This window comes from Tamandua tetradactyla, chromosome 16 (assembly GCF_023851605.1).
Source record: "Tamandua tetradactyla isolate mTamTet1 chromosome 16, mTamTet1.pri, whole genome shotgun sequence".
NCBI lineage: Eukaryota > Metazoa > Chordata > Mammalia > Pilosa > Myrmecophagidae > Tamandua > Tamandua tetradactyla.
In genome coordinates, this window is record NC_135342.1 from 17,855,606 (window position 1) to 18,375,788 (window position 520,183).

General features: G+C 48.7%; 22 protein-coding genes, 1 long non-coding RNA gene, 1 other non-coding gene and 4 pseudogenes across 41 annotated transcripts; 7 read left to right on the forward strand and 21 right to left on the reverse strand.

Annotated features, from left to right (window-relative positions):
• Positions 1 to 4,768: 4,768 nt before the first annotated feature.
• LOC143658995 (very-long-chain 3-oxoacyl-CoA reductase-B-like) lies at positions 4,769 to 35,368 on the forward strand. The gene is made up of 11 exons (XM_077131468.1): positions 4,769 to 5,027; positions 5,375 to 5,421; positions 7,101 to 7,176; positions 7,457 to 7,567; positions 7,686 to 7,756; positions 32,412 to 32,456; positions 32,649 to 32,683; positions 32,876 to 32,957; positions 33,090 to 33,155; positions 33,521 to 33,667; positions 33,832 to 35,368. The coding sequence occupies exons 1-11, from the start codon at positions 4,868 to 4,870 to the stop codon at positions 33,943 to 33,945; spliced, it is 954 nt and encodes a 317-aa protein (XP_076987583.1). The 5' UTR covers positions 4,769 to 4,867; the 3' UTR covers positions 33,946 to 35,368.
• Positions 35,369 to 60,644: 25,276 nt separating this feature from the next.
• BLOC1S3 (biogenesis of lysosomal organelles complex 1 subunit 3) lies at positions 60,645 to 67,725 on the reverse strand. 2 transcript variants are annotated; one of them, XM_077131478.1, is made up of 2 exons: positions 67,226 to 67,725; positions 60,645 to 66,923 (listed from the first exon to the last, which is right to left on the reverse strand). In XM_077131478.1, exon 2 carries the CDS (start codon positions 66,912 to 66,914, stop codon positions 66,336 to 66,338), a length of 579 nt encoding a protein of 192 aa, XP_076987593.1. In that variant the 5' UTR covers positions 66,915 to 66,923; positions 67,226 to 67,725; the 3' UTR covers positions 60,645 to 66,335. The 2 variants fall into 2 exon arrangements, with proteins under 2 accessions (XP_076987593.1, XP_076987594.1); XM_077131479.1 differs by having other exon boundaries at positions 60,646 to 66,923; positions 67,371 to 67,707.
• On the forward strand, positions 67,510 to 79,243 carry TRAPPC6A (trafficking protein particle complex subunit 6A). 3 transcript variants are annotated; one of them, XM_077131475.1, is made up of 7 exons: positions 67,510 to 68,018; positions 76,264 to 76,331; positions 76,449 to 76,566; positions 77,074 to 77,157; positions 77,345 to 77,438; positions 78,022 to 78,059; positions 79,135 to 79,228. In XM_077131475.1, exons 1-7 carry the CDS (start codon positions 67,845 to 67,847, stop codon positions 79,138 to 79,140), a joined length of 582 nt encoding a protein of 193 aa, XP_076987590.1. In that variant the 5' UTR covers positions 67,510 to 67,844; the 3' UTR covers positions 79,141 to 79,228. The 3 variants fall into 3 exon arrangements, with proteins under 3 accessions (XP_076987590.1, XP_076987592.1, XP_076987591.1); XM_077131477.1 differs by lacking the exon at positions 78,022 to 78,059 and having other exon boundaries at positions 67,511 to 68,018; positions 77,345 to 77,452; positions 79,135 to 79,243; XM_077131476.1 differs by lacking the exons at positions 78,022 to 78,059; positions 79,135 to 79,228 and adding an exon at positions 78,060 to 78,399 and having other exon boundaries at positions 67,515 to 68,018.
• Positions 79,244 to 79,793: 550 nt separating this feature from the next.
• On the forward strand, positions 79,794 to 90,282 carry NKPD1 (NTPase KAP family P-loop domain containing 1). Its single transcript, XM_077131483.1, has 5 exons — positions 79,794 to 79,918; positions 81,524 to 81,657; positions 82,433 to 82,879; positions 84,986 to 85,117; positions 86,367 to 90,282. Exons 1-5 carry the CDS (start codon positions 79,872 to 79,874, stop codon positions 88,154 to 88,156), a joined length of 2,550 nt encoding a protein of 849 aa, XP_076987598.1. The 5' UTR covers positions 79,794 to 79,871; the 3' UTR covers positions 88,157 to 90,282.
• PPP1R37 (protein phosphatase 1 regulatory subunit 37) lies at positions 87,651 to 170,803 on the reverse strand. The gene is made up of 13 exons (XM_077131469.1): positions 170,146 to 170,803; positions 99,852 to 99,949; positions 98,377 to 98,422; positions 98,081 to 98,181; positions 97,139 to 97,258; positions 96,735 to 96,885; positions 96,421 to 96,576; positions 95,424 to 95,536; positions 94,672 to 94,813; positions 94,418 to 94,584; positions 93,529 to 94,273; positions 93,070 to 93,160; positions 87,651 to 92,990 (listed from the first exon to the last, which is right to left on the reverse strand). The coding sequence occupies exons 1-12, from the start codon at positions 170,357 to 170,359 to the stop codon at positions 93,078 to 93,080; spliced, it is 2,136 nt and encodes a 711-aa protein (XP_076987584.1). The 5' UTR covers positions 170,360 to 170,803; the 3' UTR covers positions 87,651 to 92,990; positions 93,070 to 93,077.
• On the reverse strand, positions 99,956 to 122,274 carry LOC143659001 (developmental pluripotency-associated protein 4 pseudogene; annotated as a pseudogene).
• On the forward strand, positions 101,922 to 102,780 carry LOC143659002 (tropomyosin alpha-3 chain pseudogene; annotated as a pseudogene).
• Positions 170,804 to 171,712: 909 nt separating the features above from the next.
• On the reverse strand, positions 171,713 to 184,135 carry GEMIN7 (gem nuclear organelle associated protein 7). Of its 3 annotated transcripts, none has more exons than XM_077131482.1 (3): positions 183,612 to 184,135; positions 177,872 to 177,929; positions 171,713 to 173,036 (listed from the first exon to the last, which is right to left on the reverse strand). In XM_077131482.1, exon 3 carries the CDS (start codon positions 173,026 to 173,028, stop codon positions 172,633 to 172,635), a length of 396 nt encoding a protein of 131 aa, XP_076987597.1. In that variant the 5' UTR covers positions 173,029 to 173,036; positions 177,872 to 177,929; positions 183,612 to 184,135; the 3' UTR covers positions 171,713 to 172,632. The 3 variants fall into 3 exon arrangements, with proteins under 3 accessions (XP_076987597.1, XP_076987595.1, XP_076987596.1); XM_077131480.1 differs by lacking the exon at positions 183,612 to 184,135 and adding an exon at positions 180,600 to 180,711; XM_077131481.1 differs by lacking the exon at positions 183,612 to 184,135 and adding an exon at positions 179,901 to 180,569.
• ZNF296 (zinc finger protein 296) lies at positions 183,010 to 186,735 on the forward strand. The gene is made up of 3 exons (XM_077131474.1): positions 183,010 to 183,362; positions 183,572 to 183,721; positions 185,660 to 186,735. The coding sequence occupies exons 1-3, from the start codon at positions 183,062 to 183,064 to the stop codon at positions 186,631 to 186,633; spliced, it is 1,425 nt and encodes a 474-aa protein (XP_076987589.1). The 5' UTR covers positions 183,010 to 183,061; the 3' UTR covers positions 186,634 to 186,735.
• Positions 186,736 to 187,005: 270 nt separating this feature from the next.
• On the reverse strand, positions 187,006 to 237,418 carry CLASRP (CLK4 associating serine/arginine rich protein). 3 transcript variants are annotated; one of them, XM_077131470.1, is made up of 21 exons: positions 237,330 to 237,418; positions 236,156 to 236,283; positions 202,580 to 202,677; positions 201,916 to 202,017; positions 201,562 to 201,641; positions 199,402 to 199,486; positions 198,118 to 198,266; positions 197,149 to 197,245; positions 195,997 to 196,075; positions 195,823 to 195,896; positions 194,818 to 194,859; positions 193,220 to 193,435; positions 192,823 to 193,104; positions 190,974 to 191,231; positions 190,677 to 190,716; positions 190,271 to 190,331; positions 189,937 to 189,995; positions 189,811 to 189,857; positions 188,090 to 188,172; positions 187,676 to 187,700; positions 187,006 to 187,434 (listed from the first exon to the last, which is right to left on the reverse strand). In XM_077131470.1, exons 2-21 carry the CDS (start codon positions 236,252 to 236,254, stop codon positions 187,392 to 187,394), a joined length of 2,019 nt encoding a protein of 672 aa, XP_076987585.1. In that variant the 5' UTR covers positions 236,255 to 236,283; positions 237,330 to 237,418; the 3' UTR covers positions 187,006 to 187,391. The 3 variants fall into 3 exon arrangements, 1 of the variants encoding a protein (XP_076987585.1); XR_013163402.1 differs by lacking the exons at positions 187,006 to 187,434; positions 187,676 to 187,700 and having other exon boundaries at positions 188,107 to 188,172; positions 190,673 to 190,716; XR_013163403.1 differs by lacking the exons at positions 187,006 to 187,434; positions 187,676 to 187,700; positions 188,090 to 188,172; positions 189,811 to 189,857; positions 190,677 to 190,716.
• TRNAG-ACC (transfer RNA glycine (anticodon ACC)) lies at positions 209,664 to 209,734 on the forward strand. Its single transcript has one exon. It is a non-coding gene; the product is annotated as a tRNA-Gly (tRNA).
• Positions 237,419 to 237,560: 142 nt separating the features above from the next.
• On the reverse strand, positions 237,561 to 269,135 carry RELB (RELB proto-oncogene, NF-kB subunit). Of its 3 annotated transcripts, XM_077131472.1 has the most exons (12): positions 269,066 to 269,135; positions 268,240 to 268,287; positions 264,998 to 265,006; positions 263,223 to 263,554; positions 252,207 to 252,364; positions 249,672 to 249,763; positions 249,387 to 249,518; positions 247,417 to 247,521; positions 242,033 to 242,248; positions 241,162 to 241,230; positions 240,953 to 241,030; positions 237,561 to 238,353 (listed from the first exon to the last, which is right to left on the reverse strand). In XM_077131472.1, the coding sequence occupies exons 1-12, from the start codon at positions 269,118 to 269,120 to the stop codon at positions 237,968 to 237,970; spliced, it is 1,680 nt and encodes a 559-aa protein (XP_076987587.1). In that variant the 5' UTR covers positions 269,121 to 269,135; the 3' UTR covers positions 237,561 to 237,967. The 3 variants fall into 3 exon arrangements, with proteins under 3 accessions (XP_076987587.1, XP_076987588.1, XP_076987586.1); XM_077131473.1 differs by lacking the exon at positions 264,998 to 265,006; XM_077131471.1 differs by lacking the exons at positions 268,240 to 268,287; positions 269,066 to 269,135 and having other exon boundaries at positions 263,223 to 268,109.
• Positions 269,136 to 273,727: 4,592 nt separating this feature from the next.
• On the reverse strand, positions 273,728 to 305,090 carry CLPTM1 (CLPTM1 regulator of GABA type A receptor forward trafficking). The gene is made up of 14 exons (XM_077131484.1): positions 304,986 to 305,090; positions 299,218 to 299,330; positions 292,905 to 293,028; positions 291,259 to 291,417; positions 288,421 to 288,538; positions 280,661 to 280,746; positions 279,733 to 279,853; positions 278,835 to 279,079; positions 278,075 to 278,168; positions 275,926 to 276,116; positions 275,581 to 275,676; positions 275,172 to 275,307; positions 274,349 to 274,516; positions 273,728 to 274,137 (listed from the first exon to the last, which is right to left on the reverse strand). Exons 1-14 carry the CDS (start codon positions 305,055 to 305,057, stop codon positions 273,854 to 273,856), a joined length of 2,007 nt encoding a protein of 668 aa, XP_076987599.1. The 5' UTR covers positions 305,058 to 305,090; the 3' UTR covers positions 273,728 to 273,853.
• A 3,888-nt stretch (positions 305,091 to 308,978) lies between these two features.
• Positions 308,979 to 310,708, reverse strand: APOC2 (apolipoprotein C2). Of its 2 annotated transcripts, none has more exons than XM_077131486.1 (4): positions 310,612 to 310,708; positions 309,810 to 309,885; positions 309,488 to 309,638; positions 308,979 to 309,369 (listed from the first exon to the last, which is right to left on the reverse strand). In XM_077131486.1, the coding sequence occupies exons 2-4, from the start codon at positions 309,862 to 309,864 to the stop codon at positions 309,279 to 309,281; spliced, it is 297 nt and encodes a 98-aa protein (XP_076987601.1). In that variant the 5' UTR covers positions 309,865 to 309,885; positions 310,612 to 310,708; the 3' UTR covers positions 308,979 to 309,278. The 2 variants fall into 2 exon arrangements, with proteins under 2 accessions (XP_076987601.1, XP_076987600.1); XM_077131485.1 differs by having other exon boundaries at positions 310,541 to 310,690.
• A 513-nt stretch (positions 310,709 to 311,221) lies between these two features.
• On the reverse strand, positions 311,222 to 312,987 carry APOC4 (apolipoprotein C4). The gene is made up of 3 exons (XM_077131487.1): positions 312,856 to 312,987; positions 311,686 to 311,824; positions 311,222 to 311,454 (listed from the first exon to the last, which is right to left on the reverse strand). The coding sequence occupies exons 1-3, from the start codon at positions 312,914 to 312,916 to the stop codon at positions 311,289 to 311,291; spliced, it is 366 nt and encodes a 121-aa protein (XP_076987602.1). The 5' UTR covers positions 312,917 to 312,987; the 3' UTR covers positions 311,222 to 311,288.
• An 8,585-nt stretch (positions 312,988 to 321,572) lies between these two features.
• Positions 321,573 to 324,695, reverse strand: APOC1 (apolipoprotein C1). Of its 2 annotated transcripts, none has more exons than XM_077133605.1 (4): positions 324,622 to 324,695; positions 323,616 to 323,693; positions 322,998 to 323,145; positions 321,573 to 321,776 (listed from the first exon to the last, which is right to left on the reverse strand). In XM_077133605.1, the coding sequence occupies exons 2-4, from the start codon at positions 323,671 to 323,673 to the stop codon at positions 321,716 to 321,718; spliced, it is 267 nt and encodes an 88-aa protein (XP_076989720.1). In that variant the 5' UTR covers positions 323,674 to 323,693; positions 324,622 to 324,695; the 3' UTR covers positions 321,573 to 321,715. The 2 variants fall into 2 exon arrangements, with proteins under 2 accessions (XP_076989720.1, XP_076989719.1); XM_077133604.1 differs by lacking the exon at positions 324,622 to 324,695 and adding an exon at positions 323,813 to 323,869.
• A 1,945-nt stretch (positions 324,696 to 326,640) lies between these two features.
• On the reverse strand, positions 326,641 to 329,479 carry APOE (apolipoprotein E). Of its 3 annotated transcripts, XM_077131489.1 has the most exons (5): positions 329,364 to 329,479; positions 328,541 to 328,602; positions 327,886 to 328,057; positions 327,020 to 327,572; positions 326,641 to 326,986 (listed from the first exon to the last, which is right to left on the reverse strand). In XM_077131489.1, the coding sequence occupies exons 1-5, from the start codon at positions 329,426 to 329,428 to the stop codon at positions 326,777 to 326,779; spliced, it is 1,062 nt and encodes a 353-aa protein (XP_076987604.1). In that variant the 5' UTR covers positions 329,429 to 329,479; the 3' UTR covers positions 326,641 to 326,776. The 3 variants fall into 3 exon arrangements, with proteins under 3 accessions (XP_076987604.1, XP_076987603.1, XP_076987605.1); XM_077131488.1 differs by having other exon boundaries at positions 326,641 to 327,572; XM_077131490.1 differs by having other exon boundaries at positions 326,641 to 327,572; positions 329,352 to 329,422.
• A 1,660-nt stretch (positions 329,480 to 331,139) lies between these two features.
• On the reverse strand, positions 331,140 to 341,819 carry TOMM40 (translocase of outer mitochondrial membrane 40). Its single transcript, XM_077131491.1, has 10 exons — positions 341,748 to 341,819; positions 341,378 to 341,657; positions 340,596 to 340,663; positions 340,051 to 340,143; positions 339,147 to 339,248; positions 338,961 to 339,066; positions 333,166 to 333,288; positions 332,952 to 333,028; positions 332,724 to 332,826; positions 331,140 to 331,754 (listed from the first exon to the last, which is right to left on the reverse strand). The coding sequence occupies exons 2-10, from the start codon at positions 341,649 to 341,651 to the stop codon at positions 331,615 to 331,617; spliced, it is 1,086 nt and encodes a 361-aa protein (XP_076987606.1). The 5' UTR covers positions 341,652 to 341,657; positions 341,748 to 341,819; the 3' UTR covers positions 331,140 to 331,614.
• A 1,496-nt stretch (positions 341,820 to 343,315) lies between these two features.
• Positions 343,316 to 368,481, reverse strand: NECTIN2 (nectin cell adhesion molecule 2). Of its 3 annotated transcripts, XM_077131492.1 has the most exons (9): positions 367,863 to 368,468; positions 358,429 to 358,824; positions 354,684 to 354,983; positions 353,290 to 353,407; positions 352,948 to 353,096; positions 347,164 to 347,317; positions 345,268 to 345,331; positions 345,040 to 345,126; positions 343,316 to 344,388 (listed from the first exon to the last, which is right to left on the reverse strand). In XM_077131492.1, exons 1-9 carry the CDS (start codon positions 367,954 to 367,956, stop codon positions 344,116 to 344,118), a joined length of 1,635 nt encoding a protein of 544 aa, XP_076987607.1. In that variant the 5' UTR covers positions 367,957 to 368,468; the 3' UTR covers positions 343,316 to 344,115. The 3 variants fall into 3 exon arrangements, with proteins under 3 accessions (XP_076987607.1, XP_076987608.1, XP_076987609.1); XM_077131493.1 differs by lacking the exons at positions 343,316 to 344,388; positions 345,040 to 345,126; positions 345,268 to 345,331; positions 347,164 to 347,317 and adding an exon at positions 351,388 to 352,330 and having other exon boundaries at positions 367,863 to 368,481; XM_077131494.1 differs by lacking the exons at positions 343,316 to 344,388; positions 345,040 to 345,126; positions 345,268 to 345,331; positions 347,164 to 347,317 and adding an exon at positions 352,213 to 352,699 and having other exon boundaries at positions 367,863 to 368,479.
• Positions 368,482 to 370,565: 2,084 nt separating this feature from the next.
• On the forward strand, positions 370,566 to 388,397 carry LOC143659016 (uncharacterized). The gene is made up of 3 exons (XR_013163405.1): positions 370,566 to 370,952; positions 387,763 to 387,869; positions 388,078 to 388,397. It is a non-coding gene; the product is annotated as an uncharacterized LOC143659016 (long non-coding RNA).
• BCAM (basal cell adhesion molecule (Lutheran blood group)) lies at positions 373,442 to 383,773 on the reverse strand. The gene is made up of 15 exons (XM_077131495.1): positions 383,658 to 383,773; positions 381,988 to 382,109; positions 380,042 to 380,270; positions 379,879 to 379,949; positions 379,540 to 379,636; positions 379,261 to 379,443; positions 378,720 to 378,856; positions 378,201 to 378,357; positions 375,746 to 375,861; positions 375,505 to 375,646; positions 375,197 to 375,333; positions 374,926 to 375,070; positions 374,683 to 374,827; positions 373,951 to 374,068; positions 373,442 to 373,867 (listed from the first exon to the last, which is right to left on the reverse strand). Exons 1-15 carry the CDS (start codon positions 383,740 to 383,742, stop codon positions 373,862 to 373,864), a joined length of 1,890 nt encoding a protein of 629 aa, XP_076987610.1. The 5' UTR covers positions 383,743 to 383,773; the 3' UTR covers positions 373,442 to 373,861.
• A 2,135-nt stretch (positions 388,398 to 390,532) lies between the features above and the next one.
• CBLC (Cbl proto-oncogene C) lies at positions 390,533 to 402,844 on the reverse strand. Its single transcript, XM_077130464.1, is given in 10 exon segments — positions 390,533 to 392,636; positions 394,268 to 394,430; positions 394,958 to 395,026; positions 395,029 to 395,109; positions 395,799 to 395,886; positions 397,722 to 397,859; positions 399,171 to 399,292; positions 399,475 to 399,631; positions 399,823 to 399,969; positions 402,489 to 402,844. Coding segments are annotated over 9 exon segments (1,290 nt in total). The 3' UTR covers positions 390,533 to 392,636; positions 394,268 to 394,298.
• An 11,533-nt stretch (positions 402,845 to 414,377) lies between these two features.
• On the reverse strand, positions 414,378 to 423,777 carry BCL3 (BCL3 transcription coactivator). Of its 2 annotated transcripts, XM_077131496.1 has the most exons (9): positions 423,418 to 423,777; positions 421,763 to 421,916; positions 417,307 to 417,415; positions 416,750 to 416,954; positions 416,565 to 416,653; positions 416,311 to 416,388; positions 415,687 to 415,854; positions 415,179 to 415,296; positions 414,378 to 415,015 (listed from the first exon to the last, which is right to left on the reverse strand). In XM_077131496.1, exons 1-9 carry the CDS (start codon positions 423,671 to 423,673, stop codon positions 414,828 to 414,830), a joined length of 1,365 nt encoding a protein of 454 aa, XP_076987611.1. In that variant the 5' UTR covers positions 423,674 to 423,777; the 3' UTR covers positions 414,378 to 414,827. The 2 variants fall into 2 exon arrangements, with proteins under 2 accessions (XP_076987611.1, XP_076987612.1); XM_077131497.1 differs by lacking the exons at positions 421,763 to 421,916; positions 423,418 to 423,777 and adding an exon at positions 417,700 to 420,574 and having other exon boundaries at positions 416,565 to 416,954.
• A 7,929-nt stretch (positions 423,778 to 431,706) lies between these two features.
• LOC143658322 (disabled homolog 2 pseudogene) lies at positions 431,707 to 432,719 on the reverse strand (annotated as a pseudogene).
• A 100-nt stretch (positions 432,720 to 432,819) lies between these two features.
• LOC143658323 (disabled homolog 2 pseudogene) lies at positions 432,820 to 434,180 on the reverse strand (annotated as a pseudogene).
• Positions 434,181 to 458,777: 24,597 nt separating this feature from the next.
• Positions 458,778 to 466,518, reverse strand: CEACAM16 (CEA cell adhesion molecule 16, tectorial membrane component). Its single transcript, XM_077133606.1, has 6 exons — positions 466,482 to 466,518; positions 464,848 to 465,192; positions 464,244 to 464,519; positions 463,170 to 463,448; positions 460,780 to 461,106; positions 458,778 to 458,842 (listed from the first exon to the last, which is right to left on the reverse strand). Exons 1-6 carry the CDS (start codon positions 466,516 to 466,518, stop codon positions 458,778 to 458,780), a joined length of 1,329 nt encoding a protein of 442 aa, XP_076989721.1.
• Positions 466,519 to 478,199: 11,681 nt separating this feature from the next.
• CEACAM19 (CEA cell adhesion molecule 19) lies at positions 478,200 to 494,884 on the reverse strand. The gene is made up of 11 exons (XM_077130465.1): positions 494,754 to 494,884; positions 494,467 to 494,580; positions 493,619 to 493,646; positions 493,184 to 493,247; positions 492,273 to 492,641; positions 486,541 to 486,699; positions 481,076 to 481,157; positions 480,131 to 480,187; positions 479,616 to 479,710; positions 478,975 to 479,028; positions 478,200 to 478,252 (listed from the first exon to the last, which is right to left on the reverse strand). The coding sequence occupies exons 1-11, from the start codon at positions 494,882 to 494,884 to the stop codon at positions 478,200 to 478,202; spliced, it is 1,206 nt and encodes a 401-aa protein (XP_076986580.1).
• A 4,774-nt stretch (positions 494,885 to 499,658) lies between these two features.
• On the reverse strand, positions 499,659 to 510,146 carry LOC143659018 (poliovirus receptor homolog). 2 transcript variants are annotated; one of them, XM_077131498.1, is made up of 7 exons: positions 509,612 to 510,146; positions 507,763 to 508,059; positions 505,420 to 505,537; positions 504,442 to 504,590; positions 502,568 to 502,675; positions 500,939 to 500,970; positions 499,659 to 500,312 (listed from the first exon to the last, which is right to left on the reverse strand). In XM_077131498.1, the coding sequence occupies exons 1-7, from the start codon at positions 509,871 to 509,873 to the stop codon at positions 500,262 to 500,264; spliced, it is 1,017 nt and encodes a 338-aa protein (XP_076987613.1). In that variant the 5' UTR covers positions 509,874 to 510,146; the 3' UTR covers positions 499,659 to 500,261. The 2 variants fall into 2 exon arrangements, with proteins under 2 accessions (XP_076987613.1, XP_076987614.1); XM_077131499.1 differs by having other exon boundaries at positions 499,659 to 500,516; positions 509,612 to 510,145.
• Positions 510,147 to 520,183: the final 10,037 nt, after the last annotated feature.

Genomic DNA, 520,183 nt, shown 5'->3' on the forward strand with positions numbered 1-520,183 from the left:
ACAACATAAGTACATGGAACCTTGAGTAGGACATGAGATTTTGTTGGTTTGTCCAGAGTGATGCCCTGATGAATCCCAGAATGATTCGATCAGTGAGCAGAATAGTATTTGCAAAGTCCTCTTTGGGGAATGGTGAGAATGGGGGAAAATTCAACCTCCCCAAGTTGAAAACCTGATATTCTCACATGCAGTGTGGACAACCAAAGCTATAGGCTGAGCCCCCAGTCTTGGGGTTTGCTCATATGAAACTTAACCCCGCAAAGGATAGGTCAAGCCTACTTAAAATTAGGCCTAAGAGTCACCCCCAAGTGAGCCTCTTTTGTTGCTCAGATGTGGCCTCTCTCTCCAGCCAATACAACAACAAACTCACCACCCTCCCCCTGTCTACATGGGACATGACTCCCAAGAGTGTGGACCTTCCTGGCAAAGTGGGACAGAAATCCTAGAATGAGCTGAGACTCAGCATCAAGGGATTGAGAAAACCTTCTGGACCAAAAGGGGGAAGAGTGAAAGGAGACAAAGTGTCAATGGCTGCGAGATTCCAAACAGAGTGGAGAGGCTATCCTGGAGGTTATTCTTATGCAATAAGTAGATATCACCTTGTTATTCAAGATGTAATGGAGAGGCTGGAGGGAACTGCCTGAAAATGTAGAGCTGTGTTCCAGTAGCCATGTTTCTCGAGGATGGTTGAATAATGATACAGCTGTCACAATGTGACTGTGTGATTGTGAAAACCTTGTCTCTGATGCTCCTTTTATCTATGTTATCAAGAGACGAGTAGAACGTATGGAATAAAAATAAATAAGAGGGGGAACAAACGTTACAACAAATTTAGTTTGAAATGCTAGTGATCAATGAAAGGGAGGGGTAAGGGGTATGGTATGTATAATTTTTTTTCTGTTTTCATTTTATTTCTTTTTCTGAATTGATGCAAGTGTTCTAAGAAATGATCATGATGATGAATATGCAACTATGTGATGATATTGTGAATTACAGATTATATATGTAGAATGGAATGATTGTATATTAAGAATGTTTGTGTTTCTTTGTTGTCATATTTTTTAATTTAAAATTAATTTAAAAAAATTTTAATTAAAAAAAAAGATGACTCTGCCAGCAGCTACTTGTGCTTTCTTTCAATTCACTACCAGACCAGAGTGACCATTCTTTAAGCTGGAACCTGACAGTTAGCCACAATGTTCTTACAATCACAAGGTAAAGGCTACATTCTTATACAATCATTATCAGAGATCAAGGCAGTTGGGCCAGAGTTCAGCAACCTTAGGGCATTTGTCTTTGGTCATTTTACAATATGTAAGAAAAGAACAAAAGCTGTTGTGTAATTGATACTGCGGTAGTTTGGAGATATTATGTACCCCAGCGTTCTAGTTTGTTAGCTGCCAGAATGCAATATACCAGAAACAAAATGGCTTTTAAAGAGAGAAATTTAATAAGTTGCTAGTTTACAGTTCTAAGGCCAAGAAAATGTCCCAATTAAAACAAGTCTATAGAAATGTCCAATCTAAGCCATCCATGGAAAAATACCTTGGTTCAAGAAGGCCAATGAAGTTCAGGGTTTCTCTCTCACGTGGAAGGGCACATGGCGAACAATGTGTCATCTGCTAGCTTCTCTTGGCTTCTGATTTCATGAAGCTCCCCAGGAGGCATTTTCCTTCTTCATCTCCAAAGGTCGCTGGCTCGTGGTCTCTGCTTCATGGTGCTGCAGCATTCTCTGTGCTCTCCGAATCTCCTATTCTCCAAAATGTTTCCTCTTTTACAGGACTCCAGTGAACCAGTCAAGACCCACCCAAATGGGTGGAGACACATCTCCCCTAAATCCAGCTTAACAACCAGTCTTGATTGGGAGACATCTCCAGGGAGATGATCTAATTACAGATTCAAACATACACTATTGAATAGGGATTATTCTGCCGTTTTACGAATGGGATTTTGGTAAAACATGGCTTTTCTAGATTTTTTTTTTAACATGGGCAGGCACCGGGATCGAACCCGGGTCTCCAGCATGGCAGGCGAGAACTCTGCCTGCTGAGCCACTGTGGCCCGCCCCAAACATGGCTTTTCTAGGGTCCATACATCCTTTCAAACCAGCATACCCAGAAAATGCCATGTTCTTTTAATCCATTCTTGTGGGTGCAGACCTTTTGCAGCTGGGATGTTTGATTAGGTTGTTTCAATTGAGATGTGACTGACACAATTCAAGGTGGGTCTTAATCCTTTATTGGAGCCCTTTATGAGAGGAAGAAAGGCAGAAACACTGAGAGCTTAGAGAGAAATGCCCTGGACATGCTAAGAGAGAACCGAAAGCCACTGAAGTTGAAAACAACAGAACCTGGAGCAAAGGAGCAGCAGATGCCAGCCACATGCCTTCCCATCTGACGGAGGAACCCCGGAGGCCAGCAGCCTTTCCTCAATTTGATACCTCAAGTTGAACACTTTCATGGCCTTAGAATTGTAAATCTAATAAACTAAGAAATCCCCCTTATAGAAGCCGCCCCATTCTGGTGTATTGCATTCAAGCAACCTTAGAAAACTGAAACAGATACAAAACAAAATCCATGACCCCAGGGTTCCAAACGGAGGAAGAGTTTAATAATACGCATGAAGCAAGAGATCAGATGACCGATTGGCAAAAAAAACAGTCTCCTTGAGTCTAAGGAGTTCAGGGCTTTTGTGGATTCAGTCAAGGGGTGGGGATGAAGTTGTTACCACTGCAGTAGTTTCTGTAAGCAGGGCTGAGACTAGGCTATAACAATCGTAATAGTGAGTTTACACAAGGTTGAGACTGACAGAGTTTCAATAATTGCAGGTAGTAGCTTCTGCTTTTTCTACAACATAGGAAAAATTCTCCCTCTTCTGTGATAGTAGCCCCTGAATAAAGTCATTTTTGCCTGTTTTACATTGTCTGGTGCAATTTTTCCTTGGACAGTAACATAAACCAGGTGCGTGTGTGGGTCTCTGGATGCAACTCCACCCCACTATCCAACCACCTTTTTCTCCTCTCTCCTGAGTCACAGGTATCCCCACCCACCTTGAGCTGCTAGCCACACCTGTACCGCCAGGGTAATCCGTGCCCCAAATATTCCAGGCTTGGGAAATGGTGCAGGCCTGGTAAAACTAAGGTGGCATTGCTATCAACACTTGGCAAAAACCACAAACACAGAGAAAGCTTTCTTCAGAATGGCATATGCTGCCAAGATCTTCCAGACATTCAAAGTCTGGCCAACAAGCCAGCTTCCCCAAGGCTGTCTACCCAATTCCCACAATTGGGTCAAAACTCTGCAATAAATTCATTATACTGTTAAGCATAATAAAATGACTACCTGAGTACAGTGTTGCCAGGAGGGACCCCTTTCTGAGAATCAATTATCCAGAAGCCAAAAACAGTGGACTTACTGGGGCTTTCTGAGAAAAGGGAACACACCCTGTGGGGTTGTAGATAAGCAACATCTGGTGATAAACCACTTTTGGTCCCATGGAGAGAGCTTACCTGAATGGACAAGCATAAATCCTAACCAGTATGCACCTGCTCCCCACATTGTAAAAGGCACCCCCTATGTGAAATGGACACTCAGTCAATCAGAACATTTGCTCGCTGACCTCTGCCTCTACCCTAAATATGCTCCTCCTTTCCACTCCCTGGGTGGGGCTCTTTTCTACTGTCTGAATGGGAGAGATGCTGCCTGATTGAGGAATCACTCAGTAAAGCTGCAACATCCTAACTGCATGGAAAGTTGTTCTTTTAGCAATACTCATATATCTATATGTAATGTGTATATTATAGATACAATTATATATGTCTGTGTATACGTCAATGTGTGTGGGGGGGCTTCTCTGATTGGACAGAGGCTGATACCCACATACATATAACATTTTGATAAAAAGATAAAAAAATACACAAAGCACAAATTTGTCAGAAATGAGGAGAGAAATAGATGATAATCACAGGGAAAACTTTAATACATTTATCTCAATACCTGGTGGAACAAGTAGATGAAATACCAATAAAGATAGAAGGACCATGTTTCCTTCCATTTCACCTCAGCAGAAAAACTGTGGGGTCAAGGCCACGCCCTGATCCACAGACTGACGGTTCATGTACCAATAACAGCACAATCCCGGGGCCGCTGTGCTGACCACCGTCCCGCGGAGCGAGTGACCGCAGCTGAACCTGGGCGCGGAGGGGGCCGTGGGCTCTCTCAGGACTGGGAAGGGACTCCTGGCCCAGGCCTCGCCTTTTCCCAGGTCCTGACTCACTCGAGCCTTGGAATGTGAGCAAGAAAAAAGCCGAGGCGCTCCTGGGCACAGAGCCAAAGGCTGCCCCAGGGATGCTTTCCGCCCGCACTTGATGAACCCAGGTTTGGGGGCGTCAGAAGAAAACAGAGCCTCTGCAAGGAAGAAGGCTGGGTCCCTAAAGCGCTGAGTGAAGCAGGGTCTCGGGCTCTCTCTGGCTGCAGATTGGAATTCACGCGAATGAACCCAAAGCGTTTGTGGCAGAGAGCCCTGAGGTCGGGGTTCCCGGCCGCTCGCGTGGGGACACATCGCCCTCCCTCAGGGCAGATTCAAACCCGGGCCCCGACCAACAGATGCCTGAGTTCAGTGACCCAAACCAAGGGCACCTGCGAGTGCCTTTGCCCAGCCCTGGGGAGCGCGCGGAGGTGAACCTCGCCGGGCTCATCCAGGTGGGCGGGGCTGGCGGGTTATAATAAGGCGGGGCGCCTGGGGGCGGGGCCTCAGCTCCACCCGCGGTTCTCACCCGGCTCAGAGCTGCGGGCCCGCAAGGGGAGCAAATACAGGCTCCCGAGGCGCCTCCAGGTCTGGGCGCTGGGTGCGGCTGGCTCCGGCTGCGATGGAATCCGGGTGGTTCACGCTGATCGCGCTCGGGGCCGTCACCGCCGCGTGGCTGCTGCTGTGGGGGCTCTGGGGGCTGGGCCGCGCCGTCTATGTCTTCCTGCTGCCCCAGGTGCGCCGGGGCGCCCCGTGGCTCCGGTCGCAAGGAGCCTGGGCAGGTGAGGGGGCCGCGCAAGAGTGGGTCGGGGGACCCCAGGAAGCAAGAAGGTGAAGGACGGGGCGACAGGGGCAGGACCGAAGGAGCCGGGAAGTCCCTGAGGGGGCACAGGAGAGTGGGTGTCAGAGGCGCGAGTGGATGAGGCGTGAAGATAATGGGGAAGGGGGGGTCCCGGTGAGCCCATCCCAGAGAGGGTGAGAGAAAGGCCGGGGGGAGGGGGGATGGAGGTTGGCGGGGGAAGGATCTGGAACCGGCTGAGGGTGCGCGGGGCCAAGTCCTCCCCAGGCTGGAGGGGCCTCGGTGTGAGACGCTGCCCCCACTCCCTGCGCCTCTTTTTCTCCTCTCCAGTGGTGACAGGAGCCACTTCCGGCATCGGCAGGGGTTACGCGCAGGAGGTGAGCAGGGCCTTGGAGCCAAGACGGTGGGGAGAGTGGGGTGTAGGGCAGGTGCTTCTCAGATCTTCTCATCTGTCAGTCACCCCTACTGAAATGAGAATTGTGCCATCTGCCTGGTGCCTTCCTCCAGGAAGCCTTCCCTCTGTTGCCCTGTCCCCCGGGTCAGGTTTTACATAGCTCCTCTCCAGACCCGCTCCTTCCTCCACCGTAGTTTCGATTCATTCATTCAAATGGTATTTCCTGACCACCTTGCTATGTGTCAGGCACATATTCAGGCACTGGGGATGCAGAAGTGAACAAAACAGATTTTTAAAAAATTAAAGGGCCAGGGCGATGCAATGGTGACTTTCAATTCCGGGTGCCTACCCATGCAAAAAAAAAAAAAAAAAAAAAGTTAAAAGGCGGTGCCCGGAGGGAGCTTATGTTCTGGCTGGGAGACACGTGTAAGCAGGAAGCATAAATAAAATACCGTGTGGGTCAAATGGCATTGGTGAGCAAGTGTGAAAATGCCATTCCAGCAGCTAACATTCTGGATTGTCACTGTCACACCCACTGGAGTATGAGTGCCAGGAGGGTGGGGCTGTGGCAGTGCCAGGCAGGCACAGATGCTGGGAAACTGTTTACTGAAAGAAGGAATGCCCTGGGAGTGCACAGACTACACACACACAGCATCAGCCTCTCAGATGCATGGAGCCATTGAGAAGTTTGGCCTCAACCTCCCTCCAAAGCCCATAGACACTAGGTCCCACAGAACAAGTCACCCTCGGACTTGCGGGTTGGAGAGAGCAGACATGCACCTGTCCTAATGCTGATCATTCCCCAGTTAATGTCATCCCTTCTGCAAATATTTGCTTCCTGCTCTGTGTCAATGGAAGAACATTTGAGGCAGAAGAGGGGGCATGTGCAAAGACCCAAAGGTAGAGGAATCCAAGGAGTGTTTGTAGGGGCTCAATAAACTGCTGTGCCTTGAATAACTTAGAGGGGCGTTGAAGGAGACCCAGGGAGGGGTCCAGCCACGCAGGGCCTAGTGGGCTGAGGTGTGGAGTATAGCTTTGTCCCAAGGGCCCTGGGGAACCAAGGCAGGTGAGAGGCAGGGGCAGGTGTGGGCTTTGGAAAGACGCTTCTGGCTGCTGAGTGGAGAACAGACGGATGGGGCAAGACTGTGACTGGGGTGTAGGCAGGAAGCCGGAGTAGAGACCTGGGAGGGAAGGGGCTGGAGTGGATATGTCACGGTCACCATCTGTCCCCAGAATCATCCAGCAAAGAGGAAGAGGTGCTCAGCAAACACATTTTGAATGAATGTCTGAATGAAGGAATGAGTAATTGAACAAATGGGTCCTTACATCACAGAATAAAAGCTGAAGGCTTTTCTGAGGCATCCGTGGACTGTGCTCAGGCCTGGGGTATCCCTCCAAGCTCAGAGACATCCCGCATTTCACCAGTGCCCTTGACCTCCATGCTGCCCCCTGAGGAGCCAGCAGGGCCTTTGCACTGGCCCTTCCTTCTACCTGGCATTCTTTTGCTCCAGAACATGTGCTCCACCAGGGCAGGTTCTGTGTCCTCTTTTGTTCACTTCCACATCCATGGCACTGTGCAGCACACAGTCGGCGTGTGGTAAATATCTGGGTAAATATCTGTTGAATGAGTGAACCCATGAATGCGTGAATGAATCCCTGTAGCTCGCCCGGAGAGGTCTCAACATCGTCCTCATCAGTCGAAACCTCAGCAAGCTGGAGCAAGAAGCAAAAGAGATAGGTGAGTCCAGGGCACAGCAGTGGGGGCAGGAGCTGGGGCTGCACAGGGTGGGGACAGAGGCTGGGGCTGGGACAGGGGAGGCAGCATGAGTTAGGGCTGGTCTCTAGTCAAGGGCAGTGGCTGGGGCTAGGGTTGGTCTGAGGGCCAGGGGGATGGGGGTGGCCACAGGGGCTGGACTGGGGTTTGGCCAGGGCTGGAAAGGGACCAGGGCAGAGGCTGCAGCAGGGGTGGGCTGGCCTCTAGTGAGAGCCCGGCCCCTCACCCCCACCCTTCCACCCAGAGCGGCTTCATGGAAGGACCACACGAGTCATCCAGGCCGACTTCACGGGGGGCTTGGAGATCTACGAGGCTATCGAGGCAGGCCTGAGAGACCTGGAGGTTGGAGTCCTGGGTAAGCTCAATGGCCCCCACTCACCGTGCCCCAAGCCCCCTTGGTTGCCCTCCCTCTGTCCCTCCCAGGGTCCCTGGAACTGCTGGACTGACAAGACCATCCATCCCCTCTCGCTCAGTGAACAACGTGGGCATGCAGTGCCATAACAAAATGCTGGCGAAACTGCTGGACGTCGAAAACGTTGCCAAGGTGAGTTGGGGGGCCCAGGTAGGAGCCAGCTCAGTGCTGCAACCCCAGACCCTACTGTGCTCTGTGAGATCCAGCATAGCACTCTGCCTTTGAATGAAGTACTCCTCCACTTTCTGCTGGGAAATTAGTTTGTTTGTTTGTTTTACTTGTTTTTTACTGTTAAATAACATATATTCAAAAACACAATAAATTTCAAAGTACATTTGAACAAGTAGTTATAGAAAAGATTTCAAAGTTTGGAATGGGTTACAGTTCCATAGTTTTGTTTTGCTTTGTTTTGTTTTTGGCTTTTAAAAAGGGGAATTTAATGAGTTGCTAGTTTATAGTTCTAAGGCTGAGAAAATGTCCCAATTACAACAAGTCTATAGAAATGTCCAATCAAAGGCATCCAGGGAAAGATACCCCTTGGTTCAAGAAGGCTGATGAAGTTCAGGGTTCCTCTCTTTAGTGGAAGGGCACATGGTGAATACAGTCAGAGTTTCTCTCTCATCTGGAAAGGCACATGTCAAAGATGGCATCATCTGCTAGATTCTTCTCCCCTGGTTTATGGTTTCATGAAGCTCCCCAGCAGGCGTTTTCCTTCTTTATCTCCAAAGGCTGCTAGCTTGTGGACTCTCTGCTTTGTGATGCTGCTGCATTCTCTGCTCTCTCTGAATCTCTTTTTCTCCAAAATGTTTCCTGTTTTATAGGACTCCAATAAACCAAACAAGACCCACCCATATGGGTGGAGACATGTTGTCATCTAATCCATCTTTTATTTTTAATTTATTTATTAATTAAAAAAATTTTAACAAATGTAATAAAACATTAACATAAATAATCAGTAATTCACAATATCATCACTTAGTTGCATAGTCATCATTTCTTAGAACATTTGCATCCATTCAGAAAAAAGAAATAAAAAGACAATAGAAAAAGAAATAAAATGAAAACAGGGAAAAAAAAAAAGAATATACCTACCATACCCCTTACCGCTCGCTTTCACTGATCACTAGGATTTCAAACTAAGTTTATTTTAACATTTGTTCCCCCTATTATTTATTTTTATTCCATAAGTTCTACTCATTTGTTGACAAGGTAGATAAAAGGAGCATCAGACACAAGGTTTTCACAATCACATAGTCACATTGTGAAAGCTATATCATTATTCAATCATCATCAAGAAACATGGCTACTGGAACACAGCTCTACATTTTCAGGCAGTTCCCTCCAGCCTCTCCATTACATCTTGAATAACAAGATGATATCTACTTAATGAATAAGAATAACCTCCAGGACAACCTCTCGACTCTGTTTGGAAACTCTCAGCCATTAACACTTTATTTTTTCTCATTTCCCTCTTCCCCCTTTTGGTCAAGAAGGTTTTCCCAATCCCTTGATGCTGAGATTCAGCTCACTCTAGGGTTTTTCTCAATCCCTTGATGCTGAGTCTCATCTCATTCTAGGATTTCTGTCCCACATTGCCAGGAAGGTGGGAGTCATGTCCCTGGGAGTCATGTCCCACGTAGACAGGGGGAAGGTGATGAGATTGCTTATTGTGTTGGCTGGAGAGAGAGGCCACATCTGAGCAACAAAAGAGGCTCACTTGGGGGTGATTCTTAGGCCTAAATTTTAAGTAGACTTGACCTATCCTTTGTGGGGTTAAGTTTCATATGAGCAAACCCCAAGACTGGGGGCTCAGCCTATAGCTTTGGTTGTTCACACTGCTTGTGAGAATATCAAGAATTCAACTTGGGGAAGCTGAATTTCTCCCCGTTCTCACCATTCCCCAAAGGGGACTTTGCAAATGCTTTTCCACTCACTGATCAAATCACTCTGGGATTCATCAGAGATCACTCTGGACAAACCAACAAAATCTCATGTCCTACCTGAGATTCCAAGTACTTATGGTGTTCAATCAAACTGTCTACATAAGTTATATTAGGAAATGCACTAGTCAAAATACAAAGGTTGTACCAAATAAACATTGTTTGCTTTAGTCTCACACATAAGGTGACATTTTAAAATATTAATTACCATCTATTTTCAGTACCCTGCAATAATGACATTCCTTTGTTCTTCCTCATGCAAAAACGTTTTTAAAATTTGTACATTTAGTCACTACTATTATACACTCTAGGCATTCCCAGATTATACCATCTCAATCTTCAACATCTATCTTTCTTTCTGATTTCACTTATGTACCCCAGCCCTCCGCCCTCTATCATTCTCACATGCAGCTTCATTCAGTGTTTTAACATAATTGTATTACAGTTAGGTAGTATTGTGCTGTCCATTTCTGAGTTTTTTATTTCAGTCCTGTTGCACAGTCTGTATCCCTTCAGCTCCAATTACCCAATATCTTACCCTATTTCTATCTCCTGATGGTCTCTGTTACCAACGAAATATTCCAAGTTCATTCACTAATGTCCGTTCATATCAGTGAGACCATACAGTATTTGTCCTTTTGTTTTTGGCTAGTCTCACTCAGCATAATGTTCTCAAGGTCCATCCATGTTGTTACATACTTCATAAGTTTATTCTGTCTTAAAGTTGCATAATATTCCATCATATGTACATACCACAGTTTGTTTAGCCACTCATCTGTTGATGGACATTTTGGCTGTTTCCATCTCTTTGCGATTGTAAATAATGCTGCTATAAACATTGGTGTGCAAATGTCCGTTTGTGTCTTTGCCCTTATGTCCTTTGAGTAGATACCTAGCAATGGTATTGCTGGGTCATATGGCAATTCTATAGTCAGCTTTTTGAGAAACTGCCAAACTGCCTTCCATAGCAGTTGCACCATTTGACATTCCCACCAACAATGAATATGTGTGCCTCTTTCTCCAAATCCTCTCCAGCACTTGTCATTTTCTGTTTCGTTGATAATGGCCATTCTGGTGGGTGTGAGATGATATCTCATTGTGGTTTTGATTTGCATTTCTCTAATGGCCAGGGAAGTTGAGCATCTCTTCATGTGCCTTTTTGGCCATTTGTATTTCCTCTTCTGAGAAGTGTCTGTTCAAGTCTTTTGCCCATTTTGTAATTGGGTTGGCTATCTTTTTGTTGTTGAGTTGAACAATCTCTTTATAAATTCTGGATACTAGATCTTTACCTGATATGTCATTTCCAAAAACTGTCTCCCATTGTGTAGGCTGTCTTTTTACTTTCTTGATGAAGTTCTTTGATGCACAAAAGTGTTTAATTTTGAGGCGTTCCCATTTACTTATTTCTTTCTTCAGTGTTCTAGTTTTGGGTTAAGGTCTATAAAGCTGCCTCCAATGATAAGGTTTATAAGATATTTCCCTACATTTTCCTCTAACTGTTTTATGGTCTTAGACCTAATGTTTAGATCTTTGATCCATTTTGAGTTAACTTTTGTATAGGGTGTGAGCTATGGGTCCTCTTTCATTTTTTTGCATATGGATATCCAGGTCTCTAGGCACCATTTATTGAAGAGACTGTTCTGTCCCAGGTGAGTTGGCTTGACTGCCTTATCAAAGATCAAATGTCCATAGATGAGAGGGTCTATATCTGAGCACTCTATCCGATTCCATTGGTCGATATATCTATCTTTATGCCAATACCATGCTGTTTTGACCACTGTAGCTTCATAATATGCCTTAAAGACAGGCAGTGTGAGACCTCCAGCTTTGTTTTTCTCCCTCAGGATACTTTTAGCAATTCAGGGCAACCTACCCTTCCAAATAGATTTGCTTATTGGTTTTTCTATCTCTGAAAAGTAAGTTGTTGGGATTTTGATTGGTATTGCATTGAATCTGTAAATCAATTTAGGTAGAATTGACATCTTAACTATATTTAGTCTTCCCATCCATGAACACGGTATGCCCTCCCATTTGTTTAGGTCTTCTGTGATTTCTTTTAACAATTTTTTGTAGTTTTCTTTGTACAGGTCTTTTGTCTCTTTAGTTAAATTTATTCCTAAATATTTTATTCTTTTGGTTGCAATTGTAAATGGAATTTGTTTCTTGATTTCCCCCTCAGATTGTTCATTACTAGTGTATAGAAACACTACAAATTTTTGAGTGTTGATGTTGTAACTTGCCACTTTGCTTTACTCATATATTAGCTGTAGTAATTTTGCTGTGGATTTTTCAGGGTTTTTGACATATAGTATCATATCATCTGCAAACAGTGAGAGTTTTACTTCTTCCTTTCCAATTTTGATGCCTTATATTTCTTTTTCTTGTCTAATCGCTCTCGCTAGATCTTCTAATACAATGTTGAATAATAGTGGTGATAGTGGACATCCTTGTCTTGTTCCTGATCTTAGGGAGAAAGTTTTCAGTTCTTTCCCATTGAGGATGATATTAGCTGTGGGTTTTTCATATATTCCTGACCCGACCCACGGGACAGACGAACCTGGACCTGAGGGAGGGAGTGAGAATGGGAGGACAAGAGACACAGAGAATGGAGACAAGACAGGATTCTGATCAAGTCTCGTTTATTGAGGGCGAATTCAGGGTATTTATGCAGCAAGAAAGGGGAGGTGACTTGTATCGGGTGCTAACAGAGGTTGGGCATTACCCTGCAGTTAAGCAACCAATCAGCAGAGACTAAGTTAGGAAAGGCAGAATAGCCAAGGCTGGTCAGCTGATTTTGGGGAAGGGCAGAGCAGAAGTGAGGAAATAGAAACTTAACTTGAGATAGAAACTTAAGATGGCATCAGACTACAAGATGGCCAGCACACTGCCGGTGCCATAAGCAGTTTCCCACAGGTCCCCCTTTTTTATTATTTTTTAAAAAGGTGGAGACTGCGACAACAGCCTATTCCAAGGGGACTGTGCCTGTCTTAGGTCGGGACACCACAAAGTAGGAAACCTGAAACCTTACCCGTCATGGAGGCCTAGGGCAGCATAGGGCCAGGCCTCTGGCTTAGGTGGTAGATTGCACAGACTAAGGTGTCCAGTTGCCCGTCATTGGCTACCCAGTCCAGCACTCTGGAATGTGCAGATGGAGTGTCTTTTATAGGTATTCATCAAGATCACCATCGTAATCTGCTGTGTCCAGTCTGTGATAATGGACCTGGAGGGGCTGCATTTTTATGGCTTCAGTTTGTTGTATTAAGAAGGCCATCAATTTATTGAAGAGGATAGGTCCTAGCGAAATTAGTATTAGTAAGCCAAGCAAGGGTCCTAGAAGTGGGAGAAAATAAGGCAATAGTCCATTAAACCCGCTCCACAGAGGGCTCTCAGCCAATTCTTTTCTTCTTTTCATCAGATTTTCTTGCAGCTTCTTAATTTTATCTCTGATGATGCCTGACTTATGGGCGTAGAAGCAGCAGCATTCCCGTAAAGCCAAGCATATTCCTCCATGCTCTGCGGTTAATAAATCTAATCCTCTCCGATTTTGTAGGACTACCTCGGCAAGGGAGTCTAATTGGTCTTGAATATCCTGAATACTGCCTGATAAAGTTTGCACATCCTCAATTAATTGTTTGGATAATTTAGTATATTGCGTGATAGAAATCCCTAAACCAGCAGATCCAGCAGTTAAAGCTCCAGTAATGCCTACTGTAGCCAGGAAGGGAAGCATCTGCATGGCCCTTTTATGGCGGCCAGCAATAAAGTCGAGTCTAGGGATAGGTACTGGCTCCTCCCCTCTGATGACATCAATGTTAGGAAGGAGTTTACCTAAGACACACAATCCAGTCCAGTTTTGTGGGAGTGTAGTATAAGCAAGGCTACCGCCGCATATGAATACAGTGCCGTTAGTGGGACAGAGGGGATCAGAGATATTGATTGTCTCCTGACAACCGATAGAGAGCACGCCGAGATCTACCTTATTACTATTATTAGAGGACAGCGAGGAGAAACAAAGAGTGCTGTTCTCGAACTTAGGTAGTACTCAAAAAGGTATGGAGATACTGCAAGGGTCAGAATTAAGGTTAGTGCGGTTCCTGTAAGTATTATTGCGTGGTGGCAAGGCAAGGGGCAGGGGGCCTCCCATCCGTAGGCAAAGCCAGCAATCAGAAGCCAAATCTGGCTTGGAGCTATTAAGTAACTTCCAAGTAGCAGTTAAAATATCAAAAGTTTGAGGGTCTAGATTTATGTCTTGGGTTTTTATTTTAGCTAACGGGTGATAATGGAGCTGAGGATACAAGTGATCAATCATTATTTGTAATTTCTTCTTGACTACGAACTCTCTGGCCTGATCTTGTGGACCTCCCCCATCTGACATGTGTATTGGAGGTGTAGGTGACCAGCACACCTGTTTCCCTATTCTGGTGTCGCTGCCGCCGCAGTTACTTAGTTGGAGCTTAGAGTTGCCTAAGCCTTCAGGCAGCTTAAAGGTTAAATCCATGCAAGCCAATTTAGGAAAATAGTAAGTTTTGTTATTGCTTTTGTCTATGCACTGCGAATATGCCGTATAGCATCGAGCATTAATAGAGGGAAATATTGTGGTACAATTACACTTTGGTAATACCCCATTAACGGGGAATTCTAGGTCAGGAGACTTCAAACAAACCCATCTTTGATAATTCCCTGCCTCAGAGGCGTGACTAATTAATAGGTAGGCTACCTTCTTACCACAATTCCGCTGCAACTGTACGTTCCCGTCAAGGGTGTGGCTTCAACTTCCTCGTAGCAGTTGCAAGCGCCGGAATGGATTTTGTTTACCAGCTTTCTGATAGCCTGTGGGTCATCCCAGCCACCATAAGAGCCTTTCAGTAGTAAACCCAAGATGATAAGTATGCAGGGTATTATTCCTGATGGAGCCATCTTTGATTACAGTGCTATTGGCCCGCTCTTAGAAAGGGAGACAAGCTAACATAGCAAAGCACCCTACTGCGCATAAATATGCTGCAGCGATCAAAATTCTTTCTAATGGATTCCAATCCTTAGGGGCAACTGTCGCTAGTCCGACTGCAAGCAGCAGGGCTAGGAAACCAATTGGCAGTAAGAGCCAGCAATTCATGTGACACCAGTGGGTTAAGTTCTTAGACTTCAGCCGTGTGTAGGCTAGCCGTCCCCAGGTGGGCTATAGCAGGGCTTACCGGTTTGTTAGTGGCTTCAGATGTGCTGGAAGAGAAAGGAAAAATAATAGCTTCTCTCAGGGCGATTTCTTGGCCCTGGACAGATTATTATTGTCTATTTGTTTTACCAATCGCTCTGGCAACCATCTGGCTGAATCTAATTCCTTGGAATATATGCAGACCGATCCTCTGCCCCATATTAGAGCAGGATCTGGTCCATGCCACGTATTATCTAATGGATCTTTCCAGAGGATCATGGCAAACTGTGTTTTTGATGCTGTGTGCCAGAATCGTTCTGCAGCAGAACGTCCATCCTGATCCAAAGTTAAAAATTTTTTAAATTAAGAGAATGTGATATTAGGTTTCTGGGTGATCTTTTAGTGGGGTACCACTCCCCCTTTTTTTATTTTTTTAATGGTGTTTTTTAAGGATAAACTTGCTTGTTCTGTTATTCCCTGTCCTTGTGGGTTATATGTATGCCTGTGGTGTGTTTGATTTGTAGTTGTTGGCAAAATTGTTTAAACACTTGACCTGTGTATCCGGGACCATTATCAGTTTTTATATGCTGGGGGGTCCCTAGTGCAGCCATGGCTGCTAACATGTGTGTAATAATTTGTTTCCCTGCTTCGCCGGTTTGAGGCATAGCAAATATCAATCCACTAAAGGTGTCTATGCTGATATGCACATATTTGAGATTGCCAAATTCTGGGATATGCATTACATCCATTTGCCATAATGCATTGGGTACTAAACCTCGGGGGTTAACCCCTAAATGTGGTGTAGGTAGATGTGTGACGCAGCCTGGGCACTGTTTAGTTATTTGGCAAGCTTGCTCTTTGGTGATATGAAACATTAGTCTTAAGGTGCGAGCATTGAGATGATGCAGTTTATGAGCCTCCATAGCCTTTGTGACTAAGTCAGGTAGTTGGTTACTGAGGACAATGTTTGCACAGCATGCAATATGTGTGGCTTGGTCAGCTAGTTGGTTTCCTAAGGACAGTGGCCCAGGGAGATTAGTATGAGCTCTAAGGTGGCCAACAAAGAATTGTTGGGTTCTATTTTGAATGAGGGATTGTAGTTCAATAAACAGACAAGCTGCTTGAGAGGCATTTTTAATTTGAGCTGCAGTTTCCAATAGTGGTACAGATTGAGCAATATAGGCACTATCTGTATAAAGATTGAAGGATCTGTTTGGATATGCTGAAAACATTGCTATGACTGCTTGTAGTTTTGTTATTTGGGCAGAATTGCAGTGCATTTGGAATTGAATAATTTCATTACTGATAACATAAGCAGCGATCCCTGATGAGAATCTATCAGTAAATATTAAGAGGGCATCCTTAATTGGTTGTAAGGAAGTTTTAAGGGGGAATACAAAGTCATGAGTGCTAATGAAATGCAAAAGTTTATTGTTAGGGTAATGATTGTTTATTTGGCCAGAGTAAGAAGCGCAGGCGATAGGCTAACAGTCTGTAGTTTGAAAAAATTAATTAACCTGCGCTATAGTGTATAGTTGAATAATTGTGTCTGGATCTTTACTAAAATATTTGATACTTTGTTCTTGACCTAAGAGAATGATATCGGCAACCGCCTGGTAGTAGGGGTAAATAGTTTTTGCGGGAGAAGCGTGTAGATGAACCCACATAATAGGTGCCTTTTGCCAGACACAGCCGTAGGTGTGAAAGCTGTTCGACAAATTATAAGAGCTAATGGTTGAGTGTAATCTATGAAAGTAACAAATTGTGATTGTATAGCTTGTTCTACTTTGTTAATTGCTTCACATCCCTCGGGGGTGATGGTTCTGGGGGAATTGGGGTCAGAAGTTCCCTGAAGGAGGTCAAATAATGGCTTGAGATCCCCAGTAGTTAACTTTAGGTAAGGCCGGAGCCAGTTAATATTTCCTAAAAGTTTTTGGAAGTCATTTAAAGTTGATAATTTGTCCAATCTTAATTCCATTTTTTGGTTAGTGATTTTATTCCCATTTAAGTGGAACCCTAGATATGTGTATGGGTCTTGTAACTGAACCTTTTCAGGGGCTATTTGAAGTCCATGAAATGCTAAAGCCTTAGTTAGATCATGATAACATTTTAAAACGTCCTGACCGTCTTTTCCTGCTATTATTATCCATATAATGAATAATGTAAAGAGCTTCCCATCTTTTTCTAGTACCTGAGATAGCTAAACTTACAAATTTCTGGCACAAGGTAGGACTATTTGCCATACCTTGGGGCAGAACTTTCCATTGGTATCTTTTCATGGGTTCTTTGAAATTGGTGGATAGTACACTGAATGCAAAGCGCTTTTCATCTTCTGGGTGCAAAGGAATGGTAAAGAAACAGTCTTTAAGATCTATAATGATTTTATAGTGATTGAGGGGAATGGCTATAGGAGACGGCAATCCTGGCTGTAAAGCTCCCATGAGTACCATAGTTTTGTTTACCACCCTTAAGTCCTGCAATAACCTCCATTTTTTAGATTTTTTTTAATCACAAAGATAGGTGTGTTCCAGGGTGAGCTACTTTTAGTGATATGACCTGCACTAACTTGTTCCTGTACTAACTGTTGTGCAGCCTGAAGTTTTTCAGTAGACAAGGGCCATTGATTTATCCATACTGGCTTATTTGAGAGCCATGTGATTTTTTCTACATGGGGTACAGGAGAATTAACGACCCTTAGGATAAATTTTCCGTCCCTTCTTGTTAAGTTGTCCTTTGATTTCTAAAGGTTGTACAATGCCTGATTCATTCTTTCCTAGCCCTTTTCTGGGTCAGAACCCTTGAGAAAGCATTTGAGCAGTGACTGTGTCACTGGGGCTGAACATAAGGAGTCCTAATTGGGACAGTAGGTCTCTACCCCAGAGATTAATGGGGAGTCCTTGGATGACATATGGCTGTATGGTTCCTTGATTTCCTTCCTTGTCTTTCCAGATTAATACTTTTGCATTTTTTTTCAGGATTTTGACTTTGACCTATTCTTTTCCCAGAAATGGGGGGGTGTTTTTAGAGGGCTGAGGTACTTTTCCAGCCAGGAATCCAGATCCAGGCCAGCTCAGTTATAGCTTGTGTGCCTCTCCAGCCTGGGAGGGCTTTGCTTGCAAAGTCCAGTTTAGCTAGGCCCCCAATTTCCAAGACCATGGGAGGCACTTCCATGATATTTCTATAGGAAAAAGTTAGTTGCTCAGGACCCTGCCCTGGGCAAAGGAAAACCACATGAACACTTAGACCTTTTCCAGCATAGGTCTTAGGCCTGAGCTGGAGCTAACTGGAGGGTAGAGAGGCAGTGCCACGTTCCAGCCGGAATTCTAGACTCCGAGACTCTGATTGCACAGCAGACAGAGCTCAGGATGTTAATTGCTTTTTGCTTAATAAATCAGAATGATCTTGTAAAATATTAAATAAGTTTTACAACATATAATTAGGAATTTTTTAAAGTGACAAGTAGCAAAATTGAAAGCAGAGTGTTAATAGTGATATGCATTCATAGTAAATGATCAGACTTTGCAAAATGAATCCACCGGACTGATTGAAAAGGAATGCAAGGATGAGGATTCTTTATAATTGGTAGTGTGTTTTTGCTAATTTTAAATTGATTGCATGCAATGTGTATGATATATATATATATATATTTTTGTTATACTAGTGGTCAAATTCCAATTTGCTTACATGACCGGGCCCAGTTTGGTCCTCTGGGAACTGGCTAGGGACCAAGAGGAGCTTTCTGGGACTTAGATATCTTTATGAAAGCACATCTCTGTCTGGGAGGATAGCCAGTCCTCCCAGCTAGAGTCCACATTTTAATTGTTTCTTTTCAAGGCTACTTGAAAACATTAAAACATTAATGTTGCATGTAATGGCAACATTAGGTGAATAGAACAGATTCCACAAGTATAATAATAGAAAACTTTACAGCCTTTATGCTGAAACAATAACATTTTTGCGTGACATGTTTAAAAAGTTTCTTAAGTAGAGCATCAGAAGCCTCCATATCCGTGGAGTGTAACAATTCCTTAAGTAAATATAAATATTCCCGTTCTATTGATGGTGAGTTGCCCATTATAAAAAACATAAATCTGAAAGCCCTCCCAAATTCCAGGAGGCGTGTACCCTTTCAGTTTTTCAGTAAAGGAATATTCCTATGCTGTGACATAAAACGTAAATCCGAAAGTCCCTCTCAAATTCCGGAGGCACCAAGTCCCTCGCCTATTCTAGGAGGTGCCTTACCTCTTGTGGGAACCAGGGACAAACCTCTTTTAAGAATTCAAAAAATTTTAACAAATCTTTAACTTTAACCTTTACTCCCCGTGTCTTTAAAGCATCTGTTAAACCTTCTACAAAAGTTTCATGCTGACTAATTTCTTGTCCCATAAGCGCTGATCACTTACCGAGGCACTAACTGTAGGGCAGGTTCCCCCACAGTGTCCTCATTTACCGAGGCACTGACTGTATAGGGCAGGTTCCCCTGCAATGTCCTCATTTACCGAGGCACTGACTGTAGGGCAGGTTCCCCCACAGTGTCCTCAATTACCAAGGATCCTGACTGCAGGGCAGATTCCCCCACAGTGTCCTCTGTGCTGCTCCTTTGAGCCTCTTTTTCACCCGGCCGGGGTTTCTCAGTCAGCGTTCTTCACTGGACCCCTTGTACTCAGGTCCCTGTTCAGGCGCCACTTGACCCGACCCGCGGGACAGACGAACCTGGACCTGAGGGAGGGATTGAGAATGAGGGGACAAGAGACACAGAGAATGGAGACAAGACAGGATTCTGATAAAGTCTCATTTATTGAGGGCGAATCCAGGGTATTTATGCAGCAAGAAAGGGGAGGTGACTTGTATTGGGTGCTAACAGAGGTTGGGCATTACCCTGCAGTTAAGCAACCAATCAGCAGAGACTAAGTTAGGAAAGGCAGAATAGCCAAGGCTGGTCAGTTGTATTTTCATTTTCATTTGCCTCGAGATATTTACTGATTTCTCTTCTAATTTCTTCCTTGACCCACTGGTTGTTTAAGAGTATGTTGTTGACTTCCGAATATTTGGGAATTTTCTGGCACTCTGCCTATTATTGATTTCCAACTTCATTCCTTTATGATCTGAGATAGTGTTTTGTATGATTTCAATCTTTTTAAATTTATTGAGACTTGCTCTGTGACCCAGCATATGGTCTATCCTTGAGAATGATCCATGAGCACTTGAGAAAAAGGTGTATCCTGCTGTTGCGGGGTGTAATGTCCTATTAATGTCTGTTAAGTCTAGCTCATTTATTGTATTATTCAAACTCTCTGTTTCTTTATTGATCCTCTGTCTAGATATTCTGTCCATTGATGAGAGTGGGGAATTGAAGTCTCCAACTATTATAGTAGATGTGTCTATTTCCCTTTTCAGTGTTTGCAGTGTCTGCCTCATGTATTTTGGGGCATTCTGGTTCGGTGCATAAATATTTATAATTGTTATGTCTTCATGTTGAATTGTTCCTTTTATTAGTACATGGTATTCTTCTTTGTCTCTTTTAACTGTTTTACATTTGAAGTCTAGTTTGTTGGATATTAGTATAGCTACTCCTGCTCTTTTCTGGTTGTTATTTGCATGAAATATCTTTTCCCAACATTTCACTTTCAACCTATGTTTATCTTTGGGTCTAAGATGTGTTTCCTGTAGACAGCATATAGAAGGATCCTGTTTTTTAATCCATTCTGCCAGCCTATGTCTTTTGACTGGGGAGTTCAATCCATTAACATTTAGTGTTACTACTGTATGGGTAGTACTTTCTTCTACCATTTTGCCTTTTGGATTTTATATGTCATATCTAACTTTCCTTCTTTCTACACTCTTCTCCACACCTCTTTCTTTTGTGTTTTCATGTCTGTCTCTAGTGTTCCCTTTAGTATTTCTTGCAGAGCTGGTCTCTTGGTCACAAATTCTCTCAGTGAATTTTTGTCTGAAAATGTTTTAATTTCTCCCTCATTTTTGAAGGACAATTTTGCTAGGTATAGAATTCTTGGTTGGCAGTTTTTCTCTTTAAGTAATTTAAATATATCATCCCACTGTCTTCTCGCCTCCATGGTTTCTGCTGAGAAATCTATGCATAGTCTTATTGGATTTCCCTTGTATTGTGATGGATTCCTTTTCTCTTGCTGCTTTCAAGATCCTCTCTTTCTCTTTGACCTCTGACATTCTGATTAGTAACTGTCTTCAAGTACATCTATTTGGATCTATTCTCTTTGGGGTATGCTGTACTTCTTGGATCTATAATTTGAAGTCTGTCATAAGAGTTGGGAAATTTTCAGTGATGATATCTTCCATTCGTTTTTCTCCTCCTTTTCCCTTCTCTTCTCCTTCTGGGACCCCCACAACATGAATATTTGTGCGCTTTATATTATCATTCAATTCCCTGAGTCCCTGCTCATATTTTTCCATTTTTTCCCTGTAATTTCTGTTTCTTGTTGGATTTCAGATATTCCGTCCTCCAGTTGACTAATCCTATCCTCTGCCTCTCGAAATCTACCATTGTAGGTTTCCATTGTCTTTTTCATTTCTTCTACTGTGCCTTTCATTCCCATAAGTTCTGTGATTTATTTTTTCAGACTTTCCATTTCTTCTTTTTGTTCATTCCTTGCCTTCTTCATCCCCCTCAATTTATTGATTTGGTTTTTGATCAGGTTTTTCATGGCTGTTCGTATATTCTGAATTAATTGTTTCAGCTCCTGTATCTCATTTGAATTTTTGGTTTGTTCCTTTGACTGGGCCATATCTTCAATTTTCCTGGTGTGATCTGTTGTTTTTTGCTGATATCTAGACATTTAATTACCTTAATTAGTTTATTCTGGAGATTGCTTTCACTTCTCTTACCTAGGGTTTTTTTGCTGGATAAATTTGTTGTCTATCTGTTCTTGGACATTCAGCTCAGCTTTTTCTGGACCTCTAGCTTAAGTTTTTTTTAACAGAGGATAATTTTTCAGTTCTTGTTTTCTTGTTTCTTGCCCTGCTTGTATGGTGCCTTTTTCCCCCCACCCTTGGTAGGGTCTACATAGGTATTATAGACCCCAGCCTGGTTTTCCCAGACTAAACTGGCCTCCTATCAGGGGTAAGGAAGGAGTCACCTACATCAGTTTTCCCTGAGGGTGAGACCCAACAGGTTAAAAGACTTTCCTGTGAAGTCTCTGGGCTCTGTTTTTGTTATCCTGCCCAGTATGTGGAGCTTGTCTGTCTGTGGGTCCCACCAGCATAGGATGATGTGGCACCTTTAACTTTGGAAGACTCTGCTGGGGATGTGGTGAAGACAGGGGAGAGGTTGTAGGCTGACTTTAATGGCTTCAAATTACCAAGCCCTGGGGTCTGAATTCCTTGAGGGAGGGATTCCAGCTGAGTTGGGCTTCACCCCTCCCCTGGGGAAGGCACAGGCTGGAGACAAGCCCTGCAAGGAGTTTGTTTCTATCTATGCCTGGGGCAGTTGCAGTCTGAGAAGTCCTGCCACTTAATCCAGAGGCAGTCAAGCCTTTGTAGAAACACAGCCACAAAAACCTCTGTTTCTTTTCTTTTTCAGTTAGCCCAATGAATGGCCTCTGCTTTGACCAGGTTCACCTGAGCTGGGGGCCTATTTTTAGTAGTCAGAATTTGTTAATTAGTGCCACAATTGGCATTTGGTTGGGCTCAGCCCCTGCTGCTGTTAAAGTCTCTTTCCTCTCCCCACTGGGAGGCACCCTGTGGGGGAGGGGCACCGGCCATGGTGGCTTGGGGTACTCACGGTTCTGGGGAGGCTCACAGCAAGTTCAGCTGGTCCAGACTGGGGTACACTGTGTGTCCAGTCACTGACGTGGCTCCAGGAGCTGTTCTGTACTGTTTCTGGTTATTTAGCAGTTGTTCTGGAGGACAAACTAAAATGCACACATTGCTAAGCCACCATCTTGGCTGCACCTCCAGTTCCACAGTTTTAATATTTTTCTTTTAGCTGCTCCAGCACATGGGTGACTGAAGGGAAATACCAATATAGTGATTCAGCAGTCATACTCGTTTGGTAAATCCCAGCTTCTCTGTTATAACTTTTCCTTCTCCTTGGATCCTTCTCCCAGTCTTTAGGGATATTTAGGTTATGTACATTCTAGTGTTTTTTCATATCAAAAAGTTGTGCCAACAATAGGGAAATGGAATTGGTTGGTATTCTTGGTGATATTGGCTCCTCTGGGTTTCAGGCTTATCTGGCTAGGAACAATCAGAAGGTTTTAGGTATCTGTAAAGTAAATTTAGGGCATGCAACTGTTGTAGATCTCAGGTAGAGCCCTGGGTGTTCCTTAGGGTTAACAGGAATGATGCTGTTTGAGGTTTGCAAACTATGTAATCAGCAATATCTAGCTGAACCTTGCATAAATAGTAGCCTCCAGAATAACTTCTCGATTCTTGTCTGAACTCTCTTAGCCACTGATACCTTATTTTGCCACATTTCTTTTCCCTTTTGGTCAGGAAGGCATTGTGGGTTCCACAGTGCCAGGGTCGGGATCATCCCTGGGAGTCACGTCCCACAGCTCCAGGGAAACTCACAGCCCTGATGTCATGTGGGACATTGTTTTAAAAGCTGCAAGTCTTTGCTGCCCTCCAGGTAAATGAGGTGCCTTCAGTGGGGCTCTCACTCTTCTGCAGTGCCCAACCCGTATACTGTCCAGGCTGGGCCTGGTTCTGCCCTTTGTATTCCCTGCTGCTCACTCTAAGGAGTTACCACCTGGGAAAACCAGGGCCTGCCTTCCCAGGTTGTGGATTTACAAATTTCGATTTGGGACTCTCTTGAACCCACAGCTTCTCTTAATCACCTCCATACACATGCTCACATTTCTGATGGGATATGGACACTCATACTTCAGTTTCAGCTGCCAGTATCTTTCATTAAATTCAATGTTATTTCCTTTAGTTTTCATTTTTTATCCATTAGATTTACTGAGTTAGCTAATTCCGCAGGGCTTTTTAAAGAAAATGATATGTGCCAATCCCATTTTCCATTCCCTTGAGCATATCCTCGAATGTCAGCACTACTGACAATTGGACTGGATAACTCCTTGTGGGGGGCTGTCCTGTGCATTGCAGGATGGTGGGCAGCGCCCCTGCCCTCTGCCCACTCGATGCCAACAGCACCCCCCTCTACAGTTGTGACAACCACAAATGTCTCCAGACATTGACAACTGTCCCCTGGGGGCCAAAGTCATCCCTGTTTGAGAACCACTGCCCTAGAAGCTACCACTATCAACTTTTAAACAAATATAACCTCACGCCTTTAAATAATATGTTTCTATGGTACATCTTGAGTTTTTACAGTTTTAGCCATTGTCTAGTGACTATTTCTCCTTCACATACACCTCTGCTGCCACCGCAACCCACACCCTCCAGGCTCACATACCCCAGCATATTTCATAGATTGAGCTACAATATCACATTACTGGGAATATGAAAACACTGGCTCTGTTGGTTCTGATTGCTCTAGAGCTTTTTCCAAAATAGTTCCCTCTTAAAGGGCTCCAGTAAGCAAATCCACCTTGAGTGGGTGGAGACACATCTCCACGGAAACCATCTAATCCAAGGTTACCTCCCACAATTGGGTGGGTCACATCTCCACAGAGACTATAAAAAACATCCCATCTAGCAACTGAACAAGGATTAAAGGACATGGCTTTTCTGGGGGTACACAATAGCTTCAAACCAGGACACCCCTCTATTATTAACTCCTTGTGACAATGTCATGTATCTGCTATAGTTCATGAAAGAACTTTTTTATGTTTGTACAGTTAATCATGGACATTGTCCATCACAAGATTCAATATTAAACATTCCCATGTTTTAACTTCCAACTTTCCTTCTGGGACATACATGACTCTAAAACTTCCCTGTCCACCACACACACACCAGCATTGTTAATTATTCTCACAATAACTTCTTCCAAACATTTAAGTTCACCCTAGTTAAGCATTCTATACATATTAAGAAACTGCTCCCCATTCTTTGGCCTCATTCTATATCCTGGTAACCTATATTCTGTATTTTATGTGTATGAATTTACATATTATAATTAGTTCATTTCCGTGAGATCATACAATATTTGTCCTTTTATGCCTGACATTTCACTTAACGTAATATCCTCAAGGTTCATCCATGTTGTCATGTGCTTCAAGGATTTCATTCCTTCTTACTGCTGAATAATATTCCATCATATGTATATGCCACATTTTGTTTATCCGTTCATCTGTTGATGGATACTTGGATTCTTTCTGTCTTAAGGAAATTGCAATAGTTTCTGTTTGTCATATTTGCATGGAATGTTTACAGATACTGCAGAAAAATCCAGAAGGAGAAGTTTATGAACAGGTGAAAATGTCCCTTCTTTCTCCAATCATGCTCCCCAAAAGTGACCCCCAATTTAAAATGGGTCAGTGTTATTTCTCTAAATAAACATATATTTATATATATATGGAAGGGCATAAATGCATTTATTTAATCAGATGGCAGCGCACTGTTCCGCAGTTAGCATCTTTCAAGTAGCAATATAAATTGGGGATCATTCCCTGCAGATAAAAACAGCTGATTCCTTCTTTTTACTTGTTGCACTGCAACCCACATACCTGCCACACTGCATTCAACCACCCCCTACTAGTGCAGTCAGGTGCTGCCAATCACTTGTGACTACAACTAGGTGTCACAATGAACACCTTTAGATGTATTCATTTTCCACATGCGTGCATATTGCAGAGGCATGCCTAGAAGTGGGGTTTCTGGGTGAAAGTGTCTGTGCATTTTAAATTCTAGTATTGGTGCTATTTCTTAAATAGTACTGGAACCAAAAGTCAAATGACCCAATTTAAAAATGGGCAAAGGATCCAAACTGACATTTTTCTGTAGAAGGTAAATAAGCACATGGCCAATAAGCAAATGAAAAGATGTTCAACATCATCAGTCACTGGGGGAATGCAAATCAAACCACTTCACACCCACTATTGGGTTACTATATATGAAAAAAAAAGCAAATACATGTTGGTAAGGATAGGGAGAAACAGTGAATCACTGCTGGGATGTAAAATTGTGCAGCCGCTGTAGAAAACTTTGGGGCTTCCTCAGAAATTAACATATCATCCTGCAAGTCTCCTCCTAGGTATGCAAAGCAGGGGCTCAAACAGGTACTTGTACACCCATGCTCAGTCAGCAGCATTCCCAATAGGAGGAGAACACCCAAATGTCCAATCAACAGATGAATTAACAAACGAAATGTGCTCTACCCATACCGTGGAATATTATTCAGCCATAAAAAGGAAGTTCTGAGACATGCCATAATGTGAATGAATCCTGAATTGATATGCTGAGGGAAATAAGCCAGATTCAAAAAGATAAAATTGTATGATTTCCCTATATGTGAAATACTTGACACAAGCAAATTCATAGAGACAGAAAGTTGGCTAGAGGTTACCAGGAGCTGCAGAGAAGAGAGAATGGGGAGTTAAAAGTTTAATCGATACAGACTTCCGGAGAAGATGGCGGCTTAGTAAGACGCGCGGATCTTAGTTCCTCCTCCAGTACAGCTACTAGGGGAGTAGAAATGATACAGAACAGCTCCCGGAGCCACGACAGAGATCAAAAAGACAGCGTACCCCATCCTGGAATGGCTGACTGGCTGAGAGAACCCGCTCCGGTGAGATCGCCGAGGGGCACGGGCTTCCCCGGGCGGGGCGGCAAGTGGCCGGAGTCCCTCCCTTCATCCTTCCCGGGCCAGCTGGCAGAATTGGGCAGGCGGTCACCTCAAGCCACGGCGGCTGGCGCCCCCGCCACACTCAGTCCCCCGGACCAACTGAGAGAATTGGATCGGAAATCCCCAGGCCGCGGAGAACGGTGACCGGGGGGTTCCCATACAAACACGTGACTCCCTGGTCCGGCTGTGAATGGTGCACTCTCCCAGGCTGCGGCGGCCGGCGACCCTCCCCGCGTTCGGACCCCCGGGCCGGCTGGCACTCTTCCAAGCCGCTTCGGCTGGCGAACGTCCCCCACGGCGAGAGTTTTCCAAAGTTAAAGGACCCACAGCACCTTTTACGGGTGGGACCTGCAGACAAACGTGTGCCACAAGCGCCACCTACTGGGCAGGATAAGAAAAACAGAACCCAGAGATTTCACAGAAAAATCTTTCAACCTGTTGGGTCCAACACCCAGGGAAATCTGACTAAATGCCCAGATGCCAGCAGAAGATAACAGATCACGCTCAGAAAATTGAAAATATGGCCCAGTCAAAGGAACAAACCAATAGTTCAAATGAGATACAGGAGCTGAGACAACTAATGCTGAATATATGAACAGAAATGGAAAACCTCTTCAAAAATGAAATTGATAAATTGAGGGAGGACATGAAGAAGACATGGGCTGAACAAAAAGAAGAAATAGAAAAATTGAAAAAACAAATCACAGAACTTATGGAAGTGAAGGATAAAGTAGAAAAGATGGAAAAAACAATGGATACCTACAATGATAGATTTAAAGAGACAGAAGATAGAATTAGTGATTTGGAGGATGGAACATCTGAATTCCAAAAAGAAACAGAAACTATAGGGAAAAGAATGGAAAAATTTGAACAGGGTATCAGGGAACTCAAGGACAATATGAACCGCACAAATATATGTGTTGTGGGTGTCCCAGAAGGAGAAGAGAAGGGAAAATGAGGAGAAAAACTAATGGAAGAAATTATCACTGAAAATTTCCCAAACTCTTCTGACAGACCTAAAATTACAAATCCAAGAAGTGCAGCGCACCCCAAAGAGATTAGACCCAAATAGGCATTCTTCAAGACACTTACTAGTTAGAATGTCAGAGGTCAAAGAGAAAGAGAGGATCTTGAAAGCAGCAAGAGAAAAACAATCCATCACATACAAGGGAAACCAAATAAGACTATGTGTAGATTTCTCAGCAGAAACCATGGAAGCTAGAAGACAGTGGGATGATATATTTAAATTACTAAAAGAGAAAAACTGCCAACCAAGACTCTTATATCCAGCAAAATTGTCCTTCAAAAATGAGGGCGAAATTAAAACATTTTCAGACAAAAAGTCACTGAGAGAATTTGTGTCCAAGAGACCAGCTCTGCAAGAAATACTAAAGGGAGCACTAGAGTCAGATACGAAAAGACAGAAGAGAGAGGTATGGAGAAGAGTGTAGAAAGAAGGAAAATCAGATATGATATATATAATACAAAAGGCAAAATGGTAGAGGAAAATATTATCCAAACAGTAATAACACTAAATGTTAATGGACTGAATTCTCCAATCAAAAGACATAGACTGGCAGAATGGATTAAAAAACAGGATCCTTCTATATGCTGTCTACAGGAAACACATCTTAGACCCAAAGATAAACATAGGTTGAAAGTGAAAGGTTGGGAAAAGATATTTCATGCAAATAACAACCAGAAAAGAGCAGGAGTGGCTATACTAATATCCAACAAATTAGACTTCAAATGTAAAACAGTTAAAAGAGACAAAGAAGGACACTATATACTAATAAAAGGAACAATTAAACAAGAAGACATAACAATCATAAATATTTGCGCACCGAACCAGAATGCCCCAAAATACGTGAGGAATACACTGCAAACACTGAAAAGGGAAATAGACACATATACCATAATAGTTGGAGACTTCAATTCACCACTCTCATCAATGGACAGAACATCTAGACAGAGGATCAATAAAGAAATAGAGAATCTGAATATTACTATAAATGAGCTAGACTTAACAGACATTTATAGGACCTTACATCCCACAACAGCAGGATACACCTTTTTCTCAAGTGCTCATGGATCATTCTCAAAGATAGACCATATGCTGGGTCACAAAGCATGTCTTAACAAATTTAAAAAGATTGAAATCATACACAAGAATTTCTCGGATCATAAAGGAATGAAGTTGGAAATCAATAATAGGCGGAGTGCCAGAAAATTCACAAATACGTGGAGCCTCAACAACACACTCTTAAACACCGAGTGGGTCAAAGAAGAAATTGCAAGAGAAATTAGTAAATACCTCAAGGTGAATGAAAATGAAAACACAACATATCAAAACTTATGGGACGCAGCAAAGGCAGTGCTAAGAGGGAAATTTATTGCCCTAAATGCCTATATCAGAAAAGAAGAAAAGGCAAAAATGCAGGAATTAACTGTCCACTCAGAAGAACGGGAGAAAGAACAGCAAACTAATCCGAAAGCAAGCAAAAGGAAAGAAATAACAAAGAATAGAGCAGAAATAAATGAAATTGAAAACATGAAAACAATAGAGAAAATCAATAAGGCCAGAAATTGGTTCTATGAGAAAATCAATAAGATTGATGGGCCCTTAGCAAGATTAACAAAAAGAAGAAGAGAGTGGATGCAAATAAATAAGATCAGAAATGGAAGAGGAGACATAACTACTGATCTCACAGAAATAAAGGAGGTAATAACTGGATACTATGAACAACTTTACGCTAATAAATACAACAATTTAGATGAAATGGACGGGTTCCTGGAAAGACATGAACAACCAACTTTGACTCAAGAAGACATAGATGACCTCAACAAACCAATCACAAGTAAAGAAATTGAATTAGTCATTCAAAAGCTTCCTAAAAAGAAAAGTCCAGGACCAGATGGCTTCACATGTGAATTCTATCAAACATTCCAGAAAGAATTAGTACCAACTCTCCTCAAACTCTTCAAAAAAATCGAAGTGGAGGGAAAACTACCTAATTCATTCTATGAAGCCAACATCACCCTCATACCAAAACCAGGCAAAGATATTACAAAAAAAGAAAACTACAGACCAATCTGTCTAATGAATATAGATGCAAAAATCCTCAACAAAACTTTAGCAAATCGTATCCAACAACACATTAAAAGAATTATACATCATGACCAAGTAGGATTCATACCAGGTATGCAAGGATGGTTCAACATAAGAAAATCAAGTAATGTAATACACCATATCAACAAATCAAAGCAGAAAAATCACATGGTCATCTCAATTGATGCAGAGAAGGCATTTGACAAGATTCAACATCCTTTCCTGTTGAAAACACTTCAAAAGATAGGAATACAAGGGAACTTCCTTAAAATGATAGAGGGAATATATGAAAAACCCACAGCTAATATCATCCTCAATGGGGAAAAATTGAAAACTTTCCCCCTAAGATCAGGAACAAGACAAGGATGTCCACTATCACCACTATTATTCAACATTGTGTTGGAGGTTCTAGCCAGAGCAATTAGACAAGAAAAAGAAATACAAGGCATCAAAATTGGAAAGGAAGAAGTAAAACTATCACTGTTTGCAGACGATATGATACTATACATCAAAAACCCGGAAAAATCCACAACAAAACTGCTAGAGCTAATAAATGAGTACAGCAAAGTAGCAGGTTACAAGATCAACATTCAAAAATCTGTAGCATTTCTATACACTAGTAATGAACAAGCTGAGGGGGAAATCAAGAAACGAATCCCATTTACAATTGCAACTAAAAGAATAAAATACCTAGGAATAAATTTAACTAAAGAGACAAAAAACCTATATAAAGAAAACTACAAAAAACTGTTAAAAGAAATCACAGAAGACCTAAATAGATGGAAGGGCATACCGTGTTCATGGATTGGAAGACTAAATATAGTTAAGATGTCAATCCTACCTAAATTGATTTACAGATTCAATGCAATACCAATCAAAATACCAAAAACTTATTTTTCAGAAATAGAAAAACCAATAAGCAAATTTATCTGGAAGGGCAGTGTGCCCCGAATTGCTAAAAACATCTTAAGGAAAAAAAACGAAACTGGAGGTCTCGCGCTGCCTGACTTTAAGGCATATTATGAAGCCACAGTGGTCAAAACAGCATGGTATTGGCATAAAGATAGATATATCGACCAATGGAATCGGATAGAGTGCTCAGATATAGACCCTCTCATCTATGGACATTTGATCTTTGATAAGGCAGTCAAGCCAACTCACCTGGGACAGAACAGTCTCTTCAATAAATGGTGCCTAGAGAACTGGATATCTATATGCAAAAGAATGAAAGAAGACCCATATCTCACACCCTATACAAAAGTTAACTCAAAATGGATCAAAGATCTAAACATTAGGTCTAAGACCATAAAACAGTTAGAGGAAAATGTTGGGAGATATCTTATGAATCTTACAATTGGAGGCGGTTTTATGGACCTTAAACCTAAAGCAAGAGCACTGAAGAAGGAAATAAATAAATGGGAGCTCCTCAAAATTAAACACTTTTGTGCATCAAAGAACTTCATCAAGAAAGTAGAAAGACAGCCTACACAATGGGAGACAATATTTGGAAATGACATATCAGATAAAGGTCTAGTATCCAGAATTTATAGAGACTGTTCAACTCAACAACAAAAAGACAGCCAACCAATTACAAAATGGGAAAAAGACTTGAACAGACACCTCTCAGAAGAGGAAATACAAATGGCCAAAAGGCACATGAAGAAATGCTCAATGTCCCTGGCCATTAGAGAAATGCAAATCAAAACCACAATGAGATATCATCTCACACCCACCAGAATGGCCATTATCAACAAAACAGAAAATGACAAGTGCTGGAGAGGATGCAGAGAAAGAGGCACACTTATCCACTGTTGGTGGAAATGTCAAATGGTGCAACCACTGTGGAAGGCAGTTTGGCGGTTCCTCAAAAAGCTGAATATAGAATTGCCATACGACCCAGCAATACCATTGCTGTGTATCTACTCAAAGGACTTAAGGGCAAAGACACAAACGGACATTTGCACACCAATGTTTATAGCAGCGTTATTTACAATTGCAAAGAGATGGAAACAGCCAAAATGTCCATCAACAGACGAGTGGCTAAACAAACTGTGGTATATACATACAATGGAATATTATGCAGCTTTAAGACAGAATAAACTTATGAAGCATGTAATAACATGGATGGACCTAGAGAACATTATGCTGAGTGAGTCTAGCCAAAAACTAAAGGACAAATACTGTATGGTCCCACTGATGTGAACCGACATTCGAGAATAAACTTGGAATATGTCATTGGTAACAGAGACTAGCAGGGGTTAGAAACAGGGTAAGATAATGGGTAATTGGAGCTGAAGGGATACAGACTGTGCAACAGGACTAGATACAAAAACTCAAAAATGGACAGCACAATAATACCTAATTGTAAAGTAATTATGTTAAAACACTGAATGAAGCTGCATCTGAGCTACAGGTTTTTGTTTTTTGTTTGTTTGTTTTGTTTTTGTTTTTGTCTGTCTGGTTGTTTGTTTATCCTTTTTTTTTACTATTATTACTTTTATTTTTTTCTCTATATTAACATTCTATATCTTTTTCTGTTGTGTTGCTAGTTCTTCTAAACCGATGCAAATGTACTAAGAAATGATGATCATGCATCTGTGTGATGATGTTAAGAATTACTGATTGCATATGTAGAATGGTATGATTTCTAAATGTTGGGTTTCTTTTTTTCCATTAATTAAAAAAAAAAAGTTTAATGGATACAGAGTTTCTGTTGGGGGTGATGAAAATGTTCCTTCAAAAATTACCGAAATGGCCATTTTATGTCTGACCATAACAAAAAGGAATCTAGGCAATAAAAGAGGGTGGGAGTTGTGGCAGGAAGGGGAAGGCGGGATGACGGGCTGCTTTTCCCTCCCCAGGGCCTTTCGGATATTGTGAACTGCAATGTGCTGTCGGTGGTCCAGGTGAGGCCGGGCTTGGGGGGCTGAGCCTGGGGACTGCGGAGCTCCAAGCACTCGGGTGGTCTCGACCCCACCCCCAGCCTCCGTACCGGTCCAGGCACGGAGGGGGATCCTGGGATATGCCCTGAGGGAAAGCCGGAGGTGGGGGTCTCTGGGAGCAGGTAAGAGCATCCTGCTCACTATGCTTCTCTCCAGATGACCCGAATCATCCTGCCCCAGATGGTCACCAGGTGAACACAGCCTCCCTCTCCCCTGGGCTGGGCCCTCCACCCACCCTCCCACCCCGGTCCACCTCCAGGCCTTTCCATTCCCCAGCTGCTCCACCCACGTTTCCAGCTCTTTCCTGTCCCCTCTGAGCATCTCAGATCTGGTGGGGGCGTCACCAGGACCCTCTCCTCCCACCCACGCGCTTCCTCCTGCAGGGGCAGAGGCGTCATCATCAACATCTCCTCTGAGGCTGAAAACGGCCCCACACCCTTCCTAGCCGCCTACGGAGCCACCAAGGTACCCACCCAGACCCCAAAGACCCAAGGCCCCGGGCTGGAGGGGACGCTAGGGAGGGGGCGGTGGGGCGGGTGCCAGACACTGCTCAGAGAGGGTTCTCAGTCCGGGACTCTCCCTCTCCTTCCTCCACAGGCCTTTGTGCGAAGCTTCTCAGGGGCGGTGGGAGCCGAATACCTCTCTCAGGGGGTCACTGTGCAGGTGCTGACAGGGGTGGGGGCAGGACCCTAAGGGAGCTGGGGGGGAGTCCAAAGGGGGTGGCTATAATGAGGAGTAGGGAGCTTAGAGACAGTGGAGGCTCCTGGGAGCAGGGTAGGAGAGGGGCACGGAAAGCGCTGATGGGGCGGGGTCCCAGGGAGGACAGGGACTCTGAGGGTTTCAGCTGCGCAGTGCTGGGGAGATCCAGGTCTCCTTGGGGGTAGGGTCTTGGCGGGGGCGGGCGCTAGGAGACCTGGCTGGAAAGGCCCCAAACCCAAGGAAAGCACAAGTGGCGCTGAGCAGGGGTGTTCGGAGGCCTGGGGGCACGGTAGGGAGAAGTTCTTTCCTTTTACCCCCTTCCCCATCAGACGGTGAGCCCCCTGTTGGTCTCCACAAACATGACCCACATGAGCCCCGGTCTGCTGGTGCTGGGTGCCGAAGACTTTGCTCGGCAGGCCTTGGACACCCTGGGCCTCTCCTCCCACACCTCCGGGTGCCTCAGCCACACTGTGCAGGTGCCCAGGGGGCAGCCTGGGGAGGAGGGCTGGGTGGGCTTCCCAGGTGCAGAGGGGTAGAGATGCCTGGAGGAGGGGAGGCCTCTACCCAGCGCTGGGGTGGGGGGGTGGGGGAGGGGGAGGCCAAGGACAGCGTCCTCATTCTTGGTGTTGCTTCTTTCCAGAGTTTCCTGCTGCGTGTGTCTTTGTTCAATCGTTTTTCCCAAAGTCAGCTGGCATTCAGGTTGGCATCGCTGATTTTGGGGTTCACTCAGGCAGAAGCAAAAAAGAGGGCATGAGGAGGGTGTGGCAGGTGGGGCCACTTGTCCTTCCCCTCCTCTCCTGTCCATCCCGGGACTGGGACAGCTGACAACCACATCCTGGACGTCGGAATAGACGGACGGACAGACCAATGGCCCCTGAACACCTGGACATTGAGTGACAAGGATGATACCTCAAACCTCAGGCAGAAAGATGGGGGGTTTGATATGTGGCTCTGAGACAACTCTATAGCCATTTGGGGAAAAGCAAACATTTAAAAATATATAAAATTGTGGCAGTGATGATTGCAGGAGTTTATGAATATGGAAAAAACCACTAATCATACACTTCAAACAGGCGAATTTTACATTATGCCAGCCATATATCAATCAAGGTAATTTTTATAATAGAGACACCCCCCCATTAAAAAATACATACAGTTATTTCCAGTTGTTACAGAAGGGGGAGTAGTAACCTACTATGTTCAGAATATATCATGAGGTTGAACTTAAAATGCTGGAAATGCATATCGGGTGAGAGTGGCTCATCAGTGTGAATACAAGGAATAGTGTTGTCTTGTTGGTGGTTTTGGTTGAAACAGGTTGTTTAGAGTCATGTATGTCAGCAATTAACACTACAAATTTAAATAAGCTCTTGCATGAACTGGTACAAATGTGTGACCCTCGCACAAAGAGTTAATAATAGAGTGGTATGTCCGGGGAAAATACCTATTACAAGCTATGGACTATAGATAACAGTAATACTTTAAATTTATTCATCAACAGTAACTGGTGGACCACACCAATACTAGGGTCAGTAATGGGGAAGATAAGGAATATGGGGTGTTTGGGTTTTTTATTTTTTGTGTCTATCTGATAATTTTCTTTTTGGAGTAATGAAAATGGCCTAAAAGTGACTCTGATGGGGATGATTACACAACTAAGTGGTGATGATACTGTGAGGTGATTGTATAACTTGGATGGAATATATGATATAAATGAATATATCAATAAAATCTGAAAAAAATTGTATCCAGTCCTCACATCATGCACCAACATAAACTTCAAATGAATCAGAAATGTCCATGTAAATAGACAACAAAAGGACTGGAAATATTCATAGATGAATTTCTTACAATCTTGAAAGTGAAAGAGTCTATGATTTAAAAATAAAAGCAACAGCAAAAAGAACCATTACCAAATCCTGCCCTCTAGTTAAAACTATGCAGCCTGCATTGGTTAGGGATGTGGACTGGTGTCTGCAGCTTACTCTGACATGCAGTGGAAAGTAAGAGGAACTAATGGATGGAGACAGGAATGGAGGCCGGGAAAAGAAATGTGAGAAAATATGTTAATGGTAGAAACTACGTGGTGAGTACACGAGAATTCACTGTACAATTCTCTCACCTTTTCTGAATGTTTGAAATTTTTCATGATAAAATATTGGGGGGAAAATCCATGAGCCATAAAATAAGTTTGTGAATAAAACTACTTAAGCACATTTAGAAATTGCTTAACAAAAGACGATGCCAGGGGACTTCTGGGAAGATGGCCAAATAGAATAGCTCGAGAATAGCCCTGCTCTACAGAAAAGTTAGAGAAAGGACAGGAGGGCGACTGAGGCGGAAATTTGGAAGTGCGGCTGAGCTGGGAGAGCCTTCTGCACCACATAGGGCAGCCCTAGTTGCAGAGGCTGAGGAACTAAGGCAGAAAGCTGGAGCCTGGTGCAGAGTCGCAGACCCCTTGGGAGTGCATGGACAGGAGCCAGGGACTAGGAAATTAGCCAGGCCACGTTCTTTGGGCGTGCTACCCTCACCAGCACAGCCTATGACCTGCAACTCACCCCATACCCCATGCACCCGAACCCTATCACCCACTCCCATTCCCCATGTTCCCAGTGCCTCCACCCCACCAGCCCCCAGTGCGCATACCTGCCCCACACTGTCACTCCAAGTGCAGCCCAAACCACCTCTCCTGCACTCCTCCCAAGCACTACCTCCCCCTCACTATTCCCTGCAGGCTGTTGCCAGTGCATAAAGGCTGTGGGCACTAACCTCCATACCCAGGCTACCCGTGCCCCCGCCCATAGTGTCAGACAGCCTCACCCTGCTCCCTGAGCTCTGAGCATCAGTTTACAGCTCTCCTAGACCCACACATGCACACAGGCCCCCAATCAAGTCATTCAGCTCTGGGAACCTCAGTTTACAGCCGTCCTAGAATCACGTATGCACACAGCCCCCCTCAGCCACACTTCACAGCTCTGAGAAAGTGCTGACCTGTGCAGCCAGGTCACATCTGCCCCCAATCCATGAAGGCATAATGCTGACCTGCTGCCACAGCTCTATACATGCGCACAAAGGGGATGCTGCCTTAGACCAGCGCACACCAGGGTTACACCCCACAAACCAGTGCACCCACACAGCTATATTCTCCCTGGCTGCTGCATGCCCATGATTAAAAGCATCAGTATAACATCCCCAACCTGTGCCTCTACCTGCCCTGAAACAAATCACTGCACTGAGTGCACCACCCCGTACCCCACTCCCTGCTATACAATCATCCCACAAACACAAGCCTTAACTACTGAAAGAAATCAACTCCCAAAGTAAAACAAGCAAAATATTGACATGCCACAAAGACAGCAGAAGATCACTAAGCATATCACAATGCAGAAAGATATAGCCCTGCCTAATGACTAAATTAAAACACCAGAGGAGACACAGACATTGGAAAACTAATTCAAGATGTTCATACAACTCTACTTAATAAAATAAGTGGGATAGCAAATGACATAAAAGAGATCAAGAAGACAGTAGAAGAGCATAAAGAGGAATTTGAAAGAATAAATAGAAAAATAGCAGATATGACAGAGATTAAAGACTGTTGACCAAATAAAAAACATACTAGAGGCACAAAACACCAGATTTAAAGAAACAGAAGAAAGAACAAGTGATGTAGAGGAGAGGATAACTGACTTCGAAGACGCAAAATGGCAAATGGCAAAAAAAGATGGAAAAAACTGAATTGGATCTCAAGGATGTGATAGACAAAACAAAGCACACAAATAGAAGAATCATTGGTGTCCCCAAAGGAAAAGAGAGGAGTAAAGTGCTAGGAATAGTAGCTGAGGATATAATGGGAGAAAACTTCCCAACCCTCATAAAGGACATAGATATACAAGTCAGAAAAGCCCAATGAACTCCAAACAGAATAAATCCAAATAGGCCTTCCCCAAGACACATGCCAATCAACCTGTCAAATGTTGAAGAGAAGCAGAAAATCCTGAAAGTTGCAAGAGAAAAACAATCTACTACATACAAGGGAAATGAAATAAGACTGAGTTCAGACTATTCAACTAGCACCCTGGAGGCAAGAGGGCAGTGGTATGATATATTCAAGATCCTGAAAGAGAAAGACTTCCAGCCAAGAATTCTGTAGCCAGCCAAATTGTCTCTCAAAACTTAGGGAAAGATTAAAGTTTTCACAGACAAAAAAAGTCCTGAAAGAATTTGTCAACGAGAGACTAGCCCTACAAGAAATACTAAAAGGAGTTCTGCCAGCTGAAAAAAAAAGACAAGAGAGGGAGGTCTGGAGGAGGGCACAGAATTGAAGAATACCACTAAAGGTAATTTAAAGAATACAGAGAGAAAGACAGAAAAGAATATATAGATCTGACAAATAAGATTAAAAAGATAAGATGGTGGATTCAAGAAATGCCTTAATGCCTTTTCAGTAATAACTCGGAATATTAATGGACTAAATTTACCAATATAAGATACAGATTGGAAGAATGGGTTAAGAAACATAATCCAGCTATATACTGCTTCCAAGAGACTCATCTTAGACACAAGGATACAAATAGATTGAAAGTGAAAGGATGGACAAAGATTTTCCATGCAAGTTGTTACCAAAAGAAAGCAGAAGGAGCTATACTAGTATCAGACAAAATAGACTTTAAATATAGAGACATCACATGAGACAAAGACACTATATACTAATTAAAGGGTCAATTCACCAAGAAAATATAACAATCATAAATGTTTATTTATAACAATCATAAATGTTTATTTATGCTCCCAATCAAGGAGCTCCAAAGTACATGAGACAGACATTGGCAAAACTGAAGGGAGCGATAGATGTTTCAACAATAATGATAGGAAATTTCAATACACCACTCTCCTCTATAGTTAGAATAACCAGACAGAGGATCAACAAGGAAATAGAGAAGTTAAATCACTTGATAAATGAATTAGACCTAACAGACATACATAGGTCATTGCACCCTAAAACACAAGGATATACATTCTTTTCTAGTGCTCCTGGAACATTCTCCAGGAGAGATCGTATGCTGGAGCACAAAACAGGTCTTAATAAATTTAAAAACACTGAAATTATTCAAAGCACTTTCTATAATCACAGTGAGATGAAGCTGGATCTCAATAACCACTTAAGAATGAGAACATTCACAAATATATGGAGATTAAATAACACACTCTTAAACAACCAGTGGGTCAAAGAAGAAATTGATAGAGAAATCAATAGCTATCTGGAGATGAATGAAAATAAGAATACAACTTATCAGAACTTATGGGATGTGGCAAAGGCTGTCCTGAGAGGGAAATTTATTGCCCTAAATGCCTATATTAAAAAACAAGAAAGAACAAATATTGAGGACTTAACAGCACACCTGGAGGAAGTTGAGAAAGAACAGCAAACTAACCCCAAAGCAAATAGAAGAAGAAAAATAATAAACATTAAAGCAGAGATAAATGAATGGGAGAACAATAGAAAGACTCAATAAAACCAAAAGTTGGTTCTTTGGGAAAATCAATAAAATTGATGGACCACTAGAAGACTGACAAAGAAAAAGAGAGAGAATGCAAATAAACAAAATCAGAAATAAGAAGGCGTGTGTTACCACTGACCCTGAAGAAATAAAAGAACTCATAAGAGGATACTATGAAGAACTATATACCAACAAACTAGAAAACTTAGATGAAAATGACAAATTTCTGGAGACACACAAACAAGCTACACTGACTCAAGAAGAAATAGAACATCTCAACAAACCAATCACAAGTAAAGAGATTCAATCAGTCATCAAAAATCTTCCTACAAAGAAAAGCCAGGTCCAGATGGCTTCACAAGGGAATTTTATCAAACATTCCAGAAAGAACTAACACCAATCCTGCTCAAATTTTTCCCAAAAAAACTTAGGAAAAAGGAACTCTACCTAACTCATTTTATGAAGCTAATATCATTTTAATACCAAAACTGGGTGACGATGTTATAAGAAAAGAAAACTACAGGCCAATCTCCCTAATGAACATAGATGCAAAAATTCTCAATAAAATATTAGCAAATTGAATTCAACAACACATTAAAAGAATTATAAACCATGACCAAGTGGGGCTTATACCAGGAATGCAAGGATGATTCAACACAAGAAAATCGATTAATGTAATTACAGTAATACAGCACATTAACAAATCGAAAAGGAAAAATCACATGATCATCTCGACTGATGCTGGAAAAGCATCAGCAAAATTCCGCATCCTTTTCTGATAAAAAAAAACTCCAAGAGATAGGAATCAATGGTAACTACCTCAATATGATAAAGGGAATATATGAAAAACTGATAGCCAGCATCAAACTCAAGGGAGAGAGACTGTACGTTTTCCCCCTAAGATCAGGAGCAAGAAAATGATGCCTACTGTCACCACTATTATTCAGCATTGTGCTAGAAGTTCTACCTAGAGCAATCAGGTAGGACAAAGGAATAAAAGGCATCCAAATTGGAAAGGAAGAAGTAAACAAACTCTCATTATGTGCAAATGATATCATACTGTACTTGGAAGATCTTGAGAAATCTACAGCAAAGTTACTTGAGCTAACAAATTCAGCAAGGTTGACAGAATATAAAATTAATGTGCAAAAATCAGTAACATTTCCATACACAAACAATAACCTAGCTGAAGAGTCAGTTAAGGGAAAAATTCCATTCAAAATAGCAACTAAAAGAATCAACTACTTAGGCATGAACTTAAGTAGGGATGTAAAGGATTTGTACACATAAAATTATATAACATTCATAAACGAAATCAAAGGAGATCTAAATAGGTGGAAAAAATTCTCAACTCATGGATAGGAAAAGGCTAAATATAGCTAAGATGTCAATTCTCACCAAATTGATCTACAGATTCAACACAGTACCGATCAAAATTCCAACAACCTACTCTGAAGATTTGGAAAAGCTAATTACCAAATTCATCTGGAAGGGAAAGAGACCATGAATAGCTAAAAGCATCCTAAAAAACAAGAATGAAGTGGGAGGATTAACACTCCCTGACTTTAAAACCTATTATAAAGCCACAGTGGTCACATGGTACTGGCACAAAGATGCAAGCATTGACCAATGGAACTGAGTCAAGAGTGCAGAAATAGACCAGCAAATCTATGGTCAACTGACTTTTGACAAATCTTCTGAACTGGGATGAAATAGTCTTTTCAATAATTGGGCATGGAAGAACTGGATATCAATAGCCAGAAGAATGAAAGAGGGCCTCTATCTTATACTCTACACAAAAATTAATTCAAACTGGACCAAACACCTAAACATAAGAACTAGCACCATAAAGCTTCTAGAAGAAAATTTAGGGAAACATCTTCAAGACCTAGTAAAAGGAGGTCACTTCCTAAACTTTACACCCAAACCACAAGGAACAAAAAATATATATATAAATGGGGAACTCCTCAAAATCAAATGCTTCTGTTATCAAAAAGGTGAAGAGAAAGCTAATTCAATGGGAGAAAATATTTGGAAGTCACATATCTGACAAAGGTTGGATTGCCTATATATACAAAGAAATCATACAACTCAACAACAAAAGAACAAACAATGCAATTATAAAATGGGCTAAAGATATGAATAGGCATTTTTCTGAAGAGCAAATACAGATAGCTCAAAAACACATGAAGAGAATGCTCAATTTCATTGGCTATAAGGGAATTGCAGATCAAGACCACAATGAGATACCACTTAACGCCTATAAGAATGGTTGCTATTAAACAAATAGGAAACTATAAATGTTAGAGAGGATGTGGAGAAACTGGGACACTTATACACTGCTGGTGGGAATGTATAATGGTGCAGCCACTATGGAAGACTGTTTGGCGGTTCCTTAGGAAACTAAATATTGAGCTGCCCTATGACCCAGCCATAGCACTACTTGGTATATACCCAGAAGAGCTGAAAGCAACGACACAAACAGACATTTGCATACCAATGTTCATAGCAGCATTATTCACAATCACCAAAAGATGGAAATGAAAGATGCCCATCAACAGATGAATGGATCAACAAAATGTGGTATATACATATGATGGAAAATTATGCAGTAGTAAGACAAAATGATGTCCTGAAGCACATGACAAGATGGGTGAGCCTTGAGGTCATAATGCTGAATGAAATTAACCAGACACAAATGGATAGATACTTTATGATTCCACTTTTATGACCAGCATAAGATATAATCAGAGGCTTATAATACAGAATATAAGGGATTTAGAAATACATAGAAGCTAGAGATGGGTGAACCATTAGCTAATGAAGCTGAATTCCAATGTAAGGGAACAGATAGGAGTGAAGGTGGATCTCTAGTAAGTCTATAAGTAATATTACCATATTGAAGACAAACAAGATTGAAAGGGGTTGTATAGACCTATGTGTCCCACTGATTAATACTAGAAATATGAATTAGTTCTCACAAGAGTTACTTCAAAGATATGATTCTTGAACAGTGTTTAAGTCCTGGGTACAGGGGGAAAACTGCTGTATTAGTTAGGGTTCTCTAGAGAAACAGAATCAACAGGGAACACTCACAAATATAAAATTTATAAAAGTGTCTCACATGACTGCGGGAACACAGAGTCCAAAATCCGCAGGGCAGGCTGTGAAGCCGACGATTCCAATGGAGGGTCTGGATGAACTCCACAGGCGAGGCTCACCACCCAAAGCAGGAAGAGGGTCTGTCTCTTCTGAATCCTCCTTAAAAGGCTTCCAGTGATTAGACTGAGCATCACTCATTGCAGAAGACATGCCCCCTAGGCTGATTACAAATGGAATCAGCTGTGGATGCAGCTGACATGCTCATGATCTAATTCTATGAAATGTCCTCATTGCAACAGACAGGCCAGCACTTGCCCAACCAGACAAACAGGTACCACCACTTGGCAAAGTTGACACATGAACCTGACCATGACAATTGTTATTGCATGCTATGAGCTATGTTCAAAAGGAAACCATCAGCACTACCACAGCAGCAGCAGAGATAAATAATGGGGGGAGGGACAAAAGTTAAGAGGAGGTTTAAATTTCCTATTTGCGAGTGTGTGTTTATTGGTTTGCTTTCTCTTGAGAACAATGAAATTATCTAAAATTGAGAATGTTGATGGACTGTGGACTTTGGGCCTTCTACATGATGCCCGATGAATGCAGGTGGCTGAAGGATACACTGACAGAGAAGTAGATTGGTGAATGATGGTGTATACTTATGAATGAAGGTTGTACTGGTACAAAAAAGAACAAAATCGTGAGGCATGCAACGATATGAATGAACATGTGGGACATTTGGTGAGACAAAATAAGCTGGAAACAAAAGAGCAAAAATAGTATGGTGACCTTTAGAAAATGCTTCTAAGAAAATAGGGCCTATGGTGGACGGGACCCCTGCCAAGGATCCTCGAAGGTCATCCTCCAAAACAGCAGGGATTTAGACTTTCTATTTCTAAAACAAGGAGAATTATCCATGGCTCTGAGGGAAGCCTGCTGCTTCTATGCCAACCACTCAGGGATAGTTAAACATAGTCTATCCCTAGTCCTAGCAGGTTACAAGAACGGGAGGAAAGCAAAAAAACTGAAGGGGACTTCCTGGAAGATGGCGGCTTAGTAAGACGCGCGGATCTTAGTTTCGTCTCCAGGACACCTACTAGGGGAGTAGAAACGATACAGAAAGCGCCCAAAGCCACAACAGAGATAAAAAAAGACAGCGTACCCCATCCTGGAACGGCTGGCTGGCTGAGAGAAGCAGCTCGGGTGAGATCGCCGAGGCGCGCGGGCCTTACCGGGCGGGGCGGGAAGCGGCCGGAGTTACTCCCTTCCCCCTTCCCGGGCCGGCTGGGAGAATTGGAGAGGCGGTCCCCTGAAACCAAGGCGACTGCCGCCCACACCACGCGCAGCCCCCGGACCAACTGAGAGAATTGGATCGGAAATCCCCAGCCCGCGGAGAACGGTGACGGGTGGGGGAGGCCCCTTCCAAACCCGTGACTCCCGGGGAACGTGCACTCTCTCGGGCGGGCCGCTGCCGCTGGCGCCCTCCCGCCACGCTTGTTGCCCAGGGCCGACTAGGAAATTCGGACGGGCTCTTTCCCTGGCTGCGGCGACCAGCAACCCTCCCTGCGTTTGGACGGAGGGCCGGCTCAAGCCGCTTCGGCTAGCGAACCCCCAGGACGGCGAGAGTTTTCCAAAGTTTAAGGTCCCACAGCACCTTTTACTGGTGGGACCCGCAGACAAACGTGTGCCACGAGCGCCACCTACTGGGCAGGATAAGAAAAACAGAACCCAGAGATTTCACAGAAAAATATTACAACCTTGCTGGGTCCAACACCAAGAGAAATCTGAATAAATGCCCAGACGCCAGCAGCAGAAGATAACTGTTCACGCTCAAAAGATTGAGAATATGGCTCAGTCAAAGGAACAAACCAATAGCTCAAATGAGACACAAGAGCTGAGACAACTAATGCTGAATATACGAACAGAAATGGAAAACCTCTTCAAAAATGAAATCGATAAATTGAGGGAGGACATGAAGAGGACATGGGCTGAACATAAAGAAGAAATAGAAAAACTGAAAAAACAAATCGCAGAACTTATGGAAGTGAAGGATAAAGTAGCAAACATAGAAAAAATAATGGATAGCTACAATGATAGATTTAAAGAGACAGAAGATAGAATTAGTGATTTGGAGGATGGAACATCTGAATTCCAAAAAGAAACAGAAACTATAGGGAAAAGAATGGAAAAATTTGAACAGGGTATCAGGGAACTCAAGGACAATATGAACCGCACAAATATACGTGTTGTGGGTGTCCCAGAAGGAGAAGAGAAGGGAAAAGGAGGAGAAAAACTAATGGAAGAAATTATCACTGAAAATTTCCCAACTCTTATGAAAGACCTAAAATTACAGATCCAAGAAGTGCAGCGCACCCCAAAGAGATTAGACCCAAATAGGCGTTCTCCAAGACACTTACTAGTTAGAATGTCAGAGGTCAAAGAGAAAGAGAAGATCTTGAAAGCAGCAAGAGAAAAACAATCCATTACATACAAGGGAAACCCAATAAGACTTTGTGTAGATTTCTCAGCAGAAACCATGGAAGCTAGAAGACAGTGGGATGATATATTTAAAATACTAAAAGAGAAAAACTGCCAACCAAGACTCCTATATCCAGCAAAATTATCCTTCAAAAATGAGGGAGAAATTAAAACATTCTCAGATAAAAAGTCACTGAAAGAATTTGTGACCAAGAGACCAGCTCAGCAAGAAATACTAAAGGGAGCACTAGAGTCAGATACAAAAAGACAGAAGAGAGAGATATGGAAAAGAGTGTAGAAAGAAGGAAAATCAGATATGATATATATAATACAAAAGGCAAAATGTTAGAGGAAAATATTATCCAAACAGTAATAACACTAAATGTCAATGGACTGAATTCCCCAATCAAAAGACATAGACTGGCAGAATGGATTAAAAAACAGGATCCTTCTATATGCTGTCTACAGGAAACACATCTTAGACCCAAAGATAAACATAGGTTGAAAGTGAAAGGTTGGGAAAAGATATTTCATGCAAATAACAACCAGAAAAGAGCAGGAGTGGCTATACTAATATCCAACAAATTAGACTTCAAATGTAAAACAGTTAAAAGAGACAAAGAAGGACACTATATACTAATAAAAGGAACAATTAAACAAGAAGATATAACAATCATAAATATTTACGCACCGAATCAGAATGCCCCAAAATACGTGAGGAATATACTGCAAACACTGAAAAGGGAAATAGACTCATATACCATAATAGTTGGAGACTTCAACTCACCACTCTCATCAAGGGACAGAACATCTAGACAGAGGATCAACAAAGAAATAGAGAATCTGAATATTACTATAAATGAACTAGACTTAATAGACATTTATAGGACATTACATCCCACAACAGCAGGATACACCTTTTTCTCAAGTGCTCATGGATCATTCTCAAAGATAGACCATATGCTGGGTCACAAAGCAAGTCTTAACAAATTTAAAAAGATTGAAATCTTACACAACACTTTCTCGGACCATAAAGGAATGATGTTGGAAATCAATAATAGGCAGAGTGCCAGAAAATTCACAAATACGTGGAGGCTCAACAACACACTCCTAAACAACGACTGGGTCAAAGAAGAAATTGCAAGAGAAATTAGCAAATACCTCGAGGCGAATGAAAATGAAAACACAACATATCAAAACTTATGGGACGCAGCAAAGGCAGTGCTAAGAGGGAAATTTATTGCTCTAAATGCCTATATCAGAAAAGAAGAAAAGGCAAAAATTCAGGAATTAACTATCCATTTGGAAGAACTGGAGAAAGAACAGCAAGCTAACCCCAAAGCAAGCAAAAGGAAAGAAATAACAAAGATTAGAGCACAAATAAATGAAATTGAAAACATGAAAACAATAGAGAAAATCAATAAGGCCAGAAGTTGGTTCTATGAGAAAATCAATAAGATTGATGGGCCCTTAGCAAGATTGAAAAAAAGAAGAAGAGAGAGGATGCAAATAAATAAGATCAGAAATGGAAGAGGAGACATAACTACTGACCTCACAGAAATAAAGGAGGTTATAACAGGATACTATGAACAACTTTACGCTAATAAATACAACAATTTAGAGGAAATGGACGGGTTCCTGGAAAGACATGAACAACCAACTTTGACTCAAGAAGACATAGATGACCTCAACAAACCAATCACAAGTAAAGAAATTGAATTAGTCATTCAAAAGCTTCCTAAAAAGAAAAGTCCAGGACCAGATGGCTTCACATGTGAATTCTACCAAACGTTCCAGAAAGAATTAGTACCAATTCTCTTCAAACTCTTCAAAAAAATCGAAGTGGAGGGAAAACTACCTAATTCATTCTATGAAGCCAACATCACCCTCATACCAAAACCAGGCAAAGATATTACAAAAAAAGAAAACTACAGACCAATCTCTCTAATGAATACAGATGCAAAAATCCTCAATAAAATTCTAGCAAATCGTATCCAACAACACATTAAAAGAATTATACATCATGACCAAGTAGGATTCATCCCAGGTATGCAAGGATGGTTCAACATAAGAAAATCAATTAATGTAATACACCATATCAACAAATCAAAGCAGAAAAATCACATGATCATCTCAATTGATGCAGAGAAGGCATTCGACAAGATTCAACATCCTTTCCTGTTGAAAACACTTCAAAAGATAGGAATACAAGGGAACTTCCTTAAAATGATAGAGGGAATATATGAAAAACCCACAGCTAATATCATCCTCAATGGGGAAAAATTGAAAACTTTCCCCCTAAGATCAGGAACAAGACAAGGATGTCCACTATCACCACTATTATTCAACATTGTGTTGGAGGTTCTAGCCAGAGCAATTAGACAAGAAAAAGAAATACAAGGCATCAAAATTGGAAAGGAAGAAGTAAAACTATCACTGTTTGCAGACGATATGATACTATACGTCGAAAACCCGGAAAAATCCACAACAAAACTACTAGAGCTAATAAATGAGTACAGCAAAGTAGCAGGTTACAAGATCAACATTCAAAAATCTGTAGCATTTCTATACACTAGTAAGGAACAAGCTGAGGGGGAAATCAAGAAACGAATCCCATTTACAATTGCAACTAAAAGAATAAAATACCTAGGAATAAATTTAACTAAAGAGACAAAAAACCTATATAAAGAAAACTACAAAAAACTGCTAAAAGAAATCACAGAAGACCTAAATAGATGGAAGGGCATACCGTGTTCATGGATTGGAAGACTAAATATAGTTAAGATGTCAATCCTACCTAAACTGATTTACAGATTCAATGCAATACCAATCAAAATCCCAACAACTTATTTTTCAGAAATAGAAAAACCAATAAGCAAATTTATCTGGAAGGGCAGGGTGCCCCGAATTGCTAAAAACATCTTGAGGAAAAAAAACGAAGCTGGAGGTCTCGCGCTGCCTGACTTTAAGGCATATTATGAAGCCACAGTGGTCAAAACAGCATGGTATTGGCATAAAGATAGATATATCGACCAATGGAATCGAATAGAGTGCTCAGATATAGACCCTCTCATCTATGGACATTTGATCTTTGATAAGGCAGTCAAGCCAACTCACCTGGGACAGAGCAGTCTCTTCAATAAATGGTGCCTAGAGAACTGGATATCCATATGCAAAAGAATGAAAGAAGACCCATCTCTCACACCCTATACAAAAGTTAACTCAAAATGGATCAAAGATCTAAACATTAGGTCTAAGACCATAAAACAGTTAGAGGAAAATGTAGGGAGATATCTTATGGATCTTACAATTGGAGGCGGTTTTATGGACCTTAAACCTAAAGCAAGAGCACTGAAGAAGGAAATAAATAAATGGGAACTCCTCAAAATTAAACACTTTTGTGCATCAAAGAACTTCATCAAGAAAGTAGAAAGACAGCCTTCACAATGGGAGACAATATTTGGAAATGATATATCAGATAAAGGTCTAGTATCCAGAATTTATAAAGAGATTGTTCATCTCAACAACAAAAAGACAGCCAACCCAATTACAAAATGGGAAAAAGACTTGAACAGACACCTCTCAGAAGAGGAAATACGGATGGCCAAGAGGCACATGAAGAGATGCTCAATGTCCCTGGCCATTAGAGAAATGCAAATCAAAACTACAATGAGATATCATCTCACACCCACCAGAATGGCCATTATCAACAAAACAGAAAATGACAAGTGCTGGAGAGGATGCGGAGAAAGAGGCACACTTATCCACTGTTGGTGGGAATGTCAAAGGGTGCAACCACTGTGGAAGGCAGTTTGGCGGTTCCTCAAAAAGCTGAATATAGAATTGCCATACGACCCAGCAATACCATTGCTAGGTATCTACTCAAAGGACTTAAGGGCAAAGACACAAACGGACATTTGCACACCAATGTTTATAGCAGCGTTATTTACAATTGCAAAGAGATGGAAACAGCCAAAATCTCCATCAACAGAAGAGTGGCTAAACAAACTGTGGTATATACATACGATGGAATATTATGCAGCTTTAAGACAAGATAAACTTATGAACCATGTAATAACATGGATGGACCTAGAGAATATTATGCTGAGTGAATCCAGCCAAAAACTAAAGGACAAATACTGTATGGTCCCACTGATGTGAACGGACATTCGAGAATAAACTTGAAATATGTCATTGGTAACAGAGTTCAGCAGGAGTTAGAAACAGGGTAAGACAATGGGTAATTGAAGCTGAAGGGATACAGACTGTGCAACAGGACTAGATACAAAAACTCAAAAATGGACAGCACAATAATACCTAATTGTAAAGTAATCATGTTAAAACACTGAATGAAGCTGCATCTGAGCTATAGGTTTTTGTTTTGTTTTGTGTTGTTTTGTTTTGATTTTACTATTATTACTTTTATTTTTTTCTCTATATTAACATTCTATATCTTTTTCGGTGATGTTGCTAGTTCTTCTAAACCAATGCAAATGTACTAAGAAATGATGATCATGCAGCTATGTGATGATGTTAAGAATTAATGATTGCATGTGTAGAATGGTATGATCTCTAAATATTGGGTTAATTTCTTTTTTTCCGTTAATTAAAAAAAAAAAAAGAGAAGGGATAATTGGAGATGAAGGGATACAGACTGTACAACGGGACTGGATATAAAAACTCAGAAATGGACAGCACAATACTACCCAATTGTAATGCAATTATGTTAAAACACTGAATGAAGCTGCATGTGAGGTATAGGTTTTTTGTTTTTGTTTTTTTTGTTTTTTTTTCTTTCTATTATTGTTTTAATTCTTATTCTGTTGTCTTTTTATTTCTTTTTCTAAATCGATGCAAATGTACTAAGAAATGATGAATATGCAACTATGTGATGTTATTAAGAATTACTGATTGTACATGTAGATTGGAATGATTTCTAATTGTTTTGTTAATTCTTTTTTTAATTAATAAAAAAAAAATAAAAAATAAATAAAAAAACTGAAACCAACTGGTATGAAAACTTATCTTCCTGGTTCCCATGGCTGACCACACTCTTGTCTGCCATAGCAGGGCCCCTAATTCTCATATTATCAGGCTTACTATTTGGACCCTGTTGTAGGAGCCAAGGTTTAGTTAAAACAAGACCTGCAGAATTTGTTGGGAGCAGCTGGCCTCACGGTGGAAGCAGGAAACTGTGGAGATTGTTATTTGCTTTAATTAGAACAGTCTGGGAGGAAGAGACTGCTTGTTTACCCCAAATGGTTGCGTTAGGTATGGAGAAAGAGAAACACTCTGTTTCCTCAGGAAATGCATGCATGCCTTTTGTTACCCTGCAGTATATAAGCAGGATCTGGTTCAGAATAAAGTTGTCTGTTGTTTGTTATGACTGATCTTCAGACCCCCTGATCCCGTCTGTCTCTTTCTTTCTTTCTCGTCATTCCTTAATATCCTTCAAGCTCCATTTCATAGGAAGCAACACCCTGTATAATCAACTGTCTAACCTTATACGTGCAAAAAAAAATACAAACTGTTAAATTATTAGTCCTTCGAACCCAGTATCAACAGATTTATAATCAAAATAAAGAAACAATGATTTGATTCTCTCATTAAACCAGTGGGGAATGTGGAGGGCCAGGAGCAATAAATCAGGCCCGAGCAGGGAAACTCCCCAAGAGTTAAACAATAACCAATGTTAGGAAACTGAGGGAACGGAAGTATTCTGGCAACAGCTAACGGCATTTTTCTGCTTCTATGATTAAGCTTGCTTGCTAGCAACTGCAAACTAGGATGTGGTTTTAGCCTTTATAAGCTCACCGTGAAAACCTCTGGCTGCTGCTCTCTGACTCTTCCTTCTTGGAGGTTTCTGAGGCAGTCACTGGCTGGCTAATAAAGACTCCAAATTGGCTTGCAAAAAAAAAAGAAAACAGGGACTAGATTGTAAGCTTTGAGAACAGACCCATTAAGTTCGGAGTAGTGATTATTATTTCTGGATTTTCAGATGCTGTTTTATATATATATAACCTGACATTTAGAGATAAGAACAAAGCTGAACAGGTTGGGGTTAAAGTAATTCAGAACATAGGGGTAAGGAAGACAGTGTCTATATTTTAGAACAACATATACTCTTTGAGACGAATGGAAGAAAGGTTTATTTGGTCTGGAACTGAAATTTTCTCTAGTGCATAATCTAATTCAACCTATCTGTATAGCTCATTTGAACAACTGAAACACAGGGGGCAAAGAATAAGAAAGAGGTCCTTTAATCCTGCATAGATTATTGTAATGCCTGGATATACCCTAGAGTATATTAAGCAGATAATCAAAAAGTATTGGCAAAGTCCCCTGAGGGGTATAAGAAAGAATATGGAACTATTAAACCATACCATCAGGGAATCCCCTAATACTGTGTCAAACTTTAGGGATACCAAAATCAATAGGCCATGCCCTCGATCATGAGGCTTACTCTTGTGAAGCTTATGTAGGTAGTGGAAAAGCTTAGCCTACCTATAGGCATGCCTAAGAGTTACTTCTGGGGGACCTCTTTTTTTTGCTCAGATGTGGCCTCACCCTCTCTTAAGCTCAACTCTGCAAGTGAAATCATCGCCTCCCCCTGACATGGCACCTGATATCCAGGGGTGAAAGTCTCCCTATTGACATGCGAGATGACTCCCAGGGATGAATGCAGACCTGGCACCGTGGGATCAACAATTCCATCCTGACCAAAAAGGGGAAAAGAAGTGTAACTAACCAAGTATTAGTGGCAGAGAGAGTTCAAATAGAGTAGAGAGGCTACTCTGGAGGTTGCTCTTATGCAAGCTTCAGTTAGGGCTACCTATCATTACCTGCCAAACCCCAACCAGGACCATTCCAGCCAATCCTAAAGAACACATATGGCAATATATAAGATTCCATGCACTAGAGTAACTTACTAGAAACCTAAGACGTCCAGATGGGTCCCTGGTCCATATAAGTCCTGAAACCTAGCCCAGCCTCTCTAGAACATCAGATAGTTCCATTTCCCTACCCCATATTAATGACAGACCCTTCCAATATGAAAAATTTAGAATAACCATAGCCCAAACATCCCTAGAGAGAGGAATGGAAAGATCAAAAGTGATTGTGGAGTTATACAGAGAAGACAGGATTTAACAATATGAATGCTGAATCATTAAACTGATATCTCTTTTAGTCCCCAGTATTTTAGAGCAGCTAGAAGTAGAAACCTAAAACTATGGAATTGTAACCCATGTCAAACTCTGAAATATGTTCTACAAATAATTGTGGAGCTGTATTTGAAATTTATTGCTTTTTCATATATGTTATTTTTCACCAAAAAAAAAAAAAAGGAAAAGTTGATTGTGATGATAAAAAATATTTAAGCCCTATAGCCTCCTATATTCTGGAGCAACTAGAAGGAAAAATATGAAAGGATCATATGGTAGCCCATGACAAACTCTGGGATCTGTCCTGTAACTACTTGTTGAAGAGTGCTTTGAAAACTATTGCTTTTTTATTTCTTTGCTTTGTATATATGTTATACTATACAGTAAAAAAAAAAAAAGTTAAAAATGAAAAAAAAGATACCATAAGCCAAATAAAAATGTGACCATTTAAGAGAAAATATTTATAGCTTCCATGACATGAAAAATCTTCATCTCCTTAACATATAAAGGCCTTTTAGAAATCATGAAAGAAAAGACCAACACCGAATGTTTTTAAATGTGTAAAAGACATAAACAGATGATTCACAGAGTTATACAATCCTTCGGTGTATGAAAAAGATATTCAACTTCATTCATAATAAGAGCAATGCAAATTGAAACCACTCTGAAGTAGCATTGCTAACATGTCATATTGGTTACAAGACCAGTACCCGTGGTTCACTGTGCGTTCACATTTGCTTTGTTTTTCCCTCCCTCCCTCCCTCTCCATCCCCCTCTCCCTCTCCTTTTCTGTCCCTCTCTCCCCCTCTGTGTTTGTACTGGTGATGAATGGACCGTTTGAAAATAAGTTGAAGATATCATGATCCTTTACCCCTAAATACTTTATCAAATAGTTTCTAAGAACAAGTATGTTCTCCTACATAACAATGTAATAATCAAATTCAGAAAATGTCACTGACATACTATTTTTAATACACAGTCCATATTCAAAATTTTCTAATTGTCCCAGTAATATCTTTTGAAGCAATGTTTTCCCCCCATCTAGGACCCAATCCAGGAACATATATTGCATTTAGTTATCGTGTTTCTTGAGTCTTCTTTAATAGGCTTCAGCTCCTCACCTTTTTTTTGTGTTTGTGTGCTCTGTGACATTTTCAAAGTAGCGGCCCCAGGAATTTAGGGACTAGAGGATTTATTACAGGCATAAGACCTTACACAAGTGCAGACAATGCTGTAGAAACAAATACCAGATAGGGCAGTTGGGTGCTCGGAGAAAAATCCCTAGCCAGCCATCGCAAAGCACTGATGCAGGTGAACAAGTCAGAGCTTTCAGGAAAATCTGGGTTCCAGGCAAATCCAGCTGCCAGTGTGGGATCACAGAGGACAGCTAGTGAGGAAGTCAATGGAAGGCTGCTGCCTCTGCCTGTGGTGGTGGATCAGGGGTTGGTCAGCAGGGCACAAAGTTGACAAGAGATGAACAGGGAGTGAGAGGGAAACAAGGCCGGTCATCCTGCATCTCTCTCATACTGCAGGGAAATGTAGGGCAAGCTGGGACCCACTGGCACATCTGCACCTGTCTCACCACATATAAACAGGACAGTCATCTGAGAACGATGCTCATGCATCACCTCCACTTTCCAAGCTTAATGCACTTTTCTCTTTTGGCCTACTCTAACCAGAGCCATAGAGGGAAAGGGTTCTAAGAAACGTGGCTCAGGCTTCACCCAGTTGTCACAGTAAAAAACCATCACAGTGGTGGAAGAGGGCCCTCATTTTTATTCCCTAGAAGAGCTTCTGTGAGACTGGAATTCCTTCCTTAGGTGTTTGGAAAATTTCACCAGGAAGCCATCTAGGCTTGGATTTGGGGGGAAAGTTTTTAAATTTTGGGTGAAGCTTTTTTGCTAGATACAGGATTATTCATATTTTCTACTCCTTCTTGGGTCAGTTATGATAAATTGTATCTTTCAAAAATGTGTCCCTTTCATCTACATGTTCAAGTGTATCAATGTGAAATTGCTCACATCTTCTTTTTAAAAAACTTTTATTAAAAAAAATTTATTGTGAAATAAAACATATATGCAAAAAAGCAATACATTTCAAGTAGTTTTAGAACAGACTTCAGAGCTTGGTATGGGTTACAGTTCCACAATTATAGATTTTTTCTTCTAGCTGCTCTAAGACACTGGAGAGTAAAAGAAACATCAATATAATGACTCAGCACTCATACTCATTTGTTAAATCCCATCTTCTCCCTTATAACTTCTCCTCCCCCCACCCCAATCTTTAGGGATATTTGGACTATGCCCACTCTAATTTTTTCATGTTGGAAAGGGGTGGCAATAATAAGGCTAGGGGGCTGGAACTAGGTGATGTTCTGGAGAGGCTGGCTCCCCTGAGTTTCGGGACTTATCTCGCCTAGGAACCAACTGGAGATTGTAAGTTTCTGGAAAGTAATCTTGGTGAGTGAAACTTTTGTAGAGTCTCAGATAGTGTCCTAGGTAGGTGTTCTTTAGGGCTAAAAGGAATGGCTTTGAAGGGAAGATGGGAAACCTCAGGAGTGTATGAGACCAAGAGGTGGGGACTAGGAAGTAAGCCAAGCCACATTCCTTGAATGCGCTACCCTCACCGGTCCAGCCCTGTGACTGAGGAGGTCTGGAGGAGGCCTGGAGGAGGTCTGTGCCCTCCTCCAGACCTCCCTCCCCCCCCTCTTTTTTTTTTGAACTAGCAGAACTCCCTTTAGTATTTCTTGTAGGGCCAGTCTCTTGTTGACAAATTTTTTCAAGATGTTTGTCTGTGAAAATTTTGTTGTCCCCCTCAGTTGTGTGTGTGTGTTTTAACATGGGCAAGCACCGGGAATCGAACCCAGGTCTCCAGCATGGCAAGCAAGAATTCTGCCACTGAGCCACCATCGCACTACCCTCCTCCTCAGTTTTGAAGGACAATTTGGCTGGGTACACATTCTTGGCTGGGTCTTTCTCTTTCAGAATCTTAAATACACCATATCACTGCCTTCTCAACTTCATAGTGTCTGCTGAGTAGTTCGAACTCAAGTCTTATGTGATTTCCCTTGTACATAATAGATTGTTCTTCTCTTGCCACTTTCAGGATTTTCTGCTTCTTTTCAATACTTGACAGACTGATTAGCATGTGTCTTGGGGAAGTCTCATTTGGACTTATTCTATTTGGAGTTCACTGGGCTTCTCTGATTTTCATGTTTATGTCCTTTATAAAGGTTGGGAAGTTTTCCCCCATTATATCCTCAATTAATCTTCCTAACCCTTTGGTCTTCTCTTCTCCTTCAGGGACACCAATGATTCTTGTATTTGTGCACTTCGTTTTGTCCATAATTTCCCTGAGATCCAATTCAAATTTTTCTATCTTTTTTATCATTTTCTGTTTTGAGTGTTCAAAATCAGTTGTCCTGTCCTATAGTTCTTACTCTTTCTTCTCCCTCTTTAAATCTGTTTGTTGTGTGCCTCTAGTATGTTTTTTATTTGGCCTACAGCATCCTTAATCTCCGTGATATCTGCTATTTTTCTGTTTATTCTTTTGAATTCCTCTTTATGTTCACCTAGTGTCTTCTTGATCTCCTTTATGTCATTAGCCATCCCATTTATTTTATTTAGTAGAGTTATGTGGGCATCTTTGATTAGTTGTTCCCAAATCTGTGTCTCCTCTGGTGTTTTCATTTGGTTGTTAGGCTGGGTTACATCTGTCTGCATCATGATATGCTTAGTGATCTGCTATCTTCATGGCATGTAAATTTCTTGGTTTACTCTGGAAGTTTATTTCCTCCAGTAGTCTAAAGCTTAGTATTTGCGGGATGGATGTGGAGCAGGGTGCGGGGGGCGGGGTGGGGCACAACAGTGGTGATGCATTGCAGAGCAGGTATATGTGCAGGTTGGGGATGTTTTGTTGGTGCTTGTGGGCATGGGTGCCCAGCAGCAGGGAGGATGTTGCTGTGTGAATGCAGAGGGACAGGGCCCTGGTGTGCACTGATCTAGGGCACAGGGCCCCCTCTGTCATATGTACAGAGCTCAGGGCAGCCAGTGTTGCACCTGCGTGAACTGGGGGCAGATGCGGCCCAGCTGCGCAGGTCAGCATTTGCCCAGAGCTAGGGAATACGACGGCGGGGGGGGGGGGGGGGGGGGCGTGCACACGCACAGATCTGGGAAGGCCATAAATTGATGTACACATGTGCAGAGCTCAGGGGGGTGAGCAGGGTCAGGTTGCAAGACTGTATGGGCTGGAAGTGGGTATAGCCTCTGTTTGAAAGTAAATGCCTGCAGCCTTTATGTGCTGTTGATCACCTGCAGGAGCCAGGGACTTGGCGGTAGGGCTCAGGAGGGGTGGGGCGAGACTGCACTTTGCAGGAGAGGTGGGTTGGGCTGTGGCAGGTGGGTGCGCGCTTTGGGTGGGGGTGTGGGGTGGGTATGCACACAAGGGTTTGGCAGGGCAGGGGCACTTGGGGCTCTGGGAGGGAGATCGGGTAATGGGATTCAGGTACATGGGGTGTGGGTTAGTCACAGGTCACGAGGCTGTTCTGATGAGGGTAGCGTGTTCAAGGAACATGGCTTGGCCTACTTCTGGTCCCATCTCCCTGTCTGTGCACTCCTGAGGGCGCCAGGCTTTCACGTTAGGCTATTTGCACCAGCCGGAGTCTCTGGTTCTCTGCTTCTCAGTTCCTCAGCTTTGGCAACCAGGGCTGCCCTATGTGGTAGAAGAGACCCTCCCTGGTCACCTATACCCTGGAATTGCTGTCTCAGTCACCCTCCTGTCCTTCTCTAGCTGTTCCTTGGAACAGAGGTGAGCTCGATCTACCCTGTTCCACCATCTTCCAGAGTTCCAATAGCCTCTTTTTTAGAACAGTTCAGCCCAATGCGTGAGTAAGGGGTTGCCCCAAAATCACCAACCAGAGTGTTGCCTGCCTGGAGAGAAACCTGGGAGTGGAGGGGTGGGGGGTGCCGGAATGGAAATTATAAGGAAAAGAAGGGATTGCTGCAACCATGTGGCCATTGCTATGGGCAGTTAGGTACGCTACTGAAGCCCAGTTAAAAGCAGAAGCTGAAGTAGGATTAGAAGAGGCTTTAGCGCTAGTAAAGGATATTAGGTTAGCATGTGTCATGGTCAGGTTCATGTGTCAAGTTGGCCAAGTGGTGGCACATGTTTGTCTGGTTGGGCAAGTGCTGACCTGTCTGTTGCAATGAGGACACTTCACAGAATTAAATCATGATCATGTCAACTGCATCCATAGCTGATTCCATTTGTAATCAGCCAAAGGGGAGTGTCTTCTACAATGAGTGATGGTTAATCTAATCACAGGAAGCCTTTTAAGGAGGATTCAGAGGAGACAGGTTCCATTCCTGATTCAGCTGGCGAGCCTCTCCTGTGGAGTTCATCCAGACCCTCCATCGGAGTCGTCGGCTTCACAGCCTACCCTGTGGATTTTGGACTCTTATGTTCCTGTGGTCATGTGAGACACTTTTATAAATTTTATATTTGCAAGCGTTCCCTGTTGATTCTGTCTCTCTAGAGAATCCTAACTGATACAGCTTGTTCCAGCACTGCTGATGTATGTGCAGAGACAGTACAAACCAAAGAAGGACAATCAAAAAGAATGGCATGTAAAGTTGAGAAGGATGCTGCAGAGGCAGGTCCCAGGAAGGCTGGAATCTGAAGGTGTGGGGCCCCTGGGAGAGTGGAGAAGAGGAAACTGAAATTGAAAATGAATCTAAACAAGCAAAGCCATTAAAAATACAAAAATGAAAGCAACCAGTTACCCCGAGGAGCCTCGGGAGGAGATCCCTGCTCAGAAGCAGACAGTAATGAGGAATCTACCTGCAGAATAGAATTCACAGGCAAGTTTAAACAAAAGGGCTGAGAGAGCACTTGGTTACTAAGATTATAGGATGTAGGGAGAGATGATATTATGCTTTCCAGAGTGGAAATGGCAAAAGCAGCTAGCATAACAACACACCCTCCCTTTATTAGTGTGTTTACCAGGCATGTCAAAGACCAAACAGCATTCAAAATTTAGTAGTGTGGTGCCCTTTAGCTGCAAAATTGGCTAAATTTGTCTAATGAGGGGGAATACCATCCACAATAGGCAGGTGACCATCAATAGAAGAATTACAGAATATAGTCAGAGAATTGGGGATGAAGCATGCAGCATATGCTGAACTGTTCTGTGGACCTGATGATGAGCTGTTCATGGCCAGTATGAAGGATAAAACCCTCCGAACCGCGCCTCCAGCCTGGTATGGGACATTCATAGCTCTTCTCAACCTCCTAGTTGGCCAAGCTATTCACCATGTCGGCACAGGCTATAGCAGATTTGGGTAAGAAGGAAAGAATACAATCGAAAGGGGTAAGGAAAGTAACCAGAGACCTTACAAGGGAAGGGGCGGAGGAGGCCTGCACATGTGACTGGTAAACAATTATGGGCTCATTTCGTTGATGCAGGCACCCCAATAGAAAAAAACAGATAAACATCTTAATGCTCCATTAGTAAGTCTCTTGAAAAAGTTGCCTAAGAAAAGGGTCTAGAGCTCTGCCACCTGTTTATCACTCCCACAGCACCCCCCAAGGAAAATAAGTCTGGTATAAGGGGTTGGAGATGCCTACCCCTGAAGATTAGAGGTAGGGCCACAGTCACCTGCAAATACAGATGACAGCAGGTGACTGGGGGCCTCACGTGGAGCTAGTCATCCACTGGTCTCCAACAAACCATTTGTACTTTGTAGACCTTACTGATACTGGAGCAGAGTGCACACATTTGTAAGATTCCCCAGCAATTTAATGGGCCTCTAAAAGTGATAGATGGTGTGCTGGTTTGAAGCTATTATGTACCTCAGAAAAGCCATGTCCTTTAATCCTTATTCAATATTGCTGGGTGGGAGCTTTTTGATTATCCATGGAGATGTGACCCACCCAATTGTGGGTGATAACTTTTGATTAGATGGTTTCCATGGAGATTCAAAGTGGGGTTGCTTACTGGGGCCCTTTAAGAAAGTTAAAGTTTCTTTAAGAGGGAACAATTTTGGAAAAAGCTTTAGAGTCAGGAGAGCCACCAGAACCAACAGAACAGCCAGACCCCTGGGAAAGCCGCTGAAGATTCCTGGAGAGAAGCTAGCAGATGTCACCATGTGCCTTTCCAGCTGAGAAACTGTGAACATCATCGGCCTTCTTAAACCAACGTTATCTTTCGCTGGATGCCTTAACGTGGACATTTTCATAGTCTTACCGTAATTTGGGCATTTTCACAGCCTTAGAACTGTAAATTTACAACTTAATAAATCCCTCCTGAAATGAAGCATAATAAAGTATCAGTGGCAGAGAGAGTTCAGAGTAAAGAGGCTACTCTGGCGGTTGCTCTTATGCAAGCTTCAGTTAGACGTTGGTCTCTATCATAACCTGCCAAACCCCAACCAGGACCATTCCAGCCAATCCTAAAGAACACCTATGGCAATATATAAGACTCCACAAGAGTTCCATGCATTATGTTAACTTTCCAGAAACCTACAACCTCCAGAGGAATCTCTGGGACCAGGTAAGTCCTAAAACCTAAAGGACCCAGCCTCTCCAGATATCAGCTAATTTCATCTCCCCACTGCATACTAGTGACAAATCCTTCTAACATGAAAAATTAGAATGGCCATAGCCCAAACACCCTTAAAAAGAAGGATAGACAGAAAGACAGATGTTAAAGATCGAGATGGTATAATCTAGGAATGCCTAGAGTATATAATAATAGTGAAATGTACAATGTACAAATTTTAAAAATGTTTTTGCATGAGGAAGAACAAAGGAATGTCATTATTGCAGGGTGCTGAAAATAGATGGTAATTAATATTTTTAAATGTCACCTTATGTGTGAGACTAAAGCAAAAAATGTTTGTTACAAAATTTATATTTTGACTAGAGCATTTCCTAATATAACTTATGTAGATAGTTTGATTGAACATCATAAGTACTTGGAATCTCAGGTAGGACATGAGATTTTGTTGGTTTGTCCAGAGTGATGCCCCGATGAATCCCAGAGTGATCTGATCAGTGAGTGGAAAAGTATTTGCAAGCCCCCTTCTGGGAATGGTGAGAACAGGGAGAAGTTCAACTTCCCCAAGTTGAATTCTTGATATTCTCACAAGCAGTATGGACAACCAAAGCTATAGGCTGAGCCCCCAGTCTTGGGGTTTGTTCATATGAAATTTAACCCCACAAAGGATATGTCAAGTCTACTTAAAATTTAGGCCTAAGAGTCACCCCCAAGAGAGTCTCTTTTGTTGCTCAGATGTGGCCTCTCTCTCCAGCCAACACAACGAGCAGTCTCACCACCCTCCCCCTCTCTGCGTGGAACATGACTCCCAGGGGTGTGGACCTTCCTGGCAACGTGGGATAGCGATCCTGGAATGAGCTGAGACTCAGCATCAAGGGACTGAGAAAAACCCTAGAATGAGCTGAGAATTAACATCAAGGGATTGAGAGAACCTTCTCGACCAAAGGGAGAAGAGTGAAACGAGACTAAGTGTCAATGGCTGAGAGATTCCAGAGTCGAGAGGTTATCCTGGAGGTTATTCTTACGCATTAAGTAGATATCACCTTGTTGTTCAAGATGTAGTGGAGAGGCTGAAAGGAACTGCCTGAAAATGTAGAGCTGTGTTCCAGTAGCCATGTTTCTTGATGATGATTGAACAATGATACAGCTCTCACAGTGAGACTCTGTGAATGTGAAAACCTTGTGTCTGATGCTCCTTTTATCTTCTATATCAACAGAAGAGTAGAACACATGGAATAAAAACAAATAATAGGGGAACAAATGTTTAAAAATTTAGTTTGAAATGCTAGTGGTAAATGAAAGCAAGGGATAAGGGGTATGGTATGTATAATCTTTTATTCTCTGTTATCGTTTTATTTCTTTTTCTGTTGTCTTTTTATTTTTTTCTAAATCGATGCAAATATTCCAATGATAATATGAAACTGTGATGATATTAAGAATTACTGATTGTATACACAGAATGGAACGACATCTTAATGTTTTGTTTGTTGTTAATTTTTTTTAATTAATAAAAAAAAGGCATAGAAAGATCAAAGGTGATGGTAGAGATAAAAAGAGAAGGTAGGATTTAACAAATCAATATGATGGCTGAATCATTAAATTATCTCTTTTAGTCTCCAGTATCTTAGAGCAGCTGGAAGTAAAAATCTAAAATTATGAAACTGTAACCCATGTCAAACTCTGAAGTATGTTCTACAACTAATTTTAGTGCTGTGCTTTGAAATTTATTGCTTTTTTGTATATATGTTATTTTTTTCACAAAAATAAAAAAAAAAGTCAATCGTGGCAATAAAAAAATTTTTATTCTTTCTAGCCTTCTATATTCTGGAGCAGCTAGAAGGAAAATGCTGAGAGGATCGTATGGTCACCCATGACTAACTCTGGGTTCTGTCCTATAACTATTTGTTGAAGAGTACTTTGAAAACTATTGCTTTTTTATTTCTTTGCTTTGTATATATGTTATACTATACAAAAAATTGTTTAAAAAATAAAAATAAATAAATCCCCTTCACTTAAAAGCCATTCTGTTTCTGGTGTATCACATTCCAAAAGCTTTCACACTCAAATAGATGAGATGAGGAAAGGATTTATGAGCAGTGCAGGCTAACCTAACATTGAAAATCAGGCACCTCATCCACACCCTGCAAAGTATATTGTATGTATTTCCCCACTTATGAATATATATATATTAGGGGTGGGTATGTTACAAGATCTTACCACCACTGCCTATGAGTCTTGCCTTCGCATTTAAAATCAATTATTCAGGGCACAGCTTGTTGGTCCCCAGTGCACCTGCCTCCATCCAGGAGGATCGCCTTTACCCTTCCCTAACACCTGTCACCAGCCAGGATGTTTGATACTTCTGTATCTTTTTGTTCTCCTACTCGTTTTTCCTAACTTCTGGTAGAGTTTCTTAAATTGATCTTCCAGCTCATAAACACAGTCTTTTGTTGACTCCATCCTGCTGAATGCTCCATACCTTCCATTGCATCCCTTTTTACACACTCAATATCTCCACTTGGTTCATTGTTATGTCTACCTATTAGCGTCATCTTATTGAGAGCCTCCCTTATGTTTATGAGGATATGTTTAACGCTCATTGAAATTTTTGTAGTTATTTGATTCTATCTATTCTTCTTGCTGCAGCATAGTTTATTTGGTTTATTGTCATTATTTTATAACAGTGGTGTTCATTTTTCAGATACCTGTGTCTTTTCTTTGTGGTGGTTTTGAATCATGGCTGCAATGTCTGGGATACTGCTCCCATCGATGGTTAGAACTGATGCCCCCTCTCCTTGAATCTGGGTGGACTTGGGATTGCTTTATCTAATACAGTGTGGAGAAAGTAACAGTGCATCACTGCTGAGATTAAAACATAAAATTCCATGCATCTTCCATCTTGTCCGCTGGAACACTCACTCTTGAAGCCCTGAGATACCAGATAAGAAGTCCCACTTCCTTGAGACCACAATTCTGGAGAGGCTGTGTGCAGACTGCCTGGTTGACAGTCCCAGGTGAGCCCAGCTTTCCAGCTGTCACTGCCAGATGTGTGGGAGAAGCCTCCTAGGCTATCAGCACAGCCCATCTGGCAGTTGATTACCACCCAGTGATTTCCATCAATGCCAAGGAAAAGGAGAATCTCTAGCCAAGCCCTGCCTGGATTCCTGACCCATAAAATCATGAGCTATTTGGCTCCATTTAGGGAATAATTATGAAACAAAATAATTATGAAAAGAACATATTAGTAGTAGCCAGGGATTAGAGATGCAGGGGAGTGGGTATCTTGATTGTGGTGGTGGTTAGATAAGGCTTACATGTGTGAAAACCACATGGACACACACATGGAATGAGCACAAAAACTGGTGAAATCCGAATAGACTGTATCAATAGCACTGATGTCAGTTTCTCGATTTTGATACTGTACTGTGGTTGTCTGGGGTGTTGATATGGGGAAGGAGTGACAGGGCTTCCCTACACATTTCTTTGCAACTTCATGTGAATCTATAGTTACTTCAAAGTAAGTTTTTAAAATGATGGACTATAATAAAACAGTGGCTGTTTGAAGCCACTCAGTTTTGCAGCAACAGAAACACGCTACATCCTACAGCACATGTTCCCTTGGAGTATCAAACACCCTAGCTGGTGAGAGGTGTTAGGAAAGGGGCTGAAACCCAAGCCTGGCTAATGTCTGTCAATTGAAGTCAACTGAAGGAGTGATGGAGGGAAGGAAGTCCCCTGTGTGCCCCCACAAGCTGCCACTCTCCCAGGAAATTCCACTAAGGACTCCCCCTAAGTTCTTTAAAAGGAGCAGCATGGAGACCATCCTTTCTCCCTAGGGGGAGAGAAGGGGAGGGGTAGGAAACGCTCAGGAAGCAGGGACAGCTGGTTGACCTGCACCTACTTTCATTAGCTCCTCACTGGACAGACAGACCCAGGTGTATCCCTGATGAGTTTCTCCCATCCGCAGGGATTGTAGGGGAGGTCTGATATTTGTGGTAGTTTCAAAAGATGTCCACAGATTCTAACATCCTACTCTCAAGAATCTCTATGACTTTCTCCTTGATTCTTAGCTGGACTTACTGACCTGCTAAGAACCAAGAGAATGCAGGAGAAATCATGCTGCATGACTTTCAAATCTAGGCTGTTAAAGGCCATGCTTCTGACTTATCTGACAAACCCTCATGTTTGCAGTCATTATCAGAAGTCTGATTCCCTTAAGGCACTATACTAGAAGGAAGCTGAGCTATGCGGGGACACATGGAGGCATTCCAGCCCTGCCACTAGAGTGAAGCCATCAGTGACTTCCAGTTCAACATTCTCTAGGTGAATACCTCTGAGTGACATTAGTCATTACCACAAAGAACAAAAGACACCTCTGTGGGCATAATCAAATGCTTGTCAACTTAAGCTACTAAATTTTGGGTTCTTTGCCACAAACCAACAGAATCAAACCATCGCTCTGCATCCCTGGGGATTTCTCAGCAGTTTCTATTAGTCTGCAGATCCAGGCTTTCTTCTTTCTTTCATTCTTTCACCAAAGTTAAATTTGGGGAAGAGCCAGCAACCAGAGTTATTTCACCATCTTGTCCCCTTTCGTACTTAGCAGTTTTAGATTTCAAGCTCAAGTTCAATTGATCTTAACCTGTGGTCACTCTGCAGGCACTTCCTGGACCACTCTAGAAGGGTAAAATGAAACCAATGAGGCCTGAATGATGGCCTGTGGTTATGGATTCTCTAGGTAAAGTTTTCCTAGAAAAAACTTCCAGAGCCCAATCCGAGCTGGACAAGATTCCCAGGTGTGCCCTTAGGCAAATGGGTTTTTTTCTACCACAGACTTTCACTGACGTTGTAGTTTGTTAAGGCACCAATTTTTATATGGAGGCTTCTACTTCTCCCTAAACAGTCTGTCCCATCGGCTGGCAGGTGTTAAAACCTAATGCCCTCCCTCACTTCCTGATTTTGAATACTATGGTATGAGTATGTCACATGGTACTTTGTGACCATGAAGGGAAACATGGCTGATACAGGAAGAATAACTCAGTAGCTGGGTCTACGCTTAATCTGCCCAACCTTGTTACATCATGCCAAGTGAGCCTATGACCTTAAGCAAGCTATTTCAGCTTCCTCATGCGTGAAATGAAGAATAGTTACGTCATAGGAATCCATAAGGATAGGCTATAAGTCATAAACATTCTTTAATGTTTATGACTTTGTAAAATAAATTTGTAAGGTATGTCAATAAATTAATAGGTTTATAAATCACAAATTACAGATTATTTGTAAAGCCTTAGAACTAAGTCTGGCATATATGCCTGTCAATATTGGTGCTAAATGGAGATAATAATCCATATTGGTTAAGATAAAAAAAAAAAAAGTACGCCCTGGATATCTGGTATTGTCAAATACTGTCAGAGCAACTGTGGTTTGAAGCTACCTCCATGATTTGGGACCAGGGCTTTTCTCATGCTTTCTCTTGAGCTCAACCGTACTTTTTTTCTTTTTGCATGGGCAGGCACCAGGAATCGAACCCAGGTCTCCGGCGGCAGGCGAGAATTCTGCCTTCTGAGCCACCACGGCCCACCCTCAACCGTACATTTAAAAGGATGTTTTGTCTTTCTGGGTATTTTTCAGAGGCCACCACATGGCTAACGCACCACTCTCAGAGCCACCTCTTGCTTACTGACAGTTTAGTAAAGATCAAGAAATCTTTTCATGGCTTAAGAGCCCAGGGTTGGCTATACACACAGCCATTCCATGCCACAACTGCTCCCCACTCCTGGTAGACAGTAGAAGTCGTAACTTCTTGTTATTTAACTAGGTTGTGCTTCCTTCCGACTCGGCCTTTGCACATGCTGTTCCCCATGCCTGGAACGCTCATCCATACCACTATTTCACTTATTTAACACCTTCAGGGCTCTACTCAAGCTGACTTACCACTTCCTCAGGGAAGCTGCCTGACCACCCAGACGTTAGAAACGTCCCTGTGGCACCCTCATGAAGTCTTCATAATAATCACAGTGCCAAAGAGATTCTATCTAAACTATAAATCATAATTCTTCGATCTACCTATTTGCAGGAGACTATTTTATGTGTATATGTGTGTGTGTCCCCCTCCCCCCATCCTAGACGCTAAGCTCTGGGAGGGTGGAGACTGGCAGTTGGATCCCAGCATCCAGCACAGAACAGGTGCCCAATACACATGTGCTAAACTCATGGCTATACAGCCAGAGCAAAACAGTAGGGGCCCTGGTTTCCTAGCTATTTAGTGTCTTGCCTTCAATAGGCTAGGTACAGAGGATCCCTCACTTGGGACCCCAATTTCCCAAGAAATCCCCTACCAACCCGCGCCCCACTTCGGTGGAGAAGACCAGGGGGACTGACCACATCTGTAAATCTTCTGAGTTTTAATGTCTCTGCCAGGCAGCACTCTTTCCCATTTTTCCAGTGTAGGGACTCAGATGTCAGCTTCAAAAGAATATAAAGCTGGGGAGAAGGAATGTGAACATAGCTAAGGGGCTGGAGCTAGGATCAGGTGAGGGAGGAGATTCGCAGGAGCAGAAAAAAAGATGCTAATCCCAGCCCCTGAACTCCATGTCCTTTTAACATCCCGGGGCCTCCACAGCCTATGCCATGAATGTGGGCTTTACCTGCAAAATGATGTGAGGTTGTGCAGAAAGCATCAAGGCCCACATAACCTAGGTGGAATAAGGAGGATGGGCAAAGTCAAAACAAGATCAGGCTGAGGCGGTTGAGCTATGTAAAACGAGGATAAGCCAGGAGGAGCCACGGCTAGAACGAGAAGGGGGGCGGGGGGCAGGGAGGCAAGCCTTGAGGGCAAAAGATCCAGCCTTGGAGATAAAAACCTGAAGAAAAGCTAGGAACCCAGGTGCAGCCCAGGGAGTGAAGAAAATGCCAGCATGCCAGGGTATCCCCAACCAGATCCTGGAGGTTCCAGTGGGAAGAAGCCAGACTCGCCCCTGGGAGCAGAAACCAAAACTGAGGAAGGCAGGAGGGCAAGGTGGGACACGGAGAGTCCTGGAGTGCAAACAGATTAAGGACCTACTAGAAACCAGGGGCCCCCAGAGACAAGCTCCAAACCAGGGAGAGGGGCCAGACCCAGAATGCAGGGCCCGGCTACACAGCAAGGAGTGAACCCATAACCTAGGCATAGAACACTACCCAAGGGTCAGGGCTAGTCCAGAGGATGACAGCAAGACTGGGGATGGGCGGGTAGTGCGCTACCCGGAGGACAACACCAGGTCCGGGAGGCAGCAGTGACTATCCCTGTGGGGCACAGTCCAGTGGGCGAGAAGTGTCAGGGCTATGCCCGCGGCCCCGGGTCCTACTCGGGCTCGGTTCCCGGCACGCCGCGGATGTCGGGCAGCAGGCAGCAGCCAGCCACGATGTCGAGGCGCTCCGCTAGCGCACAGAGGTCGCCCCGCGCCAGGCGCACGCTATGGGCAGCAGCCAGTCCCGCCGCCTGTGCGGCCGCCAGCCGAGCAGTTAGGGCGGCCACGTCCCGGCCCGCGCGGCGATATACGCCGCTCACGGCGGCCGCCACGTCGTGGTCCAGCCGCGCCTGACTCTCGGCCAGCCGGAGCTGCAGCAGCGAGCGCGCCGGCGTGGGCGCCGGGGTCTCCTCCGCGCCCCAGGCTTCGCCCGCCGGCTCCCGCTGCACCACGAGTGGCGGCAGGCTCCCCAGCGTGGCCGTCGGCTCCGGCTCCGGCTCCGAGTCGGTCTCCGCGGCCTCCCCAACCACCCGCAGTCCCATGGGGCGGCCGCGCGTCGGGTCCGAAGGGCCCAGGTACAGCTCCTCCTCCGACGAGGACGCCGAGAGTTCCGAGTCCGTCTCGGCCGCCTCCCCCGGCACCACCGTCTCCGGTCTCCGCGGCGCCCTCCGCCGACGGCCCTGGGATGTCATGGCGCGGAGCTAGGAGACAGGAGGAGCGGAGGTACACCATGAGAGGCGAGCGCCCCACGGTGGCTAAAAGGCGAAATTTCTGGATTCCCCGTCCTTCCAATGTCTCTCGGTCATTTGGGGCCAGCTACTTCCCCTGTCGGGACCTCAGTTTCCCCTTCGATAAACGGGGCTCATCATGCCTGCCGGTGATGATGGGGGCCCTCAGCCTCTTCAGTGCATTGATGAGGAAACCGAGGCCCAGCTTCATCAAGAGCTGCCCAACCTGAACTCTCTCTGAATTTGCCTCCCCGCAGAGGCCACACGCGCCACACCTGCAAGCCCGTCTCTCAGCCGGAAGCAGCCGGGGTCCTGAAATGCTCAAGAACCCCCGCCAGGGTCTCACCCGAAGAGTGACAATACGGCTGGACTCTGAGGAGGGTGCACCAAGGGGGGCGGCGCTATCGCCGAAGACCGTACCGAGTCACGGGAGCTCCGAGACGGTGGGTATCCGCTACCTAGCCCAAGCGCAGCGTCTTCAAGGCGGATATTGGCGGTCAAGTCACGTGAGTCTCGCGGCTGCCTACCAAGTAGCAAACCTTGGCGCGGGCTTTGCGGGCGTATGCGTAGAAGAGTCACGTGAACAGAGGTACGGCCAATAGGGGAGCGGTTGGACAGGCGCTTCCGGGTTGTGGCTGCAAAGGAGCACTTTTGCAGGGGAACGCGGAGTTCAAAGAAACGAATTATGTCAAGCGTAGCCAGCGACTCGACCAATGAGAATGCTAGAGGACCCAGAAACCGGAGAAGGACGGAGAGTAAGGGCGGAAGAGGTTGTCCCGTGCAGTAGCGAGTGGCCAATGAAAGGAGGAGTAGGCCCTCCCAACTCTACTTCCAGACTCGCGAACGCATCTTATGAGCGCGGGGCCTGGAAAGCGTGGCTAGTTTAAGAGACCAATGGAAGCGGGAGTAGGCGGGCACGCACCGAGATGCCGGAGGCGGGGCCTGCCCAGTCAGGCCAATCAGAACAGGAAACTCTCGGCTGTCATGGCGGACGCGGTCTTGTTCGAGTTTCTACACATGGAAATGGTAGCGGAGCTGTGGGCGCGCGGCCCCGACCCCGGTCCCGGGGTGAGCGCCGGGCCCTAAGGGAATAGGCGTGGACCGCGGCGGGGAGGCCGAATCGAGGCCCTAGGGAGCGCGGAGGTCGCGTCTGCAGGCGGAGTTTGAGCTCCTGCCCCGCCCCTGCCTTCCTGGGCGACTTCGCGTGGTTTAGTCCTGGGTGAAGTGGGGGTCACGACTGCGCCGGCCCCGCGAGTTACTGTTAGAATTGAACGAGATAATTCAGGTTAAAACACGTGTCCTGAGGCTTGGCACAGAGTAAGCGATTCGTAATTACGATGTTTATTATTGTTGGAAGCATTCTGCCTGGGTTGACTTCCGCCCCCGCCATTCACTCAATGAAATAGCTCCGTTTCCTCCTTTGTAAAATGGACGTAACAATAGTTAAGTCTCGGAGTGGGACGTTTAGTCACTCAGCAAACGTTTATCGATGGCCTACTGTATTCCGGGCATTGTTCTAAGACACACAGTAAATAGAAATATAATAGTTATTATAATTAGTGAGAACTTCTGTTAAAAAAAAACTTCTGTAGCGTCAGGGAAAGCCTTTCTAAGGAGGTGAAGGGGGGAAGGAAGCCCGGTGGATAACGGGAAGGAGCATTCCAGAAGTGGGGAAAAACAGTTGTAAAAGCCCTGAAGTAGGTATGCGCTTGACTTTTTGAATTTAGACCATATGACGATTAAATAAGGGAAAACTTTAAAGCATTCAGTGCAGTGCCCGAAACATATTGAGTCTTTTAAAGTTGGGAACTGTTTTATAAAATCTGATACCAAGGAAAAAGCGGGGGTGGGAGATCACAGAGAGTAGGTACTTAATAAATGGGGGTGGGAGGGGTGTGGTTACTGTGATGATCATCATTGTCTAGTTGTAAGACAGTTTCATTGGCTTAGGCTTGCTTTCCAGATTGGGAGCATTAGTAAGGGTGTTGCATGTTAATTTCCCTGAACTTGGGTTTCTTCTGAGTTCGTTCATTCACTCAACAAACTTTTACTAAAATCTGCAAGGTGCCAGGTCCAGCTGTAAGCTCTGGGGAGGCCTCGGTGAACCATACAAGAATCCTTGTCCTCCTGGAACTTATATTCTGGTGGGGGAGACAGATAAATAAGTGAGTAAAGTATGTGACATCATGTAAATGCTGTGAGAAAGATAAAGCATGGGAGAGGGAGTGTGCATTGTCATGTGTATATAGGCAGGGTACTGCAGGTCTCAGCACCCCATCTATCGTGGCTTTCAAACTGGAAATCCAGGAGTCTTCTGACATCTGTTTCCTCTCTCTACCTCCAGATCGAGCCTCATCTCTGGGCGGTACCCATTCTCCTGTCTAAACATGTTTCCTGGTCTGTTCTCTCCTCTGCCCTTGTAGTAGTTTCATTTTCTCATCTTGGTTATTGCGCTCATCACATCTTCACTGAATTAACTCCTAGTATGCCTTCAGATCTTGGCTCAGTTGCTCCTTCCTGAGCCCCCAGTTGAGTTTGGGTCCCCTTTTTATTTTCATAGCCACCCCACACCCCCCACCCTTCATTCTCTCCTTATTCTCTTTGGTAGGCCTCATCACACTCAGAATTACGTATATATCTATCAGAATTATGTATCTGTATTATCTTTTTTAAATTTATTTATTAATTAAAAAAATTAAGAACAAACAAAAACATTAACATATAATTCCATTCTACATATATATTCAGTAATTCTCAATATCATCACATAGTTGCATATTCATCATTTCTTAGAACATTTGCATCAATTCAGAAAAAGAAATAAAAAGACAACAGAAAAATAAAATAGTAATAGAAAAAAAAAGATTATACATACCATACCCCTTACCCCTCGCTTTCATTTATCACTAGCATTTCAAACTAAATTTATTTTAACATTTGTTCCCCCTATTACTTATTTTTATTCCATATGTTCTCCTCGTCTGTTGACATGGTAGATAAAAGGAGCATCAGACACAAGGTTTTCACAATCACACAGTCACATTGTGAAAGCTATATCATTATTCAATTATCATCAAGAAACATGGCTACTGGAACACAGCTCTACATTTTCAGGCAGTTCCCTCCAGCCTCTCCATTACATCTTGAATAACAAGGTGATATCTACTTAATGCGTAAGAGTTACCTCCAGGATAACCTCTCGACTCTGTTTGGAATCTCTCAGCCATTGACACTTGGTCTCATTTCACTCTTCTCCGTTTTGGTTGAGGAGGTTTTCTCAATCCCTTGATGCTGAGTTTCAGCTCATTCTAGGGTTTTTCTCAATGCCTTGATGCTGAGTCTCAGCTCATTCTGGAATTTCTGTCCCACGTTGCCAGGAAGGTCCACACCCCTGGGAGTCATGTCCCACATAGACAGGGGGAGGGTGTTGAGTTTGCTTGTTGTGTTGCCTGGAGAGAGACCACATCTGAGCAACAAAAGAGGTTCTCTTGGGGGTGACTCTTAGGCCTAAATTTTAAGTAGACTTGACCTATCCTTTGTGGGATTAAGGTTCATATGAACAAACCCTAAGACTGGGGGCTCAGCCTATAGCTTTGGTTGTCCACACTGCTTGTGAAAATGTATTATCTTTTGATTCCTGTCAGGCTCCCTGCCTGACTGAGCTGGTGGGGGCTGGAACCAGGTATTTGTTGACCCCACTGTATATCCTAGTACACAGTAGGTCACCAGACATGATTAGTGAAAAAGATGAGTGCAGTACAGGTGGGAGGAGTGAGGCTGGAGTGCATTTATAATTATAACCACTAATAGCACCTGGCCCCATGGAGGTGCCAGACTCCTGCTTTCATTTGATTGCCCCAACTGCTCAAACAGGCTGCATCCCCATTTTATAGATGAAGAAACAAAGGCATTGATGGATAGGGCTCCTTGCTCACCTGTGGTAGTGTCAGCTATTTAAGTAGGTCTCCCACGTGGCTCCAAGGCCAGTGCTATAAACTTGCTTGCATTTCCCAGTGTGTTTTGCCTGGCACTCTTCAGAAGGCTTTGAAGGGGTTTCTGTGGTCAAGGGAGTGTGGGAAACACTGGGTTACACAGGGTTGCTCACCGTAGAGCTGTTCAGAACACACCTTGAACAGCCAGTCTTTCTTGGCTACTACTAGAATTCTGATTCCCAGGTCCCACACTAGAGATTCCAAGGAAACTAGAAAGGGATGTGGTCTGGGCCTTGGGCAGCCAAGGAAGAGAACTGTGGCTGTCTTCCCACCCTCCTTTGTCCTGGGGAACCCCTTTATGCAGGTGGCATGTCAAGTGGCGTGTGGTAGGAAGCTGCTCTGTTGTCTCCTAGGTCCATCTCTCTCTCTTCCGGCTCCTCTTCCTCTCTCTGTTCCTTCTTTCCAATCGAACAAGTTTCTCTCTGCACCAAATACCGGTCTCCTGTTTCTTGGATTTTTATTCCATATTCTGGAATAGAACTTTACCTGACTTAGTCCTTTGAGGTGCTGATGCTGTTGTCTCCGTTTTACAAAAGAAGAGCTGAGGCTCAAGAGAGGAAGAGCCTTTCCTGACACTGCAAAGCGAGGATGGAAGTCTAAGCCAGGACTCAGCCCCCAGGCTCTGTCTACAACATCATGGCTTTCCCTCTACCAGCTCTCGAGGACAGGGAGGGCGGCTCATTCCTTGTCTCCACAGCACAGGCTCTGGGGAGCCACAGCCAGTGTTTATAGCTTTTGTGCTTTCCATGCCCTCCCTGCTAGGGTAGTATCCGTGGTTGAGAGTCCTGGTAAGCTGCCGGGCCTCTAGCTGGAAGGTTGCATTGTTGAATGGACTGCCAGCCAGAAGGGTCAAAGCAGGAAGGACCCTCAGCGGAAGCTTTGACGATAAAGGGAGGCTTCACACAGAGGAGCGAGTTCCTCTGAGCGCGTGCAGTGAGCTCACACCCTTTCCTGTGAGCCTGGAGAAGGGGAGGGGGCCGAGAACAGTCCTGATCTTCACCCCCCGCCCTGGGTTCTTTAGGTGCCCAGGGGTGGACAAAGCGGCCATGAGATACAGTCCTTGCCCTCATTCCTGGCAGGGGGACAGTGGGTGCAGAGCTCTGGAGGGGGTGCAGTGCCTCTGAGGCAGGGGAGCTGTGGTGAATGGTTCCTCCAGAGGCCAGATCACAGGCTGAGGAACCGGGGCTCTAGCCGGAGGTGGTGGGAGCCATGGAAGGGTTTACCAGAAGGATGTGGAGCCAGGTGGAGTTTTTAGGAAGAATGAGACTGGATTAGTGATGGGGCTGGGAAGCATCCATAGAGTTAGGGAGTAGGAGATGGCATTGGCAAGGATTCTTTCGGACTCCCCTGGGTGGAGGGCTGAGGGAGGGCAGTCCAGGGCAACAGGGTGGGAGTTGGACTAGTCCTGTTCTCTGTCCTTCTGTTCACAGATGCTCTGAGTTTCCTGGTGCCACTCACCTTAGGGAAACTGAGTCTCGTTGATTTTCTTAAGGGGAGAACCCAAGCTGTACCCTCTCTGGGTCCCGGCAGAGAGGTTTTGTACATGGGGGTCGAACAGAGTGACCCTCTGCTGAGGAGAGAGACACTCCTCCCAGTCCAAAGCGAAGGGGAGAAGCTGAGCACCCTCCCCTTCTCCCGTAGCCCAGAATGTTCTTTTTCTTATGTGTCAGGGTGGGTTTGGTTGGCTTGCTTTTCATCCACCCTGCTTGGAACTCTGGGGACCTCTGCAGTCTGAACCCTGGACTCTTCCTGCAGCCTGGGACGTTTTCCCCTGATTATTTCTTCCCCTGCATTATTCCCCGTGTGTCCTTTGGTACCTGGATGACTGTTAGACCGTCCTGGTCTCTTCCATGTACCTCATAACTCTTTTCTCATTTTTTTCTATCTTGTGTTTTTTCTCGACAATCTAGAAACCTTATGTGGTTTATAGATTTGCATATTATTTTGGCTCCATTATTTAAAACATGCTCTGGCCCACCATCTTTTTCATTTCCGAAAGATTTCCCTTGTCTCAGAGCATCCCTTCCTCCTAGTGATACTGCTTTGTGGGTGTCATTGGCACAGACACTGATCAAACTTCCCTGGGCCACCCCCCACCCACCTGCCACTCCCGCATCATCTCCTTCCCTCCAGGTCTGTTGTTTAGTTAACTCTGCAGAGGCAGGCGCAGGAGCTCCAGCTTTGCACTGACTCTGGGCTTGGCTCTGGATGATTTGTGTGAACGGAGGGTCCCGTCTCCCACTGGAACAGTAAACCCCTCATCTCTGAAAAGCTTTTGCAAGGACTGGGCCCCGGGGGTCCACCACAAAGCCCCAGGAGGTGGGTTGGGCTGGGGCAGGCCAGGCTTCTCCTCCCTTCTCCCCTGGGACCTTCTGTGCTCCTTTCCTCCCTCCTCCCAGTCCTTCCCCCTTTAGTCACTCATCGCAGTGCTCCACCCCAGCCATCAGGGCCAGGGCCAGCAGGCTCTAGCAGTACCTTCAGTAATGGGTTCCACTGTTGCTGTGCGCTGGGTCCTTATAAAGGACTGCAGGCAGATTTGGTCCTTGCACACCCCTGTGGGGTAGAGGTGCTACCTTCAGCCCCATGAGCACATGAGGAAACTGAAGCATGGGGCTGTTAGGTAAGGTGCTGAAAGCCATGCATGTAGCAAGTGCTGCGGGGGAGGATTCAAACCCAGGCAGCCTGAGGTTTGCTGAAGGAAAACCTGAGTTTTCTGGAACTCTTCTGGACTCCCCTCCCTCCACACTCCCTGGTCTGGCTGACGAGCCCAGCTGACCCTGGAGCCCTGTCCAGCCTGGCCGTCCTCCCTGCCTTCAGCAGGCCCAGCTCCTTCTCTCCTCTCCAAGCCTGGAGTAGCTTCCCATCCCGCTCCCTCCGCCTCTTCCTTCAGATTCAGCACACATATCACTTCCTCGAGGAGCACCCACCCTGTAGAACACATCCCAGGGAGCGCTTCCACAGCACAGCATTCCCCCTTCCAGAAGGCCTGGGGAGCACTCCCACAGCATGGCATTTCTCCCTCTTAGCAGTCAGTAGAACTGTCATTAGATCATTAATTACACTGTTTCTTCTTGCCTCCTCCCCGCTAGAATTTCAGCTCCATCAGGGCAGGAACTGTGTTGTCCCCTGCCATATCCTGAGTTTAGAACGCGGCCTGGCAGGGTAGCAGACCGTCAGCATTTGGGAATTGAGCAAGGATATTGGCTGCACTTGCCCACTGGCTGAGAGGCAGCTCAGCTTCCCCATGATCTGGCCTCTGTTCCCTCACCTCCCCTGCCCACCTCTTACCGCTGCCCCCAGCCCGGCATGGCCTAAGCTGCCTGCTCCAGCTGGCCGGCTGCCTCCCCGCCGCTGCCCACCCCCTCCACCTCCTGGGTCCGTCCTGGAGGAGGTGACTTGGCCCTGCACCGTGCTCCCAGGTGCTCCTCGCATATCTCTCTCCCAGCCCTCCCTCATTTGTCCCTGTCACCTGGGCACTGCTGCCCCTGAGGGACACTGAGAACCACTTATAGAATGAACAAGTGAGTCCTGGGTTCTGCCTGTCACACCAGGAAGCTCGTGTGTGACATAATTCCTGGGTATAATTCCAGGTGCTGGAATACATCAGCTCCCAGACAGCCAGAGTCCCTCCATTTATAGGGGTTTCATTCCAGGTATATTAATTTCTGCCCCCATCAGCTGGGAGGTTGTCACCCCTTTGATAGATGCAGAGACTTGGAGAGGCCATGAGTATTGATGATGTTGACGTTCACTGAGCCCCACCTGAGCTCTCTGCTTACATTCACCAACTCCTGTAATCCTCATAAGGACCCTAAGGAGTGGCTACCATCAGCGCTATTTTCCTTATAACAGATTGGGAAACTGAGGCACCAGGGAGTGAGGCTGCTACCCTGGATCCCACAACTAGTCAGTGGCAGGGGTGAGTCTGGACCAAGGTGGGCTAGCATGAAACCCCCACACTTAGCCCCCATGCGGCACCACTATGATGGGCACACACGAGGGGGACTGCCTCCTCCCCGAGTCATCCCGCCATGCTCCTCCACATGCCCCTACCTCTTCTCTCCCTGCTCCCCACTTCCTGTGTGGCCGGCTGGGTCTGAGGGGCCCAGAGGGCCCAGGACTGGTACCACCAGAGAGCACTGTGTGGTCCTGCAGGAAGTGTCATTGTCACCAGGCTCAGTTCCCACAGGGGCCCTGAGTGGTAGGGGGCAGGGAGGGCCACCGGGGTCCTTGCTTTGAATTGTGGGTGGCCTCTGCTTAGGCCTTCTTGTCCCGAGAGCTGCCCCCCAGGTGGGCCTTGGCCCATGGCAGCAGTGGGCACTGTCTTATCCACCCATGGGCCACCTGCAGTACCACAGTGTAGAGGAAACCATTTGGGTTTGGGAGCCAGACCTGCCCAGGTTTGAAAGATAGCCTGTCCTAAATGTTCCTGAGGCAGGTTTTAACCCTTCAGAGCCCCAGTTTCCAGGTGAAAGACAACCTATCTTCTGGGACTGTTAAAATTAAACAAGAGGGTTTGTATAGATCACATGGTATATGATCAAATTTCAGCTCTGGACTTTGTTCAGTATCCATTTATTACGTGCATTGTGCCGCGCCTCGTGCCGCCTATTGTGGGCTGCCTCGGTCCCTTCCCTTAGTGACCACGGAGCTGGGCAGAGAGAACAGTGAGTGGAAAGTGAGACCCCCACTGGCACCGTGCAGGCTGCTCTGTGGACCGCACGCCTGTAGGGGGCGGGGGCCTGAAGTCACTCCGTGTGGAAGGTGGTGACCGTGGGGCCCGAGGGCCCCTGAGCGTATGCTTCAGGGGAGTGAGCCTCCTCCCTCTTCCCCACTTCAGGTCTGCTGGGTGTGCTGAAAAGTGGCTCCTACTTTTCACCCTGGCATCTCTGAGGTTCCCAGTCTGGACTGCCCGCCCTCGGTGCTCTCCATCTCACCAGAATAAAGGAAATATGTAAAAGTCTTTCCTCCAGCCACTCAGCTCCCATGTGTTTGAGCCCACACAGGGGCGCCCCTCCCAGAGTTCCTGGCTGACATTTTAACATGCACCGTGCTGACTGTGGTCCCCTTACCGGGGTGCATTGTGGGACTCTCCCCACACCCATCTGCTTGCTAGATGAGCCCTGGGGCGAGTTACTTTCAGTCTCTGGGGCCATCACCTCTCACCCAGGGCAGCCCCTTCCTCTCCTAGGCTTCCTCGCCCTCGAATTGGCAGAGACAGGGAAGGTGGTCTTAGAGCCCCCTTGCAGCTGCTATGTTGGGATGCCCAGCTGAAAGTGGGGCAAGGGCCCCCTCCCTGAGACTCCTCTCTGGCCTTCTAGGGACAGAAGACAAGCCTGTCCGTCCTGGAGAGCGTGGGCTTCCGCGTGGGCCAGGCCCTGGGTGAGAGGTGAGCGCTGGCCCCTCCCGACTCCCCCACATACCAGGGTCCCTTCCTGGCTGTGCACCTGACCAGCGGCCGCCGCTTGTTCAGACTGGCCCAGTATCTGCCCCTACCCCCCACCAGGCTGCCCCGGGAGACCCTGGCCTTCAGGGAGGAGCTGGATGCCCTCAAGTTCCTGTGCAAGGACCTATGGGTGGCTTTGTTCCAGAAGCAGATCGATGGCCTCCGCACAAACCACCAGGTGTGTGCCCGGGCTGGCCACAGCCCCAGCCCTGCTGGTAGGAAGGCAGAAGCTGGAACTGGGAAGAGCGAGCAGGGAGGGGAAAGCCGGGCAGGAGGGTGGCAGCAGGCCCACCCCGACCTGGGAGGTGGGGCACTGGGGCACCTAGGGCCTCGCAGCAATTTCCAGGATTCCCAGGAGTCCCCAGGGGATCCCCAGCAGTGACACAAAGCCTCTCTCCTCTGGCCACCGGCCACCTCCCGTGCTCCCCATTAAAGGTCCACATGGTGCCCCACCCTGACAGCCACTTCCTAAGCCCAGTTTCCCACCACACTCCTGGAAGGCAGGGACTGTTTCCTGTTGGGGACCGCAGGCAGCCAGAGGGGGCCAGACCAGCACACCCCTGCTGGTCCCACAGCCCATCAAGCAGCACCCAGGCCCTGCTAGACCTCAGCCCAAGGGGGCAGCTCTGTGCAACCCAGCTCCCCCCTCCCCCCAAGTGCCCACTGGCCTCCTCTCTGCCCCCAGGGGACCTACGTCCTGCAGGACAACAGCTTCCCCCTCCTCACCCGGATGGCCTCAGGCCTGCAGTACCTGGAGGAGGCTCCCAAGGTATGGGGGTGCTTGCCCATCTTTACCTACCCCCACCCAGGCAGGCCTTTCCCCAAGCCGAGGGGGGCCCAAGGCCTGGGCCCTGAAGAAGGGATTTCTTCCCCCACTGCCATCCACTGTGAAGCCTTGAACCTGATGTGGCCACGTCCTGAGCACCTTCCCACGTGGCCTTGTGTCCCTCCCCCAGTTCCTGGCCTTCACCTGTGGTCTTCTGCGTGGTGCGCTCATCACCTTGGGTCTCAAGAGCTTGGTCACTGCTTCCGTGGCAGCCCTGCCCACCTGTGAGTCACGGCAGGTATGGGGAGGGGGTGGAGCTCGGCCCCCTTTCACAGGTGGGGGATCTGAGACCGAGACTGCTGAGCCCGGGGCCCCATCACACCCCCAGCCTGATTCCCAGTGATGCACCCAGCAGAGGGGAGCCGGCAGTGAGGGGTGGGTCTCAGGGCACCAGGGGAATTGCAGCCTGTCTGATGGGGTGTCCTCCTGTCACCCGCGGGCCCCACTGGACTTGCTGTCTGTCCAGATGAGCAGCTGAAGTCCTGTTCCGACCTGGAGGCAGCTAAGCTCCCTCCCCAGGGTTTTTCTCCTCTCTCTGGGGGCACCCAGGGCTCTGCTGGGCAGGGCCTGAGTGACATACTTCTGAGTGGCCTCGGAAGCCCATGCCGGGCCCCTCCCCAGTGGCCTACATGCATGGCCTTCATGCCCCTCCTCACCTACTCAGCCTGGGATGTGGGCCAGGAAGGCGGGGAGCATCACCCCCTTTGGCTTGTGAGGAAACTGAGGCCCAGCCCAGGGCCAGTCAGCAACAATACAGGGCTGGGATGGTCGTCTGAGTTGGTTGGTGATTCCCACCTCTCCCACCAGGTCCCAGGCTCAGGCTAACACCAGCCTTTCTCTTCCAGGTAAGTTCCAGGTAGTGATCCAGAAATCCTGAGGAGCCCCAGGCCACCCCAGTGGGGTGACACAGCTGCCCTGCCCCCTGCCTTCACCCACCCCAGGTGGGCCTGGGTGGCTGGTGGACCAGACCTCTGCTGTTGGGTTGGTCCCATGGCTGTGCTGGGGATCCCCCCCAGGCTTGGATGACAAACAAAGTGGGTGTCCATTTGCTGAGGGCACTGCACATGCTCAGGGAGCTGGTGTCTGTGGGGTACCATGGGAAGCAAGGGTCTCCTGGGTGGAGGGGCCCTTGGGATCAGTCCCTCTACCATGTGCAGAGACTCAATAAAGGTGTGTGGGAGCAGACAGGGAGCTGGAAGTTCTGGGGTCATGGGGGCATATGTGAAGGACTGTCCTGTGGGAGGGGGAGGGGAGCGCCCTCTGTGCCGTCCCCCCTTCTGCCACTCCCTCCCCCCACTCCTGGGCCCGAGCCCTGAGCCTGCCACCTCCCCCCACCCCGGACACCTGGCAGGGCGGCCCTGGCACTGGCAGCATCGCCAGCATCTCTGCCCTGACAAGTCTGGGGCTGTCCTCTGCCCAGCAAGGTGCACTAACAGAGCTTCTCCTTGGGGACCTAGGCTGGGTGGGGGAGGGGGCTGCACAGGCTGAGTACAGGGTGGCCAGACATCCCCATCCCTTCCTCGTACGTGCAGACACACCTGAAGCACCTAGAAAACAGAATGAGACTCAGCTGCCCCCCACTCCCCACTACCTGTACATGCACAGCATAGGGGGGTGTCCCACCAGGGTCTGTGTTCCTGCAAGCTGAGGCTGGAGGTGTGACCCAAATGAGACAGAGAAGCATTCCCTTGCTTCAGATGCTACACACACACACACACACACACACCCCGCGGCCTGAGCTCCCCCCATCTACCCCACTCAGCCCTCAGACCTCCACTCTTGGTCTTCCTGCCGGTGCCCCTCCACCCTCTGGCCCACTCCCCAAACTCCTGGTCTACCTACCCCAGCAGCATCCCCCTCTCGGCACTGTGCCAATGCTCCTGAGGTGGTTAATCATCCCTCACCCCCGCCCTCCTGCAGCTCTAAACAGGAGGGAAGGAGACATCCTCATTCTTCCTCTTGGGTCCCTCTGGAGCCTAGCACTGCGAGCATGGAGCCTGACACTCGGGAACGCCAGGCAGATGCTTCCTCAGTGAGTCGCAGTTACTCAGCTAAATTGTCCACGGGGCACGGGCGGGGGGGGGGGTGGGGGAGTGACCGGCCCTGCCCTTGAGACATGTGGCCCAGTAATGAAGGCGGTCCCCAGGCTTGCCTCAAGCTCAGACCCACTGCACCTGCCAACTCGGAAGACAGCGGCCAAGCTTTCCCAGGAGAAGGGGCTAAAGGATCGTGTGTATGTGGGGGGGGGGTGGGGGGGTGGGAGCATCCCAGGTGGGTGCTCTAACTACAAGGGCAGGCTTTGTTTACCCAGCACTACAGGAGGGGGTGCCCACAGGGCCAGGTGGGCTCTGAAAGGGAAGGAGGGTGCTGCTTTCTGTCTGTCCTGACCCTCCCCATCAGACCACTGCTTCACCCCAGCAGCCCTAGGGAAGCAGGACCAGGGAGCAGACGGGCCTCCACAGCATCTACAGCACCCCCACTGAGCCCTCACCTCACGGAGACTGTCTGCAAGGGGACATCTCCCAGGTGCCACCCCAGTAAGCAGGTGGCAGACCAGCAGAGAGCCTGGGGCGCAAGCTGCTGCCCGCTTCCATCGGGGTCCTGGGGCTTCACGTGGAAACTCCATCATTCCCCGCCTCAATCTCGGCATCTACCAAATGGGCATCACGCCAGCCCACTGTGGTGCGGAGGACAGGGGTGCCTGGTAAGCCTTCGGACTTGTGCAGCTCTTAGAGCACAACCTGCTAGGTGGGGCGGCCAGGGTCAGGCAACTGTTAGCTGCCCTCATTGCTCTGCCAAGTGCCAGGCTCAGTGCCCAGCGGACTCCTCAGCCCGGCTCCCTGCCAGCCATGAGAAGGGGGCGCCCACGCTGGCCCACCCAGCAATGAGGAAACTGGCTCAGAGAGGTGAAGTCACTCACCCCACGTCACACGGCTGGGCCGTGGCAGAACTGGCATCTGAAGTGGGATTGGATCTTCCTTGGCCCGGCGCTTCCTCCCCACCCCAGCTTCCTTCTCTCCTACAGCAGGCCCTGGTGCCACCCATTGGGCCCCTGGCAGGCGGAGGAGGAGCCCCCTCCAGATCCTGGCTTGGGGCCTCGCCTGTCCTTTCAGTGAGAGGGGCCTGCTCCCATCCGTTCTCCAGGGTTCCAGTGCCCGCCCCCACCCCCACTGGGTCCCAGAGCGCACCTGGAAGGGGAGCAAGCGCACCTGGCCGGGCAGGCTGTGGGGAAGGGGCGGGGCTGGGCGCGCCAACCGGTCAGGCGGCTCAGCTCCGGGGACTCACAGCTGGGCCTGTGCTGACAGCGGTGGGGCTGGCGGGGAGCTGGGGCCGCGGGGCCACGAGGCCGCCGTCAGGTACAGGGGACCCTGGGCCGGGGCGGGGTGGGGGGCAGTGGAAAAGGGCCACACACCTGGCCCCAGACCCTCACCAGGTCCCAATTCTCACTGCCCTGATTTCCTCCCCCCACCCTAACCCCGGACCTGCCTGCCTCTGCCCACCCAACAGCATCTTTCCCTCAGTCCTGCTTTCTGTCTTCCCAGCACACCCTGTCTCATCCAAAGCTTGCTGAGCCTCTCCACCAAACTGGACCACCCTGAATCCATTTGCACACACACACCAACCCTGGCTTCCCCTCTGAATCCATTTGCGCGCACGCACACACACACACACACACACACCAACCCTGGCTTCCCCTCTGAATCCATTTGCGCGCGCGCGTGCGCGCGCACACACACACACACACACACACACACACACACACCAACCCTGGCCTTCCCCTCCAAACCTCATTCATTCCCCCAAAAGGACCCATCTCTGAAATTTCAGTCACCAGAAGTGGTTGGGCTGGTCCCAGTTCTCACCAGACTGGTTCACATCCTTTTGAGCTGCACCAGCCACGCCCCCACAACCCTCTGTCCCCCATAGAACCTCCACCCAAGGCCTCAGTTTCCCCCAAATTGCCCTTGGCGTCTGCACCAGCCCTCACGTTCCCAGCCTAAATCTGCTCTGGAAACTCCCAGGGGCTCCCAAACACCCGTCACCCAACGTATGGAAGTCCCACTTCCTCTAAATTAGCCCCTGACTACCTGCAGCCATTCCCCATCCTCCCTCATCTGGCCATCCCTGCCCCCTCCTGGCCTCCCACCTTTACTCCAAAGAGCAGGAGTAAAGAACCTCATACAGTGTTCCAGGAATCGAGCCTCCGCTGGGGCCCCTTACCTGCCAAGGCCACACGGAGCTGCCGGGGGGGCGGGGCAGGGACCCGGAGCACTGGGCACCCTGAACTCCTTCTCTGCCTCCCACCCAGGAGCTGCCCTCCTGTGCCCAGCTGCCCAGCTGCCATGCACAAGCACTACAGCGTCCACTTCATGAAGGGCACCCTGCCCCCTGGGATCTCCAGTGAGCGCTACTTCTTGGATTCGGAGTTGGGGCACCAAAAAGGTAAGGGGTCACTTGTTGAATGGGGAGGGGGCTTGTGGCAGGGAGAGAGGCCTGTGAGGGGGGCCTGTCTGGCTGGCCCCTTCCCCCCATGCAACAGAATACCCCTCCCCATCCCTAGGCCTGTGGGGACACCCCCCAACCTGGCAGGATCAGTAGGGCGGGAGAAGGGTATGAGTGAGGGGAGAGCCTCAGCTTCTGGTGGTGATGGCAGGGGCTCCTACTTAAGGTGGGGGCTAATTACCTCCCACTAGGGCTGATTCACCTCCTGGTGCCTGCATCTCCCAAGCCAGCACCCAATCTGCAGACCTGGCCAGAGCCAGGCTGCAAAGCCCATCTCCCCTCTTTTCCCAGTACCTGCCTTGTCCCCTCCCTCTCCATGGCTCCCTCCCACCAGTCTGCACCCGATCATCCAGGCCAGCTTCCAATGGATTCCTTTCAGTCCCACTCCCATTGGAGGATTCCACACACAGTGACCTGGGAATTTGGGGTAGCAGGGGCTGAAGGGGGACTGGCCTTTGACTTCTCTCCAGCCCCTTGCCTGTGAAGTCCAGACCCCTACACCTCTCCTCTCTTCTCCCACCCCACCCCACCCCCAAAGGAGAGCACAGACCCTGTCCCCTCCTCTACCCACATTCCCTCCTCATTTTCCATCTGCGTCTGGAGTGTCAAAGAATACTCCAGCCCCAGACTCCCTGGAGACTGGGCCAAATTCAAGCCAGAGCCCCAAAGGGGTCAGGGACTCAGGCCCAGCCTCCACCCACTTCCTTCCTTCCAGGATGCTGTCAACAGTGGTGCCATGACCCAGCGGCCCCTCGCGCCCACAGGCCCTGTCAGCTGCCCCCCCAGCCACACTGGCAGCTGGCCTCCACCAGCCCCCGGGGGGGCAGCAGTGGCAGCCGGTGCCAGGGACCCCAGCCCCACATCTTGCAGCAGCCGCCACCGCAGCCCCAGCCCCTCATCCTGCAGCAGCTACCGCCGCAGCCCCAGCCTTCACCTCCCAGGCCTCTGCGGCAGCGGCACTGCATTCACGGGGCCCAGAAGGGGCCACCTGCCGCCTCTACTGCCCCCATAGGACTGGCCAGCGCCCCCCAGCTGCCCCCCACACCCACCGCAGCCAGTAGCAACCCAGCCCTGTCTTCTGCAGTCAGCACCCAACTGGAGCCCAGTGATACCCGGCCCCTGCCCCCCGCAGCCTGTGGCCTCTTCACCTCATACAGCTCCGGTGCTGACCCAGACCCTTGTGGAGGCTCTGCCTGGCTCCTGCCACCTTGCTTCCTACCTGGGCCGCCTGTTCCCTGGCTGACGCCTCGGGCCTGTCCTCTGACCCCGCAACTGGTCCCTGTCTGGGAGGGGCTGTCATCCCTGACCTGGCTCCCGGGCCTCAGGCCCTCTGTCCTAGCCAACCATTCAGGCCTCTGCTTCCCTCCTCGGGGTCCAGGGCTTGCAGGTGCTGGCCCCTGCTCTGCTGCCAGCCCAGGTCGGTGGCCGCCTGCCTCTGCCGACTCCCCTGCTCTGCTCTCTGCCTTCATAGCCCTTCTTCCCATGGCCCAGCAGGCCACGGAGGACATGGGGCAGGGGTGATGGACATCGGCATGGAAGCAGGTTAGGGGTGAAGCAGCAGCAAGAGGTAGGGAGTGGACGGGGGACCAAAGAGAGCAAGCGGCAGAGGGTGGGATTCGCTCACTTCATTCATTCATTTCACAACTACAATATTGAACACCCGCAGTATTCCAGGAGCGGGTGCAGGAAACAAATAAGGCAAGCTAAAAAAAAAATGTGTCACCTGAGTGATGGCTGCATTGAGGGAGATAAAGCAGCGAAAGAAGCTAGGGAGGCCCTGGGTTTGCAGGTTCAGTCAGGGCATCAGGCAAGGCCTCTTGAAGGCGACAATGGAGCTGCAATACCTTTGCAACTCTCTGGAGTAAGTGCTCTGGGCGGCGGGCTTTGCAAACACAGATGCCAAGGTGGAGCTGGTGTGGCATGGCCTGTTAGAGAGACAGCAAGGAGGCCCGTGCAGCAGAGTGGACAGAAGGACAGGGCAGGGGGTGAAGCCAGAAAGGGCACAAGGCAGCAGGGGCATCCAGGCCCTGGGGCCATGGTGAGAATCCCAGCTTTAACCCTGAGAGAGACGGGGGCCACAGGAGGCTTTGGAGCTGAGGAGGGGGCTGAGCTGACTCAGGAGCTCACAGGACATGGGTAGAAGCAGGTCATCCAGGAGGAGGCGACCACAGGAGTCCAGGCAAGAGGGGACGGTGGTGGGGGCAGAGGTGGAGAGACATGACCAGTTTCCGTTTTGAAAGGCGAGTGACACGATAACTGAGCAGAGACCCGGGGTCTGCCAAGCCCCTGCTGGGCTGCACATTTCACAACTGGGGAAAGAGAGGCTCAGCAGGGCGAGGCCATCAGCAATCGGGCAGAGCCAAGATTGGACCCATCCCAACCTGCACCCTAGCCAACTGTGTCCCTGTCATCTTCTGGCTGTGTCATCCGGCCTGGATCCTCCAGTCCTGCAGATTTCTATGAGAGTGGGTGGGTTAATCCCCACCGGAGGTGGGAGGCTGGCCCCACACCACCTCTGGTGAACCCTTAACTTCTTGGGCACCCCAGCCAAGTCCAAGAAATAGCACTTGGTGGGGACCCAGGAGGGCAGGGCGCCCTTGGCAAAGCGGACACCGTGGTTTTCTGCATAAAGCCAGGGTACAAACCCTAATCTTCACCCTGAACGGCCCCTCAAGGGCATGGTGCTCACTAGCCAGACACTTTGGCATCCACACCCCCTGGTGTCCCAACCCTATGGGGTGGGAGAGCCAGGACTTGGACCCAGGACAGACCAGGTGCTCTGGGCAGGAATATGATTTCTGGGGATGGGATGGTGGCGAGGGAGTGAGGACAAGGTAAGGAGTGGCGGCTGTGCAGGGCTGGGGTGCCGGTGGAGTGCAGTCTCCAGGAGAACAGGGCAGGAGCTGCCCATGGGAAATTGTTGAGGGTGGAAAGTGGAGACAACATCCCAGGGCCTTTGAGAACCAAGAAAGGCCCATAGGATCTCCCTAGGAGGCTCCTGAGCCCAGGCTGGAGGAGTCCAGCCTCCTACCTCTGACTGGGTCCAGGGTCAGCGCCTTCCATGGGGCAAATGAGGCAGATCTGGCCCCTACTGCTGGTCCCCCATGGGAAGGTTCGGTCTGAGTCACCCAAGAAGTCAGAGAGGGGTGCTGGTTCAGGGAGAGCTGATGGGGAGCGCTGTGCAGGGCAGATGGGAGGAAGGTGGTGCCAGGCCAGCTCTCCTGACCCCGCCTCCCCTCCTCCCACCCTGCTCACCACTGGCCTCTAGACATCCTGACAGAGGATGACATCTACTGCAGCTGCCTGGCCAAGACCCTGTGCCACGTGCCCGTCCCGGTGACCGTGGGTTTCTATGCCCCCTTTGGCTGCCGCCTGCACATGATGCTGGACAAGATCACTGGTGAGGATGGAGGGGGTGGAGCCTCAGGTCTCTGCCCAGCTCCCTGCTTCCCCAAGATCCATATGTGCCTGAGGCTCAACTGTCCTAGCTGGCCTCCTAACTCGGCATTTAGGCAGGCCCCTCCCCACACCCACGGCTTCTCTTCCCTGGGCCCTGCTCCAGCCTTCTCTCAACCCTGCCAGTCCACACCAAGGAATCTCTCCAAAATACAGATGTGATTCTGTCCCTCCCCTGCTCAGAGCCTTCCATGGCTCCCCAGTGCCTGAGGTGAAAGCCTAGATTCTTCCCTATGGTTGCAGACTTCTCCGAAGCCCTCTATGATCCCCAGACCCATCCATTCCTGTTTCCTCAGCCTGAACCAGGGCCTGGAACTCACAAGAGCCCTGACATTATATATACTAATTGAAGAAATTAGTTGCAGTGTGGCCAGGTTCTGCGGCAGCTTTTACTTGGTTCAACCCCTGCCTGAGCTCAGAGCCCAGTCTGCAACATGGCAGAGGGGCTGGGGGTGACTTGTCCATATGCACAGCCCTGGTGCAGGCCCAGTGGCCTTTAATTCATTTGCATGCTTACAATTTGCTGAGCACACTCTGCCCTGGGGGTCTCAACAGAGAAATGGACCAAGATTAGGAGATGAGGTAAAGAGAGATGTCATAGAACTCCTGCGAGGTATTGGGCGACTGAGACGCACTCCCATTCATTCATTCACTGACCTGGGAGTGGGCAACACCTGTCCCCAGCACCTGTCATGCTCAGGTGGCGTAGCAGTGACTGAGACCACAAGGGCCCTGCTTTCTCAGAGAAAACTGTCCTCAAGACAGTGACAACCCAGCCTGCAGTCAGGGAGGGCTTCCTGGAGGAGGGCACAGTTGATCCTTGTAGGAAGAGCAGTAAACCAGGAAAAGCAGCCGGGGGCTTCTCTGCTGCCCAGACTTTCTCTTCCTGTGCATCTTCATTCATTCTTTCTGTCCTTGGACCCTCAGCATCCCTCACCCTGTCCCCTCTCCTTTCGGGGCTCTACTTCTGCCCATCACTAGCCCAAGCCGGGCTCCAGGCCTCCCCAGGCCCCACCTTCAGTTCCCCCTGCTCCCCTACCCCCCTCCCCGCTCCCCTTCTCCCCAGGCTCGCCCAGCACCCATCCCCGCACCCCAACCTCGGCTCCTCCCCTCTCAGCGCCCACCCCCCACCCCCACACACACAGTCTCCTCATGCCGTGCCGCCAGCCCCCAACCCCTCGCCCTTCTCGCAGCATTGATGCAACAGGAGGCGGCGCAGCGCGAGGCCGAGGAGCTACTGCGCGTGCGCTGGCGGCCGCGGCAAGTGCGCGGCTGGGGCTACCCGCAGCTGCTGTGGTACTTAGTGTTCCTTCAGCCCGTCATCACCGAGGTGCACCTGCGGCGCAAGAACGTGCAATTCCTCTTCATCCGCTTCAGCGCCTGGCAGTACGCGGGCACCGACAAGCTGTGGGCCGGCCTGGTGACCACCCTGTGCGAAGGCATCCGCCACCACTACGGCGCGCTGCCCTTCAGCGTATACTCAGTGCTGGGCAATAAGCCGGCCACATCGCCCAGCTTCTGCCAGCGAGAGTGGCACTGCCGGCGCCGCGTGTGTCTGGGGCTGCTGGCGCTGCTGGCGGCGCTCGGCATCGGCGTGGGCCTGCTCTACCTGTCCCTGAGCGGCCGGGCGCCGGGCCACGGCGCTGCGAGCGGCAACCTGCTCAGGGCTTTCGGCGGCGCGGCCACCACGCTGTCGGGCTCGGGGCTGATCATGGCCGTGTACTCGGTGGGCAAGCACCTGTTCGTGAGCCAGCGCAAGAAAATCGAGCGGCTGGTGTCGCGGGAGAAGTTCGGCAGCCAGCTGGGCTTCATGTGCGAGGTGAAGAAGGAGGTGGAGCTGCTCACCGACTTCCTGTGCTTCCTGGAGATCTACCAGCGGCGCCGGCTGCGCATTGTGCTCGAGCTCACCGGGCTGGACACGTGCTACCCGGAGCGCGTGGTGGGCGTGCTCAACGCCATCAACACGCTGCTGTCCGACAGCCACGCGCCCTTCATCTTCATCCTAGTCGTGGACCCCAGTATCCTGGCCGCCTGCCTAGAGAGTGCCAGCTCCATGAAGGGCACGGCCGACAACGGCTACCACTTCCTCAACCGCATCGTCACACTGCCCTTCTCTGTGCCGGTCATGGGCCGCCGCACCAAACTGCAGTTCCTGCAGGATGCGGTGCAGAGTCGCGACGACTTGCTTTACCGCGAGATAACCCGCAAGCTGCGGCCGCAGGGCGGCGGGGTCCCAGGCGGCGAGGGCGCGCAGCTGCTGGGCGTGGAGACGCAAGCTGGAGCCCAGCACGCGCAGGGCCGCATCGACGCCGAGGCCGCGCGCCGCATCAAGGAGGCACTCCTGTGTCTGCACGACGAGAGCGACTGCCTCTACGAGTATGTGCCCGACAACGTGGTGGCTATGCGGCGCATCGTTAACACCGTGCCCATCACCGTGCGCCTGCTGCAGCAGCAGCAGGGCGATTTCAGCGGCCCCACGCCGCGTCAGGCCGTAGCTTGGGTCGTGCTCGCCAACCAGTGGCCCTGTCGCCTCAGCTGGGTGTTGCAGTGCCTGGAGGACAGGCAGCAGACTGGGGGCGGGCCAGAGGGCCGTGCCCTCCTCTGGGACGTGTTCCGTGACAACAGCCGGGAGCTGCACACCATGACCAAGGAGTTGCAGAACGTACTAGACCTGGACGGCGACCCTGAGCTTTTCGAGCGCTTCCTGGGGACTGACTTCCCCTTCACGGCAGCCGAGGCACAGAGCCTGCTGCGCTGCACGGTCAACTTGGACCACTCCATCCGCCGCCGCATGGGGCTCATCCGTGCGGTCAGCGCACTCAAGCCACCAAGCCCTCCCAAGTCCCCTGCCCATGGTGCCCCCAGTGAAGCCAAGCCGGCCTCAGGGCACGCTGCCCTAGCAGCACCTGCCCCTGGGCCTGCTGGTGAAGCCCCCCATCCTCGGGGCTGGGCACCTGGGGGCAAGCCAAGACCCGTGGCCTGAGAGCCCTTCACTCCAGAGAATGAAACCAGTGGCAACAGGAGGCAACAGCTGTTCCAAGTGCCCAAAAGGTGTAGGGGCCCCAAGACCGAGTTGTCCAGGGTATGGACTGAGGCCAGTGGTGGCCACATTCCCTGGGTGAACCAGTGAGCCAATCAGAACCTTTGGCCACGGCCTCCATGAGTGGGGCCATGTGTGGGTCAGTGCCAAGTTATGAAAGCATGTACAGGAACAGGGAGGAACTAAGGGTTCAAGTGCAATAAATGAAGGTGCAGAAAGCCCGATTGGTCTTTCCACCGTGTTCTTCCTGGCTCAGTGAGATAGGGGGCTAGGCTGCCCTGCCAACTGTGTCATCCCCACGAACAGCACCTTGGAATGGCTGGCATGGCTGGTATTCCTGGCTGTCAGAGGGGCTGTGGGAGCAGTGGGCGAGGCTGCAGAAACAGGCAGAAGAGACAAGGGTGGATGTGCCAGGCTGACTCAGGCAAGGGAGAGCACCCAGGCCTCAGGGAAGCCCAGGTCTTTGTCCCCACACCCTAGCCTGGCCCTCTACAGGCAGGGCTGTAGCTGGCATTTCCAGGGGCGTTGTCCTCAGTGACCTCAGCAGGCTGCCCCATTTCCAGATTGTTCCACCTGCAGCATAATGGATTAATTAGCCCTCATTGGCACCTCACCCAGCTGGGATGGGTAGCACTGCTTCCCCCTAGAGAAGTAACTGTCATTCCAGGGCTACCTAAGGGTTTGTCACTGACATCAAAGCCCCTGTCCTTTCCCCAATCAGCCCCTTGCTGGGGGTATTGGGAGCAGAGTAGTTGAGAAGCAGAGATGAGGCACCTGAGGGACAGAGTTGGAGTTGGAGGCAGACAAGAGGCTTATCCCGGGGCTAGGCTGGACTCTGCCAGGGTGGCTTACACACATTCATAACAGCTGGATGGAGAACTAGCCTGTAGGCAGCTCCAGGGGGCAGCTGGAGTCTTTCTTAGTTAAATAGCCACAGCTTCAGGTCTGGCCCTGCCTGGGGTTGGGGGGCAACTCTGAACACACCGTGGTACGGCAAGGATATGACTTCAGAGCCAAGATGGAGGGGACAGTCCCTGGAGAACCGAGAGAGCTGTGCTCCAGGCCCTGAACGGGAACCCACTCTAAGCTCCCAGACTGGACACACCATCCAACCCCAGCTGTCGTGGCCACAGTGATCGGTTCAGGGTGGGTCAGCAGGAGCCAGCCCTATGATTCTCACTGAAGCTGTCCAAACGAAGGTGCTGTTTCTGGTCCCAGCCTGGCTAAGATGAGGGCATACACCTGAACCTGCCGAGAGCTCTTACCAGCAAGACGGCAGAACCTGCCTCAGAAGGAAGCCACCACAGAGGATCTGAGCCAAGAGAGAGAGCTGAGTTGCCCAGGATGCTGGGAAACTAGTGTCTGCTGTGTGTGACAGGGGCCAATGTATCTCCTTTCCCTTCTGCCTCCCTTAAGCCGATTGTTTCTTACCCCACCCCACCCCCAACCCAGGCTGAAAATAAGTTGATACCAACAGTGGGATGCAGGACTGAGGCTGCCCCAGGCCTATATGAAGCTATACTCCTGGGGAGGTGGCACAGAGCCCCAGTCATACTGGCGGCTGATGAAGCTAGAGTTTGGAGGGACTTTGTGCAAAAACCCAAACCGAACCAGGACATGAGTGGCTTAGTATAGCTGAGTGGCTCCCTGCCCCGCCTCAGGATTCACTCTTCTTGACCACATGAAGCTCTCGCCAGGGACACACACCTGGGTGAGGCTGGGGGACTAGGCCTCAGCAACTGAAGGGAATGGCCCTGTGCATATCAGTCACTCTGTGCCCAACAGGGTCAGGAGCAGAATTTTCTTCTCAATCCTGCTCCCCCATCTGCCCTCTGGAAGTGTGCTACCCTGAGGCCTTAGGGGAGATGGCAGAGCCATAGGAGGGAAGTGGCCTGGGCCCATGAATCACCCTCTGGAGGACAGCTGCCTGTCACCTCTGAACACCACAAACGTGAAAATAAACTTCTGGGCTAAGAAGTGAGGTTTTTAAGGTTTGGTTCAGCTTCAAGGCACATCATAAAATGACTCCCTATGCTCTCACAAAGGCTACCAAAAAAAAAAAACAAGAAGCTTGGGGCAATGCTTGGGTGGCTTAAGGCAGAGAGAAGAAAATACAAACTGGGCCAAGGGTATCCTCTCTGCCTCCAGCCTGCAATCCAGAACACCAAGCTAACTGCAATACAAGCAGAGGTGGGGAGGCTGGGGACAGGACTGGAGCCTGTGGGAATTCTGCATACCTCACCCAGCACCATGCAAGGCAGATGAGCTGAGCACCCTCCTCACATCTTCATTTACCCAGCTTGGAGGTGGGGGCCAAGGGCAAGGGCATGTATAAGACCCCCCCAACACTTGGGTTTAGATTTATGGGCAATGGCTAAAATCGACCAAAGGCGTGCTGAGACCTGCAGGGTGCAGTTCTGACAGACCCTAACCTTGCAGAGGATGGGTTTCCCAGTACCTTGAAGCAAACCTTATGCTCTGCCTCAGCAAGAAGAGGGCTGCTACTTTAAGGCAGCCTGGAGGAGCCCAAACGTGGTCATGGTGGACACTGGCCCAAAGCATTCTCCCAGAGCTTCCAACCAGGGACAACAGGCTGGTGGGTCCTGCAAACCTTGGGGCAGGCCATGAGCTGCACTGATCGCAGTTTTCCTGCCTGGTTCCCTGATCCCTTATCCAAACAGGGGTCTTCGCTGTGGTGGTCCTAGGGAGAAGTTAGGACAATTGTAGTAGCAGGTAACAAAAGGGTGAGCAGTGGCCTACATAGGAAAGGTTAGCAATCCCAGATGCCAGGAGGGGGCAGAGAACCAGAGCTCTGAGCTGTTGGCTCCACTTCTCCTTAGGCAGCCTCTCATCTTGTTAAGGGTGAAAGCCTTTCCCAGAGGAAAAGGGAGCAGGACGCCGAGGGAATGTGAGTGTCCTGAGGCTGGGTGCTGTTCCCTCCGAAAAAGGGTGGGTGTGAACTAAACTGTACATGAGGTGGCTGAGATATGTATAGAAATCAAGAAGAGTATCGAAGCAGCAAGGACAACAAAATCGATAGGCCAAACCCTCAGTCTTCGGGTTTGTTCATATGAAACTTATCCCCGCAAAGGATAGCTAAGCCTACTTAAAATTAGGCCTAAGAGTCACTCCTAGAAAACCTCTTTTGTTGCTCAGATGTGGCTATCTCTCTCTCTCTCTCTCTCAGCCAACACAGCAAGCAAACTCACTGCCCTCCCCTCTCTACATGGGACATGATTCCCAGGGGTGTAAACCTCCCTGGTAACGTGGGACGGAAATCCTAGAATGAGCTGGGACTCAGCATCAAAGGACTGAGAAAACCTTCTCAGCCAAAAGGGGGAAGAGAGAAATGAGACAAAATAAAATGTCAGTGGCTGAGAGATTTCAAATAGAGTCGAGAGGTTATCCTGGAGGTTATTCTTACACATTATATAGATAACCCTTTTCAGTTTAAGGTGTATTAGAGAGGCTAAAGGGAAGTGCCTGAAACCATAGAGCTGTTCCAGTAGCCATGTTTCTTTAAGATGACTGAACAATGATAAAGCTTTCGCAAAGTGACTGTGTGATTGTGAAAACCTTGTTCTGATACTCCTTTCATCTGCAGAATGGACAGATGAGTAAAAAATATGGGTTACAAATAAATAAATAATAGGGAGAACAAATGTTAAAATAAATTGAGAAGAGGGTAATGGGTATGGTATATAGGAATTTTTTCTTTTTTTATTTCTTTTTCTGGAGTGATGTAAATTTTCTGAGAAATTATCATGGTGATGAATATACAACTATGTGATGATACTGTGAGCCACTGGTTGCACATCAAGTATGGAATGTTCATACACTAAGAATGTTTGTGTTACATGTTGGTTTTATTAATAAAAATTAAAAAAAAAAAGTGCGTATGTATGCAAACGCCACACGTTGAGCCACCCAGAGTGGAATGCAATAGGTTGCTGTGGCTCTTGCCTGTCCAGTCTCCTGGTTTCCTTTGGCAACTCACTGGCATGGGGTCACCCAGGGTCAGAACACAGCAAGCTACAGGCCAACAGTGAACCCAGCTCTGGTTTATTAGAAAAGGTGTGAACAGCGTTGCACCAACAGGAGTCCCTCCCCGCCCTCTGCACCCCACTTCATCCCACACCCACTCTGCTTCCCCCCTCATTGTAGTGCCTCTCAGGGGCACAGCCTTAAGTGTCCTGGACAGCAGTGTCCCCAGAACCTTAGCTGCTACCCGCCCCCAGCTCCCTGATAGATTTATTGCACTTAAGAAAAAGAAAGCTCTGCTCCTCTGCTCCCATCTCCCCCTCCCACCCCTGCCCAGCCCTCACCCTGTCTGGGGTTCTTCTGCTCTACCCATTTCCACCACCGCCATCACTCCTGCCCCTCCCAAGCCATGCCTGCCTGGTCCCATGCTGGGGCCACCAGTGGGATTATCCTACTACCACCAAGAACTCATGCCCTAAACAAGGCAGGCCTGGCGGGAAGAACTGGAGCCTGATCTCAAGGCCTAATGCCCTTGTTGTCCTGGCCTCTCCCTCCTCCTCTTGTCCACCCCCCGCCCCCCAGCCCAGAGTCTTCGAGTGCTGGACGTGTAAATCGAGGTGCTTAAGTTGGGGGAGGGCCACTCCCTCTCCTTGTGGCTCCTGCACCCCTGGTAGTGCTGCTATGGGGGGAGAGGGCCCTGAAATGGCCTCCCCACCCCGGGTATCCAGGGCCTTGGGTGAGCAGGTTTACATGGCTCTGGCCTCAGCTCATCGAAGACTGACTGGAAAAAAAAAAACTTGGAAAGAAGAGTTGGGGAAGGGAATGTCAGAGTAGGTGTACTCCCAACCCTCTCTCCCCCACTTCCCCTAACTCACCTAAAGTGTCACAGTGTCTCCTGCCCAGATTCCTGACTGGCTTCCAGGAGCAGCTCCTCAAGCTCCTTCTCGTTCTTGGAGCAGTTCAGTTCTGGGGGGGGGGGGGGGTAGAAAGGGCAGCAGTTCCAGTCAGGTGGGGAAAGATGGGGTGGGTAGATGCCAACCCCTTCCCTGCCAGTCCCACCCAGGACAGATCCCAGCCAAACAGACTCCAGTCAAGGTCCCTACATACCCCATAGCCAGGGATTATTCCCAGGGACCATGGGAGGCAGGGTAGGGACCAAAGATTGATTTTCACTTGCTCACTTGCACCCTAGTCCCTTCAAGGGCCATTTTTTCAGAAAGAGAAATGAGGCCCACCAGAGGGCAGGCACTTCTCTGGGATGAGCCCAGAACCCAGGCAATCCCCTCTGTCAGCTCGGGACCCCCTCCTCACCCTGCCCCAGAAGCTCCTCTCACCGTGTTCCAGGCCGCAGCCGCCCCCCTTGGCCTCGGGCCCTGGGGGCAGCTCTGGGGGCAGTGCGAGGGCAAACTCAGGCTTTAGGCCGTTGGGCAGCAGTGGCCCTGACTGAGGCGACTCCGGCTGTGGCTGAGGTTCAGATGACCCTGGGTCCTGGGTGCCGATGACCTCAGATGGTGGCAGGGCACGTGAGGGTGACAGGGAGGGTGAGGCAGGCGGGGAGGGTGGGGCAGGAGGGGAGGGCGGGACAGGGGGCCCTGCCCTCTCAGGTGGACTTTCCACCCGGGTCACCACAAATACCTTGTGGCCCCGGCCTGGGCTAGACACAGAAATGCGCTGCTCAGTTGGGGAGGAGGGGCTGCCTGGGGGGGTCCTGTCCCCAGTGCTGAGGGAGTCCGTGGGGGTCACCAAGGTGGAGCAAGGGGCTGAGGGACTCTGGCTGCTATCTGCCGTGTCCCTCTCCCCTTCCTCTTCCTCCTCATCCTCCCCCTCCGAGTCTGAGTCTGAGTCCGAGTCCGACTCTGGGCCGGGCCTCGGGGCCCCATTCTCCTGTGCCTCAGTGGCAGGCTCATCCCCAGGCTCCTCATCGGGTTGGGGCTCAGTGACGGTGATCTCAGGCATGGAGGCTGACAGCTGCAACTGCTGTTCTTTCTCCTCCTGTTCCCGGGCCAGCACGAAGTTGCGCTTGCAGCCATTCTGGATCTCAGCGAGTAGCGCCTTCTGAGTCTCAATGAAGCTTTTCACCTATGGACATGAGCGGCCTGGCTCAGGACCTCCACTGGAGCCACTGGACTGGGGCTGTGTCTCCTGCCCGAAGCAGGTTCTGGGGTAGCTCAGCCCTCCCCTGCCACGGCCCTCATCAAGGCAGCAGGGAGGAGCCCTGCTTACCGCCTCCTTCTTGGGTTCCCGGTCAAGGTCCAGGCGCAGCAGCGAGTGGTTCACCTTGAGGGCCAAGGACAGCGCCATGAGCCCGCCCGTCTTGATCTCATTCTCCCGGAGGTCCAGTCTCAGGAGGCGGGGGCTCTCGGCGATGAACTCTGCCACTGCCACCGCGCCTGGGAGGGGGACCGCAGGGGCTGGCCATGGGCCCCATGCCCACTGGCCACCCGAGCCCACTTCCTCTGCCCCACCCACGTCCTCACCCTCACACGTGAGCTTGGTGGAGGCCAGGCCGAGACGCAGCACACTGCGATTGCCAATGAGCCCGTTCTTAAGGTTCCGCACGCCCTCGTTCCCAATGGAGTTGTGGCCCAGGTTCAGCGTCTCCAGGCTCTGGGTGTGTGGCTGGAGAGGGTGTGTTGGGAGAGTGAGGCGGAAGAACCCATGGCAGGGGAAGGCCCAGAACAAGTTGGGAAAGTGGCTAGAAAAGGAGCCAAGCACTAAGTGCACTTCTCCTTGGCAGCTGTGTCTCAGGCTCGACTAGTTCCTGCCCCTCCACAGATCTAGAAAGGTCTGGTCCTTTAGGCACTTAAAAGCTTCCTAGAAAGTGCCAAGTCCCCTGTCCCCTCTTCACAGCTTTAGTCTGGGTTCTATTTCTTGAGGCTCTGGGAGAGCAGAGCCTTCACACACGTGGTCCTTCACCTGGAGGGGCTCCACGAGGACTCACCCTGGGAGTCTCTGTACCCTGCTGGCTTGCTTTAAACATCACGAAATGAAAGGACTGTAAACTTACAGAAAGCTCCAGAAATAATTTAATTAATATTAAAATAGTTAATATTTCAACATCTCTACCTAGTTGAAAGCACTGTTATAGAGAATGAGTTGGATGCAAAAAGACAAATGAAGAATGCAGTTTTCCTCAGGAAAACTAGGCTAAATGAAAGACAAGAGAGGTCTGTCATCATTGAGAGGCATGCATGGCCCAGGAGCCTCCCCCATCCCAGCCACCACTCACCAGCGTCATGCCCAGGAAGGCCATGCCTGTGTGTGTGAGCTGGTTGTTCCAGAGCACCAGGGTCACCAGCCCCTTCCTCTGCTCCTTGAGGCCCTCACAGATGTAAGCCAGACCTGGGGAAGACCCGTGGTCAGGTCCCAACTGGGGCTGGTGCTCCTCCAGGGGATACTGGCCTGGGAACCAGGACCATCCCAAGGTGGGGCTATGCAGTCCCTGCTCACCCCCTAGCCCAGACCTCAGCCCTCTATGCCAAGGCTGGGATGCCCCTCCCCCAGACACCTAGCTGATGGCTCCCCTACATGCCTCAGGTCTTAGCACAGACATGGCCCTCTCCCAAGCCCTTCCCAAAGGGCCAGCTTGGCCCACCCCAGGCAGCATCACAGCTTTATTTCCCTCCATGGCACACATCACCAACCAAGAGACTTGACATTTTTTCAGTTTCTCGTGTCTTTGTCTCCCTCCCAGAGCATAAGCACATGGAAGGCAAGGATGTCAGCCTCCCTTGGGCTGTGAGCTAGAGCTGGGCCTGGTTTGATAAATGTCTACTGCTTCATGAGTGAACATATGTGGTGGTTGGGGAAGGCACTGGCCTTTGTCTACTATGTCTCCTCTAATCCTGCCTTGACACTAAGGCCAGAGTACTTCTCTCACATCCAGATGTCCTACCACTATAGGCCCCTCCCTCCCCACCATAAAGAGCCTCTTGCCAGTTCTTTATCCCAATAATGCTGTTTCCTGCAGCCCACTCCCTGCAGATTGTAATTACTTTATTTGCTCAATACTTCACCATACCTCCCAGTTTCAGTTGAGCTGTGTCCTTCTCTAAGAAGTCTTCCCTAACACCATGCTGGGTTGTCATATACTATGGGGACAGATCTGTCTCCCCCAGTGAATGGTAAGCCTCACAGGAACAGGCTCCCTAGCACCACTCAGCATAGGGCTGGGAACAGAGTGGGTGCTGGGTGACAGGTGAGGCTGGACAGGACCTTGCAGATACCTGAGTCCAGCACGTGGTTATTCCGGAGGTCCAGGATCTGCAGGGAGCAGTTGAACTTAAGCAGATTGCCCAGCTGGGCCGAGTCCTGCAGGCCATTAAGCTTGTTGTCGGCCAGGTACAGCTCCCGCAGATTCATATTCATCTTCAGGGCCGTGGCTGGGGGGTTGAGAAGGATACCAGTGATGGGCCAGGCACCCCTGGGTGGACTCTGCCCCAGGGACCCAGCTGGCAGCCCTCAACCTACCAACAGGCTGCACCGCAGTGGCTCAGCCGTTCCCAAGGGGTCCTGGGGTGGTGGTAGGGACCAGGCTTACCAAGCAGCATGAGAGGCCGCCCAGCCAGGCTGGCATTCTCCAGGTGCAACACAGTCAGGCTGCTGCGGATGCGCAGGGCACGGGCCACAAATGGCGCTGAGTGGTCCAGCAGGGGTGTGTTGCGGGCATCCAGGTACTGCAGGCAGCTTGTCTGAGGTAAGTGTGGGGAAAAGCTGAGTCAAACCTGGTCCCAGCCCCATCTGCCCTGACAGACCTGCTGCCAGCATAGCCACAGCTGTCATCTGGTGTTACGGCTGCAAAACTGTGGTTAATAAGGAAAGGCCCTGGATGGGGGACTGGAAAGTGAAGGAGGTAGGGCTGGTGGGCGTCCCAGGTGATGTGGCAGATGCATCCCAGTATAGCACCAGCCTTCGGTCTGGAAGCTAAGGGCAGGGGCCACCCACCTTGCGCATCATGTGGGCGGCAGCCTGCCAGCCGCGGGTGCCGATGTGCTTGTTGAAGGAGATGTTGAGGTGGGTGGCTGACTCATAGTACTCGATCATGTCAAAGAGGGCAGAGGCACCCTGTGGGGGAGAGAGTGGGGAGATCACCCTCAGGCCGAAACTGTTTAGGGGGAGGAACAGAGGCCCTGACACAAGGTCCTACAGACAGACGAGGGGGTTCTAGTTAGGGAGAGGGCATCATGGGAGAGAAGGCCAAGGCCAAGCAGGGTGTCCAGGAGGTAGAGGCAAGCAACTGCACGATGGACATGTCTTGATAATACCCCTGGCTCCTGAATCCAGTTGCATCTGTAGAAAGGTGCAGCCTGGGCTATGGGTTCTGAGAATCAACCCTTGCCTTTTCAGCGTTTTTCAAGTCAATTTGTTTTGCGTCACCCACCACTCATAGCAGTCTTGACCAAAGTGCTATGTGACCAATACAGGCTGTTGGCATCCCTCTATCTCCCCTGAAGTCTGCAGAATCTCAACCCCTGAGCCAATTTCTCTCGAACCTCAAGTCAAAGGCCCTGACTTCCTAGTGGCTTTCACACTGAAGAGGTGAGGACATCTGGGCTTAAGCAGGCAGGCTCTTCCCAGTGTTTCCCAAACTCAACCGGCACGTGCCAGTCCCCCTCCAGGCTGGGGACCCATAAAGGCCCTCAGACCCAGTTCTGCCTGCCACTCCCCTGCTTACAGAGGCCACTTATAGGCCCGGCCTCTGGGTCCAACCCTCCCCGTCCACTCTAATCACACTGACCTTCTGTGTTAATGTCTGTCCTTTCAACTATGCCCTTTCAGAAGCCCTGCCCTTGCCTGCCACTCAGCCTTAGTCCAAGGGGAAGTCCTTCCCCCTGCCATGTCCTCTTCCCACCCTGGAAATGCAGGATGTGGGTGAAGGCTGCTCACATCTTCATCCAGGTTTGTCTGCTCCAAGTCCACGACCTTGAACTGCAGCCTCTTAAAGATCTCTTCCAGAGCCTCACACGTCTTGTAATCCAGCTTCTCGCCTGGGACGAGACAGAACAGGAAGGTCCCTAGGCTCTTGTGCCCACCCCAGCAAAGAAAGACCCACTGCTCTCTCAGGTCCAGCACCTGACCCTGCCAAGCTCAGCTCTACCTGACACCTGCTCACACTGCCCTTGAGCCCCAAATACAGGGAGGCTCCCAGCCCCACTACTCAGCCACCTAGTCCAAACGCACACCTTTCAGGTCCAGACAGTCGATGCGGTGCCCGAGGTCTGTGAACTCCTGAAAGAAGAGTGGCAATGGTTAAGCAGGAAGGCACCTGCAGGGTCAGGCTGGGGCAGGGAAAGATTGCAACCCTGCTCTCGGAGATCACCGAAGCGAGGCAGCCCTATAGGGTGGCATGAGGTTGGGAGGCACTGAAAAAAGGCCCAGGGGGAGTTCCCAAGCTGGAGCCCCACATGCAGGACCCCAGAGTTGGTGCAGGACAGGGAAAGGCATGGCAGCCATACCAGCCAAGCCTCTTTCCGATGCTATGCTGCCACTATTCCCTGCGCCCCACGACTCCTCCTTCCACACCTGCATGGAATGCAGGGTCCTCTGGGCAGAGGGCACAGCAAGAGCCAAGGCTGGAGAAGCTGTAGGGCCAAGTCATGAGGCCACATGGTGAAGGTAGGACACCAGGCACAGGCTTGGCATACAGCAAGAGCTCAGCAGATGGAGTGAGGGTGCCTGTGGATGCTTTCCTATACCCTCCTGGCTCTGAGCCTCCTCTTCCTCACAAACTGCCAGACTTTCTTCTCTGGGCTTCACATATATCAATCCATGGGTGCTGAACTGAACCCCTCTTATAAAGGAGGTGATGAAGGCTCAGGCCTTGCCTGAGGCCCCTGGCAATCAAGGAACAAGCTTATCCTGACCCTGGCCACCAGGTTCCTGGCCTACACACCTGGTTGCCACGTTGAGTGGCCTTCCCCCCTCAGAACTGGAAACATCCTGATCCCCACAGAATCCCTAACCCATGTGTGCAGAGATGGGCGAGCATGACTACTCACAGGGGCACTGAAGGGGAAAGAATAACCCATCCCGAGGGTAAGGAACTAAGGCCATGTTTTACCTAATGTGGCCATTTAGGTGGGGAGAATGGAAAGGCACCCATGAGACACAGGGCATGCTGCAGGTGGAGTAAGACCCATTTTTTTGTGGAACAGAAAACCACTCTGGCATCTATGTACTTCTGACTACTAGCCTGCCAGCTCATAAATACATACCCTTGGCTAAAACAAAACCTCAAATGCTTAACAACGGGTACTTCTGGGAGGGGAACTTCAGCAAAAAGTAAGAAGCAAATCTTGCTTTCTATGTCCGTTCTATTTTAATTCTTTAAAAATCAGAGACTATATACTTTGCAATAAAACACATTAAAAAAAAATCAGACACTATCTTGCTTTTGCAATTAAGAATTCTAAGAATTAATATTGCATACATGGCTTTCCTCCTAGGGAGTAGAATTTCTTTTGGCAGTAATAGATTGTTTAATTTCTTTTTTTAAATAAAATTCTGTACTGATGATTTGTACAGCTGAAAAAGGGATACTCAATAAAGTCCACATGCCCCTCGTCTAGAGGCCACGCGGGGGAGTAGGGGGGTGGAAGGGGTGAGGAACTTCATCCCAGGGACCCTTCTGCTGCAACTTTGTGTGCTCTGTCCATACCTGGAGCTGCCTGAGGAGCTTAGGAATCTGCCTGCAGTTCAGCTTCTGGCAGGCTTGCTTGTAGGCACCGATGACCTCGTCCACAGTCACATCCCGGGCTGCAGGCAAAGCGAACCCAGGCCTGTGACTCTCCACAGCCCAGGACCCTCCCAGACCTCCACTCACACCCACTTTCCCCTCAGCCCTCCACATCACCATGCCCTCTTCAACAACAGACCAACTGAACTCTGTCCCTGGTTAGTGCTGCCCTGGGGAGTGTTTCCCCAGGCATCCCCAGAGCAAGTCAGCCCCTACCCCCACCCCTCTAGCACCATACCCTCATGACTCCCTGAGCACCTTCACACAGGTACTACACTACTACACAACTAATATCACCCAATTTTTACTCACTACCTGTTTCCCCCACTGGACTGGGAGACCGAAGGCAGAGCTGGGACTGACTTGGTCACTGCTCTGTCCCCAGTTCAGAGCAGGTACATATATATGTAACTGTTTTGGATCAAAGTATGAATCTTCTCTTCAAGCCTATGAGGAAACAGCTCAGAGAGACGAAGTGCCTTGCCCCAGGTCCATCATTCAGACCCCATCCCCTCAACAGTTCAACATTCCCTGATGCTCTTGGGGCTGGATCTGGACTGGGACCACAGGAGCAGTCAGAGAAGAGAGGCTGAGGTGCTGGGGAGCCAGGCGGTGATTCACTAAACAAATGAAGGGATACAATCAAACCTAACAGCTGCATAGCCCAAGGCGGGCCAGGCTTCACTGCTGTCCTTGGGAAGCCCACAGCCTGGTGATGGCTTATGTACTCATACAATCACCATGCAGAGGGAAGGCTGGGCTTCTTGACTCTGTAGACATATTTATTCTGGACACTTCATATATGTGGAATTATGTAAAATGCTGCCTTCTTCATTGCATAATGTTTCTGAATTTGGTTTTTTAAATACTGCTGATTAGTAATGGTATGAAAAACCTCTTTTGTTTACCCATTCACCAGATGATACACATTTATACAGTCAGTTTTGGGCTATCAGAACTTGGATTTTAACAAATCAGGGCAATCGGGAGAGCGGGAAGGACTATGAGCAGGGGAGGGACAGGAGCTGATGTGGTGTTAGGAAGATTTTCTTGGGGCCATCATGGGGATCAGGAGGTGGTGGGGGCGTGGAGGGAATCTGGTGCAGATGCAGGAGCCTCAGCCAGGAGGCTGAGGCCAAGAGGACGGTTTCAACAGCCCTTCTTACCTATTCCACCCTGCTGCCATCCTGCCCCTGTCCTTGCTGCTTGTGGGCCAGCAGGAGCTTCTGCACCATCTGAGAACTGATATGTTACTTCAAGCCAGGTGCCCTCCACCCCTGACCTCACTCAACCTTCCAATGCTCCAGTGATACTACCCTGTTTTCTGAGGAAGGAAACTGAGGTCCAGAGAAAAAAGCCACCTCCTGGGGTCATGCAGCTGATCAGTTACAAAACACTCTCTCCACTGCAGGGCTGGCTGGGGGCTGCCAGGTGCCACTGGAAGAAAGGAGTTTCCAGCCCTCACCCTCCTTAAGATCAATTAGTCTGCCCCTCAATTTCCCTGTGGGCAGAGGGGCTTGGAAGGAGAGTCAGGTGACCAGCAGCCATCCTAGGTGTCTGCAGGGCCTTGTGCGTACCACCAGAGGGAATTCTTTGACTAAGGCCCATGTGTCTGGGGGCCCCCAAGCTGGTCTGGCCTCTGTGCATCCACGGAGGACTGGAGCAGCAGCATGAAGGAGTCCAGTAAAGCCCATGAACTTGAGTGGAGAAAAACTGCCCCTTTATTTTCACTAACTGAAGTGAAGCTAAGCATTTTCTTATTAACATAGGCACGGAAAGGAAAAAAGAAAATAAAGAACCTTTGACTTTGTCACCAATAGAACTGACAGATGTTTTGCTATCACAAAGCAGTTACTGCAGATTTTCGAATGCTCACCATTACCTTGAAAGCAGCAATCATTAGACCTGCCACTATATCTTGTCCTTTTTTATATATCAATAAGGAAGAGCAAAAATACTAACTATAACTTAAAAAGAGAGGGAGGAGCGGAGGAGGCAGGAAGCCAAGAGTGAGCAGTAGTTGGGTGGGCACCATGGCCGGGATCACCACCATCGAGGCGGTGAAGCGCAAGATCCAGGTTCTACAGCAGCAGGCCGATGATGCTGAGGAGAGAGCCGAGCGCCTCCAGGGGGAAGTGGAGGGAGAAAGGCAGGCCCGGGAACAGGCTGAGGCTGAAGTGGCCTTCTTGAACCGACGGATCCAGCTGGTTGAAGAGGAGCTGGACCGTGCTCAGGAGCGCCTGGCCACTGCCCTGCAAAAGCTGGAGGAAGCAGAGAAAGCTGCTGATGAGAGCGAGAGAGGTATGAAGGTTATTGAAAACTGGGCTTTAAAAGATGAAGAAAAGATGGAACTCCAGGAAATCCAACTCAAAGAAGCTAAGCACATCACAGAGGAGGCAGATCGGAAGTATGAGGAGGTGGCTCGTAAGTTGGTGATTATTGAAGGGGATTTGGAGCGCACTGAGGAAGGAGCTGAGCTGGCAGAGTCCCGTTGCCGAGAGATGGATGAGCAGATCAGACTGATGGACCAGAACCTGAAGTGTCTGAGTGCTGCTGAAGAAAAGTACTCTCAAAAAGAAGACAAATATGAAGAAGAGATAAAGATTCTTACTGATTAACTCAAGGAGGCAGAGACCCATGCTGAGTTTGCTGAGAGATCGGTAGCCAAGCTGGAAAAGACAATTGATGATTTGGAAGATAAACTGAAATGCACCAAAGAGGAGCACCTCTGTACACAAAGAATGCTGGACCAGACTCTGCTTGACCTGAATGAGATGTAGAGCACCCCAGTACCACCCTGCCGCTGCTCCTCCCTTTGACCCCGACTCCGCCTGAGGACAGCCTGCCCGAAGCTGACCTTTAAACTGCGGGCTGATCTTTAACTGGAAGGCTGCTTTCTCCTCTCGCCGTACACCCCCATGCCCATCCACCCACCTACCCCTGGCCCCGTGTCTTTTTCACCAAACTGTCTCTGCCTCTCCCAGAGATTGCAGCTGGGCTAGGGGCTAAGCACCTTTGGGAACAACATTTAAGGGAATGTGAGCACAATGCAAGTGTCTTTAAAAGCATGTTGTGATGTATACATATTGTAATTACCCCCCTTTTTGTTGTAGCAACCATTTGTAAGACATTCCAAATAATTCCATAGCTCTGAAGTAGTAATCTAATCCCTTTCTCATTTTTGGAAGGTAACTTTTCAGCATCATACACATTGCTCTCTCCAAAGAAGAGGGAAAGAGGTATGGGCCTGCCTCACTGAGAACTAAACATAGCCCAGGGAAAGACTCATTGAGGGAAACCTCATTACTCTATATAAAGCACCAGCCAAACCAGAAAGGTGATTCTAGGAGTTAGCCTGAAAAAAAAAAGTACTGTTGAGGTTTTTAGCTTTAAGGTATCTTAGGGCAAATTTATTATTTTTATTTTTATTTTTATTTTTCTTATCAGAAGTGACCAAATTATTATGGTAAGACCTCAGAGACCAAATCTTTGTCTGGTCCTTTCTCTACCCCCTTCCCAACTGCTACAGTATGAATCATGTGCCCCTTATGTTGGGGTGACCAGTGATGTACTCTCCTGCCTCCTTTTTTATAAAGGAAAGTAAAGAAAATTATGTTTTTGCCATTGATTTAGCCATATGAAACATCTCATCACCCTTTTCTGGGTCCGAAACTGCTGTGTCTCGAAGTGCCATCTCATGCTTTGTATCAGCCAGCGCTGGAGAAATCTTGAATAGCTTATATACAAAACTCTTTACAATTTTTATATTATTTTGAAACTTTGCTTCTTTAGAGTTGGGGAGCACTGACCACTCCATCTCTACAGTCTGGGCTGGCAATATGCTGATCTTTTACAATTCTTTTCCCCACCCAATTCCCCTTTTTGGTGAGGTTTCTGTGAGGTCTGCTAGGTGTGCATCCTGCAGCTTATTGGCTTAAAATGTACCCTCCTTTGGTGTGGTCTCTTTTGGGGGCAGATTGGGAGAAAGAGAAACCAATAATGCAACTGTTTTGATACTGAAAATTGACAAAATTTCTTTTTGAAATAAAGAACCAGTCCCTCTAAAAAAAAAAAAAAAAAGAGAGAGAGAGGGAGTCCACAGGCTTTAGTGGGTAGCCAAAGAACAAGAGCCCTGCTCTGGACACTCACTTCAACAAAGGACCAATAGGCCTGGTCCAAACTGACCTGGTCACAATGAATGAGAATGGAGGGACATGGCACATGTAGGCCACTTGTATTGTCACTAGAGGGTCTCAGTGTGCTGGACAGTCTACAAGGGAGAGAGACTCAATCAACTACTCAAACCACCATGGGTCTGCTGATGTTTAATGTCCCCTCCTCTGGGAAGCACTCTCTGATCACCTAGGTCAGGGCAGGTGACTCTAGCTCCTGGGGTTCCCCAGGTTCCCCTCATTTCACTCTGGGTTGCACTGTCTGGGGACCAGTCTGGCTTCATAACTGGACTGTAAGCCCGGGAACGCAGACTCAGGGTTGTCTTGGTCACTGCTGTGTCCTTAAAACCAGCCAAAATAGGATGAGATACAAGCAAGTAACAAGACCTATTTGTTGCATGACTGGATGGACTTGGAAGGAGCCTTATCTTACAATCACATGGATCCAGGACTGAAGACAGAGCTGCAGAAGTCTGCTCTGGAGACATAAGCATGTCTGAGGCTTGCAAAGATGAGAAGGGGGTAGTCAGGTAGGAAGTGAGAAGCGAAGGGAACTGCTACAGGGCAGAGAGATGAGAAGGGACCTTGGAAAATCTGTGGGGGGTGTTCACAGGTGGGAACTGGAAAGGGCAGTGATGTGGAAGAGAAGGCTATGGGGGAAGCAGGCCTTAGGGAGAACCGCTCTGGGCCCAGACACCCAAAACTTGGGGTGCATCTTGGGACCTCACTCCCCACTTGGACAGATCAGATTTGCTCCATTTTAGGAGGAAGTTGAGGTTCGAGGGCACTCTGATCATAAGTGACTGAGAGTGGTAGAACTGGGGAGTATTGGGGCAGAACTGGTTCCCTGAGGGCAGAGTTGGTACCCTTATCCACTGTGAGCTCTGCTTTTTAGGCCCACAGGGTCAGGTTCTCTAGGAGGGCAATGGAAAGTCAAGGAGCTTCGTGGCCCCAGTAGGGACTAGAAGGCAGAGAAAGGAACTAGGGATTAGTGCCCTGTCCCCTGGTCCCATCCTCCCTACCAGAGAGCACTCAAAGGCAGGAGGGCCATGAGGCAGTCCTGGGACTCCTTGGGCCTCACTGTCAGGCCCTGACCAAAGCAAGTCCTTGCACTTCTGGAAGATGGGTGCTGTCACCACCTCCCTGGGCTAGGGGATAGAGAACTGGCATTTGGAAGGGAAGGAGGGGTTCAGACGTTCTCTCCAGAAGGAAGTATCACACCCGGTACCACACCTTCCCCAGCAATGGGAGTGGTCAGGGAGTCGCATTTTTGACTAACACTGGACCTTCCATATCAGCAAGAAGCTTGGGGTGTGCTTAATGCCACCCTGGCCTCTGCACATGACTGCAGGGCCTTCTCGAGCCCTGGGAAGCCCCACCCACAATGCCCAGGGTCAGAGTCTCTGCTCTTTGAACTTATTTCAAAAGACTGGTATTTAATTATGGAAACAAATCCCATCTGAGGCACGAGATGCTTCTTCAGGCAGCCTTAACTTCTTGAGGGTCATAACCCTATGGCGAACCTGAGAACACTGAAGTCCTGACCCTGGGGACCCTGGTGATTTGCCATCTTAGCCCTAAGTGATTACAGGGGAGTTCCCAGGGTCAGAGGTTCCTCAGAGGCTGCAGATGGAGCACCAGGTGGCCCAGCAGGCGGAGGAGGAGCCCTCCTAGGGCAAGGCCCACCTCAGGAGCTGGTGGGCTGGAGGCACTAGAGCTGGAGACCCTAGAGCTGGAGACACCCACCCATCCCTAGCCTAAGCTCGGCTCTCCCTTTCACTGGGCCTTCATTTCCTCATCTGCAAAACGGAAACTATCATGATCCCTGCAGTTCAAAGTGGTCAACACCTGTGGGCACGAGTGTGGCAGTTCAGAGAGGGCAGAATCAAAGAGCTGAAAACCATTTAGCAATTCCGAGATTTAGCAAATTCACTTTTTCTAACAAAATTCCAACGTTTGGTGCTGTGGGGAGAATGGGAAGGAACCGGTTTACAAACCGGACCCAATTATGGTCCAAGTTTATCTGAAAAACAAGATCCGCAAGAACTGCCATGGAATTTTGAAACAAGAAATGATGGGGGGTTGGGGGGAGGCAATCTTGTTTTATCAGATACTAAAGAGCTATAAGAAAGAAAACAGGGTGGTGACAGAACAGGACCAGAAAGCCTGATTTGTGTCCAAAAGCAGAGACAAATTTATATGAACCTCATATAATTTAAAATTCAAGTTAAGTAGATAGATTATCTCAATAAAGAAAGAAAAGATTATTCAGTAAGTTGCTATTTGGGGCATCTAGAGCTAATTTGGGGGAGGACTAAAGTTAGATTCCTTTCTCACAACACATTTTAAAATATCTTTCAGTAGATTAAATAGTTAAATTAACAGAGAAAGAAAGATTGGAGTAGAAGAAAACCCTGTTGACTACCTGTATGACCCCGAGGTGAAAAAAGATTGTCTGAGTACGGGAGCCACCAAAGACAGAAATCACAAAAGGAAAAAAACAACTGACTTGACCCCATGAAAGCTTAAAATTCTGTACAGATCTTTAAAAATTAAAAGGGAAGTGCAATATTGGGCAACTATTAGAAACATAGTAAGAACGCGAATCTGCCATGCCAGGCTGAGCACTGAGCAAGACCCCCATCGCCAGGTGACCACGGTAGCTGCAGAGCAGACCCCACATCCTAGTCAGGGCTCCGCAGTACTAGGCAGTTTTCTCAACTTGGCAGCTTCAGTCTCCTCAAGTCAAAATGGGGAAACAGGGTGAGGGAAAGAACTTTAATCACTCATGTGAGAAAGCCAAGTCCAGGGCTTGGCCTGGTGACATTTAAGACAGCCCCCCTCATCGCCATGGTCATGGACGATTCTGGCTGCAGGCTAGGATGTGGCGTGGAGGGTGGGTGTCCCCTTGGTCCCCAGACCCAATGACAGTGAACCTTTGTTCCTGGAAGCCTTCTAACCTGGAACCTCCACAGCACCCATGGTTTGTCAGTGGACCACAACAAGCCAGGCCTAGGCCATTTTCAGGGTTTGAACCAGGCACAGATTCACACAAGGTCACGGCAGGAACCTGGAGAGTTCACATCTGCTCTGACCCCCTCCCCATTTATAAATGGGGAAATTGAGACCAGGGGTTTAGGTGGGCTAGATTACTCAGAGAAAGGAGAGGGCTCAGAGGTACCCTGGAGTGACCTGGTGACCACCCCCACCCCCCACCGCCCCGGAAATAAGAATGACAGCTGCATCTTATCAATGTCTTCAGAGACCAAGACACACCTTGTTGGGGAGGGCAGGGCAGCTCTGAAGAAAGACAATAAAAGAACAAAAGCAGAGCTCAAAGGGCAGTCCAGTGCTCAACAGCACAGTCCAAGGCCTGACATGTGCAGGAGAGAGTGTCAGGTGGCCTGCGAATGATCTTATTTTAATCATTATGTATTTATTTATTAAGACAACAGAACTAGCATATCAAACCCATGATTTTGCAAATATTATCGCTTAGGAATAAGACTAAATGTATTCAAACAAAAAATGAACCAATTAAGAAAGAATGGCCAGGAATCATTCTGGCCAGCAGTACAGGTGATTCAGAGAAGTCTTCTATAGATTTCCAGTGCTTCTCTGTACCAGGCACTGTCTGACTCTATATGTATTGATGCAATAAATTCCTGGGACACTTTCATGAGGTACTATTAACATGTCCACATCAGAGGAGAGGAAACTGAGGTGCAGGGCAGAGGCTTGCTGGCTTGCCAAAGCCATGTGCTTTGTGTCAGAGGAGCAGGGAGCTGGCCCAGGTGGACTGGCTCAGGCTGTGCCCCATCATGTATGTTTGTTATTGATGTTACAACAAAATGACCAAGGAATGAACACTGTGAAGGTCTAACATCTGGGGACTGTAGGACACGTGAGGCCCCCACCACAAAGCCCTCCGGTGTTAGATAACCCCACGCCAGCTTCCAGTCTTACCCTGGCTTTCACCACAGCTAACTGTGGCCTGCACAGGGAGCCCTGATTAGATTATCTCCACTTTATCTCCACAGAGATGTGACACACCCAACTGTGGGTATTAGCCTTTGATTAGAGGGAGATGTGACTCCACCCATTCTGGGTGGGTCTTGATTGGTTTACTGCAATCCTTTAAAAAAGGAAACATTTCGGAGAAAGCCACAAGAGAGTCACAAGAACCACGAGAGCCCACACAGACAGGGACCTTTGGAGATGAAGAAGGAATACACCCCTAAGGGAGTTTCATGAAACAGGAAGCCTGGAGAGAAAGCTAGTAGACATTGCCATGAGCCTTTTCAGTTGAGAGAGAAATCTCAAACATCATCAGCCTTCTTGAACCAAGATATCTTTCTTTCCCTGGATGCCTTAGATTGGACGTTTCGATAGCCTTGCCTTAATTTGGACATTTTCAGCCTTAGAACTGTAAACTAGCAACTTTAAGAAATTCCTGTTTTTTTTTTTTTTTTGAAGATACAAGTGGACCCATAATGATTTATTCATACTTTGAGACTTTACACATATACGCACATATTTTCTTTTTATATCACATCAACATTTGTGGAATACTCCTTATATGCCAGGTAATACTGATAACATTTAAAAAACATATGATGTGCCATACATGGTACTATTTGACATCAATTATTTATCCTCACAAAACCCCTCAAAAGTGGGTATTGAAATTAGGTATTGGGTATTGACATCTCAAGAACTGAGATGTCATTCAGTTGTGTTTTCTTTTCTCCATGGGCAGGTACGAGGAATTGAACCCAGGTCTCTGGCATGGCAGGTGAGAATTCTGCCACTAAACCACTGTTCACACCACCCTCAGTTGTATTTTTATTCATTTAATCCTCACATCAGTCTTGGATACTACGTGCGTCTTTTACAAATAGGGAAATTCAGAAGCAGAAAAGTTTAGTAAATTGTACTTCCTGATGGCCTAGTTAGGTGGTGGTACTAAGATTCAGGTCATATCAGCCCCCTTTATCTTCCTTGTTGAGCTGCTGGATTTCTTTTTCCTGATGGCTAGAGAGCAATCTGTGAGGATTCACTGCTGTGACTGTGAAAACATCCTGCCCTCAACAAACGTTTCTCTCTACCTTTAACACTTATTGAGGCTTCTTGCCTAAACAGTCTATAAAATGATGGCTACAAACTTTCCAACCGTACCACTTCTTCCACCATATTAATTTTTATGCCTTCATTGGCATAAAGTAAAAAGAAACCTCTCCTACTCATAATAATAAAATATGGGAAACTGCCATATAAAAATCATAGGACATTCCTGAACGATGCACCCATGCCCACCCCCCAAAATCAAAGGACAAATGAAAAGTATCATTATCTTTTCCAAAATTCACAATAATGTAGTGAATAATAAATGTAGTTAGTACATAAAAAACTAAAAATGAATCATAAACAAAACAAAATCATGCTTTTTGCCTTAATGTGCCTTTGAGTTAAGAACATTAGTGTGTTTGCATGCAATGACTACGGCTCACTAAATTCAATGGGTAATGAAGTATTTTATATATGTATTTCTAATTCAATATATAAAGATTGGGGAAGGACACTGTCTTGATCACAGAGCCAAAACACAGTCTTAAGAATAACTTTTTGAAAAATGCCATTTTGTAAAATAGTCAGGTTTTTTGGGGGGTGGGGGGGTCAATAACAGCTCTCCCATCAGCTTAAAATATTCAATTTGAAGCTACTGAACTTACAGTTACAAAACAGCCGTTTCCAAAGCAGTCTTATAAGGCAGGAAGTGCAATACAGGAGGAAAATTCTTTTTACACCACATCAACATCTGCAGGGTCCTTACTATGTGCCACAGTGCATACCTGAAGAGCATTTACACACTTAAAAGAGCTGTTTAGTCAGTTCTACTTCAGGAGGAAGATCTGGGAGTATAGACAGCTTTTTAACTTTGTCATCTTATTAAACTGGAATGAATAGTAACTTGCAACATTTTTTTCTTCTTCTTTTCTCCATTTTTAAACATTAAGAGTCTCCAATATCCCAACCCATGAAGAATCAGGCACTGTTGGGGTCTGAAGGAGTAAAACCTGAGACACACTAGTTTGTGTGTCCTGTAAGCAGGGAACATGGAGAGCTCAGTGAGGTCCAGGGCTTGTGGTCAGTGGCACCCTAAGTCGATTGTGGCCCTTTTCCACTATGAATTGCAATCACGGAAGTACCATTTTCTTGGTATTGCAATCTCACTGGAGGCTTTTCATTAAGACTTTGTTCCTTTGAACACATCTGGGGCATAACATATTGTCTTCAGGTGTGGAGGTGGAAAATTGCAGGCAGGTAACAGGAAGAGTGCACTCACTCTCCCTTGTTTTTCAGGGACCCAAGCTTGTCCAGCATGAAATTGCAAGTGAACCCAACCCTCTGTGTTTGCAGGGAGACTTCTTCCATGTACCACACACCACCTGACACCATAGGCCTCCTGGGGCGATTCCATGGCTTCCATCCTCCCAGCCCTGGCTGCAATTCTCGTCCAGGAGGCCAAGACAGCCTCCTGGGCTGAAGTTGTCACCACAACTGTGTTCACTCCCTCAAGAAGACCAGATTTCTCCTGGGCAGATACTCCCTCCTGGGGTGGAGGAGCCATTTCCGAAGGATCAGTGCCCTCAGAAGACATGTTATTTTTCTCCGATTGTTCCAGAGGCATTTCCCCCGGTGATTTTCTTTGAGACTGTGTCAGGATCTTGGCCTCCTTCGCTGTGACAGGAATATCCTTTTGATTTGGGTAAGCATATTCACAGATTCGCCTATATGCTTCTAATTTCTGTCCTTTGGTGCTTAGCTTTAACTGCTGGCACCAAGCCCGCAGGATGTCTCGGTGAAGCAGGTTGACAGGTGGCAATTTAGATGGTAATGGAGGAATTGCTATCTTTTTCCGAGGTTTTGGGCCGTTGTTGCATGGTGCATTCTCTTGTGAACAGGAAGCTTTGTCATCTTTCTTGGATTTTTTTCGTTTGGTGCCCTTAGCTGAGGTTTTTGGTAAACCTGATGTGCTTGGTTCGCTGGAAGGCCGCTGTTCTTCTTTTGTTTCTACTGACACAGGTTCAAATTTGAGAGTCACGCATTTTCCCGACTTCTCTGTAGAGTTCCACTCCTTGCCTTTTGTATTCTCCATAATGAAAAGAAGTTGAGGTTGATCGGGAGAAAATTCTACCGAAATTTCTGTTTTTAAAAGCCATTCCATTTCTGGTATATCACCTTCCAAGAGATAGCAAACTAGAACAGTATCCAACAACTGGCACATTGCCTTTAGCTCTGACCTGTGTGGCAATAGCTCAGTCTTTCAGGGTGGGTGAGAACACAGGTGGAGAAGGTTAACTGGCAGACAGAGCAGCAGAAGACACCTTACAGGAAGGGGACTGGGGTTAAAGTAACATCTAAAGGGCAGTTAACTGGATCACTGGGTATTAACCACGTCTGAGGTGCTGTGCTGGGCATTTTATACCCATTACCTCATTACATCTATTCAACTTGGACTCAGTGATATGCAAGGAACATGTGGCAGCTCTGACTGCAGAGCTGGCTCTGACCTATCCAACATGTCATGTCACAGTCCAGATTACAACCCCACATGTAAGGAAAAGGGGATGTGAAGCTTACGATCACATTGTGGGGAGGCAGGCGATTTTTGTCAGTCATGATTTCCAAGCAGTGGCTGATGTCTCTTAAAGGGACAGGCTCCCACCATCCTTGGTGGGCAGGGTCGGGGAGGAAAGCGGGTAATAACTGCACGACCTCAATTTCCCAGGTAGAGCCAAATTGTCATGTCGGGACTATACAACTTTTAAGTGCCCTGCTGGATGAAATGCTGATCCATACAGCTAGGCAAGGAAGCTGAATGGAATGCCTGACAAAGCAGCCCCTCACTGCAGGTCAAAAAGGAAGAGGTGGCTTCTAGCATCCATGCAGGGATGCCTCTCAATGGACACTAGGGAAAGGGCTGGGGTAGTGCCATGTGAGGAAATGGGGCAATAGGGACAACAGCAAGTGCACAGGCTCTGAGGGAAGAGGAGGGAGCCCGGGCTGGTATTCAAGGGCCAGGTTCTGAACAGTGGGGTTGATGTGGTTCTGGGGTAGCTCCAGTGGCCTGGGTGCGAATGCCACCTGTTTCAGCACTGTACGGCCCTGGGCAGGGCCAGGCTCTCACATGAGCCATCTCAAGATCCCTACCTGAGACCTGGGGGTTCTTGCAAAGTGGTAAAGAATGTGAACTGTGGAGCCAAACTGCCTGGAATCAAATGCTGGTTCCCAACTCAAACCCTGTAACTTTGAGCCAAGGGATTTACCCTCGTGTCTCAGTTGTCTTGTCTGTAAAACATGGGTAAGGGTAACCGACCATAGGGTTACTGTGGTGAATTAGTATGAGTACATTCCTGAGTTACTGCAAAATGCATGGTAAGCACTCACCAAACATTAGTAATACCATCTCCCCAAAAGGAGGGCAGAGCCCAGGCTGCTCTCATTGTCCTGCTGTGTTCTAGAACAATGCCCAGTGTTTCACTGGCACACAAAAGCATGCAGAGAAAGCAAATGCTTAGTGATGCAGGGCAGAGTCAGCATGCAGTAAGCATGAGACGCACACGTGTGAATATGAGTGTACATGTAGAGCAAGTGTGTATTTGTAGGTTAAGGGTCAGATATGTTTGCCCAACTTCCATGTCCAACGATGAGAAAGTCTGACTTAAACAGGGGCTGGAGGGTGCATGGGTGGTTCAGTGGTAGAGTGCTTGCCTTTCATGAAGGAGACCTGAGTTCGATTCCCGGACCATGCACCTAAAAACAAACAAAAAATAGAAAAGAAAAAAGAAAAACAGGGGCTGAAATTCAAGCAGTTGCTAGAGCAGAGGGTGACAGTGTTTGTGAGAAGAAGTGTGTGCAGGTATTCACAAGTGAGCAGGTGCTGGGTGAGGGGTTTGCAGAATTAATGGCTTAGGATGAGCAGAGCTGTACTCCAATCTCTATCCTGCTGAGGCTGTGACAAATGATCCCCACCACCTCTCTCCATCTCAGAAAGGGAGATCTGCAAGGTCTCAGGGGATAAAGGTTGCAAGGGCACCAGTGAAGTAAGCTGTCACGATGGCACAGTGCTAGACCTGAATCTGTGGAAACAGATGGAGAAAAAGGTGAGGTGGAGGATGGTGATGGGAGCGGTGTCCACACTGAGGACTCACTATGTGAGGCAGATGCTAAGCCCTTTCTGTGCATGGTTTTGTTTAACCATTTCAGTGACCTTATGAAATTGGCATTAATTTTATGTCTTGATTTTATAAGGGGAAATGAAATTCAGAGAGGACAACTCATCTCTCCAAGTAACAGAGCCAAAAAATAACAGAACCAGAACACACACCTAGGTTTGTCTTCCTTTGAAACCCGAGCACAGCTTAATTCTCATGTTTCCCTGACTGGCCTGAAGCATAAGGGACCAGGGGTAGAGGCAGACAGCAGAGCCCCTAGGAGGAGGCATGGGCTATGGAGCAGCTGGTAGATAGGGCCTCACAGCTGGGAGAGGGCTGAACAGTGTAGTCATCTTCTCAGTCCACAGAGCAGGCCTCCCCATCCTGCCTGCTGTTGCCCTCACAGAGGACCAAAGAGAAACCCGATACCAGGCATCAGGTGACAAAAAGAGAGCCTGGCCTCATCTGCCTCTACTGGCAAATGGGTGCACTGGCACCCACGAGATGAAACGACAGGTGGGGCACCAGGGGGTGGCAATGACTCACACCACCCCTACCAGCCTTGGGGCTGATGGGGGAGTCATCCAAGTAGGAATCGAAGAAACAGAAAGCAGCAGTGTGCAGGGGACCCGGCAGATGGGATGGGCTCTCAGAAGCAGCCAAGGCTGCTTCGTGGATGGGGGCAAGGGGGAGCCCAGGCAAACCCAGAGGTAAGAATGTTTAAACCTGTTACCTAATAGCCACGCTGACCTCAGGCCTCAGTCCCACCATGGAAGATGGGGAGGCCAATGCTTCTTGCCTCTGAGGGCCCAGTTCAGAGAGAGCTAGCCTGGGTCAGGAGGTCCCAGCTGGGGTGCAGGGAGCTGGCTTCTAAGAAGACTCCAGGGGATTCTGCTGATGTCCAAGCTCAGTACAACCACACTTTGAAGTATGGGTGTGATTTTTGTTTCAGAACAAGTAGGAAGGGAGCCAGAGGTTTACTGAAAAAGGGAGGATCCACCAAGCCAGCTAGTTCTGTGCCCTTGCTCAAAAACATGTGGGGACCCCCTGCAAGAACCATATCCCGCCCTGGGCATGGAGCCTGGCAGGATAATGGTAGACAGCCCCGGCCCTGGAGGTCTAAGTGCCTAGTAGGAGATACAGATGACACAAGTAGAACAGCGGGTAGCAGCCCCCAGGGAGAGGAGAGTGTGGGAGGACAGACTCTGCCGCTGGGAGAGGTCTTGCTCTCTACAGGAGATGGAGTAGTGACAGGAGACTTGTATTCTGTAGTAAAAGAGATCACCTGGATATTGGGGGAGGGGGGGGGGTGGGCAGCACAGAGCTAAACAGAAAAGGAACAGAACTGGAGTGTGAGGGCCAAGCCTGGTTCCTCCTTGCTCTCTGAGGGGAGTCCAGCATGCTGCCTAACATGGAAGCAATCTAGATGGCCACACCAGAGGTTATGAGTGAAGTGCTCCCTGTACACATTCTTCTATCTTGGACGGTGATAACCTGACCCTTGTTTTGGGCAGATACAGGCAGCATGGGGAAGGATGGGTGAGGCTGGCAGCGGGAGGCAAGATTAGCAGATTCTGAGCTCAGCCCAGGCTATAGGAACAGCAGATTCAACCACAACCAGGGGCACACACTTCCCCCTGCCTGGCATCCTGTTTACTAAGGCCTGAGTGGGCAGGACCCTGCTGAAGCCCCCAACCACCCCAACAAACATCATTAGTCTCCTCTGAGATGGAAGGAGTAGAGACTTAAAAATGCAAGTTTGACTTGACTTTAAACACACAAGGGCAGTTTCAGAGTCACATGAGGGTTGCAACATTTTCTTAAAGGGCCACAGAGTATACATTTTAGGCTTTGCAGGAGGGAATGTCTCTGTCTCAAGTATTCAGCTCTGCCACTGGAGCACCAAAGCAGCCACAGACAGCATATAAACAAATGTGTATGGACGTGTTCAAATAAAACTTTAAGAAAACAGGTGACCAGTCAAGGCTGTAGTTTGCAGTGTGGCCTGCCATTCACCATTTTTGGAAGAACTTACAAGAAACTACGCAGCTGATTTTAGGAAGCTCAGCTGGGAGACAGGAAAAAGATACTTACTTTTCTCTACAGAGAAAAAGTTTATAAAACTTTTAAAATCTTTTGAATACCAAGATACATGCAGGTATTATCTACAAAAAAAATTCTTACATTAAATTAAAAAAAAAACAACCAACCAATATTCAAGCCCTCTCTGATCCCTTAAGTCTGCCTGACTTTCAAGCCCATGCTCCTGTTAACTGTCCTAACTCAGAGGCTTGGATTCCAGACGACTCAGGCAGGTAAAATCAATAGGACTTGGCACCCAATGAGGACTGGGCGGGTCAGGGGAGAAAGGTGATCGGGTGTCCAAGAATCTGGTTTCAATCTGGAGAGACAGTGTGGCCTCTGACTGAGAAAACAACAGTACAAATGAATGCGGACAGATCCTGTGGCAAATCATATAGAGACGGAATTTCTCACAAAGACAATATGTGCAAGTGTTATTTATGTAATTTTTTAAAAGAAAGCAAACAGGCATTATAGTATTTTCTAGAATCGTCAAGCATGGAGAAGAAAAGCAAGGGTGTGGTTAAGCCACAAGAAGCCAGGTCTGTGCTCTTGTTCACAACAATCTTCACCTCCAAGCCCCATTCCCTCACAAGTTGGCAGCCTGGGTTCTAACCTGCCTCTGCTACTTCCCAGCCACGAAGCTTGATTGCCCACATGAGGCCCTACAAGTTGATCCGTGTAGCGCAATGAGGGCTGGGCCCAGCACAAAGGAGACCCCAAAAACTGTCTGCCTTTTACATGCTCAAGCCACGCAACCCCATGCTCACCCCTCACCCCTCTTAAAGATGAGGACAATGAGGAGAGGGCAGGGAAGCAACCGACCAAGAAGGTTAGGCGAGTGAGTAACTGGGGCACAAAGGTGCTTGGCACTTTCCTGGGGGATGCCTGGTGCTTCTGCTGGTCCTGCTGGATGCAGAGAATAAGGCAGCCCATCCCAAACTCAGATGGTGGAAGCAGCTCCCATGACTCACAGAAGGCTGGGCAGAGGGTTGTGAGAGGCCTCCCCTGTGCCTGCCCTGAAGAAAGCCTGGCCTCAGCCTCCATTACCAAACGGCTAGCACTGAATTGCTTACTTCTCCTGACCCCACTCTCGGAGTCCCATGGCTAGACCAGCTCTGGCCATTCCCTGCCCTCACAGAGTCATCCCAGGACCCTGGGCAAGACGGTCTGCATTAATGCCAACTGTCCTCACTCCTTGCCCCAACTGTCCTCTCCCAGAGGACACACTCTGCCCTCATCCCCCAGCAGAGTGACTAGGTCAGGACAGGAAAATGACTCTTACAGAGCCAGACAGCAGTGCCAGGGCCTATGCTGGAGCTGCCAGGAAGAGGAGCTTTTCCTTCAGGTGGCTAAGGTGCTCAGAGCTGCTGGTGGCCATCCTGCTCTCCTCCAGGAGGAGAGTGCCTCCTGAAAATGAAGCCAACTCGGAGGAAAGGTGAGCCTAAAGGTAAGGAGAGACAGAGTCCTAATGACATTGTTCGGGACCCTGGATCTGGCCAGACCTGAAGCCAAAGTATTCAGGACTTCTCAGTTCCACAAGCCAACAAATTCCCCATTTTGCTTAAGCTTCTGCAACTTGAAACCCAAGAGGATTCCAACTTAGCTACTATCTTGTTTATCACTCAGTAAACCTTTCCCAAGGTCTACTGCATGCCAAGCACTGCACTGGTACTGTGGAAACGCCCTCCAGGGGCTCTTGGCTTGAGGGAGGTGGGAGAAATGCAGATGATGCAGTGGACAACCTAGGAGGGAGCTATTACTTCTCCTGGGTGGAGCTCAGACAAGGCAGTTGGATGGAAGCCAGGTCTCAGGACCTTTGTAAACCTGGTCAAGGAGCCTGGTCTTCCCCTACCTCCGGTGTCATCAGTCACAAATAATCTTGCCTTCTGCCCCTGTGCTCTTCCCTTTTCTAGAACTGTCTAGTGCTTCATCACACCTCTTGCTGTCCCTCCCTTCTTATGGATCACACTCATATTTATTCCTTTTCTTTCAAGTCCCAGTTCAGATGTCCCCTCCTCCCCGTCCCCCCATGCTGGGTCAGCCACCTTCTGAGTTCCCTCTGACACCTGGTCTCCCTCATCCCAGGCCTTACCAACCTCGGCTGTGACTCTCTGGAGACAGGTCTGCCTCTTCCATGGGACTGAGAGCTGTGGGAGGAAGTGTGGGTGGTCATCACCCACGCTGTGTCCCCCTCAACACCACCTGGCCTGGGGCACAGAGAAGGCACCAATATGGGGATGAGGGGTACACAGACCATGTACTCCTACCAGGCTGCCATGCCAGGCCTTGAAGGCAGAACACAGTTCTATCAGAAGAGTTTTGACCAGGAAGGGAGGGCACTATATTAGTTTGTTAAGCTGCCAGAATGCAATATACCAGAAATGGAATGGCTTTTATAAAGGAAATTTATTACATCACAAGTTCATAGTTCTAAGGTCAGAAAACTGGCCAAACTAAGGCAGCCAGGAAAAGATATCTTGACTCAAGAAAGGCCACATGCTGTCAATGGCTGAGAGATTCCAAACAGAGTCGAGAATTATCCTGGAGGTTATTCTTACGCATTAAGTAGATATCACCTTGTTAACCAAGACATAATGGAGAGGCTGGAGGGAACTGCCTGAAAATGCAGAGCTGTGTTCCAGTAGTCATGTTTCTTGAAGATGATTGTATAATGATATAGCTTTCACAATGTGACTGTGCAATTGTGAAAACCTTGTGTCTGATGCTCCTTTTATCTATCTTATCAACACACAAGCATCTCCAAATATCCATATCTCTATCAGCTCTGAAGCAACTGTTCTCTAAGCGTTCACATTGGAAATTTCTCCAAAATGCTTCCCCTTTTAAAGGATTCTGGTAAACTAATCAATACTCAGAATGAATAGCGGAGTCACATCTCTAGCTAATCTAAAGGCCACACCCACAAGTGGGTGTGTCATATCTCCATGGAACACAAGCCATCAAAGTTTTCCACCCTAAACAATACGTTTGGCCCCACAAGATGGATCAGGATTAAAATATGGCTTTTCTGGGAGTACATAGTATTTTAAAATCAGCACAGACACCATATGCTCCAAGCTTTAGAAAGAGGGCAGAGGTGGCTTGGCTCAGAGTCCCCTTAACAAGGAAGCTGGAAGAGATGCCAAGGCCTAGAACCAGTGAGTTAACTATATATACTCAGCGAAATAGCACCAAAATTCAAAATGTTCTCTGTCCAGAATGGTTCAAGCTCCTCTTTACTTAACCCTACTCTGTACCAGGTACTCTGCAAAATACATTACTGCATCACATTTAATCAACATCATGGTCCTGCAGCATAAAGATTACTAACCCACCTCCCACCCTCTAAAGGGGGTACAGTCTCAGCGATGCCACTGGGCTTCCCAAGCTCATGCAGTGGAACGGGGCTTAGGGCTGCTCCCACCACGCTGGTGCCCTAGACATAGCAGGGCCAGAGGACTGCAGCTTTAGCAAGGAAAGGTTGGTTTTAGAGGTCCAGAAGTACAGCCTTCACAAATATCAAGATAAGGAGGGAAGCGACCTAAGGAATTTGGGGTGGGGGGGAAGGCGGGGGCGGAGCAGTTTTAGGATCTGGAGGCCCCAGCCCTGCTCCTTGACCTCTGGGGACCTTCCTATATACCAGAGGCTCATGTCCAGCAGGGGGTGCTCCCAACCCTGGGAAATCCCACCAAGCAGCAAGGGACCCCTCATGTGTGGTCAGGGGGCCAACCCGGAAACATGCCAAAGAGCAAGACAAGGCCACAGCAGAGGGTAGGAAGAGAAATGTAGTCATGGAGGTGGGTAGGGCCAGGCAGGCCTGTACCTGCAGGGAGAAGGGGCATCTGGAGAAGTCTCAGAGAAGGCCTTGGGGATTAGACAGCAGAGGAGGGAACGCCTGCCAGGTAAGGGCCTTCTAAGCAGAAGATAGGAGTGAGAAAGTGTTCAGGGCACCTAAGTAATAAGCCCCATGTAGCAGGCAGGACTGGGGTGTATGTGGAGGACAGAGCTCAGAGAGGAGGCCATAGGAAGGCAGGGCCCGGGCTACAGAGGGCCTTGGTCACCAAGCAAGGAAGGGGGTTTCATCCCAGAAATGCAGGAGGCAAAGCTGGTCAGATGATTAGATGAGCATTTCAGAAAGAACCCCTTGGCTACAGTATGGGGAAACCCAGGGGTGGGAAGTCTTTGCTCAGGGCCTAGGTTCAGGGGGCTGCTGAAAGGGTCAAGGTCCCCACCCATCCTTGTCAGTGGTAGACCTACCTGGACACAGTGCCTCAGGGCTTTGTACCTGAGCATTCTTTGACCATATATCCCTTTCCTGGCTCCCTCTGTCCCTCCTGCAGATCTCTGTTCCACTGTTGCCTCTTCAGAAGCTTCCCAATCTCCCTATAGAATCAGCACCTCTTGTTTGTCTATCCTATACTCTGCTTGGTTTTCTCTTTGGCACTTCTTACAACCTAACATGAAGTTTATCATCTATTTGTGTATTTACACTGAAGGGAGGGATTTTACCACTTTTGTTCACTGAAGTAGTCCCAGAAGGACATATGCTGGGCACAAAGTAAGTGTTCAATAAATGTTTGTTGACAGAATGAATGAAAACCAAGGTGGGGCTGGGAGGATGGTCTTTGGAGCCAGAAGGACAGGGTCTTCATCCCTAGCTACACCCAATGCCGGCCAAATGGACTACAGGAAGGCACTTCCTTAGCCTTGGTGTCCTGTTTGGCACAGTAGGATCCCTGGGTGCCTATTTCCCTGGCAGTGAGGCTGAGCACACGACAAGTCATGCACAGGGTGCTCAGTACAGCAAGGTCCCTCTATGGAGCTTCATCAGAAATGGGTTCCTTCCTGCACTCCTGAATTAGGACACAAACCCCTGAACGGCCTGGGCTGTTTCACAGGTCAGAGGACAGGAGAGGGACAGAGTAATGCAAAGCTTCCTCAACCTGAAACAGGGAGGAAAGAGAAGAGCCCCTACAAAGCTCTCTGTGGGAGCCACATGAGTCCGAAGGCCCCAACACCTCAGGAGGCTCGACGCTCTGCAGTTTCTGTCCTTATAGACCCAGCAGTATCACGCCACCTGCATATGGATCCTTTTCATTCTCACCTCCCACACTGACCCATGCAGTCTCAGGCCCAGTATCTGAGTCCAAAGGGCCCTCAAAAACTCAGCAGATAAATTGCAAAGGTACAAAATTATATATGTTCTGACAACTTAACAACAAAAAGACAAACATACCAATTAAAAAGTGAGCCTAGCGTGGGCCACGGTGGCTCAGCAGGCAGGAATGCTTGCCTGCAATGCCAGAGGACCCAGGTTCGATTCCTGGTGTCTGCCCATGTAAAAAAATAAATAAATAAATAAATAAATAAAGTGAGCCTAGAATTCAGGAAGATATTTTTCCAAAGAAGAAACTGAAATGGCCAATAAATATATGAAAAGGTGCTCAAAATCATTAGCCATTAAAGAAATGCAAATTAAAACTGCAATGAGGCCCCACCCCATCAAGATGGTAGGGTGAGACACTCAGGGCTCTGTCTCCCCACAGATGCTTTGAATAACCAGAAACAGCCTTCTAAAACCTCCAGAAACCAGTTAGTGGATTGCAGTAACAGGAGTACCAAATCAGGAAAAAGCCACTTAAAAGTGGTAGGATCTTCCAGGGATGAGTCTGGCCCTAGCATTGTGGGATCAACAATGCCATCCTGACCAAAATGGGGAAAAGAAGTGCAGCAAATAAGGTATCAGTGGCTCAGGGAGTTCAAACAGAGTCGAGAAGCTACTCTGGAGGTCACTCTTATGCAAGCTTCAGTTAGACATTGCTACCTACCATAATTTGCCAAACCCCAACCAAAACCATTCCTGCCAACCCTAAGGAACACCTAGGGCATTATATGAGATTCTACAAAGGTTCCACACAGTTTCCAGAAACCTACAACTTTCAGATGGGTCCCTAGACCAGATTAATTCAAAGAGGCCAGCCTCTTCACAACATCAACTAGTTCTATCCCCCATCCCATATTATATGAAAAAGTTAGAGTGAACATAGCCCAAATACTCCTAAAGAGTGGGAGAAAGATCAAAGATGATGGTGGATTTATTCAGAGAAGGTAGTGGTTTAACAAAGGTAGGGTTTAACAAATGAGTATGGCTGCTGAATCATTACATTGATTGTGCTGGTTAAAAAGGATTATGTACCATAGAAAAGCCATGTTTTAATTCTGATGCATTTTATGGCAGCAGCTGTTTCTTCCTGTTCAGTACTATAAATTGGAAACTTGATCAAAGTATCTCCACGGAGATGTGACTCCACCCATTCCAGGTGGGGCTTGATCAGTTTACCGAAATCCTTTAAAAAGAGGAACCATTTCAGAAAAAGCAGCAGAGCCAGGAGGCTGAGAGCCCAGGCAGCCAGATACATTTGGAAACTAAGAAGGAAAACGCCCCTGGGGGAGCTTCATCAAACAAAAGCTAGAGAGAAAGCTAAGAGATGGCGCCAAGCTCACCACATGCTTTTCCAATTGAGAGAGAAACCCTGAACATCATCAGCCTTTCTCGAGTGAAGGTAACCTTTTTGATGCTTTAATTTGGACATTTTTATAGACATGCTTTAACTGGGACATTTTCATGGCCAACTGTAAATTAAAACTTAATAAATTCCCCTTTTTAAAAGCCATTCTGTTTCTGGTATACTCCATTTTGGCAGCTAGCAAACTAGAACACTGATATTTCTTTTAGTTTCCAGTATCTTAGAGCAGCTAGAAGTAAAAACCTAAAACTGTGCAACTGTAACCCATACCAAACTCTGAAATCTTTTGTATAACTAATTGTTGCAATGTGCTTTGAAATTTATTGCTTTTTTGCATATGTGTTATTTTTCGCAAAAAAAGTTAACTGGGATGATATATATATATATATATATATATATATATATATATATTCCTCTTAGCCTCCAGTGTTCTGGAGTAGATAGAAGGAAAAGTCGATGATGGAGTGGTAGCCCATGACAAACTCTGAGATCTATTCTGTAACAACTTGTTGAAGAGTGCTTTGACAATTACTGCTTTTTTCTTTCTTTGCTTTTATATATGTTATGTTAAAAAAAAAAAAAAGTGGTAGGATCAGGTGGTCCTGATGCTTCTACCCCTACCCAAACCCCACCCTCTGACTGGGCTCACCAGTCCAAGCACGCTCCCAGGGCAGAAGGACCAAAGTAACCCCTGTGTACACACTGGGAACATGGATGTGTGACCCAATTGTCTGGTGGTGGCCTGAGGGACTCATTGTCCCAGAACTTGCACTGAGGGTAGAAGGGAGTTCACAGAGCCTCCTAAAGAACACTGCAGGAGAGCAGTCAAGCCGTGTTGCCTGGGGTGAGTGATTGCTGGTGGTAGGACATGCAGTGCAGAGTCCAGGAGCATGAGGTCACTGTTTCCTAGGGAAAACAGGACATCTGCGTCTGTGTAAGGAGGTAAATTTCTAGGACCACATGCCTATGCCCAAGACAAGACATATGTGTAAAAAGGATCAGGAAGGCCCCTACACTATGGTCTGAGGCTATTCTCCACACTCACTGTATGGATGAGCCCTCCCACAGGTCAGTCTACAAAGACCAAGAAAGAACTTTTTCTTCTTTTTTTTTTTTGTTAGCTCTTGGAATGAAGGAAAATTCTGTCATAACACTAGCTAGAAACAAGATTAAGGAACAGCCATCTCAGAGTCTAAATTCCTGCAATAACAAACTAAGATATCAAAATGTCCAGGTTTCAACAAAAGATAGTAAAATATATGAGGAAACAGAAAGTAATGGCCCAGGCAAAGAAGATTAAAGCATTAGAAATCACCAATAAGGAGGGCCAGACTTGGGACCAGATAAAGACTTTTAAAACATGGTCCTAAATATGTTCCAAGAATTAAAGAAAAACATGGACAAAAAAATAAAGGAAATCAGGAAAATGACAGATAAAACACAAAGAGTATATGAATAGAGAGAAAGAAACTGTGGAAAGGAACCACACAGAACTGCAGACCACAGTGATAGAAATGAAAAATTCCCTAAAGCGGTTAAATAGCAGACTGGAAAAAGCAGAAGAATCAGTGAACTTGAAGATAAGACAACTGAAATCATCAAGGCTGAGGAGCAGAAAGATGAAAGAATGAAGAAAAGCAAACAGAGCTTGAGGAACCTGTGAGACACTGCCAAGCATACCAATATACACACTGTGGGAGTCCAAGAAAGAGAGAAAGGGGAAGAAAGAATATAAAAAAGAAATAATAGCTGAAAACTTCTCAAACTGAATGAAAGATATGAATATACACATCCAACAAGTACAACAATGAACAGGATAAACCCAAATGAACTCACGCTGTGCCACCTTATATCAAACTGTTGAATGCCAAAGATAAACAGAGAACTGTGAAAGCCTCAAGACAGAAGCCAATCATCATGTACAAGGCAGTCGCAATAAGATTGTATCAATTTCTCAAAGGAAACCTAGAGGCAAGAAGGCAGTAAGAAGACATATTTAAAGTGCAGAGAGCAAAAAAAATTGCGAACCAACAATTTTGAGTCCACCAAAACTGTTTTTCAAAATAAGGGAAGGATTAAGATATTCCCAAATAAACAAAACCTTAGAGACGCTGTCACCTATAGACCAGCCCTACCAGAAATGTTAAAGGGAGTTCTGCAGATTGAAAGGAAAGGACACGAGACAACTGACTGAAGCAAGATGAAGAAACAAAGATTTCCAATAAAGATAATAATATGGGTAAATACAAATACCAGTACTATACAATTTTTTATTTCTGACAGGATCTAAAAGGCAAATGCAAAAAATGTAAGATAAATCAGTGGTTTTAGAACTATAATATATAAATATGTAATTTGTGACAAGAACTACCTAAAGGTGGGGAGACAGAGGGTATAGGAACATAGTTCATGTATGCTATTGAAGTTGTTAAGTTGGTATCTAAGCAAATGAGATTGTTTAGATTTAGGATGTTAAATTTGAGCCTTATGGTAACTACAAAGAAAATGTCAGAACATGTAAACTCTTAGAAAACAGAAGGTAGAGTACAGGTTATCAGCGGTAGGGGCAGGGGAAATGAGGAGTTGATGCAAAATGAGTGTAAGTTTTACATTTGTGATGAAGTGAAAGTTCTGGTGGTGGTGAAGGTACTGCCACATTGTGAATATGATTAATTCCACTGAATGGTAAGCTTGGGAAGGGTGGGGTGGGGAACGATTTATGTTGCATATATTTCCACAATTTAAAAAGAAAGGAGAGAAACTAGAGAGAATGACAACTAAATACAATACATGATTCCTGAAGGGAATTAAGAATGGAGGAGAAAAGGTTCAAAAGGACATGTTCAACATTATGATGAATATACAGCTATGTGATGAAAAAATAAAAAAGAACATTCATATTGTATGTTGACTGGTTTTATGAATAAAAATTTTACAAAAAGGACATGATCAGGACCATAAGAAAAAATTGGAATACAGACTGCAAGCCGGACATCAACGTTAAATTTACTGAACTTAGTAACTGTATGTAAGATGATTACATACGTGAATATCCTTGTTTGTAGGACACGTACATGGGAGTATTATGTGTTCAAAGAGTATGATGTGTGCAACCTGACTGAAATGTTTAGGAAAAAAAACAGATAGATAGATATATAGAATGGCTAAGTGCTCTTTGTCTGCTTGAGTCTACATGAGCCAGCACAGGGCTGTGGGCATGCACGGAAACAGGAGATGTTTCAACTTTCACCTGCAGATAATGAAAAATATGGTAAGAGTCCACAATATCTTCATAAACATCATACTGTTACCAGAATAAAAAGTAAAAAAAAAAAGACATCCACATTGAGAAAAAGATATAATAAAATATGCTTGGATTAGAAAAAGGCACATATTTGTAAGAGATAGGATTAACATAAGACCTGCGGAACTACTTGGGAGTAGATGGCATTAGGGTGGTGGCAGCAGTAAACTGTGGAGATTGTTATGTAGAGCAGTCTGGGAGGAAGAGAATGTTTACCCCAAATGGTTATGTTAAGTATGAAGGAAGAGAGCACTGAAAAATAAGCTCTCTCTTCTTCCAAGAAATGCATGCATGCCTTTTGTCACCCTGCAGTGTTTAAGCAGGATCTGGATAAGAATAAAGTTGTCTGATGTCTGATGTTAAGTTAAGCTTCAGACCCCCTGAGCCCGGCTGTGTCTTTCTTTCTTTCTTTCCTTCTTTCTTCCTTTCTTTCTTTCTCATCATTCCTTAATATCCTTCCAGCTCCGTTTCAATAGGAAGCAACACATATTCTTCAAGTTCACAAGAATATTCCTTCAGTGATATGCAAAACTGAAGGTGGTTAAACAATGATAAGAATTCAGCCACTGAAACTGCCACAAGGACTTCTAGCTGAGGACAACATGTCTGACACGTGCTTCAACAGCACTGGGAGCTCTACATGGGACATGACTCCCATGGGTGTGGACCTTCCTGGCAACGTGGGACAGAAATCCTAGAATGAGCTGGGACTCAGTATCAAGGATTGAGAAAACTTCAACCAAAAGGGGGAAGAACAAAATAAGACAAAATAAAGTGTCAATGGCTGCGAGATTCCAAACAGAGTGGAGAGGTTATCCTGGATAGATATCATCTTGTTATTCAAGATGTAATGGAGAGGCTGGAGGGAAGTGACTGAAAATGTAGAGCTGTGTTCCAGTAGCCATGTTTCTTGAAGATATGTTGTATAATGATAAAGCTTTCACAATGTGACTGTGTGATTGTGACAACCTTGTGTCTGATGTTCCTTTTATTTACCATATCAATAGATGAGGAAAACATACAGAATAAAAATAAATAGGGGGAACAAATGTTAAAATAAATTTAGTAGATTGAAATATTAGTGATCAATGAAAGGAAGGGGTAAGGGGTATGGTATGTATGAATTTTTTTCTGTTGTCCTTTTATTTATTTTTCTGAATTGATGCAAATGTTCTAAGAAATGATCATGATGATGAATATGCAACTATGTGATGATATTGTGAATTACTGACTATATACGTAGAACAGAATGATCATATGTTAACAATGTTTGTGTTTGTTGTTATATTTCTTAAAAATTTAAAAATTAGGGGAGAGGACCAAGATGATAGCTTAGCAATGTGCGCATTTTAGTTCATCCTCCAGAACAACTACTAAATAACCAGAAACAGGACAGAACAGCTCCTGGAGCCAGGTCAGTGAACGGACACACAGCGTACCCCAGTCTGGACCAGCTGGACTGGCTACTAACCTCCCCAGAACTGTGAGTTCCCCAAGCCGCAGTGGCCAGAGCCTCTCCCGCACAGGCTGCTTGCCAGAGGGGAAAGGAAAGGAAATTTACCAGCAGCAGGGACTGAGCACAATTAAATGCCAATTGTGGAATTAATTAACAAATTCTGACTACTAAAAATAGGCCCCAAGGTCAGGTGAACCTGGTCAAGGCGGAGGTCGGTCATTGGGCTAACGGAAAAAGAGGAAAGGGGAGGAAACAGGTTTTTGTGGTTGTATTTCTACAGACGCTTGGCTACCTCTGGATTCAGCGGTGGAACTTCTCGGCTGCAACTGCCCCAGGCATAGGCAGAAACAGACTGCTTTCAGGGCTTGATCCGCCTGTGCCTCCCCCAGGGGAGGGGTGAAACCCAACTCACGGGGAATCCCTCCCTCAAGAAATTCAGACACCAGGGTTTGGCAATTTGAAGCCATTAAAACCAGCCTGCAACCTCTCCTCTGTCTCCACCACGCCCCCAGCAGGGAGAGTCTGCCAAAGTTAAAGGTGCCACAGCATCTTTTGCTGGCGGGACCTGCAGGCAAACAAGCACCACATACTGGGCAGGATAAGAAAAACAGCCCAGAGACTTCACAGGCAAGTCTTTTAACCTGCTGGGTCTCACCGTCAGGGAAAACTGACGCAGATGACTCCTTCCCCCTGATAGGAGGACAGTTTGGTCTGGGAAAACCCAGCTGGAGTCTATAATACCTACGTAGATCCTCCTAAGGGTGGGGAGGGAAAAGGCACCATACAAGCAGGGCAAGAAACAAGAAAACAATAACTGAAAAATTATCCTCTGTTAAAACCTAAGCTAGAGGTCCAGAAAAAGCTGAACTGAAGGTCAAAGAACAGACAGACAACAAATTCATCTGGCAAGAAAACCTTAGGTAAGAGAACTGAAAGCAATCTCCAGAATAAACTAATTAAGGCAATTAAATGCCTACACGCCAGCGAAAAATAACAAATCACACCAAGAAAACTGAAGATATGGCCCAGTGAAAGGAAGAAACCAATAGTTCAAATGAGATACAGGAGCTGAAACAATTAATTCAGAATATACGAACAGACATGGAAAACCTCATCAAAAACCAAATCAGTGAACTGAGGGAGGATATGAAGAAGACAAGGAATGAATGAAAAGAAGAAACAGAAAGTCTGAAAAAACAAATCACAGAACTTATGGGAATGAAAGGTACAGCAGAAGAGATGAAGAAAAAAAAAAAAGGAAACCTACAATGATAGATTTCAAGAGACCAAGGTTAGGATTAGAGAACTGGAAGATGGAACATATGAACTCTGACTAGGAACAGAAACTACAGGGAAAAAAAATGGAAAAATATGAGCAGGAACTCAGGGAACTGAATGATAATATGAAGTGCACAAATACACGTGTTGTAGGAAGGAGAAGAGAAGGGAAAAGGAGGAGAAAAACTAATGGAGGAAATTATCACTGAAAATTTCCCAACTCTCCTTATAAAAGACTTAAAATTACAGATCCAAGAAGTTCATTGTACCAAAGAGAATAAATCCAAACAGACGTACTCCAAAACACTTACTAATCACAATGTCAGAGGTCAAAGAGAAAGAGAGAATCTTGAAAGCAGCAAGAGAAAAGCAATCCATCACATACGAGGGAAGCCCAGTAAGACTATACGTATTTCTCAGCAGAAACCTTGGAGGCGAGAAGATAGTGGGATGATATATTTAAATTACTAAATGAGAAAAATTGCCAACCAAGAATTCTATACCCAGCAAAATTGTCCTTCAAAAATGAGGGGGAAATCAAAACATTTTCAGACAAAAAAATCACTGAGAGAATTTGTGACCAAGAGACCAGCTCTGCAAGAACTACTAAAGGGAGCACTAGAAACAGATACGAAAACACAAAAGAAAGAGGTGTGGAGAAGATTGTAGAAAGAAGGAAAATTAAATATGACATATAAAATTCAAAAGGCAAATAGTAGAAGAAAGTACTACCCGTACAGTAATAACACTGAATGTTAATGGATTGAACTCCCCAAACAAAAGATACAGACTGGCAGAATGGATTAAAAAACAGGATCCTTCTATATGCTGTCTACAGGAAACACATCTTAGACCCAAAGATAAACATAGGTTGAAAGTGAAAGGTTGGGAAAAGATATTTCATGCAAATAACAACCAGAAAAGAGCAGGAGTAGCTATATACTAATATCCAACAAATTAGACATCAAATGTAAAACAATTAAAAGAGACAAAGAAGGATACTATGTACTAATAAAAGAAACAATTCAACATGAAGATATAACAATCATAAATATTGATGCACCGAACCAGAATGCCTCAAAATACATGAGGCAAACACTGCAAACACTGAAAAGGGAAACAGACACATCTACGATAATAGTTGGAGACTTCAATTCCCCACTTTCATCAATGGACAGAACATCTAGACAGAGGATCAATAAAGAAACAGAGAATTTGGATATTACAATAAATGAGCTAGACTTAACAGACATTTATAGGACATTACACCCCACAACAGCAGGATACACCTTTTTCTCAAGTGCTCGTGGATCATTCTCAAAGACAGACCATATGCTGGGTCACAAAACAAGTCTCAACAAGTTTAAAAAGATTTAAATCATACAAAACACTTTCTCAGATCATAAAGGAATGAAGTTGGAAATCAATAATAGGCAGAGCGCCAGAAAATTCACAAATATGTGGAGGCTCAACAACACACTCTTAAACAACCAGTGGGTCAAGGAAGAAATTACAAGAGAAATCAGTAAATATCTCGAGGCAAATGAAAATGAAAACACAACATACCAAGACTTATGGGATGCAGCAAAGGCAGTGCTAAGAGGGAAATTTATTGCCATAAATGCCTATATCAAAACAGAAGAAAGGGCAAAAATACAGGAATTAACTGTCCACTTGGAAGGACTGGAGAAAGAACAGCAAACTAACCCCAAAGCAAGCAAAAGGAAAGAAATAACAAAGATTAGAGCAGAAATAAATGAAATTGAGAACATGAAAACAACTGACAAAATCAATAAAACCAAAAATTGGTTCTATGAGAAAAATCAATAAGATTGATGGGCCCTTAGCAAGATTGACAAAAAGAAGAGGAAAGAGGATACAAATAAATAAGATCAGAAATGGAAAAGGAGACATAACCACTGACCCCACAGAAATAAAGGAGGTAATAACAGGATACTATGAACAACTTTATGCTAATAAATACAACAATGTACATGAAATGGACAACTTCCTAGAAAGGCATGAACAACCAACTTTGACTCAAGAATAGATGACCGCAACAAACCAATCACAAGTAAAGAAATTGAATCAGTCATTAAAAAAGCTTCCCAAAAAGAAAAGTCCAGGACCAGATGGCTTCTCATGTGAATTCTACCAAACATTCCAGAAAGAGTTAGTACCAATCCTGCTCAAACTCTTCAAAAAAATTGAAGTGGAGGGAAAGCTACCTAATTCACTCTATGAAGCCAACATCACCCTCATACCCAAACCGGACAAAGATACTACAAAAAAAGAAAACTACAGACCAATCTCTCTAATGAATACAGATGCAAAAATCCTCAACACAATTCTAGCAAATCGAATCCAGCAACACATTAAAAGAATTATACATCATGACCAAGTAGGATTCATCCCAGGTATGGAAGGATGGTTCAACATAAGAAAATCAATTAATGCAATACACCATATCAACAAATCAAAGCAGAAAAATCACATGATCATCTCAATTGATGCAGAGCAGGCATTTGTCAAAATTCAGCATCTTTTCCTGTTGAAAACACTTCAAAGGATAGGAATACAAGGGAACTTCCTTAAAATGATAAAGGGAATATATGAAAAACCCACAGCTAATATCATCCTCAATGGGGAAAAAGTGAAAACTTTCCCCCTAAGATCAGGAACAAGACAAGGATGTCCACTATCACAACTGTTATTCAACATTGTGTTGGAAGTTCTAACAAGAGCAATTAGACAAGAAAAAGAAATACAAGGCATCAAAACTGGAAAGGAAGAAGTAAAACTCCCACTGTTTGCAGATGATATGATACTATATGTCAAAACCCCCGAAAAATCCACAGGAAAACTACTAGAGCTAATAAACAAGTACAGCAAAGTGGCAGATTACAAGATCAACACTCAAAAATCTGTAGTGTTTCTATACACTAGTAATGAACAATCTGAGGGGGAAATCAAGAAATGAATTCCATTTACAATTGCAACCAAAAGAATAAAATATTTAATAATAAATTTAACTAAAGAGACAAAAGACCTATACAAAGAAAACTACAATAAACTTGAAAGAAATCACAGAAGACCTAAATAGATGAAGGGCATACCGTGTTCACAGATTGGAAGACTAAATATAGGTAAGATGTCAATTCTACCTAAATTGATTTACAGATTCAACACAATACCAATCAAAATCCCAACAACTTACTTTTCAGAAACAGAAAAAACAATAAGCAAATTTATCTGGAAGGGCAGGGTACCCTGAATTGCTAAAAGCTGCTTGAGGAAAAAAAACGAAGCTGGAGGTCTCACGCTGCCTGACTTTAAGGCATATTATGAAGCCACAGTGGTCAAAACAGCACGGTACTGGCATCAAGATAGATAAATTGACCAATGGAATCGAATAGAGTGTTCAGATATAGACCCTCTCATCTATGGACATTTGATTTTTGATAAGGCAGTCAAGCCAACTCACCTGGAACAGAATAGTCTCTTCAATAAATGTGCTAGAGAACTGGATATCCAGATGCAAAAGAATGAAAGAGGACCCATATCTCACATCCTATACAAAAGTTACCTCAAAATGGATCAAAGATCTAAACATCAGGTCAAAGACCATAAAACAGAGGAAAATGTAGGGAAATATCTTATAAATCTTATTATTGGAGGGGGTTTTATAAACCTTGCACCCAAAGCAAGAGCACTGAAGAAGGAAAGAAAGAAATGGGAACTCCTCAAAATTAAACACTTTTGTGCATCAAAGAACTTCATCAAGAAAGTAAAAAGACAGCCTACACCATGGGAGACAATATTTGAAAATGACGTATCAGCTAAAGGTCTAGTATCCAGAATTTATAAAGAGATTGTTCAACTCAACAACAAAAAGACAGACAACCCAATTACAAAATGGGAAAAAGACTTGAACAGACACTTCTCGGAAGAGGAAATACAAATGGCCAAAAGGCACATGAAGAGATGCTCAACGTCCCTGGTCATTAGAGAAATGCAAATCAAAACCACAATGAGATATCATCTCACACCCACCAGAATGGCCATTATCAACAAAACAGAAAATGACAAGTGCTGGAGAGGATGTGGAGAAATAGGCACACTTATTCACTGTTGGTGGGAATGTCAAATGGTGCAACCACTGTGGAAGGCAGTTTGGTGGTTCCTCAAAAAGCTGAATATAGAATTGCCATATGACCCAGCAATACCACTGCTATATATCTACTCAGAGGACGTAAGGGCAAAGACACAAACGGACATTTGCACACCAATGTTTATAGTAGCATTATTTACAATTGCCAAGAGATGGAAACAGCCAAAATGTCCATCAACAGACGAGTGGCTAAACAAGCTGTGGTATATACATACGATGGAATATTATGCTGCTTTAAGACAGAATAAACTTTTGAAGTATGTAACAACATGGATGGACCTTAAGAACTTTATGTTGAGTGAGACTAGCTAAAAACGAAAGGAGAAATACTGTATGGTCTCACTGATATGAACTGACATGAGTGAAAAAACTTGGAATATTTCGTTGGTAACAGAGACCATCAGGAGACAGAAATAGGGTAAGATATTAGGTAACTGGAGCTGAAGGGATACAGACTGTGCAACAGGACTGGATACAAAAACTCAGAAATGGACAGCACAATACTACCTAACTGTAATACAATTATGTTAAAACACTGAATGAAGCTGCATGTGAGAATGATAGAGGGAGGAGGGCAGGGGACATAAATGAAATCAGAAAGAAAGACAGATGTTAAAGATTGAGATGGTATAATCTAGGAATGCCTAGAGTGTATAATAATAGTGAAATGTACAATGTACAAATTTTAAAAATGTTTTTGCATGAGGAAGAACAAAGGAATGTCATTATTGCAGGGTGCTGAAAATAGATGGTAATCAATATTTTAAAATGTTACCTTATGTGTGAGACTAAAGCAAAAAATGTTTATTTGTTACAAAATTCATCTTTTGACTAGTGCATTTCCTAATATAACTTATGTAGATAGTTTGATTGAACACCATAAGTACTTGGAATCTCAGGTAGGACATGAGATTTTGTTGGTTTGTCCAGAGTGATGCCCCAATGAATCCCAGAGTGATTCGATCAGTGAGTGGAAAAGTATTTGCAAGCCCCCTTCTGGGAATGGTGAGAACAGGGAGAAGTTCAACTTCCCCAAGTTGAATTCTTGATATTCTCACAAGCAGTATGGACAACCAAAGCTATAGGCTGAGCCCCCGGTCTTGGGGTTTGTTCATATGAAACTTAACCCCACTAAGGATTGGTCAAGTCTACTTAAAATTTAGGCCTAAGGGTCACCCCCAAGAGAGTCTCTTTTGTTGCTCAGATGTGGCCTCTCTCTCCAGCCAACACAACAAGCAGTCTCACCACCCTCCCCCTCTGTGTGGTACATGATTCCCAGGGGTGTGAACCTTCCTGGCAATGTGAGACAGAGATCCTGGAATGAGCTGAGACTCAGCATCAAGGGATTGAGAAAAACCCTAGAATGAACTGAGAATTAACATCAAGGGATTGAGAGAACCTTCTCAACCAAAAGGGGGAAGAGTGAAATGAGACTAAGTATCAATGGCTAAAAGATTCCAAAGAGAGTGGAGAGGTTATCCTGGAGGTTATTCTTATGCATAAAGTAGATATCACCCTGTTGTTCAAGACGTAGTGGAGAGGCTGGAGGGAACTGCCTGAAAATGTAGAGCTGTGTTCCAGTAGCCATGTTTCTCGAGGATGATTGAACAATGATACAGCTTTCACAATGAGACTTTGTGAATGTGAAAAGCTTGTGTCTGATGCTCCTTTTATCTACCACATCAACAGAAGAGTAGAACATATGGAATAAAAATAAATAATAGGGGGAACAAATGTTAAAATAAATTTAGTTTGAAATGCTAGTGGTAAATGAAAGCGAGGGGTAAGGGGTATGGTATGTATAATCTTTTTTTCTCTGTTATCGTTTTATTTCTTTTTCTATTGTCTTTTTATTTCTTTTTCTAAATCGATGCAAATGTTCTAAGAAATGATGAATATGCAACTATGTGATGATATTAAGAATTACTGATTATATATGTAGAATGGAATAATAAAAAAAATTTTTTTAATTAAGAAAAAGAAAAGAGCACCAGGGATTAGTCATGCAGCAGGCACCTAAAACCTATGGAGCAGAAGCAATGAAGTCTTGATGCCAGAGCACTTGCAGAAAAAAAAAATCATTTTTGTTAAAAGAGAAACTATAATAAGATACTAACTTTACACCCAATAGGAGATGGATATTTAACAAAAAAAGTTTCAGCAACGATGTGTAGAAATAGCAGCTCTCATATGTTGATGGTAGGAATGTAAAATGTTGCAGATGCTGTGGAATCAATTTGGTGGTTTCTCAGAAAGTGAAGCATAAAACTACCAAATGATCAAGGAATTCTACTCCTAGGAATGTAACACAAAATAATACAAAGAACGGTCTCAGACAGGTATCTGTACACCAATGTTCATCGCAGCATTATTCACAACACCCAGAAGGTGGAAGTAACCCAAGTGTCCAACAAATATATGGAGAAGTAAAATGTAGTCTATCCACACAAGAGTATTATTCAGCCATAAAAATAAGCAAAATGCTGGTATATGCTACAACATGGATGAACCTTGAAGATATCATGTTGAGTGAAATAAGCCAGACACAAGAGACAAATGTTGTAAGACTCTCATATATGAAGTACTTGGAATAAGCAAATTTATAGAGATGGAAAGCAGAATAGTGGATACCAGAGGGAAACGGAGGTTATATGTGGAGTTCTCGCTAAAGTATGAGTTTTGGTTTGAAATGTTGAAAACTGACTGGAAATAGATAATGATGAATATAACTACACAGTATTTTCACTGCACTTCATGTCAAAGAACTGTCCCCTTAAAATGGTTAGAATGACAAATATTTTTTTTAATTTTTTTAAGTTTATTAATTAAAAAAATTAAGAACAAAAACATTACAATATAATTCTGTTCTACATATATATTCAGTAATTCTCAATATCATCACATAGTTGCATATTCATCATTTCTTAGAACATTTACATCAATTCAGAAAAAGAAATAAAAAGACAACAGAAAAAGAAATAAAAGAATAACAGAAAAAAAAGATTATACATACCAAACCCCTTACCCCTCACTTTCATTTATCACTAGTATTTCAAACTAAATTTATTTTAATGTTTGTTCTCCCTATTATTTATTTTTATTCCATATGTTCTACTCGTTTCTTGACAAGGTAGATAAAAGGTGCATCAGACACAAGGTTTTCACAATCACACAGTGACACTGTGACAGCTATATCATTATTCAATCATCCTCGAGAAACATGGCTACTGGAACACAGCTCTACATTTTCAGGCAGTTCCTTCCAGCCTCTCCATTACATCTTGAATAACAAGATGATATCTACTTAATGCATAAGAACAACCTCCAGGATAACGTCTCGACTCTGTTTGGAATCTCTCAGCCATTGACACTTTCCCCTTTTGGTCCAGAAGGTTTTCTCAATCCCTTGATGCTAAGTCTCAGCTCATTCTAGGGTTTTTCTCAATTCCTTGATGCTGAGTCTCAGCTCATTCCAGGATCTCTGTCCCACGTTACCAGGAAGGTCCACACCCCTGGGAGTCATGTCCCACGTAGAGAGGGGGAGGGTGGTGAGACTGCTCATCGTGTTGGCTGGAGAAAGAGGCCACATCTGAGCAACAAAAGAGGCTCGCTTGGAGGTGACTCTTAGGCCTAAATTTTAAGTAGACTTGACCTATCCTTAGTGGGGTTAAGTTTCATATGAACAAACCCCAAGACTGAGGGCTCAGCCTACAGCTTTGGTTGTCCACACTGCTTGTGAGAATATCAAGAATTCAACTTGGGGAAGTTGAACTTCTCCCCGTTCTCACCATTCCCTGAAGGGGGCTTTGTAAATACTTTTCCACTCACTGACTGAATCACTCTAGGATTCATTGGGGCATCACTCTGGACAAACCAACAAAATCTCATGTCCTACCTGAGATTCCAAGTACTTATGGTGTTCAATCAAACTATCTACATAAGTTATATTAGGAAATGCACTAGTCAAAAGATAAATTTTGTAACACACATTTTTTACTTTAGTCTCACACATAAGGTGACATTTTAAAATATTAATTACCATCTATTTTCAGCACCCTGCAATAATGACATTCCTTTGTTCTTCCTCATGCAAAAAACATTTTTAAAATTTGTACATTTAGTCACTATTATTATACACTCTAGGCATTCCTAGATTATACCATCTCGATCTTTAACATCTATCTTTCTTCCTGATTTCATTTATGTCCCCAGCCCTCCTCCCTCTATCATTCTCACATGCAGCTTCATTCAGTGTCTTAACATAATTGTATTACAGTCAGGTAGTATTGTGCTGTCCATTGGTTAGAATGATATTTATTTTTTTTATTTTTCATTTTTTGGGGTGCATGGTCCAGGAATCGAACCCAGGTCTCCTGCATGAAAGACAAGCATTCTACCACTGAACCATCCATGCACCCTAGAATGATATTTATTTTTATTTTATCTTATATCACAATTAAAAGTTAATTATAGGACTTCCAAGAACATGGTATAGTAGAGTAGGCTGGGTTCACTCCTGCCAAGGGGTGATAGGGGACAGGATAGGGAACAGAGAATAAATGACAGGCACTGCAGTTCCAGAGGGTGGGTTATAGAAAAGTCTTCAATATTTCACAGGGAGGAGAGAGGAGGGGAGACTGTGATGTGGAGAGCATGGTGGGTTTGATCAGCTGTGATGCCTACCAGGGGTGGGCAGTGGTACACAGGGAAGTGCAGATATGAGGGAACTGACCAACCGTTCCTCTGCTCCAGCCTGCCCCAGTCTGCCCCAGTTGCTGGTGGGGAAACCTCCCCATGCAGCTCCACAGCCAGCAGTGCCTGTGTAGAGCCCAGAGGCATGCCTAGCCAACCACCATGAAAAGCCATGCCTCCAGGTGCTAAGGGCAATTTCCTGACTGGGCACCATGAAGAGTGGTACCGGCAGGCATTGCAATCAGCTACTACACCAGGCACTGTGATCAGCTGCCACATCCTGCTGCTACACACCAAGAGCAGCCCCTTTGGTCACACACCATCTTCCCTGCCAACCACTGCAATCAGGGAGGGGTGGCCTGAGGGGAGGAGGTCAGGAGTGCCACCCACTGGGAAGAAGCAGTAAGTGAAGCCTGGCAAATTCCCTATCTGCCTAGTATTTTTTTTTTTTTTTTTGGCATGGGCAGGCACCAAGAATCGAACCTGGGTCTCTGGTATGGCAGGCTAGAACTCTGACACTTTTTGAGCCACTGCTGCCCACCCCCTAGTATTTTTTTTTAAATACATCTTTCTACATATTTAATTAGTAGTATCATTGTTATCCTTTATTTCTAATTTTTATTTTTATATATTTATACTTTTATTGGTTTAAAAACATTTTTTTCTCTCCCTTCTGTGGGCACCAATCTGAGTTCATTTCACAATGTATCTTTGGGATATATCTCCTTCTGACCTAGGTGTCTACTATTGCTGAGATGCTTTTTAAAAAATTTTGTTAATAATGATAATTATTACTTTATTGGGTGCATGGGCTGGGAATCAAGACCAGGTCTCCTGAATGGCAGGCAAATATTCTGCCACTGAAGTACCCATGCACCTCTGCCTAGCTTTTAACAGACCCCCAAAGTAGAAGTGTACTCCCTACATGAGATCCAGACCTTGGTTTGGTGGGGAATTACTGACAAACCAAGTACAAAAGGGTACCATTAATGCAAAACCAAATAAATACAAAACTTTAGATGAGTGAAGGAAACTACCTTGCAAAATAACTTTATTAGCATAATCAAATGACCCAAATACATCAGAAAATCACAAAGCATGTGAAAATTCAGGCAGAAACGGCCCAGCCAAATGACCAAATCACAACAGTGGAGGGACACAGAATACAGAACTACTCAAGGATATTTATAAAAAAAAAATAAAGGATATCAGGAAGATACTAGAAGAGTGTAAAGACAAATTCAAAACATTAAGCAGAAAAATGACAGCTCTCACAGAAATAAAAGATACAGTAGACCAAATTAGAAATGTATTAGAGACACAAGATAACAAATTCAAAGAAATGACAGGGAGAATAAATCAGCGAGAAGACAGAAGAATTGTTCTAGAGCACACAAAAGAACAAATGACAAGAAAGAGGGAGAAAGAAAAAAGGAACTGTATCTTAAGGAAATGATGGGCAATAAAAATATAAGAATCACTGGTATCAAGGAGAAGAATTAAAGGGCTGAGAAGGTTAGCTGAAGATATTAATGGGGAAAACTTCCTAACTTACAAAAGACATAAATCAAAGAGGCCCAACAAACCCCAAATAGAATACATCCAAATAGGCCGACTCCAAGACACATACTAATCAAACTGCAAATGTTTAAGAGAAGCAGCAAGTCCTAAAACCAGCACACACACAAAAAAGTGATCTACTACATACAAGGGCAAACACATAAGACTGAGTTTGGACTACTCAACAGGTACCATGGAGCCAAGAAGGCAGTGGTATAACATGTTTAAGATTCTGAATGAGAAAGGCTTCCAGCCAAGAATTCTTTATCCAGCCAAGTTATCCTTCAAAACTGAAGTAGAGATTAAAATACTCAAAGACAAATAAAGACTGAGAGAAGTAGTCAACAAGTGACCTGCCCTATATGAAATACTTAAAGAAGTTCTGTTAGCTGAAAAAAAAAAAAAGACAGAAGAGGAAGGTCTGGAGGAGGGCACAGAATTGAAGAATATCAGTAATGGTAAGTTAAAGGATACAAAGAGACAGAGGGAAAATACATACATCTGACAAACAAAAAATAAAGGATAAGATGTCAGCTTCAAAAACTGCTTTTACAGTAATAACTTTGAATGTTAACAGACTAAACTCACCAATTAAAAGATACAGATTGGCAGAATGGATTAAAAAATATATTCCAACTATATGGTGTTTACAAGAGACACATCTTAGACCCAAGGACACAAAAGATTGAAAGTGAAAGATTTTTAAAAATATATTTTAAAATATATATATATTTAAATATATTAAGTTTATTTAAAGATGCTCTATACAAGTTGTAACCAAAAGAAAACAGGAGTGGATACACTAATGTGTTAGTTAGATTCAGTTGTCAACTTGGCCAGGTGAGCATACCTAGTCTTGTTGCTGCGGACACAAGCCAACGGTACGTGAACCTCATCTATTGCCAATTACATCTGCAGTCGGCTAGGAGGCGTGTCTGCTGCAATGAGTGATGTTTGACTTAATTGACTGGTGCTTAAATGAGAGATTGCAACGTAGCACTGCTAGGCAGCTCGGCATTCCTCATCTCAGCACTTGCAGCTCAGTCCAGGCCTTTGGAGAAGTCATCCCGGGGAAAGTTGTTGGAACCCAGGGGCCTGGAGAGAAGACCAGCAGAGACCATCCTGTGCCTTCCACATAAGAAAAGAGCCTCAGTGGAAAGTTAGCTGCCTTTCCTCTGAAGAACCAACAAAATAAATCCCCTTTTATTAAAAGCCAATCCGTCTCTGGTGTGTTGCATTCCGGCAGCTAGCAAACTAGAACAACTAATATCAGATAAAATAGACTTTAAATATAAAGATATCATAAGAGACAAAGATGGACACTACATATTAATAAAAGGGACAATTCACCAGGAAGAAATAATAATCATAAATGATTATGCTCCCAATCAAGAAGCTCCAAAGTATATGAGGCAAACCTTGGCAAAAGTGAAAGGAGTGGAGAGGTGGGGCAAGCTAGGGTCTACAGTCAATAGTAGCATTGTAACATGCTTCCATTGAATGTAACAAAGGCATTATGCCAGGGATGCAAGAGAAGTTCATTGGTAGAATTCTCGCCTGCCATGTGAGAGACCTGAGTTTGATTCCTGGCCTATATATTCCCACCACCCTCCCCCAACTAAAAATTCAACAAACGGTGTTGCAATAATGGCATAGTCATATGGAAAAAGAATGAAATGTGACCACCACCATACAGCATACAAAAAAATAGGCATTATGCCAAAACTAAATGTCAACAGGAGGGGGGAATGGGAAAGGGATATGGATTCTTTGTGCAAGATTAAGAAATGTCTTCAGATAGAGCATGGTGGTGATGGGCATGTCTATACACTTAGTCCAAGTCCATGCATGAATAAAACTGTTTAAAAATGAACTGAGAGAAACAAGTGCTACAGAAAATGCAGAGAGATGTATCTATTCACTGTCAGCAGGGAAAATAAGGGGTGCAGCCCCTTGGGGGGCAGTGTGGTATGCCAAGGAGGCTAGGGGTGGGTTTGCCATATGATCCTGAAACACCGCTGTTCATTATATATCTGGAGGAATTAAGTGTGGAGACACAAATGGACATTTGGACACTGGTGTTTATGGTGGCAGTGTTCTCAATCCACAACGAATGGAAGTGGCCTAAGGGTACAACGACTAAGGAATGGAAAGGAGAACCATAGTGTATACATACAATGGACTACTGACCAGCTGCAAGAAGAAATGAAGTTGTGAGGCATGCAACTAGGTGAACAAACCTTAAGGACTGCATGATGAATAGAATGTTGGGAACAAAAAGACAGATATTATCATGATTCAATCATATGGACTAACTATAATATAAAAACTCAGTGAGAGAAAGTTGAGAGAACTGTAAAGGGTCCTAGATTGTAAGTTCTTATGGAAGTCACATACAGTCAGGAGTTGTAACTGTTAATTACAAATTCTGAAATACTGATGTATATAACATTGTGGTTCCCAGAACCTTTGGGTAATTACGTGACACCTGAGACTCACAGTTAGAGCTCTGAAGCTATGAAAATCAGCAATACTCCGTACAGGAACTATTTAAAAAGTTGAAAAAATGATCAGAGTTTGAGTAGAGATATAAATGAAGGTGATCTGGATAGGACTAAAATTTATCAGAAAACAGGATAAAGAATGATATCGTCCATTTTTTAAAACTTCAACTTCTGTGTGAGACTAAAGGGAAAGATGTTTATCTGGTGAAAAAGCTATATTTTGGGTAGCACATTTCCTAACTTAACTTGTGTGGTCAGTTTAACTGAACATCATAAACACATGGAATCTTAAATAGAGTGTGAGATTTTGTTGGTTTGCCCACGTTAGTGTGAGGCCCCGATAAATCCCAGAGTAATTTGGGCAGTGGACAAAAAAATGTATTTGCAACATCTCCTTAGGGGAATGGGGAGAAAGGAGGAAATATTCAATTTTCTCATTTGGAGAATTTCTGATATTCTTGCAAGCAGTGGAAACAACCAAATCCTTGGTCTGAGCCCTTGATCCTGGGGTTTGCCCTATGAAACTTATTCTTACAAAGGTTAGGCTAAGCCTACTTAAAATTAGGCCTAAGAGTCATCCCCAGAGAACCTTTTTTGTTGCTCAGATGTGGCCTCTCTCTTTAAGCCAACTTGGCAGGTGAACTCACTGTCCTACCTCCTAGTGGGACATGCCTCCCAGGGGTATAAATCTCCCTGGCAATGTGGGACAATCCTGGGATAAGACGGTACCCAGCATCAAGGGACTGAGAAAGCCTTCTTGACCAAAAGGGGAAAAGGAGAAATGAGACAAAACAAAGTTTCAGTGGCTGAGAGAGTTCAAACAGTCGAAATGTTATCCTAGAGGTTATTCTTATGCATTATATAGATATCGCTTTTTAGTTTTTCGTGTATTGGAGTGGGTGGAGGGAAATACCTGAAACTGCTGACCTGCATACCAGTAGCCCTGACTCTTGAAGACGATTTTATACAGATATAACATTTACAACGTGACTGTGTGATTGTGAAAACCTTGTGTCTGATGCTCCTTTTATCCAGGGTATGGACAGATGAGTAAAAAAAAAAAAGATAAAATAAATAAATAAATAATGGGGGGGGCAAGGGGTAAAATAAATTGGGTAGATGGAAATACTAGTGGTCAATGAGATGAAGGGGTAAGGTGTATGGTATATATGAGCTTTTTCTTTTTCTTTTTGTTTCTGGATTGCTGCAAATGTTCTAAAAAATGATCACAGTACGTGATGACATTGTGAGCCAATGATTGCACACCATGTATGGGATGTACACATGTGAAGATTCCGCAATTAAAAAAAAAAAAAAAACTGAAGGGAGCAATAGATGTTTCAATAATAACAGTAGGAGACTTCAATACACCACTCTCCACTATAGACAGGACAACCAAAGAGGATCAACAAGGAAATAAAAGAACCTAAACAACATGATAAATGAATTAGACCTAATAGATTGTTATACCCCAAAACATGAGGATATACATTCTTCTCTCAGGCACGGAGAATGTTCTCCAGGATAGATCATATGCTGGGGCACAAAATAGGTCTCTATAAATTTATTACGATTGAAATAATCCAAAGCACTTTCTCTGACTATAACAGAATGAAGCTGGAAATTAAATCACCAAAGACCCAGAGCTGTCACAAATATATGGAGATTAAGCAACACACCCTTAAATAATCAGTCAAAGAAGAAAATGCTAGAGAAATCGGTAAATATCTGGAGACAAACAAAAATGAGAATACAACTTATCAGAACTTATGGAATGTGGCAAAGGCAGTACTGAGAGGGAAAATTATTGCCCTAAATGCGTATGTTAAAAAACAGGAACAATTCGTTTCCCAGTGCCTGCCCATGCAAAAAAAAAAAGAAATAGTCTTTTAAAAATAAATAAATGAATAAATAATAAAAATTAAAAAAAAAAAAACAGGAGCAAGCAAAAATCAAAGACTTAACTGCTCACCTGGATAAATTCCTGGATAAATTAGAGAAAGAACAGCAAAATAACTCCAATGCAAACAAAAGAAGAGAAATAACAAAGATTAAAGCAGAAATAAAAGAACTTGAGAACAAAAAAACAATAGAAAGAAGCTTCCTTGAGGACAATCAATAAAATTCATGGACCCCTACCTAGACTGACAAAGAAAAAAAGAAAGAGGATGTAAATAAATAAAATCAGAAATGAGAGGGGGACTGTTACCAGAGATTCTGAAGAAATTTTAAAAATGTAAGAGACAACTATGAACACTTATATGCCAACAAACTAGACCACTTTAAAGCCCCCTTCAGGGAATGGTGAGAACCGGGAGAAATTCAACTTCCCCAAGTTGAATTCTTGATATTCTCACAAGCAGTGTGGACAACCAAAGTTATAGGCTGAGCCCCCAGTCTTAGGGTTTGTTCATATGAAACTTAACCCCACTAAGGATAGGTCAAGTCTACTTAAAATTTAGGCCTAAGAGTCACCCCCAAGAGAGTCTCTTTTGTTGCTCAGATGTGGCCTCTCTCTCCAGCCAACACAACAAGCAGTCTCACCACCCTCCCCCTCTCTACGTGGGACATGACTCCCAGGGGTGTGGACCTTCCTGGCAACGTGGGACAGAGATCCTGGAATGAGCTGAGACTCAGCATCAAGTGATTGAGAAAAAACCTAGAATGAGCTGAGAATTAACATCAAGGGATTGAGAGAACCTTCTTGACCAAAAGGGGGAAGAGTGAAACGAGACTAAGTGTCAATGGCTGAGAGATTCCAAAGAGAGTGGAGAAGTTATCCTGGAGGTTATTCTTACACATTAAGTAGGTACCAGCTTGTTGTTCAAGATGTAATGGAGAGGCTGGAGGGAACTGCCTGAAAATGTAGAGCTGTATTCCAGTAGCCACGTTTCTCGAGGATGACTGAACAATGATATAGCTTTCACAATGTGACTCTGTGATTGTGAAAACCTTGTGTCTGATGCTCCTTTTATCTACCATATCAACAGACAAGTAGAACATATGGAATAAAAATAAATAATAGGAGGAACAAATGTTAAAATAAATTTAGTCTGAAATGCTAGTGATAAATGAAAGTGAGGGATAAAGGGTATGGTATGTATAATCTTTTTTTTTCTGTTATTGTTTTATTTCTTTTTCTGTTGTCTTTTTATTTCTTTTTCTAAATTGATGCAAATGTACTAAGAAATGATGAACATGCAACTATGTGATGATATTAAGAATTACTGATTATATACGTAGAATGGTATATGTTAAAGTTTTTGTTTGTTTGTTGTTAATTTTTTGTAATTAATAAAAAGAAAAAAAAACTAGACCACTTAAGGTGAAATGGATAAGTTCCTAGAAACACACAAACTACCTATATTGATTTGAGAAGAAATAGAAGAACCCAACAAACCAATTACAGGTAAAGAGATTCAATCATTCATCAAAATCTTCCCAAAAACAAAAGCCCTGGACCAGTTGGCTTCACAGGGGAATTTTATCAAACATTCCAAACATTTCAATTCCACTGAAAATTCCAAGAACTAACACCAGTCCTACTCAAACTCCTCCAAAAATTTGAGGAAAAATGAAAGCTACCTAACTCATTTTATGAAGCGAACATCACTCTAATACCAAAACCAGATAAAGATGCTACAAGAAAGGAAAACTATAGACCAATCTCCCTAGTGAACACAGATGCAAAAATCCTCAATAATAGCAGATCAAATCCAATGACACATTAAAAGAATTATACATCATGACAAGTGGGGTTCAATACCAGGAATGCAAGGGTGGTTCAACACAAGAAAATCAATAAACGTAATACAGCACATTAACAAATTGAAAGGGAAAAAAATCATACCAATTGATGCTGAAAAAGCATTCGACAAAATTCAGGATTCTTTCCTGATAAAAACACTTCAAAAGGTAGGAATTGAAGGAAACTTACTCAATACGATAAAGGGCATATATGAAAAACCCATAGCCAGCAACATATTTTAAGGGTTGAGACTGAAAGCAACCCCCCTAAGATCAGGAACAAGACAAGAATACCTACTCTCACCACTATTATTCAACATTATATAAAAAGTCCTAGCTGGAGTGATTAGACAGGAAAAAAAAATAAAAGGCATCCAAACAGGAAAGGAAGAAGTAACAGTTTCATTATTTGCAGATGACATGAGCCTATACTTGGAAAACCTGAGAAATCTATGATAAAGCTTCATGAGCTAATAAACAAATTCAGCAAAGTGGTGGGATACAAAATTAATGTACAAAAATCAGTAATGTTTTGTGTTAGTTTGAAACTGCCAGAATGTGACACACCAGAGCTAGAATGGCTTTTATAAAGGGGAATTTGATAAATTACAAGTTTACAGGTCTAAGCCTGTGGAAATGTGCAAACTAAGGCATCCAGGGAAAGATACCTTAATTCAAGGAAGGCCAATGTGTCTGCAAAACCTCTGTCAGCTGGGAAGGTACACTGGTCCATTGCTCCTGGGCTCTCTTGTTTTCAGCCTCTGTTCCTGTAGAGGTTCCTTACTTTACTTCTCCAGGGCTGGCTTTCATCTCTTAACTTCCTCTTGGCTCTCTTCAGGTTCTAGCATACTTATCATCTTATGGTAAAATCTCCTGGGCTCCAGTGTTCTCCAAACATCCGTGTCTCTGTTCTCCATGTGTCCACATCTGTGTCAGCTCTGCTGTGAAGTTTCTGTTGGCCCTGAGGCTTCTGTCATTTGTCTAGGCTCTGTCCTTTCTGTCTGTTCTCTAAAATGATTTCCTTTTTAAAGATTTGCAATCTAATCAAGACCCACCTGGAACCGGCGGCATCACATCTCCATGGATATAACCTAATCAAAGGGGATTCTGACGTACAGTCTTGAATCAGGATTAAAACATAGTTTTTCTGGAGTACATAATATTTTCCAACTGGCACATGTTTTTATACACAAATAATGACCTGAGGAAACAATTAAGGAGAAAATTCCACTGAAAATACTGACCAAAAGAATTGGATATCTAGTAATAAGCCTAACAAAGGATGTCAAAGAGTTGTACACGGTGGGGGCCATGGTGGCTCAGCAGCAGAGTTCTCTCCTGCCATGCTGAACACCCAGGTTCGATTCCTGGTGCCTGCTGTGAAAAAAATAAACTGTACTCAGAAAACTACAAAACATTGCTAAGAGAAATTAAAAGTGACCTAAATAGACGGAAAGACATTCCATGCTCATGAATAGGAAGGTTGAATGTCATTAAGATGTCAATTCTACCCAAAATGATCTATAAATTCAATATAATACCAACCAAAATCCCAACATTCTACTTTGAAGACTTGGAAAAGCTGATTATCAAATTAATTTAGAAGGGTGTTCTAAAAATGATGATGATGATGAATATACAACTATATGATGATATTGTGAGTTACAGAAAACAATATTGAATGTTCACCAAGAATGGAATGATCATATGGTAAGAATGTTTGTGTTTGTATGTTGTTATGTTTAAAAAAAAAATTATTTGGAAGGGAAAGAGACCTAGAATAGCTAAAGACACTATTAAAAAAGAAGAGCAAAGTGGGAAGATTAACACTTCCTGATTTTAAAGCTTACTATAAAGCACAGTGGTCAGTCAAAACATCATGGTACTGCCACAAAAGACAGAAGTATCGACCAACAGAATCAAACTGAGAGTGCAGAGACAGACCACCAATCTATGCACAACTGATCTTCAATAAGGTCCCCAAATCCGCTGAATTGGGACAGAACAGTCTTTTCAATAAATTGGCCTGGGAGAATTGGATATTAGTAACCAAAAGGATTAAAGAGGACCCCTACCTTACACCCTTTACAAAAATTAATTCAAAATGGATTAAAGACCTAAATTTAAGAACCAGTACCATAAAATCTCTACAAGAAAACGCAAGGAAGCATCTTCAAGATCTAGCAATAGAAGGCAGCTTCTTAAAATTTATACCTAAAGCACTAACAGTGAAATAAAAGATAGATAAATGGGTACTCAAGAGCTTTTGTGCCTCAAAGGAACCTGTCAAAATGATGAAACGGCAGTCAACTGAATGGGAGAAAATATCCAGAAATCACATATCAGATAAAGGTTACATATCCTTTGTACATAAAGAAATCATAAAACTCAACAACAAAAGAACAAACAACCCAATTATAAAATGGGCTAAAGATATGAGAGATATTTCTCCAAAGAACAAATACAGACGGCTAAAAAGCACATGAACAGATGCTCATTTTTATTAGCTATAAGGGAAATGCAGATCAAAATGATAATGGATACCACCTCACACCTATTAAAATGGCTGCTATTGGGTGGGCCACGGTGGCTCAGCAGGCAAGAATGCTCGCCTGCCATGCCAGAGGACCCGGGTTCGATTCCCAGTGCCTGCCCATGTAAAAAATAAAAAATAAAAAAAATTAAATTTAATTTAAAAAAATGGCTGCTATTAAACAGGAAACTACAAATGTTGGAGAGGATATAGGGAAACTGGAACACTTATTCACTACTGGTGGGAATGTATAATGGTGCAACCACTGTGGAAAACAGTTTGGCAATTCCTCAGAAAACAATATTGAGTTGCCCTATGACCTAGCAATACCAATACTCAGTATATACCCAGAAGAAAACCAATGACATGAACAGACATTTGCCCACCAATGTTCACAGTGGCACTATTTACAATTGCCAAAAGATGGAAACAATCCAGTGCCCATCAACAGATGAGTGGATAAACAAAATGTGGTATATACATATGATGGAATATTACTCAGTGGTCAAATGAAATGAGGTTCCAAAGCACATGACAACGTGGATGAAGCTTGAGGACATAATGCTGAGTGAAATAAGTCAGACACAAAAAGACAGAGACTGTAGGATTTCACTATTATGACTGTGGTAAAGGTAATCAATCTCAGCGTTTACACTGTAGCAGACATAGCAGTATACAGAAGTTAGGTATGGGGGAAGGTTTACCCAATGAAGTTGAACTTAAATGCAAGGGAACAGATAGACATGATTATAACCAATTAGTGAGGTTATAAGTAACATTTTCATATTGGAGGTGAATATGATTGAAAGGGGATGTATAATGCCATGTATCCCACTGATTAAATCTATAATTACAAATAAGTTCTTGCATGAACTATGTGCTGGTTTGAAAGGAAGTATGCCCCCTAGAAAATCCATGGTTTAACCAAAATCCCATTTCATAAAGGCAGAATAATCCCTGTTCAATACTGCATGTTTGAAATTGATTGGATCATCTCCCTGGATGATGTGATTTAGTCAAGAGTGGTTGTTAAACTGGATTAGGTGATGACATGTCTCCATCCATTGGGTGGGTCATGATTGGTTTACTGGAGTCCTATAAAAGAGGAAACATTTTGGAGAGAGTACCTTTTGGTAGAGCCATGTGAAAGCCAGCAGATGCTGCCATGTTCGCCATGTGCCCTTCCAGCTGAGAGACAAACGTTGAACGTCGTTGGCCTTCTTGAACCAAGGTATCTTTCCCCAGATGCCTTAAATTGGACATTTCTATAGACTTGTTTAATTTAATTTTCTCGGCCTTAGAACTGTAAACTAGCAACTCATTAAATTCCCCTTGTTAAAAGCCATTCTGTTTCTGGTATATTGCATTCCGGCAGCTAGCAAACTGGAACAAACTATTTCAAAGGTTTCATACTGGACAAGGAGTCAACAGAATGCTATCAGGGATAAACTAAAATTGCATGCTATGGCTAAAAGTTACCAAGAAGACATCAACAGTACCACAGGGGGAGAGGGACAAATAGTAAGGGGCAATTTTAATTTGATATTTGGTGAAGATATGTTTAGCAGTTCTTTGTCTCTGTGAACCAATGAAAATTGTCTAAAATTGAGAGTGTTGCTGATTCTACAACAAGTGAGGATACTCTAAGACATGGTTTGTTTATTTTGGATATTATCCATGATGTCCAATAAATAGAGGGAGCTACAGGGTACAACGAGAAGCAGAATGACGGAATATGGTGCAGCTACGAAAAGGAAGGATGCCAAGAGGCACGTAACGAACTGAATAAACATTAGGGACAATGTGTTGTGCAAAATAAGCCAGAAACAAAAGAACAAATATGCGAAGATCTCTTTCAGAAAATACAAGATTTTCAGAAAATACAAGAAAATTGGAGCCTAGATTGTAAGCCCTTATAGCAGCCACATTTAGTCTGAAGTTGTACACGTATTTCTAGATTCTGAGACACTAAGCCATATGTGTATCAGCTGGTATTCCCTGGAACTTTGAGTAAATCTGTGACACATAAGACCCAGAAATGGAGTGCTGCAGCCCTGAAAGTCAGCATAGTTATATACAGTAATAGTTAAAGTAACCAAAAAATATAAATCAGGCCTCAATTAGAGATAAAAACGAAGCCACTCTGGCTGGGACTAAGGTAAATCAGAGCACGGGATAGTGCACATACTCTAGACCTTCACTTCCTGTATGAGACCAAAGGCTGAGAGGTTTATTACCTCTTGTTCTAGTTTGCTAGCTGCTGGAATGCAATATACCAGAAATGGAATGGCTTTTAAAAAGGGGAATTTAATGAGTTGTTAGTTTACAGTTCTAAGGCCGAGAAAATGTCCAATTAAAACAAGTCTATAGAAATGTCCAGTCAAAAGCATCCATCCAGGGAAAGATACCTTGGTTCTAGAAGGCCAATGAAGTTCAGGGTTTCTCTCTCAAGTGAAAGGGCACATGGTGAACACAGTCAGGGCTTCTCTCTCATCTGGAAGGGCACGTGGTGAACATGGCGTCATCTGCTAGCTTTCTCTCCTGGCTTCCAGTTTCATGAAGCTCCCCGGGAGGCATTTTCCTTCTTCATCTCCAAAGGTCGCTGGCTCCTTTGCTTCGTAGTGTTGCTCTCTCTGAATCTCTCATTCTCCAAAATATTTCCTCTTTTACAGGACTTCAGAAACCAATCAAGACCCACCTAAATGGGTGGAGACATGTCATCCCTTAATCCAGTTTAACAACCACTCTTGACTAAATCACATCATCCAGGGAGATGATCTGATTATACAGTTTCAAACATACAGTATTGAATAGAGATTATTCTACCTTTATGAAATGGGATTTATATTAAAACATGGCTTTTCTTAGGGGGCATACTTCCTTTCAAACCAGCACACCTCTAGAACCTAAATTTTCTGTAACACACTAACTATATCAACCTATCTGAATAGCTCATTTAAACAACCCAAATTCCTGGAGTGCAGAATGAGAATGGGGCCTTGTAGTTCTGTATACCTTAACGTAATACTAGAACACATTTCAGACTATGGCAGGCTGATAAGTATTGGTAGAGCCCCTTAAAGGTCTAAAGGAAAAAAAAATGGAACTATTAAACTTTCCCATGTGGGAAACTCCAGGTACCCCTCAGCTACTGGGGACTCCCAAGAAAATAGGCCAAGCCCTTGATTTTTATTTATTTACTTTTTATTAGAGAAGTTAAAGGTTACAAAAAAATTAGGCAAAAAATAGAGTTCCCATCTATCCCCCACCATTTTCCCTGTTAACACTTTGCATTATAGTACATTTTTAATACTGAGATTATATTACCAACAATTTAGCAACCTTGATTTCTCCGTGTCATGTCTTTATGTAAGGATAAAATAAAATGCAAGCTCTTGATTTTGAGGCTTGCCTTATGAAACTTATTTCTGTAGTAGAGAAGTTAAGACTACCTATAAAGGGGGCTAAGAACTGCTTCCAAGAAACTTCTTTTTGTTGCCTAGATGTAGCCTCTCTCTCTCTAAGCCCAACTCTGCAAGGAAAATCAATAACCTCCACCCAACAGAGAATATGACATTCAGGGGTCAAAGTCTCTCTGACAACGTGGGGCATGACTCTCTGACACCATGGAATCAACAAAGCCTTCCTGATTAAAAGCAGGGAAAAAAGTATAATAAAATAAGGCATTAGTGGCTAAGAAAGATCAAACAGAGTCAAGAGGTGATTCTGGAGGCTACTTATGCAAGCTTCAATTAGATAGTGCTAATTGCCATGGTTTGCTAAATCCAAACAAACATCTAGGTTTCAAACTGAGACTCTATAAAAGTTTCATGCACTAAGTTTGCTTTCCTGGAACCTATAATTTCAGAGGGTTCCTAGGTCAGATAAATCCCGAAACCCAGAGAGACCAGTCTCTCCAAGATTATCAAGTAATTACACCCCCCCTAACAGTCTTGACACCCTTTCTAAACATGAAAAAATCAGAATGGGAATTGCCTAAAGATTTCTATAGACTTGGAGAAGGATCAAAGGAGAAGAAGGAATTATAACAGAGAAAACAGTATTTAACAAAGGAGTGTGACTGCTGAATCGCTATATTGCTATTTCTTCTAACTTCTAGTGTTTTGGAGCAACTTGAAGGAAAAATCTGAAATAGTGGAATGATAACCCATAACAAACTCTGAAATTTGCTCTGTAACTACTTGCTGAAGTGTACTCTGAAAATTATTGCTCTTTCTTTTCTTTATATATATGCTATTTCCCAATTTTAAAAATGTATTAAAAATAAAATATAATTATAAAAATTACGCATTTAAGCTAAATTGCAGCACTGTGTGCAACTGCAAGACTGGAAGCATCAATAGGAGACAGGGCAGGAAGTCTGAGCTCGCCCATGCAGTGGAATTCTTTGTAGCCACAGACGGTGGAGGCACTCTCTGAACTAAGAAGGAATAATACCCAAGATACAGGGAATGAAAAAGCAATGTGCAGGACTGCATGCATGAATTCTATCTCTTATGAAATAAAGGAGGAAGTAAAAATCTGTATTCATTGTTAAAAAGCAAACTAACGTTGAGAGAGGAAGCTGCAAGTGAAGCAGCTCAGCAATCAGGGAATGTAGGCCCCCAACCCCTTCAGCAAGCTGTCTGGTAGCTCTCAAAGTCCCCTTTTGCGGGGCTGGCTCTTTCAGGTGGGGAGGCTTGCTCTTCTCAGAGGACCACAGTAGCCACCCATAGTGTGCAGGGCCACAGAGAGCATAGCCCCAACCTGACCACGTTCTATGGTCTTATCCTGGGGTAGCCGGGGAAGGGTGACAGCAGAAGAAGAGGTGGCTGGCTTGGGCTATCTCCATAGTTTCAGAAGCAGCTCAAAAAGATTTTTGGATAAAATGAGAAAATATCTAGAATATGGTGCAAAATAATGGAGGGGGCAGCATGGGGGGACATAGTTCGGCCACATATCGATAATGACTGGTGCTGGGAAGTGCTGGTACCTCAAGTTCATTACACATTTACTTTAGTATATGTTTGAAAATGGCCATAATAATAAGTTAAATGGGGGGAGGGGGCAAGCTGCTCAGAGCAGATGGGGTCCAGAGGCAGCATCTGTTGTGCACCAGCGCCGGTCCTTAGCTAATGGCCTTAACTACTGAGGCGGCTCCTGGCCACTGGGCCGTGGGCTGCCTGCAGTGCCTGGGTGAAAGAAGGGATGTTGCCTCAGGTCACACACTGGGACTTGAAGGAGGGGGTGGCAAGATGGAGGGTGGCAAAGGAGGACACTGTAGCCCAGAGAGTGACAGGAACAGGGCTGACCAGCCCTCAGTCCCAGGGGCAGCACGGCCAGGGTTTCCCCCTCCAGCCAGTGCTTCAGAAACACATGCCCAGGGTGGGTACACAGGAAACCTGGTGACAGTGATGACACGCAGATCCCTCCCCACAAATGGAAAAGCTACAGACATATGCTAGGCTTGTGATGGCCAAACCGTGGAATGAGCCAGATCCACCACCAAGATTCACTCTCCATTGGGTTCCCTGTACTGAGAACAAAGCCCTAGGACCTCCGTGAAGTGCCAGGCCTCCCTGTCCTCCCCATCTCCAGCTGCTGTTGCTTTCTTGCACCTTCCCTGCTTGTTCCTGCCACCTGGTCAGCAACTGCTATTCCCTCAGCTCAGGAGGCTTCCCCAGCCTGCCTCCAGCTCGTTCCATTATCTGATGTGTTATCATTCAGGTCTGGACTCAAATGTCACCTACTCAGAGCAACCTGCTCTACCCCCTTTCTCAAGCAGTACCCACTCACCATGTTACCCTCAACTGCATCCCTTTTTCTCTAGTATAGGATGTACTCAGACATCTATAGTGTATCTATCTACTCGGTCACTTGCAGTCCTAGACCTAGGGTTCCCTGAGCGTCTGAATGAATGAGCTGGCTAACTTCCTCTGTGAATTGAAGACAATGCTCACTCTCCCCAGAAAACCATGGGAAGGGAAGCCACACTACACCCTGAAAAGGAGCACCCCCTTGGGAGAGGCTACAATGGCCCAGTTACTCCCTCGCAGCCAGAGACCCCGTTCCCTCCCCAGGCCTGGCTGGTAACGGGGCTGTAGCTTCCTTAGCAAGAAGAACTATCCTTCCTTCCTTCCTTCTTCCTGGGAGGGGGCCTCATGACTCAGGGAGCTGGTGCCTGTGCATGCATGACAGCCAGATGAAGGAGAGCGGGCTTAGAAACAAGCCAGAGCTGGGCCTCCAGGCCCAAGGACATGGGGAGGGGCATGGGAAGGGCCTGCCCATCCCAGCAAAGGGCACAGCCAACAGGTAACAAGAACCCACCCTGCCCTACCCCTCCCTCATCCTGACCTTCCCAGCAGCCTGGCTTGTCTGAAGATCATATTACAGAAGCACACGCGCCCAGAAGGCGCCTAAAGTTTTCCAAGGCTGTTGGGACAGAAGGGATAAAGCAGGTCACACATGACTTACCTGGGTCTGCCATGGAGTACACACATAGGAGCTGGACAATGTCAATACTGCTTGTGCAGGAAGCACCCTTAGTCCAGTCACGGGGTCCACTAAGCCCCTGAGTTTCTGCTGCGTGGTGAGCAACTTTTAATAACTAACAATAGCAACACTTATGTAACACTTCACTTGTGTTATCTCATTTAATACTTCCAACAACTCTGTGAGGCAGTTTATTATCCCCTTCTCCAAATGGAGAAACTGAGATTCATAAAATTTAAGAAGCTGTCCAAGGTCACAGAGCTAACAAAGGGAAGGACTGGGATTCAAACCCAAGTGTCTGGCTCCACAGCCCAGGTTCTAAACTTTGCATGTTACCACCTTTCTGTTCAAAATCATTGTCTGGGGTTCAGCCATCCCCACCTCCACCCTTTCCAGAACAAGAAACTGAGGCTCTGAGTGGTGAGGTGCTTGCCAAACACATGTGGGTAGGATGGCATAAGCAGGCCTGACTTCAAAGGCCACTTCCTGGGGCTGGGGGAGACCTACCTCATGGAACATGGCCCAACAGTCTCATCTAAGCCAGGCACCAGCTGCCAGCTTTGCCACCTCCTTCTCTACCCAGCCTTTGGCTAGTTTCCTTCAAAACCGCTGAGCTGCTGAGGGCCTTGGTGTCAGTTGGTAATTTCTCTCTCTCACCTTCCCCATGGACCTGAGCCATAAGGACCAGCCCTGGTGGGTCAGGTTTGTCTTGGCCACTATAGTGTTCCCGGCACAGGACTCAGTACTAGGTGACTGAGTGACAGATCCATTAGAGAAACCATCTGGTTCTATGCTGAGTGGAGACGATGACCCCGCCCCCCGCAGAACACAAGCACCCAAGACTATGCCAATGACCGAGGGCTTCCTGCTACACAAGTGTGTATGTGTATGTGTGTGTGTGTCAGGGGGGTTTCTCTGTGGCCTCCAAGAGTCCCCAGTTGGAAGGGCTTCCCAAATGGACATGCATATAGAAGGATGCTGGTTCCTCTAATCTCGCAATGTGCATCCATGTTCTTATTCTTAGCACACAGAACGGAGCAGCATGATGGCCAAGAGCATGGGCTTCAGAGTCAGACCACAAGTCCAGTAGTGCCTAGTTTGAGCATCTGCAGAGCCTAAACCCCATTCTCCGAGAACTGCCCCCCAACTCCCACAAGGATGAACCCACCCTGCCTGCTCCCATGTGATGGGGAAGATGGAGGCTTTAGCTGGGCCTGCAGGAGCCAGCTGGTATCAGAGACTTGGATTGTAAAGTCCCACCCAGAATGATGACCAGGCCTGTCTGGGCCATGCCCAGTCAAGCAGGAAAAAAAGTTTTGGGGGTGGGGGGACTGTGCATAAAAGAGGGGTGAATGTGTCCCCAAGGGGGCATGCTGGCAAAGGTCTTGTGTCTTTCCAGCAATCATACTCAGTGATCTGATCCAAGGGAATTCTGGCCCTGATGTCTGAACACATTCCAGCAGACATGACCTGGCCCTGATCGCCTCGTGGTTCAATCTCATCTAGGAAATGGGCCAATGAGATACAAACACATCTGTGCAGACAGAGGCTTCCAGAAGTAGCCAGAGATCATGGAGTCCAGCACGGGTTGGTACTCAGTAAACAGGAGCTGTTGTCAACATTAGTCCTGGCCCTGGCATGTCCTCAGCAACCCCTCAGAGAGCAGGTGTTGGGGGATGAGCCAAAGGGCAAACAAAGCCACCAGCTCCAGCCAGACTCTCCCCAAGTATCTGATCTTAAACCAGCTGCCTCTACCTGTTCTCTGCCATCTAGCTTGGAAATACTGGTCACATACACTCCTGTTTGCCCTTGGGCAAATATTTACCCAGGGCTGGGTGCCAATGGGTACAGAAATGAACACTCGGGAGCTCAAGTGGGGGATGGGCAAGCCCAGGCTCAGGGATAGGCAGCACCCACATCCCAAGGCTGACTTAGCTTTCCCTGCTCAGTGTGGCACTGAGGGCCATATAACCTCTACTCCTGTCTACCCTTCTGCACGTGAGGCAGTTATATCTGCTGGGCAGGCTCCCTGAGCCACGGCCTGTAGGCAGGGTTAACCGAGTCCCTTCTTAGTTCTGAATTCCACCTTTACCACTGACTGGCCAGGTAAGCTGGGTCTCAGGGCCCTCCCTCAACTGTTAAATGGGGTAACACTCCCACCCACCTCATGGGACTGACAAGCTGAGGCATGTGGCGTGCCCAGCATTGTGTCAGCACAGAGCGGGTACTTAGAAAATGCCAGTGATCATGATTACTATGTGGCTGCTCATGAGTGCATGGTGACCCCGACCAAGCCCCAACTATTCCTCTGATATATCATGACTCTTGCTTTGTATGTTTTTTATAAGGGTTCACAGTTGATACTCTTCACACTCTTCAAAGCCCAGTCCAGGTCCAGGCATCTAAGGTGCTCGCCAGTCATTTGGAAGTTTGCTGGGTTTTGGGCTGCAACTGCCCAGGAGTTAAGGTCCAACTCCAACAAGTACTGAACAATGAAATCCATTTCTTCCTCAACACCACCGACCTCAAGGGGGAGCGTCTCAGCAGTAACACAACACATAGTTCTCTGAGTGTCACATGCAATGTTGTCCCACTCCAGTGGGCCGGTTGCTGGAGACAAAGCTTTCCCTCCACACAGTCCAAGTAGGAGAGACAGTCTCCTTCCCAGACACTGACAATTTAGGAATTCTGTCCCTGAGTGAATGCCCAAGAGAAATTCTTGCTTATACTTCAGGTGATGTGTATCAGAATGTTCACATCTAAACAAGTTTATAAGCCTGAAAACAGGAAATGGCCCAAATGTGCATAAACAAAACATAGACAAGCTAAGGTATAACTATACAATAGAATACTATAGACCATCTGCATGGATGAAACTAGAAAACATAATGTAAAAGCAAGACATAAAAACCCACTCACTACAAGATACCACGTTTATGAAATTCAAAAATAAACAGAACTAAATACCATATTTTTCAGAATCCATATACAGATAATAAAATTTTTAAAGAAAGTATGACACCAAAAGCACAAACAAAAAATAGATAAATTAGACTTTTTAAAATTAGAAATTTTTATGCAAAGTGTATCATCAAGTAAATGAATGGATAACTTGCAGAATGGGAGAAAATAGTTGCAAATTATAATTCTATTAAGGGCCCAATATCCAGAATATATAAAGAACTCTTTTTCCAGAGGACATGCAAGTGGCCAATAAGCATATAAAATGATTCATAACATCATTAGCCAATGGTGACATGCAAATCAAAAACACGTTAAGAAATTTCACACCCATAGGGTGGCAACTAAAGAAAAAAAAAGTGTGGGAGTGGATATGGAGAAACTGGAAGCTTCATCCATTGTTGGTGGGAATGTAAAATGGTGGAGTTGCTGCAGAAAGCATAGTACGGTGATCCTCAAGAAGTTAAATATAGAATTACTACATGATAGGGCAATTCAACTCCTAGGTATATAACCCCCAAAACTGAGAATGTGAACTGAAACAAACACTTATAATCACTGTTCACAGCAACTTTATTCACAACAGCTGAAGTGTCCATCAATAGAAGAATGGATAAGGAAAATGTGTGCTATCCACACAATGGAATACCATTTGGGTGGTAAGAAGGCATGAAGTATTCAGACATGCCACACAACATGGATGAACTTAAAAACATTATGCTAAGGGAGAGGTAAGGCACGTAAGGACAAATAGTGTATGATTTCACTTTTATGAATATCTAGAAACAGCAAATTTGTAGAGATATAAAGTATCAAAATATAGGTTATAGACATGAATGGACAACAAATAGCTACACTTGACTGGAATAGCAAGAGACACAAGGAGTACCATTCAATCAGTTCTAGGTGTACCTGTACACTGAGTACCTGGATATTTGACAGAGGTAGAATAGAGACAGAACAGAGGTGAGATAACTAATTTAACAACAAGCTACATCCCACTGCTTTCCTAAAAAGGGATAGACAGGTGACGAAGTTTGGATGACAAATACCCAATTTTTCAAATAAGATATGGACATATGAAATATTTCCTGGCCAACAGTTTAGGAAAGGTCATCCAAATCAGGATATGGGCCTAATTCTCCCAAAGCAAAAAGCCCAAAGTTTAGAATGAGCCACTATTGATGTAAGAATTCACAAATTCTTCTTTTTGAGACAACCAGCTCTATGCTTCTAAATGTCCTTCAGGTTAGGTATTGGAAGGTGGGACTATTGCCGGGTTTAAGTTTGCTTTTTTTTTTCGGTTGGTTGCTTTTTTGACACTATACAACTTTATTGAGGAATAACTGATGTGAAATAAACTGCACACATTTAAAATGTACAATTTGATGAGATTTGACACATAAAACCAATACTCAAGATACTAAAAATTTCCTTTACTATAAAAAAAAAGAAAAAGAAAAGAAATAGAGGTCACAGGAGAAAGGGAAACAGGGAGAAGAGGAAGTTGTTGCTTGATAGTTAGAGACTACTGGTAGATGTCGGAAATTTTTAATAAAATTCATTGAAAACAACAAAAAAACAAGGGAATAACAACCAAAACATTCAGGACAAGCAATTACAGAGCTACTGTGCTCCCCACATGCCCCAAGAGGCAGAGGTGAACTGATGGCACTATTCTCATTCTTAAGCTAGGAGGTAAGCTCACTGGTTCTCATTATATTACGCTAAAACTTAAATGTATACTGCATGCATATCTTACGTACCAAGAAAAAATTTAATGACTATAACTTAAAACGCAGAGGGGAAAAGAGTGTCCCAGCAGAGAGAAAAGCATGTGCAAAGGCTTGAAAGCAAGAGAGCAAACTGTTTCTTTGGGGAACTGAAGATCACTGTGAGGGTCAAATGAAGGAAACAGAAAAGGGATGCAGCCCAGAACCAGGGAACAGGCACCAAGGTGCTCGCAAAAGGTCTGCCAAGCTTCTCAGTGGCTTGCTGCTTAACACTACCACCCATCAAGACAGGCAACAGGGCCAGGCTCAGCGATGAGGGTCTCTAAGGAAAGTCAATGCCCATCAGGGGACAACCAACCCTGTAAGAACTACGAAGGTTCCGTCGGTCTACCCACTTCAAGTTTCTAGTCAGGGGTGCCAAACAGCCTACAGGACTCAGATGCTCTGAGTGAGTTTCAGTTTGGAATTTCAGTCAAACTAATGTGAGCTGTTTATTGGCCCAGCAAGGTTCCGGTAATGGAAAGCGGCTGCCGGGAATTTCTGATGGCCCAACCTCACTTTCCTTATCTCCAAAAGGTAGAATACACCACCCATCCTTATGAGATGTCTGAAAACTAAAGGACATATTTATTAATTCATTCTTTAACAAACAACCTGGGCTGGGCAAATAACGGGCAAATGACAAAGAAGAAAAAAATACCTAGAAAACAAAATTCCAAAGAGTTAGTATCTCCACTAGAGAAGGAATCTTTGCAAAAGGTCCCTAAACAAAAATAGGCAAAGGGAACAAAGAGGCAATTCCCAAAAGTGTATAATACCTAACAATAAACAGGTAACTGCTAGTCAAACGAACGTTAACTAAAGCAAGGCACCATTTTGGCATCAAAACATTCAAACTGCAAATATCATTCATTCATTGAAAAAAATAAATCCCTGCCCTTCAAGGCTTACAGATCAGTCACATATTGCATCCAATGCCTCAGAATGTTCCTACCCCTTGACCTGGCCACCTACCTTCTAAGAATCTTTTCTGAGAAAGCCTTATGGACAAAGATGAACAGAACTGCATTCTTTATGCAACCGAAAACCAGAAAGGACCTAAATGTTCAGCAGTATGGAAATAGCTAAAACCAATTACAACAAAGCAATGGTAACTTTTAAATTCTGCTTGTAAAAAAAAAAAAAACAGAAAATGAAATTAAATGAAAATGAAGTGAAAAAACAGGATATTCAACTGTCCATAATGTATGGTTTCCATTTTATTTTTACCTACGTGTGGCTGTGTATCTAACCATTGAAAAGAGACAGGAAGGAGATGCACCAGCATTTAACAATGAAAACATTCCAGATGGTGCAAATCATATACCTGATTTTATACCTGCATAAAATCTAGAATTTATACAGAACTTTTACAATCAGGTAATAAAAAGACCAACCAATTTAAAAATGGGCAAAAGATCTGAACAGAATTTTCCCCAAAGAAGATATACAAATGTCCAATAAGCACATGAAACGATGCAAATCAAAACCAAAATAAATAGTGGTGATGGTAGCATAATATTGCACATAGAATCAGTGCCACTGAGTTGTACACTTAACAACGGTTAAAATGGGAAATTTTATGTGATATATATGTGTTAACAAAATAAAATTAAAATAAATCAGAAAGGATGACGCTGAGTGAAAGAAACCAGACAAAAAATACCATATATTGTATGATTCTATTTATAATATAATGAAATGTCCAAAACAGGCAAATTCATACGGATGGAAAGGACATGACAGCTACCTAAGTTTAGGGTCAGGATAATGGAGGAATTGGGCATGAGGGTTAAGAGGCTCAGGGTTTCTTTATGGAGTCAAGAAAATGTTCTAAAATTGACTGATGATGGATGCAAAAGTGTGAATATAATGAAAACCAATAAACTGCACATTTTAGATGGGTAAATTGCATATGTGAATATCTCAATAGAGCTGTTTAAAAAAAGAACATTCCAGATGGTGAGATTAACAAGCAAAATTTTCTCCTTTAGACTTTCTTTTTTTCTTACAATAAACATACTTTACTTAATTCTAAGGTCAGAAAAGAATCAACGCGCACTGCAAAGGTTCAGGTGCCTTTCCCAGTACCAGTAATTGCTACAGCTTCCAGGGGACGACATACCCATCCTTCCCCAGGAGGATTTCTCCGGCTCTGCGCCAGGTAAGGAGACAAACCCAGCCCAAGGTCACTCTGTTCCTTGCTATGGCTGCAGATGGAAGCAGCTTCCCCAGAGCTGATGGGTGGAAACAGGGAGGGGGACACCAGGGCACAGCCAGGCAGGTCTCTTCAGCTGCCCTTTCCCAGGTATGTAACTACAGCACAGACACACGGCTCCTCAACACCAGCAAGGTGGCCGTGGAGTGGTAGGAACCTGTTCTGACAGCCAGGCCCTTCCTGGTTAAGTACCTTCGAAGGCCTGTTGCCTCATTTGTAGAATAAGGATATTAAACTTCCACCCCTGATAATTATGACTCTGGAGATAGGGAAGGGACCTGTGCCAGTCCTGGATTCTCTTGGCTGAGTGGTCAGCAAGCAAAGGCATTTGGCTCCAGGAACAGGATGGGGCAGACGGCCCCACCTCCTGACACCTGCTTCTCCCACAGGGCTCCTGGCCTAGGAAGTCTCCCCAGGGTCAGGCAGGCCGGGAGCCTTTGGACACAAGACTCTGAGCACAGCTCCGTGAAGGGCATTGTCTTCAGGGGTGCTCCCTGCAGCCACCCCATACCCCCAGGCCATCCTATCATAACAACTCTCACACAGCACCTACTCTGTGTGTGGCACTGTGCCAGAACACAGCAGTGACTGACACCGCCCAGCCTTGCCTCCTAGAGATGGCAGTCCTATGAGGGAGACTGACATGTCCTCAGACAGGGGCAATACAGAGTGTACAGGACTGGGGAAAAGCTCAGTACTACAGATGCCCAGGCCCAGCAAGGAAAAGAGTCCCTAGGGGAACTGAGAACTTTCTGATCATTTTGATCAAAGTGCAGAGAATTGGGCCAGGAAGGAAGGATCTGGAGCCCAGGAATGAAAAGGATGACAGAGCAAGGAGTGAGAAGGGCTGGTGGCTGGACACACCCAACACCCTCAACCTCCTCCTATGATAGACTTTGCTGTAGGAGGGGGATGGGAAATGGGGTCACCTCCCACAAAGGTAGAAAGGCAGATGTTACCAGAACCTGGCTCTCTTAGCTACTGCCCCACAACAGGGAGGAGTTCCTGGGAACGACTCACTTCCCTAAATGGTGGGGTGACCCATACAGAACAATGGGAAAACAGATATGCAGTGCAAATGGCCCAGACACCATCCTACCGCACAGAGAGGGCAAGTACCTTGGCTTATGACACGCTGCAAGTTAATAGCGGAAGCGGGTCTGCCCCATGGTCCGCCCCATGGTCCTGCCCTCCTGCTCTCATCAGATTGGCCAGCTCTCTGCAGCTCCTCCTCCCCTATCCACAATTTCTTTTCTTTGTCAGCTTGACCCCAAGCTGCACAAGGGCAGGGCCTGGGGTGGTACCTGAGTCCAGCATCATACTAGCTTATCCCTCTACCAAAAATGGTGCAGTCTTGCTCAGTGACAGGCACATTGCCATGTGGTGGGCACTGGGGGAGATGATGGCACCACAAACACAGCCTTGCACTCGTGATGTTCATAGTTGAGTGGGTAAGAGAGAGCACTGGCAGACCCCCTGATGGGGAAGCCTGATCAGAGGGTTGGGAGGCTAGGATGTGCTGGTCCTTGAAAGATGAGCAAGAGAAAGCTGTGTGAGTAGGGCCAGCATTCTAGAAGGATAGGTGTGGGAAGTTCCCCATGTGTTCTAGAAACTGAAAGAAAGAAGCCACTGTGGCTTCCCTGTGAGTGCAGGAGAAGGACAATCTAGCTGTGGTCACCTAGGGTGGCAGAGGCCAAGTCATGCCTGCCTCCTAAGCTGTTGCAGGGAACTTGGATTGCAAGTGAAAGACAGTGGGGGACTCACAGAACACCATGTGAAAGACACTGTGGTGATGCTGGGTGAATGGGCGGGAAAGGACCCTGAGAGAACAGGGGGAGCAGCCAGAAGAGCCCCCTACCTAGCACAGAATAAAGCAAAGAAGAGACACAATAAATGCTTGCTGGCAAGGAATCCTTGAAGAAATGACACAAGGAACAAAATCTTTCTTTCTCCTAGCTCTCTTCAAGCCCCCTACTGCTCTGAGGCCCCAATGACAAGATTCCAAGGGTTCCTGGAGGTGTTTGCTCATTTGGCACCTCCCAGGAGCCAGGCGGATAGGACGCAGTCCCTCGTGGAGCTTCTGGATCCAGTGGGGGGAGATGTACCCAAACAAGTAACAACAGTGTGAGGCGTGCCATGGGAACACAGGCACTCTGCCTGGTGATGAGAGAGGGTGCCCCGTGAGGAGGTGACGACTGAGTCGGAAGGTAGAGGCTAATGAACAGGAGGGCTGAGCATAGGAAACCAGCATCTATAAGCCAGAAGGGCGAGGGCACCAGCAGGTCAACTGGCATCCAACTGGGGATAGGCTCAGGGATGGGGAGATGGTCCTGTGGTTATCAAGGAGCCATCAGAGGCTTTGGGGAAAGGGAACAGAGGGCCAGGCCAGACCATTCTTTCTTGGGAACCAGGCTGTGGGTTTGAAGCCAACTCCCCCCATAGATGGCACCCATGAGACTCTGTTTTCCCCTCTTGGCTACTGTGAAGATGAAATGAGTAAATGTAAGTTCAGAGCTTAGACCTAGTGAGAGCTCCATGAATATCCCTACTGTCATTGTGGCCGCCGTCAGGCAGCACAACCCCACTATGGAAGCACATCCCTGGTGCTCATGGTCATCTCACTGAAGTGCCATCTGACATCCCCCCTCTTTGTGGCTCTGGGAACCAAGTGAGAACCTCCTTTGGCTGTGAAGCTGCTTTGCTTTGCTTTGCAAAAAGAGGAGGGTGCAGAGAACACAAGCAGTTCTCTGACGCCACTGACAGCAGCTGGCACAGATTCTAAGGCTGTCAAGAAATGGGAGGTGGGTGTGAAGGTGGCACACGAGTCTGATTCCGATGGGTCCCAAGCATCAGCTTCGAAGAGAGGCCCACCTATCTAACCAGGAAGGACCTGCCAACTGGAACCCAACAAGTCTCTGCACAGAGCATCAGACTACAGGCTCTGCTGGAAAGGGGGAAGGGCTTCAGTAGTCACATGCCAAAGCCCCAGAGCTGGCATCTGTCAGCAAATACTCAAACCTCCACTCCCACCTTGAGGGATACACTGCAGCCAGGTGTATGGAGTAAGGGAAGCATAAGAACAGACTTTGGAGTGGCTGCTGTATAGCTCCATCGTTCATCTATCCATCCATCCAAACACCCACCTGGTGCGAGAGCCTGCAGAGAGCCGGGTACCACAAAGAGTTCTGGGGCCTTGGAGCTGAGCCAAAATGGAAAGGTTGAACTAACCAACTTGGGGAGGGGGGACATAGAGATCAAAGGAGAGAATGGATGGGGGGAAAACTGCCACCTCAGAAGTGTTAAAGAAAATACTGGCAAGGGCAAAAATCTTTTGGAGGAATGGGAGGAGGCTCAGATACAGTGAATGAATAAATCAGTGAAGTAAAATGTTAGCTATTAGCCTATTCAGGGCCACACTAGCCTAGAGCCTACAGGTTCCTGGGCCATGGCTACCTCCCTGGTTCCCCCCTCAGTCTCGCCCCCTCAAAATCACCCCCACCCTGATGGAGAATTCTGTTAAAAACACAAATCATTAAAAAAAAAAAACCCCCACACACACACGCACAAATCAAGTCCCATCTTAAAACTCCCCACCATCTTCAGGCTGGCATGACCTCTCAGGCCCATTCATGGCCAATCGCACCCATCTTCTCCAGCCTCACCTCTTGTCCATTTTGCCCCCAGCTCCAGGCTCCCAACACCCACAAGGCTGGCATTTGTTCAGTTCCTCAGCCATCTGTCCTCTCACCTCCAGTCCTTTGCACATTCTGTTCCCACTGCCTGAAACACCCTCCCCGTGCTCCTCCTGTGATTTCTTCAGGCCTCAGATGTCCCTTCCCCCAGGATGCCATCTTTGCCCTGTCCTCCTGCCCAGGCACACCCTGGGTATGCTCCTTAATTAGAATCCTCAGCACCCTGGTTTAATGTCCTGTGTGTCTCCCTCACTCAACCATTACCTTCTTGGAGGAACTGGGCCTGTCTTTTCCCCCTGGATCCCTAATACCTGAAAGTTCCAAGACCTATACTAAGTGACCATACCCCACTGAATGAATGATTGGTAACAGAATCTCCAATTCACTCAGCCAGCCAGGACACTGAAGGCCCACCCATGAACTGAGGACCAGGGGCATTCCCAGGATTGAATGCCTGAGGTGAACAGGGAGCCTGAGACTAGGACAGCCAAACCCAGTGAGTCAGAACTGCCCAGGGAGCTTCTATAAAAACACAGATTCCTGGTTCCCATTCCTGAGACTGCTTCACTTGCACCCAAGGCAACTGGTTCCATGATTCCTAATACTCTTCAAGCTGAATCCCTGCAAAAAGCTCACAAGAGACACAATCCCTCGCCCCTAAAACACACATATGCCCTTTCATTGACTCATCCTATGACTATTTACTGAGTGCCTGCTGTGTGGGTGGTCTTTCTGGGGGCTCACGGAGAAATGTCAAAGCCTGTCTGTCAGTGGACTTTTTGGCGCTTCTGTCCTGGCACACCCTAGATTAACTACAACCCTACCAAAGATAAAACAGAAGTTTCACCTAAATACCAGCACAAAATATCAAATCTGAGAAACAGTCTCATCCCTCCCAGATTCCATCCCCGGCCCGAATTCCTGTGTACACAGGAAGGGTCACAGTTCATTCCCACGTAGCCTTTGCCCTTGAAGGGAAGTTGGAGGTGGAAAGAATCAGGGCAGTCCCATGAGTGTGCAGGCACTAAGAGCTGCCAGAGTCTGAATGAACTGATAAACTCCATCTTCGTGCCAGAATGCTGGGGGGCTGGCAGAGAAGACACTCCACAAGGTGCTTAACAACCTTAACAAGGTGCTTAACAAGAAAAATGTGTGGTAACAGGGCAGAAGGTACCAGGAGACCAGGACCCGAGGAGACCCAGACTCACACAGGAGCTGCAACTTGTCCAGTGTCATCAGATGGATATGGAGAGGGTGGGGATCAAATTTATAATTTGAAATCTTGGTACCCTTGCTACCAAGCCAGGGGGCTTCTCACACTGGTGGGTCCAGATGTGCTGATTTTTTTTTTAAGTCAGAGAGGTTGGGCAACTTGCCCACAGCCACCCAGCTTGTAAAAGGAGCAGGCCTAGGACCTGCGCTTTTCCCCATGCATGGTTAGGGAGGATGGGGCATTTATCTTGGATAGTGGACCCTCAGCTGGGACCCTGAGGGATAAGAGAGATTCTGAGGGAAAGATAAGTGGGAAACTATGGGTTCAGAACTGGGATGGGGAGGATGGAGGGGCAGAGGCCTGGTGACCACAGTAATGACGAGGGAATCATGCTGTGCATATACTGTAGATCTGGCACTGTGTTATCTCACCCCATTCTTGCAACAACCCTGTGAGGAGCTACCATTGTCACCTGCCTTTTGAAAAAGAAAACCTGAGGCACAGACGTAATACTCTGCACACACTGCTGCTCCGGGGCAAGGTTTACAGGCACAGCTTGGCTACAGGAAGCAAAGTCAGGACCAAGTGGAAAGCTGAGCTGATGCTATAGCCTCCCAGCCTCAAAACCAACCCCAAAACCCCACTGCCTGCCCCTGAGCAATATCACACTTAGGATAAAATATTCTTTTAACTTAGAGTCTCATTTCTCCACTGACAGGTACATTTCTACCTGTCAAGCCAGTTTCAAGGACCAAACTTGCAGGCCAGGCATCAAAAGAACAGGACAGTGTGGCATTTCCACCCTCGTGGGTCTCCATTTAAGAACACCATGGCCACTGCTTCCTTCACATCCCAACCTGCTGAGGCTCAGGTGGCCAGAGACAGCACATGTTGGGGTCCCTTCACGTTACAGACACCCTCTCTTTCTGTGAGGAATTTCCTGGGGGGCAAAGAACCCTTTCCTTCCCACTCCAAGAATGACTCCCTGCTGGAGGTCAGGAGATACAGAATGAGTCACTGCGGGGGAGGGGGGAGCAGGTAACCTCCTAGACTTAGACTGTGGCTGGTGTCACGTGCTCTCATCACAAGTTCCTCTCACATGCCTGCCTTGCAAACCCATCCCCCCACCCCGACCCACCCACTCCACCCCACACATACACACAGTGCTCAGAAGGGACTGGAAAGAGGAGCCTGCCCTCATGTGATGGGGTAGAGTGGGATGATGGGCAGCCAGATAGCCCTTTTTCCACTGGCATCCACACCTACCCCCAGGGAGAACACGGACCTGTGCCTAGCCTGGCAGTGCTAAGCTAACCCCTTGCCCTCCCACTCCCCATCGCCACCTCCTCCTCCAGCTTCAATGACTCTTCCGTGCATACCAGGCTACACCCTGCAGCCCCTGCCCATGGTTCAGCCCCTCCTCTCAGACATCCAGGTCACACAGCTTTGCACTGTTGCCACAGCAACTCCCAACTACTCAGTCCCTTGGGGCCACACTCTGGATAGACGAGCCCCATGCATGGCCTGGCCTCACCCCTTTAAGAACGGCCGTACACATGTCCACAGGCACACTTTCAACAACTAGTCCTGTCAGTCCCTCAAGCTGCTGGGAAAACAGGTCAGACACAGTGTCTGCCCTTCCATTCCAGTGCGGGAGAAAGACCACCAGCAAGCAAATCAGCCTGCAACTATCGGATGGCCTTCACGGGCCTGAGACTCTGCTCAAAATCTCCACCCTCCAGCTTTTCAGCTCTATTCCTCCAGCTGAGCTGCCTCTTGAGGCCTGGTCCCAGCCCTCCTCCCCAGCCCAACCCACTGATAGCCCCTTGGACCAACTTTCTCTACATTTCCTCTTCTACAGCCTTGCAAAGCCTCGGCCTCCCTCAGTCTCAAGGACTCAAAGACTCCCTTGTCCTTATGAGACACAAAGGCTCAACACCAGCTCCTTGGGGTTGACAGCCCTCCACTTTATTTGCCCAAACTCACATCTTCACAATGATCCCTTCCTAGCCCAGGCCTAAGAGTACCCAACTCCTTCCCCTTCTTCCCCAGATCCTCAGCACCTCTCCTCAGCCAGACAGAGGAACTCTCCAGCCCACAGACAGACTGATTCCCCCTTGTAATCAGCTCTCCATCCCAGATCCATCAATTTCTCAGAGATAGGAGTCCTGACCTGGCCTTGCTGTGCCTCCCTAGCCTGCAAACTCTCACTCCTACTGAGAGCAGGTCAATCAACAACCCTTCTTGCAACTCCTCCCAGGCTGACTCCAATGCACCCTTTCCTGAAAGACATTCTTCCCTCCCCTCAAACTTTTTCATTGCCTCCTCAAGACTGCCCAAAATATTTCAGCCCATGAAGACCAAACAAAAACAAAACAGAAAAGCCCAGTTCTACCTGAATAACAGCAGTTGCGATTTACTAGGCTCTTACTATGTGGCTGGAACTTAAAAGAAATATATTGTTTAATCTTCACAATCACCCCACAAATTAAATTTGCACCTCCATTTACAAAGAAAGAGACTGGAGGCTTACTTAAAGCCAAACAGCTGGTTACAAAACAGTTGCTCCTCTCCTGGAAACCTACAGACCAGAAACAGTTCCCTGACCTGTGCCAAACACTCCAACTGCCCTTTCCCACTGGCCTTCCAGACCACAGGCTGACCAGCAACTTTTTCCCTCTTTCTGGAAGACACACGTCAAATCACACACTTCTCTGCAGCCAGGCCCTGGTGAGACTCCACTCTCTTCTGATCCTGTCACTCTCAACCAGCCAAGATGGTCTTCCCCACTCCTTGAAGTTGATGGCCTCCAGACTTACCCTGTGGACCCTTTGGGCCAAACCCATCATCTCCTCCCGCAGCCCAGAAACTGACCACTACCTCTGCCTCTTTCTTGGAAGCTTGAGGCCACAAGAAACAGGCCCCAGCCTCATGAACCAGCTCCTCTACACTGGCCCCTAAAATTATCAACATCACCTTTCTAACAATAATTGGCTTACTTTGGCCAGTCACTTTTCTTACATGACCCCATTTAGTCTTCTCTTAAATCCTATAGTAGGGTACTATTACCCACCTTGTGGGGGGTGGGGAGGGAGGAGTGGGGAGGGCCTGAGGCGCTGAGGAGTTAATTGATGACCCAGAGATCACAAAGTAGGAAAATGGCAATCAGGGACTGAACTGGAGCCTCTCCTCTTGACCACCACTCTTCTCTGTCTCCCCAGGTCTCTCCCTTTCCTGTTCTGAACACCCTGGAATGGACACCATGCTCTCTATAGCTAGGGTTCACTTCAACTCTTCCCTTCTTCAGCCCCATTCCCCCAAGTCCTTCAACCCAAACAGACCACTGACCCCTGGGGCCTAGAGCCCAAGGATATGGCTGACTTCCAATGTCAAGAGTCTTAAATTAACCCATTTCTATTTAAGAAGAACTAGCCACGCTGGCATTTGTGGGAGCTCCTTGGGTATTCAGCTTCCAGTTGCCATGTTTTCCACCCTCACTTCCACCCTGAGATTAAAGCCACCAACTCCTCCACTGCCCGGAGTGGCAACAGTTTTTACCCCTTTCCAGGGGGTCTTCTACAAAGTCATAGCTGTTCTGATTCCTGTCTCCCCAGGCCACACCCCAGCCAAGACTGACAGGTCTCTCCAGGACAGAAACAGGCTCAATGCTGCCATCCACCTCCCACGTGTCCAAAGATCTAAACTTTTTCACCTTCCCAGCCCCATGGGTTCAACCCACTCCTCCACCTCTAAATGTACCTGATCTTCTAACCCCTAATTACCTTCTTCAGAAAACTATCATCTACAGACTTGCCCCACACTTCTTCAATGCTCTCACCTTCTACTGACCAGTCACTCAATTCCTGACCTAACTTACTCAGGGAAAAAAAAAAAAAAAAAAAGACGACCTTTCTATAGCCAGGTTCCAAAGTTCCTCTGTCCCCGAATCGCTGACAATCTGCTACTTCCCCTTTTTGTTGAGGAAGGGAGAGAGGATAAGGGGCATGGTTTTTCTTCTTCTGAATCCCTAGACCCAACACCTTCACTGACTATCGCACCTGCCCTCAAAATTACCACCAACTCCTTTCCAGGGCTTTATTTTGTCTCCCCTTTCCCAGGATTTACCAACTACAATTCAGATTTATTCCTCTTCCTCCCTTCAGCCAAGAAAGTCACCGACAGTCCCGCTCCCAGAACTTGCAGACCAGCCACTTAACCCTCTTTCCATCCCCGAGGATCCATCAAACAACTGCGACTGCCCTTTCGGCGCCAATATCGACCCACTCTTTCTCCCCTGACTGCTCTCTGTGTCCTTCTCTGGGGAAACTATAAACACAAAGATTGCCACCCTCCAATCTCACAAACCACCAAACTGTACCCTGTTGCCCATCGTTTTAGTTCTAAGACGATCACCTTCAGGGTCCCTTTTCCGAGGGAGGAGGCAAAAAACAGCCATTTTTCACCTTCCCAATTTGATAGTCACCCCCTCCTCTAATCCCCTCCGGCTCCAAAGTGACGACTGTCTCCTTGAACCATCACGCACAACTTACTGAGCGCTACCTCGGTGCCAAAAGCTGTACCGACCCCTCCCGAACCGCCCCCACACCCCCGCCACAGCTACCGTGTCTCCAAGGGTCTTTGGGCTCCACCGCTCCGGACACGATATCCTCGTCCGACGGGAATGTAACGCGCTTGGCTGCAGCCTTGAGGCGCCCGTCGGCTGGGGGCGATGCGGGGCTGGGAGGTCGGGCCTCGGAGGGGGCCTCGGCGGGGGACTCATCGGAGTCGCCGTTTGCGCCCGACCCGGGCGGAGCCTCTTGCGGCGGGAGCTCCATCTCCGCCGCCGCCGCCGCCTCCTCACGGGGGCCCCGGGGACATGCCCCGGGTCCCGGACTTGTCTCTCCGGGTCCGCCCGCCGTCCCGGGGCATGAGCTCCGCCGCTGCTTCAAGCTCCACCTCCGTCCGCTCTCCTCGTCGTCGTAGTCGTCGCCGCCTCGAGCCGGAACGCGCCTCCGCCGAGCCCCGCGCGCGCCTGCTCGTTCACAGCCGCACTTTCGCTAAAGGCCAGTGAGCTGCCGCGAACTAAGAGAGGCAAAAAATCAATTTAAGCTATTTGCAGGCAGACTCGTCTCACAAGTGACATGGAAGCGAGATGAAAGGGCAGAAAGATCCCCGAAGAACAGAAACGTGAGCAGTGAATCTGCAGAGCCGGAACTGCAGAATACGAGGGGCGGAGCGAGGTGGACGCTGTCTCCCAGAGCAGCGCGCAAGCGCGATCTTGAGCTGCCTGTTCGCCCCCAATCTGGAGCGCTAATAATGTTCGTACTCGCACACATTCGTCACGAGGGCAGGTGACGGAGATGGAGTTGATAGAAATAAAAACATCTGCTTGGCGGGGTTAGGGAAATTGATTAAAAGAAAGGTAAAAGTATGGGGAACTTGAAAGGTGAGAGGAGCTGTGTTAAATAGGTGAACACAGATGTAGGATACTGACAGGGGAATCCTCTGCCTGCAGATGAAGCCTAAACCCCTTGCTAGTTAGGCTTTAGCCTTCCATTCGCAGGCTGCAGTTTCATCAATAGCTTTCGTCAGTACCTGGATAGTGTTGCTTAAAAGATCATTTAAACTATGTACTGAAATAAGTGTGTGCCCGTAAGGGGTATAATCTCTCTGTGTTGTTTTACTTTCTTCTTTTCAAGTGTGAGACAGGAAGAAATTCCAAAGGCGAGAGACGAATCTACCAACCAAATAATCGGGTGATATAGCAAATACATTGCCAAGCCAAGCACGAACCAGCACGACCTCAGGCCACACCCCCCGTAGGCTCAATTCAATCGCGTAATATTCGCCTCCGCACTTTCACCATAGTTTCCCCCATTGGGCAACTCCACGAAAGGCGGGGCTTTAAAAAAATAAAAACCGGGGACGTAGCCCGGAGCGACATCGTTGCCAGAGCAACTCCAAAGGAAGCTTCGACGTGCCGGAGGTGGCGAGGTGAATGAACGGATGGGAACTGAGAACATCCGTTTGTTCCATTAACGTTATCGGCCGACAGGCTTTCACGACTGGGACATACAAAACAAACCTTATCTATATTTTCATAGAATTTTGCACTTACATTTTGAAGTAAAACTACAAAAGGGCTCAAAACCCCAACCCTCCCCCCCTTTTATAAACAAATGTGTTAAAAGGTTACTCGTGAAAGGCTAAGTGATGTGAGTAGGCGAACATGCTACACAACTGGAGCGAAATGGAGTAAGGGCGAAGCTTTCTTCCCTGGACCCACCCTGACCAGGTGTAACCATTCCTCACGTGGGCTGGCTTGTGAATTTGCCCACACCATGGAGAGCCGGCCCTGGGAGGTGCGCTTGATGAGACCACCACGTGACACAGTGAGGACCGTGCCCCTTGCCTAGTCCAAGTCGGCCCCCACCAGCTCAGACTTTAGATCAAGTCGAAAACTCCCAATTCTGGCTTTCAGACCTTTCTAGCCATCTCAGAGGCCAACAAAGGTCCAATACCTGCAGCTTTAGATGGGTTCCTCCCATCACTTCGATGTGTCTTCCCCATTTCTGCCCAGCCTTTGGATAGCCTCCCTCTCCCACTCTATTTCCCCTTAAACCTGCCTGGAGCCCCGTGAGGTACACTTTAAAAAATAAAATAAATTAACAAACAGGAGTCCAAATTTTCTTGGGATAAGTGGTTCTTTTGCAGAAGGGGAACACTGGGGAGTATCTTCAAGAGGGCTGAACTTTACAACCCTTCAATAAACAATTTCCTGCTCTGCAATCTGTCTTCCTTTATTCTATCAGTCCCCTGGAACTGGCATGAGCCCCACATTTCTGTGGGGTTCAGAGTTCTTTGAGGTAGAAATTCCTTTTAACAGGATCTACAAGTCCTTGGGTTGCAGAATTTTACAGAATAGGCTCTGGAGGCCCCAAGAAGCTAGGGTTGCTTGGAGCTGGGCTCAAAATCTTAAGGGAGCTCAGAACTCTACCCAGCCCTGAGTTCCATGGGGGTGAGACTTCAATTCCTTGAAGCCCAGAGTTCTCGGCCTGGGAGGTACACTAGTTAGGCCTAAGGCAGAAAGGTGACTGCAATAATGTTTCTATGGCTTGAAGGTGTATCCAATAATGTCACTACATCGGAGCAGTGCCTCCGCTTGTACACCTATTGGAGTCTGCAGCTGTGACACATAGAAATTGGCCACATCCAGGTCAGTGGCTCCAAAGTGGGCAGTCACATGCACACCCTCATGCAATGTGAAGTTCACTTGGCGGCCCACCATAGCTAGCAGGCTGCGGAGATAGCGCTCCCGGAGGATGGCTCGGGCCTGCTGTTCCTGGGATTCCAGAGATACTTGAATTACAGGAAACTCCTGGGCTTCAAGAAGCGATGGTTTCAGAGGACCCCTGCGTCCATCGGGGGCAAAGCCACGGCTAGAGCCATCAGGGCCCCGGGGGAGCCGGATCACAGGCACAGGAATGGTCAATGGAGTCTGCATTGCCCTGGCTAGTTGGGTTGAAAAAGAAATGCAGGAAGCGATCAGATAGGGAGTGTGCGTACAGAAACAGGTCTACCAGGCAGCTGACACTGATCCTTTTCAAAACCCACCTCCTGATTCCCCCTCCTAAAATGTACATCACCCCTGCCTTCTTAAGACATGGCACCACCATTTATTTGCCCAGTGACTTGGGCCAGAAACAAAGCATTACACACACAAGAACATGGGTTCTGTGAGGAACAGGAAGGTTTACCTGCTTTTATCATGGCTTTACCCTGAGCTCCTGGCACAGAGTAAACGATAAGTAGTTGCTAAAAGAGTGACACCCAGCCTCCCCTACCCCCTCTCTCTCATAGCCCATCCAATATATCAGGACATCCTAGCTTCCAAATAAATTTACCATCACACAGGAGCCAACTTGAAAGGGCTTCCACTGGTCAAATTTGGAACAATTTGAGCATTAAAATAATGACAGTCACTGACTGTAACCCATAGAATAAGACAGAAATACATGAGTCCATACTCATGGGGGCAGGGTAGGTGAGGGTAGTTCAGTAGTAGAATTCTCACCTGTCATGCAGGAGACCAGGGTTCGATTCCCGGCCCATGCACTTCCCAAACTAACAAAGAAACCAACAAAAGCAAACCAACAAAAAATTCAACAAAAGGTGCTGCAATAATGGGATATTCACATGGAAAAAGAATGAAATGGGTTTGTTCATATGAAACTTAATCCCACAAAGGATAGGTCAAGTCTACTTAAAATTTAGGCCTAAGAGTCACCCCCAAGAGAGCCTCTTTTGTTGCTCAGATGTGGCCTCTCCCTCCAACCAACATGACGAGCAGTTTCCTCCACCTCTCTGCGTGGGACATGACTCCCAGGGGTGTGGACCTTCCTGGCAACGTGGGACAGAGATCCTGGAATGAGCTGAGACTCAGCATCAAGGGACTGAGAAAAACCCTAGAATGAGCTGAGAATTAACATCAAGGGATTGAGAGAACCTTCTCGACCAAAGGGGGAAGAGTGAAATGAGACTAAGTGTCAGTGGCTGAGAGATTCCAAACAGAGTCAAGGGGTTATCCTGGAGGTTATTCTTACACATTAAGTAGATATCACCTTGTTGTTCAAGATGTAGTGCAGAGGCTAGAGGGAACTGCCTGAAAATGTACAGCTGTGTTCCAGTAGCCATGTTTCTTGAGGATGATTGAACAATGATACAGCTTTCACAATGAGACTCTGTGAATGTGAAAACCTTGTCTGATGCTCCTTTAATCTACCATATTAACAAAAGAGTAGAACATATGGAATAAAAATAAATAATAGGGGGAACAAATGTTAAAATAAATTTAGTTTGAAATGGTATTGGTAAATGAAAGCAAGGGGTAAGGGGTATGGTATGTATAACTTTTTTTTCTCTATTATCGTTTTATTTCTTTTTGTTATCTTTTTATTTCTTTTTCTAAATCGATGCAAATGTTCTAAGAAATGATGAATATGCAACTATGTGATGATATTAAGAATTACTGATTATATATGTAGAATGGAATGATATCTTATTGTTTCGTTTGTTAATTTTTTTAATTAATAAAAAAAAGAATTACTGATTATATATATGTAAAAGAAAAAAAAAGAAAAAGAAAAAGAATGAAATGTGGCCCCAGCATACAGCATACAAAATAAAATGGGAGGGAGGGAAGAAGGAAGGAAGAAGGAAGAGTTCTTCCTTACAGAAGAACAGCAACTAATAATAAATGTTAAAAGAATAATGGAGTTAGAAAATCATCAAGGAATGATAAAACCAGGGAGTGAATGTTTGCTGAGGTGCAGGATATCTATGTTGTCTCACAGGGTCTCCTCAGAAGGTATGTAATAGTTATAAAAGGTAAAGAGTAACTTTACAGAGGAGAAACCTGGTGGACACCACCATGACTTAAGTGATCAAAGTCTCCAATAATGGGACAAACTGACACTATGTCCTCTTGAAGTGGTGCACTGAGGACAGGGCCTCATGTCTATGGAATTTCTGCCCAAAATGCAATGTCTTCAAAAATGGCATGGTCCTAAAAGAGCAGGGAAATACATACATATATTATATTTACAACTCAACATTTCTCACATCCTTTACTACCAACACCCTGGTTCAGCCACAAACACTTCCTGCCTGGACTCTAAAGTCACCTCCTCCCTGGGCTCCAGGCTTTAATCTTCACTCTCTACAGTTAATAGGCAGAGGATTTTGTTAGTGCCTGGGTCATTTCACATCCCTCCTCTGCTCCTCTGCTTCCTGTAGCTCCCACCTTATTCAATAAAGTCCTCCCTGTGACCCACAAGGCCCTTGTGTGCTCCGGACCCTGCCAGCCTCACCTGCTTCTGGCATGCCCTGCTTGCACTCTCCACTCCAGTCGCACTAGCCTCCTTGTTGATCCTCAGACAGCCCCAGCCACCACACTCCCTTTTCACGGTTCCTGCATTTGCTGTTCCCTCTACTGCATCTCTTTTTATCCTCCTTGACCATCCTTTCTTAAAGATCTACCCATATCCTTCTCCTACCAAGTCAGCTTCATTATATCACTCCTTGACATAATGTGTATATATATTTATTGTTTTGTTTATGGCTTTCCTGCCCCATGAGACCACCTGCCTCCACAAGGGGCAGGAACCCAGCTTTTCCCAGTGCTGTATCCTCAGTTCCTGGAATAGTTACTGGTGCAGAGTTCAGGCTCAGTAAATACTGCTCAAATAAATTAATAGAGGGAAGATTAAGCTCCCAGGCCCTGCCTAGCTGCATGACCACAAGCACAAAACTGTTTTCTCTTTCACTGTATAAAGAAATAGCCCCAATCACCCCTATGCTGGTTATCAGGATTCAAAGGACTCATGCAGGACAGGCCCTGTGTACATACTCGGTTCTCAATAAAAATTAGTTATTGTTGTTATTATTTTTACTATTGCTGTGTGACCTGGGGTAAGTTGCTTAACTACTCTGTCTGTCCAATGGGGATGATAGGAGGATTGATTTCACAGTCATTGTGGGGATTAAGTGACCTAATAAATGTACAGTGTTTAGCCTGGAAAATACCTAAGTGTAACTGCTATGACAGTGATTGCATATGGGGCAATACTGGCCTTGTGGATGTGAGGATGGAGAGAGGAGAGCCTGGGTTCTATAGAAAGCCAAGTGCGGATTTACTAAAGTAACTGACACGTGCTGGGCAACCAGCAGGAAGAGACCAGGCACAGAATGGAGGTTACTAAGATTGTCCTTTTTCTTTTTAAGCCCTTTCTTTCTGCAGCTCTGTGAGCTCCTTGTAAGAAAAAAAAATGGGCCAAGGACATAGACCAGGGCTTCTCACCTCAGCATTATTGATATCTGGAGCTGGATAATTCTTTGTTGTTTTCTTCGGGGGGGGGGGGCTGTCCTGTGTACAGGGGTGGAATTTTCGCAGCCTCCCTGGTCTCTACCCAATAGACGCCAATAGCACCCACCTCCACACCCAAACCCCCACCCCCACCCTAGCAGCAACAACCAAAATGTCTCCACTCACAGTAGGATATGTGAATTACATCTCAATAAAGCTGTTAGGAAAAAAAAAATTCCTCCAGACATTGCCAGATATCCCCTGGGGAGCAAAAATTGCCCCAAATTGAGCACCTCCAAAGTAAACAGGTCATAAGGTGGGGGGGAGGGGCGGGAATAAAGATGGCTACTGAAAATATTCAGACTCACTGACAACCAGACAAATGCAAATTAAAGTTCCACTGCTATAGGATGAGGAATGCTCTCAGATTAGGAAGGATGGAAAAGTCGGGGAGGCATTATGTTGGTGAAACTGTGGAGCAGAGACACTCAGTCCCCTTGCCCAGCTGTAAAAGAAGATAGCCTCAAAGCAGGGAAGTGTGAGTGTCCCTGAAAATTGCAAAAGCCATTATTTCCATTTAGCATTCTAATTGGGAGGCCAGGCCACAGGGACAGAGAGACTTGCTGGTGCCTACCTTTTGGACCATTTAAATTTTGTACTGAGTACTTTTACAATCTATTTAAAGTAATCTTTTTTAAACTTTAATTTAAGAAAAAAAAGGTCAAAAAGGACATTATGGGAACAATTGAAAAAATGGCATATAGACTATATGCTTTATATCAATGTTAAATTTCTTGAACTTGACAGCTACTCAATGTGGTGACATGAGTGAATATCCTTGTTCTTAGGAAATTAGGAAATATACATGGAAGTATTAAATGTTCAAGGAGCACGATGTATGCAACCTACTCTTAAATGTTTAGAAAACAGTGAAAGATATAACAGAGAAAATAGAGAATGATACAATAATTGTGCAAAATGTTATAAGTTGGTAAATCTGGGTATCTGGGTTGGGGATATATTGGAGTTCTCTGTATTGTTTTTTAATTATTTTTGCAACTTTCCTGTAAGTTTGAAATTATTTCAAAATTACAAGTATTAAAAGGAGGGAGGGCATATTGCAACACATCTATGTCCCTTTAAAGATGTTAGAATTTGAACACCCTCTCCAAGTTAGTGGTGCTGGATGCTTACAGACAACACTCCCCAAACTTCTTCCTGTGCCACACCCAGGCCTTTCCTGGCCCCTTGTGTAACTAGCTGCCAATTCCTACTGACCTGACACCCCCACAAGTGGCCCAAGTAGAACCCTTTTTAGAACTCAGAACAGGGGTGGCAAACTTTCTCTTTAAATGGCTGGATATCATACGTCACAAAATCTTTTAAAAAAACGTTTCAATGGTTGTATGGCCTGCAGGCCATACAACAACAGTCAGTGGCCCCAGAGAGCTGGCCCAGTTCTACCTAGCCCTCCCAGACTTACCACAAGAGATGGGGAGCTCCTTGCAACTCTACAAGCAGCCTCCACTCCGTTTCCTCATCTGTGGAAGGAAGCATAAAAAATACCTCCTAGGGTTGATGGGAGAACCTTGTGTGTGTGTACTGGGGCGGGGGGGGGGGGGTTGTCAGCAAGGCAAAGGACATCCCAGAAAGCCTGGCCCAGAGTGAAGCCTGGCCCCCTCCTTGCTTTCTCTCCCACTGACATCCAATCCATCGGCAAAGCTTGTCCACCCCAACTTCAAAATGTATTGAATCCAGTGACTTCTCACCACCCCTATTCTGCCTCCTCCGCAGTCCAGCCACCAGTAAGTACCTCCACCTGGACTGTGGCAGGCTCCTCCTCACTAGGCTCCTAGCTTCTACCTTCACCCCCTATTCTGTCCCCCACATGGTTGTCAGAGAGCAATGTTAGAACTGAGTCAGGGCCTGTTTCCTCTCTGCTTGGAGGCCTCCCGTGGCTCAGAAGAGTAAAAATCTAAAGAACTTACAATGGCAACAAGACCCTGTCTGCTCTCTGACTTCATCTTGCACCCCTGTCCTCTGCTCAGTGTGCTCAAAATGCCCTCCAAAGGACTCAGGGACTTTGCACTTAACTGCCTCGCCTGCCTAAAACCTCCTTTTCCCAGATACATGGCTTGCTCCCTCCTTCCCCCTTCCAGCAGCTCAGGTCACTGCTCAAGTATCACCTTCTTAGGGAAGAAAACTACCAACATCTTCACCCTGCTATGTCTTTTCTTCATAACATTCATCAACTTCTGTCAATACAGATTTACTTGTTGCCTTGTGTACTGCCTATTCTACCACAGAAGATAAACCTTTGCAAGAAAGCTCATGGCTGATTTCTTCTCAACTCCATCCCTAGCCCCACTTAACAGGACCTGGCAAACATGGGGTGGGGGAGGGGGATCCAGGAAATACTGTTGAAGAACGTTCAAAGGCTGGCACCGTGGGAAGGTCATGAGTGGAGGAGGGACAGGATGTGATTTAGATGTTACAAGATCCCTCTGCCTGTTACATGGAGAAAAGGCTGTGGGCAACAAAGGAGAAGTGGCCTGCCAGGGCAGCATTCCAGGCAGGGAGATGATGGTGCCTAGGACAGGGTTGTGGTGGATGGGGGGATATGGGCATGCTTTGAAGGTTGCAAGGCCCCCAGGATTTGCTGATGGATTGCGCATGTGGGTTTGGGGAAGCAGCAGAGTTAAGGGGGACTCCAAAGTTTTTGCCTGATGAGGCAAACCGCAGTGTATGAGGATTAAGAGATATACATGTTTGTTATTTATCTGACCACTGTCTCCAAATTCAGCAAATGCCACTATACCCCAGGGCTTTCCCTCAATTACCACTTGAATATTATCAGAGAAACACCCTCCTTTACAGGGCTGGTGCTTAATCAAGGAATTAAGCAAGTGGCAAAAGAATTATGCAAAATCCCTGGAGAAAACACAATGTAGAGAGGGCCAGGTATAGGGCCTTGTTTTTACCATTAGGGGGAAAAAAATTGAGATTCAGTCCTACTCACAGATTCCCTACTTTCCAGAAGAGGAAACTGGGAGACATAAGATCATTTTCTGGATGCAAGCTAATGAGTGGCAGGAAAAGAAAGAAAACCCAGGTCCAACTGACAAAGAAACCCAGTCCCTCAACCTTCCCTATGCAGGAGGGTAGACCTCTTCCACCTGCGGGGGGAGGGGGGAGTTTTTTCTCTTTTTGGGGTGGGGGGGTGGGGAGGGCGGAGGGTTGGAGCAAAGGTGTGATCACATTAAGAAACGGGCAAGGTCAAGCAGGGTGTGCCCAAAGGGGAAAGACAGGTATTATCCTTTCTCCCTGGTGACCTGGCCTGAGTCCTTTATCCTTTCAGTCTCTAAGCCAAGGATTTTCTGCAGATGGTTTCAGGACAAATTTCTGAACCCATCACCACCTCCTGAAAAACTGCTTAGTTTGACTCAAGCGCCCCCTCACATAGCTCAACGGGCAGGGCAGGGGGAGGGGGTGGGAAGGTGAGCATCACAGACCTTCCTCCTTGGGACCTCAGCGCTTCCTTTCACAAACTGAGGATGGACGGATCACCTCGTGGAGAAAGACTGAGCCAGCGCTTCCGAGGTGCCAAGGCAGGGAGCCAGCTGAGTTACCAGATTAACCCGGAGGCCCCCCAGACTCAATTAACCAAAATGCTAACGTGTCCATACACATCTCCGGGACAGCCTCGTCTTGATGCAAATGAGTCAAGGATCAGAATCCCAACCAGACTCCCTCCCCTCCTTACTACCCCCGGGGCCGGTCAGCGTTCTTTCAATCCCGCCCTGGCCACCCACCGCTTTCTTTTTCTTATACTAAGTGGGTCCTCCCGGCCCCTAGGCGTCCACTCCCCACTCCGCCCTGCCCTGGGCTCTACGGCTGGACATGGTTCCCAGCTCCCGACTCGGATTAAGGAAGCGATTCCATCCTGGGGTCAGGGATAGCATGAAGACCGCCGCCCTTATTATTAGTTACCGCCGTGGACGTTTTTGTTTTCCCGCGGGGGCGTATTCCGCCCTTCCCTGCTCCCCACCCGACCCGGGCGCAGGAATGTTCCGCTGCCTGCGTTCGGGGACCAGAGCGTCCCCGCTGCCGGCGTTCCCGGTGGGGACCTGCCACTCCCGGCTTCGCACGCTGGCAGGCGTGCAAATCCACATTCGCGACCCCGCCCCGCCACCCCGCCACCCCGCACTCACCGAGGTCCGCAGCGGCTGGTGCCCACACTTCCGCCGGCGCCCCCTTTGCAGAGGCCCGGGCGGGCCACGAGCCGACGAGCCTGAGTTCCGCCCTCGCCGCCGCGGCCCCACGTGGTAGCGGGCGTGCGGGCAGGCCGGGTCACCGCCACGCCGGGTCTGCAGGGCGCTCTGGCTGGCGGCGGGGGCGCCCGGGTTTCATCCCCCTGCCTGAGAGGTGGGGGCATCCGCGATGCCCATTTTATGGAGAAAGACACTGAGGCTCAAAGAGGAGACGGCGTCCCGCCTGCTTGGGTAAGGATAGAGCCTGGTCTGTGGAGCCTCCAGAACTGTGCAACCCCCCAACCAACTACACATATACACGTCTACCTATCCCTTACCTCCAGTCGGAACCACTTGGAACCTTGAGCTTATACTCTCAGCAGCCACAAGTCAGGAAAGAGGCTTGGAGCACAGTAGCTGGGATGGAAGGGGGTCATTTTATCGTCCTGCCTCCCCTGCAGCCTCATCTTACAAAGGCGGAAACCCAGGCTCAGACAGGAGGAATGTCTGGCCTGAGGTGCTGTGGAGCATTGCTGCTCTGGGCTCCGACAGAATTAAATTCCTTCACACGGAATTCCACAAAGAAAGGGGCAGAGGAGCCTTTGCTTCCCACCTGGTACCCCACCCCCACCCCCAGGGCCTAAGGCTTGCCAGTTAGGCCTAATGCAAATATCTGCTGAAAGAACACCAACCACATAGTAGGAACTCAATAAGCATTTGTTGACCAAACTGACTGGATATATTAGTGAACAAGACCCACCTGGATCATGCCCTCTCTGGACCTACATTCTGAGGAGTGGGGGGTGGGGGTGAGGGGTTTGTAGGGGGGAGGGCACACCAGGAAATAAACAAGCAAATACATAAAGCGCTTCCAAAGCATAAGTGATATAAAAAGAATATAATAAGGGTAGTAGGATAGAGGATTGGCAGGGTTGGGAAGGATTCTTTAACTGGGTGGTCAGAGGAGGTGACATTGAAGGACAAGCAGCCACCTCACTTCCAACCTTCCTAAACTCCTTTGGTAGAGAAGGAAACTGAGGCCCAGAAGGGCAGTGGAGATGGACAGAGGTCATCGAGTGTAAATTGTGAGGGGTCTTCCGCAGGGTGGAGCTACTTTAGATACCAGTGGTCAGGAAGGCCCTCTGCTTTCAGGAGGACAATTGAGCTGAGACGTGAATAACAATAAGTGGAACCCGCCTGCCTGGAGCAGCACTCGAGGAGATCAGCATGTGAAATGCCAAATTCACTCAGTCCTGGGCTGGGGACACCTGGGGCAGGACAGACCCTATCCTTGACCTCAGTCAGGGGCTTCAAGTTGGGGGCAGGGGGGCAGGCAGTCAACCAGTAGTTGTGTTTTATGATGTGGTTGTTGCCTTGAAGAAAATAAAGCTCCTAAGCGCTGGAGGGTGTCCATGCAACTACAAACAGTGATGACGGACGGACGGCTGTTTTGAGGTGGGAAGTTCAAGGAGGCCTGCGTGGAGAGAAGGGAGGTAGAGAGTTGGCCCTTTATTTTTAATTGCAATTCCATGTCTGAGAGCTGAGTTCGTGAGACCATTACTCTCCTCTGCCCCAAACCCTCCCACAACTCTGAGCTCAGGAAAACCAAAAAGACCTGAAATCGGTCCAAGGACCCTCTCGGATCTGACCCTATTGCCTCGCTGACCTCAGTGCCCACCTCTCTGGCCCCCTCCTCACTGTGCCAGAATACACAGTCCCAGCTCTCTGTATGCCCTCAGGTCTCAAGTCCATAGTGCCCTTACCTGGCAGAGGGCTGAAAACTGAAGCCACCGGCCCCAGTAACCCTGCCCCTCTTCCTAGTTTCATTTTTCTCCGTGGCACTTGTCCTCCTGGAACACACTCTGTATTTTTACATGCTCATCTTGTTCATTGCCTGTCTCTCCCACTAGAGGATGAGCTCCATGAGGACCCGAGATGTACCTGATTTATTCACTGCTACTGCTGCATCCCAATGCCTAATACAGGGCGTGGCACACAATACATGCTCAATAAATGTCTGCCAAATGAATTTCCTAGTGCATTAAGAGGCGCTTACTTCGAAACATGGCCTCGACCGTTTTATCGCCGCGGGGGTGGGTGGACCTCCCCGGTCTCAGTTTCACCAGCCCTAAAATGGCACCAGGCAGAGCCCCCTGCGTACAGCGCTGTGCGGACCCGGGGTGATTAGATCTGGCCACTCTGCCAATCGCGGAGGTCTCAGCCTTGATTGAGTTTGGCTGCCCGCAGGGCCCCTGCTGGGCCGCCCCGTCCTCTCTGGTCAGGCCCCGCCTCGGGGGCGGAGCCACGGCCGGGCCAGCACGTGTAAGAGTTCGCGGCGGGTCGCCGCAGTCACTCACCTGAGCGCCTCGGACTGAGCGCACGCCGGCGCGTCCTCCGCCAGCCCGCCGCCCTCCCCGCGACCCATGTCCCGCCGCAAGGCCGGCAGCACACCCCGCCGAGTAGACCTCACGCCCGCCGCCAACCCAGACGACGAGATGGAGATGCCGGACCTAGTCATCGAAGTGAAGCCCGATCCAGACGCGCGCCCCCCCCTGCAGGCCCCGGGCCTGGGGCTTTTCTCGCCGAAGGAGCTCCAGGCGCCGGGGCGACTTGGGGGCGAATCCCGCCACTCCCCCGGCTCCACGGCCGCCGGGGCCGCCCTACACGCCATTGGCCCGCGGAGCCAGTGGGCCCTGTGGACGCCGCTGATCCCGAACCCTCTCGGTGAGCGCCCCCTGCCTTGTCCCTGCTCCGGGCCCAGCCTCCCTCCCCCTTGACTCTTGGTGGAACCCCCTCCTTTGGGCACGGGCCCCATCTCGGCCCTGCCTATCTCGCTCGCCCGGTTCTGGCCCTCGGGCTACCCCTCCCTCCGAACCCCCCTGTTCCCCATCCTGGCCCCACCGCACCGCTCACCACCCGCTTCCTCCCTGCAGAACGCCAGCTCTGGACCGACAATCGCCCAGATCTGTTGACCTGCGGCCGCTGCCTGCAGACCTTCCCGTTGGAGGCCATCACTGCCTTCATGGACCACAAGAAGTTGGGCTGTCAGCTCTTCAGAGGCCCCGGTCCCAGGCAGGACTCAGGTGAGTAGAACCGGGACTGCAGTCTCCCTCTCAAGTTCAAGAGCTGGGCTTCCTGCTGCAGAAGGGGCTGAGCTGGACAGGCAGGGCAGTGAGCACCACTTCCCCTTTCTCACTCTCCATCGGGTGCAGCCTAGGCGTGGCCAGGGCCTGCCCTGTCCTAGGGCTGGTACTAGTGGGAGGGGGGCTGAGCAGGGAAGGAGGGACGCCCACAGGGTGTGGCCAGTCCCAGAAGACTGGCCTGGGGATTTGCCACATATACACACACCCCCAATCTGGTTTCACTTCTCCTTCCCCTTGGCCAGAAATAACTGGGCAGGTGGCTGGACCAGGGTGGCAGTAGGGGGCACCTCTGGGGAGGACAATGGCCTGGGGGAGGGGGAGCTGAAGCCAGATGCAAGGTGGGGGTGGGGTGGAGATAGGGGGTTGCCACCACCTCTCATTTCTGATTGAGGTGTTGGTGCATTTGCACAGATTGGGGAAGGGGCTTCTGGGCCTCCACCCCTGATGGAATCTCCCAGCCCATGTGCTGGGAAGCCCCTAGTTTGAGCCAGGCCCCCTGTATCTGGGTATCTGGGTTCCCTCTCCTGAGAGGGAATCAAAACCCTTAATGTGGTGATCACCCATTCTGAGTTTTGGTCAGTGTTGGCTGTGGGTTTATTCAAACCCACAAATGCCTGGCCCCAGCCCATGCCTTCCTGGGACTTTTGATGGAATTTAATTCAGGGCTGGACTAGGGGAGGACTGCCTAGTGGGAAAGGGGAGGGGCTGATTGAATCAAGTTTAGATCAGCACCAGGGAAGGTGCCTGGGGGGGATGTGTGATGGAATCATTGGAGTAAATCAGTTACGGGACACTTGGACCTGTGAGGTGCAGGCACCTTGTTGCTGAGGGCTTAGCAGATTTTACTGAGGACTTCTAGGGACCAAGGCTCACAATTATACCGTTCAAGGACATGGCCACCCTAAAGGGAGTGGGGATCCTATGATACCCATATTCTAGCCATTGAGGAAACAGAGGCTTAGAGAGGGTATGTTTTGCCCAAATTTACACAGTGTGGGAGCTGGAGAGTTGTAATTTGAACCCCAGCCCCAACCTGTGCTCTTGACCCCAGTGTTACATCCCAAAAGCCACCCCATCCAAGGCTGGCCTGGATTTGGAAAATCTGAAGGCAAGTAAAACATTGGGAGTGTACTCTGATGATACCCATGGGTCTGAAGAAAACATCAAATTTGGGGGCTCTCAATATGGGGTTGATGCAGAGGGTGGGAGACCTAGACTGCCATCCCCTACCTCTCTGGGTGGCTGCTAAGCCGTCCCCTTCCCCCCATCCGGGCCTTGGCTCCCTCTTTAGGCTTGAGCATGTGTATGTTGGGGAGAAGTCCACTCAACCATTCAGAGCTAGTTCCTATTACTAAATCCAAACTCTGCCTTTTCCTTGCCCCACCAGGTTTCTAGATTGAGATCCCATTTCCAAGTTGTATGATCTTGGGGAAGTGCCTCTCTGTGCCTCAGTTTCCCCATCTGGTTCATGGTGACCGTGAAAGCTGAGTCACGGTGCGGTAAGAAGCACTCATTGAATTTGATAGGCCAGGTCTTCCTGACCACCTATCAGCACTGCTCCCCATCCCTCACTCAGCTTGAACTTTTCCTATTGAAGATTTTCAAACACACAAAAATAGAATGTACTCATCACTCACTCCAGAGATTTTCCTTGGGTTCTTGTCTGCCCCTCCGAGCTTCGAGGGGTTTGAGGGGGGAACGGCGGGCTTTGTGTCCTGAGGCTACTGAGTCCTAACTGAGGCCCTGGAATACAGCCTTTCACGAAGAAGGCATCCAGCTGGCAGCAGTCGAATGACTGAGCTGTGACTACAATGACTTAATACCACATGAACACTAAAGCTCTCAACCAACTGCCCTGCTTATTTCTCTTCTCTCCAGAACGGGAGGACATGAAAACCCTGAGCTGCCTCCACTGCGGCAGAGAGTTCACAGAGGCCTGGAGACTGTTGTGCCATGCCCAGCAGGACCACGGACTATCCATCTACCAGACAGAGCCAGAGGCCCCAGAGGCCCCACTGCTTGGTTTGGCAGAGGTAGCTGTGGCCGTGTCCGCTGTGGTGGGGCCGGCACCCACCCCTGAGGCCAAGGGCCCCCAGGGGAGCAGCCGGAGAAGCCCGACCTGCCCCGTGTGCAAGAAGACCCTCAGCTCCTTCAGCAATCTCAAGGTGCACATGCGCTCGCACACAGGTGAACGGCCCTACGCCTGCGACCAGTGTCCCTATGCCTGTGCCCAGAGCAGCAAGCTCAACCGCCACAAGAAGACCCACCGACACCTGCGGCCCCAGAACCCCTGTGCCGTGGTTGCTGGCCAGGAACAGGTCTCCGCAGCCCCTCCAGAGCCAGCCTCCCATGCCGCTGCCCCAGCCAGCACCGTCCCTCACAGCGGTGGGGAAGGAACTGGAGCTGCCGACACAGCAGGGGTTCAGGAGCCTGGGGCTCCTGGCAGTGGGGCTCAGGCAGGCCCCGGCGAGAATGGTTGGGGGGCTGCCACCAAGGAAGAGAGAACTAACCCTGCCAAGAGCCAGAAGACCTCACCCAAGAAGATGCAGAAGCCAGTGGGCAAGAGCCGTGGGTTGGGAAGCAGGTGTGAGTTCTGCGGGAAACACTTCACCAACAGTAGCAACCTGACAGTACACCGGCGCTCACACACTGGAGAGCGGCCCTATGCCTGTGAGCTCTGCCCCTATACCTGTGCCCAGAGTAGCAAGCTCAACCGCCACCGCCGCATGCATGGCCTGGGGCCCAGTGGCATCTGCTTCCAGTGCCCCCACTGCTGTGTGCCCTTTGGCCTCCGTGCCACCCTGGACAAGCACCTGAGGCAGAAACACCCTGAGACAGGCGGAGGCGCCTGAGCTCCAGGCACACCCTCTCCTGCTGCCCTTGTGTACCACCGTCCCCACTGCTGCTGACCTGCCCATCCTCCCCAGTTTTGCAAGTAAACCATCTCTTTCCTTAGTTACACAATATGAGTGTAGACTCTGGCTTTCTTGGGGTGTCTGAGGTGGAGCGGGAGGCTTCCCCTCCTTGGGGTGGACGGCTGGACAGACCGGTTTGGAATGAGGGGGTAAGGGGAAAGGCCAGCCCCCAGTGCCTGGGGCCCAGCAGGACTGGCACAGAAAGCCGTGTTCCCGGTTCCCAGTGTGGGCGAGGCCAGGGCAGGGGCTGAGGCGAGGGCGGGGAGAGGCCTGGACCTGTCACCAGAGGCCCCTGGGCAGAGTGTCTGCCCATCCTCCAAACACTTGGCACAAAGCCAGCACCCCTGTCTATACCTGCAGGCAGGTGGAGGCCCCTTCCCACCTTGACTGTACCCCTGCCTTCAAAGCAGGCCTCAGGAAATGGCCACAGACCCCGAAGGACAAGCAGCTGCCATTTGAATGTCCAGCTGTTTTGTTCCCTTGGGATGGCAGCCCTGGGCAAGATTTCCCATACCACCAATGCTGACCTCTGCCCAGCTGACCTTGTGGCTGCTGGGCACTGGCAACACAGATGACACTGAGGCCAGATGAAGGGAATTAAATAACATTTGACTTTATTTTACCAGAGATAAAACCAGCAGCATCACAGCTTGAACCCCACCCCACCTCCTCAGTCCCCAACCCCACTCTTCTGCCTAATGGCGATAATGGGGGCTCCGGGAGCGGGACCGTGAGCGCCTGGAGAGAAAGGGGAAAGGTACATGAGTGGGACAGGAAGTCCCTGCCCCACCATACACCCCCAACAGGCTTGGGGGCTACTGGAGCTTCAGCCATCAGAGCTGGAGAAGGACGGTAGGAATGTTTCCCAAGGGGAAAAATGTTTCTGTAGGGGGAGTGTAGGGGGTTGGGGAGTAATCAGGGCTGGGGTCATCCTCCAAAGGATAACCCTGATTTCCCAGGGGAGGGAGGGCTTCCTCACCGTCGGGAAGAGCTGTATTCTCGGCCTGGAAGGAAAAGGAGGGCAGTGACACAAAGCAAATGCCTGCAGGCTTTTCCCTGACCCAGAGTGGGCACCTCAAGGTTAGATTTCTGGTGTTATTTCCAATTAAGACTACACATCTACTTCCAGAGTCCACTGACAGGATGGAAGGAGGACAGCACCAGAAATGTGGAAGCTTGGCCTTCCCAGCCCAACATACTGGGAATGAGTATTTGTTAATAGTTTCCCTAGTTACCCTGAGACTGAAGCAATCACAGCACATGTATGTACATCTTTATGGAAGGCCAGAATGGAAAATGCCCCACGATCTTTTAGTCTCCCTGTTTTGTTTGGTTTTTTAATGCCCGGGGAACAGCCTGGCTCTCCCAGTCAAATGGCTGTGAAGACACTTACTGTAACGGGGCGAGGGTGAGCGGCTCTGGCGGCTATACTGCCGTTCCCATTCTTCTCTCTCCTTCTCCCGGCGTTCCCGCTCCCTACAGGAGGGAAGAGGAGAGCCCCAAGAGCAAGGGGTGAGCATCCACCAGGGACACTGAACTCCAGGAGGGTGGCCAGACCAGGCAGAAGAATGAACCCAGGGGGTCAGGGCTACTCCCCTCCCTGTATGGAAGTGAGGACCCCGTGGCACAGAGAGGGAACCCCAGGCAGAGTCGGAACCTCAGATGTTTCCATCACTACTGTCACAGCTCAGAGTACAGTGTTGGAGCATACACTAAATGGTTAATTGGCCTTTGTCAGAATGGACAGGGCTAACCATCCCAATGGCTACAATTATTGGGGGGGCCTTCTCAGTGCCTGGCCCATTTCTTGGTGAATTCTCCCAGGCTATGAGGTAGGAAAACTCTTCCACATCCATTTAATAGGCAAGTAAACTAAGTCCGAAGGCTGGTGGGTGGCACAGCCATGAAATCAGACCCTAGATCTGACTCTCCATACTACCACCTCCTGATGGAAACACACAGTAGGTACCCTGATGCCTGACATGCAATGTGCACGCCAAAAACGGTGACAATAGCAGCTTCCAGGCATCACACCTTCCTAAGTGCCAGGCTGAGAGCTGTACAGTAGGAGCCCAAAAAACTCTCCAAACAAACAGCACAGGGGCAGGTGCCATCTCCCAGAGGAAAGAGAGGTTAAGCTGCTTGTCTGAGAACTCGCAGCATATGTGGGGCAGAACAGAAGCAACCAATAGGTTCCAGGGCCAAGCCTCTGAGCTGCATGATTCACCGCCCCACCAACCACTACTACAGCCTCCAATGCTGCCCATAACCCTGGGTGGGCTGCAGCCCCACGGGAACTGACCACAAGACTGCACATGAAGTCACACTGCAAACCTTCTCCACTTCAAAGAGGAATAAATAAGTGAGGCTCCTAGAGGGTAAGGACCCGCTCAGGGCCACATGGTCAGAGAGGTAGGGCTGGGATTGGATCCCAAGTCTATCTGCCTCCAAGCCCTAAATCCCTGACAGCCACCCAACACTGAAGATAAAGGAAAGCAGAAGGGAAAGGAGAAAGCGCCTGCCTCCCCAGCATGGGCCCAGAACCTGTGCCAAGACTGGCTTGAGTTCAGCCATTCAGCAAACATTTATTGAGTGCCAACTAAGTGTTCTAGGTGATGTGGCCCCAGCAGGAACACAACAGCCAGCCCCTGACATTTCAGCAGGGGATACAAATAAGTGAACAAACAGGAAACACTACACCAGAGGGAGGTGGTGCTATGAAGAAAAATAAGGTAGGGCTGGAGGATAGAGGGCCTCGAATAAGCTCCCATTTACCTCCACAAACATCATGAAGATGGGGGTGTGGACAGGATGGTCAGGGAGGATACTTCCCCAGTGAAGTGAGGGGGGGAAGCAGGCAAGTACCTAGAGAAGAGACTGTAAGGTGGTCTGAGTTTGGAGGCTGGAAGAACTGGGAGAAAGTTGGGACTGGGGATGGAGGAAGGAAATCAAGGAAGGGGAGACTACACAACTATGAAGGCCAGGTGAATGCTTGGGCAGGGCTCAAGAGGAAGCAGGGTGATAGGGGGTACAGGAGGTGTGGGGCAGGGCAGCCCAGCGTGAAGAGAGGTAGTGGCCATGACAGAGATGACAGAAGCAGGGGGACAATCTTACTTCATACGGATCTTGCGGGCCATGGCACGAAGCTCATCTTCCCGCTCCTGTGGCAGAGATAGCAGTGAGGACATGGCTGGGTAAAGCACCCCACCTGATCCCCAACCCCTCAAGCCCACCCCTTACCTGCCGCTCATGCTCCTGCTGGATCATCTTCTCCTGAGCTGCCTTCTTATCCGCCTTGACTAGAGGGAAGAAGGGACAGGGTAGCTGAGGGGGTGCCCTTGAGAGCCCTGCTTCCCAGACAAAGCAGCTGAGTTCAGAGAGGTCAACCAGATGGGCCAAGGCCCTGGGGGCAGAGGTGAATGCAAATCCATTCCTCCCCCAAAGTGCTGCCTCCCCAGCTCCTAGCCTCCACTAGGAAAGAACAGGGCCTCCAAGGCCAGGCTGGGTCTTCAACTTGCTCCCATTGACTGAGGAAGAGCTGGGAAAATCTAGAGGGACAGACGGCAGAACATACACTGTCTGTTCAGTGCCTTCTGCATCCTCAGCTTCAGCTTCTCCTGCGGCGTCAGCTTGGGCTGGGGAAGGGGGAGAAGAGACGGGGGGCGGGGGGTGGGTTTCCGGAGCTTCAACCACCCACCTCATCCAAGAGCTTGGGATTTGTGGGGGAACTATGGGGGGGAGGGACAGCTGTGGACACTCGCCCCAATGGTCTGGATGCTCAGGACAGCTGAATCCCTGATGTAAGATAAGGAGGGGAATGGGGCAGGATATTCATGGGAACAGACCCCTCCCAACACCCCCTTGACCCCTGGGGCTAGCTCTCCCAGGCCACCCGGGCCCCCCTGCAGGCCCACCGGGCCCAGCTCTCGGGTACTGCTGCTGGCGGGAGTTAGACGGGCGAGTTCCAAATTCTTACTGACTTTGGCAGCTCCTGTCTCTTTACCAGCAGCAGGTTCAGTCCTGGGTGGGAGAGGGGTAGAGGGCACAGCTGGATGAAGTAAAGAGCAGCTACCACTTTCAACCCTACACAACCTCAGCATGGCCCTCGGGCTAGACAGACAAGGTCATAACACCTCAGATCCCACAGGACATGGCTGTGTCCCTCAGACTGCCAGGGTAGGGCCATGTCCCCTAGTGGTGTATTTAGCAGTTCACATGGGGCCACGGGGCCCACCTAAGGCCGACAACCCTCTTCCCCAAGACCTGTCCCTGCTCACTTTTTCAGCTTCTCGCCCACAGCAGGGGACGCCGCCGGCCTAGCCAGCTTCTCCCTTGGGGGCGATGGTGAGTGACTCTGGCTGCGGCTCCGGCTGCGGCTATGGCTCCGGCTGTGGCTGTGACTTCGACTGTGGCTCCGAGTCAGGCTGCGACTGCGCGATGGGCTGAGGGACCAGCTGCTGCGGCTACGGCTACTGCTGTGGTGCCGGGGTCCCCGGCCACCCCGCCTGTACCGGTCCCCTGAGCGAGAGCGACTCCTGGGAATACAGCAGGGCGGGTAGGAGCAGGGCAGTGAGGATCAAGGGCCCCTACCCACCGCACACCCCTTCCCTGGCTCCAAATCGCCAGTTCTGATGACCTACAAGGCCTCCTTCTTGCTACTCTCCCTCAGAAATCTCCAGAGCTTGCTCCCTCAGACTTCTGATTTCAGACTGCCCTCTCATCCAATTCTGCAAGGGCTGTACTGTGTTCATGGATCACAGTGTCAGCAGCCTATGGGTCAGGAAGGAACAGCTGCTCTGAACAGATTCCTTGCACTGTTCATTGCCCCTGACCCAGCTTCACTTCTCACTCAACCAGACGCCTGGGTATTGACTCCTCTGAGTAGTGAACTTTCAGAGGGTGGGACCTGGCTGGTCTGTGCCTACTATGTATGCCACGCCCAACTCTCAATCAAGGCTTACTCTCAGGCTGGCATTTGAAATGGGATTGGACCCCACCTCCCTCCCCCAGTCTTTCTCCTATTGTCATCCTGGGTCGGGTCACTCCGCTGTGAAGTGGAAAGCCAAACCTAGGTCACACCAAACCCAGCCAAACACTGATTTGGTTTGGGCTGTCTTGGGTTTCTGTGTAATTCAAGTTTGTTGTCAATATTGAGAAAACAAGGGTTATCCTTGAAAAATCCAATCTCCCAACTTCTCTTGAGAATCTGGAAGATGGAGCAACCCTAGGTCTGCCACTGAGCAGCCACCTACTCCATTAGCTGTGATATGTGCTTCCAGGTCCCCAGCATCCACTGGAAATCCTTGTTGTACCTGCCCAGCCTGCGGGTTGCTGACACTGTGGTCCATGTGCACAACACAGACAATCATGTCATGTCGACGACAGTAACGGTGCTGAACAGGTGCCAAGCCCTGTCCTAAGCACTTTCCATGCATTCACTTGTTGCACTCTCACAACTCGATGAAGGGGATACTACAATTATCTCTGCTGTACAGATGGAGAAACAAGGCATGAAGAGTTCACTAGCGAGGCCAGAACATAGGTCCAGGAAGTTTGCTCCGTTATCAGGGTTTTTATCCACTGACCCATGCTTCACCTCAACCCCACCAGGGAAGGGCATGGGAAGGGGATGGCTACAGCCCCCAAGAATTTTCTTTCCAACCAGTCATCAGTGCTCATCTCCTCTCCCCACAAAGGGTGCCCTTGGCTTTTCTTTTCTGCCCACTTCTCTGACTACTCACACATGCTCAAAAACTCTTCCCACCAAGTTCCTCAGCCTCAAGGATCTGAGTCTCTCATGGTATCTACAAAACACCCTGAGCCTGGGAGTCCCCAAGTGCAGAGACCAAGCCACTCCATAAGAGCACAAGTCCCAAAGGAAGAGATGCCCAGTTTCCCCTGCCAACTCCTGAGAACAGTGGCTGGGTTCCACCCCACTGGCAAGCTCTCTGTATGGATAGGTACCTCTCCTCAAGTCATAAGCATCCTGAGAAAGGGCTGAGATGACGCCTCTCCTCTCAGACTGGGTGTACATTGGGTAGGATGGCCAAGTTTCCTCCTTGAGAGCCTGACCTCCCCAAGATGAGAGCCCGTGCCCATCCCTTGGCCCACCCCACCTACACACACCTGCTTCTGTGTCGGGGTCCATAGCCACCACGCCGGGCAGGGGAGCGGGAATAGCGGTGTCCATCACGGGAGCCCCCACCCGAGTGGCGCCGGCCACGACTGCGGGACCGTGAATAGCGACGGGAACGGGAACGGGAACGGGACCAGGACCGAGAACGGGAGCGTGCATGGCGGCTGGAGCGGTAGTAGCCCCCGCCACGGCGGGAGCGGGAGCTGGAGCGAGAGCTGGAGCGGGAGCTGGAGGTCCTCGAGGCAGAGGAGGAAGAGGAGGAGGAACGGCGGCTGCAGGCGGGGTACAGAGGGCTAGTCAGCACAGTCCTGGGCAGCAGCCCCCCACTGCCCCGGGTCCCCCCTGAGGTGGCCGGGGCATAGGGCAGGTGGCATGAGCGTTACCGACCGGGCGCCGGCATTACGTCCTGGTGTGGGGCCGCCAGGCTGGGTAGGTGCAGGGGGCTTCCCTGTGGCGGCCCCTGATGCAGCTGCTGCCGCTGCCGCTGCAGCTGCCTCCTCATCACTGCCCCCAAAGCTGGTAATGAATGTGATCTTCTCCTCACGGCCCGGGGTCGGGGAGCGGGAACGGGAACGGGACTCAGAGCTGGATTCCGAAGGCGACCTACAGAGCAGGTAGGAGGCAGCTCAATCACCCAGGCCAAATCTGCCCCCCAAGACAGAAATATAGGACAAAAGAACACACAGCTGAGAGCCCTGAGAGAACCGGCACAGACGGACAAAGCTAAAGAACAGAGACCCAGGTCTTCATAAGTACTTGATTCATGACAACCAAACCTTTTCAAAATAAGGAAATGAGAGAAAATTGTATGATTTTATGTGGCTATTAAAACAGATGACAAAAGATCTGATACCTATTACAAAGAATTAGGATTATTAATGCTTAATGGGTATAGTTTCTGTTTAAAGTGATGGAAGGTCTTGGTAATTGGTGGTGGTGATGGTAGCACAACATTGTGATGTAATTAATGTCAATGAATTGTACACCAAAAGTGGTTAAAAAGGGCAATCTTATATTGTATATATGTTATCACTATAAAATTTTCTTTAAAAAAGGGGAAAAAAAAAAAAAACAGATGAGGGTGCATGGCAGAATGCTCGCCTTCCATGCGGGAGGCCCGGGTTCGATTCCCAAACCTTGTACCCAAAAAATAAAACAAAACAAAAAAAACTGATGAGCAACAGTATGGGAATTATATTTCAACAATGTATTAAGAATAAAAAAGAGATGAGTAAATCTACTGATTTAACATGGAACGTTTTCCTCACTTTATCAAGTGGGAGAAAAAGTAGATTACATATTAAATGTGGTACAACATTTTTATAGAAGAAAAAAAAATCACTTGATATTACTAACATCTCCTAGGCACTGTGCCAGACATTTTTCAAGTTCTCCATTCTCTTTCCCCTAAGCTCACAACAGCCCCACCAGGCAGGTACTATCTTCACCCCTATTGTGAAGAGGGAGATAGGGTTCAGAAAGGCCCAGCCCCCTTCCCAAGGTCACAGAGTTTAGATGAGGGGAACTGGGGCCAGACTGAGGTCTGGGCACCCTTAGCACACCAGCCCTGACCACCCACGCACTTTAGCACCCAAGAAGCATGCATGGGTGGGTGCTCTGGACCTACTGCTTCCCCCTGATTATCTCTGGGAGTTGATATTGCAAGGGACTTCTGATTTCTACCATGTTTGATTATGTTACAACAAGACTACACTACATTTAAAATTAGAAAAAATAAAATAAAACTTTAAAAGGAGGCTCAAATTTAGAGAAAAGAAACAGAATTGGAAAACAGGTTGACAATCTGGAAAGCAGAAACATAATTCAGACCCACAGCTGAGACCAAGTGCTAAGGCACCCCAGTGCACAACACCCAGTCTAACATCTTGGGGCAGCCAAGCAAGGGGCCTCCTGTCTGCCTCCCCACCCCCATCCCTTCAGCAGGGGGGTCTCTGGCTGCTTCCCCCTGGGCTCCGGGGACTCACCGCTTATAGGGGTCGTAGGTGGGGCTGTCTCGGCGGGCATAGCTATGGAGAGAAAAATGGGTGGGGACAAGTGAGCCCTTGAGATCTGCGGCAGGCACGGAATTGAGTTCAGCCTCCCAACCTGAGGCTCCAAGGCTGGGCATCAGGCACAGTGACAGCACCCTCCCTTGACTCCTTGGCCTAACTTGCCTCAGATCTGTTTAAAGCCCAAACCTCAGCCCCCTTCCCAAAACGACAGCCTGGATCCATTTGGACCCACAGCAACAAGGCCTTCTTCGCAGTCTCGGCGAGGAAACAGCCGAGGAAACAGAGGCCCAGAGAGCTAAAGTCCCCAGCCCAGGGTCACAAAGCTCAAAAACAAAGAAGCCACGACTCAAACCAGACAGCCTGGCTCCAGAGCCTATGCTCTACAACCCTGTGCCCTGCGTGGTAGTGAGAAGCGTGATATTCTCGAACACATACTCTCCAGACCCCACACCCATGCCATGTCACCACAGCCTCCCAGCAACTCTTCCTACTCTCCTTCAACAGAAAGCTTGCAGCAGGAGGAAACTCGCCTCGAGGCCTCCCGACCCAGGCTGGGCCCTTCCCACCTTCCTCAGGGGCAGGCAAGACACCTATTTCTCCTGGCATGTGGCAGTGCCCCATTTTCAAAAGGAGGAAAATGACATTCAGAACAGGAGAGTCATCTGCCAAAACTGAGAGGAGGAAGCAGCAAAACTGCAGATCAGTGCCCCTCAACTCTGTCTCGACTCCTCCCTGTTAACATCCCACCCATTCTCCCTACTGGCTCCAGGGGGAACACAGGGCCACCTGGGGGGTAAAGGGAGTGGCCTGCAAGGAAAGGGTCCACACGCCCTGCAAGGCCACTCCTCCCTCAAACCTTTACTTGTGTCATCCACTGTCCCACCAGGAGGACTCTTCTTGAGCAGCAAGTCTGCCTCCAAGGAGTCAAACTGGACCCTGAGGCCCTGGCCCCACTCCCCAGGTTCCTCAGAGCCCTACCTGGGCGGGCTGATCTTGCGGCCCCTCAGCCTCTTCTCCCGAAACTCTCTCCGCTGGCGCCGGGAGCGACGGCCCTAGGGGCATGGGGGGCAGGGAGTGACAGGCTGGTGAGGGTGTACCATCCCTGAGGCATGCCACTGCCATCACATACCGAGACCTCAGCCCAGCTCTCACCGAATACATGGCTTTCTCCTCTTCAAGGGCCTTGGCATGTTTGATAGCTTCTGCCTCCTCCTTGTCTTTCCGGAGCATCCTGGGATGGGGATGAAGGTCATGGTGGAGGAAGGTTCACCAGGGTGGAGGAGGGGGAGGTCACAAGCAGAGTCATCAAAGGAGGTGAGAGAGCCCATGCCAGCCCTGGGTCACTTTCACTCACTTAATAACAACTTATTGAACATCTACTCTATGTCAGGTGCTATTTTAGGTGTGGGGGATTCAGCATTGAGAAAAACAAAAATCCTTCCCCTCATGGGCTTATATTCTAGCAGGAAAAGATAAGACAATGAACAAAGCAAAAAAAAAAAAAGCCCAGTATGTTAGATGGTGATATTCTTGATAAGTAAAATAAGGCATGGAGGGAAGAAAGACTTGGGCAACTGGCAGAGGTTACAGTTTTCAACAGGGTAGTCAAGGAGGCCACATCGAGAAAGGGAACCTGAGGAGACAGTGGGGTCAGCAGACAGAGAACAGCAGAGTGGCAGACAGAGCAGGAAGCCTGAAGAGTGCTTGAAAAGTGAAGAGGCTCTGGGACAAGGCTGGCCAGAAAGGGGCAGGGAACAGACACAGAGGATAGAGCATGTGGGCCAAGGAGAGGCCACGGGCGCCTCCTGAGCGTGGTAGGAACCATGGGAGGGTTCTGGGCAGAGGGGGGCTGGGCTCTGACTGGGCTTTCCTCAATTTCTGCCTTGCTGTTCTGTTAGCTGGACCTGTTCTATGTGAGCTTGTGGGTCAAGAGCTCAGCTCAGGCAGCACACGGTAAGATCGACAAGCATTTGCTTAGGGAGTGATGGAATGAATGAAGCTTCCCACTAGGGGGCGCTGTCCACCAGCCCAGGAACCAGGAGTTTCAGGCCTGAGAGGTATGACTGCTCATGCTGAGCCAAGCAGGTAATTCTGGCTGCAGCCTCAGTTTCTGCAGAGGTGAAATGGGCCACAAATGCCCCACACCCCTGGGCTCGAGCATACATGTGTGAGAAGTGTGGTGTGGCGTCAGACACCTGAGTGCCCAAGAACAGGGTGGCTGTTAGCAATGGTAACAATAAAGAAAAGCAAGGGTGGGGGTGGGGGGCCAGGGGATAAGGAGGGCAGCAGTGGGCAGGCCCCCACCTGACAAAGTCGCCATCAGCCATGCCATAGGTGGTTGCCTGTTTGTTGAGATCTGACACCTGTTCCTGGTTCAATTCATCCACGTCCACCTCCACGTCTGCACCAAGAGAAAGGCTGTCAGGGGCCGAAGCCAAGATGCAAGGTCAAGGGAAAGAGGACAGTGCCCCAGGAGGTGGGGCAAAGGTGGGGCTTGGGAAGGGGGAAGGGGATGCCCACCAGCCTGAAGGCAGCTTCAGGGAAGGACAGCATCAGCCTGGCTCACCTCGGTGTCCCCAAGGCCGGCACAGGGCTTAGCCCAAAGGAGAGAGAGCACAACAGCTGATGGACCAGGGGTGAGATGAGGTGGGGGAGCAAGTGAAAGCGTGAGGGAACAAATGGTGGGGGCCTGACGATTCAGGTGGGTGGAGGTAGGGATGTGGTGCACATGTGTTGAGGAGCCGACTGCAGAATGCCTGAGTGGAAGACAGGCTGGGTGGACACAAAGCTAGTGCTCTGACCAAGTATGAGTAGGGTGAAAACGAATGAGTGAGAGCCAGATGAGAGAAAGGACAGAGAGACAGATGGACAGCCTAGTCGGTGGATGTTTAAGTAGGGGCGACTGGCAGAGGGGAAGGAACAGATGATGGCTATCAATAGATGGATGCTTGCTTTCCAGAAGAGAAAGAGAAGAGACAGAGGGAGGTCCACCCAAGCAGAAGAGAACAGAGTCAAAACCTTGGTGGGGAAAATATCACAAAAACCATGTCCTAGAAATGAGAAAAAGAGACACAGAGAGGGGCAGAGACAGAGGAAGGGAAAAAGAAGGTCATGGGGTAGGCAGGGAGGGCGGCAGGAGGCCGGTGTGCCCTGGAGCAGGGGAGGAAGAAAGACAGGGCACGGAGTCATGGGGCACCCCACACAGGGTGAGGGACGGGACACAAAAACGATGTCCTGGGACTGGGGGTGGGGAGGGCAGAGAGGGGACCCCACCGATGTCGGGGATGACCTCATCTTCGTCCGAGTTGCTCTCCTCCTCTGCAGGTGACTCCTCCTCCTCTGGCTTCTCCACCACCTTCTCTACCTCAGCCACCGTGCTGTCCTCGTAGGTGTAGCCAATGGAAGCCTTTTTCTCTGCCAGCCTGGGAAGGGGATTCCATCAGCCAGGACAGTGCCATGGAAAAGAGGGCGGCAGACAGACTGGAACCTCAGCGCCTATCCTGGAAACTCACTGCACCTTCCCCAAGGCCCCATGCACTGAGCTTTCACCTCAGGATCCAGCATACACCTCCCCTCAGCCTAGTGCCTCTGCTTCCACCTGCTTGCCAGCTCCTCCCCTTTTCTCTGGGTCCCAGCTCCAATGCCCAGAGTTATCTTGGGCAATGATGCATCCTCAGCTTTGCTGGGAACAGAGTTGGGGCACCGGGAACATTAGCTGCTGAATTAATTTAGTCGATATTCCCTGAGGTCTCCCCAGGGCTAGGTCTTGTTCTGGAAACTGAGCTCATGGCAAGAATCATTCTTCAAGAAGCTCCATCAGTCACATGAAAAATCTTCAGATGGAGGTACGTGGGTGCTTAGAATCATCAAGGAGGAAACCACCACAGCCTTAGGGAGGAGTCACTGAGGAAGGTTCCCAGCCCCAAGTCAGAGCCACTGAAATGATTTCCCTGGAAGAGGGCAAGCAGGCCCTGGGAGACAGGACAGCAAGCCTAGCCAGACAAGGATTGAGAAGAGAAGCTACCCTTTGGAGACAGTGGGTCAGGGATGTCCCTGCCCCAGAGACTGCTCCAGGGTAAGGCCCCAGGGGTATCCAGCCATGCCTCAAGGGACAGGCTTCAACTTTACGAAGGCCCTCTCCATGGTGACATGAGCTACTGCTGACTGTAAGCACCTGACACATCAGGTAGCAAGACAAGTGCTTTAGAAGCTCAGTCTCCTGCAATCCTCATGACTTCAAGCAGGAAACTCCTGCTGGTCCCATTCAGACCTTACCATCAGAATTCAATTCCAGGATGTCTCACCACATTGCTTGCTCTCACAACTGCACATCCCACCACTCCACAAGCTGAAAACCATAATGCACAACCTCCAGCAAACCCTAGCCCTCTGGACCCTGCTTCCTTTATCTAAACATTCACTAACTTAGCACCTACTGTGTGTCTGCCATTGTCCTTCACTCTGGGAGACAAAAGCAGGACAGGATGAATTAGGCTCTGGTGGCGCCCACAGCCCTCTTGGCTCCCTTAGCCCAACACACCACAGACAGCAACTTACTTCTTCTTCTCATCTTCACTGGGTCTCTGAAGGCCTCCATACAACTCGTCAATGTAGATTTGGTACAGGCACTGCTCCTCTGAGACTGCAGCAAGGCAAAACGTGGTGGTCAGAGGGGTTGGGGACATGCGGAACTCAGGGGGTGGAGGGAATACCAGAATGAGGGGGGTGGGTAGTAGGGTGGGTGCAACCCAAGTGCAGCTGAGGATGGAGGTGCCAAGAGAGTTACAAACCATGTGGTAGGAATACAAACAACCACAGTAGAGGTCTGGCTATACCACTTACTCGCCATGTAACCTTGAAAAAGTGATTTAACCTCTCTATGCCTCAGGTTCCTTTTCTGTAAAACGGATGGCTGTTGAGGTACAAGGCCGGACAGAGTGCACACCTGCTCCTGTGCATGGGATGTCGCACAGACCCCCACCAGCCATTCCACTCTGCGCTGTGCTGTGGCTCAGTTTAAATGAAATGTGGTTTGCAGCACTCTGGGACCTCCTCTACCCACAACACCACACATGGGGTACTCAACAACATATAGGAGCCTTTGCTGATCACCCTGCAATGAGCTGTAAGCCAGTCTGACAAGCCATGGGCCCCAGCCCTGCTCTCTGAGGCGAGTGATGGGCTGAGCAAGCCAAGTGGTGACATTCCAATCCCTACCCATAAGCTAAAAAGCCTGAGAGGTGGCTGCACCGACCCCATTATCACCAGAGCTCTGTCTGCTATAGCCACATGGGCCTTCTCCCTGCTCCTCCAGGGAGGCTGGCTCCTTCCTGCACAGACCTCTGCATGTGCTGTTCTCTCTGCCTGGAAGCTGGCCACCCAATCCAGTCTTGGCCAAGTACCTCTGTCCTATTTTTCTCAAGAATACTCTGTTCTCCATGGTTTGTAATTAACCACCTGCTCATGTGATTATGTAGCCACTGTCCTCTCCCTTACGAGACCACTGATCCCAGAACAAGCCCTGACACACCATAGGGGCTCAGTAATTGTTTGTGGGAAGGAATGAATATTGCATCAGACAAAATACAAGGAAACCCTGGCTCTACCTGCAAGGATTGGCGTGGCCTCAGGTAATTGCAAAATCAAAAGGATTAATGATGATGAATTTCCCTGATTCCAGGGCCTCAACGATTGCCAGAATTTTTGCAATCTCTGATTTTAGAGATCTAAAACTATCTGTCTAAGAAAGCAGTCAACTAGAGAAGTCTGGCCGTGTGCCAGGCTTGGTACCAGAGCTTTACACCACTGACTTCACCAAACCCTCCCAACCACCCCACAGGGCAGAAAGCATTATGATCACTGTTTTCTGGGAGAAAGGTCGTGACCACCAGCTTGTGTGTGCACAAAGCTAGCAGAGAATCCCCTCCTTCCCGTGATTCCACAGGGAAATGGTGGGAAGGGGAGCCTCAAATCCTTCTCAGTAGGTGAGTTAGGAGCTTCCCATCAGGGGGTGACAGTGCTTAAGGTCATGGTTCTGGCTCAGACCTGGGTGAGAATCTCAGCTCCTCGGGCAAGGGGTTAAAAGACTAGTAAATCTTTTCCTGCCCAGCTTTTCCTACCATGAGGGCTTGTTGAACACATGTAGTGAGGCAAGAGAAGCCAAAAAGCCCAGGATTGTCAGGGTCCAAGCCTCATGGGGCAAGCCAAGAGGCAGAAGTCTCTCTGAACCTCCGTTTTTCAAGTATGAAATGAAAATGGCTGATAACTTTGTGCTTAGTGAAAAATACTGGATGTACAGAAACACTTGGTAAATTGAAAAACACTTGCTCAAAACATGGAAAAATTTCCTCTTCAGGGCCGATATTCTATGATCCATGCAATCAGGGAAAAACACGCAAAGGAAAAACAATGTGTTCTTGTGATTTCCCCTATTTTTTTAAGAAAAAAAAGAGACCACAAAGTCAGAGGGCATAGAATGTGGAAGGGACCTTGGCAGGAGTATCTAAATGAGCAGATATATCCTCTAACGACTACAAAGACAGGGGCCCTGAGAGGGAAGAAATGTGGATAGATACAGCCCATAGCAGGGCTGGGATCAGAACCCAAAGCCCTTGAGTGGAAAGTACTTGGATGAAAATTTTCTTCCCAAATTCGTCCTTCTGGTCTTCAGGGATCCCCAACCCCCACTGCCAACTGCTGCCCCCAGATCACACTCACTGCCAGCAAAGTCGTTCTGCACCAGGCCTCGGTAGCGTTCGTAGTTACATTTCCGCTCGTCTGACTCCTGTTCTGGGGAGCTTATGGAAGGGGGAGGGTCAAGATCCTTAGCCCAGAGAGAACGGGGAGACCCCACCCCAAGCCAACAGGGTGAGGAATGAAGCGCCTGGCTCAGGCCCTTCCTGGAGAGGGTGGGATGCCTCTTGGAGCCTCGGTTTCCCCAAGGGAGCAGGCTCCTCCCCTCCTTCACACCTCCTTCCCTGGAAGGTGACAGGCAGGCAAGGGCTTGTGAAGCAAAGGGTACTGCTGGCTCTGACAGTCTGCCTGGCACCTCTTTTTGGGGAGGCAGCTTACATGGTGGTGAGCAGTGGGGGAGTGTAATCGGGGATGTGATCCAGGTGGGCACGGACGTCGAAGCGGTCAATCATGTTGTTGGTATCCCCCTGCCAGGGCATCCTAAAGCAGGGGGGGAGGAAGGCAGGGAAGCAAGGCACTCAGGATCCCCTTCCGGAGGACAGAGTGTCTGTTCCCTGCACTTTAGCTACTCCAATCCCCATGCCATGGCTCCCACCCTCACCCTAACCCAGCTACACATTTAAACTCCTGAAATCTAGAAAAGATCGGCCCTTAGGCTGGCCCTGCGGAAACTGGGACCCCATTTCTCAGGACCAATAAATGCAGGGAACTAGAACCAAGTCCTAGGGGCCACTTGCTGAGTCACAGCTACCCTGAAAACATTCCTCTCTGGGAACCTACTCCTTGCTTCCTTGAGGCCTCTAGACCTGGCTCTACCACCTATTGTCTTCAGAGTTCTCCACTGCTACTATGGGCCCTCTATCCCAACCCCAGCTGCTCTCCTCAGCCTCCAGGACAGTCCCCTTCACATGCAGGCCTCCAAGTCCCCAAAAGTCTGCCCAAACCCCAGGGCTTCTGCTCTAACTCTGCACAACCCCTGGTCCTTCCTGAGCCCCACCCCTCAATCATAGCCATGATTCTGTTCCCTCAAATGGAGGCTTACATGTTAACGGGGCTCTCAGCAGCCAGGGCAACTGCAGAATCCAGGTGCACCTTGCAAGCTCGGCCATGTACCTGCAGGAACTGGGCTGGGTCCTTCTTCTGCAGGGATAGACAGGATGGAGGTCAACACTCAACAGGCCTCCAAACCCACAAACCCCACACAATCAAGCTTAGCAGCAAGCCCATCTCAGACATGAGGAGGGCCACACCTCAGAGGTGAATAAATCTGCATATGCATCAGAGGTGGAGAACTAACTGGGGTCACCTAACTTCTGGGGAAGGAGAATCATCTCCAAAGGTGGTGGCAAGAGGCTCTGAACTCGGACCCAATCTTCTGTACCAGGACAGAAACCTTCCAATAATACTGCACTCCCTAGGATATCACCCCTAATTAACAGATCATAAGCCATACAAAGAAACATGAAGAAATGGCTCATTCAAGGGAACAAATTAAAACTTTAGAGGAAATAGCTAATCAAAGATAAACAATCAAGCCTCCTAAATCAATTCAAGGAGCTAAAGGAAAATACAGATAGAAATAAATACAGACATTGAGCTAAAGGATAGTAAGAAGTCAATGTGTGAACAAAAAGGAAGGAAAAGAGGGCAGAAAGAATACTTGAGGAAATGATGACTGATGATTTCTCAACTGTTATGAAAGACAAATATACATGCCCAAGAAGCACAACATAATCCAAACAGAATTAACCTTAATAAACCTACTTCAAGACACATACTAATCAAAATGTCAAGTGCCAAAGACAAAGAGAATTCTGAAGAAAAGCAAATATCACATAGACGGGATCCTCAATAATACCAAATGTCGATTTCTCATCAGAATTAATGGAGGCAAGAAGGCAGTGGTGTCACATATTTAAGGTACTGAAATAAAAAACCCACTGGCCCTTAATTTTTTGTCCAGCAAAATTATCCTTCAGAAATGAGGGAGGGGACTTCCGGAGAAGATGGCGGCTTAGTAAGACGCACGGGTCTTAGTTCCTCCTCCAGAACAGCTACTAGGGAAGTAGAAATGGTACAGAACAGCTCCCGGAGCCACGACAGAGACCAAGAAGACAGCGTACCCCATTCTGGAACGGCTGACTGGCTGGGAGAACCCGCTGCGGTGAGATCACCGAGGGGCACGAGCTTCCCCGGGCCGGGGCGGCAGGCAGCCGGAGTTCCTCCCTCCCTCCTTCCCCGGGCGGCTGGGAAAATTGGACAGGCGTTTCCCTCAAGCCGCGGCGGCTGGCAGCCCCCCACACACACGCGACCCCCCCAGACCAGCTGGAAGAATTGGATCAGAGATCCCCCAAGCCACGGAGACCGGCAACCAGGGTCCTTTCCAAACACGTGCTTCCGGGTCCGGCTGGGAACGGTCGATAGGCACTCCCCCAAGCCACGGCGGCCGGCGCCCCCCCCCCGCCATGCTTGGCACCCCGGGCCAGCTGGAAAATTCAGAGAGGCGCTCCCCCAAGCCGCGGAGGCCGGCGACCCTCCCCACACGCGGATTCCCGGGCCAGCGGGGAGATTCGGACTGGCAATCCCCCAAGCCGCTTCGGCTGGCGACCCTCCCCTACAGCGAGAGTTTTCCAAAGTTAAAGGAGCCACAGCATCTTTTACTGGTGGGACCCGCAGACAGACGAGTGTCAGAGCGCCACCTACTGGGCAGGATAAGAAAAACAGAGCCCAGAGATTTCACAGAAAAATCTTCCAACCTGCTGGGGCCCACACCCAGGGAAATCTGATTAAATGCCCAGACGCCAGCAAAAGATAACGGATCACGTTCGGAAAATTGAAGATATGGCCCATTCAAGGAATAAACCAATAGTTCAAATGAGATACAGGACCTGAGACAACTAATGCTGAATATACGAACAGAAATGGAAAAGCTCTTCAAAAACCAAATCAATAAATTGAGGGAGGACATGAAGAAGACATGGGCTGAACAAAAAGAAGAAATAGAAAAACTGAAAACACAAATCACAGAACTTATGGGAGTAAAGGACAAAGTAGAAAAGATGGAAAAAACAATGGATACCTACAATGGTAGATTTAAAGAGACAGAAGCTAGAATTAGTGAATTGGAGGATGAAACATCCGAATTCCAAAAAGAAACAGAAACTACAGGGAAAAGAATGGAAAAATTTGAACAGGGGATCAGGGAACTGAATGACAATATGAAGCGCACAAATATATGTGTTGTGGGTGTCCCAGAAGGAGAAGAGAAGGGAAAAGGAGGAGAAAAACTAATGGAAGAAATTATCACTGAAAATTTCCCAACTCTTATGAAAGACCTAAAATTACAGATCCAAGAAGTGCAGCGCACCCCAAAGAGAACAGACCCAAACAGGCGTTCTCCAAGACACTTACTAGTTAGAATGTCAGAGGTCAAAGAGAAAGAGAGGATCTTGAAAGCAGCAAGAGAAAAACAATCCATCACATACAAGGGAAACCCAATAAGACTATGTGTAGATTTCTCAGCAGAAACCATGGAAGCTAGAAGACAGTGGGATGATACATTTAAATTACTAAAAGAGAAAACTGCCAACCAAGACTTCCATATCCAGCAAAACTGTCCTTCTAAAATGAGGGAGAAATTAAAACATTTTCAGGCAAAAAGTCACTGAGAGAATTTGTGACCAAGAGACCAGCTCTGCAAGAAATACTAAAGGGAGCACTAGAGTCAGATACAAAAAGACAGAAGAGAGAGGTATGAAGAAGAGTGTAGAAAGAAAGAAAATCAGATAGGATATATATAATACAAAAGGCAAAATGGTAGAGGAAAATATTATCCAAACAGTAATAACACTAAATGTTAATGGACTGAATTCCCCAATCAAAAGACACAGACGGGCAGAATGGATTAAAAAACAGGATCCTTCTATATGCTGTCTACAGGAAACACATCTTAGACCCAAAGATAAACATAGGTTGAAAGTGAAAGGTTGAGAAAAGATATTTCATGCAAATAACAACCAGAAAAGAGCAGGAGTAGCTATACTAATATCCAAAAAATTAGACTTCAAATGTAAAACAGTTAAGAGAGACAAAGAAGGACACTATCTACTAATAAAAGGAACAATTAAACAAGAAGACATAACAATCATGAATATTTATGCACCGAACTAGAATGCCCCAAAATACGTGAGGAATACACTGCAAACACTGAAAAGGAAAATAGACACATATACCATAATAGTTGGAGACTTCAATTCACCACTCTCATCAATGGACAGAACATCTAGACAGAGGATCAATAAAGAAATAGAGAATTTGAATATTACTATAAATGAGCTAGACTTAACAGACATTTATAGGACATTACATCCCACAACAGCAGGATACACCTTTTTCTCAAGTGCTCATGGATCATTCTCAAAGACAGACCACATGCTGGGTCACAAAGCAAGTCTTAACAAATTTAAAAGATTGAAATCATACACAACACTTTCTCGGATCATAAAGGAATGAAGTTGGAAATCAATAATAGGCAGAGTGCCAGAAAATTCACAAATACGTGGAGGCTCAACAACACACTCTTAAACAACCAGTGGGTCAAGGAAGAAATTGCAAGAGAAATTAGTAAATATCTCGAGGCGAATGAAAACGAAAACACAACATATCAAAACCTAGGGGACGCAGCAAAGGCAGTGCTAAGAGAGAAATTTATTGCCCTAAATGCCTATATCAGAAAAGAAGAAAAGGCAAAAATTCAGGAATTAACTGTCCACTTGGAAGAACTGGAGAAAGAACAGCAAACTAACCCCAAAGCAAGCAAAAGGAAAGAAATAACAAAGATTAGAGCAGAAATAAATGAAATTGAAAACATGAAAACAACAGAGAAAATCAATAAGACCAGAAGTTGGTTCTATGAGAAAATCAATAAGATTGATGGGCCCTTAGCAAGATTGACAAAAAGAAGAGAGAGGATGCAAATAAATAAGATCAGAAATGGAAGAGGAGACATAACCACTGACCTCACAGAAATAAAGGACGTAATAACAGGATACTATGAACAACTTTACGCTAATAAATACAACAATTTAGATGAAATGGACGGGTTCCTGGAAAGACATGAACAAACAACTTTGACTCAAGAAGAAATAGATGACCTCAACAAACCAATCACAAGTAAAGAAACTGAATCAGTCATTCAAAAGCTTCCTAAAAAGAAAAGTCCAGGACCAGACGGCTTCACATGTGAATTCTATCAAACATTCCAGAAAAAATTAGTAACAACTCTTCTCAAACTCTTCAAAAAAATTGAAGTGGAGGAAAAACTACCTAATTCATTCTATGAAGCCAACATCACCCTCATACCAAAACCAGGCAAAGATATTACAAAAAAAGAAAACTACAGACCAATCTCTCTAATAAATATAGATGCAAAAATCCTCAACAAAATTCTAGCAAATCGAATCCAACAACACATTAAAAGAATTATACATCATGACCAAGTAGGATTCATCCCAGGTATGCAAGGATGGTTCAACATAAGAAAATCAATTAATGTAATACACCATATCAACAAATCAAAGCAGAAAAATCACATGATCATCTCAATTGCTGCAGAGAAGGCATTTGACAAGATTCAACATCCTTTAATGTTGAAAACACTTCAAAAGATAGGAATACTAGGGAACTTCCTTAAAATGATAGAGGGAATATATGAAAAACCCACAGCTATATCATCCTCAATGGGGAAAAATTGAAAACTTTCCCCCTAAGATCAGGAACAAGACAAGGATGTCCATTATCACCACTATTCAACATCGTGTTGGAGGTTCTAGCCAGAGCAATTAGACAAGAAAAAGAAATACAAGGCACCAAATTGGAAAGGAAGAAGTAAAACTATCACTGTTTGCAGACGATATGATACTATACGTCGAAAACCCAGAAAAATCCACAACAAAACTACTAGAGCTAATAAATGAGTACAGCAAGGTAGCAGGTTACAAGATCAACATTAAAAAATCTGTAGCATTTCTATACACTAGCAATGAACAAGCTGAGGGGGAGATCGAGAAACGAATCCCATTTACAATTGCAACTAAAAGAATAAAGTACCTAGGAATAAATTTAACTAAAGAGACAAAAAACCTATACAAAGAAAGCTACAAAAAACTGCTAAAAGAAATCACAGAAGACCTAAATAGATGGAAGGGCATACCGTGTTCATGGATTGGAAGACTAAATAGAGTTAAGATGTCAATCCTACCTAAATTGATTTACAGATTCAATGCAATACCAATCAAAATCCCAACAACTTATTTTTCAGAAATAGAAAAACCAATAAGCAAATTTATCTGGAAGGGCAGGGTGCGCCGAATTGCTAAAAACATCTTGAGGAAAAAAAACGAAGCTGGAGGTCTCACGCTGTCGGACTTTAAGGCATATTATGAAGCCACGGTGGTCAAAACAGCATGGTATTGGCATAAAGATAGATATATCGACCAATGGAATCGAATAGAGTGCTCAGATATAGACCCTCTCATCTATGGACATTTGATCTTTGATAAGGCAGTCAAGCCAACTCACCTGAGACAGAACAGCCTCTTCAATAAATGGTGCCTAGAGAACTGGATATCCATATGTAAAAGAAAGAAAGAAGACCCATATCTCACACCCTATACAAAAGTTAACTCAAAATGGATCAAAGATCTAAACATTAGGTCTAAGACCATAAAACAGTTAGAGGAAAATGTAGGGAGATATCTTATGAAACTTACAATTGGAGGCATTTTTATGGACCTTAAACCTAAAGCAAGAGCACTGAAGAAAGAAATAAATAAATGGGAGCTCCTCAAAATTAAACACTTTTGTGCATCAAAGAACTTCATCAAGAAAGTAGAAAGACAGCCTACACAATGGGAAACAATATTTGGAAACGACATATCAGATAAAGGTCTAGTATCCAGAATTTATAAAGAGATTGTTCAACTCAACAACAAAAACACAGCCAACCCAATTACAAAATGGGAAAAAGACTTGAACAGACACCTCTCAGAAGAGGAAATACAAATGGACAAAAGGCACATGAAGAGATGCTCAATGTCCCTGGCCATTAGAGAAATGCAAATCAAAACCACAATGAGATATCATCTCACACCCACCAGAATGGCCATTATCAACAAAACAGAAAATGACAAGTGCTGGAGAGGATGCGGAGGAAGAGGCACACTTATCCACTGTTGGTGGGAATGTCAAATGGTGCAACCACTGTAGAAGGCAGTTCGGCGGTTCCTCAAAAAGCTGAATATAGAATTGCCATACGACCCAGCAATACCATTGCTAGGTATCTACTCAAAGGACTTAAGGGCAAAGACACAAATGGACATGTGCACACCAATGTTTATAGCAGCGTTATTTACAATTGCAAAGAGATGGAAACAGCCAAAATGTCCAACAACAGAGGAGTGGCTAAACAAACTGTGGTATAAACATACGATTGAATATTATGCAGCTTTAAGACAGAATAAACTTATGAAGCATGTAATAACATGGATGGACCTAGAGAACATTATGCTGAGTGAGTCTAGCCAAAAACTAAAGGACAAATACTGTATGGTCCCACTGATGTGAACCGACATTCGAGAATAAACTTGGAATATGTCATTCGTAACAGAGACCAGCAGGAGTTAGAAACACGGTAAGATAATGGGTAATTGGAGCTGAAGGGATACAGACTGTGCAACAGGACTAGATACAAAAACTCAAAAATGGACAGCACAATAATACCTAATTGTAATGTAATTATGTTAAAACACTGAATGAAGCTGCATCTGAGCTATAGTTTTTTTTGTTTGTTTGTTTGTGTTTTTTGTTTTTTTTCTTTTTCCTTTTCTTTTTTTATTGTTATTTTTATTTTTTTCTCTATATTAACATTCTATATCTTTTTCTGTTGTTTTGCTAGTTCTTTTCCTAAATTGATGCAAATGTACTAAGAAATGATGATCATGCATCTATGTGATGATGTTAAGAATTACTGATTGCATATGTAGAATGTAATGATTTCTAAATGTTGTGTTAATTTTTTTTTTCTTTAATTAATAAAAAAAAAAAGACAAAAAAAAATGAGGGAAGGTGCATGGGTAGTTCAGTGGTAGAATGATCACCTACCATGCGGGAGAACCAGGTTCGATTCCTGGCCCATGTACTTCCTAAACAAACAAGCTAAAAAAATGAGGGAGAGATTAAGACATTTATAGGTAAACAAAAATAGAGTTATTCACCAAAAAGAGCAGCCCTTCAAGAAATGCTAAAGGAAGTTCTTCAGATTGAAAGGAAAGGGCAGGGGAGAGTGACTTGGAGCAACATAAAGAAGTGAAGATCTCTGGTAAAGGTAATTAAATGTATAAATGCAAAACCCAGTAATATTGGATCCTCAGTATATAACTTTACTCTCTACTTCCCACAAGATTTGAAATAAACAAGATCATCATATTTATTTGTAATGGATGCACAAACTATGAAGAGATAATGGGTGACAAAAACATCATAAAGAGGGAAAAAAGAGGCATATAGAAGCACAGACTGTGTATGCTACTGAAGTTAAGTTGGTATCTTTTCAAACTAGTAGGTTACAGACTTAGGTTGCTTAATATAAGCTCCATGGCAAGCAAACTCACCACCCTCTCCCTGTCTACATGGGACATGACTCCTGGGGGTGTGGACCTTCCTGGCAACGTGGGACAGAAATCCTGGAATGACCTGAGACTCAGCATCAAGGGATTGAGAAAAACCCTAGAATGAGCTGAGACTCAGCATCAAGGAATTAAGAAAACCTTCTCGACCAAAAGGGGGGAGAGTGAAATGAGACAAAGTGTCAATGGCTGAGAGATTCCAAACAGAGTCGAGAGGTTATCCTGGAGGTTATTCTTATGCATTAAGTAGATATCACCTTGTTATTCAAGATGTAGCGGAGAGGCTGGAGGAAACTGCCTGAAAATGTAGAGCTGTGTTCCAGTAGCCATGTTTCTTGAAGATGATTGTATAATGATATAGCTTTCACAATGTGACTGTGTGATTGTGAAAACCTTGTGTCTGATGCTCCTTTTATCTACCTTATCAACAGACGAGTAAAACATGCGGAATAAAGATGAATAATACGGGGAACAAATGTTAAAAGAAATTTAGAGTGAAATGCTGGTGATCAGTGAGGGGGAGGGGTGGGGGTAATGGTATGTATGAATTTTTTTCTGTTTTCTTTTTATTTCTTCTTCTGAATAGATGCAAATGTTCCAAGAAATGATCATGATGATGAATATGCAACTAAGTGATGATATTGTGAATTACTGATTATATATGCAGAACAGAACGATCAAAAGTTACGAATGTTTGCGTCTGGTGTTTTTTGGTAATTAAAAAAAATTAATTAAAAAATTGAAAAAAACATATATATAAGCCCCCATGGTAACTACATACAGAAATGGAAATGAGAAAACGATCAATTAGTTACATCACTAAGGTTCAACTATACACAGAAGAAGGCTGCAATAAAGGAAAAGAGAGATACAAGACAAATAAAAAACAAAGGACAAAATGGCTGAATTAAGTCCTGCCTATGTAAGTAATTACATAGGATGCAAATGGATTTAACTCCCAATCAAAAGACAGACACAGATGAATGGAATGGATAAAAAAGCACAATTCAACTATATGTTATCTATGAGAGACACACTTTGGACACAAAAACACATACAGTTCGAAAGTGATAGGACAGAAAAAAATATTCCATGCAAATATAGCCAAAAGAGAGCCAGGGCAGTTGTACTAATATCAGACAATATCGTCTTTAAGTCTAAGGCTGTTATGAGAGACAAAAAAGGACAAAATACATTAATAAAAGGATCAATCCACAAAGAAGAAATAGCAATTTAAATATTTATGCACCAGACACAGTGCCCTAAAATACATGAGACAACATTAGCAAAACTGAAGGGTGAAACAGACATCTCTATAATAATTATTAGGGATTTAAACACACCACTTTCATCAATGGATAAAATGTCTAGACAGAAAATCAATAAGGAAATGGAGAACTTGAACACTATGAAGAATGAGCTAGACCTAACAGGTATATACAGAACACTGCACCCCTGAACAGCAGAATGCACATTCTTCTCAAGTGCATATGGTTCATGCACTCCTGGAGCATGATGTAGCATCCTAATACCATGTTGGGTCACAAACAAGGTCTAAATACATTTTAAAAGACTGAAATTATACAAAGCATCTTCTCTGACTACAACAGAATAAAGCTAGAAATCAATAACAGGAAGAACTGTAAAATTCACAAATGAGTGCAAATTAAACAGCACACTCTTAAGCAACCAATGGGCCAAAGAAGAAATCACAAGGGAAATTAGGAAATATCTTGAGGCCAATGAAAATGAAACAACACACCAAAATTTACAGGACACAGCAAAGACAGCACTGAGAGGAAAATTCATCACTCTAAATGATGACATTAAAAAAGAAGAAAGATCTCAAATCAGAGACCTAACCTCACAACTGCACGATATAGAAAAACAATTATATTTGTTTTTGCAATATTTTGCAATATTTAGTTTTGCAAACTAAACCCAAAGCAAGCAGAAGGAAGGAAATAAATAGAGCAGAGATAAATGAACTAGAGAACAAAAAAAAAAAAAACAATCAAAAAGCAAAAAATTGGTTCTTTGAAAAGATCGATAAAACCAACAAACAAACAAACAAAAACCAACAAACAGATAGACTGACAAGGAGAAAACAGAGGAGACACAAATAACTAAAATTAGAAATGAAATGCAGGACATTACTACTAAACCCCATAGAAATAAAAAGAACTATGAGAAGATACTATGAACAACTGTACACCAATAAATTAGATAACCTAGACAAAATGGACAAAGTCCTCAAAGAACACAAACTACCTACACTGACTCTATAGGAAATTAAAAAGATCTCAACAGACAAATAACAAGAGACTGAATCAGTCATCAAAAACTTTCCTACAAAAAAACCTAGGATCAGATGGCTTCACTGGTAAATTTTAACAAACATTCCAAGAAGAATTAACATCAATACTGAGGAGAGAATATTTACCAACACATTTTATGAGGCCAATTTCACCCTAACATCAAAGCCAGCTAAAGATACCACAAGAAAAGAAAATTACAGGCCAATATCCCTTACGAATAAAGATGCAAAAGTCCTCAACAAAACCGAATCCAACAGTACATTAAAAGAAGTATACATTGTGATCAAGTGGAATTTATCCCAGGCACACAAGGATGGTTCAAATCAATTAACACAATGGAGCACATCAATAGAACAAAGGGCGGAAAATGCATGATCATTTCAATTGACGCAGAAAAGGCATTTGACAAAATCTAGCATCTCTTCTTGATAAAAACACCTAGAAAACTAGGAGTAAAAGGAAACTTCCTCAACCTGATGAAGAGCATTTAAAAAACAAACAAAAATCCATAGCTAACATCATACTCAATGGCAAAAGACTGAAAGCTTTTTCTCTAAGAATGGGAACAAGACAAGGATGCCCACTGTCACTACTGTTATTCAATACTGTACTTCAAGGTCTAGCCTGAGCAATTAGGCAAGAAAAAGAAATAAAAGGTATCTAAACTGAAAAAGAAGAAGAAAAGCTTCCCTATTTGCAGACAAGATCCTACATACAGAAAAACCACAAAGTCACTAGAGCTAATAAGTGAATTTAGCAATATGGTAGGTGTCATGGTCAGGTTCATGTGTCAATTTGGCCAAGTGGTGGTACCTGTCTGTCTGGTTGGGCAAGTGCTGGCCTGTCTGTTGTGATGAGGACATTCCATAGAATTCAATCATGATCACATCAGCTGCATCCACAGCTGATTCCATTTGTAATCAGCCAAGGGGAGTGCCTTCTGCAATTAGTGATACTTAATTTAATCATTGGAAGCCTTTTAAGGAGGATTTAGAAGAGACAGGCTCTCTTCCTGCTTTGGCTAGCAAGCCTCTTCTGTGGAGTTTGTCCAGAACCTCCAAAAGAATCATCAGCTTCTGGCATTTCAGTTTCCTTCAATTTGGATGGCCTTTAGTCTGATGGTGAAGGCATTTATAGACATCACCCTTTTGCACAAGAGCTGGTCTTGCCATTCTTCTGGATCAATTAAAGCAGGAAAATGTTGCTTCTGTGTATAAGGACTCAGGGTTCAGGCCCCACCCCCTCCTCCAAGTCATACAGCCCCCTACATGACCCAGACAGACATTAAAAGGCAAAGACTCCCCTTCTCTAATCAAGTCTCCCAGGACTCCGAACCTTATAAGCCCCTACCCCCTACCCCCGGACTACCCCTCTCTCTCCATTCTGGGCAGAGTACAGAATTACATTTCCCAACCAGCCGCCACTGCAGAGAATTATTCTCCTGTTGGTGGCCCCTAATTAAAACTCACAGCTTGTCTTCAAAAAAAAAAAAAATCATCAGCTTCACAGCCTGCCCTGCGGACTTTGGACTCTGCATTTCCACGGATATGTGACATGCTTTTATAAATTTTACATTTGCGAGTGTTTTCTATTGATTCTGTTTCTCTAGAGAATCCTAACTAATACAATGGGTATACAAGCATTACTCAAGAATCAGTGCTCTTGGTGTACACCAGTAATGAACAAATCTGAGGAGGAAATTCAGAACAAAATTCTATTTACAACAGCAACCAAAAGAATCAAATATCTGAGAATAATTTAACCAGGGATGTAAAGGAGTTACGCACAGAAAACTTCAAAATATCGCTAAATGAAATCAAAGACACCTAAATAATTGGAAGAACATTCCGTACTCATGTATTAGAAGACTAAATATTTTTAAGTCAATTTTAAGTCAATTCTACCCAAAGTAATTGAGAGTCAATGCAATTTCAATCAAAATTCCAACAGCCTTCTTTGCAGAAATAGAAAAACCAATCATTAAATTTATATTGAAGACTGAAGGACCGTGAATAGCCAAAACATCTGAAGAAAAAAAAAAGAACAGAGTTGGAAGACTCACACTTCCTGATTTTAAAACTTATACAAAGCTAGTGGTTCTAACAACAAGATCCTGAAACAAAGACAGACTTAAAGACCAATGGAACTGGAGTAGGAGTTCACACACAGACCCTCATATCTATTGCCAATAGATTGTGACAAGGGTGCCAAGGACACTCAATTGTTTTTTCAACAAATGGGGCTGGGAAAACTGGATGTCCACAAGCAAGAGAAACTCACATCATACACAAAAATAAGCTCAAAATGATCAAAAACTTAAATATAAGAACCAGGACTATAAAACTCCTAGAAAAAAATTTAGGGAAGCATCTTCAGGGCCTTAGGTCTGGAGATGGTTTTTTAGACTTTACATTCAAAGCATGAGCAGCAAAAGACAAATTAGATAAATGGAACACATCAAAATTTAAAAATTCTGTGCATCAAAGGACTTCATCATGAAAGTAAAAAGATGCCTTGCAGAATGGAAGCAAATTTTGGGAAACCACATATCTGACAAGGGTTTACTACCCAGAACTTATAAAGAAATCCAACAATTCATCTACAAACAGACAACTTTAAAAAGAGCAAAAGAATTTAATAGACACTTCTCCAAAGAAAATACACAAATGGCCATAAAATGCATGAAAAGATGCTTAACATCACTAGCCACTAGGGAAATGTAAATTGAAACCACAAGGTAATACCATTTCATACCCACTAGAATGGTTACCATTTAAAAAAAAAATAACAAGTGTTGGAGAGGATGCTGAGAAATAGGAACATTTGTTCATTATTGGTGGGAACATAAAACAGTAGAGCTGTTGTGGAAAACAGTTTGTCTGTTCCTCAGAAAGTTTAGAACTACCCAGCAATCCCACTTCTGGGATTGAAAGAACTGAAAGCAGACTTGAACAAATATTTGCACACCAATGTTCCTATTCACAATAGGAACACAATTATTCACAACTGCTAAAAAGTGGAAGCCACCCAAGTGTCCACCAACAGACAAATGGATAAACAAAATGTGATCTATCCATACAATGGAAGAGTATGCAGCCATGAGGAACAATATGGAAGAATCGTGAAGTCATCACATTGAGTGAAATAAGCCAGACACAAAAGGACAAATATTGTATGACCTCACTGATTAAAAAATAATTAGAATAAGCAAACTCATCGAATCAGGAACTAGAACACAAGCTATCAGGGGCTAGGGTGAGGGTAGGGAATGGCAAGTTAATTCTTAACTGATGCAGAGTTTCTATGTGGGGTGATGGAAAAGGTTTGGTATGGTGGTGATAACACAGTGTGCTGGTTTGAAAGGATGTATGTCCCCTAGAAAAGCCATGTTTTAATCTAAATCCCATTTCGTAAAGTCAGAATGATCCCTATTCAATACTGTACGTTTGAAACTGTAATCAGATCATCTCCATGGAGATGAGAGTTAATCAAGAGTGGCTCTTAAACTGGATTAGCTGGAGGCGTGTCTCTACCCATTTGGGTGGATCTCGATTAGTTCTTGAAGTCCTATAAAAGAGGAAACATTTTGGAGAATGAGAGATTCAGAGAGAGCAAAGCAGAATGACATAGCCACAAGAGCAGAGTCCACCAGCCAGCAATCTTTGGAGATGAAGAAGGAAAATGTCTCCTGGGGAGCTTCATGAAACAGGAAGCCAGGAGAAGAAGCTAGCAGATGACACCGTGTTCGCCATGTGCCCTTCCAGATGAGAGAGGAACCCTGACTGTGTTTACCATGTGCCTATCCAGATAAGAGAGGAACCCTGACAGTGTTTACCATGTGCCTTTCCAGATGAGAGAGAAACTGTGACTGTGTTGTTCACCATGTGCCTTCTCACTTGAAAGAGAAACCCTGAAATTCATCGGCCTTGTTGAACCAAGGTATCTTTCCCTGGATGCCTTTGATTGGACATTTCTATAGACTTGTTGTAATTGGGACATTTTCTCAACCTTAGAACTGTAAACTAGCAACTTATTAAATTCCCCTTTTTAAAAGCCATTCTGTTTCTGGTATATTGCATTCTGGCAACTGGCAAACTAAAACACACAGCATCGCAAATTTAATCAATGAAACTAAATTATATATCTGAATGTGTTAAAAGGGGAAATTTTAGATGGTATATATGTTGCCAGAACAAAAATTAACATAAAAAAACATTGGACTATACAACAGAGTGAACGTTAATATAAACTACAAACTACAGTTAATAGTAAAATTAGAATAATATTTTCTCTTTATTTGCAACAAAAGTACCACACTATTGCAAAATGCTAAAAATAGGGGCAAGTATACGGGAACTCCATATATTTTCTAAGATCTTTCTGCTAACCTACAACTTCTCTAATAAAAAAAAAGAAAAGAAATTTTAAGGATTAAAATAAAAGGGACATTAAAATTTTTTTTTAAATCACAAAGGAAATGTAAGAACATTACATACCAAAACTTACGGAATATAACGAAGGCAGGCCCCAGAGGGAAAATAACATGACTAAATAAAATGCTTACATTAGTAAAAAAGAAAGAGCTCAAATCAGAGCCCTAACAAAACACCTGGAGGAATTAGAAAAGGAGCAAACTAAACCCAAAGCAGGCAGAAGAAAGGAAATAGCAAAGATTTGAGTAAAAACAAATGAAATAGATAATAAACAAAACCAAAAGTTGGTTCCCTGAAAAGACCAAAACCTTTAACTAAATTGTCAGAGAGAAAAAAAAAAGAGAAGACACAAATAACTACCAGAAAGGAATGGGGGGACATTAATACCAAATCATAGAAATAAAAAGGATCATAAGAGGAGACTATGAATAACTGAATGCCAGCAAATTAGGTAACACAGATGAAGTGGACAAATCACTAGAAGCACACACACTACCTACACTGACTCAAGATATAACAGATCTCAACCAACCAATAACAAGTAAAGAGGTTGAAACAGTCATCAAAAACTTTCCAACAAAGAAAACCCAGGACCAGATGGCATCACTGGTGAATTTTACCAAATGCAAGAATGAACTCCCATACTGCTCAAAGTCTTCAAAAAACTAGAGGAGGGAACACTCCTCAACTCCTTCCATGAGGGTGGAATCACCCTAACACCAAAGCCTACAGTGTCACCCCAAAGCTCATCACCTACCACATCCCAGAGCCACGTCTTCAGAGGCAGATGTGGGACCAATTCTAAGATACCACCACTGACTAAGCATAGGAAAAGATGCGCACTGTAATGAGCCACCAAGGAAATGCAAATCAAAACCACGAGAACCACTTCACTCCCACGGGAAGTGCAAGACTTTTAAGCAAAACACAGACAGTAACAAGTATTTGATGTGTAAAAACCAGAATCTTCACGCACTGCTAACTGGAATGTAAAATGGTGCAGCCACCTTGGGAAATAGGCAGCTCATCTAAAAAAAGAAATGAGAATATACAATTCTTCTCAGTAGCATTATTCCTAACAGTCAAAAGAGAGTAAGCAACCCAAATGTCTATCAACAGATGAATGAATAACAATATCTGGTCTATCCATACAACAGAATATCATTCAGCTATAAAAACGAATGGAGGGCAGGCTACGGTGGCTCAGTGGGCAGAATTGTCACCTGCCATGCCAGAGACCTGGGTTCTTCTCCCAGTGCCTGCCCATGCAAAAAAAAAAAAATGAATGGAGCACTGCAACATGCTACAATATGGATGTACCTTGAAAACAGGATGTTAAATGGAAGAAGCCAGACACAAAGACCACATATCATATGACTCCATTTATAAGAACAGTCCAGAGCAGGCAAATCCACAGAGACAGAAAACAGAGTGGTGACTGCCTAAGATTGGGGAGATGGGGAATGACTGCTAATGGGTACAGGATTTCTCGTTAAAATGTTCTAAAATTGATTGTAATGATGACTGCACAAATGTAAAAGCTATTGAATTGTGCACTTTAAATGGGTGAATTGTATAAAACATGAATTATATCTCAATAAGTTATTTTAAAAAAAGACACTGAGAGTCAGGAGCATGTTTCTAAGTACATGCCCCTCATACCTGAACCCTTGGAAGGGGGTGGCACGTACAGGTCACTCTAACCTAGGATATAACCTAGGAGCAGCAGCCCCCATTGCTGAGCTGACTGACTGCCAGGCTGTCTGTGTGGGATCTCAGAGAAACCCCCAAGAGTATCCATATATCAAGTCCAATCACCTAGCTGGCCCTTCCCCCACTTCACCCCCAGCCAGTATCTCTGCTCCACGGACCACACAGCAGCCTCCTCACTGAGCTCCCTGATGCCACCCTTGCCCTCTCTAGTCCATTCTTGAGAATGTGGCAGCTGAAGGGCCTCTGCTGAGACATATTAAGCCATGACTCTCCTCTGCTCAGAGACCCTGCCTCCCTCAGAGTAAAGGCCAACTCTGGTCCACCCTCTGTGAGACTTCTGTACCACCACCACACACTGTGCAGTGGGCCACTGGCTCCATACCATTTCCTGTGCAGTCCAGGCATGCCCCCTGCTCCCACTCAGGCCTTCTGCACATGCCATTCCCTTGACAGGAATGCTCTTACACTTGGCTGCTCCTTTACTTATTTCAGATCTACTTCTAGAGGCCTTACTTGCTGGCCCTATCTAAACAGCAGCACCCCACCCCCACCCCACCCTTTACTTGTTGTCTCCTTAACCTCATTTCTGTTTTCTTCAGAACACCTATCACCACCGGATAGTATACCTGAGATTCACATTAAATCGGTCTCTCAGGCTAGGATGTAAATTCATGAGGACTGATCTCTTTTGTTCACTTGCATTTCCCTAGTGCCTACAACAGGGCCTGGCACAAAGCAGGAATACAGGAATACTATGAGGAAAAAGTAAGCAATCCCCATTAACAGATGAGAAGACTGAGCCCCTTCAGGAAAACAAAATAAAACAAAAAACCTCAGCTTCAGGTCTCCAAGATTCTGTACTTCTTGGCCCTGTGATTCCATCCCCAGCCAGGAGATGTGCAGGAGCGTCCTGCCATCATAAGGGGCTAGAGAAGATCATCACAGCTAACATCTATCATGTGCTCACTGCAAGTCAGGCGTTGGGCTGTCACCATCCTCTTTCCAGGCCTGAAGAAACTGAGGGCAGGCCAGATGAAAATCTATGCAGAGAGTCTGGGGACCAAGATGGCGGCTTAGCAATGTGCATGATTTAGTTCATCCTCCAGAACAGCTACTAAATAACAAGGAACAGTACAGAACAGCTCCTGGGCCACATCAGTGACCGGACACACAGTGTACCCCAGTCTGGACCAGCTGGACTGGCTGCGAGCCCGCTGAGAACCATGAATTCCCCAAGCCGCGGCGGCCAGCGCCGCCCCCCCAACAGGTTGCTTCCCAGAGGGGAGAAGGGATTTTACCAACAGCAGGGGCTGAGCCCAACTAAATGGCAATTATGGAATTGATTAACAAATTCTGACAAATAAAAACAGGCTTCCAGCTCAGGTGAACCTGGTCAAAGCAGAGGTCCCTCATTTTTGCCCAAGTGCCAAGGGGGCAGGTCTGGTGGAAAAAGAAAAAAAAAGAAAAAGAAACAGAGGTTTTTGTGGCTGTGTTTCTACAGAGGCTTGACTAGCCTTTGGATAAAGCAGCAGGGCTTCTCAGGCTGCAACTGCCCCAGGCATAGGCAGAAACAAGCTCATTTGAGGGCTTGTCTGGAACCTGTGCCTTCCCAAAGGGAAGGGTGGAGCCTAACTCAGGTGGAATCCCTCCCTTAAGGAACTCAGACACCAAAGCTTCGTAATTTGAAGCCATTAAAATCAACCTACAACCTCTCCTCTGTCTCCACCATGCCCCCAGCAGGGAGAGTCTGCCAAAGTTAAAGGTGCCGCATCACCTTATGCTGGTGGGACCTGCAGGCAGACAAGCGCCACATACTGGGCAGGATAAGAAAAACAGAGTCCAGAGACTTCACAGGAAAGTCTTTCAACCTGCTGGGTCTCACCCTCAGGGAAAACTGACACAGGTGACTCTTTCCTCCTGATAGGAGGCCAGTTTGGTCTGAGAAAATATAGCTGGGAACTATAATACCTAAGTAGACGCCTCTTAAGGGTGGGGGGAAAAAGGCACCATACAGGCAGGGCAAGAAACAAGAAAACAAGAACTGAAAAATTCTCCTCAGTTACACAAAACCTAAGCTAGAGGTCCAGAAAAAGCTGAACTGAAGGTCAAACAACAGGTAGACAACAAATTCATCCAGCAAGAAAATACTAGGTAAAAGAAGTGAAAGCAATCTCCAAAATAAACTAATTAAGATAATTAAATGCCTAGATGCCAGCAAAAAATAAAAAATCACACTAGGAAAATCAAAGATATGGCCCAGTCAAAGGAACAAACCAACAATTCAAATGAGATACAAGAGTTGAAACAATTAATTCAGAATATACGAACAGACATGGAAAACCTCATCAAAAACCAAATCAATAAGTTGAGGGAGGATATAAAGAAGGCAAGGAATGAACAAAAAGAAGAAATGGAAAGTATGAAAAAACAAATGACAGAACTTATGGGAATGAAAGGCACAGTAGAAGAAATGAAAAAGACAATGGAAACCTACAATGGTAGATTTAGAGAGGCAGAAGATAGGATTAGTGAACTGGAGGACGGAACATCTGAAATCCTAGAAAAAAACAAAATATAGGGAAAAAAAGGAAAAATATGAGCAGGGACTCAGGGAACTGAATGACAATACAAAGCGCACAAACATACGTGCTGGGGGTGTCCCAGAATGAGAAGAGAAGGGAAAAGGAGGAGAAAAACTAATGGAGGAAATTATCACTGAAAACTTCCCAACTCTTATGAAAGACTTAAAATTACAGATCCAAGAAGTTCAGTGTACCAAAGAGAACAAATCCAAATAGACGTACTCCAAGACACTTACTAATCACAATGTCAGAGGTTAAAAAGAAAGAGAGAATCTTGAAAGCAGCAAGAGAAAAGCAATCCATCACGTACAAGGGAAGCCCAATAAGACCATACGTAGATTTCTCAGCAGAAACCCTGGAGTCAAGAAGAGAGTGGGATGATATATTTAAATTACTAAATGAGAAAAACTGCCAACCAAGAATTCTATATCCAGCAAAATTGTCCTTCAAAAATGAGGGAGAAATTAAAACATTTTCAGACAAAAAAAAATCACTCAGATAATTTGTGACCAAGAGACCAGCTCTGCAAGAAATACTAAAGGGAGCACTAGAGACGGATACGAAAACACAGAAGAGAGAGGTGTGGAGAAGAGTGTAGAAAGGAAGACTATGAGTAAAGGTAAAAAGGTAAAAAGAAGGAAAATTAGATATGACATATAAAATCCAAAAGGCAAAATGGCAGAAGAAAGTACTACCCGTACGGTACTAACACTAAATGTTAATGGATTAAACTCCCCAATCAAAAGACATAGACTGGCAGAATGGATTAAAAAACAGGACCCATCTATATGCTGTCTACAGGAAACATATCTTAGACCCAAAGATAAACATAGGTTGAAAGTGAAAGGGTGGGAAAAGATATTTCATGCAAATAACAATCAGAAAAGAGCAGGAGTAGCTATAGTAATATCCAACAAATCGGACTTCAAATGTAAAACAGCTAAAAGAGACAAAGAAGGATATTATATATTAATAAAAGGAGCAATTCAGCGTGAAGACATAGCAATCATAAATATTTATGCACCGAACCAGAATGCTCCAAAACACGTGGCAAACACTGAAAAGAGAAACAGACACATCTACTATAATAGTTGGAGACTTAAATTCACCACTCTCATCAATGGACAGAAAATCTAGACAGAGGATCAATAAAGAAACAGAGAATTTGAATAATACAATAAGTGAGCTAGACTTAACAAACATTTACACCCAACAAAAGCAGGATATACCTTTTTCTGAAGTGCTCATGGATCATTCTCAAGGACAGACCATATGCTGGGTCACAAAGCAAGTCTCAATAAATTTAAAAAGACTGAATCATACAAACACTTTCTCAGATCATAAAGGAATGAAGTTGGATATCAAAAATAGGCAGAGTGTCAGAAAATTCACAAATATGTGGAAGCTCAACAACACACTCTTAAACAACCAGTGGTTCAAGGAAGAAATTACAAGAGAAATCAGTAAATATCTCAAGGCAAATGAAAATGAAAACACAACATATCAAAACTATGGAACACAGTAATGGCAGTGCTAAGAGGGAAATTTACTGCCCTAAATGCCTATATCAAAAAAGAATAAAGGGCAAAAATCGAGGAATTAACTGTCCACTTGGAAGAACTAGAGAAAGAAACTAACCCCAAAGCAAGCAAAAGGAAAGAAATAATGAAGATTAGAGCAGAAATAAATGAAATTGAGAACAGGAAAACAATTGAGAAAATCAATAAAACCAGAAGCTGGTTCTATGAGAAAATCAATAAGATTGATGGACCCTTAGCAAGATTGACAAAAAGAAGAAGACAGAGGATGCAAATAAATAAGATCAGAAATGGAAGAGGAGACATAACCAATGACCCCACAGAAACGAAGTAATGACAGGATACTATGAACAACTTTATGCTAATAGATACAACAATGTAGATGAAATGGACAACTTCCTAGAAAGGCATGAACAACTAACTTTGACTCGAGAAGAAACAGACGACCTCAGCAAACCAATCACAAGTAAAGAAACTGAATCAGTCATTAAGAAGCTTCCCAAAAAGAAAAGTCCAGAACCAGACGGCTTCACATGTGAATTCTACCAAACATTCCAGAAAGAATTAGTACCAATTCTGCTCAAATTCTTCAAAAAAACTGAAGAGGAGGGAAAGCTACCTAACTCATTCTACGAAGCCAACATCATCCTCATACCAAAGCCAGACAAAGATATTACAAAAAAGACAACTATAGACCAATCTCTCTAATGAATATAGATGCAAAAATCCTCAATAAAATTCTAGCAAATCAAATCCAGCAACATATTAAAAGAATTATACATCACGACCAAGTAGGATTCATCCCAGGTATGCAAGGATGGTTCAACATAAGGAAATCAATTAATGTAATACACCATATCAACAAATCAAAGCAGAAAAACCACATGATCATCTCAATTGATACAGAAATGTCATCTGACAAAATTCAACATCCTTTCCTGTTGATAACATTTCAAAAGATAGGAATAGAAGGGAACTTCCTCAAAATGATAAAGGGAATATATGAAAAACCCACAGCTAACATCATCCTCAATGGGGAAAAAGTGAAAACTTTCCCCCTAAGATCAGGAACAAGACAAGGATGTCCACTATCACCACTGTTATTCAACATTGTGTTGGAAGTTCTAACAAGAGCAATTAGACAAGAAAAAGAAATACAAGGCATCAAAACTGGAAAGGAAGAAGTAAAACTCCCACTGTTTGCAGATGATATGATACTATATGTCAAAACCCCTAAAAAATCCACAGGAAAACTACTAGAGCTAATAAACAAGTACAGCAAAGTGGCAGATTACAAGATCAACACTCAAAAATCTGTAGTGTTTCTATACACTAGTAATGAACAATCTGAGGGGGAAATCAAGAAATGAATTCCATTTACAATTGCAACCAAAAGAATAAAATATTTAACAATAAATTTAAGTAAAGAGACAAAAGACCTATACAAAGAAAACTACAAGAAACTGTTGAAAGAAATCACAGAAGACCTAAATACATGGAAGGGCATACTGTATTCATGGATTGGAAGACTAAATACAGTTAAGATGTCAATTCTACCTAAATTGATATACAGAGTCAATGCAATACCAATTAAAATCCCAACAACTTACTTTTCAGAAATAGAAAAACCAATAACCAAATTTATCTGGAAGGGCAGGGTGCCCCGAATAGCTAAAAGTATCCCGAGAAAAAAAATTGAAGTTGGAGGTCTCACGCTACCTGACTTGAAGGCGTATTATGAAGCTACAGTGGTCAAAACAGCACAGTACTGGCATAAAGTAGATATACTGACCAATGGAATCGAATAGAGTGTTCAGACATAGAACCTCTCATCTTGTTGGGGACAATTAAGGTAGCATGTATAAAATCCACCCTCAGCGATGCTGGAAACATGCAACATGGCCGCCAGGGCTGAAACAAAGAACAGCCTAAACTATAATCAGCCTTCTTCACGGAAGTAATAGTAGTTCGCACCTAAAGTTCGCGCCAAAAGTACTAACCGTACATCTGCCCTCTGCCCTAGCAACAGCAGCCACCAATCCCAGATCACCACCGTCCCTACTAGCCACCCCCTCTCCTTCTAGAGTATATATACCCAGCCTCCTCAATAAACTTTTGCAGCTTGATCAGAATATTTGTCTTGCTGTCGTTCTTCGCGTCTCTTTGTCCCATGCCATTCTTCCCTCACAGGAGTTCGAGCTTCGGTTGATCGTCCTGCGGGCCAGGACAACTGGCGCCCAGCGTGGGGCTCGAGCCTTGTGAGGGATAGAACGCCGCACTCAAGGAGCCTGGCCAGGCAGCACTCACCGCACCGAGGATCACCGCGAGGGGACTCGCCCGCGAGATAGATCCGTTGAGACAAAGCAGTGTCGGCGAAAGGAAGAAAGAAAAGAAGAAATTCAGCACCAAACGGTAAGCCCCCACCCTAATCATGGGACAAGAACTTTCCAAACACCAATTGTATATTAAGCAAATAAAAGAGTCACTCAAGGCGCGAGGAACCAGAATTAAGAAAAAGGATCTTATCCACTTTTTTGATTTCGTATTAAAAACTTGCCCTTGGTTTCCTCAAGAAGGTACTATAGATCACCAATGCTGGCTAAGGGTCGGGGATTGTCTAAAAGACTACTACCGAACCTTTGGTCCTGAAAGGGTCCCAGTTACTGCCTTTACTTACTGGAACCTAATTGAGGAAATCCTAAAAGTCCATCCTTTAGCCCCAGATATTCAAAAGCTCTGTAAAGAAGGGGAAGAAGCTTTGAGAGAGCACTCCCACCCTGCATCAGAATGCCGCTCAATTATTATTGATATGCCCGAAAAATCCCCAGAAAAATCCCCAAGCGAAGGCAAGGACATGGAAAGAGCAAAAACCCCACCTAACCAAGCAAGCTCATCTTATCTTAATCAGTAAAGATGAGATGGAAGTCGGACTCCCTCCCCCTTCGGAGGTTGAGTTCCTTCCCCCCTTTCGGCCCCTGCCATACGCCCCCTTATCTAAAGAGTTCCCTGCATTAAAGCCCTTCTTCTGCCCTGCTATAACCCAACCACTGCAGGCAGATTTAAAAGGAGCAACAGAAAACCTTAGGCTACACGCTGCCGCCTCGTTAAGAGCACTTTTGCATGAAAGGAGAGAAACTCTAAGCCTCATCAAGGAACTTAACGCAGTTACTCACGAACTAGCAGATGTAACTTTTTCCAAAAACGATTCACCAGCACACCCTAGTGGTTTATACACCTTTCCCATCACACGCAGTCAAGCCAAACCCCCTGCTGCTGAATCTCAAACTCACTCCGGGTCGGAAAGCGATAGTGAAGGAGATGACCAGTCTAATCCCCCTAGCAAAGAAGAACAGGGAAAAGAACAGGGAGAGACCAGTTCCGCCCCAGCAGCAAAATATAAAAATCTCAGTCTCAAATATTTAGAGAAACTAAAAAAGGCAGTGAATGACTATGGCGCTACCATTAGCTCCTATTCATGTTTGAAAAGAAAAATATATTTTAAGAACTTTAAAACTAAAAATTCTTGTTGAAAACTGTATATTGATAGTTAATGCATATTTGAAACATTAACTAAAGTATTTTAAGTATTTAACATTATTCTAACAAATTTAATTTTGATGGTAATTACATATGTGGTAAAATATTTGTTCAAAGTAATGATTTAAGTATGAAAAATATGAAAGATGTATTTTTATTAATAGGAAAACAGAATAGTTTTATCCTAAAATGAGTAATTGTTACTAAATGAGAAAAATATGGAATGAAGTCTAAACTAATATAATAAGTGGTGAGGGTTTGTAAAAATGGAAATTCTGGTTAAAATCAAGAAAGATTTAATGAGTCTAAAATGACAATGTTTTCTTGGACTCTTAGGCTTTTTTAGAAAATTTTTTTTCTAAATAATTAATTAAAAAGCAAAGAGTCTGTGTTTTATCAAAATAACTTATATTAACTTTTATCATGTTGTTATCTGTATAAAAAATACTGATTTTCTCCTGGGTATCATCATACTTGCAAAAACTGCTTCTTGCCCTAAACCAGGTGGCTTACTCTATTAATCTAAGTACTATTACTATAAATGAATCTATTACTAATTAAATAATATTCAAATCATTTAAATACCTAAATTCCTTTAAGCAAAAATACTTTAATGCTTTATCTAGTGTTTATATAAACTATGTATGTATAAACTAAATTTATCCCAAAATAACCATGGCTTATATTGGAAGCAGATCAGATTTGAGGGTTGAATGCAAGGAAAAAATATACTTGTGGAGTCTTTTTTGTTCACCTGATGTTGCCATTACATGTAACTGATGTTGCTATCACATGACCTTGGTAAGAAATAGTTAAAATGTACACTCTAGCTGGGAGGACTGGCTATCCCCCCAGAAGGAGGTGTACTTTAATACAGATATCTAGGTCCCAGGAAGCTCCTCTTGGTCCCTAGCCAGTTCCCAGAGGACCCAACTGGGCCCGGTCATGTAAGCAAACCAAAATTTGGCCACTATTGTGAGAAAATAACATAAAAACTTCATGCAATAAATTTAAAATTAGCAAAAATGCACAACCAATTATAAAGAATCCACATTCCTGCATTCCTTTTAAATCAATCCAATAAATTCAATTTTAAAAATCTGGTCATTTGCTATGGGTACATGTCACTATTGGCACTCTGCATTCATTTTTGCTACCTGCCACTTTAGGGATTCCTAATTATATATTACAAAACTTGTTTGATATTTTACAAGGAGATTCTGATTTATTAAGCAAAAGGCAGTTAACAGCTGCAGCTGAACGAGAGTTACAATTAATTGAACAATGCATTCAAAAAGGACAGCTTGTTCAAATAGATCTAAAAAAGCCTGTTGATTTTAATATTTTCTATACCTTGCAATCTCCCACAGGCCTATTTTAGATCTATTTGAACACAGTTCGCCTCGGTCCTCTGGAAAGATCCATTGGATAACACTTGGCGAGGACCTGATCCGGTCCTGATATGGGGCAGAGGATCAGTGTATATATATTCTAGGGAATTCGATTCAGCCAAATGGTTGCCAGAGCGATTAACAAAACAAATAGACAATAACAATCTGTCCAGGGCAAAACAAGTTGCCCTGAGAAGAGGCATTTTTCTCTTTTTCTTTCTCCAGCACAGCTGAAGCTACTAATAAATCAGCAAGCCCTGCTATAACCTATTCAACGACGGCTAAGCTGACAGACGACTGAAGTCTAAGAATCCATCTACTGGTGTTGCTGGTCTAGGCACCGGTATCGCCTCAATCACCCTCCAACGACAAAGCCTCTCCAGCCTAAGAGCTGCAATAGACGAGGACTTAACCCATATTGAAACTTCCATCACCCACCTTGAAAAGTCCCTTACGTCCCTATCAGAAGTAGTTCTCCAAAATAGAAGAGGGCTAGACCTGCTCTTCCTTAAACAAGGAGGGCTTTGTGCAGCATTAGGTGAGGAATGTTGCTTTTATGCTGACCATTCTGGCTTAATTAAAGATTCAATGACCAAACTTAGGGAAGGAATTGTAAACCAAACGTGAGCGGGAGCGGGAAGTCCAAGGAGGTTCCTCCTGGGGACTCAACGGAATCCTCCCTTACCTCCTCCCTATATTAGGCCCTTTAATAACCCTACTCCTTATAATATCTTTTGCACCTTGGACCATAAAAAGGATAATACAGCTAATTAAGGACCAAATTGATTCCGCCCTAGGCAGGCCCATTCAAGTGCATTATCACCGGCTTCATCTCGCTAACCAAGGTATGAAACCAGAATATCTGACTGCTACCCACCCTCACGGGTAAGAATCCCCCCTCCTACGGGAGCAGCATACAACTCGAAAGTATGCTTCTAGCTTATGCTATGATTGGTACCGCTGGGTGCAAGGCAAAGCACTGCAAAGGAGGGCCAAAACAATTAAAGGCCATTTTCGAGCTCCTTGAGAAGTATGCCTCATCTTGCATAGAGGTTCACTCTGCAAAAATTCCTCTCCCCAGAAAAACAGAGCCACAAACAACTTGGGGAATGAGGCCTCTACTTCCCCCAGCAAAGGTTAATGCATTCTTTTGGATCAGCATTCTTCCTCCATCCTTTTGAAAAACAAAGGGAGGAGATGTTGGGGACAATTAAGGTAGCATGTATAAAATCCCCCTCAGCGATGCCGGAAACATGCAACATGCCCGCCAGGGCTGAAACAAAGAACAGCCTAAACTATAATCAGCCTTCTTCACGGAAGTAATAGTAGTTTGTGCCTAAAGTTCGCGCCAAAAGTACTAACCGTACATCTGCCCTCTGCCCTAGCAACAGCAGCCACCAATCCCAGATCACCACCGTCCCTACTAGCCACCCCCTCTCCTTCTAGAGTATATATACCCAGCCTCCTCAATAAACTTTTGCAGCTTGATCAGAATATTTGTCTTGCTGTCGTTCTTCGCGTCTCTTTGTCCCATGCCATTCTTCCCTCACAGGAGTTCGAGCTTCGGTTGATCGTCCCGTGGGCCGGGACATCATCTATGGACATTTGATCTTCGATAAGGCAGTCAAGCCAACCCACAGTCTCTTCAATAAATGGTGCCTACAGAACTGGATATCCATATGCAAAAGAATGAAAGAGGACCCATATCTCACACCCTAGACAAAAGTTAACTCAAAATGGATCAAAATTAGATCTACGACCATAAAACTGTGAAAAGAAAATGTAGGGAAATATCTTATAAATCTTATACTTGGAGGTGGTTTTATAGACCTTACACCCAAAGCAAGAGCACTGAAGAAAGAAAGAAATGGGAACTCCTCAAAATTAAACACTTTTGTGCATCAAAGAACTTCATCAAGGAAGTAAAAAGACAGTCTACACAATGGGAGACAATATTTGGAAACGACATATCAGATAAAGGTCTAGTATCCAGAATTTATAAAGAAATTGTTCAACTCAACAACAAAAAGACAGATAACCCAATTACAAAATGGGGGAAAGACTTAAACAGACACTTCTCAGAAGAGGAAATACAAATGGCCAAAAGGCACATGAAGAGATGCTCAACTTCCATGGCCATTAGAGAAATGCAAATCAAAACCACAATGAGATATCACCTCACACCCACCAGAATGGCCATTATCAATAAAACAGAAAATGACAAGTGCTGGAGAGGATGCGGAGAAGGAGGCACACTTATCCACTGTTAGTGGGAATGTCAAATGGTGCAACCGCTGTGGAAGGCAGTTTGGCGGTTTCTCAAAAAGCTGAATATAGAATTGGCATATGACCCAGCAATACCATTGCTAGGTATCTACTCAAAGAACATGAGGGCAAGGACACAAATGGACATTTGCACACCAATATTTATAGCAGCATTATTTACAACTGCAAAGAGATGGAAACAGCCAAAATGTTCATCAACAGACAAGTGGCTAGACAAACTGTGGTATATACATACAATGGACTATTATGCAGCTGTAAGACGGGATAAAGTTATGAAGTATGCAACAACATGGATGGACCTTGAGGACATTATGCCGAGTGAGATTAACCAAAACAAAAGGACAAATACTGTATGGCCTCACTGATATGAACTGACATTAGTGAATAAACTTGGAATATTTCGTTGGTAACAGAGACCATCAGGAGATAGAAATAGGGTAAGACATTGGGTAACTGGAGCTGAAGGGATACAGATTGTACAAAAGGACTGAATATAAAAACTTAGAAATGGACAGCACAATACTACCTAACTGTAATACAATTATGTTAAAACACTGAATGAAGCTGAATGTGAGAATGATAGAGCGCAGAGGGCTGGGGACATAAATGAAATCAGAAAGAAAGAAGATAAAGATTGAGATGGTATAATCTAGGAATGCCTACAGTGTATAATAATAGTGAAATGTACAATGTACAAATTTTAAACATGTTTTTGCATGAGGAAGAACAAAGGAATGTCATTACTGCAGGGTGCTAAAAATAGATGGTAATTAATATTTTAAAATTTCATCTTATTTAAGCAAAAAATGTTTATTTGTTACAAAATTTATAGTTTGACTAGTGCATTTCCTAATATAACTTATGTAGATAGCTTGATTGAATACCATAAGTACTTGGAACCTTGGGTAGGACATGAGATTTTGTTGGTTTTTCCAGAGTGATGCCCCGATGAATTCCAGAGTAATTTGATCAGTGAGTGGAAAAGTATTTGCAAAGTCCCCTTCAAGGAATGGTGAGAATGGGCGAAATTCAACTTCCCCAAGTTGAATTCTTGATATTCTCACAAGCAGTGTGGACGACCAAAGCTATAGGCTGAGCCCCCAGTCTTGGGGTTTGTTCATATGAAACTTAACCCCACTAAGGATTGGTCAAGTCTACTTAAAATTTAGGCCTAAGGGTCACCCCCAAGAGAGTCTCTTTTGTTGCTCAGATGTGGCCTCTCTCTCCAGCCAACACAATGAGCAGTCTCACTACCCTCCCCCTCTCTGTGTGGTACATGATTCCCAGGGGTGTGAACCTTCCTGGCAATGTGAGACAGAGATCCTGGAATGAGCTGAGACTCAGCATCAAGGGATTGAGAAAAACCCTAGAATGAGCTGAGACTCAACATCAAGGGATTGAGAAAACCTTCTTGACCAAAAGGGAGAAGAGTGAAATGAGACAAAGTGTCAAAGGCTGAGAGATTCCAAACAGAGTGGAGAGGTTATCCTGGAGGTTATTCTTACACATTAAGAAGATATCACCTTGTTATTCAAGATGTAGTGGAGAGGCTGGAGGGAACTGCCTGAAAATGTAGAGCTGTGTTCCAGTAGCCATGTTTCTTGAAGATGATTGTATAATGATAAAGCTTTCACAATGTGACTGTGTGATTGTGAAAACTTTGTTTCTGATGCTCCTTTTACCTACCTTATCAACAGACAAGTAGAACATATGGAATAAAAATAAATAATAGGGGGAACAAATGTTAAAATAAATTTAGTTTGAAATGTTTGTGATCAATGAAAGGGAGGGTAAGGGGTAGGTATGTATAATCTTTTTTTTTTCTGTTTTTGTTTTCTTTCTTCTTCTGTTGTCTTTTTCTTTTTCTGAATTGATGCAAAAAATGTTCTAAGAAATGATTATGATGATGAATATGCAACTACATGATGATATTGTGAATTACTGACGATATATGTAGAACAGAATGTGTTAAGAATGTTTTTGTTCGTTTGTTGTTAAATTTTTTTTTATTAATAAATTAAAAAAAGAAACTGAGGGCAGGACAGGCCTGCCCGTCAAGCAGTGGTGGTATGGCTAGATCCCACTCTATCCTGCAACACACCCGCCTCCCTCCACTTGTCTCTGGCCTCAACACACATCAGGTGCCACAGCCCCACAACAACCCCTGGCCAAGACCAAGTCCAAGACTCCATTTCCGAGGCTGTTCTGGGACAGATGCCCAGTTCTCACAGCCAAGGCTCGAGGGACATTGTTTGCAGCCCCAACTTTGGCAGGTAAGGGGAAGCTACAGGCAATATTGGCCTTGAAGAGGAAAAAAAGCATAGGGTTGGGGGTAAAATCCCTGAGTCCAGTCAACAAATGACTCCTAGCCTCGGTTTCCATATCCCAAAACTAAGGACAAAAGGTAACAGCTTCTATCTTCTATGCCCTAACTAAAAGCCAGTCGCCGAGTTAAGTCTTCTTACTTCAACTTCCCAGCTACAGAAGAGACGGGTTATTATCCCCACATTCCAGATGAAAATACTGGGTTCAGAGGTGATGTTTACTTGACTGAGATCACACCAGTAATAAGCAGAACTAGGATGTGAACCCAGATGGGCCTGAGGCCAAAATCTACTCTTAACCACTGGACTATCCTGATACCAGGATCAGATGAGGTCAGAGGAATTCATAAAGTCATTCACTTATGCACACTCAACTGATAAATTGGTACCTACTGTGTGCTAGACCCTGTGCCCTGATAAAAGCCCGGCTCTGCCCTTGTGGGACTCACAGACCCCACACAGTGACAACCTAGAGCTGGGATGCGAAGAGTCCAAGGGGTGCATGACCCAGCCTAGAGATCAAGGAGGGCTTCCTGGAGGAGGACACACTTGAACTAAAACCACTTCTACATCAACAGGGGATTCTGTTTCTTTATCCTAGACACTGATTTGTAAAGAAAGTTGACAACGACAGGAGATACAGAACCAGGGTCAGCTAGGTGTGGAGACAGGGAGAGAGAACAGGGACCAAGGAAAGAAAACAGGAACAGAGAAAATAGTCCTCTATTTCTTTAACAGAGAAAACAGACCATAGAGCACTCATTCATCTTGCCACAATCCACCTTGGCTTCAATATTCGCCTCACAACCTCCTCTCTTGGTTCCCAGATAAGAGGGAGAGAATCACACAAGCAGCCCCATCCCCCCCTCAAAGCTTACTCAGACCATTGCCCAGGCACCTTCCACAGCTTGGCAGCTTGGATATGAATGCTGATCATGTTCTTGTGCAGGGACAAAGGCAGCTTGTACAGGCCTGCACCACAAAGAACCCATGGACACTTGCTCTTTAAGCTCTTGCCCATTATCTGGGGAGAGGGACTTTGTGGTCTGGATAAGAAAACGAAGCTCAGGAAGCACCTCTGCTAACAAGGAGGGGGCCTGGGGTCCCAAGCCTTCTGAGCAACCCAAATCTAACTGTTTCACCATGCCACCCATTAACCTGGGTACAAATCCCTGCTCTGTCCAGTAATGAAAATGTCAATAACAATGAGAAATAACATCTACTGAGCAACAATTAACCTGGGCAGGCCTATGCTAAGAGGACTGTGTGTCCAATCTCACCATATCCTAAAACAAGCTTGTGATGGAAGTATACCATTTGCAGCAGACCACAAACTGCCACTCAACACCCATGCCCCTTTCTTCAAAAGTTATAGAACTACTAATATACCAGAACACAAGGTCACTCTTAGCCTTCCTTGCAGCTGTGGGTGATCATGTGACTACTTTCTGGCCAGGGGGATATGAGTGAAAATGTCACGTGAAAACATCTAGAAACTGCCAACAACTGGCATGAGCAACTTTGCCCTATTTCCCTTCCTTTCTCCTCCCTGCTGGATGGAACAGAGACATTTTAAATCTCTTCAGCAAAACTGCCTGCCTCTGGACTCTTACGTGAAAAATAAATAAACATTATCTTATTTAAGCAACTGATATATTAGGTCTCTGTTAGAGCCAAACCTAATTTTAAATCATACATCATTTCACACACAGAAGAAACTAAGCTCAGGGAGATAGTCACACACCTAAGGTCACATAATATGCAAGTCGAATAGCTGGAGTTTAACCCAGAGTCCAATAACTCCAAACTTTAAATAGCTATTCATATGGTATTTGGCCTCCTGGCTGTGTCAACTTGGGCAAGTTGATTCACCTTTCTGTACCTTTAATTCTGCAAAAGAACAAAGTGAAGTGCTAAGAGCAGATAAGGGTCAGAGAGTCTAGATTAGAATGTCAGCCCTGTCCTCTCACTATTTGACTGCAGGCAGTAACTCTGAACCTCAGTCTGTTCGTGTATAAATGGAGATAATAGGAACAACTTCCTAGGCTGTGGTAAGGAATTGATGAAGTAGAAATGTACGTCAAGTGCTTAGCACAATGGGTAATACAACATAAACGCTTAATAGCGTTAGCTGCTATTACCAGCATCACCTTTAACTCAAATATCAATACCCACCCCAAAGGCCCTCAATAAACAGCAGCTATTCATTCCTGAGCCTTCACTCTGTTCCTGGCCCATTGTCAGGCCCTCAACCAATGCAAACCCGTCCCTAGTCTCATGGTCAAATTATAGTTATGCTGATGCCAGAGGGACAGACTCTCCCTCCAGCCTTGTGGGTACTTTCTGGATGACAAAAAGTAAGTGAGGTGCTCTCACAGCCTCCCTTACTCTGCAGAGTGGGGGTACTAGCAGCCTGTCTCATGGGTCACTGTGGTCCAAAGAAATCAGGCACTTACAGCTCTTCTCACATAGCCTGGTGCCTGAGCAGGACTGATGAATGGTAGCTGCTACTGTTAAACTGTTTTTTTCATTTATTCTTTCAAATTGTATTTGTTAGGCCAGACACTAGTTCTCCCAAATCTCACTGAGCTGGGAGTAAAACACCAAATGCGCTAAGTTCTACAGAGAGGAAAGACAGGGCATGATGACAGCATTTACTGGGGGCACCTGTTCATTGTGGAAGACAAGGGAAGGTTTCTCAGAAGACTGCGATCTGACAGATGAACAAGAGTTAACCGGGTGTAGAAACAGCCAGGTGTGGCTAGAGGTCACCTGGGTCAATGGACGAATAGTAAAACCAGCATGGCTTGAGGAAAGGAACAAGGTAGAGAGCAGGGCAGTGTGCATCTGGAGGAGGGGTAAAGGCCAGACCTGTGAGTGTGGTAAGGAGCTTGGACTTTCTCCCAAGTGTGTTAGGGAGCTCTGGAGGAGTTCTGAGCCCAGGGTGGGGTGGGGTGGGGTGGGGTGGGGGCAGGAATGGAGGCTGGGAGATCAGGGAGGAGGATGGGAAAATAATGAAGTTCTTTAGGAGCAAATGGGAATGTCTATATCAAACTCATGACTGGGAGACCAGCTAACAGGATAACTGAAGCTAGTCAACCAAATGCCTTTTAAAGCTGGGGTCTCAAGAGGAAGCAGAAGTTAAATAAGCAAGGGGGAAGCATTACAAGCACAAAGCCACGTGGTAGTAAAGAGCTATACATGGATGAAGCTTTAAGGCTGGCAGAGGCTAGACCATGAGAGCCTATTAGGCTATGGGATAGAGTTTAGTCTTCTCTCCAAAAGCAAGTGAAGCAACAGCAAGGTCAGATTTCAGTTCATGAATATTGATACTGCTCCTACCACATGCCAAGCCAAACTCCAAGAATGGCTGTGCTCTTCCAGGCACTGGGAATACAGGCAACATTCTGGAGGTGATCTGTCTGACATCTTGGACTACTCTCTGAGTTGTTACAACTTTCCTCCTTTCTGCTAACACCAGCATTGTACTCTGAGGTCACACTATACAACACAAGATGTTATACCAAACAAAACCCTGAGATGCTTTTTTTTTTTTTGCGTGCATGGTCCAGAAATTGAATCTAGGTCTCCCGCATGGAAGGTGAGCATTCTACCACCTGAGTCCCCACCCTACGTTTTTAACAACTATTATGAATGCAAATTGAAACTAATCAAGAAATGATTAATTAATGAATACCCATATGAGGAAACAGGGCTCTTCTAAGGCCAAAATTTACCAGTGACCAGGGAGGACTCTACTCTCCCGGAGATCCTGTCCTGAGCCCCCTCAAGACTAAAGGTTGGCTACTCACAATCTTTTCATAGTACTCCCGCCTCCGCTCTGCCCGCTTCTTGTAGTCCACCATCATGCCGCGAAGCTTCCGCTCATGCTTCCGAGCCTCGTGCCACATCGTGGTGAGGCCAAGCCTAGAGCCTCAACCTGGGTGTGAGGGGACCAGGAGTGTCAGATGGGCCATAAAAAACATATGAACAGATTCAATGTCACCTAACAAGTGATGGTGACAGAGCTGACTCTAAACACCCCATCTCCCAATTTCAAGAAGTGAGACTGTAGAACTGCACCAAAATCACCTGAGAAGGCTGAAAGAGACGTTCAGGTGTATCCCTCACAACCTGATTCAGTAACTTGGACATTCTGAAAAGTCCTCGGGTGATTCTGGAGTGAGCATTCCCGGGAAAGGGGAGTCCTGGTTTCAACACGCTGGGGTCAGTGCTGAAAGGTTTTGGAATGGGAAGATCATGTAAATCAAGGTCTGGAGGAAGGGCCTGAACAGCTGGGGCTGGAGCTCAGGGGAAGGGGAAGAGCCAAAACAGTACGTCACCAGGGTTCATCTGTGGGGGTGGGTTTAGGTTGTAGGAAGATGACGATCAAGGCGGGTGGAGGGCCTGGAGATGACTTTAGGGAGCAGTGCTGCGGAGGTGGGAGTGGAGGGCAGGTGAAGGGCGTGGATGGAAGATGACGCTTGGGGGAGAAGGGGGAACATGGAGGAGTGCTATTAAGGACAGAATAGACCGGGAAGGAATGAAGTCTAAAGGAATCTGAATTGGGGGAGTGGGGAATCCAGGTAAAAGGGAGTACAGCCTGAGGGAGTTGGAAAGGGGTGACGGAAGGGGAAGGGCTGAATTCGGGGCAGGGCTTGCAGACAGGGGCGGAGCCTGTTAGACAGCGCTTGTTGACCGGGTTAAGGCCTTAGGATTTGAACTGAGATTTTTTTGACAAAGAGGAGCAGCCTATGACAAGCGGAGGAGGGGAGGACTAGGCGCATCGCCACCCAGTTTGGGCCCACTGCGGGGGCAGGGGAGCGGCCTGTGGCCATCCGGCCGGAGGGGGTACAAGACGGATAGCCCTCGGGGATGGCGCCCACCAGAGGCCCTCAGCGGCCAGGGAAGAAGCCGACGCAAAGGCCAAGATGGTTTGACACTCGCGAGAAAGCCAAGGGGTCGGGGCCAGCGGCCTGCACTCACCGGCTCGTCGCCGCCTCCCACCGCTGCGCTCGCGCGCGGCCGCACCGGAAGCGGAAATGGGAGGCCGCGCGGAGGGGACGAAGACCGAGTGTGGCGGGGCACGCTTCCGCCGACGAGAGGGGCGGGGTCTAGGGGGAGGGCGGGGCCCAGAGGGAGGGTGGGACGGGGAGCGTAGCATTGCCGCGTGCCGGGGCTGTGTTTTCCAAGCCAAGAAGAGACGAGACCCCCACCAACGCTCAAAAATTCATCTTTATTGGGAAAGCTTGAACAAACAACCTATCCCCTACTTCCAGGCCTGGGGAGGGGGAGCGGGGTTCTGTCCCTTTCTCCCATATGTACACTCTCTTCAGAATCCGGCTGGAGAAGGCGACCCCCAACTTGTGGGCTACGTGGCAGCTCTTAACAAGCCAGTGGATGGGAGCCAAGTACCCTCTCCTCTCCGGACTCAGTTTTCTCATTTGTAAAATGGGCTCAAGACCCGCGTGCTACGGAGCTTCTGGGCAGCGCCAAACATGTCCGATTCAGAAGGACGAGGGGGTTGGAAGGCCGACCGGGGCGAACTGGACATCCTGGTTGGGCTCACAGGGCCCCCTCCACCTCCCTTCCCCACCCAGCGCCCCTCTTCCGACCCCCGAGGGCTACGTGGCCTCAGGCCCCGGGGACAGGAGACCGCCCCCAAAAGCCGCCTCGCGGTACTGATTGGGGAACATGTTGCTGCCCACGAGGCTGGCGGTACCCCCGTCCACAGGGCCCGGGGTCTGGTACGAGTCCAGTGTCAGTGGTTCGGGACCGGAGGGCTCCCCGACCACGGCCCCTGCACCCCCGCTACCAGCGACAGCGCTGGCGTGTGGCGGCGCGGGGGGCAGCAGGTCCAGCATGGTGAATAGCGTGGGGGCCGTGGCGTCATAGGCAAAACCTTCATCCAGGAGGTCCGGGCCGCCCGGTGGTTCCAGGCCGGGCAGGGACACGTGGCCGGCGAAGAAGTCTGTGTCTGGCAGTAGGGCTGATGGTGGCAGGAAAGGACCTGAGGGGAGAAAGGGGGTGCGGGGGGGGGGGGGGGGAGGTGGGCTTCAGGGCAGAGTCTGGCCAGGCCTTACCTTGGAGGCACCGTGCTAAATACCTTAACTATAATCACTGTGGTCTCCTTTAATCCTAAAGAGAACCTTCGAGAATCTGTCATCGTGCTTATTTGATAAACAAGCAGAGGCATTAAGGCCAATTAACAAGTAGTCACACGCAGCTGGCAAGTTTGGAACCAGGATTGAAACCACGCTCCTGCAGGGTTGGGGAAAGTTCTCACCAAGAATGCAGAGGAAGAAGGTTCCAAACTGTGAGTGGGCATGGGCTGCTAGATAGACAATCCAAAAAGTGAAATCTCCACATCATGGCAGACGTAAGTTGGGAAGTCATCAGTCCCAAAATTGGAAGGTAAAATATTGTGTGTCATTATGAGAGAACTCTTTTTGAGACAAGCCAAACTCATCAGCAGGGGCACTATCTGATTACACTTATATCAGAATGTAAATGAAGATATTGTGGTCAACTTCACAACTATCTCTGAAGCTTGGTATCCCGGAAGTTTCTAGTCACTGCTTAAGAAATTAATTAATGAGGGCCTGGAATTGTTTGTAATTATTTTAATCTCCCTGATCTCCTATTTAAAAGTGAACCTTCATTCTGTAGAACTCCTCACCCACCTCTAATATATTATATAACTCATTCATTTTTCTCATTTATTGTCCACCTCTCCTTCCCTATGAGGGCAGAGATTTTTGTCCTTTAAGCACTCAGATGTGACTCCAGCAACTAGAACAGAGCCTGGCATATAGTTCTATAAATATTTCATAAATGGACAATAAATGAAGGTGTGAATAAAAAGGATGGGAGAGATTGCTGGCTCTCTTCCAATAACCCTTGTCCCTTTCTTCTTTTGGATTTTAGGGGGGCAGATGACTGCTGGGACTCTACTTCCCAGCCTCCTTTGCAGTTTCACATGGTCATGTGACTGCATTCTGACCAATGGGATATAAGTAGACATACTGTATGGAATTTCTGGGATCCAATGTACAAATTCTCTTTCCTGGTTGCTGGCATGTGGATATGATGGCTGGAGATGCAGTAGCCATTCTGGACAATGAGAGGAAAACTGATGACGGCAGAAGCTTGCCTCGCTGATCCAGTGATGAGGATTAGCCACCAAACCATCCCTGGATCACCAACCTCTGGACTAGGTTCATGTGGAGGAAAAATAAAGTTCTATACTGTCTAAGCTCCTGCTATTTTGGGTTTTCTGTGAATGTAGTTAAACATGATCTTAACAAATACAGGAGACACTCCTGATTTCGGGCAAATTCCTAGCATCTCCTGGGCACTAACTGTGCTAGGCACTGTGCTAAGTAACTATGAAACATGTGATCTCACTATATTTAGAAAGGACCCTAAAAGATAGGGTTCCCATCTGATGAATAAGCTGAGGCTTGTAAGATCACACAGCTGCTAAATTGTGGGCTCAGAATTCAAACCCAGGCACTGTGGCTCTAGAGCCATGCTCCTAACAACTATACTATACTACCAGGGTACTTTTGCCCCAAAATGAGGGAGAGGCTTTAGACAAGTGTGGGAAGCTGTGGTGAGTGGGGAGATAGATGAATGGCAGGTGGGGCAGATAATGAGGGGTTTGGGGGATTGGAGGTTGGTGAAATGGGCTACTATTGGGGGGTTCCTAGAAGTAGAGCCACTGGGAATTACAGTTATAGGGGGCCCACAACACATGGTACCCAAATTTTCCAGGTAGGAATGGCTGGAGTGGTTCAGAGTTTGAAAAACTTTGAGCAGTTGGTGGCTGGCTGGGAACCAGGTACCCCAGGGCAGGTGGAATACTGAGGACAGAGTTCTCAGAACCAGTGGTCAGCAGATGGGTAAGCATCTTCTGATGGCAGCCAGATAGGGTTAGGGTTCAAGGAAACTGGAAGCTAACATGCAGGTTGAGGTGAAGGCAGGGAAAGATAGCCTAGAGGGTGGGATGCAATGGAAATAGGCTCTAAATTCGAGGTTGGCAGGCTCCACTGACATCCACTTATCCACATCAACTCCCTGCTGCTCCCCGCTTCACATGAATGATAAATAATCTATACAAATGACCAGTTCAACTCCTTGCTGCCCCACAGACTAGCTCTATGACCTCAGACAAGAGACTTTGCCTCTCTGGGCCATAGTTTCTTCACCTGTAAAGCAGAGGTGACAACAGCACTGGCCTCCTGGGTGACTGTGCCAACTACATGAGTAAACATACCCAGAGTACCCTGTGCCTGTCATATAGTGTCTATGAAAAGGAAGAAATCAATTTTTAAAAGGCCAATAAGATAGACATGTGGTGAGTCTTTTCAGAGGAGCCCTGGAGACTCTGAGAGGTGGAATGACTTGATGAATGAAGGTCACACAGTAAAAAAATGGCCCAGCCTAGATCAGAGCCTCTGTACTATCTCCAGAGACCTCATTCTTTCTACTTGATGTTGCCGGCTAAGTGGCGAGTTGCAGGCCAGAAAAGCAGGGTTCTGGTTCTGGTTCAGCCTTGGCCCATCCCATCCAAGGAGGGGGTGTACTAACAGGGAGCCAGGACCCACCTGAGCTGTGGCTTGGCAAGAAATGGTCCAGGAAGGCTGGCTTTTTCTTTCGCCGTTTGCTCTCGATGCCATGGGGATCTGATGGAAGGCAAAAATGAGGACCCTTCAAACCAACAGCCCCCCCGCCCCCCAGCCTGGGACAGGGCAGGGAAGGGAGGCAGGGGCCAGGGACCTGGGAATGAGTGTGGAAGGGGGTAGAGGGGACACACCAGAACTGTTCAGTTCCCCAAGGACATCCGGCATTCCCCGTTTCCGCTTCTTGTCCACACCATAGCTGTCTGTGCAGGAAATAACAGTAATAATTCATTAATAATTTGGATTATAGAGACCAGTTAGGAAATTGTTGAACTGTTCTGGTTCTTGGCCAACCAAGTCAATAGACACCCATATCTTAGTCAGAATAAAACCCAAATTCACTTGTAAGACCCATGAAACCCTAAAGAATCTGCCACCCTCCTTACCTCGCCCCTACCCCTCTCCTGCTAGTCTTCTGTATTCCAGCCACACTTGCCTCTCTGTTGTTCCTGGAACACTTGCTGTTCTAGCTGCTTAAAATACTCCTCCACAACTCCTACCACTTTCCTGGAGAACTGCTGACTCCTCTTCCCGGCCACCGCTCTCAGCTGTTTTCCCTCTTCCAGGAAGCCCTACCTGACCCATAAGCCTGGGACAGGTGCCCTCTCTAGGTTCCCCTAGTCCCCTGAGCTCCTCCATGTCCCAGCCCTACCCACTATGGGTCCTCTTCGTGTGGGGACTAGTCTGCCTTCCCCACTGGACTGTGAACCCCAGGAGCAGTGTCAGGCATGAGCAGGTGTGCAGAGGGAATAAATGGCTGGATTCTTGCAAAATACATGAAACAGGCACTGTCATCATTCTCATTGTGCACAGGAGGAAACTCAGGCTCGGAGAGAGAAAAGCAACATAGCCAGCAAGTGGCAGAACTGGGATTTGAACTTCAGTCTATCTGGCTCCAAGCCTGTGTTCAACTTCAGCCCCTCACCCCTTGCCCCTCCAGGTCACCTCAAGCAAAGCCAAGGCCTGAGTCTCAGGGGCGGGAGTGGCCCTGGTGGCCATGGTTACCATGGTCCCGAGGCAGGTACGTGAAGGGCAGTGGCTCACTGCAGACCCCATCGGTGAGCCGCTGCAGGAAGACGTTGACTGTCACGGGCTCAATGATCTCCAGGTCCTCGTAGGGTGGGGTCTTGAACACGATGGCAATCTGGCGGTGCACATCAGCCTGGGAGAAGTCGGCCCGGCCTTCCCAGGAGGCCGTGCTGAACACCACAGATATGTCCTCTGGTGGGAAGGTGGAAGGCATCTGCTGAGCCAGGAGAGCTGGCCAGCCTGCCCCCCAACCAACTCAGACTCCCCCAGAATCAATATGAAATTGCAACTCTTAAGAATAAGTATAATCATATATACATAAAATCTTATTTAATCCCTACCACCCTAACAGGTGGGTAGAATTGATGTCCCCACTATGTCAGGGTCCCCCAGACCACACTGAGGTTTGCAGATTTGCTAAGGGGACTCCCAGGGCTCAGCATATAGTCATCCACATGGCTATGATTTGTTATAGTGAAGAGACATCAAGCATAATCAGCAAAGGGAAAAGATGCAGGGACAAAGGCCAGAGGAAACCAGGAACGAGCTTCCTGGAGTTCTCTCCCCATGGAATCACATAGAATACACTCAATTCCCCCAGCAATAAGTTGTGACAACACGTGAAATGTTGTTTACTGGGGAAGCTTGTTAGAGACCTCATACTCAGGGTTTTTATTGGGGGCTGGTCATGTAGGCACCCCTGTCTAGCCTGTACCAACACTGACTCCCAGAAGGAAAGTAAGTGTTCAGCATAAACCCCCTTGTTTGCTGAGTTAGGCACAGTAAACCACTCTTATCAGTTAGGGAATGGGGGGAACCCTCCCAAAATTCAAGTTCCCAGATGCGAACCAAAAGTCAACCTTGCAAGCAGACCCTTCAAAGGACAGCAGTCAGGCTGGTTATGTTAATTCTCTTCCTGCCCACCCACTTTATTTATTTATTTATTTATTGGCATTTAAAAATATTTATTTATTCACTTCAAAACACTAAACTCATTGCATGTTAGTATAAATAACATATTTTGAAAATAACTATGTTCTCAAAAACAAAAAGTTAATCAGAAGGGGGGCACTGTTTCATGTTTCTGCAAATCTCTTCAATGCCTACAGTAATAAAAAACAGCTTGGTTCTCCTCCCTGCTTTGGCTTTCAATCTGTTGTATGTTTTGGCTGAAGAATGTGTAAAAAATGCCTTATAGAGATATGTAGTTGGAAAAGGGAGGAGCATTTTAATAGCCTTTTTAGATAACTGTGGATATTTTTCTGTGATATTGTGCCAACAAGCAGTATTTCTTAAAGATTAGTTGTAATATGAAATCTGAGATCTTTCCCCCCCTATTATTTATTTTTATTCCATATGTTTTTTACTCGTCTGTTGATAAGGTAGACAAAAGGAGCATCAGACACAAAGTTTTCACAATCACACAGTCACACTGTGAAAGCTATATCATTGTTCAATCATCATCAAGAAACATGGCTACTGGAACACAGCTCTACATTTTCAGGCAGTTCCTCCAGTCTCTCCACTACATCTTGACTAACAAGGTGATATCTATTTAATGCGTAAAAATAACCACCAGGATAACCTCTCGACTCTGTTTGGAATCTCTCAGCCATTGACACTTTATTTTGTCTCATTTCACTCTTCCCCCTTTCGGTCGAGAAGGTTTTCTCAATCCCTTGATGTTGAGTCTCAGCTCATTCTAGGATTTCTGTCCCACATTGCCAGGAAGGTCCACACCCCTGGGAGTAATGTCCCACGTAGACAGGGAGAGGGTAGTGAGTTTGCTTGTTGTGTTGGCTGGAAAGAGAGGCCACATCTGAGCAACAAAAGAGGTTCTCTTGGGGGTGACTCTTCGGCCTAATTTTAAGTAGGTTTGACCTATCCTTTGTGAGGTTGTTTCATATGAACAAATCCCAAGACTGGGGGCTCAGCTTATAGCTTTGGTTGTCCCCACCCACTTTAAAGATGGGGAAACCAAGGTTCTGAAAGGCTAAAAGGCGTATCCCAGGTCACACAGCAGGGAGCAGAGGAATCCAGATCCAGATTTTACTTTTCTTGTCTTAATTGCCTCTCATCACACTCATTTCAATGTACTGAGGTTTTACACGTTTTGGGCACATCTGGATTGCCCTGAAGCCTCACAACAGCCCTATGAAGAAAATACCAAGTGCCTCATTTTTTAAATAAGAAAATTGGGGCACAAAGAGGTGAAGTCACTCATCCAAGGTCACAAAGCCAGGAAGCAAGAGAGCCAGAATGAGAGTCCAGGAAAACTAGTGTTCTTACTCACTAGCTCTGCTAGGACTTGGAGGAGTTACCTGAGATCTCTGGACCCAGTTTCTTTATCTTAACAGAAGGATTACACTACTTCTTCACAAGGTTGCTAAGAGCATTCAATGAGTAAAAGGTTTAGAAGAGAGCTTAGTAAATAACAGGTGCTCAGTCCATGTTAAATATATTGTTCCTACTAACATTATGCGAAGTGGAAGCTCCAGCTCTGGCACATAGAAAGCTCTCAGACAATGCTAACTCTTTCTAGTTTAGTTCCTAGCAGTTGGGATTTCTTCTCATTCTAATAATAGCCCCATTTAGGGATGAGAAAATTGAGCTCAGATTAGTGAAGTCACCTGCCAAAGATGAGACAGTAAATGAACGATGGAACATTTTAGTCATTCACTCACACCTGGATCTGTTTCCCTGCCCTAGCCTTACCTCCCAGGTCCCAGCCAACCTCCTTGGCATTTCTAAGATTGCAGCTCAAATGTTACCTCCTCTGGGAAGCCTTCCCAGATGCCCCGGATCACATCTGGACTTCCTGTTGGTCAATATCAGTATTCTGTCTTCCCTCTCAGCAGTACCCACATTTGTGATTTTCAGCTCTTCCCCTTCCTCCCACTAGATTGACAGGGTATTAGATGTATCCCCAGCACAGTACAGCACAGAGCTGGGGACCATTTCCTCATTCATTCATTCATTCAAAATGTTATGGAAACCTCCCACTTCTGGGTACACACCTAAAATAACTGAAAACAGATGCTCAAAAAGAAAAACTGGTATGCAACTGTTCATAGCAGCATTATTCACATTAGCCAAAAGGTGGAAACAACCCAAATGTCCACCAATAGACGAATGGATAAACAAAACGTGGTCTTTCCGTGCAATGGAATATTATTCAGCCATGAAAAGGAAAGAAGTGTTGATACATACTACAATACGGATGACCCCTGAAAACATTATGCTAAGCAGAAGAAGCCAGTCACAAAAGACCACATAGTGTGTGATTTCATTTATATGAAAAGTCTAGAACATGGCTGCCAGTGGCTGGGGAGAGATGGTAATGGAGAGCAACCACTAATGGGTATGGAATTTCCTTCCAGGGTGATGAAAACGTTCTAAAACTTGATAATAGTGATAGCTGCAAAACACTATGAATGTACTAAATGCCACTGAATTGTACACTTCGAAATAGTTAAACTGTTTTTTTTAAAAAGGTGATCCTTATAGCAAAAAAGAAGAGGAGGAGGAGGAGAAGAAATAGTAAAAAAAAATAATAAAAGTGTTTCTGACAACTTCATGTGTACCTGGCCCCAGGACTGGGCAATGCTAGGGACATAGCCTTGGGCCATGACCTGGAAATGCTCGCAGACCCCTGGGGAGACAGACCCTAACTCTCTAATCAAACAACCTGAGAAATTGTCTGAGAGTGTCCCTGGAGCTCTGACAAGTTCTCCCACTCTCCTCCCCTCTTGGTGCCCTCCTGCCCCATTGGCCCCACTGTTCCTGCAACAACCAGATGTGCTCCTGCCACGCAGTTTTCGCACCTGCTGCTCCCTCTGCATGGAACACTCTCCCCCAGAGAACTACTCAGACCTTCAGGTCTCTGCTCCAGGGTTATCTCTTGAGAGGGGGCCTCCCTGACCTCTAGAGGTTACACTGTGTTCCCTACATCCATGCAGCTCCCCCAGCCATTCCTCTCCATTCCCTTTCTCAGTTTTATTTTCCTCCTTACCACTTACCATGGGACATGCCATGTGCCTTACCTGAGCTGCCTGTTCACCGTTGGTCTCCCCCAATAGAAAGTGAGCCCTTGAGTGGGGGCTTTGTCCTGTTCACTGCCGGGTCCCCAGTGCCTAGAGCAGGGTCTGGCACAGAATGGGTATGCAGTCTACAAGGCTTGAATACCTAAAGCACCACCCTTCTGTCGCGTGGGGAACAGAATGCAGGGCAAGCGGAATGAGGGCCAGGAGTCCCGTGGGGAGGAGACGGCCATCGTCAGTAACTGGAGTCTCAGCTTTCGACACACACGAGTTTTTCTACATGGAGACTAGGTGTGGGGATTACAGGAGTTAATCCAGGTGATCCTCCATGAGCAAACCTGCCATTACTATTACTGTTATTATCACCACCATCATCAAACACAGCTCAGGAAAGTGGCTTCTTTCCAATGGTGTCCCAAGATGGTTTTCCCAACTTGCCTTTTCCCCTCAGTTGAAAAAAAATAACATCAGGGCTGAACACAAACACGACTTGTTCACCATCCCTGTGTAATTTTTTTTTTCAAGTCTCTTCTTTTATTTTCTATATTTCCCCCCCAGGAGAAATGGTTAAAGAGTACAGACTGCCTCGGTTCAGATCCTGTCTCTATGTGATGACCTGTGTGACCCTGAACAAGTTACTTAACCTTTCTGTGCCTTGGTTTCCTCATTGTTAAAATGGGGATGACAATGCGATCTGCCTCCTAGAACTGTTAGGTGATTCTGATAAATGCTGCATGCAAAGGGCTTATAACAGAGCCCAGTAGAGAGTCAGAGGGAGATAAATGTGAGCTTTCTATTGTCATTGCTGATGTGATTTGCAATATACTCACTCACATGACAGAACATGCAAGGATGCAAAAAGGATATAGATAGTAAAGGGAAGCTCATCCTGCTCGCACCCCTGCCCTGAACACACCAAAGTGAGAGGGTCTTTATTTTAAAGCTTATTTGAGGAAGGGATATTTGAGCAGCACAATGAAGGAGTTACTTCCCCCTTCTCCCCTTCCTCCTCTTTCTTCTTCTGTAGGTCTTTTCATACTTATTTATGCAATTCTGAAATTTACATCAAGTCTCCTAAACCATGAATTCTGCGATCACCTGGATTGCTTAGTGTTTACCACAAGAATATCTGTATAGGGATGAGTAAGCCAGCAAATGAGTGAACAAACCAATCGGCTATGGCTGACACCAAAGCCAGAGTTCTGTTTCCATCTCCTCTGCCACCCCTGGTTTGTCAGCTGTCTTTCTCATAGGCTCCCCAGCCACCCGCCCCAGCCGCCAGACCCCACTCTGCCCGGGCTCACCACCCCAGGCCCTCACCTTTCTGCACCTTGTCGCATAGCAGGTAGAGCTCCTCGCCGCCTGTGCACGGCCCGCTCTCCTTGTTGATTCGGCAAATCCGCAGCTCCGACGTGTTTGTGGACTCTGGAAAGAAACAAGAGGAAGAGGCATATAAGAGAAACTGAGCAACCCGCCTTCAGATCCTTTCTCCGCCCCCAGTGGGTGGCCATCCTGGGTTGAGGGGATGTAGGGAGTGGAGAAGGCAGAGCCCTTGGCTCTCCTGGAGCTGATGGACCAGTTGGAGAAAGATGAGGCAGGTGGGGAGGGGTTGATGGACAAGAGGGAGACCCTCAGACCTCGAGGAGAGTTTACGGGATCAAGGGTCAGAGAAGGTTCCTGGGGGAAGGCTAAGGCCTGAACCCTACAGTGGACACCTGCTCTTCTGCCCCTCCAGCAGCCCCAGTCCTTCTTCAGTTTGCAACATCCTGACCCTTCCTAGAGGGACCAGTCCCCACTTGCGTACTGGGGATTGGGGAGCACGGAGCTGGCTCCCTCACTCAGCTGTAATCACATATCCCAGACCTGGCCAATCAGATCATACCTACCCTCTGGCAAAAGCTGATTGGTCAGAGAGGAGCACATGACCCCAACCAGGCCAATGAAAGACAGCCATGAGACTCTAAGCAAAAATACTGGGCAAGAAACACGGCAAGCGAACTCACTGCCCTCTGCCTCTCTACGTGGGATATGACTCCCAGGGGTGTAAACTTCCCTGGCAAAGTGGGATAGAAATCCTAGAGTGAGCTGGGACTCAGCATCAAGGGATTGAAAAAACCTTCTCAACTAAAACAGGGAAGAGAGAAATGAGACAAAATAAAGTGTTAGTTGCTGGGAGATTTCAGAGTCCAGAGGTTATCCTCAAGGTTATTCTTAATGCATTATATAGATATCCTTTTTTTAGTTGAGTGGCTATAGGGAGGTGCCTGAAACTGTAGATTTGTGTTCCATTAGCCATGTTTCTTGAAGGTGATTGTATAATGATACAGTTTTCACAATGTGACTGTGTATTTATGGTATGGACAGATGAGCCAAAAATATGGATAAGAAATAAACAAATAATAGGGGGAACAAAAAGGTTAAAAATAAAGTGAGTAGATTGAAATACTAGCAGTCAATGAAAGGGAGGGGTAGGGGGTATGGCCTACATGAGTTTTTTCTTTTTCCTTTCTTTCGCTAGAGAGATGCAACTGTTCAAAAAAATGATCATGGGGATGAATGCACAACTGTGTGATGATATTGTGAACCAATGATTGTAAACATGCTAAGAATGTTCATATGTCAAGACTGAGTGTATGTCAAGAATGTTGGCATGTCAGTTCATTGTTTATAATAAAAATATATATATTTTTTAAAAAGAATGTATTTTGTTCTTTGTTTATAATTTTTAAAAAAAGGAAAAATAAAATACTGGGTAAGAGAAGCTAAGAGAGGGTCTCTTTGGGGATGGGGGAGATGCCAAACTGGAAGGTCATACACCTAGAGCCACACACAGCCATTTTGCCCCTGCCTAGGAGGGCTCTCCCAGGAATGACTAACATGAAGGAAGCACAGCTGAGAGTAGAAAAGTGAAGATTCTAATAACATCACAGAGGACCTAGATGCAGCCAAACTTGAAGCATTATGCTACCTCTGGACTTTTTTAGTTACTGGAAAAAATTAGTTACTTTTTTTCCCTCTTCAAGCCCATTTGTTGGGATTCTGCCACTTGTACCCATAAAAGCCTTGATTGAATTAATATTCTTCTAGGAGGCCCCTCTGCCATGTAGTAATTTGAATTGAGCAGTACATAACCTGCATAATTACACAGGGTGACACTGCCTCTCATGTGCCTTGAACATAGACATGATGTCTGGAGCTGTGGCAGCCATCTCATGACCATGAGGGAAAGTCCAAGAGAATCATAGATTTGTGGAACCAGTGTTCTAATGGACACAGCTCCCTCAACTCACTCTTGTCATAGACGGGCTCAGACAGTACAGGGTCCATCCGGCGTATTTGTCCCTGCTGGTCCCTATATGAGGCCTGGAAGCAGATTCTCACGACATTCATGTCCACCTCCTGATGGTTCTTCAGGGACCCAGCTGTGGGAGGAGATGTGAGAACGCTGAGGGACTGCAGGTGTACAAGGGATGAGGCACGAGGAGATGAAGGGGACTGGAGAAAGTGAAGGAGCAGGTAGAGCGGGTGAGGGGGTCAGAAGGATGAGGCAATCAGGCCAGGCACAGGGGGCTCACCATTATAGGGGTCGATGCCCAGTTGAATCTTCCGCTCAATAGCAGCTTCTATCTCCTTCTTCCTCACACACTGGATGCCCAGGTTGTTAAAGCTGAGAGGCAGCGAGTTGGGGCGGGGGGAGATACTCGTGAGGGGGCTGGTGGCATCCCTCACCCAGGTTCCAGCCAATGCCAAGGCTCACAGTGTAGGGGTGCTGAGATACCCCAGGCCCAGGGGTCCCAGCGTTAGGTGGGGTCTGAGGTCCACAGCCCTCCAGTGTGTCAAGGGTTCTTGAAAGAACCCAAGAGGCAGTACATCTCTCTACCACAAGAAAAGACTGGCCTAACCTCATTTATAATTAAAAAAGAAAACTGTAAGCTAAAACACCATTAGGGTGAGAAAGGGGGAAAATTCAACTTCCCCAAGTGGAGAATTCTTGATATTCTCATAAGCAGTGTGGACAACCAAAGCAATAAGCTGAGCCCCCAATCTTGGGGTTTGTTCATATGAAACTTAACGTCACAAAGGATAGGTCAAACCTACTTAAAATTAGGCCGAAGAGACACCCCCAAGAGAACTTCTTTTGTTGCTCAGATGTGGCCTCTCTCACTCAGCCAACACAACAAGCAAACTCACTGCCCTCCCCCCTCTCTACGTGGGACATGACTCCCAGGGGTATGGACCTTCCTGGCAACGTGGGATAGAAATCCTAGAATGAGCTGGGACTCAGCACCAAGGGATTGAGAAAATCTTCTCGACCAAAAGGGGGAAGAGAGAAATGAGACAAAATAAAGTGTCAATGGCTGAGAGAATCTAAACAGAGTCTAGAGGTTATCCTGGAGATTATTCCTATACATTAAATGGATATCACTTTTTTAGTTAAGGTGTAATGGAGAGGGTTTCATTTACTGCCTGAAAATATAGAGCTGTGTTCCAGTAGCCATGTTTCTTGAAGATGATTGTATAATGATATAGCTTTCACAATGTGACTGTGTGATTGTGAAAACCTTGTGTGTCTGATGCTCCTTTTATCTACCTTATGGACAGATGAGTAAAATACATGGATTAAAAATAAATAAATAATAGGGGGAACAAATATTAAGATAAATTTAGTAGATTGAAATGCTGGTGATCAATGAAAGGGAAGGGTGGGGCATGGTATGTATGAATTCTTTTCTGTTTTCTTTTTATTTCTTTTTCTGAATTGATGCAAATATTCTAAGAAATGATCATGATGATTAATATAAAACTATGTGATGATATTGTGAATTACTGATTATATATGTAGAATGGAATGATCATATGGTAAGAATGTGTTTGTATGTTGGTATGTTTAATAAATAAAATAAATTTTAAAAAATACACTCCCTTAGATCTAAAAAAATAAAAAATTAAAAAAAAACACCATTAGATGCTTTTTTCCCCAATTATCAGAACAGCAAAGATAAAAAAGAAATTGATAATACACTTGTTCTCATAAGGTTGTGGAAAAACAGGTGCTCTCATTCATTGCTGGTGGGACTGGATATCAGTACAACTGCTTTGGAGGACAACACAGTGGTATTCATTCAACAACTATTTCCCAAGCACCTACTGTGTGCTGGGCCAAGTGCTACATGCTGGGACACAGCAGGGAAAAAAAGAGACAAGATTCCCCTCTCATTTAGCTCAAGTATTCTTTCCAAATTACAAAAGGATATATTTTCACCTAACAATTTTATTTCTAGGGATTTATCCTACAGGAGAAATGATATATGAGTAAAGCTGTTCATTGCCACAGTTAGTGATACAAGAACAAAAAACTGGAACCATCCCAGGTTCCAGTCTCCAACAATGGGGGACTTCTTCACTTAGTGTGTATATCCATGCACTGGAATACCATGTGGCCAAGAAAAGGACTCACAGCTCTAAATATACTGGCAGAGAATGATTTCAGATGTACTGTGACATATAAAGAAGGTGTAAAATGTGTGCTGTCTGTTCCCATTTATAAGGGGAGAAACATATGCACACACTCATGTATATAAATGTGCTTGCACATGTACAACAGATTTTTAGTTGCCCCCAGGAATGGGCTCTGGTGGCTGGAGGACCTGATGTAGAAGGAATCTTTCTTTTCACTATACATCCAATCTGGATCTTTTAACTTCTGTATCTACTCATGTATTACTGATTAAAGATAGATAATCTTAGAGTGAGGGGGGAGAAAATGAACTTTGTAGTTAAGGCAGATCTCGGGTCAAATCCCAGTTCTGCCACTGGCTATGTGGGCTCCTCAGCCTCTCTGAGCCTCAGCTTCCTCCTCTGCAAAATGGGAATCCAAATAAGGCATGTGTGGCAGGGTCCCTTGCCCAGGGCAACCCCTGATTCTAAGCCCAGTTAATATCCTCCACCACCCCTAGGCCTCAGTTTCACCATCTGGGAAATGCAGTTTCCCCATCTGGAAAGAGTTGGGCCAACACCCCCATACCCCCCACCCTGAGGTTTCCCTGGGTGGTCCTCAGTCCTTCAGAATTGCCACACCCAAGCGTCAAGGGTGGGGGTCCCGGGGGTACCTGTGCCGGGGGCTGACGTGAGGCCGGAGTCGCACCCTGCAGACGCCATCAGTGCAGTCTTTCCCCACGAGGCTGTGCGGGTGGACGCGGTGGGGCCAGTCCTTCCACACCAGGCATGCCGTCACCTCCACCTCCCGCAACCCTCCGCAGTCCCGGAGCTAAGAGAAGACAGGTGCTCTCTGGGGTCCCTGTGCAGATGCTATCTGCTCCCATCTGAACTCCCTGGTAGCTTCTTACCCCTCTCCACCATCCTCTACCAGGATGATGGACGGGGATTTACTTAAGACTTCTCTGAGGTTTCGGGAGCCTTCCAGCACAGACATGCTTTCTTTGGCCACACAGAATTTTAAAAAATCAGATGCACACAGGGCCTTCAAGTGTCACTTTTGCAGTAGAAGGTGCTGGTGGACAGTCCTTAACCAAGGGACCAACTCAGCATGGCCAATATCGGGGCCATGGGCTCAGGGCACAGGGAAAGACACAACTTCGCATCCGTGACATCCTCCAAAAGTGCATCGCCCAAGTCCAGTCATGAGAAAACACCAGGTAGACCCAAACTGTGGGTCGTTCTACCCTGTCAAAGGCCTAGAAAAAGACAGGCTCCATATTTTGGATTAAAAGAGAACAAATGATGGATTTTGATCCAGGTTGTAGTTGCACAGTGTAGGCATAGGTATAAATCCATCAAGATTTCTGCACTCTACTATATACAATTTTAAGTGAATTTTAAAAGTCAAAGAGAGACACACTTCCAGGTCAAGATGGCGGCTTAACAACGTGCACATTTTAGTTCGTCCTTCAGAACAACTACTAAATAACCAGAAACAGTACAGAACAGCTCCTGGGGCCACGTCAGTGACCGGACACACAGCGTACCCCAGTCTGGACCAGCTGGACTGGCTGCAAGCCCCCCCAGTACTGTGAGTTCCCCAAGCCTTGACAGCCTGTGCCTCTCCCCCACAGGCCGCTTCCCAGAGGGGAAAGGAAAGGACTTTACCAGCAGCAGGGACTGGGCACAATCAAACACCAATTGTGGAACTAATCAACAAAATCTGACTACTAAAAATAGGTCCCCAGCTTAGGTGAACCTGATCAAAGCGGAGGTTGCTCATTTTTGCCCCGGCGCCAAGGGGGCAGGACTGACAGAAAAAGGCGGGAAAAAAAGAAGGAAACAGAGGTTTTTGTGGCTGTGTATCTACAAAGGCTTGACTGCCTCTGGATACAGCAGCAGGACTTTTCAGGCTGCAACTGCCCCAGGCATAGGCAGAAGTGAGCTCTTTTGGGGGCTTGTATGGAGCCTGTGCCTTCCCCAGGGGAGGGGTGAAGCCCAACTCAGATGGAATCCCTCCATCAAGGAATTCAGACCCCAGGGCTTGGTAATTTGAAGCCATTAAAACAAGCCTACAACCTCTCCTCTGTCTCCACCACGCCCCCAGCAGGGAGAGTCTGCCAAAGTTAAAGGTACCGCATCATCTTATGCTGGTGGGACCTGCAGGCAGACAAGCGCCACACACAGGGCAGGATAAGAAAAACAGAGTCCAGAGACTTCACAGGAAAGTCTTTCAACCTGCTGGGTCTCACCCGCAGGGAAAACCAACGCAGGTGACTCTTTCCTCCTGATAGGAGACCAGTTTGGTCTGGGAAAATCTGGCTGGGGTATATAATATCTAAGTAGACCCTCCTAAGTGTGTGTGTGGGAAAGGCACCACACAAGCAGGGCAAGAAACAAGAAAACAAGAACTGAAAAATTCTCCTCTGTTAAACAAAACTTAAGCTAAAGGTCCAGATAAAGCTGAATGGAATGTCAAAGAACAGATAGACAACAAATTCATCCAGCAAGAAAACCCTAGATAAAAGAAGTGAAAGCAATCTCCAGAATAAACTAATTAAGGTAATGAAATGCCTAGACACCAGCAAAAAATAACAAATCACACTAGGAAAATTGAAGATATGGCCCAGTCAAAGGAACAAACCAACAATTCAAATGACATACAGGAGCTGAAACAATTAATTCAGAATGTACAAACAGACACGGAAAACCTCATCAAAAACCAAATCAATGAATTGAGGGAGGATATAAAGAAGGCAAGGAAAGAACAAAAAGAAGAAACTGAAAGTCTGAAAAAACAAACCACAGAACTTATGGGAATGAAAGGCACAGTAGAAGAGATGAAAAAAACAATGGAAACCTACAATGGTAGATTTTGAGAGACAGAACATAGGATTTCAAAACTGGAGGATGGAACATCTGAAATCTGACAAGAAACAGAAACTATAGGAAAAAAATGGAAAAATATGAGCAGGGACTCAGGGAATTGAAAGACAATATGAAACACACGAATATACATGTTGTGGGTGTCCCAGAAGGAAAAGAGAAGGGAAAAGGAGGAGAAAAACTAATGGAGGAAATTATCACTGAAAATTTCCCAACTCTTATGAAAGACATAAAATTTCAGATCCAAGAAGTGCTGCGTACCCCAAAGAGAACAGATCCAAATAGACATACTCCAAGACATTTAATAATCAGAATGTCAGAGGTCAAAGAAAAAGAGAGGATCTTGAAAGCAGCAAGAGAAAAGCAATCCATCACATACAAGGGAAGCCCAATAAGACTATGCACAGATCTCTCAGCAGAAACCATGGAGGCGAGAAGACAGTGGGATAATATATTTAAATTATTAAAAGAGGAAAACTGCCAACCAAGAATTCTATATCCAGAAAAAATGTCCTTCGAAAATGAGGGAGAAATTAAAATATTTTCAGACAAAAAATCACTGAGAGAATTTGTGACCAAGAGACCAGTTCTGCAAGAAATACTAAAGGGAACACTAGAGACAGATACGAAGACAGAAGAGAGAGGTGTGGAGAAGAGTGTAGAAAGGAAGACTACGAGTAAAGGTAAAAAGAAGGAATATTAGATATGACATACATAATCCAGAAGGCAAAATAGCAGAAGAAAGTACTATCCATGCAGTAATAACGCTGAATGTTAATGGATTAAACTCTCCAATCAAAAGACATAGTCTGGGCTGGAGGGAACTGCCTGAAAATGTAGAGCTGTGTTCCAGTAGCCATGTTTCTTGATGATGATTGTATAATGATATAGCTTTCGCAGTGTGACTGTGTGATTGTGAAAACCTTGTGTCTGATGCTCCTTTTACCTTGTCAACAGATGAGAGGAACATACGGAATAAAAATAAATAATAGGGGGAACAAATGTTAAAATAGATTTAGTTTGAAATGCTAGTTATCAATGAAAGGGGATCAGTAAGGGGTATGGCCTATGAAATTTTTTTTTTCTGTTTGTTATATTTTTCTGTTGTCTTTTTATTTCTTTTTCTGAATTGATGCTAATGTTCTGGGAAATGATCATGATGATGAATATGCAACTATGTGATGATATTGTGAATTGCTGAGTGTATGTGTTGGGAATCTTTGTGTTTCTTGTAATTTTTTTTAATTAATTAAAAAAAAAAGACATAGTCTGGCAGAATGGATTGAAAAACAGGACCCATCTATATGCTGTCTGTATTCAAAGGACACGAGGCCAAGGACACAAATGGACATTTGCACACCAATGTTTATAGCAGCATTATTAACAATTACCAAGAGATGGAAATAGCCAAAATGTCCATCAACGGACAGTTGGCTAAACAAACTGTGACATTTACATAAGATGGAATATTATGCAGCTGTAAGACAGAGTAAAGTTATGAAGTATGTAACAACATAAATGGACCTTAAGAATATTATGCTGAGTGTGATTAGCTAGAAACAAAAGGACAAATACTGTATGGTCTCACTGATATGAACTGACATCAGTGAATAAACTTGGAATATTTTCTTGGTAACAGACCATCAGGAGATAGAAATAGGGTGAGATATTGGGTAATTGGAGCTGAAGGGATACAGATAGTGCAACAGGACTGAATATAAAAATTCAGAAATGGATAGCACAATACTACCTAACTGTAATACAATTATGTTAAAATGCTGAATGAAGCTGCATATGAGAATGATAGAGGAAGGAGGGCTGGGGACATAAATGAAATCAGAAAGAAAGATAGATGGTAAAGATCGAGATGGTATAATCTAGGAATGCCTAGAGTGTATAATAATAGTGAAATGTACAATGTACAAATTTTAAAAATGTTTTTGCATGAGGAAGAACAAAGGAATGTCATTATTGCAGGGTGCTGAAAATAGACGATAATTAATACTTTAAAATGTCACCTTATGTGTGAGACTAAAGCAAAAAATGTTTATTTGTTACAAAATTTATATTTTGACTAGAGCATTTCCTAATATAACTCACGTAGATAGTTTGATTGACTGTCATAAGTACTTGGAATCTCAGGTAGGACATGTTTGTTGGTTTGTCCAGAGTGATGCCCCAATGGATCCCAGAGTGATTTGATCAGTGACTGGAAAAGTATTTGCAAGCCCCCTTCGGGGAATGGTGAGAGTGGGGAGAAATTCAACTTCCCCAAGTCAAATTCTTGATATTCTCACAAGCAGTGTGGACGACCAAAGCTATAGGCTGAGCCCCCAGTCTTGGGGTTTGTTCATATGAAACTTAACCCCACAAAGGATAGGTCAAGTCTACTTAAAATTTAGGCCTAAGAGTCATCCCCAAGAGAGCCTCTTTTGTTGCTCAGCTGTGGCCTCTCTCTCCAGCCAACATGACGAGCAGTCTCACCACCCTCCCCCTCTCTGCATGGGACATTACTCCCAGGGGTGTGGACCTTCCTGGCAACGTGGGAAAGAGATCCTGGAATGAGCTGAGACTCAGCATCAAGGGACTGAGAAAAACCCTAGAATGAGCTGAGAATTAACATCAAGGGATTGAGAGAACCTTCTCGACCAAAGGGGGAAAAGTAAAATGAGACTAAGTGTCAATGGCTGAGAAATTCCAAACAGAGTCGAGAGGTTATCCTGGAGGTTATTCTTAACGCATTAAGTAGATATCACCTTGTTGTTCAAGATGTAGTGGAAAGGGGTATGGTATGTATAATCTTTTTTTTTCTCTCTATTATCGTTTTATTTCTTTTTCTGTTGTCTTTTTATTTCTTTTTCTAAATCGATGCAAATGTTCTAAGAAATGATGAATATGCAACTATGTGATGATATTAAGAATTGCTGATTGTATATGTAGAATGGAATGATATCTTAATGTTTTGTTTGTTAATTTTTTAATTAATAAAAAAAGTTAAAAAAAAAAAAAAAAAGATGTAGTGGAGAGGCTGGAGGGAACTGCCTGAAAATGTAGAGCTGTGTTCCAGTAGCCATGTTTCTTGATGATGATTGAACAATGATATAGTTTTCAGAATGAGACTCTGTGAATGTGAAAACCTTGTGTCTGATGCTCCTTTTAGCTACTATATCAACAGAAGAGTAGAACATATGGAATAAAAATAAATAATAGGGGGAACAAATGTTAAAATAAATTTAGTTTGAAATGCTAGTGGTAAATGAAAGCGAGGGGTAAGGGGTATGGTATGTATAATCTTTTTTTTTCTCTATTATCGTTTTATTTCTTTTTCTGTTGTTTTTTTATTTCTTTTTCTAAATTGATGCAAATATTCTAAGAAATGATGAATATGCAACTATGTGATGACATTAAGAATTACTGATTGTATATGTAGAATGGAATGATATCTTAATGTTTTGTTTGTTAATTTTTTTTAATTAATAAAAAAAGTTAAAAAAAAAAAGTCAAAGAGAGCTACAGAGAGCTGACAATCAAATACAACCCATGATCCTTGATGGAGTCCTGGACTGAGGGGGATAAAACAATGGCAAAACACATTCTCGGGACAATTGGGAAATTGAATACGGACCACATACTAGATGATATTACAGGATTATTGCTAATTTTCTCAGGGGTGATAACAGCATAGCTGTGTAGAAGTTACTCTTAGGAGATGGCTACTGAAATATTTTGGGATAAAGTAACATGATATCTACAACTCATTTTCAAATGTTTTAGCAAAAAAATACTTTGCATTTGTACGTGCTTGCATGATGTGCATAGGTTTCTGTGTTTGTCTATGTGTTTGCATGTCGTTGTGTTCATGTGTATTTGTGTATATTTTTGTGTGAGGTGTGTGTTTGCATATGTGTTTGGGAGCTTATGTGATGTGTGTGTATTTGTATGTTTTTGTGCTTATATTCATGTATTTGCACATAGTGTCATGTTTCTCTGAGGTGTGTGTTTGCCTGTGTGTATTTGGGTGATGGGTGTTTTTGCATGCATTTGTGTGATGCATGCATCTGTGTGGATGACATGTATGTTTGCCTATATGGAGAGAGAGAATGAGACACAGCAAATGTGGCAAAATATCAAAGGGCAAATCTAGATGAAGGGTATATGGATTCTCGTTGTACTGTTCTTTTAACTTTTTTATAGGTCTAAAATTTTTCAAAATAAAAAGCTGGGAAAAATTTTGGAGCTCATGCTTAAAAATTATCACGTTATTCCAGATTTTTAGATTCTCTTTTAAAAACCTAAACGTTATAGCAACGAGGGCTGGAATTCCTGCTCAGCAGCATGGGCAGGGGCAGACAGAGCCTGCCCTTTTGGACAGGACGCAACCTGCTTGGCCATTTGGCTTCCCCCAGCTTGAAGGTCAGACCTGCAGGCATCCTGGATGAGTGCTTCCAGCTTCTGCAGCCAAAGCCTCAACTATTCCGCAGTTAGCCAGGGAGTCTCAGTGAGGAAGCACTGCCCTCTGGTGGGCGTTTAAGACGCTGGGGTGACTTTGAATGACCGAGGGGACCCCAAGGAAAGACGCAGATTAGGGCAGGGATGCTAGACAGCTGGCAATACCAGGCTGTGTTCTGCAAGACTTCCGAAAGTCCTGCCCAAGATTTGTCATGTCAGTGACAAACCTGCTTAAAACAATCAGAACCAGGAACCTAGCTCTGTTTTCCAAACATAGTGTTTTTCCCCATTTTAGTTTAGCGCTGAATTTGCAAGGAATGCAGCCCAAGACTGGACTCTGTTTAGACCAGGAGTTGTTCACCACTTAGGAAAATGCCCTTTGCGTGGCATTAAAATCATCCATTTCACATGGCTGGGGAGTGGCAGCTGTCTTAAGAGGGGTCTAAATACAGTCGTTAGCAACTGCTGCCTTTATTGTTTCCCCGTGGGGCACTGTGTGGGCATTTATCTATCTAAATAAATGCGCTTATTTGATACATTAATTTCTTTGCCCTTTATGTTAGGGCATTATTGATTTTAATTCAATGATTAATTTTTTTATTTTAATATTATCTACAAATGTCAGAGGCCCAGATAGGGTTAAAACCATTCAAATTAACCAGCATCCAGTTTTATTATTAGGAGAATCTAAAAAGCTCTGAGTCAACAGCCTCAAGATTTGTATGGACTTCCAGACTGAGAGCTTTTCATATTTGAGACACCTGATAGGATCATAGGTCAGATGTTTGCCTTGAAGCAAGCCAGACCTGGCACCAAATCTAGGCTCTGCCATTGGCCATCTCTGTGATAAGTCTTTCTGGTCTTATCTGCAAAATGGATATAAGTAAGCATGTGAAGAACCTGGCACACAGGAGCACTCAGTAAAAGCAGCTATTACTAATGTAAACTGGCTGTGTGCCCCTGAGCTAGTAACTCACCTTCTCTGAGCCTTTGTTTCCTCACCTGAAAGAAATTCTGAATCCAGATTTGAAGACAGTTCATCTCCTACTGCTGGACATTTACTGTCCTAACTCTGAAATCAAAGCCAAGACCAAGCCAGAATAACTGCCTGTAAATACTTAGAAAAAGTTAGGGAAAGCACGCAGTCTCCAAGTATCACTCCTACAAAGGGAAAGTTATACCCTTACAATGGAGAGACCTCGTGGTTTCTGTAGGTCCTACCTTGTAGGAAAATGCCCTTATTCTCAAGAGATGCACACCAAAATCACCATATCCCCACCTTGCTTTCAAATCCCCCTCTACAGACGTCTATATAAAGAAAGAGACATAAAAGAGCGGCAAAACGTGTAAGGGTATTCGCTGTACTCTTCCTGTAAATTTTGTATAGGTTTAAAATCATTCAAGAGGAAAAGCTGTATGTAAGCTATGGGCTTATTTAATAACATAATTCTAATAATATTGGCTCATCAATGGTACAAATGTACCATATTAATGCAAAATGCTTATAATAGGGAAAACTGTGTGTGTGGTGGGGAGGGGGGAATATGGGAACGCTATACTTTCTGCATAATTTTTCTGTAAACCTACAACTGCTCTAAAAGACAAAGTCTATTTTTTAAAAAAAGAAAAAGAAAAAGCTGTGACACTAAACTGAAAAAAAAATCTCTCTCAAGTTGGAAAAATAGACAAAATACTTAAAGGTAAATAAGAGGCTATGGAATTACTCCTCGATGCACCACAAGTACTTCATTCTTAAAAAAAAAACAACTAAAAGCAATACCTGGGAATATACATTTCAAAGTACATCACACTTTTAAGGAGCGTGACCCACTGACTGCAGGCGGCTTTTGGCCACAACGCAGGGAACCAGATCAAGTAAGGACAACCACCACCACCAGGCAGTGGAGCACAAAGCCTGAGCACGAGGGCTGGGCACTGTGCTCCAGCGATCTCCCTGGGTCCTCACAGCGCCCTTTCATGATGCCGGAAGCTTCATCCCCATTTCAGAGGTGAGGAAGCAATGACATGCCCCACTTCATGCGGCGGCGGGTTAGATCATTTACTCAAATCCAAGTCTTTCTGACCCAAACTCATAGCCACTAGGTTGACTCCTTCCTTGGGGATGGGGAAGGGGGACAGACGGCTGCTCCATGATTCACACAGATAAACCCGAGTGCAAATTCCAGTGATGGAGAGGGAGAGGGGATCCAGGAGTCCTCCCATGGATGCAGTTGGGATCTGGGGCAGGGATCAAAGCAGGCTCCCTGAGGTGGGCTAAAAGGTGAGTGGAGGTGACCAGGATGCTGGAGGGAAACATACATCAGGGCAAGGGCTTAGTGGCTGGAGGGGGAGGAGTGAGGAGAGGCAAGGTGAGTGGGGCGGCAGGAGCCAGACAATGAAGGATCTGGGACGTTCCTCCTGAGGGCACTGGGGAGCCAAAGAAATGTAGGGAAAGGAGCGAACTGGACTCTGCTGCCCTGTGGAGGGAAATTTGGAGAAGCCTGGAAGCTGGAGGCAAGAAAGGAGGCTAAAGACCAGGAGGGAAGCGGGCTGGGGACCAGGGGTTCATAGAATGATTGACACTGAATTCAGGTTCAGGAACTCCCTCAGCAGAGATCCAGACACTTGTGCAGGTTCACATTGGGGAGGTACCATGAGACAAAAAGAAACAGGCCTCCCAGACAGTGCTGGGAGAAACAGCGATTTGCACAGTCCTCATGGAGGGCAATTTGGCAAAATCCATCAAATCACCCCTGAGCTGTAAATCCACTTCTAGAAGCTACTTGAGAGACACGAGTAAAGGAAATAATAGATAAACCAGGCTCTTTTCTACAGACCTGCTTGTAATACCAAGAGACAAGAAAGCACCTAAGTGCCCATCAGGAGGAAAACTGCACAATAAATTATTACACATTCAGACAACAGAATCCAAAGGAAAGCACAGAGGCAGCTTTAGACACACTGATGTGAGCTGAACTCCAAGATAGATCCTTAAGTAAAAAAAACCAAAGTGCAAAAGAGCAGAACTGTCAATATGGTTCACTGCTCCTTATGTAAAAAAAAAAAAGGGAGGCATTACATATGTATGTATATGTGTGCCTGTATAAAATAATCCTGGAAGGATAAACAAGATAAGGCTAGCAACGGTTCCCTCTGGAAGGGGACCTGAGGGTGGAGGGCAGAAGCGGAGGACATTTGTTCATTTCAGTTTAATTTTCCTTTTGTTAATTTAACATGCACCTTTGTATTTTTTTAAAAAGTTTTGAACCATGTCACATGATTCAAAACTTAAAAAAAAAGATTTAGAGTTAAAAGTCTTATCTGTACCTTATCCATCCAGCAGCCCCTGCCAAAACAAGTCATCGCTTTTATTGTCTTAGTTATTCCTTCCAGAATTTCTACATGTGCATACAACTAAATACAGATACATATTCTTATTTGCCCCCTCTTCATATTACAAAAGTTGTATACTTTACACAAGATCTTGCATCACACTTTAATTTTTTTTGACTTAGGAATATATCTTGGAGATAGTGCCACATCATACCTAGGCAGCATACTCATTTAAAAATTTTTCTGCACTTGACTTGCATGTATTTCTATTTATCTTCACACACAGGTACATATATTTATTAAAACTGCACAGCGTTTGATATGTAGTTATTCATAGCTGGTTTCACCAGTTTCCTGCAATAAACACTGACATTTTCCATTCTTTGCAATACAAATGAGGCTGCAGTGGATGACCTTATCCAGCCCTCTTTTTGCCCAGATAGAAGCACACCTACACAAGAAACTCTCAGAAGCAGAACCATCAGGCCTGAGGGAAACAAGGAAGACAAAATAACACCGATAATCCTAGTGGTTCATCTTTTCTGAGCACTAACTATATAAAAGTCCCTTTATGTGTATGAATTCATTTAATCCTCCCACCAACCCCAAGTGGGTGGCTCTTATTATCTCCATTTTGTAGGGGAGCAAACTTCAGCATAGAGGGACCCAGTAACCTGTCCAAGACTGAGCACCCAGTAAGTAAGTGCCAGAGCCAGGATTCCCAGAGAGGTCCTCTAGTTTCCAAGGCCTCTCTGCTGCGACAGGAACCTACACTGCCTTTACGGATGATAATCATTTTGATACACACTGCCAAATTGCCAGAAAGGGGCCCCTTCTCTGAATGCCCTTTAACCTCTGGAATTCCGGGTCAGCTGATGTGGGTAGTATGACCTAGTCCACCAATAGCCACGGCCAGAATAGGGACGTAAATTAACGCACGCAAATCAATCTCAGGTGGGGGGGACGCCTGGGCCAGTTGCCTGCCTCCGGGCCTCCCGGCACCCAGCCCCGGGCCCCACCTCGATGGCGGGCAGCGTCTTGCTGGCCTCGGTGCTGCTCTCGCCGAGGATGCTGCCGGCAGAGCGGCCCTCGCACTCGTAGCGGAAGCGCATGCCGCGTTGCTTGGGCTGCTCGCTGATGACCAGGTGCGGCCGCGGCCCGGGGGTCCCGAGGCGGCCGAGGGGACAGCCCCAGGGCGGTGGGGTGGGCGTGGGCGGGGGCTGCGCGGGGCCCAGGGTAACGGTGCTCAAGGAGGCTGCCCCGCGAGCCACCAGGCGCGGAAGCCCCTCGCCCGGACCCGGTGCCCCCTCCAGGCCGAAGCCATTCTCCTTGATGTACTCATCAATAATCTCTACGGGAGAAGCAAAAAAAAAAAAAAAAAGAAAGAAAAAAAAAGGCTCGATGACCTTCAGAGACCTGTGCCCTGCCCACTTTGACATCCCATTCATTGCTTCAAGATCTGTTTCTTGAGTACCTACTGTGAGCTGGGCACAGGGGCCACTCCCAACCCCACAAAGCCCCTGACCTTGTTCTTGCAGAAGACAGAAACCTGAGGGCAGCCTGGTTTCTTCTTTTCCTGAACCCCTCACGTCTACTCCCTCCCTGAATCCATCCATTGGTTACCTCTTACCCGGATGAAGGTAAGAGCCAACTAGCAGGTCCCCTTACCTGCATCTTGCCCCTTTAAGATGCTCTGCCCCAGCCATCCCCATCTCCAAAGATGCCAGTGTCCACCCACTGCTTAAGCTGGAAGGACAGATGTCTTTTTAAATTGCTTATGACCCACATCTGCTCTGTCCAATCCACCAAGTTCTTCTGACTCTACCTCAAATTTCTATTTACATTCCAGTCACTTCTCTCCACTCCCACTGCCTCCATCCTGGACCACCCTCTCCCACCTGGACAACCACAGCCGGCTCCTTGCTGCTCCCTGATCCCACCCTCAGATGCAGCCAGAACCTACATCAGAGCCTATCTCTGCCCTGCTCAGAAGCCTTCTGTGGCTGCCACTTCCCTAGGGGTCCAAGCCAGCACCCTTCCCACTTAAAGCTACACAAACACACACATACACACAAACTCTACATTCACCTCAGGGAAAAAAATCCATGCCACTCACCCTGGCCACAAAGCCTTGGTAGACTGGCCCCCGCTGAGAACCCGGGCTACCCTACCTCCCTCTGCCCGCCTCTTACCCTGCTCCAACCTCTTTTTGTCCCTAGGGTCCACCGAGCCTGGGCTCTTCAAGGCCTTGTATTGATCTTCCTGCCTGTTCCACTCTTTCCCCCATTCAGCCCATAGCTGGCTCCTTCTCATCCTCAGGTCTCAACTCCAGAGTCACCTCTTTAGAGAGGCCCAACCTGATGTGCCCTCCCTAAAACGCCTCCCCAAGGAGTCTCTCCCTCTTCCAGTTTTTGTTTTTTTATCTTCTGAGCCCTTAGCCCAACCTAAAATGATCTCATTCATTTATTTATTTTTGTACTGTCCCCCACTACTAGAGTGTCAACTCATGAGGGAAGGGGCGGTGTTTCCTCCATGGCCAAATTCCCAAGTGCACAGTAGATGCTCAATAGAATCCATTGAATGAATGAGCACAGCAGGAGAAACAGAGACACTAAGTCGGCTAGGCTACCACAGTCCGAGCATCTTCTAAGGGTACTGCCAAGTACCTTGAAGCATGTCTTTGTTAGGGAACGCCCCCTCATTGTGACTTCCCTCTTCCACTGAACTAGGAAGGCCCCAACCCCCTCTTGTAAGCCCCTCAGGCCTCCTCCCAAACCTGCCTCTTGATACTCACCCAATTCATCTGTGGAAGGAAGAAAGAGAGAAGTGTGAGGTACAGATAGTGGTCAAGACTTTTCATCTTTGAAGACAGATCCCCCCAAACCCCACGCCCCACCCCACTGGGAAAACTGGGCTCTGACTCCTTGGTGGGCCAACCCCCACCCCCTCCCTCTCCTGGGCTAGCCTCCAATGTTTGGGTCCCAGGTCCAAATGCCTCCCCTTCCATGAAAAAAAAAAAAACCTTAGACCAAGGATTATAAAGCTTTGTTGGGAATCCGAATGCAAAGGGCTTTTTCACTGGGGACAAAAAAGGACACTTAAGATTCTAAACAAAATGTGGGTGTTCCCTCCATGAAGTCTACCCTAAATCCCCAGGAGGTCACTGGCTGATCTTCTGCCTCCAGGCAGCCAACCACCCTGCCTCCCGGCCTAGGGCTGTAGTAGTGCCCACTCCAATCCCAGAGCCATCCCTGCTTCCTGACGCAGGGTAACAGTAAAGCTGGGTCCATGGAGTAGCCCTTTTTCATCTCCTCAGGAAAGCTCAGACCTGGAAGGAGCAGTGGAACCAAAGGTCATTCCCTAACAGGTCCAGGGGAAGTCCAGTGGGAGAAAGGGGGCCCCGGGGCCACAAGGGAGGATGGGCCAGGGATTTATTGACCCCCAATTTGCCATATGGCAGACCTGTCCTGCTCTTCCACTCTCAGGGTACGGCTCCCAGCAGACAGACCTTTGCACCCTGAAAAGCAGTTTGCCCGCACCCCTTATCTCATGTGATCTGTGAAGTCAGCAGGCTGGGGAAGATACCCACACTTGGCAGATGGGAACACTGAGGCTGGGAGAGAGGAAGGGACACACTCTAGGTCACTGGCAGGGCCAACTTCAAGTAATTTCAATTAGGAGTCTGTTGGATAACCTGGGGACCCTCAGACAAGTCAGGCTTTGTCTGGGCCCTTGGGGAGCTCCCAGGTTGCATGGGGGCCATATCCCAGGAAGCAGTGTCTGGAGCTTTGGTCTGCCTCAGTTCAAATCCTGGCTCTGCTACTTTCTAGCTATGTGGCCTTGAGCCTGTTACTTGATCTCTTTGTACCTTGGTCTCTTCATCCACAAAATGGGCACAATAATAATACCTACCTCGCTGAGCTGTTGTGAAGAGCAAATGAGCTAATACATGGGAATCTGCCACACAGTAAGGGCTAAATAAATGCTGGCTACTTATGGACCAGGCGTTGAGAGATACTGCTGTGGCATGGCCTTGGATAAAATACGTTCCCCTCTAGGCCTCGATTTCTGTATATAAAATGAAGGGGCTGGAAAGCATGGTTTCAGAGCACGGGAGTCCCACAGATGTTAGTTTAAATCCCAGCTCTGCCATTCACTGACTGTAGCTTCCTTCTCTTATAAAATGAGGATGATAATAGCTCCCATCTGAGGGGATTGGCATGAAGATTTGGGATTACCAGGTAAACTGCCTAGTATAGGATCAGGTCATGTTAGGCCCTCTATAAAGTTTATCTAATGTTATTATCAGCCTGGAAATGTCAGGAACTCCCTTACTTTATTCAGGACTCAGTTCAAATAACATCCCCTTGACCTCCCACGATTTAGGGGTAGCCAACTGTGAGTAGAAGTGAGGGCAGAGAACCGGCTCTTTGCTGCCCCAGGGCCTTTGCACAGGCTGGTCTCTGCCTGAATGCTCTTCCCCCAGTTCTTTGGATGATCCCTTTGTCCTTCAGGTCCCTGCTCAAATGTCACCTCCTAGAAAGGTCTTAACTAACCACTTTATCTAAAACGACCCCCAAGCTCCTCACCCCAGTCTCTGGCAGTTAGATGCCTTTGTTTTAAAATCATCCTGGCACTGATTAGGATTTGACATGACTTTGTGTTTCAGTGACTTGCATCTGTCTCCTGTATATTGTGAGCACCACAGGGTGGGAATGTGTGTATCCCATCCCTACTGTATCCCCAGGACCCAGCATGTACCTGGCCCATCTAAATTAAAATTACCTTCTGTAGTGACCAGATTTCGTTTTTCCCTCTTCTGCTGGAATTTCAATTCCTCCCATCCTCTATTCTGTTATTCCATATCAGTGATTCTAAGATTTCTTCATAGCCCCTATCAGGTAGTATACTTCCACACTGAATTAGGTGTTTAACTATCTGTCTCCCCATCTAGGCTTAGAACCCCTTGAGGTCAGGACTGGGACTTTCTTGGTCTCAGCTGTGTCCCCAGCATTGCCCAGCATATGACCAGGCACAAAACAGGAGCTCAGTAAATGTTTACTGAATGGATGACATCAGGAATTTCTCTCACTTGAAACCAAAGATCTAGGTCTCAGGCAAGAAAGTTCTCAGCCTTGTTCTTGCCTAGGACCAGTGCCTGAATAGTGCCTGTCCCTCCCCCCAATGCCGTCTGCTACATATTCACCTGCCCCCTCCCAAATTAGACCTATTAGAAAGCCTGCAGCACCTCCTCCACAGCCCAGCTAGCACTCTTGGGGTCCCTCCCAAGATTCTAGCACCAGAGAGAGGCCCTGACCCAGCAAACTTGGGACCACTGAATCTTCACAGTGATGGGGCTCAATCCCTGCCCTCCATAATCCGAAGAAATCTATGCGAGAAGATACTAGAACTTGGCCAAGATTCTGCATTTTGGGGAGCTGCACTGAATTTTGGACAGTGCAGACTGAAGGTTCTCAGCATCTCTTGGGAACTTGCTAGAAAATGGAAATTCTCAGGCATCAGTCCAGACCTCCTGAATCAGAAACTTTGGGGGTGGGCTCCAGTAATCTTCTTTAACAAGTCCTCTGTGTGATTCTGATGCCCATGAAAGTTTAAGAGCCACTGTGGTAGGCTATCATCATCATCATCAATAAAAGTTAGCAGTCACTGAATCTTTACAGTGCGCCAGGCACTGCTTTGAAGGTTTATCTGTATCAACTCATTAAATCCCCTCAATCCCTCTATAACTAATAATATGCCCATTTTATAGATGAGGAAAACTGAGGCCCAGGGAGGAGAAGTAATTGCAGACATTCACACAGTGAAGGGGTGGTGGCACCAGCATGTACACCCCATGGTGCATCTTGAAAGAGGGTTCCTCTTAGATGTGATCAGGTGGCTAGTTTTACCTGTCAGGCTCCTAGACGCCCATGAGGTAGGGGTGCCTGAAGCCCCATCTCATAGGGCAGGGAAGGACACAGCCCTCGGTAAGCTCCCCAGACTCCTGGAGGTCAGGGACTGTGGAGGGGTGCTCACCCGTGGTCCTGGAAACGGCCAGCGAGAGTGGGGAGAGGTCCGCCGGCCCTGCAGGGAGAGATGCATGGTTCAGGAGACGAGGGAGGGCAGCGAGCTGGTGAATCTCCCGGGCCCCGCCCTGCTCCTCTCCCTGCCCCGCCCCCAGATCATGCCCCGCCCCCACCCCTGGTGAAAAGCTCGGGCCTTGCTTCCTTCTTTAACTCTCCGGCAGGTCCTGGCCTCCACTTTCTGTCGGAATCGGACCCCACCCTTCAAAACATTCGGGCTCCGCTCCTTCGCTTTCTAAGGTCGGGCGTGGAGGACCCCTCCTCCCCCTCAATGAAGAAAGACCATCCCCTTCCTTCCTTCTCTCACGGCCAGACCCTAACTCTTCACTGGTACAGTGTCAAGCCTCCTGCCGCTTCCCTATGGAAGCGCCCCCTCCTACTCTGACCCTTCGGTTTTCAGAGTAGGCCCTCTCCCTCCTCCCTGCCTGAGGCGGGTCCCACACCCTTCTCCCCCGCTTTGAGTCGGGGCGCAGCAGCTGACCCCCTCAGGAGCAGCTCTCGCTCCTCCTCCTCTGGATCAGGCCCCGCCCCCGCCCCGGACCCGCCCCCTCTCCTCCGCGTCAGACCCCGCCTCCGTCTCCCTCCCACCTGAGGCCGGACCCCTTCATCCTCCTCTGCCCCCTTCCTTCCCTACAATACAGCGACCCCCAAATCCTCACGCTCTCCCCGCGGAACCCCGAGACTCCCGGAGGAACCGCCAGACCCTACTCTGGGACCCCCAGAACCCCCGCACCTCCGGCCCCCTCTAGAATCTTCCCCCGAGCCCCGGTCCCGCTTACCCAAGGCCCCCAGCTCGGGCACGGCGGCCGGTCTGGCTGCGCGGCGGCTCGGCATGGCCCAGCCGGCAGGGACGGACGGCCCGGAGGCCGACCCAGCCCGGAGCAAGCACGCGGGCTGGCGGGGCAGCAGGGCGGCACGCTCCGGCGGGCGATCGCGGCTCGGGTGAGCGGCGCAGGGGATGGGGCCGTGGGCCGGGGAGGACGCGCGGCGCCCGGGGCTGGGGGGCGCGGGGCCGGACCGGGCGGGCGGCGGGCGGGGGCGGGGCGGCGGAATTCCCCGGCGCCGCCGGCCAGCGTGCCCATTGGTCGGCGCCGCGCCGTGATGTCACACCAGGGGAACGGGAAAACCCCCACGCGCCACGTGACTGTAGGGGCGGGGCCGGCCGGGAAGGGGAGGCCAGCGGCGACCACGGAGGCCCGGCGGGGGCCACTGGCTCTGAGGATCGCTGGGCCACCCCCCCTCCCCATCGAGCGCGCCAGGAAAGCAAGCCCACCCCCGCTGCAGGTCTCCCAGGGGGACTTCAACCTGCTGCTGTTCAGGCTGGAAGGGAAGCTGTCTGCAGGATGGGGAGGTTGTCAGGACGCTGCTGCTGTCGAAGATAAGCTTCAAAAGCCTCCGTTTCTTCAACTTTAAATTGAGAGTGACGTTGTTTAAAGAACGTTTAAAGTAACTGACTAGAATGTCAGCTTAGTTCTGTTTCCTTCCTGGCCGTATCCTCAGACTAGAACAGTGCCTGGAACACAACAGGTGTCCAATAAATGCTTATTAAATAAATGGCTGGGTGTTTTGCTTTTATTCTTCCCCACAGCCCCTTTAAGTTTCCTGATAGTACAGAGACTCTCCAACTCAATGGCTCACTAGAAGAGGGGATTTTAAAGGATCATATTCCCAGGTCTCCCTTGTGCCGCAGACAGACTGTGGGTAACTGTTAGGTTCCAACTTGGATGCAAGTGCCCTCAGATCACCCAGCCAGGATTTGACATCCTCCCCATTTCTGCCTGTGCAAAATTTGAGTGTTCCTCTTTTCTCCCTTGCCCATGAAGACTCGTTGATTCATTTGGCATAAGCCTATTGAACACCTGCTGTGTGCCAGTGGCTGCACTGGATGCCAGGGCACAACATTCACCAAGCCAGGGCTGGTACCTGCTAATCGGAGATGGAATAGAGTCTAGCACTGATTCTCAAAGTGTGGCCCTTCAGGGGACGCTACTGTAAGCTCAAATTGGAGAAACCATTGCTATATAAAGAGGAGACTGATACACTTTTTCTGCAAAGGGCATGCAGTAAATATTTTAGACTGTAGGCTTTAAGTGCCAGGTGGTCTCAACTCTCAACTCCACCTTGGTTGAGAGTAAAAGCATGGCTGTGAACCAATAAAACATTATTTACTGTTATTGAAATTTGAGTTTCATATAATTTTCCCGTGCCATGATAATAGTCTTTTGATTTATTTCCATTTTAAAAAATAAAACATCATACAACAAGAGATGGCAGGCTGGATTTGACCAGCAGGCTGCTGTCTGACATACTTGCAAGAAAGGTTGTGACTTGAGGGTCCAGAATCGGCCTGCCTGGGATCAATTCCCACATCTCCCACTTGCCAGCTGTGTGACAGGCAAATGGCAACACCTCTCTGAGCTTCAGTTTCCTCATCTGTCGAATGGCTCTAATATTATTATCTACTTCCTGGGATGGTTCTGAAGACTAAGTAACAGCTGATATTTTTAGACAGCTCTTAAGTACCTTCTAAATACTTTTGTCACTTTATTTTGTGTGACCTTGGACAACAATTAATTTCTCTGGGCCTCAGTGTTTTCATCTATTAGGTGAGGACAAATACGAAGTACTTCACGGGATTCTTGTGAACATTCAATTTACAGAGTTATCCCACACTTACTATGTAACAGAAACTGTTCCAGCCAGGAGGGCCTGCAATCGTGGAGCTGAAATCCAAGTGGGGGAGACAGAGAGGAAACAGATAAGTATCTCTAGTGGTGGTGGTGCTAGTACAGAATAGGGAAGGATATGTGGATTGAGCAGGGAGAGGAAGCACTTTCTGCATCAGAAACATCAGTGACAGCTGAACTGAAGGTGAGGAACTCATGTGTCTATCTGGGGAGAGTGTTCAAAGCACAGGGAACAGCCCATGCAAAAGCCCTGAAGTAGGAACATGCTTGACACATTTGAGGAATACCATGGGGGCCAGTGTGGCTGGAGTGGAATGAGTGAGGGGAAAGAGTGGGGATGATGGCAGAGAGCCGAGCCTGTAAAGTAATGGAGACATTAAGCACTGTAAAATTGATTGGATGATCAAACCACATCCAGCACTTATGATTGGAGCATGGCTTCTGCTGGGGGGGAAGTGAATAGTGGCTTCTATATTATAGGACCAGGAGCCCACCTGATTTCCTTTCCACCCCTTGTAAATGTGGAGTCTCACAAATGTTTGTTAGGTACGTAACTAAAAGAACATGCCAGAAATCCTTAGCTTTCAGGATTTCTGCTGGGCTGGAAGCCCCATGAGGGCAGGCCTTGGTTGTCGCTTTGGCCACAGAACTTCCCCACCCCGCGAAGGGGATGAGGAAGCGTTCACCTACTGACTGCGTATCAGCCTCTCCACCCCAAAGTGTCCACACTTCTGAGTGGGTCTGTGAGTCTGCGAAAGTGAGTATCAGGACCAAACATGTACTCACCAAACATTTCTGGATAGCCAGACAGGGCTGGGGACACAGCAGAGACCAACACAGCCCAGGATTTGCCCTCATGGGGCTCAATTCAGGGAGATTCATCCCCAGACAGTGTTGACTCAGCATGCGCAGGGCAGGGCTGGATACCCTGGGGGAATGAGGGAGCCTAGAGGTGGCACCCAACCCAGGCTGGGGGTAAGGGAGGGCTTCCTGGAGGAGAGGACATTAGTACTGCAATCTGGAGGATGCAAAGGGGTAAGGCAGGCATGGGGTTTGTTCCAGAGAGGAACAGCATGGTTGGGAGCCTAAAGGTAAGAGATCACGGCAAGTTAAAGCAAAGGAAATGAGAATGCAGGAGTTAAGACAGGGTCTCACTCATCAGTTAGGAACCTGGCTCTTCTCCCAAGCACTGGGGAGCCAAGGAAGTTACTAAGCAGAGGAGGACAAGGTAGTTTGTGCTTTGGAAAGCTCCCTGTGGAATGCTAGATGGAAGGTGAATGGGGGAGGGGGAAGACTGGGGCAGAGCAGGGAGAAAGCTGTGGGGGGACCCTGAGGGTAAGAAGACTGGACCAGGTAGTGGTAAAGTGGAAGTGATAAGACTCCTGAGTGATTCTGGGGTACAGGGCTATGGAAAGACCAATGTATTGAGTTGTCCTAGGAGCCTGGGCCCTTTCAAGGATCTGCCCACCTTTGCCCTAAGGGTTCTGAGTGGAGGCAAAGGACGCATTTTGTCTCTGGGGCCCCTTGCTGCCTCCCTCGGTTCCTAGGAGTCCAGCCGAGGGGTTGTGGTGGGGAGCCTGGGCTTTCTCTCCTGTGCACTGGGAAAAGCAAGGGAGGTAATAGGGAAGGTGCATGGAGGTGGGTGGAGACCATGGTACCATGTCTACATGTATCAGCATCTCCCTGGGACCTCAAGGGTGCCTCATGTGCCTCTGTGGGGCCTGTGGCAGGTGAAGCTGAGGAAGTCTGCTATGGTTTTTGGCCCCAGGCCTCCTCTTCTTGTGCAGTATTGATGGGATACCCACCCCCCACCCCCGGCAAAAAAAGTCTGTCAATGTGGGGTCCCAAGCCCTCAAGTTACAGGGAAACTCAGAGGCCTCAGGCTCCTCACCTATAAATGAAGCGAACATTCCCAGCACTCTGGTGGCTGAGAAAGTGCAAGCCCAGAGAACGTGCTGGGCCCTTAAAGCACAAAGATGTAGGGGTGCTAATGACCCCCCAGAATAACTATAGCTAGTTACATTCTGAGTGCCTTGTGATGATTCACCCCCAAACCCCACTGACCCCTGAGAGACTACTGCAGGTGGGCAGGCCCAGGAGCAAAGTCACCCATCCAGGGTCCCATAATACTGGATGGGAGGCCTGGCTAGGACCTGGTGGGGTAGTGGGTGGCTGTGAAGTATGCTTCTGTCACTGCCTTGCAATAGGATGTCAGGAGACGTAGCAGGCATAGGAGGCTCAGGCGGCACAGCCAGCTGCCTCCCCACCTGAGGACTAGGGGTTTTGGAACCCAGAGTGCAGTCAAAGATCATGACCCACAGGACCTCCCAGACATGGGAGAGCTCCCCAACCCTGGTGAGGTCCCACTGTTCTTCAGGAGGCAGAGGAAGGAAGGCACACAGAGGAGGAGGAGGAGGAGGTTGCTGAGTTTAAGTTAAACACCCATACGAATTTATTAAATCCAGACTGTGTTAAAGGGTGGCGGTCTGGGAGGAGGGGGTAGTTGGGGGACAAGGGACAAGATGATGGATGGCCGTGGGTGTCCCACAGAGGGCGTCATGACCCCTCCCCCGCCTGGCCCACACCCACCCCAGCAGCGCCACGTCAGCTTCACCATGATTCCCGATGGTGCTGGACTAGCGGGGAGAGATGCTAGAAATACAGAGGAACAGACAGACAGACAGCGCCTCCACAAAATGTGCCCTGGCCGGGCCCAGCCTCCCCTTATACCATATGCTGGGCCCTGGCCCGAGGGAGGCCTCCCGCTGCCCCAGCCCCATCTGTCCAGGGAAAGGGCAACAAGGAGGGGAGGTGGGGGGAGGCCAGGAAGGGCAGGTGGTGTCACCAGGAGCTGGAGCAGTCGTGGAGGACCAAGAGCAGCTAATCCTTTTTCTTGTCCTCTGCTGGCTTTGAAGGGGCTTCCTGGGGCTCGTCCGTGGGGCTGGCCCCCTGGGTGGGCTCGGCAGGCAGGGGCATAGAGGCCTCCTCCCTGGTGGTGTCAGTGGCGGCAGCAGGTGCAGGCGTGAGGGCCCCTGCTGTTACTGGGGCCTCAACCACGGGGGCGGCTGCTGTAGGGTCCTCTCCACTCATGCCAAACTCATTGACCCGTGTGGGGTCGACACGGTATATCCACCGTTGGTAGAGGTAGATGAAGAAAACCACATCTGGAGGAAGGGGTAAAGGAAGGAAGGATGAAAGGGAGGGTTGCCCCAGCCCACTGTCATCTCCCACAGAGACTGAGCCCCTCAGACTGTGCCTGGCTGGGGGTGTGGCTCCTCCCTTATCCCAGGGTCCCAAGTCCAACCTGTGCCCAGCTCTGGTAGCAACCCCCTGTTCTCATGCTGGGGGCTCCCCAGCCCACCCACTGGCCCTCACCATCCCGTAGGCAGCCGATCCGGTACATAACAGGCATCTTGATGACAAAGGCAAACAGGTCATCGATGAAGGTGTTGAGAGCCTTGTAGGTGAGCATGCGCCAGGGCAGGTGGGCCACAGATTTGAGCTTGTAGTTAATGAAGAGCTGGGGTGTCATTGTGATGAAACCTGCGGTGGTGGTGGAGGACATGTAAACCTAGGCAGGAGTTCCCAGGGATCTGCAGCTGAGGGCTCAACCTTCGGATCCCATCCTCTTGGACTGCATCTCCTACCTCTCTCTGCTCACTCTCCCCCAGCTATAAGCTCCTTGCCAAATCTTACACCGCGCACCCTGGGGCCTTTGCACTTGCTGTGCCAGCTGTCACCAGCTCTTTGCAGAGTTCTCTTCTTGCCATCTTTCAGGTCTGTATAGAGATCTTCCCGGAGAGGTCTCCCCTGACCACCCTCTAAACACCCCTCTTTTGTTCCCTAAAAGCACTTGTCATGCCCTGTAATTCATTTGTCTGTTTATTTGCTGTCTGGGTTCCCTCCAGAATAAAATGCTCCCCTGAGCATAATGACTGAAATGTACTGCTCCCCTCCTCCTGGAAGCCCTCCTTGACCCCCTGGCTGGGCCATCCCATCACAGCTGTCCCCACTCTGAGTTCTCCCTGTCTGGTAATGGGTCCATCTCTGGCACTGGGATGTGTGCCCCGGGGAGGCAGGGTTGGGGCCAACTGGGTCACTGTGGAGTCCTTAGGGCCAGCCAGCCTGGACCTGAGGGCCGGGTGCTGGAGGCCTGCCTCTCCGCACAGAAGAGCTGAGTGCAGCAGGGGCTGCTCACCAAAGGTCAGCAGGAAGCCGTACAGCATGCTGAGCACCCAGGAGTACCAGCCCTTGTGCTCCAGGTACAGGAGGCTGTAGACAGCATAGCAGCCCAGGAGAGGGAAGAGGATCCAAGACAGGTACCGGAACGCCATCTGGAGGGTCGCAGGGTGGGCTGGGACCGGCTCCCCAGGCCACATCACCTTCCTGTTCCCCACCCTCACCTACCCACACCTGGCCTGGGAGGCCCGCCCAGGGGAATTTCCAGGTGGCCCTGGGAACTTGGGATTCAAGCAGGAAGTGTATATGGCGGGCATGGAACACGTGAGGGTGTGACACTGGCCGTAAATGTGGGCGCAGGCCACTCAGGAGTGTGGGGGTGGAAGGAGACACCCACCTCCCTGGGGCTCTCTGTGGGGGACACTCACATCATCATACACTTTGGTCGAGGACTCAACATATGTGGACTTGTCTTTGAAGGTTGGGCGGGGGAAGACTCCAATCACCTTGTGTTCCCGGTCCAGCTGCAGACAGAGAGGGAGGCCACTGCCACACTGGCCCCACCCCCCATACCAGTACCAGCTCCTACCCTTCCCCGCTGTTCCCAGTTCCCCTGCCCCACATGTGACCCAAAAAAATCCCCTGATACGAAAATCCCCTTGGTCCTGGGAGTGTGGCAGGCATTGGGAAACCCCCGGGGGCCAGCTCCAGGTCTGGGCTGGGCCAGCCAATACCCACCACCCACCTACAGCCCTCGAGCAGCCTGGCCTTACCCGGACGTCCATGACCTTGGTAATCTTCCAAAGGTCGATGAGGACCCCAATGAAGACGCTGACCTGGACCACAAAGTTGGTCTCGTTGTCCAGGATGTACAGGAGGACCACAAGGGACTGGAAAACGCCGAAGAAGACCGAGCGCACAGACAAGCCCTCCAGGGACTGCCGGCTATTCCAGAACTGGATATCTGCACCCGGGAGTTGGAGAAGAGCCGGGAGAATGACGAGCCTCCGAGGGCCGTCCTGCAATTCCCTCCAGCCCTCCCACCCCAAGGCCATGCAGCCTCCTCAGAGCACAGGCCGGGGCTGGGTCTTCCACGGGGAAGGGGAGCACACTGCTACTTCCCCTGTTAAATGGGTCTCTGGTCCACCAGGTACCAGCCTGCACACAAGACAGACCAGGCACCAGAACTCAGTCCCTTGATGGACAATGATGGTGGAGGTACTTGCAGCCATGCAAGGGCACCAACTGCAGGCCAAGTGCCAAGGACCAAGCACGAAGGTCCCTTCCTCAAGGCCACACAGCCTGAGCATGGCAGGATGGGACAGATGCCAGGTCTATGTAACACCAGACCTGGGCTGTGCACCGTGGGACCATCCTGCTTCCCCCAGGGTGGGAAGACCATCTCCTCCAGATCCCTCCCCTGCAACCATGAGAAGCGGCCCAGATAACAGGCATCCTCAGAGCAGCCAAGGGCCTGGACTTCAGTCTCTGATCTGGAGCTCCTTCCAATGTTACTCTTGGACCTACCCCGCCTGAGGATGCAGGTTGCCAAGCTTGGTTTCCCCATCTGCCCGATGGGAAAACAGAAATGCAGCTACCATGTCTAGACCTGGCTGGGCTGAGTCTTTCACAATCACAGCAGTCCTAAGAGCCAACCCAGAACCATGAGGCCTTCTCACCAAGGAAGGCAGGCCCATGGTCACAGGGGAAGGGGCAAGGCCAGACTGAGCTCTGTTATCGAGGCCTGTGAACCTGGTCCACCTGCTCCACCTTTCTAAGCTTTGAAATCTTCAGTAGCTCACCCTCCACCTCAGCTTTTGTCAATCAGACCATCATTCCCCTGGGGAGCTTTGAAGGGAGCACTGACAGAACCCTACCAATCAAACTGGGGAGAATGGGTCTGGACTCAAGAGTTCTGATGGGGTAGGATGGATACAAGCTCCCCGACAGAGGAGTGAGGCAGATAGCTCATGCTGTTGCCCCACACCCCTACCATGGAACTTTGGACAAGAGACCTCCCAGTTACCTTCATTTTTCATCTGGGAGAAAGCAGCCCCAGTCAAACATCACTCCCAACATGAGGAGAGGGTTTAGTGACACGGCATGTGCCCAATGCACACTTGAAACGTGGCGGTGGGCAGACTCTCTACCAAGGGGCCAGGGCACAAGGTGCTGTCAGTGCTGAGGCTGTGTTATTGTAGAGGGAATACTCGCTAATGGCAGGACTGCACCAACAGTGCTAAACACTCTTCCTCCTGCCACTTCCTGAAGCAGCCAAGTGGTCGGCTGCCCTCTCTGTGCTAGAAGTCTCTCTGGCAGGAACCAGCCCGCCGGCCCAGAGGTTATAGGTAGGGCCTCTGGGACAGTCTCTTAGGAGCTATGACTGCAACCAGGATGCCCTTTGCCACGGCACACTCCCAGGTGGGCGTGGCTGGTGAGGGGCTTCCTTGGGGCTTAGAGGTAGGGGCATTGACTTTGTGCCTGGCACAGATGCTGACAATCGGCACTGGTGGCCTTTGGAGTTGAGGGGCTTTCTGGGGACAGGGCTTTTGCCTTCCCACTTTGGGCAGACTTTGAAACTCCACCCTGAGAGGGCTCCCTGATAGGCAGCCTACCGGGCAGGGCAGCAGGAACAGCTCTGGGGCTTCCCTGTTCCTGGCCCTGGAGTTCCCCAACACTATTTCCTGGCCTCTGCCCCTCCCTTAGCTCCATGGGTGGGAGCTTCTGAGCTAGGAGTTTGGGGCCACTGACCCTCCCCAGCTCACCAAGCCTCAGGAGAGTGGGGCTCGGAGACCCAAGCAGGGGGAGGACATGTGGAGAATGAGGAGAGGGGAAAGAGGCAGGTCCCCCTGTCCTCCCCCCATGCATGCTAGGGTCCCTAGTTCCCTATGCCCTTTGCAGACCCCAGGGTCCCGCCCCTACCATTTTTGAAGGCCAGGAACTCAAAGACACTGTGGACGATGGACACGATGATGGTGAGCGCCAGCAGGTAGGGGTTGGTCTCCAGGAGGGCCACCTAGCGAGCGAGGGCAGAGTAGCTTCCTGTCAGCACCTCCCTGCCTGCCCTTGCCTGGGGGCTAACAAAGGAGCCAGCCCACTCTCCTGGCCCTGGGCCCCAGGGAAGGACCTGCTGACATTCCCCACAGAACTAAGCCTCAGGGCTGCCCAGAGAAAAGGAGAGAGAAGCAAACAGCCAGGAGGGAGCAGGTCAGAGATAGACAGTTAGGGGCGGAGAGGTGGGTGATGGCCAGAGAGAGGCCTAGAAGGTCAGAAAGGAGGGCGGAGACAAGGAAAGACAGAGAAAGGGTGATTGGGGGCAGTGAAAAGGGGAACGAGGAACAGAAACCAGCACCAAAGACAACATTACAGACCGAGGCAGCAGAGACGGAGACCAAAAGATATTTGAAGACATTCTGAAAGTGAGCAGGGACATGAGAGCAGAAGCCAAAGTCAGGAATTCAGGTATGGGGCAGGAGGGGTTTTTTCTTGTTTCAGGACAAGAAAACAAGAGCCTTGAAGACAGAACCTGAAAGGAATCTAGCTACAGGGCCAAGTGCCCATTTCCTGCCTGCTCAGCAGGTCTCAGGAGATTGTGAAACTATGGGCAGGGAATGCAAGAGGGTAGGGGGCTGTCACTTCCCCTTCCTGCCCCGGCCCCTGGCCCAGCCAGCAGAGCCCTCACCTTCACTGAGTCCTGCTCTTCATCTGACTGCTCGTACAGCTCATCGCCCAAGAAATTCCAGGGCGACTTGGTGCTCTGGGCAGCATAGAGCTGCCAGCGCCACAGTGAGAGTGGGCAAAAGGAGACACGCAGTGGCAGGCTGGCCAGGCTCTCGTTGATGGGGTAGTAGTCCTTCTGCAGGTTCCAGTAATCATTAAAGTAGACAATGGGGTAGTAGTCACCGCTCACAGCATCGAACTTCACATCTGCAGGAATGGAGGGACAGGGTGGCTGAGCCCCGGCAAGAGGTTCCTCAGGCCTCCAAGGACAAAAGCAGCAAATTCAGATGTCTACAGAGACCCCATGGAGCACTTCTGACCCAACCTGGAGAAAGAGGGACCTCTTGGCTATGCACAAGAAGCTGAAGGTCCCCTGACCTCAGTGGAGGGAGCAGGTAGAAAGAACCGGGCAGGCCCAACTGGAGGGGGCTCAGCTCCAGCCCAGGGCTGCCATATGGGAAGGGAGTACCCAGGGCTCCCATGTACCCAGGCTTTATAGAAGCCAGAAACCTGGGTTTTTAAGTTATATTGCCCCAATTTCAAAAGTTGTCTACTAGTAAACATTGTTTGAAAACAGTATGTGGGCTAAAAGAGACTTGTCTGCAAACCAACTCTGGCTCAAGAGGGTCAGTCCTGGGTTGCCAGTAGGCATGGGAGAGGAGAGAAAGGTAAATGTCCAGGTAGGGGCAGGGTGAGGAATCTGGGAGGGGCAGAAGACCCAGTCAGATCTCTCAGCGGGATGGAGGCAGGAGGAAATAGGAAATGGCCAGATCTTAAGCGCCAGGGAGGTCGGGGGGCTCACAGGCCCAGCACATGCTCCCTGAGGTCTCTGCAAGCTGCTGGCAGGGCTGGGGGCTTACACTGGTCCAGGGGAGGGGGTACGCTGCCCTTCACCCATGGGGTGTGGTCATCCACGATGTTGATGGTGATGTTGGGGTGCCAGTGGGAGATCACCTCTACGGGTCCGTAGTCCTCAGCCCTCTGGGGAGAGATGGGACAAAAGGGCCTTACAGGCAGGCAGAGGTGTCCAGGGGGCACGGCCTACACTTGCTTCCCCCTGAGGGCTCCTGTAACAGTCGCCACAGCAAAAAGAGTGTGCTCCACAGCGACAGCTCAGCAAGAGCAAGCCCTACCCCACCAAGGCTGAGTCCACCTCCCTGCACACTCCTGGCCACCGGAGAGGATCCTCCAACCCACCCTGGAGAAAACCAAGGCCCAAAGAGACACAGGGCCTGGGTATGACAGGCAGCAAGCCCCTCATGGTGGCCACAAGTGCAGAACATTCCTGCCAGGGCTCGAACCCCACGTGGCCCACCCAGGCCAGCCTGAGGGAGGACGGCTCCTGTGCCCACATGTCGGCATCCCGCACCTCAGTCCCTCAGCCCCCGAGAGCATTAGTAATTCTCATTATATCTTCCAGAGCCTCATGACTGCATGCATACTCTGCCTTGGCCCCTGGGGTCTGAATCCCGGTCCCACCACTTCCCTGGCTGTGAGACTTTGGGCAGGTGACTCCCAACTCCCTTTACTCATCTGAAAAGTGGAATGGAGGACAAGTAGAAGGACACAGCATGTTGAGCACAGAGCCTGTGCTCCATATGTGCTGGCTGCTGCTGCCTCAACTGGAATCCTCCTCACTCCCAGAGAAGAAGCTTTGATTCCTGGCCCCAGATCCCAGAGAGGAAGACTGAGGCCGAGCGAAGGGGGTTGCTTGACTGAGCCCACACAGCAGCTCGGCAGTGGTGCCCAGGGTCTGTGAATGCTGCAAGCAGCCCTGCACATGTCTACCTTGATCATTTCTGGGTCGGCTTCCGTCTCTCCTGTCAATAGGTTCTTGGTTTTCTGAAACCGCCTGCGCTTGTATTTGTTGATCACTGTTAGGGGATGGAGGAAGAGGGGGAGGAGGCCTGCTGGCATCAGTCACATCCAGATGCCAGGCCTCAGCCCACCAATGGCTGCTCACTCGTCTCCCACTTCCCATCTTCCACCTCCAGATGGTGATCATGGAACCTGGAAAGTCTTTCCCTCCCCAATCTGACCTGCCCCATTTCCCATCTTTATGGCAATTCCATCGTCCACCAAATCACCTCAAGCAGAGAAATCTGGAGTCTTCGGTCTCCGGAACCTGCTGTGCTATACCCATCCAGTCAGCCCTCCCTGTGGAAGCTCCCTCCAGTGCCAACCTCAAAGCCAACAGTTCCCCTCCTCCCCAGACTCACCCTGGGCCAACCTCAGCACCTGCCTGCTGGATAACTGCAGCTGCCTCCTCACTGGCCTTGCTGGCCTCTCCTGCCCCTATGACATCTTTTCCATGAGGCATGGGATTGTGCCATCCACTTCAGAACCCTGGGCGGCTCTTGCTGGCTTGAGGGGCATCTGCCATGCTCAGCCCACCACAGGCCCTGCACAGTACTGTCCCACTAAGCCTCCACCCCCACCTCGCCCAGCTCAGTCCTCTCGCTTCCTCCAGATCTGCCCACCTTGGGCCTTCAGACGGGCCTATCCCCCTAGAATGTCCCCACCACGGTTTCTGGGAAGGGCTCCTTCTCCTCCTTCAAGTGCCTGACTAAATATTCCTCCTTCCACGGGGCTTCCCTGACTATTGAAGGAAGCTGTGAGTCACTTCTCCTCACCATATGCATCATGCCCCAAATTCTCTGGTCCACTGGTTTGTTTACTGTCTGTCCCCTCAACCAGATTGTGAGCCCCTGGGGGAAGTCCCAGACCTGTGTTGGATACTGACGTACCCGCAGTGAAAACCAGAGAATAAATCAACCAAAAGGTAGACGGCAGACAGTTCTGGAAGAGACTCAGAGCCACCAATGTGAGAAGGGCTTCAGGGCTGTGAATCCCCAGCCAAGAGCTGAGCTCACTTCCTCTTACAGAGGCTCCACCTTGGTCAACCCCTGTATCAGGATGGCCACCAGCTCCCACCACACTGCCCTGAACCTTGCCAAGCCTTGCCAGGAAGAAAGGGGCTTGTGTTTGCCATGCGTTGATCCCCCCACCCCCACCTCAGCCTTGAGACGGTTTAGCACTCCCTTAAGCTGGGATAAAACATGGGCTGCCTCTCCTGTGACTTCTTCAACCTGCTCCCAACAGTGTAGGACAGACAGAGAAGTGAGAAGGGAGTTCGGAGGGCTCTGAGGTCAGATCAAGCTCTTTTTCCTATAGCTTGAGGATGCTGGGTAGATTAAGTCACTTCCCGAGCCTCAGTCCCTCCTCTGGAGAATGCAGAAAAAAATCTCCCTGCTGATAGTTTGATTGAACACCATAAGTACTTGGAATCTCAGGTAGGACATGAGATTTTGTTGGTTTGTCCAGAGTGATGCCCCAGTGAATCCCAGAGTGATTGAATCAGTGAGTGGAAAAGTATTTGCAAAGCCCCCTTCGGGGAATGGTGAGAGCGGGGAGAAATTCAACTTCCCCAAGTTGAATTCTTGATATTCTCACAAGCAGTGTGGACAACCAAAGCTATAGGCAGAGCCCCCAGTCTTGGGGTTTGTTCATATGAAACTTAACCCCACAAAGGATAGGTCAAGTCTATTTAAAAGTTAGGCCTAAGAGTCAACCCAAGAGAGCCTCTTTCGTTGCTCAGATGTGGCCTCTCTCTCCAGCCAACACAACGAGCAGTCTCACCACCCTACCCCTCTCTACATGGGACATGATTCCCAGGGGTGTGGACCTTCCTGGCAACATGGGACAGAGATCTTGGAATGAACAGAGATTCAGCATCAAGGGATTGAGAAAACCTTCTCTCCACCAAAAGGGGGAAGAGGGAAATGAGACAAAGTATCAATGGCTGAGAGATTCTAAACAGAGTCCAGAGGTTATCCTGGAGGTTATTCTTATGCATCAAGTAGATATCATCTTGTTATTCAAGATATAATGGAGAAATGGAATCGAATAGAGTGCTCAGATATAGACCCTCTCATCTATGGACATTTGATCTTTGATAAGGCAGTCAAGCCAACTCACCTGGGACAGAACAGTCTCTTCAATAAATGGTGCCTAGAGAACTGGATATCCATATGTAAAAGAATGAAAGAAGACCCGTATCTCACACCTTATACAAAAGTTAACTCAAAATGGATCAAAGATCTAAACATTAGGTCTAAGACCATAAAACAGTTAGAGGAAAATGTAGGGACATATCTTATGAATCTTACAACTGGAGGCGGTTTTATGGACCTTAAACCTAAAGCAAGAGCACTGAAGAAAGAAAGAAATAAATGGGAGCTCCTCAAAATTAAACACTTTTGTGCATCAAAGAACTTCATCAAGAAAGTAGAAAGACAGCCGACACAATGGGAAACAATATTTGGAAACGACATATCAGATAAAGGTCTAGTATCCAGAATTTATAAAAAGATTGTTCAACTCAACAACAAAAAGACAGCCAACCCAATTACAAAACGGGAAAAAGACTTGAACAGACACCTACCAGAAGAGGAAATACGGATGGCCAAGAGGCACATGAAGAGATGCTCAATGTCCCTGGCCATTAGAGAAATGCAAATCAAAACCACGAGACATTATCTCACACCCACCAGAATGGCCATTATCAACAAAACAGAAAATGACAAGTACTGGAGAGGATGCGGAGAAAGAGGCACACTTATCCACTGTTGGTGGGAATGTCAAATGGTGCAACCACTGTGGAAGGCAGTTTGGCGGTTCCTCAAAAAGCTGAATATAGAATTGCCATACGACCCAGCAATACCATTGCTAGGTATCTACTCAAAGGACTTAAGGGCAAAGACACAAACGGACATTTGCACACCAATGTTTATAGCAGCGTTATTTACAATTGCAAAGAGATGGAAACAGCCAAAATGTCCATCAACAGAAGAATGGCTAAACAAACTGTGGTATATACATACAATGGAATATTATGCAGCTTTAAGACAAGATAAACTTATGAAGCATGTAATAACATGGATGGACCTAGAGAATATTATGCTGAGTGAGTCTAGCCAAAAACTAAAGGACAAATACTGTATGGTCCCACTGATGTGAACGGACATTCAAGAATAAACTTGAAATATGTCATTGGTAACAGAGTCCGGCAGGAGTTAGAAACAGGGTAAGATAATGAGTAATCGAAGCTGAAGGGATACAGACTGTACAACAGGACTAGATACAAAAACTCAAAAATGGACAGCACAATAATACCTAATTGTAAAGTAACCATGTTAAAACACTGAATGAAGCTGCATCTGAGCTATAGGGTTGTTTTTTTTTTACTATTATTACTACTTTTATTTTTTTTCTCTATATTAACATTTTATATCTTTTTCTGTTGTGTTGCTAGTTCCTCTAAACCGATGCAAATGTACTAAGAAACGATGATCATGCATCTATGTGATGATGTTAAGAATTACTGAGTGCATATGTAGAATGGTATGATTTCTAAATGTTGTGTTAATTTCTTTTTTTTTTCTTTCCGTTAATAAAAAAAATAATAATAATAATAAGATATAATGGAGAGGCTGGAAGGAACTGCCTGAAAATGTAGAGCTGTGTTCCAGTAGCCATGTTTCTTGAGGATGACTGAATAATGATACAGCTGTCACAATGTGACTGTGATTGTGAAAAGCTTGTGTCTGATGCTCCTTTTATCTACCTTGTCAACAAAGGAGTAAAACATATAGAATAAAAATAAATAATAGGGGGAACAAATGCTAAAATAAATTTAGTTTGAAATGCCAGTGATCAATGAAAGCAAGGGGTAAGAGGTATGGTAGGTATAATCTTTTTTTTTTTCTTTTCTGTGTTCATTTTATTTCTTTTTCTATTGTCTTTTTATTTCTTTTTCTGAATTAATGCAAATGTTCTAAGAAAGATGAATATGCAACTAAGTGATGATATTGCGAATTACTGATTATGTATGTTGTTTTATTTTTTTAATTAATAAATTAAAAACAATTTAAAAAAAGATGTAGTGGAGAGGCTGGAGGGAACTGCCTGAAAATGTAGAGCTGTGTTCCAGTAGCCATGTTTCTTGATGATGATTGAACAATGATATAGCTTTCACAATGTGACTATGTGATTGTGAAAACCTTCTGTCTGATGCTCCTTTTATCTACAATATCAACACAGGCGAGTAGAACATATGGAATAAAAATAAATAATAGGGGGAACAAATGTTAAAATAAATTTAGTTTGAAATGCTAGTGATAAATGAAAGTGAGGGATAAGGGATATGGTATGTATAATCTTTTTTTTTCTATTATTATTTTATTTATTTTTCTGTTGTCTTTTTATTTCTTTTTCTGAATTGATGCAAATGTTCTAAGAAATGATGAATATGCAACTATGTGATGATATTGAGAATTACTGAATATACATGTAGAATGGAATTATATGTTAATGTTTTTGTTTGTTTGTTCTTAATTTTTTAAATAAATAAAAATCCCCGTGCTTCCCAGGAAAACTACCCAGAGGCTCTCTTCCACACAGAACCGCGTCAGGCAGAGCGACCCTGCACGCCATATTTATACAAACCACAGGGTCGAGATCCTACCCACTGAGGACCAGCATTCGGGGGCTTCTGAACTCTATACATGAGTTCACTTTCAAAAACGGTTCTGGGAACTGACTAGGTTTCAGCCCAGGGCCTACTGCTCTTCTCAACATCAACAGCAGCACGGTCACTTTTCTCATCACCGACTCATCTGAGATTCCATCCCCATACCCACGGAGAGAAAGAAAGACCCCAGAGTTGGCATTCTGGAGAATAAATTCTGCTCCTGGAAGAGGCTGCCCAGGGAAAGGAAGAGTGGCAGTGCTGGGTTGATGGATGGGGAGGGCCAGGGTAGAAGGGCTTTGGCTCAGCCTAGAACTTTCTGGGATTACGAAATGAGATCTGGAGAATAAATTCTGCTCCTGGAAGAGGCTGCCCAGGGAAAGGAAGAGTGGCAGTGCTGGGTTGATGGATGGGGAGGGCCAGGGTAGAAGGGCTTTGGCTCAGCCTAGAACTTTCTGGGATTACGAAATGAGATGGATGGGCCTGGCTCCTGTAGGGAGGAGGAAAGAGCCCTTTTCTCAAAGTCAAAGCCTCTAGAGCTGTACCATCCAGTATGGTTGCCCTGCAAACATGGCTTGTCCAAATTGAGTCATGCTGTGAGGGTAAAGCCCACATTGGAGTTTAAAGACTTGGTGAAGAAAAAACGCAAGAGTGAAATATCTCACTAATAGTTTCTATATTGATTATATGTTGAAATGATAATATGTTCAACTCAACAAAATATAGTATTAAAATTAATTTCCGTTTCTTTGTACTTTTTTTTAACGTGGCTACCGGACAACTTTAAATCTCTTCTGTGGCATACATTTATTGCTATGAGACAATGCTTCTGCTAGAGCACTGGGTACTGGAAACTGAAGGGAATAATGTTGGGTTGAAAGGGGGCTTTTCCCATCCCATGCTCTTATTCTTCATCCTAGGGTCAAGTAAGTAGTCAACTCCAAGTCCCTCCTAGTCCCCACTCCAATGGGTCCTTGCTCTATGGCCAGAGAGGGGGGCCTGGATAATTCCACTCGGCTCTGCAGGTCCCTGGGCTGCAGATTCTCTTTAATGCAAGTCACACCCACCTCTGTCTGCTGACTATGACCCCAACCCTCCTACCAAGATAGGCATCACGTTCTCCAAAGACCAAGCCAGAGAAAACCTGGAAGTTGATCAGGAGCAAGCAAGCAAACTGTCCACCCAGGACACATCTAACCCTGACCAAGCCCTGACAAATGCCACCTGCAGAAGCCAATCCCTGCCAATCACACCTCTAGGCTCACCTCTCCCTGGAAAGCATCTTTATAGATCTCATGACCCAGAGGCCAGCCAGGCAGGACACTTCTGGGGGTACATTTGCACCAAAGCACTCAACTAGGCAGCCCTTGGCACACTCTTTCCAAAAACGATTTGGAAAACTGACCTAGGGTTACCAGGTTTTTGTTTCATTGAGTACAGATAATAACCGAAAAAATCATCGTCTTTTAGAATATATGTATACCCCAAGAAGCAGAAAGACCTAACCCACAGGAATAGGATGATGTTTCAGTGACCCAAGAGCCAGATCTTAACCAAATCCACAGGGTATGTCTAGGATGGTCTGAAATGAAATAGAAGTCAGTCAGAGCACACAAAATTCATGTTAGGGGGATGGGAGGCTTGCTAAGGCAGCCACCCTCCAGGTCTGCTCAAACTCAGGAAGGAGAGAGATCCCCGAAACTGCTGATTAGGACCCACAGATCTCAAGGAAAAAGACAATAAAAGCCAAGCAAGCAAAAAGAAGAGAATTATTAACCCCATGGAAAACAGCTGAATGGGAAGGAAAAATTAATTAAATTCACTTTGTGATTCAGAGGCCAATATTAATCACATACTCAAATCCTCTATTGGGACTTCCTCTTTCAGAGGAAGAAGGCAATAGGTAACGTCTAAAACTAAAAACCCAAAAATTAGCAGCATCAACTCATTCATTAGAACTGAGGAGATTAAGTAAAGAAACAGCTAAAAGATTTTGAAAGAGGCTGTTTATGGAGAGCAGGACTTGAGGGTGGGAAGAGGTGGGCAGAAGCCTGCTAGGTCTGCTGTTTTGTTGAATTATTTGAATTTTTCTTTTTGGGGGGAGGGTGTGTGGTTCAGGAATCGAACCAGGTTCCAGGTCTCCTGCATGGAAAGCAAGCATTCTATGAATTTTAAACCACATACTTGTAATGAAATATAAAAAATATCTAACAAGATGCTCTGAGTACCTTTCCATATGATGCCTTGTAGGAAGCATCCAATAGCAAAGCCCTGACCCTCAGGGAAGCTCCTCCATCCCAATGGATTCTCCTGGGGAGTGCCCAGCACAACCCAGGGCCAACTAGGAGGAAGGCAAAGGGCAGTCCTTGAAGCAGGAGATCTGTCCCATGAGGGAGCCTCGCCCTACTGCTCAGAGGCTATGTGTCCAAGGCCCAATGGCTCCTGGAACAGCTTCAAGGACACCTCCCAACAGGCCACCTGGGCGCCAACCCTGGGCCATGTAGCACATGCACACTCATCAGCATCCCAGAGAGCAGCATGTTTAGGCACTGTGTGTTCACGCGGGCTGGGTTCACACAGATGTGGTTAGGGAGCCCACAGTCCTCCCCGGCTTCTTTCCAGGTCCATCCAACATCCATTTGCAAATGACCTTTTTTTTTTTTTTTTTTTACACGGGCAGGCACTGGGAATCCAACCCACATCTCTGGAATGCAAATGACTTTTGAGTTCCTACTTCAATCAGGTTCTGTACCACACACATGCCAACCCCAACCCTGTCCCTTTCCTGAACACCATCTTCTCCTTCAAATCCCTTTCTCCACCTCCTCCTTCCAAGCTGCTTCCTCTATGGCCTGAGCCGCTCCCCTAGTGCATTACCAGCTGGGTGTACAGGTCAACTGTGGACTGTATCAAGGGCAGGTAGGGAGTGAACTTATCCGCCAGTCCCAGCCTCCCCAATCCCAAGTTCCTGCTACCCTTCTGCACTTGGCGGGGGTCCAGGCTGCAGGGAGGGACTTACTTCGGGACATGTGGACTGTGGCAAGCCGGCGGTACAGGGCCTTCTGCCGGGGATCAGGGTGGAAGCCACTCTTGGTGAAGTAGACGTGGATGTAGATGGAGCCATTCTGCTGGACACTCTGCAAGAGACCAGAGGGCAGGTGGGTACCATTCTCACTCCCACCTGGTACCAAAGAGATAACAGAAGCTCCTAGAGGGCCATGCCATGCCCAAGGGTACAGGATGGATGGCACAGGGTGGCTCTGTGCCCTCTCTGACTCCCTTACCACACCATGTCTTACTCACTTGCCTGCCTCTGAGACCTACTCCCTCCCAATGCTGGGAACAGGGTTAGGCCCAAGCCCTGGGGAGCAGCTCTCCTCACCCGGCTTGCCAGCCCCTCATCACTCCTTGGATCTCAGGGCAGGACCTAGGGGGAGGGAAAGGGTTGGGCTCTGAGAGATTCACCTCTCAGGGCAGTTATTCCACTCGCCTCCAAAAGACTGCTCACACACCCTGCCTGCAGCCACCCAGACAGACCAAGACAGACAGAGCAGGCAGGCCTCACCCAGAGGAGGCTGAGAAGGCCTGCTGGGTAGAAATGAAAAGGAGCTTGCATGTGCTTGGCTTGCTCATTTTCTCAACCTGTTGGGTTGTGCTGGGGACACAACAGCGATGACAGTCCTGGGCCTGCCCTTAGGGGATCTCAGTCTAGTAAAGAAGACAGATAGCTTCCTAGGCAAGGAAGACAAGAGTGGGCAGGGCTGTATGGGGGCGCCCAGGAGGGGCACCTGACCCAGCCTAGGGGTCAGGGAAAACTTCCTGGAAGTTGGGCCAGTGAAAGAGGAGGATTTCAGGTACAGAGAACACAAAAGCTCTGACACAGGCTAAGGGAGCGGGCTAGTGGAGCCTCAAGAGGTGACTCTGAGAAGAAGGGCCAGGGCCTTTAAGGAGTTCAGAAAGCAAGCTGAGCCGGGATTCTCTTTTTGACATCTCTGTAATCTAAAGCAAGCCCCTTCCCCAATCTGGCTTCATGGTCCCAGGAAGTAAAGTGGGGACAATCTCTTCTTCTAAGAGTCGTAAATTTCAGAAACCCCCCTCTGGCTTCTGGGCAAAGAGAAAGCCTGGGATCAGCATTTAGGGTGGAAAAGGGTCTCCTCTCTACATCACTTCTCTGATGGCAAGACGGAGGCCCCAGAGGGGAGCAGATATCCCTGAGGTCGCTCGGCAAGTAGATGGTATCAGAGTCAGAGCTTGGGTCTCAGAATTTCAGGGGCGGTTTTCAGCACAGAGTAAGGTGCACTGCCTTGGCCTGCGGCAGAGGGTGTAGGGTGGTGCAGATGACCTGGGCAGGCAGCGCTCAACCACGAGTTTGTGAGGGTAGTAGCTGGCCTCTCTGACTGCTGGGTCCCTCTTGCCCCATGTGGCCCCAGACACAGAACAGCTACTTCATGGGTCTCTGCCATGTGAGCTCCCTTCTCTCCAGGCCTTCCTGCCCTTCCCTGTGCAGGCTGCTCGGTTGGGAGGACAAGAGTCTATGGCCACAGGTCCATGGACGGCCCTGTGATGACCCCTCACGAGCAATCCTCCCTCTTGGCCTGTGCCTCAGTCAAGGAAGCTCCATCAGGGCAAAGTTCCTCCAGCTTTTTCCATTCAGAGCCTCAGGAAGAAACCCATTTTCCATTATAGCCCAGGTAACAAACACATAGTACTTAAATATTCGTAGTTTTACAAAACAATTCTTATTCTATGCATAATGCACTCTGGAATTTTCTGTTTTGCTTCTTTTATTTTTAAATAGTCATGAACAACTAAGATTTACATATAGTACTTAAATATTCGTAGTTTTACAAAACAATCCTTATCCTATGCATAATGCACTCTGGAATTTTCTGTTTTGCTTATTTTTAAATAGTAGTATGAACCACTAAGGTTTTACAACCCACCCAGCAGGGTGCAATCTGAGAGGAACTGCCACTCCTTTAGCCCCCTGGGGCCCAGCCCAGGAGAGGACATTTATCTGAGGGGAGGGAATTTGGTGAAAGGTTCCCTGCACCCATTTGCAACCTGTCAGCCTGCAGAATGAAGTCTGCTGTTAGGGACAGGCCAGGGTGGCCCAGGGACCCCGTGTTAGTGGGTCTGGCTGCTTTACTCCAAGACAGTGACAGTCTAGCCTACTACTGACACATAACTGTTATCTTCATCTCTCCAGGGAGAAATGGGAATAAGCTTTCTTATCCCCCAAATCATGGAACAATGACTGCTCGGATCTGTACAGCATCACCAAAATCTATACAAGCTCACTGGCCATCTTAACTCGCCCTGTCATGCGGGCCCAGTAACCCCCCCATTTTACAGATGAAGGGGCAAAGGTTCACTGTTTCTGCTGCTGCACAGACCAGAGGAGCCAGGAATGGAACCTGGGGTGGCCAGAGCCAGACAATCTGGGTTTAAATATCTCACTGTGTGGCCCTGGGTAAGTCACTTAATCTCTCTGTACCTTCAGTTTCCTCACTTGTTAAATGGGGATAATGATATCTCCATCACAGGGTTGCTGAGAGATTCCATGAGGCAGCCAAGCTTGCTGTGCACACAGTAAGCACTGAACGTTAACTAAAAACTATCTTGAAACTGGGTTGTCTGACCAACTGGCAATGACTGGGCAACCCACAAAGACAATTACTAACCTTTTGCTGGTTTAAACTCCCGGGTCACAGAACCTTGAAGGTAGATGGGAGGACCCCATGCCAATTCAATCCCTCCACCCATGTTTCCTGATGAGGGAGGCTGTGGCCTGAAGCCTGGACTTGATTCACAGGGCCGGGAGGAGGTTGGAGGAAAGGTCCTTCAGTGCCCCCACCTGTGGGATATCGAGTTCAGCAAAGTGCTCGTAGCAGCCGTCAGAGTTCTCGCCGCTCGTCCAGTCGCCATACACAAGATCATGCTGCTCCCAGAAGAGTGCTGACGTGGCGTTGAAGTCTGTAAAGTGCTCGTGCTCCGAGATATACACGTGCAGGTTCTATTGGGAGGGGAAGGATGCAGAGCTCAGAGCTGCTCTAAGAGCCTCTGAAGGGTGATGGGGAAAAGCAAACCAAGTAAGCACACTGTGAATGAGGGTTTTTGTTTTGTGTGTGTATGCGTGTGTGTTTGGGGGGGGGCAGGGAAAAGTTGAAGAACAAAGGAATATTAGCTGATAGACTAAGTCTTCCTGTTTTTTATACAGTCACATCCATCCTGGTATGAGCTTGTGAAGTCTAGGCATAAAGAGCAATTGAGGGTTCAAGTTTCTCAACATGCTCACCAATTATAGAGTCTAAATATTAGAAAACAGGAATTCTATAGGGTGAGTAGTAGTATGTAATCGTGGTTTTAATTTTCACTTATCTAATAATCTTGAGCGATTTCTACTATGCTTATCAGATGTTTGTGTTTTTTGTTGGTAAAAAGTTGTATATTTTGCCTGTTTTGGTTAACATTTGACTATGAGTCTTCTGTATATTTTCTAGACATAAGAACTTAATCAATTTTAGGATTAGCAAGTATCATCTTCTAGTCCAAGGATTTATTTTAGTTTTATTAAAAAATAATGTCATTTCATGCATAAATTGCACTAATTTTGACAAAGTTCTATTATATTTTTATCTTAGTGATTATGCTTAGTGTCATATCTAATAAATTATTGCATAAGCCCCCCCCTCCAAAAAAAAGAGCAATTAAGGAACAGGCAGCCTGCCACGTAGAATATGGGGGCGGAAAGGAGCAGCACCACCCCATATTATCTTCTCCCTTCTCAGACTCTTAGGGCCTTCCTGGGTGGAGCTCTGCAGGCATACGGATAAAACAGCACAGTCGAGAACTGCAAAGAGCATGGGCCAGTCACTCAGAACACAGGGGAAATGGGACATCCTTTCTCAGGCCCTATCTCTGTTCAGAGTCCAAAGTCCCCCTGGGAAAGGACAGCTGAGCGTGGTCAACCTGCAGGGTACTGCTGAAACCCAGCAGCCCAGGGCTGCAGAGAACTGCGAAGCAGGGAGAAGCCTGTTTATCTGGGTCTGAACACTTGCTGTGGAAGCTCTAGAGCACCTGCCCACTCCTGACCCCGCGGTGACAGCACCCTTCCTCTGGCAGTCTCCCTTTCCCCTCCTTTCCTCCTACTCCTTTCCCTTCTCCCTTCCCTGCATGCCTCCCTTTGCAACTTTTAAAGCTTGAATACACTTTTGAAACAGAATGTCTAAGGACTCTGCTGATGTCATTTTTAAACAGCTGAGGGGAGCGCCTTCGATGTCCCTCTTCTCAATAGACAGCATCGCCACAGGCCTAAGAGAAATTGCTTTGTCTTTATGAGTATTGCCTGGGTGACATGGGTTTCATCTGCTGTGGAGGGACTTGGTGGCTTGCAACCCAGGCCTGTGCTCACAGGCCTACCAGTAGCCAGGACCCGGTCTGTGCCAACTACCCATACTGCCCGCCGTCACCCCTTAAGGCTGCCTCACACTCAGCTGTTACCATTAAAGTGTCTTTGGGGAACAGGTTGCGGCTGGCGACGCGCGGAGCTCCTCCAGGGCCTGCCTGGTCCTGAGGGGCTGGCCCTCGGCGGAACCAGCTGCTGATGGCCCAGATAATGAAGATCCTGAGGAGGAAAGTGGGCAGGTGGTGAGTATCCAAGTCTTTCCATCCCTCCATGGATCCACCTGGCCTCCCTCTGACTCAGCACCTCCTGGTAGGGGGAGCTGGGGTGGAGAAGGCAGCTGTAAGGCCGGTGAGGAATCAAGATGCCCCTGAAGGCCAAGTCTGGGAGAGAGGCTGGATGCCACTGTTTGCCAGTGCAGGGGCCTGCACTGTCCTTGCCTCATGTGGGACCCCTATCCTGGGTCCTCCAGGGGCTCCTGGTGGACACAGAAACTTTAGACCCTGGAACCTTAAGTCCCAGACCCTCGGGGGGTCTCAAATAGGAGAATCCTAAGAACATGGAATCCCAGCATTTCAGAGGCACAGAACCTCAAAAAGGGCAACATTTTAGAACTTCAACTTAAAAACTAGGAAAGCAGATAGTGAGAAATGGGCTAGCTCCTATTTTTGGTAACAGCATGGTAAGGTTATCAAACCAACTCTCCCATTAAAAACAACTGAAAAGGCTTGATAAAATTACCTGACATTAAGATATAGAAATACACCTTATTTATAGGTACTTGCATATTTTGATTAAGAATATATAGGTAAACATGTGTGCTTTACATACATGTTACACATAATATATGTGTGCGTGTCTAATATACATATTCTGAATGTGCATATGTGGCTGCACACATGTACACAAACATATATGCATCTAAAGTCTTAAAAGCACGCGAGAATGGACAAGACTGTAGATTTACCAGGTAAAACTGAACAGAAAATTGGAATCCAAAGGAGGACCAGAACCTTCTTATTGTGTCTGAGGACCTCTGCTAGGTATTTAGATGGGTGACAGAAATGCTAGCCCAGGCCCAGGCAAGGTAAGCAAAGACCTACCCTACAAAGGCTAAGATCCTAAAGGGCTCCCCATCCAGAGTGAAGGAAACCAGAGGGACTAGCCTTCCCCACGAACTGCAGACCAAGGATACTGAGCCAGGGTCTTGCAGGGAGCTCAAGCCTTGAATCTGGTACAAGTTCCTGGACTGATAAGGCACCAGACAAGAGGCAGAAGCAAAAGTGAATCCTCTCTGGAGGAAAATAATTTCATCCTAGGTCTCAAATTACCCTATAAATAATTCTTCAAGTATAATGGCCAATACACAGCCAAAGATAAACCAGGCACACAAGGAAACAAGATGGTATGAGTTAAAACCAACTAAAAACAATGGATACCAGAACCAAAATAAGAGGAGCTCTGAACCATGGAACTCTGAAGAACTGGACTTATAAAATCCTCCACCTTTGTATTAACAAAGCCTCAGAAATACCGTATTCAAAATAATGTCATAGGAAAGACAGAAATAGGAATGACAGTATCCTAGTTAAAACTAATCTTTTGGAATCATTTTTTCAATTGGGAGAATCAAATAAACATAGTTGTCTCGGAAGTACTTCCATGATACACTGTTCAAAAGAGAAAAGCAGGATGAATCACAATATGATTCCATTTTTGTACAATATATTACATCCAAGAACAATAAACCTACATAATACATGTGTATGTTTATTTATTAAGACGTAAAAACAGAAAGGTCTGAAAAGATACACATCAGACTTTAAAATGGATTCTGTTGGTTTGGAAAGTAAAAAGAGTGGAAGTGAGCGGAAACAAACACATAAACTCAACACAAAACATACTGCATTGAAAATTTGCCTAATGAAACCTCATGAATAGGAATCTAGTGTGAAAGGAGCATCAACGACAGGGTAATGAATGAGTCACCTTCGGGGATTTTAACTTTTTTGCTTATGCTTTCCCTATTTGAATTTTTTCAATGAGTAAACAATATCCCCAAAACAAAACTGTGGCAGATAGCTGGTTATTTCCCAATATCCATCTTCTCCTTCTCCCTCAATAAGAAATCTCCTTAATTGTAGCTGGGTCCCACAGCCACCCCAAATAAAGACAACTCTAGCCTCTCTTACAGTTTGGTGTGCATAAATGTGAAGTTCTGGTCAATGGAATGTTAAAAACAAACAAAAAAGCACATTGTATAGGCTTTTGGGAAGTGTTCTTAATGAAAAAGAGCACCCTTCTTGATTTCTTCCTCCCTCCTGCTGCCTGGAATGTTGATATGATTGCTAGATCCTCAACAGCCTTTTTTTTAATTAATTTATTTTTTATTTATGATACATAACCACATACAAGCACATTCTTATCATATGATCATCCCATTCTTGTTATATAATCAATAGCTCACACTATCATCACATAGTTGTATATTCATCATCATGATCATTTCTTAGAACATCTACATCAATTCAGAAAAAGCAATAAAAAGAAAACAAAAAAAGTCATACATACCATATCCCTTACCCCTCCCCTTCGCCGGTCACCAGCATTTCAATCTACTAAATTTATTTTAACATTTGTTCCCCCTATTATTTATTTATTTTTAATCAATATGTTTTACTTGTCCGTCAATAAGGGAGACAAAAGGAGCATCAGACACAAGGCTTTCACAACCACACAGTCACACTGCGACAGCCATATCATACAATTATCTTCAAGAAACATGGCCACAAGAGCACAGCTCCACATTTTCAGGCAGTTCCCTACAGCCTCTCCATTACACCTTAACTAAACAGGTGATACCTATTTAATGCATAAAAATAACCTCCAGGATAACCTCTTCACTCTGTTTGGAATCTCTCAGCCACTGACACTTTGTCTCATTTTGCTCTTCACCCTTTTGGTCAAGATTTTCTCAATCCCTTGATGTTGAGTTCTAGCTCATTCTAGGATTTCTGTCCCACATTGCCAGGAAGGTCCACACCCCTTGGAGTCATGTCCCATGTAATGAGGAGGAGGGCAGTGAATTTGCTTGTTGTGTCAGCTGAGAGAGAGAGGCCACATCTGAGCAACAGAAGAGGTTCTCTTGGGGGTGACTCTTAGGCCTAATTTTAAGTAGGCTTAGCCTACTTTGTAGGATTAAGTTTCATATGAACAAACCCCAAGATTGGAGGCTCGGCCTATTGCTTTGGCTGTCCCCACTGCCTGTGAGAATATCAAGAATTCTTCACTTGGGGGAGTTGAATTTTCCCCCTTTCTCACCATTCCCCCTAGGGGACTCTGCAAATACTTCCCTATTCACTGTTCAAATTGCTCTGGGATTTATCTGGGCATCACTCTAGACAAACCTTCAAAATCTCATGCCCTAAGCAAGTCAACAGCCTTTAAGGCCATGATGATAAGGGGACACAAACTAGTGTGGTGGAACAAAAAGTAGGAAGGAGTCTGGGTTGCAGAAGATTGCAGAATCCCGGTTTGCCTACTTCCAGACTGGCACAAGAGAGAGAAATAAACTTTTCTTGTGTTCTTTTAGATCGCTCAGATATGCAGCTGTGTGATTAATAAATCATACAAGGTATGATTACCTTATTAATTACAGGTATGAAAGGCAATTTAACAGGGCTGTTAAGAGCCCAGCCTCTTAACTATATAGTACCTGGATCTGGAGCCCAGCTTTGTTGCTTATTGACTGTGTAAATACAGGAAAGATTCTTAACCTCTCGAGGCCCCTGCTTTCCTCGTCTGTTAAAATAGGGACAATAACATAGGGTTGTGTATATGCATTAAATACATCAATATGTAACTAAGGTACCTAGAACAGAGCCTGTTACTTTAGAAATGTTAGCTATTATTGTTGGTATTATCATAGGAAAAGGACAAACAAAAAATTTTGGAACAGAAGAATACTATGAAGGAACTCTAGTGAGTGGGGTATCTCCCTGCTGAGCCCCACACCACCCCAGAGGGCAGGATTAGGCACAGGAACTTGCCTCTGCCTGTAGAAGCCACGGAACCCTGGGGTCTGGGTGTCTCAGGGGCCGCAACTCAGCCGAACCAGCTGCTACCTCCCCAAGAACTCCCTAATGTGCACGGCTGGGGATGATCTTGAACCGGTAACCTCTGGGGACCCCTTCCCAAGAAAGGCTCTCATTTTAATAAGTATGCCAAGGGGGTCTAGGAGCAGGGATGCCCACAGCAACTCTGCCTCTGGCTTAGTCTAGGGCTGGCAGGAGGTCCTGTCTGCTCTGGGTGTCTGGGTTCCTGTGTGTAAAACGAGAGGGACTGGATCAGATTTTTTAAGGTTCTAGATCCTGTCAAACCCTTGGAAATATCTGCGTGTACTGGTGTGCCTCTTGGAGGCTCATGGATACTCCTGTCCATCCACACACCCCAGGCCAGGAAGTCCTGTGCTAGGATGCCAGGTCTCCAGGGTACTGGACTTTACCTAAGGCTTTTCAACTGACTGGAGTGAGCAAATAAATCAAACATTAAATCCTCCCCCAAACAGGCATTCTACATTCATGTGGTACCGAAAATTTTTAATATATGAAAAGATACACAACTATAATGCTCCCTCCCCTCTCACCCCCTTGTCTACCTGGCTCTTGCCTTGCCCATTACTCAGGTAACCACAGGTATAATTTATCTGAGGATGCACCTGAAAACCATGGACACGAATCCCTACCCCACCCTCAACCCCCAAAAACAACATTCTCACACAATCTATCTGAAGCTTTGTGGAGTTCACAGGCCCCCTGAAACAAATGCTGAATCCCATTTTAAGAATTTCAGAGAAGACAGTCTTGGGGTACCCCCCTGAACTGGTGTTTGGCACTGCCTGGTTCTAAAGAAGGAAATCAGCCTGTGTCGTGACTGTATGAAAAATGTCTATCTTTAGGAAGCTTTCTCAGGTACCAACACGGAGACTCCTGAGATACACTGTCAATGAAAAAAATCAAGGTACAGAAGGGTGTGTAAAATACGCTCTCCCTTATGCAATCAAGAAGGAAAGGATAAAAATCTTTATTCACAGCTGCTTGAAGCATGAAGAAAGGATGTATAAGAAAATTCCACGTTGTTACTGGACTTGGGGGTAGAACTAGGATGATAAGGAATGGGGGCTCCAGGGCCGACGAAGCTTGAGGTAAACAAGTCAGGAAGGACTCCTGAGTTTCTGGGCTGAATACAGCTGGGGAGGGTGGGGGGCTGTTTCCTGTAGCTTCTCAATGTTCTGCATGATGCTCTTCTGGAGATAAGGCAGGTGGTGACTGGGCCACATCAGAATGTGAGCAGTGACTTGTCGGGCTCAAGGGCTGCTTTTCAGTTAGTTCTCCTTCAATTTCCCATGTTTGTTTGTTTTTACATTAAACAGCAAAAGCAAACTAAGAAAGAATCACGGCCCACACTGACTGACTCCTTGTCAGGTCCTGAGCTCCAGAGCTGAAATGAATTCTCCTGGAATCCTTTCAGTGACCCAAGAGCTCACTGTCAGGATTTGTAACGCTGAGGTGAAAACAGAAGCAGGAGAGGGGCAATCACTTAACCAAGTCACACAGCTCAGAGGTGATGGGCAGAGATTTCAGAGCAGATCTAGGATCCTACTGGGGATTTGTTGCTACCCACCCCTGAAATTACATTTGCTGATCCCCTATTTACACAGGCAGGATCCTTCCATTTTTTCTCTATTTTGAACAACTCTGTAAGCATCCTTACATAATCCCACTTACAATTATACAAGATATGCCTACAGCATGGCCACCATTACTTATTTACTTGAGTCTTTACATGCTTTATATTGTTAAATTATTTTGTACAATGAGCATGAACAACTTGTACATTTGGGAAAAAAGACTGATCAGATATTACAGAAGAAGGGAGTAGTAGTCTCCCCCAAACCACTCTCCCCTTGTTCCTCAGTAATAGAACCCCAGTCTTACAGGAAGGATGCTCAAACTCCCAGAATAAAGACTACCTTTCCCAGCATTCCCTGTAGTGTACGTGGCCGTGCAGGGACGTTCCTGTCAAGGAGGTGGCTGAAACAACTCCGCCATGCACTTCCTCACAGCTGACAAGGGAAGGAACCAACTGCCTAACAGCAGAGTCTGCTCTCACAATCATTTTGCTAAAATGACTCTCCAAAAAGGAAAGAAAAAGTTTATTTTGCGGATGGGTAAGCAAACATCCAGAGCAGGGAAGAGATTGTCGCTGGGCCTAGGCAGGGATTGAGCCCAGCCCCAGAGACCCACTCCCCACCCTCTGGCCCAACATCCAGCCAGTGACTTTTACTTTCTTCTTCATGCTTTTCTTATCTGAATGTTTTTAATGAGCAACACAAAAGCACCACCTGCTCACCTGAACAGCACGCCCTTGATGACCTGCCAGGCATTGGGTGCAGGCTGGGGTGGTGGGTTCTGGGGCTGGGTCTCCGCCGGCGGGTCCCTCCCAATGCTGCCATTGCTGGTTACCTAAAAGGACAGAGGCCTGGGTGAGGCAGGAGAATGCACCTAGCAGCACTGGGGTGAGCACCAAGAAGGGGCTGACAGTATCTGGAGAATGAATAAACAAAAGCATGTAGGAAGGAAGGTGGGCCTCCTTCAAGAGGGTAACACTCCTTGAGCACCTCTTCCATGCTAGGATCCACAGGTGACCAAGACATCCCTGGCCCTCTCCTCCCGGCACTCACAGGTCAGTGGGGGACACAGACCTGTCCCTGAGAGTGACAGAGCAGGCTTGGATGGGATGGGGAGCCCAGGGATGCAGCTAGATTGGCTTGGGTGAAGGTCAGACAGGGCTTCCTGGATGAGGGAACATCAAAGCTGAGACCTAAAATTGAACAAGTTAGCCAGTGCCGAAGAGGTGGTGAGTGAAGCAGAGCATTCCAGGGAGACAGAATAACAGGGGGAGAAACAGAAGATGAGACACACAGATAAACAGATTCAGATTTGGAAAACTCTCCACTGTTGCCTGGGGCAAGAGGTAACCACTGAGGACAATGCAGAAGGGACTGCATGGCAAGCCCAGCTTGTGGTTATCTGAAAGGTCCTTTCCTAGGTAAACAGTTCCAGAGGCCATTTCAGGGTCAGGCCCTGGGCAAGGCAATGCTGCCCTCCAGGGACTCCTGTCCAGCAGATGAGACAGACGCAAGAAAACAAGCAGAGGACAAGCCAAGCCTCTGTGAGCATACCAGAGGCACACCTGAGGTGCCCATGATGACAGTAGCAGCACTGTTTGTGATGCACCCAGTGCAAACCATCCTAGAAGGCTAGAACTATTATCCCCATTCAGCAGCAAGGAAACGGAGGTGCAGGGAAGTCAGACCGCAATGTGGGTTGCTTAGGAAGGACAAAAGCAGCAGGATGACAGGAGTGAGGTACAGGCTAGGGAGTGCAAGCAGGGATCTCCAGGGGGAAAATCATCTGAATCAGAGAATCTTTGCTTCACCTGGGATGGAGAAATTCTCCCTGTCTCCTCCATGAACCCTGCAGATGTCCCATGCCCTACCTTCCTCCACCCCCCTCTAATTTCTGTCCCTTCACCACCACCCCCAGGGGACAGAGCCAGGGCTCTCAAGTCGCTACAAGAGCAGCATCTCCCAGCCCAGCATCAGGCCCAGGTAGGGGCTCAGTAAAACATTTGGAGTCAGAAACTAAACGGGGACTCACTATTCACTGACGACCTGCTTCAAACTCACAGGCCACCCAACTGCACCCCTCCAGAGGGCTCCCGCCTGAGGGCTGCCGGCCCTTGGCCATAACCCACCCGTTCACCTCCAAGGGCTCCTTCTGTCCCCCTGCCCCACCTCACCAAGAACGCCCTGGGAAGCAGGGACAGAGGCCTCTATGGCCAGACGGGGCGGTCATGGTTGAGGTCAGTGTCTGTTAAATGTGCCCCTTGCCACCTCCTGTCCCCTTCAGCAAGAAGAGAAAGACCTCCCCCATCATCTCCTAAAACGGCAGGATAGCACCATGATAAAATGGTGGCCAGGAAGGAGGACGGCCCAACCAACAACAGGCTGCTTCAGTCCTTGAACGTGTCAATTTACCTCTCTCATCCATGGCTGAGGTTGTCTAAAAAACAGTACATTTTGGAGATGAAATTGTTCCTTTGCATATTGGAAGGAATATTTCCCTACTGTGTGACAGGGAGTGCTGGATGGTAAGACAGTGGTGGTCCTGCAACTCTGGGCCCTGCCCTCCCCAAGCTCTTGGTCTGAAGGGAAAAAGGACAATTAAAACTGGGAAAAGGAAAAGGTGCTCTGAAGGAAACCAGGATGGGGAGTGACAGCGACTAGGGCAGGTCTAGACTAGGATGGTTGGGGAGGCTTCCTAGATGGTTGCCTATGGTGAGACGAAGGGCTGGAAAAGAGGCAGCCACAAGGGAATCGAGGGGAGGGCATTCTAGGAGAGGGGATGGGGTATAAAAAGGGGTCAGCCGGGAAGCCAATAAGGGTTCCCAGCAGGCCTGAGTTCCAGTAACTGAAGTCACCTGTTCTGGCCGGTCCATACTGCTAGTGAGAGGACAGGCCAGGACTGAACCTACATCTTGCTGACTTCCAGGTCTGTTCTTTACCCTCTGTGGTGGACAGTCTAGCTGGGAACCCTCCCACGGAAATGCAAATTAAATCCTCAGGGAGATTTAATTCACACTGCTAGGATGGCTATAATAAAAAAAGATGGAAAATAATAAGTATTGGCAAAGACAGGGAAAAACTGGAACCTGGTAGGAATGTTAAATATGTACCTAGCATACAAACAGGTAATCTCACTCCTAGATATCTTTGCAAGAGAAATGAAAACCTACGTCCACACAAAAGCTTCTACGCAAATGTTCAGAGTAGCATTTTTCATAATTGCCCCAAACAGGAAGCAACCCAAATGTTCTTCAATGAATGAATAAACTGATGTACCTGTACAATGATACTACCAGGCAAAGAAAAGGGCCACCACAGAACAACATAACGACAGGGATGCACCTCAAAAACATTAGGCCGAGTAAAAGAGGCCAGAAGCTAAAACCTGCATGTTGTATAATTCTATTTACATGAAATTGTTAGGAAAGGCAAAACCAGAGAGACAGAAAGCAGACAGTGGTTTTGTGTGTTCGGCAAGGGAGAGGGGATGACTGCAGAGAGAACAAGGGAACTTTCTGAGATGTCAAAAACTGGGTGGTGTGGATAGTTATCCTGCACAGCCCCATTAATTTACTGAAAAGCCTTGAATTTATACTCACAACAAGTGGCTGTTAGAGTATCTAAACCAAACCACAACAAAGCAGCAGCTCTGCCATGGCTCCCAAGTCCTCCAGAGTGAAGGTAAAGTCTCACCATGGCCCCCAAGATCCCACATCACCTGGCCCCTCCCTACCTCTCTGCCCTCACCAACTGTCACTGGTCTTTCATCACGCCACGCCACACACCTCCTACCTCAGGGCCTTTGCACATGCTGTTTCCTCTACCTGGAACACTTCCCCCACATGTCTGCACGACTCCCTCACTTACGCCCCCGCAGGGTAAGTGAGGGAGTCAAACGTCACCTCCTCACTGAGACCTTCCCAGACCACCATACTTAAATTACTATCCCTCCCCTTTCCTCTTCCCCTTCCTCTGCCCCCTCCCCAGTTTTATTTTTCTCCATGGCACTTAGCACCATCTGGCCCACTATACATTTTTCTTATTTATCCTGTTCATCGTCTGGCCCTGTCCTTCCTTCTCTACCCCTACCTTCATCAAGAACTTGAGCTCCAAAAGGGCAGGGCCTTTGTTTTATTCACAGCCCCTTCCCCAGCAACAAGGCCTACTATGTAGTGTAGCCACAATACCCATGAGCTGAAAGACTGAATGGCAGCGCTATGGGCCCTGTTCTGAGGCCCTGGCTAAAGGAGGAGCAGGCTACTAGGGCTCAAGGCTGGGCCAAGGGCCCACCCGGTCTATGCTAGGCTCTGTGGGTGGGGAGAGTGGTGGTGACGGTTGGGGACATGGCAGCAACTAACAAACAGTTTCTGTGCTGGGACCCATACATCCAATCTCACAGACAATCCTGAGGAACATCCTCTAAGGGACCTGGGATGCAGTTATAAGCCCCATCTGCTTGGATTCACCTACCCCAGGATTCATTCATTCCACAAACACTTACTGAGTGCTGCTCTGTGCCCAGCCTGATGGTGGGACCAGTGCTGGGGATTCAGTGGTGACCAAGACAGCACCAACCCAGCCCTAATGGGGTTCCCAGTTTGGTAAGGAAGATAGACCTGTCCCCAGACCTTGACAACTGAGAGTGGGCAGAGTGGAGACGAGGGAGTCCTAGGGACTGCAGGAGCCCACAGGGAATACCTGACCCAGCCTAGGGGGCAGGGAGGGCTTCTTAGAGGAAGGAATATCTGAGCTGAGTGAGATTAGTCAGCTAAAGAGGGGAGAAGCACATGCAACAGCTAAGAGGAAAGAAAAACCAAGGCACACACATGGAAATGAAAGAGGTTCAGAGTGGTCACCCCTCTAGCCCAGTGGTGATTAACTGAGGGCATTTTGCCCCCAAGGGGACATGTGGCAGCATCTAGACATTTTTCATTGTCAAAACTATGGGTGCACTACTGGCTTCTAATGTGTACAGTCCAGAGATGTGGCCAAATACCCTACAATGCACAAGACTGCCCCCTCAAAAGAACTGTCAAAGACAAAACATCAGCAGTGCCATGACTGAGAAATCCTAGTTCAGTCTGAAGAAAAGTTAGAATGTACAAGGCCCCAAATGCCAAGTTAAGGAATTTATATTTCATCCTGAAGGCAAAGGGGGAAGTTTTAAAAGGATTTAAACAGAAATGGGACAAGAGAAAACGTTGGGAAGCTTACGGCAGTCAGAACAACCTGAGCCCCATTCGCTGACAGCCCCACCCCCACCCCAATAATCAACAGAAACTCAAGAGGAAGAAAGGTCTCCTTTTAGCAAGACTAGGAAGCCCATGATGATGGGACTTAGTCTTCCCCAACACTAACCCAACGAATCTTTCCTGAGGTCCCTGTGGCAGGGCCTGGTCATGAATGCTAAAGACTCAGAGCAGGTATGCTGGGCTCCATCACACAAATCTTACCCTGGTTTTCTCCCCATATCACTCAGGATTATACCGTTTACACACTGTCTTGTCTCCTCTCCCATTCCACTGACTGCAAGAACACAACTGAGACCATCTTTGCAGCTCATCATAGGGCTGACCCCTGTCCAAACCTTCCACTGACAACTGGGGAGATAAAGGCACAAAAAGGGAAGGAAACTTGCCCAAGGTCACAGAGAGAGTCAGCTTCATTCTCCTCCCCCCCATGCTGCCTCCCACATGGCAGTGACATCCCAGCGGGTGGGTCGACAGCACCTTGCTGTCACTCCTTCATAGATTTCTCAAATGCCTGAACAGTGACTACCTGAACTGAGATGCTCTGTAGTCTCAGTTTAGTTGAGTGGGCAATGGGTTAGAAGTCATCAGTACCCAGACTAATTCCCCCAAAGGACTAGCCTCTACTAAAAGCACACCCAGCTCAGTTTTGACCACTTTGGGTCATCACTGACTGGCAATTTCCACATGAAATGGACCCCCAAACCTAATGTGGGTGACCTTCTAGAAAGGGCCTCAGTCTTGTTGTTCCTTGGACTCCTGTCTGTAAAATGGGTCTGTCGTCCTCTGCGGCCCATGTCTCTACCCACTGTGATCAGCTGACTTCCCCAGAGCTAAAAAAAATTCCCAATTCATCACTGCCCACCCTTCAGGCACTGTGAGCGAGACTCTGAACGCCAAATCACTCTAGGAACGGTCTTAGAGCCTGGAATCGCGGTGTCGAGAATCCAAGGCGCCTGTGAACAAGTCTGCGCCCCTCCGCGCCACTCTCTCTCTGGCTCCAGCGATGAGTCTGGTGGCCGCCCGGCGCGAGTGTGCAGGGAACCCGGCGCGTAACAGGGCCCTGCTCCCGACACTGTCCGGCCTCCCCGGCCGTCCGGCCCCGTCTGGGCCGGGTATTCAAGGTCCCTCTGGGCAAGGCACCCCCAGTGCAAGGGATTCCGCGAAGTGGAAAAAGACACGCCCCGTGGGAGGCCCCCCGGGTGGGGAAGAACCCCTCAGGCCCCTCTCGGCCTCCGTACCTGACCGGAGCCGCCTCCCCCGGCCTCCACCACGGCGCTGCCGGCCCCGTCCGCCTCCTGCGCCGCCGCCATCTTCCCGCTCCGGGTCCCCGCCCCCGCCGCCAGCCCCGCCCCGTCCCTGATGGCGCCAGCGCGATCGCGCGAGATTTCATACTTTTTCCGACCCGCCGGGCCACCGTATCCTGCAGGAGCGCCTCAGCCCCGCCTCTGAGAAGGGCCGCTTCTGTATGTGAAAAGACCAACCCGGCCACCATACTCCTTCTCTCCCCTCTCCGAGTCTGTTTTCGTCTAGTAGAAATATTGCATTCTCCGAACTCCCAGACTTTCTCGGCCAACATAAGCGCTTTTTAAAGCCTCTGTTCTTCCAACCCCCGTGAATAAACCATCCTCTTCGAATTGTTTGAGCTTTTCAGGCCATCATGTTTGTTTCGTCCCGTCGATTCTTTGAAACTTTTCCGTTCCATGTTTCTTGAGCCGTTCAGGCCACCGTAACGCTTCAAAGTGCTCCACTTAGACCACGCCCCTCCTTCACGTCAAATGAACCTATTTGGCCACTGTCCCCGGAGTTAGTCTTTTGCCGGTTTCCTCACTTCCTGGCTCCTCTTCCTAATGCAGACCTTTCCCCCGACAGGTCCTCTTAACTTATATCCTTTCCGTGTTTGCAGAGTTTCTATTTCAGGGTTCTCACGGTTACTGTACCTCCGAATTGGACCCTGTCATCTTCTCCCCTAATCCTTGGGGCCTGCTAGTTTAGCGCACCTGCGCCTTCTCTTAGCGGTCTCTGCTCTCTTGCAGACCCCGCAGCCCTGGACTCGGCGTCAGGGGCTCTGAGAACTCCCCTCACCCCCCCTTTTTTTTTGGTCTCTCCCTATGGTTCCAAACCCTGACTTGGGGGTTGGCAAGGACATGTATGGAGGCCTAGAGAAGGCAGGAGACGCTTAGCGGCTGTTATATCTTACCCAATGGTTTCGGTGGAAATCTAATCTGGATTCAAACCCTGGTTGAGCTATTGACCAGCTAAATGATCCTGGACAAGTGACATACCTCTTTGAGTCTCAGTTTCTTCTTCTTCTATAAAATAGGAATTATAATAGTACCTGCTATTCTGCCCCCACCCCCGTACTACTTTAACCCCCGCGAGGTTATTGGAACGACCCGGTGAGATCGCGAATGTAAAGGACCTGACCTAGGCAGGCCTCGGGCCAATATCGGTGAGCTGTTATTATGAACCTTATATTGTAGTAGTAACCTTTCAAATAACCTTAAAATGTAAGCAAGCTGTGAATGGGAGCTGAATTCTAGTAAGAGTCATTCAAATGTAATCTTAAAACTGTGAGCAAGCTGTGAAATTGAGCTCTTAGTCTCACAGAGAAGCAATATGTAAATGTGAAATCAGCACCCAGTTATAAACAAGCTTTCTCTATCAGAGGTGGAGGCACTATGCCCCAGGTGTCACAGCGGATATAAACCCTAAAGGAAGTAATAAAACTGAGATAAAAAGCTACTGAAGTTCTCTAGACCTCTGTTAACCTGTTACCCAAGATGATTACCTTTTTTTGCCTCTAATGTGTATAAAAGCCGGTTGAAAAATCACTGTGGGGAGGCAGATTTGGGAAAATCTCCCCTGCTTTCCTACCAGCGTAAATAAACCTCTTTTCCTCCTCAGCCAGTTCTGTGTGTCGGTGCACATGGCCACACCAAGCGAAGAACCCAGATTTAGGTAGGGCCCCACCTACAATATATTACTTGGAAAGGAAAGCAGGCTTTGCATTGCGATATCCTAATTATTTATTTATCATCATTTCACTATCTCTTTACTTTCCAGTAGGTCTCAACTCTATAGTCATAGCCCCTGCTCCAGGAAGCCCTCCCCACCCCCAACTGAGTTAAGCATCCCCTCTCAGCTTCCCCAAACTCCTGGGCTTCCCTGCCCACTTTGTGTGGCCACTGTCAAGGATAGGTGTGTCTTCCCCATTGGGCCTGTAGAGCTAGGGCTGTCACGGACACTACTGTGTCTCCAGCACTGTTGGGAGGGGTGGGGGTGACAAGAGAGAATGGAATTACTGAACCAAAGGATGAGGCTCTCTGTAAGATGAGGGATTCACTTGACTTTGTGGGTCAACACTAAGACTCCCTGGCAGACTGGGCTTATACGTTTTGTGAGCCTCTCTAAAAAATACGAAATTACAGGTTTAGATGGAGGACCCTAGGAAAGACCAAACAAGTGAGGGGCATTGAAACATAAACTTCCCTGTAACTCCATTTCTGTTTTTAGCTCCAGATACAAAAATGCCCCCAATCTGTTCTCCGACTCTCATATACCGCAGTCTGACCTGTTGGAGCATGGAAAGCTCCCAGCTAGACTGTGACCTCTTCGCAGCCTCCTTCCCTCCGGGCAAAGCTTTCCCCTATGTTCTGTTCAGTGACCCAATTAGAAACTTCTATTACTAACAGCCAGTGAATTGAAACACAGGACAGACCCACTCTTTTCTCCACTAGGGGGCGCCCAACACCAACCAGGAGCTGTGATTTCAGGTTTTAGGAAGGAGGGGGCTGGAGACCCCAACTTCTGGGCCCTGAGGGAGTGGGACTGGGGACTGGACTCTGGGATCCTAAAGGAATTGGGACTGGGGTGGGAGTCTGAGAAAGGAAGGAGGAGTCTGGGAAGGACATCATGATTGGTTGGAAACAGAAATAGCCTGGGCAGTAATTTGCTTTGGCTTGAATCCGTGGGGAACCAGTGGACAGAGCAGGGATTGTTCCTCCAGGGTCCCCCCCTCCCTGTCACCCCCTGGGTTTGGCAGCCTCAGCTCTTCCCAGGCCCTAGGGACTTGGGGGCATTGCCCGCAACCCCTCCCAAGGGCCCCTGTTTTCTACTGGACTCATAGCTGCCCAGCCTCAGGACCTGGGAAAACTGCCCCAAGAGTGCAGAAAGACTGACCGGAGGTTAATGCCAAGTAGAACTGGATAAATACAGGGCTGGGATCCTCAGAGCCCAGTAGCCTTCACCCCTCTGGGACGTGAGACGCCAGGATCTGTCTCTAGTCCTTCAAGATCCGGGAATACAGGCCCTTCCCCACTCCACCCACAGGACCTGGAAGTCCTGACCCTTAGCCACCTCCAACCATGGGTCCAGCACTGCCATCCTTCACACTGAGAAGCCTCTGCTCTTATTTTCACACTTTGGACTTTTTGCCTGCAATTCTTCCCTTGCTTCCCAGATAAATACTCTCTTCCCCCACTAATCACCCTTTCCCTGACCGACCTGGTCGCAAAGTCACTCTCTCCCTCCCAGTTCTGTGACGCCTCTGAATACCCCCAGCCCAGTCTTCTGGCCCCTGGAAGGTGGCCGAGCTCAGCCCTTAATCTCTTCACTTCTTTTTTCTTTGCCTGTGTTTTTGAAATCACCTTCTCCCTTTCTTTGTCCATTTGCTCATCCTCTGCCTCTCCCTACAGCTCCCTGAGGGCAAGGACCTCTGTCTCTGCCTTCAGGATGAATAGAACACCCATTCCGGGTAGGAGCTCAAAAAATGTTATTACTATCACTATCAAAGCAAGCACAACTAACAAAGCATACCACAGAGCCATAATAAAGTAAACTGCAGAATTGGACCAAGACCTGACCTATGTCTTTCCAAGGAGCAGAATACATCTGTCTTTCCCTCTGCTGTGTCCTCAAGACCTGGTGGGCTCTCAATAAAATGCACATTGGCTCATTATATAAGAATTGCCAAAGAGCACAAGCTGTGTAGCCGATTTTCTTGAGTCCCAGCCAAACTCGGCACTAACTTCCTAAATTCAACAATGAATTCTCGGCCTCGGTCCCCACTCTGCTCCATCACAGGACAGCTCGCTGAGATGGCACATTGAAAGTGTCAGCCCAGGGCCGGAACACACCAGAGACAGCTGCAGGTTAGCGTCTGATTGTCATTTTGCAGATGAGGACTCTGAGCCTTAGCGCAGGGCAGGCTCTAATTATTGTTGTGATGTTCATTTACTGTTATTATTCACCTCTTTATTCTTGCCGACCAGGTTAGGGTGAAAATACATACAGTAGATGCTCAATAAATGTTGCCTGAACTGAAGCAATACACTTCTCCTGCCCCCTAAGACCTTGAGAAAGCAACCACATGGAAGAGAATAAACTTGGATTTAAAAAAATAATTATGGATAATTCAGACTAAAGTTGGGAGCAGGATGCTGAGAGCTGCTGGGAAGTAGGGGGCACTTGGAGAGCCTGGGACGGGTTAGAGGGCCTGTACTGTCCCCTTCCTCGCAGACTGGGGGGTGCTCTCAGTTTTCTCCCTTCAGCATGGTGAGGAGCTGGTCAGTCATGATCCCTGCGTAAGTGCTCACGGCCGCCGTGCTCTGGCTGTACATGTTTCTGAGAGAGAAAGGACAGAGGGACTGAGGGAGAAGGGGCTGGGGGCTGGGACTCCTGAATCCCGGATGCATTCGAAACTGGGGGCTGGACCCCTGGGTCCCAAGCAGGTGGGTGGTACCTGAGTTTCTCATCCACACTGGTTAGGTATGTCCTCTCGTATAGTTCCCTGGCTGCTGCCTTGGCTGAATCCCAGTAACTGTAGAGGGATTCCTGCACCTGGGTGAGCAGGGATAGGCTGGTGTCCTCAGCTTCCTCGGCCCCCTGGACCTCTGCAAGGAAAGAGTGTGCTGCATTAGTGTAGCTGAGGGGTCTGCAGCAAGGTGAAAGCCCAGCAGAGGGGCAGAGTGAGGGTGGGGCAGGTCTGTCCTAGGACTCGGCTGGAAAGATGCTTGGAGCTCCACCCCCTCCTCAAAGACACCCCCCTCCCAGACCCCACTCACCAAATCCCAGCACCAGGATGACAAGAAACACAGCAAGGAAGTATCGGGCCCTCATGGTGGCGGGAGACCTGGAACACTGAGGTGGGGTCTGTGGGTCATGTTTGTCCCCCACAGGTGCTCCCTGAAGGCATCTATTCCTGGGGTCCTGCCCCACTCAGGGGTGGGGGCTGGGATCCTGCACCTCCTCCATCTCCCTGCCTGAGCCATCTTTAATGCTGGGTGTCCTCAGGCTTTTACTCCTGATTTCAGCATTTTCATCCCAATGTTCACTCACTCATTCACTCAGGAAGCATTTATTGAGCACCTGCCGTGTGCCAAGCACAGTCCAGGGCACTACAGTGAACTAAACCAAGGCCCTGTCCCTGTGCAACTGACATGAGCGAGAAATACAATCAGTAAATAGTAAACAAGTAAAATCCAGAGCACTTCACACGGTGAAGCGTGCTCTCTGGGAGGGAAGGGCGTTCACATCTTCTGGGAATGTGTCAGGAGAGGGTGACATTCCCACCACAAAGGACAAAGCTAGAGCCAGCACTCGAGCTCTGCCCCAGCACATTTAACACCCCCCCAAAACCTCTGAGGGACGCACCCTTGGGAGGGAAACTCTGACCAAAGAGCTCAGTGCAGGGCTGGTGGCCTACATTTTAGAGAGGAAACTGCTGCCTGAAGAGGCTGAGACCCCACCCCGGGAGAGAAGAGCAGACTGGGACAAAGACTCTACAATTCCAAACCTGGTGATCCCAGCCCCGGGGGCCCTTCCTGCCAGTTCGCTCCTGGCCCCTTCCTGTCTTGCCTCTCTTACCGGACTCTGGCGCCGTCCTCACCAGCTCCCAGCGGGCCTGGAAAGGCTTTATAGATCTCACCATCCACCTCCCCACCTCGCGGCCAAGGCCAAAGTCCTGGCCAACAGGACGGCCCGATGGGGCGGGATGGGGCAGAAAGGACAGTGATGCCCCCCTGCCCCCCCCCCGAGGTCGAGTCACAGGGAGCCCCCACTCAAGATTTCACCCCTGAGGGAGACAAACCGGGGAGGAAATGGGGGTTGGGGGCAGGAGATCTGGGTGCCCACGGGGAGAGGGGTCTGGGGTCTGCATCCAGTGGGAGGCGGTGAGGGTGGAGGAGTGGGTGGTGGGCCCCTGGAGGGACCCCTGCCCCACCCCACCCCACCCCACCTGCTCTCCAGCCTTCTCCACCCTTTTCCCCAAGGCCGGCACATATCACCAAGTCTCCAGCCAGTCTCAGGATAGGGCTGGCTCCCTGCCTGCCTCCCCCAACCCAAAGCCCCCACCCCCTCACACACACCCCCACAGTCCCTTCCCTTCTGGGAGACTCTTCCTCTACTCATTAACTCATTAATGGAGGGTGGGGTGGGCTGATCTCTGTCAGAGGAGGAGGATTCAGATAAGAACACCAAGGGATCAGAGTTTCTTTATTGTGGACACTGGGGAGGCAGGAGGGCAGGGGTCTTTCGGGGATGCTTCAAGCCTCATCCTGGTCCCTGCAGAGGAGCCGGGGACACAGGCTCTGGGCCTTGTTCAGGAGGCTGTCCTTGGAGCTGCGGAACCAGGCCTGGGCGCGGGGCCGGAGGTCCTTCAGGTGGTCATTGTAGTAGGTCTGCACAAAGCCCTGAAAGGCCGTGGGGCCCCTGGGGGGAGGGGGGAGTCGCCCGCTCAGACTACAGCTGCACCCCCTCCCCGGAGTTCTGTGACCCCCCTCACTCTGATCCAGGAGACCCTACTCTAAGCCCTCATTCTCCTCCCCATCCTCTCGGACCCTACCCCACCCTCTCCTACACCCTCAGACCGGGAGTCCTGGTTCCCCCTCCCCCTCAAACCCAGGGGTCCCAGTCCCAGCCCCGATGCCAGTGCACACCCACCAGAACCACTGCCACCTCTCTCGGGTCCTGGTCACCAGAGGCTCCACCAGCTCCTTCACCTTGTCCTGCACTAGGCTCCAGCGACTCACCTCCTGCCTCGGCGGGCTTGGGGTTCCTGCAGATGCTTCCTCCTGGCACCCTAGGAGGGACCAGAGGGCAGCTGGGGTGAGCCAGGGCCCCAGGACCCCTCTTCCCTCCCTGCCCTCCCCTTTCACCCACACTGCCACCTCTTGGCAGGGCTCTGAGCACCGCCTTCTGCCCCTCTCTCCCTTAGACCACTTGCCTCACTCTTAGCATGGAGTCCCCGAAGCGCCTTGTCACCCCTGCACGCCTCCGGTCTGTAGGTCTGTGACCCCACCTCTCTGACCCGCTGATGCCTCCTTTCACCTGCCCGGGAACAGCTGCCCATCCTCCCACTCCCACCCTCTCCAAGACTCAGTTTCCCCCTCTGCAGAATGAGATTATAACAATACCTCCTTTAGAGGGTTACTATGGAACTATTTTCAATGAATTAATTAAATTTAGGTATTTGATTTTGCTTTGTATTTATTTAATGTATTTTAAATTAAATTAACTGATTTAAGGCACTTTGCACGTTGCAGGCACTAGACAAAGGTTACATACACTTTTGTTTTGTTTTCGCATGGGCAGGCATGGGGAATCGAACTCCGGTCTCCAGTATGGCAGGTGAGAACGCTGCCACTGAGCCACCGTTGCCCGCTCTATGTACAGTTTTAAACGCATGTGCAAGGCGCAGACATTTATAACAATCCACACTCACCCTCACACTTGTGTCCACACAAACAGAAATGCTCCAACCCTTTGTGTGCATCCACCCCACTGACATGCACGGGCACACACACACATGCACACACGTATTCCCAGACACATTACAGACTGCAGCCACCCCCGATTCTCCTACTCACCCAAACACACACATATGACCCCAATACTCACCCCAACCCCGTGTCCTCACTTCATGCCCAACCTCATGAACTCCCAGACAGACAGACACACACACACACACACACACACACACATTTGCCGCAAGCATCCAACCCCAGACCTGCAAGTCTCACCGTGTCTGCCAGCATGCGTGCTCCAGGACCACCGTACTCATAGCCCACCCCACTAGGGGCTCCCCCACCCCAGCCCCCCAGGCCTCCTCACCCACAGTGCAGGCCAGGACCAGCACCCCGAAGCAGAGGGAGGGCAGGGCCCCAGGCGCCATGGCTGGGGGTACCTTCTCTCTATGCCTTGGTGCTCAGCTCTCCGAGCCTAGGGTGGGGGTGGGAGTGGGGGTGGGTGCGCTGAGCAGGGCCCTCCCTGGGCCGCCTCCCCACACCCCTTGGCACGGGCTTCAAAGAGAGGGACCCAGGTGACAGTGGCAGCAGCCATGCCCGCGCCCGCTGGCCTCCCTTCCTCCCTCCCACTGTCCCTAGCACCTGACCTCACAGTGGGAACACGGAAGGCTCTCCCGACTCCCACACCCAGCGGCGTTCAAATCCGGGCCCCACCTCATGTGGCCACCTGGCTCCCGTGCCTCAGTTTCCTCCTCCAGAAACTGGGGACCACGAGCCCCTGCCCGCTCCGGGGCTTTGAATGAAGAACGCGATTCCAGGACAGCCCTTAACGTGCAGCCTGGAACCGCAGGTTCGCTAAAGCATAGCTGTTTACTATCGCGATCACTTTCGCCTCTAAGACGCTATAGGGCCCGGCAGGAGAAGGTCAGCAGGGCAGCCCCGTGTCTCCAGCCTGTTTCTTCACTGGTGCTGAGACCAGGTCACCTCCAAGCATCCCTTCGGTTTTGCATTCAAGCTCTTTCATTTCGTGGGTCTCAAATCCCTCCCTCCCCCCTGCCTTGGCCACCTGACCAGGGCCAAGACGCCCCCTCCCCGAGCCTGAAGTTTTCCTCTCTGCAGTGGGTGTGATAATCATGGGCCAAGTGAAGGTTAGGCGAGGTCCTGGGGCAAAGCCCCAGGAGCACATAGTAGGGGGTCATCGACATCCAACTCTTGCCCAGGGAACTGGGGGCTGACGAATAAAATACAGGACACCCATCTACCTTGGGATTTTCAGACAAACAAGGAATTTTTTTTCAATATGAGCATGTCCATGCAATATTTGGGATATAACAGTAAAAATGATTCATTGTTTATCTGAAAACCAAATGTCTCCAGAAGTCTGTGATTTCATGTGCTAATTCTGGCAAGTCTAACTGGACCACAACCTGAACAATTGTCCAGAACGGTCCTGACCCCGAACCTTCCAGTAGCACTCCATCTAACCCCTTGGGCTCAGTATATGCTCCCCGGATTCCCTATCTAATAACCATCAGCAAAATAACTACCAGGCATTGTGTTGAGAGGTAGAGTCTGGCTCTGCCTCTTCACAGCTGTGTGACCTCTTGCTAGTTGCCTAACCATTCTGGGCCAGTTTTTTCACCCATGTACTATATACCTGGAAGGGTTACCCTGGAGAAATATTGGCTCCATGTAAGCAGTGCCAGACACGCAAAGGCTCTCAGTCAACGTCAGCTGCTGTTTATTTTGCATGGACTTTTAGCACACACTGTGCCCAGACCCCATGGGAAGGGCAGGTTTCCTCACTGGATGTCACAACAGCCCCATGAGGTGGGCATCTTTAACATTCTTATCTTATGGGTGAGGAAACTGAGGCTGCGGGCATGGTGTTGGAGCTACTTACCAGTATCTCCCAGCCAGCAAGTGATAGATTTGAACACAGCCCTCTCCAACTCCCTAGCTGATCCAGGATGGTGTCCTCCCCACCTCCCATCCAAATCCCAGAGGGCAAGGGGGAGATTGGAGCAGGGTGGGGTGGGCCGATGGGGAAAGGTCCCTGACCCCTGTCCCAATTCTGAGGTCGGCATGCAGGGAGGGCTCTGGGATGTTTGCTATTTGCTGCTTGCAATGTTTGCCCATCTTGGGGACAGGAACAGGTTGAAGGTCATTCTATTGGAAATCACAAGCCGCTCACAAACAACTGCGAGGGTGATGGGGCCAGGGAGGTGATGGGGGGTGGGGTGGGCGCTGAGATTCCGGTGTGCATCTAGGGGCAGGGGGCTTCTCTCTCTGAGCCTGCAGCTCTCTGTTGAATCTACTTTGGGGGCAATTACGAATTATGCTGCTGTGAGCATCTGTGTACAAGTTTTTGCGTGGATGCATGCTTTCAAGTCTCTTGGGCGTATACCGAAGGGTGGAATTGCTTGGTCATTTGGTAATTCTGTGTTTATACACTTTTTAAAAACATTTCATTTTGGAATAATTTCATACTTACAAGACAGTTGCAAAAATAATAAAACTCTGTATAGAGAAACCCAATGTTTCCCAATCCCCCAGATACCCAGAGCCACCACTTTTAACATTTTGCTACTTTTGCTCTATCATTCTATCAACTCTCTCTCTCTCTCTCTCATCTACCTAATCTATCTATTTTCTGAACATTTGAGGCAGGTTGGACATATTCCTAGAACACATAATACTTTCATGCACATTTCCTATGAGCAAAGGTTTTCACTTATATTTTCACCTTTTTTGTAGTTATAAAGTTCAAGAAATTTAACATCAACATCAAGCTTACATTCTATATTCCATTTTTTTCTTATTTACCAATCATGTCCTTTTGACCTTTTCTCCTCCATTCTTAGATCCCATCCAATATCATGTATTGAATTTAATTGTCATCACTTTAGTTTCTCTTTCTTTCTTTCTTTTCTAACTGTGGGAACATATGTACAACATAATCTTCCTATTCGAATTGTGGTGGTTTGAAGTTGTATGTATCCCAGAAAAACATGTTCTTACATCTAATCCATTCTTTAGGCATGGGCCCATTGTCAATAAACCTTGTGAGAGAGAGAGACAGAGAGAAAGAGAGAAAAAGAGATAGAGCAGCAGGGAAGCAAGAAGCTGAAATCCAGGAAATCTGGAAGAGAAGGGAGAGGGCAACAGATGCTGCCACGTGGCAGAGAAACCAAGGCTCGCCAGCCGCCAGTCTTTTGGAAGAAAGTATTTCCTTGATTTGGACATTTTCATGGCCTCAAAACTATCCGCTTCTGGGTGGGCCACGGTGGCTCAGCAGGCAAGAATGCTTGCCATGCCATGCCAGAGGACCCGGGTTTGATTCCGGGTGCCTGCCCATGAAAAAAAACCCATCAGCTTCTAAGCTAATAAAGTCTCATTGTTAAGTCAAACCAATTCACGCTATCTGCTTTGAGCAAACACCAACCCCTCTGGAGCACATCATTCAGTTGGATTAATCACATTCACAGTATGGCAGTGCCCTCACCACCACCCATTACTAGAATTTTCCCTTCATCCCAACTAGAAACCCTACCCCCTTATTTTGCATTAACTCCTCATTTCCGCTGCCCCTCCATCCCTGGTAGTCTGCATTCTACCTTCTGTCTCTATAAGCATGCATGTTCTGATATTTTCTTTGTGGTTATCACGAAGCTCAAATTTAACTAAATCTGTAACAGTATTGTTTGCCTTAATACCAACCTAACAATTTCAACAACATACATAAACCATGTTTCTTTACCCCTCCAGCCCCCCACCTTTAGGTATTTCTCACCACAAATTACATTTTCATGCATTTGTATTTTAGATCCTGGAGGAACTAAAAGGCGGAGTTCCAAATCAAAAATACAATATACTGACTTTTGTATCTACTCATGCCATTATCTTTACCAGATTTGTTTTTCTGCAGTCAATTAATTGTCCTTTCCTTTCAACCTGCAGAATCCCCTTTATCATTGCTTGCAGGTCAAGTCTCTCATCTTTTGTTTACCGGGGGATGTCTTAATCCCTCCCTCATTTTTTCTTTTTAGATTTTTTTTTTAAATACCAAAAAACACCAAACAAATACAAACATTCATATTTTGATCATTCCGTTCTACATATATAATCAGTAATTCACAATATCATCACACAGTTGCATATTCATCATCATGATCATTTCTTGGAATATTTGCCTCTATTCAGAAAAAGAAATAAAATGAAAACAGAAAAAAATTTATACATACCATACCCCTTACCCCTCCCTTTCATTGATCACTAGCATTTGAAACTAAATTTATTTTAACATTCGTTCCATTATTTATTTTTATTCCATATGTTCTACTCGTCTGTTGACAAGGTAGATAAAAGGAGCATCAGACACAAGCTTTTCACAATCACACAGTCACATTGTGAAAGCTATATCATTATACAATCATCTTCAAGAAACATGGCTACTGGAGCACAGCTCTACATTTTCAGGCAGTTCCCTCCAGCCTCTCCATTACATCTTGAATAACAAGGTGATACCTACTTAATGTGTAAGAATAACCTCCAGGATAACCTCTCCACTCTGTTTGGAATCTCTCAGCCATTGACACTTTGTCTCATTTCACTGTTCCCCTTTTTGGTAGAGAAGGTTTTTCTCAATCCCTTGAGGCTGAGTCCCAGCTCATTCTAGGATTTCTGTCCCACATTGCCAGGAAGGTCCACACCCCTGGGAGTCATGTCCCATGTAGACAGGGGGAGGGTGGTGAGTTTGCTTGTTGTGTTGGCTGGAGATAGAGGCCACATCTGAGCAGCAAAGGAGGTTCTCTTCCCTCCCTCGTTTTCTTTTTTTTAAGATATTAAATTCTTTATTATTTAATGTGGTGCATGATTACCTCAATTTTTCTCATCACATAGCTGTGCGTTTGTATCACAATCAACTTTTTTGTGAAAAAAGAAAGCAACAAGTTTCAAAGCATATTGCAACAATTAGTTGTAGAACAGATTTCAGAGTTTGGTATGGGTTATAGTTCCACAAGTTTAGGTTCTTCTAGCTGCTCTAAGATACTGGACTAAAAAAAAAAAAAATTAATACAATGATTGAGCACCCATACTCATTTGTTAAACCTGACCCTTTCTGTATAACTCCATCAGTACCTTTGATCTTTCTCCCACTTTTTAGGGGTATTCTAACTTTTTCACTTTGGAAGGGGCTCTTGATAATATGGGATAGGGGGATGGAACCAGCTGGTGTTCTTGAGAGGCTGGCCCCGCTGTATTTCAGGACTTATCTGGTCCAGGGATCCATCTGGAGATGGTAGGTTTCTGGAAAGTTACCTTACCTCCCTAATTTTTGAAAAACAGTTTTGCCAGATAAAGAATTTCAGGTTGGCAATTTTTTTTTTTTTTTTTTTTTTGCTTTCAGCCCTTTAAATTTGTATTCCTCTGGCCTTCTTGCTTCCATGGTTTCCAATGGAAAAATTGTCATTTAATATGCTTGAGACTCTCTTGTATATGACATGTTGCTTCTCTCTTGCTGTGTTCAGAATTCTCTCATTGTCAGTTTGATGATAACATGGTGCAGTGTGGGACTCTTGGGGTTTATCTTGTTTGGAATTCCTTGAGCATCTTGGATGTGTATATTCATGTCTTTAGTTAATTTGGGAAAGTTTTCAGCTATTATTTCTTTGAATATTCTCTCTGTCTCTGTCTCTTTTCTCCTTCTGGGACCCCACAATCTGTGTATTGATATGCTGGACAGCAACCCTCAGGTTCCTCAAGCTCTGTTCACTTTTCTTCATTCTTTTCTCTTTCTGCTCCTCAGACTGAATGATTTCAACTGTCCTATCTTCAAGTTCACTGATTCTTTCTTCAGCTGGCTCCAATCTGCTGTCGAACCCCTTCAGGGAATTGTTCATTTCTGTTACTGTGGTCTTCATAATTTCCTTTTCATAATTTCTATCTCTCTATTGATATGCTCTTTGTGTTCTTCTATTGTTTTCCTGACTCCCTTCAGTTCTTTGCCCATGTTTTCCTTTTAGTTCTTTGAGCATATTTAGGTCTATGTTTTAAAAGTCTTTGTCTGCCATGTCCCAGGTCCGATCCCCCTCATTGATGGTTTCTATTAACTTCTCCTTTGCCATTGCTTCCTGATTCCTCGTATGTTTTGTAATCTTTTGTTGAAACCTGGACATTTAGATATTTTATGTGTCCTCTCTGGAATTTAGAGTCTGTGGTGTCTGATCCTTAAGCTTGTTACATTTGCAGACGGACTTGTGGACATGCTCTCCTTCAGGGCTTATACACACAATGAGTTTGGAGGATAGCTTTGAGAAAACTATTTCTGCCAGTTCTTGCTGGTGATTCAAAACTTCTTTGGGGGGACCGCCCTGAAGTGTCTCGCTCCAGCATCTTGGTAGAGTGGGCCCTCTATTTAACTTTTTGAGGAACTGCCAAAGCTTTTTTTTACAAAGTGGCTCCATTCATTCAGTTTTGTTCAGTTTTTCATGCATGTGTTTGTCAATAAATATTCATGGGAAAAACTACATTGCTTATCAAACCCTTCCACAATTCTCTTTGTCTGGCTAATTCTGAATCATCTTTCAGTTTTCAGGTCCAATGTCTCCTCCTCCAGGAAGCTCTCCATGGCCACCTAGGCTGGGCCCCACACACTGAGTGGTGTTTTCCCTGGGTGGGTGCTTCTGCAGCTTCAAGCATACCTAGGGGTACTGTCTGGAGTGTGAATGCTATCACATGCATGTCTGGAACTCTCTGGCTAATTCTTCCTTGGTGTGATGAGGGCTATTTGTTCTCTGAAGTACTGAAAGTATGTTTGCAAACCTGAAAAGAACAAGTGCATTGCCTCTACAATATAAAAGCAAAATTAGAATTAAAGAATGGGTAATAAATGGAAAACAAGCATCTACCAAACATAATTGAGTATCAGCTGGTCAACTGGAATTTAAATGCTCCCTCCATCATCCGAAAAGTATTTACTGAGCTTCTATCAGGTGCCGGTACTCTTCTAGGCACTGGGGCATGGTGGGGGAACAAGACAGCCTTCATGAAGTTGACAGCCCCAAATAAGGGGACAAAAAAAGTGGTGGGACTGCAATGTTGTGTGTGTGTGTGGGATGTATGAACTGACATGGAGGAAGTGAGGAGTGAGCTAGGCAGATATCTGGATGTCTGGGGAAGAGCATTTCAGGTAGGGGGAAGAGCACATGGAAAGGCTCAGAAGTAGGAATTGTGCAGTGTGCATTGTGTTGGAGCAGCAAGGAGGAGCTGCACGTGAGGGAGGGGGAAGGGAGGGGGAGGGGAGGGGAACCTGTATCACGTGGGACTGTAGACCTTGGTGCATTCATTAGATTTCACTCTGATAGAGGTGGGAGGATTCTGAGCAGAGGCGCTACTTGATCTGACTTGCCTGCTGGCAGGATCCCTCTGGCTGCTGAGTGGGAAAAGTGTAGGTGCTTTGAGCCTTTGAAAGTCTGTTGACTGCAGAGTGGCTCTAGGGCCAAATCATTCTTTCTCTCATACTTTCTTTTCCTTCCTTCCCTCCTTCCTCTCCGTCTCCCTCTTTCTTTGTTTGCCACCTTTTCCCCTATCCTTGCTCAGATTCCTCTTCCCTCCTTCAGCATCCCTCTGATGTGGCTGTGAAAGGATTATCAAGAATTACTGAATATATATGTAGAACAGAATTATATGTTAATGTTTTTGTTTGTTTGTTCTTAATTTTTTAAATTAATAAATAAATTTTTTTTAAAAAAAGAAAGAAAGGATTCTCTAGGCATGCAGGGTGGTTTCACATGGACAAGCTTTAATTCTATATGGATGACACCATGCTACGGAAAGTAAGAAACAGGAAGTGTCCTGTTCCTTACTTTTCCCCTTGATGTTACCATATGTTTTTAGATCTCTCTGAGTGGCCGTCTGAGCATCTAGCTCCTTCTTTCTACTGCTGCATAATAATCTGCTTTTCATTTTTCCCTCTCCCTAGCGATGCTACTTTGCTTCCAGCTCTCACCCCCACAAATAATGCCACTGCACATCCTCCTCCACCGGCACGTATGTTTCTCAAGCGGGATTGCTGGGACCCAGGTGGCACAAATACTCAGAGTCACTTGGAGCTGCCAGGCTTCTCTCCATCAAGGTGACCCAGGTCCCCGCCCCCGTTCGCAAGGCGTGTACCCCAGTGCTCATATCCTCACGAACACCTGGCGTTTTGTGCCCTCCGCTTTCCGCAGGCGGACTAGGAGCTGAATGCACCTCTTTGTTGCTTTAATTTTATTGTGAGTTTGAGCCTATCTTCTGATACCAGTGTGAACCGCTAGTCCATTTTCTCTGTCCCTGGGTCTCCTGGACGTCCAACTCCAAAGCTTTTCTGGGACTTATACAAATACTAGGCCTTAAAAATAAATTGACTGGCTCCAAAATGCTAGAAGAAAACAGCCAGGTAAAAAATTACCAATGGTTTGCTTAAATAGGCACAGAATATAACCTTGAGCCAAGCAGCCAACCACAGTGCAATTCCTCATCTGAATTGTATTTAATGAGGGATGTGAGTGCATTTTAATATGTCTGACATCAGGGGAGGGAGGCCCAGGGCCGAGGGAAAGCTGAGTGGGCAAGGTGGCCAGCTCTACCCATAGGCAAGTGGCTTTAGCCTTTTGTGCCTTGGTTTCCTCATCTGTAAAATAGGAGCCGTGGCAACATCTACCTCACAGGGGCTCTGTCAATATTTAATGCATTATTATTTTTTTTTTTCGGATTCAGCATAATCACTCCTTTTACCAAATAGTATTAAGTCCTGGCACTGTGCCAGCCCTATGCTGGGCCAGGCCTGGAAACACCAGCTCCCTCATGGGACATACAGTCCAGAAGTGAGGGAGACGGATCTGTCTCCAGTCCATGAAGATCCAGAGCAGGCAGAGGTGGGCATCAGGGATGGCTTCCAGGAGGAGGTGACATTAGAGCAACAATCCTTAGCATCGGGCAAGTGGAAAATGCTCATTTGGTCTGAGTTCCTGTAACTCTTTCCCGAAGGCACAGCCCATACCCTGTCCCGCAGCCCCTGTCCCACAGAGAAGCACTCAGGTGGACTCTTATAGGACTTTATTAATGTTTAAGGAGACATGAGTCATTGTGGAGGGAGTCCTCAGGGCAGGGTCCAGGATGTGGGAAATTTCAGAGGCCTCTCCTTTGGCTAAGGACACAGAAGAGCAAGACGACCCTCCGGGTGATCAGGAGAAGGCAATTTTGAATTTCTCCTTCATCTTTTTTAATGTGTCTGTAAACCAGTCCCTGTTGGGAGACATGGAGGAAGGGTCCTTGGGTGCCATCACACCTCCTGCCAGGATGAACAAATCCCCGCCCTACCCCCTATTTGTCTTCCTGATTTCCCTGCACCTTATCCCCTCTTCCCCAAGAAAAGAGCTGAGTTCCCCACTGGTCTGTGGGCTTAGCAGGAGTACAGCACTGGGTGAATATGGCCCCTTGCCTCAGTTTCCCAGATGGACCAGAGCCCCTTGAAGTTGGAACACTTCACCCTGGCCTGGCTTTTGAGGTCTTCAATCTCCCACCACCTGCCTTTTTTCCAAGCCTACTCTTGCCCTAGCTCCCTCCTCCTCCAAGGGCTCTTTCTGGCCTCTCGACCTTTGCCCAGGCTGTTTTCTTTGTGTCAAAGGCCACCCTCTCCAGAAGTCGTTCCTGGCAAATTTAACCTTGCATATCTACAGATCCTCCTGCCTGAGGGCCTTTGCACTTACCTCCATTGAGGGACATTCTTATGGAGTTTCTACCTGGATGGACTTTCCTAACCATTCTGATCTCAATTTAAATGCCACCAACCCTTTTCCAACCCCTCCAAGTCTTTGGCCACCAGCCTGTCTGTTTATGGTACTGGGCTCTTTCTGCACTAATCTCCTGGATGGTTGGCTGGTTTATAGTTTGTTTTATCCCACCTAGAATGTCAGCTCCCTCAGGGCTGGAACTTTACCTTGCTCACTATTGTCTTAGTCCCCACATTGGAACAATTGCTGGCATTTAGCAAATGCTCAGTCAATGATTGTTCCCAATGAACAATTCTCTATCCTGGCAGCACCAAATGGATAACATGTCAGAACCTACTGAACATTTTCCAACGTGCCAAGCCCTCTGCAGGTCCTCCAGGTTACTTCTCTCCAATAAAAGCCATTTTACAGATGAGGAAACTGAGGCTCCAGGGTGAAGCCCCTCTCCCAGGATCATGCAGGGCATAAGGGGTCGACGGCAGTTCCATCAGACTCCCAGGCTGGGCCCTTCACCATCACCCAGGACCATCTCTGCAATGTGCCCAGGTTGCGAGTTAAGGGACCTGGCTACCCAGTCTGAGCAGCCCTAGCTGGCTGCGGGAACACGGGGATATGGTCGACTATCTCTGGGCCTCTGTTTTCCTCATCTGTAAAAGGGGGAGGACCTGGGCTTCTCCTTCAGGCTTCCCCCAGAGACACCCCAGCCCTCTCCTGCCTGGGGCAGGGTCCCCACCGGGTCTTGGCTGGAATGTCGCTGTTTTTGATGTGTTCAATGGCTGCCCGGGACTTGTCTTCCAGGGTCTGTCCAAGCTCCTTCAGCTTGTCGGGGAGGCTCTCCAAGGTCCTGTGGATGCTGGGTGCCGCCTGGGCGGGGGCTGGGCCTGCTCAGAGGATGGAGGGGCGGGGCGTGCGAACATTTCAGTACCGGGAAGCCTTACGATAGGATTCCAGGGATGGGGAAGGTCATCCTTGAATGTGATTCTAGGGGTTCATGGGGGTGAGAAACGGGGGTACTAGAGCGACCAGATGGGGCTCAAGTTGTCAGGGATTGCTTGACTCTGCCACCCCTCGCCACCTCCCAGGCAGCAGAAGCGGGCCAGCCAATCCCTGGGGGAGGGGAGCGTTACGTCATCGGTTGCTAGGGCTTTTCTGAGCCTATTCGCTGCCTGCTGGGCCGCTCCCGGGAGAGGCTTGAGACCCACCTGGCACTGGAGGGTGGGCACGCCATGGACTCTTAGGGGTCAGGGGAGCAAAAGGGGTCCCAGAGTTCTCAGGGGTGCCCCAAGTTGGCCTGTGCCCAGCTGCACGCTTCCAAACCCCCAACTCTCAAATCCTCCAGTTCTGCGTTTACCTTCCAACACCATCCACAGAGCCACCACCAGGACCGGGAGCGACAGGAGAAGCCTCATGGCGGGGCCGGAGGGGCACTCTGCAGGCGGAGCGGGGCGGGGGCGATCATGACCTCCCTCCTGCCTCCCCATTCATCCCCACCCCTCCCTTTCTTGCGCTTTTGGGGGTGGGGTCCCGTCCCGGGCTCTGAGCACTAACCTGAATCTGATGTAGGACAGCAGGGGTGGGAAATCCTGGCCCGCCCAGGGCCTTTATCAGCTGGGAAGGGGGCGGGTCAGGCTGGTCTCCCGCCCCCTGAGCCACCCCCTGGCCTCCTGCCTCCTCGTACCCACCCGCCTTTTCCTCTCTCTGCCCCTGGCTGTTCGCGGTTTGGGGGCTCAGAGGGGACCCAGGTGTGTCCTGGAGGCTGGAAGCCCCTTGCTGTTTGGCACTCTCACCCCCTAATTTCCCCGGCTGGGGGGTGGGGGGGCAGGAGGTCTTCAGACTGTCACAGGCCTTCCTCTCCTTTGGAAACAGCCCTCACTTCTTGTGGCTCTCTTCCCTCAGGGGTCTCCTGCTTGCTACCCATTTCCGGGGGTTCCTCAGTAACCCTGGGTGGGTCCGGGGGGCTCAGCCCCCCAGTTCACACTCTATGTCCCCAGGCCCCTGTTTCCACACACACATACCCCCTCCAGAGCTAGTCTCCTGGAATCACACAATTCTTCCTCCTGTGCCCCTGCATGTCTCCAGCTACAGCCCCACACTCCAAACCCCCAAGTCACCTCCCGCCTCCTTCAAGCTCCCCCTTCTCCTGCACCTGGGAAGGACTTACACTTCTACCAACGCTCTCTGGGGTCTTAACTTCACTGCCCTCAATCTCCCTTTTTGGGGGGAATGGGGTGGGGAGGTGTCTCTACAGCCTGTTAAAACTCCAAAACTTAAGCTTCAAGGCTTCCAATGTATGCCCTCCCCCCATCCATTCCACCAAAGCCCAGTCCCCCTAACCCCCTCCCCTGTAAACACTCCACCTGCTCCTCTGCGCTCTCCCAGGCAGCACTCCTAGGTGCACTTGGACATCCTTGCATGGATCCCGACCCCTGACCCTCCTCCCTGCCACCTCCACATCTGCCCCCCAGGGCTAGAGGCAGTCTCCTCCTCCTCGGCTGGCCTGGGGGCTGGGCTGCCTCTGACCTCCCTTGCCCCCTGACAGTTGGTTTGTCTTGTGCCCTAATCCCGCAACCACATGTGGAGGCCTGGCCTTGGGGGGTGGTTGTGAAAGGGCTGCACAGAGGCCGCCCTGGCGGGATTGCGACAGCCCCTGGTCTGGCCAGCTCAGCGCTTCCAGTGTGCGCGCCCGGGCCACCTTCCCAGACGTCTGCTGCCCAGCCCTGCTCCCCGCTCCCAAGAATAGAATGACAAACAGCCCCCAACTCAGCTACCAGCAGTTCTATTTTACAAATGAGGAAACTGAGGGACACCCAAGGAACATCCATCAGGTCAGGGAGGGGTTAAAGGGCGGAGTGTCTTTGCTCCCCATCTCTGCTTCCCTTCTGCGGCCAGTCCCCCACTCCTACCCCATGGCACCCACTGCCACCTCTGCTCCCCAAACCCCCTTCACCGGCTCTTGTTCCGCCCCCTAGAGCTGGCTGAGGCTGTGCTGAAGGGGCACCCCTGCCCCTGTGCTGAGATTTCTTCCTCGTCCAGAAATTTTTAGCAGTCTTAGGGGTCCTAAGATATATATGAGAATTCAAGATTCAGCTGTTCAATGGAACCATTTATTAGTTCATAGTGTTAGGTGATGTGCACCTCAATTAAAAAAATTTAAAAGATTCAACTGAAGTTGGGAGACATGCCAATGTACGCCCCTCTCCCCACCCCTGCACACCTGGTTGATATCTGGGGAGGCTGAAGCAGCAGCACCCGGGCCAACCCACCTAGGAGTCACTGACCCTCCTCCTCCTCCCTCAACCCTGTGGGTCATCTCAGGGGGTGGGGGGCAGGGAACCCTCCTCCACATAGGTGCTTAAGGCTGGCCAGGATCTGCAGTCAGCACAAGGACTTGGAGAAGCTCAGGCCTGGCCTGGGAGACACACGTTCAAGCCTGGGCCCATGCCCGTGGAAGCCTGACTCTCCTCAGCTGAGAACTGAGGGGGTGGCAGAGGGAAAGTGCCAGCAGCTCCCAGGCGCTTCATCCCCACCCCCCTGCCCCCCCACCTCCGCCACTGGCCAACCCTGCCAACTTCCAACTGTGTCTCCCTGGCCCCGACCTCCACGGAGTCTCCAGGAGGCCTGGCATAGGCCCACCCAGAGCAAGGCCACCTCGCCCTTCTCCCCCAAGGTTGATAGCTGGGAGATATAAGAGGCAGACAACAGGACTGGAGGAGAGGGACAGAATGAAGGTAGGGGGAGGGCAAGGCAGCTGGGCAGGAGTGACAGAGGGTCTTGCTTAGAGGAAAAGCAGGTTCGCCTAACATCGATGAGGAGGATGAAGGAGGGCAAGGGGGAAACGAAACCCTACGAGGGAGAGATAAAAGATAGAGGTGGAGGAAAACAGGAAACCAGCTCTCAGGGAGAGCAAGACAGAGGCCCAGAGGCCAGGGAAGGGAAGGAGGCAGAATCAGATAAGGCTGGACGGAGAGGGAGAATCGAGAGTGGATAACAGTAATAAGATGGCACTGGTCTCGGGGCATTTTGATTCATGAGTGTAGGAGGCAGGTGTTGTTTATTATGGGGACACAGGTGTTGTTTTTTATGGGGAAAGGGAGTCCTCCACCCCCACTGCTCAACATCACTCAGATGGTCTGAGTTAACAGCAGGATTTAACAGCCCAAAGCTGGCTTTATTCCAGAACTCATGTTTTGGAGACAGAAACAAAACGGAGGCCAAGATAAGAAAAAGGGAGAATGGAGAGAAGCAGGGACACACACATGGAGTCAGCCAGGCAGAAGCGCCAGGATGGGGCACCCCAAGGCCAGTGTGGTGGGGAAGGAAAGAGAAACCGAGGCTCAGGCTGTGAGAAATCACGACTGCATGCCTGGAGACTGCTGTGAAACTCCATGAATCTTTATTAGATTGGGGCCCCCAAGGAGAGCAGTGGGGGCAGAGCCAGGGCTCCCAGCTGGCTGAGGGGCAGACAGAGCCATGAGGCAGGAGTGGGGCGGGGTGGGCACAGCGCCTGGGCGCTCACTGATTCTCGCTGGGCAGGGAGGGGGGCGCGGTGGTGGGGATAGTGGTGGGGGCGGTGCCCACGGCCGCCTTCACCTTTTCCACGAACTCCGCCCACTGGCGCTGCATGTCTTGCATCACTGGCTCGAACCAACCTCTGAGGCGGTCCTGGAAGGCCTCGGCCTGCAGGCGTATCTGCTCGGCCTGCTCCTCCACCTTGGCGCGCACCTCCTCCAGGCGGTCGTGGGCCTGGGCGCGCACCTCCTCCAGGCGGTCGTGGGCCTGGGCGCGCACCTCCTCCATCTGCTCGCGCACCTCCTCCAGGCGGTCGCGGGCCTGGGCGCCCATCTCCTCCAGCCGCCCGCGCAGCCTCTGCGCGCGCTCTCGCAGGGGCTGGCCCACCAGGCTGCTCACGGTGGCGGCCCGCAGGCGGCCCTGTTGCAGCAGCGGCCAGAGGCGCTCGCGGATGGTGCCCACGCTGCGCTCGGCGCCCTCCTGGGCCCCCGCGCGGTACACGGCCAGGCGCTTCTGCAGGTCCTGGGCGTCGCGGAGCAGCCGCTTGCGCATCTTGCGCAGGTGGGAGGAGAGGCGGGTGCGCAGTTCGTCGGTGTTCTGGCCCAGCATGACCTTGACCTCGTTGCGGTATTGCTCCAGGCGGCCGCGCAGGTCCTCCATGTCCGACGCGAGCCGGTCCTGTGCCGCCTGCAGCTCCTTGGACAGGCGCGCCCGAGTCTCCTCGGCCACGGGCCCCAGCTGGTCATCCAGCTCGGACTTGTAAGCCCTCACCTCCTTCATGGTCTCTTCTATCAGTGTCCTGTGGGCCAAGAGGGCAGGCAGGAGAGGATGGAGAGTCAGGGTGGAGAGAGAGAAATGGGGAGAAAGACCCCCGCTGGGGCTGGGCAAGAAAGTGGCAGGCAGAGAACCCCCCAAAAAACGAAGGGGGGAAAGGCAGAGCGGGAGATACTACACTACAGGAGTCAAGCCAGGAGTTAGAGACGGAGGCAAGCAAGAAATGGACAGAATCCAGCAACCTCAAGAGTTGGTTACAGGAAGAGAGAGAAACCCAGACGTGAGAGTCCCCAGGGAGCCTCCCATCAGGAGGGTCCGGCGCCCAGGCAGGCACTCACGTCAGCTCCTTGTTGACCTGGGTGCTGCGGAGTTCGTCCTGCACCTCGTCAGTCATTGTCTGCACCCAGCGCAAGTACTCCCAGATGCGTCTCAGGGCTAGCTCCCAGGGCTTGCTGGGCTGCTCCTGCCCCAGCGGTACCTCCAGCTCCAGCTCTGTATCGGCCTGGCATCCTGTGAGGAGCAAGTTCACAGCCTGGTCAAAGCCCTCTTGCTCCCTCTGGCCCCTCCACCAGGTGCCTGGAACCCAGTGGCTGCTCCGCAAGTCCTCATGGACTTCTTTGGAGCAGTGGAGGGGGGACCCCGTGTGTCTCATCACTTGCCAAGCACGTATAACTGTCTTTGCAGGCCCCACGCAGGGCCATGCCAGGGGGTGTGGGGAGAGGGGTGTAGGGATGGAGAACAAACAGAATCACAGCTCAAACTATGTGCTAGAAATTGTTGTTTCCATTTTAGGGATGGGGAAACTGAGGCCCAGAACCAAAGAATAGCAAAGAGGCCTGAGACTCAGGCCTGCTCTCGAGCGAAAGACTGTTGAAAGAAGGGTGGGGGTGGGGGAGCCCAGGGCCTGAAGGGGGCAGGAGTAAAGGTAAGTATGGGAGGAGGAGGGGGAACCTAAGCAAGCCCGCCGGCCCCCATCCCACCAGGTCACCATACCTGCCAGGAGTGTGACCACCAACACAGCCCACAGAATCTTCATCTTCCTGTGATCAGCCAGTCTAGGGAGAGAGAGAGACTCGTCAGTCCCATCCCCAGCCTTGAAAGGCCGTGCCCACCCGCCCACCTCCATTATCTATTATGACCTAATCCAAACACGTTACCAAACTGCCTCTCCATTGTCCATGTGATTCCCCATTGTCTTCTCCCATCTCCTTGTCCACATTTAGGTGGCATCTTCCTCTCCCTGGGTTCAAATTCCACTCACTGCGCCCAAGTTCCATCTGTGTCCCAACTGTGCTTGCTAAACGTCAACACTGCATTCCTTGTTCTGCTTTCCCCTTTTAAGCTTCAACTTCACATCGAAGTGCCTTCTTGCATATATTAACTACTCTAATTCTCATTTTAAAAGCTTCCTCCAATTGACCCTCAAGTCATCCTGCCGCTACATGCCCAACGAATCCCTCCCTGGTAGGGAGATCTAAGGAAAAAGGTGGCACAAAGTAAGCACTCAAAAATGACCCTGGCAATTCATGGGATGTGGCTATGGCTCATCTCCTGGTTTTCTCCCCGCACCTCCTAGTCCAGACGGTGTGCCCCTGTGCCCCGCTTTGCGCTGGGTCCAGTCTCCCTGCCTCTGGCCTCACTGCCGGCTCCTGCTTCAGTCCAGACTCAGGCATGCAGTCACCTCCTCTACCCGAGCAGCGCTCAGTTTCCTTCGCTCCCCTCCCTGGAGACCAGAGGCTCCGGAGGTCACCAGCCCCCTCCTCCCCGAAGCCCTGAGCTGATCCATGAGTCCTACTCTACCCACCCAGCTTCTCACCGGCTGCTGAGTAACCACGTTCTTCTCCGCTCAGGCTGAGTGAGACTCAGGGATCCCAGACTCATCCAATTATAGGTCTCCCCCTGCCCCGCCCCTCCCCAGGGCCAGGGAAGGCTGGGCCAGTCCCCAGTCACGAGGTGGGCTGTTCTCTACGCCCATCCCACCCCCACCGGGTGGAGGAAGGAGGTGGGATTTGAAGGAGGTCCTGTGCCCCCCGACCCCCAAAAAGAGAGGCGATACCTCACCCAGTAACTCATGTGCCCTCTCCCATTCTGGGGCGGCGCTGGGCATAGAAGGGGACTGAGCAGGCTGTATCTCAGGGCACCCTTTCCCATAGATGGATGAATGCAATTTGGGGAAAGGGCTAGTGTGGGGCTTGGATTTCTGGACTGCAGGAGGACCTGGAAGGGTGGGGTCTTGGACTCTTTGGTGTGAGGAAAGAGGAAGCAGAGGGTGAGAAATGGGATAGTGAGGGGAGAGAACAGTGAAACATAACTGCTAAAAGCTGAAGCTAGAATGAAACCTGAAGTTGTCTTGGCTCTAGCTCTGCTGCCGCCCCAGGCACGTACGCGCACCTCTTTGAAATCCTGTCTCCTTCTGTGAACTGAGAAGTCAGCTCTTCCCTCCAGCACTGGCGCCATCCACGGGGCCCACAGCAGTAGCTGCCCAGCCAAGGGCAGTGGACTCTGGAACCAAACTGCCAGGCTAGAATCCCTACCCAGCCGGTAGCCAGCTGTGACCTTGGGCAAATGACGCGGCCTCTTTGAGCATCAATTCCTTCATCCCCAAACCCAGGAAATCTACACCATATTTTGATGACACAAGAAGCTAATGGTAGCTCTGGGAACAGCACCTGGCACATGTAGGTGCCACACCAGGGATAACTGCCAGGGCCACCCCCTTGCTGGCAGCCCTGTTATGTAAACCTGTTTCCCAAACAAGAAACCCGAGGCCCCGGGGTGACCGCACAGGAAGACTGCAGGGCTGGGATTCACTCCCAGCTTGAGGGGGTAGAGGCGCTGGATTCCTGGGGTCTTGGGAAGGGAGCCCTAAAGCAGGCCACGTCTCAGGTCTGTTTGCCCTAGTCCCAGAGAATCGGCAGGGAGGTGGCCTCTTGGAGTAACTAGGGGTCACCCTGACAGCCTCCTCCCTCAGAGCCTGGGGGGAAGGAGGGTTTCAGTACCCATCCAAGGGACCCGGGTGTTAACCTGAGGTCAGCATTGGCAGACTCTTACCCCATCCCCACTCTTTCACAAGCCGGAAGCTCAAGCCTTCAGCCCTCTATTCATGCTAAGGCCTAGGAGAGAGGCTCTTTTGCAATTCTAAAGCATTTCCAGTTGCTGGAATCCTTTGTGAAGCTTCTGGAAGCTGTGGTCTTGGGGAGAAAAAACCCAAACACCTCTTCACTTCTTGCTTTCTGGAATCTGCAGCGACCCTAGGTCCTGACTTCTGCCTGATTTGGAGACACCATGATCCCTATTCAGGGACAAAGCCCTACCCAGCCACTAACTAGCAAGGTTAAGCTGAGTGAGTGACCCCAAGGCCCACCCTCCCAGGGAAGGAGGCCCGAGAAGTCTTTGGCCTCGACGCACAAGTCTCGGCAGGCTCTTCCCATGCCTGAGGAACGAAGCCATCAAGGGCGAATCTGGTGCTGGTGTTGCATCTCCGGCACACGGCGCTCTCCTGCAGCCCCCTCTACTGGCAGGCCACGGGACTGCCGGGCAAGTGGCTGCAGGGTCCCCAGACACACACGTAGGAAAGCTGAGGCCTCCCAGCTTGCTTTTTTTTTCATGTATATTTTTTGTTATTTTTTCTTTTTTCTGTAAAATGTCCCGTTTCTTCCATAACTTATAAACATGATTTATACTGAGGGGTAGGTGGGAAATAAGTGAGGGTGGACTGCCAGGGATGGGGAAGCTCCTCTTCTTGTTGCCCCCAAAGGATGGGCCCTGGGCCCTTTAGGGGGCGGAGACACCCCGACATTCCTCCCTGAGGTTGTCCAGCCACTTCTGCCCCTGGTGCTCAGAATCCCGAGCTCCCCTCAATTCCAGAATCCCTCTGGGACCCAGGCCCATCAAGCACGCTGCCCCTGGTGCTCAGGATCCTGAAGTGCCCCAGAATCCCCTCCTCAGCTGCTGGGGTAATGGGGCTTCTCCTCTCCTCTGCCTCCCGCAACCCCCAAGGAGGGAGGGAAGGGAGAGGGAGGGGGATCTGAAGGAGGAAGGGCGTGGAAGGCGGGGCCAAGAGGGGCTCAGCCGATGGTGAGGCCAAAACCACACTGAAACTTGTTCTTGCGGTGATTCAGGAAGGCCCCAAGTGCCAGGGTCAGGGGCAGCGGCGGGAGCTTCTTCTCCAGTGTGGCACCCACAATCCAGTTGCTGTCTACAGAGCCTGTGGAAGAAACAGCTGGGGTGAGAAAGATGCCACTTCCCATTGTCCTTCCGTAGTCATATTCTAGGCCACCAGCCAGTCCGAGGCTGCACCTGCCACCTGAAGCCGCTTCATGTACCCCGAGCATGCTTCACTCCTGGCTGTTGCTGGCTCTCAACTCAGTGACCCCCTCCTTGACCCCTCTGGGCACCCTGCCCACTCTGGGTCCACACTATCTAGGGCCAGGTCTGCCCTTTCCCCAACAAGCAGGAGTCCAGGGAGGCCTGAGCATGGTTATGGCAGTGTCCCTGGTACTGCCCAGCTCAGGGCTGAGCACAGAGTAGGCGTCCAATGAGTATCTGTTTAAAAAATGATGGAGCTTTCCTCCAGGGATGGAGCACCAGGACTCTACAAGCTGTACAACTGACAGAGCTGTCTGGCCTGGGAAGCAGAGGTTATAACCTATTTAACGGAAAGAATTCAAACCTGGGCCCATGATACCAAGCTGCATCCAAAAGGACAGTCAAGAGGCAGGCAGGAAAGGCTGGTTTTAGAAGCAAAGAAATTTCTGGACCTCCTAGCCACCGTGACCCTCGGCTGACTGGTCAGGCCCTCCAGTGTGGTTTTTACCCATACGAGATTGGAGAACCACCAGAGTTCTGAGACGAAAGATTAAAGGGCAGACACTGGGGCTAAGTGCCAGTCGATGACCAGGGGTGATGATCAGGGTTGGATGCTCTGGGTTTTGCCTTCTTCACTTATGAAATAAACCCAGAGGGCCATGCACACAAGGGAAGGCTTGCCCGCCGGGGGTGCGCAGTAGGTGTGTGGCCCCAGCCCCCTATCTTCCTAACTAGCATTGCTGGGTAAATCAGAAACACAAAAAAGTTTCAAAACACAAGTCCCACATCCTCTCCTTCGGCCCACACAACCATTCAGAGCTGAGTCACCTCTTGTCTGTTTTCCATGAAGGGAAACTGAGACCTGTACCTTTGAAGAGGAGGTTGGCCTTGGGCAGGTCCAGCTGGTACCCGAAGGAGACACTGGTGTCCTGCATTCTCGTGCTGGCCTCAAACTCCACGCCTACTTGCAACTGGAAGGTCCAGGGGAAAACACCAGAGTTAACTTCCCAGGTTGGACTCCCAGCCCCGGTGCAGCTGTCCCTGGCAATCTGAGTCCAGATACCAGGGCCCCACAGCCGTCCCCAGACCAACTTACCTGGTCGCTGGCTTTGTGGTAATATGTTGCATGCATTCCAGCCTGGCCCAATGTTACTGTTGCCAGCCAGTTGTTCACTGTAAGACAGCAGGGTAGGGAGTGAGGGGAGGTTACTAAGGGGACTTGGGGGTCTAGGCATCCAGATCCTCCCACCTCAGACTCAGGAATCCAGGTCCCCCAGCCCCCAACTCCTACCCTTGGGCCCTTGGCTCACATGTGTACTTCCCAGCTAGAGACATGACGGTGCCCTCCTCCCCAGGCCGCCGATGGTACACCAGCTCTCCGCCCAGGGCCAGACATGGCGTGATGCTCTGGAGGTAATGGGCCACGAGGATTCCTGTGGACAAGATGGCAAGGCATGACCTGGGTGAGATGGACAGTTACCAGCCAGCCAGGCATCCGGGGCAGTTGCATCCCCAACTCTAGCCACAGTAGAGTTCTGCTCCAGGAAGCCTTCTGGCTTCCCCTGCTGGAAGGCACAGGCCTGTCTCCAGCTCCACACACCTGCTCCTTATTCTCAACCCAGTTGGGCAGTGCCCACAGCCCAGGGCTCTGCCTCCCAGGCCCCATGGAGCCCTGTCGAGTGTGCACAAGACTGCAAGGCCAGCAGTCCTGTCCCAGCTTTTACAGAAATCATGGAGGCGGAGGGAAGGGCAGAGGCCAGGCTTCTCCACACCCCCAGCCCAGGCTCTGAGGCACTCGGCCTTTGTGAGGCAGGAGAGTAGAGGCATCAAGAGTACATACCCAGGGCCCAACCATCTGGGTTCAAATCCTGGTCCCACCACTGGCCAGCCCCTGGGTCGCTTCCCTGTCTGGGGTTGGGGGGACTACTTCTTGGGGGCCTGATAGAGATTAACTGAGTGAGCACATGCCTGCTGGGCAGAACGGGCCTTGCATATGGGAAGGGCTAGGCTGGCAGGATTCCTCGCCACTCTGAAGCCTGAGTCTGGGCTCTGCTGACCTTTAGCAGTCAGGACAGCTCTGAGGCCTTCGTGAACATCTGCTGAACAAATGAATCTCCCTCTGTCACTGGGCTGAATCCCTCAAGTCCAAGGCCTGAGACAGAGTCATTTCTGTGCCTCTGGAGCCCAGAAGAAAGCAAATCCCACAAATGCCACTTTTAAGAGGGGAAAGAGCTGAGGAAGAAGAGAATGGGAGATGCAATAGGGGAAAAAAAGACGACACAGAGATAGGGAAGCACAGTCAGAAAGAGATGGAAAAGGCCCCTAGATTTCCAGGGAGAAATCCGCAGAGACTGAGTGGACAGAGGCAGGCTCAGAGATAGTGTGATCAGCAAGAAAGAGGAAGAGTGGAGGAAAGAGGAAGGCAGTGTTGGGGAGGGAAACAAGGAGGCAAAGGGAAGCTGCGGCCAGACAGAGCAGAGGCGTGAAGATGCTTCCCAGACAAGAGAAACCAGAGGCCACAGGAGGGCCAGGAGGGGCTGAGGGAGGTGAAGCGTTCATAGCCAGGGCCCTGGCAGGGTCTTTCCTCTTGGGAACCAAGGGGTGTGTGGAGCCCAATCCCTAGAGTCCACGTGAGCCAACTGGGGATATTTCTTCCCCCGATGGGTAAATGATACAACTCAGTCCCCATCCTACCCAAAAGAGCTGGTTGTTTAACAGTTATCAATTTACCAGTGGTTAGGATTAATCTTACTTGGTCAATTGAGGGGCAAACTGAGGCCTGTTGAGGGAAAGGTGGCTGTCAAAAGTTATGCAGAGGTTGGGACTTAAACTCAGCCTATGGTCTCTCAGCTCTGGCAACTATGGGACCGAGGGGCATGAGACCCTTGCCACCCCAACCAGCCCCCCCTCCATCTCCTGATAACTGTTTGCCCCCTCCAAGCACCTTATACACAACCAGTAGAGGATTCTTGCTAAAGCAGACCTGACCCTGCTCCTCCCTACTCAGAACCTGCCATGGCTCCCCAGTGCTTTGCTACAACTACAGCTCTATGTGGCCCTATGGCTTGGCCTCAGCGTCAAACTCCCACCCCCACCCCACTTTGTGACAGCAATGCTCACCTCAACACTCTCTCCCTGGGCCTCAGCACAAATTGCCCATTGTGCTGGGTGAATCCTTCCCAACGTTTAGTCAGTCAATATTTGCACCTAGTTATTTCCTGAATCTATTTCCTTCCAGCACTGTCCCACCATCACCCTGGATCACACTGCTGCCTGCTCCGTTTCCAGCTTGTCCCCATGGCCAACGAGAAACCTGGTCCCCTTCAAGACCCACAGAACCTGGCTCATTTTCATCCCACATGCCAAAAATCCTCTGACTGCCCTGGCGTTTTGCTGTTTCTCCAGCAGCCTAAGTGCAGTCCTACCTGAGGGTATGTGTGGGCCTCTGGCCCGCCGCCACCCTCAGGCCCCTGCTCAACCCTTCCCTCTTCAGAAGCCTTTCATGAGCATCTCACTGAGAACTCCTGGGGCCATCATCACCACCCATCACATTGCTACATTTTTCCCTGCAGTATTGATCTGTGTGTCTTCTCCAGGGGAATGTCAGCTCTGATGGCAGGGACTTTTCAAGCTGGAGCAATTGTGTCCTTCAGGTGACACTCAGTAGTGTCTAGAGACACTTCTGTCACAACGAGATGCATATGTCTGTGCTGCTGGCATTCAGTGGGCCAAGGCCAGGCTGCTGAGCATCCTCCAATGCACAAGACAAGTCCCCACAAAAGTCACTGGCCCCAAATGGCCACTGTCCTTAGCGCGAGAAACCCTGGGTTCACCTCATGTGCAATTCTAGCACTTAAACAGGGCCCGGCAGCTCAAAAATACTCAGCAAGTATGTGTTCTATGAGCAGAGGAATCATACAGGGCCAGGAAAACCCAGTGAATTCAAAACCACGTGGGAAAGAAAGAAAGTGAGTCTTGTCTCTAACTCTACCTTGCAAGTTTCTAGACCAGGGAACTGGAAACAGGGCAGAAGTAGCAGGAGGTGGTTCAGGCTGCCACAGCCCTAGCCTCTGCCCTCTGAAATAAGGATTCCCTGGGAAGTGGCCTGGGACACTCAGGGTAGACACGCAGGTGGGGAAAAGCACTAAAGGGAAGGTGGCTCCTTGCTCAAGCTGACAGAAATTTCTGTCCTTGCTTGACCATATCACACTCTCCAGGCCTCCATTCACACAGTGGCCTCCTCCTCTTTTCTTCACCCTCCCTCTGACCAATACTCCTTGTGTCTACATGCCATTATTTTAGAGAAGCTGTCTGTGCCACTGCAGGCAAGACAAGGTCCCCTGTCATAAGCTTTTCATGGCTGCATGAACTCTTTCTGAGTAAGATTTTTCACAAGAGTAAATTACTTCATTGTAGATTATTTGTTCATAAGCTCACACTTTCCTCAGGGGCCTGGGAACCCCTTGAGGGCAGGAACCCCAGCAAGGCCTTGCTCAGAATGAACCCAAAGAAGAGGCTGTGGGGAGGAAGCCTGGTCAACACAGGCTCTTGAGCTAGGCCTCAGTTCAAATTTCAACTGTGCAATCCTGGGCAAAAGACTTCACCCTGGGTCTCAACTATACATCTGGCCCTGCACTAAAGACCAAAGATGGGCTTTTCCACTGACTCTTTCACCTATAAGGTGGCCACACGGCAAAGGTTATCATGCCCACAAGGCAGGGAAACTGAGGCCCAGGGGGTAGAGCCACTTGCCTGAGGTCACAGGGCTGGCTGGGGGTGGAACCACCTAGCTCCAATGTCTGAGCTACTGGGGAAGTTATGTGAGCACCCAGCACAGGCCTGGGAAGGGAGAGACACCTTTAAGAACCAAGTCAAAAGCAAACAGTGACCTGGGGCTACAGGGAAGAAGGCACTGGAAGCCAGCGTTGGGGAGCATACAAGGACAAGGTGGCCCAGGCCTGCCGAGGTTCTCGAAGCAGGGTGCCCAGTGCCACAGAGAAGAGCCTGGACTCTGGGGTCCAACTTGCGGTGTGGCCTTGGGGCAGTTGTTTCCCTCTCTGGGACTTGGTTTCCTCCTCTGTAAGAGGGGATAATGGCAGCAGCTCTCTCCCAGGCTGTTGGGAAAATTCAACGAGCCATCTTCCTCACCGCTCTATCCCCAGTGCCTGGAATGACTGCATGGAGATGATGCAGCTAAGGGGCCTAGGGTCCGACGGAGAGGATGAGGTCAAAAGCGGGGCCTGCTGTTAGCGTCGCTCACTCCTTGGTGCAGTGAGTATTTTCTGAACACCTATGGTTCCGGCCATGGTTGCAGGCACTCGGCATACAGTGAGAGCAAAACAGGCAGGTCTCTGCCTGTCCTCAAAGGGCTGACAACCTAGTGGGGAAAAAAGGCAACAAAGAGCAAGACGACTTCAGAGGTAAATGCTACAAAGACCAGGAGGCTGGGTGATCTGATACAGTGCCAAGGTATACAATGCTTTCATCTTCTGTGTGTGAGTGTGGCATGTGAACAAAACACAGAAGAACTTGGCCATGGCAAGACCAGAGGAAAGAGTTCAAAGGAACAGGGACAGCACGTGAAAAGGTCCTGGGGGTAGAAAAAGGCAAGTGTAAAAAAAGCTCCTGTGGGCACATGTACTGTGTGTGTGACAGAAGAGTATGTGATGCTGTCAGGGGTCAGCAGGGGACAGAAAATTCCTCGGCTGGCCCTCTCCTCTGAGAAGTCTCCCTGGACTCCTCTTCAGGCAGAAGTGAACACTCCCCCTGGGTCCCAATCCTGAGGCAGCTCTGGCCTCCTGCCTTCACAGACTCACCCCCAAGAGCCCAAGAGCCCATCCTTCATGACAGAGCCAATGGCAGTGCAAACAGACATGAACCTGGGCACCAGCAACTCCACTCTTCCAATTGCTCAAGCCAAAATCTCTGAACTCATCCTGCCCACCCTCCTTTCCCCACATCCAATCCAGTAGCAAATCCCATTGGCTCCGCCTTTAAACTATACCCAGGATCCCACCACCTCACCCTCGTGACTTCTACAATAGAACCCCCTGTAGTCTGCTCTGCATATGGCCACACATTAGAATCTGAGACAGACCATGTCCCTCCCTTGCTCAAAGGCCTCCAGAGATCCCTAACTACCACAGGGGAAAGGCCAGAGCTCTAAACAGTCCTCTGTGACGTGGTCCCACCATCTCACTTGCTTTGATCTCTCCCCCATCCTCCTCCATGTTCCCTGAAAACACCAGGGGCTGTCTTGCCTCAGGGCCTTTGTATTTGCTGTTACTACAGGCTGAAAAGCCCTTTCCTCACATTATCTGCATGTCCGTTACGGTCCCCTCCTTCAGCCTTTGTTCAAATGTCCCATCTCAATGGGGTCTTCTCTGAGAACTCTACCCACTCCACCTCTCTCTCTAATTTTTCTCTCCATCCTCCATCACCTCACTTTTTCTATTTAGGTACTGCTTACTCTCTGTCTGTCTCACTGGAATGGAAGCTTCCAGAGGGCAGAGACCTCAGTCCCCTTGTTTACTACAGTTCCCTCAGGGCCTAGAACACATACACTACATACTCAAGGGAGAGGCAAGTACAGACAGAGTCAGGCAGTCCCTGTTGCCACCCAACCCAAACAGGAATTTTCCTAGTTTCCAAGACGAGGTCCCCGTCTTGGAGCTCGTATCTGCAACTATGTATACATGAAGCTGGGACACCCTGCGACCTGTCCTGTATTCCAAGGTGACCCCAGAGCCCCACCAGTTATAAGAGCAGCTCACATTTACCCAGCACCTATTATAGACCTGAGACCATTCCCAGCTTTTCACATGTGAACTTATATAACCTACTTCACAACCCTATGAGGTGGCCCAATTTCACAAATGGGGAAACTGAGGTCTGGAGAGGTGATGCCTAAAGTCAGTTAAGACGGTGGAAGAGTGGGGATCTGAACCTGCACTTTACCCACTACATTATGTTGCCAGATGTGTCAGAATCACTCCTGGCCCCTGGCTGTTTCTTGGGTGCTGGCAAAAAAAAGGCTCACAGAAGGGAACAGATTGGCTGGGAAACCTGGGTTTTGTGATCACCCTCTGAGAACTACACCTCTTACCTGAGCCCACCAGGACGTCTGGGTTCCCCAGGGTGACGGCCGCCGTGAAGTCGGAACCCCGGTACTCCCCGTCCACCTGCCAGTTCACAAACTTTGATTGCTGGGTCTGTGGGGGATACAGGAGAGCATGAGGGTGACCTGGTACTCAGGGTGGTCAGGGAGCCGGTGGCTCGATCCACCACTCACCTGAAGGGCCATCTTGGACCTAAGGCCGGGGCCCAGCTGGTGAATGACCTGGGCATTGAGGCTGCCGCTGTTGTCCATGTCCCCCACCAGCACAGGGAAGGCCTGTAGGGCAGAGGGCAAGGTTAAAGGTCAGGGCCCAGCATTCTGCAAATACCTGTGAAGACTAAGGTCAGAAAGCCTCTGACTGAGGTCTCTTCCTCCAAGAAACCTTCCCTGACCACCTAGTCTGGGTGAAGTTCCCCCTCTAGTCTCCCACAGCTTTTGGGTTCCCCATCTCAGCCCTACTATTACTTTCTAAGGATAGATCTGTTCCCCCACTGGGATGTGAATCCCAGGCTAGGGCTGAGTCACAGCTATGTCCCCAGCACTGCCCAGCATGGGGGCTGGGCACAGAATAGGGGAACAGTGGTTTGCAGGATAAATGAATGTAAAGGGGAAAAGTTAGGATACTATGGTCAAGGGCTTAATTCAGTCTCCCTTGCTTTGTCCTGCCCCAGCCTCCCTCCAGACCTCTAATTTTGCCACCCAGCTGCCCAAATCTAGTCTCTACAAAGTGGCATGAGAGATATTTCTAAAGTACAAAACCATAAATCCAATGACATTTTTCCCTCGTGCAAATCTTCCCATGTTCCCCTGGTGCTCTCTAGAGAAATCTAAATGCCTAATGCGGCACTCAAAGCCCTGCATGATCTACAGCCTGGTCCTGCCCATCACCCAGCCCAGAGCTGGGCAGAGAGGACATTCTGCTGGTTGAAGCAAGCTTTGGAGAGACCCAGTTCCCACCTCCCAATTCCCACAACTCTACCAGCAGCTCTGATCTTCTGATAAAGCATTTTAGCCTAGTTTGTGGTTACATATTTGTTAAAAAGAAGATACAATGAATGAATGACAGTAGGAAACTCACCTCTGTGGGACTCAGCTGCTTTGTCCCCACATATGTGACGCCAAAGTGGTAGTTGGATTCTCCGATTGTGCTGAGAGCTACTGTGTGGTTCACCTAGGAGAAAAGAGAGGCCGGCAGGGAATGAGAGCCTGCTCCCCACGAGAGCTCCCCTCCAGCCTATGATGGGGGATACTTGACAGTCTGGCTGCTTAAGGGCAAAAGTGATGGTTGTGGGTCCCCTGGGTTGGACAGGAGATGAAGACTAGGAAGCACAGCTGGGTTAATTAGACTCAGACTCAGAGAAAGGATGTGCTGGAGGGTAGGCTTACATATCTGGTACTTCATTCCTGTCTAGATGTTGCGGGCTGAGTAGGGATGGGAGAGCTCTGGGTTCTGTGTTCCACAGCTCTGCCACTGTCCCTACTGAGCAGTCAGCCTAACACTGTAAGTTTTTTCAAGCACTAAGGAGGCCCAGCCCCTTAGGGCAGAGTAAAGGGGTTGTATGTGAAGATGCAGGGGAATGGCTGGGATGACCCTTGGAGGGTGAGGGCACCAGGAAGGCTCACCTGAAAGTGGTTACTCAACCCTTTGTTGACTGTGAGTTTGACACCCTCCATCTGAATGGGAAACAGTTCTGGAGAGAAGAAATGCTGTCACACTCCACCCTTACACTCACACCAACTCTTGTCCCTTCCTTCCCAATGCTCCCCAGATCTCTCTTCTCCAAGCACCCCCAAAAGGAACTCACAAAGTTTGCCAACAAGTAAAGAGGCAGCACTGTATACTGGAGTGGACCAGGGTCTTTACCTGCCTCCAAATCCCAGTGCCACCACCTGTGTGCCATTAAACAAGTCACCTATCTCTCCATACATCAAGCTCCTTATCTACAAGGTAGGGGATGGCTCACCACATGGAAATGTTGCAAGAACTTTATGAAATAACATACATGAATGCTAAGAACAGCGCTCAGTAAGTCTCCACCATTATTACTATTGGGATTATTCCAAGCCAGGATCCAGACGCTTTGGGTTCCACCCACCATGTCACAAGTGCTGACAGTGTGACCTTGGGCCTCAGTTCCCTCGCCCACCCAGAAAGTGGCTGTCTCGGATGCTCCCCCATGGCGAGTGGGGTTCCGAAGGCTTTTCCTACTAACCGGTCATTCCACCCGCTGTTTCCACCGTTTGAGCTTATCGTTTTAAGCCATCGTCCAACATTTCACCGATCGTCCCCAACATTAATCCTAAACCTCTACTAAGTGATTTCAAAGGTCCACGCCAATTCCCAAGGTCCCCAACGTTTTTCCCATTCCCCTGTCAGTCTCCCGCCGGGGACCCTCGCCCCTCACCCTTGCACTTCCGGTGGCATTCCTCAAAAGTGCCCGGGTTGGGCAGGCAGCCGCAGGCCCCGTCGTCTGCACCCTTTGCACCTCCGGCGGCGACGGCCCCGGGGTTCCGTTCCGCACCTCGACCCGCACCCGCTCCGGCACCCAGGCCGCCCCCGAGCGGCGGGAGCGTGAAGCCCGGCGGCGACGGTGGAGGCGGCGGCAGTCCCACGAGGGCGGGCGCAGGCGGCGGCGGCGGCCCAGCGGGCGGCGAGCTGGCGGCCAACACGTTCCCCATGGTCGCCTGCGGGGTGAGAGGTCAGAGATCAGGGCCCGCGCGCCCCGATCCCAGCCCCAAGCCAACACCCGTCCTGCTGGGAGCCCCAGTTCTCACTGGCTGCGGCGCCTGCTCCGGCCCGGGCCCCGCTCCCAACCCGTGCGCCACGCGCAACCAAACCCGCTGCCGCCGCCGCCACCACGATCGCTCCTCCCAACCTAGTCCATTGGTTCACAGCGTCTTGGACTCCGCCCACCAGCCTCAGGGTCCACCTGTGCTATTGGACTTTAGTAATGAGAGCCCCACCCACGTCTTTCAAACGTGCTTTTCTATTGGTCCGCGCTCTCAGATAGGTCACAGCACTTCCCATTGGGTCGCGGCATCCCGCGTTTATTGGTTCGCGACGCCGCGGGTGGCAGCTGTCGCCCTCCACTGGTCTGTGCCACTCACTTTGTACCGCCCATGCAACGCCCACTGACGTAAGCCTCCTCCCCCTCTCCTGAAAGAATCCGCCCTTTTCGACTCTGCCCCGCGGCGAGGTTGCGGTGATAATTGGTCGGCCTTAGTCATTATAGCGTTCTGATTGGCTCCGGCGTGTACAGGGGGTGCGCGTATTGGCTAACGTGCCAGGGTGAAAGGACGCGAGTAAAGGTGCGTTGCACGGCAGAGGCTTCTAGGCAGCAAGGTCAGGTCTCGTGTCCCAATAGGCACAGCGGCGGAGGGCCTGCCCTCTGGTCCAGAGTCGCAGACTGAAGGCCGGAAGTGCTTGCCCTTCCCATAGTGCCTCGGGAGAATTCTAGCTGGCTACCTTCTGAACATTTCCCCGCTCCTCGCTACCCACAATTCCCGATTACCTATTAACGCGACAGCCGCCTTAGACCCGCCCTTTTTGTTACCCAACATGCTGTGTGTTCGCCGGTCACTATAGCTTCTATCTTTGGCCCATTCATTCCTGTCCCATTACCCATCATGCCTCCCTCTGTCCCATTCATTCCAGCTTCAAGGCCCCTACTGCCTTCTGCTCTTTCCTGCTTGCTCACCTTCCTCATTCTTCTGGCTGTTTTTTAATTCCCGTCATATTTTGAGTCCATTAATTCCTGCCCGTTACCCATCGTGTCCGCGGTCCCTAATTCTATTATTCATCCCTTTGCCTCTGGCTCATTTATTCAGATCTATTAACCATCACGCCCTAGGCTCCATTTACATTACTCGTGATTTTGCCTTTGTTCTATTGTCATTTACTCAACAAACCTAAAATCCTGTTCATTACTACTATTTATTTCTTTGTTCTGCTTATTTCTCTCCATTTCCTATTAGATTCCTTTTTTTTTGGCATGGGCAGACACTGGAAATCGAATCTGGGTCTCCGGCATGGTAGGCGAGAATTCTGCCACTGGGCTACTGTCGCAGCACCCCATTAGATTCCTTTTTATTAGCCATCTAATAAAAAGATTCTTAGTAAATATTGCTTTTCATTTTGCCTTAGGTTTATACATTCTTACTAATTACCTTCACACTTAATTCCTTTCTTCCATTCTTTGTTCCTTTTGTTCCTGCATGTAATCCTCCCAGACCTCCAGTCAGCAGGAGCCCTTCTTCATCTTCATGCCTTGGGCCCCCTATTCATTACTCTTCCGTGTCCCACCCCCACCTCTTTTACACACCACAGAAAATGCAAGACTTGGTCAAAGTATAAATTATTTTGTAGGAAATGCTACCCCAACCCAAGTCACCCATTTTCCCCTAGAGATTTATGGGTTCCCATCCCACTGGGAAGAGGCAAAAGGGCTCAGTAGTCTTCAAGATAACAGCAAATTGTTCTCCCAAGGCTGTCAAGGCACACTCTGCCCAGGGCTTGTTCCCTCTAGCCCTGGGCTGGGACTCCATGCCCCTTAGACAGGAATTGCGGCAAGGTGGTGGGGTTCAGGGAAGGGTCTGGACCCTGACACTCCTGCCTGCAGGAGGGAGGAGATGGGGAAGTTGTCTTAGGCTGGGGGAACCCCCTCGCCTGCCTTCAAGAAACAGACAAGGCTGGGGAGGGGGCAAGCGAAGCTCTACTGCCTGGACAGCTCAGGTCTGAGCAGCAGGGAGCACCCATCGCCCATCCCAGTAGAGCCTGAGGACAAACTGGAGGTCTGGAAAGTTCTTTGAGATTGTGGGAGAGTTTGTACATGTTGTTGGATGGTTGAGAAGTATGGTCTAAGGCCACAGTTGTTGAGAGGAATCCTTAGGTCAGAGGTTGTGCAGAAGCATACTCCCCTATCCCGTGCCTCATGGGATAAGGTTATCAGGTTTCCGTTGTCATGGTGGGTTTCTCTGGGTCAAATATCAAGGATTAAAAGTCATAGTGTAGCCATCAAGGTAGAAGTCACAGTTGAGGTGTGTGTGTTGACTGGCAGTGGCCTGGCCAGAAGTGAGGGGTACCAGATCCCTGGTAGAAAGTTGAGGGATCAGAAGGTGAGAAGCAAGAGAGGGCTTTGGTGGCTCACACATACATGGCCCGGGATATGACAAAGCCTTTGCCCTGGTAGGAATCGGAGGGGCTGCTGTAGGACAGGGCGTCATAGATGGGGTTGATCTTGTCCAGGTAGTCCTCTTCCTCCTCCTCCTCCTCCTCATCCTCTAGGTCCAGGGAAACTGTCTCCACAGCTGTAGGCCCTGATGGCACCATGACAGGAGCTCCCAGGCTTGTGGCCCCCAGGAGCAGGGGCCCCGATCGTTCTTCCACGGTGGGCAGCTCATGGTATCGAGGCACTTCCTGGAGGTGGGGAAGGGGTGGGAACCCAAGGTCACCTCCTGAGCAAGACACAGAATCTTAACCAGCCCTTTGGCCCTCAAATCCTGATGAACTTCTCTTCATGCCAACGAACCAGACCTGAACCCACCCCTTGTCACTTCTGTGCCCAGGGTCAATGCTGCAATGGGACAATCATACCGCTCACACCCAACCCAAAGCCCAAAGCATGGACCACACCCTGGGTTCTCCTTTGTCCCTTGATCCCTGATTCCAAATCTTTACCAATACTTCAATCTTGATCTCAACTACTTACTCTTGAATTCTAAATAGCCTCTTGAATCTTGACTTGTCTCAACCTCTTATTATGACCCCTGCAGTAGATCACTGAGAAGAGTGACTGTTCCCAGCTTGTTCCAGCTCCTAGGGCAGTGTCTCAACCAATCCTCAAGGACCATGCGACAGTGAATTCTCACCTCATGCCCTGGGACAATTTCATTCCTGACCTCCACCATGGAATCCAAAATGCATCTCTATGCTCTAAGCTGGGACCAGAGACACAACCCTGACCTTGAGTGGTAACCTTTAGTCCTTGACCTCTGATGTCAGGGCCTGACCCTTGGCCCTTAAAACCCAGACCCCGAACCTACCCTTGTCTTCCCTGAGAGCGCCTACCTGCTCAGTGGATGAGACGCCGGCATCAAAGTAGGGAGTCTTGAGTGGGTTGTTCTCCGAGGCCCCCAGGGTGAAGAGCTGGGAGGTCTGCGGCAGGAGGGGAAGGGGGAAGTCAGGATCCCCCCACAGCCAGCCTTTCCCCACTGGCCTCCCTTCCCAGGCCTGGGTTTGGTGGGCAAAGGTAGATGTAGAGACGGGGGCAGCTTGGGCTCCAGAGAATGTGCTCACCATCTCCAACTCTTCGAGCTTTGCCTTTGGGGTAGGTGGCTTGTATGAGGGAGGTCCTTCCAGGCTGTGGGATGGAGATGGGGTCAGGTGAAGACAGACCTGAAAGGCCCTCTGACCTCAGGGTTACTGTGCATGCTGCTCCCTCTACCTGGATCACCCTTTCTGCTTCCCCCCTGCCACACACGCACATACATACACACACTTGGCTAACTCTTCCTCATCCCATGAATTCCTTTTCTTTCAGGAAGACTCCCTGATTCTCCAGATGAATCAGGAGCCCCTGGTACATCATATCTACTCTGTATTCCCCCTTGGGGACACTCACTGAGTTTGAAATGTTATTTATGATATTGTTCAATTACTGTACCCTGCCTTGAGCTCTGTGAGGGAAGGAATGAAGTCTGTGCCATTAGCAATGTGTTCCCAGAACTCACTATGAGGATTTCAGTAAATGTTTGTTAAAAGAATGAACAAACAAATCAACAGTGCTTTCCTATCCCCCAAACTACGTTAAATTCTCTCAGTCTGCACACCCCTGGACCAGACATCCTGCATACATAATAACGAAGGATGCTTACTATGCCTTTAACCCCCAGCTTGGATGTCTCCTCACAGTGTGGGTCAGGCACCCACTCTGGGTTCCCACAGCCTCCTCAGCTTCCTTATCCCATCCCTGTCCATGCTGGGCCATCCCTGTCTGGGGACAGTTCCATCTCCTCCTGCACTGTGAGCCCCAGGAAGGCAGGGCCACGGCCATCTCTTTCAGTTACGGCAGTGTGTCAGCACTGGGCAGGGCACAGAGGACAACAGTAGCAAGTAGTTGGCTTGAATTGACCATGCATCATGACTTAGAAAGGTTGCAATAAATACAGATACTGAGCCCTTCCTGTGAGTGTTCTGATTTAGTAGGTCTGGATCTGCGGTGAGGCCCAGGAAGGCGCTTTTTTAAATTTGGGGGTGGGGTTGGGTGCATTTTTAATAAGCATTTATTTCCCTGCCCCTCCCCAGATACATTAGTTGGTGTTATTTGAGAAAAAATTGGCCATGAAAATATTTATTTGCTGGATGAACTTCAGCAAGTGGTTTTGGCTCTCTGAACCTATTTCCTCTTTGATTGACTTCCTCTGAGAGTTTATGTTTCCACAATGTATTTACTTGTGCAGACACATTTGAAATGTTTGTCTCATCATCATGTTCCTAAATCTCTGGGGCCTGGCCTAACCTGGGTGCTTTCCGAGCACTTAAATTTGTTTGATCACTGAATGAATATGAGGCTTGAATCAGGTGAAGACACACATGTAAAGTGCATCTCACCAAGCCTGGCAACAGGAGTGCTGTACACAGAGACATGCAGCTCAATCTCCCTAATATTCAGTACCCCACCTTATTTCTCATAGTTCAGAGAGTTTAGCCGGTCACATGGCTACATAGAAGACTACATTTCCCAGCCTCCTCTGAGGCTCAGGGGGCAACCATGTGACTAAGTCCTAGCTAATGGGAAATGAGAGGAAGTGGTGGGTGTAACTTCTCAGATGTTCCCTTCTGCAGGCTGGAGTGGGGGCCTTGGGGCTTGGACAACCACGTCTGATTGTGCTGTACGGAGACCTCGATGGAAATAGGCTCCTCCTCCAGTGGGGAGCCATCTTGGAACATGGACAAAGGCCTCTATGTAGGGAAGGTGGAGCAACAAGATGGCAGGAGCTCGGGCTTGGATGACTTCACAGAGCCGAGCTATCATGCTTTAAAGGGGAGAGCAGTGGGCTTCCCTTCCGCCCCCACCTCAGTCACTGTTAATTTAGGCCTCTCTGTTCCACACACAGCCCTTCCGATTTCCCTCCTCCTCAACCTGGTGCTCCCCAACTCTGGGGCCTCACTCCCCTCAGGGCCCTCACTCACTCCTCTTCCTCCTCTGTCCCCTGCAGCCTCTGCTCCTTCTGCTGCTGCCGGCAGATGAGGATGACCGTGGCGGCCACAGCAGTGGCAATGATGGCGGCGATGATGCCTCCGATAATGCCGCCTGTGGCCCCTGCGCCCGCCGTGTTGGGAGTGTCTGCAAGGAGAGCAAGAGCCTGAGTGCCTCATTCCCCACCCACCTGTCCAGGTGGAGAACAGTTGCCCATCTAGCTCATTCCTCCCAAGACATTGTCGGTTGCCACTCTCTTGGGCCTCATGCCCTAGTTGGGCAGGGAGCACAGCAGTAGAGCAGCAAAGAAAATGCTCTACTAGGCTGGGCTAGGATAAAAGACACAGTGGGGTCCTTGTAAAGAAATGACAGGAGTGAGGGCTCAAGCCCTTAAACAGGGGGCCCAGAGTGGGCCTTACTGTGAGGCTGAGGGTCATGTTTGAGCAAAAACCCTAGAGATGTGGGGGACCAGCCCTGGGAATATCTTGGAACATCCCAGGTAGTGGGAACAGCCAGGGCAAATGCCTTGAGCAGGGATGTTTGTGGGGATTTTAAGAAACAGCGAAGAGACTTTTGGTAGGGGCGTAGTGATGAAGGGGAGTGGAGGGTAGGGAGGTGACAGTGGGGTGTGAATGTGTGTTAAAAGGCGGAGAATGGGGAATTTTGGGGTAGGGATCAAAATCCTTTCATTCACTCCAGGAGTGCCGCCATCTTCAGTGGAGACCCCACCTAATAGGAAACAAGATTGGGAGCCCCTGATCCCCTGTTCCTGGCCCCCTGGCCCTTGCCTCTCCTAAAGATGTAGTTAATGGAACAACTACCTGTTTCCATATTAGACTGTGAGCTGCCAGGGGTAGGGCCTGCCCCACATTTCTAGCCCAGGGTCTGGCACACAGGTGTTTTCCAACCACGTGAGGAGCCAGCATAGGTATTCAAGGATCCAGCCCGTGTAGGCCAGCTCTCTCCTGGTGCTGGGGGTAGCCATGGACAAAGTTCTCTGCTCCTGCCCTCCTGGCACTGACCTCCCCCATTGCCATGTGTGTGTGTCACAGTAACAACCAGAAGTGACATGCACGTGTGGGAAAAAACTCACAAGTTTTGCCCTTACATCCACCCCACGATACAGATAAGAAGATAAAGCTTCCCAGAGGAAGACTGTGGATCCCAGGGTCTTCCAATCTCCAGACTTCCCGTTCTGCAGCCTGGCGCCCTCTGAAGGGGCACAAACTGCACTCTGTCATCCTATACGCATCGACTCTGTGTCCTGGGAGGGCAGGGCCAGGCCTGTCTGGGTCACAGCTGTGTCCCTAGCAATGCCGAGCACAGGGCCCCCGACACAGAGTACGTGGAAGTAAATATGAGTTGAACAAACAAGTGTACCGGGCTTTCCTGATTGCTTAGCCCTGTGTCACGGGCATTTCCAGCTCAGCCTTGTTGACGCAGACAGCACCCCTCTCCCCATATAACCAAGGAGGTGGCTGAGGCTAGGGAAACAGATGCTGTGCCCATGTCACATTCCAGTGAGCAGAACTAGGATTTGAACCCTGCCCATCCCCTCTACCTACAGGCTGGGAGTTCAAGGACCCCCTTGTGGTTGGGGGAGGAGGGTGGGGTTCTCCCTCTGAATCACTAAAAGCCTCTCTGGGCTCAGCCCTGGGGCAAGGGAAGGAGGGGGAGGCCTTTGGAGAAGTGGGGCTTTCCTGGTTCCTCAGGGGCCTGCTGATTCCAGCTAGGACCCCGTTACCTTGGGGCCCCAGGAAGAGAGGGCCAGACCTCCTCTCCCAAGATCCTCAGCAACTGCAAGGAGTTCAGGCTCCCACAGAATCAGATCATCCCCGCCACCCTGCCACTCCCTCAGGACCCAGGAGCTCTGCCCATCATACCCCCCCAACCGTCCCCAGCCTCTACCCCGCACCAGAGCCCAGGAGTCCAGGCTTCTGACCCCGCTCTCCTCAGGAACTCGGGCCTCTGACTGGTCTGGCCAGCTCCACTGCGAAGTCCCCCCTTGTACTGGGGCCCGGGAGTCTTAAGTGTTCCAGTCTCTAAGGCCAGAATCCTTGACCTGATTCCCATTTCCCCTCGCCCCAGGGATCTCAGGTATCCAAAGTGTCCTTCAGAGACCCAAGTGCCCCCCTAGGCCTTCTCCAGTCCAACCCTTCCCAGGCTCCCACTCCTCGGGGCCCAGAGGCACTCCCTCTGCCTCCAAATTCCTGGTGACCCAGGAGTTCAGTTTTCAGGTCTCACCAATCCCTGGGACCCAACAGCCTCTGTGCCATCCACTCTTTCTCCAGGACCCAAGTGGGGGTCTGATGGTGTTATGAAACACCACTGATTTCCCCCAAGGTGGTTTGTAACTCCTGGGTATCAGGGGGTCTAGGGCAGGCCAAAAGTCAAAACCAATTCTCCGGGGGCTCCTTTCTGGTCACCGTCACAAGCTGCCCCAGGGCCTCCCTTTCCCCATGCAGCCTTCGAGATGGAGGTCCTCCCTTCCAAATTCCAGAAAAGCAGAGGTGGCATTCGAACTCCAGTGTCATCCAGACAAACCAGTCCAACCAGTCAGGAACTTTTGCTGGTAACTTCTTTTGCTGACAGGCAGCAGGTGGGGCCTCCCAGCTCTGTCTCTCCCACCCATAAATGGCCCTCTGGGACATGAGGGAACCTTCCAGCTTGGACTTCATATTCTCCTCAAGGGTTGGGGGGGGGGGATATTCAGGCCTTCCTCAGCCTTTTCCTCCTCCTCTTCCTCCTCCTCTTCTTCATCCTTATGCTTTGGTCTTCATGGGAACAGCAACTGTGGATGTCCAATAGACAGGGACCCCACTCCCAAACATGAGTTTTAGGGTCGTAGGAGCCTCTGCCCTCTCCTCTTCCTCTGGGACTCTTCCTTCTTCTACTCTTCCTCAATAGCATGAAGGCCAAGGACCCTTGAGCCAGAAGCAGAAGCACCAGCAGTGTCCCCCCCACGGGCCCCTATACCATGGGCCCAAGTCTCAGGGCGAGGCCTGGGGGGTGTCTGAAGAGAGAGAGGAGGGGCAAGAGAGAGAAAAGGAAACACGAGGTCAAGAGGATACATTTGGGGGGAAGACACAGACTGGGGGGGGCAGTGGCCAGAATTAAGGGGTGACCGTGACTGAGCAGAAGAAAGGAGGAGGTGGAGGAGAGGAGGGAGAAGCCATTAATCTTTGCTATAGGTTGTACGGGGGTCGGGGTTGCAAACTGGTGGCCCCGGATGTGTGTGCACTGCACGCTCAGTGTTTCTCAAGAATTGAAACTACTAGCCATTTTATGGTCTTGCTTCTATGAAATAATTAGAATATGCAAATTCAGAGTCAGAAATTAGATTACAGGTTTCCAGGGGCTGGGTACAGCTTCATGGGTACAGAGTTTCTATTTGGGGTGATGAAAATATTTTGGTAATGGATGGTAGTGATGGGGACACAATATGCTGAATGTAATTAACACCTCTGAAGTGGCTAAAATGGGAGATGCTATGCTGTATGTATTTACCATGATAAAAACAAACAACAAAAACCAAACTACTAGCCAATATTCCAAAACGGCTGGTGATTTCACCTTAAAAGACAGGTTTCTCTTAGAAAAAAAATATCAGGTCATCTGGCAACCCGGAACTTGCAGCACTACCTGGTAATCAGCTGCAGCTGAGTGGTGACAGGCTGGGTGGGAAACAACCGGCTGTGCCATTTCTCATCCATGGCACCCACCTGGACCCCTGTAAGGCGTCTGAGTTTGCAACCCCCTGGGGTGCGTGCTGTGGGATCCTCACAAAACCTTTGTGATTAAGGTCACAGGATCTCTGGGTGAACCCAGTAAGAGCTGGATTTGAGTTCAGTTGCAGGTTAGAAGAGAGGGTGGCGGGAGGAAGCTGGGGAGGAAGCCAGGGAATGCTAAGGAGGGAACGTTGGTTCTGGGTGACAACAGCAGCTATACTACATCTCCCCACCCCATCCCCAAGGCATGCAGGACCTGACTGGGTGAGACCAGTGGGGGGTCAGACCCTCCCCTCCACTATACATACCCACACACACACACACACACACACACACAGGAGTTGAGATGGTGGGACAAAGGCTCCTGAGAGAATATGCTGTTGGGCTATGTTTCTGGGTGTTTCTTTTAGAGTAGCGTTTTCAAACTGGGGGGGCGTGAGATCAAAAAATTAAAATAAAAAGCAGAATAGAAAAAAAGAGCACCTTAACTGAAAGGTAAATCCTGGTTTATTAAACTGCACGTGTGCATAGAATATATATGTCTATAAGCATACACCGGGTTCGGATGTGGAACGGATTTCTTACTGAGTCTTGGTTATAAATGCTTGGAAACCATTGCTCAGATCCTTTGTCGCAAAGACACAATCTCAGATCTGCACCAGCACAGACAAGTACACACTCAGCCGCTGACTCCAAAACGTCTGTCTGAGCTTCTATCGGGATTCTGGGGACAGCGAATGAATGTGTTCATGAGTTTGTGTCTTTAGGACAGAGGATCTGAACGTAGGTGTGCTTGAGTGTGTGCACGCATGTGCACAGGCAGGTGGGTTTGTCTCTGGGAGTAGCTCCGCCAAGAGGTTTGAATGGGGTTTCTCTCTGGGCATGGGTATCTGGGTTGGTATAGTTAGGGTTTTCGGGCGATGGGTGGGTCTGGGCCCACCTATGAGGGGGTTTTGCTATAATGCCGAGTGTTTTGTGTTTCCGCAGGTGTACACCGCGAAAGGGCTGAATCGTGAAGCATGTGCCTTCTCTTTGAGCCTGGAGGTGTTCCTGGTGGGGACAGCCCTGGGGTTTCGCTTGATGGCGTCTGTCTTTCTTTTTGCTGTCTGGTCCTGTTTCTAAGGGGCTCTGCTTGCACCGCATGGGGCAGCCTCCCCTGCCTCCGTGGCATCCTGTCTGCCCAGGTGTGCTGCTGCAGGGGGTGGAGTGGAGGGGGCTGGAGTGGTGTTTATATAAGCCCGGCTCTTTCCAGGTGTCATCTGGTTTTGTTTGGTGTGTACTGGCTGGTGCAACCGCTCTCTCCGGGATTGTGTCTTGGCGACGGTGGGTTTGAGTGGGTGGGGTAACGTTTCCGGTGAGTTTCTGTCTTGATGCCAATGCATCGCTGCCAGAGAACTGCGTGGCACAGGGCGTGTCTCTCCAGATGTAGGTCCTGCAGGCGGTGGGTGCTGGTATGGGGGGACCCCGTGGTATCTGTGTGTCCCTGTGTCTTGGGATACAGGGCTGGGCAGCTATCCCTGCCTCCCTCCAGGTATGTGGGCCTCCAGGGGTGGTTTTACCCCTGTTTCCATCAGCCCGTCCCCTGGGCCTGGTGTTTCTTTGCTCTTTTCCTCTACAGCTGTGCATCCTGGGGCCCATCTGTATCTCTGGGTGGGGGTGGGAGCTGTTTCTGTCTGGCTGGCTGCCCCACTCTCGTCCCCTGACCATGTGCGTGATTCTGTGGGTGAGCCTTTCATAAGCCAGAGTCCCACGGCAGCTTCTTGAGGTGTCTTCCTGAAGGTCCTTCCTGGGCCTCTCCTTTCTAGGAAATTCCAACAAGCCTCAACCTCCTTCCCCCTCCCCCAACACCATCCCTGTCACCCCCAGTCTAGATGCTAGCCTCGGGGTGAGGGGAGAACCAAAGCACCCTCAGACAGCAGCGAGGCGGGTCTGAATCCACCCGCACCCTGGTCAGTGGCACCCCACCCCGTGCAGCCCCAAAACCTAGAAGAGGAGGAAGAGTTAGGGAGGCGATCGGAGTCCTCGCAGCTGTCCCCAAGACCCACTCACCTCGGACAAGGACGACCAGCTCGGCGCGGCCTGTGCCCACGGCATTGGTGACCGTGCAGATGAAGGTGGTGTTGACGCTTGTGTCCACAGAGTGGATGATCAGCTGGGGCCCGTGGGTCACCGTGGAGGCTGGGAAGATGCCTGAGGTCCTGCAGGGGTGCGGGCGCAGGTGAGGTTCTACTGGCACACGCCCTCAGGGACCAAGCTCCAGGGACCTAAAACTTATCCCCTGGGGCCCACAAGCTGCAGCTCCTGCCTTCCTCCCAGGACTCTGGGCACCCTGCAGCTTTGTCTCAGGGCCCTGCAGTCCCAGCCCCCAGCCCCCTCCTCCCTCAGACTCACGTGCTCCAGTCATAGCCTGTGGGCTCTGGGTTGCTGCGGACGTCACAGCTCAGGGCGGCCTCAGTGCGGCCAAGATACCAGTTGTCGTCGTAGCCAGAGATGGACACCTCGGGGGGGTCTGGAGGAGACGGGAGAACTGGCTCAGAGATGGCGTGCTCCCCAGAGGGTATGGGTAGGTGCACAGATAAATAGGAATCCTAAGGAAGTGGGGTGGCTAGCAGGAAGGAAAGCAGTGGAAGCTGTCTGGGGCAAGTCATCCCGGGCTGTGTATGCTATGCTGAGGCCGGTGTAGACACTGTACAGGGAAGCCAATCTGGATAATTTGGGGAGTTATTGTTCAGGGCAGGCAGTGTGTGAAGAGGCTGCTGCAGTTGATTCTGTGTGCGCTATTTTGACACGCTCAGAGTAGATAATATGGGGAGGGAGCGTGTCAGAGTAGTAGTATCTGGGGAACCAGTGTAGACACCAAGAGGAACTCAGTGTAGACAACACTCAGGGGAGCTCAGGCACAAGTGAGTGCATAGAGTGAATACTGCCTAAGGAAACCGGTGTAGACAGGGCGGGGCAATCAGTGTCGTGCAGGCACTGCTTGGTGAGCTCGTGTGGTTGTGGGGAGGTTGGGACAGTGCTTAGAAGAGCCCATAAAGCTAATCCTTGGCAGGGTGCAGGTGAAGGATACCGAGCAATGTCAGGGGTGCCAGTGTAGACTCACAGAACACATCAGGAGGGGTCAGCATTGCCAGGGCCCGGTGTGGGGGTCAGTGTAATCTTAGCAGACAGGGTCAGTGTGGAGACTCCAGAAGAGTCGGCCAAAGTAGGGTGCTGTGTAGACAATGTTGGGATAGGGGGTGTAAATCACGGCCCCCTGTAGCTGATAGAGACAGTGAGGGAGCCTGGTGGCCTGGGGCCCCCAGGGGCCAGAAGAGGTGATGATGGGGGTTGTGTGGTGCTAGTAAACCAGCTGTCTGGGAAAGAAACAAAAATAGCCCCAATTTGTAGTGCTTGCCAATTTCCTTGGTGTAAACACTCCCCCACAGTTGATCCCAAGCCACCAAAGTTGCTTCACTGAATGAGGGACTGGGAAGAGGCGTACAGAATTGGCTCTTGCGAGCTGGCTCCGGTTGGGGCAGCATAGAGAGAGCCCAGGGGAACCAGCAGTGTAGACCATGGGAGGGGAGGGGCAGCATCAACCAAGGGCTAACAGAGTCGATACAGGTGATGGGGGGCAGGTATAGATGTTGCCTACGGGAGCCAGTGTAGACCATGGGAAGGATGCAGCATAGAACGTGGCCATGACAGCCAATGGAGACATATTCAGGGGCAGGGCAGACAGTGCCCTAGAGGAGCCAGTGTAGACAGGGCTGGGCATGGGGTCCCTTCCTGGGTGCACTCACAGCGGACAGTGAGGGTCACAGGCAGCAGGGTGGGCTCCTCAAAGCTCTCGTGCTCCACTTTGCAGGTGACCTTCTCGCCATCTACTCGGCCCAAGGGCACCAGGGTGAAGCGGCTGGTGACAGTGACTGTACCGGGGAGGGGCCCTGGCACCTGGTTCTCGGTGACCTCCCCATCCAGGTGTGGTGAGACCCAGGAGATGTGGGGAGGCGGGCGACCCCCTGAGGAGACGCAGCGGGCCACAGGCACGGGATCCAGACTGAGCGTGACCTCCTGGGCTTCAGCGTGGTTCTGGGGCTGGGCTGGGGAGAGAACCAGAGGGGTGGGTCCCTCGATGGCGGCCTCCGATTGCGACTCTGCCACCTAGTGGCTGCGTGGCTTTAAACAAGTGGGCGGACACTGCCTCAGTTTCCCGTTTTGTAAACTGGAGATAATACAGGTACTCAAACCCGTGGGGCTGTTGGGTGGATTAAATGAATTAATATGCAGAGCATCTAGGAGAGTGCCCGTCACACAGTACGTGCACTAAAAGCATTAGCCACAATAGTGTATTATGTTGTCTGTCCTGCTCTGCTGGAAAGGCAGGGACACGGTCCAAATGCCTGGAACTGGCTGAGATTTAAAAGGAGAAGCCAAGGCAGGATGCGGCTCAGAAGTCTAGGTGGAAGAGGAAATTGTCTATTGTATACATGCTACCACAATCAAAATATATATATATATATTATATGGCAGGGTCACATTTCATTCTTTTTCCACGTGAGTAGCCTGTTATCACAGCACCATTTGTTGAATTTTTATTTGTTTTGTTTTTTGGGAAGTGCATGGACCAGGAATTGAACCTGGGTCTCTCTTATGGCAGGCGAGAATTCTACCACTGAACTACCCTTGTACCCCCATATATATATATGTAAAATATACATACATACATACATATATATATATTTTTTTTTTAAAGCCTGGGTGGAAAGACCCCAGGTCTTTTCCTTTCCTGCTTCTCTTCCTGCCATTGCCACTGCTACTGAAATCTGGTGATAGAAGTGGACGAGAGGCAACCAAGATTTCCAAAGCCTGGCATCTGTTTGCCCTTTCACTCAAATTTCCTGGAAAACAGGGGAACACCTTAGGAAAAAAACAAAACCAAACCAAACTCCTCCAGGAGGAATAATAAGCCCAGCTGACCCTTCCTGCCCTGTGACCCAACCCAGCTCGAGTCTACACTTAGTCTTTAGGACCACCCGCCCTCCTCTCCTCCGCATTCCCACCACCGCCGCATTCCCACCACCGCCGCATTCCCACCACCGCCCCCTCCGTGGCTGCAGAACTTTCCTCAAGCCTCCCCGCGCACACACCACTCCCCCCCCCCTCCTTCCCTGTCGTCCACAATAGCCTGAGGAATGATATTCCAGAACCTCAACCTGACCAGGTACCTACACCCATGGGACCTCCCCAGCGATCTCAGGATGATAAGTCACAGGCTTCAGGTGCCCACGCACACCCAGCATGCCCTGTCCTCTGCTGACTGCCCCCCCCCGCCCGCCCACTGCCCCCATCGTGGGGTTCGGGCACCTTTGCATGTTCTGCTTGCTCTGCCTGGAATGCTGTGGACACCCCCCCTACCCCACTCCCAAACTCGTCTAGGCTCCAGCCTGAGCCTCCAGTCCTGCAAGCAGCTGCCCTGCCCTCTCCATTCTGTCCCCTCTCAGTGGCGTCTCTGTCACCTGCTCCTCCCACGAAGGCAGAGGCTTGGCCCCCTTGTTCTCTGCTCCTTCCCCAGCACCCATACCTTCCTGGCATCTAGTGGGCTGGAGCAGAACAAGTGCTTGCACAGGAAGAGAGATGTGGGGGGGGGGGGGCGTTGGGAGGAAGAAGAGCTGGGCTTTGGAATTATAGCAAACAGTTGTGGTTTCGGGGCTCCTTGGAAAGGGAAGTGTTTACTCAGGGACAGTACGGGGGGAACTTCTCAGACTCTCTGGGGCTGGGTGGTGGCGGGAGGGGATAAACTGTCCAGGATGATGTGGTCTCCGGGGAGTTGCCGGGGGAAGGTGGGATCCCAGGGGAATACCAGGAAAGGCCTCCTTCGTGAGATTGAGCAAGAATGGGTACTTGTGCAAAAAATCCCTCCCCTAAGTATTCCCCATTTGCTAGGTGGCTGGAGCTAGAAGGCTGGGAGTCCCCCACCCCCACCCCGGATCCTCCCATCCCCTCGATCCAGGGGCCCAGCACCTCCTGTCTCATAATGGCACCTTCATTCCCCACCCCTTCTCTCTGCCTCTACTGTATCCTTCAGCTCCCAAGCCAGCACTGTCCCTCACCTGGCCGCTCTGCTTCCTTCTACCTTTGCCCCTGCAGGGAGGGGCCCCTGCAAAGCAGCCAGTGGTCCTTTTATTCTTTCAACAATCTGATCAGGTCCCTCTGGTGGTCTAGAACACTCTATGGCTCCTAGTGGTACTTGGAATGAAGTTCAACCTCCGCACCTGGGCCTCATAAGTTCTGGCCTTGACAAGGGGCACGTGAACCCTTGACCAACATCACCAATGCCCCAGGGCCCTTGTAGAGTCTGCAACATCCCAAGCTGGCTCCCACCTCGCAGCATTGGCTTATGCTCTCCCTCTGTCCGTCCATCCATTCCTCTGCTGGGTCTAAGGATGGCTCCTTCTAAAGCTTCGGGACTTGACTAAAGCGTCCTTTTGTAGACATCTTCCCTGACAATTCCATCTGAGTGACACCAGCAGGTCCCTTATTTTAAGTGTCTATTCCCACATACTGATGTTCTCTTTGTTTGCCAATTTGATTCTTCTCTGGCTTTACCTCTTAATTCCCTCCAGAATTTGACTTCTTCAAGCCACCCCTGCTGCCTCCAGCTTGGACTCTGCCAGACACCTCCCCTGTGTCCTCCTGCTCCCACCCCAGCCCCCTCTACACAGCCAGAGGGAGCCTTCTTCCTCCACCCCCTCTCTTCCTGTGCAAGCATTTGCTCCGCTCTGGCCCACTACATGCCAGCCAGAGGGAGCCTGTGAAAACCCAAGCCGGATCACTTCCTCCTCTGCTCAGAACTCCAGTCGTTCCCGTCTCCCGTGGGGCAAAAGCCGAAGTCGTCATGGGGTCCACAAGGCTGTACCCCATCTGTCTTCCCATTCCCTCCTTGAACTCGTCTCTACATTCACACATCTCCAGCTGCAGTGGCTTCCTGGACGTTTCTCAAAATATTCCAGGTGAGCCCTGCATCAGGACATTTGCACTTCCTGTTCCTTCTGCCTGGAACTCTCTTTCCCCAGAAGGACCGGCTTCTGTTCTTTGTTCAAAAACCACCTCCTATGAGAGGCCTTTCCGGACCTTCCTTGCTAAATGCAACCTGTTCTCCTCAGGCTTCCTTTTCCCAACCACCTTATTCTTTTCTTTTTCTCTTTCCCCTTTTAATTTTTTTGGTATTATTTACTCTGTGGCACCTCACACTGGAGTGTAAGTTCTACAAGGACAGGAAGTTTTGTCTGTCAACCTGCTGTTTTATCTCCAGGGCCTGGAAGAGTGTGTGTGGAACACAGTAGGTGCTCAATACATGTTTTCTCAATGAATGCTTGGTTGCTTCCTGTGTCCCCAGCATACAGAACAGCATTTGGTACACAGTAGGTGCATAATGAATGCCGACTGACCAAAGACCACAGAGACAGGCCACGACACAGCAGAAGCGGAGGCTCTCCCACATTGCACCCCCATCCCCCGCGGCCTCCCTATCCCCGCACTACTCACCTATCGCTCTGAGCCATGTTATGCCCCGGCTGTTGCCCAGGGGGAAGGTGGCGAACTCACAGGTATAGTTGCCCTCATCCTCCACGGTGAGCTCCTTGATGGCCAGCGTGGCATCCCGCAGCTCCGAACCGGTACCCTGTCCGGCCCCAGTGCCCTGCCCAGTGGTGACGAAGGACAGCCGCTCCTTGCCAGGCCCCAGGCTGGGGAAGCTGGGGCCATAGGAGGGGTGGAAGATGGCCACGCTCTGGCTGCCCCCAGCTGCATCCAGGCGTAGCCACGTTACCTGGGAGACGTACACTTCAGGAGCCGGGGACAGCAGGTGGCATGGCAGCTGCACGGTCTCCCCCAGGCGGCCCGACACCTGGGGCAGCATGCGGACCTGCAAATCCTGGGCTCCTGGAAGGAGAGGAGGGGGAGGGATGAGAGGTCAGGTGGAAGGAGGACCCAGATGCCTCTTGGGCCAGGCAGGAAGCAGGACCCAAAGGTACACATAGAGAAACGCAGGAACACAGCGCAAAGCATGAGTCTTTCCGGAGCTTCTAGTCCAGGGGGGGAAATGGTGCAGCTGCCATGAAGACAACTTGGTGGCTCCTCAGAGAGTTCAGCACAGAACTACTATGTAGTTCTACTATGTAGACTTGAGGGCAGGGACTCATATTTGTACAGCCCCATGCAAATATCTACATGCATTATCCACAATGGCCAATAGGTGGAAGCAACCCAAGCATCCACCAACAGATAAATGGGTAAACAACATGTGGTACATCCACGCAATGAAATATTACTCAGCCGTAAAGGAATGACGTTCTGATACATGTGACAGCATGGATGAATCTTGAAGACATCAAGTCAAGTGAAAGAAGCCAGCAAAAAGGACAAGTATCATCTGAATTGACTCATATGAAACATCTAGAATGGGCAAATTCAAAGACAAAAGTGGATTAAGGTTACTAAGGGCCAGGGAGAGGGGAAATGGGGAATTATTGCTTAATGGGCATGAGGTTTGTTTGGAGTTATGGAAGGTTTCCAGTAATAGACAGTGGTGATGGTTACGCTGTGAATGTAATTAAGCACACACATATACAATCAAATCTTTAAAAAAAAGACATTTTGGAGAAAATGTTCTTACAGTTTCCTCCCCTATAAATGAGGGAAATTTGAGTCTGGTCTAGATTAGGTGATATTATGGAATTATTGTTATCCTTAGGAATGCTCATCGTGGTTATATAGAATCCCACAGAAAATACAGCGTTGAAATGTCACAATATTTGCAACTTAATCTCAAATGTCTTGACAGAAAAAAAAAAGGTATAGATGGATAAAAGCAAATATGACAAAATTTTATCCACTGATGATGAGCCAGGCTCATCTTTGTATTTTGCTTCACAGTAATACTGTTTCTCTCACTTCTAGGGAAAAATACAGCCCTATCAGCCTTTTAAAAAAACATACACACATGCACGTGCATATTTATACATCTTTTGTCCCAATAGCTTTGAGATATTACTCCTGTACCATACACTTCACCCATCTCAAGTATACAATTCAATGATGTTTAGTATATTCATAGGGTTGTGCAACCATCACCACAATCAATTTTAGAACATTTTCATCATCCCCAAAAGAAAGCCTCATTAGCAGTCACTCCCCATTGTCCCTTCTTCCAGCCCCTGGCAGCCACGAATCTACTTTGTCTCCACAGATTTACCCATTCTAGACATTTCATGTAAGTGGAATCACACAGTGTGGTCTTTTGTGACTGGCTTCTTTCACTCAGCATCATGTTTTTGAGGCTCATCTATATTGTAGCACGCAATAGAATTACATTCCGTTTTCTGGGCTGAATAATATTCCACTGTCTGGATAGGCCACATTTTATTCATCTATTCATCAGCTGATGGATATCGTGTTGTTTCCCCTTTTAGGATGCATAATGCTGCTATGAGTATTTGTGTGTAAGTTTTTGTGAGAACATGCTTTTGATTTGTAGCCTGTCTTGTTTTCTCACTTTTAACAAAAATAGGAACAACAAGGGTGTTTATCTGCTACGCTAAGCAGTATGAAATGGTGACTGAGGACGTCGGCTGCCAGGCTTCAGATCTCCCCTCCCTTCCCTAACTGGCTGTGTGGCTTTGGGCAAATGACTTAACCTCTCTGTGCCTCAGTTTCCTCCCCTATAAAAATGAGGAGGAAAAAAATGTTTCTTGGGTTGCTATAGGGTTAAATAATATTTGCAGAGCACTCAGCAGAGGGCCACAGGAAATGCCAGATCAGTGCTTGCTAAATCAACACAATAAGGGAAGCATAATTACAAGAGGCCCTTGACATTTGGTCCCAAGGCAAGGTTGAGGGGACATGTCCCGTTTCAAGGCACAGCTACTGCTGGCTTCTCTCTCTGACTGAGAGGGGGTGGGGGTGAGCGGTCCCACACTAGAACCCAGGAAGCATTAACAGATGACCCTATTGAGGGGGTCCTCAGGCCGAAGAGAGCCCCTGGGTGCGTGAATCCAGGGGACTTTGCAGAGGAAGGCCATGGGTATCTAGGAAGGCCTAGATACGCCATATTCGTCATCCTGTGGAATTCCTACAAACGTCTTGCAACTCGAATCCAGGAACATCCCCTTTGAAGGGCTGCACTGCACTGTGGATCCTCGGAGCCCGCTCCTTCTGGTTCTGCCGTTTTCCAGCTGCCTGACTCTATTTCCCTTTTTAAATGTCTACAGTGGTAAAATGGAGGTGCTGAAGCTGCCCCGGGGCTCATTGTGACAGTGTCACCCAGACATCTTCTCACCGAGGCTCTTAGCAGGCCCTGGTCACCCCAAGTCAAGCAGAGGTGGTAAGCACCCGGTCACAGGCCAAACCTGGTTCTCCCTTTGGCCCATGCAGTGTTGTTTCATGAGAATCAGCAGCCAACGACAGAAGCGTCTGGAGACAGCATGTAGAAGTTCAGACAAAAGTCAGGACAAGGGTCTCCAGGGGGCAACCGTTGGCTGGGGCAGGGGATGGAGAGCTCCCTTTCCACAGGGTACCCCCTCTCTGGAGCACCCCAAGTCCCTTGGGTGCAGGTCACACTGCCCACCTGGGCCCCCAAAGGCTCTGCCCCTTTCTACCTGAGTGAGAAGGGAAGGACACTCAATCAGAAGCTGGAAAAGCCTTCCAGGATGAGCTGTGGACAGCCAGGGAGCGGGGGGCCAAGGCCTTTAGATTTCCAGTTTGGGCAAGTGGGAGCCATTGAGAGTTCCACAATTGGAGCGATTTAACTTAAGTCAAGAAGGCCTGATGGGGAAGAGGGCCAGCCAGAATGGGACTATCAGGCATCAAAATCACTTAGGAATTGAAGGAATTTATTTGGTGTTAGGCAGACAGGTGGGGGCCAAAGACAGGAAGATCCTGGGAGAAGCTGCTTGCCAGCCATTCTTTCACATCCTACTGGTCAATTATGTTCATGCAACAAACAATTATGTAACAGACAGGTCCTGGGCACATAGAGTCAGCTCTGTGAGGGCAGGGATTCATCTGTTCCCTATTGTATTCCCAGCCCCTACAGCAGTGCCTGGCACATAGTAGGTGCTCAGTAAACACTCTTGAATGATCGTCAAGCCCTGTGCTGTGAGCAGGTGTCATGTCAATGGAGGAAACAAATATCGCACAAATTATTATCCCCAAGAACGCTGAGAAGACTGCATGGGGTGTGGTGCTGGAGAGAGGGCTTGGGGATGGGGAGCGCTGGAAGGAAGGCCTGAGGAGGAGGAGGGAGGACTTCCTGCAGGAGGGGCCCTCAGCAAAGACCTGAAGAGGATCCCATAGCTTTCCAGGCCCCACACTCTTCTCTGCGGGATGCGTTTGGACTCTGATTTCCTGTCCTAGGAGGCTGTCCTTGCCAGTGCAAGGTGCCTGGATCTTGCTTCTGAGGGAGGTGGTCCTTCTGTGTCTGGGGGTGGCATCGGGGTGCCATCGGCCCTGGGCGAGACCCCCACATGTGGCTTCTTGGGAGGCAAACCTCACAGGTTGTTCTTTTCATGCCAAAGACTCTGACCCCTGAGGACCACACACCTCCCTGCTCCCGAGCTGGCTGCTCTGGTCCCCTTACCCCGTGCTTCGTATTTTCCTCCTTGGCGTTTCTCAACATTTTACAACCTAGGGGTTCCACACACACACACCCCCCCTTAAGAACATCAGCTCCAGGAGGGCAGGGATTTTTGTCTTCCATCTCAGTACAAAGCTCAGGATGGAAATCCTGGAGTCATTCTGCAATTTGGCTCTCTCAGCCCACCTGCTATCCATCAGGAAATCCCATCGGCTCCATCTGCAGAGCCTATCTAGGATCCGAGCACCTCTGGGCCCTCCACCCAGCTGGACTATTACAGCGTGCCCCCCACTCCCCCCACCCCCATGCCCTGTCTGTTCCCACACGCAGCCTGAGGGACGCTCACAGAACCGCCATCACGTTGACCCTCCTCTCTGCTCAAGCACAACTTCCGTCCAAGGCTCTGCACCATCTGTTTCCGTCCCTTCTCTGACCTCATCTCCTATCGTCTCCCCTTGACTCACTCAGCTCCAGCCATGCTGGCCTCCTTGCTGCTCCAAACATGCAAGTCCCACCACAGGGCCTTTGCACAGGCTGTTCCCGCATCTGGGAAAGTGCTACCCCATGCATCCCCAGGGCTCATTCTCACGCTTTCCTGAGTCTTTGCTCAGGGAGATCTTCCCTGCACACCTGGTCGAGAATGACCTTATCACCGGTTCAGCTTTCCTCACAGCCGTCTCGCTACCTGATGCATATATCGCTGTCTTCCACCCCACTTGAACAGCAGCACCAGGGGTGGGGCTCCTTCTCTGCCTTGTTCCCAGCTGTAACTCTAGAGCCCAGAACAGTGCCTGGCAAACAGTAGGTGCTCCATAAATGTGTGAATGAATAAATGAAGTGGTGATGGAGAATCAACAGTGTACTAGATCTCACAGGCTGAGGCTAAATCAAAGTGTCTGGGCTTTATTTCCTGAGGGCACTGGGGAGCCATGGCGAGTTACAAAGCAGGGGAGGGGCTGCAGGATAGAGGAGAGGCGGAACTGGAGGCACGTTCAGAGGGTGCAAAGGACAGGAAGCAGAGGCTGCCAGGCTGTGGGCTGAGGGGACAGGGGTCAGGGCTGACACTCTGTGTCTGTGGCGGGGACAGGAGAAACGAAGCCAGGACCCCAGTGTCCAGCACACTACTGAGGGGGTGTCTGCGCTCTGACCTTGGCTGGGACGTGGCCAGCACGGCCGCGGGAGCACTGGGGCCGTGGGAACACACGCCTCCCTCGACTTCCCTGGCAAGCTGGACTGGTGACAGGTTCATGAGGTGTCAGCTGGGTCTCTAGACACACTTCCCCTGCCTGTGAACTGGGCCTGCAGGCTTCCTGCAGTGGGAGATGGGAGCTGTTTAGGATATGGTGTGGGCCCAGGGAAGAGCTTTTGTGGCCTGAGATCCAGGGATGGACAGACCAAAGCAGACAGGGGGGCATGGGACCCTGGAGGAGGAGGGCTGGGGGCTGGGACTCCTGGGTCCGAGGGAGGAGGAGGGCTGGGGGCCAGGACTCCTCAGGCCTTGGGTCGCCCCCTCCTATAAAGCCCTGCTAAGGCGCGGCAGGACTCAAACATGTCCTTGAAGGCCAGCCTGCTTTAAGCTCTGGCCTCAGCAGCCTTGTTAATTAATTAATTGCATTAACCACAGTGCCCACCCCCGCAGCGGAAATCTGGGAGCCAGTTTGGGCGTACAGGGTAGCAGTGAAGGTCAGGATATAGGGCTGTCTGTCTGCTTGTGCCTGGATCTCTGCACCTCGCTTCGTGCCTCCCCCAATCCCGAGTCTCTCTGACAGTAGGTGGCCCTCAGCAGTAGTGGCAGCGGGCGGATGTCAAGGGCTCCCCACCACCCCCACGTCAGAGCTGAGATTCCCCCTTCTTTCTGCAGGGGCTTGACCCACGCTGAAGTCACCCTGCAGGGCCTGATACTTCTTGGGGGCGAATCTCTAGAATTGCTCTTTCTCGTTGAACCCCCGTGGAGAGAAGCCCCAAGCAGTGCCCAGTGACCCACTCTGCTCCCCACCTCCTCTACCCAGCCCCTAGAGTTTTACACCTAAACGTCTCTGCCCCTTAAGGGACACTGGCTTCAACCTTCTCTCAGGTCCTATCTCTGCAAAGTCTTTTAATTCTTTTGTGGCATCTCTCAGTGTCTGTGTCTCTCTGTGCACCTATTTCTTAGGGTCTTTTTTTTTTTTTTTTGGCATGGGTAGGCACCAGGAATCGAACCCGGGTCTCTGGCATGGCAGGCAAGAACTCTGCCTGCTGAGCCACTGTGGCCTACCCTATTTCTTAGCGTCTTAAGTCTGCCTTTTGGTGTCTCCAGTTCCCTGGGTCTCCTCCCCTGAATATCAAGGTCCTTCTTCTCTGTGTCTCCCAGGGTCCCTGCTCTGTGCTCTCTGTGCTCTCTGTGCCTCTCATTCTCTCTTTTATAACAGCTTTATTAAGAAACCACACTCCGTATAACTCACCCATTTAAAGTGCCCAATTCAATGGCTGTTAGGATATTCACAAAGTTGTGCATCCATCACCATGACCGATTTTACAACATTTTCATCAGCTCAAGAAGGTACCCTCACTCCTTAGCTGTGCTCCGACTCTTTTCTCTTTCTGGGTCTGGGTCTCCTAGTCCCTGGAAGTTGGCTCTCTGCATCTCATTCCTGGGGTCTCTATTTCACAGTGTTCCTCTATGCCTCTGACCCTGGGGTCCCCAATCCCCTTCTCTGTGTCCCTGCCAGGGCCACTGCACTGGGTCCCTCTCCTCCTCCCCCTTCTGCTCCATTTCTCAGCATCCCTGGAACATTAAAAATGTAACAACATCCGGGTGGGGGAGAGGTCCGCATACCCAACTCCCTGAGGTCCCCCCACACTGCTGCCCTTGAGGCTGGCTGTGTCCGGCTTCCCTTGGCCACAGACTCTCCACCCTCCCGTGGCTGGGGGCTGGTGGACGCCCTGCCTTTCTCCAAAGCTCTGGGTCTCTCTCCTTCAGTCTTCCTGGGCATGTCTTCATTCTGGCATCTGTGTCCAGCAACCTTCCCCTGCCTGCCTCTGTCTTTCTGTCCCATCCTTGTATTTTTCATTCCCCTCCATCTCTGTTTTCTTCCTGGATGTGCCACGAACCCCAGCCCTCTCCCTCCATGGCTTTCTATTCCCTGATATCTGAGGCCCCATCCCTCTTGCCCCACACACAGCCCTGCCTCCTCAGCCCAGACCTCCCTTCCCTAAGGAGAGGAGACAGTCCCTTTCCTCTCATCCCCCTCCAAGACTGTGGGGCTGGCTGGGCAGCGGGGGAAGGTAGCAGGGGAGGGGAGGCTGGCCCAGGGATGTCGCCCTCAGTCCCCATGGAGGGCAAGGAGGGGGAAGGCAGAGGTGCCAGAGACAGGTGAAGAAAGAGAGAGAGACAGCAAGGGGAAACCCACCAGAGAGCAAAGGCAGAAGCACGGAGGGTCAGGAAAAGGCACAAATTCCCTCCCCAGGTGCTAAGTAAGGGCTTTCCCACTGCTCATTGGGACCTGTGAATCCCAGCAGGGATGGGATTGCTTGCTCAGTTTCACAAAGGAGGAAATGATAGCTCAGAAAGGCACCCACACTTTCCAGAGCCCACCAGGCTGCGCTGAGCCTCAAGAGGTTCTGAAGGGCTGCCTATAAAAGGGTAGGTGGGGGCTGGAGTCCAGCTCCCCAGGGACTGCCTGTGGGACCCCAGGAAAGTGATTTGCCCTTTCTGAGCCTTTGTTTCCTCACCTGCAGAATGAGAACAGGAACAAGGCCTGTCTCCTGGAGCGGTCTAGAACCTTCCATGAGATTGTGTACCAAGTCGAACCCCTGGCTCAAGTCCTAGTGGGTATTGAGCACTCACTCAGAGGGGGCAGGTTCTGAGGGCATCCCTTTGTCTCTGATACAGACCGGAAGGTCAAGGGGTGGCCGAGGCAGTTCTCAGCTGTGTCAAGACTGGGAGACAACTCAAGACATCCTGGGGAAAACGAGGTCAAGAGGGGTGCCCCGGGGTACCTCCCAACCCCCCTGAGCCTCCTTCAGGGCAAACCCTTGGGAAGACCCAGCGCCCCAGTTTCCAACTGGGAATAAACAGCGGGGAGACCTGTAGAGGGCGGGCCCAGGGCCTCCTTCACCGGCTTCCTCTCAGCCCCTCCCTTTCTTGGAGGGGGATTAGGGTGACGGCTTCTGGCGTTTACCACCCACAGCGGCTCTGAGGACAAAGGCTCAGCGAGGGAAAGTTAATGTCCCGAAACGGGAATCCGGAACCGGGATCAGAGAGAGCGCCCGTCCCGCCCCGCGAAAGTGAAACTCGGGAAACTTCCCGCGGGACGGCCCCGGGGACCGTCCACCTGGAGGACAGGGGCTCCGGGCCTGGGGGGCTCGACCTCCTCCTCCACCTGGCACGCAGCAGCCGCAGCCTCCAAACTCTCAATCATATCCGGATCTCGGAAGTCCATGCCTCTGCCCAAGTTAAATCCGAGCCCCACGAGATCTAGCCCTTTGTCCCCAGTTCCACCCGGAATGCGGAGGATAGCCACCTGCCCACAGTTAAGTCTGGAACCAGAAGATTGAGACACCTCCCCACCCCCCCCACCCCTAATTCCCAGTTCCACCTGGTCCCCAGTAGACAGCTCCTAGCCTCCATTCATTCCACTTGAGACCTAGGAAACTGGGCCCCCAGCCCAATTTTTCTGGAGCTCAGATGGCAGCCCACAGACCCCGGTTTCCTGAGACCCGGGAACCACAGCCCTCAGTCCCCGAAGACCCGGGGTTGGAGCCCCCAGGTCCTTCCCCTCGGATCGCCCGGACTCTCACCCTCAGCCATAGGGACCCAAAGTCCGAGCTCTCCGCCCCTCTAGAGGCCCACGACATCTGACCCCCGACCTAGGTTCTCCCCAGGCCTCAGACGCCACATCCCGGAACAAGGGGAATGGTGGTGGTCCCGCCTTAACGACGCGATCCTGCTCTGGGGGTGGGGGGGCTTCCGAGTGGGGAGCGGAGACCGAAACCCAGATCCACGTTAACTGATAGGCGGGGGAGTGGGGAGCCGGCGCGAGGCCTCCGGCATGCCTCCGGCTTCACCCTTTCGGTGCCAGGGTCTGAGGAAAGGGCGGGGGGGACCGAGAAGACCGGCGTAGGATGGGGAGTCGGGATTAAGCAAGGGTGCTGGGGGTTGAGCTGGATGCAGACAGGAAAGGCTTCGCGTCTCAGTAAATGGGCAGTGTGTGGATCGGAGATGATGGGGACAGCCAGGGAGGGGGCAGAAGAAGGGGGGCTCGATGAACTGCGGTGGGGAGAAAGGAGGTGTTCAGGCTAGAAGGTGGGGACTGGGGAAGGGTCCACGCGGGAGACGGGATCCCAAGGGCCGTGCGCGCTTTCTTACCGTTTTCTTGGAACAGCAGCAGTAGCAGCAGCAGCAGCTGCAGCGACAGAGTCCGCGACAATTTCGACGGCGGGATGGTGGCGGCCCGGGCCATGGGGGGGGCCCGAGGAAGGGCGGGGGCCCAGGCGGGAGCCCGCGGCCAGTATGTGTGTGTCGATTGGGCGGGTGAGCAGGTGTCTGAGGGGCTCCGACTCCAAGCGGACTCGGGCCGCGCTCTGCTCCCCAGGCTCTGCTTTAGTGACTCGACTCTCCCGGATCGCGGACTAGGGGCCCCTAGCTCGGCTCCGGCCGCCGGGACTTGCTGACGTAACAGGCCCCACTCCCTCCCTCTCCCTCCCCGCGAAGCTGATCCCGCTCTCCGGCCCCGCCCCCTCCCGGGATTCTACCCCTCCCCCACCGGATTCTGACCCCGTCCACTCCCAGGATTCTACGCATCCCCCCACCTCCTCCACAGATTCTGTCCCAGTCTCCTCCTAGGTTTCTACGCACCACTCACACCGGGTTCTGACCCCGCCCCCTACTAGGGGCGAGGTCTGAACCCGGTGACCAAATTCTATTCGGTCAACTCGAGGTTTTCAAACTCCACCCCCTCCAGTATTTTCTTCAGTTTAATCACGCCCCCCACGCCCGTATCCACCAACAGGGACCACCTTCGGGGGTGGTTGCCACGCCCCTTCCCGAGATTCCGGCGCCTTCGCCCGCGATGGGCGGGGTTTTCGGTCCCTTCTCTTTCCTGGTGCTCAGCCCCTCCTGGTCTCCGCCCCGCCCACAGCCCTAAGCTATCGGCGTTAAGCGTGCTTGGGCCCCGGTACCTGCCCGAGGCACGTGGGCTCTCAGAGCCCCGCCCCCTGGAGCCCCGCCCCCTGGAGCCCCGCCCCCTGGAGCCCCGCCCCTACATCGAGACCCTCTCCTCGCAGTCCCCAGTTGTCGTCCTGCGTGGCCGCGAGACGGCATCTCTCAGTAGACCCTTGTCTCGGTCTAATCCTCTTCTCTCAGGCTCTGGGTGTCTCTGCATGGTTTCCGTCTAGGTTTCTCTGTGTCTCTGAGTGTCCCTTTGTGTCTTCCTCTCTGTCCCTGGATTTCTCTATCTCTGCGTCCCCACGCAGAAGTCCCTACGCCTCGAGGTCGCTGTGTTTCTGGTCTTTCTTTGTCTTTCTATCACTATTTAGTGTCGCTTGATTCCGGTGATTCTTTGTATCCCTTTGATTCTCCTGTGCCTCTCTTTCCGCATCTCTCCGTCTCGGTCTCTGTGTGAGTGTCTGTGTCTCTTGCTTCTCTCTGCAGCCCTCTCTTTCGATGTCTGTCCTGCCCCTAACTGTTCTCGGTGTCCCGCGCTCCCTCCCGCCCGCTTCCCCTTGCTCCCTGGGGCCGCGCTGTCCCCTGACCGCGGACGCACGCTAGGGGGCAGCACAGATTGCCCCTCCGCTTCGCCGACTGAGCCTGGCCTGGGGTCCGGTCTCGGCTCCCGGACGGTCCCTCCCCGTGTCCTTGTCCCACTTGCCCTATCTCCCTAGCCTCCCGCCGTCGCTCGCGTCTTTGTGTGTCTCGTTCTGACTCGGCCCCTTTGTCTTGCCTTGGCGACTCCTGCTCCTCCCCACTCCCATCTACCTCTTCACATTCCTTGGGCGGCCTGGGGAGCTGGCAAGGCTGCCTGGAATGGGGGGCGGGGAGGGCGCCCTCCATTAGAGTTCCTCTGGGGGGAGGGAGCCAGCCGATCAGCTGGGGCCGGGTGTGGGGGCGGAGGCAGGCTTTTGGGGGTTGCTTTCTCTAGCGGAGGGCCACCCAGGCCACACACCTGGACTCTCCTCTCCGGGAGGGCTATGACTCAAGGGGCCTAGCTGCTCACTGCCTGACTTTCAGTCTTGGCAATGATGCTATTAATCAATGTATTAAGCACTCACTATGTACCAAGTACTGCTCTAAGTGCTATAAGTACTATCTAAAATCACCCACACAGCACCCTATGTAATCAGGGAACCAAGGCACAGAGAGATTAAGTGATTTGGCGCAATCATAGAGTTATAAAATGGCAGATCAGGAACTGACGGTGTCCGAAACAACTTGTCTCAGTTAACCCCCTCACAAGAATCCCAGGAAGGGGACACTTACGATCTTCGTTTCACTGAAAAATGATTTTCCCCAAGTCATGGCAAGGACTTAGCCAGCTGGGATGTGAACCCATAAGGTCTGTGCTTGGCCTTTTATCTCGTGACCTCTAAATAACAGGTATCTCAGGCTTGGCACAAGCCTGGGGTAAGGTCAGTTGGACAAATGGGTACTTAATAAATGTGCATTCTCTGTCCTCTCCCTAATCCAGAGCCAGGCTGGCTGGCCAGGACCTCTGGGCTTTAGTGCCAGCCTTGCCACGAATTTGCTTTGCAATTGCAAGTCCTGGCCTATGCTCGAATACCATCTCTCCCTTGAGTAAAAGAATCACCCCAGGAGATTTTTCCCAGGAAGGCCTCCCAGCAGCTCCCCCTTCCCCTGGCCTGGGAGTCCTGGCTATTTACTGTGGGCAGGGGTGAGCCCTGGAGGGAAGCTCCAACAGCAAGTGCTGAAGTTTCCATGCCCTCCGCCACATGCATGAGGGAACATACAGAAGGCTGGACACTGCCATGTTTGTTGACAAATGACTGGGTGTGTCTCGGGCCTGGGGAATTAGCTTCCAGTATCAAGCGTCCCAGAGGCAGCACTTCACTCAAGAGCTGTAGCTGCTGGGAGGCAGAGTTACAGGGTCAAAGACCTCCTGAGAGGGTGAGTGGAGGCCAAGAACTTTATTTTCCCAGCAGCCTCTCTTCCTTCCTCTGGAAGCAACTTCCAATTTTCCTGTGGGGACATCCCACCCCTGTCAGTCCTTAAGGTTCAGAGAGAGCCTGAACCCGGTCTGGCCAATCAGTCAGGGACCTATTCCTGACAAATGAGCATTAGCCCTGAGATTTCTGCTAGAACTAACGGGAAAGGGGCACCTTCTTTGGGGTTGCTAAACTGGCAAGATAGAGACCTGGTGCTGTGGGTGTCACCTGAGACCAAAGACCCTGCCTGTGCAATGGAGGACAGTACTGCTGAGGGATGGAAAAGGACAGCTTTGTGGTGAGACTGTTTGAGCCCCTGAATCTAACTATGCCTGAAGCTAAGGAGTCGTTGAACTTCCTGGTTATTTGAGGGAATAATATTCCCATTTTCCCCAACTCCAATTTTAGACTTAGTGGGGTTTTTTTGTCACTTGCAACCAAATCTATCCTCACTAATAAAATCTGAGTCCAAAAGAGGCACAGATTCCTGTAAAGTTCCAACAGCAGGGAAAAGGGGGTGAACCCTTTTCAGAACTCTTCAATATGTTGGGCCTTGCAGGATAGCTAAGCATGGTTACATGCTTGGGGAAATGCGGTGTTCCTGATAAGGGAATAGCAAAGTCACACAGGCACAGGAGGATGTTGAGGGAATGCGCAGTGGGTGTGTGCCAGGGGCAAGCGCTTAGAAGGCTCCGAAGGCCTGGCTCCCGCACTAGAGAGCAATGTGGAGCCACAGAAGGGTGATAAGCCAGGACGGTTTGCTCCAAATTTGCCTTTATTTCCCTTAGTCCCAGATCCTACGGTTTGCCCCACCTCCCTCCTACTTTTTCCTTCAGGACCTTGACTAAGGTGGGAAGGCCTAAAAGGGCCTGGGCTGTCATCTGTATGCAAACTGGCTCCGATGCCAGGCAGATGAGGGACCTTATGCAACACGCACCCTCTGGGAGGCAGGCTGGGACCTCCCCCTCATTAACTCGGGGACCAGGTGCTGGGCGGAGAACCCCCTTTTCCCCGGGGTCCCTCTCCTCCCCTCCCCCTAACCATCTATCTACACCCTCTCTGTCTCCCCAGATCTTCCCCACCTCTACTCTTAGAATGGTGTCTCTCTCCACCTGGGTCCCTTTCCTGGACCAAGGGACCCTTTCCTGCCTCTCTTTCTGTCCCTCGAGTTTTTTCCTTGGATAATAATAATCATTAATGTGCCCTGAACATTTACTCTGTAGTGCCAGGCGTGGTTTTGGGCACTGTCCACGGATTATCCCATAACATTCTCCCAACCACCTATAGCTGCATTTGCCAATTTTTAAAAAAGAATATTGTTTTCTGCTATTTAGAGAACAAGAGAACCATTCACATAAGGCGACAGACAAGACTAAGGTTGGATTCCAGGGAAGCATCTCATGAGACCTGTTAGACCTATTAAGAATGGGGGCTGAATATAAATGGGAGAGATGGGTGGACCTAGTTAGCTCCATATATCTATGCCAGTTTAGAGTCCTTGCCTGTCCCCATGGGTGACACCGACTCTGCTCTGAGTCCTGTATTCAAGGCATAAAAGTAAAAGCCATGGCTACTGGGCAGGTTGCCAACCAGGTGCACTTGCTCACCCTCCACCTTGGAATTCAAAACCACACCATCCGTGGGGAGGCAGAGAAGCAAGAGGCAGGACAGCTGAACTTGCATATCCCAGAACTCAGGGATCACGGCCCTTCTCGCATTTGCACCTTGATTTAAGTGTTTCAACCCGCTCCACCTTTTTTCTCTTGCTTCGCTATTGGCCGTTTATTTTTTGACATGGGCAGGGTCCGGGAATCGAACCCGGGTCTCCAGCATGGCACGCGAGAATTCTGCCACTGAGCCACCATTGCACCACCCTGGCCGTTTATTTTAAATGGACTCAATAACACCCACGCAATGGGAGTACCCTCACTTGGCCTGGGAGCTCTCCTGCTGTAAGACTCAGGCCATCTGCTTGGGGGTGGGCCAGGAGGCTCCCCAGCAACACCCCAAGTACTCCCCATGCCAGCTCCCTCTAGGCCAGAGGGTCATTTATCTCCACTTGAAGGGCAAGAACCAAAGGCTCAGGGAGTTGAGGTCCCTTGGCCAAGGTCACACAGCCCTACCCCCTTCTGAGCTTTCACATTTTCCTCTCCCTCTGTGATTGTAATTATCTCCCTGAATCCCAGTTCTCTGTTTCTGTCTTTGTCTCTATTTGTCGATTGGCCTTTCTCCCTGAATGTTTCCGTCTCTCTCTCCCTGCAAATCTCTTTCTGTCTCAGCTTCCCTGGCCCATCCTTCTCGCTTTCCCCCATGTCTCTTCCCATCCTTATCTCAAATCCCTCTTCCTCTGCCCTGGTCAGTTTTCTATCTGGCCTCACTCTCTGTCGCTCCTCTCTCTGCCTCAGGCCCCTCCAAAGGGGCTCCTCCCGGGCCACCCCTCCTTCCTTAGGGAGTGCCTTAGCTGCAGAAGGCCCCAGGCCTAATTCCATCCACTCTACAGCTTTTCCTCTTCCAGCATCAATTCCCTCTGGGGCTCTGGTAAGAGAGCCTGGAGCAGCCCACCCCCCAAGGAGGGACTATTCTTTTGGGCAAAGCCTCTAGACCCCTGACGTTCTTCTCTGTCACCTCCTGGCCAGCTGAGTCACCCTGTACTCTCTCCCATTCCTTTCTCCATGACATCAGTCTTGCAAGGGTGGGGGCCGGGGGAGGGGGCAGCCGGGAGGGGAGCACCACCTGCACCCCCCTCTTCCCCTTCCCATTCCTGTTCTGGCCGCAGGAGGGTGTGGATGTGACTAGACAGCATTTATTCCAGTCTCCAGTGTCCATGGAGGATGGCTTAGGGGCGGGGATCCAGTGTCAGACTACGCAGCAGGGCATCAGGTGGGGGGACCAGCGGGGGAGGCGGGAGGTAAAAATAGCCCCGGCCGGCCGGACCCTCAGAGCCCGGTCCCAGGCCAGGCGCTGGGCTGGGCTCCAGGATCTATTCTGGGGCCTGGGAGAGTCACCCTCCCCCCCCTCCGCCCCCCCCCCCCCGTTCCCCCCCTCCCAGGCCACTGCTGTCATCCCCGCCCAGCTCAGCCTGTGGAGGAAGGAAGGGAGGGCCTGCAAGGGGAGGGGAAGGCCAGCGGGCCCAGGCAGGAGCAGGGCTGGTGCTCTCTGATGCCCACGACTCCGGGTCCAGTGACCATCTCAGGGAGGTCCTCGGGCTCAGCACTAGGAGGAGATGGAGAGGGTCAGCCTGTGCCCACAGAGGCCACTCCACTGCCCGCCTGGCAGGTTCCCACACCCTCACCCACCTCATCTCCGTAGGCCCCGCCGCCAGCCCTGGTTCCTCCAGAGGCACCTCCCATGAGAAGGCCAGTCTGCTCTGGCCGCTCAGACCCTGAGTGGCTTAGCTCTGGCTCCCCAGCTGGCCTAGGGGGTGGGGAGGGGCAACACATCAGAGTGGGTCATGGCTGGGAAAGGGAGTGGGGATGGGGAGTGGGGCGGGGCTCGTGCTGGGTGAGGGGGGACTTGGGGATGAAGGCCTGGGATGGAGACGCGTGGGACTGGGGTTGAAGGGGTTGGTTTGGGTTGGAGAGGGTCACGTGGGTGGGTGGGGGTTTAGGAAGGGGCTTGGGATGGTTATGGGTTGAGTTTGGAGTTGGGAATGGGGATGAGATTGGGGTTGGAGGAGGGTGTGGGGATGGGATTGAATCTGGTTATGGGTCGGGTTTTAGATTGGGGTTGGGGAAGAAGTTGGGGTTGGGAGGGTGGGTGGGATGGGGTTGGAGTTGGGAACTGGGAATGAAGGGGCTGAATATGAGTTTGGGGAAGGAGTTGGGAAGCATACGGGTTGGGTCTGGGGTTGTGGTAGGTGGGGGTGGGGTTGGAGGTGGCTGTGAGTCAGCTTTGGGGTTGGGTTAGGTTGGGGGTTGAGGTCAGTGACGGGTTGGGTTTGGGGTTGAGACTGAGGACGAGACGAGATCCGGGGTGGAGCTAGGGCTGGGGTGGGGCTCGCCAGCCCAACTCAGAGGCTGGTAACTCACGGAGCCCCCTTCTCCCCTCGCCGGCAGCAGCCGGGGCGCCCCTTGCGTCTCATGCAGTAGAAGGCGGCCACGACGAGCAGCAGGAGGCCCACGCTCACGGCCACAGCCAGGACGGCTACTCCGGCCTGGGCAGTCTGGCGGGCCACTGCAGGGACAGGACGGAGGGAGGGGGGCGGGTCAGTTCGCCGGCCTCCATCTGCCACCCCCTGTGCCCGGCTCATCTCCCACCACGGCGTCACCCACCAGTGCCGAAGTGGAAGACGTGCCGGGTGTTCCCGTGGGGGTTGGAGGCCTCGCAGGAGACGCCATCACGGCTCAGGGCACCAGTCACCTTCAGGCTCAGGGAGCTGCTCACCCAGCCCTGCCCCCCAGGCGCTGGCTGTGTGGCCTGTGGAGGCTCAGGTCAGGTCGGGAGGGCAGAGGGTGAGGGGCGGGGGCACATGCCTGTCCCCGAGGGACTTGGGGGAGGGGCCTGGGTTCTGCAGGGTTCAGGGTGGAGACGAGGGGCGCTTACACTGCCGCCCACTTGGCTCCAGTGCAGTTTGGGCTCTGGGTAGCCGCGGGCAGAACAGACCAGCTTGACTTCATCTCCTTCCATCCAGCCACCCTCGGTCTGGGGCTGGGTGGCCTCTGCCCTTAACTCTGGCAATCCTGGGGTGGGGGGAGTGGAGTGAGAGGGGCAGGGGAAGGGGACGGAGGAAGATGAGAGAGAAAGGAGGGGACAGAGTGGAAGACAGAGGGCCCGGCTGCGAGCTCGCCCTTTTCTCCCCCCACCCCCCACCATGGCCCCCACCCAGACCCCACCCCCTGCCGCCCCCAAACCTTGGACCAGCAGCTTGAAGCTCTGTGTGCGGCTGAGGAGGGGCACCGTGGGCATGGAGGCCTCACATATGTAGGTGCCCGCGGCATCGAAGGTGATGGAGCTGAGCGAGAGCGTGGGGCCGTTCCCCAGAGGCGCAGAATCCTGAGGGGAGGGCAGGGGTAGGGGGTACAGGAAGGCCACAGCCGTGAGGCATCTGGGGTGGGCAGCAGGGAGGAGGGCGGGGTCTCCTCTCCTTCTCACCTTGGTCCAGTGCAGGGTGGGGGTGGGCAGGCCTTGCACGGAGCAGTTCACGGCTGCACTGCTGCCCAAGTTCAGGTATAGCTCCTCCTCAGCACTGAGCGTCAGGGGGTCCAGGTCTGCCGGGGTAAGAGGCTGTCACCATCCTCAGCAACCAATCCACCCCGCCCCCCCAGGGCTAGGGGCTCTCCAGGGCTGTGGGGGGAGCAACGTAAACAGATACCTCCGGACAATCTCTTTCCCATCCCAGCCTGCAAGCCAAAACCTAGAGTCTAGCTACAAATTACATCTCCATCTCTGGCACTTTCTCCAGCACTGACAGCTGAGTGCAAGGGTAGTGGATAAACCCAAAGGCAGATGGGGGTGGGAGGCATTGGTCTCTCAGCCCTACGACTCTCCCTGGTGCTCAAGCTTAAACTCTTGCCTCTGCCTCTTCTCTGCCTCTAAAGTGCTTCCTCCCACTTCTCTCCACCTCTGATACTGGGGCTGCCCAGACCAGACTCCCTGCTGCCACCTTGTCCTCTCATGTCCTCCTTCCATTCAACAGCCAGAGGAATCTATTCAAAATGCATGCCAGTCAGCCCTCCCCTCTGCTTAAAATCCTGAAGTGGATTATTTGCAAAAGAGAAAAATGGGGAAAAAAAAAGATGTCTTAACATGTCAACTCCCAAACTACCTTAAAAAGCAAATGTTGGTGACATAGCCAGTTAAGTCAGGGAGTTGTCTATTCCTGTTTCAAAACCATTTCATGTACACTACTGAGGTAAATTTATAACTTGAAATGTGAACTTTTTTTTTAGGGTTAAGAACAAACTATATAAATGTTAAAAAAAAAAAAAGTTTTGAGTTGCCTGTTTTCAACATGCTAATAGTTTAGTTATTTTTAGCTGCATTGTTATTTGAAAAGCTTTTAAATTTATTTAGATATTGCTCCATTTACATTCTTAGGATGTAGTAAATAAAGCATTTCTTTAAACCAAAAAAAAATTTAAAAAAAAAAAAAAATCCTGCAGTTGGTCCCCAGTGCCCTCAGTTTCAAGGCTAAATTCCATGATACATCTTCTAAGACCCAGCCTGGCCTGGCCCCTGCTACTTCTTTGACCTCACCTCCCACCCTCCTCCTTGCCCACTGAGTTCCAGCCACCCTGTTCTCTTGCTGTTTTTCACAAGTGTGCCAAAGTGGCACACCTGCCTCAGGGCCTTTGCACCTGCTGCTCCCTCTGCCTGGACTGCTCTTCCAGCTCTGCGTGTTTCTGATTCTGTTCTTTGGTTCCACGCTCAAATGTCCCTCCTTCTCAGAAAGGCCGCCTCCCTGACCTCCTGTTGTGGACACCCAGGACTGAAGGATTTATTCCCCCAGCTGCTGAGAAGGCAGTCAGCTGCCAGCCTTCAGCTGTCGGCCTTTCTGGGAACTGCCCCAGCTGCAGAGTTCCTGGCCCGAGGCCACACCCCCTTTCCAGGGCAGCCCAATGTGTATATAATGTGCATACATATTACACTCAATGTGTACAAAGTCCCGCCACTTTGCCCTCACTGGGGCCATCTCAGACTCTAAGTGCCCTGTGGGGCCGACTGAGGCCTGCTTGAGCTGGGATTGCATCCCTGCTTCTTCCTCTGCCCAATCCTGTTTCCTTCACCCCATCCCCACTATAAATGTCGATCCCAAGTTACTCCCCAATAAACAGTCTACCTGCAAGTCTCCAAATCAGAATCTGCATCCTGGGGAGGGGCACAGCCTGCAACATGCTGCATCTAAAATAACTTCCACCCTCGTGCCACCAGCCCCTCTATTCCATCACCCTGCATTTCCCAGCAGATGCCCTTATTGCTATTGAAAGTGTCTTCTTCAGCATTTGCTATCTGTCTCCCCTACTAGAGTGGGGGCTCTGGGAAGGTGGGGACTGGGCTATCTTGTTCACAGATGTGACCCAACATCTGGTGCAGGAGCTGGTTCCAGGAAGGGGTATGTATGGTAGGCGTCCCAGCCCCTTGCACAGGGTTCGGGTGCAAGTGGACTGAAAAGATATCTTAGAAGATTGGGATTCAAAGGATTGGCAGGAAATAGATGGGAGAGGGGATAGGGTGGGAATGAAGTGGAGAGCTTGGAGTGTGATGAGGAGATGGCCTTGACTGGCAAGAAGGGTCAGCTGAAGGGGAAACTGGCCAAATGGGCAGGGAGGTCCCTGGAGGGCCTTGGAGACCATGGTGAGACACCTGGGCTTCCTCCTGAGGGTGCTGGGGAGCCATGGCAGGCTCTATGTGGAGATGGGGGGGAGGTCAGGTTTTAAAAAGAGCCCCCTGGCTGCCTTGACTGAAATGAATGGGAGGGGGTGAGGCAGGGACAGAGATCCTAGAGGAGAAGCGGCCCTTGGACCGGGGCAGGATGATGGGCAGGCTGGGGGTTGGGGGGCAGGGAACATCTTCTCCCATTCGCTCCGTGCTTGCCCAGGTCCCTCACAGGCCACACGCAGCTCTCGCGTCTGGGACAGCTCGGCGTCCTCAGCGGCGTCATAGTCCTCCACCCTGCAGCCGTAGGTGCCGCTCTGGCCCCGCTGCACCCCCTCCAGGGTCAGGTTCCCATCCAGGTTTGTGTTCAGCACCGTCTCCTGCTGGTCCTAGGGGGCCGGGGGTGAGGTTCAGGGGAGACCCCGGTCTGGTGGGGTCAGGGGCTACCCCGGGCCCAGGCATGTGTCTTGGGAGGTCAAGGGTCACTAGGTCAGTTACAGACTAGGTCAGTGCCCACTCACAGAAGGGATCAAGAGTCCTGCCAGGTCAAAGGTGGCCCAAGTCAGGTATCCTGCTAAAAGCAGGACTCTCTCAAATCAGAGGTCAGAGGTCCTGTTAGCCGGTGGATGGGGCCGGGCAGGTGCCGTGCTAAGCCGAGGGGCCCCCCAGATCAGGCGCTGGAAGCCGGCGCCGTGGGCACGTCACAGAGGCCAGGGGCTGGAGGTTCCCCAGGGACGGTGGGGTGGGTCACCTGAAAGCGGAAGAATGTGTACTCCGGGCTGGGGCTGCCATCCCCCCGGCAAAGCAGCTGCACAGAGTCGCCCTCGCGTACCCAGCCGTCCGTGGTGGACGGGCTGCCCACCCAGAACTCCACGTGCTCCGTGGGATCTGAGGGCAACGGCAGAGGAAACAGGGTCAGGGGATAGGGCAACGAGGAAAGGCAGGCCTGGGTTCAGGGAGAGGGCTGGGGATGGTCAAAGGTGAGAGGTCAGATTTTTCAAGGTGAAATCTTGAGACCAGGGACCAGTGGTAATGGTTTGGGAAGAGCTGAGGGTACAGGTCAAGGGTTGGAGGTCAGTGTGGGTGACAGGTCAGTGTGAAGTGAGTGCTGAGAGGGCAGAGCACAGCCTTCTGTCATAAAACTTGGAGGGGCACAGGGTGAGGGTCAGAGGTCAGAGGTCAGCATCAGCGAACATTCCGCGGGAAGGCCCAGAGGGGAGTGTGAAGTCCCGGGATGACTTGGAGGGCCAGGCCAGATGTGGAGTCGGAGGTCAGGGCCCAGGAGGACTCACAGTGCAGGGTGAGGTGGAAGGCAGGACCGTCCAGGCGGCCGAGGTGGCCGTCGGGCAGCCTGTACTGGGCGGCGCAATGGAAGCTGGCGTCCCGGTCGGTTTTGCGCAGCCGCAGGTAGAGGATGCTGGTCAGAGACTGCAGGCCCGAGGCCTCCCGGACCGTACGGATGGTCACGTAGCCTTCTGGGGAGGGGAACATGGGGTGGGGAGGGGGCGCCGTCAGCCGGCCCCCTGCCACCGCCCCCGCCCCCATGCGCCCACCCGGGATCCCACACTCACCCTTGTTCATCTCTGGGGGCACCGCTAGGCGCTGCCCATTGCGATACCACGTGATCTCGGGGGCCGGGTTCCCATTCCGGCTGGTGCAGGTAGCAATCTGAGGTGGGTACAGGCGTGGCCTTGGCCTCTGAGCCTGAAGTCTGGGTCCCCAGAGCCCTCTTCCCTGATCCAGGTGTCCAGGCCCCTAGCCCCTAGTATCCCCAGCACTGAGAACTTGGAACCTCCAGCCTCTCCCCGCTCAGACTGAGGAGTCTCGGCCCCCAGCCCCCTCTTCCCTCGGACCCAGGAGTTCAGGACTCGCCCGTAGAATCCTGGCATCAAGGTCCACCCCCAAGGTACCTCCTGGGCAAAGTCTTCTATCACAGACAGCGTCCCTTTATTGGGGATGACCTCGGTGGTCTCTGGTTTTGCTGTCGGGAAGGGTGCCAGTGTCAGAAGTCCCTTCCCTGGGTTCTGAACTGCACGCCCCTGCCCCACACCGGGTTTGCCCTTGGGCGCTCACCATACACTCGGAGCTGTGTGGTGGCCTCCGCAGTGCCCGCTGCCCCAGCCTGCACCACGCACAAGTAGTCACGCTCGTCGCCCACCTGGGCCTCAGCCAGCACCAGGCGCCCCTGGGTGTCCACCTGGTATGGGGGGCTGCGGCCCTGGGATTTGAGCACCGATCCCAGAAGCTCGGAGCCCTGCAGCTCGGTTGAGGCCAGAGGGCGACGGGCCCCAGAGCGGTCTATCTGTGAGAGGGCAGGGAGGACACTCCTGGAGTCCAGAATGGCAACGGGGCCTGCAATTCTCTATAGCTTAATGTAACACCAGGACACATCTCAGACTATGGTGGGCTGGTAATTAAAAAGTATTGGCAGAGTCTCTGAGGGTCCAAAGGAGAAAATAAAGATATGGAACTATTAAACTTTTCCGTCCGGGAAACCCCAGGTACCCTCTCAACCACTGGGGACTCCCAAGAAAATAGGCCAAGTCTTCAATTTTGAGGATTGCCTTTATGAAGCTTATTTCAGTAGAGGAGAACCTAAGACTACCTATAACGAGGCCTAAGAGTTGCTTCCAGGAAATCTCTTTTGTTGCTCCGATGTGGCCTCTCTCTCTCTAAGCCCAGCTCTGCAAGGAAATCATTACCCTCTTCTCTACATGGGACCTGACATTCAAAATCTCCCTGACAACGTGGGGTATGACTCCCAGGGATGAGTTTGGCCCTGACACCATGGGATCAACAACACCTTCTGGACCAGAAAGGGGGAAAAATGTAATAAAATAAGGCATCAGTGGCCAAGAGAGATGAAATAACAGTCAAGAGGCAATTCTGGAGGCTATTCTCATGCAAGCTTCAGTTAGAATAGTGCTAATTGCCATGGTTTGCTAAACCCCAACCACTGACTTCGGTTAATTCTTATAGCTGGAACTGAGACTCTCTAAAGGTTTCATGTACTGGGCTTGCTTTCCTGGAACCTGTAATTCCTGGACGGTTCCTAGGTTAAATAAATCCTGAAACCCAGAGGGACCAGCCTCTCCAAGATTATCAGTTAATTACATATCTCTGTCATTTAGTGTCAACACCCCTTCTCCACATGAAAAAGGCAGAATGGGCACTGACCAAAGACGAAGGAGGAGGTACAACAGAGAGAATAGGATTTAACAAATGAGTATGGCTGCTGAATCACTGTATTAATATTCCTTCTGGCTTCCAGTGTTTTGTAGAAGCTAAAGGAAAAATCTGAGATGGTAGATTGGTAGCCCACGACCAACTCTGGGGTCTGTTCTGTAACTACTTGCTGAAGTGTGCTTTGAAAATTATTATTATTATTTTTTCCCTTCTTTGCTTTGTATATATGTTGTATTTTACAAAAAAAGAAGAAAATGCTAAAAAAAAAAAAAAGAAGGCAGGGAGGGCCTCAGCTCAGCATCCTGGCCTGAGCCTCCTCTATCTCCTGGGACTTGCTCCAGGGCCCATTCTTTCTGCTTCTGCATGGCTTATCTGTCTTCCCCTTATCTCTCTCTCTGGTCCCTCTGGTCCTTTCTACCTTCCCTCCCACCCCAGCTTCCCTCTCTTCTCTTTCTGCTCTCTCCCTCTTCCTCTTTCTTCTTCTATTCTGTTCCCATGCCTCTTTCTTTCTGTCTCGCCTCGTGCCTTGCCACTCATTTTACCTCCTTCTCATTCATGCTGCCCCATCTCTCTCCCTTTCTTGGTGTCTTTGGCTCTGAATGCTCTCTCCCTGTCTCAAGAGCCAGTACTCAGAAGGAGGACTTCGTTCTAAGTCTCACCCATGCTCAGACACCTGGAGACCTGGGAGAGACTCCTTCCCCCTGGCTGGACCCCAACTTCCCAATCTGGGAAATGGGGATGCAGCTTGGCAGTTAGCTAAGGGTTCTTCGGGTTCTGAGGAGGTCACATCTGCCAGTCCCACCGGGCCCAGACTGCCAACTGGCAGCACTCACCAGGAACCAATCCAGCATGAAAGGGCCGTGGGCCCCCAAGACGGTGCAGTCCAGGGTCACGGATTCCCCTCGCATCACCTCCATCAGGGGAGGCACAGAGATGTGCACCTCGGCCTGGGCATCTGCAGGGACAGTGGTCAGGCTGACACTCACTGCTACCAGGGAGAGCCCTCCAGACAGTGTCCCTCCTCCTGCGGCCCCAGCCCCCTCCTCCCTCAGACCCAGGATCCTGGGCCTCAACACCACCTTGTTTTGAGGTGACTCACCTTACCCCCTTCTCTGCTCTGTCAAGGAGACACAGGGGCCCCCAAGAGGCGGGTAGGGGGCTCTGGCGCCAGGCTGGGCAGGTCTGAGCCAGCCTGTCCCTCCCACATTCCTGAGACCTGCCCAGCCCTGTCCCCCCTCACGGCTCCCACACACCCAGCCCGCCTCAGCTCCAGACCTGACGCAGCCCACACCCCGGCCCCCCACTCCTGGGGAGGGAAATGGGGACTGAGAGGGACGGGCTGAGACAGAGGCCCAGAGACTGTGTGTGGGAAACCGACGGGGGTGCCAAAGTAGAGAAGAGGCTGGTACCCAGATGGAGAGACACGCAGAGGTAGAGACCCTATGGAGAGAGACATTTTCCCCACATGGTGGTGCCAAGCCCTGCCCAGGGTGCTGGAGGCAAACGGGTGAGCCAGCCGGGCCCGACCCTCGAGGGACATTTGGTCCAGTGGGAAAGGTGAGGGAAAGCACAATTTTACCCCAGGATACTGGTTAGAAGTGCCAGGCCCCTGTGCAGCCAAGGGGAGGCGCCCTCAGCTCAGCAAGGAAAGGGAGAGACAGCGAGGAACACCAAAGGGTCTGAGGCTCAGGGACACAGAGATGAGAGATGGAAGTGGAGAGAGGGGCTGGGTCTGAGGGAGGAGAGGGCTGCAGCCGGGACTCCTTAGTCCTGGGGGAGTTGGGGAAGTGGCCCTGGATTCCTGGGTCCAAGGATCCTGGCCGAATGAGGTGATCTTGTCAGGAAACCATGCTCTCTCATCCCCTGGGCTGGCATCCTGGCATCAGTTCTCAGTTCTCAAAACCTCTCTTCTCCTTCCCGCCCAGCCTGGCCCAACCCAGCCCCCAGGGACCCACTATTTGCCAGGCTTCTGCTGGGACCTGATTCCCAGGCACCCATCTCTGGCCCCCGCCTGTCCCTGCGGCGGGGGCGGGCGGCCAGGCTCTCTGGTCTCTCCGTGCTTCCATCCCCAGCCCCAGGGGCCTCCTCCGCCCCCCACCCCCACCCCACCACGCAGGTGTGCGGATCTGTCTGGGGCCCCAGGAAAGGGGCACTGTCAGTAGGAAGCTGCCACTGCCCAAACCAGGGCCCCAGCCCTGGCCCTGGGAGAGGCGGCTTAGAGTCCGGACTCTGAATCCAGTTTGGGGAAACCCCCAATGTCTTTGACTTGCTCAAATGTCTCTGAGGGATCACTGGCCCCCTCAAAACTTGAGAGCCTTTGGTAGTGGGGGTAGGGGGGATGGGGAAGAGCCCTGAGTTTGGGTTTTCTGTCACCTGGGGAAGAGGTGGCTGGAGTCCCGGCCTCCTGGGTCTGAGGGAGGAAAGGGCTGGGGGCCCATATTCCAGGGTCTGAGTGGGGAGAGACGCCCCCCAAGTCCTGTCCCGTTTTCAGCCCGAGCCCTACCTGGGCGCGCCCCGAGCAGGAGCGCGAGCAGCAGCAGCAGCCGCGGGGCTCCGCACGCCCCGGCCCGCGCGCCCGGGGGTTCCATGTTCGCGGCGGCGGCGACTGACCAGGGCTGCGGCTCGGCGCGCGGCGGGGCTGGGGAGAGAGGAGGCCCCGCCCCCCGGTGCCCCGCCCCGCCCCGCCCTCCCGGCCCCCCTCGTCCCGCCTCGTCCGGGCGCGGGGCCAGGACCTCCCACTGCCCAGAGCTGGACCTCCCAGCCCCGGCCGCCGCGGGGGGCTGCCTCCACCCCCGAGCCCCGGCTCTCGGCTTAGGCGGAGGTGGGGGGGGAAGGGGGGTCCTGACCGACCAGTCCAGCCAGTGCCCTGGGCTGGGACCTCACCCAGTGATGGCAATCCCCGACCCTCTCCACCCTCAGTCTGACCTGGGGCCTTGGGAACATGTTCCCACTATGGCCAGTGGCCTGGACTGGCCCCATCCATTTGAACCAGCAGATCCTAGTACAACCAGTGGGCTGCCCTGGGCTCTCCAGGTGTGAACAGTGGCCCCCAGACTGACCTACAGCCCATGGCAGCCTCCACAGAACCATCTCATCAGTTAGGCTTTCCCAGCCTAAATTAGACTTTCCCAGTTTGCCCTGTAACTCCCACCATGACCGGTGGCCTGGGATGGCTTTGCCCAGTATGTCCCATGAGGCCCTGTCGTGTGTGATCAAGGCTCTGGGCCTGTCTTCTCTGTGACCAGTGACCTGGAACTGACCAGGTCAACCTGTTATAGCTAATGGTTTTCCAATCCCTGTTCGGCCCAGTCCTCAGTGGAAATGGTGTTGGGGGAGGGCGCCGGAAGGCGGCGGGGTGCTCTTACTCTTGCTGTCCCCTGTGAGGCCCTTCCCCCCACCCCCGCCACCCCCCCTCTAGGGAATCCCAAGAATGCCACCCCCCTTTCTCCCTCTCTCTCTCCCCTTCCTACCTTCTCAGCCTTAGGGGGAGGGGAGGAGAATCAGGCTAGCAGGAGCAGGTGAGTGGGGGAGGGGAGGAGGCAAGGGCACCTGGGGAGGGGGAAAGAGCCTCACCATTGTTCATGGTGTGAATTACTCGATGTGTGTGTGGGGGGGGGGCACAAGTCAGGTCAGCCGGAGGATCACAGGTCAGACTGCCAGAAGCTCCTCACAAGTGGGTTGGACTGGGACAAAATCCCCCAGACTGTTGGCTGCAGGAGGAGGGGGAGTGTGGTGACATTGGTCATCTGGGAGAAACTAGCCTGGGGTGCAGGTCAGAATGGGGACCGCTGGTCATACTGGGAGAGGTTCTTAGGCCTCTGATCAGACTGTGAGTCATTGGAACCTGGGCTTGTCCCCATAAAACACAGAGTAGCCTGGTCAAGGCCACTTCACCTATTGGCCACACAGATGAACAACTGTTATCCTGGGAAAGGTGACCGTTCAGTATTAACTTCCTCCTCCAAGAAGCCCTACTTGATCCCTCTGGGCAACCCCAGACCTTTTGTCTCCCTCATCCCAGTCGTGTCCACTCCGTATCATCACTCCCTAAGGACGGAGCCGGGGGATGTTTTGGTCACGGCTGTGTCCCCAGCACCATCCAGCACAGGGCCAGGCACCTAGAAGGTGCGGGATGGTGGGGGGGGGGGCTCAAACTCAAGAGCACAGGAACTCAAGTGCAAACTCCACCCTGATTGGCTCATCACAAGACACACCACACAAACCACTCCAGGGCAAATTCAGGCGCACTCCCAGGCAGCCCCCTAGCGCTCTCTGACAAGCTCACATGCTCCAACCCCAAACATCCACTCCTAGCTCTGCCGTCCCAGGCTTGTGCATCTGCTCGTGGCTGGACACGGGTCAGCACCTTTTCTTCAGCATCGCCGTCCACCCTCCTCAAGAACCCAAGCAGCTGGGGTTCTAGAAGAGAGAAAGGGATGTGTGGAGGGAAGCCATAAACACCAGCTGCAGCCCCTGGCAGGCTTGCAGAAACGAGCCCCATGACATCATCTGCATTTGCTCCCTACAATTTATGCTCTACCAAACAGCCAAAGGGATCCCGTTAAAATATGAGTCAGATCACATCACTCTTATGCTCAGAAACCTCTTATGGCTCCCATTAGATTAAAAGCTAAAGCTCGCTCCATGTCTTACAAATTCCTTTGAAATTCAGCCTTACTTCATCTCCCACCCTCTCCCCCTTGTTCATTCACCTGATGCTGCACTTTGCAACCGTCCTGTTGCACAGATGTGCTGGGTATGTTCCAGCCTCAGGGCCGTTGCATTTGCTGCTTCCTCTGCTGGGACATTCCTCTCCTTCCCTCACTCACGTGCTTCAGATCCTTGCAGGAATTTTGTTTTCATCACCTGTGCCTAAAACAGTGCTTGGTGTAGGGAGGAGCTGAGTCAATATTTGTGGAATGAATGAATTAATTTGCCAGTTCCATCCTTGCTGTGTCATGTATCTATACACACGTATTTTAATTAGAAAGCCTTATCTTTTCTCTACTTTTATCCCATTATTTTACATACAACGGGTAACAGTTAACTTTCACTTTTTTTTTTAATGGGATTTTTTTTTAATTTTTTATTTTTTATTAACGGAAAGAAAGAAAAAAAAGAAAAAAAGAAATTAACACAACATTTAGAAATCATACTGTTCTACATATGCACTCAGTAATTCTTAACATCATCACATAGATGCATGATCATTGTTTCTTAGTACATTTGCATCGGTTTAGAGGAACTAGCAACACAACAGAAAAAGATATAAAATGTTAATATAGAGAAAAGAAATAAAAGTAGTAATAATAGTAAAAAACAACAACAAAAAAACCCTATAGCTCAGATGCAGCTTCATTCAGTGTTTTAACATGATTACTTTACAATTAGGTATTATTGTGCTGCCCATTTTTGAGTTTTTGTATCTAGTCCTGTTGCACAGTCTGTATCCCTTCCGCTCCAATTACCCATTATCTTACCCTGTTTCTAACTCCTGCTGGACTCTGTTACCAATGACATATTTCAAGTTTATTCTCAAATGTCCGTTCACATCAGTGGGACCATACAGTATTTGTCCTTTAGTTTTTGGCTGGACTCACTCAGCATAATATTCTCTAGGTCCATCCATGTTATTACATGCTTCATAAGTTTATCTTGTCTTACAGCTGCATAATATTCCATCATATGTATATACCACAGTTTATTTAGCCATTCTTCTGTTGATGGACATTTTGGCTGTTTCCATCTCTTTGCAATTGTAAATAACGCTGCTATAAACATTGGTGTGCAAATGTCCGTTTGTGTCTTTGCCCTTAAGTCCTTTGAGTAGATACCTAGCAATGGTATTGCTGGGTCGTATGGCAATTCTATATTCAGCTTTTTGAGGAACCGCCAAACTGCCTTCCACAGTGGTTGCACCATTTGACATTCCCACCAACGGTGGATAAGTGTGCCTCTTTCTCCACATCCTCTCCAGCACTTGTCATTTTCTGTTTTGTTGATAAACTTTCACTTTTTGATACCCACAACCGCATGGAGGAGTCCTGAAGATAGGTCTCACTGATATGAAATGTAAATTCACAGAGACAGAAAGAAGACCATGAGTTATCTGGGGGTGGGGGGTGGGGGAGTTAAAGTTTAATGGGTACAGAATTTCTTGGTTTGGGGTGCTAGAGAGAGTTTCATGGGTGGTGGTGATAGAGGCGCAATGTGCCAACTGCAATTAACCTCACTGAATTATATACTTGAAAGTGGCTCAGATGGCAAATGCCATGCCACATATATGTTTCTACATTAAACATTAGAAAAAAAAAAATTAGTTCCCAGCTTGCAGAATATAGGGATCATGTCACCTTTGGAAGGGGAGTGGATATCATTCCTCAATAATGCCAGATTTGGATGTTTAATGGAACCGTTGGAATTTTTTATTGTTTGGGGACAAGGGTATGAATGCATCTTGGTTGTACAATGACAGTTACTGGTGCAAGGAGAGTTTAGATAAGAACCTTTGGAGGGGGGATACATAAAGAGAAGATGAATGTTGCATACTGACGTTGACATGCAAAGGGGATGGACTATAATGAGTTCCTTCTGGGGCCATTTCCCAGGATTTGCAGCCTCTTCCCACATTCAGAGAAATCTCCACTGAATGAAAGCCTGATGCCCTTTTGTTGAAGCCAAGGACAGATATTTGCTTTCTTGCCTCACTTTGGAGGTAAGGTGATCTAAGCTTGGCAAATCCTGCCATACTTTTGAATCAGGCGCTCATAATGCAAAAGAATCAGGGAGCTTTTCTTTATACCGGGAGGTTATTCTCTGAAGAGGTGATGTCAGAATAAGAGATTTGAATTCATTTCAGCCACGGCAGCTGGGGCAGTTTGCATTTTTCAGGGATGGCTCCACCAATACCTCTCATCCCACAGGCTCCTCAACACTCTTTCTATGGAGAGGTGGGTTCTGTGCCCCTCTCCTCTTCACTCTGCAGCTTTGTGACTTGCGTGGAAACAACAGAAGGTGGCAAAATTGACAGTGCACGACTTCCAGGATCGGGTCAGAAGAGGCCGTGCATGATGTTCCACAGGGACCGAGTCTCTGGGGCGAAGGACAAGTATTGGTAACGGATGGTGGCGATGGTACCTCAACATCATGAATGAGATTGCCACCACCGAGCTGTATACCCGGAAGTGGCTCAGATGGCCAATATTATGCTGCATATATGTTATCGCAATAAAATTTTTTCTAAAAATGCAAAAAGAAGACCATGAAGCTTTTGCCTCTTTCCCTGGAATCCTGTGCTTGAGCACTGCAGCCACCATTTGGGCAGTGTGACCGTCTGAGGCCACCATGTCATAGGGGAAACCCAAACTAGCAAATGCGGAGGCCACGTGGGAATGCTCTGAGACAGCAGGGGTGCCTGCCCGGCCCCCAACCACCCACTGAGTGCAATTGCAGGATGCGCCCTGGACCAGAACCATCCAAAGGAGCCCCTCCTAAGATCCTGGCTCCCAGAAACCACGGGTGTTAAGACGGATGTCGTTGGTTCTAAGCCACGGTGTTTTGGCTTTCGAGAAAAGCAACTGATTCAGAGGTGGTCAGTGGGGTGCAGCGTCCATCTGGTGGTCATCAGGGGCACCGGCCTCTCCTCATCAGACCGGTTTGACGGCATGACGGTGGCTGGGTTCCTGCAGCTGGCCAGCTGCCAGTGTTCTTGGTTATTTTCTTATCCTGGTTCTCCAATCAATCTGGGATTCTGCAGGTGACCCAAAATCCTTTCAACGAATTCCCTTTCTGCCCCAGAGGTGATTTCTATTGCTTGGGAACTAAATCTCTGATACGTGCTTCCAGGCTTTCTTTTCACTGGGATACCTTTTCTCCCATCTTTTGAGTTTCAGCTTTGACGTCCCCTCCTCCAAGAAGTCCTCCCTGACTTCCTGGGCTGGGTCAGCTCCCTCTGGGCTTCCACAATCCCCCAGTCTTCCCCAGCCCAGTTCTGTCCACTCTGGGTCGTCACTGGGGAGAGGTGGGAACTACTTCTTCAGCGTGATTTAGGTTGGAAGTTGCTGTTTCTCTGGGAGAAGGATCCCAGAGGAGAATGGAGGAAAGACAGATGAGGGCAAGGGATGACCAGACTGGGGGCATAACTCTCAAGGAAATTATTCTTTGAAGAGGGATTTAGAACTTGGGTATCTGGGTCCAAGTCTAGGAATTTTCCTGCCATGGTTTGGCCAGGGGTGGGGTGGGGAAGGAGGAGTGACAGACATGGAGACCTGATTCTCTGCAGGCCTGGGACCTGGATTCCTGTCCTGAGGGATAGACTCCTAGGTCTGAGGGAGCTGGGTCCTTCACCCTTGGCTCTCATCCCTAGACTCCTGGGTCAAGGAAATGGGGGTCAGGCCTCAGGAACTGTGGGTTCCCAGTGCCAAGCTGCCCCCTGGTGGCCGCCGTGCTCTGTGTCCACACACCAGACCACCACCCAGGCCTGGCAGCTTATTTCTGCCTTTTAGAGTCCTTCCAGCCCCTGGGGCTCCTTTGGCAGCGTATCTTGGTGCCCTGTGAGGTGGAGAGAGAGCAAGAGTGTGGATTAGATCCTATCACATGTGGGTGGGGCAGGGGGAGCGCCAGGCCCAGGGGGCAAAACTGGGGGAGGGATGGAAGGCATGGGGGGAGTGGGCTCACCCGGCCCCCACAGAAGCTGTTGGAGGGTCTACTTTCCCTTTAGGAGCTTCTGCAATGGACAAAGTTCAAGGGGGGCAGGGGGGCTTTTGATTTCTGGGATCTTCCCCCAGACAGTCCTTGACCACAGCTCCCCTCCATTTACTCAGTGGCCCCTGCCCTGGCCTGGGGGCTGGAGCTGACATCCCATGGGGCTGAGGTCAAGTTCTTAATTCTGGGCAAGGGGAGAGGGGCCTGAAGCTGGGGGAGGGTCAGGGAGCCTGGAGGGGAGCAGATTGAGCAGCGTCAGAGCTGGGGGCACTGGGCCTGCTCCGCCTCACGGGTCCAGGCAGGGTGACAGTGGCCAGGCGTTGGGCCTTGTTCAATCCATGAGAAGGAAGAACTTTTTTTCTTAATCTTTTCATTTTTTAAAAAATATTTTAACTGAGATATCTTCACCCATCATACAGTCCCTCCAAAGTATGCAGTCAATGGCTCACAATATTATCCCATAGTTGTGTATTCATTACCATGATCAATTTTAGAACATTTACAGCACTTCAGAAAAAGAAATAAAAAGAAAAAAAACACATATATTCCATACCCTTTGCCCCTCCCTCTCATAGCAATCTACCCATCTTTTACCCCTCCTACCATTATTTATTTATTGTCCTTTTTTTTTAACTCATCTGCCCATATTTTTTTACTCATCTGTCAGCCACAAGGTTTTCACAATCACACGGTCACATTGTAAAAGCTATAGTTCTACAACTGTCTTCAAGTATCAAGGAATAAAGTTCAACAGTTTCAGGTACTTCCTCCTAGCCATCCCAAACCATCCCAAACAAAAAAGGGATATCTGTATAATGCATAGGAATAACCTCCAGGATAATCTTTCCACTCTGTTTGAAATTTCTCAGCCACTGAAATTTTATTTTGTCTCATTTCTCTCTTCCTTCTTTTGGTCAAGAAGGCTTTTCTTTTCTTTCCTTTTTTTTCTTACCATATGATCATTACATTCTTGGTATATAATCAATAACTCACAATAGCATCACATAGTTGCATATTCATCACCATGATCATTTCTCAGAACATTTGCATCAATTCAGAAAAAAATAAAAAGAAAAAAACTCATATATACCATACCCCTTGCCCCTCCCTCTCATCAATTGCAAGTATTTCCATCTACCCAACGTTTTTTTCTTTCCAAGTTTATTCACTAATGTTAGTTCACATCAGTGAGACCATACAGTATTTGTCCTTTTGTTCCTGGCTAATCTCACTCAGCATAATGTCCTTAAGGCTTGATGGAATGTTATGCAGCTATGAAACAGAATAAAGTTATGAAGTATGTAACAACATGGATGGACCTTACCCAATATATTTTAGTCTTTGTTTTCCCTATTTGTTTCTATACCCCTTATCACTCCCTTTCATTGATCACTAGCATTTCAATCTACTCAATTTATTTTAACATTTTCCCCCTATTATTTATTTATTTTTAATCCATATGTTTTACTCATCTGTCCATACAGTAAGATAAAAGGAGCATCAGACACAAGGTTTTCACAATCACACAGTCACACTGTCGAAAGCTGTATCATTAAACAATCATCTTCAAGAAACATGGCTACTGGAACACAGCTCTACATTTTCAGGCAGTTCCCTCCAGCCTCTCAAATACACCTTAACTAAAAAGGTGATATCTATTTACTGTGCAAGAGTAACCTCCAGGATAACCTCTCGACTCTGTTTGGAATCTCTCAGCCATTGACACTTTATTTTGTCTCATTTCTCTCTTCCCCCTTTTGGTCGAGAAGGTTTTCTCAATCCCTTGATGCTGAGTCCCAGCTCATTCTAGGATGTCCATCCCACGTTGCCTGGGAGGTCTACACCCCTGGGAGTCATGTCCCACATAGAGAGGAGGAGGGCAGTGAGTTTGCTTGTCGTGTTGGCTGAGAGAAGGAAGGCTTTTCTTAACATGTCCACATTGCCAGGAAGATTTATACCCCGGGAGTCATGCCCCACGTGTTGGGGGGGAGGGCAGTGAGTTCAACTTAGAGAGAGAGGCTGCATCTAACCAACAAGAGGTTCAACAACTTTTAATTTGACTGTCTGTCCATCCATCCATCTCTCCCCCCACTCATCCACCATCCACCCATCCAACCACCTATTCATCCATCCGTCCCAACTAACACCGACTGATCACTGTGCCAGGCACTGTCCTAGGCTCTGAAGAGACAGCGTGATTGAGACAGACTAGAAAGGTCAATGGCTGCTGGTGGGGTAGCACTGGGCGGGAGGTTGGAGACATGGGAGGGTCAGATCCCTCAGAAGCCGTGGAGAGGACTTGGGCTTTAATTCTCGGAGCACTGAGTAGCTAATGAGGGCTCCTAAGGGTGAGGGGTTGGGGACCCAACTCAGGTTACACACACTCAGTCTCACTGTCTTCATTGAAACCTATGGGGCTTGAGCTACACTTGTCCCAATTCTCCTCGTGGGGACATGGATGCTCAGAGAGATCCCCAGCAGGCGAGTGGGAAGTTGAAATTTGAAGCAGGGTCCTGCTGACAGACAGAGGTGGGTGCGGGCAACCACAGGGCATTGACAATCTCAGGGATCCCCACCTGGTCCCCAGCCCCATTGCACCCTGTTCCCATGACAGCCCATCATGCCCATTTTACAGACCAGGTCTTTGAGGCCCACAGAGGGAGTGGAGAATAGGCTCTGGAGTCTGGAACCTCAGCGACTCTCTCCATGTGATGGGGATCACTCCAGTGCCGACCTCATGGGGCCATCAGGACAAAAGGCTAGAAGCAGTGCCGGGCACCTAGCAAAGATTATACACATGCCAACTATTCCCTTCACGACAGTCACCTTGCTGGGAAGTCGCAAAGTATTCCCGGGGCTTCCTCTTCTGCAGTTTGTTTTGAAGGATGAAGGTGGGGTGGGGGTGGGGCAGTGGACTGACTGGAAGTAGAGTCAGACTGGGTTTGGGGAGAAGCTGGAAGGGTGTGGCAGGTGGAGGGCATGGCCCAGGCAAAGGTGTGGCCATCTGGCCCCAGGTGCCCTGTCAGCCTGCCCTTCTGACTGTGTCCCCCTCCTTGTCCCCAGGGAGCCGGCTGAGTGCTTCCTAATCTCCTAATGTTTCCATTTGCTGTTTGGCTGTGGGTTGGAGACTGTTTTTAGCTTCCCTGGCTGGTCTCACTGCCACCATCCCCCCACCCTCTTCCTGCTGGTTCTCTTGTTTGCTGTGGTCGAATAATGCTCTGGACTTCCTGAGCTGTTTGTTTGAAGACTGGCCCGGTATTGATTTAATCCTGTGAGCACTTAGCCTGCAGAGCCAACGTAAGGCCTGCCCCCACCCTGCAGTGGCCTGGGGGCTCAGAAAATCCTGGGGAGTCGGGGTGGAGAGAAATCAAGACCAGGACTCGCTTAGGTCATTTTCTTAAAAAAAAAAAGTTGGTTCTAGGGGCTTTTTTAGGCTGCCAACACCGCTGCTCCTCATTCAGGCTGTGTGGCTTCCAGGCGGTGAAGTCACCTCTCTGAGTTTTTTGCCTCTAGAAAATGAAAAGATGTCATAGCGCTGTTGAGAAGACTCGGTTCAATGTATTCATTCAAACCCTGTTTTCTGGGCACCTTCTAGGCTCTGGAGCTGTAATGGAGACTCAGATAAGGTCCCACTCTCAGGAAGGTTAAACCCCACAAACAGCAACACAACTCTCCACTCTGCAGCGTGCGTGCGAGAGGGCTGTGAGAATACAGCAGGGTGAGGGCCTGGAAGGGCAGGGCTGCTGTTCTCAGGAGTGTGTAAGGAAGCCAGCCCTGGGGGAAAGGAAGTCCAGGCAGAGGACACGGCCAATGCAAAGGCCCTGAGGCAGCATGTGTGTGGCAGGCCAGAGGAGGAGCAAGAAGACAAGAAGCCTGGTGGGGAAGGAGTGAGGGAGAATAAAATAGGAAACCAGGTCAAAGGGTGGTGGGTGCCAGCTTGCACAAGGCCTTGTAAATGGGTGCCAAGGGTGACAGCCTGGCCTGGCACCCCCCCAACCCCCCATCTTGAGCTCCCAGTCCGACCAGGACTCTGGAGCTGAGCCCTGAACTGCCCACCTCAGGTCAGTGCCTGATTCAGGTCACCTTCAGTTGACCTCCACTTCCAGCTCCCTGGGGGACAGATCTAGCTGGGGGTGGGAGTGGGGGTGGGGGCGGTGGGGGAACTGAGGAAACCACCTTGGGGAGACACAGGGTGGGGAGGGCCTAGTGTGCTGAAGTTTTCTACCCACCCACGTGTCCTTCTGCCTGGGTCTAGACTCTGGAGATTTAATGGAGAAGTGACAAAGTTCTAACCCCTAGGAGGGTTAGAATCAGAGAAAGTTGCTGCCCCAGACCTGTGGGAATCCAAAGTCCAGGCCCGCAGGACCCTGTCACCAGCCCTCTCCTCCCTCAGCCCCAGCTTCTGCTCACCAGCTTTGGTCCCCCCTCGCCGTCTTCTAGGTCACAGCTGCACCCCCAGGTCCACCACAGTGGCCTTGGCTTCGGCCAGCCTCCTCGGGAGCTGATGGACCTTCACAGCCTCTTGGCCCTGGATCTGGCAGCAGCAGAAGGGGCAGGTCTGGCCGTCCGATTGCTGGGGGGCGGGAAGGGGGGTGGTCGGTGAGGGGAAGGGCCAGGGTCTCCTGGGACTGCAAAGGGCCTCCAGGCACGGGGAGGCCAGGAAATGGAGAGAGAGAGAAGAATCATGGAGAGAGAGATGGGAGACAGATGCTGACAGAGAGAGCGAGAGAGAGGACCAGGGCACGGCTGTGAGCCAGGAGCTACTGCTCTTGGTTCTCAGGCCTTTGCCAAGAAACTCACGGGCATGAATGCCCGCTCGGGCCCTGAGAGGGCACTGCCATCAGCCCATTCTCCAGAGGAGGAGACTGAGGCTCAGAGACATGAAGCCGCCATCCCAGGTCACCCAGCGAGGGAGGGAAGGAGCCTTCCCACTAACGATAGAGCTGGAGGAGAAATGGAGGCAGCAGATTCAGAGCGAGAAGGGGACAGAGGCCCAGACACGGACAACCAGACTCCTCCCCCCAGTCTCAGTTTCCTCATCGGGTGGATGAGGCATATGGGAGATCCCCTTGGGAGGGGTGAGGCGGGGGCCAGACTCACCTGCCAGGCAGCCAGGCAGCAGCTGCAGAGCAGGTGCCCACACGGCTCGATCTTCACATCCTTGTCGGCTCGATCTTCACATCCTTGTCGTCGGCACAAATCTTACAGACCTCGAAGGTGGAATCCATGGCCCAGTGGAGCTGCAGCTGCTCCTGGATGGGGAGGAGGAGGAGATTCGGGGTGCCACGCGCGGGGGCACAACTCAGCTACAGGAGCAAGGTCCCACACTTCTGCTCCAGCCCAGACCCTTCTCCCAAAGGTCCAGTCATCTGCTGTCTCCTCCTCTTCCTTCCTTCTCATGCGGCTTGTTCTCTAGGGTTGCCTACCCTTAGGGATTGTCAGATTTAGCCAATAAAAACACAGGGTGTCCAGTAAAATTTTAATTTCACGTAAAGAATGGGCAAAATATTTTTAAAGTATAAGTATATCCTAAATATGAAGGGCTATCCTTATACTGAAAAGTTTTTATTGTTTGTCCCTCACCCATGGGGTGTCGGTGAGGATTAAGATAGGTCACGTGGTGGCACAGGTGCTGTCACTAGGGAATACTCAAGTGCATTAGCCAACGAGCATTTTTTTTTTTTTTTTGCCAACGAGCATACTTTCCTCCATCAATCCCCATGATAACCCCTGGGAAGGAGGCAGGAGGAGCTGTATTTCCAGAAGCGGAACTGAGGCTCAGAGAGGTGAAGTGATTTACTCAAGGTCACACAGCCACTAAGTCAGCACTCCACCTCTGTAATTCTAGGACCTCATGCCATGGGAGAGAATCCCCGAGCTGGGGTGAAGTGGGGCGGGGGGCGCTGTGAGCAGGGGCCACAGGCAAGGGCCTGGGTCTCACCTCAGACACGTGGATGTGCTGATACAGCTCTAGCTGGCAGAGCTCAGTCACGTCCAGGTTGTGGTTCTTCCCATCGGGGTAGAGATAGCTGAGGGGAAGGAAGGAGGTGGTCCGAGAGGCCCTCGAGCTCCCCTGCGCCCAGACAGACCCACAGGGACACCCCGGGGCCCCTTGACTTCTTCAGATAAGGTTTTGCCCCAAACTCATTGCTGGCCTGAGAATATTTTTCTTCCTCCCTCCTCAGATTGAGACTTTTCAGGCTACGTCCCCTCAGAACCCCAGGGCAGGGCTGCATCCCCCACCCAGGCCCCTAGGGCAGCTCAGACCAGGGTCGCCCTGGGGTTCTGAGTGACTCAGAACTTAAGTGACTCAAGCTCTGGAAACAAAGATTAGATGGAACCAGAACCAGAAAATGGATGAAAATCCCAGCGGGCCGTCCCCAAACCTCTCCCTTCGTAGATTCTCCAGGCTTGACCGCATCTCAGAGTCACAGATGCTGGTATGACCAGATCCCAGAATCTTACATATCGGGGCTGGAAGGACCCCCGAGAGGCCCCACCTCAGGAGGGTGGACGGAGGCTCCAGGCAGGCGAGGCGCTTGGCCAAGGCCCCACAGTGAGGCTGGGTGAGCCGGGGCCCAGGCCAGCTGGGGCTCTGGACTTGCTGGGTCTCCAGGGGTCGGACAGCAGCCTCACATCAGCAGTGGGGTCACAAGTGCCCACAACGAGGCCGGTGGTGTCCCCACCCCCGTTGAGGCCATTGAGGGAGAGTGGTGCAGGAAACCTGGCCCCAATTCCCAGATGGCTTTTCCACAAACACACCGTGGGGCATACCTCTCTGCCTCAGTTTCCCCTTCCATAACACGGACATAACCATGCCGTGGCCAAAGGCTGGCAACAAGGATTAAACAAGATACTGGTCGTACGTAAAGCGAACGTAAGCACCATCCCCAGATGTGAACGCCCGATTAAAGGGAACTGCTGTGACCAGCTTTAGTCCCAGAACGCCGCTTGTTGTGCGGCAGGAAAAATCTCCCAATCTCTCAGCCTCAACTGGGGACTTCCTGACTGCCAAATAGCAGGTACAGGTATATGAGGGGATGAGACCAGAATGGAGGTGTTCACACTGATTTAAGCTCCAGAATCCTCTCCTCTAGTGGAATTTGACCAGGAACTCAGGTCTAAGAGCCCATGCTAGGCTGCCTAGCTACAAATCCCAGCTCATCAGTAGCTGTGTGACCTGGGGCTAGTAACTCTGCTTCTCTGTGCTCCAGTTTCTTCATCTGTCAGATGGGGATATAATAATTGTATACATGTGTTATACACACATATAAATACATACATATATATGCATTTATACATATATGTACAATACATACATATATGTATTTGCATGCGTGTGTATACACACGCACACACATATTTAACTTATATTAAACGTCCACAAGATCTGGAGCCTCACTTACTTATTTTGCCTCAGCTTCTATCCAGGGGAACTTCTGAGGGGCACTGGAGCAGCCAAGGTTACAGCTACCAGCCTAGCTTTCCCCAGTTCCCTTACCGTCCTTACAGTCTGTATTCTAGATAAGAATATGGAAATCTATAACCCAAAGTTCTCGAGCCCACTTCCTAGGAATGATGCCAGTAAAATTGTACTCAACTTCCCCCCCACCCCCCCACTTCTCAGAGCTGCTTCTAGCTCACAGGGCAGCTTTGCTAGCTTTGAACTAGACAAAGTCCCTTCCTCAAGACCCTCGACTGCCACCTGCAGGAATATTATCACAGCATTGCAAATGTCCATGTCTGCTCTGAGTGGTGGGTATCCTCTGACATGATGATCTTGTGCAGTGCTCAACAGGCACAACCTTTTGCAGTGGCTTTTGCTGACCCATACCTCCCCGCCCCCACCAGGATGGGGACTCACAAGCCTTCTTTCTGTCCCTCCAGGAGCATCTGGTAGAGGGGCTTGTCTGGAAGAATGGTCTGCAGGATTATGCTGTCTGTGTTTACAAACCCCATGGCCCATTGCCCCAGGTGAGCGCAGCTGGGACGAAAGATGTAGCTGGAAGGAGAGGTAGGTGGGCAGGGTGAGGTGGGTGGCAACTGCTGTTGCTTCGGGAGCCACCCCCAACCCCACCCTGTTGGAGAATCAGATGTCTTAAGTCCTTGTCCCTTTACGGGCCCAAGTCTCCACTCTTTAGGCAGCACGCTACTAGGTTCCTCCTGTCCATCACTGTAGAGGATATCTGTTGGTGTTGCCTGCCTGGCACCTCTTCTTCCAATAACAATGCCCCAGTTTTTATTTGGGGACCTGCCCCTCCTACACTGGGGTTTAAACAAGGATGACTCTGGCTTGGCCAGCCCTCATGTTTCAGGATCCCTGACCGCAGTGATGGCAGTAAGGCCTGGGACTTTTGCTGACAGCATCAGGGTGAGGTACCCCATTTCTACAGAGGATGCTAAGCTGGTAAAGTGTACAGTGGGGGCTTCTAGAAGTCATTTTGCCAGCTTGAGGAAAGACCCTCATTTCTGAGAATGAAACCAACATAGAGGAAAGGAGAGACGGGGGATGAACAGGAACTGACTCCTATAGTAGCATTTGAGCACCTTGATCGGTTGTGCCTGAACTCCATACTGTAGTCCTTTGATTATGGATATTAATTCATTTCTTTTGATTTTTTTTCTTAAAACAGCTTGAAGCCTACCTGGAAGAGGGCCAATATACCCGCCTTCCTAGGGATCCTGCAGGAATTCATGAATCTGACCTACTATCCCCTTAACTTCTTGGTGTTGCAGGCAGCTCAGCTCCTCATTTGTGTGTGTGTGTGTGTGTGTGTGTGAGTGCATGGGTTGGGAATTGAACCTGGCTCTCCCACATGGCAGGTGAGCATTCTATCACCACTGAACCACCTGTGCACCCTAGCTTCTCAATTCTTAACCTTCTAGGCTCAAAAACTCCAGGTTTGAAATCATTCAAGGACTCAGGTGTCTGGTTTCTCAGTCTCCTGCCCTGCAGGTGGGAGGTCAGATTCAAAATATTTAATAAGTGGTACAGCATGGGCTCTGACCAGAAATGGACCTGAATCTGGAGCAGGGACTTTGGGGCTTCTGCTGAGCCAGGTATTGTCCCTGTAGTGGCTGGACTGTGGAGAGGTCCAAGAGATTCTGAAGAGGAGCCAGGGTGGCAGGGCCACTAGGCATCTTGCCTCTGAGTCCTTAACTCCCTGAGGACCTAGATACTCCCTGAGGACCCAGATGCTTCAACCCCAGTTTGTGCTCTCTGAGGGTCTCCGGGCTTCCTCCACCCGCCAGCCCAGGACCTGGACACCTGCACCCCTGGCAGCCCCACCCCCACGAGGCCTGGGTCTTTTACCTGCCTGGCTTGTCCCTGCAGGCCTGCAGGCATACATGGACATCATTATATGTGAGGAAGGCCATGTAGCCCGGATGGTTGACCGCCAGGAGCTGCCAGTTCTTGAGGAGTGTTGGCCATGGCTGGGGTGGGGCAAGGCTTGGGTCAAGAAAGGGCCAAAGAAGCAGCCTGCTGGGGCTCGGTGAAAGCTCTTTACCCAGAAGATCCCAGCTTGCTCTGCCCTTGGACCCAGGAGTCCAGGGTCCCCCAGCCCCTGCTCCCTCTGACCCAGGAGTCCGAGCACCCAGCCCTGGCCTTCCCTGACCTGGAAGAGTCTGGTGAAGATGTCAAACTCAAAGATGGACACATGGCCGTTGCAGGTGAGGTCAATGGTGGAGCGCAAGGCCAGGGCCGAGGCGCCTGGTGTGATGGGGTGGCGAGTGCACAAGAATGATTCAAACTCAGCCCAGGACAGCACACACCTTTGGGGGGTGGGGGTGGGGGGACAAAGCTGAGGCCTCTGGGAGCTTTGGATTGGGAGGATCTCTGGGAAGAGGGGGCTGGGGGCTGGGACTCCCAGGTCTGAAGGAGGAGGGAGCTGGGGATTGAGACTCCTGGGTAGGGGCAGGCTGGGGCTCCAGGAGCCCAGGGCTCGGGTCGGGAGCTCACTCACCGGGCCCCACAGAACTCCCTCCAGAAAGTGTGGGCTGGAGTCTTGGCGAGCCAGTAGGTGTGTCCGCAGTACTCCCCATCAGGGAAGAGTGCTCCCAGCTCCACGTGCATGTGGCTAACGATGAGGGCCAGCTTGGCCAGCTGTTGCCTGAGGGGATGGGCTCTGAGGACCTGGGCCGGGCCTTGGTGTTCCCACTGACCGCCCCTTCCTTGCAGGGCATGGCCTCAGGGACACTCCCTAGCTCATTGGTGCAGGATGAGAGTCCTCCCCAGCCCGCCTGGTGGTCCTCCCTGCTCTGGACCTAAGTTTGGCCCATCTGTGGAGGAAGTGGAAGTTCTGCCCAGCATGCAGATTGTCCTCAGCAAAGGTCAGCCTCTGCCGGCAGCCCGGGGTGGCAATAGGTGAAAATCTTTGCCAGTTTGGACCATGGGGATAACTAGAGCTGAGGGCATTCGGGGCTCAGTGTGCCACCCACCCTCGGAGATTTCGCCCGGGTGTTAGCAGCCCCGGGTGGTGGGTCCCTGTCTTTTCTCCTGCCGGCTGTTTTCTGATCAGGATGTGGGTGGCAGTAAACGGTGGCTGTGACCTTTACCAGAGGTGTGGTTTTTTAGCAAGTCCCTTTTTTCCCCCTAGGTCTGTTTCCTCAACTGTGAAATGGGGATAAGTGCAGGTTAAGGTCAGTCCTTATCACATAGGGGAGTGATGAGGACTCTGACATGTCCTCCAAGGACACAAAGTGCACTCGGGCTGGCAGTTGGCCCTCACAGAAGTTGAATGGTGACAATTTTTTGATGCTGGCTTTTATTACTAATAGCTACCTGGGGTCACCGCTGACAGTTTATGAGCAGCTGCCCCCACCCAGAGCGTGAAGCTCTGTTGTCTGATAAGGCCACACACATACACATATATGGCTCATCCAAATTGAGATGTACCGTGAGTGTAATGGACACATGGGATTTCAAAGAAAGAAAGAAAAAGAATGAAAGAATGACATATCTCATTAATAACTGCTTTATACGATTACAAGTTGCAATGATAATATTTTGGATAGAGTGAGTTAAAGAAAATATGTCGAAACTGATTCCCCTTGTTTGTTTGTTTTTAAACTTTTTTTTTTTTTTGCTGTGAGTATACCAGAAAATTAAAAATGACATATGTGGCATGCAGTATATTTTCGTGGATAATGTTGATACAGAACATCCCAGGATACTTGAGATTGTAGAATACCTGTCAGAAGTTTCTAGAATGCACTGAGTCTAGAAATTGACTTCTAGAGATTTACTTGACATGGTCAGTTAGGATAGGGAGGCTAGATTGTAGGTGACAGTCCCCTCAAGCAGGATTTGTCCACTTACCACCTGACTTTCGAATGTCGCATTGGACATTTATAATTTTCTGACTTTCGAATGTCGCATTGGACATTTATAATTTTCTGACTTTCGAATGTCCCATTGGACATTTATAATTTTCTGAGCCTAGAACACATTTTACAAAAGTCTTTTTTACACATTTTAAATTTAGACTGGATTTTGCAGATATTGAGTTGACCTACATGCCAAAGGCAGATTGTATCTGATTCAGCAAACTTGACCTTCAGGCGTCAAGTGACTGTTCAATTCTGTCTTGCAGAATAATCATGCATCAGCATTTTCATTCCAAGTGTAGATACTTTCATTTTGAAAAACTTTCCTTTTTTTCCATTCCCTTATATTACAGTTTTGGTATTATAGTGATTTTTTTTTTTTTTTAAGTCATGAGTGGTTTAACCTATGCATTTTATTTTGGGTTGAATTAAGAAGACACTAGAGGGGGGTGATCGGGTAGTTTCTCGCCTGCCATGTGGGAGACCCAGTTTAGATTACTGGCCCATGCACACTCCCCATCTCCTCCAAAAAAATGAAGATACTAGAAAATATTTGCTGTAAATTAATGGGGTGGAGCTTGACAGGCTTGAGAACCATGAGTTGGAGCCTTGTTCTGGGTCCCAGACCCCAAATCTCACGGGACTGGGTCACTCAGCAGCCCTGTTCCCTGAGTTATGAACACCCCCCAGGGCGAGCAGACCAGTCCCAGGGCCTGAACTAACTGGTCCTCAGCAACCAAAGACCAAAAGGGGCCTCTGAGACCCCCAGACAGGGACCACCATGTGGACTTCATGATTGGTTTCTCCAGATGTGTCAATCCACCCCTATTCCTGCGGGTCCCCAGGGGCTCCCCATATTCCAGGACAGGGCATCATTTAAAGGCTTCTGGGAAATGGAGTAGGGAGGACCTGGCTGCTGGGTGACCAAGAGAGGGGAAAATGGGGGTGGAGTTGGGGGTGGGGCAGTGACTGTTGAGGGAAGGGTCCCCAAGGAAGGAAAAAACTGGATGGCCCAGTTTACCAGGTTCCCTCATGGAGGAGGAGCTGGGACCTGGACCCCTGGGTCTGAGCCCCCACCCCCACCTCCACCCACTCCCGGGTGGCAGGGGAGTGCAGTGTTAGGAAGAGGTCTTGGAACCCTGATTGCTGGGTCTAAGCCTGGAGGTGCCCCAAACTCTTGATTCCTGGAGAAAGAGGTCCTGGGGCCTTGGCTTCTTGGATCTGAGGGAGGAAGGCACTGGGGCCTGCCGGGGACCTCACTCTGATCCCACCTATGTCGTGGGCCAGGGGTACACTCACTCACCTGACACTGGGGCCCTCCAGGTAAAGCTCCCTGTTGGTACCCGTCCGGCCGCGGGGTGGTAGCAGCGCCGCCACCTGCTGGCTCTTGGCCTCCAGGTTGGGGAGGTAGACCTCGAGGTAGTCCCCGGCGCTATCGGGACTCTCGGAGCCGCTTCTGTCCGCCGTCCTCCGGGCGCGGGCCACCTCGCGCAGCAGCAGCGCCGTGCGGGGCAGCAGGTCCCGTAGCGAGGGGTGGCTCAGGGTGATCCGGTGGTCGCTGCATTGCGCCTCCAGGCGCTGCAGCAGGTTCACCGCCCGGCGGAGCGCGCGGGATTCCTCCCAGTGTCGCCTCCCCGGGGCCGCCGCCACCGCAGCCATGGGTCCCTCGGGTGCCCAGTGCCGTGCGCGCTCGGTGGGGAAAGGGGCGGCCCGGCCCGGGGGAGGGGAGAGGGGCGGGGGTGATACGGGGGAGGGGGCCTGGAGAACTGGAGAGGGTACAGCAGGCGTCCATGTTTCCAAAGAGGGCACCTCGGTCCCCTAGAGGTGCGATTTGGAAGTCTGAGTCCCCAGGGAGAGCAGACAGAGTGGCTTAGGTGGGTGGCGGTGGGACGGGACTACTGAGTGTGTGTTTGTGTAAGGGGGGGTGATTACAGAAAGCACGCCTGGGGCTCTACGGGGGGGGGCAGAGGGCCAGGCCCCAAGGTTGTAGGGGAGGGTGGGCTGGGGTCACCTGAGACTTTGGCGGGAGGAGGGTGGGTGGAGGCGACAGGGATGGGAGCTTGGCTAGCCACACTCTTCAGGGAGGTGGGGGCTGGGGCGCGGCACCCAGGGGTCGGGGCTGAAGGTCTGGGTCCTTGATCGTGGCACGAGATGAAAGGTCAGAGAACTGAGCTCACTCGGAGGTGAAGAATGGAATGCCATGCCTTTGTCCCTAAGAAGGAAGTCACAGAGTGACCAGACCCCTCTCTGGTCCCCCTAGGAGCAGAGGTTGGAAAGAAGTGGTCTGCGAGGGCAAGGATTTGCGAGAGGATTCCTGAGTTCCTACGTTCGACGTCTGCAGGAAATGAGGATGTAATTTAGATGCCCAGATTTCCAATGGAGGCAGATTTCTGGGACCCCGGGGGCGAGGCCGGAAGACGGGGTTCAAGAATGCAGGGCCCCGGGCGGAGCTTGTCGGCACAGGATTGACCGAGCGCGCCTTCCTCCCCAACTCGCAGAACCTGTACCATCAGCCCAGCGCGCGCTGCTCTCTGGGCAGCCACCTGGGGGCGTTGCAAGTGGGGCCGCCCCACAGCCCCAGAGCGCCGAGGCCACGCCCCCGCGCCTCGACCACGCCCAAAAGCTACAGGCCACGCCTCTGGCGACCTGGCCAGCTCCCAGGACACTACGCCACGTTCTGACCGCAAATATTCACGATCCCCGGAGAATTTGGATTCGGAGAATAATAGTAACGGCTGACATTTATTGCACACTCGCTCTGTCGCGCCCTGTGTCAGGCTATACAAACATTTCTCACGGAATTATCAAAAACCCTCTGAGAGAATGGAATGATCACATATTGGGAATGTTTGTGTTTCTTTCTGTAATTTTTTTTAATTAATAAAAAAATTAAAAAAAAAAACCTCTGAGATGAGGTCAGAGGTGGGAGGGAACTTAGGGAGAAGGCTGAGAGGGGAGTCACCCGCTGCGCCCCGAGACACTCCTCAGCCCCTACTCGCTCCCCTCTTGGAAGCTGAGAATCCTGAACTTGTGGAAGTTTCAAAGTTGTGTCTCAGGCTAGGCAGAGCCCGGGTCTTGGCTATTAGGATGGGCGGGGTTGGCATCCCATCACCTGGCGCTCCTGCTTCTCCCAGCCTCAGTTTCCTTCACCGGAAAATAGGATGAAAACCATCATCCTAGCAAAAATTCAAATTTCTGGCCAATAGAAATGTTGGAGAGGAGCCAGTGGAGTGTAAATGGAAAAACTCCTTTGGAGAGCAGTTTGGCAGTCTCCATGAAACCTTTGAGAAGGCAAGTCCATTGCCACCTACATCCTTCAGAGCTGTGGCTTGGAAACATTTTTACTCACTGGGGTCATTAATACAGACAGGTATATATACCTGAGACAAAAAAATCCACAGGACAACCCTGACCCCGACTATGTGCAATACACTCTAATATCTTCTGTTCGATTTAATTCCATTTCATTAAAGGAAAAATCTTGTTTGCAACCCACTAAATTGATTTTGCAACCCACTAATGGATCTCGTTCGGCAGTTTGAAAAATACTGCTGTAAGGAAACTCCAAGAGACATGTTCAGGGATATTAATTACAGCCTTGTCGGAAATGGACAAAACTGGAAACAAGGTAAGTGCTAAGTGACCATCGCCAGGAAAGGGGATGAATAAATTGCGGTATACTCTAACGATGAACTTCCATACAGCATTTAGGATGAATGAACCAGTCAGTTGCATGTACCAATTTGTGAGAATCTTTAAAACAATGATGAAATAAACAAATTCAGCAAAGTTGCACGCTACACAATTAACATGCAAAAATCAGTTGTGCTTCTATACACCTGCAAAGAATATTCTGAAACGAAAATTAAAAAACAAAACAATTCTATTCACAATTGTCCCTAACAGAGTAAAATGCCTAAGAATAAACTTAACCAAGGAGGTGATGGACTTGTACACTGAAATCTACAAAACACTACTGAAAGAAATTAAAGAAGACCTAAATAAATGGCAGGATATGTCGTGTTCATGGATAGGAAGACAATATTATTAAGATATCAATACTCCCCAAGGCTAACTACAGCTTCAATGCAATACCTATCAAAATCCCATTAGCGTTTTTTTAAGATATGGGAAAGCTGATTCTCAAATTCATATGGAATCACTAGGAGCTCTGAATAGCCAGATCAATACTGTAAAAGAAGAACAAAGTTGGAAGTCTCACACTTCCCAATTTTGAAACATACTACAAAGCCACGGTAAACAAAACAGTGTGGGGCCACCATAAGGATAGACATACAGGCCAATGGAATAGAATTGAGAGTCCAGAAATAAACCAATACATTTATGGCTGAGTGATTTTTGACAAGGGTGCCAAGTTCATTAATTGAGGGGAAGAATAATCTCTTCAACAAATGGCGCTAGGAAACTGGATATCCACTCGCAAAAGAAAGAAGCTGGACCCCTATCTCACACCATACACAAAAATGAACTTTAGCTGTTTTATATGACTATAATCTGGTATTTAGAGATAAGAATAAAGCCCATCAGATCAGGATTAAAGTAATTCAGAATACAGGGGTAAAGAAGACATTGTCTGTATTTTAGAACCTTATCTACTCTTTGAGACTGAAGGAAGAAAGGTTTATTTTATACAGAACCTAAATTTTCTGTAGCACATAATCTTACCCTACCTGTCTGGATAGATCATTTAAACAATCCAAGCACAGGGAGACCAGAATAAGAATGAGGGCCTTTAATCCTATATAGTTAAATGTAATGCCTGAATAAATCCCAGAGTATATTAGGCAGATAATAAAAAAGTATTGCCAAAGTCCCTTGAAGGATGGCAGAAAAAATATGGAACTATTAAACTTTACCACCAGGACACCCCAGATATTGTGCCAAATATTAGGGACATCCAGGTCAATAGGTCAAACCTTTGATCTCCAGGCTTGCTCTTGTGATGGTTATGTATGTAGCAGAGAAGCTTAACCTACCTACAGGTATGCCTACGAGTTACTTCCGGAAGACCTCTTTTGTTATTCAGATATAACCTCTCTCTCTCTCTAAGCCTAACTCTGCAAGTGAAATCATTGCCCTCCCCCTCTATGTGGAATATGACATCCAGGAGTGAAAGTCTCCCTGGAGGCGTGGGAAATGACTCCCAGGAATGAGCCTGGCCTTGGCACCATGGGATCAACAATGCCATCCTGACCAAAATGGGGAAAAGAAGTAGAACATATAAGATATCAGTGGCTGAGAGAGTTCAAATAGAGTTGACAGGCTACTCTGGAGGTCACTCTTATACAAGTTTCAGTTAGACCAAGTTTCAATTTGGTTCAAAATCCGACCAAAACCATTCCTGCCAATCCTAAAGAACACCTAGGGCAGTATATAAGATTCTCCAAAGGTTCAATGCACTAGGGTAACTTTCCAGAATCCTGCAAACTCCAAATGGGTCCTTGGACCAGACGTGCCCTGAAATGCAGAGGGGCCAGCCTCTCCAGAACATCAACTAGTTCCATCCCCCTATCCCATATTATCGACGGCCCCTTCCAACATGAAAATGTTAGAATAGGCATAACCCAAATACCCCTAATGAGTGGGAAAAAAAGATCAAAGGTGATGGAGTTATACAAGGAAGGTAGGGTTTAACAAATAAGAATGACTGCTGAATCATTATATTGATATTTCTTTTAGTCTCTGGTATCTTAGAGCAACTAGAAGTAAAAACCTAAAATTGTGGAATTGTAACCCATACCAAACTCTGAAATCTGTTCTACAAATTATTGCAATGTGCTTTGAAATTTATTGCTTTTTTGTATATATGCTATTTTTCACACACAAAAAGAAAAAAGTCAATTCTTATGAGAAATACACAGACAGTTTGGATGATTACATGGTACGTGAATATATGCTATACATCAATTAAAAAATTAAAAAATATCTAAATGGATCAAAGACCTAAATATAAGAGTGAAAGCCATACAACTCTTAGAATAACACACAAGGAAAACCTTCATAACTCTGGATTTGGCAGTGATTTCTTAGATATTGACACCAAAAGCATGAGCAACAAGAGATTCATCAACATATAAGAGTTTTGTATGTGAAGGAACACCATCAAGAAAGTCAAAATACAGCCTATGGAATGTAAGAAAAATAATTGCTGACCTGATAAGGGTTTAATACCTAGAATATATAAAGAACTGCTACAACTCAACAACAAAAAGGCAAATAACACCACTGAGAAAGGAGCAAGGGACTCGAATAGAAATTTCTCCAAAGATGATATATAAATGGTCAATAAGCACATGAAAAGATGTTCAATATCATTGGTTATCAGAGAAATGCAAATCAAAAACCCAGAAGGACAGCTATAATAGAAAAGAGAGACAACCACAAGGGTTGGTGAGAAGATGGACACATTGGAACACTCATAAATTACTGATGGGAAAGTGAAATATTGCATCTGCTCTGGAAAACAGTTTGGCGGTTCCTTCAAATGTTAAATGTAGAGTTACCATATGACCTAGCAATTTTACTTTTTTGTGTGTACCCAAGAGAACTGAAAACACGTGGCCCCAGAAAAACGTATATAGGACTGTTCTCAAAAGAATTACTCATAGTAGCCAAAAAGTGGAAACAACCTAAATGTCTATCAAATGATGAATACCTAAACGAAATGTGGTCAATCCGCACAATGGAACATTATTAAGCCATTGAAAGAAATGAAGTGCTGATACATGCTACAACATGGTTTAACCACGAAATCATGAGGCTAAGTGACACAAGTCAGTCACAAAAGACTGTATTATATGACTCCATTGATAGGATATGAAATATGTGGAACAGGCAGATCTACAGGGACCGACAGTAGATTAGCGGTTGCCTAGGGCTGGGGAGTTTGGAAGGAAATGGGGAGTGACTGCTAATGGGTAGGAGTTTCTTTTTGGGGGAGGAGGGGTGATGAAACGTTCTAGAATTGTGGTGATGGCTCTAAACTCTGTAGCTATACTAAAAACCATTGCATTTTCTACACTTTAAATGGGTGAGTTGTATGGCATGTGGATCTTATCTCAATAACGCTGTTAAAATAAAAATAAATAAATAAATAAATAAAAATAAAAATCAGTGGATAACAGTACTTACCTACTAAAGCAGAGGCCAGATCTCATGGGGTAGCCAGAAGAGGGCGCTCTGGATACAGGCGTTTCTCCACCCTTGCATGGGGGAGTTTCTCTGGCCACGCCTCCAGGCCCTGGCCACGCCTCAGGCTTCTGACCACACCCCCTACACCGCCTGCCCCTCAAGGCAACTAAAGCTCTGAGACTTTGGCTGCACGCTAAGGACCTGGCTCTACCCTTGGACCTTAATCAAACCCTTAAGGTCCTACTCACAACCCCAAGGCAGGGTCTAAAGCAGCAAATTCACCCACCCAACTCCCCAAACCCCGACCACAGATACATGCACAGATTTACAAACTCTTAGAAACACAGAAGCATAAAACTGTAGACTTTTTTTTTAAACAAGACTTTTCATTCGAAATCATTTTAAATTTACAAAAATATTGCACGAATAGGACAATTATTCTATACCTTTCAGCCAGATTCACCAATTGTTATCAATTTGTCACCTTTGCGTTTATCACAGCTCTCTCTCTCTCTCTCTCTGTCTTTTCCTTTCCCCAAACCATTTGAGGATAAATTGTGGACATCATACTCCTTTAATCTTTTTTTTTTTTAATGTAAAAAAATATTTATTTTAGCATTTTTTATAAAAGCGACAAATCAGAGATGAAATGTTTTTACAATAGGATTTTAGTACATAAATACACTATTTGACAGAATAGAATTAGTATGCAGTCAAAATAATTATGTAAAGGACTATTGACAAAACTGAGCAAATGTTAATTTTTAAAAAATTACAAAGCAGCTATTATACTATGGTTCATATATTTATACTTCCACATTTTGATGTTTGCATGTGTATATATACAACTTGTTACAGTGATAGGATATCAGATTATTTTGTCTGTGTCCTCTTAATTTGCATTTTCCAAAATTTTTGTGATGAAATTTTTTATTTTAAAAAACAGGATTAAAAATTTTGAATTCCAGAGGTAGGGCAAGCCTTTCACAGTGAAAATAGAATTGCTGATAACTGGAAATGTATTTGAAGACACCTAATTAATATATCACATAGTTTGTTATGTGTTCATTCTATTGTTTCTGAGCACAAAAACAATACCTAAGCATATTTACAACACTCTAAGGCTTAAATCTGAGATCTTGAGCCTGGTGCTTTATTTGACATATGTTTGAAAAGTAGATCTTCTATTGTGCCCCAAGGACCAGAAAACTTGCATACCCCTTTAATTTTGAATGCTTCAGTGTGTATTTCTAACTATAAGGACATTCTCCTATATAGCCACAGAACAATTGCCCAAATCAGGACATTTAACACCGTATTAGTATCTAATAGTTCAACTCATATTCAAATTTCACCAGCTGTCTCCAAACTGTCCTTTACAGCAAAAATGTTTTTCCAGTAGGAACCAAATTCAGGATCATAGGTTGCATTTAGTTTTCATGTCTCTTTAGTCTCCTTCAGTCTGGTACCTTCCTTGGTCTTTCTTTGTGTTTCCCGTCAGCCAGACTGCTGGCTGGTTATTTTGCAGCGTCCCTCAGTTTGGGTTTGTCTGATGTTTCCTTGTGATTAGATTGAGGTGACAGGGAATGTCATTGAAGTGATGCTGCATCTTTTTGCCCCCCCCCCCCGCCCCCGTGTCCTTCTTGGTGCATTGTATCAGGAGGTGCATGATGTTGGTTATCCCATTATTGGCAATGAATTTGATCACTTGGTTAAGGTGAACCAGAGACTCTTAAATTCATGGAATCTCAGATCCTTGTGCTCACCTGGTCAGTTGCTTCCCTTTCTGGGCCTCTGTTTGTGCAAAGCAGAGGCTTGTCTTACAATACAGTCTGCGAATACACTTAATCTCCAATGTTCTGTTGTCTCACGCTCTTAAAAATCATTCTTTGGAACATCACCATCTCGTAAAAATTGTCAGATTTCACCCACGCCATCTGAAGGAGACATTCTCTTACTGAGTGTCTGGTTTTACCCACAGTGGTGAGAAGAAGTGAAACTTTGCGACTGGGGCTGGGGGCTCCAAGAAATGCATCAAAAGTATGACTTCTGGCTTTAGAGTTAGTCCTGGAATCCTAGGACTGGCACTGCTGAGAACAGTCTTGGTGGTGGTGGTTGAGAGGCGAGTGCTTAATTCTATGGAGCCTGGGAGGCTGGAGACTCCATAAATGGACTACTCCCCCCTCCCCCCAGAGTCAGGGAAAAGGGGATGGGTGTAGAAAGACACCTGCCCAGTCCCAAGGTCTGGGGGTGCTGAGAGGGGATTTCCATGTGTTCAGAAGCTGGATCCTTTATTTTAGGGAAGTAGCTTATCAAGTTCATTGCTGGGTTCAGCTCTTGAACTCAGGGACAGTTTCTCACACACACAAGGAGAAAGAACACTCACAGCCTGGACCCACAGGTGCAAGGAGACTCTCAGCACACTCTAGCTGACAATGGGACTGGTCTGCGCTAAGTACCTTAAACCCATTCTCATTAAATCCTTATCAATCCTGAAAGGAGAGTGTCATCTCCTTTTCACAGATGAGGAAACTGAGGCTCAGGGCCAGGAAGTCATTTGCCTAGAGTCATGTAGCCATTTGGTGGCAGAGCCCTGGTGTGACAGATATACTTGTCTCTCAGTAACCATTCTCCTCTTCTTCCTTTTGTAACAGAACTTCTGAAGTTTTGTGGGGTAGATGCTGCCCAGAATAAAACTACATTTCCCAGCTTCCCTTGTGATAGGCATGGCTGTATGACTAAATTCTGGCCAAGGGAATGTGATGTGTATGACTTATGCTTTGTAGCCTTAAAAGGCATGGGAACATTCGCTTGACTTTTCTTTCCCTTCTTCCCAGTCACTGGAATGTGGATGTGAGAGTGGGAGCTGAAGCAGCTGTATTGGACCATGAGGTTAAAAGCATGAGGTGAGGACAACAGAGCAACGAGGTAGAAGGAGCCTCGATCTCTGACATTCTTGAGCTGCCCTTCTAGCCTGGATTGTTAACTGGACCTTTCACACGAGGGAAGAACAGATTTCCATCTTGCTTAAGCTGCTATCTATTTTAGAGTGCTCTGCTGGACTCCTTCCCTAATAACTGTTGTTACAACAGTGGGATGAAAACAATCTTACTAATACACACAGCTAGGCTAGACCTCATTATCCCATTTTTTACAAGAGGACAAAGGATGGGTCCCATCATTTCTACTTTTTCTTTTTCCTGTCCTCAAAAACAATTCCCAGGCCTCTTGCCTCTGTCATCTTGTGAGAGTGCCTCCATGCTCCTTCTCTGCATGTGTAATTAATAAATTGCTTACCTACTTGTTCTCAAAACAAAAATAAACAACAAACAAAAAAACAACATCAGTCCCTGTGTATTGAGCCCTTACTTGGCCCCGTGCCCTGTAATAAGCACTGGGCACAATTCATTCACACTCGGTCCTCATGACAGCCCTGTGGGGTGGACCCCATGGTTGTGCCTTCATTTTTACAGGTAAGGAAACTGAGGCCCAGGGGCATAAAGTCCCTTGACCAAGAAGGGTAGGACTGGAACTCAGTTTTGACTCCAGGGCCCGAGCTCTCAGTGACACACACACGCCATCCTACGCCCTTTCTGGAATTATGCACGTGTGCACATACACACCTTCGTACACACACACTTAGGATAACCAACACAGTAATGGACACTCTCAGAAGGCAAGAGAGCCCTACGATAACGAGTGTGGGTTTAAAGGTGCATGACCCGGCTTTGGACCCCAGCTCTGCCCTTTGTAGCAAAGGCTACTTGCTCTCTCTGAGCCTCAGTTTCCTCATCTGGAATATAGCTGTAGTATTTGCATTTCTGTTCACTTCCCCAGTGTGACATAGGATCGAGCTCAGTCGCACAGAATCTCGGGGGAGAGTGGGTGAGGAATCACTCATCTTCCTACCACTTCTCAAGGGTCTGCTCTGGGGCAAGGAAGGTGCTGGCTGCGTGGGTAAGCCGGAGGGAGGAAGCCCCGCCTCCGCCCTCGCAGTCACTACACATCTCATTACACGTGTAGTAAAATGATTAGTCAGGAAGTTCTCATACACAGCAGCTTCCAAGGCCCCACAGGCACTCTTCATACCAGGCAGTTCCAGGGATGCTTTCTCCTAGAGAGAGGTCAGAACACTGGTCCAGGGTGGCAAGCAGACGTAAAGATGTGCATCCATCCCAGCCAGGAGGCACATATGGGGTCACCGAGTTGAGCTCACCCATAAGTGCATGCACGTGCACACACAAAAACACACCTACATTCAAACTCTAATGGCCTTACCCAGAAGGAAGTTAAGGCAGTCGGTCCCACAGATACAAACACGTGTTAGAGTCATGACAGCAGCTGTGTTCACAATTGCCGAGACATGCAAAGCCCCAGAGACCCAGCAAGGCCTCCAGAGATTTACAAAAGCCAACACACCGTCATCTTCGCTAGAGAACACACGAACACACGGGAACTCTTGAAAGCCACCGAAAGAAAGGCAGACAAAGCACAATCTGAGATTGGAGGCAGTGAGAGCTGATGTGGGTTTGAATCCCTCTCAGGGCTCCCGTGCTTAGGGTTTCCATCTTGTACTCGTTCGTCCCCCGCACCCATGCCCACCTTCCCTTCGCAGTTGCCTGCCCTGAGAACTTGGAGCTCCAGCATTGGAGGCGAATGCGGCAGTCTGACAGACTGTTTAACCAGCTCCCATTGTGCAAGGGCCAAGCCCTGTAACAAGTCTCTTAGTTTGTATCTCCCAGTAGTTTTGCCTCCCTGATTATATGCCCCCATGGTAGGTGAACAATGGCCCCCAATGATCCCAGGTCCTGACCCCTGGCACCTGTGGATATGTTCCTTCACAGGGCAAAAGGGACTTTGCAGATGTGCTTATGTTAAGGGTTTTGAGGTGGGTAAATTATCTGGGATTACCCAGAGGTGAGCCCTAAAAGTAGGGTGCTTCCAACAGGGAGGCAGGAGGAGCTTTGACTAACCAAAGTTAAAGTGATGTGACAGTGGAATAATGCAGGAAGGGATCATAAGCCCAGGAAGGCAGGCGGCCTCCAGAAGCTAGAAAGGCCAAGACATGGATTTTCCCCAGAAGCTTCCAGAAGGAACTAGCCCTGCTGACACTTTGACTTTAGCTCAGTGAAAGTGAACGAATGTGCGTTAAGTCTGCAAAGTCTGCTGTAATTTGTCACAGTGTCGCAGGAAACTTGCAGACTCTGTCTGATACCAAGACCCATCCACAGACTTAAAACAGCATGGGGTCTCATGGAGGAAGCCCGCGGAGACACTGAGAAACAGTTCCAATCACATGGAAGCAGGGCCACTGGTGACTTGGGTCTCACAGTTAGAAGACACATACGTACTTTGCATACAAAGACCCAGAGACAGTTGCAAGTACCACCAACCTGGAGACATAAAACAACAGAAGTTTATTGTCTTGTAGTTCCAGAGGCTAGAGATCTGAGATCAAGGGCCAGGCTCCTTCTGAAACCTGCAGGGCCAGTCCTTCCTTGCCTCCTTTGGTGGTTGCTGGCTAACTTGACCAGTTCTTGGCTTGAAGACGCATCACTCCAGTCCCTATTCTGTCTGCACAGTGCCATCTTCTTCTGTCTCTCTCCTCACCCCGCCTCTCTTGTAAGGACACCGGTATGACCTCATTTAAACCCAAATGTGCCTGCAAAGACCCTATTTCCAAATAGGTCCTATTCATGGGTGCCAGGGGTTAGGACTTCAACATATCTTTTAGGAGAAACATAGTTCAACTCATAACAGTTGTGGTAACACAGGGACCCACAAACTCTGGGATCCCCCAGAAACAGGCCACGTGCATATTCACACCCAGGGTCACTTATGGAGACCAACGAGGTCTCCCGGAAAGGTGTTGCCCACCAACACATCCCCAGACACAGTGTGGGAAACCTTCACCATCAAACACACTTGCAGTCCCCCGTAGCATGTGGGGTGGGTGGAAGCACCCACTCCCTGGGGTGAACACAAGCAAATGTACTCCCTTCCAGAGCTCCTCGTTAAGCAGGCCCAGCCAAGCAAGGAGCATGGTACAAAAATAGTTTATTATAAAAGAAATGAAACCAAAATGTCTAATAATTTACATTGTTATCAGTGCTCGCCTGCGGGTCCGTTCATTTCTCCCCTCCTTCTCCACCTGCGCAGAAGGTAGAGGGGAGCGCTGTGCCCTGCTGCCACCAGTTCTGGGAGAGGACGAGGAAAGGAACATTTGGAAGGAATTTCAGGCAGGGGGTTGGTGCCTGAGAATAACAGGGCTGGGGTGGGGTGAGAATTTTGCATGAGGAGATGAGATGTAGGTGTATCTGTGCTCAGAAGAGGAGACTTATGGGGAGGGGCATGTGTCTTTGTGCAAATCCTGGTCCCAAATATGGGGGGGGGGGGGGCAGAGTGAGATCTTCACAGTTTCCAGGAGGGTGGATCCCACAGGGCTGGGATGCCCCTCCTCATGAGTCCGAGATCTGCCCCCCCATCCCTCTCAGCTGCCTCCTGGAGCTGGGGAGGGGGGCACTGGCCGGCCAGGGGCTCGGAGGACCCCAGCAAAGGGCAGGAAGGCAGGTGGAGATGAGGGAGGCAGGAAGAAATTGTGGGGAGCCATGGGAAATCCAGGGGGATCCCTGGGGGGAGACTGGGAGGGCGAGGAAGATGGTGATGCAGAAAGAAGACCTGTGGAGGCAAAGCGAGACCAGGAGTGAGGAGAGGAGGAGGCTGGATGCAGAGAGAATAGGGCTGGGGGCTGGACCCCCGGTCCGAGGGGGAGGGGCTGGGGGAGGACAGGGCAGTAGGGCTTTCATTTCTCTGGCCCAGGGGTTTGGAGCTGGTTTCTCACCATTGGAGCTGAGGCGGCTGTTGCTCTCAGGGGAGGTGCTGGCACTCCGGTCAGAAGAGGGCTCTGGCTTGGGTGTGGGGGCAGGCCGCGTGGCCTTGCCCCTCAGGATGTCAATGACCTGTGGAGAGAGAGGACGTCATTGGGGGAGCCAGGCCCCGCTGCCCACACATCCCTCTCTCCCTCCATCTCTTCTTGCCCACAGAGACTGTGGCAGACTTGGGCCTCCACTGAGGGTCTCTTCTCTCCGCTCTCTCTCAGCGTGACTGCAGGACAGTCACTTCCTTCCTTTGTGCCTCGGGCTCCCCTCAGCTCTTAAACTCCCCCCCCCCCCCCAGCATGTCTTCTCGCTTCCCCCCAGCACGGGCACAGGCGCAGACGCACCATGCCCCCCCCACCCCCATCCCCGCACCCTGGCGCAAGAGCCCACGGACCCCCGGGTTCAAGATCCCAGTCTCCTCACGCCCCGCCCACCCCTCAGGGACCCAGACCCCCAGGCGCGCGCCCTCACCCGGCGGCTGCGCGCCACCATGAGCGGCGTGTCGTTGTGGCAGTTCTTGAGGCCGCTGTCCGCGCCGCTGCGGACCAGGGTGCGCACCAGCGGGAGGAGCCCGCGGCCGGACGCCGAGTGCAGGGCCGAGCTGCCCGAGTACATCTGGGCATTCACGTTGGCGCCGTGCTGCGGGGCGGGAATGGGGCGGTGGGGGGGGGGGTGAGTGGGCTCAGACATGGGCCCGGGCCGGGGTGTGGGGTGTGGGGTGTGGGGTCACCGCAGGGGTCCAGGCAGAACAGAGGGCGGGCGGGGCTGGAGCCACCGGAGCCCGACCCCGCGCGGGCGAAGCAGGGGCGGAGCTGGAAAAGGGAAGGGTCCGGGGTTCAGGGCCGGAGGTCTGGCGGGGACGGGGTCAAATTCGGAAAGTGGGGTCAGCAAGGCCATCGTCGGGCTGGCCCGAGGCCGTGGTGGGGTGGGCGAGGGGTGATGGCAGGCCTAGGCCAAATTCGCAGCCGAGGCAGTGAGGTCAGTGGAGGACTCGGAGCGGGAGAGCCGAGCCAAAGCCGGGACCCCGCCTGAAAGGCGGGGTGGTGGGCGGGCTCCAGGGGCGGGGCCAGAGGGGGTGGGCGGGGCTGCGCCCACCTGCAGCAGCAGCTGCACCATGCTCAGGCTGTTGTTCTCCACAGCGTGGATGAGCGGGGAGCGGCCGCTCTTGATATCCTGCGGCAGGGAAGAGAGGTCTTTGAGTCTCTTTGAGCTTTGTCCCAACAGCCCGTCCAGGCGACCCGACCTCTCTAGGGCTTTAGCTCCCTCAAGCCCCTCCCCGACCGGGCGCGATCCCGCGCAAGCCCCGCCCCTCCGGGCCCCGCCCCGCCCCACGCCCCCTGTCGACTCACCACAGAGTCAACATCCGCGCCGCGCTCTAGCAGGAGCAGCACGGCTTCCTGGCACTCGGTGTTGACGGCCACGTGCAGGGCGGTGAGCCCTACGGAAGGAGGAGGCGCGGTCAAATTCGGGCCTGGGGCCTCGGCAGTTGGGGGGAGGCCGGACAGCCCCACCTGGCGTCCCCGTCGGGCCTCACCGTCGTAATTGCGGGCCTCCAGGTCCACTGTGCCCGGGGCCGCGCTGTCTAGCAGGGCCCTCAGGCAGGTCGGGCTGCGGTGCTCGCAGGCCAGGTGGGCGGCCGTCTGGCCGTGGCGATCCAAGGCCATGGGGCTGGCGCCGGCCGTCACCAGAAGCCGGACCACCGACGGCAGCGTAGTGATTACGGCCAAGTGCAGCGGCGTCTGGGGACAGTGGCTGTGAGGGACCCGTGTGTCTCCCCCCACCCCCACTCCAGTTTTGACTCCCTCAATTTCCTGAGCCCCAGCCTCGGGGACCCTTCCTTCCCCCTTCTTCTCAGAGCCCTCCTCTCTCAGATCAGGAATCTGGGGCACCTCCTCTCTTCTACCCAGGAATCCAGGTACCCAGCCTTCTCCTTGGTCTCAGAAGTCCAGCCTCCAGCTTCCTCCCTCCCCAGCACCAGAATCCCGGGTCCCCAGCCACCTTATTCAGATCCAGAAATCCAGGCACTTACACTCCTCCCTTGGACCCAGGAATCCAGCCCCCACTGGACTTGGCTCCCCTCCCTCTTCTCACCTGCCGTAGATTGTTGTAGGTATCCAGCTCTCGGCCACCCTGCTGGAAGAGGTTGACGAGCCTGTGCACGGCCGGCAGGTTGCCTTGCACCACAGCGATGTGGAGGGGCCTGAGGATGGGAATCACAGGCGTGAGGGGCTGGTTACCCCTAGCCCCCATGCTTTTGGCAGTGCTAACACCAAAATGTGTAGGATGTGTAGGTTAGAATTTGGAAGTACCTCCAGAAGCCCACCACTTCTCCCACCCCCACTTCCTGCACCCCCTGTTCAGCCACCATCATCTCCCTTCTGGAGTACTCCAGTCTGCCCCTCAATAGCCTCCCCTGCTTCCACCCCTGATTCCCACAGAGCAGCCAGAAGGAACCCTCTGAGAACCCAAGTCAGGCTGTCTTACCTCTGCTCAGAACCTCCTGCAGGCCACAAGGCCCTTGTGATCTTGTCTCCCCATTCCAAGCCCCTTGACCTCATCTCCTTTCCAGACCTCACTCTGGCCCTCAGAAATATCAGGCAAGCTTGCCCCCAGGGCCTGTGCCCCTGCTGCTGCCTGTGCCTGGAACCCTCTCCTCTCACGTGGCTGCCTGTGCTGAAGAACCCCGAGAGTGGCTCGCTCCCCTTTCCCCTTCCCAGCTTTCTCCCCTGCACCATGCACCACGCATCATCGCCTGACATGGTAGTTTCCTTGCTTCCTCTTTGAGTCTTGCTGCTCCCCCACCCAGGAAGTCACCTCCATTGGGGTAGGGGTTTTTGTCCTTTTCCTTCACTGCCCAGTGCCCAGGATGGTGCTGGGAGATGCTCCCTAAATGTGTGCTGAATAAATGACTCCATCTCAGCAACCACTCTGGCCGTTCCTGAAGCTGGGGAGAATGCTCCTGTCCCTCTCTGGGAACACAGTTTCTTTTCCGAGAAATGAGTGGGCATGAACTAGATGCCAGGGAGGTCTCCTTCGACTGGGACCATACCTCATGTTCAGACTGCAATTCCAGACCCCAACAGCTGAGTATCCATGTGGAGAGAGCTTTGCCCAAGAAGGCAGTGGATGGACACTGGGCTGCACAGCCCAAATCCCCTCTTTGGGACTGAAGGACCCATGTTCCCAGCTCTGGGAAGATTGTCAGTGCTCTGTGCTCTCCAGGGACTACCCCCTGCTGAAGGTCACACCCCATGGGGGTAGGGGGGCAGCCACCCAAGGGAGTCAGTGACTGGTCAACTGGGATATAAACCCAGCTTCCTCATCGACTCAGAAGGCCATCCCAGCCTCAACATCTCCAGGGGGTGGCTTTGGAGGCTCAACTTTCTCTCTGCCCACCACCCCCCCACAGGGACCCGCAACCCGGGGCAGTCATTTAGAGCTGAAAGCAATCTGGGACGATTGTGTGTCCATGAGTACATGCATTTAGAGCTGAAAGCAATCTGGGACGATTGTGTGTCCATGAGTACATGGGCACGCCTGTGCATGGGACACATGTGCGTGGAGCTGAGTGGGGGTGGACAGCTGCGGGCACAAGGTTGACTGCACAACACAGGCCGCACATTTAAAGTTCATTTATTAGAACAACTACTTTCCCATCTACCACCGCTTTCCTGCTAAGGTGGAGGGCAGAGGTTCTCACTACTGCTGAATGTGCATCAGAATCTATATTTCAAACCAGTTCCCATGGGGATTCAGATGCAGAGGCAGAAAGCCTGGGGCCCAGAAAGCCTGGTGGGGGGGGGGGGCAGCCAGGGTAGCGAATGGGGCAGCAGCCCTCCCTAGCTGTGTGACAGTGCCAGGGCAAAGTCACTGTAAAGTACAGCCCACGATAGCACCCTCTTTCCGAGGAGATGCAGGTAAAATGCTGAATCAGGCTGGATCTTGGTCCTTGAAAGCCCAATTTGAAAAGAAACGTTGGGGGAAACCAGGACTTGGGCCAGGGAGTATGGGTGGGGTGGGCTCTCCCTCCTCCCTGCATTGCCCAGGACACCGAACCTGGTCTCCCCCCACCGTCGGCGGGCAGGGTTAAGTGAGGGCAGAGGGAGCGAATGATTTCAGAGAAACCGTCCAAGCCCGAGTTCCCATAAACGCGCGGGCCGCAGGGGGTGGGGCGGGGCTGGAGGAAGTGGGGACGGGAGGGGCGGCCCGGCCCTCCGACTTCCAGTAACAGGTCTGCTGGGCGGGGCTCCGCTTCCTGCTCCCGGGGGAGGGAAGCCTGTTCCGCCGGGGATCTACCCCGGCCACCCCCGGGCACCCCAACTTCCATCTCCGCGTGGAGTAAGGGAGGAGGGAGCCCGGCCCAAACTGACTTTGTTTCCTTGGGCGGGGTCCTCCAGCCTCGGGGCCCGCTGGAACTCCACCCTTCACGACTCGGGGTCCAGTTGGTTCCCTAAGCGCCCCCGCCCCAATATCTGTGCATCCCCCCATCCCAAAATCTATTGGCGCCCAAGAATACAGCACGCCAACTTTCCTTTGGGAATACTAACTTCCAGGCCTCCAGTCCCTCTGGGCTCTAGGTCCCCAAGCTGCCCCCTTGGGGAGTCAGGAATACTGCAGCCCAGTCTATGTTATTTTGGGGACATAGATTTGCAGGCCCCTAAACAGAGGCAGCTGCATGAGTGGCATGATCTGGGGCCCTACGCTTAGAGAAGCCTGGGTGCTTGGTTTAATGCTTTGCTGTCTTGAAATTCTGAATTGCTGATGGAGGGGCCCTGCATTTTCATACCAGATTTGGCCCCATATTATGTACCTGGTCTGGCCCCTAGGCCTCTCCAAGCAGCCAAGTCTCCAAGCTGCCCCTCATAATGTTCTTTGCCCCCTAAGGAATCAAGAAATAGGACACCCCAACCTCTGCTCTATGGAACTCAGAACAAATTCCTTCCCCTCATAGGGACCCAGATTTCCAGCCCCCCAGTCCCTGACTTCTCTGCTGTCCAGACACCCATGCCCGAAAACTCTTGCTCCCTTGAGGACCTCAAGTCCAGCCTCCCAAATTTTGTTCTTTTGGGGACCTAGACTTAATGTCCCAGCCCCCCTGGGGACCAAGTCTCCCACCCACCCCACATGAAGTGGGGCCGGTGGTGCAGGCTGGGGCTGGGCCAGCTGCCCATTCCGGTAAAGTCTTGGCCCCAGCGGAAGGGGTTAAGGTTAGAGGGAGTGCCAGGAGGGGGGGCGGCTGCGAGTGAGTGACGGCTGCTGACGTGGGGGAGGCAGAGCAGCTGGGCTGCGGTCAGTTCTGCGGGAAGGGATTTCCCCTAACAGGCAGCTGAGGCAGAAGTGTTTGCATTGGGGGAGAGGGAGCATGTGTGTGTGTGTGGGGGGGAGAATGGGGAGGGCGGGTGGGGCGCAGGCTGGGACACCTCCTGCACCCCGCTTTCACAGGCCACAAACACCTCACCCCTAGGGACAGATACAAAATGAAGCCCATTTCACTGATGACTCCCAGAAGTCCCCAGAGGGGGAGGAAACTCGATTTTGTTGAGTCCTTTATATATCTCAAGTACTTTCTCCCACTTGGGCTCAAGGGGATAGCCCACAAACACCCATTGCCATGTATTGAGCATTTACTGTGTACTGCCCTATCGTCTGCACTAATGCACCAAATCCTAATTGTGATTTGCACTGTTATGAAGACCGATTTCCAGATGGGGAACTGAGGCTCACCCCCTCCAGAAATGGGTCTGCTCACTCCTACCTGAGTCTCCAAACCGACTTCTGCACCCTCACACACTTTGGTCCCTGTTTGACAGAGGGGCGAATCTGAGGCATGGACCAATGAGAAAGTGGCCCGCTGAGATTCAAACATAAGTTGGCAGAATACTAAGAACTGCAACGATCAAGTGTACTGAGTGCTTACTATGTGCTAGGCCCAGAGCTCAACCCCCTCTTGCAGGCTTTCATGGCAGCCTCAGAAAATGTTCCTCTAATTGTAGGTGATAAAGTATGGGGTTGGGAAATCAATCTGGGGAGCCTTCAGATTAGTTCAGTGGGTTGCAACAGTGAAATAATAGAAAAATATCAAAGTAGACCCCATCATCAGATATTGTTTGTTTCGTGCAGTTTTTCTTTCAAGTGTGTGTACACATCTTGTGCATATGTTTGTGTGCTGGATTTGATATAAAGTAATACTAATAAACACTTATCAACCAGCTACACTATGTTAGCAGCTTTACATGTATAACTTATATCATCAATCACTCAGTGCAATGCATTTCCCACTTTGGGGCTGTGATAAAACATTTGAAGCCCACTGCTCCTTAGTCCTGGGGGGATGCGCTCTCAGGTTGCCCATTTCTGAGGAGGAAACTGAGGCTCGGAGAGGGGCAAGTCCTTGCTCAGGATCACACAACCAGCAGTGGAGAGAGGATTACAGCTCGGGTCAACGTAACTTGAAAGCCCAAGCTGAGTGCCCCTGTATGTGGTGGGTGAGGTGGGTGGAAGGCTGTCCTCCCCACTCCCCTGTCCAATAGTGGGAGAGGTCACTCACGTGTCTCCGTCCTCATCTGCGTGGGTGGCCATGGCGATGTCAGCCGACAGGGGATGTTCCATTGAACACACCATGGGGTACAGGGGGGCAGGCAGGCTCAGCAGAGGAAAAGGGGAGCCCATGGTTGGGGTGGGGTACAGAGGCAGTAAAGGTCCTGAGCAGTGGAGAACAGAGAAAGGACACTGGTGAAGCCAGGCCTGGAGACCCTTAACCTATTGCCCACCTCTTGGCCTTCAATCCTGCAGAACTGCCTACCCTTCCTTGCAGGTCCCTTTGTATCAAGATAACCCCTGCCACGTCCTCCTCTGGCCTCCCACAGCCCATTTCCCCTTGCCCCCATCTGGTCACCCTCATTGTCACTTATCTTTCCATGTGCCTGACCCCCATCACCCGCCAAGGGAGCCCCCATCATCACCCATGGGGGGACCCCAGGATTTGTTTGATGAGTGAATTTGTGGCTGAGGGAGATGAGAAATAGATGGAGAGCTGGGCATAGTGAATGTGCAGAGGGTTTGAGGAGAGGGAAGGGTTGAAATGGGAGCAGGGGGTACAAGAAGCCGATTCAAATCCAGCTATTGGAAGAGACTGTGGCAGCAGTCACATCCATACCAGTGGGGAAAACTAAGGCCTGGGTACTCATCCAAGGGATGGGAAAAGTCAGTGTGGTGGTGGCAAGGCCTCCTGACTCACGGCTTGAGGCTCTCCCTCTGCTGCACTTGGAGGGGCTTGGAAGGTGCAGAAAGTGGATCAAGTTTTGGGGTTACTAAGCGTGGGCCCATTGCAGCTTCTGGGGCCATCTGGGGAGAGTGAGGTGAACACAGCTGTGGTCCAAGGGCTGCCCCTTTCATGAGATCAAGGATGGAAACGGGATGGGGAGAATGGTGGGTAACTTTCTCCAACATCCCCTGATCCTTGGTGGGGGGGGGAGGCTCATTCCTGGACTCCCCAAGTTCCAGGTCCCTGTGTCTCCAGTACCAGACCTTGGGGCCCTGGGATCTTCTGCCCAAAGTCCACTGACTCTCTCATCCTGGCCCTAAATCCTGAAATCCCAGAATTCTCTAGCCCTGCCACTCCATTCCTAGAATTCTCAGTCTGCAGACCTCCTAAGGCCACCTGCCCTTGTGACCCCTGATTGGCATCTCAGCTGAGTTTTTGTTCTCTTGACTCCTTGGGGCCCCCAGTTATTGGGTTCCTGGAACTCTTCCTTGGATCCCTGTGATCCCAGATATTGGGATGCTCAGAACTCCAAGCTCTATTGTCGTAATTCCCCATGTCCCCTGATTTTGACATCCTGGGACCCCTTCATAGCTGTCTCTTTAGTACCCCATTTGTGGTTCCCCTGACTGCCTCTGACCCCTACGTGGAACCCAGGAACCCCAGTTTCTTGGGTCCAGGCCCTGACTCCTCATAACCCTAAATTTCTGGGTCATGGAGATTTGTAATTCTGAGGCACCTATATCTGTGGCCTGGGACTTCAGGCTATGCCCTCAGCTCCCTGGGACCCCTGTATGTGTCCCTAGGACTCTGGGTCCTGTCCCCCTGTCTCCAGCTTCCTGGGACACCACATAACTGCGCCCAGGGTTCTGCCCCCTAGCTCTGGTGACCCTGTACCTTGTGCGGTTCCCACCCAGTCCTGACCCGCGGGGGCCACTCACCCTGGTAGTAAAGCGCCTCCGGCCGGGCCAGGCCGTGGGGGACCCCGGAAACGGCAGACGCGTCGGCGCCACCACACAGGGGCTCGGAGGGGAGGACAGGGCCTGCAGAGGCGCGGGGGGCGGCGGGTTCCGGGGAGGACGCGCGCAGCGGGCGCTTGCGGAGCGGCAGCGCGGCGCCGGGGGGTCCCGCGGCCTTGGGCCGGGTGCGCAGGTCCACGGGCCCCTCGTCCATGGCCCCCGCGGGGCATCGGGGCATGGGGCCGCCGGGGACGGCGGCCGAGCGGGCGGCCGGAGCGCTGCTCCGCTCAGTGGCACGGGAGGGTGGTTGCGCCGGGCGCCGGGACTTCCCCTGCCTCCCGCTGAACTGAAGGGACTTTTGTCGGCCGGGGCGGTGCCGGCCGGCCGCCTCCCCGCCCTCGACCGCCCCCCGCCCCCCCCTCCCGGGGCCACCCGTCCGCCCCAGGGGTTTCCTGGACCCGCCGCCGCTCCCGTCGCCGCGCAGTGCAGCCCGCCGCGCTCCGCCCTGGCCGCGCCCCGCGCCCGCCCCTCCCGGCGCCCCGGGCGGCTCACCCGGGTTGGGAGGCGGGGGCGGGGGTCCCCGCCCCTGCGGCAGCGGGCTTCGCTCAGCCTCGAGGCTCTTGTCCCTCGGGCTCTGTGTCTCCCTCTCTCGGTATCTCTCTGTAGCTGTGTCTCTCCTTGACGGAGATCTCTCCGGTCTGAACACGCATCACCCCGATTTCTCTGTCGCTCTACGTCTCACCGTCTCTACCTCTGTTGTCTGTTTGCATTTCTCACTCTCTCTCTGTCTCTTAGTTGCACTCTTCTCTGCCTATCCCCCCCCCCCGCCGGGAGGTAATTCTGGGAGAGCCTGGAGTCGCTGGACCTGGGTTCGAATCCCGCCGTTCACTTCCTCACTGTGTGAACTTGACTGGGCACTTCCCCTCTCTGGGCCGTTTCCTTCTCTGTGGGAGTGAGAAAACGCGCCCAGGGCCGGGGCTGGGGGTCGGCGGGCGCCCAGGAACTGTCCCTCCGCCTCCCCTGCCACCGTCTCTGCCTCTTCTCTATGCCTCTTTGACCAGGCCCGGGGTGCCCAGAGGGACAATGAATGTGATTCCTCCCCTCAGGCCCGGGGTGCCCAGAGGGACAATGAATGTGATTCCTCCCCTCCGGGTCACTGGGTGCTCGGAGAACGGTGGGTGTACTAAGAGAGGGACACGGAGATGGAGGCGCAGAGCTCTGGAGAGACAAAGGAAAGGGACACGGGAGAGAGAGATAGCAAGAGACCAAGAGACACATCAGCAGTGCGGGGACAGAACGACCAAGGCCAGGCTCCGGGGTGGGGGGGTGGCAGTCTGACCTCCTTCTTCTCCTCCACTTTCCCCTCCCCTCGGGGAGGGGTCGAAGCGTAGGGAACAGGCCCGGTGGGTTGGTGTTGGCGGCATGACTCAGACAGGCGGGAGCAGGCGAGGGGGAGGGGCAGGGGCGGGCCCCGTCCGCGTGGTCGCTCCTCCCCCTTCTCCCGCCCAGGGGGCGGGGCTCCTGCGGCCCGGGGCTTTCCCGGATTTCCCTGGGGGCGGGGCCGCCGCTGGGGTTGAGTCCGGGTCACTGAGTCACGGGAGGCGGAAGAAGGGCTATGCAAACCTGGGGGAGCCGGACAAGGGGTTCCGCACCCCAGAGCTGTCCGGACGGCACCCGGCGGGGTAGGGGTCTCCCTGCTTTGCTCCCTGAGACCCTGTCTGTCTGGACAACTCTGTCCTCTGTCCGTCTTCCCTTCTCCCTTTTCTCTCACTGTCCCTGATCAGGCTCAGCTTCTCTTTGTCCCTTTCTCCCGAACCCATGACATTGTCCTTTTGGCTCTCCATCTCTGCCTGATCGTTCTGTCTCCTGGCAGCGTCTCTCTGGGACCCGGAAGCGGGTGTGGGGCCCCGTCCACCAGGAAGAGACTTTGGCCTGGACGCGGGCCCCACCCCAGTGGATCATTAACCGGGATTGGGAGGAGCAGCTGGGGGCAGAGAGAGTCCCGGCGCCCTGGGCCTCTCTGTTATCCCCCCTTTGAAGCCCTGCAGTAGAGTGAAACATCTAGGGTCACAGACCTGGGTCCAAATCTCACTCCCACCCCTTGCTCACCTAGGGACCTTCAGCAAGCTATCCCCTCTCTCCTGGAAATGAGCCTCTTGAGCCCTGCCTCCCAGTATCCTATCGTGGGAGCTACAACGAAGGAAAGAGGAAGGAAGTGGGTTGGGAAGGGCTGGGCGTCCCGGCCCACCCAGCACTCACCTCTTAGAACCTTAAGCACAGGGGAGGGGCAGTGTGTGGAAGCTGAGGTTCAAACGGTTGGTGCTCAACAAGCTGGTGACCCTAAGACCCCCAATTCCTCCCACTCCCCATCACCTTGTGGCAGGTGGTGCAAAGGGCCTGGGGCTAGACAGAACTGGGGGGAGGGGGGCATGCACACCTGGCCCAGAGAGGCACTTTGAAGGGCTGGGAGAAAGGGTACTGATGGCTCAGAGTTTGAGGATGGAGGAGAGGATGAGGGATAAAAGGGTCTGAGGACAGAGGATCTGAAGGAGGAAGACAAGTCTGAGAACTTGATTGTCTGAGGGAGAGGGGAGAGAGCCTGATGGAGGGATTGGTGGAGAAGATGAGGGCCTGGGGGTCAGGGAAGAGGGACTGAGGGAGGAGGTCAGAATCTGAGGGAGGGGGCCAGGATCTGAGGAAGAAGGATCAGTCTGAGGAGAAGGACGAAGTAAGGAGGTCAGAAGTGCGAGAGAGTTGGGAGGAAAAGAGGGGTCTGAAAGAGAAGGAGACTTGGAGAGGGTCTGAGGGGGAAGGGCTTGATCTGAGGGGGGAGCAGCAGACTGAGGAGGGTCTCCTTGTGGCAGAGGGGGAAAGAGGCATGCCTGAGGAGCCAGCAGGGACTAGAGGGAGGGAAGGGAAGGCAGGCTGGGAGTCGGCCCCGCCCTGCTGCTCTCTGACTTCCCAGAATCTTCTGCTACTCAGGAAAGTCCCAGCTCCTGCACCACCTCCCTCCAGTGTCGGGAACGGAGGATGCGGAACCAGGATGGCTGTCCCCTCCTTTCCCCCCTCTCTCCTTGCACCCCAGGCAGGGAGGGCTGGGGTCTTCCCTCTCTGGGCCTTGAGCTCTGCAGCCCTCTCCTGCCTCCTGCCCACTGCTGGCGGGGGCAGCCCCTGGATGAGTCTGCAGAACTTCCTGAAGAAGGCCTGGAAGTCCTGCTTGGAGTCTGACCATTTTCCCTCATGCAGTTTGTTTCTCCTCCCAGCTGCCTCATCTTCCCTCACCCACATTCAACTCTCCCTGTGGGAGGAAGACCAGGAGTTTGCCCATTTGAGGTCCCAGTGGTAAAGGAAGTGCAAACTGAAACGCTGTGGGCATGGGGGCATCTCTCCTGCTCTTTGGGCCTTGGTTTCCTCTCCAAAGGAGAGGAAAAGGGCAGGGCGGCTCAGGCCCTTAATACCCATCGGCTCCATTCAGGGGCCTTCTGCTACTTTGCTTCAAACTGAGGCCTGGGTGCAAGTCCTGTGTCCTGCCCTGACTGGCTTTATGACTTCCAGGCAGTTACCTGCATGGAGCTTCAGCTTTCTTATCTATAAAACAGACCAAATAGAGAAAATTTGCTTCCCTCTATGGGGCCTGATGTGTAGAAAGTGCTCAGTGCAACGAAGCTACTACTTTTATCATTATTGTCAGTTAACCTAGGCTGCCAGCAGCAGGACCCACTTCACTAGGGTGATTAGGATTCAGTGTGCTGGGCTTAGAGACCTGAGGGTGCCATGTGCTAGCTATGTGACCTTGGGCTGGTGGCTTTCTCTCTCTGCCTTTGTTTTGCTTTCAATAGTTGGGGATGACAACAGCGCCTGCCTCAAAGCGCTGCTGAACAGACTGTGTGAGACCAGGTTTGTGCGATGGGAGAATGAATGAATGCCCCCCCCATCTGCCTTAACCTCACCCTGTGCATCAGGCTGGGGTCTTCTTGTCACCTTTATTTGTCCAGAGATGAGACAAGACCTGACCCAGTCAGCTCCCACTAGAAACTGGCCCACTTAATCCTCTCAACACCTCAGAAAATTCACCTAAAACCCCCATTTTATTGAGGTGGACACTGAGGCATAGGGAAGTGAAGTCCCTTCCTAGGGTCGAATGGTGAGGAACTGGGGGAGTTTTTTAATACAGGGCTCTGGACCCCAGGACTCTGGTTCAAACCTACTGAACTGGCAGGGGTGGTGATTAGTTCCAGAAACCATTAATTCTAGCCTCCTACTCCCTGGAGAGGAATGGTTTAGATGGAGAAACTGAGGCATGGGGCAGCAACCATGTGCCCAAGGGCATCTATGGGTTTTAGCCCAGTCCACACTCTTTCTGCTGCGTTTCTTCAACCCCAGGGAGGATCGAATGGGTAGAGAGGGGTCTCATTGCAGCAGGAGGGAATAAAGTTAGACTTCAGGTTAACTGATAGAGAAACCATCACCAGAACCTCCAGGGAGGTTCAGAGACAGCAAGTGAATTCCACAGATAGAGGCAAACAGAGGCTCTGGGCCTGGATGGGGAGGGACGTGCCTGAAGTCATACGGCCTCCCTTTTGGGATCAGGGCTGAAAAGTCCACCCCCAGTCTGCCTGCCACTCTGCTGCCCAAAGCTGCCTCTCCCTTCTCCCCAGGGGTAAATGCAGGCCAGCTTCCTGGAGCAGGGTCTGCCACCTCCTGGTTCCTCCCTGCCCTGGGGTCTTGGCAGCTGCTGGATTCCCTGGCACCAAATTGGGAGCAGCCCATCTGGGGCCTGGGCCAAGACTTAATCTTCCCCTTTCTGCTTCTTGCTAGGTCTGCACGCACGACGCTGAGTCAGAGAATTGCAACATCCTCTCTCAGTGGGCCCGGGAGACCGGGCAACCTCAATGCGCCCCGCTTTCCCTATCACACAGGGGTGACAGGGGAGGGAGGAAGGGAAGGTCGGTGGGGGGTGGGGGTGGGTCCCAATGAGGTGAGGCTGGACAGTCAGGCAGTGTGTAACACTGGGCCTCAGTGGCCCTCATCTGTAAATGGGGCTTACTGTCTCATTGCTTGGGTTTCCACCCCAGCTTTGCCACTTGCCAGCTGTGTGGGCTTGAGTGAATGGATGTCTTCAACTCTTTGAGCCTCAGTTTCCTCATCTACAAGATAGAGGCAAAAACAATGCCTGCCTCACAGGGTCATTGTGAGGGCCAAGTGAGTTAACACATGTTAAAACAGGCCTGGCACAGAGTATGCTCTCCGTGGAAGATATTATTTTTAAGTGAATGTTATTATTAATAGAGAGTTTGGGAGTGGCAGCCACAGAGGTGTGTCGCTCAGATCCTCCTTCAAGAAGGGACTTGTGGCCCAGCCTTCAGGAGTGCAGATGACTGACAGCCTGCAGCAGCTGGCTCCTACATGTTCTGCTTCAGCTTGCCAGTCGAGGACAGATCTCCTGGCGGCCTCAGGCCAATGACTGAACTGGACAAGGAGGGACCAGGGCCTGGTCATTTCTGTCCCACCAAAGGGAATCTTTACTGCAGAGGATCCCTACTTATGGTTACCCTAACCCAATCCTGCCTCCTGCCCTTTCCTTTCTCAGGTGAGGCCCCCCCCGCCCCTCGAAACCTTCTGCACTCCTTAACTCTGTCGAAGCAGACCCCGCCTTCAACACTGGGCTCTGGAGTCAGTCAACCTGAGCATGTGTGTCACTCTGCCACGTACTCCCTGGGTGGCTGTGGAGGTGCATCGGATCTCCCTGAGCCTCAGTTTCCCCCTCTGAGTCATGAGCATAATGATGATGAGAGTAATAGTGGCTGAGAGGCCTTGGTGAGTCAGAGACCAAGCACTTGGCATGGTCACATGGCCCAGAGTCCAGTGGGCTGCAGTGTCCTGATTCTCAGCTGGAAAGAGCAGGGCTGTGGGGCGAGGTGGAACTGGGTCTAACCCCCTCTGCCGGTTTCTGGCTGTGTGGCCTCATCCTGCAAGTGCCTTGTCCTCTGTGCCTGGGTGTGAGGTGGGGACGGACCCCTCCTTCCCAGGGCAGGGCACTTGTGAGCTCTCGCTCGGAAAGCCCCAGGGAGCCTGGTACCCTGAGAGCACCCAACTGCCGGGCGGTGTCCTGACAGTGACTGCTGGGTCAGGGCTGGTAGGTAATTGTGGATCTGCGGGGTGTGTCTGGCCTCCAGTGAGGCCCTGGGTCCTGAGCTGGCAGATAAAGGGAAGTCCCAGGCCAGGGAAACCATGGTGACCTCCTGTAGAAGTTCCCTGATTTAAGATTCACCATGGAAGAAGGGGAGGGGAAGCCCCTTTCGAGAGAGAAGGGGAGGGAGTGCAAGAAAGGAGGCTCCAAGGTGGGGAAGGTGGCGGCTGGGTCCCCACCTCTCATCAGACTAGAGCTTTCCAAGGGTAGAAGAAATGCTTCCACCATCAGACTGGGAGGTCCCCGAGGTGGGGACATGCTCCCCATCAGAGAAGGAGTGCCTTGAGCATTTGTATTGGGTTCTCCCTCCTCCATCAGACCTGAATGTCCCTGAGAGTGAGGGCATGGACTCTTCCATAGACGAATGGGCGATGCCTCTCCTATCAGATTTACAGCGTGGGGCATGGCTCCCATTAGACTGAAAATGGAATGGCATGCCTCCCTCATCTGTCTAGGACAGTGGTTTTCAATGGGGAGGATGGGGAGGGGGGTCAATTTTGCCCCCAGGGGATATGAGGCTGTGTATTAGACTGCACTGGGGCTTCTGGAAGCTGGGGGTCCTGCCTCCATCATCACGCTGAAGCTCCCTGAGGGCCCGTCTGGGTCCTGCCTCTTTGATCGGACCTCCATTCACTGAAGGCATCCGACCTTCCGGATCAGATTAGGGAGCACCCAGAGTGGGGGGGCGGTATGTCTCCCCCATCACACTAACCTCGACGGCATGCCTTTCCCTGTCTCCCCCATCTAACTAGGAGCTCCTTGAGAGGCTGGGTAAGTCGTGTCACTAATCTTAGACTGGGAACTATGAAAACTACGAACTCCCAAGAGGGAGCTGGTCCCTGCCTCCTCCCTTAGATTAGAGCTTCCACAGTTTTGGGTTGGGGAGCCAAGGCTAGGGTGGAGCAAGCTGCCCCGGTTGAGCTGGGGGCCCCCTTCCCAATCCCCCCCACTCCCCACCCCAGGTGAGGCATGGAGCCCATTCCGGAGGAAGGGACAACCCCTTCCCTGAAACTCCAGCTTTTCCCTGGAAGTCGGTGCCTCCCCCGCCCCAGGCCACAACCTCCCCCACCCGCGGCCACCGGGGCCTAAAAATACAGACGCGAAAGTCCCTGGGGCTCCTGGGAAAGCGGAGCTCACGCCAGGTCCTTCCTCATCTGAGCCGGGGCCACGGCTCACTCCCCTCCCCTCTCCCCGACCATCGACCATCGTCCCAGCCGGGGCCTCCCCTGCCCACCAACAACTTCCCGCTAGTGTGAGAAACCCGGCGGGGCGCGTCTCCGCCGCCGGTCCCCACCGAATCCGGTGGTCGCGAGCCCGGAGCGACCCTTGGCAGGCTCGGCTTCCACATACGGAGGGCGTGGTGCTGGCGCGGGGCGCGGCGAGGGCGCGCCAGGGACGCACGGGACACAGTGGGGCAGAGGCGGCCTGTCCCTGCCCTGTCCCGCTCTGCGGAGGGTGGGTGTCGCCTTGGCTCCTTCCTGCTGCTACCTTGGACATCATCTACCCCCTGAACTCACCACTTAAGTCCCTTGTGCTCACGCAGAGCTCAGCACACTTTGCTCACTTCTGGGAAAATTAAATTGTTCTATGTGTTTCAGATCCCTAATTCTTCTTATAGGTTCTCGCTGGACTCACCTGCTTCCACGCCAAGGCTAACACCCACCCCAAGGCTAACACCCACCCACCCCCCTTTTTTGTAAGGATTTGAACATTTATTCAAAAAAAGTATGATCTAAGGGTTTTGTGGCGGCTGCATCTCCCAATCAGAGGGTACATGGTAGAGTGTTCTAGAAGGTTCTAGGGACACAGTAGCCAAGCATTCAAGTAGGAAAACTACTTCATTTACATTTAAGCTAGAGAGTTTAGCTTCTGAATGTATTTAAAACCATAAACTCAGTTTAGCTTTAATCTAGACAGAAAGTGAAAGGCAGCAAGTGGAAGAGGCAGCAAGAAATAGGGCAACACATAATATGTCAAAGCTGGAGCAAAGGCAGAGGACAGGACACCTCTGGCTATTAGCTTTGTCCGTGACTGCTGAAAAAGCCAAGCTTTTGTTCCTCTGGATCGTCAGCATACCAAATTCAGAAGTTATGCAAATGGATTTCCAGAAGCGTCCATATATATGTATCAGGAGCTGCAGGTTGAGGAGCCACAGGGAGTTGTGGTAATGAACTGAAAGAACCTTTAGGGAAAGGGTACTCAAATGCATTGTCAGCAGATTTGGTAACTGGCAGGGCACTTTGTCTGGGAGCTGGCTTTGGTGGTTCATTGATTTTGCTCAACGATTGATTAGCATCAAAGTCATCATGGTCTGCGTTATCTTGAGGAATGCCAACTTTGTTGTGAAAATAACTAGAGAAGGCACTGAAAGTCGGAGAGGAAGTCTGCTCTCCCTCCCTCGCAGGTACAGCAGGCGGCTGCCTCCGTTGTAAGTTCTTAAACATTTCTTTCACTTCCTTAACTTCTTTACCCCCCAGTGGGTCTAAGGCAGTGAAAGCATCATTGGAGATGTCCTGTTCAGCAGCAGTTCTGGGAGGTGGCTGAGGAGGAGCAACCGGAAGAGAGGGAACCATAGGAGAGGACTGTGCTGACACAGCAGGAGCTGGAAAAATATTGCTCTGAAAAGGATTCCCCAAGGAGATTGTTGATGGCCATGCATTAGCTGCCACAGATGCTAAACGGCCCCACACAACAGAGGCTGGAGGGGAAGCTGAGGAGGCAAAGGATGAAGGCTGGTTCCAACCTGCAACAACTGGACTTGTGTCAAAAATGAGAGACTGACAAAATCCTGAAGGTTGACCACCTACAATAGCTCCTGGGACCACTGAAGGGGACTGATTGAAGGCTAAAGATGGTGGGGGATTCACGGTCCTGCCTGAGGGGGTGTAACTGGTAAACCAGCTAGAACTGCAAGGGGCTCTACTGGGACAGAACACTTGTTTGAAGAGATCCAGAGGGTTGGTTTGTTGGGTTGCAGACTGTCCTGTAGGTGACATCTGGCCTGGAGATTCTGGGATAGGAGGAGCAAAGAGGTCTGTGGAAGCAAGTCACTGGCTAAAGATGCTGGACTATTTAGGTCAGGAGGTGTAGACATGACCCCAAACAAATCCATCTGGTCAATACCCAGTTTCAATTTGTTAGCTTGATCATCAAGATTCAGGAGGCTCTTTCTCCAGCCAACACAATGAGCAAACTCACTGCCCTCCCCCTGTCTACGAGGGACACGCCTCCCAGGGGTGTGGACCTTCCTGGCACCGTGGGACAGAAATCCTAGAATGAGCTGAGACTCAGCATCAGGGGATTGAGAAAATCTTCTTGACCAAAAGGGGAAGAGAGAAATGAGACAAAATAAAGTGTCAATGGCTGAGAGATTCCAAACAGAGTCTAGAGGTTATCCTGGAGGTTATTCTTATGCATTAAATATATATCACCTTTTCAGTTAAGGTATATTTGAGAGGTTGGAGGGAATTGCCTGAAAATGTAGAGCTGTGTTCCAGTAGCCATGTTCCTTGAAGATGATTGTATAATGATATAGCTTTCACAATGTGACTGTGTGATTGTGAAAACCTTGTGTCTGATGCTCCTTTTATCTACCTTATCAACAGACGAGTAAAACATATGGAAGAAAGATGAATAATATGGGAAACAAATGTTAAAATAAATTTAGATTGAAATGCTAGTGATCAATGAAAGGGAGGGGTTAAGGGGTATGTATGAATTTTTTTCTGTTTTCTTTTTATTTCTTTTTCTGAACTGATGCAAATACTCTAAGAAATGATCATGATTATGAATATGCAACTATGTGATGATATTGTGAATTACTGATTATATATGTAGGACGGAATGATCATAAGTTAAGAATGTTCGTGTTTGTTTTTTTAAAAAAAATTTAAAAGTTAATAAAAAAAGAAAAAACAAACAAACAAAAAAACACACACACTTAAACCATAAAAGAAAAAAAAAGGATTCTGGAGGCTTTCACTCTGTTCTACAGATTTATTGGCTTCGTCAGGCTTTTTCTTTTCTTCTTCCTTTTTCTTTACATTGTAGATAACCTGAAAAAGATCTTTAAAATCAATGAGCAATGGCTTGGCCTGTTGCCCTGTTTTTATGGCAAAAAACTGGTGCTGGCCGTCTCCTCCACATACATAACCAAATGCCCGGCTCTGTCATATCACGGACAATGAAAGAAATTTTATCCACAGGATGTTCATGTTCTATTACCCCAGTTTTCTCATCAATTAATTTTATCCCAGAAAGCGAAATGTTGACCCAGAGCTTTTGTTTGTGTTGTCCTTGAGACCGAGCAACTGCCATCATTCCCTTTAGTTTCATTGTGGAATCTTGGCTCGTTTTATCCCCTCTTGCATCTGGCACATCATCAATGCCAATTAGCTTGGCCTTGTATTTCACACCATTAACTTTAAACCTGGCCAAAGAGATGCTCATCTGTCTTTTCAGAGCCTTTCTTCTTTTCCTTCTTCGATGGTGCTTTTGGTGCAGCCTGTTGGTCAGGCTGACTGTTGGTTGTATTGGAGTGTACTTTGTTCAACATGGCAAGAAATCAAGCAGCAAACCCTGGCTCTAGAGGACACTTAGTAATACCAGGTGATTTCCAGCAGAGAAGTCTCAAATGAACATAACCTACAGACATGTGCTAGCTAGCACCTCTGCGAAAGGAGCATGACTTCGCTGTCCCCAGAGCCTCCAGGCTGCAGAGATTTTTTTTTTTTGTATGCTGTGTAGTGGGGGTCACATTTCATTCTTTTTCCGTCTGAGTATCCCATGATTGCAGCACCATTTGTTGAATTTTTATTTTGGGGCGGGGGGGAAGTGCAGGGCCTGGGAACTGAACCTAGGTCTCTCGCATGGCAGGTGAGAATTCTACCACTGAACTCTCCTTGCATCCCTCAGACCGCTTTTTGCCTCCAGGTAGAATCAAGTCGTCTGAGGATCAAAGAGTTTTGAAATCATAGGATTAAAATTAATTCTTGAAGAATTATGAAGTCTAACATGGAGAATTGCACCAAATAGAGTGTTGAGTTTAACTAAGAAACCCTGTAGCCGGCATCTCAGAAGCTCCCACCTGCCCCTTCCAATCACAACTTACTCCTTCTTGGAAAAAGTGACCTCTGTTCTGACTTTTATAGTAAAATTTTCTTTATACTTTCACTAGTTACGAATACATGCCTGACCACTACTGTTTGCCTCTTTCGAATTTTTTAAAAAGAATCTTATAGCATAACCCTTTCACTCAATTTTATGTCTGAGATGTGTCCATATGCTTGCATCTATTGGATGGTGTTCATTTTTCATTGCTGTATACTATTTGCATGCATGAATATACTCCAATTTATTAGTCCATCTTCCTGTTGATTGGCATGTGGGTGGTTTCCAGGTCTGACTTGTTTGGCCCATACAGCAGGCATCTCCTGCTACCCAGGAGCCCAGGTTTCTCTACATTATCCAGGAGTGGAATTATTGGGGCCTGGGTTGTGCATATGTTCAGCTGTAGAAGATACTGCCAGACAGTTTGCCTGAGGGGTTGCAATAATTTTCATTTCCAACTCCAATGTTTACCATGAGTTCTTGCTACTCCACATCCTAGCCAGCCAGCACTGGGTCTGGCCAGACTTAAATATCCTGTTAGGGTGTGTGGGTTGGAAGCACATAGTGAGTCTAATTTGCATTTCCTGGATCAATAAGGAGGTTTAGCATCTGTTTCTTTGTGCACTGTCCACCTGAATCCAAGCCTAAGAGAATACATGTTTTTTCTATTTTAATTTTTATTCTAGTAATATATACATCCTAAAGTTTGCCCTTCTAACCACATTCACCTCTACAGTTCAAGGCTGTTGATCACACTCCAAATAATGAGCCACCATCACCACCACCCAGTCCCATACCTTTACCATCAACCTAGATAGAAATTCTGTGCAAGGTAAGCAGCAACTCCCCTTCCTATAATTAGTTCATAACAGTGAAATCATACAATATTTGTTCTTTCATATCTGGCTTATTTCACTCAACATAATATTCTCAAGGTTCATCCATGTCGCATGCATCAGGACTTTCTTCCTTTATATGACTGAATATTGAATTGTATTTACATACAAGACCACATTTTGTTTATCCATTCATCAGTTGATGGACACCTGAGTTGCTTCCATCTTTTGGCAATTGTGAATAATGCCTCTATGAACACCAGTGTGCAAATTCTGAGTCCCTGTTTTCAGTTCTTTTAGGTATATAACTACTAGCAGGATTGTCAGGTCATTTGATAGTTCCATACCCAGCTTCCTGGTGAACTGCCAAGCTGTCTTCCACAGCGGGTTCACCATTTTACATTCCCACCAGCAAGGAATGAGTGTTCCTATTTCTCTACATCCTCTCCAGCACTTGTAGTTTTCTGTTTTTTTGTTTTTTTTTTAATAGTGGCCGTTCTAGTCGGTGTGAAATGATATTTCATTGTGGTTTTGACTTGCATTTCCCTAAAAGCTAGTGATGTTGAGTATCTTTTCGCCTATTTGTATTTCCTCTTTGAAGAAATATCTTTTCAAATCTTTTGCCCATTTTAAAAATTGGTTCATTTGCCTTTTTATTGTTGAGTTGTAGGATTTCTTTATATATTTTGGATATTAAACCTTTATATCCTCTTTTGTTGCTCAGATGTGGCCTCTCCAGCCAACATGACAAGCAGTCTCACCACCCTCCCCCTCTCTGCGTGGGACATGACTCCCAGGGGTGTGGACCTTCCTGGCAACGTGGGACAGAGATCCTGGAATGAGCTGAGACTCAGCATCAAGGGATTGAGAAAAACCCTAGAATGAGCTGAGAATTAACATCAAGGGATTGAGAGAACCTTCTAGACCAAAAGGGGGAAGAGTGAAATGAGACAGTGTCAATGGCTGAGAGATTCCAAACAGAGTTGAGAGGTTATCCTGGAGGTTATTCTTATGCATTAAACAGATATCACCTTGTTAGTTAAGATGTAGTGGAGAGGCTGGAGGGAACTGCCTGAAAATGTAGAGCTGTGTTCCAATAGTCATATTTCTTGATGATGATTGAACAATGATATAGCTTTCACAGTGTGACTCTGTGAATGTGAAAACCTTATGTCTGATGCTCCTTTTATCTACCATATCAACAAAAGAGTAGAACATATGGAATAAAAATAAATAATAGGGGGAACAAATGTTAAAATAAATTTAGTTTGAAATGCTAGTGATAAATGAAAGCGAGGGGTAAGAGGTATGGTATGTATAATCTTTTGTTTTTTTCTGTTATCGCTTTATTTCTTTTTCTGTTGTCTTTTTATTTCTTTTTCTAAATCGATGCAAATGTTCTAAGAAATGATGAATAAGCAACTATGTGATCTTGAGAATTGCTGATTGTATATGTAGAATGGAATGATATGTAAATATTTTTGTTTGTTTGTTGTTAATTTTTAAAATAAATAAATAAATAAATAAATAACCTTTATTGGATATATGGTTTTCAAATATTTTCTCCCATTGAGTAGGTTGTCAGTTTCCTTTGATGCACGAAAGTTTTTAATTTTGAGGAGGTCCCATTTAACAATTTTTTCTTTTGTTGCTTGTGAAGTGGGTATAAAGTCCAAGGAAACATTACCTACTGCAAGATATATTTTATTTTATTTTATTTTACTGTTTTATTCACACACAATATAATCCATCTTAAGTGTACAATCCATGGCTCTTGGTATAATCACATAGTTATGCATTCATCACCACAACCAATATAAGAACATTTTCATTTCTCCAAAATTAAAAAAAATCACATACCCCTTATACCTCACCTATTACTGTTTAATTTTGGTATAATGCCTTTGTTACAAATGACGAAAGAATTTTCATGTTAACTAGAGTCCTTAGTTTTCATTAATTGCATTCTTTCCCACATACCACACTATTGTTAACACCTTGTAATAGCTTTGTATGTTCTGGTTCATGTAAGAACTTACCGCAAGAACTTGAGAATGCTTCCTTACATTTTCTTCTTGGAGTTTTATAGTCTTGAAATATTTAGGTCTTTGATCCATTTTGTGTATGGTATGAGGTAGGAATCTTCTTTCATTCTTTTTCATATGGATATCCTGCTCTCCCAACACCACTTGTGAAGAGGTTATTCTTTCTCAGTTGAGTGAACTTGGCATCCTTGTCAAAAATCAGCTGGTCATAGATGTGAGGGTCTACTTCTGAACTCTCAGTTAGATTCCACTGGCCTATAAATCTGTCTTTATGCAGTACCATGCTGTTTTGACCACTGTAGCTTTGTAATATGCTTTAAAGTCAGAAAGTGTGAGTCCTCTAACTCTGTTCTTCCCTTTCAAGATATTTTTGGCTATCCAGAGCCCCTTAACCTTCCAAATAAATGTGATAATTGTCTTTTCTATTTCTGCAAAATAGACAATTGGCATTTTGGTTGGGATTGGTTTGCATTTTGATTGTGATTCTACCCAAATCGATTTGAGTAGAATTGACATCTTAATGATATAAAGTTTTCCAATCCATGAACATGGAATGTCTTCCCATTTATTTAGGTCTTCTTTGATTTCTTCTAGCAATGTTTTATAGTTCTCTGTATATGAATCCTAGGTTAAATTTATTCTTAGGTATATGATTTTTTTTAGTTGGAATGGAATGTTTTTCTTGATTGCCTCCTCAGATTGCTTATTAGTAGTGTATAAAAACACTTCTGATTTTTGCATGTTAATCTTGTGTCCTGCACTTTTGCTGAACTGGTTTATTAGCTCTCATATCTTTGTTGTAGATTTTTTGGGACTGTCTATATATGAGATCATCTCATCTAGTAAATAGTGAAACTTTTACTTCTTCCTTTCCAATTTGGATACCTTTTTTCTCCTTACTGCTCTGGCTTCCAGCACAATTTTGAATAACGGTGGTGACAGTGGGCATCTCATCTTGTTCCAGGTCTTATGGGGAAAGATTTCAGTGTTTCACCATTGAATACGATGTTAGCTGTGGGTTTTTCATATATGCCCTTTATCACATTGAGGAAGTTTCCTCCTATTCCTATCTCTTGAAGTGTTCTTATCTAGAAAGGATCCTGGATTTTGTCACATGCCTTCTCTGTGTCGATCGAGATGATCACGTGGTTTTTCCATTTTGATTTGATAATATGGTGTGTTGCATTGATTGATTTCTTATGTTGAACTGCCCTTGCATACCTGGGATAGAACCACTTGATCATGGTTTACAATTCTCTTAATATGCTGTTAGGTTCAATTTGCAAGTATTTGTTGAGGATTTTTGCATTTGTATTTATAAGTGAAATTGGTCTGTAGTTTTCTTTTTGGTAACACCTTTATTTGGCTTTAGTATTAGAGTGATGCTGGTCTCTGTGCCAGATTGAAAGGATTATGTACTCTAGAAAAGCCATGTTTTAATCCTGATCTGTCTTGTGGAGGCAGCCGTTTCTTTTAACCCCTATTCAGTACTGTAGGTTGGACACTTGATTAGATTATCTCCATGGAGATGTGACACATCCAGCTGTGGGTGTGTTATTATGCTTTGCATAATTTCAGTCTTTCAAAAATTTATTGAGACATGTTTTTCGACCCAACATATAGTTTAGCCAAGTGCTAAATGGCTCCATGAGAACTTGAGAAGAATGTACAACCTGCTATTTTGGGGTGCAATGTTCTGTGTATGTCTGTTATTCCTAGTTCATTTATCATGCTATTCAAGATCCCTGTTTCCTTATAGACCCTTTGTCTAGACATTCGATCTATTGAAGAGAGTGGTGTATTGAAATCTCCAACTATTATTGTAGAGACGTCTATTACTCCTTTCAGTTTTGCCAGTGTTTGCCTCATGTATTTTGGGGCACCATGGTTACGTGCATACATATTTATTACTGTTATTCCTTTTTGGTGGATTGCCCCCTTCTATTAGTACGTAGTGTCCTTCTTTGTCTCTTATAACAGTTTTTGTGTTTAAAGTCTATTTTGTCTGATATTAGTATAGCTACCCCAGTTCTTTTTTGGTTACTATTTGCATGGAATATTTTTTCTTTCCAACCTTATGCTTTCAGCCTATTTGTGTTTTGGGGTCTAAGGTGAGTTTCTTGTGTATAGTCGGATCATCCTTTTTTATCCATTCTTCCCATCTGTGTCTTTTGATTCAGGAGTTTAATCCATTAACATTCAATGTCATTACTCTAAAGGCAGTATTTACTTCAACCATTTTATCCTTTGTTTTTACACATGGTGTCTTTTTTTTTGTTTGAAACTCTTCTTACACATTTATTTACCCTTACTGATAATCTTTCATTTGTTCACATTACTCCAAGGCACTCTCTCCTGTCTTTTCCTTTCAGCATGCAGGATTCCTTTAAGGTTTCTTGTAGGGCAGGTCTTTTGTTGACAAACTCTCTCAGCTTCTGTTTACCTGTGAATATTTTAAATTCTTTCTCATTTTTTTTTTGTTAATTAAAAAAAATTAACTAACACAACATTTAGAAATCATCTTTCTCATTTTTGAAAGACGGTTTTGCTAGGTAAAGAATTTTTTTTTTTTTTTTAGGTAAAGAATTTTTGACTAGCAGTTTTTCCTCTTTCAGTACCTTAAATATACCATAATGCTGCCTTCTCACCTCCATGGTTTCTGATTAGAAGTTGACACTTGCTCTGTTTTTTTTTTTTTTTTTGCATGGGCAGGCACTGGAAATCTAACCCGGGTCTCTGGCATGGCAGGCGAGAATTCTGCCACAGTCCCACCGTTGCACTGCCGGGTACTTAGTCTTATTGTGGATCCCCTGTATGTGGTGTAATCACTTTTCTCTTGCTGCTTTCAGAATTCTCTCTTTGTCCTTGGCATTTGATGTTCTGATTAATATGTCTTGGAGTAGGTCTGTTATGATTTATTCTGTTTGGAGTACATTGTGTTTCTTGTATATCTATGTTTATGTTCATGAGAGTTGCAAAAATTTTGGCCTTTATTTCCTAAAATATTCTTTCTACCCTTTTTCCCTTCTCTTTTCCTTCTGGGACACCCATGACATGTATGGTTGAATGCTTTATGCTGTCATTCAAGTCCCTGGTCTCAATTTTTTCCCATTCTTTTCTCTGTCTATTTTTCTATTTGTAAGATTTTGATTGTCCTGTCTTCTAGTTCATTGATTCCTTCTTCTGCCTGTTCAAATCTGCTGTTGAATGCCTCTAGTGTATTTTTAATCTCTTCAATTTTGCCTTTCATCCCATAATTTCTGTTAGATCTCTTTTTATACTTTCAGCTTCTTCTTCTTCTTCTTCTTTTTAAATATGTCTTTTTGTCTTCCGGGACCTACTAGGGACTGGACCCCAAGGCGGTCCACCATGACATGAAAGTCCGGGATCGGTGCCGGCAGCTGCCATGCTGAGAGAGATATTTAACAGTTCTTCACCATATAGTTAACAACCCCTTCCTCCCGCTCTCCCCTGGATGTCATACAGTGTACTTTTGGCCACCAGAGCCCCAGAACAGTTGTTTCGAACAGTTCCTGTGTACTTAGTAGCTGTTTTGGTGGAAAGTTTGAGCCCTGCAGCTCCCTCCTCTGTCATCGTCCCTGGAAGGTCCCTAAGAGAATCTGAAGGACAAAGAATTCCAGAACCCCAGAGTTTTAGGAACAAGCGATTCCACAATCCTTTGCCTCGTTTTCCTGATTTGTGTGATCGAGATAATAAAAGTCTCTAAGTCATAGGAAGATTAAAGGAGGTATATGTGCACGCTTAGAACCTGGTGTGCCTGGCACTTAGTGAGTCCTTGGTAAATGTGGTTTTCCTGAGTGTAGTAATTTCATCCACTGGGTTTTGCCCTGTTTTCTTGGCACCGAGCACAAAAAAGAGGCGCCATGTTTACTGAATGAATGAATCCTGCAATCCTAGGATCAAAGTAACCTGCAATTATAGAACTTTAGGAGCAAAGAATTTAAGAAATTAAGCATGACCAAACCAGAGATTTTTAGGAACTAAAAGTACATCCTTGGCTAACCTGAGTCTCAGAATCTCAAAATTTTAGAAACAGGAACCTCCCCAGGTGTCTGAATGCTGAGAAGAAAGAAGGCAGGACTGAGAAGAAAGAAGGGACAAGCAAGGCTCCTGTCGCCTTCTCCCTACCCACATCCCCTCCCCCATGCAACTCTCACTTCTGTTGCTCACTCCCATGGCCTCCCCTTGCCCTTTTGGCCTCCTCCTGCCTGGTATCCTCATTAGTGGTTGGGTCCTGGAGATGCTGCTCTTGCCTCGAGCATCTGCAGGAGAAAGTCCAGGCTCCTGCCAGGGAGGCCCTGCGCCAGGCACCACTTCCCTCCAGCCTTATCTCCCGTTACTCTGCCCCCGCCCAAGCCCCTGATTCTTAGCTGCGGCCTCCCCCTCCCCCCACCCCCACCCACCGTTCTGCCCAAGAATTCCCCTTTCACTTCAGCCTCGAAAATATGCCTCTTCCTCTGAGACCCAAACCTGGGTGCATGCATAGTGCTCAATAAATATATCAGGTTGACATCCTCAGCTCTGACAGCCTCTCCTCCAGGAAGTCCTCCCTGATATCTCCCTCCTTCCCAGGCTGGGTCAGGCGCACCCTTGGTCTCCCCCACCCCAGCCCCAACTACTCTGGAACATCAACTATCTGGGAACAGGTCTGCCCACTCCCCCATGAGCCCCGTGAGGGCAGGCTCAGGGCTGTCTGCTGGGTGCACCCAGCACTGTCCGGAATAGCGGAGACCTTGGAACAGGGTTGTCATTTGGCTGTTGACAACTGCTTCCTTACAGTGCTCTGAATTGTGCTCCCTGCTGCATCGCTCTGGGCCCTGGGGATGGCTCTCCTCACATTTCTAGTCAACGAAAGGTGTTTTTAGAGAGAAGCCAGTAAGGCTTGCCCTCCTTAGGACACAAGAGCCATTGTCAGCAGCTCAGGTCTCTGCTGTGGGCTCCACCCTAAAGTCTCACACTACCTTTCTGTTTTGTTTGTAAATGTGTCCTACATGTACCCAGTACCTAGGTGAGACCTGAGACCTCAGCACCCACCCTGGGTGTGCCTTACCTCTTTGCCCAGCTTTCTCCAGAGACACAGAGAGACTAGGGGGTTTGTCCAAGGTCACACAGCCAGCAAGAGGAAGGACAGCGTAAGATTTTTAAAAGCACCTTTATGGAGATAAAATTTACGTACAATAAAACACATCCATCATACGTGTACATTGAACGAGCTCTGGTAAATATGTACAACCCTAGAATCGTATCCCAATGAAGATACAGAACATTTTCATCACCCCAAAAGGTTCCCAAGTGGTTCTTTGCCGTCTGCCCATCCCCCCACCCCGAGCCTCTGGCAGGCGCTGATCTGTTTTCTACCCCTACAGCTTGACTTTTCTGGAACATTCTAGAAATGGAATCATACTGTATGTAGCCTTAAAGAAAAAAATTCATGTACAATAAAATTCACTCCTTTTGGTATTCAGTTCTATAAGCTTCTATAAATTCTGACAAACGCATATGGTTGTCATGCTGTTGATACCACAGGAATCAAAATATAGACGCGTTCCAATACCCCACCCCACCCCCCAATTCCCTCATGCAGCTGCCCCCTCCCCTGCTCCTGGCAACTACCCATCTGTCTTCTGTCCATATACTTTTGCCGTTTCCAGAATGTCTTATAAATGGAATCATACAACATATAGCTATTTGAGCCTGGTTCCTTTCACCCAGCCTGTTTTATCTGAGCTTCACATCCATTGCGCGGATGGGCCACCGTTCCCTCCTCCCGCTACCAGTGGCAGGACTGTGGCCTGTTTCCATTGTTGACACTTATCAACAGAGATATCATAAACATTTGTGCGGACTTAAGTTTTTATTTCTTCTGGGTAAATACCCGGGGTGGAACTGCCGGGTCATAAGGAGAGTGTGTTTTTAAACTCATGAGAAATTGGCAAGCTGTTTTGCAAAGTGGCTGCCCTGGTTTATGCTCTCCCCTGCCCCCAGCAGCATGGGGGAGCTCTGGGTGCAGGGCTGTACTTTGAGTCTGGGTCTGAGCTCTCGGTCAGGGAGCTGCCTGCTGCTCCTGACAAATAATCACGATTGGGACTATAGCTCTATTGGCTAGCGGACCCCAGGGTGCAGTTCTTAATTAAAAAAAAAAAAAAAGAGGCGGGGGGGGGGGGGACTCTTTCTGCACTTATGTGGTGTGAACTTGCAGTTGTATTGGGGGTGAAATGGAAAGGTTGATGGGGCAGGTGGGGAGAAGAAACACCTGTACATAACTTTCTAAACAATTTTTTAAAACATTTTTATTATGAAATACAACATATACAAAAGAAGAAATCAATTTCAAAGTACATTGTAACGAGTAGTTGTAGAACAGATTTCAGAGTTTGGCATGGGTTACAGATCCACAATTCCAGGTGTGTCTCATTCTAGCTGCTCCAAGACACTGGAGACTAAAATTAAATATGAATATAATGATTCAGCAGTCATACTCATTTGTTAAATCCTGTCTTTTCTGTTATAACTCCGCCCTTCTCCTTTGATCTGTCTCCCAATCTTTAGGGATATTTAGTTTATGCCCATTTTTATTTTTTGGTGTTAGAATGGGGTATTGATAATATGGGATAGAAGGATGGAACTAGCTGATGCTCTGGAGAGGCTGGGCCTTCTGGGGTTCAGGACTCATCTGGCCTGGGAACCATCTGAAGGTTTTAGGTTTCTGAAAAGTAAACTTAGTGTGTGTAACTTTTCTAGGATCTCTGATAGAGCCCTGGATGTTCTTTAGGGTTTACAGGAATGGTGTTTGGTGGGGTTTGGCAAACGGTGGCAAGCAGCAATATTTAGCTGAAGCTTGCAAAAGAGTAGCCTCCAGAATAGACTGTCCACTCTATTTGAACTCTCTTAGCCACTGATACCTTATTTTATTACATTTCTTTCCCCCTTTTTTTGTCAGGAAGTTGTTGTTGATCCCACAGAGCCAGGGCCAGGCTCATTTCTGGGACTCATGTACATGGTTTCTTGTAACTGTCTCTGGAATAAAACACAAGAAACTGGTGACAGCAGCTACTTCTGGGAGGTGGGGACAGGACTGGGGGTCATGGGCCAAGGTGGGTAGGTAATTTCTCACTTCTGTTTTGTGCTTTTTTCAATGTGGAAACTTGGGTACGTCTCAACCCCTTCAAAATAAATACATACAGTATTCATTCAACCAAAAGGAATTTTGGGCCTTTCCTTGGGAAGTTGCAAGCTAGTCAGGGAGACAGATGACAAATATGACAAGAACATATACTATGCCAGGTATTGGAGAAAAATAACGCCAAGCGGTGGCAGGGGGGGGCTGGTGGTAGGGGGTGGGGGACAGTGGTGGGAGCTGTAGTTTAAATCCAGTGGCGTGGGGAAGCCTCTCTGAGTGAGGATTTGGGCAGGTGAGGGAAGAGTGTTCTAGGCAGGGAGAACAGCAAGTACGAAGGCCCAGAGGCAGATTGGACCAGTGTGGCTGTAGCAGAACGGGCTGAGGTCAAGGAGAATCAAGGGAAGGTAGATTGGGGAGATGGGGAGATGGCAGCAAGGCTTATGGGCCTCTCTAAGGACTTGGCTTTCACTCAGAGGGAGATGGGAGCTGTGAAGGGTTCTGAGCAGGGGAGGGACATGATCTGTCGTAGGTTTTAACAGGACCCCTCTGGCTGCTGTGGGGGGGGGGGCACAGTGTGTGTGTGGGGTCGAGGGCAGAGGCAAGGAGCCCCGTGAGGAGGAGGCTATCGGTGAGAGCAGCTGGATAGGGTGTGAGCAGCTGAGAGAGAAGTGGCTGGATTCAGGGACTATTTTGAAGGTTGAGCCTTCAACTATACCAGACAAATAAAGTAACAGCAGACATTTATTGTGCCCCTGCCCTCCAGCCCGGAGGGGAGGCAGACTCCATCGAATGGCCCCCAAATGCAACTTTGCTTCCACCCGTGGTGGGGGCTTTGCAGAGAGAGGTACAGGGAGGTAGGAGTGGGAGGGCCGGGAAGAGGCAGCCTGGTTTGTGGGGATCAGGGAAGGTGCCCTGGGGCAGTGATGTTTGAGCTGGACTGAGGGGGCTGGAGAGGTGAGTTTAAAGGGGGAAGGAACATGGACCTCAGGGAAAGACAGAAAGGAGGGTGGACACAAACTATGGTCTGGTTGCACAGTGCCCAGTGGGCCTGTAGCCACGGGACAGCCTGGGCTTTCTCCCGAGGGTACCAGGGGGCCATGGTGAGTTCTGGGAAGGGTGGGGAAGGGTCAGGGCTGAGTTTGGGAAAGATCTCTCTGGCTGTGGGGGGAGGAAAAGAGTCCACAGGCAGGGAAACCGGCTGAACTGCAAGAGAGCAGGAGGGTAAGTCAGAGAGAAGAGAAGCAGCTCCATTCCAAAGATTTGGGAGGCTACCTTTTGGGAGAGGAGGAAAGGGGAGGGGAGGGCCCATGCTGACTCCTGGGTGCCACCAAGAAACCACTGTTCCAAGGGATGTTTGTGCCTTAAGTCACCGAGGCTTCCTAACCACCCAGTGAGGTATCTCCATCTTACAGCTGGGGAAACTGAGGCCCAGAGAGATGAACTCACTGGCCCCAGGCCTCTCACAACAGGTCGAGGACGCCAGGATTCAGACTTGCCTCCAGAGCTTTTCATGTCTCCCACTTTTTACAGTTGAGGGAAACTGAGGCTTGGGGAGGCGAAGTTCTCATCCATGGCAGCCTGGAGCTGGAGAGGTGGCATTTGAACCCACAGCCCGCCTCCCGCCCACCCCACCCCCTCAGCCGTGAAGGTCTGACCTCCCTGGGGGGGGGTCCCTACCAGGTGGGCTTGGGCTGCCACTCCTCCCTCCCCTCCCACCCTGAGGCCAGAGTTCTCCTTTGGACTTTGCCCAGGCTCTGCCACCCCTCCGGCGCCGATAAGGGCAGGGGAGTGGTGGAGAGGCCAGCTGTCGAAAAACCCCCTGCTCCGGTGCCAGGGCAGTTACCCGGGGCGTGGGCAGGGGGAGGGCCGGGTGCAGGAGGGGATGGAGGAGGCATCTGCGGCTCTACAGGGGGCCCTGCGTGTCTGCTCTTTGGTGTCTCTGTGCCTCAGTTTCCCTCTTTGTGAAATGGGTGTAGTTCCATGGATGGAAGCAGGACCTGCAAAGCTTTTTTTAAAAATCTTCATTTCTCTCTTCCATTTTTTTTTTTAAATTTTTGATACCTGTAAAGCTTTGAAAGGCTGAAGAAGCCCTTTGCTCTGACCTGACAGGGTAGACGAGGTTTCCCCAGTCTGATGGGGCCACCTTCTCAGTGCTCAGGCTGGGTTTGTAGTCTGCTGAGGGAGGTAAGGGGGCCCGTTTTGAGCCATAAGATGACAAATTTCTAATCTGATGGGGGAATCAGCTAGCCTTAGCCTGATGGGGGAATGAGGGGCTCTGGAGGAGCTGGCAAGCTTCCAACTAATGGTGGAAATGGGGAGCCCCTAGCCTGGTGGCAGAGGTAAGGAGCCTGCTGTCTGAAGGGAGAGAGAAGCTGCTCCAGTCTGGGCTGCCGGTGAGATGAGAGAGAAAAGAACATGCCTGCTGCAGCTCGGCTGGCTTTTTCCTGACCCTAAACTCATAGCAGCTCCTGTCTGCCTGAAATCCTACCATTAGCAAACTCCAGCTCAGGAGGGGGCCAGGGCCCAGGGAGGGAGCGATGAAGGGCACTGGGTCTCTGCTCCGAGGGGGGCCTTGAGGTCTGCTCCGGCTGGGCCTTCTCAGCTGGCGGTGCCCTGGCACCCCCTAGCGGTGGCTGTGGACCAGGCCTCTGGTCAGAGCTGGAGGCCAGTGAGCCCAGCAAATCAGGGATGAGCTCTAGGGTGCCTCGAACCTGGGTCCAAATCCTAACCCATCCCCTCAAATTCCATGGCTTTGCTATGTTCACCCTCTTCGTGGCAGCCACAGGAGATTTTCTGAAGTTCAAGCCTGCCCTTGCCCCTCCCTGCTCCCAAACCTTCTATAGATCCCCAGTCCCTAGGGAGAAAACTCACACACGGCCCAAAGGCTGCTCTCCCTACTCTCACCTGCACCGTGCTGGGCTTCGGCTGAAGCCTTTGCATAGGCTGTTCCCTCTGCCTAGAACACCCTTCCCTGCCTCTTCCCTCTTACTTTGCCTTCAGGTGTTGGAGTAAATGCCTCTTCCTCCAGAAACCGCTCCCTGACCCCTAGGGCAAAGCCAAAAGCAGGTGGGGCTGTTGTGGTCACTGCTGTGTCCCCTCAGGGCTTGATGCTGCTGGTGCTGTAGGGAATGTTTGTTGGACAAATGACTGACTTATGGAGGGAATGAATGGATGAATGAATGCCAGTCTAAAGAATTTGCCAAGGGAGCTGGAGGAGAGTTTAATCAAGGGGAAACATGTTCAATTTAGAAGACCCAGGCTCCCTCTTAATCCTGGGCCTTTGCACACACTGTTCCCTCTGCCTGGAACATGTGGATCCTTTAGGTCTCAGATGAGCTATCCCCTCCTCCAGGAAGCCCTCCTGGATCCTGGGCTGGGCCAGGTGCCGCCTCTGATCTCCAACTCCCTCGGCTCCCTTGTCTCAGCCCTGACCCCACTGCTGTGCCACTACTATCTGGGGACAGGTCTGTCTTCCCCACTGGGCCCCTGGAGGACAGGGCACTCTTCTGTTTACCCTCTGCCCTCTCTTCAGAGCTTAAAAGAGAGAAGTCCTTCTGTCAGGACCCGGGTTCAAATTCTGACTCCTCCTATTGGTGGAGGGTCTTGGGTAAGGGAGGGCCTCTCCTGGCACCCCAGTTTTCTCGTGGGAAAAGTGGAGAGAACGACGGTCCCTCCCTGAGCCTCTCGTGGCTGCGGTAGGGTGTCGAGGAGACAAGGACCTGAAGTACTGAGTCGACCACATGCTCGGTAGCTGTGGGTGACCCACTTCCCCTTTCGGGCCCATCTGGCTGGATCTGTGGGTAGCAGAGGCCCCCATCCTGCCCGGACAGTCAAGGAGGCCAGCAAGGGGCTTCCCAGGCGGGCAGGGTCAGGGACAAGCAGCGGGAAGAGGTGTCTGCTGGGTTAGGGGAAAACCAGCCTTCCCCATCGTAAAATAGATGACGATAGGGAAACAAACAAGGCTGGTTCCAGCGGCGCCAGAGGGGAAGTTGGGGGAGAGGACCAGGGACCCCACGAGGTGGGTGAAAACCACAATACACAACTTGCTGCCAACTTCCCTCCTGGAGTCTGGGTTCCTGGGGCTCAGGGGGGCCGCCCCGCTCCGGCCTCCTAAGCGCCACATGTCTCCAAAGCAGCCTCTTCATCCAGACCCCCAATCCTGCACCACCCGCAGCCTTCTGGCCCGGTAAAACTCATAAATGGTTGCTCCGTCCTCGCAGCAGCTCAGGCCCCAGACTCGGAGAGCCCTGGAACCCTCTCTTCCCTCATACCATGCCCCACCCCGCCCCACCCTCCACAGCCACCTCTGGGCCAGCTGCTATCACAGTCGCCTCCCTGCTTCTATCTCTGCCCTGATGAGCCTCTTCCCCACCTGCAGCCAGAGGGGTCCGGCTGGGGTGGGGGAGGGTGGGGGACGGTGGAGGTCGGGCGTAAGCTTAAGTCCCCTCCACAGCTCCCAAGGCCAAGGTCAGGCACCATCCGTCCCCCTTTCCTCTCTACCCTCACCTTCTTGCTCACCCCCTGGCTTACTCCACCGTGGTCACACTGTCCTCGAGCCTGCCTCCTGCCTTCGTGCTTGCTGATCCCTCTTTCAGAAATGCTCTTCCTTGCCTCCTTTCCACCAGGCTTCTCTGTTCTTTCTGGTCTCACCTCATGGTCGGCTGAAATGAGGGTCCCCAAAGGCATCCACAGTCTCGACCTCTGGAACAGATGGCTAAAGGGACTTTGCAGATGGCATGAAGCGAAGGCTGTTGAGACGGGGTGGTTTTCCTGGAGTATCTGGGCGGGTGGGCCTTGAGGTCATCCTCAGTCAGAGGGAGGCAGAGAGAGATTTGAACGCAGATGAGGGGAGAAGGCCGTGTGAGGACGGAAGCAGAGACTGGAGCGACCCAAATCCCCAGCTGCCACCAGAAGCTGGCAGAGATTCTCTCCCGAGCCCCCAGGAACTGGGCCCACCTACCCCTCGCTTTTAGCCCTGAAAGACTCAGTTCTGACTTCTGGCCCCTAGAACTAAAGAGAACTGTTTCTTTGGGTGAAGCTGCAAAGTTTGTAGTAATTTGTCACAGCGGCCTTAGGAGATGAATCTATCCCTTAACTGTCAGCCCCGGGGAGGCTGCTCTGGCTCCTCGGCCTGGATCGCGGGCCCTGGTACTTCTGCCGCAGCACCCATGTTCTCGGTCAGCGTGCCCTGCGATTTAGTGTAGACTTCATATGTCGACCGGTTTAATATCTGCCTCCCCCATCGGGTTCTGGACTTCCTGAGGCCAGAGACCCAGCTGTCTTGGTCAAGGTGTGCTCCCACGGCCTCCCAGGGGACCTGCATAGAGTATGCGTTTCAGAGATATCGGTGAACTTCATTCATTCATTCACTCACTCAGCAAATATTTATTGAGCACCCATTGTGTGCCTGGCACTTCCTTGGAGCTGGGGAATGCAAGCAGTGACCCCATCCTTGCCTTGCCTCTCTCCTGTATTTTTTAATTTTCTGTTGGCTCTTGTGCCAACTTGATACTTTTAAACATATGTCTAAAAAGCAGTATCGTGCCCACAATCCCTTCACCTCCTGTGATACAGAGTTCTACTTTTTCATTTGTACTGTCATGCATTCCCTAGAAACAGATGACCTGGAATGAGCAGTTAGAAGTATTTCTAAGTTTATGCAATCACTTCAGCATCATCCTCACACTCTTTAGCCCTCCAGGCTGATGCTGACCACTGAGTGTCAGCAAACGGACAGGCTCCAGATGCCATGATTACCTGTGTTCATTGCTGCTTTTATGTTGATAAGCCTGGCACAAGGACCAAAACCCTAAATGTTTCAAAGGACAAAGTTAAAATGTTTCACAATACCAGTCAGGCTCAAACATTTCAACGGACAGAACTTTTTCCTCACCTGCATTCTTGGTTTAATGGGTCAAACTAGTAGTATTCTTTGGATTTAGGCTTTAAATTATGATTAGCAGTCTCTATGTTTTTATTTTTTGTACACACTGAATTTCTTGATACCGTTCAAATTCCATGTCACCCTCAAGACAGATGGTGGCTTTTAAGATAGCTAAAATAAAAAAAAAAAATGACAAAAAAAAAAGCCTGTCTGCAAACTCTTTGACAATCCCCCATTCAAAAGGTGGAGGCAAATCCCCTCCCCTTGAACGTGGCTGAAATGACTGACATGCTTTTAACAAATAGAATATAGTGGAAGAGACTGTGTGTGACCCGGAAACCAGGTCATAAAAAAGTGCTGCGGCCTCCTCCTTGTCCTCTCTCGGGGTCACTCGGTCCGGGTGAGGCAGCTGCAGGGCCAGGGCAGCCCCTTGGAGAGGCTCATGTGCCAATGTACTGAGGCCTCCCGCCCGTGGCTGTGGGTGTGAGGGAGGGTGCAGGTCCTCCGGCCCCAGCCACACCCCAGATGCCCATGCCTTCCCACCCCCCAGCATCTGATCTGTATCCTCCAGAACCATCCAGCTCAGCCACTCCCAATTCCTTTTTCAGAAACCATGAGATAACAAAACTGCTAAGTATTTGGGGGTAATTTGTTATGCAGGACTAGCTACCTAATACAAAGTTTCCACAGGGTGTCTTGTTACTTAGTAGGGCAGATCTCCTTATTACTACCAGTACTAATTGACCTACTATTTGTTCCAGCACCACTACCACTCTTAATTGAGTACCTGTTGTGTGCCAAACATGGTGAAGAAAAGAGAGAAAATTCCTGTCCTTGTAGAGCTCACAGTCTGGGGGAGAAGACAGATAATGAACGAGTGAAGAACTAAATGTATAATATGAAGTCAGATGTGTGTATATGGTAAGTGCTGTCAAAAAGAAGAAAGCCAGGTGCGATTGGGTGTTTGGGAGGCCCTTTGGAGGAGGCAGCATTTAAGTAGATGGCCGAATAGAGTGACACAGGTATCTGGGGGAAGAGCATTCCAGGCAGAGGGAACAGCCAGTGCAAAGGCCGTGAGGACAGAGTTGCTTAGTGAGTTTGGACAGGAGCCAAAAGGACAGAACATGGTGAGTGAGAACAGAGGAAAGATTATGAGAAGTGGGCTGGATTTTGGGACTGTGGATTTTATCCTGTGTCCGAAAGGGTCGATGGATGCAGGAAATGTGAGCTTCCCTCTGGGGGCCTCAGTTTTGTCTTCTGAGGAATGGGCAGGCAGTCACCAGTGCAATGGAGAAATCAGGATTTAAGGGATGATTTTGATGACTGAATCATTATAGAGATTCCTTTTTTGCTTTCTGGTATATTGGAGTGGACACAGGGAAATTCCTGAAATCTCTAAACTGTAATCCAGCTGCCTTGATCTCTGATAATGACTGTATAGCCCTTATCTCCTGCCCCTGTGATTGTAAAAGCCTTGGGAATTACCTTCATTTGTACCCAGTTATCCAGTATTTCAACTTTAGAGTCCTGTAATCACTAAAGGCAGCCTCTAATGTTTACTAATGAAAGGTCTTGGGTCAGCCCAGAGCTAACCCACCCCGAGTTCAGGGTTACCTTGATGACCAAGAGTGGATCTAACCAAAGTGGGCCTGCCAGACATGAGAAGTAGCTTGACTTTAACCTACAATTTACCTTATACCTCATTTCGCCATTTTCCCTCATACATTCTGTGACTAAGCATGTACTCAATCTGTGCATGCTCAATAATCAGATCACCTTCTAATTATATCATCTGGGGCCACTGTGCTCGGTATCCTAAAACCTGCCCATCTTTTCCTCTAATAAAACTATCCAAATTACTGCAGTTCTAGGGGACAGATTTTGGGCCATTAGGCCATCTACTCTCCTACTATGCACCTAGTATAAATTATTTCTCTCTTTGAAACCCCGGTGTCTCAAGACCGTGTCGGACAAGAGAATCCACAGCCTTTGTCCAGTTACACCAACCTCTGAAAATCACTGCGGGGACTTAGGGGGCTCCCGTGTGTGGTTAGCGGCACGCACGAAGCCCTTGGGCTGCCCTGGCACCGGGCAGCTTCTGGGAACCCAGATGCCCTCTCTGGACTCTGCTCTGGGTGTCAGGATGGGCATGAGCAGACCAGACACCCTGCTTGGTTCCCAAAGTCCGGCCTTGGCACCCTGGTGCCAGGCCACCCTTTCTCCCTCCCCCTCCTCCTCCCTTCTCTTTCTCCCTCCTCCTTCCCCTTTTGCCTTCCTCCTCCTCTTTCCCTCCTCCCCTCTCACCATCCTGAATCAACATTCCAGCCCAGAGGAGAAAAACAGGGCAGGTTTCCTTCCTCTGCCTGGCAGGGCTCCAGAGAGTGACTGGGCCATTGTGTATTCTGGCCTCAAGGTCCTGCCCCACCCCTTGCCCTCCCCACTGCAGCTACTTGGGAAAAGGCTACTTGGGAAAAGGCATTTTGGGGGAGGGGGGTGGAATAGGGGCACAGAGAGATAGAGGCTGCCTCGAAGGTCTACCCACCTACCCACCTGGGGTTCCTGGAATCAGAGGGCCCCAGGCCCCATTCCCTTGGTTTTGTGGGGAAGTGGGGAGCAGCTGCCACTGGGTCAGGGGAGGGCCCTAGTCTCAGACAACTTTCTGGATCCTGCTGTGTGGTCCTGAGCTAGTTTCTGTCCCTCTCTGGGCCAATTCTTAGTCCTGCCCTTCCTGGCTGAGTAACTTTGTGTATTGTGTATGTCACCTCTTGTCTTTGTGCCTTAGTTTCCTTTTTTTTTGGTTTATTTGTCCAATAGACCCTTCCTCCGGATCCCCCAATTTCTCAGCTGATAAAAATCACATGGGGTGTTTTTTAAAAATTCAGCTTCCAGGTCCCTTCCCAGGAGATGCAGATTTCCTGGGCCGAGGCAGGGGCTTGGGATGTGTGTTTTTAATAAGTGGCAAGTAAACTTGAGAAATGTGCCCTCTGCCCTTCCAAAGGGAGGCTGGGAGGAGGAAGTCAGGGGGTCTGTGCCAAGAGTAAATTACCCCAGAACTTGTGATAATTAGCATCCGGACTCTCTAAGCTCCTGCGTATTTATTAGTTTTATTTTTCTTGCATGCCATTTTCAATGATTACAATTTTCAAGACCGTCACGTATTACATAAAATGAGGCAAACCTGTGCCATAGGGTTAATTAAGTCCAGCAGGCATTTTATCAGTTAAGACGATCATGCGGTGTTTTCCCTTTACTCTGTTAATGTGGTATAGTGTATTGATTGATTTTCTCAAGTTGAGTCATCCTTACATGCTTGGGATAAATCCCACTTGATCACGATGTATAATTCTTCTAATGTGCTGTTGGATTTGGTTTGCTGGTATTTTGCTGAAAATTTTTTTGTGCACATATATGCATAAGGGATATTGGCCTGTCATTTTCTTTTCTTGGGGTGTCTTTATTTGGCTTCAGTATCAGGGTGATACAGGCCTCATAGAACGAGCTAGGGAGTGTTCCCTCCTCTTCAGTATTTTGGAAGAGTCTGAGCAGGATTGTTGTGAATTCTTCTTGGTATGTTGGTAAAATTCACCGACGAAGCCATCTGGTCCCAGGCTTTTCTTTGTTGGGAGGTTTTTGATGACTGATCCTCTCTTTACTGGTTATTGGTCTGCTGGGGATCTATTTCTTCTTGAGTCAGTGTAGGTAGTTTGTTTCCAGGAATTTGTCTGCTTTATCTAGGTTATCTAATTTGTTGGCTTACAGTTGTTCATAGTGTCCCCTTATAACCTTTTTATTTCTGGTGGGGTTGTCCCCTACGTTTTCAGGAAAATTGTCAACTTTGATTTTCTTTAAAAAAAATATTTTATTACAATAACGTATATGTGCAACTTCACATTTCCCCTTTTAACCACTTCAAAGCATACAATTCAGTGTTGTTAATTGTATTTGTAAGGTTGTGCGAATATAACCACCATCATTACCAAAGCTTTTCCATCATCCCAAACTGAAGCTCAGTACCTATTAAGCAAAAACTCCTCATTTTCATTTTTGGCTTTTCCTCTAGCCAAAATCTAACAGCTTAGTTAGAGACATAAGCATTTATGAACCTATGTGCCAGGTGCTTTAACTTTCATTAACTCTTTAATCCTTGTTAACAGTCCAAGGAGGTGGGGGCTATTATGATCTCCATTTTACAGGTAAGGGAGAGCAACTTACCCAAGTTCCCATAGCTGAAAGTGGCCAAGCTGGGATATGAACTCAGCTCTGTCTGGGCTCAGCCCTTGACTGCCCTACTCTGCAGAAGAATGGAGAGGCCTCCTCAACCAGCACTCCACCTACCAGCTATAGGAACTGTGGGAGCTACAGCAAGGTCTTCATCTCTCTGTGCCTCAGTTTCCTCACCTGTAAAATAGGGACACTGGCATAACCATCTCCTAAGTCATTGTAGGAATTCCCTATGATCATGCATATAAAAGGACGTAGCCAACGCGTGAGATACAGGAGCTATTATGTTATGTGATTATGGCTGCTGTTCCTTCCTGGATTGATAAAGAAGGGGATTGAGTACCTTAGAGGATTCAGTATCTATGCCCAGAGATGCCCAGAGAGATTGAAGACTTGGTCCTGGGGACATTTGAGCTGCCACCTCCTGAGGATATGGGATCTGGCTTGACCTAGAAACCTGAGCTGCCTCCTCCTTACCCCCCTCCCCTCCCACTGTCCTCTTTCTGCATTGCTCACAACCAGCCCTGACCGAAGACAACCCCAGTTGGAATCTGCTGGTACGCAGTTGTTCCCAAACCACTGCTGCTGTGACCTTTGGCTCTTACCTCTTGGGCTTAGGTGAGAAAGGCCATTTTGCCCATCGGGGGTGGGCAGGAGTCCCAAGACCTGCCAAGCAGAGACTGGCAACTGTCTATCTAGGGGCTATGCTCTCTGCTTTCCTTAATATCAGGACCCTAATGTTATTTAGGGAAGCAATATGCCCATGGAAAAACCTGCCCTTCCCAGCTTCCCTTGCAGCTAGGGTGGCCACGTGGCTAAAAGCTGGCCCAATAGATGCAAGTGGAAGTTGTTGGGTGGAACATTGGGGTAAGTGCCTCAAAAGGGGCAAGGTTCTTAAACTGGCCTGGGGTTGTTTTTGCCCTTTGTCCCCTTCTTTCTGCTTACTGCCTGGAACACAGATGTGGCAGCTGCAGCTCCTGCAGCCATCTTGGGCCATGAGGTGATGGAGAGACTGGAAGCCCCAAGCTAAGGATGATGGAGTGAAAAAACAGAAAGAGCTGTGCCCCTGATGACACCATGCAGCCACCTCCCAGTTCTGAAGACCTTGCTTCTGGGCACTTTTTATGTGAGAGAGAAAGAATCATTTAGCCATGTAAGCTACTCTAAGGTAGGCCAGTTACACTTTTATCTTTTATAGGGGTTTCCCCTGCTCTTTGTTGCTTGCATTGTGTTATTCCCAGTCTCTCTTACTCAGCCACTGAAGAGAATTTCTAACTGACATACCTAGATTCTAGCCCGATATATTGTCCTTCTTATGTGAACTTGGAATTCTAGCCTGATATACTGACCTTCTTATGTGAACTTGGGGGAGGAATGGGGAAGGGTACAGATGCCATTTCCCTTTATCTTTGGGTTGAATCATGTAGGAATTCAGAGTATGGGCTCATATACATCCTCACCTCCTAGCTTTGTGACCTTGGGCTTCCCATCTCTGAGCCTTTATCTAGAGACCCCACATTGGATATTGCTAATCTAGGTAATGGTTTTCAGACTGTACTCCATAGTGCTGTGTTAGGGTCCCCCAGGTAGGGTGGCGTCAGAGGATAGGACGTTATGCTTTCTCCCTCTTTCATCGGCCAGAATTGGTCACATGGACACCTTGATGCAAGGCAGTCTGGGAAAGTGAGTACCTGTCATTTTCAGCTTCTATGGCAGAAGAGGGGGAGGGGAGTGGCTGCTAGGGAGCCATCAATAGGGTCTGCCACACCTGTTCCCTCAGTATGTATTTATTGAGATTCCACCCTTTGCTTCAACCAAAACTGCTTCTCTTTTATCTTTATATATAATAGTCTCTTCTGTTTCTTTGCTGTTTGTGCCATTTCTTTGTTTTTCTGCTTTTTTCTGATTGCACTTGCCAAAAGTTGGTTTATTCCACTGGCATTTTCAAAGGATCAGCTTTTAGGTTTCATTGACTCATTCTGTAGTTTATGTTTGTTTTATGTCATTCATTTTTGAATTAACTTCTTTTAAGTTCTTTTTTTTGCTTGAGTTTAAAGTTATTTCAGACTCTCTAAAGTTTTTCGAGTGGGAAGCTTGTTTTGTTTATTTTCAAATTCTTTTTTGTTTTAGTACTTTAAATATATTTCATCATTTAAGGCTATCATTTTTCCCCTGAGTATGGCTTTGGTCATATCCCACAGGTGTTTTTTTTGGCATGGGCAGGCTCTGGTCCCACAGGTTTTTTTTTTGTTTTTTTTTTGGTATGCTGTATAGTGGGGGTCACATTTCCTTTTTCCCATGTAAATATCCCCTTATTGCAGCACCATTTGTTGAATTTTTGTTTGTTTGTTTTTTTGTTTGTTTGCTTGTTTGTTTGGAAAGTGCATGGGTCAGGAATCAAACCCAGGTCTCCTGCATGACAGGCAAGAATTCTACCACTGAACTACCCTTGCACCCTTGATATATAGTGTTCTCATTTTTATTTGATTCTGGTTGATAGTTTGCATTTTGGTTGCCTCTGTAATCCAAGTATTATTTAGTTAAAAAATTTTTTTTCAAGTGTATAGAATGGGGAATACGTTTTGAATTGATATCTACTTTTGTTGCATTGCTGTACATCTTCCATATTAGCTTGTACTTGAAGAGAAAGTTCTGAGGCTAAGGTGGTTTGAAAAACAACTCTGATCTACCCTAAGTTCATACCTTCTTGATGGACAAACTGGGCTCTGGTGAATCGATGACGAATGTAGGATTATAATCAGGATTTTATAACCCTCATTCTGGGTGTCTTTCAAAGATGACCCACACTTGCCACCCACCATCTCATTTCAATTTTGTGATTTTTGGCTTCCACCTTCGATGCTTCCGTTTCAGCAACACAATGATCCCCAGTAGGGCTCTGCCCCAAAAGTTTCTGGGAAATTTTCTCTACTATCTCTGCCCAGATTTCTCGTTTGACCCCAAGTCTGTATGCTGCTATCACCTATTCTCACTAACATCAAAATCCTCTGTCTAGAGGGGCCTCTTGGTTGAGTGGGGCCTGAGGCTCAGACCCTGGGGATCAGAGGACGTAGAAGACCTTTCTCTGGCTTCCACTACCCAGCTGTCCACCACTCACCCCTGCCCCATTTGCATTCATTTATCCGCAAGGCCTTTTTTTTTTTTTGTAACTAGAGGAGGAGGGAGGTCTTTTTAGGGTTGTGCACACATTCTGAGAGACATGGCCGGATCCTAGGACATTGGAGGGCCTGAAGGGTCATCTTTGGTTAGTGGGTGTGAGGGCCAGAAGGTGGCAGAACGGTTCTTGAGCAATTTTGTCAAAAATCCCTCTGCATAAGCAGCCTGGCTCCAGGGCCTGGGAGATGGAATGAAGTGCCGCAAGGGAGACGCCTAAGTCCCATGGAGCCCAGCTCTTCTTGTGACCCAGAGAGGAGCCGCCTTGGGTGCATGAGGAAGCAGGACCCTCGGATGTAACCTGGAAAGGCGTAGGGAGGCCCTGGCATCTGAGCAAGTGTGGTTGCTAGGAAATGGTGGGGTTGGGGTGCTGGAAGGAAAGGCTGACACACGCTGCATTAACTAGAACATTTATGGCCTCTGTGGTTGTCCAACAGCTCAGTAAAGGGGCAGGACCCCATCGGCTCTAACTCTAGGGTGGAAGTGACAGCAGGACCACAGCCCGGCCTCCTTGCTGGACTGAGGGGTCTTTGGCTCCAGAGAATGGACGGGAAGGATGGTGCAAAGAGCTCGTCTCTCCTGAGGTCTCCAAGGTCACGCTGCTACTCCAGGGCTGTAGGGGGAGGATGGGGCAAGGAGACAAAGGAAGTTGTCAGGGAGGTGGAGGACCATGTCCCCAGGGCCCCCCACCCCTCCTGCTCCCTTGCCTGCCCCCGAGCTTCCAGGAAGCCCCTCCCCACGCTCAGCCTGTGCCAGGTTCAGGTTCAGGATGGTAGCGTTGGTCTTCGTGCGAGGGAGGGAAGTTGACTGCGAGAAGAGAGACAGGGTGAAAAGGAATTCTGAGGCTTTGTTGGGGGTAGCCTGCTGCCATCTAACAACCCATGCCCCCCTAAACTTGACCCAGAAAGCAGGGTTTGATAAGTGAATGGACAAAGGAGGGTCTGTGGGGTTGTCTGGCAATGACTGGGTCCCTAATCCTGGCAGCTTCCAGTCTGAGGGGTACACAGACCCTGACTCGGGGTTATGGCTTTGGATAGTGTCCAGTCTGCCGGGGGAGGCAAGACTCCAGATTTAGGGTTGCTATGATCCCTAGTCTTTGGGAGCTTCTAGAATAATGGGTGAAAGAATCTAGCCTTGGCTCAGGAACATGGTCTCTTGGCTTTCTGGGGATGCCCATTCTGATGGAGGAGATGTTGTCCCTGACTCTGGGAGCTCCCAGTGCGATGGAAGAGATATTGTCCCAGACTCTGGGAGCTCCCAGTCTGATGGAGGAGACGTTGTCCCTGACTCTGGGAGCTCCCAGTCTGATGGAGGAGACACTGACCCTGACTCTGGGAGCTCCCAGTCTGATGGAGGAGACATTGACCCTGACTCTGGGAGCTCCCAGTCTGATGGAGGAGACGTTGTCCCTGACTCTGGGAGCTCCCAGTCTGATGGAGGAGACATTGACCCTGACTCTGGGAGCTCCCAGTCTGATGGAGGAGACACTGACCCTGACTCTGGGAGCTCCCAGTCTGATGGAGGAGACACTGACCCTGACTCTGGGAGCTCCCAGTTTGATGGAGGAGACGTTGTCCCTGACTCTGGGAGCTCCCAGTCTGATGGAGGAGACACTGACCCTGACTCTGGGACCTCACAGTCTGATGGAGGAGACGTTGTCCCTGACTCTGGGAGCTCCCAGTCTGATGGAGGAGACACTGACCCTGACCCTGGGAGCTCCCAGTGTGATGGAAGAGACGTTGACCCTGACTCTGGGAGCTCCCAGTCTGATGGAGGAGACATTGTCCCTGACTCTGGGAGCACCCAGTCTGATGGAGGAGACACTGACCCTGACCCTGGGAGCTCCCAGTGTGATGGAAGAGACATTGACCCTGACTCTGGGAGCTCCCAGTCTGATGGAGGAGACACTGACCCTGACCCTGGGAGCTCCCAGTGTGATGGAAGAGACATTGACCCTGACTCTGGGAGCTCCCAGTCTGATGGAGGAGACACTGACCCTGACTCTGGGAGCACCCAGTCTGATGGGGGAGACACGGTCCCCCACATCTGGGGACTCTCAGTCTGATGGAGGAGACATTGTTCCTGATCACCAGAAAGTCCCAATCTATTGGAGGAGACAGAGCCTCAACACCTTGAGCTTACATCCTCATGGAGGAGACTGGCCCTATGCGTTTGAGAGAGAAAGTCCACCCTCTGGTGGTAGAGGTTCTGTCCTCACTTTCACTGGATGGAAAGGAGCAGATGTGACTTCCATCGTCTGGGAGCTCCCAGTATGAAGATGAAGGAATGACCCTTCTTTACTCTATAGCTCTGGTCTGATGGGGGACACGAACTCCCCATTATTAGCTCACTTCCCTAATATGGTGGAGGAAGCAACATTTCCTGTATTTTAGGGTCCACCAGTCTGAAGGAAAAAGGATGCTCCACCCGCAGACTGTGTCCCCTCTTTTAAAACCTTCAGTCTGTTGTACCTCTCATATGAGAGAGAAGCCCAGAGACCCCCCTTCTATAGCCCTCAGTCTGATGGAGAAGGCCTAGCTACCACTGGTTTGGGTCAGGGGCCTCACATGCCCCCCATCCCCATCAGATAAAGGACACAAGATCCTTTGTTCAGTCTGCTATGTGTTTTTGTGTGGGGCATGTCCATCCTTGGTTCACGTCCCCCAATCATATGAGAAACATGTGCCCTTTTTGGGGCCCCTGTCTGAAAAGAGGTGGTTCCCTGTCCCCTTCTGCAAACTCACGGGCCACCTGCATCTCAACTTCTAGCGTCTCTGTCTTGCCCTGCAGCGTGACGGTCTTGAGTGTGTAGCGACCTGCATCGGTGAGGTTCAGCTTCTGCACCAGCAGAGAGCAATTGGCGAAGCCCACCTCCCGGCCGGTGTGCGCCGGGCCCGCGATCCAGTTCCCCGATGGCAGCTGGCTGAGCAGGCGGTTGGGCTCGGAGGCGGATCCGCGGTACCAGGCGTACACCAGCAGGTCCTTGGGGTAGCCCAGGACCGTCAGGGTCACATCCTGGCCCTCCATCGGCTTAGTCGGTACGGGCACAATCGTCATGGCAACGGCCGCCGCTGGGGAGAGAGGGAGGAGGGCCCTGGGTCAGCTGGGCCTGTGGGGGTGTAGTGTCCCCCTCCCACCATTGCCTGCTCCTCTATGCCTCCCCTGCCTGGCTGGCAGGCTCCCCTGCAGGGTTCTGGGAAGGGAGACAGAGGAAGGAGGTGACTTGTGTGGTGGTGGTGCTGGGGACTCTGTACCCCAACAGTGCCTGCCCGGGAGCTCTGTCTCCTCCACCAGATCAGGAATTCCTAGCCTTTAAGACACAAATCAGACTGGGAAATCCCAGAGGGTGGGGTCACGTCTCCTCCATCAGATTGGAAATTCTTCAAATATAGGGGCCGTGTCTCCCCTATTAGATTGGAATTCCGGAATCTGGGGGCCATGTCACCCCGTCGGATGGTTGGAGTTGTATCCCCCAGGCTGTGTCTCTTCTGATAGACTGGAAGACCCCAGGAGGGCTAGAGCTCTCCCATCAGATCAAAAGACTAGAGGGAAGAAGGCACGTCTCCTCCATCAGACTGGAGATTCCTGCAAACTGGGGGCCCTGTCTCCTCCATCAGATTAGGAACTTCCAGACAATTGGGCTGGGTCTCTCCAATCAGGCTGGGAACTCCAGAAGGTTGGAGGACATGTCTCTTCCATGAGACTAGAAATTCCTAGAAAATGGGGGCTTGTACTCCCCCATCAGACTGGGAGTACCCCTAAAATGGGAACTGTGTCTCCTCCATTAGACTAGGAATTATCAAAAAAGAAGGCTATGTCTCCTCAAGACCATGTCTCCCAATCAGAATGGAAGTTCTCCCCTCTGACTGGAAGCTCACTGAGGGTGGATGACATGCCTCCCCTATCACTACTGGAAAATCCATGGAGAGCGAGGCATTGCCTCTTCTATTTGACCGGTAGCTCCTCAATAAAGGGGCCATTTTTACACATCCAAGATCATCTCTCCATGTCTCCTCTATCAGACTGTCCCCTGGGTGGGGAAGAGTGGTGTCTCCTTTTCCTCTGTCTCTCCCCTGCCCCCACTTCAGGGTTGCTGACAGTTCAGGAGGCCCTTGGGGCATGGTACCCACCCCCTACACATACCTGCACACCTTGGACACCCCCCATCTTGGCCTGCATAGGCAGGGCTCGGGGCAGCACCTGAGGTCCTCTGGTCCACCCCCCTGCCTCCTGCCAAGACCAGCTGCCGAGGTCCCAGGCAGCCTGGGGCAGGAGGTTTACTTACCTCTGGGGATGCCATTTCTGCTTTGGGTGAAAGAGTATCCACCCTTTGGATGAGACCCAGCCTGTGAGCGGGAGGGAGGGAGGGAGGGAAGGACCGTTCCCACCGTCCCCAAGGGACAGTGGCCACTTGGGAAGGAATTGAGGTGGAATTAAAGAGGCCCTAATGTTCAAAGCCACCATCTCCAGGGGATGAGAAAATGTCCCCTGAGGATCCCAATGGTTTTGAAAGCACCAGCTATGTCCCCGCTACTACCAGCCCCCAGGTTATTTTAGGACAGAGGCAAGACAGTGCCTCCCTAGCTGTGTTTTTCCATCCACCAACAGAGAGATTTGCTGTGATTTTCCGTGTGTGCATGTGTGTGTGTGCATGTACGTATGTGTATGCCGACTCTGGATTAGATAACCAGGTGATCTACTTGGCTGCAACAGTCCAGCTCTCTTTGTGGCAGAGAGTAGATCAAGCATCTGAGCAGAGAGTGACTGAATTTAGAAAAGGGTGCTCATGTGAAAGGGCATCCAAATATTTTCCCATGCTGCCACCCTTATAATGTAAGAAGTGGGACCCATTTCTCACTTCATCACTCTGCAAAGCAGAGTCTGATTTGCTATTTGGTTTCCAGGAGACAGTTTCAGGGGCTGTCTCTTTTTGATACCTGGGTGAAGAGAATCCACCTGATTTGCCACTTTGTTACTTGGCCAATGAATGGGCCATGACTCCCCCATGACTCCCCCATTTTCCAATCATTTGTTGAGTGAATGGTGACTAACTGTTGGGAGGGCAGCCAAACTGTCACAGTCCGACTTGGGCTCTGAGGGGAGGGAGTGCTAAACAGGGCTGGTGGCCACTCACCAGAGAGCCTGACCACCACTGAGGCAGAACCAGAGAGCAGGGTCTTGGGGTTCTTAGCAATACACGTGTACGTGCCCTCCTGGGCTGCCGTCATGCTGCTGATGTTAAGGTGGTCCTGATCGTTCTTTAGTGCCCTCCCATTGAAGGTCCACATATACTCGGGCTCCGGGCAGGACCGGGACACACACCATAGTGTGAGGGATGTGTTGAAGTCCACCTTAATGGTGCAGCCTGTGCGGGTAATGGAGTCCTGGAGGATGGCCACGCGTTCTGGGCCAACTGTGGGGGCAGGAGGGAGAGAAATGGGGCAGTAGAGGGAGAAGGGAGGAGAGAAGGCTTTTTCTTTTCCAGGCTGGGCCCATAGGAAGGAGGAATTGGGCTGGACACAATTAAAAGTTTTTTTTTTTTTAAATAAAGCCAAAATGACTTTTTTTTCTAAGTCATTCTAAGAGTCTAGGATTCTAGGACTCCAGGAGTTGAAGCTTCTAGGTTCCAGGATTCTAAGATTCTAGAAATCTAGGCTTCTAAGATTCTAGGATTTGGTGGCTCTAAGATTTTAGAATTAGATGGTTCTAGAAAGCTCTGATTCTAGGGTTTCTAGGCTTCTCAGTGTCTAGAACTCAGTGCTTCTGAAATCCAGGTCATAGGATTCTGGGATTCTAGGTTCTAAATTTTTCTACATCATTGGCCTTCATGTACCTCTGTGATTTATTTTCCCAGAATTCCACTGCATATCTGCTGCCCCTGGGAATGACTCTGTGCTTGGATTGTATCTTTTATTTTCTCCCTGCTCCATGCCACCACTCCCTCCCCTGCTCATTCAAAGCCAGGCAACCCCGTATCCCTTCCCTGCAGGAATTTCTTCAAATGGATGTGTTAATCAATTTCGTAGGTGGCCACCAGACTTCACATGATGGGTGAAAGCACATTTTAAGAGGGACCCCTCCCCCTGGCTCCTAGCCCCAGCTTGGGGCCTGACTTGCTGTGTGCCCTTGGGCTGCCTCTCCCAGCCTCAGTTTCCCCGCCTATGAGGTTTGGGCTGCAGGACTCCCTGATGGGGCCAGGAGGACTCACAGTACACGGTCAGGTTGATGGGCTCGCTGCGGCTGGCACTGACCGGGTTCCAGACTTCACACTGGTAGGCTCCGGCCTCTTCCCTGCGGACGCCATGCCGGGTGAGCTCCCGGCCATCAGGGGACAGGCCAAGGCGGATGGCGATGGGCAGGGCCTCGCCATTGAAGAACCAGCGGACCTCGGCGGGACCAGGACTGCTGCACACCAGGCGCAACGTGTCACGGCGCTCCACCAGTGCCGTGTTGTTGGCCGTGATCACTGGCTGGGTCAGGATCTCTGTGGGGGCAAGAGACAGAGGGGGAGGGGGGCGGGCACCGCCTGCTCTGAGGGCCTCCCTCACCCCGCCAAGGGGTACGACCAGATCCTGGCGGTGCCCCTGGGGCCCCAGCCAGAGGGGTAAAGAATGGGAGAGGAGGCAGGAGAAATCCCGGAAGCCATCCTGAAGGAGGTGAGTACTTTAATGTTATTTTACATCTTTTAAAAGGGCTCAAAACTTTTTTTATTCTTTTTTATTTTTACAGAGGGATTGGGAGGGAGTTGGGACGGCTTGGCTGAAGTGGAGGGGGATATATATGTGTGTGTGTGTGCGTGTGGGGTGTCTCACCATAGACCTGCACGTGTCCGTAGCCCACCTCGGTCTGAAATTGCCTGTTGAGGGTCTGCAGGATGTAGGTGCCCGAGTGGCTAGGCAGGACGCCCCGGATGTCCAGGCTGCCGTCGGGGCCCACGGCCTCCCGCCCCGTGTGGGCCGGCCCCGGGGTCTCGTCGCCCGTGCTCACGATATAGCTGGCCACCAGGTAGGCCAGGCTGAGGGCAGGCCCCGCATACCAGTTGTAGGCAAGCAGCTCTCCTGAAAGCCCGCGGACCACCAGTGTGATGTTGTCTCCCTCGGTTGGCTGGGCAGGCTCAGGCGTGATGGAAATTTCCGCCCTGGCACTCAGGAACGTGGCTGAGAAAGAGGCAAGGGAGGGGCCAGGTGAGGTGGGCTTGCTGGGTCCCCCCCCCCACACACACACACTGGACAGACGGGGAGACGCAGGCCTCATGCACAGAGCCGGGAATTGAACCTGGAGCCTTCGGACTCCCATCGTCAGAGACACTTATTCTTTCTGGCATACAGCAAGTGCTCAGTGATGGTAGCAGGTGTAGGGTCTCCACCCCAGGGAAGGGCGTGTAATGAGGACAGAATGCCATGGTCTGAGAACCTAGCCTTGCACGTCCAGTACATGGCAAGGGATTTTTGCTTCTAGTGGCACCCAGAGAGTTTTCCCATCATGAGAGTCACAAAACCGGGTCTTGGGCAGTCAGAACTGCCCCATTCAGTCCAGCTAATTTCACAGTCCCATGTTGGACGGCTGTACCTGCCCCTCTGTCCCACTCTTCAGGCTCGACCCCAGAAGAAAGTGGGGTTATGACTGATACATCCCACTCCTTTTCTCCCCCTCAAACTGCACAGAGACGCCCCCAGCCTGCTTGTCTGGTCCGAGCTGTTTGGGTTTGATTTGTGCCTGGTTGCCTGGAACGGGTGGCCCTGGTGGTTCTCACGTGGGAAACACTTGCCTGCCCAGCTGGGTTTCTGGTACTTTCCATGCCTGGGAGGGCGGGCTCTGGGTCTGGCACCCAGTCCCCACCGCTTCCTGGCTGGGTGACCCCTGGCCAGGAGCTTCACCTCTTTGAACCTCAGTTTTCTCGTCTGTGAAGTGGGGGTTGGAAATGGGCTGGCCTCATTTGTTAGCACGCAGAAAGCACTTAGATCAGCTCCAGGCCCAAGGTAAGTGCTAACAAATACTGGTGCTGGTGGCCTCCCAACAGCCCTGTGAGCGAGGCCCATTTCACAGACAGGGAAACTGAGGCTGAGAAGGGGAAGGCATCTGCCCCCAACCACATCTTCAGGAAAGGACCGAGATGCTGGATAAAACTCACCTGAGGCAAGGCTTCCGTAGCCGGTTGACAGTAAAGGTTTGTCAAACGAACAAAGGGACAGGGGTGGTGCGCTACCCTGGCTTGTGCTCTCATCTTAGAAATACCCACAGCCCACCTGGTAAGGCTGTCTGGGTGCCACCCCGGCCTGCCCCTAGCTGGTGCCTTTCCGAGGAGCAACCTATGTCTGTGGGTGGCCGAGCTGCCCTCCCTCCCCAGTGTGCTGGGACTTGTGGCTCACCCGCTAGGGATGGGGGTCCCTTCCCCTCCCCTGAGGCTGGAGGGGCCGAGGGGCAGCGGGGCATGCTTCTTGCTCACCACTGAGGAGGAGCCAGCTGCACCCGGCCAGTGCCATCCTTTATCCCCAAACCCGGTCTGGGAGTCGGTGCCTGCGTCCGGATGCTCCGAGACCCTTCCCGGCTGGGGCTTGGCTCCGTCTGGCTCGGGACCTGGGAGGGTTCGGGAATTTGGAACCAGGGGAGATCACCTGAATTTGGAGGGATCGAGTCACCACAGATCTGGGGCCCCGTGTGGGCACCAGGCGGGTGTGGCGGGCACCAGGGGGCATGACCTGGCCAGGCCTCCTGGGGCAGTTGCCTAACCCTCTTTGTGCCGAGGGCCTGGATTTGGTTCTGGGAGGAGAACCAGGTCAGTGGGGAGGAAGGAGGAGGGGCAGGGGAAGATTTTAGGGCAGTTTGTACCCATGGCCCAGGCCAGGGCCCCACTGGTGAGCTTGGAGGTCACCAAGGAATAAAAGCGGTAAAGGGTGACTACCATTCTCCCAGCCTCAATGTGGAAGGTGACCTACAGGGGTCATCTCAGTGACGTCAGAACTATCCCCTTACGTGGGCAGATGGGGACACTGAGGCACTGGGCAAGGGACTCTGGCTTGCCCACGTTCCTGCTGGGAGAAGGGTTTGCGCATCCTCACTGGTTAGTGAGAATGGTGCCCTGCTGCCCCCAGGCCCCTCTGGTCTCAGGGAGGGAGGGGGTATCCCCAGCTGGGGAGAGGGAAAGTGTGAGCCAGAAGTCCCAGGATGCTGGGGAGGGAGGGCAGCTCTGCTTTCCGCAGGCAGAGTCAGACAGCTCCTTGAAGGGAGGAGGCTGGCGTGGCCTCATGCTTCCTTTTGGGCTCTGCTTCTTGGTAGAATTCCACACATGCTCTCTTCCCTTCTTGAGGCCTCATTTTCCCCATCTGTCATATGGGTATATGGTGGAGGCTTCGGGGTCAGAGAAAGGCAGAAATAAAGCCAGAATTCTAAAGGTGGATTGTGATTTTAAATCGGGCTGGAGCCTCTTGCTGAGTCTCCATTTACTGCTCTGAAAATGAGGATGGACGGGGAGTTACCATGAGTGGGCATATGCGTTTCTGTTTGGGATGATGAAAAAATTGGACAAGGGGTGGTAGGCTGGCGGCACACACGGTGAATGTGATTATCGCCACTCAACTGCACACTTGCAATTGGCCGCAATGGGAAATTCTGTGTTGCACATATATCACCCCAACAAAAATTAAAAAAAGAGAATGGTATTAACCCTCCACTAGGGCTGTTGAGAGAAGCTGGGGAGATGCCACGTGGCAGGAATTTGGGCAGGGCCGGTGGAGTCGGGCCCCAAACATGAGACCTAGCTGGTGTCACTCATTAAAAGTGTGGGTGTGGGCCCCAGCTCCACGCCCCCTGCCTTGGCACCCTGTGCGAATTATGGAATCTGCCGGCCTCAGCTTCCTCTTCTGTAAAATGGGGATGACACTAGTGCCTGCCTCGTAGAGCCACTGTGAGGATAAAATGAACAAATACACGTGCTCGCCCCAGAGCCTGGCATGCAGTAAGGGCTCAGTGCATCACATAGCCATTCGTTCAGAACATTTATTGAGCACGTTCTGGGTGGCAGGCACTGCTCGAGGTGCTGGGGAAGCAGCAGGGAGCAGGACAGGCAAAATCCCTGCCCGCGTGGGGCCGCCAGGGGTGGGCTCAACCAGGCAAAAGGTAAGATGGAGTCCCCGTCAGATGGAGCCACTAAGCACTGTTGGGAGAAATAAAGCCAGAATTCTAAAGGTGGATTGTGATTTTAAATCGGGCTGGGGCTGTCAGGGAAGGTGTTTCTGGGAAGGCCGAGGCCACGGGGTGATGGGGGGCTGGGGGTGCATTCCCGACAGGCATCTTCTTATTGATGCTTCTGGGTATTGGCCTCGCAGAGGCCCTGGCCTCCGGCTTCCGGGCAGGTGCTGTACCTGAGGTTCACCTGTCCTGGTTTCCCCCCGGCTCCGGCTCCGTGTCCTCGGCTGCCCTCGCAGGGTGGGGCTCTGAGGCAGCGCAGGGGGAGGGCAGTTGGCAGGCGGGGGTGGGAGGGGGCAGGTGAGGCCAGGTGAGAGGCATGGGTGACCTGGCTCCCCTACCTGTGGCCTCACCTCACCCTGGTTCTGAGTCCGGGCGTTGTCCAGGATGCCTCCCCCGCCTGTCCCTGAGCACCTGCCACTCACTCACCTGGTCCCAGCCTGACCTTGGCCTCTTCCCCCAGACCCTTTCCTCCTCCTGGTCCTGGTATCAGGGAAGGCGCCACAGCCGGCCCGGTCGTGGCCCCAGCTCGCCACACCCTAAGGCTCCTGCTTCTTAAATATCTCCTCCCACGCACCGTCCCTCACCTCAGCCCCCTGCCCTGGTCCAGCGCCACTGCTCCTGCTTGGGTCGCCCCCTCCCCCCCACCCCAGACTCTTCCCTGGTCTTGGCCCCTGCGCCCCCATCCTCCCTCTGTGTGGTGGCCAGACGGCCTTTCTAAAGCACAAACCTGCCTCTGCCCCTGCTCTGAACATGCTGTGACTCCCCTGAGTCCTCAGCAGAAAGCTCAGGCTGCTTGCTGTGGCCCCTGAGGCCTGGCCCCTGCCCGCTTGACCGCCTCATGGGAAGCCCCTTCCTTCTGGGACCCTCTGCTCCAGCCATTCCGTGTCACCTGCACTCATCTCCCATGTCCCCGCTTCCCTCTGCCTGGCCCCTCCATTTCATGTTCTGCCCAACAACTCTTCCTCTTCCAAGAAGCCCTCCCTGACTCCCAGGTTGGGTCAGTTGCCCACCCTGGGCACCCTCAGGCCCCGGGCTCCCCCATCCCAGCCCAGCCCACTCTGGGCCGCCATTGTTGGGGTCGGACCTGCCTCTCCCACTGGGCTCTGAGCCCCAGGAGGACAGGGTGGGGCTGTTGTGGTCCCCTTAGGGGCCCAAGAAGTGTTTGTGGAACCGGACACCGGGTGTGGCTGACCCAGAGAGATGGGTCTCCAGAGAGTCGCAGGTTTCCGGTGATTTCTCGTCTGCCAAGGAGCATGATGAGGCTGTGGCTCCAAGAGGCTTTGAGCAGAACCCGGTTTAGGTTCCGTCCCCATGGTGGCTCCCCTCCATCCCATAACCTCGCACCCTCCTTTCTCTGTCTGCTGCCCTTGCCCTGCCCACTGCCCCCCAGTGCCTCCTCCAGGGATTAGTCATATGGAGAGCTCCAGTTTCTGCAGCTTTGTAAACACCTACTATGCGCCAGGGCTGGCACTTGGGAGGGAGGTGACCCTGAGCAGGGACCGTCACCTCTCTGTGATTTGGGGTGGGTCGAAAATTCAAGGCCGGCTGCCTTGGAATGGGTGCTGGGTTCATGGGGGCCATAGTTCCCTCACCGCTCAGTGAACGACTGCTGAGCATCCACTACGTGCTGGCACCAGGCTGGGTGCTGGGGTTACCAGCACGGACGGCAGAGCTGAAAATCTCTGCTCCGGGGAGCTGAACTGTCCGTGGGGGAGATGATACTAGACAAATAAACACAAACATATAAAATACGCTACATTAGGCAGAGCTAATGCTTTGGAGAAAAATAGAGCAGGGGCAGAGGGGAGCAAGGGTGGTGAGCGGAGCAGGTTTATTAGGGCGGAGGAGAGACCCAGAAAGGGATCCATGCTGAAATCTGGGGGAAGTGTTCCAGGCAGAGGGAACAGCAAGTGCAAAGGCCTTGAGACACGGGAAGCGTGAAGGGCCCAGTGTGGGAACAAGAGGGCAGGAGACGAGGGCACTTCATTTCATGTCAAAATCAGAATGTTTTTGGATATGTTGGGCTAAATAAAATACATTATTAAAGTTAATTTCTTTTCTCTACTCCACTTTTTAAGCTTTTCTTGGTCTGGCATGTTAATTGAATGTTAAATATTAAATTGCATGTTAATTAAATATTAAATATGCATGTTGGCTAGATGCATATTTCTGCCAGACAGTCCTGGCCCAGGCAGGAAGTGCTGGTGGCTGGGTGGCGAAGGGATAGTGGTCAGAGTGTAGATCTCTCTTTTTTTCGTATTCTGTATGGTGGAGGTCACATTTCATTCTTTTTCCATGTGAGCATCCCTTTGGGAAGTGCACAGGCTGGAATCTGAACCCCGGTCTCCCGCATGGCAGGTGAGAATCCTACCACGGAACTACCCTTGCGCCACCTGGAGCATAGCCCTCTTTTGCTAATGATACCATGACCCTTTTGCCATCATCTAGCCCCTACCTCCCAAACCCTTGTTGACCCCACTTTGCAAACGAGGAAACTGAGGCTTAGTGTTATTGCTTCCAGAGGTAAGTCTTATCTCCTCTGCATAGCCAGCTGGTGACAGGTTCTGTGACCTTGATTTCTCAGTTCTTTCCCCACCCCGCCCTCTTATCTCACTCTTATTCATTCCCACTGGGAGCCGAGGAGGGCGGGGTAGGGAGGGGCGGGACCCTCTCTGTCTTATCTCTGGGACTCCGCCCACCGTTGACAAACTCGATATTTGTTAGGTGGAAATGGGGGCCTTGGGCCGAGGCCTCCTGTGGCAAGACCCTCGTCCTGTCTCCCAGGGCTCAGAGGAGGAGGTGGCTGGAGCTGAGCGCTTAACTGCTGGAGTCGATTTCTGGAACCCCTTCCCCTCCTCCTCTTATCACTCCAGGGTGGGGCCGAGGCCGCCGCAGTATTTGTTCAAGGATCTGACCTCAGGGAGTGGCTTCCTGTGCTGGCCTGGCAGGCGCGGGCCTGGGAGGCTGCTCTTGGGGTGAAAGGCCCCCCCTCCCACCCCCCCTGATTCCTCACTCTAGAAAGAGCACCCAGACTGATGCGCAGGAATTGGGGGAGCCTCTGGGCCTCCGCCCAGGCTCTCCCCTTTGCCTGCAAACCCACCCTTCCTCCCTCCCTCGGGTTTTTCCAAGGTATTCATTCTTTCACTCAACAAATATTTGTTGAGCCCTGTGATGATGCGCCAGGCTGTGTTCTAGGTGCCGGGGAGCCTTACAAAATCCCTTCCCATGTGCGGCTAAATCCTAATAGAGGGAGATGGCCAATGATCGGAAAACAAGTACAATGCGTAATGTCAGGCAAGCATAAGTGCTATAAGGGGATAGACAGGGATAGTGGTGGCTCCTTTAGCTGCACGGCTCTGAGAGGGCCTCTCCGAGGAGGTGACCCAAAGGAGGTGATGGAGGAGGAAGCCTTTGGGTATCTGGGGGGAAGAGGGTTTTGGGGAGAAGGCACAGCAAGTGCAAAGGTCCTGAGGCAGGCGTGTCTTTGCTGAGTGTGAGGATGTCAAGGAGGCTTGTGTGGCTGGAAGTGAGCGAGAGAGAGGGGGGAGTTGGGAGGAGGGGGGAGAGGGAGCGGAGTGGCTAACTCTGGATGCCAAATGGTCCGTTTTAGATCCTTTTGGCTGGTCCAAGTCATGGGAAGACCCGATGTGGGGTAGGAGCATGGGGCAGGGAGAGAAGGAAAGGGCCCCTAGGTCTGGGACAACGGGCTTGTAAGCCCTGCCAAAGGTGGGCAAGTTTAAGGGGCTGGGCTTTTCTGGAAGGTGGTCGAGAGCAGGAAGGCAGGGCAGAGTTAGGCAGATGGAAGTAAGCGGAGAGGGAGCCAGGGCTCCCAAAAGGGCTGGAAGGGCCTGGCTGGGGTGGGGGCTCTTCTCGCTGGGCCTCAGTTTTCCCCATTAGGAAAATAGGAAGGGTCTGGACTTGGGTTTAGCGCTATGGTTAAAAACAATGATGTTATTAATAATAATAAAACCAGTTAACATTTTTAATTGATATTTATTATATTTTCACATACCATGTAGTCAACCAAACAAACCGCTTTTTATTATGGAAAATTTCATACATCCATCAAAGGTAGGGAGAACGCCCCCTCCCCTGGCCCCCCCATCTCCCCCGACACCCCCCTCCCCCGGCCCCTCCCCCTGCCCCACTTCCTGCTCCCGGTGGGTCTTTCCTCTTTTCCACCCACACCCCTCTCCCATGTTATCTGAAAGCAAATCTAAGCCCTCGTATCGTTTTCTTTATAGATACTTCAGCTGGACTCTAAAAGATAAGGACTCCAAAAAAAAAAAGGAACAAAAGTACTCTAAAAAACGCACTGGCAATGCTGCTGTTTCACCTAAAAAGTGAAAATAAAATGAACAACCGTTCCTTAACATCTTCAAATATCCCTTCGATGTTAGAATTATTAACAAACGCCATGATCTCTTTACCAGCTTCTTTGGGGCAGAATTCATAGACTACCAAATCCGCCTGGTGCAGGCAGTGCGATTACCCAGGTTTAGATAGTGCCATCACCTGGAAAGTCCCTGCGTTCCTGCTGCCCGTCAGTCTGAATGCTTTTTACAGTTGGCAGATTTGACTCAGGATCCAGAAAGGATTAAGTACCTTGAAATTTTTCCTCCAGCGGTGGAATGCTTTTCTCAGACTAAATCTTAAATGGAACTCCCGTGCGTATGATACATAAAAAGACCCCACTCCAAACTCCTCCCTGCCTCCCCCAGGTACGGGGCGGGGGGCGGGGTGGGGGGGAAGCCTCCCGGTGGCTGCAGGTGGGGGGTGCAGCACGGACTGGTAGAAGGTGTTTGTGTGCGTCTACACCCCCGCGTGCTTGCCGGTCCACACCGGCTGGCTCGGCGACGCGGCCTGAGAGCACAGGCTCTTTGGCACATCTAGGAGTTGAATTCCGGAGTGGAGGGTTTTCCCCGTGAGTCATCAGGACTCCCGGTGGCGGACCAGCCCTCTTCCTTCCCCAGGCCTCCGCTTCCTCATTTGTAAAACAAGGCGCCACTGTCCAGAGAATTTAGAGGAGCTCCGGGACCCATAGGGGGTGAGGGTGGAGCAGGGGCTCCTGGTGGCCCGAGCCCGGGAAGCGAGAGCCGGGGGTGTGGGGGTGGTGGGTGTGGGGGTGTGGGGGTGTGGGGGGTGGGGACCTCGGGCAGGGGCTCCTGTTTCCAGCCAAGGACATATCAATCTTTTACTCACTGGGCCAGTCCCTTGCTTGGGGCCTGAAACTCCACCATCAGCAGAATCTCCTCTGGGTTAAGCACTGCCCTCTCCTCGCTCCCTCTGGTAGAATTCAGGCCTCTCTGGCTACACGCACAGACCCCGACATATGGGTTATGTTTTGTCCCCACCCCCCCAATCTGAAGTGAGCAGAGGATAAAGCTTTGCTATCAGAACAACTTTGGTTCCATTCCCATCTTGGCCACTTGCTTCCTGTGTGACCAGACCTTAGCCTCGGTTTCTTTACCTGTAATATGGGAATAATTCTGGCTCCTCCAAACCACAGATGTTGTCAGGATAAGCTAAATTAATGAACATAAAGCTCTTAGGGCAGAACAATAGTAGATGAACATTAGCTGTTTATTATTAATTATTATTATTACATTGGGTTCCATGTCATCCGCCCCACTAACCTGCAAGTTCCCAGAGAATACGGCCTGGTCTGGTTTATCTTCGTGTTTCTGGTGCCCAGTGGAGTGCGTTCCACAGAGCTTAGTGTATGGTATTGAGACTACTTGGTAGAGAAAGGGAAGAGAATCCACATACATTCACACAGATTCCTCGAGCCCCTGCCCCCTACCTACCCTGTGCTGGGATCACCAGCCCTGCCCTCCCAGGGGTCCTGCTCCAGTAGGGGAGATAGACCCTTCTCCAGACAGGGACCACCCAGAGTGGGCGAGACTGGGCTGAGGGACCTGCCCTAGCTTGGAGGTCACGGAGGGCTTCCTGGAGGAGGGTGTGTTTGAGCTGAGACCTGGAGGATGATTAGAGGCAGGTAAGGAGGTGTGCCTGGGGGCGTGACCAGGCAGAGAGAACAGCACACTCTCAGGCCTGGAAGTGCGAAGGAACACAGAGTGTTGGGGAGAGAAAGAAGTCAGTTTGTAGACCACAGGCCATAGGGAAGGGTGGAGGACGGGGGGTGGGGGTGGGTGGGGGGGTGGGGGTGGGGGTGGGGTGGGGTGGGGTGGGGGGGGTGGGGTGGGGTGGGGTGGGGGGGGGTGGGGTGGGGTGGGGTGGGGGGGGTGGGGTGGGGGGAGGTGCACAGAGGTGAAGCTGAGAGGCCCCCAGGTGCTGAAGCTGTGGTGGGCAGTCTAGGCTTGAAGGGCACTGGGGAGCCATGGATGATTCTGAGCCGGGAGGGGCAGGGCTGAATTTGGGCTTGAGAAAGTTCCCTCGGGCTGCCCTGCGGAGGGAGGCTGGGAGCGGGCAGGAAACCAGGGAAGGGCTGGGCCGGGGAGGGGGGAAACACCTGGCCCGGGGCTGGGCTCTGGGGAAGGAGGTCAAGCTCAAGAGGCCAAGAGGAAAGGCCCTGGTGCCCGCTGCAGTGCGGATGGGGAGGGTGGCGGCCAGTTTTCGGAACTGGGTAGCTGGATGGAGTCGGTTCGGGAGGGTAAGAAAAGAGGCAGAGGCCAGGGGTGGCCGCCTTCGTGCCAGAGCTGGTGTCTGTGAGTCTGTGATCCTCTGCCGCCCCCTGCTGGCTCAGTGCGGACTCGCGTCCCGCGGGCAAGTCTGGCCCAAAGGCCAGAAATGAGCCCAAACGCCAGCCAGGACTCTGAGGGCGCATTCAGGTCCACCGCCCCCAGTCCCACACCTCTGGAGCGGGGTCTCCAGCTGACCCTCTCTGCCAGCCTGTCGAAACAGACCTCAAGACTGGCCTCCCAAACCCACCCCTCTTCTGGTTTTTTTGTTTACCAGCTTTATAGAGATAAAATCCATCCACCACACAATTCACCCATTGAAAACGTACAGTTTAATGGTTTTTAGTATATTCACAGTTTTACAGCTATCACCGTGAGCAATTTTAGAACATTTTCATCACACCATAAAGAAACCCCATTAAGCCGTGTCTCTCCAGTCTCACCTCTTCCCAGCCCCTGACCACCACAAATCTACTTCCTTATCACTATGGATTTGCCTATTCTGGACATTTAATAGAAATGTAATTATACAATTTGTGGCCTTTTGTGTCTGGTTTCTTTCTGTTAGCATCGTATTTTCAAGGGTGGTCCGTACCATAGCAGGTATCAGGACTTTGTTCCTTTTTTTTATGGCTAAATAATATTCCATTGCCTCGAGAGACCACATTTCCTTTCTCCACTCATCAGCTGATGGATATGGGTTTTTTTTCACTTTGGGGTGGTTATGAACCCTGCTGCCACAAACATTTACGTCTAGTTTTTGTGTGGGCACATATCTTCATTTCTCGAGCAAACCCAGCCCTCTCCTAGCATAAGCCAGAGGCCTGGGCTGCACCCACTCTTCAGAACCTCCCTCTTTCTCCATGCCCCTCCCCACCACTCTTCATGGCCCCATCACCCCCTGACAATATATAGGGTGCTGTTTATTCCCTTGGATCTGTCTCTCCCACCAGGGGGACAGGGATAGCTGTCTATTTTGTTGATTGTTCAATTCATTGTTGTCTCCCCAGTGCCTTGAATGGGGCTGGTATACAGCAGGTGCCCAATAAGTGTTCAATGGATGGATGAATGAATGAGTTACCAACACCCCAATACACCTCCCTAAACCCTAATTTTCAATCAGATGCTGTATTAGTTAGGGCTCTCTAGAGAAACAGAATCAACAGGGAACACTTGCAAATATAAAATTTATGAAAGCGTCTCACGTGACTGTAGGAATGCAGAGTCCAAAATCCACAGGGCAGGCTGTGAAGCCGATGACTCCAATGAATGGCCTGAATGAACTCCACAGGAGAGGCTCACCAGCCAAAGCAGGAATGCAACCTGTCTCCTCTGAGTCCTCCTTAAAAGGCTTCCCATGATTGGATTTAGCATCACTAATTGCAGAAGACGCTCCCCTTTGGCTGATTACAAATGGAATCAGCTGTGGATGTAGCTGACGTGATCATCACCTAATCCTATGAAATGTCCTCAATGCCACAGACAGGCCAGCGCTTGCCCAATCAGATGAACAGGTACCACAACTTGGCCAAGTTGACACCTGTCCCTAACCATGACAGATGCCAAATTCTGTCAATGTTTTCTCCTAAATATCTCTCAATTCTGTGTACTTCTCCCGGACACCTGTGATCTGCCAGTGTTTAAAGCACTTGAAACAGTGCTCAGAAACAGTCCGTATTAGTTTCCTCTGGTAGCTGTAACAAATTACCCCATCCCCAGTGGTTTAAAACAACACACATTCTCTTCCAGCTCTGGGGGTCCAGAATTCCCAAATCAGTTTCTCTGGGCTTAAGCCAAGGGGTCAGCAGGGCCAGTGCCTTTGTTAAGCTCTAGAGAATAGTCCATTTCTTGGCCTTTCCCAGTTTCTAGAGGCTGCCTGCATTCCCTGGCTTGTGGCCTTTTCCTCCGTCTTCAATCTCTATTTTTGTCATAGTCATTTCTCCTCCTGTGGCACTGCTTCTCCTGCTTCCCTCTTCTGAGGACTCTTGTGATGACACTGCATAGTCCAGGATGACTGTCCCGTCTAGTCTAATCTAATCTACAAAATCCCTTTTGCCATATAAGGGCCCATTCTCTCTATAATTCTCTACATCCTAGGAATTAGGAAATGGGCATTTTTGGGGGGCCATTATCAGCCTAATTCATATTCTTATTCATTAATGTGTTACAGCAAAAGCCACAGTTTTTGCAGGGCCTTACCTGGCCCCACAGGATCTGCTCCCCGCCTCCAGTCTTTCCCCTTTTCCCACATACTGCGACCACGCTGGCCTCCTTGCTGCCCCTTGAACATGACAGGCAAGTCCCACCACAGGGCCTTTGCACTTGCAGTTCCCTCTGCCTGGAATGCTCTCCTCCCAGATCCCCCCCGTGGCTCCTTCCTTCTTGTTCTTCAGGTTCTTCAGAAGGGGACTCATGAGTCCCCTTCTCAGTGGGGCCTCCTCTACCCTCCCTATTTCACACCTAAACCTCCCACACTCCCAACCCCCTGCCTCTCTTTATTTTCCCCTACTGTACTTGTCACCATCTGACACACCAAATAATTTAGTCGTTTATTTTGCTTCCTGACTCTGTCCCCTGCCAGAGTGTCCCTCCAGGAGGGCAGGTGCTCTGTCCATCTTGTGTCCTGCCACAGCCACGGGGGTCAGAACCCTGCCTGGCCCCCAGGAGGGGCTCCGGGGGCATTTGGCAAGTGAATGACTAAATTAAGGGCTGACAGGCTGGGGCCCGTTTGGGACAGAGGTCGAGAAGAAGCTGCTGCTGTGGGACTTGGTGGGACTCAGGGTGCAGGTGATGACCGGAAGTCGGAGGCAGCTTCCGGAAAGTCTCTGAGCCTTGACAGGGGTTCAGGCTTCCTGAGCAAGGCCGGGTCCAGCAGCCGACATAACTTACCGGGTGAATCACTTGGGGCCACCAGGCTTCGTGGCCACGGGCCTTGGCCCCTACCCCGGGGCCTGCGTGGCGGGGGCTGCCTTGGAATAGGGTGGGGCATGATGGCCAAAGGGTTGGGAGCCCCACCAAGGGGATGCCTGTGGCAGGAGGCAGACCCGAGACTACCCTCCCCACTCCCCTAAATCTACGCTGTGGGGACTCTGGGGTGGGGAGGGTAAGAGTCTGCTTTTCCCGGATACGTGAAGGAACAGACTCGGGGGTGGGGGCCGTGCACGGAGGGCCGAGCGAGTAGCTGGGCCGCCGCAGTCCCAGTCCCCCTCCTGGGCCACCAGCTGTCCTTGGCCGAGTCCGTCTCCTCAGCCCTCCTGCCTCGCCTGGCCTCATCCTGCAGGGTCTCAGGCTATCTCTGCTGTGGGCAAGAGGACCCCGGGGAGGCCAGAGCCCCTTCAGGATTTTGGCACCAACTGGCAGTAAGGGGCAGGGTCGGGGTTTAGCAGTTCTTGCGGAGGCAACACAAGAGAGGAGCTGTCATTGAGGGGTGGTAGTGGGGGGCGGGGGGAGGACCGGCAGGCAGGGACAGGCAGAGTGTGCGAGAGCGGGAGGAAGAGACAACGGAGAGAAAGAAAGCTAGGATGGAAGAGCAGGGCTGGGAGGAAAGGACAGAGAGACCCGGGGTGTCAGAAGAGGCGAGGAAAGAAGAGAAGGAAACACAGGGCTGGAGAGCAAGAGATGGAGGGACAGGGAGAAACTGAGATGTATAAAAAGATGCAGAGAAAGAGTTAGAGAAAGATAAAAAAGGCACAGAGTAAGGGAGAGACAGGGACAAAAAGAGAGAGAGAGACCCCAAGGGAGGACTTGGAGAAGGAGAAGGAGGGCAGCCAGGAGGGGGTGGAGAGGGCCTGAGCCGCAGGCCCAGCCTGGGTTCCTGTGCTGGGGTCCGACTCCGGCCCTGACTTGCTGTGTGACCCGCTGCAAGCCCTTCCCTCTCTGGGCCTCATTTCCTCCTGGGCAAATTCAAAGCCTTGAGGGAAAGGGACTGCTCTGGGTTTCTCAGCAAGGCTGGCAGGGGATTCCCTGGGAGCCAAGACCCAAAGGGGTGGGGGAGAGATGGGAAAGTGAGGCCAGTGGCCCCCTCCCCCAGGGTCTTTCTCAACTCGGTCCCACTTTGCCCAGGCTCCGGGGCTCCCTGGGGTCCCCGGGCAGCCCCCCACACTTCAGAACTCCATACCTGGTAGGGATGATTCTCTGGCTCTGGCTGCAGGGGTGGGGGCAGGGATGGGGTCTTCAAGGAAACAACACAGGTGAACCAGGCTGCCCTCTGACCCTTGACCTATGGCACTGAGATGGACCTGGATTTGAATTCCCCATCGCCTGCTCCCTAACTCCTTGGCTCCTGGGGACAGGGATCACCCTCCCCATACCTCAGTGTCCTAAAAATGGGTGGGAAGGTGCCATCCTCCTGGGGAGGCACATCCAGTGGCCTGTCCACCCCCCCGGACCCCCCCGACTCCTACGCCTCTGATCTTTGATCCCATCCACACCTTTGGGTCTCAACTTTTAGCCTTAGCTTTTCAACTTTCTGTTTTAATTTAACTTAACTTGTTTTTTATCAAACTTTCCCTCCTACTAAAAACAGGAATATGCACTCAGTGTAGAAAATACAAATAGAAAAGAACCCACCCGCCATCCTCTGAACCCCAGAGGCAAGTGCCATTGGTGTTTTGCTGTTTCCTGCCAGTCTTTCTTTTCTTATGATTTTAAAAATAGGGAACGTCCTGCAGAGAGTGCTGCAGTTCCCTAGCCAGCCGAGGCACCCAGGGCCCTGCAGCAAACTCAGAGGGGTGGGGCCCTTGAAGGGGGCTGCAGGGGGGGACTCACCACAGCTGGGGTCGTGGAGCCCTTGTCTCCGAGGGGGGACCCCAGGAGGACCGGCGATGGCATCACCTCATAGATGTGGCTTTGAGCGGAGGAGGTGCAGGGCGAGAGTCTTTAAAGGATCCCTGCCCAGGGATAAACTGCTGGTGAGCCTGGCAGCAGAGAGACCAGCAAGGAGCTGGGGGCAGGGATTTGAGTCCTGGAGCCTGGGCTGGGTGGTGAGCTGTGGGGTGGACGGACCTCTCTGCAGGAGGCAGGACCCAGAGTGTGATGGGCTGTGGGGACTGTGGGAGAAGGAACCTCTGGGCGTGGCCTGGGTGCGTGGGGTGGTGACGGGTGCCAACCACTGAGAAGTGGAGGAAAAGCAGGTTTAGGGTGGGGCCGATGTGTTTGGGTTCTTTGGGCTCACTTGGGGGGCCCCAGAAAGGGTAGGGGAGCACAAGGGGGTTTGAGGTGCTGGGGGCGTGAGTCATGAGGAGGGCCAGGCAGTGGTATCCAGGACCCTGGCTTACCAGCATTATGACTCAGGCCCAGCTCTGGCTTCTCTGCCATCGTCAGCCTGTGGGAAAGTGGCTGGAATGAATGAAAATTAAAAAAAAAAAAAAAAAAAAGAAGACCCCCAGAACCTGGAAAGGCCACCAGGCCCCAGAGAGCAAGACGGGCCCCTGCCCCAGAGCGAGCCCAGACCAGGCCCCGGGCCTGTCCCATCACACCACGGCCTCTTCTCCCACAATCCCCAGTCACACAGCCCTTCCTCAGTTTCCCCAGCTGCCACCTCATGCAAACAAGTAGTGTTTCTCAAATGTCACCATTTACAGACCGTGTAAACAATTCTGCTCCATCCACCTGTTTTATGACTTCCCTAAGTGTGGTAGTTAGATTCAGTTGCCAACTTGGCCAGGTGAAGTCACCTAGTTCTGTTGCTGTGGACATGAGCCAATGGTACGTGAACCTCATCTGTTGCTCATTACATCTGCAGTCGGCTAAGAGGTCTGCCTGCTGCAAAGAATGATGTTTGAGTTAATTGGCTGGTGCTTAAATGAAAGAGCGCAACAGAGCACAGCCCAAGCAGCTCAGCATACCTTATCTCAGCACTCGCAGCTCAGCCCAGGCCTTTGGAGACACAGAAAGAAATCACCCCAGGGAAAATTGTTGGAACCCAGAGGCCTGTAGAGAAGGCCAGCCGAGATCACCCTGAGCCTTCCCACGTAAGAAAGAACCTCAGATGAAAGTTAGCTGCCTTTCCTCTGAAGAACGGATGAAATAAATCCCCTTTTATTAAAAGCCAATCTGTCTCTGGTGTGTTGCATTCTGGCAGCTTGCAAACTAGAACACCTAGCACTTCTCTTAAAATGGACTTATTTAAATACCCTCATTTAAAAAGTACACCCAGCATCATTACAGTGAATTCGTCAATCCACTAGACAGATATTTGCAGAGTACTGACCACATGCTGGGTGGCGTTGTAGGGGCTGGGGACACAGCTGGGAACAACACGGACAAAGATCCCTGCCCTTCTGGAACAGTCACTCCAGGGAGAGACGGAATTCAGATGAACAATGCCAGGGAGTGAAAGATGCTACGAAGGAAAACAAAGAAGGAAAGGGGCAGATTGGGGAGGAGCACGTGTGCAGTTTCAAATGGGATGGTCCAGGGAGACTCCCAGAACAGACGGCATTTGAACAAAGATCTGAAGCAGGTGAAGGTGTGAGTGTTGCAGGAACCATGGGAGGAGAGTTCCAGGTAGAGGGAACAGCCACTGCGAAGGTCCTGAGGCAGGAGCAGGCCTGGCGTGTTAGAGGAACAGCGAGGAGACCAGTGGTGTTGGGCCGACAGCATGAGGGGGTGATGAGGTCAGGGAGGTGATGGGCCCCATAGGCCGCAAGGGAGCTGGGGAGAGCCTGAGCCGAGGAGGCCTGTGCACTGACTGATTGAACAGGGTCTCTCTGGCTGTTGAATGGGGCTGGAAGGACACAGAGGGTTAAGAAGCTATTATACCGTAAGTGGGGGAGAAAAATCAGTACCAGGCATAAGTAGAAAGTAATTGCAAAAATGAAGGAAAGCAAAAAGATGATTCAAACATACAGCTTGATAATGTTGCTGATTTTCTCTTTGTAAAATAGTGTGCGAGGTTAGCAAGTTCTAGACAGGCATTTGCGGCCCACAGATCTGATTGCGACGCTTGTTTTGCTGCACACAGAAAAATGGACAGAGAATAGAAAACAATAATTTTTTTCACTGTAATTCAATGCCTTTAAAAAATCATTCACCTGCTCCTTTTATCTACCTTATCGACTGATGAGTAAAACATATGGATTAAAAATAAATAATAGGGGGAACAAATGTTAATATGAATTTATAGATTGAAATGCTAGTGATCAATGAAAGGGAGAGGTAAGGGGTATGGTATGTGCAATTTTTTTTTCTGTTTTCTTTTTCATTCTTTTTCTGAATCGATGCCAATGTTTTAAAAAATGATCATGGTGAACATACAACTATGTGATGATATTGTGAGTTATTGATTATATATCAAGAATGGAATGATCATATGGTAAGAATGTTTGTGTTTGTATATTGCTATGTTTAATCAAAAAAAAGAAAAAAAATTATTCACTACGAAAAAACATTTTATTTGGAAATAATAGCAAATTGTAGAAAAGTTGCAAAAATAGTACAAAGAACATCCCTATATATTTTCACTTAGCTTCTCCTATTTTTAAAATCCCATTTCCTTTAGCAGTTGTTCTCTCTCTTGCTCTCCATCCTCATGCATAATTTCTTTTCCTGAATGATTTTGAGGGTAAGTTTTACCCCTAAATATGTCTGTGTAATTTTGTGTTTTAATGTAATTCCAGTGCTAGGGAGCAGCTCTTTAAGGATTGCTGACTATGGTGGAAAGAAAGCTGACACCGGGTCCTAGCTCTGGTTTTGGAGCTTACAAGTCACTCAGGCCTGGGTTCCAGTCCCGGGAGGCCATCCCCAGGACAGCTCCAGGCCATTTAGCAAATGACTTTACCTCCCTGAGCCTCAATTTTCTCCTCTCTCAGAGGGTGGGTGGGTGTGCCCGTTTGAATCTGTGTTGTACCCCAGAAAAGCTATGCCCTTTAATCCTCATTCGGTATTGCTGGGTGGGAGCTTTCTGGTTGTGTCCATGGAGATGTGACCCACCCAATTGTGGGTGATAACTTTTTAAAAAATTTATTTATTTATTAATTAAAAAAATTTAACAACAACTGAACAAAAACATTGACATATGATCATTCTGTTCTACATATATAATCAGTAATTCACAATATCATCACATAGTTGCATATTCATCATTTCTTAGAACATTTGCATCAATTCAGAAAAAGAAATAAAATGAAAACAAAACAAAGATTATACATACTATACCCCTTACCCCTCGCTTTCATTGATCACTAGCATTTCAAACTAAATTTATTTTAACATATGTTCCCCCTATTATTTATTTTTATTCCATATGTTCTACTCGTCTGTTGACAAGGTAGATAAAAGGAGCATCAGATACAAGATTTTCACAATCACAAAGGCACATTGTGAAAGCTATATTATTATTCAGTCATCATCAAGAAACATGGCTACTGGAACACAGCTCTACATTTTCAGGCAGTTCCCTCCAGCCTCTCGATTACATCTTGGTTAACAAGGTGATATCTACTTAATGCGTAAGAATAACCTCCAGGATAACCTCTCAACTCTGTTTGGAATCTCTCAGCCATTGACACATCTCATTTCACTCTTCCCCCTTTGGATCGAGAAAGTTTTCTCAATCCCTTGTTGCTGAGTCTCAGCTCATTCTAGGATTTCTGTCCCACGTTGCCAGGAAGGTCCACACTGTGGGTGGTAACTTTTGACTAGATGGTTTCCATGGAGATGCTTCTCCACCCATTCAAGGTGGGGTTGCTCCCTTTAAGAGGGAACCAGTTTGGAAAGAGTTTAGAGCCACCAGAAACGAAAGAGCCCCAGGGAAGCCATTGGAGAAGCCTGGAGAGAAGCTAGCAGATGTTGCCATGTGCCCTCCCAGCTGAGCGAGAAACCCTGAACTTCATCGGCCTTTCTTTGGAGTTAAGGTATCTTTTTCTGGGTGCTCTAATTTGGACAGTTTCACAGCCTTACAACTGTAAACTTGCAACTTAATAAAATCCCTTCTTAAAAGCTGCTCCACTTCTGGAATATCACATTCCGGCAGCTTTTACTAACTAGAACAGTGGGTAATAACCTCTCTGCTCTCTCTTGGGTGGGCAAACTATGTCCCATAGCCAAATCTGCCCCACCATCTGCTTTTGTCTAGCCTGTGAGCTAAGAATTTATATTTTTAATATGGTTGAAAAACATGGAAAGAGTAACATTCCATGAAATTTGAAAATGCAATTTTTTGTGTCCACAAATAAAGTTTTACTGGAAGCCGGCCGCACCCATTCATTCCTGCGCTGTCTCCGATCACCTTCATACTAGGACTGCAGAATTAAGTAGCTATGACAGAGACTGTTTGGGTCTAAAAGCTGAAAATATTTATCATCTGACTCTTTTTGGAAAAAGCTCGCCAATTCTGCTCTACCTGCACTAGCAGTTTTTGTGCCAATCAAATGAGGTGATAAACATACAGCTATTGTTAAAGTCACAAAGTGCTGCAATATGTTTATCACCATCATGATCATTGTGACACAGGTCTCTGGATCTCTGCCCCCATCTGGAACATTCTGTGTGCCCCAGGTCACTTCCTTTGGACTGGAGATGGTGAATTTTTCACCAGGGACTTGGGGATGTCATTGAAGGTTTGTCCATCAAGCTTGAGTGACATAACCAGGGTGGAGGAGTGGCGTGGACATTTACTGGGGGTGTTCCCAATATTCATTTCCCTCCCCCTTCTTCCTTCTATTCCCATGGCGTGGGTGGGATTTAGCCCAGGGAAGGCCTTGATTGGCGCTAGTATGTGTGCATAACCCCACCCCCTCAGCGCAGTGGTTGGTTAAGGTAAATATGTGTAATCCAGGCATTAAGGCAATCAATTCATGGTATGACCCTAACCTCAAGTGATATAGGGTGAGCACTTGACTTAGGTTGGGCCAATCAGAGTGAAGCTCAGGATTTTCATTCATTATCTGTGGTAAGGGATGTGTGTATGGGAGGTGGGAGAAAGGTTCAGGGGAGAGTTTTCTCGATGTAGACAACATGACATGAGCTCCAGAGCTCCTGATAGCCATTTTGTTATCAAGTGGGATGAGCTGATAACTGAGGAAATCAGCCAAGAGATTGAAAGAAACTGGGTCATGGTTAATGCTTGTGGGATGCTGGATCAAACAAGTCCATAAACTCACAAATTTCCGACTTCCCAATGACATGACCTAATCCATTTCCATATTGCTTAAGTCAATCTAATTAAGGTTTGTGTTACTTACTACATAAAGGTTCTAATAGAAACAGATGATTTCTTCCTTGGATGACTAAATCAGGTCTTAAGACAATTTTGACCTACTTGGATGCTAAACAAATGATGAATTTTAACAGGGATAAAGTTGGCATCTTGCATTAGGTTGAAAATGTGCAAAGACAAGTACGAAACCTGTTTCTTTAAAAACCCAACAACTTAGTAGTTAACCACAAGCTTGATGAGACATAAGCCTTAAAAGAATCAACACTGTCATCTGTTCACTGACCCAGCAGAAGTTAAGAAAACACTTCCTATATTTACAAACAAGATTCCACACGAATAATAAGTTTAGCTGAGCTTTAAGAAGGCCTTTGACGAAGTCTAGCAGGGATGGCATAGGGGCTCCACTTCCTTTGACAGAACCATGGCAGACGTTGCCAATTTGCGTACAGCATCCTTTCCTACTCAACTCAGAATCCTTCCCAGCCAAATGCCTAGAACAGTGCTAAACACACGGCAGACCCTCAGTGAATGCGTGTTGACTCCCTGGACAGCTACTGATCAGAGCAGGGCTGGGAAATAAAACTTTTTTGCCATCTCTAAATTAGAAAGTATTAGGAGAAGGAAAAGAAGAACGATGACAGTTAAACCATGGCATACAAGGAAGAGTTGGGGGGTGGGGGACAAATTGCTGCCTTCAGATTCTGGTGGCTATTGAGTAAAAGTAGACATCTTTCCTGCAATCATCTCTAAACCATGATCAGGAAAGAAAGTTCTCAGAGGCTGATCTCACAAGGAAGGAAATTTTCATGAACAGGGCTGTTCTCCGGGGCGCCATCTCTCTCACTCTCTGCACCTAGATACCTGATGGTTTGCCCTGTCCACTGTTCACTCTCCTTCTTTGGTAACAGCATCTAGTTTTCCTCTGGGAACCAACGCTGCCACATTAGTCTAGCGGTCATGTGGACGTGGGTGTGGCCCTGTACAAAATGGCCCAGGCTTGGCCAATCAGAGCATTCCAAGACCTGGCCACAGTGATTGGTTCATGTAAGGATATGTGCCTTAACTTAGGCCAATGAGAAGTAGCTCTGGGGCTTTTGCTGGAACTGTTACAAAGAAAGTACCCTCTTTCCTCTGGGGTGTGTGAGGATGGATAAGCTTGGAGCCCCCCGGAGACAGCTTGCCACATCACGAGGGGACAGCTGCCTGGAGTGAAGCCACCATAAGGAAAAGCAGAGTTGAAAGTGTATGGAATTTCTCGATGAAATTGAGTCTCTGGTCCCAGCCATACCTGAAGCTAATTCATTACATATGAGAAACCTTTCTTATGTTCTCGGTAAGCCAGGTGAAGGGTAGATTTTCTGTTCTTTGCAGGGCAGAATTTTGTCTAGTACTGGCTGGAGAGATCTTTCTCACCTCAGGGGTCCTAAGATTTGAGTCAGATGGATGTAACTTGAAGAATCAATGGGACCCAAGAAGGAAGTGGGAGGGGACAGAGGGGCAGGAGAGAGAGGCTGGGCCCCTGTACCTGGGGTTCTGGCCCTTCCAGCCTCTCGTCACCAGGAGATAAGTGGTGCTGCCAATGAGGAGGGTTCCTGTGGCTAAAGACCCGATCATGATGGCAGCCACAATCCCAGCATTCATGGGCCAGTATGCAACGGACAGCTGTTTAGGTTTTTCTGAGGGGCAGGAGAAAAAGTCTCTAGTGACCACTCTGTGCAGCTTCTGAAAGAGGTTCCCCCATCCTGGGTGCCCACAGAGAGCAGGAATCAGCTATTTCAGGCACTGTAAGAGTGGCGAGAAGGCTGCTATTTCCAAATGGACTAGCGTGTGGTCTTATATATGTTGGTGTTATCAAATGAATCAGTATTTTAAGTCAGCCTTTGACTATGTCAACGGTTTCCCTCAAGGTTTATCTGTTCACAGTGTCCAAAACCCATTGTAAAATTCACTCTCCCCCACCGGGTAGGGAGGGGATCAGATACAACCAGGCCTGCCTTGTACTGGGGCTTATTTGGGACTCGCCCACGCAATCCTAGGTGGCAGATGAGGTAGGCTCATTTTACAGGTGAGAAAAGCAAGTCCCAGAGGGGTTGTGTCTGGGAGGAGAATAGGAAGGCTTTCCCTTTTCTAGGCACTATGTTAGCAACTTTTGCCCTTGCTACCTGATCTAATCCCCACGACAGTGTGTGGAAATTAAATGACTTTGGTGAATGACTCAGGTCAGGGGCTGAGGCTGAGGCTGCATCTACTGATGCAGGGAGCCTCCCGGCCACCGCCCCCCCCGCCCAACCTCAATATCAAGTTCACTCCCTGCCCCCTTGCCCAGTCTCTTTACAATGTCCAGACTCCCACTCCCCTTTGGCCTCCAAGGCTCTGCTTTCTCTGGCCCCTGCTGCCCTGCCACTTCCAGCCTCATCATCCCTGACTACCTTCCTCACTCTGAGTTCCCCCCCCTTTGCCCATGCTGTTCCCTCCACCTGGCACACTCTTCCCTACCCTCTCTAACTCCTGCTCATTTCCAGTTCTAATGTCACTGCCTTAGGGAAGCCTTCTCTGACCACCCGGGACCAGGAAGCCTCTCCATGTGTGTATTCTCCCTTCAGAGCTTATTTGCTTAATGATGCAATTGGCTGATTAATGCTGGTAGAGCCTCCTTGGCACCTTCCACTCCAGCTCCTGGGAGGCCACTGGAAGTGTGGGTGAGCTCTGGTGGGGCTCTCAGGAGCATATTCCCATGAGCATTGCCTCACCCCCTTGTCAGTGACTGGATCAGGAATGACAGCAAAGCCAGGCCTAAGCCTATCAGAGCTCTGGGTTTCTTCGGCTATAGTAATTGCTCTGGGTTAGTTCAATCAGAATGGGGAAAAGGGCTGTAATTCAGAGTCAGGTAAAAAGAGATGCCTCCTCCTGGAAGTTGTTTTGGAGTTGTGAGGCCTCTGAATGCTGAAGCCAAGTTGTTATGATGAAGGCAGCTGGCTTGAGAACCATGCCAACCTCTGGAGAGGGGCCGAGATGAGCGAATAGAGGCTTGATAGAACTGTGCCTGAAGCCCACCTCCTATTAGAGTTTTCAGTTATATAAGACAATGATTCCCTTTGTTATTGGAGCCAGCTGGAGTGGGATTTTCTTTTCTCTACATAGGTAGACTGGCACATATTCTGTGCCTCCTTTTAGGTTGTGCCACCCAGCACTGGGCTTGGCACTAAATGGATATTTGTTGAACAGATGTGCAAATTTATTGTTTTCTCTCAGAAACAGTTCACAGTTAAAATATATATATATGCTGCCTTCTGGAAAGGCCATGTATGAGGAACTTGAGCAAAGTAGAGCAAAATGTATAGAACTGTGAGGTTGGGTGGGGGGGTGTCACTGTCCTGTTTTACAAATGAAGAAACTGAGGCTCACAGAAGTGAAGGGCTATAAAATAGGCTGGAAAATGGGCTGAGAAGAGTCCCTACATTATCAAGTTATGGAAAGATAATTGTGTGCCTGCACACAATACAATCAATTTCATATTGCATGACTACTATTATTGTTACAGCTGTTCTTTTTTTTTGCCTGTTGTCTCCAACAAAGTCTAAGTCATTGAGTTAATTAGGATGCAAAACCCACAGGCAAGGGAGTTCCGGAAGAGGTGTGTTTGAATCCTGACTCTGCCACTGGTAAGGTGTGGGATTCTCTGAACCTCAGTTTCTTCCTCTGAAAAATGAAAGAAAATAGCCCCTCCTTACAGAGCTGGCTGTGATGATCATGTGAGATCGTCTAATGAAGGCAGCCAGTCTGGTGGGGATGGAGGTGACCTGAGAGCTTGGACCCCATGGGAAGGGGGCCATAGCTCCTTGGCTCAGCCCATAGCTGCCTGCCTTCACGGACCACCACCTGAGTGCTGCCAGACCTCCTGTTTTCTCAAGAGAACCTTGCACGTGAACTTACCTGGGGGTCTCAACGTTAGCAGCAGTTTTGTTTTATTTGGTCAACACAGAAGCTTTGAGACATGTTTGAGTGAGCTGCTCACACATGGGGCTGCAAAGGAGGCTGGGACATGTAGCTTGTATCTTGGGCAGGCCTCTCCCCAGCTACAGCCTGGGCTTCTCTCTCCAAGGAAGCAGGGGCCACGGATAACGGTGTGCCTCACTCTCCTTCCTGGTGGGGGTGGGCCTCAGGTGCACTTGGCAGTGACCTGACACCATCCAAGGCTTGACCGCTGTGCTCTCCACACCAGACTCTTCCTGGGAACAGCTGGATTCTGATGCTGTCCCCCAAGTCTGGTTCCCAGGCCTCCTGGAGACTCTTGGAGCTGCCCAGGATCCTTCAACATTTTCCTTTTCTGTTGAATTCAGCCAGAAGCCCTTTCTGTTGCTGCAGCATGTGCTGATGCACATGACAAAGTGTCTTTTTTTAAATAACTTTTTAGTATTTCCTGCTCATTATTATAGACAGTGAACTTGTAATGAAGGAGCCTGTGGAGCACTGTATTTTCCAAAGGTGGCTGCCACGGGTCTTCCATTTCAAGTCTTCTTCTGCAATATGACCTGGCTTCTCCTCTATCAAGTGGTGGGGTCTGATCCCCTTCCCTTGAATCTGGGCCAACTTACTTAGTGACTTTCTTGAAACCAAGAAGAGTGACTTCCAAGGCTAGGTCAGAAGAAGCTTTACTGTTTCAGCCCAGTTTCCACATGCTCAGGCTCATAACCGAGCCGCCACACCATGAGGAAGCTCAAGCAGTCACGTGGAGATCCCAGCTGACAGCCAGTGTGAACTCCACCAAACAACCTAGTGAAGATGCTTCCAGATGATTCCAACCTCCAGCCTTTAAGCCAACATCAGTCTTTAAGGAAACATTTATTTTGCATCCTTTTTTTAAACCTCTCTTCTGAGGCCCCAGATACCAGGAAGCAGACAAGCTGATCTGGCTATGCCCTGTCTGAATTCCTAATCACAGAAATCAGGAACAGGACCAAATGGTGGTTGTTTATGCCATTGAGTTTGGGGTGGTTTGTTTCAGAGCAATAAGTAACTGGAAAGGAGCCCCGTTCCAGGACTGAAATCTTTCTTTTTGGGTTTCCCTGTCACTATTCTCTGGGACCCACCCTCGATTCTATTAAACGGGAACCAATCAGATCTTCCACGGATCTGATTTATCCATGCTGGTCTTTGAAAAGCTACAATCATGTCCAGAAATTGCTTAAAAAAAACAAAACAAAACAGGTTCACTTGGATTTACCAAGCCAGTCCTCCTTTTGGGAGGCAGTGCTGTCAACCCCAATTTAAAGACACGGAGAGGCTCTGAGGAGTTGGCCATTTGATTAAAAGATCGGATTGCCGGCAAGTGGGTCCTTGATGGTAGTTGTTAAGGATAAGGCAGAAGATTGTCAGGGCTCAAAGCGTGGGCCCTGAAGCCGTCAGCCTGGGCTCAAGTTCCACCTTTGCTCCTCCCTAGCTAAGCGACCTTGGCAAGTTACGCAAACACTCTGGGCCTCAGCTGCCCCATCTGTAAAATGGGGATCATCACACTGTGGCTGGGAGGAGGCAGAGGAGAAATGTGCATGAAGCACCCTGCATATGGCCAGCAAAGAGGGTCTCAGGGTCTGGAAAGAACTGCCACAGGTGTCTGAGGGCCCGGGTGCTCTGAGGAACCTGTGCAGGGTTGCTCTCAGGCCTGGATTTAGGCGCCAAGACACACAAGATGTAAATAGCTATGATCCCCTTTTTCCCTGTGAGTCCAGCTTCTGCCAGTGACTTGGCTGTGGGACCCTGGGCACTGACTTGCCCTCTCTGAGCTTTGGTGTCCTCCTCTGTAAACCAGGGACAGCCTTGGTATTTACAGGTTCCAGAACTTTCTTGCATTTTGAGGCTGCCCTATGTTGTAGAATCCTCCCCTTCATGAGTCCTGCCAGAGACTGGTTTTCCACACCTCCTTTTCAGCTGGACACTGTCATGTTACTAAGGCTCCCCCAATCAGATGGGCACTATCATGTGACCCAGACTTCCCCAATCAGATGCATCTTCCTCCCAGGGAGAAGTTTAAAATGCGTTCTGGACACTTGGAACAGAGAATCTTTAGGGGAACAGTTGCATAGTAAAAGACCAATTGAAAACATTGGTTAGCACACAAACATGCAAGTGACACTGTAGTCCATTTGGAAGTAACAGTCTGTTCTCCACTTTCACAGCCCCTGAAATAGCTTATTTCCACTGCCATGTCTCCAGCAGCACCCAGCACAGACCAGACACAAAGGAGGTGCTTGGGAGTGTTTGGTGAATGAATGAATGACTGAGCAATTTAATTTCTGTAAGAGGCAGCTCTGTGTCTCTGATTCAGGTAGCCCTGCACTCGAATATAAGCTCTGCCACTGATTCACTGATTAGCTGCCTGGTATTGGAAGGTCCCTTACCAGGCTTGAACCTCTGTTTCCTCTTAGATAAAAATGGAGATTCAACCCCCACTATGTTATATGGATGAGTTAAGCAGGGCATCAGATCATTCCCCAGCTTAAAATCCCATAGTGCTAATTCCTCCCTGCAGCCATTTGTAAAATGGTGGCAATAACAGCACCTGTCTCCTAGGATTGTTTTAAGGTAAAAATGAGTTAATATAGGGCAGTGTTTTTTAACCATGGGTGATTTTGCTGCTAGGGGACAACTGGCAGTGTCTGGAGACATTTTGGCTTGTCATAACTGGGAGGGCACTATTGGCATCTCGTGGATGGAGGCCAGTGCTGCTGCTGAATATCCTACAACAGCCCCTACTGCAGAATTAGTGCCAAGTTTGAGAAACCCTGCTGGAGGGAACATGCTTGGCACGATACCTGGTCCATATCAAGTGCCCAAGATAGTTCTTGCCCTGTGTTCCCAGCACCTTGTCCTGAGTGGGGTCATCAATAAATGCTTGATTAATGAATGTGAGGTTGAATGGTGTGTATTCCTCAGAACCAGGCATACAGTAGGTGCTCAATAAATATTTGATTAATTAATACATGGGAGTAGTGAATGAAATGGTATGTATCCAGGGTCTGGCTCAAATTCTGGTACAAGGCAACCCAGCTACAGCGATTTTAGTAGCTATTGCATGGGGTGGGGATTGAACAATTGTTTCAGGCTGGGTGCATGGTAGTGGCTCAATCAACAAATGTCTAATGGATGAATGAATGAAGGTGTCAAATGAGATGGTGTTTGTGCAGGGCCTGGGCTGAGGGTGCATTCCCCTCCCCACTTCCTCCCTGCTTCCTCCCCCAACCCCTACACTCACCAGCCACCTGGACCTCAGTCTTGGCCTTCATGGTCCAGGAGGGGTTGATGGTGACGACCACCTGGTAGGTGCCACTGTCCAGGGGCCGGGCGTGGCGCAGTAACAGGGAGCCTTTAGGGAAGCCGACGATGTCCCACTGCCCCATGGCACTGCCATCCCTCTGGGGTCGCTGCAGCCTGGGGATGTAGGAGAACAACCTTGTGCTGCCAGAGATCTCCTCCCCCAGGTACCAGTTCAAGTCCTGGAAGGTGGCTGGGATGCCCTCGACAGATAGGAGGAGGTTCTGGTTCTTTTGAGACTGCTCTGGAATCTTCTGGATGTGGAGGGCTGCCCAGGAATCTTGAGGAATCCAGAGGGCTAAGACTGAGGCTGTGGAGAGTTATGGGGTAGGCCTGAGAGTGTCAGGCACACACCACGATGTGCTTCTCCCTATAGGTCTTGGTCTGGGGGCAGGGACTCAGAGTGTTGCTCATCAGACAGTGCTGGAATTGATTAGGGATGTCTGCCCTGGATGCAGGCGTGGCGAACACAGATATGATTGCCATGGATTTGCCATCCCACGGACCCAAAAAGTTTTCTGCCCTGAGATGCTGTGTGCCCTGACTCTAAACACTTGGACTGTCTGACTTCATTCATTCATCCATTTATTTAACCATTACTTACAGTCATATATGTTATATGTGACATGACCAGGTATTTAGATATATACATTATATATGCTATCCTATACATTTCTATTCTAGAAAAATTCCTATATAAAACAGGGATGAGGTTATGATTCTATTGCCTCCCCCCCTTACTCTAATGATTTAATCTTCCATGACAATCTTTTCCCTCCTTCTAAGGTGAAACCTCAGTCTTTGGGGCTGTTACCTTCTCCCCTCAGCCTTGGGAGTGTGAGTCCTCCTTACCTGAAAGCAGGAGTCCCTTGGAGAAGTGGCTCAGGGCTCCTGTGAGAGTCTCCATTTTGGTGTTCTGTGGAGATGTCACAGCCCAGCTCCGTGACCTAGCTCATGAGACATGACTGGGGCCGGCCCAGCCCCAGCACCTCTTTTCCATAGGCTCCCAAGACTCCACCTGTGCTCCCTGGGCTGGGCTAGAAGCTGAAAGTGCAGACACTGGTTGAAGCAGTTCTCCACGGTGTCTGGAGAACTTTCTGGGGCTTCCACAGCAAGAGCGATGATGGCCTCTGGTTACGCAAAGGACAGGCCCCAGGCATCCTGGGAACACGGTGACGATTGGTACAACTCCTGCCCTGCCCTGAGTCCACAGTGGGGCTCACAGCCCTATGTGAGACCAGCTCAGCCCCAGCCCAGAATGATTTAGAGTGAGCAGGGCTAGCGTACAGGGGGTGACCCAATCTCGGAGGACTTCCTGGAGGAGGAGGAGACACCTAAACAGACCTGGAGGAGGAGGAGGAATGAAGCAGATGATGCGGTGGGGCAGGGTGAGGTGTCTCAGACAGAGTGAAGCATATGCAGACATGTGGAGGCTGGGATGGCCACCAAGGGGCGCTGAGGAAGCTGCAAAATCCTGGGGTTGGTGGGGGGAGGTGGAGACCCAGAGGGTGGGAGTGAGGAAGGAAAGGCAGGTGGGATCAATCGTGCCTGGCTTTGAGCTGCCCTGCCAGATCCTATAGCCACTGGCCACCTGTGGCTATTTAAATAAATATTTAATTAATAAAAATTAAATAGTTGAAATCTTTAGTTCCTCAAATGAACAGCTTTTAAGTGTCATCGGCCACATGTGCCCAGGGCTGACAATTTGGACAGTGTAGACGTAGATAATTTTCATCCCTGCAGAGAATTCTGTTGGGTAGCAATGGTTCAGGGAGTGTGAGGTTGCGGGGATGTTCGAGTACCAGGCATTTCCCCTCCTGGGGACATTTCAGGGCCTTCAGGAAGAGAGAAGGAGTCGTGCATCAGCAGCACTTGGCTTGCATGTGTGTGTTTGCCTCCCAGACTCACGTCCTCAGATTGCAGAGAGAAAAGCAACTTCCAGAGTTGGGACAAATCGGAAACCTTGACTTGGAACCACTTCAAGGGGTGCCGTGACCCAGGCAGAGAGAACCACTGCAGAGAGCCTGGTTTTCATCCCAGCTCTGCCATCCCTTGGCTCTGGGATCTCAGGCAAACCACGTCCCCACCCTGAGCCTCTGCTTCCTGCTCTGGGAAATAGGGACAAGTCTCCCCACGTCAAGGGGTCGTTGGGTGGAACAAGGAGATGCAGGTGCAAGAGGCACTGGCAGGCTTGCCAGGAGACCTGCTTGTCGTCGTTACTGCTGACCTTGTTTTTGAACTTGTCCCACCTGTGAAAGACACCCCTGATCCTGCTCCAGGGAAATGCACATTCCCTGGTGGGGTTTCCCACCTCCCACTTCCCCAACATTCCTAAACACCTGGAAGGCTTCCTGTTCTTTAAGGTCTTTCTTGCTGTAGATTTGCAATTCCTTCCACCTGTTGCAGAGGGGTTATTACAAACTCAGCAATTATTTCCAAGTGCAGCTGCCGGGGTAGGATCAGCCCCAAGTTTGGGCCACCATGAGAGTGCCCAAATTGGAGCTCGTTCTGGTAGGAATTTGGCGTGCAGCAGGGTCGTGGGGAGCTAGCCATGTCAGTCTGGAGTGGACTTTAAGGGTCCAAAGGTTTCTGAGAAGTTTTCACTGCTACTGCCAGGATTAAAGGCCCTGTAAGCCATGTGTAAAGTAAAGCCAGGTATTCTGGATTTTCCACTTGCCATAGCTTCTATCGCTTTCTCTCTCTGTCACATCTTTCTTTCACCATATGAGAATTTTTATTCCTTTTGCATCTTTAAAATAAAGGCAGAGGTTGTGCTATAGAAAATTTAGACAGTACAGACTCAAAAAGAAGAAAAAGATGGAACCATCTTCCAACCACCCAGAGATAATCACATCTAATGCCTCAGGTCAAGGTTGCCTGCCTTCCTGGGTGGTACATCCTTCATCCCGCCCCAGAGTACGGGTCCTGATTGGTCCAGGCCTCTGGGCAGTTCCTTTCTTCTGGGCTGGGGTTGGTTTGTGGTGAGCCTGGGCCAGGGCTGGCGAGTGAGACCCGGAGGGGAGGCTGTGAGCTCACCCAGGCCTGGATGGGTTGCTTCTCAGGACACTGAGGAGTCTGGATATGATGCCTGGAAGGCAGCATTTGTTAAATCCTATCTTCTCTATTATACTCCTCCTTCTTTTTAAATAACATGTATACAGAAAAGCAATAAATTTCAAAGCACATCACAACAATGAGTTGTAGAAGAGATTTCAGAGTTTGTTATGGGTTACAACTCCACAATTTTAGGTTTTTACTTCTAGCTGCTTTAAGGTACTGGAGACTAAAAGAGATATCAATATAATGATTCAGCAATCATATACGTTTGTTCAATCCTACCTTCTCTGTATAACTCCACTATCTCCTTTGATCCTTCTCCCACTCATTAGGGGTATTTGGGTAACATTTTCATGTTGGAAGGGGCTGTTGATAATATGCGATAGGGGGATGAACCTAGTTGATATTCTGGAGAGGCTGGTCCCTCTAGGTTTCAGGACCTATTTGGTCCAGGGACCCATCTGGAGGTTGTAGGTTTTGGAAAGTTACCCTAGTGCATGGAACCTCTGTAGAATCTTATATAATGCGTTAGGTGTTCTTCAGGATTGGCTGGAATGGTTCAGGTTGGGGTTTGGCAAGTTATGACAGGTAGCAATGTCTAACTGAAGCTTACATAAGAGTGACCTCCAGAGTAGCCTCTTGACTCTATTTGAATTCTCTCAGCCACTGATACCCTACTTGTTACACTTCTTTTCCTCTTTTTTGTCAGAATGGCATTGTTGATCCCGTGGTGCCAGGGCTAGGCTCATTCCTGGGAGTGGGTGCAACTTTTGGTGAGATGATTTCCGCATGGAGATGTGTCTCCACCCATTCAAGGTGGGGTTCCTTTCTGGAGCAATTTAAAAGGGAACCATTTTGGAAAAAGCTTTAGACCAACTGTTCTAGTTTGCTAGCTACTGGAATGCAATATACCAGAAACGGAATGGCTTTTAAAAAGAGGAATTTAATAAGTTGCTAGTTTACACTTCTAAGGTCAAGAAAATGTCCCAATTAGAATGAGTCAATAGAAATGCCCAATCAAAGGTATCCATCCAGGGAACGATACCTTGGTTCAAGAAGGCCAGTGAAGTTCAGGTTCCTCTCTCAAGTGAAAAGTCACATGGTGAACACAGTCAGGGCTTCTCTCTTGGCTGGAAGGGCACATGGTGAGAAGGCATCATCTGCTAGCTTTCTTTCCTGGCTTCCTGTTTCATGAAGCTCCCTGGGAAGCGTTTTCCTTCTTTATCTCCAAAGGTTACTGACTTGTGGGCTCTCTACTTCTCGTGGCTATGTTGTTCTTCTCTGGTCTCTCTGAATCTCCTTCATTCTCCAAAATGTTTCCTCTTTAATAGGACGCCAGAAACTTCTCAAGACCCACCCAGATGGGCGGAGACACACCTCTACCTAATCCAGTTTAACAACCACTCCTGATTAAATCACATCTCCAGGGAGATGATCTAATTACAGTCTCAAATATTCAATAGTGAATAGGGATTAGAAGAAAAGGCTGCCTTTACGAAATGGGATTAGGATTAAAACATGGCTCTTCTAGGGTCCATACATCATTTCAAACCAGCACACCAATAGAGCCCGCACAACCAGATACCTTTGGAAATGCAGAAGGAAAACACACCTGGGGAGCCTTATGAAATGAGGAGAGAAGCTAGCAGATGTTGCTATGTGCCCTTCCAGCTGAGAGAGAAACCCTGAACTTCATTGGCCTTTCTTGGAATTAAGGTATCTTTCTCTGGATGACTTAATTTGGACATTTTCATGGTTTAGAACTGTAAACTTGCAACTTCATAAATTTCCTTTTTAAAAGTCATTCCATAGGGCACAACCACCATTTTGGTTTGTGAAAGCTGCCAGAATGCAATATACCAGACACGAGTAGTCTCTGTCAATGGGAATTTATTGGCTTAAAACTTACAGTTCTTAAGCTGTGAAAATGTCCCAACTCAGGGTATCAACAGGAAGTTACCTGGATTCTGAAGATAGCCTGCCAGCTTCAGGGACACCTCTGTCACACGGGAAAGCACATGGCTGGTATCAGCTGGCCCTTCTCTCCTGACTTTCATTGCTTTCAGCTTCTGACTTCAAAGCCTTCCTCTCTGTTTTCTTTGGGTCTTCTCTTAACTTCTTCTGGGCTTTTCTCTAAAATTCTCTGAATTTCATCTCTTAGCTTCTGTGTCTCTTATCCTTGTATAAAGGACTCCAGAAAGAGGATTAAGACCTACCTTAAATGAAGTAGGTCTCTCTCTCTCTCTCACATATACACACACACGAGTCATTCCAGGGGCTGTGAGGGTACTTCAGTGGTAGAATTCTTGCCTGCCATGTGGGAGACCCGGGTTTGACTCCGGGTCCATGCACAACCTGACCCCCCCCCCCCCAAAGAAAAAACAAAAAAAAACCAAGCAAGCAAAACAAACAAAAACAACCAAACAAATGGTACTGCACTGGCCAATACTCACACGGAAAAATAATGAAATGTGACTCCGCCATACATTCCATTTCTGATATAATGCATTCCAGCAGCTTAACAAACTAAAACACGTACCAATTTTGCTTATCCTTGCATTGGTTAGTTTGCTTCCAGCTTTTGCCTACTATGAAGAGTGCTCCTATGAACATTGCTTTATAAGTATTTATTTGAATACCTGTTTTCTACTCTCTTAGGTATGTGTCTGGTAGTGGGAATTGCTGGGCCACTTCTCTTTTTTTTGGCATGGGCAGGCACTGGGAATCGAAGCCGGGTCTCCAGTTTGGCAGGCAAGAACTCTGCCATTGTGCCACCATTGCCCGCCCTGGGCCACTTTTTCATTAAATTAGATTTCAGTAGAACAGGCAACTGCTCCCTGAGCAAGCCTGCAGACAAAAGAGACCTCCTAGCACCTTGTGGCAGGAAAATATTGCCTTGATACCCCCTCACTATGTGCATCAGCCCCCCACCCCATTCTCTGATAATTGTGACATTCTCAATGTTATGTAAAGTCTATACCAGACCTCTATCAAAATTCTGTGCCCCCTCTTGGTTCCTGGCTCTGTGGAACCCAAAGACCTTTCCCCTGAAACAAGCCGTCACCTACATCGCTGCTGCTGAAGACCCTTCTTCTACGGAGAACCATTGGTCAATAACAATCAAAGTCCCAAAATGCTTATTCTTTGACCCCAGAATTCCACCTCCGGGAGTGGATCTGACACCCATGCATCAACATGAGCGAAATGACAAGTATGCAAAACAAGTATGCGGCAGTAAAAGACAGGAAACAATGCACAAGCCCGTCCAGATGTGCCCGGGCTGCTCCAAAACAGCTACAGAGGGTCTCTCTGATTTGCTAGAAACCTCAAATAATAAAAGCGAGGTGCGAAACTGTGCCTAGAGTATGTTACCTACTGTGTGAGAGAAGGAGAAAAGAAAAACTAGGTGTTATTTTTTGTTGTCTGTGTATTAAAAAAAAACCCACCAGAAGGTTGTGCCATGGTTCTCTGCGAGGGAGCAGGGTGGGAGCGCCTGGCAAAATAAGGGTCGCTCTCTCCCAAAGATGGTCACATCCTCATCCTCATCCCCAGAACCTGCAGCCCCGTTACCTTATGTGGCAAAAGGGACTTTGCAGATGGGAGTAAATGAATGCCTGAGATGGGGGGTAGGGGTGGGGATTGTTCTGGATTATCCGGGTGGGACAATGTCACCCCCAGGGTCCTCATAAGGGAAGGGAGGGTGGGGGGCAGTGACCATGCTAGCGGGTGAGCGCTGGCAGCTGGGAAGAGCAGGGAGACGGGGCTCCCCCAGGGCCCTGTCCACACCCAGACTTCCACCCTGGAAGACTCATTTCAGACTTCTGGCCTCCACACCTGTGACAGTGTAAACTTGGGTTGTTTCAAACCACTAGTTTTGTGGTCATTCATTTCGGCAGAGAAAGAAGTGAATACAGTGAGAGAGACACTTTTCCCTCTTTTTAAAATAACGTTTGCTTTTGGAATATTCATGTATTACCTAGTGAAAGAATTAAAAAAAAAAAAAAAAAGATGAGCTCTTGCCATGGGGTCTGAGCATCCTGGGGACACACCCTGGGGACACACTCTCACAGCCCACCTGTGCTGCCTCCTCAGCCTCACCTAGATTTCCACAAAAGACCCACCTGAGGTGTAATAAATTAGTTTTATTGACAGCAAAGCAAAAAGCCTTTCAGACCCACCCCCTGAATCCCTGCTCCATCTCGCCCCCTCCGACCCCCCCATCCCTGCCCCGCTGGGTCTCGTCCCCGCCCCCCGCCTCTCCCCCCACCCAACTCCTTTCCCCATTCTGCACCTGCCCATGCTTGTCAGGAGCAAACCCAAAGCCCTCTTGCTTCTCTTGCAGCTTTAAGCCCTGCTTTCCCATTTAGTGTCCTGGCCTAAGGTTTGACTTCTCTAAGATGTCCCCAGACAGTTCCCTCTTCAAGAGGAATCCAGGTGCTCGCTCCCAGAACCACAGACTCTTAAAGTATGTCAGTGGCAGCTGAGTGCCCCCTGGCTCTTGGACTGCATCTATCTCGGGCAAGGGGCAGTCCCACACAGCTGCCATTCTTGCTTCCCTACCATCCTTTCCCTCTGTAATGGCATCTTGCTTTCTTGATGGATCAGCGGCCCCCTTTCCACTGGCTCCTGTCCATCCAGCGTGTTGGCTGCAGGTGGTCTTCAGGCACCCGAATCTTGGCAGAGGTGCCTGGAGCTGATTCGGTCCAATAACATCCGCCAAGTTCACATCCACCAGTTGTTCCTGCTCCTTGGGGAGCCCTAGGCAGCCGCTGGAGTCCCAGCCTCTGCTTCCCTTCCAAGCACAAACGGAAGCTGCAGTTTCTTGTGAAACCACAGAGTGGCAACTGGAAGCTCAAATTCAGAGATCAAATTCTTAACAAAAATTCTCAGCTGACCGGAACATCCCGGAGGGTAATTCACAGCTCTGAAAGGCAGAGGAGGAAATATTGCAGAGGTCTCTTTGGAGGGGGGTCTTCATCCTTTGGGGAAGGGTCTTGCCAGCAAAGCCCATGTCTTAGTCTGCTCCAGCCTCTCTCCCTGGGCAGCCTTGGTGCTGTCATTTGGCACTGGTCGGCAGCAGTTCCTGCATAGAGTGGGCCTGACAGGTCACAGGTGACTATAAAATACCCTAGAAGGGGGATTTTCAAACAAGAGGCTTAGCCACGGTACAGACAGCATTAAGCCCTGTCTCTGCAAGTTCCATCCCCTCCCCTCTTTCTGGATGCCAGGGCCTGGGGGTACCTTCTGAAATGCAGATCCCCAGGCCCTGTTACAAACCCACCAGACTGGACTCTCCAGGGCGAGGGCCAGGGATCTGCATTTTAGCTAACTCTACAGGGGATGCTGCCCTGCTGGATGGGTTGGCAAGTGCCGCTTGGGAACTTGGGAGAAAAGACTCAGGACCCAGCTTCTGATGCTGAGCTGGTTTCCAGTTCAGCATTGCAGGTGGCCCAGAGATGTCTGTGCTTCTGTCCCCTCCTTCTGTCCAGCTATTGGTCTGGGGTTTTGCCCACCCTTTTCAGCTACACAGCCCCATGCCCTGACACTTACCTCATTTGTAGAGGTCGTTTTAGAACGCTGACCTGGGGATAAAGAAAGAGTTGTCAGAAATGAATGACAATGTTTGGATAAAGCTGGGGGTCAGGGCCCCTAAAATTATGAGTCTAGTATGTACTACTGTCATGGAAGCATCACTTTCCTTCTGGTTTATACATCAGTGGAAAAGGGCAGGGGTATTTGCTCTTTAAAGATTCAGTAATTCAGTTATTCATTGAACAAATATTTAATTGAGCATGGGATCTGGGACCAGGTAGCTTGGTTCAAGTCCCAGCTCTGCCCCTCAGGAGCTGTGTGAGCTTGGACAAGTGACTTGACTCTCTTTCTGCCTCAGTTTCCTCAACCATCAAACAAGAATTTACTCATTTATTTATTCAGCAAATATGAAATGCTGACTTTGGGCCAAGCGTGTTCTTGGAGCTGGGAATACAGGTAGCAACTCTGCTCAGGTAGCTCATATTAATAATAACCATCATGACCACAATTACAATAGGAGTAACAGTTATAGCTGAGATATACTGCATGTGTGGCTTATGATGTCATCAGTGTGCTAAGCACTTTACTTCTATCATCAAATACAGTTAGACCCATTTTACAGATGAGGAAACTGAGTCATAGAGATTAAGCAATTTGCCCATGATGACATAACTAATAAAGCAGTAGAGTGAAGACCCAAGCACAAGCAGTCTGGCCCTGCAGTTGACATGTTTAATCACTCAGCAAACAATTCCCCAAGTACCTGCTCTGTGCCTGGCCTGTGTGGGGTAGTTACAGGGAACAGCTGTGACCGAGACAGCCCCGGCCATGACCCCTCAGGCCTCCCAGTTCATTTGGGGAGACAGACCTGTCCTGAGACAGGGATGACCTAGGGTGAGCTGGGATGGGATTGGGGGGCCATTACGGGTGCTGATCCATCCCAGGGGGTCAGGGAGGGCTTCTTGGAGGAGAAGGCATCTAGCTGTTTTGTTTCGTGGTATAAGGAAAAAACTTTCTTAAGTCGGTAGACCTACGTTCTATCTTGACTCAGCCACCTGCAAGCTGTGGGCCCTTTCGCAGGTTCATGTCACCTCTTGGAGCAAATGTTTCCTCTCCTGTGAAGTGGGGCTCACAGTACGACCCACTTTGTAGGGCGGCTGTGAAAATTTGAGGCATGTGGCAAGTGTGCAGTAAAATGCTGGCTCTTGGGATTATAGAATCCACTGAAGGGCTTCAGAAGGAGCTGTGGGGAGCTGCTCCAGGCAAGGGAATGGCCTGGGCTCAGCCCTTAAGGTAAGAAAGCAGCGGCTCTTTGAAAACCGTACCTGGCTGTGAAAGGGCTGGGGCTTTTGGTTCCTGCGCCGCCTCCTTCCCGTGAAAGCAGCTAGAGTAAAGCGAGGGGCTTAATATCATCCTGGCCCTAAATGATCAGCCCCACTCCCTAAACATTTGTACAACGAATGAGTGAACCGAAGAATGAGAGTCCCCAGTCTTAGTGCCTCAACCGTAAAACGGGGCACCCTCATGCTATCCGGGTGAGCATTCAATGAGAGGGTGCCATGTGGAGGACACAGCACAGAGACGAGCATACAGTAGGTGCTCGGCTCTGGCGGCTATTGGGGATGTGTCAAGGAGGAGGAGACTCACAGAACTTTTTCCACACCCAAGAAGACACAGCAACCCCCACGGCTAGCACGATCAGGCATATGAGAGCAATGACACCAAGAGACAGGAGTGGGTGTGACTGCTTCTGGGCTGGAAGAGAAGAAATAACAGGTCTCTAGTTAAGACTAGATTTTCATGGGCCCAGAAAACATTTTCCCTTCTTCATCTTTTTTTTTTCTTAATATTTTTATTGTGAACAACAAACAAACATACAAGCACTCTTGACATAGCAACATTCTGTACATTCTGTACATTCTGGGGCACAGTCAGTAGCTCACAATATCATCACATGGTTGTGTATTCATCACCATGATCATTTTTTCGAACATTTGCCTCTCTCCAGCAAAAGAAATAAAAGAAAAAATGAAAAAACTTACACATGCCATACCACTTACCCCTCCCTCTCATTGACCATTAGTATTTCAATCTATTCAATTTACGTTAACCTTTGTTCCCCCTATTATTTATTTTTTATCCATATTTTTTACTCAATTGTCCATGCTGTAGATAATAGGAGCATCAGAGACAAGGTTTCACAATCACACAGTCACACTGCAAGAGTTATATCATTATATAATCATCTTCAAGAAACATGGTTACTGGAACACAGCTCCACATTTTCAGGTAGTTCCGTCCAACCTCTCCATTACATCTTGAGTAACAAGGTGATAGCTATATAATGTATATGAATAACCTCCAGGATAACCTCTAGACTCTGGAATCTCTCAGCCAATTGACACTTTATTTTGTCTCATTTCTCTCTTCCCCCTTTTTGGTCAAGAAGGTTTTCTCAATCCCTTGATGCTGAGTCCCAGCTCATCCCAGGATTTCTATTCCATGTTGCCAGGGAAATTTACACCCCTGGAAGTCATGTCCCACATGGTGGTGGTGGTGGGGAGGGCAGTGAGTTTGCTTGCCCTGTCGGCTTAGAGATAGAGAGAGACCACATCTGAGCAATAAAAGAGGTTCTCTGGGGGTAACTCTTAGGCATAACTTTAAGTAGGCTTAGCTGGTCCTTTGCATGGATAAGTTTCATAAGGGAAAACCCCAAGATCGAGGGTTCAGCCTATTGATTTGGCTGTCCCCATCCCTTGTTCTTGTAGGAGAACCCCAAGTCTCCTTTGGAAGTTTCCACTCTGCCTCCCTCAGTGTACATGGTTCAGAGTCATCTGAGTCCTAGGATGGGCCAGTCAGAGCATTCTCTTCTCCCTGGCTGCAGGACTGGTTCTTAGGTGAGCTATGACCTAAGTTGGGCCAATGAGTGCCAGCTCTGGGATTCTGACAAGTGCTACTGAGTACTGTGTTCTTCCCCCCAAAATTGCCAAGCTGGGGGGATGCGAGCCTGCAGCTGCCCAGGGTCATCTTGCTTTACCAAAGGAGAGGGTGGAGAGCTCACCTGAGAATAAAGCCAGCATGGAGAAAAGCAGAGACAAGAGATGCAAAGAAAAGTTCCTGAGTGACACAGTCAGAGCACCTGGATCTAGCCATACCTGAAGACCCATTTCTGCCTGAACTACTTTGATTTGCGCTTCTGTTAATTGCAACTGGTAGAGCTCTGCCAAATACTGTTGGAAAGGTCTCTCTAAGTCCCTGGGGAAAAGGCACACCATAACTACCCCTGTGGTGTTTGTGGCAGGTAAAAATGGTACAGAGGCTTGAGTTTACAGGAGAGTAAAGCTGAGCCTCTTGGCCTTTTCAGGAGGGGATTAGAGAAAGGATGAAATCCAGTCAGAGAGCATTCCCGGGGCTAGGGATTTCCCTTAGTCAAGGACCTCCTCTAAACCCTCCCCTCAAAGGGAATCCTGCTGCCACCTCCCTGTTGGTCCCCTTGTGTCCGCACTGGGAAAGCATCTCACCTCTGACCAGGATGGTCTGTTCCGCCTGGCCAGTCCCTATGGCGCTTGTGACACTGCAGATAAACGTGGCGTTCATGGACTCGTTCACGTTACGGAACAGGAGCTGGTGGCCTCGGGCCACAGCACAGGGGGGCAGGGGCCCCGTGGCCCTGGGGGAGACAGACAGTGAGGAGTGGCCTCCCCTGGAGGCCTGGAGAGACAGAGGATTGGGCAGTCCCTAGACACCAGGCACAGGAAGCCCTCATGTCATCTATGTTATAACTTGGAGGCAACCCTGGAGTCCCTTAAGACTCCTCTTTTTCTCTCATGCCGACATCTAGCCTCCATCAGCAAACCCTGTTGGCTCCACTTTCAAAACCTGCCCAGAAGCTGCCTGCTTCTCAGCTTCTCCACGGCCACCGCTCTGGCCTGGTGCCCCTGCCTCCTGTACAGTTGCGATCTTTTCCTCACTGGGCTCCCCACTTCCATCCACCCCCTGCCATTCTGTCCCCCACTCAGCAGGCGGTGGCATCTCATTGGAACCTGAGTCAGAGCCTGTCCCTCCTCTGCTCAGAATGCTCCTAAGGCTCCTGCCTCACTCAGGGCCGCATGATCTGGCCTCTGTACCTCTGACTACATCCTCTATTCCTCTCCCCTTTGCTCCACCTCTCTATCCACATCAGTCTCCTTGCTGATCTTTGAACATGCCAGTTATGCACCCACCTCAGGGCCTTTGCATGTGCTATTCCCTCTGCCAGAAATGCTTCCCCCCCCTGTATCCACATAGCTCACCCTCTCCTCCATTGGGCTCTACCTTTCCTCACATGTTACCTTAGTGAGCCCTTCCTTGGTGACCCTACTTCAATGGCCACGACCTTCTTCCCCTTCCCTGTCCTGTGCCCTGTTTTCCCCACGGCATTTATTACCATTGGACACCGTAGACCCTCCTCCCTCAGATCCAGGAGTCCACGCCCTCAGACCCTCCTCCTTTAGACTCACATTCTCCAGTTATAGACTGTGGGCTTCGGATTGCTGCGGACGTCACAGTTCAGTGTGGCCTCACTGAGGCCAATGTACCAGTTGTCACTGTAGCCTGAGATGGACACCTCAGGGGGATCTGGGGGTCATGGACACACATTCTGAGAGACCAGGAGCCTTCAGAGAGGCCCGAGCGCTAGGGGGTTACTGTCACAAGGCAAGACCTCAGTGGGTTTGGGAATCAGCCAGCGGTGAAGAGGTCTGTGAGAAGTCTGGGGTAATGGGGTTCCCTGGGAGAGCAGAGCCCTGGGAACCCTGTGGGGTGGGGGTGGGGGTGGGGGCAGCGAAGGCACAGAGTGGGCTTCTCCCAGGACCTGCCTCTCTGTATTGGTTTTGCTGAGGGCCGGGTCCTGGCGTGAGAATAGACCTTTGGTTACTCATCACCAGGTGCACGCTCAAGGCTCTGAGATGTCCTGCAGGAGAGTGTACCGCGTGACCCTGCTTCAGCCCGCTGCTTACCCATCCCAAATGTGATTCACAGAGAAGAATTTTCAGAGTTCCCAGAAGGAAGGCCAATGAGACAGTTGTGTGTGTATGTGTGTGTTTGTGTGTGTGTGCATGCGCACGCGTCAGGGTAGAGCCCTTCCTCCTTCAGGCCCAGTGGCAATGCTGAGGGGTTCAGGGTGGGCAGTGTCTGAGGGAATCAGTTGAGTCAGTGCTTGGGGGGAGCAGCTAGAATAGATGACAGGGAAAACAAAGATAGTACCTAGAAGAGCATATGTAGGTATTCTTGGTGGACTCAGTACAGACAGTGGCCCGGGGTGTCAGAGTAGATGATAATTATGTAGTCAGTTGCTCAGAGAGACAGTGCTGAAAATATTGGGGTGTGTGTATGATGTGCACAGAGAGCGTCCAAGGGAGCTGGTGAGCTCATTCGGGCTATGCATGTGGGTGTAGACAGTTACTTGGAGGAGCTGGTGGTGGAAAAGCTGGGAGCTCAGTGTGGATCTGTGCTGCCCAGTGTGGCAGCCATTGGCCGCGTGGGACTACCGAGCACTTGAAATACGGCTGGTCTGAAATCCACCCATGGATTTTCAAAGACTTAATACGAAAAAGAGCGGGTATGGCAGGCCATGGTGGCTCAGCAGGCAGAGTTCTCGCCTGTCATGTCAGAGATGGGGTTTGATTCCCGGTGCCTGCCCATGCCAAAAAAAAAGAGCAGATAAATGATCTCACTGATACTTTACAAAAATGATTACATGTTGAAATGATAAAGAGCTTTAAATAAACCATGCGATTAAAATTGATCTCATCTGCTTCTTTTCTATCTTTTAGAGGGGGCTCCTAGAAAGTTTACTGCCACATGTGGAGCTGGCAGCATGTTGCTCTCGGACAGCAACTGGTCTAGAGAGAGTGGCGTGGGGGTGGGTGTCCATGACACCCAAGGGAGCGCAGGGAAGAGATAACATGTAGAAAGGGTTGGGGGGTGGTATAGGCAGAGCACAGGGAAACCAGTGTGGGGAGGGTAGAGAGTCCCAGGATGAGCCAGTAGAGACATACTGGGGCAGAAAACAGTAGAGATCGCACTGGGGGTACAATATAGATAGTGCCCAGGGGAGCCAGTGGAGACGATGTGGGGATGGCTCAGGGATCCATCCCTGGTAAAGAAAATGTAGGGGTGCAGTGTAGACCGTTCTCCAGGGGAGCCTCTCTAGGACAATGCTGGAGGGCAGTAATGAGAGTGCCTAGGAGAACTAGGTAGAAAATTTTACTGTATCAATATAGACAGTGGCCAGGGGAGCCAGTGTAGACAACATGGGAAGCAGCAACAACTCTCATAAGCTGGTGGCCTATATAGCTGAGGGAGAAAATTGGGCAGTGTTATCTGTGGCCCAGGGGAGCCAGTGGACAATTAGAAGGTGGTAGTATACAAAACAGACAAGTGAGTTGATATAGACCACTGGGGAAGCAGGCTTGATTGACAATGGCTTGGAGAACTGATGTAGCAGTGTGGCGACAGTTGGTGTAGACAATTTCCCAGGGAAAGAGGTGTAGACTATCTTGTGTGGGAGCAGTGTAGACTATGCTCAAGGGTGCCAGGATAGACAGCATGGATGTCAGTGTAGACAATGGCCAGGGGTCCCAGGGTTGACAACATGTGGCCTAAGTCGCTGGTGTAGACAATAGAGGACAGTGCTGTCCGTGGCTCAGAGAAGCCAGTGTAGACAATGAAGGGATGTACAGACAATAGTGCCAGGAGTGCTAGTACAGATGACGGGGCAATGTTGATGGTAATTTGGGGGACCCAGTGTAGAAAATGGGGAGGGGATGGGGGTAGCCAGGCTCACACCTGGGCGCACTCACACTGTACGGCAAGGGTCACGGGCAGCAGGGTGGGTTCCCTGAAGCTCTCATGCTCCACTCTGCAAGTGATGTTCTCGCCATCCACCTGGCTTGAGGGCACCAGTGTGAAGAGGCTGGTGACAGTGACTGTGCCTGGCAGGGGCCCTGGCACCCAGCTGTTGTTGGCCTCCCCGCCCACGTGCGAGGACCAGGAGATGTGGGCAGGCGGGCGGCCCCCGATGGAGACACAGCGGGCCAGGGGAAGAGGCTGCAGGCTGAGTGTGACTTCCAGGGCCTTGGCCTGGTTCTGCGGCTGTGCTGGGGACAGAAGCAAAAAGGATGGGTCACTCCTCACTTGGAGTCATTAAAAAAACACTTGGAGTAATTAAAAAGCAGGGCAGGGGGCTTTAAGGTTATAGTCTACTTGGATTCAAATTCCAGCGGTATCCCTTGGGAGCTGGGTGACCTGGCCCAAGTCTGTGCCTCAGTTTTCTTGTCTGTCTAATGGGGATAATGGCAGATCACAGGAATCATGCAGGTCAAGCTCTTAAAATGGTACACAGCACACAATAAGTATATAATAAATACTACTATTAATTATTGAATACATTGCCTGGCTTCTTACTGGGGAATGTTAGGGACCCAGCAACGACCGAGACAGCCCCAGTTCTGCCCTCATGAAGTCCATAGCCCAGTGGGGACACAGAGCCATGCCTAGACAGTGACCACCCAGAGAGGGCAAGGCCGGGATGGGGGAGCCCTGAGAAGCCAGAGGGTTGCTTGAGCCTGGGGAGTCCTAGACGGCTGAACTGTGCCTGGAGGTGGAGAGGGGAAGTGACTTGCCCAAGGTCACACAGCTGGAAGCCACAGAGTTGGCTTTCCAAGTTTGTCTTTCCCCAAACCATCCTTACCATTTTTTCTTTTTTTTTTTAATTTTTAAAGCCAGGTTTATTGAAGTAAAATTTACATACAGTAAAATCCATCCTTTTTATGTATTCAGTCCCACGAGTTTTGATAAATTCATATAGTTATGCAAATACCACCACAATCACAATATAGAAAATTTTCATCACCCCCCAACTTACTCATGCCCTACTGTAGTCAATACTCTCTTCCCATCCTCATCCCCTAGCAATCCCTGACCTGATTTCTGTCCCTATATATATATAAATATTTTATAGTCATCATCATGATCATTTCTTTCTGACCATTTTTTAACTATTTGCTCTGGTGATTCCCAAACCTGGGGCTTCCTGCTGTTCCTTCCCCCATGTCACCTGGGTCACTGAAGACTTCTCGTTAATGGGACCAACTGTTTCCATTTTACTCACATGTTAAGCCACAAGACCTCAAATCTCAGCTATACAGAAATGACAGGCACTGCCTTGATTTGTTTTGCTTGGGTCCTGTGTACTTTTGATGAGTTACTCATGCAAAGATCTGCAACAGTGCCTGGCACACAAGCCAAAAATAACTGACAGCTCTTATTAATCCTCATAGCAACTCCAGTGTCACAGAAGAGGAACATCGAGGCAGAGAGAGTACTGGCTCAAGTTCCAAGAGAAGAGACTATCTATCATATTCTCCCCTGGACTTCTGAAAATGAACCCCCAGGATCCCTTGGACATACCCATCTTTGGGCCTGAGTATCACAAGCCTCTGTTTCAGTTTCAACTTTCCCTTCCTCCCCCATCAGAATGACAACAGGGGACAGTGCCACTCCCTCTATCCCCTATCCTCCCTCTACCTTCTGCACTCCCATCTATGGCCTTTCCTTTGCAAACACTCACTCCCTGAATTTCTGCTCTCCTCATTCTCTGCAAGTTCTCTCCCCACTTACCCCCTCCCCGATGCCCCACGCCCCACCCACCGAGCACATGGAGCCTGGTGCCTGCGGTTGCACTGCCCTGCGGGAACGTGACGAACATGCAGGTATAGTTGCCCTCGTCCTCTGCGTGTAATGCCTGCACCACCAGCGATGCGTCCCGCAGTTCCGCGCCTAGCTTGGCGGCCATGAACTTCATCCGCTTTGGTTCCTGGAAGCTGGCGCCCTGAGATGGGTGGAAGGTGGCGACTCTGCGGGGCTCCCCTACCGGCTCCTGCCGCTGCCACATCACCTGTGTGATGTGCATGCCGGGCACCAGCTGCGGCAGATGGCACGGCAGTGTTGCGGTGCCCCCCAGGAAGCCGTCCACCTGGGCAGGTGCCTGCACGTGCACTGCCTCTGCTCCTGCAGGGAAATGGGGGTGCAGGGCGGATCAGGCAGGGGCATCCCAGATCTGCACGGAGAGGGGGGTTGGGGGGCCGCGCACCTTGCCCAGCACCTGCCAGCGACAGTCTGGAGTCCCTGAGCAGGAAACGAGCCCCAGGAAAGGGGCAGGTGGGGGAAGGGATACTGGACGAGGTCTGCCATAGGGGCCACAGGATCTCTGCTGTAACTATTACGATGATAAAATAGAACAATTCTTTTTATTGTGGTAAAAGCAGAACATAAAGCTTACCATTTAAACCAACCCAAAGTGTACAATTCAGTGGCATTAAGCACAATCCCTACTATCTAGTTCCAGGGCTTTTTCATCACCTCAGGGTCATTGCTTTAAAAGGCACCTGGCGCTCATTTACAGCTACGACTCACAGCCAGGGGTTAGACAGACCCCAGTTTAGAGATGCGAAAACAGGAAGAAATCATGGGTTTTAGAATCCATGAAGCAGGGGATGATTATTACTCTGGGTGAACCGGGGTGGGAGGAGGTTTATAGCGGTGCCTAGTACAAGAAAGGAGGCGATTGTAGCTCAGGGGTTTGGGGTTCCTTCAGATCTCTGATGGTTTCTCAACCTCTCTGTGAGTTTTTATCCTCAGTGGTAAACAGGACTGATAACCGAACACTCACAGGTGTTTGCCACAGGTCAGTGCTTCACACATCTCTGAGTATTTGGTCCTCAAAGAAGGGGAAACCGAGGCACAAAGACGTTTGTTTTGGGCCTTTGTGCCACACGCAGGCAAGTGGCACAGGTGGGCTTTGAACCTGGGACATCTCTCTTCAGAATCCCAGTCTCTAACCCATTAGGGAACTCTGCTTACGGACCTCCTTATTTATCAGTAAGCATAATGCTATACATCCCTATAAATAATAGTAAGGATAATGAGTAAAGTTCTCTGAGCCCCAGTTCCTGCCACATACTCACTGGTTGTGTGCAGGTGATTTTGGGCCTCTGAGTCTCAGTTTCCTCATTTGTAAAAAGGGTGATAACAGAACATAGCTCTCGGGAAGTGTAAATGATGAAACCCACATAAAGGGCTTAGCATTGTTAAACACTCTATAAAGGTAATGTTATAATTCTCGCTATTATGAGGGAGAGGGAACCTGGAGGCAGTGGATAGGGGTGCTTGGGGCATGCAGGCAGGGAGGGAGGCACAATCTGGACACAGGGTAACAGCGGAGTGGTAAGTGTGCTGGTCTGGGACTAGGCTTGAATGCTGGCTCTGCCATTGCCTGGCTGTGCAGCTCTGGGCAGGTGAATCCCCTTTTCTGAGCCCTGGTCTCCTCTGTGGATTGGGCCCTGGCAGCCATGAGGATGAAATTGGGAGAGGTGCCCTTTCCCACAGTATGTTGCCCGGGTGGCAGCCACACTCGATTATCTTCTCAGTGCCAGGCACTGTGCTGCTCCCTCACCTGCAGCCTTTTTCTACCCAGCCCGGTGGAGGGGGCATGTGCCCATTGTCTCAGCTCTGCCACTACCCTCTGGGTACCTTGGGGATGCCACTCATCCTTTTCATCTCTGAGTCTCCTTATCTGTAAATGGGGGTCACAAGAGGACGTGTGCTAGGAATTCCCTAGAAGGGCTTTGGGTCAGTGGTTCAGACCATGGGACCCCTTATCTGGTGAAGCTACTGGGATTCTGTAGATCACCTTTTGGGAGATGCAGAGATGAGGGACTCTGACTTCCCTGACTCCTCACTTAGTATTATTATTATTGTTCATACATATCATCATTATCATTATTACACAGTGCATGTCCTGCATCCCAAGAGCTTTTCAACACAGTCTTATTTAATTCTCACAGCAGCCCGACAAGGTAGGTAGGATCCCCTCATTTTATGAATCACAAAGCTGAATTTTGAACCCAAAGCTGTATGGCCCATCACTTGGACCCAGTGTCTGGTTCAAAGAAGAACGCATGAATTTATGAATGAATGAATGAAAGGCCACATCCTTTGAGCCAGTCAGTTATCTGGAGTCTGGCAAAGACCTCAATTCCCACCTCCACCCCGCCTCACCCCCACAGAGTCTCGGAGTAGGGTGGGACGGTGAGCAGGCGATATACCACTGGCCTGAATCATCCTGGGCTGAGTTATTCCTGGGGAATGATTCCACCTTCAGTAATCTCTGTGCCCAAACAGAGCCGCTTTGCCGGTGGCTGAAAGGGCAGTACCAATCTCCACCGTCAGATTCCCCCTGGCCCTGGGGCGTGGACGGACGGGTTGGGTCCTCAGCTTTGGGCTCCCGAGGATGTCGCGCGTCCCGCCTGGGGTTGGTGGGGAGGGGGGAGGCAGGAGCCCGGTGGGGGGCGTGCGCGGGGGTCACTCACCGGCACCCGGGGGCGCCCAAGCCAGCCAGAGCCAGAGCCAGAGCGGCAGCAGCGGCGGCGGCCAGGCGGAGGGGGCGGCTCGGGTCTTGACGGCGCTCATCCTGGACCTCCCGCAGGGTCGCGCCTCCTCCCTGGCACCCACGGCGTCCGCCGCTGGTTCTGATCCCGGAGTTTCCGCCCCAAAATCCCTCCGAGGATGGTCAGGTAGGGCCGCCATAGCCAGAGGGTGGGGAGCCGAAATCCTGTCCTTCTCTCTTGGGGACAGACGCGGTTTGCGCCCGGGCGCACGAGGAATCTGCCGCCGGCCCGCGAGGTCCCACCTCTTCTCGCCGCGTCACGGGTAATGCGAAACCCTGACGCGGTTACTGGGCGCGCCTCCGCGTGTGCGCACGCGCAACGCTCGCCGCCGACTCCCTGCTGGGCCCTGGGAGGTGGGTAACTGATAAGAAAAGCCCCAGGCAAAGGCGAGGTAATTGAGGCACAAAGAGAGATTCAGCACAGTACCATCGGCCCGCGGCTGGGGGCGGATCTGAGATTCGAACCCAAAATCGGGCAGAGCCTGAGCTCCTTAGCTAATCACCATGCTGTCCTTGCACCGCTCAAGTCTAAACCCACGGACTCTGGGGTCACGCAAGGCCGGGCCTCAAATTGGCTAAACTGCTTCTCTTAGGCCCTCAGTCTCTTCCTTTGGAAAATGGGCATAATAACAGTTGCCTCACAGGGGCAACTGTCAGTCAGGTTTCAATGAAGAATAGCTTAGCCCAGTTCCTGAAATACACTTTGTGCTCAATAAACATCAGAAAACAATAACAATTTATTATTATTATTCTTATATAAGAATATAATTCTGTATGTTATATACAGGTCGCTGAGTAAGAAAGTTTTTTTCATTAAGATTTTTTTTTAATTTTCATTAAAAAATTATTACAGCAGTTGTAGGTTTACAGAACAATCATGCAGAAACTATGGAGTTCCTATATACTTTCCCCACCCACCTCTCCCCCGTTTCCCCCATTTTTACCATTTTGCTTTACTGTGGTACTTTTGTCCCAACTGATGGCACAATGTTATTAGAATTGTTATTTTAACTATAGTTCATTGTTTACATTGGGGTTCACATTTTGTGTGGTGTGATTCTATGGTTTCTTTTTTTTTCAATTTTTAAAATTCTAGTCACATACATACATACGACCTAAAATTTCCCATTTTATCCCCTTTCAATTAAACAATTCAGCGGGGTTAATTACCTCGACAGCGTGGTGCTACCATCATCACCATTCATTACCCAAACTTCACTTGGCCTGTATTCACTGAGCTGAGCAGTGTTCAAGGCACTGGGGGATTCAGCAGAAAATAATACAGACAAAACCCTTGCCCTTCAGGAGCTGACGTTCCAGCTGATGGTGGAGGGAAACAGACCATGGACATATTAATACACAGAACAGCATCGCGTCTGGAGGTGAATAGGGCTGTGTGACCGCACTGCTGGGAGAGGGCTGGAGAGAGGTGGGGGGTGGCCGCCAGGGAGGTCTGGAAAGGCCTTGGGGAGAGCAAGGCCCCGGAACAAAGGTGAGGGAGTAAGAGGTGCAGACATTCGCGGGAAAGAGCATTTCAGGCGGTGGAAATAGCGAGTGCTGAGGTGGGAGGTACCTGCTGTATGCCCTGGTGAACACTGAGGAGGCTAATGTGGCTGGAGGGGCCTGAGGATGGAGTAGGGGAACAGAATTCACTCACTGAATTCACAGAGACCTTCTGATGTGGGGCTTTCCATATACTCAAATTACGGCAAGGAAACAGAGTTCTGGAGGGTCCTTCGATTCCTTTCAGCCCCTAACGCTCTGCTACCTCTGTTTGAATGCTCCCAGTGACAGGGAGGTCACTACCTCATTCAGAGCTCTGACTCCCTGTTGGGCAGCTCCAGCTTCACCAGCTCTTTGACTACTTCTCAATCCCTGGTACCTGTGAATGTGACCTTGTTTGGATGTATGGTTTTTGCAATGTAATCAAGTTAAGATGAGGTCATACTGGAGTGGGGAGGGGGTCCTAATTCAATATGACTGTGTCCTTATAAGAAGAAAAGAGACAGGCATGTAGCGGACAAGGCCCCGTGGAGATCCACGGGGAGAAGAAGGCAAGCAGAGATGGAGGCAGAGATTAGAGTTTTGCTGTCACAAGCCAAGGAAACGCCTGTCCTGCACCCTGAAACTGGAAGAGGCAAGGAGGCGTTCTCTTCTAGAGACCCCTAGAAGGAGCATAGTCCTACTGACACCTTGATTTTAGATTTCTAACCTCTAGACTGTTAGGGAATAGATCCCTGTTGTCTTAAGCCACCCAGCTTGTGGTAATTTGTTATGGCAGCCCTAGAAAATAGGTACAGCCAGGAATTCCATTTCTAGGTATATAGAGTTTCACCTCACCCAGTTGAGGTGAAACTGTATGCCCACATGCAAATTGATACATGAATGTTCATGACAGTGTTGCCATTACCCAGAAATGGAAACAACCCAAATGCCCATCGACTGATGAATGGCTAAAGAAAATGTGGCATATCTGCATGACAGAAATAATTCAACCATGAAAAGAAATGAAGAACCGATTTATATACAGATTGTGCAACAGGACTGAATATACAAACTCAGAAATGGACAACACAATACTACCTAACTGTAATACAATTATGTTAAAACATTGAATGAAGTGGAATGTGAGAATGATAGAGGAAGGAGGACTGGGGACATAAATGAAAGCAGAAAGAAAGATAGATGATAAAGATTGAGATGGTGTAATCTAGGAATGCCTAGAGTGTATAATGATAGTGACTACGTGTACAAATTTAAAAAATGTTTTTGCATGAGAAAGTACAAAGGAATGTCATTACTGTAGGGTGCTGAAAATAGATGGTAATTAATATTTTAAAATTTCAACTTATGTGTGAGACTAAAGCAAAAAATGTTTATTTGGTACAAAATTTATATTTTGACTAGTGCATTTCCTAATATAACTTATGTAGATAGCTTGATTGAACACCATAACTACTTGGAACCTTGGGTAGGACGTGAGATTTTGTTGGTTTGTCCAGAGTGATCCCTGATGAATCCCAGAGTGATTTGATCAGTGAGTGGAAAAGTATTTGCAAAGCCCCCTTCGGGGAATGGTGAGAACGGGGAGAAATTCAACTTCCCCATGTTGAATTCTTGATATTCTCACAAGCAGTGTGGACAACCAAAGCTACAGACTGAGCCCCCAGTCTTGGGGTTTGTTCATATGAAACTTAACCCCACAAAGGATAGGTCAAGCCTACTTAAAATTAGGCCTAAGCGTCACCCCCAAGAGAATCTCTTTTGTTGCTCAGATGTGGCCTCTCTCTCCAGCCAACACAACAAGCAAACTCACCACCCTCCCCCTGTCTATGTGGGACATGACTCCCAGGGGTGTGGACCTTCCTGGCAACGTGGGACAGAAATCCTAGAATGAGCTGAGACTCAGCATCAAGGGATTGAGAAAAACCCTAGAATGAGCTGAGACTCAGCATCAAGGAATTGAGAAAACCTTCTTGACCAAAAGGGAAAGAGTGAAATGAGACAAACTGTCAATGGCTGAGAGATTCCAAACAGAGTCGAGAGGTTATCCTGGAGGTTATTCTTATGCATTAGGTAGATATCACCTTGTTATTCAAGATTTAATGGAGAGGCTGGAGGGAACTGCCTGAAAATGTAGAGCTATGTTCCAGTAGCCATGTTTCTTGAAGATGATTGTATAATGATATAGCTTTCACAATGTGACTGTGTGATTGTGAAAACCTTGTGTCTGATGATCCTTTTGTCTACCTTGTCAACAGATGAGTAGAACATATGGAATAAAAATAAATAATAGGGGGAACAAATGTTAAAATAAATTTAGATTGAAATGCTAGTGATCAATGAAAGGGAGGGATACGGGGTATAGTATGTATATATTTTTTTCTGTTTTCATTTTATTTCTTTTTCTGAATAGATGCAAATGTTCCAAGAAATGATTATGATGATGAATATGCAACTATGTGCTGATATTGTGAATTACTGATTATATATGTGGAACGGAATGATCAAAATAGGAATGTTTGCATTTGCTTTGTGTTTTTTGGTATTTAAAAAAATAAAATGAAAAAATTAAAAAAAAAAAAGAAAGAAAACTGATTTATGCTACAACATGAATGGGCCTAGAAAACATTATGGTCAGTGAAAGAAGCCATTCATAAAAGCCACATATTGTATGATTCCGTTTATATACAACGTTCAGAATAGGCAAATCCAGAGATCCAGAAAGAAGATTGGTTATTTGTCAGGGGCTGGAGGTGGGGGGGTAATGGGGAGTGACTACTAACGGGTAAGGGTTTCTTTTCAGGGTGATGAAAATATTCTGGAATTAGGTCATGGTGATGGTTGGACAACTCTATGAATAGACTAAAAGCTGTTGAATTGCACGCACACTTTGAAAGGGTGACTTGGATGCCTTGTGGATTATATCTTTTTTTTTTTTTTTTTTTAGCATGAGCAGTCTCCAGGAATAGAATCTGGGTCTCCAGCATGGCAGGCAAGAATCTGCCACTGAGCCACTGTTGCACTGCCTGTGGATTATATCTTAATAATGCTGTAAAATATCATAGCATTTAAACAAATAGAGGTAAAATTTATATGCAGATTTTATGTAAATGCCAAAGGGACAGTTTTTGATGAGTTTTTATGCATGCATGTACAACCAAGCACACCCCAGCCAAGGTTTAGAGAATTTCCAGCTCCCCAGCAAGTTCCCCAAAATTTCCCCGAGGTAACCACTGTTCTGATTTGTGTCACCACAGAAGATCTTTGCCTATTTTTGGATGATGGCATCCCAGGTGCCATTCCAGGCACTGGGGATTCTGCTGTGAACAAGACAGACAGAAATCCTTGCCCTCTTAAGGGGGACCCAGATGATAAACAAGCAAACAATATAATTTCAGTTACCGGTAAGTACATGGAGATCAATACATCTGGGTAAAGTAAGAGAGGGTGATGGGAGTGGGGTTATTTTAGTGAGGTGTCTGGGAAGGCATCTCTGAGGAAGTGACGTTTGAATGAAGGTCTGGCTGCTGAGAAATAGCGAGAAATGCAAAGAGCTGAGGGAAGAGTAGTCTAGACTGCAGTTACAGTAAGTTCAAAGGCCCTGTGGCCTGCTCTGCCGTTTGTCAGTGCCTGAGGTGGAGAGAGGTTGGTCTGGGAAGGATGCAGAAGCCCCTGGAACTGTTTCCAGTGAGGCTCAAAATAAGAATGAGGTGGAACTGGCCTGTAGCTTTGGGAATGTTCACCAGTCCCTGCTCCCCTTCCTTGAGAACTGTGTCCTTTCCACAGACTCATGCCCCTGAGGTTGTGTATGTCCCAGGAGGCTTTGACTTCCGGCCACAGTTGGGTGGACCAGCCCCTTGTCAACTGACCCAAGCTTCTCCTAGGAGCTTGGGCCTGGTAGATTGACCTGGAGCACAGTTAGTGGTTATAATTGCTCAAGCCCTAAAGATGTGGAGGCCTGAGAAGTGGGGTGGCTAACAAGCTCTTCCTTGTAAATGGAGGAAGTGGGAAAAGTGGTCTGCAGAGAGGGGAAAGAGATGGGGAGGAGCAGGAAGGCAAGTGCGAGGGCCTCAGAGTGGGAGGGGGGTGACAGAGAGATGCAGAGAGAGAAACAGACAAAAAGACCAGTAGAGATCTACAGGAAATTTACAGGGAATTCCACGCTGACAGTGTGGATGCTGCCATAAAGTTGGGCAGCATGGAGGCCCTTGGTCTGTTTTATGGGGAAGAAGATGCATTGAAGTTTCCAGCCAGAGATGACCTCATGGGGAGCTGGCATTTTTTCTGCAGAGCCTCAGAGTCTCTCTCTGATTCTCCCAGAGGTGCCGTGAGCTGCCTGTTATCATTTTCTGCCTCGACTAGCCAAATTGGTGTCTACTGTTTGCAACTAAGAGTGCTGGCCTGTAGCAGGTGATGGGGAATTTTGGGTGCCAGTGGGGACAGATAGAGTGTTGTCAGGGAAGGTCTGGTTGATTGTATGACTGTTGCCAGTTATTTGCTGTTCTCACTGCAAGAAGATTCTATTTCCTTGCCCCACTGACAGCAAGCATGGTCAGGGGATTTGCTTTGGTCAGCGAAATGTGAGTGGCAGGGATGGGGGCCGCTTTCCAGCAGAAGTTTGAAAACCTTGCCTGGTTCGGCCATTATCGCCCTTTTCCTTTGGTCACGATGACTGCCTGTTCCAGATGGGGTTGCTTCTTCAGCCATGAGCCCAGGATGAAGAGGATGTGCAGCCAACATGTAACATGAGCAAGGAATTGTAGATGTAAAGCACTAAGATTGGGGGGTTTGTTATTGTAGCAAAAGCTAAAGAAAGCTGCTTGAAACAAAAATCATCTCCGAAGTGATGAGTTTGAGCAGAGACCAAAATGAAGTAAATTCAGGAATGCCTGGGGTGGTGGTGGATTAAAGCATTCCAGGCAGATGGAACTGGCAGGTACAAATGCCCCAGGGCAGAGGGAGCTGAGTGAATACAAACGAAGTTAAAGGGAGGGACACTGGCTAGCTATCCACTAAACTCACTTTCTCTTCCTCTTGGCACTCAAGTAGATTTATGCTTCTCAGCCTCTCTCTGTTCCTTGTGGTTCTGGGACCTAGAGAAGGTCAGGGTCACAGCTAGAAGGAGCCTGGATTCCTGCATGGCTGTGTGGGGCAGAGTCTCCCTTGTGACCTGCACTGGGCTATGCCATGAGTGAGGAAGACACTTTTACTGAATTAAACCACTCACATTTTGGAGCTATTTATTGCAGCAGTTAGCCTGCCCTGGCTAACACTGGTCAGGGTGGCTGGAGAGAGGATGCATGAAGCTCACAGATATGTGAGCCAGGTGTTCTAGTTTTCTAGCTGCCGGAATATAATATACCAAAAACAGAATGGCTTTTAAAAAAAGAAATTTAATAAGTTGCTAGTTTACAGTTTTAAGTCCCAATTAAAACAAGTCTGTAGAAATGTCCAATTAAAGGCATCCATCCAGGGAAAGATACCTTGGTTTAAGAAGGCCGATGAAATTCAGGGTTTCTTTCTCAATGGAAGGGCAAATGGCGAACACAGCAGAATTTCTCTCTCATCTGGAAAGGCACATGGTGAACATAGTCAGGGTTCCTCTCTCATCTGGAAGGGCACTTGGCGAGAATGGCGTCATCTGCTAGCTTCTTCTCCTGGCTTCCTGTTTCCTGAAACTCCCCAGGAGTCATGTTCCTTCTTCCTCTCCAAAGGTCACTGGCTGGTGGACTCTGCTTCTCGTGGCTATGTCGTTCTACTCTGCTCTCTCCAAATCTCTCATTCTCCAAAATGTTTCCTCTTTTATAGGACTTCAGAAACTTATCAAGACCCACCCAAATGGGTGGAGACATGTCGTCACCTAATCCAGTTTAACAACCACTCTTGATTAAACCACATCTCCAGGGAGATGATCTAATTACAGTTTCAAACATACAGTATTGAATAGGGATTATTCTGCCTTTACGAAATGGGATTTAGATTAAAACATGGCTTTTCTAGGGGACATACATCCTTTCAAACCAGCGTACCAGGCAAGGCCCTGTGGGGCCACAGGACCAAGTTCTGGCCAATGGCATGTGAGCAGCTGTGATCCAAGGAGCTTCTCAGCCCTCTTTGAGGACATTTGTACAGTTCTATTGGGTGGGTGGGGGGGGGGGACATCACAATGATTCTTAGCATTTCCAAGGGGCAAGGGGCATTGCTGCAGCCCGGCCAAGGGACGATGGAAAGCTGGCTGGTGCTGAGGTGGTGGTGGCAGTATCACCACTGAG

Bases quoted from the DNA above. Each gene is read 5' to 3' on its own strand.
- LOC143658995 (XM_077131468.1), top strand. From the start codon at position 4,868: ATGGAATCCGGGTGGTTCACGCTGATCGCGCTCGGGGCCGTCACCGCC. The intron at 5,028-5,374 runs GTGAGGGGGCCG...TCTCCTCTCCAG, and splicing joins GTCGCAAGGAGCCTGGGCAG to TGGTGACAGGAGCCACTTCC. The intron at 7,177-7,456 runs GTGAGTCCAGGG...CCTTCCACCCAG, and splicing joins GCAAGAAGCAAAAGAGATAG to AGCGGCTTCATGGAAGGACC.
- BLOC1S3 (XM_077131478.1), bottom strand. From the start codon at position 66,914: ATGACATCCCAGGGCCGTCGGCGGAGGGCGCCGCGGAGACCGGAGACG.
- TRAPPC6A (XM_077131475.1), top strand. From the start codon at position 67,845: ATGGAAGCGGGAGTAGGCGGGCACGCACCGAGATGCCGGAGGCGGGGC. The intron at 76,332-76,448 runs GTGAGCGCTGGC...ACCCCCCACCAG, and splicing joins GGCCAGGCCCTGGGTGAGAG to GCTGCCCCGGGAGACCCTGG. The intron at 77,158-77,344 runs GTATGGGGGTGC...TCCCTCCCCCAG, and splicing joins ACCTGGAGGAGGCTCCCAAG to TTCCTGGCCTTCACCTGTGG.
- NKPD1 (XM_077131483.1), top strand. From the start codon at position 79,872: ATGGGCATCACGCCAGCCCACTGTGGTGCGGAGGACAGGGGTGCCTG. The intron at 79,919-81,523 runs GTAAGCCTTCGG...CCTCCCACCCAG, and splicing joins GCGGAGGACAGGGGTGCCTG to GAGCTGCCCTCCTGTGCCCA. The intron at 85,118-86,366 runs GTGAGGATGGAG...CCCTTCTCGCAG, and splicing joins GATGCTGGACAAGATCACTG to CATTGATGCAACAGGAGGCG.
- PPP1R37 (XM_077131469.1), bottom strand. From the start codon at position 170,359: ATGGAGCTCCCGCCGCAAGAGGCTCCGCCCGGGTCGGGCGCAAACGGC. The intron at 95,537-96,420 runs GTATCTGCAAGG...GGTCTTCCCCAG, and splicing joins TAACCACGTGCTGGACTCAG to GTCTGGCTTACATCTGTGAG. The intron at 94,585-94,671 runs GTGAGGACGTGG...TCCCCCTCCCAG, and splicing joins CACCAAGCTCACGTGTGAGG to GCGCGGTGGCAGTGGCAGAG.
- GEMIN7 (XM_077131482.1), bottom strand. From the start codon at position 173,028: ATGCAGACTCCATTGACCATTCCTGTGCCTGTGATCCGGCTCCCCCGG.
- ZNF296 (XM_077131474.1), top strand. From the start codon at position 183,062: ATGTCCCGCCGCAAGGCCGGCAGCACACCCCGCCGAGTAGACCTCACG. The intron at 183,363-183,571 runs GTGAGCGCCCCC...TCCTCCCTGCAG, and splicing joins GCTGATCCCGAACCCTCTCG to AACGCCAGCTCTGGACCGAC. The intron at 183,722-185,659 runs GTGAGTAGAACC...TCTTCTCTCCAG, and splicing joins CGGTCCCAGGCAGGACTCAG to AACGGGAGGACATGAAAACC.
- CLASRP (XM_077131470.1), bottom strand. From the start codon at position 236,254: ATGTGGCACGAGGCTCGGAAGCATGAGCGGAAGCTTCGCGGCATGATG. The intron at 193,436-194,817 runs GTGAGTCCCCGG...CCTGCTCTGTAG, and splicing joins ACCTACGACCCCTATAAGCG to GTCGCCTTCGGAATCCAGCT. The intron at 189,858-189,936 runs GTAAGGGGTGGG...TCTCTGCCACAG, and splicing joins AGCAGGAGCATGAGCGGCAG to GAGCGGGAAGATGAGCTTCG.
- RELB (XM_077131471.1), bottom strand. From the start codon at position 263,819: ATGGATGGATTCAGGGAGGGAGTAGACGTGAGGGGTTCAGGAAAAGAA. The intron at 252,365-263,222 runs GTGGGGCCCGGG...GTCTTCTCTTAG, and splicing joins AGACGCTGCCCGCCATCGAG to CTCCGGGACTGCGGAGGGTT. The intron at 242,249-247,416 runs GTGAGGGCCTGG...CCTTCCCACCAG, and splicing joins ATGCGACAAGGTGCAGAAAG to AGGACATATCTGTGGTGTTC.
- CLPTM1 (XM_077131484.1), bottom strand. From the start codon at position 305,057: ATGGCGGCGGCGCAGGAGGCGGACGGGGCCGGCAGCGCCGTGGTGGAG. The intron at 278,169-278,834 runs GTGAGGGCTCTG...CTCGCTCGCTAG, and splicing joins AAGAGCAGGACTCAGTGAAG to GTGGCCCTCCTGGAGACCAA. The intron at 274,517-275,171 runs GTGAGCAGCCCC...CCACCACCGCAG, and splicing joins CGGCTTCCTGCTGACCTTTG to GTTTCATCACAATGACACCC.
- APOC2 (XM_077131485.1), bottom strand. From the start codon at position 310,675: ATGGTGAGATCTATAAAGCCTTTCCAGGCCCGCTGGGAGCTGGTGAGG. The intron at 309,886-310,540 runs GTTTGGAATTGT...ACCCCACCTCAG, and splicing joins CCCGGGGCTGGGATCACCAG to TGTTCCAGGTCTCCCGCCAC. The intron at 309,370-309,487 runs GTACCACCCACC...TTTCTCTCTCAG, and splicing joins AGTGTGGATGAGAAACTCAG to AAACATGTACAGCCAGAGCA.
- APOC4 (XM_077131487.1), bottom strand. From the start codon at position 312,916: ATGGCGCCTGGGGCCCTGCCCTCCCTCTGCTTCGGGGTGCTGGTCCTG. The intron at 311,825-312,855 runs GTGAGGAGGCCT...GGTCCCTCCTAG, and splicing joins GGTCCTGGCCTGCACTGTGG to GGTGCCAGGAGGAAGCATCT. The intron at 311,455-311,685 runs GTGGGTGTGCAC...CCCTCCCCCCAG, and splicing joins GAGAGGTGGCAGTGGTTCTG to GGGCCCCACGGCCTTTCAGG.
- APOC1 (XM_077133605.1), bottom strand. From the start codon at position 323,673: ATGAGGCTTCTCCTGTCGCTCCCGGTCCTGGTGGTGGCTCTGTGGATG. The intron at 323,146-323,615 runs GTAAACGCAGAA...TCCTCTGAGCAG, and splicing joins TCTGTGGATGGTGTTGGAAG to GCCCAGCCCCCGCCCAGGCG. The intron at 321,777-322,997 runs GTGGGGACCCTG...GTCTCCCAACAG, and splicing joins GACATTCCAGCCAAGACCCG to GGACTGGTTTACAGACACAT.
- APOE (XM_077131488.1), bottom strand. From the start codon at position 329,428: ATGAGTCTGGGATCCCTGAGTCTCACTCAGCCTGAGCGGAGAAGAACG. The intron at 328,603-329,363 runs GTGAGAAGCTGG...CTCTCTCCCTAG, and splicing joins ACGTGGTTACTCAGCAGCCG to ACTGGCTGATCACAGGAAGA. The intron at 327,573-327,885 runs GTGAGTGCCTGC...CTTGGCCCACAG, and splicing joins CAGGTCAACAAGGAGCTGAC to GACACTGATAGAAGAGACCA.
- TOMM40 (XM_077131491.1), bottom strand. From the start codon at position 341,651: ATGGGGAACGTGTTGGCCGCCAGCTCGCCGCCCGCTGGGCCGCCGCCG. The intron at 340,664-341,377 runs GTGAGGGGCGAG...TCTTCTCTCCAG, and splicing joins ATGCCACCGGAAGTGCAAGG to AACTGTTTCCCATTCAGATG. The intron at 333,289-338,960 runs GTAAGAGGTGTA...TCTTGTCCACAG, and splicing joins AGACGTCCTGGTGGGCTCAG to GAATCCTCGTGGCCCATTAC.
- NECTIN2 (XM_077131492.1), bottom strand. From the start codon at position 367,956: ATGGCCCGGGCCGCCACCATCCCGCCGTCGAAATTGTCGCGGACTCTG. The intron at 358,825-367,862 runs GTAAGAAAGCGC...CTCTCCTTCCAG, and splicing joins GCTGCTGTTCCAAGAAAACG to GAGCCCAGGATTTGCAGGTC. The intron at 347,318-352,947 runs GTGAGTGGGTCT...CTCTCCTTGCAG, and splicing joins GCTGGTCGTCCTTGTCCGAG to ACACTCCCAACACGGCGGGC.
- BCAM (XM_077131495.1), bottom strand. From the start codon at position 383,742: ATGGAACCCCCGGGCGCGCGGGCCGGGGCGTGCGGAGCCCCGCGGCTG. The intron at 382,110-383,657 runs GTAGGGCTCGGG...CTGTCCCTGCAG, and splicing joins CCTGCTCGGGGCGCGCCCAG to ATGCCCAGGCCGAGGTGCAC. The intron at 375,647-375,745 runs GTGAGAAGGAGA...CCCTCCCCTCAG, and splicing joins CCACCCTGCACTGGACCAAG to GATTCTGCGCCTCTGGGGAA.
- BCL3 (XM_077131496.1), bottom strand. From the start codon at position 423,673: ATGCCCCGATGCCCCGCGGGGGCCATGGACGAGGGGCCCGTGGACCTG. The intron at 421,917-423,417 runs GTGAGTGGCCCC...TCCACTGCTCAG, and splicing joins GGAGGCGCTTTACTACCAGG to GACCTTTACTGCCTCTGTAC. The intron at 415,016-415,178 runs GTGAGAAACCAG...TTGCCTCCACAG, and splicing joins CAGCCGCCTCAGCTCCAATG to GTCTTCTTTCTGCATCACCA.
- CEACAM16 (XM_077133606.1), bottom strand. From the start codon at position 466,518: ATGGCACTGGCCGGGTGCAGCTGGCTCCTCCTCAGTG. The intron at 463,449-464,243 runs GTGAGTCCTCCT...CTGCCCCCACAG, and splicing joins CATCAACCTGACCGTGTACT to TTGGCCCAGAACGCGTGGCC. The intron at 461,107-463,169 runs GTGAGTGGCCAC...CTCTCTCCCCAG, and splicing joins AGTGGTGGTCAGGCTCTCTG to CGGCGGCCGTTGCCATGACG.
- CEACAM19 (XM_077130465.1), bottom strand. From the start codon at position 494,884: ATGGCTAGCTCCCCACGACCCTGCTGCACGCCAAATTCCTACCAGAAC. The intron at 494,581-494,753 runs GTTTGTAATAAC...TGTCTTTCACAG, and splicing joins CACTTGGAAATAATTGCTGA to GTGGGACAAGTTCAAAAACA. The intron at 493,647-494,466 runs GTGGGGAGACTT...CTCCTCCTCCAG, and splicing joins CCACCCAACGACCCCTTGAC to GAAGTCCTCCGAGATTGGGT.
- LOC143659018 (XM_077131498.1), bottom strand. From the start codon at position 509,873: ATGCACATCACACAGGTGATGTGGCAGCGGCAGGAGCCGGTAGGGGAG. The intron at 502,676-504,441 runs GTGAGATGCTTT...CTTCTCTTCCAG, and splicing joins ACAGACCATCCTGGTCAGAG to CCCAGAAGCAGTCACACCCA. The intron at 500,971-502,567 runs GTGAGTCTCCTC...CTTTATCCCCAG, and splicing joins TTGGGTGTGGAAAAAGTTCT to GTCAGCGTTCTAAAACGACC.